Source organism: Crinia signifera, chromosome 4 (genome assembly GCF_055691185.1).
Source record: "Crinia signifera chromosome 4, ASM5569118v1, whole genome shotgun sequence".
Taxonomy (NCBI): Eukaryota; Metazoa; Chordata; class Amphibia; order Anura; family Myobatrachidae; genus Crinia; species Crinia signifera.
This window is the reverse complement of record NC_139220.1, coordinates 133,910,093-134,486,808: the sequence shown is the minus strand read 5'-3', so window position 1 is coordinate 134,486,808 and position 576,716 is coordinate 133,910,093. Positions and strand designations below refer to the sequence as shown.

At 42.7% G+C, this 576,716-nt stretch overlaps 5 protein-coding genes across 6 annotated transcripts; all 5 read left to right on the top strand.

The window, feature by feature from the left end:
* Positions 1-14,062: 14,062 nt before the first annotated feature.
* Positions 14,063-16,129, top strand: LOC146072978 (uncharacterized). The gene is made up of 3 exons (XM_083180148.1): positions 14,063-14,549; positions 15,049-15,117; positions 15,413-16,129. Exons 1-3 carry the CDS (start codon positions 14,063-14,065, stop codon positions 16,099-16,101), a joined length of 1,245 nt encoding a protein of 414 aa, XP_083036274.1. The 3' UTR covers positions 16,102-16,129.
* A 178,812-nt stretch (positions 16,130-194,941) lies between these two features.
* Positions 194,942-229,276, top strand: TSPAN8 (tetraspanin 8). Its single transcript, XM_083179679.1, has 8 exons — positions 194,942-195,063; positions 207,844-207,906; positions 210,751-210,882; positions 212,784-212,858; positions 212,975-213,070; positions 223,300-223,428; positions 225,324-225,407; positions 229,067-229,276. Exons 1-8 carry the CDS (start codon positions 195,004-195,006, stop codon positions 229,118-229,120), a joined length of 693 nt encoding a protein of 230 aa, XP_083035805.1. The 5' UTR covers positions 194,942-195,003; the 3' UTR covers positions 229,121-229,276.
* A 40,525-nt stretch (positions 229,277-269,801) lies between these two features.
* Positions 269,802-419,854, top strand: PTPRR (protein tyrosine phosphatase receptor type R). The gene is made up of 14 exons (XM_083182544.1): positions 269,802-270,266; positions 281,044-281,348; positions 329,494-329,607; positions 332,054-332,209; positions 339,396-339,506; positions 349,574-349,833; positions 380,341-380,527; positions 383,903-383,987; positions 385,982-386,061; positions 389,126-389,263; positions 398,385-398,495; positions 408,426-408,583; positions 418,045-418,158; positions 418,969-419,854. Exons 1-14 carry the CDS (start codon positions 270,194-270,196, stop codon positions 419,060-419,062), a joined length of 1,986 nt encoding a protein of 661 aa, XP_083038670.1. The 5' UTR covers positions 269,802-270,193; the 3' UTR covers positions 419,063-419,854.
* On the top strand, positions 361,498-366,448 carry LOC146072430 (uncharacterized). Its single transcript, XM_083179678.1, has 2 exons — positions 361,498-362,931; positions 363,996-366,448. The coding sequence occupies exons 1-2, from the start codon at positions 362,712-362,714 to the stop codon at positions 364,103-364,105; spliced, it is 330 nt and encodes a 109-aa protein (XP_083035804.1). The 5' UTR covers positions 361,498-362,711; the 3' UTR covers positions 364,106-366,448.
* A 1,954-nt stretch (positions 419,855-421,808) lies between the features above and the next one.
* PTPRB (protein tyrosine phosphatase receptor type B) lies at positions 421,809-530,101 on the top strand. 2 transcript variants are annotated; one of them, XM_083182540.1, is made up of 34 exons: positions 421,809-422,816; positions 441,884-442,279; positions 449,653-449,882; positions 470,864-471,134; positions 482,078-482,356; positions 483,589-483,846; positions 484,386-484,649; positions 485,656-485,922; positions 486,230-486,490; positions 487,798-488,064; positions 490,893-491,156; positions 492,094-492,357; positions 492,441-492,704; positions 493,388-493,651; positions 493,760-494,029; positions 495,326-495,589; positions 496,071-496,334; positions 499,234-499,515; positions 500,264-500,536; positions 502,249-502,398; positions 503,685-503,928; positions 504,753-504,859; positions 505,880-505,985; positions 510,210-510,293; positions 510,377-510,394; positions 510,484-510,565; positions 513,132-513,222; positions 513,817-513,893; positions 517,453-517,587; positions 520,362-520,484; positions 522,406-522,569; positions 526,360-526,495; positions 529,295-529,415; positions 529,533-530,101. In XM_083182540.1, exons 1-34 carry the CDS (start codon positions 422,762-422,764, stop codon positions 529,553-529,555), a joined length of 6,618 nt encoding a protein of 2,205 aa, XP_083038666.1. In that variant the 5' UTR covers positions 421,809-422,761; the 3' UTR covers positions 529,556-530,101. The 2 variants fall into 2 exon arrangements, with proteins under 2 accessions (XP_083038666.1, XP_083038667.1); XM_083182541.1 differs by lacking the exons at positions 421,809-422,816; positions 441,884-442,279; positions 449,653-449,882 and adding an exon at positions 469,958-470,668 and having other exon boundaries at positions 529,533-530,100.
* Positions 530,102-576,716: the final 46,615 nt, after the last annotated feature.

Sequence of the window (576,716 nt, the reverse complement as noted above, 5' to 3'; positions counted from 1 at the left end):
TAAGTAGCAAAAAAGGGGCAGAGGGGGAAAAAACAACCCCCCCCCCCCAAAAAAAAAAAAAAAACCTGTATCAATAAATTAAGTATTACAAGAAACATTAAAATTATTTTTTTATATAAAATATTGTTACACCTTTTTATTTTATAATATAGTGCACAATTTATTTTCAAAGGGATCTTGGGACCTTCCTACTGGCATATATGCACTGATCTCTTTTTTGCACTTCTAAATGGATAAATGCAGTGGCGTGCGGTGGGGTGAAGCAGGTGAGGCACAGCCATTCCTGTCATACTAGCATATATGTTGGAGTTTTGCATTTAGAAAATATGTCAAAAATACAAAGAAAATAGAAAAAAAATCTTATTTTTATTATTCTAATAATTTTTATAGTCAAAACTCTGGAGTAAATAGACAATGGCAGGTGAGGCAGAAAATATGTCAACAATACAAAGAAAATAGAAAAAAAATCTTATTTTTATTATTCTAATAATTTTTATAGTCAAAACTCTGGAGTAAATAGACAATGGCAGGTGAGGCAGTGCCTCACCTGGCTACCTTTTCTGCACATCTCTTATCAAAACTCAGCAGATCTCCAGCAGTATATACAGTATAGCTGCATATGTGTATAATGCCAATATGTACCCCAGGGCTCATGAATTGTGTGCAAATCTGGCTCTGATACTTGCCAGGGACTCCTCAGCCATTTACTTCACTGCACGTCCCAGGTAAATAGTAATTTTCTTAATCAACACATGTTGCATCTGATACCTTCACCATTTGATCACAGCAGACCAGACAATCCATATCTTACTAAGGAATTCCAAGGAACACCTCCAGTCCTAGTGGTGGTGGGGAAGTGTTAGGTTAATTAGCTCAACAGGTTATGAGTTGTTTGTATTCCTTGATAAGTGGGCAAGTAAAAAAAGTTTGAATCACATGTACATGCATATGGAAAACCGCAAAAATCAGAGCTGATTAAGGGCCAGATGCACTAAGCTTCGAAAGTTATAAAATGGAGAATGACAACCAACCAACCAATCAGCTCATGTCTGACATTTTTCAAACACAGTCTGTGACATGGCAGGTAAGAGCTGATTAGCTGGCTGTTTATCACTGCAGTCTATCACTTTTGAAGCTTAAAGCATCTGGCCCCAAGTGAGAGAGACACTGATGTATTGCAACACATTAACCCTGCTGTTCTGTTTGGGTCTATTTGACCCAAAACAAAATTTGTTATTTATGTCATTATAATTTGCAAATTTTATGACTTTTGTTTTTTTTTGGGGGGGGGGGGGGGGGGGGGGGGGCGCTAATAGCTGTTGTGAGCAAACACATTTTTTATTATTATTCTTTTTTTTTCAAGTTATTGAAGTAGTTTGTACTAATGTATTGTTCTGGTTAATATGACCTTTTCTGGTTAATATGTCATCTTTTCATGTTTTCAAACATTTATTCACATAAAGACAAAAAATATAAGTGATAGGTCAGACAAGAAACCAAACACAATTTTGGACTATCACGCGACAAAAGGTGCAGTGGATACCTTACATCAACTTGTGAACACGTACACTTGCAAACGGAAAACCAACTGATGGCCACTGATAATATTTAATTTTTATACAATGCCTTGTCCTATGGACTTCCATAAACCCCAACTGAAACAATAAGAAGGGAATATTTTAGGAAGAGCTTGGAAAAACACTCAAGACCACATTTCCTCAAGAAAATATATGCCACGGACACTAGAGTTATGACACTATGAAGAACATACTGTATAGACTCAAGACTTATCTGTTAACTCATGCATTTCACGAATATATCCACTGTTAACCTTGTTTTTTTTTTTTTGCTGTACTGGCAAATATAAAGCACTTTGAGTCCAATTGGGTCCAATAAGGGATTTTTCCGGTTTTTGGAATTTTTTTAACATACTTCCTTGGTCCCCTGGTGGTGCTCCAATGGTCCCCCGGCATCCACGGTGTCCCCCGTCATCCACGGCGCCCTTCAGGATCCTCATCAGCAGTCCTAGGGGTGCATTGTGCCCACGCACTCGCGCAATGCACCCCTGGGACCGGAGATGCTGCTAAAGAGGGTCCTGAAGCCTGACGTGGACGCCAGGGGAAGAGATAACTATGAAAAAAAGGCTGGAGGAAAACAAAAACAAAAAAACCCAAAATAATCTGACAATATTTGTGTTTTTGAATGTACGGATAAGGGATACTCAACCTGCATTATTATTATTATTATTATTATTATCGGTACTTGTTTCCTAGCACGGCGCCCCAATATTTTGATCGTAGTACTGTACATCTTATACAATCGCATCGCATGCAATATAGTGGCATGCAATGCATACCGATGCGATTCGATTTTTAATTGTACAAGCACCCTGATGGGTGCTTTCAATGTTAAATGCACCCCCAGTGGCAAGGCCACCCCCACTATCAATGCCAACCCGAAGTGTGGCGAGCGCAGCGAGCCCGCGAGGGGTGGCGGTACGCATCCTCCGACCTTTTCATACCCCCACTATCCACATCAGCGTGGAGTTGATATTAGATAGTGTGGCGAGCTCGTATTCCGCTGGGCTCGCCATGCTTAGGGCTCGCCACACTATCTAAAATCAACTCCACGCCGACGTGGATAGTGGGGGTAAGAAAAGGTCGAAGGACGCGTACTGCCACTCGCCACACTTCAGGTTGGCGTTGATAGTGGGGGTGGCATTGACAATGGGGGTGCATTTAACATTGTAAACACCCATCAGGGTGCTTGAACAATTAAAAATCGCATCGCATGCCATTTGCTGTCATGCAATGATATGCGATATTTCCTTGTACAAGCACTCCTGTTAATTTAACATGAATATCGCATCGCACGCCTCACACACCACTAAGTATGGTATGCGATGGGCGCCGTGCTAGGAAACAAGTACCTTATTATCAAATTAAATAAACATGTTTGTATATCCTATGTAACATATAATTGCCCAAATTGTGCAAAGCAGTAAAACAACTTTACAAAAAGGTTTGTAACTTTTGTTTGTTTTGTTTATCTGAATGTTTATTTACTTTAATAAAAGTTTGGAGAATATCCCTCATTTGAAAATTAATGAAAAGCATAATTTTCTGATACTGGTCATATTGACCCGAACACTACATGAGTACAGTAGACCCGAGCAGAACAGCAAGTTAATATCATATGTAGAAAGCATTGATCAAAACTTGATGACAGTATAAAATACTAGCCAAAAAAATGAAGGGATTTACAACAAAGTAATTAACACAAACTTACTTTTATAGGTATAAATGGATTTTGGTATTATATGAGAATTGTTTACAGATGTTTAAACTATGTCATTGTCATTAATGCTGTGTGTATTGTATGTTGTGATGATTGGCCATTGATAGTTAACCATCAATGATAAATACTTTTGGTAAGTGATAGAGTGGGGATAACCATTGTACAGTAGGTGAAAACATTCATGGGTCCCATGTCAATAGTTTCATACCATCAAGGTTTTCCACCATTGGTTAACACTCCAATGGCCATCCCTGGTACATGGCCTGACCATGTGGCCCCTGGACAAAGTATGGTGGGAATGCTGGTGTGGGGATTAAATCCACTTTTTGTTTTGAAATGCTTAGTTTGCCAATAGATGCATGGCCTTGACCGTCAGGCAAAGTGGTGTTTTAGGAGAGAAGGAGGCCCTTATGCAGCAACCTCCATTCAGGCACCATCCTCTCTCAGCCACCGCTGCAGCACAGCACTAGTGCAAATTGTAGTTGAGCCTTAGCACTAGAAGACTCAGACTCTACTGCGCATGCGCAGAACTCCGGGCAAATTTTGCCGTGGACATTTTTTCGGCAATTCCTGCACTGCTGCTGCCTTCATCGTGGGAATCTGGAAAAAAATGGAAAAAAGCCCTGTACAGTATATTGGATTCTGATAAAGTCATCTTCAAGTGTTCACTACAGCTGCCCGGACCGTTATTACCTTTTCTCTCTATTAGATAGTGCATGAACACTTCAAGAAACACCAATTCATACTGTACTTTCATGTTCTGAACCTAAAAGGTGAAAATTCAAAACTATGTTATCACTGACGCACATGATCTATACATGGTCATAATGTACTTTCTTACCGATATGTAATTTCCAGCACCTCAATAACATATTTTTTTTTAAATGGCACACTGCACAGATTAGAAACATGCCACTGCCCCCAGAATATTATGTATGTGCAGTGCTTCATTGCGGAGTGGGTGTTATTGCAAGATTGAATTTGATAGGAGTTTCAGCTCTGTGCTGACTGGCTCCATGTTACTGAGACCCCATGTGTCATGTTTCTCTGGTTCAAGTTCAACTAGCACTGGCTGGTAAAGACTAATGCTGGCTAGTGGGGAATCACTCTTTGTTCCTCAAAGTTTCCCTCTATAGCATATTTCTAAAACTCATGTACTTGTACTTCTTTATTTAATAGGTTACTGCTCTCTCATACCTTTTTCCCCATAACATAAAAATCCCAAATGCACATGAATGCACACCTACAGTACCCAAGATTTTCGTCAGGGGAAATGGTGACAAGTTAAAAATCCCATGTAAAGTAAGCCAGGATTTTTACCCAGGGTTTTTAGTGGGTCATTTCCAGGTAACAAGCAGTGGAAGCAGCTCTGGGATTTTCAAACAGCCACCCCTGCCCGGCCACCTGCTAGCAGCCCGCCGGTCACTGCACGCTGCTTGCCTATCCCCGTATGCTGCCAGTTCCTGCCCCCGCTGTACACTGGACAATTCCCGCACGATGGCCGCCCACCAATCCCTGTCCACTGCCTTGCTTTCTGGATTTTTCAATCCAGTGGAAACGGTGTCCACCCGGAAAAAAAAACAGGAATACAGTACAGTGGAAACAGAGACAAGAGATTGGAGACCCACAAAAATTCCGGGTCTTAAAATTTAAACCCAGGTTATCCTAAAATGAAATAATGTATGTATCTTAAAATAAAATAAGAATTTACTAAAGTAACTTTCTCTTTCTGAAAATAAATTCATATGCTATTCTGTTCATTTTCTGGTGGAGGCGTTTTGAAAATAGTAAGATTTTACTCTTCTAACATATAAAACAGTACATATTAAATATTTCTATATAGCAGTGCAGAACAGTATAATATTAGTGACAAGGGAAGAGAGTACCTGAGTAGGACAAGAACTCACAAACAGGGTGTATGCCTCAATAACAAAGGAAAAAAAAGGGGAAAAAGTCTATGGCCGGGAGAGCTTAAAGTGTAATTAGTAAAATGGAAAACTTACTGCAAAAGAAGAAAGTGATAAGTGTTTGTATATTGAAGCTACAGTAATTTCATTTAAAAGTCTTTAGAACTTCTTGGGGAGATGACAAGTGGTATTACAGGGTAGCTCAAGCATGCAAGTCTCTGGCTTCTTTCTCTCTGTCAACGTTATTTGATTATAGGATGACTTAACTTACATTATTACACAACACAACTTATTAACTTACTACTCCGAAGACTTAACAGAAACTAAGGGGGTTATTCTGGTTGATTTGCAAGGCTACGAATTTGCAGCCTTGTGAGTCCACCAAACCCCTCCTGCCGAATGGACGCCCACCCGCCTTCCCCCCTCGCAGTGTGGGTTCGCCCATACAGGCTGCATTCGCATGCCTCGGGTAACTGCCCACATCTTTCGATGGTCGGCGACCATCGAAAGATGTGGAAGGTCACCGCATATAAAAGTGACTTTTAAGTCACTTACATATGTGTGCACGCTGGCACAGATATGGGCAGGCAGCTGACATCCAGTGATGTCAGCGGCCAGCCCCCCGCACCCACGTCACCGGGCACCCCCCGCCCTTCTCCGTCCCCTGCACGTCGTCATGGGTGCACATGCGCAGAATCATGCATGCGCAGACGTGCACCATCGGTCCTCCGTGCGAATGCACGGAGGACCGAATGGACTAGAATAACCGCCTAAGGAACCCTACATGATACACTATAAAATAGTTTTTAATTGTTGTACAACTGTCATATAATATACCAAAGTGTGGGGATAATATTAATACAACAGATAAAAAAGCTTAAGAATGAGTTTCCTTATAGCATTAATTTCACAATATCATTGTGCAGTGTAGACTAACCAAGCAGACCCTGATAGGAAAAATCCATTGTGCAGGGTTGTACTGAACTGTATATTCTCAATTCCACTGTTAAAACTTAAGATCTTTCTAGATTAGGCTTTTACTTTTTTAATTCCCAGATTGCTCCCTTTATAGGGAACACTGCCAGACATGTACCCCCAGCTAATTTTATCTTCTGCCAATGTCATACTTGCAGCACTAAGCTAAACGTGGAATGTTTTGTGCCTTCTTAATTGCTTTTTGTTTAAAATAGAGGATAAACACAGAGACATGGAAAAAAATCTTTTTAATTGCTGTTAATGGTATTTTGTCAGTGAACACAAAAAACCCTCAAAACACTTAAAAAAATAACTGTTCATAATAGCTATGTATGTATGTAACTTTTTTCATCTGTTCACACACATATGTTCTTTGTCAAAATCAGACCTAACGCAAAATTTAAGTTAACAAGCTATTTTTAATAAATAATCTAATTGTTGTGCTGTGAATCACATACCATTTTAGTACATGACTCATGTACTGTACAACTGCTTGTAGGTACAGTATATATTTTGAGGTATATAGCCTAAAGCATGGCATGTTGAGGTATAGCTCATACTTCTCTTCTTATTTGCAGTTGCGGTTCTTACCCTTGTAAGTATCGTCCGTGGTACTGCTCATGTGCAGAACCTGGTTTTGGGGCTGCCCCGCAGTTGCGCACTGAGACTTCCAATCGGAAGTCACTACAAGTCACAGTGAAGCCAGTGCAGTCTCACAGACTGCATCTGGCTCACACAGTGGCGGATTTTACCTTGGTAAAAACCGCCAATGCTCTTTTGCAAGCTGGACATCCCCTTGGACCTGCCATCTGTACACATGCAATTTGACCAGATAAATCTCTTGCAATATATTGGACCAAATTGCATGTAAAAAAATGCACATCAAATGACAAATCTCATGTAGCACTCCAGGAAAGCTGCTGGGGAAGTTCACAGTCAATCAGGTCCAATGTATCCCTCAGATAAGTTGAACTAGTGTAAGGGGGCATTCAGACTGTTTAATGTTTAGACTGTTTGAGTGGGGCCTAATAGAGGCCACTCTTCCAATGTTTTTGGCTTTGTCGCTAAGTTTTGAATATTAGGGTTGTTTCAGTTTGTTCTGTTTTTCTTTGCCTAATATATTTGTTGTTTTCTTTTCTCATGTTTGTACTAATCTTTATTTTGAGAGGACTTTTTCCCCCTTCTCTCAAGCTTGTATACTCTTTTATCTATCTAACATACCAGCTTTTGTATTTTAGGCCTCCCGAAGGTTACATTTTATTCATTGACTGTAAATGGCTTAAACTTCCCAAACAAGAGATGTCAAGCATTAGATACGTTTCATAGAGAAAAAGCTAAGGTGGTTGCTCTTCAAGAGACTAATTTCATGGCTTCCTCACCTTTGTTTTCTATAACGCCTGCTTTCCCATATCTTATTTTGCAAATGCTCCACATAAAAGATGTAGAGTAGCTATATTAATCCACAACTCGGTCCATTTTCGGGATAATTGTAAGACCAAGACACCACCATTATCTATTTGTATGCTCCTAATTCTAATCAAATTGCTTTTTTGAGAAGACTGTTTGAAACTCTCCAGAAAGTTCAGAAAGGTCATGTAGTTCTTATGGGATATTCCAAACAGTCCTCGATGAGAGATTGGATAAATCTGGAAATGTAGCGTTTCTCCCAAATGCCAACACTCCCAAACCCTCTTGACCCGACTCTTGATTGATTTTGACCTGTACGATGTCTGACATATAAAATTCTTAACGGTTAAAGATTTTACCTGTTACTCCCATGTTCACAATTCTTACTCCTATATAGATTTGATCCTAGAAGACAAGTGACATTACAACATACCAATAGAACATCTTTTATACTTGTAGTTTGATCTGATCATGCCGTTGTAACCTGGTCTTGGAACTCAACACCACCTTGTCTGTACAGACTGCCAGAGTATATACTAACCTCATCTGAGGCTCAAGTGGTCATTTCTAAGGCACTATCCTCCTAATTGGCTACAAATTCAGCCCTTTACCTGTCTATCCTGGTTCATTTGTGTGCATTAAAAGCTGTATTGCGAGGGTCTATCATAAAAATTGGGGCGAGGTTGAAGAAAAAAATCTATGAAACATCAGGAAGAACTTGAAACTCACATACTTCAAGTGGAATCTCTAAATAGAGCCAAGCCATCTCATTTTATAAAACGGGAATTAGTCTCCATTCACAACCAGCTTCAAAAATTATTCCTTAGTCGCATGCAACATGTATACAGTACCTTAAATTACAACAGAAATTCTATACGTTGGGAAATAGATCTGGTTCTTTCCTTGCCCATAAACTGAGAGAACACCAGATGCAAAATAGGATTAAACACATCTATTTAACTGATGGAAATAATCACTTAATCCATCTAACATTGCAGAAGCTTTTGCTGAATATAAAAAAAAAGTTGTATAAGCTCAAATAGAATCTTTGTTGAATCGCTGGTTGAGTTTAGAGATATCATGGCTGGGTAGATTAGCAGTTTTTAAAATGGCAATACTCCCAAAGTTAATGTATCTTTTTCGTTCGTTTTTCGTTCAATTGCTGTCACAGCGGGTGTTTGGGGTCGGGAACTCTGGATAAGCAGGAAAAGAGTTGCGGGTACAATGGAACAACCAGGATGACTCACTTAGGCGTGTGCACATTGAGTGCACCCCCTAATGCTGTGAACACCCTAATGAACACCTCCCTAGCAATACCAGAAATACCTTTTACCAAAGAACTTTGCTTATTAGAACTATATTATATTAAAAGAAGCGTCCATCAATCAATTATGTGTGTTATGCATTGTTAATTGTACTAGACCATTGTCATATCACTACATACCTGTGTCATTCATATATGTTTTTTTTACTTTATTTGCATGCAATGTTACACAGGGTAATTAGAAGATTAAAACTGAAATAGACAGATGCTTATGGTGTGGCAAAGGGACATTTTATATTGTAGCGAGTGCCAATAGATGGTAGTAGACACGCCTGATTGGCAGTGTTATGCTGTGTACACATGGTCAATTCCCTTGCTATTCGACTTAAGATTCGAGTGCTATGCAATCTTTGCTATCTCTGTACTATTTGCATACAATTCATGCAACCTGCATTAGATTTGCACTATACTATATATATTTGACGGTGCTGCGCACGCCTATGATGACTCAGGAATACTGGAGTGCTTTACAGCTTCTGATAATGGCTTAGATCCGAGTGCATGCAACTTAGAAGTTGCACCAGCACAGGCACTCCGCAGCTGCTGGGATTTATGAGCCCAGCAGCACAGGGATAGGTCAGGCTAATTGACAGAGGGCATAAGAGACCCGCCCCCTGTCATTAGCTGATGTCACTAAGATGGCAGTGCCCAGCCGCCGGAGCTGTCCCAGCAGCACGGGCACCGCTGGACACCAGGGGAGCTGCCTGCCAGACCCAGCAGCTGCCAGGAGCGGAGGGAGCGGCGCGGTGAGTAGCCGCGACCCCCGCCTGCCGGCAGGCGGGCCATGACAATTGCATTCGGTAATACTAAGATATATTTGGAAGAAGAAACCTAGAATAGCATATAATAAACTAGAACTACGAAATATGGTGGCCTAGAATTCCCTGAAATATGGACGTTCCAGCTCGCATGTCTAGTAGCGTAAATCAGTGACTAGTCTCTAACTATTGGTATAAAAACTTGGGTGGATTTAGAAATTAACAGTGGAATTTGATTTGAATTGCACTTTTACCCCGAAACAATGGCAGTTGATTTACTTTTCATCTCATACTATGTCTAAATGCAATAATCACATTAAAATGCATTTCAAGCATTTCTTTACTTTCCACCTGTTAAATTACACAAAGTATGGCCCTCAGAGTCTAAGCTACAGTATGTTGGAAAAACTGTACAGAAGTGGGTGACATCTTTCATATTTTTTGGACATGTCCCAAAATTGATATTTTAAATCTAGTTTCTACTATTCTATGGGTAACTGTCCCAGTTTTGCCTGTTATTGCTCTCTTACATGTTTGCCCAAGTGATTTGCCCCTCCCCCTTTATATCTTAGTCCATATTCTCATTGCTATGAGAGCCGCAATAGCCCAGAATTGGGAAGACTCCCACTTTTTCTAAAATCGTATGGAAAAACAATTTTGCCTATCAGATGGTTAACCCAAGACAAATCTCCACTGTTAAAATGGTTCAGCTGGTATGAGTATGTAATGTCTGGAGATGATGCCAATTTTATATTTGATGCAGACTAATGTATTGAATTTTGTATTATATATCAAGATGGATGTGTAAGTTTATTATATATTGGTTTACTGTGATATTTGTTTTATATTGTTTTGTATACAGACTTGTTCTTTTATTCATCCCTTGTACCCCTACATAATCTCCTTTTCTATCTGTACCCTTCTCCCTTCCATGGTTAACAGAACAAATGATTTCAATAAAAACTATTGATTCAAAAAAAAAAAAGTGTCAGCTGCTGCACAGTAACACATTTTATACACAGATTCAGACTCAGTTATTTTCATATGTCACACACAAAATTGAACAGTGTAACCTAGCAGAGTAGTTTTGTTGCTTCCAGTTGTTTAATTTATGCAAAGAGCAAAAAAGATGTCTGGTGTGGCCACATTTCTTAGAACCTGGCATGCTAAGGGGGGTTGATTAGTGCTGCGGGGACAGCTCCGGCGGCTGGGCACCGCCATCTTAGTGACATCAGCTGATGACAGGGGGCGGGTCTCTTATGCCCTCTGTCAATTAGCCTGACCTATCCCGATCTAGTGGTTCTGTGTTCTTACAGATGTGTTCTGATGCACTGTGACTTTACTTGCGCTAATCAAGTAAATCCTGTCCTCAAGATCTACCAACAGTTGATGTTTTCCAGGCAACCTGTGGATCTATAGTAGGAATGAATGCAGCATGTTTGAAAATGTGACAGTTAGTAATGACTGTAGCTGTGCACCAGCTAGGGGATTGGGAAACCATAGACCATTGGTAGACCTCCAGGACCCGTTTGGCCATCCCTGCACTAAATCAAAAAGCAACAGGGCAGAGAGCAGGATTGATTCAGACTAAGATGTAGGGTCAAACTATAGCAACTGATAGACCCTTTCTCAGGCTTTAGGAAATCTGGGTGATATCACTATTGCGGTACATGAGTTTTCATGGAAATCTTTATGTAGAAACTCCATTTCCCTTTTTGGTTAATGTACATAGCAGTTGAATGCTATATGAATGTCTATTATACACTGTGTATTTTGATCAGGTGTGTGACTGCAATTAAACAATGTTCTCCTGTGACATAGGTTCATAATACACTTCTGTCTATAGCTGGAAATCCTAAAATGGTTAAAGAGCAGAGAATAAATCACAGATCCTAGACTATGTAGCCAAAGTGCAAAGCACTTAGGAAAGGGATAAAAAAAGAAAGGCTCAATTAATGATACATAGAAAGGAGGGAGAAAAGCTAAAGAAGGCTATGTAAAGTGTAGTGTGTCACTCTATGTTTAGACCTGCATGACAGTAAAGTAAGCATACCTTTCTTGGTCAAGGCATAAGCCCTAAGTGGCCATTACTGTTATGTGAGTAAAGGTCTCCCCTGCGAGATGAGCATAATGGGTGTAATTGTCAAGAGGGGACTGGAAAAAATGACAGTTAATGGCACTAAAAATATGCTTCACCTCACTAGAGCTATGCTATAGAGTCCTGAACTTTTAGACATTGCCAAAAGATTTCTAATGCAACCAATGTGAGATAGAAACATCTGTGGTAGAAGGAGTGATACTCGTCCATGCTACAGTAGTTCCCAGTAACAAAGAAGGAGGTGACAGGTATTTACAGGGCTGGTGTAAGGCCTCAACCTAATCCCCCCCAAAACCCCACACTGCCACCAACAGCCACTTTCCATCCCATCAAGTCAAACTGTGGCGGTGGTGTCTTAGAAGTTCCACAGCTGCCACGTGCATTAAGTACAACAAGGATATCTTCCTCTTTGGCATTCTTCATTTTCTGATATCCAGACTTGCAGGTGCAAGTTGCTAGTAAGGAGATCCTGTATTATAGCTGTTATGTAGCAATCATCAGGAATCGTTTATTATCTTGCTGATGTGCTTGGTCACAAGGGGTAGCTTTATGTACCATGCCATACATTACAGCAACCTATATATAACTTTAGAAAATTGGTGGTTTTTGGTGTTAACAGTCATTAATTAGTAATTACTATAATTTCTATTTAAAGAGCTAACATTCCATATTTCATATAGTTTTAAACAAAATGAAATAATTATATAATAATATACACCACAATTAATGATGTAGAATTGCATCATAAATAAATATGGTTCTGTAAGGAGAATGGGATTATACTGTAGGTAACAACTACTTTTTGTACCGTATGCTGGTCACCGATGCTCTTTATATTATATTGCCGCAGCCCAAACGATTATCGAATGATCGTGCATGCGCACGAATGTAAGCTCTAACGAGCAGGGCCCTCTCTCCTCATGTGCTTTTCTCAGAACATATCTCTGCCACTGTTATAATTGCCTCAGTGTCTGCTGCTGCCACTGTTTTTTTCCATGTACTTGTCCTAATTTGCATTTGTACTGTAAATCACTATTTTCTTGCTTTGTTCTTTTAATCATCTATGTATTGTCAGGAGCTGCAGAACCCTTGTGGCGCCATATAAATAAACAATAATAATAATAATAATAATAATAATAATAATATGCAGTGCGTATTTGTGAGCCATATGCCAGAAGGTGAACAGTAAGTACAATATAATATAAAAAGCACCAGTGACCAGCATACAGAACAAAAAGTAATTGTAACTGCAATACAATTTGTACAATAGTAATGTGTGTGTTAATAATCCATTGATTGGTCATATACCTACTGAGCAATTGTTACATACAGGTACAGGCTAAAAAGCTGTGCTGATTTGTCCCATATTTTTGTGTTGTTTTTTTTTCTTCTATTCTTGTAATGTCAGTATCAGTGTATCTGTATACAGTTCACTCCAAAATATTTAAACATAGAAATATAGAAACATAGATTGTGACGGCAGATAAGAACCACTTGGCCCATCTAGTCTGCCCCTTTTTTAGACATGATGGGTGACATTCTATGCTTGCACATAAATGCGCATGTTTTTTTAGCGCACCACATCGCCGCAAATCGCACTTTTACAAATCGCACTTTTCAGTCATAATTCGCATATTTAATGTGATGCGTTTTGGAGGCTGAAAAGTGCGAATAGGTGCGATTTGCGGCGAAGTGGTGCGCTTTTAAGTAACAAAATAGTGCGAATTCTTCCGCCGGTCATGTGCGATTTTTGGACCAACCGGAGTGCGATATACAAAACTGTCTCCGCATGAGTAAGAACCCCCCAACCTATTGGCCCACCTGTGTCCCCTCCATTATGCATCACACCCCCTATATAAAGGGGCATTGGCGCCATTTCACTCTTTGATAGGAAGTAAGGAGCATGGAGAGGAGCAGTGGCAGTGTGCGTTCAGGAACAGGTGTTGGTGGCAGAGTGAGGAGTGGCAGAGTGAGGAGTGGCAGAGGAAGCAGTAGCAGAGGGAGCAGTGGCAGAGGGAGCAGTGGCAGAGGGAGCAGTGGCAGAGGGACCAGTGGCAGAGGGACCAGTGGCAGCAGCTAGACAAGTGTGAGAGGCAGCAGTGTGGCAGGCAGCATGGCCACAGCAAGGGCAGCCCCACACCAGGCCCTGGGCGTCCAGCCCCAGCAGGAGGAGGTGGAGGATCCGCTGGCATCCCCATCCTACAGCCAAGACCTTGACCATACCCCACACCAGCTGCAGGAGGGCCACATGTCAGAGGTGGAGGCAGATGGTGGTGAGGAGGAGGAAGACACTGCCATGGAGGAGGAGGGCTACATGGCTGGTGTTGAAAATGAGGAGGAGGAGGAGGAGGAGGAGGAGGAGGAGGAGGTTGAAGCTGGCCGCACCAAAAGTGGCAGAAAGGTGCGTTTTTCCTATGAAGAAAATGCAGCACTTGTCCGGGCTATCCTGCCAGTGTTTGAGCGTTTGCTTGGCAAATCTCACCACAAGACCACTGCACAGCGCAAAAGGGCTATGTGGAAGGACATCACCCAGGCGGTGAACGCTGTGAGTCAGCACAAGCGCCTGGTCCGCAATGTGAAAAAGAGATTCAACGACATCAAAAGGCAGTTGAAGAATAAAATGGCCATGGAGTTGGAGGAGGCCACCAAGACTGGAGGAGGAAGCCCCACCACTGTGTGCTACAATTCGTATGAGGTGAAGCTGAAGCGCATCATCCCCCCTGAGGTCCTGCCTGGCATGCACGTGGCGGATACCGATAGGCCACAAACGCCATCTAGAGCTGGTAAGTGTGACCACATGCAATCCTAAACATACATGCTAATGTATTATAACTATAATGTTCACTTGTATTGTTATGCTAAGTAAAGTGCTGCTGTGGAACTACATAGCCCAGCAAGGTCATGCACAATAAATTGCCTGCTACTCCTTTAAAATTGCTGATAATGCTGGGCCTTGTAGTTCCACAACTGCTCACATTGATTAACACTTTAACATTCTTTCTAGCAGCCTAACATGTATGTGGACAAAAACCCAGAGGTGTACTGGTGGTTTAGCTGCCATGCCTACATAGCAAAGATTATACAATAGTTGTCATGTGTACAATAGTGTAATATTATTAATGTCACAGAAAAATCTGTGGGTTCCAAAACAAAATGGTGCCAAAGAAATAAAGCAGTCCTTGTCCAAAGGGTATTGTCCATTATTGTCATCTCAATGCCTGTTTGCACAAAATGCTTCCCCATTGCAAGGTCCATAATGCCTGCCCATCTTTCCTTCTACAGATTGTCAATCCCGAAGTGCTCACGCATCCAAGACCAGAAGGCCCGTTGCTGCAGAATCTGCGGAAGCAGGTAAATGAACAAAAAACACACCATTACACATACAGTACACACACCCATGTCACCTCAACAATATCTCATACCACATTCAACTCCTGTTGCTACATTGCAACGGAAATGAATGTCATCTGAGCTACGCATGTGACATATTATTAATGTGAATGTTACATGCTGTATCGGGGTACATGTGTAAGTACATAACACCCCTAGGTATTTGCGTCCAGCATCTCAAGCCCTATGTAAAACAGTATAGAGGACAGTGTGGCCTATATATGCATGAGTACTTACCTCTTCTCTGTATCCACAGGTGCTATACAACTAGGGTCAAACCAAACAGATTCTTCAATGATGGTGCTAGACGAAATGGACATCATTCTTGAACCAGTCGACACCTTTGCGGCAGAGGAAGAAATACAGACCTCGTCACAGAGTGATCTTCCCCCAAGTGGGGTGTCTCCCAACCCACCCCCACCCACCAACACACCCCATACAGCCGCTTCGGCTTCCCAAGTAGCTAACTCCTTGGTTAATTTCAAGGAAAAACAGATAGAATTCATGGCCTCCCAAAGCCTCCAAATAGGTAATATCCAGGGGTACATGCGTGACACCTTCCTTCAGTTACGGAAAATGGCACGTAGTGTACGGGTAGGTGTAGGCACTCATGTGCGCATTGCTAACAGCATTGACACCCGTCTTGCTGAGCTAACTGCTGCTGTAAGGGAGCAGAATAGGCATATTGGCAGCCTGGCGCAAAGTATTGCTGCACTCACCCAATCATGCACAGCGCAGACTAATGCCTTACTAGCTATGCAGGCCCAAATCCAGCAGCTGGAAGCCAATGTGGGAGGTGGCACAGCATCCACCCTCAGCAGTGTATCCAGCACCCCAATAAGTGGCTCCCCCACTTCCCCACCCCGTCGGAGTGTTAGGACCCGTGGTGGGCTTGGTACAGGGTCTAGAAGTGGTGTAGGGGTGCCTGATGCTGGGAGAAGGTAGCTCCTACATATGTTTCATTATTTTTCCCATTCCCAATCATCTTGTAATATGCCCCCAGAGTTGTTATTTTTCACCTGCAAAAATGCAGATTGCGTCTGACAAAGTAGACAGAAGTAAAAATGTCTAGCCGCATACCATTGTGTTTGTGTATTAATTTTTAAGCAATTATTGTGTGCAGTCTAAAATATTGCAATGGTATATGACAATGGGATTGCACTAAAGTTGTGTGGGGTATCTCCTTGGCTGGCAAAGGTTGTGCATCTACATATTCCAGCAGGCTCTGACACTCATGGTTTGGACTGTAATGCTTAGAGTGTGTCAGGGCATGCTGGCACGTGTAGTTCCACAACACCAGTGAGACATGTTTGACTGCATACATCATTCATACATGTCTGAAAAGTACTTACAAGCTAGATATCAGCAAGGGATAGGTCAGCACCACCATCTGCATCCGTTGGGCTCTGTGTATTAGGCTAAATGTGGGTGGAAGCAGATGGTATTGGTCACACATTAGTTAATGAGTACACTTACAGCACAGGTACATTTTGCAGTACAGGGCACATGTGCTTACCAGAAAAGTATCGGCTGATGATGTGTGTGCGCACCAGATTCCCCCTCTGCGTACCCCTCACTACCGGAGGTGTGGTAGGTTGGGCTTCCTCAACGACTGCTGCATGCTCCTCCTCCACATAGGCAGGTTGGGACAGGGCTATGTTGTGCAGCATGCAGCAAGCCTGGATAATCATGACTACTTTGCCAGGGTGGTAAAGCAGTGTACCCGACGACCTGTCCAAACACCGGAAGCGACTCTTCAAGACGCCAAATGTGCGCTCCACCACATTGCGGGTTGCAATGTGGGCTTCATTATACCGGTGCTGTGCAGGGCCCTCTGGGGTGCGCAAAGGTGTCATGAGCCAGGAAACACAACCATATCCTGAGTCACCTAAAACACAGATAGGAAGTGATTGCCTTATATGGTAATGTATGTGTTGCTTTCAAACAGGACACAATGGTAGAAGAGCAATATGCTTGTGAAAGAGGAAACACACACATTGCAGCAGGTACAATTAGGGACAGACAGGGTATTATGTTAAAAGGTACTTACCTAGTAGCCAGCCCTCTGGCATTTGGTGGTTGGTAAATCTGTTCCAGAGGGCTGAGTGTCTCAGAATATAGGCGTCATGGCAGTTTCCCGGAAATATACTTGGGGGAAAGAAAAGACTGTCTTGTGTGTGGCGCACTCGGAGAAGAAAGAAGATTAATTAAACGTAAAAATTAACTTTTAATGTTTTAATTCTTAAAATGGCGACATATAAAACACAACATACATGGGTGAAAATGGGGGTAAGAGTAAAAAGGAAAAAACTAGAGGTTTTTCCTGCTTAGTGGACCCCTTAGTCCCTTAATTCCTGTGATTGATACTGATAGGAGTTAGGCACATTTCATATCTCTTTTTATATATAGATTAACTCGCTGTGGAGTAGGTATGTTGTGCACAAAATGCTCCTAAAAAATATATATGTGTTCAGTGGATCCCCTTGTAACTGGATCTCATATATTTTATTCTTCTGCGTCACACTGAAAAATCTCCTGGTGTGTGCCCAGAGTATTGAGCAATAAATGGGTAATACCCTTGTGGGTCTTTACGGTGATAATGAATATTGTCACAATAGGTCTGTGCAGAGCCTTGTCTGAATCAGTGAGTCCACAGTGGGTGTTAGATGATTGGAAGGTAGCGAATGGAGGCACCCTGGTATGGACACCCCTAATACCCACTGTCTCTACTGATGTGGTACATTGACACTCATGTGTTTTAACATCAAATTCTGCAACTGTGTGCTGAGATGGAGATCGCTTAATGTGTACCCAGGTGAGCAAATAAATTGATGGTGGGTATATTTAGCGATATGTCAATGTATTTGTGACACACCATGTAGTTCTTACACTTATGTGAGGAGGCTTCTTGTAAGGTGGGATAAGCCAGGTACACGTGTAGGTCAAAATTGCATATATTGCTTATAGGCTTAGGAGCCGGGATCTGTACGCACTGTCACCCGCTACCCTAAGTTAGTGTACCTATGACGCCGTATTTAGCGTATATTAGGCTGAAATTGCCTGGTGTGTATTCACTTATAATTTCACAAGTGGAATTGCCTGGGTAATTACTCAATTGACAGATGGCAGACGATCTGGAGGTAGGTATATAACAAAATTATTACCCCTATGAATAAGCAGGGTACTTGTGTCTTGTTAAGTAAGGTGAGACAGATACCAATGTCGGTCAAATGACATATATTGCTTATAGGCTTAGGGGCCGGGATCGGTACGTACTATCCCTTGCAACTCTAAATCAGTGCGCACACAACGCCGTATCAATTACGGCGTTGTGTGCGCACTGATTTAGAGTTGCAAGGGATAGTACGTACCGATCCCGGCCCCTAAGCCTATAAGCAATATATGTCATTTGACCGACATTGGTATCTGTCTCACCTTACTTAACAAGACACAAGTACCCTGCTTATTCATAGGGGTAATAATTTTGTTATATACCTACCTCCAGATCGTCTGCCATCTGTCAATTGAGTAATTACCCAGGCAATTCCACTTGTGAAATTATAAGTGAATACACACCAGGCAATTTCAGCCTAATATACGCTAAATACGGCGTCATAGGTACACTAACTTAGGGTAGCGGGTGACAGTGCGTACAGATCCCGGCTCCTAAGCCTATAAGCAATATATGCAATTTTGACCTACACGTGTACCTGGCTTATCCCACCTTACAAGAAGCCTCCTCACATAAGTGTAAGAACTACATGGTGTGTCACAAATACATTGACATATCGCTAAATATACCCACCATCAATTTATTTGCTCACCTGGGTACACATTAAGCGATCTCCATCTCAGCACACAGTTGCAGAATTTGATGTTAAAACACATGAGTGTCAATGTACCACATCAGTAGAGACAGTGGGTATTAGGGGTGTCCATACCAGGGTGCCTCCATTCGCTACCTTCCAATCATCTAACACCCACTGTGGACTCACTGATTCAGACAAGGCTCTGCACAGACCTATTGTGACAATATTCATTATCACCGTAAAGACCCACAAGGGTATTACCCATTTATTGCTCAATACTCTGGGCACACACCAGGAGATTTTTCAGTGTGACGCAGAAGAATAAAATATATGAGATCCAGTTACAAGGGGATCCACTGAACACATATATATTTTTTAGGAGCATTTTGTGCACAACATACCTACTCCACAGCGAGTTAATCTATATATAAAAAGAGATATGAAATGTGCCTAACTCCTATCAGTATCAATCACAGGAATTAAGGGACTAAGGGGTCCACTAAGCAGGAAAAACCTCTAGTTTTTTCCTTTTTACTCTTACCCCCATTTTCACCCATGTATGTTGTGTTTTATATGTCGCCATTTTAAGAATTAAAACATTAAAAGTTAATTTTTACGTTTAATTAATCTTCTTTCTTCTCCGAGTGCGCCACACACAAGACAGTCTTTTCTTTCCCCCAAGTATATGTCCAATTCCTGTCTCAGTGGCAGCACATCCCACCAGTAATGGAGTAAATATTTAATAAAGGGGTCTACAACATATAGAACCATCTTTACCTGTGCGATTGGAAAAAAGCTCTCTGTACGTTCAGTTTCCCGGAAAGCCTGCAACAACACTCAGGATTTTCAAATTTGCATTGGATACAACCTGCACGTTCAGGGAGTGCCGCCCACGCCTATTGACGTAGACATGTCCCCGCACGTGCGGTGCCCTAATCCCAATGTGTGTGCAGTCTATAGCTCCCAGCACGCGAGGGAATGCTGAGAGTCTATAGAAAGCCAACTTGTGGTCCTGCCACTCCCGCTCAGAACTGGGGAATCTGATGTATGTCCGCCACAACTTCTTTAAAGCAAGTAACACTTGAGTGAAATGCTTAGAGAAAGTGGCCTGTGATACCCCCAAGGCCCATGAGGTCACAGACTGAGTGGAGCCTGTGGCCAAATAGTAGAGGGCACACATTAATTTGTGCAGCCCAGACACTGCATAGTTGCCTTCCCCAAAAGGGTCCAAATCCTCTCACCTGCTCATATAAGTCCAACAGGTTAATGCGGTTCAGCCTAAACATCCCCACAACCTGCTGATCCGAGAGGGAGTCCAGGTAGAGCCGAGCATGATACATACGTGGGGTACGCAGTAGTCGGGGGGCTACCTGGATCTGGCGCGCAGCTTCCTCCCTCCTGCGCAGCTCCTCCAAATGGGCCACATCACAAATCATCAACTCCAAACCACTCTGCAAAATCTCCATGTTTCAAACCCTCACAGGTGTCCTAAATGCTGTTGGGGTTTATGTAGGGGTGTTTGTGAGTGAAAATGAGGGCACCTGTGGTGAAATTAACCATGTGTGCACTTGACCAAAATGAGTTCTGTGCAAATTCGCCAAACAGAACCTGGTCTGAAATAAGTGCGATAATTAGACACCTAAAAAGTGCGATTTGCGAAAACGCATTGCATTAAATAAGCGATTTGTATACTTTCCTATACGAAAACATCTGGATGCGATATAAATGCGAAATAATCTCGCACTTTTGCTCCGCATACCTTAACGCACATATTATGCGATTTCAGCCCCTTAGCGCATACCATTAAATTGGCGATTTCAGGGAAAAATGCGATATCGCCATTTTGTGGTCTAATTAACGCCAAAAAAAGCAGATCTCATCCCATAGAATGTCACCCGTTACCTCAAACTAGAGATGTGCAGGGTCTGATTAAAGCAGCCCATACACGCTGCTATGAGGGCGTGCTTTCCGTGCTGTACTAGCACGGATCACATTGCATTGCATTGCATGTGCATCCGTTGTGCATGCAATGCGATGCAATTTGATGAAACCTAAGTACAAAAAGTATGTGCTTGCACATACTTTTTGTACTTAGGTTTCATCAAATTGCATCGCATTGCATGCACAACGGATGCACATACTTTTTGTACTTAGGTTTCATCAAATTGCATCGCATTGCATGCACAACGGATGCACATGCAATGCAATGTGATCCGTGCTGGTACAGCACGCCCTCATAGCAGCGTGTATGGCCTGCTTTACTCTGTTTTCAAAGCAGGATCTTATTGGCTATCAACTGTCAACAACTGTCATGTGATTTGGCATAGCCAATAAGATCCTGCTTTGAAATCAGAGTAAATCAGAGTTAATCAGAGCCTGCACATCTCTACCTCAAACCCTATTTTATTCCTATTTTTGGTAAGGATATCAATATGCCTATCCCAAGCATGTTTAAATTGTTGTACTGTACTGATGAGAGGCTATTCCACTTATCTACTACTCTTTCTGTGAAGTAATTCTTCCTCACAATTCCCCTGAATCTTCCTCCCTCTAGTTTCAGTGCATGTCCTAGTGTTCTGTTGCTCCTCTTCCTGTGAAGAATGTCTCCCACCTGTACCTTGTTAAAACCCTTGATATATTTGCAGTGTTTCTATCATGTCCCCCCTTTCCCTTCTCTGCTCTAACTATACATATATTTGTAACTAGGTGATTCATCGCGCCCTATGGGCGCTCTTCACACCGTCGTAAGGGGCTACGCCCCATTAAAGTTAAAAATATAGTTGGACATGAATTATGTGTGTTATTAGTGGATGAAAGTGTTTAATGTTCATTTTAGTGAGAGTTGAAATATTTTTACATAAAAGGAATATGTGTGTTGGATAATGGATTTTGGTAGTGTGGTGTAGGATAGTGAGGCTAGGTGTAGAGTGCAGGTGTTGGTGGTATAGTGGTGCAAAGGTAGTGTGTGTAGTATTAGTTTGGTGTGTGTGTGTGTGTGTGTGTGTGTGTGTGTGGGGGGGTGTTGGTAGCAGGAAGGTGTGTGTGATATTGGATATTTTAGTAATGTGGTGAAGGTTAGATTGCATATATATACAGTGTAGGCGTTGGTAGAATAGTGGTATTATAAAAATTTTTTTTACCAGTAATCCGTTGGTGGTATAGTAGAAAGTGTGTGCTCCTGTAAGAACCAGGCTGAGGTTGCAGTCAGCGGCTAAGAGGCACTTTGCTGGAATGTGCTGGGTGTGCGGGTGTGAGGGGAGTGGGAGCTTTGCTGTGGTGGCGGGAGGGTGTAGCAGCCATCGGGCATACTTGCAGGTATTCTCAGGCTTTGCATGTTAGGGGAGTGCGAGGTTTGGGGTGGCGGCGGAATGGGGTAGCAGGCATCAGGCACACTTGCAGGTATTTCCCAGTGTTGCATGTGTTAGAGCAGTGGGAGGTTGGGGGTGGTGGCGGGATGGGGTAACAGGCATCAGGCGCGCTGCTCTGTGCAGTGCAGAGGCGAGCGTGCGAGACTGGGACTCTGCTGCCTTTGACCTGGGTGCCCGATGCAAGTTCCTGTGAGACTTCCGGGAGGGCAGGTCCTGGCCAGAGTGAAGGCGCTGTCTTGGAATATGTGAGCGGCGGGGGTGTTTGGGGTCAATATAGTTGTTGCGCCACCTAGTTTGCAGCTAACCAGGCTGTAGTATATATTCTAGCTACATGTGTATATTATGTGTGGGTTGCATGCATAATGCTGGGTGGGTGGAGTTTCATGTGTGGCCCCGCCCAGCGTTACACACACACTCCCGGAATGATTGACACATGTAGCTAAATATATAACAGATACAGCTTCAAGTCAGTCAAGTAAGCTTCAAGTCAGCTTCAAGTAAGTCACTGTATTGGGTTGTCCAAATGGGTTGTCTGGGTTGTCATTAAACCTTTGAGTGCCATTAACCCTTTGCCAGCACTGAAGAAGTCATTCGATGGTCGGCAACCATTGAATGATTTTGGGCTGCTTGCTATCCTGTGAATGGATGTTTATGCAAAACATCCATTCGCAGTTCGGCGGGTACATTCATCGTGCAGCAGGGGGCATTCGTAAGGCCAACTGGCGGCGTTACAAGGCTCGCTAAGCAGCAAAATAACGCTGCTTAGTGAGACAACCAGAATGACCTCCTATGTGTTTTATTAATGCTTGATCAAACATTTCGACGTTCATTTCTAATACTGCTGTTTGCAGTTTTTATTATCATGTACAAAAATATATGACTAGATCATGTCTGACATTCGTAAGGCCCTCTCCTTCACTGCACATTGCTCTGTACATGACTTCATCTTTTGGCCATGCTTATTACAGTTACAGTGTTTTCCTCAGTAAAAACACATGTACAGTATATTATATCATAGTATACAGCATCACAGTTTATTATTTGTAGACTCAAAATGTTTAAATAGAGCAAGGTCATTAAAGATATTTGCTTGGCACCAGAATTCTGGCAACATTTCCAGCAGTGTGGCCATGTTTTTGGCTATCAGCAAACATTTTAGACAACATGTTTATAAAGCCCTGATGCACCTCCTGTGTCCAAAACCCACATATGGACAATATGTTGGATGTTAGTACTCAGCTTAAAAACTTTTCAAGTGCAATCGATTAGTAAGTAATGGAAAAGCTGGCTGGTTTAAGCATGCGGGCCGTCTTACAATGCACAGCAATGACATCTCTAAATCAATAAAAATGTACAATATGTTTAAAAATAAGCAATACTAATAATTCAAGTTTAGAATTATTTATACTTGCCTACTCACCCGGATTAGCTGGAAGCCAACCCATCCCCCCACCCCCGAGGACTCAGCAAGTCTTCAAGTCTTCTGACTTTTCTACACACGGCTGCCCACTTTGCGAATAAAGTGTGCGGTCTGGGTCAATGTTCCCTCTAATTCTATGAAGGCTGTATGTGGCAAAAGATACTGGTTGTGCAACTTTGGAAAGAAATTACAATTTTTGTGCGTCACATAACGGTATGAAGATCAGATGTTCAGGGTAGCCAATCCTGACAGATCCTGGCAACCAAGGGCGGGCTTACAGGCTAACTGACAGCCAGCCCAGCAGAGCCATATTGTTATACACAGTGTCCGGGGCCACCAAAAATGCAAAAAATAGTAAAAAAAAAATGACTACACTAAAATTAATGTGCGCTCTGTTGTAATGTCTGTGCGCGTGCTCTGCGAGTTGTGTGCGCGTGCGCACAGCTTAGAGGGAACACTGGTCTGGGTGGCCGATGATGTGAGTCTTGATGAATAACGTCATCCTAGCCCTTGGGTAGCCAACCCTAGTCCTCGAGAGCTACAGATGGAGCAGGTCCCATCCTGGTAGGGGATGGCACTGGCGACGCCAGCCGCCATCCCCCGCCAGCACCATATTGATGGCGAGAAGGGGACGCGCGCGCATGAGAGGCGCACGCGTCCCCTTCCGACGGCGCTTCCATCCACTCCCCCGGGTCCCCGCCGGCTTGTCGGCGGTAACCAGGGGTCCCCGCCGCCTGCCCGCACCTCCCCCCCAACCCTGTCCGTCTCCCTGAGGCGGAGACGGACAGGGTTTCCGTCGCCCCGCCGACGGAGACTGAGACGCGCGTGCACGTGAGACGCACGCGCGTCTCAGTCTGATGGATGGCAAGGCTGCTGGCGGATCGCCAGCGGGGATGTTCTTGCGTTCCGCCAGCCAGGATGTAGCCTGCCCCATCTGTACCAACAGTGCATGTTTTGCAGGTCTCCTCACAGAATCACAAGTGAGCTAATTAGCTCCATCTGTGTATCTTTTAAAATGTGTCAGTGATTAATGAGTGCAGCTGTGCAGCAGCTAGGTTGTCTGGAATGTGAACTGCTGGTAGCTCTCGAGGGCTAGGGCTGGCTACCACTGTCCAAGCCACTCACCAAGCTGTAAAATGCTGGTAAGCTCGGTATTATATAGCAGAGGCATGACTCAGCAACCACACCCCTAGAAAGCCCCCTTGCCTTCATTCCCGCCTCCTGTGATACATCATCTTCGGCACCACCCCCTGGATGCTCTCTCCCACAGAGAGCAGTCAGAAAGTCACCAAGCATGGAATTATTTACATATATGCAGATGCGTTTTATTTAGACTTTGAAATATATTACCCCTTCGACTTATGATGAAATATATTACCACCAAATGATAACACAGGAACACAAGACACTTATTGGCTTTTAAACTCTTAAAACATTTTACATTTTATGTTTATTAGTACTCCATGTGTAGTTTGTAAAGTCTTTTATTACCCCCTGCTGGGCTACTCAGGCACATGGTTGCCTAGTTTTTTGATCCTTCCAAAATGTTTTAAAGCAACTAGTGGATACCGGTCATAACTCAGAAGAACACAAGCTTGGTGATTATACCTTACATGAAGAACTTTGTCCAAATCATCTTTTGATTGTCATTGTGTGCTCCCTCCTAGGGTATTTATATAATCAAATTCTCATTTCTAATTCAATTCATTAAGTAATTCCCCCACAATCTTAGAGGCATACTTGTGAGGCATAAAACATTTAACTTTTTTTTTTTTATTGTTGTTTAAGGCCATTTCATTTATAGCTTATGTATGTAAGGAAACCATAAAACCGTCATGCATATTTTACAATCCTATGTAGTTAACTTAAAAAGCACACAATTCTACTTTGGACCCACTGCATGCTTCAATTTATGAAAGTGCCCCCAGATTTTTGCTGCAACACGTAGATTTATGGTGACAGAGGCACAAGCTGTGTGAAGTGAAGGCATTCCCGGTACAGTATAGATTATTATGCATGCTAGTGCACATTGTCGGACGGAGTAATGCAGAGACAGGCTTTCATTTAGCAGGGCAAGAATAAAGTAACAAAATAAAGGGTAGGAAAGACGGATTCAGTACTGAATCCCAGCGGTCGGGATCCCGGCGTTCAGAATCCCGACGCCGGAATCCCGACAGCCAAAATCCCGACAAGGGGGGGACGTGGATCGCCCCCCCTTGCGGGCTCGCTGCGCTCGCCACGCAGCGGGCCCGGTGCCTTGCTACGCTCGGCACACTAATTTATTCTCCCTCCAGGGGTGTCGTGGACACCCACGGAGGGAGAATGTGTCGGGATTTCGGCGGTCGGGATTCCGGCGTCGGGATTCTGAATGCCGGGATCCCGACCGCTGGGATTTTAACTGCATCCCGGAAAGACACATTGTTAGTACCTGTACTGCTTTCTGCTGTTCCTTCTTTGCAAATGAACTTGAATTCAACATAACGAGACATAATGGGGGTTATTCAGGTCCATTCGCATTGGGGACTGATGCTTTGCGTATGCGCATGCACAGCCGCATTTCTGCGCATGTGCATATGCCGGGTGCGGCCACGACGAACAGACTGTATGCACCCAAGGGTGCGGCCAAGGGGCGTGGGGCGGCGATGGATAGTCGCGCCCATGGAAACGCCCAGCATTTCATCGGCGTTCCCAAGAAAACACCGGGCGTTCACATGGACATCGCCCGGTGATGTGGGAGCCGGGGGTGGGCAGCTGACATCGCTGGACGTCAGCTGCCCGTCCACTTCCCTCTGAATTCACACGCACATTTATGGTTACCTCAGAGAAACCATAGATTTGCTTGTGCCTTCCACATCATGTGATGGTGTGCGACCATCAAATGATGTAGGTGTTCCCCCACAGCCCTCAAATGGATGTTTATCTTAAACATCCTTTCACAGCCCATGCATACGAATGCAGCGTGCGAGGGGTGGGGGGCGGCATATGGTGGACTCGCAAGGCTGCAAATCAACCAGAATAAGGTCTGATGAAGAATTACAAAATAACATGCTCCTCTACCCCAAATCCTAAACTAGCCTCAATATATAGCCTGTGCTGGTTAACACTATAACAAAAAGACCACAAATGCCTCGAGAGAATGAAAAATATATTTATGTACAGTATACAGCATACCTTCCAACATTTATATTTCAGAAAATATGATGCTTGCTCATGCGCCTGAAACAGGGGCGTTGTCTATGTAATAGGGAGTGGCCTCGCGGGGATGCCTTGGCAGTAGGTCACAGCATTGTTTTCTGTCAGCACTGTGTAAGCTGCTGGACATGCCCCCAGCCTCTCTGCCTCTCTGACTAGAAGCATTTATTCCCTGCTCCCCTGCCAGGGGGGACTCCCAACTGCCCCCCCCCCCCCCACTGTGGGACACTGCCTGCCCCAGGCGGGACACAGGACCTTCCCAAAAAAAGGAAGGTTCCCGTGAAAAGTGGGGCAGTTTGGAGGCATGGTAAAGTAAATATCAATATGTATATTATATGAACAATACACAGATCTGGAAATCCAGATAAATAAAGCAATATTAGCAGGGATGGCTTTAGGCAGCTGCCAATGTGGCTATAGAATCTGGAGGTGTCTGACTATCACAAAATGAAGGATGAATCTGAAAGAAGCATCGTTGTGGAACTTGCAAATGGCAGGTGTTGAATTTCTATGACGCCAACTCCACATTTGCACCTGTGGTTCTAGAAAGATGGTATTTGGGTGTGCGTATTGGTGGGAGCAGTAAGTTGATGTTTTTACTAGGGGGCCAAAAACCTTGCACTGGCCCCGAAACTGAAGCATCTGCACCCTCACAGGAGAAATCAGAAATACAGGTTGAGTATCCCGTATCCGAATATCCGTTATCCGAATTATTCCGAAAACCATACATTCCAGAAAGTGAAAAAAAAATGTTTTTTTGCTAAAAACTCACTGGGGACATTTGTAACAGCCCTACTGAGGACATGATATGTAACTGGCACTATATATGTACAAGAAAATGATTGCTTGGCATTCAAATTCAATATCTGAGATAGTACACAAATTTTGTTTCATGTTTTGAAACCTTGTTTTTTGAACAAATAAAATATATTTGAGTGCATTTCATGTGGTAATAAAAATATATATGTGTGTATTTTATGTGTTTATACAGCATAAATGCAAGATACTTCAAAATACATCATTTAAATATTAAAATATTCCGAAATACGGAATAATCCGCTATCCAAAATTCTCCTGGTCCCGAGCATTTTGGATACGGGATACTCAACCTGTATAACCAAAGGTGTAACACTCAGTACTTGAACAAATAAAACTTGAGGCAGAAGTGCTAGAGCAACTATACACTGTCTTCAGGATCACTGTATGTCAGATATACCCCACCCATTCTTGTGGGTGGGGTCATAAATCACTGGGGCCTACCCCGGCGGGCCAGTCAGAGTCTGCATGGGTTTATCCCTACACTACGTCTAATAAAAACTATTCTGTTTAGAGTGAGGTGCAAGGGAACACATACTGTAGTGTATAAGCAATCTTTAATAAATTATATGAAGGTGGAATCTCTCTGTAATTCAAATCACATGTCTATATATTCTTTTTGGATTACAGAGATCAAGTTTACCACAGTCTGGGTTTAGTGGTGGTAACTATTTGAAATGTAGGTTAAACTGCATACTGTATATTAAAAGAAAATCTGAGCTGTTGCTCATCAGAAGATTTATGTATTGCATCAAAGCTTAGTTATTGCCATTCTGTGAAATACTCCAGCATCCTAAAATTACCTAATCTAACCTAAAATGCACTTTTTAAATATAGTTTTTTGGTTTAAACACAAAAATGGACATATTTACACATGCCACACAAAAGTACAAACTGTTACTCACTGTGTAAATATCTGCAACGTGAACATATTACTTGAAATTGGTTATGACGGCTGGAATACATAAAAGTCCCCTTGGACCTCTAGGTTTTCAATTCTAGGCATGCCATTGCTTATCATATGTTCTGCAGAATGTAAAGGGTTGTTAGATTCTTCCAACAGTCTTATATTGGCAAAACTTGCTGTTCTCTAAAGATTTCATTTGTTCTGCTCTTGCTTTTATATTAAAAATAAAATGTATGAAAGGAAATCAAATTAGAATTAAGTATGTACAGTACATCCCATACACTGTAGATAAAAGTTGTTTAATTATATGAGCCTACAGTACAAGTCATTTTGGGGGTGATTCAATATCACTCGGCCCCCAGCGTATTTGACCCAGGGACCGATGGTGCGGAGTGGGGGTGTAGGGGCCAACACTGGGGGCCCCATTTTCCCCATTTTTGGGACCCTCCAGGCCATTCCGGGAGGGAAAGTAAGTATGACAGTAATGCAGAAAGGGTCATACGCTTCCTGCTGCAGTGGTGATCTGACCTGATATCTAGGATGAAGCATTGAATCACTGCTCAGCATTAGGCAGCTTGCAACACCTATGGCCACGCACAAGCCACCCATAGCAGAGGCCATGAAATTCCTGTGAAACCACAGAGATCCCTGCCATTTGGAGAAATGGATGCCATCGCTGTCCCCTCCCCACCCCTAATGCTGATCTCAATCCAACATTGCAGGAACCATTTTCGCACATGCAGAATGAGTCCCACAGAATGGGTACCGGTAATCATGCGTATGATGTCACAGATCCTTTGGGATCTGAAAGACTCCCATGTGTCTTTTTAGCACCAAAGAACAAAAATACACATGGCTTATGTGGCAGTGCATGGTAATAACTATTCATAATGGCGCTCCATATTTGGGAACCCCATTTTATTACTGTAATTGTTTTTTCTTTAATTGAACTTGACATTACAGAAAGTCATAATTTCATTATTATAACTATTATAAATAATTAAAAGTAACATTGATGACCGTCTTAAGGCACATACACACTGGTTAATTTTGAGCTAAAAGGAGCTCACTTTTGGTGTTTTGAGCTACTTTCAGCTCAAAATCCAACAGTGTGTATGCCCCGCCTCCCGCATCATTGCCGGCCACTGCTGTCTATTAGGCTCATTTTCCAGCCGAGTGAATCAATTTCTTTAGTCTTGTACTATGGAAAGTGGTTCACCCCCTGTGATAATCGTTGGAATGGGCGATGAGGTGAAAATCGCTAGGCAGAAAATCACTCAGTGCACACACAATGGCACTTATTCAGATCTGATCGCAGTACAAATTTGTTCTCAAAATGGGCAAAACCATGTGCACTGCAGGTGGGGAAGATGTAGCATGTGCAGAGAGAGTTAAAGTTGCGTGTGGTGTGTTGAAACTGAAATCTAAATTGCAGTGTAAAAATAATGCAGCCAGTATTTTCCCTGCACAGAAACAAAATAACTCACACAAATCTAACTCTCTTTCTACAAGTTACATCAGGGTTGCAGACTTTTAAAAGCTCCTCTCCGGAAGAAGCCTGGAGAGGAGACTTTCAGCAGGAGTTTGGGGGTGGGGCTTAAACGTGATGTCATTAACGTTACTCAATTTGCCTATCTCCGTGGAGGGGGTGGGGCTAAATGACGCGATTATGATGCTTTAGCCCCGCCCCTGCCCCCAGATCAATGCAGATAAGGTAATTTAAACGCCACGGTCGGGGGGAAAGCCGCAATCAGGGGGGGGGAGCGGGGGGCCCCAGAATCCGGGAGGGTTGCCCACCTTTCCGGGGGGCCGGGAGGGTGACCCGATTTTCGGGACCCTCCCGGCCATTCAGGGAGGGTTGGCAATCCTGTGTTACATATGCCCCACCTGCAGTTTACCTGGTTTTGCCCATTTTGAAAAGAAATTTGTACTGCGATCATATCTAAATAAGGGCTAATGAGTGATTTTCCACCTAGTGATTTTCTCCACATCCACGCTGAGCAAAAACACCCAGTGCATATGGAACTTTAGTCAGAATTAATTTTACATACAGTATGTCATAACCCTTAAAATGGATGAACAATGGGTAAGGTCCATTACTGTAGTTGAAATAATAGGCCTAGCAGACATTTGAGAGGAGTCTTCATCATTAAAATGTGCAATCCCCTTTTTTTTTTGCTTGCTTTTATCTCAATACTTTATATATAACAAAAACCTTTTAGATTTAAAGTAACACAACATTATTTTACTAGTATACTAGATGAAGAGAAAAACAGAGAGCTGTCATTAAGATGTAACACACTTGTTTTAATCACTTATCAATTTGTCAACTGTCTCTTTGATAGCAACAGTGATGTTTTATATACAACTGAGTACAATATCATCCACTTAATCTCGTCTTTGCCACAAACACACATAACACTGATAAATTCCACAAGAGAAATGCTGTTCAGTGTCCCTATAACTCCTTATCTGATTTATGTTTACATCTGTTTCCTTTGCTTCATGTCATAGTCTAGCTGCACAAAGATTCTCTAAAATGCAGAAAACTAAAATACCCCGTGACTGATATGCATGACATTATGTTTTAACATAATTTATTTTTCTTATCTGATTGTTGTCTGCAAAATATGGTTTATACAATAGAACACAATAGAACTTACGTCCTATAGATAAATATGTTGCAGGTAAAAGAGACAGGCATATTTTTTATTTGTGGATTGTAATATATAAAGTCTGTTATTATATAGTTTCTTTTCTTTTTATTTTAATGTTGCTCCTGGGATTCTTAGACATGATTGAGTAGTTTGGATTCTTTGAAATTCGTTTTAGCTATGTCCTTTAATTTTTTCACAGAAACCCGTGTCTGCTTTAGTTAAAAAGGACAATCTTGGAAGTAAATGCAAGACATATGTCTGATCGTAGTGTGCACGTTTTACACCATTGTTCTGTACAATACAACAAATGCAATTTTAAATGTAGGCAATGAACTGAGATAGAAATAGACCAAGGCTATATACTAACGCCGGTGCTGGCACTTTCTGAATTGAGGTCGATGGTTCTAGTTCAGAAGCAGTTGCAAATCGGTTATTGGGCCAGATGCACTAAGCTTCAAATGTGATAAAATGGAGAGTGATAAACAGCCAGCCAATCAGCTCCTACCTGCCATGTTAAAGACTGTTTTAAAAAATATCAGGTAGGAGATGATTGGCTGGCTGTTTATCACTCTCCATTTTATCACTGAGCTGCAGTACACATGTGCAGTGAGTGAATTACAATGGTGGTTGCAACAAGGGATTAGTCACAAAGTGAGTGACAGGAAGACAGCGTTTGGGATGGTTAACAGGGAGCGGCCTAGTAGATGAAGCCGTATCATGGTCATTCAGATGGCGTTTTCTGGACGTACATAAATAACTCGTTGCAATCTTACTTGCTACTGGAGAGCTCTCTGCATAAGCTGCGGCATGAGCCGATTTGCAACAATGGTACAGATGTATCAGCAATTGTACACCATTATAGCAGTGGGCATCCCTATGCTCAGGTTAGCTTCTGCCCATAATAGAATATAGATGCAACAGCGTGAGTCAAAAGCAATCGCACAAAAAAAACACATTTGAATGAATCCGGATGTGCAGATTCCATCTGCCGAAACATCAGTCACTCCGTCATGTCATTATAGAAGGTTAGAACAGTAGTACATCGGTGGCATTAATAGCATTGTCAGTGCTAAATATGTATCTTTTTTTATCAATATTTTGGAACTGCATGCAATAAAGGAAGGATAGGTTATAAAAGACAGAGGGGGAATTTTACAAAAGGAAATTTGTAAAAAATAGGTGTATTTGTATCCAGAAATACACTTATTTTTTACATTTACTATCCCGAAAATACGGCAATTCGTATTCGTATTGATAGCACATCAATATGACTATGAATTGCCGTATTTTCGGGATAGTAAATGTCAAAAATAAGTGTATTTCTGGATACAAATACACCTATTTTTTTACAAATTTCCTTTAGTAAATTTCCCCCAGAGAAACAATAGGCCACATGGCCTTATATACACAAAGATTTACAAACAATATAAACAGAAATACACTGAAGTGTAGGAAAATCTTATGCTTTTATATAAAATCATTACACGGCTGTTCCACTACTCCATTACTAGTAGAACTGTACTAAGTGGCATGACTAAAGATTTCTGGACTCCAATTTTAAATTTACAATGGAAATCCTATCTCATCTATTTGATTTAGCAGTGCTGTATACAGTGGCAAAATAAATCACTGCACTTGTCAGAAAACAGAGAGATCCACTGCATGAGCCAAAGTTTCTCCAGGTATATTGGAAATAATGCTATTTATTTTCTTTATGAAGCTGGACCCAGACTTTTTTGCTTAACATTTACACATTGGCATTGCTCATTATTCAATCTGCAATGGTACACTATTCACTGCAATACCCACATATATGTCTGTCATAAAAATATACCCTGCTGACATTGCAAATTATTAAATGAACTAGTTAAAAGCCCTTCAAAATGTCAGTTTCTGTAATGTACTTTCACTTTGAGCTGTGGCAGTTTTTAATTTCAATTTAAGCTGTGACAGTTTTAGCCCACAAACTCACCACCTCACGCTGAGTCCCTATCTTTTAATACCGCCAATCTCTGTCTTTACAGCTCCCTTTCCCCATATATGAAACTGATCAGTGTCCCTGCATAAATTGCTTTCACTTTCTGTTATGACATCTTTTAGTGTACAGTAATTTGGTCCATCGAGTGGCCTCAAGTGGTCAGTGCCGGTATTTCACCTCATAGAGGTGTGGAGTAGTTAGCCTTTTATATATAAAGATATCTATAACTATGGTTCTATACCCCTTTCTCCTATTCAGTGGCTGCAGAAGCTATTCAAATTAGTACAGTTTGAGTGTGCGATTAGTGCATTGAATGGTCACTATAGATTCAGAGCAGACATTCCCAGGGACAGACCTCAAGGCACAAAAACAGTACAGGTTTTAGTGCTATCCAGGCTAGAGCAGAGGTAACTTATTCGGTAAGGGGCGTATCTAGATATTTGTAGGCTCCATAGAAAAAGTATTGTATTTTTTGAACCATAAGATGCACTTTTTCTTAAAAAAAAAGTGGGGGGAAAAGCGTGTGCATCTTATGGAGCGAATACTGAAAAAAAAAAAAAAAAAGAAAAAAACTCCTGGATGCTGCTGCACCAGCATCTCATGACCTGCAGCAGAGCCTGCAGTGGTGCCGATGTGGGAAGCCTGTAGCGTGTAGGAGGAGGGGGAGGTTGGCTGCTAGCTGCTGCTGATGATGAAAGAAGAGGTTGAATTTAGTGGGTAACGTGGTGAGGGAAACCTGTTTTCCTCCTCTAAAAATGGTCAGGTGCGTCTTATAGAGCGAAAAATATGGTATGTAATGGCTCCAGGGCCCATACATATACACTGAGTGGCCAAATTATTATGACCACTTGTCACTTATAAGCAGATCGGCCATAACTTTACATTGTTGCCGCTAGAGGGCGAGATAGCTATAAAAAGGGAATGCAGGACAAGTGAAGCATCAATTGCACTGTGTTGCTTGCGAAGAAATGGGTTTGAACACAGGATGATTGTAGGCGCTCGAGCCTTCAGAACCAGTGTCAGCAAAACGGCTGCACTTGTGAAGTGTATGAGAGCAGCAGTTATTAATGTTTATACAGAGTGGACTACCAAGCAGCAAACCAGGTCTCAATGTAAGGCTTGTGGTTGTCACAGACTACTGAATGCTCAATCTGAAAGGAGACTTGCCAAAGATGTCCAGTCCAACAGAAGAGCTACAGAACGTCAAATTGCGGGGAATCTTAATCAAAGAGTTAATGGTGTACCCTGCTGGGAATGGATACTTCCAGCAGGACAAAAAGTCATAAAGCTGGCATTATCCGCAGATGGTTTGAAAAGCATGACAAGATACTTTACCGTGCTTAGTTGGCCTGCACAATCACCAGATCTCAATCCAATTGAGAATCTGTGGGATGAGAACGAACGGATCATCAGGCAGCTGGATCCAGTACCATCAAATCTTAAGGAATTGGAAAGTGCAGTTCATTGGATATGGTCCCAAATTCCTCATACCACCTACCAACAACTCATAGAGTCCATGCAAGAAGAATCCATGCATTATTAAGGGCAAAAGGTGGTCCAACATTGTATTGAGGAGGTGGTCATAATAATTTGGCCACTCAGAGTATATATATATATATATATATACTCACTGGGTTTTCAAGAAGCATACAATAAAGCTGGACCCACACCAGTATTGAGCTTTCGGATAATTTAATCCTTCATCAGAACAAGAATAAACAAAAGTGATCTTACCTAAATACCAAGAGTGAAGTCCCGTCTCCCTGCAATGCCGGGACAGGGTTCTGACGTCACTCCTACTTCCGGCCGCGGCAGGATGTAGACGCTGCCGCCCGGCCGTTGCTATGGGAATACAGATAAACAATAACAGAAGTGAATATTAGAAGACTGGGATAAACATCAATACACAATTACACGACACATCAATGCAAAAGACAGGAATATCGGGAGAACAAGTATATACTTTACAAAGGCGTCTATTATCACTTCTGTTATTGTCCAGAAACAGAGAGGGTCATGTTGGTCATGTGGGTCATGTTGGGAGGTATGCATTCTCAGTGCTGATCAGTGCCTGCTTCTCTTCAATTGTTATATATATAGGTAGAAGGTGTCTTGTAAGGTTTGAGAAAGGGGTGTAGTACCTCGAAACATTGACATTAAATATGCACTTTTGCACTTTATTCTAAACCCGGTCCGAGGAAGGCACCCTGGCAAGTACTCAAGGTTAACCTATTGAGAGCTGTTTTGCTATATACAAACAGGGTTAGTTTCACCAGAGAGTGTTGTTTTTCTCTGGTCACAACTGCCCCTGTAAGGAGCCATCCAGCCTCAGAGAGAGTGCTTTGCAGTCAGGTAAGAGAACCTGGTTCACTGCAAAGCCAGGAATAGGTCTCTGAGGTGTATTTGGGGGATAAATGGGTGGTCTCCAAAGCATATGGCTCCAGTCCAGGTATTCAGACTTGCACAGCCACAGGTGGGAACTGGGTTAATTGCAGGAGAATGGAGAGAGATTAAAACCTTATTTAGTTTGGTGCTCATGTTGCTGATGCTCGATAGGGGCCAGTGAGTACTGACGTGTTATAGCACCCGGGACTTGGACTGCCAGTGCCTGGAGGCAATACGTGCAAAAAGTGCTGCATGGACAAAATGCCCTTTGTTGTGGAGTTGGGGCTTGTATGACATGTATATATACATATATATACATGCACAAATACCGATAACTGCCTGCTGCCTCGTATCTGACACAAGAAAGGTGGTCCTTCTCCAATCTGTACCCCTGCACCTATGGTAATTATGCCCTTGATCAGTACCTTTTATTTTGACTTAACAATCTGTGCTGAAGCCTGAGTTTCACTAAGAACCGGACTCCTAGTAAATGAGGTTGGGAATGCCTGCTGTGTAGTGACCACTCAATTCACTAATCGCACAACTATTTATCCCTCTCTTATTCCCCCAGAGCCAGGGACAGTGGTAGGTTTTTGGCAACCCCTGATCTTCCTCATCTTCCTCACGAAAAGGCACTACTTCCACCTCCCTATTCTACAAGCCGGTCACTGGCTTCCCTTCCCTTTTAGAATTCAATTCAAACTTTTCACACTCACGTAGAAAGCCCTCACCTTCTCCTTTCCATTTACATATCTGACCTTATATCCATTTCCACTCTTTCCACTCATCCTATTTGCTCTGCTAACGCCCGTCGGCTCCACTGCCGACTTATTACCTCCTCCCACTCCTACCTCCAAGATTTTTCACATGCTGCTCTCTTACTCTGGAATTCTCTACCCCTCCCCCTCAGACTCTCCACTTCTCTATAGAACTTCAAACAGGCTCTTAAGACCCACTTCTTCACCAAACCCAGCACACTGTCCTCCTAACCTTCTGTTCCTCGCACTGTCTACCCCTCCTGTGTCACCCCGGTCTGTCTGCCCCTCATCTTTAGAATGTAAGCTCTCACGAGCAGGGACCTCTTACCTCATGTGCTTATCCTTTATTACTTCAATAGTTTTCGACTGCACCAAAGCACGCTGTTTTCTGTCACCTGGATACTGGCTAATAGTCCTATAATCATTTACCCTGTACTTGTCCTGTATTGTCTTCAACTGTAAGTCACTGTTTTCCTATTTTGATTATGTGTACTTTGTAATTAGGAACCCTTGTGGTGCCATATAAATAAAGGATAATAATAATAATAATAATAATAATAATAATGCTGTTCTGTTAGAATTACTGTGCAGGGCCAAGGTGGAGGTAGAACTAGTTCCACATCACCATTACAGGAGGTGGAACTCAGTCCCTCCCCGTTCTCCCTCACTTTGGGCCTTATTCTAGTTCACTCTTTCTGACAAAATCCTTCTTAGATGGACAAAACCATGTGTACTGCAGGTGGGGCAGATGTAACTTGTGCAGAGAGAATTAGATTTGGGTGGGGTTTTACTTCAAAGTGACATCTATATTGCAGTGTAAAAATAAAGCAGTCAGTATTTTTCCTGCACAGAAACAAAATAACTCCCCCAAATCTAATTCTCTCTGCACATGTTACATCTGCCCCACCTGCAGTGCACATGGTTTTGTCCATCTAAGAAGGATTTTGTCAGAAAGAGTGAACTAGAATAAGGCCTACTATCCCTGGACCTTATATTTTCAAGGTGAATGGCCGGTAAAACAATTTCCCTTATTGCCCTTTTGCCAACCACTACAGTCTTTTTGATTTGCTGGGCATTGTATGCAATTAACAAATTATTTTTGTTGAATAGCACTATACAATATAATTGGTAACATAACTAAAGCCATTATTATTGTAGCATTAGCTTTAGAGCATAAAACATAGACAGCATTTATTTTAACAGAGAAAAGACATTTAGAACACGACTACCCATAATGTCTAGCAATGTGACAGTCCATATAACTTTCATTGTTACATCTTTTATCCTTGCAATAGTATTTATAGGGACACCGTTATTAAGACCCGAGTGAGCACTGATTTACAGCGAATAGTGGAGTCATCAGGATAAAAACATCATGAGCTCTGCTAGCATTGTGTAACATCACAGCTGATGGAAAACTATGTTCTGGCTGCTCTTCTGATGCTAAACTGGATGCTTGAAGTCATTCGGCAGCTTTCATTAGATAGGATAAATCCCCTATTAAATGGAATGCCAAAGCTTTGGAACAATGCTCATTTCTGGCTGATACCAGTCATTCACTCTGTACAAGTTCTAAGACACATCTTTCTCTGGGGGCTTTGATCTACCCTGAAGCCTAAATCAAAGTGAACACTATCAATTGACTTCAATGGTAAACATGGACATGCATATTTCAGATACCAAAACGTGGTATAAAGGTTGCTATTCAGTGCAGTACATTCATGGAATTGAACTAAAAATACAATCTTATAGAACTAATGAAGTACAAATGTCAAATGTTAATCTAGAGTTCAATAAGAAGTGAAGACATTGGTGCACTTTAAAAATGTATTTTTTGATGCATTTTGTTTTATTTTGAAACACACACTAATACAGACGTGTCAAAACAAATATTAACTAATGCTTTTAAAAAGTTTAATTATAGATATAGCCACATATAGTCATATACTGTCCTTATCTTCTACAGTACCAAGCCCTGCCTACACTAATTCTAAGTACCAACAATGAAAGGGAATTATGATGTAGAATAAGGAAAATTAGACAAAAATGAGTACCACAATACAGATCTGCGCCAAGCACCCTTGTGCTTTATTTGTAAATGTATACCAATTAGATTGCATAAAAAAACAGATCCTAAGTGGTAAATTTTTTAAGATTTCTAAATTTTGAAGATGGGATGTACCCATAGCATATAATCAGATTCAATGTATATCTTCTAGAAGGTGCTAAATAAATAAGAATCAAAGTGTGATTGGTTGCTATGGGCAACATCCCACCTTCAATAGAACTGTCATCTTTTCAAATTCACCCCCTAAAGCTGGGTCCACACATTGCATTTTAGCAGGATGCAGTCGGACAGGAACTGTTTTGCAGGATGCAGTTTCTTGTGTTCACACATTGTGTTTTAGCAGGATGCAGTTTTTGGCAGGATAAATTAGTGGAGGTCCCCATATTTTTTAAACCACCAGAACAGCGCAGGGAGGAGAATTCTTGGGGGCATCTTGGAAGGAACAACATACATGGGCCCTGACAGTCAGGAGTTCCCATAGGTGCGGAGTTCAATAAATGGGGCCCACAAGGTAGTAAGCAGGAGCAGCAGGGCAAGGTATAGGTATGTAAGATCACTGTGGGCCTTATTCTGGTTGGTGCGGGCGGACCGCCGTACGTACGGTCCATACAGGCAAATACTGCATTCTTTCGGGCAAGCGTGAGTCCGCCCACAGAACAGCCGGATCTCAGCCTTCTCCCACCGAAACCTGTTGTACATATCAGCGTACGCCAACGTGCACGGGATGGATCTCAGCCTTTTTCGTTCGGAGACTCAGTGTGTCTCCCCGATCGTGAAATTTATGTCCAAGGTAAATATTAGTAAGATTGTGTGCAAAATAGTGTCCATGAGCATAAGACATTTAACAAACATTGCAAGTAGAAATGGTGACCCAAAAACACATTGTTGGTGTTAGATGTGATAGATGTGTTTAAAAAATACATTAGACTTGTATGTTTGTGTTGCAGTGAAAAAGTTGACACATGTAGACTCCTATGAATTGTGTATCCTGCTTTGTAAAGATGTAAAACACACTTTCACTAAGGGTGTAGATCAGTGTTTTTCAACCACTGTGCCGTGGCACACTAGTGTGCCTTGAGCTGTTCTCAAGTGTGCCCCCAGATCTAGAGATGCCCAAACCAGTTTACAGCCACCACCAGTTCAACTGTTATTTACTGGTCTCGTATTTTCATGTAAAAGGCCAGTGTATTTTATTTGTGTTACCTGTGGGGACCAGTGTGATTGTTTGTTGTATGGGAGCCAATAGGTTTGGTTTTTTTCCTATGGGGGCCAAAGTGTTTTGCCCTGTGGGGATCTCATGGTGTGCCTTGGCAATTTAAAAATCTTATTTAGTGTGCCGCAAGGTAAAAAGGTTGAAAATCACTGGTGTAGATGGTTAAAAAATAACTATCTGGACATATTGAAACGTGTATTTGGATTAATACCAACCTTTACATGGTGAGAAGTGTAGAAAGAGAACCTTCCTATGTATTTCTGGGCTGTGTCGGGCTTGCAGGTACTGAAATTAGGCATTTAACTTAATAGCCTGCAGCATTGCTTAATATTGCAGTCAGGTGTATGCAATTTACTTGTAATTGGCGTTAATTAGCAGACCAGGGCGGCCGCACTCAGGCGTAAACTCTAAGGGGGAAATTGAATAAGATGTGAAACACACTTCACAGGTCATGTTGCTATGGGCAACCAATCAGAAGCTGCTTCTTATTTCTTTTTCACCCTCTAGAACACAGGTCTTCAACCTGTGGCCCTCCAGATGTTGTGGAACTACATATCCCAGCATGCCCTGAGGGTTTTTGGCATGCTCTTATAGGAAAAAATGTGGCAATGCATGTTGGAACATGTAGTTTCACACCATCTGGAGGGCCACAGTTTGAAGACCCATGCTCTAGAAGATAGTAGACATTGAAGTGTATTTCACATCTTAGTAAATTTCCCCCTAAGAGTGGTATGCAGCACTCTTTGGTGTCAAACTGTTTTTGGCCCAAAATGCACATTGCGCTCGCCGAGCGAGGCGGTTGTCCCTACGTGCAGTTTGAGTGCACAACCCCATGTACGCCCAGGTGTACGCCCAATTTTGCCCAGTTTTGCCCAGTTTTCTAGCCTCTCCCCTAAAAACACCCACATCACACCCACTGTCACCATGTGATTGCGGATAGGATTATTTGCTCGGGACATTCCGTTCATCAGCGGTTTGCTGATGCCGCACATGCTCATAGCGAATGATACGCATGCGCAGAAGAAAAAACCTCCGGACCGTGCAAACACGGTCCACCCGCACCAACCAGAATAACCCCCTTACTGCTGCTACCATCCACATTCCCTATGTGAAAAATCATGTCATTGTATGCTTGAGGTGGAGTCACACCTGGCACATTTGAGCCCTGCTATGGTTTTAGATCTGTCTTATTGTATTTGTAGCCAGTATTAGAACCATTTTCTATATATTCCCATTTAGGACGGTAATGCTTTAGAAAGACTGTGTTAGTTATAGTAATTTAGCAAATCCACATAAAGACTACATATTCACAACATGTGCTCACTTGAAATGGCGGTCTAGAATCTACTGCCAGGGTAAAATGGTTTCTGTTGTGAAGAAAGGCTACCATGTCAAGAGTGTTGAGCTAAATTCTATAAAATAGGTGGTTGTTTACCTTGTTCCTCAGGTTCCCAAAACAGTTCTCACTTTGAAAGTCACACATTTTAAAGTATCCTGGCGACACGGGGTTACTAAGGGTACACCTGTGCCAGACCCAAGATTCAGTGTGGTCCCATATCTGGATGAAAACAGAATTAAAACTGTGCTTTTGAGGAAGTTCACACAATAACAATTTATTAATAAATGAATAAATTAAAACACATTAAAAACATTCAAATGAGTAAATTGCATGCATCTATATGGTGCTTGTATATAGCTGTTGTTAAAAGGACAGCACATCAATCTCACGGGGACCACCGCCCATAACTACACGGAAAAGTGGCAGTCATCCCGGATATGTGAGTTACTCAACTGTCCCCCCCAAATAAGAACTTATGCCCATTTGGAGTCCAAATAGGAACAGTATCCGTCTATGAAGGACTAGCGGGGTGCTTTCCCTCAACATCCACAAACGAACCAAAGGGGTTTCCCCTTTGCTCAGAGCAACCTTACATATGTGTGCACCTTCCACATCTTTAGACAGTCGGTGACCATCTAAAGATGTGGGATGGTCCCAATGGCATGCAAATGGATGTTTATGTAAAACATCCATTTGCAGCCATTGCGAACGAACGTAAATTGCGATTGGTGGGCTGGCGTACCACCACTTACAAGGCGGGATCCTGGTTCAAAATTGCATCCGAGTGAATGAACCAGAATAACACCCCCCCCCCCCCATGTGAGATACCTGGTAAACATGAAGTTCTTTGGGTCCAGACGGGGCCACCACTTGGCAAGTTTAGGCATTTGCCTAGGGCGCTGGCCACTGGAGGGCGGTAGTGAGCTGCAGCCTGCCAGCAGCGGCAGTAGGCAGCTACGCTACCGCAGAGGAGAGCCCGGAAGATCTTTGAACTAGAGCAGCAACAACAAGCAGCTATTAGGTGAGTTATTCGGATCCCCCTCCCCCCGCCTTAGCCTGCCCGTGTACCTTGCTGCCGCTGACAGTCAGTCAGTCCCCATCCCTGGCTGCCGCCCGCTGCCCGGTCATCAACTACAGTAGCCAGCGGCAAACTTTGGTGGGTGGCGGCGGCCTGCGGCCACCCCAGTCCCCGCCGGCCAGTCAGCCTCAGTCCACTCCACCCCCCCACCCAGGTGCACCAGGACAGTCACACAGGCGCCGAGACACAATCTGCGCAGTAAGCTGCGGGTGATCCCCCCTGTCGGAGTGGGTGAGCGAACGGGAGAGGTGGAGGGGGGCAGGCGAGCGGGGGGTCGCTTGGGCTGGCACCGGCCCTGGGTCCAGAAGACCAAATTTGAGAACCTATGGGGTGAAATGTAATAGGGCAATAGAATCAGAAACGAAAGTGAGAGATTTGGTGAGAAATCTCCAGTTTTTTTTAAAGCGGCAATCATTTACACTGCAAAATCAAACTGGTTCTCCACTTTCTGATTCTCTCACCCTATTACATTTCACCCATGATATAAATGGGAAAACACAATTCTAGCACTTATACTACAAGTATCCATATTTGCAGGGCACTAACATTTGGTGTGATGAAACACAGCTGCACAGTGGTGGCTCTGAATGCACATAGGTCCTTATTCTGGTTGACTCGCAAGGCTGCGAATTTCGCAGCGTTGCAAGTCCATCAGACGCCGCCCGCACGGTCAATTCCCATACGTATGCGCGGGGGACTGATTGATTTACAATAACTCCGATAATGTGTTGGCATTAAGCCCAATGAGTGATGCCACGTCACTGTAGGCAATACTACTTCCAGACAGAGGTGTGTCATCTGAGACTTTTTGAGTAAGTGGATCATTCCCTTTGTAATTGAAAATTCTAGGGAGTTGTAAAACAATACACAATTTGGCAATATCATTATGTGAATATTGTCATATTTAGAAACCAGATGCTGATTAGTATTTTTAAATAAACAATACATGATTACAAGCTTTTCTTTTGTAAATCAAACCGAAACGAATGTCATCCATGTTGTGGCACAAAACTACTTCTTTTCATCTATCAAAAATGTGTGGAAAAGAATACAGTGACCCAGGAGACAAAGTAAAAACTAAACAACATCTAAATTACATTTTGTGGCAAGTTAGATTCATCAGTTCTCTTTTTGTTCCAATATTAACCATCAGAAAAACATTTTTTCTTTAAAGAAAGTCTTCTAAATAAAATGGATATTAATGTAATTTTTTTCTAAGTTTTACTACCTATCTGTCTTATACTCTACGGCACATATGTTTCTCATTCAGTGCTGTGCAGAAGGATGCATGACCAGGACTTGAGTTTTGATTTTGGGTTGCAGCCTATACTTCTAACACCGCTCCATCGTGCGCACGCGCGGGGGAGTGAAAGAACTAAAATGACCCCCTTAAACACCCAAAAGTCTCACATGTAATAAAGGCAGCTCTGATGTCCTCTCATTCTCTTATTTAATAAAAACCATATACTGTATTACTTCAATTAGTGAAATATAAAATAACATTAAATGATAAAGGGATAAGAGAATTGAACTTTAGTTTGATATTGATACGTGCTCACTGAGTGATTTTGGGTCATTTTCTAAGCGATTTTGTCATATCTATTCAGATCACTTAGAAAATGACCCAAAGGCTTCTTCAGATTTTAAAAACTGCAAATCTAGATGAAGCTCTAGTTTGCAGAGCTTTCACTGAAAATGATGGGGTAGGCGTGCACCTTGATCTAGAACCATAATCTAAAGCAGTTTACATTGCATGCTCTTTGTAACTTATTCTATATAGTGATTTTCAATATACTTTGATTATTAGTACAAAGATTTAGTGTTATCATTGTAGAAATCTAGTATTTTACTGTGACTATTACATTTCATTGTAACACATATTTAACTGCCTGATCCCAGCTTTCTGAAAAGGGTATTCCAGATGGGAGAAACATGTTAGGTATTAGCGACTCCAGTCACAGTGTACAGGAGGGTGAATGAAAGAAATGTGCATTGAGGATTTGGAGTATTTCAGCCAGTTGCTCAGGTGCCTCTATGGGGGGTATTCAATCCCCACGGAGGAGATGGCCGACAGGCCCTATTCAATGCTGTCTTCCCCGACAGCATTGAGCAGGGTTTCTCGGCAGAACGAGCCCGACTTCACAAGCTGTCGGGCTCATTCTGCCGAGAACAGCCTGGAAGTGATGAGCTGCCGGCTGCTGCTTGCCTCTTCCCGGCCGCAACTCGCGGCCACGCCCCCTTCTCATCCTACTGCAGACGGGACATTGAATCCTGCCTGCATGTTCTCGGTCGAGCTGACCGCGGACGGGTCAGGGTCACGGCGAGCTCGACCACCGTAACCTACACATTGAATACCCCCTAAAAGTGGAAAAGTAATCAGCAACTGCAGCCCAAGACTGTTACTCAGTAGATTCAGTCCAGTGCATGAGAAAGTAGGAGGGGGACCCGGACAAATACAAGTTTACATTTGGCTGATAAGCTTATAAGTCTGTGAGTGACAATGAATATCTTTTATAACAACAGATCTAAAATAAACCCAGTTGTACATTATTGGGTGGAGTGCTGCACCCAGCTACTTGCTACCAGCCTTCTCATCTGTTACCCTATGACATCACTTTCTCTGTAGGTTATCAGTGGTCCAGGGTGCAAAAGATCCTATATGTAACAATGATTATACAGTATATTATAAATGAAATTCACATTTACTATACAATTTCAAAAATATAAACTAACAATGAAAGGCAGGAATTTGATTGTTTCATCTGGTGCTCAAATCAATGGGAGCTCATCGGAGTAAATTAATTGTTACTGCTGTCAGATGCTAATTACTTTTGTCGCACCCAAAAACAACGGGTTTAGCCTTGTAAAGTGGATAAACCTGACAAAAGTCCTGGCCGAATAACAAAAGTCAAGGGACACTTTTTTGCAAATTTTGACACTCCCGCTGCCTGACCGCAACCATCCCTGTTAGTGTCTAATCCTAATATCCTGTAGTACTCTGCAGCCTAAACCTAACCCCCCTACCCCCTATAACCTAATTCATCCCACTAGTGCCTTAAAGTGGAGTGTTCTCCGATGCATAGTAGCAGTCCCATGTAGGCCGCAGCACACCCTGACTCTCACTAGCAAAGGACAGTGCAGCAGGGCAGCTTCTTCAACCTGTACCACAGTACCTGGGTGCACGCTGCAGTGCACAACTGAAAATCCAGGGGAGGGGTTATGAGGCGCTAGGCACTTCATGTCTCCCAGTGCTTCAATAAATGTAATGCTGTATATGGCTGCATCCTAAACATTTGTTCCATGGCAGCTCCGCATAGGATCACAGCTCATGGTTCAATTGGTCCCAGGCGGATTGGTGTGTCACGACAGCAATGAATAGGCACAGGGAGGGGTTTCTGGGTACTCAGAAACCCCCTATGTGTGCTACTGACTGGGGCATCTATAATGGGCACACCCTTTTAATTATATGCACTGCTGTGTTGGCCTAGATCTGGCTGGCTGTAAATTAAATGAATATGCTTTATATCTGCTAAAACATCAGGGGGCAGATGCACTAAGCTTCAAAAGTGATAAAATGGAGAGTGAGAAACAACCAACAAATCAGCTCCTGCCTGACATTTTTCAAACAAAGTCTGTGACATGGCAGGTAGGAGCTGATTGGTTGGTTGTTTATCACTCTCCATTGTATCACTTTTAAAGCTTAGTGCATCTGGTCCCTTGTGAGAAAAAAATCCTGTTTTTTCATATTTTTCTCTATGTGTTACTGATGTTTTTTTATTGGGCTATCCAATATCACAGAAGTTCAGTGAAACTAGTGTGTTTCAGCCACCGTAGCCCTGAATTTTCTGGAAAGCGGGGCTGCTTTCCCGGATTTTGCTTCATCTGACTAATGCAGGTGAAACAATATCTCTGATAAGCCAGGTTCAGTTGACAGAATGCCAGTAGGCTCCTAATGTGTGGGGTTACTGCCCTGGTAACCTCATCTACAATACTGTTTATCTGTGTTCAAAAAAATGGTTTCACCTTGTAACCCATATAACTGATATCATATCCTATGGAAGTGGTAATAAGTAAAGTGTTTATAACTATATATATAACAATGAAATCACATTTCCTAAGTTAGAAAAAAAATACACAAAAATGAAAAAAATGAGTATGCAGATAAAAGATCCAGTGTTATCATGACAATACAAATACCAAATTGATAATTTCGCTTTTGTCAATTCAGTCATTCACCTGGAATGTAGTGTTTATGAGTAATGTGGACTATAACAACTAGGGGATTGTACAATTAGATTGTATTATTCAAACATTTAATGCATTTTTCAAATGGTTGGTCAGGCTTGAAACAGATGCACCAGCAATAATTAACTATCTTGATGGCTTCCTGATGGTGGGTAGGGCAGGTGCTGAAATGTCTGTTCAATTGTTACTGAAATTCCAGGAATGATTGTGGTACATTGGAGTTACTTTTGCTGACAGAAAGCTTTGCAGTCTTTCTATGGTTACTGATCATGCAAATAAGCTTCATGTTGGATTTATTTTGCTGAAGGAAAACTGAGGTAAAGTCGTTTAATACATAAGCTTTCCCTCAGACAAGTTTTTGCTTTTGTTGGGCTCAAGGCTAAAACATATATGGGCCCCTTGAACCTTTGTATATATATTTATGTATAGTAGCAGATGATGCCCGGCACTCAGATTGAAAGCAACAACACGGGTGGTGCACAGTCTCCTGGTGGGGAAATTTAGAATCTTGCAGCAATAACCAGCACTCATCACACACAGCTTGTAAATAAGAAATAAAGAGACCCACAACTAGATAATAGTGTAATAAAATAAATCAATTTTATTACACACAACAATGACAACTCAGTTTCCCTTACAATGTTAAGATATGATAAAAGCTTATCTGGTGTGTGCTCTGCTAGCACCCATGAGGTCAGTCACTGTCCACCAAATGTCCCTCAACGCGTTTCGTCCTGCACACAGTTACTGCTGAACTTCTTCAGTATGTATAAATATATATATATATATATATATATATATATATATATATATATATATATATATATATATATATCAAGGTTGAAAAAGATGAATAAATAACCGAAACGTCAGACTGTTCACAGTTGTGGGTCTGAATTTATTGATGAGCTACTGTAAACCCGTTGGAGTGCCACCAGTTTGTATCGTCAGATACACTCCAGTATATATCATTACTTCAAGAAGGGCACCACGGTTGCTGTTTATTTATTTGGAGTGCCGGACCGCAAATTGACATTATGGGGGAAATTTACTAATATGAAAAACCTAGTTTTTCGTATTAGTATTTCCCCTACGACTGCATACGACTGTTTCAGTCCACAGTAAAAAAAAATAGTTAAATAAATACACACTGACACCTGAAAAATAAGTTTAATACATACATTGCACACACTGATACTTACCTATCTTGATCCCGTAGGTAGGTCCCAGAGTCTTGATCCGGTGCCTTGTCCTGGTTCCGGATCATGTCATCATTCTTCATCATGTCGATCTTCATGTCGGCGTTGGCGTCAGGTCCGGGTCCGAAGAAATCTATGGTGGACCTGTGGAAGGAAATCCAATTCACCCAACTCACCCACCTCCATGGAAGATCTTTTGGCTTGGTCTGACGTAGTCCAGGCCTTCTTCCTTCTTCTTCCATCTTCTTGCTTCTTATTCACGCTGCCGGCGACTCCAGCAAAGCTCCCCGACTGTCAGAGCCGCAGAGATCCTTCCTCCTCGGCGTCTGTTCTAAGAATGCATTCTGGCCAATCAGGAGCCGACTTTCCTGGCTCCTGATTGGCCGCTATCGATGGTGTAGACATTCGTATTTGTAAATACAAATACGAATGTCCCATCATTAGGAATACGAATTGTTGTATTTTCGGGATTGTAAATCCCGAAAATACAAATGTGTAAAAAATAGGTACATTTCTGCCTACGAATACACCTATTTTTTACGAATCCATATTGGTAAATTTCCCCCTATATATATATATATATATATATTTTTTTTTCATATACATATTTATTTAAAAGTAACAGTGATAACACAGGCAGCTGCAATCGTCAGGATTTGGTAAAGAAACAACTTTAGTGGTGAGTAAAAACCAACGTTTTGGGACAACAATAACCCCTTTTTCAAGGTGTGCAAACATTACAGTGTTAGGTCTTACCTTAAATACCAGTAAGAGATAGTGTATGATCTCATGTACGGACGGGGAAGTGGTGTCTGACGCAGCTTCCAGGTGGATGTGGGTGTGTGCACTGTGAAGCATCTGTGAAGCCATGGTGACTGGTGCTGCAGTGTGGGAGGGACGCACTAGGAGTCTAAAGTATTCTAGCAACGCCAATCAGCTGGTCAGGGCCCTACTGGTCCTGAGGATGGGTGAAACAGATAAAAAATAGAAAATAAATAATGTGATACTAGGGAACCATAGGCTTTTCAATTCCTGCAAAAATCTTAAAATCTATTTAAATGATATCAGTGAAGAAGTTATTTAAAAGTGGGAACCTGCACTAGTTGCAGACTATGGGGAGTATTCAATGTTTTTATTCTCCATGTGCAGCGAATCCTGTTTAGGATTCGCTGCACTTTCGCAGGTTTCAGGAGGGCTGCAGCATTGGCTGCCAGCCCTCCCTGTCACCCTATTCAATGCAGCAGGGGCTCGCTACCCCTGCTGGCAAATTTTAACCCCTGCGGCGAATGCCGCAGGGAGCCGGGGGACGGAGGCAGGCAGGGAGATGTAAGCCTCCCTGCCTGCCCCAGAATATGTGGGGGAGGGATCCCAGGGCACAGGCAGCAGAGGCTGCCCCCTGAGAATGCTGGTACGGGACAGGGGTAGGGAGCCGCTCGACTGGTCCCGCACGTAACAAGCTGGGACCAGAGTGAAGTGAATATATGAATATCTAATGATCAGCTCCCGGCCCCCTGCTGGTGAAAGTTTTTTTAAATAAAATAAAAATTAAATATCTATTAATGTGCTTCAAGCACATGAATAAAAATAGCATGCCCCTTGACACCAAAAAAACCCCCAAACCTTTATTTTAAAAGATCACTTTCCAGTTCACCCTAAAAAGATGTTGAATGCAAAATGGTGAATCATGGCAAAAATCAGGGAGAAAGCAATTCGCCATCATAGCATTAAATACACTCTCAGCGAATCTTAGTAAAAACACCATTGAAATACATCAGCGAATTGCAGCGAGTATGAAACAGAGAACTGGCCGGCACTCACTGTTTGCTTTCGACGAACAGTGAACATTGAATAGGGTGAATCAGATTTTCAGGGAAAAAAATTCACCGCAAGGAGTGAAAACAGCCTGATTCGCCAAAAAAACAGTGAATCGGGAGCATTGAATACTGGCCTATAAGGGAAAATATATATATTTATATGAAAATTTGGTACTTGTGTATTTTCACGGCGGCAGGGAAATCGCATCGCATCACATTTTGCACATTTCACACACCCCCACTATCCACGCTAGTGTGGCTAGCGCAGCGCGCCACCGAGCCCAAAGCATGGCGAGCCGACACTGAAAACTATCCCAAAGCGTGGTGAATGCAGCGAGCCCCACGAGGGGATGCGGATTACTTGAAGTGTATTCGATGCCCCCCTGCGGGGCTCGCTGAGCTCGCCACGCTTGGGGCTTGTATTCAGTGTACCCTCGTGGAGCTCGCTACCCTTGCCACGCTTTATAACTTCAACTCCACACTGACGTGGATAGTGGGGGTATGAACAGGTCGGGAGGATGCGTACTGCGTCCGCTTGCCGTGGATAGTGGGGGTGTGCTAAATGTGCAAAATCGCATTGCATCACATGTGTTTTGCGTGTGATTCGATCAATGGCAGGGGAAAAGTGAAACTACAAAAGTAACATCGCATCGCATCACACACGATCAGATCACATGTGATGCAATTTCCCTGCCTGACCTGCCGTGAAATTACACAAGTACCGAAATTTTTTAGAGATTTTTTGGGGTCCCCTGCTCTCTGACTGATGACATAATTTGCTTCTAAGTAGCTGAATGTACTATTAAGTACTAGTGCTGTGAAGAAACATCATTGTTTAATCAGTATCTAAAGCCTGTCTTGATATCTGGCTGCTAATGGAGCTGCATCATTCTTTATGACAAAATACTGTACTCCATAGTTTGATGTCGGCATATCCCATACCTTGTTCTTAACCAATGAGGAGAACTAGTCCTATTACATTATCTAAATTTGATCCTGATCACTCCTGAAGAAGTTCTCATCGGACATAAACGCCTAGGGTGATTTCTGCTGATTTAAGTCAGGTGTTGGATCAAAATCTTAGGAGAATCACCAATCTGAAAAAAAAAAATCTTTTTGTACTGAACACATTTGATTTTACTATGGTGTACTTTTTCTGGTGAAAGTTTTAGAATGCACTTCTATATATCTCCTTTTTCCATTTCTATTTCTGTCCCCTGTGCCTCTATTAACAGCGAGGTTCTATAGAAGTGCTGCTACCCTAACAGTGCTGAAAAAGGCCACAACCCCCCCTTGCTGAGAGATATATATATATATATATATATATATATGCCAGAAATCCTCGACACACTGCTCCCACTGATGGGACAAAACTTGCTCTAGGTGCCCTTCTCATAGGCTCGCACCCTTCATATCCATCCATGGCATGTAATATAGAAGGCACTCAGGAGGCTGATATTTAGGTGAAAAAATTTGAAAAAAAATCCTTTATTGCCAACGTTTTGTGGACCGTACCCACTTCCTCAGGGCTAAAACTTTTTAACAAAACATTGGCAATAAAGGAATTATTTTTCAAGTTTTTTCACCTATCAGCCTCCAAAGTGCCTTCTATACTTAATGCCATAGAGAGGGAGAGGGGTGGTGGGGGCGGGTGAGAGACACACACAAACTGCAGCAATGCTAGAAGTTGAACCAGCACCTAGGAATCACAGTTTTCATAATCTATCCCCCCCCCCCCCCCCTCAGAGGGCCACAATTGATCCGGACCTTAGCAGAGGTCAGAAATACCCTGGAAGTTCGTGTCCCCCACAAAAATGCAGATCTGGCTCAAAATTTTTCATTTTCGCAAGGAATGAAGGAGACAAAGCACCCCAAAATCTGTGCCCCAATTTCTCCCGAGTACGGCAATGCCTCATATGTGACCAAAAAATACCATTTGGGTGCATGGCAGGACTCAGAAGGGAAGGAGTGATATTTGGTGGTGGAATGAATGGTGGGTGCTATGTCGCATTAGCAAGACCCCCGAAGCACCAATACAGTTGAACCCCCCCACATGTGACCCCATTTTGCAAACTACACCCTTCAGGGAATTCATCAGGGGGTATAGTGTACATTTCAAACCCCCAGGGGTTTCACCAATTTTGATACAACTGAGCTGTGAAAATGAAAAATTAAATTTTTTCATTTTCACAGCCCAGTTGTATCAAAATTGGTCAAACCCCTGGGGGTTTGAAATGTACACTATACCCCTAGATGAATTCCCTGAAGGGTGTAGTTTGCAAAATGGGGTCACTTGTGGGGGGGTTCCACTGTATGGGTGCTTCAGGGGTCATTCAACCAGAATCTGTGCTGCAAAATCCAAATATCACTCCTTCCCTTCTGAGTCCTGCCATGCACCCAACTGGTATTTTTTGGTCACATGTGAGGCATTGCCATACTCGGGAGAAATTGGGGCACAGATTTTGGGGTGCTTTGTCTCCTTCATTCCTTGTGAAAATGAAAAATTTTGAGCCAGATCTGCATTTTTGTGTAAAAAAATGTAATTTTTTACACAAAAATGCAGTTCTGGCTCAAAATTTTTCATTTTCACAAGGAATGAAGGAGACAAAGCACCCCAAAATCTGTGCCAAAATTTCTCCCGAGTACGGCAATGCCTCATATGTGACCAAAAAATACCATTTGGGTGCATGGCAGGACTCAGAAGGGAAGGAGTGATATTTGGTGGTGGAATGAATGGTGGGTGCTATGTCGCATTAGCAAGACCCCCGAAGCACCAATACAGTGGAACCCCCCCACATGTGACCCCATTTTGCAAACTACACCCTTCAGGGAATTCATCAGGGGGTATAGTGTACATTTCAAACCCCCAGGGGTTTCACCAATTTTGATACAACTGAGCTGTGAAAATGAAAAATTAAATTTTTTCATTTTCACAGCCCAGTTGTATCAAAATCGGTCAAACCCCTGGGGGTTTGAAATGTACACTATACCCCTAAATGAATTCCCTGAAGGGTTTAGTTTGCAAAATGGGGTCACTTGTGGGGGGGTTCCTAAATTTTAGCATCTTATGGTGCCTAGAAACCTACATGGTGCCTAAAAAATAATCTCATAAAAAGGAGGCTCCAAAATCAAGTAGGTGCTCCTTCTATTATGAAGCCTGTGGTTTGGTCAACGTGCACACTAGGGCCACATATAGGATATTTTTGAAAACAAAAGAATTGGGGGAATCAATTTTTAGTCACATTTATCTAGTAAAATCTACTGTGTTCCTTATAAAATTGTATTAAAATTGCAAATCTGCAAAAAAAATGAAATTTTGAAATTTCACCTACACTTTGTTTTAATTCCTGTGAAACACCTAAAGGGTTAACAAACTTCCAAAATGCTGTTTTGAATACTGTGAGGGGTGCAGTTTTTGAAATGGCATCATTTATGGGGGTGTCTCACATACAAGTCCCTCAAAGTCACATCAGAACTGAACTGGTCCCTAAAAAAATCAGTGTTTGAAATTTTCTTGAAAATTTGAAAATTTGCTATTCATATTGTAAGCCTCCTAGTGTCCAAAAAAATTACAAGGAAGTTGAAATAATGATGGAAACATAAAGTAGACATATGGTCTATGTTAGTTATTAACTATTTTGAGTGGTATGATTATTTGTCTCACAAGCAGAAAATTTAACATTTTGCAAATTGCTAAATTTTCCATTTTTTTGCGACATTTTGGTATTTTTCACAAAAAAACACAGACTGTATCGACCCAAATTTACCACTAATTTGAAGTACAATGTGTCACGAGAAAACAATCTCAAAATCACTGGGATAAGTAAAAGCAAAAAAAAGTTATACCCACTTAAGTGATACATGTCAGATTTGAAAAAAATGGCTCTGTCAGGAAGGCAAAAACTGGCTCTGTCAGGAAGGGGTTAAAACATACAATTAAACAGAAATATATAAACTAACACTTGTAAATGTGGAACAGTTAAAAAGTAACATGCTTCCAAACATATTTTTGTAAAGACAGAGCAAGAACATCCAACAGTTATTAAAGTTTTTCTGTATATTCTCCAGACATTCTCCTGCAGATTTATGAACCTAGTATTCTCATTTTTATTGCAAATTAAGTAAAATAAAATGAAAGACTGTGTGCTAAAGACATAAATTGGCAAGAACAGCAAGTATATACACTTTCTTATTTATGCATCAACCTGCAACCTCTGCTTTAAATTATTTTATAAAATATATAGCAAACTCCACAAAAATATCAAACTGAAGTTAATTTAGCCTAAATAGGTTTTGTTTAAAAAAAATTTCCAATTTGAATGAATGACATTTTATTTAAGTTTATATTAAGGCACTGTATGTTATGCAATAAAACAGTTTATACAAACATGTATTTTGTACAATTTCATTCTAAATCGATAAGTCATGAGAGTGATTTATACAGAATTGTTGGATTTCAGAAATACATTTTTGAGTAATATAAGTTTGGTGATGAATCTTAGAGAATTACATTACACTGACATCAAAGGTTCATGAAGTAAAATTTGTTTTCATAGGCGATGGACATAGTAATGTAATATAGAAAATTAGTATACCTCCTATCATTTTATATTTATTGGCCTGTACTATAGCATAAAGTATAACAAAACAATAAAAAATTTATAGACAATAAAATGTAAAATAACTTAAAATAAAATTCTCCCAGGGATGCCCCTACCCCAACCTTGATTGCGTAATATATCAGGCTAGCGTTGAATCAAGGTCAAGATCAAGGGAGGCTCGTTGGCCACCATGTGCAGCAATTACCAAGATGTCGTTTTCAAACTTTGGTGCAGTTGTCATCTCATATATAAGGATAGTGTGCTAATATAACTTTCATCGATTGTAAAGAATTTTAGATTCCTTATTTAGACTGACTTCAACCCAGTCAATTCTGAATAGGTGGAATAACTTACATTTTAATATTAAAATTATCAGAGGAAGTGGAGGTATCCATTCTTGCAAGATTTTTTTTGGCGGCTACTGCTCTAATATCTAAAAAAATAAATCTGCCTTCTTTACATACTAAATTAATATAAATTTAAATAAGCCAAGTGATATTGAAATCTTGATTCTGTAAGCACAGTAGCTTGAACTTATTGTAAACTGATTGAAATAGCAAAAGATGTATCAAAGCTCACAGAGATAAAGTGGATGGAGATAAATTATCAACCAATTAGCTTCTAACGATCATTTTTCAAATGCAGTCTGCAAAATGACAGAAACTGATTGGTTGGTAATTTATCTCCTTCCAAGCTTTGATAAATCTTCTTAATAGTGTTTTCATGCTTCGTGTCATGTAACACTGTCTGTCTCCTGAGCTGATGCCCAGGATATATACTGCAGCTTCTGTTTCATGGCTGATCTATCGTTGTGCATTCTGGGACTTGGTTGATACTGTATATGTAACATAGCAACTGAAGTTACATTTATGAATTTGACCCAGAGACTTAAGCCACCATGTAAATTGTATTCTGTTGTGCCCTTCTCAGCTACTGACCCCTCAAACTTACACCATATTAAATTAATATTGTAATAAACATCCCTCCAAATATTAGAGAGGTGGAGTAGATAGTGATGTTATTTAATTAGAAGCATATGCAGCTCTTCTACAGTATAGTTATCCATAGACACGTAATTATTCATCTAGAAAGGGACGCGGAGGCTCAATTGCATGTATATTATTGTAACTAATCTGTATTTTTTCACTGCTCTATTTTGCCATACTATTTTCCCAGTTAGGCTCATTTTAATTCAGATATATTCCCATTCATATGTCTTACAGGATTCATTATGCTCCAAAATAAAATACATACAGTATATTTACCATGGACTCTGAATTCTCCAAAAGGTGTTAAAAAAAAGCTGTAATCTAAATAACATTAATTTACTGTATATAGGCTATTGTAAATCTGTAAAAGTCAGTAAATGTAGTAAATACTGTTGGTCTTTTCTTGTGGGTCAAGTGCCAGGAGCTATTAAATGAGAGATTTAGACTGTGACCATTCTGCAATGTCTTTAGGCAGCAGTTTATGTTAATTTCTCACCCTCTGTTGCACAATACTGCATAACTAAATGGTACTTGTTTCCTAGCACGGCGCCCATCGCATCGCAGACCATAAAGCATACGATGGTATACGATGCGATGTTACGCGATGGCAGCTGATGTTATACAATTTTAAATTGTATACCATCACATTGTATGCCATATACAATGGTATACGATTTAAAATTGTATAAGCACTCTAATGGGTGTATTCAATGTTAAATGCGCCCCCTATAAGATAATTAACAGTAATGGGTGCTTAGTATGTTAAAAGCACCCCCAACGCCACCCCCACTATCAACGCCAACCGGAAGCTTGTGGGTTGCGAGGAGCGGTGGTACGCATCCTCTGACCTTTTCATACCCCCACTATCCACGTCGGCGTGGAGTTGACTTTACATAGTGTGGCGAGCGCAGCGAGCAACCGAGCCCGAAGCGTGGCACGTGCAGCGAGCCGCGCGAGGGGACGCGGAATACATGTAAAGTAATACGCGTGCGCTCGCCACGCTTCGGGCTCTCTGCACTCGCCACACTATATAAAGTCAACTCCACTATCCGACGTGGATAGTGGGGGTATGAAAAGGTCGGAGGACGCGTACCGCCGCCCCTCGCGGGCTCGCTGCGCTCTCCACGCTTCGGTTTGGCGTTGATAGTGGGGGTGGCGTGGGGGTGCATTTAACATTGTAAGCACCCATTAGGGTGCTTATACAATTAAAAATCGTATAGGGGCTTATACAATTTAAAATCGCATCAGGTACAGGGCATGCGATGCGATTCCATGTCGTACGACTTAAAATAGTGGGCGCCGTGCTAAGAAACAAGTACCAACTAAGTAATAAACATATATATATACAAATGTGTCCACATTTAACTTTGTGAAAAAGTGCCATTCCCTGCCATTCATGGCAGGAGATAATCCTCTCTGGCAGAGCCGTCCCTAGGCATAGGCAAACTAGGCAAATGCCTAGGGCATTTGGAATGCCTAGGGGCACCAGAATCTTCTGATGATTAAAATGATATGCAGCATGCCTATATTCTGTGTGTGAGTGAGGCTGTATCTGCATATGAAATAGTGTATTCATGGAAATCACTCTAACATAGCATTCCATATGCAGGTACAGCCACAGTCACACACAGAATCATCGGAAAGTCCTTATGTGTCCTGGTCATATAACAATGCAAATAAGACGAAGTTTCAGCAAAAAAAGCCACCCAAGATGTATGAGGAAATATCTGTATCCAAGCAGGGGGTACTATTGTGTGGCCATGCCCCTTCCCAGCAAGAACACACCCCTGTTTGGGCTGCGCACCGAATGTGTGCACTGTTTCTATTTAAAATATTGCGGGTAGGAGCACCAAAATGATGACTGCTATGATGAGGGTTGATGGTGCAGGAAAGGGGGAGCAGGGTCAGAGGCGGAACTAGTGGCGGTGCTAGGGGCCACCAGTCAAAATCTTGTCTAGGGCGTAATTTAGGCTAGGGACGGCTCTGCTCTCTGCCAAGACTTTTATTTTGTGCCGTGTGTATTGAGGCAGAAAATAAAGTGCAGTAGCTCTTCCAGACAGCAGGTGGCATTTTCAAAAATCCAGTATCCTGCAGGTGTGTGAACAGAAAGTCTGAGATCCTATATATACAGTGATAATATGTACAGTAGAAATTAAAAGACAAGTGTCTTTTCACCTACAGGTACTGTGGTGTAATGGTAAAGTCACATATAGTATACTGTAGCTGCTTTAGGTGTAGTCAATACTAACTGTCACATTCTCCAGACCACCTAGCTGATGCACAGGTGCAGTTATTACTGTCACATTTGCAGATCCCTAGCTGCTGCACATGTGAAGTCATTACTGTCACATTTTCCAGACCACCTAGCTGGTGCACAGGTGCAGTCATTACTAACTGTCACAATTGCTGATCCCCTAGTTGGTGCACAGGTGTAGTCATTACTTTCACATTGTCCAGGCCACCTAGCTGGTGCACATGAATAGTCATTACTAACTGTCACTTTTCAGACCATCTAGCTGGTGCACAAGTGCAGTCACTACTAACTGTCACATTCTCCAGACCACCTAGCTGGTGCATAGGTGCAGAAATTACTAACTGGAAGATTTCACAGACCACCAAGCTGGTGCACAGGGGCAGTCATTACTGTCACGTTTGCAGACACCCTAGCCAGGCACAGGTGTAGCCATTACTAACTCATATTTCTCAGACTACCTAGCTGTAGATGTTTTGCATAAACACATACAGTATTCGCAGGGTAGCATGCGGGGCTGAAATCATTTGATGGTTGGTGACCATCGAATGATTTCTGCTTTGCTTGCAAATCTAAGTAGCCGGGCTGACTTAGACTTGCGTCGCCTGGGCACGAGAACTGGGCAGGCAGCTGAGGTACTGTGACTTCAGCCGTCTGCCCTCAGCAGTCAGGTGCCCGCCTGTGTTCGCATGGGGATGACCAGCGTTTTCCTGGGCACACACAGTGTGCACATGGGTATGCCAAGGAAAGGCAAGGCGTTTGCATGCCTCCAGTACTACAGTGATTATATTATAATACAGGGGACAGACTGCTTTAGACACATGTCTTGCTAGTTACTGATGACATGTAAGCGATTAGTGGAGGGATTAGTATTAGGTCATGTGTGATGTTAACACTAGCAAGTATGGCGATCTGGATAGAGATCTGATACCTGGTGATATTCGGGTGACCTATCTATAAGCGATCTGTGAAGATTTTATATCTTGTACTAATAAACACCCTGGCTCAGGGGAGTTATTACTGGTTAAATACATATCAAAACAGTCCTAGGTAATGTTGGTGAAATGCGTTATGGGCCTCGCCCTGCCTTTTTCACCTGTGAAATGCGTGAGAAAGGATGCAGTTCTATTTTTCACCACTCGGTATCACTTAAACTATAGATAAACCTAGACTTTATTTACATGGATATTTTAAGAGAGGACAGACTCTTACTCTTTAACCAGCTATTGCAGCCCAGTTTCAACTTTAACCAGCTGTTCCAGAACATATATATATGTATATATTCTTTATCCTGCAGCATTCAGATATCTGTGACCTGTGGCTTGTACAAAATATGTGCTGTAAGTCATGGTCTATCAGTGGTATATCCTAAAAGCAACCCTATAAAGACTACAAATAGAACAGGCGTTCTTCAAGTTGAGGATTTCTGCTGCTCGCATTAAAGTGTCCCCGCAATAGGGAGGTGGATGTTCTGTGGGTGCACCCAGTACGAAGGACAGTGCTCCCTACTGGGTCACCAGGAGTTATGTATCATAGTGATGCCACTGGTTCCTAGTGTACAGAGAGAGACGCTGCATCCTAAAGGTTACTGGTCCAGGTCGCACAATGGCTGCCACTTGCCATTTCTCAGTGATGACATTTGTTCCAGTGAAATCGATAAGCCACATTCTCGTGGAAATAACAAAATATGGCCAACTCTGCTGTGCGTAGACGATGTCAGTATATTTTAAGCCTTCATACTAAAAAAAAATATTTTTTTTGCTTTAATCCCTGAAACGAAGTGTACAGAGTTTTTCAGTTCTACAACAAGCTTAGCCATTTACTGGTAGAAAACAATTAGATTGTAAGCTTTTGGGAGCAGTGCACAGAGGCTGCGCTGCATGTTGGTAGTGCAATGAAATATTTTTTTTGTTTTTGTTTAATTTTACACATTAAGGGCATAATGCAATTTAACTATCTGTGATGTGAGGGCTATACTTAAAATCTGGTCTGTTGGAAGACTGCATTTCGAAACCTGTGCTCTAGTCAGTAGGATGTGCCTTGGTCATTGGCTCATCAGTGTAGGAGGACGACGCTCACTCTACAGCACCGTTCTAGCCCCGGGCTGCTAGTCTGCCCTCATCAATTCATACTAGAATTCAGTTATATCACAGCATGGAGCAGCTGCTGTTTCTGGATGTATAATGTACCATGATTAAGGTCCATTGGCAGACTGAAATGTTGCTTAGATTGCGGCACTGTGACTCTTTATGATTAAAAAGACTGGGGACTGCACCATTGGAGGCACCTGTACCGTCCCAATTAGGCACTATATCATGCACCCCATTAGAGCACCACTATTGTATTAAATGGATTACATACAGATGAGCAGCGGGTACAGATGCTGGTGGTCAGTATACCAACTGAAGTATACTTACCTTCCTCCTGTCCACCCCACCCTCCCTGACTAACCCATCTCTCCACCTTCCACAGTCCAACCCTCCTCGCTAGTGCTTAACCTCCGTACACCACCGCCTAATCGTAACCCCCCCACTCCGCAACCTTCTAAGTGCCTAACCCTAACCATTCCTCGAGCAGCCTAACCATAACTTTCCATTGTAACTGCCTAACGCTTCCTCCCAACCCCCCCCCCCCCCCACGCAGCCTAACCTTAAGCCCCCCCTTTCACCGAAACCTCCCCTACTTACACATCGGAATCGACTGAGAAGTGCGCAGATTGCACTAGTGTATGGCCAGCTTTAGACAGTTACAATGCTGATATTCATCTTGTCATAATGTCAGTTATTTCAGCATTGACCATGTCATCATTCAGTGCAGAGGAAATGTCAACATTTAGGTTTTCTTCTGCCCTAACCCTAACAGTAACGCTCTTGGAAAGGTTGAACTGATGACAAAGTTTATATTTCCAATGTTGATATTCTGCCAGTATTGTCATTTTGAATGTGTCAACATTTTAATCATGTAATAATTAATGTTGACCTTCTGCTTTCAACATTGTGAATGTCAACATGTTAACCACCATAATGACTACATAACATTCAAACAGTATGTTTATAAATTTTGTATTAACTGCAAACCCTTTTATTCCCCCTGGGAATTTGTCTCGATTGTCCTAGTGGGAGTGTACATCCCACCCCTTGCATGCACAAAGGAAGCCCTGCACCACCTGGCCACCAGCATATCTGACATGGAGCAAAAAGACTAACGAGGTTAAGCTGAAACTCCAGTCCTGCCTCGACTGCACAGACTGGAGGGTCTTTGAAGCCTCGGCAACTGACCTGAATGACCTGACTGACACTGTCACATCCTACATAAGCTACTGTGAGGACATGTGTATACCCACCAAGAACTACCGCATCTTCAACAACAACAAGCCTTGATTCAACTCCCAGCTCAGACAACTCCGCTGAGCCAAAGAGGAAGCCTACAGCAATGGTGACAGAGCACAATACAACCGAGCCAGGAACTCCCTAACAAAAGAAATCAGGCTAGAAAAATCGGTTCTCTGACAAGCTGACAAATGACCACTTATGACCCCGTATCTGTGTGGAAAGGAATGCAATTTATAACCAGCTACAGGAAAACACCCAAATCCACCGCCATGTACCAAGACCTAGCTGATGAGCTGAACAACTTCTATTGCAGTTTTGAAAAAGTAGTCCCCTGTGAACAAAACCATACCCTCTATGCTGCCCCAAATGTCGACAGCCAACTCCAGTCACTCCAGGCCACCCAAGTAGAGATAGAGGAGATGTTCAAGTGGGCAAATCAAGGAAAGCACCAGGTCCTGACAGGGTGTCACCATCTGCCCCAGAGGATCCTCGAAAACAGTTGTGAATTCGACAATCCGCGACCGTTTCCGACAAAACAGATCCAACTTTTTAAAAAGTCAGATCTGACAACTTTCAATGCTGTCGTAAATGGCAGCATTGAATAAGCGAGTGCCGATATTTCTCCTGTCGGGAAATATTGGCAAAGATGGAATACCCCCTTAATGGGTAAATTTACTAATGCTTCTAAATCTGAAAAGAGGTGATGTTCCCATAGCAACCAATCAGCTTCTAGGATGGAATAGGGAGATTATAGACTGAATCTGATTGGTTGCTCTGGGTAACATCACCTATTTACATTTTTAGAAGCTTTAGGAAATGTACCCATATAATTTAATGTTTTATGGTTGTGGTATGTGTGTTGCCAACCCCCTACCATTCTGAGCATACAGTATTTTCTAAAGAATCAATTATGTGTAATTAAGTAAATCTGTTCAGTACTTTGTAAAAAAATTAGAACTGGTTTCCTATATAGCACACAAAATTTTAATTGCATTGAAGGTGGGGTTGGTGGTCATACATATAATTCTTTAAAATAAAGTAAAATAAAGACTAATTACTCAGAAGGAAAAAAGCTGTATTATATATACATAATGCTAACGAACCATGCTTGCACTTTAGCCCAAATGTAAACAACATTGATTTTTAAAAAATGGCATACAGCATGTTCAGATTTACTTCATGAGATAAAAGCTTGCATTTACCATGCATCTAAAAAATGATTTACGACTTAACTTAGTTTTTCCAAATAAAGAAAGCAAATTTGTAATTTAAAATAATGTTAAACTACAACACACAATGGAACATATACACACATTTATAGTTGATGTAATATAATAATGTTAAAATACCCATATCTTTGCTTCAACATAAATGCATTACCTGCCAAAACAAATAACCCACTATTAAAATAAAGTTTGCTAGTGAAATATCATAGTCACATTCTATATAGTTATCTATGATATGTATCACCAATGCGTTTTAAAAAATAGAAAGCTATTTTGTCACTAACTAAAATTATGTCTTACATTTTTAATAGTAAACAATACAAATCCTATAAATAATTGAAAACAAATTTGCGGAAGGTCAAATGTGTAAAATCTCAACAAAAGAAACAAGTCATAGCACATTTCTACATTGTACTGTTAAAGTGATAAGTAATATAGGGCCCATTTATCAACAAGTTATAGCCCATTTAGCACTTGCTGAAAGCATCATGGTGGAGCAAAGGGGTTAAAGTGAGGTGGAACAGGGTGGAACTGAGTTCCACCACCTCTAATGGTGAGGTGGAGCATTGTAACCTCCTCATTGACCCTGCACAGTAATTCTTACAGAATAGCATTCTAGTTTGCAGGGGGATGCTAAAAGCCCTACCACTGGCCCTGTCTCTGCCTAATAAAGGGAGAGGAGCGGGGGTAATTAGGTGTCATAGAGAAATTAGTACTTGTGTAATATCTGGGTGCCCGATTTTTTCATCGCATGCCACTACTTAAGGCATGCGATGAGACGCGATGGGACCCGGTTTTCAGGCTTTTTAGACGTTCCTTGTACAATGTAAAAATCTGTTGCATCGCATGCCAGACCCGATTTTTAATTGTATACCCACCATGATGGTTAATTATTAGGTAAAATGCCCCCCCCCTTCATTGTTAACGCAACGCCACGATAAACGCAAACCCAAAGCGTGGCGAGCGCAGCGAGCTTGCGAGGGGCGGCGGTACGCGTCCTCTGACCTTTTCATACCCCCACTATCCACGTCGGTGTGGAGTTGATTTTATATAGTGTGGCGAGCCACCGAGCCTGAAGCGTGGTGAGCGCAGCGAGCCCCGCGAGGGGACGCAGAATACATGTGAAGTAATGCGCGTGGCTTGCTGCGCTCGCCACACTATAAAAAATCAACTCCACGCCGACGTGGATAGTGAGGGTATGAAAAGGTCGGAGGATGCGTACTGCCGCCCCACGTGGGCTAGCTGCGGTCGCCATGCTTCGGGTGGCGTTAACAATGGGGGGGCATTTGACATAGTCATTACCCATCAGGGTGGGTGTACAATCAACCTCTGCATGACCATTTTAAGCCTTGGTGGAGGAGGATGTTGAGAAGTGGGACATGGCTGAACCTCACTGGAGCGAGATTTCACTGGACATTGGTAGAGAGATAAGCAATGCGGAATATCAGCTGCTTATTCCCCAGTATTGTAGCAATGCCACTGGTATTAAAATGAATATATAGATGAGCCAATATTTTTCAAGTCTTGCAATTTCCAGGGAAGGTAACAAAGCTTAGAGGGAGATAAATTGGATAGAGATAATGTAACTACCAACCAGCTCCTGTCCTTTTTAAAACACAGCCTGTAATGTGACAATAGCTGAATGGTTAGTAATTTTTTTCACTTTACCTCTCCAAGATTTGTTACATTTCTCCCTTAAATCTCTTCAACAAGTAAAGGGGCATACTCGCATTGAGATGTGTACTAAGCGTTTTTTGCTAAACTATTTAAGGTAGGCGATTTCCTGGTGTCTAGATCGCCGATTGAGAGTCCATACACATGCAGCGATGTGTGCCAAATGAATTTTTCAAAATAGGTGTGAAAATTGCCAAGAAAACATTTTTATTCATTATAATGACCTGTAATGTTTACCTTATATAGGAAATATAATCTTTTATTACACAACATTTTTATTTGCATTTATATAACAAATGTGAGTGATGCTGGCATTTTAAGTGGATACTTTGAGCATCTCTCACAGAGATGTTGGCACTCAAATGGATAAGCAAACAAAAAAAAATTGTATTAGTTCAGGATTACGTAGATTGCGATTGCTATCGCTCATGCTGTACACACAGGGCCTTATTCTAGTTCACTCTTAGAGGCAAATTCCTTCTCAAATGGACAAAACCATGTGCACTGCAGGTGGGGCAGATATAACATGTGCAGAGAGAGTTAGATTTGGGTGGGGTTTTTCTTCAAAGTGAGCTCTATATTGCAGTGTAGAAATAAAGCAGTCAGTTAGTATCCCTGTACCGAAACAAAATAACTCACCCAAATCTAATTCTATCTGCACCTGTTACATCTGCCCCCCTGCAGTGCATATGGTTTTGTCCATCTGAGAAGGAATTTGCCTCTGAGTGAATTAGAATAAGGCCCACAGTGCATGCAGTCATAATCTAGTCAAATTGTTTAGCAAGTGACTGCAAGTAGCTGTGACTTAACAAGCTAGTGATAGTGACACGCTGGACCGTGGATCACCATCGCTCGGGGTCATACATACGGAGCTATCTGTGATTTCTAAGCGATCTAGTCAGATTTATTCAAAAGAGCACAAAATTGCTCTGTGTGTATGCCCCTGTAAGTCTGTAAGTGCAGTAAACAAAATTTAATATAAATAACAAAAGTATAAAAGTACTGTATCTGTATACTGTAGTGTACATAGTGAAGAGGCTAGTACAGTAAGTTTAAAACGCATGGGGATCAGCATTGCATTGTGGTTGAAAGGCGCCACTTCACTCGGGACTATGCAGCACTAAAGGCCCCCATACACTATGCGATTTTGGGACGATTTCATCCGATTTCGGCACTTTGGGCCGATAATCGGATGAAATCGGCCCAAAATCGTAGGTATGTGACATTTGATCCGATCCGATGCGTGGTCCCGTGCGCATCGGACCGGATCAGGGAGGTCGGACGGTCTGTACATACGATCACGTCCGACCTCCCTGTATGCATATGCCTGCCACCTGACAGGCATATGCATACAGACACCGGGGGAGTAGTGGGGGCGGCCAGCGGCAGCGGTGGTGGGGGCGGGCAGCGGCGGTGGGGACGGGCGGCGTGTGCGGTGAGCGCAGTGTACTTACACATAGCAGCAGCGGCGGGGACGGGACGCGCAGTGGCGGCTATTATATTTTGAAAATACTTGTCAAATGACCGGCCGCTCTCTGATTGGCCGGAGAACTCTCAGCCAATCAGAGAGCGGCCGGTCATTTGACAAGTATTTTAAAAATATAATAGCCGCCACTGCGCGTCCCGTCCCCGCCGCTGCTGCTATGTGTAAGAACACTGCGCTCACCGCAAACGCCGCCCGCTGCCGCTGACCGCCCCCCCCCCACTGCCGCCGCCGCTGCCCGCCCCCACTACCGCCACTGGCCGCCCCCACCACCGCTGCCCGTCCCCACTACTGCCGCTGCCCGCCCCCACTACTGCTCACCGCCCTGCAGCTCCCCGGGTTTTTTTTACATGGGATAAATCGCATGTGATTTATCCCATGTAAAAATGTCACATCAAGTGCCAAATTGTATGTGAGCCTCCCGGGGAGCTGCCGGGCGGCTCGCAGGTAAATTGGGTCCGACTTGTCCCTAGGACAAGTCGACCTAATGTATGGGGGCCTTAAGCTTATCCTTCCTGTTGAAGTCTGCCACCAAACTCCTGTGTAAATAGCCAATGGGAATCTGGGGGCAGGCTTATATAAGAAGAAGAAGCTAAGTGGTGCTGCATCCTAAGTGAAGTCGTGACTGTGAAATATACAGCACAGCAGATCCCTGGGGTCAGCTGTTCATATTTTTCATAGAACATTAAAGGTATGTTTATTTGATTAATCTGTGTCCCCAATATTAGATGTAGTCTGCAATGCAACCCAATGGCGCCAGCCAAAGCTGAATGGGTCTTTCAGTTCAAAAGCAGTCTTTAGTCACTTAGAAATTTGAGTACACATCTATACAGTTCTCTGGCTGATCACAAGATAATTGACCTGATGGTTATATAATGTAGATAATGTTTGCAAAAGTCAGATATTTGGATTCCACAGAAGAATGCACACTATTTGTAGCTCATTATATAGGGGCACAGTAATCGGAAAAATGTTCTAAGAATCGGAGCTTTTATCTGATCTGCCTAGTGATCAGCAAAGTGTGTACGCAGGTTATCTGCTAATTCAAAGAAAGACAAAGCAAACCCTAAGAACTTGGGGAGATGTCAGACTGATTCCATTATGTAACAAAGCTCCTCTCAAAGCTGGTCCCCCTACCTCAAACAATCCATAGCACTATAGTTTTGTTCCTGATTGTAAGTGGCATCGCAAGACTACCTTGGAGCATGCTACAGCAAGCTGCCATACTGTACGCAGTAAAGCTGTAGCGGGACACATCTGTACAGTACACAATGTTCTAGAGATTCAAAGGTCCCTGCAAGGTGGCATCTGTGGTGGCGGCTGTGTTATGTTCAGATAAAGCTGTTGGTGTGGAGGGGTAAGGTACATGCGCAGTGACATGTGAATGTGCACAGCTATTAAGTGCACAGATATTAAGATACAGTACGGCGATGAGTCATAACCACAGGAAGAAGAGCACCAGATGCGCGAAACGCATTGGGATTAACTGACACCAGCTAGTACAAGTGGACCTACCCAGTGCTAAGCTATTTGGAGCAAGGCAGGGTGCACTTCCGGACTGCACTCCTGCCAATTACCATCCTTGCTGGCTCCAAATACCCTGAGGGGTAAGAACCATCTCATGTATTTTATTCATGTGTTTCACTTTATTGTTTAATACATTTCCCTAAGATTTTATCTTTGGCGCCTGGTGAATTTGTGACCCCTACCCATTCACAGATTGTGGTGCAGTGCTGTATCTTGGGTTGCCTAGCAGAGGACTTTCATTGACCTTTTCACGCTGCAAGCATTAGGTGCCTGGCTAATATAACAGTGAAATTTATAAGGTGCCAGAGTAATTCCACAAGCAATTGACTTAGTAAAGCTGACCATACACCTAAAGATTTATTGTCCAATATGGCTGGCTGAAATAAAAATCTGGTAATTTATGGGAGCAAATTACAGCTGACCATTTGCTTCAAAATGCTTGGAAAAATCACAATAATAGTCATTCAGATGCAGATGAAGCCGCTTTTATTGTAGCCGCCGGCGCGCCATCTTCAGGTTTCTGGCGGATGATGATCCAGTAAACAGGACTTGGACGCACAAGCAGCTCACACTTCCATTGCCAAGAACGGGGTGCTTGAGAATCTCGACATGCGCACGCCCCATTCTGGCGGATGGCGCAGGGTGGCGGACGGCACGATGGGAGCTTATCAGAGGAAAGCGGCCCCATCTGTAATACCATATTTTTGGCCCAACCATTGAAAGTTGGGCCGGTTCCTTTAACCCCTTCCCGACATTTGACGTATATATACGTCATGGCCGGGATGTACTTCCCGACACATGACGTATATATACGTCATGACTTTAAACTGTCCCCGCGTCTATAGACGCGGGGACAGAGGGACGATGTCTGCTGTCCCTGACAGCAGACATGTCCCTGCATGCCCAGGGGGGGCTGCGATGTCGCCCCCCCGTCGGCGATCGCTGTGATTGGCTGTTCAGTGTGAACAGCCATTCACAGCGTTTTCCTGTGTTACTGGCGAATCAGACGCTCGGTAACACAGGTGTCAATCACCGCCGGGCGTCAGGGGGCATGAGGGGGTCATCAGTGATGACGACACCTCACCCCACCTGCCCCCAAGGCTGTGATTGGTCCGTGGGACCCACGGACCAATCACAGCCAAGGCGCGTGATTTAAACTAACGGTGACTGCACTGCAGACGCCATTCCGGTCTGGAATTGCGTGCAGAGCGGTCACCGTGCCAATCTGTCGTGATACATACCTGATCTTTGCCTGAAACTTACCTGATCACCGCTGATCACCGCTGGTAGCGTGCTGCCAGCAGCTGGATACTTCCTGGATCTTGTGACTTCTGTGTGTGCTGCTGCTGCAGTGTCATAGAGTCACAGATCGTGAGAGATAGGGACAGATAGTGACAGAGAGTGATAGAGAGTGATAGAGAGTGCTATATTTTGTGTCTGCTGCACCCCCTTTTGTGCTGATCACTATATCTGAGGTGATCAGCAACTTTTTGGGGGTGCAGAGGTTTTTTTTTTATATATATACCTGTCAGTTGCAGCAAAGGTTGTGCTGCCTGTGCAACTGACTGCTGCCCCCCCCCCCCCCTGCTGCCCCCCCTTTTGTGCTGATTGTGCTGATTAATTAACTGATCAGCAACTTTTTGGGGGTCCAGGGTTTTTTTTTTTATATATATACCTGTCAGTTGCACCAAAGGTTGTGCTGCGTGTGCAACTGACTGCTGCCCCCCCTGCTGCCCCCCCTTTTGTGCTGGTCAGTTTAAATTAATTAATCAGCAACTTTTTGGGGGTCCAGGTTTTTTTTTTATATATATACCCTGTCAGGTTGTGTGTCTGCTGCCCCTCACTGCTAATCAGTGGTGCATCACTGCATCACTGATCTGCAGGTTTTTTTTTGGTACTCTTTACTTAGAAGGGCGCCCATCTCGGCCATCTCGGGCATTGAATGCACTAAAAAATCAGGTGCGATGCGACAGACGAGATGCCCGAGATTTCCCATAGGGAACAATGTTAAATGTCTCAATTGACCCGATTTTCCTGTTCAATGCCTCAATTGACCCAATTTTTCCATAGGAAACAATGTTAAATGGGCCACAGAGGCCAAATAGGCACCCTGAAGTGTATAAAAGCCACCCGAATTGTTAGCGCCACCCCACGATCAACGTCAACCCGAAGCGTGGCGAGCACAGCGAGCCCGCGAGGGGCGGCGGTACGCGTCCTACGACCTTTTCATACCCCCACTATCCACGTTGGCGTGGAGTTGAGAATAGAATAGTGTGGCGAGCGCAGCGAGCCACCGAGCCCGAAGCGTGGCGAGCGCACGCGGATACCTTCACAGGTATCCGCGTCCCCTCGCGGGCTTCACAGCTGTCCGCGTACCCTCGCGGGGCTCGCTGCGCTCGCCAGGCTTCGGGCTCGGTGGCTCGCTGCGCTCGCCACACTTTCTATTCTCAACTCCACGCCGACGTGGATAGTGGGGGTATGAAAAGGTCGTAGGACGCGTACCGCCGCCCCTCGCGGGCTTGCTGCGCTCACCACGCATCGGGTTGACGTTGATCGTGGGGTGGCGTTAACAATTCGGGTGGCCATTATACACTTCAGGGTGCCTATTTGGCCTCTGTGGCCCATTTAACATTGTTTCCTATGGAAAAATCGGGTCAATTGAGGCATTGAACAGGAAAATTGGGTCAATTGAGACATTTAACATTGTTCCCTATGGGAAATCTCGGGCATCTCGTCGGTTGATCGCACCCGATTTTTTAGTGCATTCAATGCCCGAGATGCCCGAGATTTTTTACTAACGATGCCCACGATCAAAATCGTGGGCGCCCTTCTAAGTAAAGTGTACCTTTTTTTTTTTGGAGAGTGCAGTGGGGTTTTGTTTTTACACCCACGTTGCTTGTGTGGGTGTCCTGTGGCCGCTGAGCGCTGATCAGTGACGTACAATCACTGAACAGCATTTTTGGCACAGGGTTGATATCATTTTTTGGTACTTGTGAGTTATCCGGGCTGCCGATTTTTTCATCGCGCCCGAAATCGTGGGCATCGCGTCGGTCGTGGCCGTTATAAGGAGCCGCGACGCGATGCCCACGATTTCCCATAGATAGTAATGTTAAAAGACACGATGGACCCGATTTCCGACACGATTTCCCATAGACAGTAATGTTAAAACACGCGATGGACCCGATTTCCCATAGACAGCAATGTTAAAATAAAATTACAATGTGAAATTGGCCAATACGTTTTTAAAAAAAATGTTTCATGGCCCCCCACCACCGTTAACGCCACCCCGCTATTGACGCCAACCCGAAGCGTGGCGAGCGCAGCGAGCACGCGAGGGGCGGCGATACGCGTCCTCCGACCTTTTCATGCCCTACTATCCACTAGGGCGTGGAGTGAGAATAGAATAGTGTGGCGAGCGCAGCGAGCCACCGAGCCCGAAGCGTGGCGAGCGCAGCGAGCCCCGCGAGGGGACGCGGACACCTTCACAGGTATCCGCGTGCCCTTGCGGGCTTCACAGGTGTCCGCGTCCCCTCGCGGGGCTCGCTGCGCTCACCACGCTTCGGGCTAGGTGGCTCGCTGCGCTCGCCACACTATTCTATTCTCACTCCACGCCCTAGTGGATAGTAGGGCATGAAAAGGTCGGAGGACGCGTACCGCCGCCCCTCGCGGGCTCGCTGCGCTCGCCACGCTTCGGGTTGGCGTCAATAGCGGGGTGGCGTTAACGGTGGTGGGGGGCCATGAAACATTTTTTTTAAAAACATATTGCCCAATTTCACATTGTAATTTTATTTTAACATTGCTGTCTATGGGAAATCGGGTCCATCGCGTCTTTTAACATTACTGTCTATGGGAAATCGGGTCCATCGTGTCTTTTAACATTACTGTCTATGGGAAATCGTGGGCATCGCGTCGCGGCCCCTTATAACGGCCACGACCGACGCGATGCCCCCGATATCGTGTCTTTTAACATTACTGTCTATGGGAAATCGGGGGCATCGCGTCGCGGCCCCTTATAACGGCCACGACCGACGCGATGCCCCCGATTTGGAGCTAAATCGTGGGCATCGCGTCGGTTGGGTGTCCTTAAGTTAACCAAACTTAAGGACAAAATCGACAGCCCGGATAACTCACAAGTACCCATTTTTTTTCTGCAGTTTTTTTCAATTGTTTTTTTTTTGGAGAGTGCTGTGGAAATTTTTTTTAAATTGTTTTTACACCCACGTTGCTTTTGTGGGTGTCCTGTGGCCGCTGATCAGTGACGTACAATCACTGAACAGCATTTTTGGCACAGGTTGATATCTTTTTTTTCTGCAGTTTTTTTTAAATTGTTTTTTTTTTTTGTTTTTACACCCACGTTGTTTTTGTGGGTGTCCTGTTGCCTTTGAGCGCTGTTCAGTGACGGACGGCGCAGGACCTTTTTTTTTTTTTTTTTAACCCCTTCAATTTTTTATTTTTTTTATTGGGATCAAATTCCTGTATAAAGTAATTTTTTTTTCTGCACTACATACACACTACACACTACATACCCCCGTGTTGAAATAAAGTTTGTACCCCCCCTACACTATACACGTGTTGAAACATTACACTTACAGAAACACAAAAATAAAAATGGCATCCCAAATGTCATCCCAAATGTCATCCCAGTCATCCAGAAGAATGTATTCAGCGGAGGAGGCATATGCCATGCTTGCCTCTGACTCTGACTCTGACACAGCCAGTGATGCAAGCGGGGAATTTGAAGGATTCGCCTTAAGCTCCTCTTCCTCCTCTGCTGATGAGGGACCCCCTCAAAGACGCCCCCGTAGAGCAGCTGAGACCCCCCCCCAAATGATTGATCCCGTATGGACCCCACCACCAGACAATTTTGAGCCCCAGGTTCCTGAGTTTTTGGCCATCCCAGGAATCCAATTTAATTCCACAGGTCTCAGAGAAATTGACTTTTTCAAATTATTTTTCTCTGATGATTTTATAAATTTAATGGTGGACCAAACTAATTTATATGCCCAGCAGTTTATTGCTCAAAACCCCACGTCATCATTTGCTAGGTGGACCCCTGTAGATGCAGTAGAGATGATGACGTTTTGGGGTCTGGTGTTACATATGGGCATAGTAAAAAAGCCAGAAATTAGGCAATATTGGAGTACAGATGTTCTGTACAGCACCCCATTTTACCGTATAGCCATGACTCGGGCTCGTTTGGAGATAATCCTTAAATTTTTACATTACACCGATAATACACTGTGCCCACCCAGAGATGATCCCACCTTTGACCGGCTATTCAAAGTCAGGCCGGTCATTGATCATTTCAGTGCCAAATTTGCAGAGATGTACATCCCTGAAAAATTTATTTGTATTGACGAGTCCCTTATACATTTTAAAGGAAGGGTTAAATTCCGCCAGTACCTTCCCAGTAAGAGGGCAAGGTATGGCATAAAAATGTATAAGCTGTGTGAAAGCACCTCAGGGTACACCCACAGGTTTAGGGTATATGAAGGGAAGGATTCAAGAATTGAACCGCCAGAATGCCCCCCCTCCCTCGTAGGTGTTAGTGGAAAAATTGTCTGGGATTTAGTGCACCCCTTCCTGGATAAAGGTTATCACCTCTATGTGGATAACTTTTACACTAGCATCCCCCTGTTTAAGGCCCTTGGTTCAAGAGGTACAGCAGCTTGCGGTACTGTGCGTAAGAACCAAAGAGGCCTCCCAAAAACGCACATTGCCCAAGTAATGAGAAGGGGTGAAAGCAGGGGAATATGCACCGAAAATATGTTGTTGGTCAAATATAAGGACAAGAGGGATGTCCTTATACTGACAACAATTCATGGAGACAGTACCACCTCCATCCCTGTACGAGGTACCAGTACCCACACCTCAAAACCTAATTGTATCCTAGATTACAATAGGTACATGGGCGGAGTGGATCTTTCAGATCAGGTACTGAAGCCGTACAGTGCCCTGCGGAAAACAAAAATCTGGTACAAGAAGCTGGCCGTGTATATCATCCAGATGGCACTGTATAACGCTTACGTGCTATTCCGTTCTACCAGCCAGAGGGGGACATTTATGCACTTTCAAGAGGAAGTCATAAAGGGCCTAATATTTGGGAACCAGCAGGCAGAGGGCCCCAGTACTTCTAGTACTGGCCCCCGTATTGTACCAGGGCAGCATTTTCCTAACGAAATCCCCTCCACTGCAAGAAAGGGCAGGACACAAAAAAGGTGCAAAGTTTGCTATAAAAAGGGAATAAGAAAGGAAACTATTTTCCACTGTGAAACTTGCCCCGACAAACCCGGCCTATGTATAAAGGAGTGTTTTAAAATATACCACACATCTATGGATTATTAGGTTCATCATTTCACCGTGCTTCGGGGGTCTTGCTAATGCCACATAGCACCCACCATTCATTCCACCAGAATCTGAGCTGCAAAATCCAAAAATCACTCCTTCCCTTCTGAGTCCTGCCATGCACCCAACTGGTATTTTTTGGTCACATATGAGGCATTGCCATACTCGGGAGAAATTGGGGCACAGATTTTGGGGTGCTTTTTCTCCTTCATACCTTCTGAAAATGAAAAATTTTGAGCCAGAACTGCATTTTTGTGTAAAAAAATGTAATTTTTCATTTTCACTGCCCAGTTGTATCAAAATTGGTGAAACCCCTGGGGGTTTGAAATGTACACTATACCCCTAGATAAATTCCCTGAGGGGTGTAGTTTGCAAAATGGGGTCACTTGTGGGGGGGTTCCACTGTATTGGTGCTTGGGGGGTCTTGCTAATGCGACATAGCACCCACCAACATTCCACCAGAATCTGAGCTGCAAAATCCAAAAATCACTCCTTCCCTTTTGAGTCCTGCCATGCACCCAAATGGCATTTTTTGGTCACATGTGAGGCATTGCCGTACTCGGGAGAAATTGGGACACAGATTTTGGGGTGCTTTTTCTCCTTCATACCTTCTGAAAATTAAAAATTTTGAGCCAGAACTGCATTTTTGTGTAAAAAAATGTAATTTTTCATTTTCACTGCCCAGTTGTATCAAAATTGGTGAAACCCCTGGGGGTTTGAAATGTACACTATACCCCTAGATGAATTCCCTGAGGGGTGTAGTTTGCAAAATGGGGTCACTTGTGGGGTGGTTCCACTGTATTGGTGCTTGGGGGGTCTTGCTAATGCGACATAGCACCCACCAACATTCCACCAGAATCTGAGCTGCAAAATCCAAAAATCACTCCTTCCCTTCTGAGTCCTGCCATGCACCCAAATTGTATTTTTTGGTCACATGTGAGGCATTGCCGTACTCGGGAGAAATTGGGGCTCAGATTTTGGGGTGCTTTGTCTCCTTCATTCCTTGTGAAAATGAAAAATTTTGAGCCAGAACTGCATTTTTGTGTAAAAATTTTAATTTTTCATTTTCACTGCCCATTTGTACCACAATTGGTGAAACCCCTGGGGGTTTGAAATGTACACTATACCCCTAGATGAATTCCCTGAGGGGTGTAGTTTGCAAAATGGGGTCACTTGTGGGGGGGTTCCACTGTATTGGTGCTTGGGGGGTCTTGCTAATGCGACATAGCACCCACCAACATTCCACCAGAATCTGAGCTGCAAAATCCAAAAATCACTCCTTCCCTTCTGAGTCCTGCCATGCACCCAAATGGTATTTTTGGTCACATGTGAGGCATTGCCGTACTCGGGAGAAATTGGGGCACAGATTTTGGGGTGCTTTTTCTCCTTTATACCTTCTGAAAATGAAAAATTTTGAGCCAGAACTGCATTTTTGTGTAAAAAAATGTAATTTTTCATTTTCACTGCCCAGTTGTATCAAAATTGGTGAAACCCCTGGGGGTTTGAAATGTACACTATACCCCTAGATAAATTCCCTGAGGGGTGTAGTTTGCAAAATGGGGTCACTTGTGGGGGGGTTCCACTGTATTGGTGCTTGGGGGGTCTTGCTAATGCGACATAGCACCCACCAACATTCCACCAGAATCTGAGCTGCAAAATCCAAAAATCACTCCTTCCCTTCTGAGTCCTGCCATGCACCCAAATGGTATTTTTTGGTCACATGTGAGGCATTGCCGTACTCGGGAGAAATTGGGGCACAGATTATGGGGTGCTTTTTCTCCTTCATACCTTCTGAAAATGAAAAAATTTGAGCCAGAACTGCATTTTTGTGTAAAAAAATGTAATTTTTCATTTTCACTGCCCAGTTGTATCAAAATTGGTGAAACCCCTGGGGGTTTGAAATGTACACTATACCCCTAGATGAATTCCCTGAGGGGTGTAGTTTGCAAAATGGGGTCACTTGTGGGGAGGTTCCTAAATTTTAGCATCTTATGGTGCCTAGAAACCTACATGGTGCCTAAAAAATAATCTCATAAAAAGGAGGCACCAAAATCAAGTAGGTGCTCCTTCTATTATGAAGCCTGTGGTTTGGTCAACGTGCACACTAGGGCCACATATAGGATATTTATGAAAACAAAAGAATTGGGGGAATCAATTTTTAGTCACATTTCTCTAATAAAATCTACTGTGTTCCTTAGAAAAATGTATTAAAATTGCAAATCTGCAAAAAAAAATGAAATTTTGAAATTTCACCTACACTTTGTTTTAATTCCTGTGAAACACCTAAAGGGTTAACAAACTTCCAAAATGCTGTTTTGAATACTGTGAGGGGTGCAGTTTTTGAAATGGCATCATTTATGGGGGTGTCTCACATACAAGTCCCTCAAAGTCACATCAGAACTGAACTGGTCCCTAAAAAAATCAGTGTTTGAAATTTTCTTGAAAATTTGAGAATTTGCTATTCATATTGTAAGCCTCCTAGTGTCCAAAAAAATTAAAAGGAAGTTGAAATAATGATGGAAACATAAAGTAGACATATGGTCTATGTTAGTTATTAACTATTTTGAGTGGTATGATTATTTGTCTCACAAGCAGAAAATTTAACATTTTGCAAATTGCTAAATTTTCCATTTTTTTACGACATTTTGGTATTTTTCACAAAAAAACACAGACTGTATCGACCCAAATTTACCACTAATTTGAAGTACAATGTGTCACGAGAAAACAATCTCAAAATCACTGGGATAAGTAAAAGCAAAAAAAAGTTATCCCCACTTAAGTGATACATGTCAGATTTGAAAAAAAGGGCTCTGTCAGGAAGGCAAAAACTGGCTGTGTCAGGAAGGGGTTAAGGATGAAAGTTCAGATGGTGTATCAGTTGCTGACATGTTTAGCCAGATCCAATAAGCAATAACCTCCTGGAACAGGGAAATGTCTTGCCCCAGGATAAATGGATATATATTAATTTTGGGGCTAGAGGAGACACTACCATATATTTTTGTCCTTTTATTGTAAAGGGTCGACAAACTCATTTATTTCCTCTGTTGTGGTAACCTTGGCAACATTCCTTTTGGAACAACAGAACTAGGGACTAATGTCAGCTCCCAAAATACTCACCACTGAAGGGACTAGCGCTGCTCTTCTGCGGCTGCCCCCGTTCCCCTGGGGCTGCTGCTGGTGTTGGGTGTTTGTGGCTGTTGGGAAAGTTTGGGCCTCACCGGCGCGTTTGTGCGCTTGGGTATTCATATGTTTGGGTGCTTGGGAAATTGTGTCAGGTATCGATCGTGGTGGAGAGCAGCATTGGGGGCTCCCAGCAAATGTGAGTGATGGGGGGGGGGGGGGGGGGTAGCGATGATGGGGGTTTCAAAGAGGGAGGGCACCAGTGATGGCCAGAGGCACCTGTGATGTTAAATATTTTACACCATTAGCTATCTAATTAAAGACCATATTATAAGGGCACGGTCCTGCCTTTATATTAAGGCTGAATTGAACAAACACAATTCTCCCATTCTGAGATGGGAATAGTTATGTGTTCATTAGTTATTGTTTCATACAGGGGTTTGTACATTGCTGATTGTTTGGTTTATATAAAAACAAAAGTCAGTGCTTTGATATTGTTTAGTCTGACATTTCTTAACAACTACCTCTATGTTGGTTTGTTTTTCCAGTTTGTTTAATCACTGTTGTTTCCAATTGAAAAAGCGCAACGGAATATGCTGCGCTATATAAGAAACTGTAAATAAATAAATAAATGACATTGGTGACTTCTACTTCCTAGTGGTCGTTTGCAATACTGTCTTTGCAAACAACAAAGAGTATTTTCCATCTGAGTAAGCCGTTCTATAAATGGCCGGACTGCGAATTTTCTACATTAATGTTATTATTACATTTTATTTATAAGGTGCCACAAGTTAATCGCAGCGTTGCACATATGGCACACATTAGAACAATACAGGGTACACAGAACTAAATACAGTATAACAAACAGTAACTGAACAACTAAACAGAGCATAGGTAACAATTAGACACACATTTATCAGTACACAAAACAATTAAAATGTAGGGAAGCAAAGGAGTTGTCCGCATACTTCCATGGACAGATTGTTTTTGGTAGAGATAAATTAACACAAGTGAGAAGAGATGCGGGTATTATTTGCTATTAGGGAATGCTAAAACTATGGAAAGGCATGCTGGGATGTGTAGTTTCACAACAGCAGGAGGTCCTGGTCTAGATGGAGGGGGAGATATACAGGTGAACGCTGAGCTGAACGACTATGTAATAGCTGTGGCGGCACTAGTGTGTTTGTTCTGCACACCTGCTGCAGCCATTCTTTGCACTAAGATAGCTCTATGAAGATTCCCTCTATTCTGTCACTATTTTAGATGTGTGGGCTCCCCCTGCTGTACAAAATACTGTACTGTTAACACAGAGTAAAACACACTAACTTTCAATTGGAAATGTAACATTTATGTAATACCCTCCAAGGGTACAACTATTGCATACATTTTGAAGTCCATATGAGAACCATAAATGATTAGAATAGATGCATGTATATGTTGTGGTATAGCAAACAAGAGGAGCTTCATACACAAATGCCAGGTCATACCCGGCCTTTCACATCACAAATGCCAGGTCATACCCGGCATTTGGACACACCTATTGACAGTGCACTGTGTCTTTCCCCCTGATGGCTCACTGGAGATGTACAAGAGCTGACAAGTCTCTCAAGGTCTCCTGGGCAGCACAGATACCACAGCCAGAGACAACGCGGTGCCTGCTGCTGTGAATGGGCAACAACACCTTCAGCTGTTGATATTGATAGCTGCAGGTGTCAGAATGGTTGGTGCTACTGACCATTCATACATTGCCCCTGCTATTGGCATGCTATCTTGTAGACAGCAGCACTGATAATGGTAGGAGCGCATAGTTCAGCTGTCACCTTGCACACATCTCCTTCATATGGGAAGGAGAAGCGGTGTTAGCATAATGACGCTGGTGCCCCAACCATTGATACATTTACCCCAATTTACTTGGTGATACAATTCATGTAGCATTCTATTGCCGGATCGGTACTCACAAAACACTGCCTGTTTCTTAATGCATTTGCTATTAGTACAATGAGGTTTACCAAGCATACTGTAGCTGTTTCAGGTGTGTTTATAACTATCTGATGTGTTTGGTTTCAACCAGGCAAAGGTCTGCTGGGTAGAACATTTTAACCACTTAGTAGTCAATGGGGGTGATTCTAGGTTACTTGGTAAGCTGCAAAGCTCACAGCGTACCAAATCCTTGTGAGGCCGCCCCGGTAAATACCAGCCTCCCTCCCCACCGCCGATCCCCACGCATCATGTGAGTTGATGGGTTAGGAAGACACATCCTCTCGAACGTGCCCGCAGCAGGAGAAATCATTTGATGGTCAGGGACCATCAAATGATTTCCCCTGCCTTCGCAAATGGAGACTGACTTATATTGGGGGCGGCAAGACATCAGCCACCCGCCCCCATAAAATGCTGGAAGTTCCCATGGCCCAGCGCCGCCACCGCCACCAACCCTCCCTCCCCGATGCGCATGGTCTGGAGACATTGTAAATTGCCAAGGCCATTTGCAGTCAGGGTTTGCACATGTGCAGAAATGTGCATGCTTAAACCCCGACCATCGGAGCAGGGGACGAATTTGGTTCATGAGTGAATCAGAATTGGCCCCATTACCCTGTAGTATACCTTCTTAATTAGTGGCTGCACATAACTGTCACAGTTTCCAGACCACCTGGCAGGTCACATGTCCTACGTCGCAGAGTTTACCAACTGTCAAATTTTCAAAGAGCACAGTGGTGATCTATTGTGATTGGCTGGCAACTGATTATAACGTCAATTACATTCTGCATATCTGAAGACCAAGAGCATTAATTTAGTATATGATGTACACTGCTTAGGCAACATAAAAATCGCCATAACGCTACTAATATATAGATGTTTATTTTGTATTCTAATTTTAAATGATTGAAACTTTGGTGAGCATCTCTGGGGGGAAATAATAGGCACACCCAGGGCTGCCATCAGGAATTTTGGGGCCCGAGACTCATTTCCAGTCTGGGCCCCAAGCCACCCGTCTCACTTGACTTACCATAACCCGGCTCCTGCTCCCCCATCTCCTCTTCCGCTGAGCTGCAGCCCAGAGGTCCCTGAGCGCAGGTTTCTTCAACTCAGAATGCCGGTGGCCATTTAAAATGCAGCACCGGCTGGTGAGCCAATCAGAGCTCATGTACCGGCAGCCGCTCTGATTGGCTGCCGGTATGCAAGCTCTGATTGGCTCAAAAGCCGGAGAAGCATTTTAATTGGCTGCAGGTGTCCTGGGTTGAATAACCTGCGCTCCGGGACCTACTTTGTTCAGTGCAGTGGAGGCAGTAGGGGGGTTGCGGTGGGCAAAATGAGCTGCCTGGGCCCTTCCAGAGGCCAGGGCCCAGGATAGCTGTCCCCACAGTAGCCCCCTATTGGCAACCCTCGGCACACCACATCAGTGCCACCAGTTCATACACTTACATGTGATTTTATGCGATTGTACTGTAGTATGACAAGCATGTCTAGATAGCTACTTCTCCTGTTTACATAGAGAACAAATCCTTCTAATGTACTACAGGATATCATGCCAGCATTGATGTTGCAATAATGTAAATTCTGCACAATAATCACATCATTGAAGTCTGTTGAATTAATCTAATCCGGTTAAATGATCTGTCTAGACTTCAATGTTAATAACCTTTGTAGACAAAAGTAGTATTAATGTATTACTAACTTCTATAAAACAAATGTTCCACTGTGCAATGTAAATTACTGTAGCACAGATCCTGGATTGGTTATTGAATTATGAAGTTTCTTGATATAATGGAAAATAACATAGCTTTGTTACACAGAGGTATCATATGTTATTCCTCTAGGCGATTTGTATGAAAATTTGTTTTTGTCTTAATTGCAAAAGTGTCACGTCAGAAGTGCAGCACCTGGTACACTGAGCACATCAGGTCTGGGAGCGGGCACATCTACTATAGCTGAAAAAAAAAGAATGATGATTCTACTTTTGATAATAAATTCATCTACAGTAAACTCTGAGTTTGCATTTCAAGTTTATAATTAGTACATCTGCTCTGAATGCAGGAAGCTATTCAGACTTACAGTATGATGAAATGCAGCTATAGCTATGCAAGTTGATTGACAGAAAGCTGGCGTTTGTGGGTGGTAACCGGAGTTTTTCTGAGAGTATCGGGGTATATTTGCAGGCTTGCACAGGGGGATTTCACTCTGGCTGGGTGGTGAATCCGATTACCTGATAGCAGGGCTCTGCAAATTAGCAGCCAAGCAATCAGGTCTGAATGACCCACGCAGTCAAAAGGAAGACAAGATATTTGATTTGTGCATGATTGCACAGGGGCAATAAAACAAATGAGAGACCCAGGAAAATACACAAACCCAAGGGTAACATCTGGTTCAACTTTTGGGGTGAAGATGGACAATTTGTTAAGGCAGTTCCAAGGATGTCTTGATGGCTAACAATATTTCTAGCTCCACAGTCAATAGGTTCACATCATATGGTTGATATGGGATACGGTCGTATTGTTAACCCGACTTAGGTCGACAGTCATTAGGTCGACACTGTTGGGTCAACAGTCAACAAGGTCGACAGGTTTCATCACATTGCATCGCATTGCATGCACAACGGATGCACATGCAATGCAATGCAATGTGATCCGTGCTAGTACAGCACGCCCACAAAGCAGCGTGTATGGGCTGCTGTAGTACCACACGCAAGTCTGAGGACAGTATTGTAGTTATTGTAGTCACAAACACCAACCACACTTGAGGACTTAGGGTGGGATGTACTAAAGGGAAAATGCGTTAAAACGGGGGTTTTACCGCATTTTCCTATGTACTATTACCCGTCCGCCCCATTTTCGGCCTCTGGGTGGCGATACCCTATAGAAGCCTATGGGCTTCTTTTCGCCGCCTGCCGCGTTGCCGCAACCACGCTGCCTCGCCGACCCCCCTTTCCCCTCCCTTGGGCTTACTTCCCGGAAGCCCTTCCTCCTCCTATCAACGCAACTATCCTTCCGGCTGCAGGGGGGGGGAGACGCCGGGGACAGCCTGCTTAGCTGTCCCCGGTGTGTAGGCATCAGGAGCCGCAGGGAGGAGACGGAGACCCCCGCAGACCACAGTACAGGTATCGCGGGGGGTCTCCGTTACTGCACCGCGATGCCAGCCGCATATGTTAGTACATATGCGGCAGCATCGCGGCGGACACCCGGCGAAGGGTGGCGATGTATATTAATACATCCTGCCCTCAGTTAATCCAAATTACTTTGTACCTCAAAATGCTTGGCTGGGCTTGAGGCCTGACTTCATCACTGTCCGTTATTTTGGTTGTGGCTATCTTGTTCTTAACTTTTGTCATTTATTTGGGACTTTTTATGTGCTTGTTACCCGTGGGTTCTAATTCTGTTCCACACTGCTATTTTCTGTTCTGCAATTTTAATTGCCATTCCTCATTTTATTAATTTACGTGCACATGGTGATGTCATGTGTGTGCCACCACCACTACCGAAACACCACCATTGAGTTTTCCAGCAAGAATGTGCTACAAGGCAGGAGTAGACTATTTCCACCAGATGGGAAGATAGGAACACCTGCAACACCGTAAGAGGCGGAGTGGACTCACCACCATTGCCACCAGATGAGGAGATGGGGACACCTGCAACACTTACCACACTTATTATTTACACTATGGGCCTCATTCAGATCACATCGGTCCTGCGTGCATTCGCATGCAGTACTGATGTTGCGCATCTGTGCCAGGGCCGGCACCACCACTAGGCAGCTCTAGGCATTTGCCTAGGGCGCCGGCACCTGGAGGGCGGCAGTTCACCCCTCACCCCAAGCGAACTGTGTAAAAAACTTGCGGCCCCGGCATTCCTGCAGTGCTGCTGGAGCGGTCAGGGGTGTCCGTGCCGCAGGGGTACCTGCGGCGCCGTCATGTGTATAAAGCTGGCTGCGGCCGGCGGGGTCCCTGTAGTGAATAGAAAATAACTAGCGCTATGCGCGCGGCGGCGCGGGAAGCGCTAGTTATTTTCTATTCACTGCAGGGACCCCACCGGCCGCAGCCAGCTTTATCCACATTACGGCACCGCAGGTACCCCTGCGGCACGGACACCCCTGACCGCTCCAGCAGCACTGCACGGACGCCGGGGCCGCAAGTTTTTTCCACAGGTACCACCCTCCCCCCGGCACCGAGACGCCCCCACCCTGACTCACCTGGGGCGCTCCGGTGCCATGCACCGGCCCTGATCTGTGCATGCGCAGGCAGGTAACTGCGCATGTGCAGACATATGGTGCGTGCACCCACGGCGACCTTTCGGTTCACCGCGTGCACGCACCCATGGCGGCGTTGGGGGGGTGGGCGCCGATGGGCGGGGGCGCCGGGCTGCCCCATTACCATATGGGAACGCCCAGCATTCCATGGGCGTTCCCATGAGAACGCTGGGCATTCTCATGGTAATGAGGCAGTGACGCGGGTGTGGGGGGTGGGTAGCTGACATCACCGGATGTCAGCTGCCCACACATATCCACGCCAGCGTGCATGCAAATGTAAGTAACTGAAAAGTCACTTATATATGCGTGCACGCTAAACATCATTCGATGGTCGGCGACCATCAAAAGATGTGGGCGGTTACCCGAGCCATGCGAATGGATGTTTATGCAAAACATCCATTCGCAGCTGTTCGGGCGAAGCCGCACTTTGAGGGGGCAGCGGGGGGGGGGTGGTCGTTCGACGGGCGGGGTTTGGTGGACTCGTAAGGCTGCGTATTCGCAGCGTTGCGAATCAACCAGAATAACCCCCTATGTTCATTACAGCCCTTTTTTTGGGACTGCCTTAATGGTGTGGAACCACGTCTGGAGCCGTCACTGTAAGTAGTGTAATCCTGAAAATGTCTTGTATTATTGTACTGTTTACATCATACTTGTCTGCCCACCTAGAAATTTGCCCCCCCCCCCCCCGAAAAAATAGGTGATCAATTACACTGCATCCTAGCTGGAACCCTGCATCCCCCTCAGCAGCCAGGTCAAATCCTGGCAATTGTGGAGCTTCCATGAGGTGGGGGGACTAAAATATTGCAAATGGATTAATTTTGCGGCATTTTAGCCCCCATCCCTTTTCGCAGACCTGCAAATTGCTACATTTATGGAGGCGCCTCAACAAGTGCACCTCTGTGTGTCCACTCTGGGCTTTTGCTGAAGAGGAGCAATAACAAATAAGTAAGTATGGTTTACATACTAATCACGCTATGGCAAATTCAGATCTGTGGCACGACCTATTATTTTTTTCGACCTGGACTTTACATTATTCTTGCTTTGCCATTCGGGGTGAACTTATGCTAGAAATATTCTCATTAAAACCACTCTGCACTACTGTATAGACATAATTTTTCATGAAAGCAAATGAACTTAAAAATAAGTGTATGCACAATATACTGTAGTACTTGTAAGTAAAAACAGTTGGAAAACTTGTTTGCACTTGTCAGCTATTACTGGTAAAAAAAAATACACCACAAATAATGAAATAATGTCTGCCACTGGCTTGCGGAATGTGGCAGCCTCCTAGAGAGATCATGGATGATAAGCAGAGGGAGCTGGAATCTCTCCCACGTGGACTTTATAAGCATTCTTTCAATATAGTGGTCTGGCCACACACGATTCATGTAGAGTTTTGCCAAAACATTTGAAAATAATTTTCGAAAAATTCAATTGCAGTGTTATTAACAGGAAGTTGCACTCACACATCTATCTCTCTGTGAAATAGCAAAACATTTGTTGAAAGGTTCTGCATAGGGAAAACAAACACAAGAATTATGGTTGCATACGAATCTTAAATACCCCGCCCAATGATTATCATAACAAATTATGTCAGTAATGATGTCACTGATAACCTCATATAAACTAAGGAAACATTCTCTTCTAACTCACTGATAATGAACGTATTACACTCTTCAATCTAGCATTTCACCTAAAGGATATTGTGAAATTATTTAAGCAGCACCATATGAACCTGTACTAGAATTTCAAATAGGGGTGCAACAGCAACTACCACTGCCAAACATCGCTGGCCAGGACTAACTGGCAGTTGCTATGGCTCCTCTATTTGAATTTTGGTCTGTCTTGCAGCCCCACCTCTGCTACTGGCAAGGATGACCATGATAACCATGGTAGAGTTAAAAATATATTTTTCCATTTGTAATTAAAAGTGATATCGAGGGTTATATTTTTCAAATGGCCATGAGATTTCTAATGTGAACATATTGCCCTTAGCAACCAATCGGATTCTGGCACATCTCAGAGGTGCTAAGTACTGTATGGAGGGATGTAATAGAGTGAGTTCACCAAAGCTGAAGCATGTCGGCTGAACTTACTATTTTAAAGCACCAATTGTTTACAAGGCAGTGTCACCTCTGGTTAATTCAGACTCTATTACATCTGGGTGCCGGATGGGATTCCGACAGTCATTACCCCGACATCAGAATCCCGACTGCTAAAAGACCGACACACGGACAGAGGCTATTCTCCCTCTTGGGGGTCCACGACCCCCATGAGGGAGAATAGAATAGGTGGAGAGTTTAGCGAGCCACTGTGCCCGCAGCATGGCGAGCGCAGCATACCCGCAATAGGCTTCATTGCCACCCCCTCCCCTGCTGTCTGAATCCGGGCAGTTGGGATCCCGACGTCAGGCTAATGACTGTCGAAATCCCGACTGTCGGGCTCTTATACCACACCCATTACATCCTGCCAGTAGAATCTGATTGCTATGGGAAACATCTCCCCTTTGACGACCTGTGTTTTAGTAAAAAAAAAATACCCTTTAGAGTCAATTTAAATTTGTGGTTTAGATAAACATGTCAAATACTAAAGTGCTTAATTATATGCAACTCAAAAATGTGTTGAGTATATTATTAATGTACTCTTTAGGCATATCATGAAGTGGCTCCATACTACAGACACTAATCTTTTTGAACAACTTAAAAATGATAACATGGATTTTAATCCAGTTCTGTTTTAAAGCTATCATACACTGCTCCGACTTCTCAGAGCAGTGTATTGGCAACCGACCCCTTTGAGCTGGGCAGCAGGATCGCAAGCGATACATCGGATATGGTCCTTCTTTATGTGGTGTATTGCATGCGATAGCTGTTCCCTGCTGCAATTGGGGGGGAGGGGGGGATCGCATCGGATCAGATGTAAACACAGGTCCGATCTGACCACTTTTCACTTGATCCGTCACCAAATCCATCAGAATCAGGTGAAAACAGGCCAAAACGGACCTGTGAATAGGCACCTTTACTTGGGAATGAATGAATTTAATGAAATCACAGATTTTGTAAATTAAACTCTATAACAGGCCTGGCCAACCTGTGGCTTTCCAGCTGTTGTGAAACTACACATCCTAGTATGCTTTGCTACAGTTTTAACAGTCCCTAACAGCAAAACTGTAGCAAGGCATGCTGGGATTTGTGATTTCACAACAAACAGCTGGAGAGCCACAGGTTGGCAATGTGAGAACTAACATTGCAGGGCAGTGGTGGCCAAACCAGCCCTCGAGATCTATGAACAGTTCATGTTTTCCCCCTGACACTCTAGCTTGATCACAGGTATAGACATTACCAAGTCACATTTGGAAACATGTTGCTAATTCATTTCTAACTAACATGTTCTACAGATCCACAGGTGGTAAGGAAAATATGACTTGTTAGTAGATCCTGAGGACTGGTTTGGCCTCCCATGTTCCAAATGGACCATGAGATGACACATATTTGGAGGAGGAGCAAACTTGGTGAAAGAAGAGTTAATAGGAGGGCTGGTAATGAAGATATGAAGTTTAAATACTAGCAAGGTGAGTGGACATCTATTTGGGTGAGGTAAGGAATTTGATTTATAAGTTGATACCCTACAAAATATAGTTGTGAGGACTGGTCATTGGAAGTTATGAACTTAATTGCAGTTCAAGACAGTTAAAGATCTATAGAACGTAGCACATTTTCCTATAAAGATGTGTTTAAATATTCTCCACTTTTGGCTTTGGATAATCATGTACTGTATGTTTGTGAAGTAAGCTCATATGTAGCCAGTACCAAACATCCATGGAAGGTTGTAAAGGTAGGTGCAGTACAGTACAAAGTAGAGATGTGCAGGTTCTGATTTACTCTGATTTACTCTGATTTCAAAGCAGGATCTTATTGGCTATCCCAAATCACATGACAACTGATAGCCAATAAGATTCTGATTTGAAAACAGAACCTGCACATATCTAGTACAAAGGTGTCTACATAATCTAAATGTGGAGATATTCTACAGATATAAAACTGTGCAAGAGGTAGCAGTCAGTCTATATGCAGAGTCATATAGACTGGGGCTATCATAGACCCCTATTGTTGAAAGCAAAAGAAAAAGCTATGAAACAGAGCAGGACGACTTTGCTCAAATACAATAAAAAAGAGAAAAACAACATGAGGTTCCCGTGGGTAAACCATTTTAATACGGCCAGTCCCTTGATCAACTCTAGGAGTAAGAACCTTTGGCCTATGGTTACTAGTGACATAGCCCTTGGTTTGGAGGGGAAAAATCTAATGAGTTGTTATTCCTGTGGGTAAAAACATCAGGGACTTACTAGTAAAAACGGATGTAACCTTACTTGTGCAACAAACTAGTGAGCAATTTTTAAGACCGCGCAAGGGATGTTACCGGTGCCTTGATTGTACTGCATGTCGATCAATGTCGACCGGACCATCCTTTGCGCACCCTAGATCTGGCAAGCGCTTTGAAATCCAACACAGAGTTACTTGTACGACTACATTTATAATATACATGCTCACCTGTCCGTGCTCCCTGAGTTATATAGGGAAGACCGAACGTACATTGAGAGAGAGACTTGCCGGTCACAGATCTGCAATTAAGGCTGCCTTTGAAAAAAAGGGGGAAGTGATCAGCCCCTCGCCCGGCATTTCTATGAAGCGAAACACAGTGTGGCATCTCTTAAATGTATAATTACAGACCATGTACCTACCTCTTTAAGAAGAGGAGATCGTGCATTGAAATTGCTAAGAAGTGAGACCTGCTGGATCCAGCGGCTAGGTACGCTGTCTCCCGGAGGTCTGAATGAGGCCCATGGCCTACACTGCTTCTTGTAATTCTGGTTGGGTAAAAACATGCTTGTGCATACTATTTTATCTTGATGTGATTTTGGGCAACTGTTGAATTTTCCTGTTACTGTAATTCATTCTTTTTTCTGTTTTTTCTGTTATTGTAATAATAACTGTATATTTGCTCGTGGTGTTTTGGAGCAGCATTTATATCATCTTCCTGCTATAGATGTTTATAAGATGAAGTAATGATGTAGATTTTGTGATGCCGTACTCCTTAATGTTTTTTATATTTGTTGATATTTATGTGTCGCCTAGGAAACTGGAGGCGCGGCAGGATACGTAGGTCTCCGACGTATCAACGGAGCGCGGCGTCCCGTGGATTTCCATGGTAGCCGGCACCGTATGATGACGTTGAGACGCGGTACCGCCGTGATCCTGACGTCCGGGCGTCCTCGTGCACTGGGGGTCTGGTATGTATAAAATGTGTGTATGTGTATTTGATTTTTGTATCCTGATGACGGAGTGTAATTAAAAGCTCCGAAACGTAGATTTCAACTACTCCTTGTGTCCGAGTTTTCTTGAAGAAGTGAGTGCCGCCCTGAGAAGGTATCTATATATATATATATATATATATATATATATATATATATATATATATATATATATATATATATATATATTTATATATATACCTGGGATCCAAGATACCCAAAAGGATTAGAAGAAAAGACTGAAATTGAAGAGGATGGAGATGAATGGGGATACGGTCACTAGGTCTACAAGCATTGAGTCAGAATGCATGAAGGTCGACGCAAGCATTAGGTCGGCATGGGGTTTTTCAATTTTTTTGAGCTGACATGTGCCATATAAGGCAGTATTTTATGTCCTACCATCCAGTAGGGCATGATGAAAGAATAAAATAGTGTGCCAAGCATAGCAAGGCACTGTGCCCAAAGCATGGCGAGGGGACGCGGTGCACTTCGTTAGTGCCCATGTGGACTGTGTCAACATTCAGGTCAAAACAGTGAAAAAACACCATGTTGACCTTTTTACTGTTGACCTTCCCCATGTCGACCTTGTGCTTGTGTTGACATAATCACCCTGTTGACCTAACCCCATGTTGACCTTCATGCATGTCGACCTAGTGCTGGTCGACCTAGTTGCTGTCTATCCAATGATCCATACCCGATGTATGGCCTGATTCCCTCTTTTTGGTATCATTAGCAATGGCCGGATTCCACTTGGGAGCTGGAATAGTCTCCTGATTATAAGCTTAGGGTATGTGACTATGGGGCAGATGTATTAAGCCTGGTGAAGAGATAAACTGGAGATAAAGTGGAAGGAGATAACGCATCAGCCAATCAGATCCCAACTGTCATATTTCAAACACAGCTGATTGGCTGGTGCGTTATCTCTTCCAAGTTATCTCCACTTTATCTCCAGTTTATCTCTTGTTAAGGCTTAATACATCTGCCCCTATATGTAGAAGAGTCCCACAGCTTTATATAGGTTTTGTATAATTAACAGTCTGGCAGTGTCATTTATATACATTGTTGTCTCTATTTTAGATGCTTTGCCTTTTTCTGGTTGAATTATTCTTGTGGCAATTGCTGTTTATTTAAGACATAATATATATCTTTAAAATAGCTATATTATTTTTGTTGAGCGTAAGTTGATGTGTTTATGATATACTGTAAAATAGACGTGTTATGTTATTTTACAGGCTATGGGGTCATTGGGTTGACCCAATTTAGGACTGCTTCCATTAGGTTGACCACTGAAGGTCGACACCTTAAATATGTTGACATGGCTAAGGTCGACAGGGTGGGAAGGTCAACACGCGCATTAGGTCGACAATGGCAAGGTCAAAAGTCAGAGGGTCAACATGAGTTTTTCACATTTTTTGTCTTGAGTGTCGACATGGACACAGATAATGTGTCGATCATTTTTACAGTTGACTGGAGTACTATACCTGTATTTATTGTTAGACCCTGTCAGTGTCTTGCAGTCAGTTCAGAAATACAGTATACACTTTTCCAGTATTCAAATTTTTTTTATTAATTACCATTGCTGTAAAAATGTTAAAGATAGCTGTATTATAATGATTTTCAATGTAGGTTTAGTTATAAGTAATGCACCTCCTAACTATCGATAATGTGGGGGATAAGGAGCTATGCATATTTTTTTGGTTTTAAAATTGTTGTAACCATATTAATATTTAGAAAATCCTAGCTTTACACACAATTTCCCATGACTTTACTAAATAACTCCATATTTTTGAACAAAACTATGCAAATAAAGCTACTTAATGTTTTCTTCACATGAGTCTAAAATAATTTTTATTAATGAGTTCTGACTAGTCAGTACAATTGCTGTACATCATTTGTCTTTCCTCAGAACCTAATAAAAACTGCACACAAAATAGTGTATGAGGCTGGCGAGTTTGGTTCTGTCTAAAAAAGTGTCTAAAAATAAAAATTTAAATGAAAAAGCCCTGATTGGTTTAGGGCAGTGGTTCTCAAACAGAGGGGTAGATTTAATAAGCTCAGTGAAGTGATAAAGTGTCTGGTTTTTATCACCGGCCAATCAGCTCCTACAGTATGTTATGTTGTTCATCCTTGCTGGCGGGTCGCCAGAACGTACACACTGGCGACCGGCCAGCAGCCTCGCCAGCGAGGAGACTGAGACGCACGTGCGTCTCACGCGCACGCGCGTCTCAGTCTCCGTCGCTAGCGCGACGGAAATCCTGTCCGTCTCCGCCTCAGGGAGACGGACAGGGTTAGGGGGGGTTAGGGGGGGTGCGGGCAGGCGGCGGGGACCCCGGGTTACCGCCGGCAAGCCGGCGGGGACCCGGGGGAACGGATGGAAGCGCCGTCGGAAGGGGACGCGCGCGCCGCTCGTGCGCGCGCGTCCCCTTCTCACCATCGCCATGGCGCTGGCGGGGGATGGCGGCTGGCGACGCCAGCGCCATCCCCTGCAAAGATGGGACCTGACCCATCTGTACCTGTCATTTTTCAAACCAAGCCTGTATTTTCACAGTTAGGAGCTGATTGGCCGGTGATAAAAACCAAACACTTAATCACTTCACGAGCTTGATAAATCTGCCCCTCGGTCCTCAGGACCCCACACAGTTCACATTTTCCAGGTCTCCCGGCTGGTGCACAGGTGTACTCATTACTCACTGACACATTTTAAAAGATAATTATTTCACTTGCAATTATGTGAGGAGACCTGCAAAACATGCACTGTTTGGGGTCCTGTGGACTGACTTTGAGAACCTGTGGTTTAGGAAAATCCCTGTGACTGACATTATTGGTATTCCCTTAGGGATCGGGAGTGGAGCCGGTTATGCGGCTCCTCCAGCCTAGGGGTACAGACATGCAATTTTAATTTTTAAAGAAAAGATGACTGATCCAGGTTTGGAACCAGGCATGGTAAGTATAGTATGTTTGCGTGTGTGCATGAATGTAAATAAGAGTTGTACTTTTCGTGGTGTGTGTGTATTTATTTATATATATATTGGTTAAACAGCGGGACAACAAGTCCTAGCGGGCCCAAATTACTGCCTTGGCCCGGGCACCGGAAACCCTAGTTTCGGCCCTGGGGAGGTTTGCTGGTACTTGCACTTCCACTGCATAATTATTTTGTAATTTGAATCTATTTTTAACACAAAATAATCAGCCCACCCAGGGGTGGTGGGGACAGCCCCGACCTTCAGCAATATATGGGTTAAATAGGAAGAGGGGGTCCCTAGACTGCACACCCTGTAATGAGAGGTGCTACCTTGCTGCGATTTTTAGCTATATGCAAAACAGAGGGGGTTTGCAGGTACACTATGCACTCACTGCTACTAACATATATTTCTTTTATATTTCAATTATGTGGTTGTTAGTATACATTTGGCCAAAGATATGTACCTGCCCACCACGTTAAGGTCACCTATTTAGAGCAGGTCCCTAGCACTATGGGGTTCATGCCTGGGGTGTAAACTAGGACCAGTTCAAAGAGCCCAGAGTGGTTATGCTGGAGGAAGGACACCACACAATTTTTTTCAAATTTTACATTCCCGATACTTAAAAAATGCACATTCCCGTTACTAAAAATCGCACCTTCACTAAAAGTTGCACATTACTAAAAAATTTTTATTCGCAAGTGATTTCTGACTATGTCTAAAAAAAATCGCATACTATATGTGCGATTTTGAACAGAAAATCTCACTTTTCAAACATGCGATAAAGTTACTAAAAATCGCATCTTACTACATTTGGCGCTACATTTTTTTATTTATCAGTGCAAAATGTATATGCATTTGTTTATTATAGTCTTTTCATTGTGATAAATCTTGAGCTATGTATTAAATAAAATGTAGAAGATCTGGATCAAAAACAGAAATCCGTATCCATCAACATTTCTTGTATCCGGACCTAAGCCTGGTCCAGATGTCCCAAGGAGATCCCAAATTGGATCTTCCTACAGTTCAGAATTTGGATTTTAAATATAAATTTTGGGTTTTGGATTGCACAAAATGTTATGATTTCAGCTGTTTTTAATAAATTTTTTCAGTTTTTAAAAATCAACTTTTTATTAAAATTTTAATTGAACCGGAAACCAAGCAGCTTATTTAGATTGGCTTGCTTATGCGATGTAACTCGGATTACTCCGGACATTCCAGGAATTGAGCCTGGTGTCCGGAGTCCAGACGGGTGGCATTCCGGGACTATAAAATGTCCGGGAAAACAGGCGACACACACACACACACAGTCCTTCAGCCCCGTCCTCCGAGTCCGACATAGGCTCGTCACCCTGCTGCGACTGTGGTGCTGTCAGTGACATGTCGGGCTTGCCCGGTGCATCCGACCTACACCACCCATGATCAGCCTGTGTGTAACGTAAAGCAGGCATGGTCCGGGCCGGCGCATGCGCAGATGACCCTCATGGATGCTGGGTCTACACCTGGGGCCATCTACAAGGCGCTGACAGTCACTGCTGCCCTGCCTCTCTCCATTCAGCCAGCCAGTCCCAATGTGCCTTCGCTACCCCAATACAGCCAGTATATGTGATATTAAAGTAAGTGGCATGCATTTTTGATTGTCTGTGGCAAGAAGCAGACAGTGCAATGCAGTGCTGTGTGGGCCCTTCTCCCCTGCGGCAGTGGCCACTTTCCCTTGGCAAGGAGCATGCAACCCCCAACATAGAGCGTGAAACCCCTGGCATCAAGCAAGAAACCTTTAGAAAGGAGTATGTAGGTAAGTGGCATTTATGTAGGCTAATATGTAGTAGGCATTACGACATGTGGTATTATATGAATGAGCATTACAGTGTGTGGCATAATGTGTAATGGGCATTACAGTGTTTGGTATAATGTGTAATGGGCATTATAGCGTTTAATATAATGTGTAATGAGTATTACGGTGTTTGGTATAATGTGTAATGGGCATTATGGTGTTTGGTATAACGTGTAATGGGCATTATGGTGTGTGGCATAACATGTAATGGGCATTATGGCATGTGGTATACTATGTAATGGGTGTGTGATGTGTAATCGGCATTATTTTGAAAAAAATTGGGTACTTGTGTACTAGCACGGCGCCAACGATATTGGGTCGCATGACATATAATCGCATCGTATGGCATACAACCGATGCACTGCGATTTTAAATTGTATAAGCCCCCTATACGATTTTTAATTGTATAAGCACCCTAATGGGGGCTTACAATGTTAAATGCACCCCCACGCCACCCCCACTATGAACGCCAACCCGAAGTGTGGCGAGCGCAGCGAGCCTGCGGGGGGCGGCGGTACTCGTCCTACGACCTTTTCATACCCCCACTATCCACGTCGGCGTGGAGTTGATTTTATAAAGTGTGGTGAGCGCAGTGAGCCACCGAGCCCGAAGCGTGGCGAGCGGACGCGTATTACTTAACATGTATTCCGTGTCCCCTCGTGGGGCTCGCTGCACTCACCACGCTTCGGGCTTGGTGGCTCGCTGCGCTCGCCACACTATATAAAATCAACACCACGCCGACGTGGATAGTGGGGGTATGAAAAGGTCGAAGGACGCGTACCGCGCCTATGGTGCGCACTGTCCATATTGTCCCTCCTTTACAAAAAAACTTTTTTATTCCTGGCATAATGTGTAATGGGCATTGCGGTGTATGGCGTAACATGTAATGGGCATCACGGTGTGTGGTATAACTTGTAATGGGCATTACTGTGTGTGATGTAACATGTAACTGGCATTATGGTATGCAAAATCAAGAATGAAATTGAAGCAAAGGTTAAAAAAATCAACATAAGACCGGTCAAAGGGCGGGACTGGGGGCATGTCAGTGGGTGGGCTTTGGGTGTGTCAAGGGGCGGGCCACTGTCCGGGAATCTCTTCTGGAGCCGCTACTGCACAGGACTCATTCTGTGTATGTGCAGAACAGGTTCAGAGATTGCAGTGCAGAAATGGGATTGTCTCTGCCTGCTGAAAGTCAGAGGCATTCACGGGGTGGGACAGGCGTATGGGAAACCGGCATTGGGGAAAACAAGGGGGTGGATTCCTTTTCCCAGATGTGGTGAGACCAGGAACTGCATCACAAATGCCGTTCCCTTGGCCATGTAATGTCCCCTTCCACTGTAAAGTCATACTTAGGCTGCAGTAGCAGATTTAAGAAATCATAAAAGGAGGTAGAAGGTGGTATGCACCTCCTCCTGCATTTGCATTGCTAAGGATAAAGGTCCCATATTAGGCTCGCTTGTCCGAATATCTGATTGTCCCGGCAGCTCCCCAGGAGGGCTCACACACTATTTTGTACTCGATGTGCCAAGTTTTGCATGTGATAAATCCTGGGGAGCTGCAGGTGGAGGGAGCCGACGGGGGAAAGGGGGTTCGCAAAGAGCCAGCCAAGCTGCATAAAAAAAACCTGTTGCTGTGTATCATCGCGGAGCCCACGAAATTGGCCGCAAATTAGGCGCAAATTGTATGCATAAATCAGATGCGATGTAGCGGCCGATTTTCTGCCGATTTACCGCGATTTTCTTCCAATTTCCATGCTATTTCATCCTTGCACACCCCCACTTTCCAAGTTAGCCCAAAGCGGTAAGCGCAGCGAGCCCCGCAAGGGGACACGGATTACTTTACGTGTATTCTGCATCCGCTCGCCACGCTTCGGGATAATTTTCTGCGGACGCTTCGGGCTCGGTGGCTCGCTTTGCTCGCCACACTTTATAAAATCAACTCCACGCCGACTTGGAAAATGGGGGTATGAACAGGTCAGGAGTACGCATACTGCTTTCGCTCGCCGCGCGTCGGGCTAACTTGGATAGTGGGGGTGTGCAAGGATGGAATAGCATGCAAATCGACAGGAAATCGCGGAAAATCGGCCAGTAAATCGCAGCGCGGATCAAATAGGCCGCAAATCGGCCGCTAAATCGTATGCGATATCGTAGGCGATTTAGATGAAATTGATCGCCGTGATAATACACAAGTACCCAAAAAACCCATACAATTGAATTGAAAGCCACTGATTGGCTGAATTCTCTCTTGGACAATCAGAGATTTGCTGAGAGAGCTCTCAGCCAATCAATGACTGCCCATTCATTTGTATGTTTTTTTTCTTTTAAGTGCGTTCCTCTCACTGGTCCCCTTGCTGGCTCACAGCGTCCTCTGGCCGCTGCCTCCAGGCTGCACATAAGTTTTATCAATCGATCCAATGTGCAGGGGACTGCGCATAAGATGGTACTGGATGCCAAATGCATGAGATTTGGTCCGATTTTAACTAAATGGTTATAACTAAGCGACACTGTTTGTGTACACCCCTTTAGATTTGGGTGGTGGTGTGTTCAGACTGAAATCTAAATTGCAGTGTAAATATTAAGCTGTCTTACATTTCTGGATTACACGCAAAAGCAGCAAGAAGCATTTGCTTCCCTCTAATGGCAAGGCATTTGTTCCAGACACAAAGTAACTTCCTTTTTCTACTTTACTTACAAAAATGAATGAGGCCCTAAAACACTTGAGGATGGTCTGCCAAAACCAAGACATGAAGAATTAGAACCAAAACACATCAGTGTTTTGCTCATTTCCATATACGGGGGTATTCAATGATGGTGAGAAGCGCTGATAGCTCGCCGTCAGTATTCAACTTCCTCACTTTCCACCTCACCTGTTCCTGCAAGGTGGATATGGTGAGTGTGGCTATTAAAATGGCGTGGCTCGCCACAAAATGCGGTGGACTCGCTGCATTTGCAACGAACCTCACCATTTAAGAGGATCCTCTCTGTCCTCTCACGACGAGGATTTGGGCCGTACGTTGAAGACAGAAAGGGGGTTTGATGACGAGGATGGTTTATTTTCGCCATACAAGCCCCCTCGGCACCCCTCACAATGTTTCATTCGGTACTTGTTTCCTAGCACGGCCACACGGTGATCGTGTCGGAAAAATCGCGTCAGTCGCATCGCATGCAACCAAATCGCATGCGATGCGACCGACGCGATCGACCCGATTTTTACATTGAATAAAATGTGAATAGGGCCCCTGGGACCCTATTTTACATTGGATTCAATGTAAAGTATTCCCCAGACCCCCAATTTTACCCCCTCAACGGCACCCCACGATTGACGCCAACCCGAAGCGTGGCGAGCACAGCGAGCCCGCGAGGAGTGGCGGTGCGCGTACTCCGACCTTTTCATACCCCTACTATCCACGTCGGCGTGGAGTTGAGAATATAAAGTGTGGCGAGCGCAGCGAGCCACCGAGCCTGAAGCGTGGCGAGCGCAGCGAGCCCCGTGAGGTGACGCGTATACCTGTGAAGTTATACGCGTCCCCACGCTTCGGGTTGGCGTCAGTCGTGGGGTGGCGCTCACAATGGGGTTGCGTAACTTTTTAACCATGACGGGGCCATATACAATGTGAAATGGGTCATATTGACCCATTTCACATTGTTTCCTATGTAAAATGGACTTAATCAAGTCCATCTCATCTTGTGCCATTATAATGGCACAAGACCGACGCGATGCTCCCGATTTCAATGTTAAAAATATTTTAGCATTGAAGCCTATGGCAAAATCGCATCCATCGCGTCGGTCGCGTCGATGCCCCCGATTTTGCCTTTGCCGGCAAAATGGACCTGATTTCAAAGGAAATCGGGTCCATCGCGTCCATCGTGTACCTTAACTTTAAGGTACACGATGGACGCGATTGTGGCCGTGCTAGGAAACAAGTACCTTTCATTCTTCCATGGAGTGTAACGTAACTTGGTATTCAACATATTCTATTGCTGCGAAAAGTCAATCAGTCATTATTATAGCTTGAAAAGAATATATCTGTAGGCTTCTATAGGGTAAGGCCAGCTTCATCTGATATTAACCCTCCGCAATGAAGCTCCAAAATGCATACAGAAATATGGTAAAAACCCTGAAAACTTTAGTGCATTTCGCCCTAAGGATGAAGCAACATAAGCAGCCATCATCTGGGGATCACTTGTACCTTGAACTTATGAGCAGTCTTTAAACTGCAATACAGTACATTTGGCACACAATACATTTAATATTTAAGTCAGTGCACTTTGGTGATAAATATCTATCTGAAATAAGTGCTTATTTTTTGCTAAATCACCCCTGCATTTACTGACTGCATCCCCATAGTGGAAGCAGTAAAACAATGAGTTTCATTCAGATGCGGTTGATGTTAGTGCTGTATGGTAATGCAGCAGAAGGCATTTATTATAAGCAGACTCCTCCCACTGCAGCAGTGATCCTAGGCTGCAGCAGCTTTCTTCTTACTGCACTTATGGTGCCATGCAAGCTGCCATTCACAGATGCCAAAAAAATATTTACCATAGAACCCCATTTCTACAAAAAGAGGCCATTACAGCCCGCATACTGCATGAGTCACTGGTTTCCAGTTTCTTAGGTAAGAGGATGTTTTATGCAGGTTAACGTTTGAAAGACAGGGTCACAGTCATTAATGCCACAGCTAAAATAACTGACAAAGCCCTGTTTTGCTTTAGTTGTCTTTGACCCATAACAGTAGCTTTTAGTTAGCGGGTAGCTAAGAGCTGTCTGATGTGTGTTTTCTGCTTTTTTTATGTGATGGAAAAATACTTATTTTTGTTTTTGAAATACTGCAGTTAAAAGCCAAAGAGAAGGAGCTCACACATGCAGTGATCATTATCATAATTTAGAACATATAATTATCATCACATGTGTGTTCCTTCAATGATCTAAAATAATATAATGTAAACAAAAGATCTTTCAGCAACATGATATCATTTTAATTGCCCTTTACTTGGAAATAATTGTTTGTGGCCTGTAATGCAGTGCTAAATCCTGCACATTTGTATTTCTGTGCATGGGCTGTTTGTACCATCCTAAGAATTTTGTCTTTAAATAAAAGAATACTGTTGTTCAAAGTTCAGGCTATGGGCTTCACTCCGCAGTTCTGGTTGAAGGATCCATCACGGATCCCTCTCAGCATGCCCCATGTCTGTCACCATCCCTCCCAGCATGCATAGAGGGACTCCCGGGTCTATGACCTGGAAATTCAGTGCTGAATGAGCATTGCAAAGGACAGCTCTTATCAGAAGAGCTGTCCATTGCGTTACTAATCTCATATGTTAGTGCTAATATGATTAGTATGGATGCATTGACGGAATACGCTGGCAGAGTTTAGTGCATCCTGCCTTTAGTGTGGCATTAATGTTATTTATATTCTGCTTTGCTTGCACTTGTGTCCCAAGTTACAGAAATTCCGTTAGCATAAGAAAATAGGACCACAGGTTATATAAATAATGAATAGCTTTATATACTGTACACTTAGATTTGGCACAAATATCAACCATCAGTGGTACATATAATCACTGGAGATCCCTTCACCCTACACAGGCCCTGATGTTTGTCTGTCTTTCAAAAAGTTCCTGGCATTACTCATCTGTAGATGAGGTTACTAACTGGAGTTGTGAAGCTCCAAATTATACTTCAAGATCATATAGACATATAAATTATATTTTAAGATCATATAAAACATATAAACATATATAAACATTGGAACAATATGCACATAAAGCAATACTTCTGGCTATTTCTACAGCAAAATCATTTAAGCATTCCTAAATTCTGGAAGCCATTTTCAAGTGCTGCCCAAGAACTCACCCTCATGGTGCCCTTCATCATCATGACAATGACAGGAAAGTGGTGGTTTGTCTGGCTCATAAGCACACTGAGGAGCTTGTTCATCTGTTGTCCAGTCCACACCTGGCTCCCTGCTCCTGCTACTTCTTCTTGTTCTCACTTTTCAATTGGCTTCATTTGGAGTCACCAGAAGCTACCATGGAGACCTTCATTCAGCTTATAGAAGGCATGCTGTACCTGCCTTGGACTCAACCAACCACCAATTGGTTTTAGTGCATGCAACTTTGCATAAATTTCTCTGGTGAATACGTTGAAAAAAAATATTCACAATATACAGTAATACATTTTGTGCATCAGAAACTTATTGCACACCTAATATGACTTTATATGAAGTCTGTGATGTGGCTCTACACTATGGTAATCAGTAACAGTTAAGCTTGTTACATACTACATGACGTGCGTAGCCATTGAAATTGGTGAGAGTGTTTTCAGATTGGTGTGTTTGTACTAATATATATCACATACTGTACCATCTCATACTAGCAAACTGCCTGAAAAGTTTCCTATGGCATAGTTACAGAAATATGGCCTTGAATACCATGTGCATTCCTTCACAGTATCTGCTCCCTTTGAAGTTCCGAATAAAGTTGACATGACTGCTGATGACTCAAGAAAAAAAAAGAATCATTTTATTGCACAGGAGTGTTTTATAGGCTTTCAGCTAAGTGTTTGGGCTTTGTGCTGTATGCCTTGGGGAATGATCATCATAGATACACACTTCAATTAATCAAAAGAGGCTTTAGGTTAAGTTTTAACTAAATGAAAGCCAACTGATAGTATAAACAAGAAATAAGAAAATATCCTCCCCAATAACCACTGCAGCTCTTACACTAAATGCATAAAATTGACAACAGATGATGACACATGCATACTCTTATCTATACTAAGGAATACATTAATTGGAAGACTATATACAACTCTAGCTGTTGTATATAATTACTATATTAACGCCACAAGTTGGTATTTTCTTCATCATAAAAAAAAAAATGTGCAGTGTTTAAACTGTTAACTGTGTGCTTTTACATTCCATGGTTTTAATGCTTAACACAAAACATATGAGATCTGAAATGTGTCAAGGAATAGCTTTCTGGCAAGATCCCAGTGGTAAAGTTTCCTTTTCTTTATAGCCAAACCTTGCCTTCTTTACCACTTCTAATTGAATGTTTTAGAGGCACATAGTATATTTTAATATGTAATAATATAATAATATTTTTTAATTCTGATATAGTTAAGTTGTAAAAAGAAACTGGAAGAATAGCTTAAGCAATTGGGCAAATGAGGGAATTTTGTTTGTTATGACTTGAAATGAAATATGTTTGTTAAATTGTACTAACTGAAAATCAATGTGCAAGTAATTCAAATAATATGTACCGTAAGTAGCACAACTTTCATAACTCATCAATTATTCCAATCTCGTAAAATAATCTTATTAGTAGTCTGCAAATAATTAGTTATGTAAACATTGCGCTTTCCATAATTAATTTACTCTAGTTCAGCCATCATTTAGATATCTAATCTGTTTGTCATTTTCTCATACTGTAGGGCAGATGTAGAAAACAGTGAAGAGAGACACAATGGTGAGAGAGATAAAGTACCAACAATTAGCTTCTGTGTTTAATAAATACCAGTATTTGATTGGTTGGGATTTTTCTCTATCCACGTTATACAAAGTCTGATATATAAATATCCCCGTGTAGCTTTTAGGTTTTCTTTATTTAGTTTTATTGACCATAATCTCTGTAAAAATATACATGGATCTATTTAAAAAAAAAGGTGGAAAACAAATGCAGCAAAATGTAGATTCTCTCCCATTGTACAAGCTATGTTTTATCTTAAAGCTATTATAATACTGACGAAGGAGGGGAGTTTTAATGTAGTGAGAGAATATCTGGGATAAAGCATTATGTTCTATACAGTTTAACTGAATTTATTGGGCACTAGTGGCACTGTTCTATTAAATCTTATATATATATATATATATATATATACTGTATATACATATATATTTACAGTATATTAATTATAAGAATATGTATTATATTATACAGGTAGAGTATCCCGTATCCGAATATCCGTTATCCGAATTATTCCGAAAACCATACATTCCAGAAAGTGAAAAAAAAAATTTTTTTTTGCAAAAAACTCACTGGGGACATTTGTAACAGCATCACTGGGGACATGATATGTAACTGGCACTATATATGTGCAAGACAATGATTGCTTGGCATTCAAATTCAGTGCTGAGATAGTACACACATTTTGTTTCACGTTTTGAAACCTTGTTTTTTGAACAAATAAAATATATTTGTGTATATTTTATGTGGTAATAAAATATATTTGTGTGTATATTATGTGTTTATACAGCATAAAAGCAAGATACTTCAAAATACATAATTGAAATATTAAAATATTCCGAAATACGGAATAATCCGTTATCCAAAATTCTCCTGGTCCCGAGCATTTTGGATAAGGGATACTCAACCTGTATTATAAAATATAGTTAGTATCTGTAGTGAAAAATATAGTAGATAAATAGTAGCTGTCTTATGGTCTCTAAATCTCTCATATTTAAAAAGATTAAAAATTAAATGGCAATAATGAAATATAAGTGCCACTTTATGAAGGGCAGAAAACCCCTACTAATGCTAAATTTGGCATTCTTGACAGAGATAGGTTTTTCATTTCTGCAAACTATATATTATGACCAATACTAGCTTCCCATGTCTTTGTGTGGGAGGAACTATATAACAAGCATTGCAACTTCATTAGTACTGCCACAAAGCTTGCTTTGTTGTTACCACCTTAATAACAGAAAAAAAAATACTTTTGAAAATGTTGTTTTTTTGCTATGAATGTGTAATCTACTTGTTACTTTTTTTAAATGTTTTTATTTTTATTTTTGCTAATGGAACATAAAACAGATATATGGATTTTATGCATACACATATTGTAGGAAACTACTCTGGTCATTTTATCCTTGTCATGTCATACTGTAGCTAAGATATTGTTTATAGCAACTAAATTCTGTTAACTTGATTTCCAGATTCAAATAAATCATCTCATCACATGAAAAAAAAAAATGATTTCAAAGATGTTATTTTGAGTTTGAACAGTTTTTTACACATGTGTAAATATTATACAGGTTGAGTATCCCTTATCCAAAATGTTCGCGACCAGAAGATTTTGGATAACGGATTATTCTGTATTTCATAATATTTTTATATTTCAATGATGTATCTTGAGGTATCTTGCATTTATGTTGTACAAACACATCAAACATATGAAATACTCACAAATATTTGTGCATAAAACAAGGTTTCAAAACATGAAACAAAGTTTGTGTACTCTCTCAGATACTGAATATAAATGCCAAGCAAGCATTTTCTTGCACATATATAGTTCCAGTTACATATCACGTCCTCAGTAGCGCTGTTACATATCATGTCCGCAGTAGTGCTGTTACATATCATGTCCTCAGTAGTGCTGGTACAGAAGTCGCCAGTAGTGCTTCCAGCAAAAAAAAACAAAAACAGTTTCTGGAATGTATGGTTTTCGGAATAATTTGGATAACGGATATTTGGATAAGGGGTACTCAACCTGTATGTGAAATAAATTCTACATGATTCGTATTATGCAATGGTGTCAAAGGAAATGCTGAAATCTACAGGAATATTTCACAGCTTTCTTTTTAAACAATAGAAAGATGTTTTTATTTTAACACTAAACAAGTTATTTAGTGGAACAGTTGCTTTAACAAAATTACTATTCAAATTGTATTGTAAAATAACCAGTTAAATAATCTCTAAATATAATACATATATAAAATATATGTGTCACAGGTTTGGTAAAATATATCACCAGAGAAGGAGATAATTCAATATCTTTTACAATGCATATGATATATATCTATATATATCTCTAGAGATATATATATATATATATCTATATATATATATCTATATAGATATATATATATATATATATATATATATAGATATATATATCTATATATATATAGATATATATAATTTGAATGCTTGCCAAAAAGGTCAACTGGACAAATTAAGGGCTGATGTGGTGGTAATGAATCAGCCAACTTTTTGTCAAAAATATCTCTGTAAGCCTGATAATGAGCTGGCAATGATAAAAATGCCTTTTTAGATCTGGCTGTTTTAATGGAAAACAAATGGATCTGCGCTTCAGGTTACAATTGAAGGGATGAGCAGGAAACAGGAAAATGTATCTAAACCAATCAATATCTCAGAATCAGAATCAGCTTTATTGGCCAGGTATACCTGGGTATACTAGGAATTTTTTTTCGGTTTGCTATGCAGCAGCCAGGTGGGTAACAGGTAAAAAGCATACAGTATAAACAATATAAACAGGTGGGGGAACATATACAGTCATATATAAAGTTATTCCAAGGGGACACCATGTTAGATTATGTGCAAAGGGTTATGGCGCGACTAGACAGTGAGGAGTTCAAGAAACTTTTAGGCTTCTGGTGGACCTGGTGGGAATAGCCCTGTAGCGTCTGCCTGATGGCAGCAGGTTAAACAAGCCATGGCCAGGATGTAGTTGGTCCTTGACTATCTTCGTTGCTCACTTTTTTGCTCTGGACAGGTACAGGTCCTGGATACAGATATAGATATATATACATATATGTATCACAGGCGGCACTCAGACAACTTCCAGAAAGACAAACAAAAAGGTTGTATATCTGCGCTAAAACTCACAAACACACTGACTTTAAAAAAAATTTTTTTTGGTATGAACCGTATACACTGCTGCGTATATTTGCTCCTAGTTTTAAATTCCACAGCAGGTCTAAGCAGCGTATGTGATGGGAAAATGCCAATTTCCCCAGGGTACAAAGAAGCAGAAAAACAATATACATAAACCGCGCTCAGAACAATATATAGATACAATTAAAAAATATATTTATTTATTACACTTTAACTCACTGGCCAGTGATAATACACAATAATAAATGAAACAATTAACATTGAATATAAAAACCATGCATCTAAAAACTCCTCAATGTCTAACCTTTCTTGATAGAGGTATCAAGGTCCCAGATTTGTAATGCAATGGACTATTGATCTCTGTGTAATTGATAATTTTCAGGGACTTCTCTATTTGTAGAGTCTTCTAGACTTAGACTGGCCAGACATAGAGTTTAAGAAAAAGTTTTAGTGTTTATTTTAAAAGACAGGGAAAAAATAAAAATGACAATAAAAATGAATAGTTGAATTACTATGGGAGCATCCTACCTGTACCTACTTCTTCGGCAGCAGCTGTTATGCTGTTTGTGGCTGTATTCAGCAATGTTCTTTGAGAGCCCGGGCTTCTTTTCCCAATGGGGCTCCCTGTAGTGCCGGGAGCAATCAGCTGTGTGTAGGTGACCCGTTCTCAGGAGCAGTCAAGGTATAATTCCACAGCTATGTGTGTGTGTTATCTCCTTGGAGTCCAGCCAGCATGTGAACTTTCACTTTCACCTTCACTTGCTGGCTGGACTCCGAGGAGATAACACACACACATAACTGTGGAATTATACCTTGAGTGTGTATCCATCTTTGACTGAGTTTACTGGATTTTTTTGCCTTTGAAATCTAACGCATATGTTATGCTCCACACTTGAACTATAGAGAACTAATCCAAGACCACACATGTGATAAAGGCTCTATTCTGGGAGAGAAAAAGTGTCTCCTTAAAGGAGCCATTCACACGCTATTAAACATCACAATAAGGCTCTCTGAAAAATTGATTGATTTATTTAAGATAAAAAAAACCCTAATGAAGTTCCTAACCGGAACGAAACGCGTTGGCTATTGGTCAAAATATAAGGAGAACTATTCCAGAAAATTTGAAGCTACAAGCGTTTTATTCTATTTTACATGTATAAGAATGGACATTGCATATTCTACATAGGGCGCTGAAGACACTACTGTGGGTGGTAACGATTTTGTTGGTTCCTGTTGGTAGGGAATCTCAGTGTCTAGAAGCGACCACTTGTACATAGAAGCGCAATTTTAGAGATATTGTTTTGTATATATATATATACAGTATATACATACATATACATACATACACATAAATAGACTTGTACAAGAAAAGCACTGAGTTTCATGGAAGTGCAAAAGTGTCATGTCCTAACAACAAAATGAATTATCCAAATATTTAAATTCCACCCATGTAATGTATTTTTATATTTTCTAAGCAGAAGAATAATGATTTTTTTAAAAGATATTTTGCAGTGTGAAAGCACCCAGTTAAAATAGTTATGTGACATTTCAACCCGGGTTTCAAGAGGGGTTGACCATGGGTTCAACTCCACTCACTGCGCAGTGTGAACAGGTTAACCAGGTCATTGTGACCCAAGACCCATACACTTCAAATAAAGATCTCATCTCCAAGTACAAGCTCAAACCATGCCTTCAGTTATTTTGGACTGCCAGTCAGAAAGGGGTCTCACCTCGATTGCACCCATGTTGAACCTGTGTTCATAATCCCGGGTGCGAACCAGACCACTCCTCAGACAAAACCCAACCAACTATCCTCATATCTTTTGTCACAAGTAAAATAAACATTTAGTTTGGAGGTAGAACTAGGTGAGTTATGTTAACTAAAATAAATGTGCTTTGTGTGCTCTCCCAGGTTGGTCATGCCATGAAATGAAAGGTTTGAACACAAGATCCTCTCTCAGTCAGCATGTTACAAAGGTTTATTTTCTAATTTAAATAATACAATACATAAGTTATGGCCTTCTGTTAAATGGTTAAGCTTTTTAGTGCATTTATTGTATGAAGTCACCCCCTGTGTTTTTGGTTATTGTGTTATCACTGCCAATGTTTCTGCTTTTTCTTCATTTCATCACACCATTTTTAAGGCTTGGCTGGCTCTTTACATTTCCACAACTTCCTGGCACGGCTATCCTTTTTAAAACACATTAAAATTGCAAATGTTAAGCCAATATCAAGTCAAAGATAGTGACATGTTCTGGCAAATTTATGTTCCCATAAATAGCACTGTTTTCATTGAAATAATTTGGATCACAGACTATATGAGAAAAACTTCAATCATAGAGTTAAGAAAATGGACTAATCAATTTATGTGAATTTAATAGAGCATATTAAGCTCTAGAAATAAACTTTAGAGGCCATTTCACCCTAACCTGGAATGTGATTCATTTGAAGATTAGCAGTATTTTAAAGGAATACAATTGCTTAATATCAACAAGTTCTTAACACTTAGACCACAGAAAAATCACAAATATATTATTATTTTTATTATTTTTATTATACCACCATGTTGTGCTGTGCAATTGAATAATTCGATATTGCTTTCGATCAAAGACCTTTTCAACCCTTCGAGGGCCAACATCTCTGTGAGATGCTAAACATGCTAGCGTCGCTCAAATTTATTATATAAATTCTAATAAAAATTGTGAAAAATAATATTTTGTTTCCTATAAAAGGTAAACATTACAGGTCATTATGATGACTGAAAATGTTTGCCCTGCAATTTCTACACCTATATTAACAAATGCACTTTGCACTCAAAGGGTTAAACATATCCAAATTATTACCCTACTGCAGTGGTTCCCAAACTTTTTGAATCACGGCACCCTAAAGTATCAGAATATTTTTCACGACACCCCTAGGCCAAAAGTTGGTTACTAATTTCTGGAACAATATTAAAAAAGTTGTGATTTAAATGTTTTCCTTAGGTCCACTTATATGGTGAGGAACATGATTCACTTCTGTTTACCCATATATTCTTAATTGGAAGCCACAAGCACTGATTTAGCCTATTATATTGGCCATAAATAACTTGAATTGATTCTGGACCACCAACCTGAGGCACCCCTGCAAGTGCTCCAAGGCACCCTAGGGAGCCTAGGCGCACAGTTTGGGAACCACTGCCCTACTGTATAGATCTGTAAGAGATTTAATAATATAGGAAATATATTACTGTACATATATTTTGTAAATGTCCTGTGTCCATAAATATATAGAATTCTAACATTAATACAAGTAACATGTGTTTTATAAATGAAAATAAAGCCAACTGCTATTACATTTATATCCAGAAATTTTAGAAAGAATTAAGATTATGGACATGTATTAGAAAATATAAAAGTTTAGTGAACACACTAATCCTTATATAACAGTTGGTAGACTAAATATACTTATATTTTGATGTTATACATATAATAATAGTCAACCAATAATTCTTGCACTTACATTATACTATTTGCGAAATATGAAATTGTACCTACATTTTTTTTCTGTGTCTTTATTGTCATTATTTGTTCTTTATAAAAATGTAATAAAAAAAAGGGAAATTGATTATCTGCCCAATGAAGTGTGTGTTCTAAATTCTTTGCCACAAATATATATACACACAAAGCCCCATTTTGTCTGTAACCATTTAACTTGCCATTAGAGATGTTTGAATTGGCCGTGTATAATTTCTCCAATGAGATCAATAAATAGGAAAATACCTTTTTTTAAATTACTCTAATTTTGGATGAAATATAAAATGATCAAGCTATATTTAAAAAAATGTTCGATCATGTTTAAGATTATATTGATACAATTTAAATTTTTTTATGGTAAACAACAGTCAATAAGAACAGTGAATATATCATTGTGTTTGAGTTTACAGGATAAAAGTGAAATTCAAATATTTAAATAGTGATAAAATAAAAGTTTTTAAAAGCACAAATTTTACAGCAAGCTGCAAACCACAGATCTGAGCTATAGCTTTAAATGAAGTTCTATTGGTGATTGTACAATGAACATGAAAATCTTTACCTACAGATGAAATATAGGGTGACATTCTATGTGTAGCGGTAAAAACCGCATGATTTTTACCGCACCTAATCGCAATTTTGAAAATCGCAAGATTGGGCCGTTTTTCGCATATTTAATGAGATGTGAAAAACGGCCCAAATAGTGCGACTAGGTGCGATTTGATGCAATTTCTTTAGTCCTGAAAATGTGCGATTTTCAGGTCTGAAAATCGCACATTTGCAGGAAATCTCAATTAAAAAAAAAAAAAAAAACAACTGCGCGGGGTCCCCCGCCAGAGCATAACCAGCCCCGGGCTCATTGAGCCGGTGCTGGTGACATAAAATCACGGTCCCCGACAAATAGGGGTCCCCTTGATTTAATGAAACCAGCACCAGGCTCAAGGTCCGGTGCTGGTTCCCAAAATACGGGGGACAAAATTACTAGGGGTCCCCCGCATTTCAAGAACCAGCACCAGACCCAACCAGCCAGCAGGGTAATGCCACAGCCGGGGGACACTTATTATATAAGGTCCCGCGGCCAAATCATTATCCCCCTGGCTGGTCAGCATGGGCAGGGGTCCTGTGGAAGTGGGGACCCCCCCCAAAGAAGGGGTCCCCCCCCTCCAGGCCTTACCAGCCCATGCTGAAAGTCCGGGGCTGTCCCTGATGCCCCTGGGCAGTGGGCATCGGGCTGATGAAAAGTGTAAAAAACAAGAATAAAAACTATTGTCTTATACTGTAGAACTATGAGTCCCAGCAAGCCTACTCCGCATGCTGGGACTTGGAGAACCACAAATCCCAGCATGCGGGGCATTAAAGGGCCCGCTGGCACTTGTAGTTCCACAGTACAAGAAATAGTTAAATAAAACACACACTGACACCCAGAAAAATAAACGTTTAATACATCCACAGCCCACACATACTGATACTTACCTACCTTGAGCCCTTGGGTCGGTCCCTGGATCCGGGGTCCGGGGTCCTGGCTCCAGGGCTGAAGAGTCCGGTTCCGGGGCCTTGGTCCTGGTTCCGGGGCTGGTCCGGGGATCCAGGGCTGAAGAATCCGGTTCCGGGGCCTTGGTGCTGGTTCCGGGGCTGGTCCGGGGTCCGGTGCTCCTGGGCTGAAGAGTCCGGTTCCGGGGAAGATGAAAATCTCTGCACCCCACACCAGCGTCACCGTCTCATTACCATGAGAACACCCAGCGTTCTCATCCCATATGGTAATGGGGCATCCTGGCCCTTTCCGCCCTCCCCCGGCGCACGCCGTCATGGGTGCCGAAAGTGCACTCACCCTACATCTGCAGAAACGCGCCTGTGCAGACGTACAACATCGGTCCTCTGAGGAATGTGAATAACCCCCAATTTCTGCTGAATGGGTCACCATTCTGAATGTCAACTTTTCATGCCACACCTTGAAACCTGCTTAGTACAGTATGCCAAAATGAATATCAGTGAGACATTCTGCTATTCTGTGAATTAAAGTTATTTTTGCATTGTATACATTTCAAAAAATTGGATGGATAGACACCCAAAATTATAAAAATGACATCCATTTATACATATACAATGGACTAATTGTGGGTGTAAGGAAGAAGAACTAAAGATAGAGGAAGAGAACGTGATCTTCAGAGAGAGACATGTGATAGTTGATCTAATCGGAGGTAAAACAATGGTGTGAAAAAATGAGGTCACGTTTCACAGGTCACAGATGGAATGGGTTCAATGTGTAAGGTCAAAGGTGGAACAAAGTAATTCATATTTATTTATTATTTATTTATTATCAGTTTCTTATATAGCGCATACATATTACGCAGCGCTTTACAGAGAATATTTGAACATTCACATCATTCCCTGCCCCAGTGGAGATTACAATCTATATTCCCTACCACATGTACATGTACATGCACACAGACATACTAGGGTAAATTTTTGTTGGGAGCCAATTAGCCTACCAGTATATTTTTGGATTGTGGGAGGAAACCGGAGTACCGGGAGGAAACCCACGCAAGTACGGGGAGAATATACAAACTCCGCACAGTTAGAACCATGGCGGGAATCGAACCCATGACCTCAGCGCTGTGAGGCAGTAATGCTAACCATTACACCATCCGTACTGCCCCGTATGCCATATCATATGAATTTCTGAATCGAACAGAGTCATGTCAGCCCTCAACTGCTAAACTTGTAAATATGGAAAAGGATGGGATATAGATACAATGGCGCAAATACAGAAATACTTGAAGAAAATACTTTCGGACTCCTCTTTTCGTGAGATGAGGTAGGTCTCAAGTGAATATGGGTTGTCAGGCCGTATAGGTACTATTTACCGTATTGTAAATAGTCTACTGGACTAAAAGCCTGGGGACACCTGGTTCCTAAAAAATAGCTTGATATACCACAGTAAATATTCTTCTTCATTTACTATCTGTTGTTTGAATATTATTGCTTTACATTTATCTGGTCCCCTCTGCTAATGATTAAATTTTAATTCATCCTTGCATGTTATGTACAAGTCTAATTTATCACTTAAAATAGTGTTTTCATTTTAATAGTCCATTTTGTCCAAGTCTGTATCAAACTAAATCTGTAATGAATCAGTAGTATACTGTATCTTTTATATACATTATTTTGATTATATATTGTTTATTTGTTACTGATGATTTCATTATCATCATTATTTATTTACAGGTACATCATTATTTACAGGTACTTATATTTTTAGGAGTACTCACAATTAAATTTCTATATCATCTGAACTTTTCATTATGGAATAATCATGACAATTTCTTATTTATTAAAGAGTTTTATAGAGCCATCTTTCTCTTCAAAAAAGATAGAAGGCTTGTGGGTGATAAAGAAGAAAGAATAAAACTCGTATATTTTTGGCAATACATTCCTTAAGGACTTGTAATTCCAGGCTGGATAAGGAAAAGATTCTCCCAAAAGCAATTTGAGTGCTTGCCAAAAAGGTCAACTGGACAAATTAAGGGCTGATGCGGCGGTAATGAATCAGCCAACTTTTTGTCAAAAATATCTCTGTAAGCCTGATAATGAGCTGGCAATGATAAAAATGCCTTTTTAGATCTGGCTGTTTTAATGGAAAACAAATGGATCTGCGCTTCAGGTTACAATTGAAGGGATGAGCAGGAAACAGGAAAATGTATCTAAACCAATCAATATCTCAGAATCAGAATCAGCTTTATTGGCCAGGTATACTTGCGTATACTAGGAATTTGTTTTCGGTTTGCTGTGCAGTAGCCAGGTGGGTAACAAATAAACAGTATACAGTATAAACAATAAACAATATAAACAGGTAGGGAAACATGTACAGTCATACAGAAAGTTATTCCGAGGGGACACTGTGTTAGATTATGTGCAAAGGCTTAAGGCGCGACTAGACAGTGAGGTGTTCATTAGTTCACGTGAACCGCTTGAGGAAAGAAACTTTTTAGGCTTCTGATGGACCTGGTGGGAATAGCCCTGTAGCGTCTGCCTAATGACAGCAGATTAAACAAGCCATGGCCAGGATGTAGTTGGTCCTTGACTATCTTCGTTGCCCGCTTTTTTGCTCTGGACAGGTACATGTCCTGGACAGAGGGAAGGTCTGTCCCGATTATCTTCTCTGCAGTTCTGACTACCTTTTGGAGTCTGCATTTCTCTCTCTCACCGGTGGAGCCGTACCAGACCAGTATTGAAAAGCACAGTACAGACTCCACAATTGCGGAGTAGAAGAGGATCGGAAGCTTCTGTGGGATGTTAACTTACTCAGTTGCCTAAGGAAGAATAGCCTCTGCTGCACTTTTCCAACAATAGTATCAGTATTGGGCCCCCATTTAAGGTCCCGGGAGATTGTGGTTCCTATGAACTTGAAGGAGGTCACCAGCGACACTAGCATCTCAATGGTTTTGAGTGGGTTGAGCTCTAGATGGTTGCTGCTGGTCCACTTCTTGTCTTTAGGCCGATTCATCCCCGTCCTTGATAAGGACAATGACGGTAGTGTCATCGGCGAATTTGATTATCTTTACTGATTGCACTTCGGAGGTGCAGTCGTTGGTGTACAGGGAGAAGAGTAGGGGTATAGCTGGTGGCCAGTCACAGCTTTCAGGTCGTTCAGTACCAGGTGCTCAAATGTTTCATGATCACAGTCAGTGTCAGAGCTATCAGCTGGTAGTCATTCAGATTTGTAATAGTTGATTTCTTGGGGACCGGAACAATAGTGGAGCTTTTGAGGCAGGAGGGAACCTTGCATAGCTCCAGTGATTTGTTGAAGATCCTGGTGAATATGGTGAATATGACCCATGCATACTCTCAGGGCAGATGGTGACACCCTGTCAGGACCTGGTGCTTTCCTTGGTTTGGCCATCTCCTCCACCTCTACTTGGGTGACCTGGAGTGACTGGTGGCTATAGACATTTGGGGCAGCACAGACGGTATGGTTTGGTTCACAGTGGACTACTTTTTCAAACCTGCAATAGAGGTTGTTCAGCTCATCAGCTAGGTCTTGGTACATGGCGATGGGTTTGGGTGTCCACTAATGACAGGATCATTAGTCATGACAAGCTGACAAATGACCTGTCCACTAATGACAGGGTCATTAGTGGACAGGTCATTTGTCAGCTTGTCAGAGAACCACTTTTTTTGCTAGCCTGATTTCTTTTGTTAGGAAGTTCCTGGCTTGGTTGTGCTCTGTCATCGCTGCTGTAGGCCTCCTCTTTGGCTCGGCAGAGATGTCTGAGCTGGGCGTTGAACCAAGGCTTGTTGTTGTTGAAGATGCAGTAGGTCTTGGTGGGTATACACATGTCCTCACAGTAGCTTATGTAGGATGTGACAGTGTCAGTCAGGTCATTCAGGTCAGTTGCCGAGGCTTCAAAGACCCCCCAGTCCGTGCAGTCAAGGCAGGACTGGAGTTTCAGCTTAGCCTCGTAAGTCCATTTCTTAACTGTCTTGATGGCAGGCTTAGCTGCTCTCAACGTCTGTGTATAGGTAGGGAGTAGGTGGACAAGGCAGTGGTCAGATAGTCTGAGTGCAGCACAGGGGATTGACTTGAAGATTATCTGATTATGGAGGTTCAAAAACAGAAATTCCATGATCTACTGATAATGAGTAGTAGCAATTAAAGTTTACCTGATGCTTTATTTAACCAGTTAGGTTATTTTTAGTAATAGGCCTGATCATCAGAAATGAACCACAAAAAAATGTTGGCCTCGACTGGTTATATCTTTGCATTCAATTGACAAGCACAGCAGGTGAGTAAATTCATGTCTAAGGAATTCTTTGCTACCTCTGGAATCAATAAGTGATATGAAAGTGTGAAATCATTTTGGAAGAGAATGAAACTGTTGGAACAAGCAGCAGAAGATACTTTTTCATTGGGCAGTGATTAGAACAATTTCCTGCATACCAAAATATAAGCATAGACTCCATATTGTTCCTTCTCTTCCCCCAAAAAAGATACCTGTTGTAAGAGTTTATTCAGTATAGGCTTCTGTGATGGTAGAAGAGAGCTAAAACAACTCAAACTTACCTCTCTGACTTTCCAAGGATACGAGTAGATTTGGCTATAGCTACAAATATATCAGATGCTGTGTAAAATATTGCCAAATCGTCTTTTTTGTGCTGTAGGCCATGCACCATTTTAGGTGCCCTTCTTTGTATTTATTTACAGTTTCGGTATTTGTTTTTTAGCACGGCGCCCAGATGTGCTATGTACGGCACCGTAGGGAAACTGCATCTCATTTTTTTCCACACCACAATATCACATCGAATAGCATTGCATGTCCCGCAAAATCGCATGCAATATTATAGCAGATAATGGTGTGTGGTGATAATAGATATCACCACCAAGGGGCGCTTGCTCCAATCACTATACTATGGACACACAGTTTTAAAGGTAAATAAATCTTCTTCTTTTAATAAAAATTCATAATAAAACATGCGCATATACAATCAATTACACTCAAATAGGACACACAAGACATACAACATATAACATAAAAATACCCAATTGGGCTGTGAGTTGGCAATGAGGCTTATATGGCTTATATTGACATTAGAATGAGACAATATTGTATCAATTAGTGAGCAATAATTACCAGTCCCGTTAGGAAACTCAATCTCTCCTGTCTGTGGAAGTCCTTACGACAAGGTCCTTTATCTGAGCACTGTACTCCCCTATTGCCAGGTAATATTCTTTTTCTCCTCTAGATGGGGGACAGGCTCCAGGTATGGGTGTCCACCGAAGGTTTCCCTAAGGTTTCCCAAGTCCACACAGAGATTTGTAATCCAATAGTAATCCGGGTATCTGGTGATTGCGGGGCTAGGCGGGCTCCAAAACGCGTTTCTCCGCCTATATTGTATCGGCGGCTTCCTTAGCTGGATCATAGGGGAGTACAGTGCTCAGATAAAGGACCTTGTCGTAAGGACTTCCACAGACAGGAGAGATTGAGTTTCCTGGTAATTATTGCTCACTAATTGATACAATATTGTCTCATTCTAATGTCAATATAAGCCATATAAGCCTCATTGCCAACTCACAGCCCAATTGGGTATTTTTATGTTATATGTTGTATGTCTTGTGTGTCCTATTTGAGTGTAATTGATTGTATATGCGCATGTTTTATTATGAATTTTTATTAAAAGAAGAAGATTTATTTACCTTTAAAACTGTGTGTCCATAGTATAGTGATTGGAGCAAGCGCCCCTTGGTGGTGATATCTATTATCACCACACACCATTATCTGCTTTGTCCGTACAGAGGTACACAATCCCTCAGTTTGTGTGGCAGCAGCTCCATTCAATTGTAATATTGGGAAATACTGTGAGATCTGATTCCACTAATTAAGCACCAGCGCTACTGGGTGACTTGCTCACCAATATTATAGGGTGTGCGATGCCATGACATAAGGTATACAATAATATGATTGTATGTCCCAAAAATAGCGCAAAGTCCCCCCCTTTATCCACGTCACCCCAAAGCGTGGCGAGTGCAGCGAGCCCCGTGAGGGGCGACGGAACGGGTCCTCCGACTTTTTCATTACCCACTATCCACGTAGGCGCGGAGTTGATTTTATATAGTGTGGCGAGCGCAGTGAGCCACCGAGCCTGAAGCATGGCAAGCGCAGCGAGCCCCGTGAGGGAAACGCGGATTACTTTACATGTATTCCGTGTCCCCTCTCGGGGCTCGCTGCGCTCGCCACGCTTCGGGCTCGGTGGCTCGCTGAGCTCACCATACTATATAGGTTGTGTTCCGCCGCCGCTTGCCATGCTTCGGGTTGGCGTGGATAGTGGGGGGGGGGGGTGCGTTAAACCTATTTTTGGGGACATACAATCATATGATTGCTTACCTAATGTAATGGCATCAAAAAACCCTATAACAAGGGCTCACAAGCTTACAATCTATAGGTACAGTCTCTAATGTAATTATATGCTTTTGGGGATATCGCCTCCAGAACTGAACGCAGTACTCTAGATGAGGTCATACCAATGACCTATACAGTGGCATCTTTCTTTCTCTCTTTCTCTCTTTCATTATTTCTCTCTTTTGTTTCTTTCTCTCTTTTTCTTTCTCTCTTTCTTTCTTTCTTTCTTTTCTCTCCCTATGCAACCAAGCATCTGACTTGCCTTGATTGCCTACCTGCCTTTAAGTCACCTGAAATAGTGACAACTAGATCACTCTCCTATGTAGTTTCCATTATAGTGCCATTTATACTATATTTAGTCTTTGGATTTTTTAGACCCAAGTGCATGATGTTGCATTTTTTGGCATTAAACTGTAGTTGCCATGCTCTTGATCATTACTCCAATCTACCTAGATCATCAATCATTTGTTTTACCCCTCCTGGTGTGTCTACCCTGTTGCATACCTTTGTGCCATCTGCAAAAAGGCATATTTTACCCTCAATTCCATTTGCAATGTCACCAATAAAGATATTAAAAAGCACTGGTCCAAGTACAGATCCCTGGGGTACTCCACTGGTAACTTTTCCCTCCTGTGACTGCACTCCGTTTACTACAAATCTCTGACTTCTGTCCTGCAACCAAGATCTTATCCATTCAACCATCTTAGAATCCAATGCCAAGCTTTCAAATTTATTTAACCGCCTGCAAAGTGGGGCAGGGTCAAAAGCCTTACTAAATTCTAAATAAACTACATCTACAGCCCCCTTGATCTATTACTTTAGTCACCCAGTCAAAAAAGTCAATAAGATTTGTTTGACATGATCTCCACCAGTATACCCATGCTATTTAGGATCCTGTAAATTGCTGGTTTTAAAATATTCTACAGCTCTTTGTTTTAAGATGTTTGCATCAATTTCCCTACTACTGATGTAATGCTCACTGGTCGGTAGTTTCTTACCTCTTCCTTACTTCCACTTTTATGCAGTGGGACTACATTTCCTATTTTAACCATCCTCAGGGATTACTCCAATAGTAAGTGACTGGATGAATATTCTGTTAATGGATTTACCAGCTACTTTTTATGTCCATATATCTCCTGCCTCTGGGATGCACATAATGTAATTGTAATTGTGGTCACTTGCAGCTATTGGAAATCCTGTGGGTACATCAATGAGTCTGTTATATCTCTGTAAGAGCATTGTCCCAAGCAAACTCATTATCTTCATCATCACTAGAAATTACCCTTACATCCAGTGTCAGACTGTGGGAAAGAAGTGGTAGGGGCCCATGCTTACTCGTGTGGTCATCACAGAGGCTAGGCTAACCATTGCAGAGTACATGATCTGGGCCCTTGAAAAATCTATATATATATAGCTAGTAAATACTACTACAGTAGTGCATACATGATATTGTACCAGACAAATAACAGCAATGAATTGTAGAATATACTCCATAGTTCTGTTCAGTATACAGATAGAGCCATCCCTTTGAGTGAGCCAGGGCTGTCGGACTTAATTCTGTGCTGTATTGTTCTATGTATTGTTATGTAGCTGAGAACAATAACACTCCTGTATTCCTGGGACCATTCCAATTACGGTGGCAAAAACCATGGCTCCCGACCACACCAGCCACACCGCCCGCCCAGATTTTTGGCTTTCCTAATTCCAATCCTGTTTACATTTACCCCATGTGTAAAATTAGATGGATTTCTGCAACACACACCTCTGAATGGCCTCAACTTAGTTTACCCACAACATGTCCATGCTTTCTCTAAGTGTGAATGCACCATTGTCACCTAGTAACAACCCTATGTAATAAGCAACTAGGATGCAGCTTACTCAGAATTGTTTGTAATTGTTCTACTGTAAGCTGCATATGTAGGTTGCAACACATGCACAGTTAACAACTGCAACATCTGACTGCAATAGGAAATGCAGAAATATCTGAAAGTCCACGTCTGTACACAGTCAGGGTTGGACTGGCCCATAGGGTTATGTGCACTAGCAGTATTTACTATGTACAGTATATTTTATCCAGTGGCGTAGCTACGTTTTGGGTGCCACCCCCCCCCGCCCTGCCAAGCACCCCCCTGCCACCGCCCTGCCAAGCACCCCCCCCCCGCTGCCCCGCTGCCCATGCAAACCCCCCCAATCCCCCGCAGCATTACCTATCTCGCTGGTCCCGGAGGCTCCATTCTTCTGCTGAGGACCACCACAAAATGGCCACCCCCATTCAGCAGACAGTTTCAGAGAACTGTTTGCTATATGGGGGCGGACATTTTGTGGTGGTCCTCAGCAGAAGAACGGAGCCACCGGGACCAGCGAGATAGGTAAGTCTGCGGGGGATTGGGGGGGGCTGCGGTGCTATAGTTACGCCGCTGATTTTATCCAAGGGCCCAGACCATGAACTATCTCATGGTTAGGGAAACCAATGTGGTGGCTGGCCACAACCCTAAACATGGGCCATTACAAGGGCATCACCCCCAGTGGGCCTGTTATTGACAAGTCCAATGCATTACACATGGCTGGATTGGGAACTGAAAGTGGCCCTGGTGAAATTTCTAGAAGTGGCCTGACATGGGCAGCACTAAATCAAATGTAGGCAGAACAAATACCAAAAAATAGCTGGGATTAATACATATCTGCACCTCTGTGGAAGCTGTTGGTTTCAATATGCTTAGCAGTCTAGTGGCCCCCATACCTTTAAGCTGTGACAAACCACAAATCTCCACGTTTCTAATAATATCCTACCTGAGACTGAACACAGACCCGAAAACCTCCAACAATCAGACAAACAACTCATTACTACCATAATATCACAAATATCTCCACCCTATACCAGTGAAGCCCAGGAACACCTTGTTACACCCCCAGATAAAACCCACTCCTGTCTCTTTACCAGATGTCTCAATGGATATAGGTGGGTGCCCACCTAAGATGAGTATTTGCAGAATCGGGTACTCTACTCTGTGAACAATAGCAATAGTTGTTTGTGTAGGAGACAGAAATGGAATGGGCCCAATTCTCTGGGCATAACAACAGAGTAAGTTGCTGGCAGGTGGCCTTACAGGTGCATCGGCCTCCCAAGAATCTTCCCTTTAAGGGCTATGGCCAATCTGCCCCTGTTTGTACATTTTAATTCAAGGAGACATGATTGTTTGTTTTTAAAGCAGGAAGGAGGAATATTTGCAAATAACCCACTGTGATGAGTTTGGCTCAAAGACAGGAGTTACAACAGGTGATTAGCCAGACCTGTGTTCAAGAACGAGGAGTAATCAGCCAAATCAGAATCTACTACAGAAACTATTGATGACAGTGCCAGCAAACACCAGGAAAAGATGAATTGCTAGCTAGATAAATGTATTCTCTCAGGAGTAAAGAATCTTCAACTCTTTCCTAACATAGCATTTTTCAAACATGCTGAAGCGGTTAGAATGTAACTTCAGTTTAGTTTAGAGCTTAAAAACAACACTGAGACAAGTTCAGCTGGTCATTTATAGCAAGTTTATTTGAGGAAAATTGTTAGAAGAAATAATTTGGAGCACTCTGGACAATGCTGTTGTACCCAGAATAGAATGTTACAGTTCCTGACCACCAGGGGTTAAAGTAAGGGGGAACAGGAGGGAACTGACTTCCACCACCTCTAATGGTAGGGGGAACTGAGTTCCACCTGTACCACCCCCCCTTAATAGTAATTCCAATAGAAAAGCCTCTCCCAGTGGCTTCTCCTTATGGCACAGCATATGAGATGTCATGCCATCACCGCCGCTGAAGTGAAGAAGAGCCACTAAGAGGAGAAGGTGCTGTGCTTGCTGAAGGCAGGGTGAGAGGGGGATGAAGGGACTTAGAGGTGGGGAAGCTGCTGGAGGGACAAAGACAGTGAGCTGCTGGAGGGACAGATGTGTATAAGCAGCACAACTGTGGACATTATTAGGGGTATTCTGATTCAATGCATGGGGGACAGATTGTTTGCAACTGCGCATAGTTTTTTATCTGCATGTGCACTCGCACACAGAAGCCCAGGGGGGTTGGCTTTGAGCTGGGAAATTTGCATATGGGAACGCCCAGCATTTCACGGGCGTTCTCATGAGTATGCTGTGTGTTCCCATGCAAATTGCCCGTTGACATGGGTGCAGGGGGTTGGCAGCTGATGTCAGTGGATGTCAGTTGCCCGCAATGTCTTCGCACAGGGTCCCCACAGGTCTGAGACACCATTGAGGTTTCTCAGATCTACGAGCGCTGAAGAAATCATTAGATGGTCGCTGACCATCAAATGATTTCTCCCCCGCACCCAAGGCTGCGAATGGATGATTATGCAAATCAACCATTTGCATGTCTGCGGGGGTTCGTGGGGGAGAGGGCGGCTGTGCTGGCAGGCATTGGTGGCCTTGCGAGTCAACTAGATTAAGGGCATTACATTCAATCTAATGTGTATGAGGGGGGGGGGTCATGTTAGGGTGTTAGGGGAAAGGAGTTCCACCACCTCTACACACCTCTGGTATAGGATTTCCCAGTTCAAAGGATCTATACCAGAGAGGCAGGGATTGCTGGGCAAATATATAAATGAGGCTGGATTGTAAAGTAATGCCTCCATGACTATAACTTATTATTTGTGAACACATTCGAACACTTTTTTTTGGACATGATAACAAGTTTATCCTCTATGTTATGCACTATTCACTTTTCAACGTCTTCCCCATCCCTATCTACACATTTGCGCCAACGCTTGATGAGTCAGGCAAACCCATCTGGGAAGAAAGCTGGTGGTTGTTGTCGACACCAGGACCACACTGCAGCTTTCACCTCATTGTCAAATTTTAACCCTTAAAGTGCTTTCATCTTTTGGATGGTGAAACTTGCATGGCACAAGGTCGAGGCTGTACGACGGGTGTGGCAGAACCTCATTGAACTGCAGGCGCTGCAACCCTCCCAAAGATGAATGAGTACTTTAAGGGTCAACACTTCAACTCCAACGTCAAGGTGAAAGCTGCCATTTGGTCCTGGTGTCAACAACAACCACCTGCTTTCTTCGTCAAATCTTGGCGCCAATGCATGGAAAGGTATGGGGTCTACGTTGAAAAGTGAATAGTGCATTACATAGAAGATAAACTGCCTCCAAGAGCATCTGTACACATTGGGACCGTTGCTGGTCTTCCAGGAGGGCACCGGAGCCAGGTAATTATTGGGAGTGCTGCCTGTTGGATTCCACTTCATAGATTTTCCTGCGGATCGCAGCAGGCGGAAGATCAGGGCCTCTAGCACCCATATTATTACATTGTGACTTCTTCTACATCACACATCAGCTTTTCTTGTATAAGAATATGACAAATATGGATCGTGATGAACTTATCAGCTGCATGGAAACAGAAAATGTGGCACCATACTTATGTTTTCTGAGGCTGAAGTTGAGTCCATTTTATTTGACCAACATTTATTTGATAAGACTGAATCACCATCACTAAATTTTTATACAAAGATTTGGTTCGACTTAAACAAAAAGAGGTCTAATATCTGTACCACAGGATCACACCCAGTGGGTATTACCAAGACAAGAGGATACCCCACTGGTTTTGAGTGAGGAACTCACCCATGATTGGCCGGTTTAATATGGCCTTCAGTAAATGGTGGATAGCCGTTTAAATAAGCAGCTACAATCTTCTATTGATCATAATTGAAGAGTTGGCTCAAGAATGGTCTATTTCCAAAGAAAAAATTGCAGGATTTGAACAACAACATTTGGCTGCTTTTCAGCAGGACACCATGCAGAAATGGGTGGAGAAACTAACAGTCCAAACAGGACCCGTGGGTGCACGGACCAGTGCAGGTCCGGTGACCACACGGGATCCCCGGCATCTGGTACCTGAAAGTGGAGGTCCCCGGCGGTTCATAGCAGGCGGACAGACGCTCCGTGATGCGGTGTCTGTGCGCCGGACAGTTAGGGTTGCTTAGCAACCAGGCCGTCGCGCAGCTTCCGGGAGTTCACAGGAACTCTCGGCCAGTTGCTAGGCAACCTTTAGATGTCGGTCAGCTAGGTGGCGCGTCCTGGCTGTTACTAAGCAGCCAGGACACCTATGTCTATAATCACACAGTCGTCCTCACTTGACTATCAGAGGGCAGGGCTGCGGCGTCTGGACCCATTGGTGAGGCACTCCTTTTAAGGAGCCCGGACAGGAAACAAGACGCCGGTGATAATTGTCTGTGCCTGCTGCAGGGTTGCTGCAGAAGCCTGCTGACTTCTTCCGGACTGCTGGAGCCTGCCAAACTCGTGGACGCCCTGGGACGACCATCTCCTATCTTCCACCTGGTGTCGTGAGTAGCCTGGGGCTACAGCTAGGTTGCTTTATTTGCTGTTCATTTGCCCTAGTGGAGGTTGGGCATTATTCCTCCTTCTGGTTTTGTTGGGGTATTAACCCCTTGAAGTTGTGCGGATCACAACTTTACCTTTTGCAACGAGGTTGCATGGATTTGGTTGTGACGGGGTCGCTTGGTTTGAAGTGCGACTGGGTCACTGTATTTTGTTTACGGTTATCTCGCTTCATCTGTGTGTATTTATACCCTATCCTGTACTTGTGTAACAATAGGGATTTATGCTTTTGTGTTTTCCTTTACACGGTTATCTAGCTGTGGCTTATCAGTTTAGTTAGCTTCTCCTCTTCGACCTATCTCTGACGGTCGCAACAGACTTGTAACAACATAACACCTGGCTGCACCAGAGCTAGGGCAGGCTTAACTCGCCCTTTCAAACATGGTGGCTACAGGCGAAGCCTAGCATCTCACAGTCCATGGTCACCTGTCAGAGAAGGCCAATAGAGTTAGAGTAGAAGATAGTGGCTCCGCTCAGTCTGGGCGGCATTCAGGATCTGAGTTACTCCCCATAACTCATAACAGTATCACCGGCCATAAAAAGGGTAATTTTGTGAGTGACTATACAATTTCCCAACATGAATCCTGCGTAGCAGATCCAGAGTTTAACCCAGTTGATGCAGGACCTCACCCTCCAGGTGTCAGTGCACGAAGGGATCATCTGCTCTTCCCAGAGTACTGCCCCCGAGCCTAAGATGAACCTTCCCGATAGGTTCTCAGGGAATCGGAGAGACTTCTTTAACTTTAGGGAGTCCTGCAAACTTTATTTTAGGTTAAGACCACCGATCCTCCGGATCCCCAGCCCAACAGGTGGGAATTATTGTTTCACTACTTCAGGGTGACCCCCAAACATGGGCCTTTGGTTTAAGAGCTGGGGATGAGGCCTTATAGTCTATTGATAATTTTTTAAAGCTCTCGGGCTGTTGTATGATGACCCAGATAGAGAGGTAGCCACTGAAAGTCATTTAAGAACCCTTAAACAGGGAAGAAATCCTGCAGAGGTGTATTACACCAAGTTTCGTAGGTGGTCAAATGATTGCGGCTGGAACGATCCAGCTCTTCGGAGCCAGTTTAGATTGGGTTGTCGGAGCAGATTAAAGATAGCCTGTTACAGTATCCAGTTCCCAATACTTTGGATAAGCTCATGGAGCTAATGCTAAAAATTGATAGACGATTCAGGGAACGTAGGGCTGAGAAAGTTTTGGCCTGTTTGCTCAATTCAGGAGTATAGACTGCTGCTGAGGAGCTGGATGAACCCATGGAGCTGGGTCTATCCAGGGTTGCTCCCAGAGGGGCTTTCATAAAAAAACCAGTATGGCCGTGCGTCTGAGTATGCTTGCGGGGCTCGCTGCACATGCCCACGCTACGTGCTCGGTGGCTCGCCACGCTATCTAAAATCAACTCCATGCGTAGATAGTTGTGGGTATGAACTATCCATGTTGGCATGGAGTTTATTTAGTTTATTTTAGAAAGTTTGCCAGGCGCAGAAAACCGAAGTAGCGCGCGCCCATGCTGGCGCCGTGCAACTACACAAGTACCAAAAGACCTTTGGGGTCTGTTTTCTCTGTAATGAGAGGGGTCATTTTGTACGAAATTGTCCACAGCATCAGGGAAACTTCCAGACCAAGTGAATAATGAGAAGGTTCACTTTGGTCTTCAGTTGGTCTCCTCTCAGAACTCTATGTTAGTTCCAGCTAAGATTTCTTTTAGTGATTCCGATTTTTCTTTAAAAGCCTTTGTGGATAGTGGGGCCACAGGCAATTTTTGGGATATTTCATTGGCCCAGGGATTAGGGATTCGTCAGGTGAAGATGGATCGGTCCATTTCCTTCTGAGGTTTGGATGGAAACTCATTACCTAATGGTCAAGTCTTGTTTCATACTCCACCCATTTGGTTAACCCTTGGGGCATTGCATGTTGTGGAGATTGTTTTAATTCTCACTCACTGTCCTATGGTGCCTTTGGTGTTAGGTCATCCATGGCTTGTAAAGCATAAGCCCATCATCAACTGGCAAACTGGGGAGATCAGTAGTTTGGGATCTAATGCTTTAATTAATGTCTCAAACACCCTATTCGAGTCGCCAAAGTGCTGTGTTAGAATATTCCTGAGGTTTAAAGGGATTACGCAGATATGTTCTCCAAGGGAAAGATAGATACTCTTCCTGCACATTGGCTTTATGATTGCTTCATTACGTTAATTCCTAACTCGGCATGGCCTAAAGCCAGGTTAAATGCGCTAACAGGGCCTGAAACCAAAGCCATGGAGGAATATGTTGCCGAGAGCCTCAAGAAGGGTTTTATTCGGCCCTCTAAATCTCCTCTCAGTGCAGGATTTTTCTTTGTAGGGAAAAAGGATGGGTCTTTGAGGCCTTGCATAGATTACCAGGCCTTGAATAAAATTTCAGTTAAAAATACCTACCCACTCCCTCTTATTTCAGTGCTCTTTGATCAGCTCGGGAAAGCGACCGTTTTTTCTAAGATTGATCTCCGGGGAGGGGGCGTATAATCTCATTCGTATTAAATCCGGCGATGAATGGAAGAACACTTTTCGCACTTTGTCTGGGCACTTTGAATATTTGGACATGCCCTTGTTGTCTAACGCCCCAGCTGTCTTCCAGGATTTTATCAATTATGTCCTCCGAGAGTTCCTGGGGAGATTTGTAGTGGTGTATCTTTCTTCCTCCATTACCGAACATCACAATCACGTTCATCAGGTGTGACAGAAGTTACGTGAAAACAAACTGTATGCGAAGTTAGAGAAATGCGAGTTTCATGTTTCAGAGGTAGCCTTCTTAGGTTACATCATCTCCCCCAAGGGGTTTTCTATGGAGCCCAAGAAGTTGAGGGCCATTTTAGACTGGGAATGGCCTGGTAACCTGAAAGTTAAGGCAAGTTCAAGAACAAGCTCCAGAAGGTATGCCTGCCAATCGTCTGTTTGTCTGCTTCATGATAGCAAACTCGCTGGTCATCCTGGTGTGTGGAAAACTCAAAAACTTCTTTCACGCTCAGTATGGTGGCCCAACATGTCGAGAGATGTTAAAGAGTTTGTCTTATCCTGCCCAGAGTGTGCGTGACATAAAGTGCCCAGGTCCTTGCCTTTGGGTAAACTTGTACCCTTGGAGATACCCACAAGACCATGGTCTCACATATCCATGGACTTTTTGGTTGAGTTACCCTTATCACAAAAAGAAAGACTCACACGAGGTGAGTAAAGCAGCGCTGCTTTACTCACCTTGTTTGAGTCTTTCTTTTTGTGGTTTCTTTCCAGTGGGGAGTGACTACCCCCACAGTCAAGCAGCTGCTTTCACCGGAGATCCAGCTCATTGTAAGGCGCCTGATTATTCCCAGTGAATACCTTTTTTTCCCAGAGTTACCCTTATCGTCTGGTCATCAGGTAGTGTGGGAGGTAATGGACCGTTTAAGCAAAATGGTGCATTTTGTGGCACTTCCCCAGTTACCTTCAGCCCAAGGTCTGGTGGACTTATTTGTTCTCCATGTGTTCAGGTTGCATGGGTTACCTTCTGATATTGTGTCCACCAGACCTTGGGCTGAAGGTAACTGGGGAAGTGCCACGAAATGCACCATTTTGCTTAAACGGTCCATTACCTCAGTTTACCGCGCAGTTCTCGCGAATGTTTTGCAAGTCATTGGGGATTAAAGTCTCACATCTGGGTATCGTCCGCAGTCAAATGGCCAGACGGAGAGACTTAATCAATCTCTAAAACAAAATCTGCACTGCTACGCCTCCAAGCTCCAGGATAATTGGGTTGAGCATCTCCCCTTGGCTGAATTCACATACAATAATGTGTGTCATTCAGCTTCTAATTTTTCTCCTTTTTATGCCGTTCTGGGGTACCATCCTAGGTCAAATGCTCTGGATCCCAACTTTCCTTCATCATCTTCTTCCTTGACCACATTTTTGAAGAGGGTTTGGCGAGAGGTCCGAATCGCAGGGCCGGTGCAAGGAGGTTTGTCACCCTAGGCAAAACTTCTAATACTGCGCCCACCCTTACTTTCCCCAACATACATGTCCCCCAGCCCTGCACTTTCCCCAACACACATGTCTCCCCAGCCCTGCATGTTCCCCAACATGTCCCCCAGCCCTGGACTTTCCCCAACACACATGTCCCCAGCTCTGCACTTTCCCCAGCACACATGTCCCCCAGCCCTGCACTTTCCCAACACACATGTCCCCAAGCCCTGCACTTTACCAACACACGTCCCCCAGCCTTGCACTTTCCCCAACACACATGTCCCCCAGCCCTGAACTTTCCCCAACATACATGTACCCCCGGCCCTGCACTTTCCCTAACACACATGTCCCGCAGCCCTGCACTTTCCCCAACACACATGTCCCCAAGCCCTGCACTTTCCCAACAACACAGATGTCCCCCAGCCCTGCACTTTCCCCAACACACATGTCCCGCAGGCCTGCACTTTCCCCAACACACATGTCCCCCAGCCCTGCACTTTCCCCAACACACGTCCCCCAGCCCTGCACTTTCCCCAACACACATGTCCCCCAGCCCTGCACTTTCCCAACAACACACATGTCCCCCAGCCCTGCACTTTACCAACAACACACATGTCCCCCAGCCCTGCACTTTCCCAACAACACACATGTCCCCCAGCCCTGCACTTTCCCAACAACACACATGTCCGCCAGCCCTGCACTTTCCCCAACACACATGTCCCACCGCCCTGCACTTTCCCCAACACACATGTTCCCCAGCCCACTACTCTCCCCAACACACATGTCAAACAAACCCTGCACCCAGCCACCTCCCCCTCATATGTATACAGTTACCTTTTGTGTATGTCTTGCATGGTCTCTTTAGGAGATTGTGCTGGAGGGGGCAGAGCTACCAGACAATCTCTGTGTGAAGAGCAGCAGCAGGAAGCACTGAAGCAGAACTTCAGATTGAAGGGACACAGACACAAGCATCACGACTGCCGGCTGCTGCTGGAAGCTGAGCCCAGCAATTTCTTGCAGTACCTGCACCCTGCCTGGCCTGGTTAACAGCATTTAAATGTGCTGGGGGGAAGTGCTAGGCTCTCCTAGGACCCAAAAAGTCCACTAAAATACTTAATTTTCATGATCACAGTATAGGGGCGCCCTCTAGTGGCCAGCGCCCTAGGCAGCTGCCTAGAGCGGCCTAGTGGTAGCTCCGGCCCTGCCGAATCGCCCTGGAGAAGGCATTTGTCAAGGAGAAAGCACTCATGGATCGGAATAGGCGGTCTTGTTCTTTTAAGGTCGGGGACAGAGTGTGGTTGTCGACTCACAACATCAGGTTGCTACAACCATCGTTCAAGTTGGGACTGAGATTTATTAAACCTTTTAAAATGATTAAACAGGTCAACCCCGTCACCTTCCGACTTCAAGTTCATAGATCTTTGAAGATTGCAAATACTTTCCACTGCTCACTCCTCAAGCCTTTTCTTGTTTCCAAGAAGTTTCCAGTAAAAATAATTCAGGGGAGAACCCCGTGCAGGGACAACAGGAATTTCAGGTGGAGAAAGTGTTAGACTCCAAGATTTCTAGAGGTTGGCTCCAATTCTTGGTTCATTGGAGAGGTTGTTGACAAGAAGAACGGTCTTGGGTTAAAGACGAGGATTTGTACACCCCGAGGCTTAAGAGATAGTTTTTTCTACAATTTCCTCATAAGCCTTAATCTAGGTGTTTTGTAACCCCTTCTCGAGGGGGGGTACTGTTAGGACCTGGGGACCCGGTGTCCAGTATCTGATAGTGGAGGTCCCCTGGTGGTTCATAACAGGCGGGCAGGCAGCCAGGCAGGCAGATGCTCCGTGCTGCGGTGTCTGTGCGCTGGACAGCTAGGGTTGTTTAGCAACCAGTCTGATGCGCAAATAGCGGGAGTTCACAGGAACTAGGCAACCTTTAGACGTCGGTCAGCTAGGTGGCACATCCTGGCTGTTACTAAGCAGCCAGGACACCACTGTCTATAATCACAAAGCCGCCCTCACTTTACTATCAGAGGGCAGGGCTGCACCGTCTGGTCCCATTGGTGAGGGACTCCTTTTAAGGAGCCCGGACAGGAAACCAGACACTGGTGATAATTCTCTGTGCCTGCTGCAGGGTTGCTGCAGAAGCCTGCTGACTTCTTCGATTGCTGGAGCCTACCAAACTCGTGGAGGCCATGGGACGACCATCTCCCATCTTCCACCTGGTGTCGTGAGTAGCCTGGGGCTACAGCTAGGTTGCTTTATTTGCTGGTCATTTGCCCAAGTGAAGGTTGGGCATTATTCCTCCTTCTGGTTTGGTTGGGGTATTAACCCCTTGAAGTTGTGCAGAGCACAACTTTACCTTTTGCGACAAGGTCACGAGGATTTGGTTGCAACGGGGTCTCTTGGTTTGAAGTCCGACTGGGTCGCTGTATTTTCTTTACGGTTATCTCGCTTCATCTGTGTGTATTTATCCCCTATCCCGTACTTGTGTAACAATAGGGATTTATGCTTTTGTGTTTTCCTTTACACCGTTATCTAGCTGGGGCTTATCAGTTTAGTTAGCTTCTCCTCTTGGATCTATCTCTGACGGTCGCCGCGGACTTGTAACAACATAACACTTGGCTGCACCAGAGCTAGGGCGGGCTTAATTCGCCCTTTCAAATGTGGCAGCTACAGCCGAAGCCTAGCATCTCGCAGTCCACGGTCACCTCGCAGAGAAGTCCAAAAGAGTTTGAGTAGAAGATAGCGGCACCGCTCAGTCTGGGCGGCATTCAGGATCTGAGTTACTCCCTGGATCGTAACAAACAGTGAATTGGAGGGTACAAGTGACATTTGTGGTCTTTACAACCAGGCCCCTTTAGCGAAGATGTGGCAGACCTGAAGGAGAACCCGCTGTGGTGGCTAGAGGGAAAGGCAGAGGTCATGGGCATGTGGGCAGACCACCACTCCAATGGAGGACCTGATCTTTAATCTTTCTGACCATCCCCTCACGTACACCGAGATACGGGTGCTACGCCGAGGGATGTCATTTGTGATGGTGAAATTTGATGGGAAGCAGTGGTCTATAGATAAATACAAACTAGGACGTCAGCTTAAATTGCATGAATTCTTTAAGGGACCTATGCTGACAGGTGCCGGACGGGGTCCCGACAGTCGGGATCCCGACAGTCATAGAAACATAGAAACATAGAATTTGATGGCAGATAAGAACCACTTGGCCCATCTAGTCTGCCCCTTTTTTAAACATGTTACCTCAAACCATATTTGATCCTTATTTTTTTGTAAGGATATCAATACGCCTATCCCAAGCATGTTTAATTTGTACTGCTGTATTTGCCTCTACCACCTCTGATGGGAGGCTATTCCACTTATCTACTATTCTTTCTGTAAAGTAATTCTTCCTCAAATTTCCCTGAATCTTCCTTCCTCTAGTTTCAGTGCATGTCCTCGTGTTCTGTTGCTCCTCTTCCTGTGAAGAATGTCTCCCACCTGTACCTTGTTAAAACCATTAATATATTTGAAAGTTTCTATCATGCCCCCCCCCCCTTTCCCTTCTCTGCTCTAAAGTATACATATTAAGATATTTTAGTCTTTCCTGGTACGTTTTGTTATGTAGGCCATGCACCATTTTAGTTGCCCTTCTTTGTACAGTCTCTAATGTATTTATATCCTTCTGGAGATATGGCCTCCAGTACTGAACACAATATTCTAGAGGAGGTCGTCCCAATGACCTATACAGTGGCATTATTACTTCTTTCTTCCTACTGCTGATACCTCTCCCTATGCAACCAAGCATCTGACTTGCCTTCTTCATTGTTTTGTTACATTGCCTACTTGCCTTTAAGTCCCCTGAAATAGTGACACCTAGATCCCTCTCTTCCTCAGTAGTTTCCATTATAGTGCCATTTATATTATATTTAGTCTTTGGATTTTTGCAACCCAAGTGCATGATTTTGCATTTTTTGGCATTAAACTGTAGTTGCCATGCTCTTGACCATTCCTCTAATCTACTTAGATCATCAATCATTTGTTTTACCCCTCCTGGTGTGTCTACCCTGTTGCATACCTTTGTGTCATCTGCAAAAAGGCATATTTTACCCTCAATTCCATTTGCAATATCACCAATAAAGATATTAAAAAGCACTGGTCCAAGTACAGATTCCTGGGGTACTCCACTTGTAACCTTTCCCTCCTTTGACTGTACTCCATTTACTACAACTCTCTGTTTTATGTCCTGCAACCATGCTCTTATCCATTCAACTATCTTAGAATCCAATCCCAAGCTTTCAAGTTTATTTAACAGTCTGCGATGTGGGACAGTGTCAAAAGCCTTACTAAAGTCTAGATAAGATACATCTACAGCCCCACCTTGATCTATTACTTTAGTCACCCAGTCAAAAAAGTCAATCATATTTGTTTGACATGATCTTCCCCCAGTAAACCCATGCTGTTTTGGATCCTGTAAATTGCTGGTTTTGAGATATTCTACAACTCTTTGTTTTAAGAGTGTTTCCATCAATTTCCCTACTACTGATGTAAGGCTCACTGGTCGATAGTTGCTTACCTCTTCCTTGCTTCCACTTTTGTGCAGTGGGACTACATTCGCTGTTTTCCGGTTCTCTGGGATTACTCCAGTAGCTAGTGACTGGTTGAATAATTCTGTTATTGGTTTTACCAGCTCCTCTTTAAGCTCTTTTAGTATCCTTGGATGTATCCCATCTGGCCCCATTGATTTAACCACTTTCAGTTTTGAGAGTTCTGTGAGGACTTTCTCCTCTGTAAATGGACTTGTTTCTCCCTCAGTTTTCTGACTATACTTGCAACTTAACTGTGGCCCCTTCCCCTCTCTTTCAGCAGTGAATACTGAGCAGAAATAATTATTAATATTATCTGCTATTACATTGTCCCCCTCAAGAAAACTTCCACTCTCTGTCCTTATTCTTATTATTCCACATTTTGTTTTTCTCCTTTCACTTATATATACCTAAAAAAAGTTTTCCCCCTTTACCCACTGATTGGGCCATTTTCTCTTCAGCCTGTACTTTTGCATATCTGATTACCTTCTTAGCCTCCTTCTGTCTAACAAGATACACCTCTTTGTCCTCATTCTTCTGTGTCTGCTTAAATGTCTTAAAGGCCAACTTTTTTGCTTTCACAATACTTGCTACTTCTTTTGCAAACCACAATGGCTTCCTTTTTCTTGTGTCATTTACCCGACGTCGGGATCCTGACTTTCAAAACACCAATAGCCGGGTTCCCGATGGCCAGTGGCTATTCTCCCTTGTGGGGGTACACAACCCCCACACAGGGAGAATAGAATAGGTAGAATAGGTGGCGAGCGTAGCGAGCCACCGCGTCCGCAGCGTGGCGAGCGCAGCGAGCCCGCAAGGGGCTTTGTAGCGCTCGCCATGCTGTCTGAGTCCGGACAGTCGTGAACCCGACACCGGGCTAATGACTGTCAGGACCACACCCTGGCTGACTATATGACCACAGATGCCATTTTTCTGCCACTGCCCCTACACAAATTACTTAAAAGATCCCGGTGTGATCCAGCACCCTCAAACCCTTCTATTAAGAACTTTAACTATCACCTTGAGCAGAGAATAAACCAATAAGTGAACACCATTTCCCCATTAACTGAACTAGAAATCTTAGCAGTAAAGAAATGCTGGCTTTACAAGACTGGGCACAGTACTGTATATACAGTATATTGCCTTTGTCAATGAGGCAATTGTCATACAGAATTTTTCTGATTATATTTGTGAACTGAGATGCCAGCTAGGGACACCAAGGTCTACAGGGTCCAATACTCTGATCCCACCATGATTTTTGGTAGACACTTGAGGGAATGATTGCAGATGGCTGTTGATGCAGGACTCCGTTCCAACACTTTAAGGTCAGCTTTAATTAATTACACTCCTGGGGTACCCATAATGTATTCTCTACTGAAAAAAATCATAAATCAGTAGAGAATCCATTGCGTCGGCCGATAATATCAGCCAGGAATGGACTTTTTCATAAAGTTTTCACTTAATTTGGATCTCATACTGCAGCCATGCATTGTACATTATCCCAGACACCTGTTGCATACAGCAGAATTTCTTAACAAATTAAGCAACATCCCTGATGGTACCCTATTATGTAGTACAGCATATACAGCCTGTATATGGTGATACCCAATCATGAGGGCATGATCACAGTACACCGATTGATTGATTGATTGATTGATTGGTGATAATCCATTATACACAGGTCCCGATATTAAGTTGGTGCTGGACTTATTGGATATGGTACTTACTTGTAACTATTACATCTTTGATTACATATTTTATTTGCAGGCATCAGGGTGTGCGATGGGGTCCAATGTGGCCCCATCCTATGCTTATGCCTACATGTACATGGTCGAGGATGACATCATGCTTAACAATTGCATTTTTTCAGATAACACCTTGATGTATGTATGCTATATTGATGATCTGTTTATTATGTGGACAGGGGGGAAAGCAGGTTCTGGAAAATTTCATATTCATCAGGTCACCCAGTACAATATACACATGATATCAACACCAGTACTGTCAACTACCTGGATGTCCAGGTTACTTTGAACAATGGCTCGAGTTGCACAGAGCTGTTTCGCAAAACCACTGACCGCAATACCACTTTACACGCAGCCAGTTTTCATCAAGACAATCTTACATTTTCATTGCTATACTCAATGATTTTATTGAAAGGAGATATAACTGTAAACAGTCAGACCAAGAAAACCATGCTAACTAACCGCATGCCTTACTAACGGGTTAATCATTATCATATAGCAAGTGGGATGATTCAGTGCATTTCTAAGCAGCTGTGGCCCATCGTTGGCACTCACCCTGACCTCATATTACATGATACCAGATTTATGCTGTGCTACAGTCTCGATAAGAACATTCGTGACTGGTTTATGAAGACCAATATAACAGGCATACGCAGTGCACATTCTCTACAGAACACGTTTATGCAATTACATACAGGGTGCTTTGTTGCTTAAACTGTATTGTATGTTGCTCCTTAACTACTGGTACTGACTCCCCACATCCCCACACTGGACAACGTATCCCCATTAAACATTGTGGGACATGTACTACCAAGTTCATCATTTATTTCATAACATGCCTGTGTGGACTCGGGTATGTCAGAAAAACTGTCCGCACTTTGCGGGAAAGGATTATTGGAGTGGGCATAGCGACACTATGGGGACACAACATTTCCATGTTAAAATACACCATTATCGACAATGAATGTCATGGCCTAAATTAATCTGCTGACCTGCACTGTTTTTATAATGATCTCTGCTGCTTCCTTAATTTCTATTGTAATATTGTATTACATTGTTCTTTTTTTTTGCTTATTTTTCCATGCTAATGGTTATGTTTAAATGCCACATAATGCCGCATAGATATGCATATTTTTCTATTAACACATAATTCGTATTTATGAGTATTGTTCTTTTTCCACATGTTATATTGTATTTTGTTTTTAGCGGGTTGCCACGGCAACTGGGGCTGGATGATTGCGTCATTAGTGGGTGCATCAATCTGGGACCACACACATGTGGGGATGTCTTTTAAGGTATGTGTTGTCCGCACACTGTTATACTGATGACGATGTGAGATGCATCGAAAACGTTTGATCACCAGAGCTGCGTGTCTGTCTCATTATTGCCTCTGAGTGCCACTGCTGAGCATCTGTACACATTGGGACCACTGCTGGTGTTCCAGGAGGGCACTGTATCATCATTATTGGGAGTGTATATACTGTATATACTGTATATATTATTGTAAATATACTGTGTTATATATATATATATATATATATATATATATATAAATAACTTGAGATGGGGGACCGGCACTCCCAGCTTGATTGCAAATATCTGGCGCAGGTGCCCTCACAGCTTTGAAGAAAAGCGGGATACACAGGAACAGGGGTGCAGCACTCTGAACTCTCAATAATAAAAACAAGGGTACAGTGTCTTGTACTCGAGTACAAGACACTGTACTGTCGTTCGTATTATTGAGAGTCCAGAGTGCTGCACCCCTGTTCCTATATATATATATATATATATATATATATATATATATATATATATCCAGGAAATGGGACGACACTCGCTATTAAAGTTCATAAATGCTGGGGTGCACACTCAAAAATAGGCTTCCATGGAGGAAGTATTTGATATAATTGTGGGTACAGAAGGAGGACACTCGCCAGACTGGAGTTAAAAATGATTCCTTTTATTTCATTTTATTTACGCTGCCATCACATATGGTCAACGTTTCGACCCGAATTAGGGCCTTTTTCAAGACGTGTAAGACAGCCATGTCAGATAATACATCAAGTAGTAAAAGACACCTATTGCAAAAAAATATAAATACAAACAAGAAAATGTGTATGAGTACCAGGAGGGAATTAGTCAACCATATATTAAAGTACACACTATCCCCAGACCAATAAAGTTCTATCAATATCACCTCCCTGCAAAGAAAAAATCTTAGCAAGATATTTAACCATTAACCTTTAAGGAGCATATACTATCAATAATCCATGCCTAAAAGAACAAATGCTGTAGCAATACATACCATGGAGTGTCCAGAACGCTGCACCACGAGCTGTTAACGCATGTCAGCGTCGTGTGCCACTGTTTACTAACCTCTAACCTTTTAAAGCGTCAAATGGCGCGAAAAACGTCAGCTGGAACGCACATCAGCTTCCCCTAATGAACTGCATGCCACTAGCTAAGTATTTCCTGGTGCGCAGTGCTCGAATAGCGCATCACCCATCTATTCCCATAGACCAAATGAACCATGTGATCGCGACTAGCGCGTCACATGATCATAGCCACCAATCAATTCAAGTGTCAGAATAATCTCTTTTGCTGGTCATTTTGTAAAAAGTCCACTAGATGGCGTCTGGTGGATAATACAGGGCATCCTATGGCAATATATGCAGTCCAGGTGCGTTCCAGGCACCCAGTAATGACACTGCTAGTGAACTTGAATTGATTGGTGGCTATGATCATGTGACGCGCTAGTCGCGATCACATGGTTCATTTGGTCTATGGGAATAGATGGGTGATGCGCTATTCGAGCGCTGCGCACCAGGAAATACTTAGCTAGTGGCATGCAGTTCATTAGGGGAAGCTGATGTGCGTTCCAGCTGACGTTTTTCGCGCCATTTGACGCTTTAAAAGGTTAGAGGTTAGTAAACAGTGGCACACAACGCTGACATGCGTTAACAGCTCGTGGTGCAGCGTTCTGGACACTCCATGGTATGTATTGCTACAGCATTTGTTCTTTTAGGCATGGATTATTGATAGTATATGCTCCTTAAAGGTTAATGGTTAAATATCTTGCTAAGATTTTTTCTTTGCAGGGAGGTGATATTGATAGAACTTTATTGGTCTGGGGATAGTGTGTACTTTAATATATGGTTGACTAATTCCCTCCTGGTACTCATACACATTTTCTTGTTTGTATTTATATTTTTTTGCAATAGGTGTCTTTTACTACTTGATGTATTATCTGACATGGCTGTCTTACACGTCTTGAAAAAGGCCCTAATTCGGGTCGAAACGTTGACCATGTGATGGCAGCGTAAATAAAATGAAATAAAAGGAATCATTTTTAACTCCAGTCTGGCGAGTGTCCTCCTTCTGTACCCACAATTATATATATATATATATATATATATATATATATATATATATATATATATATATATATATATATATATATATATAAAGTATATATACAGTATTGTAGATATGGTACTATGATATTATTTTGCATGTTGAGGTTGCATCCAACTGACCTCTCAACTTTGGGAATTCATATTTTCCTTAGTTCTCACCTTAGACTAATAAAGTCTGTCTTGTAACAAGTTAACCTTGGCAGCAAGTGAGAGATCATAAACATCATATGGATATAATTTTAAAAAAGTGAAGTCACTTGGCAACTTTCAGATTTTGATGGTTTTTGGCTGGTCTGGGGTCTCAAATCAACTGTTCATAGGGAAATTGTAAAAAGTCTAATGAGATCTGGCGAAATCTCCCCCCCCCCCCCCCCCCGTGTGTGTATTATACAATCACAATCACATAAAACATATAAATAATAAATATCACACTGCAGGTTTCATCTATGGATTGTATCAAAATTTATTGTTTAATATGTACATCTGACGAGGCCTTTTGGCCAACGTGTAACGGAAGAGAAGGTACAGTACTTGCTGCATTTGAAGGAGAAAAAAGAAGTGAATGAGCTGCACCAGGGCTAGTATTTTATGGAGTTCTGTGTTCCCATGATGCACCACATCTATGAGATTAGGATGCACTGACCACTATCCAGGTGCATTACAAACAGCCTGCATGCCTGTTCTTGTGCAGTAGGTATAGTATGTACTGTATATGCTGACATCTCCCCTCCTATGCTAACAACCTTTTTTACATACTGTACACTAATTGTATTACTTGTTGACTTTAACAAAATACCCATACTCTATTAATGAAAACTGGAGACGTAATTGTACATTTGACATTGTTTGTTAGTTTTAAATGTGGGTAGTACTAGATTTGTGCCACACAATTCCCATTGAACTTTCACAGTGGAATCTATTCATAAATCAGCAAAAGGAGTGGAGAAGTGTGCCATTGGAGAAGATGCCATGGCAATCAATCAGCCTTGAGGTAACATCTATCAACTGCATGCCATACAACTATACATAGCAGTGGCAAAGGCAGGATTTCTAGAGGGGGGTCCACAAATGCAGTCCACAAATTTTCCACTGGAACATTGAAGCAAGAGCGGGAGTATGGGGGAGCAGTAGTAGAACCTACCCTTGACATCAATGTACACTCTAGTCTTTTTATACACTGGATACTGTATGGAATACAGTACTAATATTTTACACTATATACATTATATCTATACTTTAGTATAGGATGTATCAAACATTTAAATAATATAAATAAGTTGTCAGGAAAAGGTTAGACATACCATAATGAATAAATACACAAACTTAATAGAACCAGTACTGCACTTTCAAAGCTCAAATTCTCCCACCTCATGGTAAGGCTCCTGTCTCTGCTTCCTGGCAACTGCTTTCTGGTCCAGTGCACTGACTGAGGACACAGCAAACTTGGCAGAAGAAGTTACTACAGTACCACTGGGCATGTGCAGCAGTTCCACTCTGTCCCTTACACTGCATGATGTGGTGACAACTCCAGTAATCATATTATATACCATTGCCATTGTCATAAATTGAACCACTTGCCAAGAGGATGGGGGTTTCTGGGCAACCAAAACCCCGACCCCCCCGCACGCGTTTGCCTATGCATAGCAGCTTGTTGGCTGTCATAAGCAACCTCTCTATGGGCTCATTGAATAGACACCAGAAACATTGTGATCACACAACATTTCACAAATTGCTACATGGTCAAAACATTTAACTTGGACATTTATGATGGAAACCACCTATAGACACCCATGTTAAACTTTAACATGGGATTCTAAGGAGCTATGAACAGCCAATCAGCTGCAGAGCTCCCTCGGAGCCCGCTGCTGATTGGCTGGGGGAGGACCCAGTGTATGATGTCGCCGGGAAATCCCTCAGTCAAAAGGGAAGGAGCAGCAAGTGTAAACACACTTGCAGCTTCTATAGAATTCTGGGGGGTTGGTCTGTCGCACAAGAGCTCTACAGAATATACAACTCATGAGCATCAGCGGTTTGGCTTAAAAGAAACTGATCAGTATGATCAAAGGATATAGAAACGTGCTATATTCTTTGTTATGATAAACAGTCAGTGTGTATGTGTCCCAATAACCCATTAGGAGTACATGGTTGCTATTAAGCCTTAATAAATGTATGGAACACAGTGACTTGAGCCACACAATAGAGCAGAGAATATTGTTTGTACTGTTTCTTTTTTAAAGTGACACATACATTGATTGACTTTCCTACTGCTCACTTATCATACAGGGTTTCTTTCTTGCACAAGTGCAACAAATGTTGCTCATTTGTTTCAATAGATACAGAAATAAATAAAAAAAAACTGAAACTAGAGATTGAATATAAATGAGACCCTGACTACTAAAGAGATTTATGAGTAGAAGATAATATTGTATATATCCAATAGCCAGCTGGGAAGCGCATGAATATAAATGGAAATTGGATGATATTAATGAGACGCCTGTAACTCCAATATACTAAATTGACAGATCTAATGCATGGAAGCACACACAATAATAATTGATGGTGTTTTGTCCCATTTATGTATATGTATGTGTGTTCTTTTATACTCCGCATTTTATCTTGATTCCTTATAAAGGTTATATTTTAGGACTGATATAATTCTCTACGGTGCACTGCAAAGTGACAAACTTTCCTTTTTTTTATTACACTTGCAGCTTCTCCAGTTCATTATGGTGTCGGGTGTCGGCTTGTTTGGTTTTAACCCGTGGATGCCTACATGGAATGAAGAGGATGCAATCTTCACTGGAGGATATGGTGCATATAATTTCCTTTCACAGGTACCCTAATGGATTACTACTGAAGAAGAGGTCTGGCCTAGGGTAGAACCTATACGTAAGTATGTATGGATGAATGTAGTGTGTATTAAAGTTTTATTTTACTGTGTGTTTGTGCAATTTATTTCACAATTGGTTAAGTTGTAGAACTACAAGACCCAGCAGGCCCTTTAATGCTGGGACTTGTGGTTCTCCAAGTCCGTGCATGTGGGGTAGGCTTGCTGAGACTTTTTCCACAACTTACCCCAATAGTTTATAAGTTTTATTTTTACACAATGGTATCAGCCCAGTGCCCAACGCCCAGGGGCATTGGAAAAAACCCTGGGCTTCAGCCCGGGCAGGGGAAGCCCTGGGGGGGACCCCTTTATTTTGGAGGTCCCCACTCCCCCAGCCTGGGCTGACCAGTCAGAGGTTAATGCTTTGTCTGGGGGAGCTTATGTAAAAAAATTCTCCCCCAGCTGTGGCATTAGCCCGCTTGCAGTTTGGGCCTGGTGCTGGTTTATTGGGGACCTCTAGTCCCCAGTATTTTTGGAACCAGGAATGGCCCATGAGCCTGGTGCTGATTATAGAAATACAGGGAAACCCCAACTTTTTTCACTCTGTATTTCTGCAACAAGGACCAGCTTAATGAGCCCAGGGCCAGGGGGGAGCCCAAGCCATTTTTCTTGTCTATTTATATTTTCTATTTTTTACACAGGGCAGCATTGCACGTATCTGACTGAACCGTGTGATGCTGCCGTATCATACGTATTTGGCTGCCGCTAAATACGGCCACCAAATATAAACATCCATCAAAAATACGAATCAGGTGAATACAGCAGATTAGTAAATTTGCCCTATTCATGATTAATATTTTTGCTGGAATATGGCCGATCCCGGTCATATCCATTTGTACCAAGGATCGGTTATATTCTGGCTTCTTAGTAATTTCCCCCTATATATTTAAAAGTCCAAAACCACAATATCTCAACAATGTCAAAAGCAGGTCCAAAAAGGAAACCTCTTATTAAGACTGCTCTAATATCCTACTGAATGCACAGCTGTATCGAAAACTACTGAAACCACTCGGTACATTAATGTAATCTACAAATGTCATTGTTTGTCTTTTAATATACAAATATCAAATTAAAAAAATAAATAAACCCTGATTGGAATTCAGGAATAACCCTCTATTAACAAGTAGTTTTAAGCTCATATTAAATTGATCAAATTAACAGATTGAACATTTTCTTCAGTTAAAAGTCTTTTTAAAGATGTATCAAGAAAATATTTGTGATTAAATGTTTGTAATTTAAGATGCCGTAAAATATATTTATTTGCTTAATATGAAAAATATTTCCTAATTCAGAAAAAAACAAAGCTTATAAAAACTATTCATAATTTGGCAATTCCTTGGCTTTTATACTATTTTCTGTTAAATAAAAATAAGACACATTAAAAGACAGTTTTTACTGAAAATGTTTAAAAATCAGTTTTGAACCAAAATATTTATATCAGTATGACCATCAAAATACGGTTTTTCTTTTTCTTATTTCTAAAAACTTTTTCCTTAAGTCGAATAAGAACAAATAAAGTAACAATCTTATATTAGAAATGCGGTCATCTATGCGACACTTCTAGTTATTTTACAGAAAAACTTTTCTACATGATTGTATACTAAAAGATATTCAACTTACTGTTATTAAATATTTATATTGATACTGTACTTTACTTGTGTGTGAGATTGAGATCTGTGGTTTTATACAATATCCAAGAGCTCTCCCTAGTGTGCAATGGTAGGAACTTTTTTTAAATACTTTTTTCTTGTACATTTTTTAAACGAAAAGTAATAATAAAATCACATTGTGAGAAGGAAATGTTGTCAATGGTATTTTCTTCAGTCGGCAAGAGATAAAACATAACATCATATTGCAAGTGAAACAAAATTAGAAGTTTAAACATTTCCTTATCTAATAAAGCAAACGAGGATGAGCGAGGAAGAAAGGAATGGGAAGGGGGGTACATGAGACTAACACATATAGCAACCTATATATTCATTGGTCATAAACTAAAGCATTCCACGTTGGCAATCTTGGAATCATAGACTATTATTCTCAATATTGACCTAATTAAATCAAAAAGTGAACTACTCAAGTGGGGTTGGGTGATAGGGAAATGTGGCGCATCATAAATCAGGTTGCATAGTGTGATCGAGGCTCAGGATGAATATATCCCATTTAGCTTAGAAGCAGGCAACACCTTTTTCTATATCTTGTAAAGTGGCATTGTATTAAAAAACAAGATGTTCAGAAGTTCTCTTTTCAGTTTAGTTATCGATGTGGACATTCTGGATATCCAATCAGTTAAAATGAGTTTTTGGGCCAAGACTAATATCATCATAAGTAGTGGTATAATAGTATGTTTATTAGGTCCTGGATCCTAGTTAGCAAAATGAAGGAATAAACAAATAATGGAAGTCAGTTGTAGTGAAAACAATGAATTCAAATAACAAAGAGGTCATTGCCAAAAAATTTTAATAAGACCACAATCCCAGACCACAATCCCAGAAATTATGAAACAAGGTTGCTCCACTCATTTTATATTTAAAATGGCCCCTTTATTGCTGAGATAAGTATGCTCTATTTATAAACTTTAGGTGGGTTTCCTGTAACGATGAGGATGGTATTTAAGTGTAAAAGCACATTTATTTCAATAAAGAGGCTTTTGGGGGGAGTGTGTGAATATGTTCCCTCCATCTGAGTCCATGTAACCAGTCTTTAGGCAAAACTATCAATAATTGGTATAAATTCCTTATTCTATAACCCAGGTCTTTATGTGGTGACAATAATGAGATAATCAGATCAGGGGAGACCATAGTATCATATGCTTTTGGTTAGGATTGGGCATAATGTCTTAATGGTACTTGTGTAATATCTGGGCGCCCGATTTTTTCATTGTATTGCATCGCATCGCATCGCATTGCATGCAATATAGTGGCATACAATTCATGCAATGCGATTTTTTATTGTAAAGACCAGATTTTTAATTGTATAGTCACCCATGGGTGATTTCATACCCCCACTATACAACTACGCATGGAGTTGATTTTATATAGCGTGGCAAGCGCAGCGAGCCACCGAGCCCTAAGCATGGCGAGCGTATGCAGAATACATGTAAAGTAATCCGCGGCCGCTCGCCACGCTTCGGGCTCGCCACACTATATAAAATCAACTCCATGCGTAGTTGGATAGTGGGGGGATGAAATCACCCATGGTTGACTATACAATTAGAAATCAGGTCTTTACAATGAAAAATCGCATTGCATGAATTGTATGCCACTATATTGCATGCAAAGTAGTGGCATGCAATGAAAAAATCGAGAGCCCAGATAATACAAAAGTACCGTCTTAATTGTAAGTACATAAGAATTAGATTTTATTTCATTGGTCAAATATGTTGCATATGGCCTTTATATCCTTAAACCTCCAGTCTAAGTAATATGCATTATCTAAATCGGGGGGGGGGGGGGGGGGGGGACACGTCGACATGGGTTACCCCAAAAAGTAATAAAAGGAGTATAATATTGTATCTTCTGCCAAACCGCTTATTAATGGATAGCCAAATTCTATATACATCATTGTCTTTGATATCGTCAGGGAGATGTGTAGTAAAGCAGATGGGGAGTATGGGTAAAACATAGCACGTTCCAATGCCTCATTTGTGGAAACTGAATGTTGTAAAAGCGAAACAATGTGGTGTAGCGGTAACAATGCTGCTTGGGAGAACGACTGCACATGGGGTAAACTAAACCCGCCTTCAGCTTTGGAGAGGGATATTCTAGCCAGTGGAATCCTGGGTTTTTTCCAGCCCAAATAAACTTAGACACCATGTAAAGTTGTAATGTCCGATATCAAGTTTGGAAAGCGTTAGTGGTAACATCTGTAACAGGTATGATCATTTAGAAAATATCACACTCTTGATAACAACAATGCGACTAATAAGAGAGAGAGAGGAAGCGGCATCCAATCCTCTAAGAGTCTAGTTATCGACTGCAGTACTTGCGTTGTGCATATCTGTAGGACAGGAGTGGTAAGAGTAAGAGATGGAGGCAAACCCAACAGGAGAAGATGCAATTTGGTGTAATTGACCTTAAAACCTGAAAACACACTAAATTCACCAATGATAGACATAACAGCAGGGATGGAAATGTGTGGTTTAGATAAAAGTTGAAGTATATCGTCTGTGAACAGACTAAGCTTGATTTCCACATTTCTAACCCGAATACCAGTAAATATGTAGGTGTTTATGCGTTTAATCACCAGAGGCTCTAAGGCAAGGGTGAATAACAGGGGGATAATGGGCAGCCCTGATGGGTGCCTTTCAGTCACGGGAAAGGAGGAGATACATAATTGTTGGACAGTATCTGTGAAGAGGCTTAAGAATACAGGTTCTGAAGTGCATGACCAAAGGTCTCTGGAACCCTAAACCCTCTTAAACTTGTATAACAGATGGTCCCATGTGACCATATCGATGGCCTTTTTCGGCATCTAAAGACAGTATAGCATGAGGGTCTGAGGTTCCCTAAAGCTGAAAAGTTTTCGAACTTTTACAAGTGAATGTCTGCCCCAAATAAAGCCTGTCTCATCTTTGTCAAGGATTGAGGGTAAAAGTATTTTTAGCCTATCTGCCAATATTTTAGTGTATAATTTATAATGTGTATTAAGAAGCGAGATTGGGCGATATGAGGAGGGAAGTGTAAGGTCAGGGCCAGGCTTCGGGATCACCTTCTGGGGATCAGAGTTGAAAAATGGGGGTAGTGGAGTACCCGGAATAAAAGAGTAACAGATAACTTTCAGAGGGTTTACGAGTTTAGGGTCCATAATCGTGTAATACCCGTTAGTCAATCCATCAGGGCCCGGGGATTTTCCTGACTTAATTTGGCATGGTAAATTTCTTCTTCAGTTAGTTCTGATGTGAGCGAGGATGATGCACAAGTGCACGAGCCACTTGCATGCCCCATTCAGGGCAATAAGATGCACAAACGAGTGTGCAGTCCGCAGGCCCGCCCTCCGCCATTGTTCGCCGGCTAGGAGGATCTGGCAAGTGCTCAGCAATACTGAGGGTGGCTACATATGTATTATCACTAGCCCCATATTTGTGTGACCTACTAGGGCCTACTACATATTATACAACAAATGATCTGTCCTCCTAATAATATTGGAGTGAATGAAAGTATTTAGTGATCACATGTTTTGGTCACATGACCCGGAAATAACCCAGATAAAATTGATTATTTAGACTTTCTGTGAAGTTTTATTACACATCCTATGAAGTTATTATGTGGTTTGTACATGATTATTCTGTCTCTGAGTATGTCTTTGTATTATTGAGAATATAAAACAATCTATTAATTGCAAATAACCCAGATAAGGAAACCAGGTATAAATACCAGTACCATAATAGCAGTGAGACACCTTGATAAAGCTGCCAGTTTCACAGTGAAATGCGTTGGTGCCACCCTGACCTGTGCTATTGCATTTGGACTCAATCACACCTGCTTAATCTTCTGACCATCACGTCCCCTTTTATTGGAAGTCCTGGCTATCTTTCACCTGGATCAACAGTCGCATCCTAGTTGAGGTTCCTGGCTTTGGTACATTCACCACTGACAACATCAGGATCTACACCTCCATCTGCACCCAGGATACAAATATTGGACTCCATCATTGGGACTACTGCTTTGGTTCAGTGCAGGTTATCCATATACCAAATTGGTTGTTTACACTAATGCACATGTTCCTTTATTTCCTTGAAACCTGTTGTTTTTATTATAAGTTTTATTATATGTTATTAAGTACCCTTTTTAATTGATTAATTCCTTAAGTTTATAAATTTTGTTTCAGTGCTGCTTTTTCCGTTTTTTGTACTTTGTGTTTCAGGTAGCTGACTACTCTCTCCCCAGCAGCTGCTTTCAGTTAGCAGCACAGGACAAGCGCTCATTATTAACTTTTGTTAATTCCCCTTTTCTCAATAGCTAGCTATAGATTTACCTTAATTGACAAATCAGCACTAGCTAAACCTTTACTCTAGCTAATGCATGTGACAAATAAAGGTCTATGGCAACTTTTGCAAGGAGGAGGCAATAAAGGCATAAGCAAGGAAATGAATGAAGGGATGAAGGCCCTGCTTATGAGCTCTATAAGGAAGGACCAACACAAATGGAAAAGCAGCCTTCTTGTTGCACAGTGATGTGCTGGGGGGGGGGGGGGGGGGTCTGTATGTGTAACTTTTCTAGCAAACCAATTCTTTCTATCACCCATTGTCACTTAGAAATTAATTCATGGACCTGCTTGTTGCTTTTACATGGTCTGTGGGGCATGTGTGGTGTTTGTAGTTGACATAGAGTGCTTGTTCTTCTAAATTCACATTTAAAATCTCAAGAACACTAGATTTAAAATTAGGTATCTCATTGTCTAGTCAGTAGGCCTAATCCAGACCTGGGCACAGGATAAATTTGTTCTCATAATGGGCAGAACCATGCTGCATTGCAAGTGGGGCAAATGTAACGTGCGGAGAGAGAGAGTTAGATTTGATTTATTTTGTTAGATTTAGGATATTTTGTTTCTGTGCAGAGCAAAAACTGTCTGCTTTATTTTTACATTGCATTTTAAATTTGTTTGACCACACCCCAACCAAGTCTAACTCTCTCTGCACATGTTACATTTGTCCCACCTGCAGTGCACATGGTTTTGTCCATTTTGAGAACAAATCTTCCCTTTGATCAAGGCTAAATTAGACCCAATATAAAGAAGGTATTTTCTGAAACTCTTTATTTTCTAGAAAAGCGATTGGCCCCAGCTTCTCACTGGTACATCACCATCATTATAAAAAAATGTACCAAGAAGCAGGGGAGGGTCGCTAGAATAGTATAGAAGTGGTTTGATGTAAGTGACAGTAGTGGCTGTGACAATACAGCAAAAATTGGGTCCCTTCCTTGAGTATCAGCATCAGAATAAGGTACCCCCTGCAGGTATGTGTCACCAAAATATCCACGACCACCCTCCCAACTTTAGGGCCATGTGCCCAGGGTACGCACCCATGCTGCCCGGGAAGGGTAGTCACTCTCCGGCCTCTCACTTCCTGCTGAAACAGGCAGTGCCATCAGCTCATCCACTCCGCCTGGCAGTGTGCTCCTCTGCCCAGGCACCTTCCTCTGACCAGCTCTGGCTAACTCTCTGTTCTCACTACTACACCGACACCCGAGTGCCCAGCCAACCACAGTCAGAGACATTACCACCATGCCACATGATATGTGCCGTACAATCAGCCATCCCCCATTCTCTTCCAGCTCTTTCCCAGCAGCAGCTCTGCTTCCTTTCCCAAAGGCTGAGCACTGGCAGCAGCCAGAGAGGAGCAGTTTGGTCTGCGGCTTTTATACAGGTGCTGACATCACCCACCCACCCCGCTCCTCTCCCAGTTTTCTCACACACACTACCTGACCTTGGACTTGGTTCACTTAAATCAATATTGCTCAGCTCCTATATGGGATAGGCCAATGGTTAATATACCTAAACCTTTCTTGAGGACTGTACTACATATGAGTGAAAACTGCACAAACATTTTCCCAGTGGTTTTTGAGATTAGCGTGATCAAACAGACAGACAGACAGACACCCTCGAAACTTTCTGTTTTACTATGTAAGGATAACACCCATCCCCCACCCTCTCTAGTAGCTACTGTCACTAGTATATTGATTGAGTCATTTATATTATTTACCAGATTGTGTGTCATTTCTTACAGGCATTGCTTATTTTGCCATCTGTAACCTATGTAGTTTACTCAAGATGGCTGCCTCACCAGGTATTAGTGGGTAGCATAAAAAACACTTGGAATATATGATCCAAAATGGTCACATCTACTCTGTGTTGTGTTCACTAGTTTCTGTATTTCCTGCAAATCTAAACCTCCAAAAAGTGTTATGGTTTTGTGTTTTCTGCAAATCTAAACCTCTGTATTATTGTAATCATTTCTGTAAAGCACCTTGAATCCTATTGGAGAAAAGCGCTATATAAATAGAATCATTATTATTACATTTAATTGAACACTAGTAGTCTGTTAATATATTTAATACATATATCTTAAGTTTCTACAAGTTAAGTTTTGAATACAATTCTTCACTTTATATTCCAAATTCATTACTGTGTTGAATGAATCATACACAAGCATATCTTTTGTAAGGAGCCAAAGTAAATAAAAGTTTCCAATGAAGAATAGCTTGGCATATTGCCAATCTGAACAGAAGAATAGTGCCCTGGTGGGAAATAGCCTGGGAGCCTATGATTAGTGTCTGCAGTTTAATAGTGTAATTTGAGATGTGCTAATAGGCTTTATGAGCCATTGTGCGGAGAAATGCTGCTGAAATCACTCTGCTACGTTGCCTCTGGATATTGAAGCTGCAAGACAAAAACTTGTTAATGATTACTGCAAAATGTGCACTATAATACTTCAAGGAGGTCATACCGCATGCTTCAGGTTCCATTACATTTGACGGCTTGTACAAATGTTATCTATAAGTACTTGCCCAATCACATTAGATCCACTCTTAGAAAGAATTGTAAATTAATAAAGTGAAAATAAAGCTGACACGACCTTGAAAAAAGTCATACATTTGCTTTATTGTTAGACTATATGAATTAAAAGGAATCTTGCTGAATTAAAAAAATAATGTGCCACCTCATTTGCCTAAAGCAGTGGTTCCCAAACTGTGTGCCGTGGCTCCCTGGGGTGCCTCAGGACACTTGCAGGGGTGCCTCGGGTTGGTTGTCCAGGACCAATTCAAATTATTTATGATCAATTATTTCTGGACAAAACCAGTGCTGGTGGCTGCCAATCGTAAAATGTGTACAATCAGAACCAAATCCTGCCTGTCACCACATAACTGAACCTAAGAAGCACATATAAACACAATCTACTTAATTTGATATATATTTTTTGGGGCCTAGGGGTGCCGTGGAAAAATGCTGATACTCTAGGGTGCCGTGATTAGAAAAAGATTGGGAACCCCTGGCCTAAAGATCTTTTCTCTGGTAGGGTGGGGTGTTGGAGTAGAGGGAGCAGAGGAGGAATAACCTTATGGTATTCTTCTTTACTGAATGTGGACATAGTCATCCCTAATGCTGCCATTTCCGACAGCACTGAAGGCAGATATCAACGAAACAGATTCGACTTTGAAACAAGTCGGATCTGTTTTGTCGGAAACGGCTGTGGATTGTCGAATTCAAAACCGTTTTTGAGAATTGGCAGCCACTTTCACTGACACACCCAATTTCTGACACTCGACAGTCGAAACAATGAATACCGGCTGTCGAATTTCAGTCGAGCCGACGGTCTGAATCCAGGATTGAATACCCTTAACCTAATCTTACAGTTGATTCCGCCTCCCCATCTAAATTATGTTGGCATATACAGTATTAATGACTTATTTCATATTTTCTTTATTAAGCCATTAAAGTTGCAAGTTTCCGCTTTAATCAAATGCTAGCTCTAATGCTGGTTCTTGATTACAAACAAAACAAATCTTTTTTAATAGATGTGTATAAGTAGCTACAAATTAAAATTGAATTGCTAAAACAAATATATATGTATCAACAATTTTATATAAGGACAAGAATGCTTGGCAGTACTTTCTGTTTGATTCTTTCGGTGCAGACATTTTGATATTTAGTTGAGATGGTTTATTAATTTTCAACATTATTGGTTTTTGGTATTTATGCTTTTTAAACAATTTTAAATATGCTGTACAGTTTTTTGCAATATAAACAATATAAAATAAAATAGTACATAAACGCTATATGTTATTATTATTTAAAAAAAACCTATGGATGTGCACTGGCCACTTTTAGTGTTTCAGGAAACGTGTTTTGGATCTGTATTTCAGCAGTGTTTTGGATGTGGATCTGTTCCGAAACACCACCCTTCAGGGTTTTGTGTTTCATGTTTTGGATCTGTTTTTGTATTTTAAAAAAACATAAAATTTGCTAAAATCGCAGAATTTGCTCCTACGCTATTATTAACCTCAATAACATTCATTTTCACTCATTTCCAGTCTATCCTGAACTCCACACAATGTTGTTTTTTGGCCAAAAGGTTGCACAGAGGTAGTTTGATAACTATGCCCAGCGACACAAATGGGCAGCACAAACACTGGACTGACACGGCAAACTTAGTAGCACCCCTGGACCGAAATGGCACACTTGGCAGCACCCCATGAATTACACGGCAGACTTGGCTCACACCAGGAATTATACGGCAGACTTGGCACACCCCTGACCTGATACAGCACACATGGTGGCACACATGGAATTATACAGCACATATGGCAGACCCCTGGAATTATACATGACACATGGCAGCACCCCTGGAATTATACAGCGCACATGGTGGCACCTTTGGACTGATATGGTACGCAAGCAATCCTATTTAATTATTTTAATTAAAAAAGGACAGCTCCCCTGGACTAATACGGCAGACTAAGCAGCACCCCATTAATTATACAGTACACTTGGCTCACCCCTGGAATTATACATGACACTTGGCAGAACCCCTGGAATTATACAGTGCACATGGCAGCATCTCTACACTGATACGGTACACATGGGGGATCCCTGGAATTATACTGCACACATGCGACACTCCTGCAGTAAAAAAAAATAAAACATTTTTATTTTTTTAATTAAAAAAAGGACAGCTCCCCTGGACTGACATTAGCAGCACCCATGAATTATACAGCACACATGGGGCACCTCTAGAAATATACACAACACATGTTAGCACCCCTGGAAATATAACACATGGGGCACCCATCTAATTATACACAACATGGGGCACCCCTGGACTGGAACAGCACACTTGGCGGCACAGGAGAAAAAATACACAACAATCTCCATTTATTAGCCCCAAGCCCCCTTAGTAGTGCTCTCATAATGGTACCATTTTGATGTTTCCCCCTTAGTAGGTGTCCACATAGTAGTTTCCCTTTAGTAGCTGTCTCCCATAGTAGTTTCCCACATAGTAGTTTCCCCATAATATTTTCACCCTTTGTAGTTGTCCCTTAGAGTAGTTTCCCCCTTAATGGGTGTCACCCATAGTAGTTTCTCCCTTAGCAGTTGTCCCCCATAGTAGTTCCCCCTTAGCAGTTGTCCCCCAAAATAGTTCCCCCTTAGCAGTTGTCCCCCATAGTAGTTCCCCCTTAGCAGTTGTCCCCCATAATAGTTCCCCCTTAGCAGTTACCCCCCATAGTAGTTCCCCCTTAGCAGTTGTCCCACATAGTAGTTCCCCCTTAGCAGTTGTCCCCCATAGTAGTTCCCCCTTAGCAGTTGTCCCCCATAGTAGTTCCCCCTTAGCAGTTTTCCCCATAGTAGTTTCCCCCTTAACAGTTGTTCCTCCATATTAGTAGTTTCCCCCTTAGCAGTTGTCCCCCATAGTAGTTCCCCCTTAGCAGTTGTCCCCCTTAGTACTTCCCCCTTAGCAGTTTTCCCCATAGTAGTTTCCCCCTTAGCAGTTGTCCTCCATAGAAGTTTTCCCTTAGCAGGTGTCCCCCTTAGGTGTCCCCCATAGGAGCAGCCCCCTCTTAGCCTCCATTACAATCCATGTAGCAACTCGGATCCAAGGTGTTCGGGGGTGTCTGGATTTCGGAAATCCGTGTCTGCACATGCCTATAAAAACCATACTGTTACAGCTATATCGTTATAAATGTTATCAATGTTGCTTGAAAAAGTATACCTCTATTCATCATTCTTTTTTACTTTTATTCAAAATTGAAGCCTCTGGATCATATTGTATCATAAATGTTCCTTGAACTCTTTATTGAAGTGCTGACCATTCATAACTATTATTCTCACGGGAGTTAATGATTAAATACTAATGTTCACAAAGAATTATTTAAACATGTTGTACATAAGTGGTCATGCACATTGAAATACTATATGGCATTTTCCAGGTCTTCTTTTGTTTCCTCCTAATTGCATGCAGGTGCTTGTCTCTGCATCACCTAATAATATAATAGTATAGATCAAAAATGAGTATTCATGGACTTACAATGCAGATGTTTCTACAACAGTGTACGAAATAGCAGATGTGTGCGTTTAATCATATTCTCTTATTAAATACAAAACTATGTACAAATTCAGTATATTGCTTCATTTCCTATGCCACATTTAATTATATAAAAGTACCAACAAAATATTAGTAGAAATGTTGGCTGTTTCTTTCTCCTACAATTTCTGCACCTAAATTGAGTTTGTATCCCACTGTTCAGACCAATGTGTCAGTTTTACTGTCAGTTTTACTGAGATTCTTAGTCAGCCTGTACATATTTTATACTTCATATACTTTATTTAGCAGTTAATAGAGGAAAATGTACCTTATATTTTGCCATATACTGTATTTTAATGTATTAGGTAAAAAAAGTATCCCAAAATAGGAATGAATTTGAAATGTATGTATTTATTTATTAACAGTTTCTTATATAGCGCACACAGATTCTGCAGCGCTTTACAGAGAGTATTTGAACATTCACATCAGTCCCTGCCCCAGTGGAGCTTACAATCTATTTTCCCTACCACATGTACACGCACACACAGACATTCTAGGGTTAATTTGTTGGGAGCCAATTAGCCTACCAGTATATTTTTTGGATTGTGGGAGGAAACTGTGAGGAGCTGTGAGACAGTAATGCTAACCATTACACCACCCGTAATGACACTGAGAGGCAAATATACTAAGATCAGGAGGCTCTGCCAAATTCAGATTATTATGAATGGAAAAATGCAGCTCATTTAAAAAACTGCTGAGTTTTCAGGATTTGTAGTGATTTGTAATTTACCAGAAGCCAAACACAGTGACCCGAGCGATGCTTCTATGTGTAAAAGTAAAATTTTAGTAAAATTTTTTTTTTTTAAGTAAAAAGTTAAAATGATAAAAAAAACGAGTGGGGTCCCCTCTCCTAAGCATAACCAACCGTAGGCTCTTTGAGTCGGTGCTGGTTCCAAAATATACTGTAGTGGGTAAAACTGTGTGAGGTTCTTCTGAATTTAAAAAAAACAGCCTTGGACTGGGTCTGGCTCCAAAAATATGGGGGACAAAAGACATAGGCGTCCCCCATATTTTTTTAAACCAGCACTGGGCTCCACCAGTCAGTAAGGTAATGTCACAACTCTCACACAATTTTTCCCTCAGTATTTTTGGAACCAGCATCGGCTCAAAGATGACCACTCAGAACTCATCTGGCTAGGTACGTCGGTTAGCCAATGTGAACCACACATACCTGTAGCACAAATGATGTCTGTACCCTCGATGTAAAGGCAACCCGGGCACAGGAAGTATCTGATCCTGAACTGCACCATTTGCTCACAGCAGTGGGACTTCGTGCTGTAGAGAAGATTTGAACCTTGAACTTAGGCCCTTATTCACATCTGATCGCAGTGCAAATTTGTTCTCAAAATGGGCAAAACCATGTTCACTGCAGGTGGGACAGATGTAATTAGATTAGATAGAATTAGATAGAATTAGATTTGTGTAAGTTATTTTGTTTCTGTGCAGGGTAAATACTGGCTGCCATATTTTTACACCGTAATTTAGATTTCAGTTTGAACACCCCCCCCCCCCCCCAAAAAAAAATGTAACTCTCTCTGCACCTGTTACATCTGCCCCACCTGCAGTGCCCATTTTGAGAACAAATTTGGATTGCGGTCAAATCTGTTGTCGCCGGCCTGAGAGCCAGAGATTACTGTTGACAGCCTGAGAGCCAGTAGGAGTTGTCGACGGCCTGGGAGCCAGAGATAACTTTTGATGGCCTGGGAGCTGTAAGGAGATGTCGGCAGCCTGGGAATCAAGATGACTGGTGATGGCCTGAGAGCCATTAGGAGTGTTGATGAACTGGAATGTTGACAGCCAGGGCATTGATGGTAATAGTCTCTGGTGAAGCACAGCAGCTGGTGGTCGACCTAAAGTAGGATGTCGATGGCCAGGACATGGCTGGTAAGAGTCTCTGGTGAAACACAGCAACTGGTGGTCAACCCAGGATGTTGATGGTCAGGACACTGATACAAGAAATAACAGGAGATTGGCCTCGGAGCCAATATAGGTGACTAGCCTGGGAGCTAGCAGGGATAGCTAGCCAGGACCAGCGGTGACCTCTGCTGATGATGGCTGGGCACACTCTACCGCAGGGATGGAAATAAGCAGGAGTGACTGGCAGTTGAAGAGTTAGCCAGAGCAGCAGCAGGATACAGGAGATGGTAATGCTGGGAGCACTGGGTAGCCTGGAGCCTAGGAACTTCTGACATATGACTAGGAACTCATGGAACAGATGGACCAATTGTTCAAGGCAGGAGGCAGGACTAGAAGGAAAAAACAAGAACTGTAATTTGTAACCTATCAGGTGCCCTTCCTATTCAATATGATGTTGCTCCACTATGTTTTTTACATGAAAGAATAGGAGTATCATATAGTGAAGTATGGTAAAATGTAATGGTATACACAAAACATATAAAACTGTATGATAAAAATGCAATGGACAAAGAATAAAGTGCATCAAGTTTCCATACATTTATCAACATCGTTGGCAGTGGTGCATAATTACCAGGTTTATAAGACCTGGGTTTAGTCAGTTCTTAAAAGGCTCAGTCCAAATTACCTTAGATGGGGGGCCCAGTATTTTTGTAACCAGGACCAGTCCATGAGGCCAGTGCTAGTTTCTTGAGTACAGTAAACCCCTAGTTCTTTTATTCCTGGTATTCGAGAAGCCAGGACTGGCTCAATGAGCCCGGGGCTGGGTATGCTCGAGGGGCCCACGCTGTTTATTTAATTATTTAATTTTCTTATTTTTACACAAAGAAGCATCGCACGGATCTAACTGATTCGTGCGTTGCTTCTGCTTCGTCTGTATTTGGCTGCCGGCAAACTCATTAGACAAATACGAAAGAAATGAACATCGGAAAATATGACTCCTGAGAATACAGCATCTTAGTAAATTAGTCGTATTCTCCTGTTGTATTATGGCCGATCCCGGTCGTATCCCCTCGTACACGGGATCGGACATTCTTAGTAAATTTCCCTTTAATTGATAAAATGAGCATACAGTATTTTCATCTAAAAATATATATATAGTATTGCACTGCACAATGTAACCATTATTTGGACCTGATGAAAAGACCAGTTGTGGTCTTGAAACGCTGTCATGCTGTAATGCTTTAAATACCTTTTTCACAATATAATCTCCTGAAAAAAAGACTGATGAGTGTCGCTTCTTGCTTCCATAAGGACCTCTCCGGGTACTAGGTTGGCTTCTGTATATATCCAATTTATTGGAAGGCACTGCGGCCGATGCAACTAAACTCCAGAGTGCCAAACTCTCCACAAGCATATATATATATATATATATATATATATATATATATGAATGTTAAGGTGAGTTAGTTTGTTGTAGTGAGTGCTGGGCCCCCTGTGTTGGTATTAACTAGAGTGTGTGGTCACAGGCCAATGCACCCCATCCTGGGAAGTGGGTGCTGTTTGCGCCCCATTCTTAGGAATGGCGAGTGTGTTGGCACTTCTGTATCTATATATTTGGGTTGATTTTTAATTAACCTCTGTTACTGCGATCATAGCTTTCTCATGCACCCTAGATAAGCTAATTTACCTGAAACCTGTGACAGCTGTCCCTTTAATACTAATTCAGGTGCTGTGTTTGGGATGGTCTCACCTTTAAAAGCCATAAGGACATGGCAGTTGAGCTTTAACCCAGGAAAATAACACATGTTCATTTTAGCTATAATGTGCAAACTGTTGCCAGGTTCCCATGAAAATCAGTTGTTAGTGTAGGACTTGCAGTGAAATGGGGTCCCTTGGCGATGGGCTGCAAGCTTAAATGCATTGATCAATTCATGAACTAAAACCCCATTATTTATTTAATTGATTATTTGAATGTTAAGGTGAGTTAGTTTGTTGTAGTGAGTGTTGGGCCCCCTGTGTTGGTATTTACTAGAGTGTGTGGTCACAGGCCAATGCACCCCATCCTGGGAAGTGGGTGCTGTTTGCGCCCCATTCTTAGGATGGCGAGTGTGTTGGTACTTCTGTATCTATAGATATATATATAGATATATATATATCTATATATTGTAGTTTGGCAGAACCGGCACACACAAACTTCCAAGAGACATCTGCTGGGGTGCCACACTCAGGCCACAGTCCATGGGGGTACAGCCAATGTATATAGTAGAAACAGAGAGCACTCACCAGTCTTCAGGCAGTATGATGCAAATAAAAAACTTTTAATACATCACCACAGTCTCAGGCATATGGTCGACGTTTCGAGCCACACCGGGCTCTTTGTCAAGACGCGAGGACAGGATGGGTCACAGCCCCAGAATGTAAATCACCGTTGACATGTACACAATATATATAGCCCAGAGACAGGAAGTGCCCACTGCAATCAATCATCCAATCATAACCCTAAATCACACAAAGCAACTGAAATGGTACAATATACAACACGCTGCGCCACAGCAAAAGCATCGCAAGCAGTATAACTTACTGTCAAAAAAGAAGTGAGTTGGTACAATTAGTAAAAATGCTCAAACTCGTGTAGTCAGTCCGGCGTGCGTTCCACAGAGCTGGAACGCATAGACCGGAAGAAGCTACAACCAATAGGAAGGCAGCGCGTCATATATATATAGATATATATATATATAGATATATAAAGAATCTGGGAACGGCGGCACTCAAAGAACTGAGACAGACAAGTAACCTTGTATCCCAACGTTTCAAGCCCCTTCCGGGCTCTTTATCAAGGTGCAGCAAATAGACAACATGAAATGATACATTCAAGTACCTTTATGCTAGATCGGGACCGTCCACCTGCCCCCGGCGTCCTGTCCGGCGCGAATCAAATGACGTCACCGGCTACGGCCGCCGCCGAGGCCGTGGAGGGAGCCCAATTCTGCACAACATACAAAAAAACAATAAGTTACAATATTCGACACAAATATAAAATCTGTACAAAAACCATGTGATATAACATTTAAAAAAAATATATACATAATATCCCTAATAGTGAAAAATAATACAAATAATAAAAATGACAAATGAAACACTCACAGAAAAATCAGGTGTATAGACCTGAAACTAAAGGGCTGTCTAAGCATGCTGTGTTAAATAAACATTAACCCTCACAATCCTATGGAGAAGCTTATGACGCCTGTAATTAACAGCAATAGGACATCATGTGGACTGCCCAGCTTAAGGTTATCATTACAAAAAGTATGACAACCCCGCATGCTCATTCAGTCCCCTGGGAGAGAGCGTATCAAGCTGATAGATCCATCAGCTTTCAGATCTGCAAACGGCCAAACCCCTTTCACCCCCTCTTTTTAATTTGGGGATCTGCTCTATAATGCGATACCGCAAAGAGGCAAGCGTGTGTCCTGCCAGCGCAAAATGCCGAGAAACCGGTTGGTCACTCGTACCTGTTTGTAAAGCATGTTTTATGGCTGACCTATGCCCTGCTGCCCTTTCTTTAAACGTCCGGATGGTCTTGCCGACATAATGTCGGCCACACGGGCAACTGATCAGGTAGACCATATATTTGGATGAACAAGTCACCCTTTGCTTGATTTTAAATGGTTTACCCGAGAAGGGGTGCCAGAATGTGTCTCCTGCTGTCATATAGTTGCAAGCGGTACAGCCACTGCATTTTACACAGCCTGGCTTAGGGGTCCCCAGAAAAGATGGTGTGCTTGTCAACACTGCGTCGACCACATCATTTTAAACTAGGTAATCTTTTAAGTTTTTTCCCCTGGTGTATGCATACATTAATTGTGCATTATGCAAAGATTTCAGTGACGTGTCCGTGCGAATGATGGGCCAATGGGATTTAGCCACCCTGTTGATGGAATTACTCTTTGGATGAAAAGAATTTACCCAGATGAATTTTTCTTGTTCTTTTTTTCTTGGAAGAAGCTAATAAAGCATCCTCCCTGGACAGGGACTCTGCCCTCTGCTTGGCCTTCATTAAATCTGATAAAGGATACCCACGTTCTGCAAATTTAGCTACCATATTAGACAAAGCTGCTTCCAATTCTCCCTGATTACTTACTATACGCCCAACCCGCAACATCTGGGAAAATGGGAGACCCATTTTGAGTGGGGTAGGGTGATGACTGGATGCAAGGAGTAAATTATTACGATCAGTAGGTTTACTAAATAGAGATGTGGACAACATGCCGTCGACATTAGTAATGTTTACATCCAAAAACTGGATGTTCTCTCTACTGATGTTAAAGGTAAACTTGACTGGCGAAGGAGAGGCATTGTGAACGCCAATCACCTCTTCAAGTAATTCCTGCGATCCCGACCACAGGATCAGCAGGTCATCTATGTACTGTGTATATAGTACCAGATGCCCGCTGATCCTGGGGTCATCAATGAACAATGATGTTCCACCCCGAACATATAACTGTTCGTGAGCGATGGGGTCTCTGAGGACCCCATCGCACGCCCACACAATTGAAGGAAGTACCTATTGTTGGACATTAAGAAATTTAGTTTCAGTGTTAATTCCAACAGTTGGATAAACAAGTCAACATTTGGACCCCTGTACAAGGGGTTGTCTGTGGTCAAAGATCTGACGGCCGCGATCCCCCCCTCGTGCGGAATGCACGTATAGAGGCTCGCGACATTTATGGTACACAGTACGCAGAGATGATAGGTCTGCCCGGGGGATCCGTCATGCTTTTATGGACCTTTGGGATGGTATACAGAAGTGGGACAATAGGCAATTCCGTGGTTAACGCCTCTTTCACTGTTGGGTCTAGACGACCATCTTGTGTTGCAGATGCCAGGATCAGGTCCAATTCCAGGTCCAATATTCGATCATGCGATTAAAAGATTTAATTGAGGGGTTGGATGACAAGGGGTAAAATTTCGATTTTCTTTACGGAAATCTGATGGTACGTTGTCAAGTGCCCCAAGAGATGACTCTTTAACCTGGAAGAACTCTTTTAATTTCAGCTGTCGGTTGAGCTTAAATTGTTCAATTTTGATTTGAAAGGGGTCTGCCTTATTCGTAGGGATAAAATTTAAACCCTTCAGAAGTACTTTGCTCTCATCAGAGGACAACGGTCTGGATGACAAATTGAAGATTGATTCAGTTATTTCTTGGTGGCTGACGGTTTCTGCTGTTTTTTTCTACCTTTTGTTTTGATCGCCACGCCTGGTGTATAGTCTTCTTCGCGGACCAGCTGGTTGCGGTTTGCACCCCCCCCTGGGGTGCGGCCTCGGGAGTTTTTTGGCCAATCAAGGTTGCTGGCTGAGGACCCATCTTCTCTGGAGGAATCTGTTTCGTGTATATTACGATGAAACCTTTGAAAATTTGACGCGATGGTCACCCCCTGTTAGCCATGGGTACACCAGGTGTTTTTCATAATCACTGGTGACTCGGTCCTTTTAATTTTTCTTATACGCAACAAGTTCCTTTTTATACTTGTCAATTTGATCAGACAGTTTTTCAATCCAGTTGGTGCTGATGTCATTGGAAAGGGTGGGCAGATGTACCCTCTCGAAAGCCTCTATTTTGCCCCTTGTAATTGCCAATTCCCGGATGACTTCCTCTATTACTAATAACATGAGGTCGAATGAGCACTTATTCAGGATGGAGGTCCAAGTTTTACAGAAGGCGATATTGAATCGACCCAAGGTGGGGACATTTTTAATGCAAAACCCCCTGGGGATTTTCTTTTCTCGGATGTAATCTGATAATGTCAGGCCATGGTAAAAATAGTCCGTTTCTTTACGTTTGAGGTTGAGTAATTCGTGGTACAGTTGAATGTGGTGAGGAGTTGATTGACTGGCAACCGCGTCCTCTTTAAACAAAAGTTTTTCATAATCGGTGTCTGAAAAGCTGAACACTGCGCCATGAGTTAACTCCACTCTTGATTGTGTCATGGCTGCCAAATCGGTAAAAGAGGAGGTATCCGTGTTGAGCTGTTCCATGTTTGCACCAGTGAGTGCAGGATGCTTCCACCTGTGTGCCACAATCACCGTGCTTGTAGTGCACAAGTGAGATGGTCAATCCAGCATGCTGTGAATCTCTATTGTAGACAAATTAGTTTTGCAGTGGGTGCCCGCCAAATATACAGAGCCAGCCAGGATCTGTTAACATAAAATTTTCATGTAGGCAGCACTCCAGCGTGTGCTAAGTAATCCGAACGACTTGGTGCCCGCCGTGTAGTCACACTGCTGAACACGGTGTGCAATGTAGAATCTGGGAATGGCGGCACTCAAAGAACTGAGACTTCGTCTAAGTCCTGTTGGACGAAACATGTTGGGATAACTTTGGTCACCTGTTCCTCACCGCACTGCCTAAAATAAGCTGATTTATTTTTAAAAACTGAATATTTATTTTTTGCTTCTATTTTATCAGTTACCATTAGTGATCCTGTTTTAAAACATTAGATAATATGGTACTTGTTTCCTAGCACGGCCACACCGATTTGCATCGGGGTGATCGTGTCGGAAAAATCGCGTCGGTCGCATCGCATGCGACCAAATCGCATGCGATGCGACCTACGCGATCGACCCGATTTTTACATTGAATCAAATGTGAATTGGATTCAATGTAAAGTATTCCCCAGACCCCCAATTTTACCCCCTCAACGCCACCCCACGATTGACGCCAACCCGAAGTGTGGCGAGCGCAGCGAGCCCGCGAGGGGCAGCGGTGTGCGTCCTCCGACCTTTTCATACCCCTACTATCCACGTCGGCGTGGAGAATATAAAGTGTGGCGAGCGCAGCGAGCCACCGAGCCCGAAGCGTGGCGAGTGCAGCGCGCCCCGCGAGGGGACGCGTATAACTTCACAGGTATACGCATCCCCTCGCGGGGCTCGCTGCGCTCGCCACGCTTCGGGCTCGGTGGCTCGCTGCGCTCGCCACACTTTATATTCTCAACTCCATGCCGACGTGGATAGTAGGGGTATGAAAAGGTCGGAGGACGCGCACCGCCGCCCCTCGCGGGCTCGCTGCGCTCGCCACGCCTTCGGGTTGGCGTCAATCGTGGGGTGACGCTCACAATGGGGTTGCGTAACCCATGACGGGGCCATATACAATGTGAAATGGGTCATATTGGCCCATTTCACATTGTTTCCTATGTAAAATGGACTTAATCAAGTCCATCTCATCTTGTGTCATTATAATGGCACAAGACCGACGCGATGCTCCCGATTTCAATGTTAAAAATATTTTAACATTGAAGCCTATGGCAAAATCGGGGGCATCGCGTCGGTCAGGTCGGGGGCCATGTTAATGCACGTGACCGACGCGATGCCCCCCGATTTTGACTTTGCCGGCAAAATGGACCTGATTTCAAAGGAAATCGGGTCCATCGCGTCCATCGTGTACCTTAACTTTAAGGTACACGATGGCCGCGATTGTGGCCGTGATAGGAAACAAGTACCGATAATATTTTACACATCTGTATATATATATATATATATATATATATATATCTGGAAAAGGGATGGAAGGAAGCGCTATATAGTGCAGTATTACTTTGATACAACAAGAATTTATTTCAAGATAATAAAACAGAGCTGGTGATACAATGCTCGTACCATTAATTTCCACTCTGTGGGCTAAAAATACCACATGGTTTTTAGATAATAAACCCGGTCTCCCGGTCACCGTCTATCCACGTCGCTGCCTCCTGGCAGGGTTCGCTATGTCTCGCTCGCGTACCTGTGGCTTCGTCAGAGCCCACTGACGAAGCCACAGGCGAAACGCGTCTGGGTGTGTCTTACCTGACGCCAAACTATCACACCAAGTCTCAGTCCCGCTGCAGAGAAGGAGAGGGGAACCGCTTGTATCGTGGAGCGCTGAGTACGCGAGCGAGACATAGCGAACCCTGCCAGGAGGCAGCGACGTGGATAGACGGTGACCGGGAGACCGGGTTTATTATCTAAAAACCATGTGGTATTTTTAGCCCACAGAGTGGAAATTAATGGTACGAGCATTGTATCACCAGCTCTGTTTTATTATCTTGAAATAAATTCTTGTTGTATCAAAGTAATACTGCACTATATAGCGCTTCCTTCCATCCCTTTTCCAGATACAAATTGGTTCTGTTTGGATCCCAGGACCCCATCTCGGTTGGAAGCTGCGGTCAATCACACTAATGACCTAGTGCCTGCTACATAATTGGGACAATCTGGTCTGGAGAACTGATTGTGTATAAAAGTACTGGTTACTTTGGACTTGTTTTAAGGAAACCCAGACTGACGAGCTAGCGCTCCCCCAAATACCTTTTGCAAAATATATATATATATATATATATATATATATATATAGAGAGAGAGAGCAGAAGCCAAGAACCTGCACTTTCACCCAACAAGACAGCAAGGGGGTGCCCATCAAATCATGAGGAATGAGGAGCACTCTCCATATAACCAAGTGTATAAATCTTTAGGAAATGTTTATTTCATCACAAGAAGTAAATAGTATATCTCCCATTAAGACTGCTTTACATCCATTTGTGCTCCAACGTTTCGGTCCCCAGTCATGGACCTTTCTCAAGCAGCTTAGCGATAAGATGCTCTGAGGTACATAATAAGCACATAATAAGTCAGCATATTCAGGAGACCCAGTGGATATGGAACTGCAAAAATATATATATAAATTATATATAATATTTTAATGTCAATAGTGGTGGTTTTGCTGCTACTGCTGTCATGGCGGAATAATTGTGCTTGCAAACCAGATGCAGTTACTTTATACTATACATACTTTGATATTCCATCCATTCACGCCATAAATAATGCCCATATGTTATACCGTCCAATTAAAGGAAAATAAACCCTACTATTTATGGAGTATATTTTCTTTTACATTTTATTAGTTAAGAAATGGACACAAGATTTTTTTTATCTGTCTATAATATTTAACACAAATTGAATCTTTTGGCTCAGCTATCAACTAGTATTTGAACATAGATTTACAATCTAATTTATCAACATCTGGAGCAAAATTCTGTAAGACCAACCAGCATTTCATTGGTCTAAATTGTTACATAAAAACATTGAAAATCGTTTCAACTTTGTGTGAGAAAGTCTATGTGAAAACATCGGCAACTCATAAATAACTTCATAAAAGTACATGTTTTATAAACCTGAACTATAAGAGAAAATAAAAGCTTTCAATTAGTATCAGGTTACTTCTCCATTTATATAGAGGAAAATACCGCTGTATTTATTTGAAGTCTTCAGGAGATTTATTGGTTGTATATTAACTAAGTACTTTCTGCAGTGCTCAAGTTCTATGGCAACTGTAATGCTCAGGTGCCTCCCTCTGAAAAGTGTGGAAGAGTGAGTAGGCTTTATATGTGTGGTAATTGAGTGCTGAAGCTTTACTTAATCGAAGAGGAAGTTTAATCTAATGTGCTGTTCCTCAAATTTGGTGTGCATCCATAACAGCAGCAATTGCCTCTTCATGCACATCTGAATTCACTGCACCAGGCAAGTGAAACCAAAAGCTTCACATTGGCATTCTTTCAAAACACCATTGCGTTTATGGGAAAAAATGGTGTTGTGTTGTTGATAACTATGGGCCTTATTCTAGATGTATGAGAAAACACTTAGGGCTTTATTCTAGTTCACTCTTTCTGACAAAATCCTTCTTAGATGGACAAAACCATGTGCACTGCAGGTGGGGCAGATGTAACTTGTGCAGAGAAATTTGATTTGGGTGGGGTTTTACTTCAAAGTGAGATCTATATTGCAGTGTAAAAATAAAACAGATAGTATTTACCCTGCACAGAAACAAAATAACTCACCCAAATCTAATTCTCTCTGCACATTTTACATCTGCCCCGATGCAGTGCACATGGTTTTGTCCAGCTAAGAAGGATTTTGTCAGAAAGAGTGAACTAGAATAAAGCCCTGTGTTTTCTCATACATCTTTCTGTAAAAAAATTTTTTTAAAGGTGCAGTACCCATTTTCTACCACCAGATGTCATATGGAAGCAAATAATTTGTGGTGTACCTGATGTCACAGTGAAGCAATTGTACTGCATGGGTGCTGGAAACCACCTAGGATATTGTATGAAATAAATCAATAAGAAACATAACCCAGACGTAAACATAGCAGTTCACTAATATAAGCTAAAGTTTACTGGTTGTATTGTGGGCCTTCCCTGTAGTAAAATGATCTGAGTCCAGTCGACTGAGTGCAGGGTTATGGTCAGTACTAAGAGGCAAAATAAAGGTGTGCTCACACATGTCCAAATGGCTGCCTGCCTCTGGGATATAGGTCAAATACATTTTGTAACTACATACATAGCATGCATTGTATCTTATTTTTGTATCATTGTGTAAGGGGCATACAATATTTATAGACATGATGATGCCCTTAAAGGTGCCCATACACTGAGGCGATTTGGTCCGATTTCGGCCGATTGCGACCAATAGGCCCATTAAATTGTACCAAATCGCCTCTCCCTGACATGCATCGGACCCGGTATCAGGTGTCCAAACACTGCTGTGAGACATCGCAGCAGTGTATGGGCACCTTAAGAACAGTATATCATTAAATCCTATGGGTTCTGTCAGTGGTGGCACTGAGGCGGGAAGTGGTGGCACTGAGGCGGGAAGGAACGCCATTCAGTCAATTGAATACAGGATTTTTGGTTGCACATGTGTGGTGTGACAAAGAGGACACATAGGTACACAGCTGGTGAGCCTTAAAGCATACCTCATGCATACAAAGTGTAAATTCTGTTAAAAATCCCACGTGTTATCAACCAATAGCAGGAAGTTTTCTCATGGTAAAATGGGCAACAATAATACCATTGTTCTAACATCACAATATTACCTTGTTTTTGCTGTGCGGTAAACTACCAGCAGCATTAGGAGACCCCCTTAATTCTGTATTGCATATTGCTAAAAATGTTTCAAGTATACAGAGCCTTACTAAGTGCTCGGAAATGAAATATAAATGCTTGAGTGCTGAATATATTGCTGCAGTCAGGATTGAGATACACTTTCTAAAGTGTTGAAGTTAGAATTTTCTAGGTGTGTAGAAACATCAATAGATGCTAACCTTTGCCCTGTTACAATACTTTCATGTAATTGGACAGTGACCACCCAGCAAGAGAGTACTGCAAGGCAGTGGCGTCAATAGAGTGGTGTGGTCCGCACTCATTTGTCACCTGCCTAGGGTGACACCAAAATTACGATTCTTGCTAAGGTCAGTACGGATGGTGTAATGGTTAGTATTACTGCCTCACAGTACTGAGGTCAGGGGTTCGATTCCCACCATGGCTCTAACTGTGCGGAGTTTGTATATTCTCCCTGTACTGGCGTGGGTTTCCTCCGGGTACTCCGGTTTCCTCCCATAATCCAAAAATATACTGGTAGGCTAATTGTCTCCTAACAAAAATTAACCCTAGAATGTCTGTTTGCGTGTACATGTGGTAGGGAATATAGATTGTAAGCTCCACTGTGGCAGGGACTGATGTGAATGTTCAAATATTCTCTGTAAAGTGCTGCGTAATCTGTGTGCGCTATATAAGAAACTGCTAATAAAATAAATAGATAAGTGACAGGAGCCGTGTACTGTGCTGCATTTAGATCGTGTTAGAATATTATGGCCGCCAATTACGTTTTCATATTTACGTAAAGAGCGTACGGAGGAGAGCAGAATATTCGATTGTTAATTGCTGCCATAATAATACACATAGTTTTATACTCACATTCACAAATAATAAAATATAGTCATATAGACACATTGGGGCAGATGTATGATGTGTCGTTATGGGGGAGAAGGGGTATCAGCGCACGTTATGTGCACTGATACCGCTTCTCCCCCATGTATGATGTGGCCGGGATGCGATAATGGACAGGGGCGCTATGCGCCCCTGTCCATATCGGCGCTGCTATCAAAATGATAGCAGGCCGAATGTAGGAACGGTCAGCATCGCTGACCGTTCCGCACGAAGCCGGGTTTGGCTTCGCCAGCATCAGGCTGGCGAAGCCCTATCTAAACAGCAGGGACAGCGCTGTCCCTGCTGTCAGCTGTGGGCTGCGTTGGGGATCTCGCGTGAACAGCGAGATCCCGCGCATGCCCAGTGCGGCCGGCCGGGGGACAGGAGATAGCGCATCAGTATTAACTGATGCGCTATCTCCAGAAAGGGACATCGCCGAAGGGGGGAGTTAACGCTCCCCCGCTTCGGCAGACAAGATGTTAATACATCTTGTCGATGTCCCTTCCTGCTTCGCCTCCCTATTGAGGCGAAGCAGGAAGTATCATAGCGGCGCGATAAGCGCTGCTATGATACATCTGCCCCATTTTTTCCCCTTTATGTTTGGTATCAGTATGATTAGCGTCTCACTCGCAGCGCTCCGGTGTTTGATTGAAGACAGCAGCATATATCTTTTACAAGTTATGGACCATAGATATGAAACATATATCTATTGCCACGAGTAAAGGGGACATATGGTGACCAGTTTGAACTAGTTGCACAGCCAGAGCCCCAGGGCATGATGATGAGCCTAGAACAAAGACCAAGCTGTGCATCTTTACTGTGCCAATCAGAAGAGGTGAAAACTTACCCCTTGACCAATAGAAGACCTTCAGGACCCTATTGTCTAATCACTATATTGCTGCTCCCTGGGCCAGGAACTTAGTATGCAGTGTTCAAACATTGAATATAGTTTCCTATCCGGGAAGGCGCTGCGAGTGAAGACGGTAACTGTTACTTTTGTATTGCTGTGGTTGTATTATAGCTTGTTGTACTTATGTTTGTTTTCCCTTTGTTAGTTAATACTATAAGAATAATGTAATGTAATGTATACTATGTAATTTTGTGTTATTTTGTTACCCCTGTGTGTCCGTTAGGGAGTAAGGCCCTTATTCAGATCTGATCGCAGTACAAATTGTTGTTAAAATGGGCAAAACCATGTGCACTGCAGGTGTGGCAGATGTAACATGTGCAGAGAGCGTTAGATTTGTGTGAGTTATTTTTTTTCTGTGCATGGTAAATACTGGCTGCATTATTTTTACACTGCAATTTAGATTTCAGTTTCAACACACCCCTCCCAAATTTAACTCTTTCTGCACATGTTACATCTGCCCCACCTGCAGTGCACATGGTTTTGCCAATTTTGAGAACAAATTTGCGATCAGATCTGAATAAGGGCCTAAATACATACGGTTAAGGGTTTGGACCCTTGTTCTAAATATATCTAACTAAATTATATATCTTGTCTAAATTATTACGGAGACACTCCTTGATATACACTAAGGTTTATATGAATGCATTGTTATTGCCAAAGATACCACCATAATGGTATTACTATAGCATCACGAACGCTGGGAAGGTACACTACGCGGCTTTACGGTACGGTGCGCCCTTAGTTAGGAATAAAGAGTAACAGGTTTGAGTAGCATCATGTAAACAGGGTAACTGACTTATTGTCCATCGGTTTATTCCTTAATGGGATTTAACAGTATGTAGGAGCTGGCACTGCAGCCACAGTAGTCTATAGGGGCAGCCCAAATCCATCCGGAATGACCAAAAAAAGATTTTGGGGTGCAAAAATTGTGCTCCCTCCCACAAAGCAACATCCCAAGATTGTGCAGGTGGTGGTTTCCCAAAAAGATTGTATTCCAGATACACTGTATAAGGACTGGGGGATGAAATATTGGAGAAGGAAGCTGGTCAAAGTGGGGTTAGGTAGTGCTGTGTCCCAAAGTGTGTCAACAGGCGTGTGAACTAACGCGTTTCGTCGTCTCCTGACAACTTTTTCAAAGGTTTTTTAACCCCTTCCCGCCGCAGCCTGTTTTTGCCTTCCTGACAGAGCCCTTTTTTTCAAATCTGACATGTATCACTTAAGTGGGGATAAATTTTTTTTTGCTTTTACTTATCCCAGTGATTTTGAGATTGTTTTCTCGTGACACATTGTACTTCAAGTTAGTGGTAAATTTTGGTCGATACAGTCTGTGTTTTTTTGTGAAAAATACCAAAATGTCGTAAAAAAATTGAAAATTTTGCAATTTGCAAAATGTTAAATTTTCTGCTTGTGAGACAAATAATCATACCACTCAAAATAGTTAATAACTAACAAAGAACATATGTCTACTTTATGTTGCCATCATTATTTCAACCTTCTTTTAATTTTTTTGGACACTAGGAGGCTTAAAATATGAATAGCAAATTCTCAAATTTTCAAGAAAATTTCAAACACTGATTTTTTTAGGGACCAGTTCAGTTCTGATGTGACTTTGAGGGACTTGTATGTGAGACACCCCCATAAATGATGCCATTTCAAAAACTGCACCCCTCACAGTATTCAAAACAGCATTTTGGAAGTTTGTTAACCCTTTAGGTGTTTCACAGGAATTAAAACAAAGTGTAGGTGAAATTTCAAAATTTCATTTTTTTTGCAGATTTTCAATTTTAATACATTTTTCTAAGGAACACAGTAGATTTTACTAGAGAAATGTGACTAAAAATTGATTCCCCCAATTCTTTTGTTTTCATAAATATACTACATGTGGCCCTAGTGTGCACGTTGACCAAACCACAGGCTTCATAATAAAAGGAGCACCTACTTGATTTTGGAGCCTCCTTTTTATGAGATTATTTTTTAGGCACCATGTAGGTTTCTAGGCACCATAAGATGCTAAAAGTTAGGAACCCCCCCACAAGTGACCCCATTTTGCAAACTATACCCCTCAGGGAATTCATCTAGGGGTATAGTGTACATTTCAAACCCCCAGGGGTTTCACCAATTTTGGTACAACTGGGCTGTGAAAATGAAAAATTACATTTTTTTACACAAAAATGCAGTTCTGGCTCAAAATTTTTCATTTTCACAAGGAATGAAGGAGACAAAGCACCCCAAAATCTGTGCCCCAATTTCTCCCGAGTACGGCAATGCCTCATATGTGACCAAAAAATACCATTTGGGTGCATGGCAGGACTCAGAAGGGAAGGAGTGATTTTTGGATTTTGCAGCACAGATTCTGGTGGAATGAATGGTGGGTTCTATGTTGCATTAGCAAGACCCCCGAAGCACCAATACAGTGGAACCCCCCCACAAGTGACCCCATTTTGCAAGCTACTCCCCTCAGGGAATTCATCTAGGGGTATAGTGTACATTTCAAACCCCCAGGGGTTTCACCAATTGTGGTACAACTGGGCTGTGAAAATGAAAAATTACATTTTTTTACACAAAAATGCAGTTCTGGCTCAACATTTTTCATTTTCCCAAGGAATGAAGGAGACAAAGCACCCCAAAATCTGTGCCCCAATTTCTCCCGAGTACGGCAATGCCTCATATGTGACCAAAAATACCATTTGGGTGCATGGCAGGACTCAGAAGGGAAGGAGTGATTTTTGGATTTTGCAGCACAGATTCTGGTGGAATGAATGGTGGGTGCTATGTCGCATTAGCAAGACCCCCGAAGCACCAATACAGTGGAACCCCCCCACAAGTGACCCCATTTTGCAAACTACACCCCTCAGGGAATTCATCTAGGGGTATAGTGTACTTTCTAACCCCCAGGGGTTTCACCAATTGTGGTACAACTGGGCTGTGAAAATGAAAAATTACATTTTTTTACACAAAAATGCAGTTCTGGCTCAAAATTTTTCATTTTCACAAGGAATGAAGGAGACAAAGCACCCCAAAATCTGTGCCCCAATTTCTCCCGAGTACGGCAATGCCTCATATGTGACCAAAAATGGCAGGACTCAGAAGGGAGAGTGATATTTGGATTTTGCAGCACAGATTCTGGTGGAATGAATCGTGGGTGCTATGTCGCATTAGCAAGACCCCCGAAGCACCAATACAGTGGAACCCCCCCACAAGTGACCCCATTTTGCAAACTACACCCCTCAGGGAATTCATCTAGGGGTATAGTGTACATTTCAAACCCCCAGGGGTTTCACCAATTGTGGTACAACTGGGCTGTGAAAATGAAAAATTACATTTTTTTTACACAAAAATGCAGTTCGGGCTCAAAATTTTTCATTTTCACAAGGAATGAAGGAGACAAAGCACCCCAAAATCTGTGCCCCAATTTCTCCCGAGTACGGCAATGCCTCATATGTGACCAAAAATGGCAGGACTCAGAAGGGAAGGAGTGATATTTGGATTTTGCAGCACACATTCTGGTGGAATGAATGGTGGGTGCTATGTCGCATTAGCAAGACCCCCGAAGCACCAATACAGTGGAACCCCCCCACAAGTGACCCCATTTTGAAAACTACACCCCTCAGGGAATTCATCTAGGGGTATAGTGTACATTTCAAACCCCCAGGGGTTTCACCAATTGTGGTACAACTGGGCTGTGAAAATGAAAAATTACATTTTTTACACAAAAATGCAGTTCGGGCTCAAAATTTTTCATTTTCACAAGGAATGAAGGAGACAAAGCACCCCAAAATCTGTGCCCCAATTTCTCCCGAGTACGGCAATGCCTCATATGTGACCAAAAAAAATACCATTTGGGTACATGGCAGGACTCAGAAGGGAAGGAGTGATTTTTGGATTTTGCAGCTCAGATTCTGGTGGAATGAATGGTGGGTGCTATGTGGCATTAGCAAGACCCCCGAAGCACGGTGAAATGATGAACCTAATAATCCATAGATGTGTGGTATATTTTAAAACACTCCTTTATACATAGGCCGGGTTTGTCGGGGCAAGTTTCACAGTGGAAAATAGTATCCTTTCTTATTCCCTTTTTATAGCAAACTTTGCACCTTTTTTGTGTCCTGCCCTTTTTTGCAGTGGAGGGGATTTCGTTAGGAAAATGCTGCCCTGGTACAATACGGGGGCCAGTACTAGAAGTACTGGGGCCCTCTGCCTGCTGGTTCCCAAATATTAGGCCCTTTATGACTTCCTCTTGAAAGTGCATAAATGTCCCCCTCTGGCTGGTAGAACGGAATAGCACGTAAGCGTTATACAGTGCCATCTGGATGATATACACGGCCACCTTCTTGTACCAGATTTTTGTTTTCCGCAGGGCACTGTACGGCTTCAGTACCTGATCTGAAAGATCCACTCCGCCCATGTACTTATTGTAATCTAGGATACAATTAGGTTTTGAGGTGTGGGTACTGGTACCTCGTACAGGGACGGAGGTGGTACTGTCTCCATGAATTGTTGTCAGTATAAGGACATCCCTCTTGTCCTTATATTTGACCAACAACATATTTTCGGTGGATTGTGCCCTGCTTTCACCCCTTCTCAGTACTTGGGCAATGTGTGTTTTTGGGAGGCCTCTTTGGTTCTTGCGCACAGTACCGCAAGCTGCTGTACCTCTTGAACCAAGGGCCTTAAACAGGGGGATGCTAGTGTAAAAGTTATCCACATAGAGGTGATAACCTTTATCCAGGAAGGGGTGCACTAAATCCCAGACAATTTTTCCACTAACACCTACGAGGGAGGGGGGGCATTCTGGCGGTTCAATTCTTGAATCCTTCTCTTCATATACCCTAAACCTGTGGGTGTACCCTGAGGTGCTTTCACACAGTTTATACATTTTTATGCCATACCTTGCCCTCTTACTGGGAAGGTACTGGCGGAATTTAACCCTTCCTTTAAAATGTATAAGGGACTCGTTGATACAAATAAATTTTTCAGGGATGTACATCTCTGCAAATTTGGCACTGAAATGATCAATGACCGGCCTGACTTTGAATAGCCGGTCAAAGGTGGGATCATCTCTGGGTGGGCACTGGGCATTATCGGTGTAATGTAAAAATTTAAGGATTGTCTCAAAACGAGTCCGAGCCATGGCCATACGGTAAAGTGGGTGCTGTACAGAACATCTGTACTCCAATATTGCCTAATTTCTGGCTTTTTTACTATGCCCATATGTAACACCAGACCCCAAAACGTCATCATCTCTACTGCATCTACAGGGGTCCACCTAGCAAATGATGACGTGGGGTTTTGAGCAATAAACTGCTAGGCATATAAATTACTTTGGTCCACCATTAAATTTATAAAATCATCAGAGAAAAATAATTTGAAAAAGTCAATTTCTCTGAGACCTGTTGAATCAAATTGGATTCCTGGGATGGCCAAAAACTCAGGAACCTGGGGCTCAAAATTGTCTGGTGGTGGGGTCCATACGGGATCAATCATTTGGGGGGGGGTCTCAGCTGCTCTACGGGGGCGTCTTTGAGGGGGTCCCTCATCACTAGAGGAGGAAGATGAGGTTAAGACGAATCCTTCAAATTCCCCGCTTGCATCACTGGCTGTGTCAGAGTCAGAGGCAAGCATGGCATATGCCTTCTCCGCTGAATACATTCTTCTGGATGACTGGGATGACATTTGGGATGACATTTGGGATGCCATTTTTATTTTTGTGTTTCTGTAAGTGTAATGTTTCAACACGTGTATAGTGTAGGGGGGGTACAAACTTTATTTCAACACGGGGGGTATGTAGTGTGTAGTGTGTATGTAGTGCAGAAAAAAAAATACTTTATACAGGAATTTGATCCCAATAAAAAAAAAAAAATAGATCAACCCTGTGCCGAAAATGCTGATCAGTGATGTACGTCACTGATCAGCGCTCAGCGGCCACAGGACACCCACAAAAGCAACGTGGGTGTAAAAAAAATTTAAAAAAATAAACCACAGCACTCTCCAAAAAAAAAACAATTTAAAAAAACTGCAGAAAAAAAATTATATCAACCCTGTGCCAAAAATGCTGTTCAGTGATGTACGTCACTGATCAGCGCTCAGCGGCCACAGGACACCCACAAAAGCAACATGGGTGTAAAAACAATTAAAAAAAATAAACCACAGCACTCTCCAAAAAAAAAACAATGTAAAAAAACTGCAGAAAAAAAATTATATCAACCCTGTGCCAAAAATGCTGTTCAGTGATGTACGTCACTGATCAGCGCTCAGCGGCCACAGGACACCCACAAAAGCAACGTGGGTGTAAAAACAATTAAAAAAAAATAAACCACAGCACTCTCCAAAAAAAAAAACAATGTAAAAAAACTGCAGAAAAAAAATTATATCAACCCTGTGCCAAAAATGCTGTTCAGTGATGTACGTCACTGATCAGCGCTCAGCGGCCACAGGACACCCACAAAAGCAACGTGGGTGTAAAAACAATTTAAAAAAAAAATAAACCACAGCACTCTCCAAAAAAAAAACAATTTAAAAAAACTGCAGAAAAAAAATTATATCAACCCTGTGCCAAAAATGCTGTTCAGTGATGTACGTCACTGATCAGCGCTCAGCGGCCACAGGACACCCACAAAAGCAACGAGGGTGTAAAAACAAAACCCCACTGCACTCTCCAAAAAAAACAAAACTGCAGATCAGTGATGCAGTGATGCAACACTGATTAGCAGTGAGGGGCAGCAGGCACACAACTGTGGGTGCAACCTGACAGGTTATATATATAAAAAAAAAACCTGCACCCCCAAAAAGTTGCTGATCAGTTAATTTATACTGATCAGCACAAAAGGGGGGGCAGCAGGGGGGGCAGCAGTCAGTTGCACAGGCAGCACAACCTTTGGTGCAACTGACAGGTATATATATAAAAAAAAAACCTGCACCCCCAAAAAGTTGCTGATCAGCACAGATATACTGATCAGCACAAAAGGGGGGGCAGCAGACACAAAATATAGCACTCTCTATCACTCTCTGTCACTATCTCTCACTATCTCTCACTATCTCTCACTATCTCTCACTCTATGGGCATTATTCTGCTCGGAGCGGCCAAACGTGCGTACGTTCGCCATTACCGCACGCTAGCCGTACGCGGCCGTTAGGGTTAAGTCCACCCACAAATCAGCCGCTTACGTACGGGCAGAAATACCGTAGAAGGGGAGTGGCGTACAAATGAGCGTACGGCAACGTACGCGGACGGCCCAGCCCTTGCACTCCGACAACAGGCGTACAACTGAGCGTACGGCGCCGTGTACGGCCGTCTTTCCTCCGTCTCCCCACCGACTTCTTGCGGCGATCTGAGCGTACGCCAGTTTGCACGGACGGGTCCCTATTGTTTTCAATGGAAAACTCAGCTTATGTCACCGCTCGTGAGAGTGAGCGTACGTCCGTGCACGCTGGCATACCCTTCACATATATGGACCTGCAAATCTTGCCTCTCAACTACTAATCTGACAATTGATTAATTAATCTATTTGTTATTCACTTATTGTTTTCTATTAACTCAATTGTCTACCTTAATAAAGACCTAATAAAACTACATTTGAACCCTCATTACATGTATATTTGTTATGTTCTAATGTGGCATTTTAAGCACTATCTATGTGTCCCCATATTGCTGTTACTTTTAAATCAAGTTATGTTGGTGTTTCTGTATATGTACTAAATTATGTACGTAATTACTTTGTCCAAAATGTGTAACATGTATACCTACCCTGATGTTATGTGTGATGTTTTAATCGAACAACATTAAACATTCATGCATTTTCACTATGTGTTATTTTACTCAAAAACACACACATTCACACATCAATCATTACCCCTCACCTCAAATTACAAGTATAACTTACAGTACACATCTGTATGTACCTACCCTTACACGCCCTCTAACATATTTATTATTAAAAACACAGGCAATTTCGAACTGTAATCCAACTTTTAATGTATACAAAAAAAAAAAGGGGGGGGGATAAATAAAAAATTAAAGGCGGGCCTCCAGAAGCCCAAAAAGGAGCTGGAGGTAGACAAGGGTCAGCATTATTTCACGCATTATTGCTGCTGCCACCTCCTCCTGCTGCTGTTCAGTGTCTGTAATGAAGGGATAAAACAAAAAATTAATATATAACATACACAAATGTTTGTTGTATTTGTACATAATAAAAAGTTCTGAGTTATGTGTGAAGGCCACATACATTTAGAAACTACATTGAAGATGGGTCTGCTGTAAACACAGTACTAAAAAAAAATATGTTAACACACACATACTGTACATAGTAAATAACATTAATTCAATTACTCCTTCATCAATGAATGTATGCTGTATCCCAATTGGTACTTTGGTTTTGGGGGACTCTCCTCTAACCTCACAATTAGCCTGTGCTATTTAAGGGTTATGACATTGTTGTGGCTTAAGCACTCCTTACTATTTTAAATTTAGGACATTGCTGTACAAATTATAGGCCTACAGCTATGTTTGTAAAGCATGCATCCGCATGGCCTCACACACTATTACCAAAACAATCTCTACATTTAAGTTGCACCAGTGGCAGATTAAGCCTTTGGGGGGCCCGGGGTACTTAAGAGCGGGGGGCCCCCTTGCACTTGTCATTACTGGCCGCACACTGCATGGGCGAATATTATACTGTCAAAACATAGAGTAAAGGCAGAATAAACTTGGTCAATGGTTACCTGCAGGGGATATATATATATATATATATATATATATATATATATATATATATATATATATATATATATATATATATATATATATAGACAGGGGGTTGGCGGCACTCGGAATAATAATAGACCCCATATATATATATATATATATACACACACCACATGAAAAGCCTGTGTTTGTCCCTCTGCCCCTTACTCTGGAGGAGACCTCACAGTCCTAGTGCTGCCTCTGATTAAAAACCCTCCTATGACTAAGCTGCTGCTGCTGTTCTCCATGGACCTGAGAAGCATGTAATGAGCTCCACCAATCAGAGCTCAGCACAAACTTCTCAGCCTCTGTCCTCTGGTGCAAAGTGTCATGGGACTTAGTCAACTCCCAGAAATGCACTGCACACTTGTGCAATCAGTGTGCCTTGGCTCCCGATGCTCAGCACCATAAATCATTGTCACATTGGCAGATAGGTGAAGCTGCAGCACTACCCCACCCATGCACAAAACATTTAGCTAAAAAAAACAAAACATAACTTAAACATTTTATTTATAAAAAATACATGACAACCACAGGGGGCCCCTAGCTAGAGGGGGGCCCAGGGGCACTGACCCCTTGCGCCTCCATTATAATCCGGCCCTGTGTTGCACATCATGCTGGGAACTGGAGTTACCCAACACCTGGAGCCACATAACTACCACACCACTAATGTCGGATATCTCATTGGATGTACTGTTATGTCAATTATTCAAGGGGTGAGGCATGGCCACACTCAAAAAAACCACCAAGGGGAGCCTTGTTCCTGGAGAAGGACAGGACACACCTCATGGTCGGCCTGCAGTGATATGTTGCAACTAATGTTGATGTTGGATACACATATGTGGTTGTTGTGATTGTTTATGTGTAGAAATGTGTAGGTCAACATTAGACACATTATTTACTTACGGCTACTTGAGCCATCCTGGTTGCCGTTGGTTGGCTGTGCAGTGGTTGGGGGGGTCAGGAGCAAGGTGGATGGTCCTGTAGTTTGGCCCGAGGTAGTGGGTGTGAGTGGGGAGTGGAGAGGTTTGGGGGTGGGTGGTGGAGAGGTGTAGGGGGGTTGGAAATGGGGTGGGGAGGGGGGGGGGGGGTGGGGGTTGGGGAGGGGGAAGGGGATGGGGAAATTGTGTGGGTCCAAACTGCACCCTGGGTCTCCTCTTCTTCCTCCTCCTCTTCTTCCTCCTCCTCCTCTTCCTCCTCCTCCTCTTCCTCCTCCTCTTTATTCTCCTCCTCCTCCTCCTCCTCCTCTTCCTCCTCCTCCTCTTCCTCCTCCTCCTCTTCCTCTTCTTCCTCCTCCTCTTCCTCCTCCTCCTCGGCTGCCTGGTCCCGGGCTGCCTGCTCCCGGGCTTCAATGCGTGCCCTTGCCCTTGCTGAAATGTTCATGTTGATGGCATAGAAATCGAAGATTGGGTTTCATAAAAAAGGGGGAAAGAAAAATTCACATTAGTCATGCTCATAACCTTCAAAATTATCATTGCTGTGATATTTCAGACATTTATCATGCAAACTATTTGATATCCTACACCCAAAAACTGATCAACTACTTAAACCCCCCCCTATACACCCCCTATACACCCCCTATACACCCCCTATACACCCATATACACCCATATACCCCCCATATACACCCATATACACCCATATACCCCCATATACACCCATATACACCCATATACACCCATATACCCCCCATATACACCCATATACACCCCCATACACCCATATACCCCCATATACCCCCATATACACCCATATACACCCATATACACCCATATACCCCCCATATACCCCCATATACACCCATATACACCCATATACCCCCATTTACCCCCCATATACACCCATATACACCCATATACACCCATATACACCCATATACCCCCATATACCCCCCATATACACCCATATACACCCCCATACACCCATATACCCCCATATACCCCCATATACCCCCATATACCCCCATATACACCCATATACACCCATATACACCCATATACCCCCCATATACACCCATATACCCCCCATATACCCCCCATATACACCCCCATACTCAGGAACATATTTATAAAAAGTACACAAAACATTGCTAAAAAACGCTGACATACTAGTAATCAAAACTTACATCGGGCAATATGGCGGCGAAGGCTGCTGAGTAAAACCGGCTGCCGCCGGCGCAGGTCTGACCAGCGCCGCTCAACCTGCCCCAGGCTTCTGCGGACGCCGGTCGTAGAGAAGATGAGGCGGCGGGCAGCAGTATACGCCCACCGCTTGTCGGCATTACTGACATATGGGCCCCTGGGCCCCAGGTGACGGTCCATCACTTCCACCAGGGCCAAAAGCTCTGAGGTGGAAAAGGGCCTAGCTCTTGGACAAGTCATATTGGCAATGGCGCAGTTATTAATTGCAGGTACATATATCACTTTTGGTGCTTGCTGATTGGTCGAAAAAATTGTTTGTTTGGTATTAACTTTATTAATCCTTCTTACATTAACAAACTGGATGCGAATAGAAACTTACGCGGACCATTCCGATATACACACACCACAACCAACAGCATGCATTCAATGAAGAGAGAAGTACTGTATTTACAGTGTGCGGAAAATAATACACGCAACCCTCTACTTATAACTACGCTGCTTAAAGGGGGCACGATACACCGATATGCATGGAGAGGAGTACTGTATATACAGTAGGCGGAAAATAATACACGCAACCCTCTACTTATAACTACACTGCTTAAAGGGGGCACGATACACCGATATGCATGGAGAGGAGTACTGTATATACAGTAGGCGGAAAATAATACATGCAACCCTCTACTTATAACTACACTGCTTAAAGGGGGCACGATACACCGATATGCATGGAGAGGAGTACTGTATATACAGTAGGCGGAAAATAATACACGCAACCCTCTACTTATAACTACACTGCTTAAAGGGGGCACGATACAACGATATGCATGGAGAGGAGTACTGTATATACAGTAGGCGGAAAATAATACACGCAACCCTCAACTTATAACTACACTGCATAAAGGGGGCACGATACACCGATATGCATGGAGAGGAGTACTGTATATACAGTAGGCGGAAAATAATACACGCAACCCTCTACTTATAACTACACTGCTTAAAGGGGGCACGATACACCGATATGCATGGAGAGGAGTACTGTACTGTATATACAGTAGGCGGAAAATAATACACGCAACCCTCTACTTATAACTACACTGCTTAAAGGGGGCACGATACACCGATATGCATGGAGAGGAGTACTGTATATACAGTAGGCGGAAAATAATACACGCAACCCTCTACTTATAACTACGCTGCCTAAAGGGCCACAATGCAACATGTTGCTGTATGACAATTTCATACACATTACATATGTAAGGAAAGCATTATAACGTGATGTTTTGAAATGTGACTCACAAAGCATACACGAACTCCAACAGATACCAGCTGACAACACTCGTCATTGGAATGACAGGTGCCCACATTTCACGATGTAGCACAATGCTCCACAACCTGTGTATGTGCATATACAGGTGTTTGATCAGGTGCGTTGAGACCTGCGTAATTTAAGCGGGAATTATCGGCGGGAAATATCGGCGTAAATTTGCATCTACATTGCGGGAAAAAATATACGCCCCCTTGTTCATGGCGGGAGATTAACATATAAATATTCAGTCAGATGCAGCCCACAATTGCTGCAAACATGTCTGACTCAGACGATTCTGCAGCAGAGGACGCTCTGCAGAGAGCTACAGCACAATCCATGCTTGATGCACTCAACAAGAGGGAACAGGAGCGGAGAAGGAGGGCCCAAGAGAGGAGTCGCCTGCAAGATCAAGTGGGCCCCTCAGTAACAGGCCCTGGTGAACCTCCACCAGCTCCACAAGGGCCAAGCAACCAGCCAGAACAAGAGGTTGCATCTCTCCAAACAGGTGTGACCCAGCAGGTGCATGGTGAGAGAACTGGGGCCACCAGAAAACGTGCTGCAACATCTAGGGTGATGACTGAGCAGGATACCACCACCAGAAGGAGAAACCCTGCATTTGTAGAGGCCGAAATGCGAATTCTAGTGCCCAGGGCACGCGAATGGATTGAATTGGCAACCAGGAAGCCGGGTGCCAGTGCAAGGAGAAACCTTTGGGACAAGATCACAGAGGAAGTGAACCAGGTGTCACCAGTGGTCAGAACTTGGGACGCGGTGAAGAAAAGGTTAGTGTGTTTGTCAGGGCAATTTTTCAGCAGTCTCCAGCAGGAACTGAGGCCCTTATTCTAGTTCACTCTTTCTGCCCAAATATTTCTTAGATGGACAAAACCATGTGCACTGCAGGTGAGGCAGGTGTTACTTGTGCAGAGATAATCAGATTTGGGTGGGGTTTTACACCTGCCTCACCTGCAGTGCACATGGTTTTGTCCATCAAAGAAATATTTGGCCACACATGGCAAAAAAACATAAGATCACCCACACTAGGAAATGTCACGTAGCTAGGGGTACCACATAGTCCCTTTAATTCCGGACACATATTAATTACACAGGTTCTGTGGCTGGCTGACTTCAAGACTCCACTTCACCTAATTTTAAACTGCCACAGAACCTGTGTAAGTAACATGTGTCCGGAATTAAAGGGACTAGGTGGTAACCCTACACGTAGCACAGTGGTGCACATATCTCATGGTGATATTTGTATTTTTAAACTTGTAGGTGGACTGACTTCAAAAGTGCCCTGAAGAGGAAGATGACTGACCGGTACAACCACAGCATGTCCACCGGGAGCGGTCCTATGCCTGACCATTTGGAGTATACCCCCCTGGAGCTGGACTCCTGTGATGTGATCGATGTGGGGGAGATCAGGGGGATCTCCAATATGGACAGTGAGCTCCCGGCGGAGGTCTTTGCTGCTGCTTTTGATGGTAAGTCACAGTAATGCATTGTATTTAGAAAGATATTTTTTATTGCGTATGTGATGGTGACATTGTTTTCAATTCTTATCCTAGCAGAAGCAGAAAGTCAGGATGTACCGGCAGCATCTTCCTCTGCAGAGCCACAGGTGGAGCAGGTGGTCCAGCCTCCACCAAGACGTCGCCCCCAGCCCCAGCCACAGGAGACATGGAGTGAGAGCCTGTTGGTGACGCTGGACAGGATCGAGCAGCAAGGGGTGGATGCTGCGATCCGTCAGCAGCAGGTGGCGGATTTTCTGGCGGAGTGGAAGGCCACAAACCAGCTGCAGGTTGAGGCGTTGAACCGCATTAATGAAACTCTGGCGGCTGGCATGCTAAGCATTGGCCAACACCTCAGCCGCCAGAATGAACTTCTTGCGGAGCAGCTGTCCACCGCCAGGTCCCTAAGGGACAATCCCCCATCTGCTGCCCCACCCCAAGCTGCTCCCCAACCTTCCACCTCGGCTGACCCTCCTGTGTCGACTAGGGGAAGACGCCGAAAGCCAGCTGAGCCAAAGGCCCCTGTCCCCAAGGCCCCATCTAAAAGGGGCAAAAAAGGGCCCAAATGAGACCTGGTTCACTTCCTCTGTGGTTGGAGCCCAAAGGTTTAAATTGCACTGGACATCCGCTTCCTGAGTTGCCCATCGATCCATTTGCGTGCCATGGGCATGAAAGTTCGTATTTTGACCTCTACAAATGCAGGATTTTTTTTTTTGGTGGTGTGTATCTTGCTTAGTATTCACCCTGGTTGTTGCAGTACGTATTCTGGTGTCCCCATTTCTTTCACCATTGCATTTGCAGGGTAACACATGTTTGGAGATATGCAACCTCTTGTTCTGGCTGTTTTATTATTTGTGTGTCTATTGTATTTGTTTATTTGATTTCTCACATTAAAGTGTCAAGCTGTGATGCTGAACAGCAAATAAATTTATTTTACAAATTAAATCTAAATTGTGGTATGTGTAATTTCTTGTGTGAAACAAATACTAGATTTATGTGTACTTACTGACCAGGGTATTTTTGAACATTTGTTGAAGTGTGGTCGAAGTTTCCCATGTGTAACCCTCTCCATGGCCATTCCCATGTTCCTATCCAACTTTTCCCTGCTAATTAGTTTGTGTCAGCACATGTGCAGAGCAACTTAATAGGTGAGAAAGCAGTTTGTGTGCAGGTGAGGTAGCTCCTACAGTAGTAGGTAAAAGCAGGTCCAGAACAATGCTTTCCTCATGGAGTGGGTGAGGCAGACAAACAAGGGTGAAAAGGTACATTTGTGTAGGAATGCATATGTGTCCTCCCTAAAAAAAGATGTGTGAATGGGCCAAACATGATAAATTAGCTTGTGAACAAACATGCATAACTTTTTAAATATATATGATTTGACAGTGTCATAAGCAGATGTAGGAATCCTTTGTTAGAGAGATGAGAGTGCAATAATGTGATTGGTGGCATCTTACATCCAGAGTGTAGTCAAATCCAAATCATAGCAGATGAGATAGTGGTACAGGTCATTATTTTGGGTACTATACAAAGATTTTGTGGAAAATAGTGGTCATGGGCTTCAAACATTGCTGAAACATCCTTTGTAGGTGTTAGATGTGGTTTATGTTATTGTATCCTAAATACAAAACCTATGTTAGTATTAGAGTGAACACGTTGACACATGTCGACTTGTGTAGATTGAGTGTGCTACTGCGTAAAGTCTATGAAAGCACGTAGTGAATGTGTCTGTTTAGCAAATACCTACCTTAGCGTATAAAAAGATTCTTACCTTAAATTAAACAAACCTTTAAATGTGGAGAAGTATAGAAATATAAGCTTCCAATGTGTTTGCGTGCTGTATGTGTGGCTTGCAGGCAGTGAAATCATGGTTTGGAGTTAATAGACTGCAGCATTGCTTATTACATTCAGGTGTATGTGTTTGAGTAGTAATCAGCGTTAATTAGCCAACTCAGGCGCACGCTGGCATGTGGTATCTGTAGGGGTGGTTTGAGCTGGCGGCCGCCTGTTTGGTGTCCGAAATGAACGGTGCCTTAGTCGATCGTGCGGTAGTAGCACCGCTCATTTTTGGTGCACACCCCCGTGTACGCCCATATTTACGCCCATTTTCCCTTATTATTTCGGCCGCTCCCATCAACACGCCCCTATGCCGCCCCATTACCCATACACTCGCGTACAGGTTTTTTCGCACGTTGAGACACCGGCCGTAAGCGTTGTGGAGTGTTCGCGCCGGCGCATTAGCGTATCTGCACATGCGCAGATCGTAAAAAACCCCGGGACGTACGCGTACGGCCCGGACGCTCCAACCAGAATAAGGCCCTATGACACTGCAGCAGCAGCACACAGGAAGTCACAAGATCCAGGAAGCATCCAGCTGCTGGCAGCACGCTACCAGCGGTGATCAGGTAAGTATCAGGCAAGGATCAGGTCAGTATATCACGACAGATGGCACGGTGACCGCTCTGCACGCAATTCCAGACCGGAATGGCGTCTGCAGCGTAGTCACCGTTAGTTTAAATCACGCGCCATGGCTGTGATTGGTCCGTCGGTCCGACGGACCAATCACAGCCTTGGGGGCAGGTGGGGTGAGGTGTGGTCATCACCGGTGACCCCCTCACGCCCCCTCACACCCGGCGGTGATTGATCCCTGTGTTACCGAGCGTCTGATTCGCCGGTAACACAGGAAAACGCTGCGATTGAACAGCCAATCGCAGCGATCGCCGACGGGGGGAGGCATCGCCGCCCCCCCCCGGGCATGCTGGGACATGTCTGCTGTCAGGGACAGCAGACATCGTCCCTCTGTCACCGCGTCCCTAGACACGGTGACAGTTTAAAGTCATGACGTATATATACGTCATGTGTCGGGAAGTACATCCCGGCCATGACGTATATATACGTCAAATGTCGGGAAGGGGTTAAAAGCCTTTTTAATGATCTGATGTTGTTATTACATTATATAGACATCAATTACATTTATTTTATTACTATTTGATGTTAATCATTTTATACAATAAAACATTGTTTATATATTAATGTGATACCCAATTGATCTAATTCTACTCCGGAAGAAAGTTTTCCTCCAGTCTAAAGGCATGCCCACGTGTCTTAGTCTCTGCCCTCAAAGCAAAGAGGGTACCTGATAGTTCATTATATTGCTCACTGATATATTTGTACATGTTAAGTGTGTCTCTTCTTAAATGCGTCTTTTCTAGTGTAAACATTCTTAGACTGGTTAATCTCTCGTCATAGGTTAACGACTCCATCCCTTTTATCAGTTTAGTTGCCCTTCTTTGGACTTTTTCCGCCGGCCAGACATCAGAGTGCTGCAGCTGTAAAGTCTTTGAGCAAGCCTGGAGAAACACTTAGATCAGTGGTTCCCAAACTGTGTGCCGTGGCTGCCTGGGGTGCCTCGGGACACATGCAGGGGTGCCCTGGGTTGGTGGTTAAGGACCAACTCAAATTATTTATGGTTAATTATTTATGAGCAAGACCAGTGCTGGTGGCTGCCAATCATAAAATGTGTACAAACAGAAGCAAATCCTGCCCTTTACCACATAATTGACCCTAAGAATCACATATAAACCCAATCTAATAAATTTTTGGGGGGGCCTAGGGGTGCCGTGAAAAAAATTCTGATACTCTAGGGTGCCGTGATTCAAAAAAGATTGGGAACCCCTGACTAAGATGGTAAGTAAGTGTTTCTCAGGCACTGAATCGTGACAGACAGGTGTTATACTGATGATATACTGTGATATACTGTCCCTTAACATTTTTTTATATATCTTTATGTATTTTACTGATACAAAAGCAGTCAAATCTTTTTATTATTACAAATGTTAAAATGTTGCTAAGCTACAGAGAAACATATTTACTACAGGTATCTCTTGCTGTTCATCTTTGTCCTGGGTAGGGCAAACAGTGTTAAGATAACACAGTTGTTCTGACTAATCATGTATAATAGTATTTGTCGTGTTGTTCCAGGCATTTAAAATATTCTGATGAGCGAGAGATGATTCATGGTACAGGGACATTATACTGAAACTAAAGTAAATACTATAGTACATAAGGTGCATACACACTATGACATTTTGGCTACAGTATGTACGATTTTGACTATGTAATTTCCCTTGAACTCCCTGGAGCCTATAACCATACAATCTTGACTATATTTACTTGAGATTTTGACTATGGCCTATTTTTTCTTGCAACGACAATCCCACAGAGGCATGCATCAGCATTGCAAGCTGTATACACATTGGGCCTAATTCATTACCAATCAGAAGCGGACGAATGGTAGGGGATTTGCGCATGCGCATTTCTGCTTATGTGAAAACCCCAGCACTAAACAACTTCATCGAGTTACACACTCGTCGGGCCATTTGTTGCGGGGAGGGAGGCTGAAGGCAGCCGGGACTGCAGGAGTGCAATGCCCAACGTTTTATGGGCATCCCAATGAAAACACTGGGCGTTTCCCTGGGAATGCAGGTGGGCCAATGCCTACTGGGGTGGGCGGCTGACATCACAGAATGTCAGTACCTGCCCCGTCATCAGCAATTTGTAGAGTCTGAACTGACATTTCCAAAGGTCTCAAAAATGTATATGAAACACATTGGGTGTTCTTTAGGATAGCACTGGATTTAGGAATTACAGGGAAAGCACTGTCTGTAGAGATTGCAGGAATTAAACTGTATATACTGCACTGTTTGTAACGATGGAACGAAATAACACTAGATGTAGGGGTGGGCGGAACATCCCTGTATGTGGGGATGGGGGGGCAGCTCTGTGTTTAGGGATGGGAGGAACAGCCCTGCGTGTTGTAATTTGGAGGGACAGCCCTGTATGTTGGGATTGGGAGGGACAGCCCTGTATATTGGGATCGGAACGAACAGCCCTGTATTTTGGGATCGGGAGAAACAGCCCTGTATGTTGGGATTGGTAGGGACAGCCCTGTATGTTGGGATTGGTAGGGACAGCCCTGTATGTTGGGATTGGGAGGGACAGCCCTATATGTTGGGATTTTAAGCGACAGCCATGTATGTTGGAATTGGGAGGAACAGTCCTGTATGTTGGGATTGGGAAGAACAGCCCTGTATGTTGGGATTGGGAGGAACAGCCCTGTATGTTGGGATTGGTAGGGACAGCCCTGTATGTTGGGATTGGGAGGGACAGCCCTATATGTTGGGATTTTAAGCGACAGCCATGTATGTTGGGATTGGGAGGAACAGTCCTGTATGTTGGGATTGGGAAGAACAGCCCTGTATGTTGGGATTGGGAGGTACAGCCCTGTATGTTGGGATTGGGAGGAACAGCCCTGTATGTTGGGATTAGGAGGGACAGCCCTGTATGTTGGGATTGGGATGAACAGCCCTGTATGTTGGGATTGGGAGGAACAGCCCTGTATGTTGGGATTGGGAGGGACAGTCCTGAATGTTGGGATTTTAAGCGACAGCCACGTATGTTGGGATTGGGAGGGACAGCCCTGTATGTTGGGATTTTAAGCGAAAGCTATGTATGTTGGGATTGGGAGGAACAGTCCTGTATGTTGGGATTGGGAAGAACAGCCCTGTATGTTGGGATTGGGAGGAGCAGCCCTGTATGTTGGGATTACGAGGTACAGCCCTGTATGTTGGGATTGGGAGAAACAGCCCTGTATGTTGGGATTGGGAGGAACAGCCGTGTATGTTGGGATTGGGAGGTACAGCTCTATTTGTTGGGATTGGGAGGGGCAGCCCTGTATGTTGGGATTAGGAGGGACAGCCCTGTATGTTGGGATTGGGAGGGGCAGCCCTGTATCAGTAGCGTAGCCAAATTTTGGGTGCCCCCCGCGCCAGTGTGCAGTGTGCTATATGGGGGCGGCCATTTTGTGGTGGTCCTCAGCAGAAGAACGGAGCCGCCGGGACCAGCGAGATATTTAAGTCTGTGGGGGATTGGGGGGGTGGGGTTGTAACTATAGTACCGCAGCCCCCGGCGCCTCCACATGCACAGCGTCCCTCGCGGTGGCGGGGGCTGCGGTGCTATAGTTACGCCTCTGTCCTGTATGTTGGGATTGGGAGGGGCATCCCTGTATGTTGGGATTGGGAGGAATATCAGTTTGGGTAGGGAATGCAGGAATAGTGCTGTATTTAGTAATGGGAGTGATACAGTATATATGTAATATACACTCCTGGAAAACAGTGACATGCAGACAAATACTGGAAATGTGAGTGTATCCTGCTAAGAATCATTATACAGAATCCAAGCAAAATACTGTAGGCCCAACAATTAGCATGCATTATAAAACCTGCAGAATTACTAAACAGGGCAGTGTTGACTATGAGATAACAACTACCGGATGTTTTACATTTACGACTGTTTACTTTACATAGACCATTGCAGTTTTTTTATTTTTATGAGAACTGTAATTTATTTACTTTCATCCATCTGACAAATTAAATAAGAACACAGTGCTACATACAGTATAGTCCTAAATAAAAACAAGGCATATTAATATAATAGATATACTATATGATAAAATTGTAGTAACAAGAATTTATATTTTTTGGGAAGCTTATACCCCTTTCACACTGCAGCTCTTAAATGGTAAATTGATGTTTTTTTCCCTTGTAAAATGGGTAGAGCTTCAGTGTAAAAGCTCCAGGGTGCTTTAACCGTTTAACAAATACCGGTATTTGTTAAACGGTTAAAAAGCAGTGTCCTGGGGCGTGGCTTGGCAGCCATTCTGAAGGGCAGCATCTCTCCCCAGCTCCCACATACCCAGCAGAGAACCCTCATCCCCCTCACTCTAGCCCGCACGAAAACCCCGCCGCTGCCTTACAGATTACCTGGGGACCCGGGCGGTGCTTGCTGCGGGGCCGGGAACGGCTTCCCGATCCTCCCGCAGACTGCGGCCTAGCACGCCGGGCGAAGCCGGGGACTGGATTTCGGCCGCGGTTGCGGCGGCGGCTACACGCGGGAGCGCTCCGGGGGCTCCTGACCGTCCCCGCTTCACAGCGGAGCAGCGGACCTCAGTCCACCACCCACTACGCCCCTGCCGCTGTCCAGGCGCCGTGGAGGAGGCCGCGGCCGGGGACTCAGTTTCGGCCGCGTTCGCGGCAGCAGACGCACGCGGGGGGGCTCCGGCGGTACCTGGCTGCCTGCCCCAAAGTCCACACAGCGGACCCCGGCCTGCACCTCACCCCACCACTCCACCAACGTTATTTTGGCTTCAGAAGAGGGGCTGCACAGTTCAGCGGGACCTGGACCCCTCCAGCCACTGGAATTAACCCTTCACTGCATATACACTCGGCTGACTATCCCTTCACTCAGGTACTCAGTAACAACATATGTGGCCCTGATTGTGGGGCTCCGGGTCTGCCTGGTTGGGCTGGGGCTTGCTCACTGGGGAGGCCTGGGCTCATCTTCCTACAGCGCCTGGTGCATTCCCCCAGACCGCCAATCGCTGCACTACCTGCTGCGGGGGTACTATCAATATTAGGAGATGTGCACACTTCCTAGAGTGAAATCACCTGCTATAATTTAACACCAGGCCTCTCAAATCCTTTATGACACCCATTACAAAGGCTGCCCCCCATCTAAACTACACAGCCTATCGGATTCACCTGTCTCCCATGTTGTGTATCAACCATCTCATCTATTCTATTTGAACTGTGACTGATTTCTGCTTCTACACCTTCATGTTCGACTATAATACTTGGAAGGACTAGGCAATGTAACCTGGTCCGGCTCTCCAAACCCCAACGGGCCTGACATGACCTCATTCCGTCCCACTCAATAATGTGACCATCTGCATATACACCACGCAACTTTAACTCCACACGGATAGCCTTCATACCACCCCGATTGCGCTCTTTCAACCACTCCCTCCATCCCAGTAATCTCTCTGTATATGAAAAGGTTTCTGATACCGCTTCAAATGTCCTCTGCGGACCCTGCTTTGGCCCCCTCCGAGGTTACCACTTGTGGACACTCCACGGACTCCGACCGTTCCTCCATCAGATCTATCTCTAAAAAAAAACGCAAATCCACTACCAAACCCAAGCAACCCAAAATGAAGCCGGCCGATATCGCGGCAGTGCTTGGCCCCTTATTGGATGAGAAACTGGCTGGGCTCAAAGAGGCCATTGACTCTACTCTCACCCAACTGACCCACCATTCCCAGCGTTTAGACGAGGTTGAACAGAGGATTTCGTCTCTGGAGGATGACCTTACTGCGAGCCAACGCACTGTCGACACCCAATCTAGAGACATTGCGGCCCTCCAGGAGAAAATCGACGACCTGGAAAACAGGAGCCGTCGCAATAATCTGAGGGTGGTGGGTATTCCCGAATCAGTGAAGGGTCCTGAACTCCTACACCTCCTCTCTACTTGGCTTCCCGAGCAGCTGGCACTCGATCTCAAGGGGGTCCCTCTTGCCATAGAAAGAGCGCATCGCATCGGCCCGGATAGGCCCAACCGTGGGGGTCGCCCACGTCCTGTTATACTGAGGATCCTCAATTACGCAGACAAAATTAAAGTTCTGGATCACTACCGCAAAACTGCCCAAATCTCCTACAATGGAGAACGCCTACTCATCTTCCAGGACTTTTCCGCTTTGGTAGCCGCCAAGCGCAAGGAATTTACACCGGTCTGCAAACATCTCATTGACTCCAGCATCAAATTCTCCCTAATATACCCGGCTCGTCTTCGGGTGTTTGAGGATGGAAAGCCACGCTTCTTTGACACCCCAGAAGATGCAAAAGCTCATTTCTCAATTCCGGACACCTGAACTCCTCCCTCTTTCATAAGGTTTTCTCCCCTTCTGCTGGAGCCTACTGTGGGTGCTGTCAATTATACCTGTGGACACCTCATTTACATTTAACTGTATGTTGGCTATGATGTGTGAATATTTTCACATACTGAATGCTAGTTAGGCGACCGTTGGGTCTCTATATGTTTTATTGCTAATGTTCTTTCTATTAGTTTATAGGTTGTTTTTTGTTTTTGTCCGCTCTGACCTCGGGCCGATTCCCTCTGTGGGGTGCCCCCCCTTCGCTCGCTGGGACGGAGGGGGGTTTCCCTTATCATTTACATCTTACTATATGATCCCGCTCACAGGAGTTGGTTAGCATAACTGACCACACTCCTTCACCTATATCCTCCGGGAGAGATACCCCTCTTCTCTCGTTTAATGTTATTTCCTGGAATGTAGAGGGCCTAAATCACCCAGTTAAACGGCGCAAAGTCCTCACACATTTACAACGTATGTCCCCACACATTGTTTTTTTACAGGAGACCCACTGGGTTGATGGCTCACAACCGGCACTTAGGGCCCCATGGCTAGGCGAATACATTTCTGCTCCATTTACCAACAAAACTAGAGGTGTGGCTATTTTATTCAACAAAAATCTACAATATTCTATAGTCAGAAAGTCTATAGACCCCGATGGTAGATTTATCCTGCTAGATGTACTTATTGATAATATTACTTATACCTTGTTCAATGTTTATGCCCCTACGAACCCTAATGAATCCTTTTTTTCCTTAGTCCTACAGAAATTGCTCTCATGGGAACATACCAACCTCATCCTTGGAGGAGACTTTAATGCAGTCGTCGACCCATCCATGGACAGATCAGGGGTGAGTTCACGCCAGCCTCTAGCACTTTCTAATCTTCTTTCACCTTTATGCTCTCAGCTCTCCTTGACCGACCCTTGGCGTATCTTTCACCCCCTACAAAGAGATTATTCATTCTTCTCCCACCCCCACTCGACACACTCTCGTATAGACTATTTATTTATCTCAGATCATCTCCTCCCTAAGGTGACACATACCTCTATTCATGATATCATCATCTCTGATCATGCCCCTATCTTGCTATCTATTAGACTGTCCCTCCCCCAATCCTTCACCAAATGTTGGCGCTTTCCGACCCATCTTTTTTACTCTAATGATTTCCTATTGCATCTTAAACATTCATGGCTCAACTACACTACTGATAATACAACTCATGTTAATGATCCCCCACTGTTTTGGAACGCTTCGAAAGCAGTACTCAGAGGACACATTATGTCCTACGTAAGCTCTACTCGCAAACGGTTTACACTCCGATTAAAAGACTTAAGTAGGACTCTTACTGAGGCTTACAGAACCTATAAACACTCTGACACCCCTGCTACCAAGGAGGCGTATCTCTCCTCTAAACTGCTTTACGACACATTTCTCACAGAACACGCCCAGACCAGTCATAACTATTTTAAAAATAAGCTACATAGATTTGGAAACAAATCTGGCAAGCTTCTGGCCAACCTAATTAAAGGATCACGCTCCCGCACGTGGGTCCACACGATCAAACAATCAGGAACACTTCTCACTGATCCCAACGCCATTTGCACAGAATTCATGGATTTTTATAAATCTTTGTACTCAGTAGGCCCAGACAATATAACTGAAAGTGAAGTTTTTTTAACAGCCTCTAACCTACCCACACTTTCACAGGAGGAAAGCGACATGTTAGATAGCCCTATCACGGAGGAGGAAATATGCACCACCATTAAATCCCTCCCTAATGGCAAAAGCCCAGGCCCAGATGGTTTTGGTGCTGAGTTCTACAAGCTACTCTGCCCTGAAATTTCCCCGACTTTGGCCCTTCTTTTTAACCATATTCTGACCTCAAGAAACCTACCACATAATTTCAATGAAGCCCAAATTATAGTCCTCCCGAAACCTGGCAAGGACCCCTCTCTTGTCGGCTCATATCGCCCTATATCCCTTCTAAACCAAGATTTTAAAATTTTAACGAAATTAATGGCTAATCGCCTGCAGAAGTGTCTACCACATTTGATCTCACCTGCCCAGTTGGGCTTTGTTAAAGGGAGACAATCTGTGATGGGCATCCGTGCAGCCATTGCCGCTATCTCCTATACCCGTCTCCATCAAATTCATGACAATATTCTATTGAATTTAGATGCCGAAAAGGCTTTTGACCAGATTGCTTGGCCTCATCTCCATAGAGTTCTGGCTAGCCAACTATTTGGTGAGTCTTTTCGAGCTCTCATTAAATCCCTGTATACCAACCCCATAGCTAAAGTAACAGTTAACAACGTCACCTCCCCCTCCTTTCCCCTTGAAAGAGGGACCCGTCAGGGATGCCCCCTATCTCCCCTACTCTTTAATTTAGCACTTGAACCGCTCCTCCGCTATATTTCATCGTCACCTCACTTACAGGGTATTTCTATAGGCACTAGGGAGTTACGTACGGTGGCTTTTGCGGATGACATCCTCCTCTTTCTATCCAATCCCAAATATTCTGTCCCTTTTCTCATTGACACAATTAATAGATTCTCCTCCTTTGCTGGATTTTCGATTAATTTTCAAAAATCCGAAGCTTTGGCCATATTTGGCCAGGCACGGATAGGATGGTCCACTCCTTTTCCCTTTAAATGGGCTCCCTCTCACATAACCTTTCTAGGCATTATTCTTCCCCCACATCCCCATAACCTATACGCATGTAACATCACTCCGGTTATTCAAAAAATAAAACAGGAACTTGCTCTCTGGCAAAATCTGCCTCTTAACCTTCTAGGGCGCTGTAACCTCTTTAAAATGGCTAGCTTCCCCAAGCTTTTATACACTTTACAAATGACCCCAATTTTGCTTACCAAATCTGACCTGTCAGCGCTTAATGCCATGATCTCTAAATTTATTTGGAACTCCAAAAAACCCAGGATTAGTCTTTATAAATTAATGCAAACTACCCAAAGAGGTGGTGTCAACTTGCCCAACATTAAATATTATAACCTAGCCTGTATTCTTCGCTTCGCAGTAGATTGGATTACTGACTCCAACATCTTTACAGATGTATCCCTAGATTCCCAACTGTGCTATCCCCTTTCTCTTAGCTTTATTTTACATGCTAAACCCTCCCAATTAAAATCCAGCCAATACGATAACCTCCTCCTTTCTTCCACTGTTCATGCATGGCGACGCGCTAGGAAATCTCTACATTTAAAACATTACCACTCCCTGTCTCTCCCTCTAGTCGGCAACCTAGAATTTCAGAACGGCAAAGCCATGTCTCCTTTTACTTCATGGCGCTCTCTAGGCATTTTATCCCTACGCCACTTACTGAACACTTCACACGAACCACTAACTTTCGACGAAGCCATGTCACGCTTTCATTTGGCCCCTCAACATAAATTTGCTTACCTCCAAGCCATTCACTACTTAAGATCCATACTGCCCAAACTAACACCCCAAGACATTACGAACCCTCTTGACTCCGTCATCCGCACCCGTACACATACCATATCTACATTATATGCTCGAATACGCCCCGAATTGGATCCTGATTCGGACCTTCCGAGTCTTCACAAATGGTCTTCACAAATCACAACCCTTGACCCTGACACCATCTTATCCACATTCCTTTTAAATCTGAGGCTCATCCCTGCTAGCTCTTATCAAGAAATGTCCTACAAGATCCTCCACAGGGCATACTTTTCCCCTAAACGTTGCCACCTGATGGGTACTGCTGATTCTTCTGACTGCCCAAAATGTCACTCACATGGGGCAGACTTATTCCACTGCCTATGGTCCTGCCCCCATATTCAAACCTTCTGGAATACCCTGCATAATTACGCTGCCTCTTCACTGAAACTGACCTTTCACTGCAGTGACTCCTGGGCTTTATTTGGATATGTGGCAGACCAAACTGGGGTCCCCAAACATGATAAAAAACTTCTTGTACTTTTATCAGCGGTAGGTAGGAAGGCTATTCTGCAGCAGTGGATACATGACACTGCCCCCTCACTGGAGATGGCAACTTCTCGATTACTTTTCCTATTTACCATGGACTGGTTGGAGGCATCTCTGCACAAGGAATCTAAGACTTCGGTCCTGTTCCAAGTGTGGGACAAATACATTCAGACCCTGCCCCCCAGGACCAAAGAGGCCATCCAGACCTGCTTCCAGTCCACTTCATGGTATAACCTTCAGCTTCTTCAGAACAGAACCCCCATAATTATGTAACTACTAGGCCTTTGCTACTCTCTTACCTGCTCTCTTCCTCTTTCACATAACCCCTTACCTCTCTCCTTCTTTCCTGCTGGACGGCTGGATCAGTCCATGGATGGGTTGTCGGCTTGGAGTTGGGAGCGGACAGTTGATGTTATTGTTCTTTGTTTTATTATATATGTATATATATATATATATAATTTTTGTTTTATTTTTTTGTTTTTTTTTGTTTTTGGTAACGCTCCTTTTCAATGATTGGTGATGCCTCTGGCTTCACGCACGCCATATGTATCCTTACACCAATATTATGTCCAACATGGAATTACTAATAGAGTTACCATATTATGTTCCTTCCTCTGTTTATATAAGTTTTGGAAAATTTGAAAATGGTGAATTGTTCCTCACTTGATACCTTAATACTAGCTTCATTGTATGTATCATTTATGACCTGTGAGGTTCAATAAAACATATTTTGGAAAAAAAAAAAAGCAGTGTCCTACCCATTTCAGAGCCATTTTTTGGCAGTGTGAACGGCTCTATTTCTATGGCTTGAAACGTGTTCCTTGGGGGTTAAACGGGTTGAATGTATGAATGGCATTACATGCTATTTAAAATGATTTTCTCCTGCAATGTGAAAGGGGTTTGAAAGGGGTTTAGTGGCTCAGACCCGTTTTAAATACCGTTTTGAAATACCAGATCTTATGGGCCCCACACACTGAACAATTTACAGGCATTTTCTGAGCGATTTTACTAAATCCCTCAGAAAAGGCCTGAAACCACATGTAATACAGTAGTCCACACAGCGATTTACATGTGCGCCCCCGCCGTTCTGAATCTGCACAAGATTCAGAACGGCCCCTTCTGTAAATTCAGTAACAGTCGCTGAGATGCTCCTGCTCATCTCCCGCCTCACCCCGCTGCCGCCCGGAAGTCTGAAGATGCTGCCAAGAAGAAGCACTCATGAAGCCACCCCGCTGAAGCCGCTGCCGCTCGGACGCCTCCAGGACCCGCCACGCCCAAAGCTGCAGTGACAAGACATGACGCTGGAAGACTCCAGAGTTGGTCAGTATTTTTTTTCTTTTTTTACACTTTTTTTACACTATGCCACCAGCGGTTTGGGGGGAGAGGGGGATGCCACGCTATACCACCAATGATGGTACAGGGGACACTACCACCAATTATTAAATGTTTAGGGGGGGGTCACTGTACCACCAATGACTAAACCTAAATGTTTAGGGGGGGGGGGGGTTCACTGTACCACCAATGACTATATTTATATATATATACCACCAATATGGTCATTGGTGGTACAGTGAAACCCCCCCCCTAAACTTTTAGGTTTAGTCATTGGTGGTACATATATAGGAAGGTGAATGTGGCGGCACTCAAGCGGGTTTTTTTAAAGCGTGTATTTGGCAAAAAATAGGACCAACGTTTCGGGGTCTTAATCACCCCTTTGTCAAGGTGCAAGTGGAAATTTCATGTCTTTAAGGGTCTCAATATACTTGAAATCCAATCTTCTCTTTTCACCACTACAGTGTGACTTCTCTGCTAAATTTCAACTCTTTATATCTCCTTTTCATTACTATAGTGTGTCCTCTGCTAAATTTCATTTCTATCCCCCTTCCTTTTCTACTACTATAACAAGTGCCTTTTTTGACACACGCTACACCTGTACAGCAGCACTTACATGAAATCTTTTCCCCCATGTCAGTAGCTCAATACACAACTCTCTGGGTGGCAACACACAATCTTAGTTAACTGCCAGTGACTGCATTGAAACGTTGGGGTTAATACCCATGTTATTTATGTGATTATCGTGTATTTGACTCTGAACAATACAAAACTTTCTACAAAAAGACCCTTTGAGTGCCGCCTGACGAAGACCTCTGTCGAAACGCGTTGGGCGTGGCCTATACGGTGGACGCAGCAACGTCACCCTGTGTGAATGTTTGGAGACGGAGATCGAGACAGAGCGTGGAGACCGGCGTTATTTCAGCGTGAGAGGCTGCCTGAGACCGAGTACCTCCTCTGACCGTGTCCTGTGAACTTGTCCGTCCCAACATCACATTACAAGCTTGGAAAGCTGTTATACCTTAACCCACATGTATATGAGCATATACTGTCAGTAAAAGAACTGTATTTTATCTTGCTCATGGTGTGCTTCTCCTTTTTTTGCATACAATTCTACGCTGGACCCTGGTTGAGTCCTGGAGAATAGCTGCATACTACGTGGGAGACATTCACATTTATTCCTGAGGTTTTGCGCAGTGGTATTGTTTTTGTATGTATATATATATATATATATATATATATATATATATATATATATAATCCAGTAAAATGAGCAAATTTCACAGATACTGTAGCACTTTTAAATGCAAATTTAAAGTAAATACCCAGACTCAATGTTCAAGCTTGAGCATAGGAATAGTTTTGTGTTTAATATAAGGAAAGTGTTGCATAGAGTGCAGCCTAGAGATGATACACCACAACTCAAAAGGACAATCACAAAGATAAAAGATTCTCAATCAAAAATGAAGGCACTGCTAGGTAAAGGCTGTTAATATTTATAAATAATATGCCACACCAAGCACTTTCGGAGAGATTTGACATCTCCCATGCTGAACCTCCCGTTATGTATCTCTGACACAAATCTCTCTGTATGTGGCTCATTATCTGAGAGAGTGAAATCTCTCGTGCTGAATCTCCTGTTGTGAATCTCTGGCACAAATCTCTGCGTATGTAGGGCACTTTAAACGTTTAGGCAATGTGAAAACAGCATAATACTGCTCCCACTGCAAGTGCTAATTTATGCTATGGTATTAATATGGTTACTTCTTTACCTTTAATCTCAGATACAGGAGCTTGTTTATCAATGGGTGATAAAACCTGCTGTAAATGATTCAACTTCATTAAGAGTATGATAAATGGGGGCAGAAATCGCCTTGTATGCATGGGTGGCAGGAATAGTCCTGTATATAGGGATTGGACAAAATTTGAATTAGTCTCACACCACAGGCTCCAAAAAAGAAAACCTATTACAGATACTGAATTTAAAGATCTCTTTGGATCTAACTAGTGCTGATGGAACATTTTGAAGTTGCTCACCATGTTTTTCAATGCCCAACAATCAGAAGCCAAGGAAGGTTGGTTTTGGGTTTATCTGGTATCATTTATTAGCCATAGCATTATTGCACTGGACATTAAGTAAGTAATTAAGCAGATGCCCAGGAAGATCTGGCACATACAAAAATTAGTGAAGTGGACACTGTGATCAAACTCTATAAGATGAAGCATATTGTATAACATAGATGATAAAGTCCAGAATCTGAGAGTGGTACATCCTCAAATTACATGAAGCCCATGTCTGAAAATCATGATGCTGGTGGCTCTCAGGATGATAGTGGATCTTTCAAAGAGATTGTATTAACAGTGAAGCATGCCAGCAGCAAATACAGTGCTCCAAGACCGAAAGTAATAAACGTAATTTGTGCAGGGTACGGGGTGGTGGGCGGGATCATCATTGCGCACAGAGAGGGAGAGAGAGGACTGGCTACAGCTGTCTCTCTCCCCAGCCCAGCACATGGCAACAAGCAGTGTGTGCTGAGCTGGGGAGAGAGGCTGCACTGCAGCGGCAGCTTGTAATTTCTCTGCCCACTGCCTGGCTCCCTGCAACCGTGGAGGGAGCGGGACCTGGGCCTCTCTCTAGCAGACCCAGGAAAAAGGTAAAATGTACCTGCTCCCCACTCTCGATGCCACTGCACCCAATACACTGGCCATGGCAGCTTGCATTCAGCATACATACCAGTATGAATGATGTAATGGATCGGTGGAGCTTTTAAGATTTTGCTATGGGTCTCACAAAGCTACTGTACATTTACAGTCATGACTAGAGGGATCCACTAGCTGTTGTCTCCCCATCAGGCTAAATTCCAGCTTGAAGCCAGCCAGCCAGAGAACCTGTGTAATTCCTGAGTGCACCAGAGTAAAGGTATAGCATGGTAAGCCTTCGTAGGACATGTCCCGCCCAAATCTATTCTCTCTTCACATAGGAAATGGCCCCACCTGCAGTGCTGCATGGTTTTGCCAAGGTGTAAAGTTAATCTCTTTTATTTCTTTTTGTGCTCCCAACACGTTATCAATACAGAGTAGCTTTGATATCAGTGTATATGATAAGCTACACTAGTAATATTTTATTAGTGAGCAAGTCAGTGAAACAGTCAGAGACGGCACCAAATGACTGAGTTAATATTTAGCTCAGTGCTATATTTGCCTACACACCTTTTTATGGAATGTTAACAGGCACCTTCTCTAATTCAGTCTCACTGCAGGCACAGACTGTGTAAGACCTAGCAGAGAAGATGGCAGGGGTAAACAAGTGCCTGAAGTACTCCATGTTTGTATTCAACTTCTTGTTCTGGGTAAGTTGCAACTTACAGTACACACCAGTATTTACTTGTGGTAGCTAAATCTATTTTTGATATAACAATATAGTACACTGTACAGGTTTTACAAGTATCAATGTTTTACAGGAACCTTATACTGATATATATTTATATAGTTATACACGATTACCACTAGTTTCCTGTGACTTTGGTCTACTTGAAATAAAGTGTTTTTCTTGAAAAAAGAAAAAAAGTTTAATTTTAGTGCAGAGATGTGTGGTTCTTTTGTACAACTTCCTGTAAATGTTCTTATTTAAGGGATTTATGTATACTTGTGCATCAACAGTAATGTGTGTGTTCTTTCTTAATATATATATATATATATATATATATATATATATATATATATATTCCTACCTGTTAAAGTATGGGCAGCTGAAATAGAAATGTAGAGTGGGCTTATGGAATTTTAACAACTAGAGCTTTGGGGTAGCATAGGCTATATAATGTAAGGCTATCTACCCCATGTACCCCACGTCACAGTTGTCCACCTTACTGTGCACCTTCCATTGGGAGAAGCCAGCCTGGACGATGCATGGGGAAGTGGCCAAGCAGGAGACTATTTCTGAAAGGGGTGTGGTGGCACGATCACAGAACTGTAGTGGGGTGGGGATACAATGACATGATTAAATGTGAATTGCGTTATCGGGTGTCCCTTGGTCCACTCACTTAGAACACAAGCGGGCGAGTCAAGGGCGCCCGATTACACAATTCACCAGGATAGGGGGAGAAGGGGTCCGAAGGGATGCAGGGGACTTCACCACCATTCTGGAGGTCCCCATATTTTCTATTACCTTCTAAGTTATCCATATACAGTATCTCCAGTGTTAATTCACATTTTATTAAGGTGTCATATTAATGTTTGCATCTATTTCCTGTGTTACGTTCCTTCTTTCTTGTCTTCCATGTGCCCCTACTCCCAGACCATGATTAAGGACCAGGGTACTTAAAATAGGAGGTCCCTAAGGTCTCAAATTAAAATCATAATACAAATATATCTTATCCACACACACTGGGGGTGGTGGATCGGATCGCTAACACAGATCCAATATGTGGCAGCGGTACTTGTATACTATCACGGCTCCCACGATGGGCATCGTACAGGGAAAAATCGCATTGCATCGCATGTGATCGCATGCGATGCGATGCCATTTTTCACAAAAAATGTACCGTGGCAGCTGATGGGGGGGCCCTTTTAGAGAGGGGGCCCCAGGGGTACTAATCCCCAGAGCCCCCCCCCCCCCCCTTAATCTGCCTCTGCCTGCTCCTTTCCCTTATACTGTAGGTTTCCTTTTGTCCATTTTCCACATACTGTATGCTCATATCTGCATCCTTAGTTACATTCTCTTTCACTTCCTCATCTACATGCAGTGCTGGATTAAGCTTTCGGGGGGCCCCCTCCTACTTGTCATTACTGGCCACAAACTGCACGGGAGAATATTACACTGTCAAAACACAGAGTAAAAGCAGTATAAACTTGGTCAATGGTCAACTGCAGGGGGGGGGGGGGATTACCATAAACAACGCTGCCTCTGATTAAAAACCCTCCCATGACAAGGCAGCTGCTGCTGCTATCCTTCATGGGCCTGAGAAGCATATGATGAGCTCCACAAAGCAGAGCTCAGCACAAGCCTCTCAGCCTCTGACCTCTTGTGCAAAGTATTATGGGACTTAGTCAACTCCCAGTAATGCATTGCAGTCAGTGTGCCTTGACTCCTGATGCTCAGCACCATTAATCATTGTCACATTGGCAGATAGGTGAAGCTTCAGCACTACCCCACTTCCATGCACAAAAGCTAATGAAAAATACATACCAACCACAGGGGGCCCTCAGATAGAGGGGGGTCCGGGGTACTGACCCCCTGTGCCCCCACTATAATCCGGCCCTGTCTACATGCTCAACTTTGTGTGTCATCTTCTCCTCTCTCCTCTCAGTCAGTCTTTCTTTCTCTCTGTCACTGCTCTTTCACACCTTCTATCCCTGAGGGCTGATCCTCCTAATTTCAATATCTCACATGATTTCTTCCAGGGTTATGGATACACAGTGAATTCTCTTGTCTATTTTGTGATATAACTTTTGTGCTACTGTAATGGTCATATTGCTGTACTTTAGAGTTGATTTAATTTATATGCTGTTTACGGGATGCGGTCATTTGGTCTACAGCATTATGGTAGACAGTCATTAGGTCAACACCATTAGGTTGACATGGGAAAAAGTCGACATGGGTCTAGGTCGACATGGGAAAAGGTTGACATGGGTCTAGGTCGAAAGGTCATTAGTTCGACAGGTCGTTAGTTCAACAGGTCATTAGTTCGACATTGTCTAGGTCGACAGTCAAAAGGTCGACATGGAGTTTTTCACTGTTTTTTGAGCCAACATGTGCCGACAGGCGGTATTTCATGCCCTACCATCCACTAGGGCGTGGATGGTAGGGCGCGGCGAGCGATGCGAGGGGATACGGTGCACTTTAAACTGTGTCCATGTCGACTGTGTTGACATTCAGGTAAAAAAACAGTGACCCCATGTCGACCTTTTGACTGTCCACCTAGACAATGTCGAACTAATGACTTGTCGAACTAACGACCTGTTGAACTAATGACCTTTTGACCTAGAACCAAGTCGACCTTTTCCCATGTCGACCTTTTCCCATGTCGACCATAATGCTGTAGACCAAATAATCCAAATCCCCTGTTTACATGGAAGTAAATACCTCTGCGTTTTGGTATTAGTCTGATATTGTTGCAGTTTTTTCATTCTCTGTTTTATTATGATTGTTAATGTAATAAAATTGTATATATGTTTTTCCTACACTTGGGGGTATATTTACTAAGGATTGGTTTGCTTAGATTCGTTAAATTCAGATGCATTTTTTATACTAATCTTTAAATGTGTCTTTGCCCTAGAAACACATCAATATATTTTGCTTTTCATAGTTTTGAAATCCATGAAAGTTGACGTTAGCAGTGGCGTAACTATAGAGGGTGCAGGGGATGCAGCTGCTATGGGGCCCGGGGCTTGGGGGGGGGGGGGGGGGGCAGATACAATCCCACTGCACCCTCTAAATAAATGTTAGTTTATTTAATTATTTCTAATCAGTGCTGCGCTGCCGCGCAAGACAAGCCTGCAGTGTACTTTCACGGAGGGAGAAGGAAGGAGAAGCAGCTTCCGGCAGTGTACAGTAGATGAGCCTACATTAGCTGCGCAGCCCCAGCACACTGTAGGCTCACCTACACTGCCAATGCCAATCTGAAGAAGAAGCGGCTGCACCTCCCTTCTCCCGCCTACCTCTCTGTAAGTACAATGCCGACAGGGGGGCCACCATGAAGGGGGGACAGCCAGAACTGCAGTTTTGTTTTCCTGTGTTAAAACAATGTGGCAGCCACCAGCACTATCTATGCAGCTGGATCTGGAGCTAGCAACGTGGTCAGGGCAGAGGCAGAAGGCCTGCCTCCCCTTTCACTGCATTGGGTTACTGTGGGCAGCGGGACACTAAAGCTGTGGGTGGGTGTGCAGGAAATATGGAGAGACCTGACTGAGGCAATGAGAAGCCCGGAATGCTCTTCCGCGTCCCTCACCTGCGAATCACTGAATGGCTGACTGACCGCAGTGTTACTAGTGGTACCTGCTTGAAGAGATCTCCCAGGGCTAGAAGCTGTGCAAGGTCCATACCATGTAAGTACTAGTGTCCCTGCCAGGGCCTATCTCCTCCCCAGTGGCGTAAGTTCGTCGCAGTTGCCCGGAGGCAAGATAAAAATTGGTGGCCCCCTCCCAACACACACACACCATCCTATATAAATATATGCATGTATGTATGTATGTTATGGATATTATGTTTGAAATAAAGACATTTATGATCCTGCTATGAGGAGGAGACAGCCAAAGGCTTTCAATTAACTTATTCAAACTCACAGGAGAGGAGAAGTGCCCCGTTGGGAGCAGGAGCCCGGCAGCAGATGACTTCATTGCCTCCCAGAGTTCTGCCTCTGCTCCTCTGCCCCAGATCTTCCTCCCCTGCCCTCATAGAGGTCATAGGCTACTGTGTACCCCAGACTCCTGCCTGTGGCACCGCAATAATCTGGTGATGGGGACTCCAGTGTCATGGGTTTTACCTTATGCCAGAAGAATGGGCCCTGAGCTACCATTATATCTCCCAGTGTTCGGTGTATTAAAATCTATCCCTGCAGTATGTACTGTATTATATCACTCTTAACAGTGGTCACTAAGACCTCATTATATCCCCTTGTGCCCAGTGTAGTAGTCACCGCAGGGCAGTTATTTTCTGTTTGCTGTATAGTAATACTCTTAAATATCCATTCATAGTCTAGCCAGAGACCACACTGTGCAGGCTTTGTAGCCATAGAATAACTACCCTACCTGCGAGTGGCCAGTTGCAGCTGAGTTACACCAACTACATGTGTTTGTATAATATACTGTGTGTATATATATATATACAAAAATAAAAATTAGTATAATGCCTCCATGTTCATCCCCCACTGTCACGGCTCACCCCCTATATGCTGTACTGACCCCCATCACCTCCCTGCCTCCCTCACCCCCACCTGCCATACCCTGTTGTTCTCGCGGGGCAACAGGGGGTCCTTTCAGAATTTCGCTATGGGGCGCACAAAGGTCTAGTTACGCCCCTGACCGTTAGTAAATATACCCCATGGCATAATCCTTCTTCCTTTGGTTGTCCAGTTTGCTCTCTTCCATTACCTTCACTTTTTCCCTGAAAAAGACTGACTGGTGCTGCTGGTAGTAAAAAACTGTAGAGAGTTGGTTAAGTCCCACTAGAAAAGTATGGTACCACCTGAGTTCATCTAGATGAATATTGAGGCACGTGATTATGGAACAGGAGGGCTGCATTTGGAAAACTGCAATAGTTTGCACTGCTGGAACAGGCACAGTGGCGGTCAGCAGTGCAGGTGTCCCTGGCACAGTACCGAGTAGGTTGTGGATTAGAGTTCAAATGATGTTCTTTCTATTGGCAGAAGACAATTGCAATGCTACTGTATCAGAGCAGGTGTGGGGCTGTTTGGAGAGGCACAATGCTGTTTCCAGCCCATTTCCATTCTCCCCAGCCCAGAGCTGGAAGCCTTTGGGTCTTGTGCTATATTTTAATGGGTTGTACCTTGATGTTGACTTCGGCAGAGAATATTGTACGGTTAACATTTTTCAGGTCTCCTCACAGAATCACAAGTGAAGTAATAAGCTCCACCTGTGGATCTTTTAAAAATTGTCAGTGAGTAATGACTACACCGGTGCACCTGCTAGATGGTATGGAAAATGTGAACTGTCGATAGCTCTCAATGACTGGAGTTGGCTACTCTGTGTTAGGTTTCTCAGATGTTAACAGTGTTACAATGTGCTCCTCCTATCTACAGACCTAAATGTGAGTAGGTTGCTGAGGGTACTGTCGATGTTCTCTTTAATGTGCATTGGATGCTATACTTTATATATTTGGACTAGTGTAGCCATACACCAAATCTGTTCTTTGTATATTTTCTCCTTGTAAGTTATCAGTTAATAAGCTGCTGAAAGTTAACATACCACAGTATTACTTTTATCAAAATGTGTACTGATGACCATCATGTTATAGAATCATACAAATACTACTTTGCCAAAAATTTTATGTAGAAAATTATTTTCACAGCTTCCAGACCCTATCTATAGTATTCCTTAAATATGTATATTACTAGCTGACCCGCCCGGCGTTGCCCGGGAAAACCTTGGGGTTTCTTTATTTCCAAAATTGCTGAAAAATGTCATCTTACAGTATGCTGTGACAAAGACCTAAGATTGTAATTTGTTATAGATTCCACCATAATGTTAGAATGTGTTTGCATTGATACTCAATGATGGCAATGAAATCAGGTGTGGTGTTGTTGTTTGAAACACAACGCTCCTGAGTTGAAAACTTGTATGTGTTGATGAATTCCACATCCACTCCTGAGATTTAGCACCTACTGTATGACATATCCTCCAACATCTGAGGGTCAGAAATCGGTACAAAATCAGAAAGGGACATGTCCACATCTCAATTTCTATACTTTCATTGGTACAGTTTCTAGGGTGTGTAATTACAAGCGCTGAGTGCTTGGGCTCCAGGGTGGGCGTTACTTACCGCGCCATAATTAATTAAAAATTCACTGCTCCCTGCCACTCCCCTCACCGAACCTGCCTGCAGCAGTCTCTGAGGTCTGGGGATCTGTAAAGCACATGCACCGAGCATCTCTACCAAACAGTGGGGCAGCCCCTGAGTGTGGGAGCAGGTCCGCGGGCCTGGCCACATGATGTCATGACGCGACGCACACTATCCGCACCACTGTAATGCACCACTGGGAATGGGTGCAATGGGCCAAATTCTTCCCTACACCCGCCGGGCCAATCCACTGATCCAGCCATCACAATCATCAATGGATGCTTTGATAAGGTTTGGAGTTTAAGAAGTTGAAGAATAAGACTGAGAAAAAGAATTGCCATGTTACAAAGTGTACAATTTACTCAATAAATCGTGAAAAAAATAGAAGTACAATCAAGAAATGAAAGTAGGATTAAAAAATAATTTAATCTATAGTTGGGGGTATGGATATTGTGGGCATAATTGGTGTTTGTTACACCTACAGGGGGCCCTCAATTGATGGGATTTTCACTACAGTGTCACGGTCACAGTGTCACCATAGGGGGATTCCCAATTGGGGTCCAGGTGGTCTTTTAGGGACCCTTTACAATCATGTAGGTCTCTTCTCCTTGAGCTTACAGTCTCCCTTAATGATATTCAATCACTGAGGGAGACCGTAGGCTCCAGGAGAAGAGACCAACAGGATTGTAAAGGGGTCCCTAAAAGACCACCTGAACCCCAATTGGAAATCCCCCTACGGTGACACTGTAGTGAGAATTTCTCATCAACTGGGGACCCCCTGTAGGTGTACCAAACACCAATTATGCCCACAATATCCATACCCCCTCCACCTATAGATTGTTTTGCAACCCACCACCATTCAATCAATTATCAGTTTGAATCAGAATTTATTTTTTAATCCTACTTTCATTTCTTGATTGTACTGTACTTCTATGTACGCATATTTTTTTCACGATTTATTGAGTAAATTGTACACTATAACGTGACAAATCTTCATCTCAGTCTTATTCTTCAACTTCTTACACTCATAACATTCAAACAAATGCATGCAGCGCTCATGCCCATCGACCAAACATTATCTATGAACCAAAAGAGTCTGGGAAACCCTTAAGGCAGAGCAGTGCCTGATATCCAACTGACTAACAGGGTGAGTGCAGTGTACCCACTTTGTATTGATCAATGGGTGCATTGGCCAGGACAAAGATTTCTCAGTGCAACTGGCCGGGGAGCGCAGTGACAGGCTCGAGGACTGGAGAGACGGATATGGGGAACAAAGTAGAAACGGTACATTAGGTACAGTTTTTATTTGCCGGTACAGACGGTTAAATAAATGGCAAATTATTTTTTCTATGTTTTGTGTGTTTGTGTGTGTTGTACTGTTTTTGTGTGTGTGTTGTAGTGTATGTGGTTGTGTGTGTTGTAGTGTATGTATCTGTCCAATGTGTAAGTGTGTGAGGTGTGCTACGTATATACAGTATGTGTGTGTTGTGTCTTTGTGTATCTGTGCAATGTTTAAGTGTGTGTTTTGTGTGTGTCATACTGTTTTTTGGGTGTGTGTGGTGAATGTGGGTTTGTGTTGTGCTGTTAGAGGTATGTTATGTGTGTGTGTTGTGTGTATTTGCCCTATGTGTAAGTGCGTAAGGTGTGCTATGTATAAATCTTTGTGTGTGTAGTGTGCTGTGTGTATCTGTGCAATGTTTAAGTGTGTGTTTTGTGTATTGTACTGTTTTTGGGTGTGTGTTGTAGTGAATGTGGGTGTGTGTTGTACTGTGAGTGTTGTGTTGTGTTTATCTGCCGAATGTGTAAGTTTGTGATGTGTGCTACGTATATATGTGTGTGTAGTGTGCTTTGCGTATCCTGGCAATGTTTAAGTGTGTGTGTTCTGTGTGTTTGTTGTACTGTTTTTGGGTGTGTGTTGTAGTGTGTATGGATTTGTATTGTACTGCATGTGGTGTGTTTTGCGTGTGTGTATCTGTCCAATGTGTAAGTGTGTGAGGTGCTCTACGTATAAATGTGTGTGTTGTGTGCTATGTGTGCGTATGTGGTGTTGTGTGTGTGTGCAATGTGTATGTGTGTGTGTGTGTTGTGTGGTCTATGTATATCCTCAATTCTTTCCTAATTGTTTAAAGCCTTCACCATAATGTTAGAATGTGTCATTCATACTCAATGACAGCAATGAAATCAGGTGTGGAGTTGTTTCTTCGCAAACGGTTTCCCAGATCATCAAGCTTTTCCCCAGAACATCAATGAAGGAAAATTACAACTTGGTGTTTTTTTAAATTTCTAAGTGAAATTTCCCAAAAACGGCTTCGAGGTGCACACCACCGGGTCCAGAGGTATCTTGTTGCTGAATTTGGTGTCTCTGAGTGCCACGGTGTGTCCGCAATGCGACGGACACGCACACACACACGCACGCACACACACACGCACGCACACAGACTCTTCAACTTATTATATAGATATGACAGAAACCTACACTTGCCATCTTTATGTAGAAAGGTGATATCAGTGCCTGTCCTTTTACAGTTTCTACTACATTGACTCTCATTTTACAATAAAGGAATTGGAACAGATAAATAGTCTAAAGGTGCCAATACACGGTGCGATTGAACCATGCGATGTGATGCGCGCTCCCATGGACATCTCATCGCTCAGTACAAAAAGTATGTGCTGCACATACATTTTGTACTACCTTCGGATCGCATCGCTAGCAAATCACATGCGGCTCATAGAGATCCAGGCGGAGGGAGGCTGCGATTGGCTGAGAGAGGTCTCAGCCAATCAATGGATTTCTAGTCATCTGTATGGACATTTTTTTCCCCAAGTTCTCTGATCCTCCCGCCGCTGCCTGGCAGCCAGCGTCTTCTACTGCCCGGCGTCCTGCTCCTGGTGGCACTGCAACAGCTTCCTCTCCATACGCAGCCTCTCCTTGCTCCCTCTGCCTTGCTCTCTATTAGCCGGCATCCCCCGCCCACTGACGTCCCCCGCACAGCTCCCTCCTGCAGCTCGCCAGGGACTGCATATGAAAAATCCATCCTTTAATGGTCGACCATTATAGTGTTGATCTAGGGAACCATTTCCCCTTTGAACTTGGCAGTAAATGAGGGTAGGAGGGTAGAAAATTGATTTGTCAATTAATGAGGGTAATGTCAGTGATGTGTTTTAGAGGGTAACAAATTGTAAAGGGTCATGTCAGTGGTGTTAGGGAGGAGTGGGTAGAAGCCAGTTGTAGGCGTTCTTCCAGGTGATGTGGAGCTGTGAGATAAGCTTCAGGTTACCAAGACAGGTGAGGCCAATTCTCTTTTGTTTGCAACAGGGCTGATTAGATCATGTTACAGTGAGAACATAGTCATGCCTACGGAAAGAAAGAGATTTGAATAGATTGTTTTAAAGTGTTCACAAGAGGTCTGGATACAGAAAGGAATTGTTGAGACGTAAAAGGGTCAAAGGGACAGGCTGTTATGTTAGAGCTAACAGTCACACCCACATAACAACCAGAGTAGAGGGCTGATCGATATACTAAATACCCGCGTAAAAACATTGTAATGTTTAAAGTAAATAAAGATGTGCACTTATAAAAGGTATATAAAAACATAAAAATAACCAGACCCTGTCATATCTGAAACAAGCTGAACTTGTTCCACAACATAATAATCTCACATCCCTGTAATGCAGGGATGGGGAACCTTCGGCCCTCCAGCTGTTGTTGAACTACACATTGCTAAAGTTTTTCTATTTGACCATGCTAAAACTGTTGCAGGGCATGCTGAGATGTGTAGTTCAACCACAGCTGGAGGGCCGAAGGTTGGTGCCTGATAGAGACCCTTGTGTGTCTATCTGTTTTCGAGCTTTTCCACATCCGGTGACCCTGCTTTGAAATTACAGAGATCACATCCACCAATGAACTCATACAAATGCGGATCAAATTTACAGCAGATGCTAATGAGACCTACTCTTTACCCTCCACTTGGTACAGGTCAATACAGTACTACAGCTACACCGGTTGTAGGATATGCCATGCCATGATCAGCGGCACATCAATTGGTCATCCAGATAATAGCAGCAGAATCAAAATTTGACACTGAATAATCTGGCCCCATCTCAACCTTTGTCCTCAGGACCCCCAACAGTGCATGTTTTCCAGGTCACCTGGCAGGTGCACAGGTGCACTCATTATTCACTGACACATTTAAAAAGATCAGAGCTGGAGCTAATTATATCACCTGTGAGTCTGTGAGGAGACCTGAGGACCAAGGTAGAGAACCACTGTATGAAACTTTACTCAAACTTTGGAATCTTGGTGAGTGCTATATATATATATATATATATATATATATATATATATATATATATATATATATATATATATATACTTGCTTTAGCTATTGCATTGTCTTTTATTGATAGATGCTTTTTCTATTTTTGGAAATAAATAACTAGATGCTCTGCTCTTATAAATACTTTTATATATTGGGTATTTAGGAGACTGACTAACCCCTTGTTTTGCAGCAGCTTGAAGAAACTACCTATATGAGCACTTGGGGATTTGCCCTATTGTTTGGTTAATTCTCTTTTTGATTCTTCAGGGGTGGGCATGGAGTGTCTGCCTGTATCACATCAGGGCCCTTAAAAGAAGCTTTGTCATTTTGCACTATCAGGCCCTATTATGGCCTGGGTTTCCTCCACTTCTCCTGATGTCAAAATTGGCCTGTAGTGTATGTCAACGTAATTCTCTGTACCATTGAGTTCATTTATGAAACAGTACGCACATAAAGATACAGAAGGACAATTTTACACTTTTCTAAATAAGCCTTATGTGATTGATATCTATACTCTGTGTGTGTATGTATGTATATATATATATATATATATATATATATATATATATATATATATATATAGACTTCGTGTGTCGGCACTCCTGGAACAAACGATTACTTGCCGTGTGCCTCCTGAAGATTCTCAGGTTGAACGCTGAGACCTTAACATATCCATCGCAGCAGTGGCACTCCGGGCTTACCAGAATAAATGAGACAGGAACACAGATTAAAGTACAACGTTTCAACGCTTGGGCCAGTATTCAATGCCTCTGATTCTCCCTATTTTCTGGGGAATCGGTCAATTCCCCGGGTTTAAAGGAATTTTCTCACTGGAAAACCAATTCGCCCTATTCAATGGACACAATTCTGAATGTCTGGCGAATGTCTGGCGAGTAGATCTTGTTGTCACAGATAACATATGTACATGAGGGTACTCATGTACATATGTTATCTGTGACAACAAGATCTACTACAATAAAATAAGAAATTGGACTTATCGTCTCCTCTTGCTTCACTTGACAGCGGATCATTCACTGTATGGACATTTAGGCGCCATACCACAATTGTGTTGTATACTATCTGTTTTGGTCCCTTAACCCTCGGGGGATACTGTGGTGAGGCAGCCAATTTCATTTGATAATAATTGACCTATAATTTCAGCGCGTGGTGGATTATTGGGTATTATATATATACAATGCTATTTTTCAGCAGGAACCAGCAGGAACTCAGTTCCTGAACCTCTAATTAAATATGACATCATCAGGAACTAAAAATGTACTTTCCATAAGATAAGTTTTATTTTAAAGTCACCTGTGAGTGCCTTTGTTTCTAAATACAATATATACATCTATCTCTCCCTTCCTTTATTTATTATATATATTATTTTTTATTTAATTGATCCACCCCCAGACCTGGAGTTCCTGGACCTATTTTTCCAGAAAAATAGTACTGTATATATATATATATATATATATATATATATATATACAGCAGTAATAAGCGGCACTCGGAGGCTGATGTAAATGGTGAAACAACAGGAACTTTATTCCTGGTGCAGAAGTGAAAACGTTTCGGAGCTCGGGGGGCCCCGTCGTCAGTTCAGGGAATGCATTCGCTGAACTGACGACGGGGCCCCCGAGCTCCGAAACGTTTTCACTTCTGCACAGGGAATAAAGTTCCTGTTGTTTCACCATTTACATCAGCCTCCGAGTGCCACTTATTACTGCTGCATATATCCTGAGGATCCATCCCCTCTCGTGAGAGGGCACCGGAGCAAGTAACCATTGGCATCCACTCCTAAGACCTGAGTGCCGGCCTCATCGTATTGTATATATATATATATATATATATATATATATATATATATATATACAATAAACATCGGCACTCACCTTTCCTAGTTTTGGGGTGCCCTATGGCTTGTGACCACATTGTTTAAACAGAAATTGTAGGGGTTCTGCACTCACTAATTTAACTGATTTTAACAAATAGTGGAGATTTAGTTCATGTATTGATCAATGCATTTAAGCCCCCCTTCACGGGACCCCACTTTTCTGCAGGTCCTAACACCATTGCTCAAAATGATTACAATAAACATAGCTATCACATTAATGTTTGATTCCAGGCATGTTATCTGGTCTAATGCTCACAGCAGACTATGCTTTTAAAGGTCAGTAATAACCAACACACAGGGAAATGATTAAAATAAGCTGTGAAAAATAGGTTATTTATATATATATATATTAATTTTTGTATTAATACTTTAATATCAATGTTTTATATTTATTTTGCAGGTATGTGGCTGTGTCATTTTAGGTGTCTCCATATATCTTCGTGTTAGTAAAGATGCTCAGCAGGTAAGTGATATGTTTAATATTTTTTGTATTTTATTACAATATAATCTTATTATTATTTCTGAAAGAGATCTCACTACATCTTTAAAATGATTCAATAAGTAATTCCTTACAGGCTAGGATCTTTTTGGAATGTGCGGCACATACTAGTTAGTACAATTTAAGACAAGTTTATTGGTATTTGAATGATATTTTTGCATTTGTCTACCAGATCATGCTATGTATAGAGCTTTATATAAGGCGTAAATAGTTTAGCTACAATTCCGGTTTTGGACACCAATTACTGGAGATGTGTCCATATACCAATAATTGCTATAAATAGCTGCCCTGGGGTCAAATTTCTTAATATTGCTTGGTGGTAGGATTCCTGTTACTTTGGGCCTTATTTTGGTTCATTCTTTCTGACAAAATCCTTCTTAGATTGACAAAACCATGTGCACTGCAGGGGGGGGGGGCAGATGTAACATGTGCAGAGAGAATTAGATTTGGGTGAGTAATTTTGTTTCTGTGCAGGGAAAATACTGACTGCTTTATTTTTACACTGCGATATAGATCTCACTTTGAAGTAAAACCCCACCCAAATCTAATTCTCTCTGCACATGTTACATCTGCCCCACCTGCAGTGCACATGGTTTTGCCCATCTAAGAAGGATTTTGTCAGAAAGAATGAACCAAAATAAGGCCCTTTGTCTTGAAAAACATCCTAGCCCAGGTTGAAACATTCACCACACTTCTCTATTATGGCTGTTTGAGGAATAAACTACTTTTTGAATACTATTAAATATGTGGCGAGTGCTTTCTTCAATACCAGTGTTACATAGTTACATATTTTCTGAGTTTGAAAAAAGACAATTATCTGTCGAGTTCAACCTATATTAAATATAAGCGACTTAACTGAGTAATTTTTAGCTAGATGACCCCTATCTTATAGCCAATGTAACACTGACCGGTCCCCTTAATGTACTTTACCTGGGGGTTGTAACCCTGTATGTTTTCCTCTGCTAAAAAAAATTGTCTAGCCCTCTCTTCAATGCATTTGAGTCTTCCAACAGTACTTCTGGCAGAGAATTCCAAATTTTAACTGTCTTGACTGTAAAGTATCCCTTTCTTTGGAGGGTACGAAATCTCAGTGGGTGCCCTCATGTCCTATGCAAAGTCCTCAAAGTAAACAGAGCTCCTGACTGTTCCCTAGAGTGACCTCTGACATATTTGTAGATATTGATCATGTTCCCTCTTAAATGTTTTTTCTCCAGCGTAAACATATCCAACCTGGCTTTCCTTTACTCATAATTCAAGGGCTCTAGACCCCTGATCAGTTTAATTGACACTCTCTGTACCTTTTTTCAATTCAATATTACCATTTTTATGGTGTTGTGCCCAGAATTGCACCAGGGGAAAGAATTTTGGGAACATATTTGGGAAAAAAATATTTTCAAATTAAGTGGTTAAATGCATTAATACTGTAGATCACTCTATAACATAAATGTTTCAATTTGTTCTCCTTTAAAGTCCTTGCTTTCTGTGATATCTGCCTCAGTGGAAGAATTGTTTTGTTGCTTAGGAGATGTCAAATTTGGTGAATCTTATGTTTATCGGATTTAATTTTGTAGTTTGCTTAGCTGGATTAGAATGCAGAGAACTTGGCAGTTTAATGTATCTTTAATGCACGAGGTGATGAATTGGATCTACAATATTTGAATCAGGTGCCGGGCTAGGTTAGCTTGGGAAACTGCAAGGCTGGGACTGGCTAATAGTGTAGGTGCTAGACTGGAAATGGCTACTACCACAGATACGGGGTTGGGACCAGTTAGTAGCATAGGTGCTAGGCTGGGACCAGCTACTGTATAACAGAGATAATGGTCTGGAACAGTCCATTAGTGTAGGTGCCAATCTAGGACCAGCTGTAGCACAGATACTTTTCTGGTACCATTTCGTATAGTAGGTAAACCTGGAACTGGGACCACACCAGCAGATACTGACAGCTGGCTGGAATAATTTGTTCACCAATCAGGAATCATGCTGGCAGCTAGCTGGATCCATTAGAACACTGCAGCAGTGCACAGTTACAGGATTGTCAATCTAGAAAGAATAAAGTAGAACTAGAGTGGCGCTGCAAGACCTGGAGCCACAATGAAGAAAACTATTTGATGTTCCTTTGCAGCTTCCTAGTGTACTAGATAGCTATTTTATAAGGACAGGTCCCCATGGATTGGTTGAGGATGTGGGAATTCCAGAAACTGGTCTCCAATGGTGGTGATTTAGACAGCTAATGCAGAATAAGTATGTGGTTCCCATACACCAATGCTTGCAAGAAACTTTGCATGAAGGATGCTAGCCCAGACAACTGCCGAGGATGCTGGAGCAGCTGTGGAGCTCTGAGACAGAGGGCAGGAGCAGAGTACCAAATGCCAGCACTGATCACACAAGATCACACAAGATCTTAGGACTCAAGATCTTTTATGTAGATAGTAATATTATCATAAATAAATTCTGTTTATGCAGTTTATTTTTCAAGAAATGTTTTAATTCCTTGTGGGTTTTTTTTTTTACTTGTATTATTGGCATAGAATTACTATGTTTTTCTGTGTTATACAATGGACAATACAAAAAATAACAAAACTTTTAATAATCATTAAGGGTGTTGCCAGAATATTTGGTTTCTATTTGTATTCCCAAATAACAAAAGTAAGCCTAATTTATTCTCTGAATAAACATTCAAGTGAGTAAATCATGCAATAATATTAATTGTAATTTAAAATTTAAATCACAGGAAAGTTGTATGGTTTTGTGTGTGTTATGTTCCTTATTTGCATAATAATATAAAATTGTTACTATACTTTCTTCTAGGAACTGAATCTTCAAGGAAGTGGTATGCTTTCAGCAATTGACCTTATGATAGCAGTAGGATCCATAATTATGGTGCTTGGGTTTTTTGGATGCTGTGGAGCTGTAAGGGAAAGTCGCTGCCTTCTCATTCTGGTATGTATTTATTTATACTATGAAGTTTATCTTTGCACCCATCGCTTCCAGACACAAACCTAAACAAACATAAATATGTGTTTGCGTCCATTTAGTTCAATAAGTCCATGCTAGAAAACTAATATGGTTGTACTTACTAGGGTGCATCATTCAATTCTCATGGGTGCTGTACCTTGCTGTCTTCAACAGTCCACAGTTGTTGTCCTCTATGAGGCTTGTCTCTGTTAGACCCTTTGGGGGGTATTCAATCTGGGGGTCACGTTCTCGGTCTGCTCAACCAAGAACACACAAGCGGGATTCAATGTCCCGCCTGCAGTGGGATGTGAAGGGGCGTGGCCTCGAGTTGCGGCCGGGAAGAGGCGAGCTGCGGCTGAGAGCTCGTCACTTCCCAGCCGTTCTCTGCTTGTGAAGTCGGGCTCATTCTGCCGAGCTCCCCTGTTCAATGCTGGGAAGACAGCATTGAATAGGGCCCAGTGGTCGCCGGTGATTGAATACCCCCCTTTGTGTCATTGATGCATCTTCTGGAAGAACAGAGATTATTAAAGTATATGTTAACATATATTAAAAAATTGTGATGAAACAAATCACATGACTTCTGTTGGTACAATCTCTTAATCACCCATTTACTTTAGCTGCAGTTAAAAGGAAGTATTATAATGAATGCTTTCATTTTAACAGATCCAAATCACAATCGGGCCCCTCCTTCCTCACGTACTCACCCTACCTCTTTACCTCACCAGTGCTCCTGCCCTGTTCTTCCATTCCTCTACTTCATCTTCAGTCTCCTCTACAATTTCGACACCTACTTCAAAACACACCCTGTACATTACCTTGTAATTTGTTTTTGTTTGCTATGTACAGCGCTGCAGACACTTTGTGGTGCCTTATGAATAAACAAACTACTACTACAATCAGGGATGATGGCTAACAGAATTGTCATGGTAACAAACTATGCTCAGGGTGCTCAGCAAACAAGGAAAAACGTAACAAACATATATCAGTATTTATAAAAAAAAATAATAGTCAGGACAAGCAGAAGTCAAGGAAAGGAAAATGGTGGTTTGGCTGGGACTGGTTTGGGGGTATCCCATGCAATATGCTTAAACCACTGAGATACTAGGGAATTACCCTTGATAGGGTCACCTGCATGTGATGGGTAAGGTCATAATTTTGGCCAAGATTATAAAAAAAAATAACCCTCTATTTAAATGCAAAATTTATTACAATTATACTTCTTAATGATAAAATAGTGACCTTGCATTCTTTCTCTTTTGTGTGGCACTACAAGTCTCAGCAAGGTAGTACTTTAAATAATATATACTATAGTTAGGGTGTGCAGCCTGAGGCCCTTCCAGTCCACCTTCTTTGTAAGTGGCAGGATAGGGCGATAATACCGGCGTGTAACCCCGTCCAACCGAATCCCCCCCGCCGCACAATTCCCCTCTCTAACATGCGAACGGCTGTCTACGCTAACACACACCCTAGCATGTGGCTGCAAGAAGGAGAAACCATTCGATGGTCGCTCACCATCGAATGATTTCTCCTGTCTTCGCTAAGAACAGTCGGCCTGGAATAACTTTTCTAGCAGCCATTATACACTGAATTCAGGGTGGGTGCGGACTTCATGTGACATCAGCTACCAGCCCCGAGCAGCCATCAACACTCCTGCATTCGCGGGGGAACTCCCATCATTTTTAGGGGGACTCCCATAAAACAATGGGTGTTCCCCCTGCTCCAGCTCCCTGCCTGCTCCCTTCCCTCCCACTATAGAGGGAACTAAGTTTGCGCCTGGCGTTTAAGCAATTTGGTATGCATACACGAAGTATGGAGTTTTTTTTTTATTAAATGTTCTTGTGTTTATAGTATAATTATTTATCTGAAACATCCTTTCTTATTTCTAGTTTTTTATTGGGCTGTTTTTGATCCTGGCACTTCAAATAACAGCAGGAGTTTTGGGAGTCGTCTATAAACCCAAGGTACAGTACGTTGTATACTCTCTTGTTGACCTGCTGCAACCCAGTCTAAGTTTAAAGCAACATGAATTAGGCTGTAATTTAGATTTTATATATATATATTTGATTTTGTTTTCAAGATTGAAGAAAATATTAACTCAACATTGAAAAACCTTATACCGTTGTCTGATCAACCAGTAGCCTTTCAAAATGCCTTAGAAACCATCCAGACAGAGGTAAGGGAATAATTATTTATTAGCTGCATAAACAGAAACAATGATAGTCTTTTCATCACAGCATTAACCTTCCTTTACAGAAGTGATTACCATGCATATTTATATAAAAAAATTTTTTTAAGTACAATAATATAGAAATGCTTTTCACATTATTTTAGTATCACCTGAATGTATTAAGGGGCATTTTGTAGTAGTTTAAAACTACTCCCAGCTATTTAATTTGTATATTTCAAGAAAGCAGATCGCATTCCCATTCGTCTTTCATGCTCAAACAAGCAGATGAAACCTGGGAGCTGGCCACTGTGATCAACTTTTTGATCTATATTACTAAACAACTGATCACTGTAAAAAAAATATATATATACTTCCATGCACCCAAGGGTCTGGTGATCAGTGAGCTCACTTCTCTTCTCAGCAGGTCGCCTACCCCTACTCTGTAACCCCAGTCAGCTGTGCTGTAAACCGGGATCTCATTTCAGAATTCCAGCATCAGTGTTCTGACTGCAGTCATGTTGCTGGCATCCATGTATAAAACTGAAGAGTATAAATGGGCTGTAACGGGTGACTTCCAGGAGTATATCTGGATGGTTAACGGATATATACACCCACACCTAAAGTTTGCTTATGATGACTATGAAACCAAACACAAGTAGAAGACTAGTGCAGTCACATAGATGGCATGCTGTTAGGAGGAAAGCGCATTCCACACGGTCTCTCCCTGTAGTGCTGGGTCTGGCATTCTGCACCTCAGAATAAGGAGCACTGATATCACAACGCAACCTCACACCCTAATGCACTACTGCACATGTAGTATTGGGGTTATACAGGGGCTGATCCAGGATAAAATGACAGGGGGGCACCATGATAAAAGAGGGTTTAGGTGGGGGAAGGGCGGTGTTAGTGGTGCCAGTGTACATGCTAAGAGAGCGGCAGAGAGAGGGTGGGAATGGGATTAAAAATAGGCCCTGGCATTTGAAATACGCAGGACCACCATGGAGACAAAAGTGAAGGCTGTAGTTGTGCGCGCGCCGAAGTCGTGCTCCGCAAAAGGGTGTGTGGCCACTCAACAGGGGGCGTGTCCTTGAGTGTAGTGTACAACACCATATACTGTACAACTTCTACACATTATACATTATACAACAAAATACTAGACCCCATTATACTTGCCCCTTACACATGATGCCAAATGGAATGAGCCAAAATTCACATAATGCCACATGGATTGAGCCAAAATTCAAATAATCCCACATGGATTGTGTCAAAATTCACATAATGCCACATGGATTGAGACAAAATTCACATAATAACACACGGATTTTGTCAGAAAAGAGTGAACTAGAATAAGGTCCTAAATTACACGCCATAATGTCCATTATGTATTATGCCAAACACCATAATGCCTATTAAAAATTATGCTACATAATTGCTGCTTATCTACATGCTCATTGCCAAGGGTTCCATGCTCATTGCTAGAGTTTCCATGCATGTTGCCATGTGGGATTACATGCTCATTGCCAAGGGGGAATATATGCTCATGGTAAATGGGGGACAGCCACAGCCAGGCAGAAGTGATAGCCACTGACAGTGGCAGAGCCTGGCTGTATTCAGAGCACTGCAGGTCCCGGCTATTTGAAATAATACCCCTTTCACACCAGAAAATGAATTCCCAGGTTGGCCCCTTTTACACCAGCCTAGTCCCGGTATTTTCTGGTGTGAGGGGGAGAGAAAACCACCCCTCCCCCCTTTAACCAGTTATCTCATTTAACCGGCTATATCTTCGGAACCAACTGACCCATTTACATGAGACAAGTATCATATTGAAGAACTTTTGAGTGGGCTTTGAATGATTTTGGAACTTTTGGTTCCAGAGTAATCTGCCCTCAAAGAACATGAACAGCCATGAAATTACATTTCAAAAATAAAAAAATTGGTTTACACGCAATATCTCTGAAACCGATTGACCTATATGGACCAGCCTGATATCATATTGAAGGCCCAGCGATTTGGAATTGAATGAGATTAATCACATTCTGTGTTGCCAGGGAGGGAACTGGCAGCCATCGGAACCAGGTGGGGGTTGGAATTAACGGGTCCCATATATCCTATGGGGGAAAAACGTTACAGCTTTGCCAGGCGATATCTCCGGTTCCCGGGGGACTAGAGACACGGGGCTGGGCTCATTGGAAAGCCCTGATCCTCAGCTACAAAATGGCAGGAGGATACATGCCCGGGCGCCCCCCTGAATCCGCCAATGGGGTTCTACAATGTGATAGCAAAGCACATTTTTTAGCAAATGGACACAACCAGTGGCGACTCTTACCTTTATGGAGGAGCGGGGATGCCGCAATGCAGCCCTCCCGCCACTACCGTCCCCAGCCACTGCCGTCGTCCTCGGATGCCGCGCACCCCTGTCCCCTGTACACATGCGCAGTAACTTCATACATACTGCGCATGCGCTGGCCCAAGCCTCCGGGGGCTGCCTTTGCAGCAGCCCCCGGAGGCTTGATCGGGTTCCTGGGTCTGGCGCATGTGCAGTATGGTCCGCGATACTGCGCATGCGCAGATCCCATTTTGGGGGCTGCTGCACATTTGCGCAGAGAGAGGCATCCCAGAGGGAGGGAGCACCTCCCGATGGGATGCCTTGAGTGACTGGCATGTCAGACTTCCAATAGAAAGTCACTGCCAGTCACAGTGAAGCCAGACTGCATCTGGCTTCACTTTAGGCAGAGACAGTGGCGGATTTTACCTGGGGGGGCTGCAGCCCTGCAGTCCATAGGTAAAAACCATCACTGGACACAACCATGCTGCACTGCAGGAAAGGCAAATGTAACATGTGCAGAGCAAGTTAGATTTGGGTGAGTTATTTTGTTTCTGTGCAGGGTAAATACTGGCTGCTTTAGTTATACAATGCAATTTAGATTTCAGTTTGAACACACCCCACCCAAATGTAACTTTCTCTGCACAAGTTATTTTCTTGTTTTTTTGCTCATTTACAGATGGAGCCGGACTTATTGTTGCTGGCGAACCTGCAGCAGCATGTTGCTGGCGATCCGCCAGCAACACGGCGCTCCATCTGACTGAGACGAGCGTGCGTCCCCCACGCACGCGCGTCTCAGTATCCGGGCGGCGGGACGACGAGGCGGACGCAATACTGTCCGCCTCCCGCTCGAGGGGGCTGGGGGGGACTCGAGGACACTGCGGGGGTGCGGTCGCCCGGTGTGGGCACCGGGCGACCGAGGGCAGCACCGTCGGAAGGGGACGTGCGCGCACCTCGTGCGCACGCGTCCCCTTCCGGCATACAGATGGCGCGGGGCAGGGGATGGCGGCTGGCGTCGCCATCCCCTGCAAAGATGAATCCAGCTACATCTGTATGTATTGTTAGGACTCAGTTGTGAAACCATTGTGGTGCCATATAATAAAACAATAATAATATCATCATGACTTTTAATCGTCTGTAGGAATGTGCAGTCAGCATCTGAGCATGTGCAGTACATAAATATGTCGGTTTAATTTGAAAAAGGAATCAGCCCCATTAAGAGCACTAAAAAAGTTAAAAACCAATATACTACATGTGAATTTACAGAATTTTGGGTTAATTGCAGCCTTGCTGAGAGCTAGTTACCTAGTTGGAGCACTTGTTTGTTTCATGGAACCGGATTTGTCTAGCTGGTCTTGCTGTATATTGTTTACTACCAACGTAAGTAAATATTTATGGTGTGAACAAAAATGTATCAGGGGAAAGGACATGCAGATCTCTGCTTGTTTGCTTTCAACAGGAGTAAAGCCAAATGCTTGTTCAATTTAAGGCTATGATGATAGACAGTTAAACAGAAAGAAAACCTAAAGCAGAAGAGAACACTATAAATGATAGCTTTCAGAAATTAAATAGATTTTATATGCACCCCTTATGCAGGGAACGAGGACAGTCTCAAATCTCCATTCACACAAGTTTTGTAGCCATTTAATATGGACCAATTTTTATTGCCTTGACGCTGTAAAACCTAGGTATATGTGGGAGAGTTTTATATTGTAGTTGCACAATTTCCAAGAGCAAATTAATAAGAGGGTCATACAGTATGTACTCAGTCAGAGTCCTCCAAATTCCAGAGAAAGAACTGGCTGTAGGGATTGTGCAGTGAATGAACATGGGGGTGATTCTGGTTTGCAAAAGCAAACTCCTTCTTTAATGGACAAAACCATGCTGCGCTACAGGTGGGACAGATGTAACATGTGCAGAGAGAGTTGCATTTGGGTGAGTTATTTTTTTTCTGTGCAGAGTAAATACTGGCTGCTTTATTTTTACACTGTAATTTAGATTTCAGTTTGAACACACCCCACTCAAATGTAACTCTCTGCACATGTAACATCTGCCCCACCTGCAGTGCACATGGTTTTGTCCATTAAAGAAGGGGTTTGCTTTTGCAAACCAATCAGAATAACCCCCCATGGTGGCAAGAAGTCATTCCTGAGTGTCTCTGTCTACTAAATTAAATGTTATTTCGGATTCAGTACTGAATCCCGGCGGTCGGGATCCCGGCGTTCAGAATCCCGACGCTGGAATCCCGACAGCCGAAATGCCGACAAGGGGGGACGTGGATCGCCCCCCCTTGCGGGCTCGGTGCCTCGCTACGCTCGGCACACTAATTTATTCTCCCTCCAGGGGTGTCGTGGACACCCACGGAGGGAGAATGTGTCAGGATTTCGGCGGTTGGGATTTCGGCGGTTGGGATTTCGGCGGTTGGGATTTCGGCGGTCGGGATTCCGGCGTCGGGATTCTGAACGCCGGGATTTTAACTGCATCCCGTTATTTCATATGTTTGCAATGAAAAAACTAAACCATTAAAAGCATCTTACAGATAAAAGGTAAAGTACCAATTATCTGATATTTGTTAAAAAAAACTATTTTTCATATACGCAAACATTTAAAAAATGCAAAAATCATATACGCAAACATTTTCATGGGATTGCGGTTTTTCAGTACAGTCAATACAAAAAATAAGAAATATGCAGTTTACATTGATGACAACTCTGGTAATTTAAATGTTATACAGTACTCACAATTTGACATCTAGCAATATAGCTTGAAAAAAATTGAAACACCACCTTTAAGCAATTTTGACTAAGCAATTTTGGGAGGGATTTTGGCTAGATGCACTGGAGATTTTGACTAAGTGATTTTGTCTTAGCAATGATAGTCTATGATCTAGTCAAAATTGCCTTGCCTGCACAGTCTATCTATACTAAGCAATTTCTGCTAGACAGTATTAACTAAGCAGGAGAAAAATAGGGAGATTTTGGATAACCTTTTAGGAGATTTTGACTATCTAGTCAAAATCTCCAATTAAAAGTTCTCCATGTTACACCCCTATAGGTACAAAACCATTTAATTCTCCTCTTCTCCTATAGCTGAGAATGGGTTTCTGTCTATAGATACAGTCAGAGGCGTAACTACAACCTCGTGGGCCCCATAGCAAAATCCTGGAAGGGCCCCCCCTCCATTGTCCCTACAATGCCACTCGGGGGGTGTCAGAAGAAAGAGTGGGTAGAGGGAGAGGTAAAGGGTGCCAGGAAAGAAAGAGTACAGAAAGGGAGGAGTGTGAGCAGGGGAGAGGGAGAGAGGAAGAAAAGAGTTAGAGTGTCAGGGAGAGAAAGGAGGAGAGACAGGGGGAGAGGGTGTCAGGTAGAGAGAGAGAGATACAGAGCCAAGTGTATAGATAGTAGGGATGTGCACCGGCCACTTTTCGGGTTTTGGGTTTTGGGTTCTGATTACCTTGAGGTTTAGGTTCTAATGGGTTTTGGCAAAACACCTCCTAAGTGTTTTGTGTTTGGATTTCTTGGGTTTTGGGTTCTGATTTTTTTGTTAAAAAAGCATAAAAACTGCTAAAATCGCATAATTTTTATTTTTTTTGCTCCTACTCTATATTAACCTCAATAACATTAATTTCCACTCATTTCCCGTCAATTCTGAACACCTCACAATATTGTTTTTAGGGCCAAAGGTTGCACCGAGGTAGCTGGATAACTATGCTAAGCCACACAAGTGTGCGGCACAAACACGTGGCTCATGTAAGAGTGACACTGCAGAGGTAGATACGGCAGTACTAGGCAGTGGGCCCCAGACCAGACAGGTAGATACGGCAGTACTAGGCACCAGACAGCTAGATACGGCAGTACTAGACACCAGACAATAGATATGACAGTATTAGGCAGTGGGCCCCAGACCAGACAGGTAGATACGGCAGTACTAGGCACCAGACAGTAGATACGACAGTATTAGGCAGTGGGCCCCAAACCAGACAGGTAGATACGGCAGTACTAGGCACCAGACAGGTAAATACGGCAGTACTAGGCACAAGACAGGTAGATGCGTCAGCAATACTCAGTGGTGCAAGTAGGAAAAATGACTTCGTGGTACTGTCGAAAAATGGGCATGGTCATATGACACAAGGGGGAGTGTCTGGATTATTGCACGCCGAAGGCATACGGCCAAAATTTACACAGTAATGCCTGTTACGCATCACACACCCAATACATATGACCCATGCCATAATGCTCATTGCACCGCACACCTGATGCCCATTACTAATATGCCCCCACAGTGCCAGATATGCCCCCAGTGCCAGATATCATATGCCCCCACAGTGCCACACATGCCCGAGGTGCCAGATATCATATGCCCCCACAGTGCCACACATATGCCCCCAGTGCCAGATATATGCCCCCACAGTGCCACACATGCCCCCACAGTGCCTGATATAATATCCCCCCACAGTGCCACACATACGCCCCCAGTGCCAGATATGCCCCCAGTGCCACAAAACAGTTGCAGTACAGTGAGCAACTCACTGTCAGGTCCTGTGTCCTGTCCGGTCCTCCTCCAGTCCCCCTGCATGTTTCTGGGGAGGGGAATGCATCTCGCGTCTCTCCTGCCCTACCAGGTCTATCTCGCGGGCTGGCTCCTGATTGGCTGCCAGCCCGCAAGCACTGATTGGCTGACAGTATTAACTAGTGACACAGGGGGGGGGGGGGAGGAGAGACGCGCGTTGCGCTCCCCTCCCCTCCCCTCCGAAGGCAATCAGCTGTGGCGGGGCGGCGGAGGCCACGCCCCCGCCACTTCCATATGCGCGCATGCGCATTGCAGGTATATTTGGCTATTTTTTATGGCGGTACGGGGTACCGGCAATATATCTTTTACCGGTACGTCGTACCACCCCGTACCGCCATACTTGCACCTCTGGCAATACTAGTATGTGCACCAGCAGAATTTATAATAATTAATTTTATTATTAGGTACTGCTTGGCAGTGACACTCAGTGGCACACGTCAGTGCACCAGCAGCATGGAATTATTTTTTACAGTCCCACACAGCACAAGTATTATTTTTTTATTAAATTAGATATAGCAGCCTAGTATGTAGTTGTACTACTAGGTAGGTACACTAGGCAGTAGCACTGCCAGTGGCAACAGTGGACTGAGTAAATAATACTGGCAACCTCTATTCACAGTATTCAGTGCAGGCAGCACCAGTGGACTATATATAATTCAATTAATTATTAATAATATAGCAGCCTAGTAGGTAGAGAAAATAAACTACTAGGTAGGTAGGCAGGCAGGCAGGCAGTATCACTGCCAGTGGTCACCTCAAAAGGTAGTTATATTACACACCACCAGTAGCTTTATGCAGTGCACCAGCAGAATTTATATAATAATTAATTTTATATTAGGTACTGCTTGGCAGTGGCACTCAGTGGCACACGTCAGTGCACCAGCAGCATGGAATTATTTTTTACAGTCCCACACAGCACAAGTATTATTTTTGAATTAAATTAGGTATAGCAGCCTAGTATGTACTAGGTAGGTACACTAGGTAGGCAGAAGCACTCCCAGTGGCAACAGTGGACTGAGTAACTTAATAATACTGGCAGATTCAGTGCAGGCAGCACCAGTGGACTATATATATATATAATATAATTAATTAATTATTAATATATAATATAATATTACAGGCACAGCACAGCACCAGAGGTAGGCCCCAGCACAGAGGAGACAGTAGTACTACAGGTACACAGTTAGACTGTTCTCCTAAGCAGAGAGGAGAACAGAGTACACAGCAGCACTGAGGGAGACAGCCCCAGCGAATAACATAATTAATTACAGCACAGCACACCAGAGGTAGACCGCACAGAGGAGACAGTAGTACTACAAGTACACAGTTAGACTACACAGCAGCACTGAGAGACAGCACCAGCGATTGAAAAATATTGCGCTCAAGCTCAAGGTCAAGCTCAAGTTTAAGCCCCAGCAGCAGCACCAACACACCCTCTCCCAACCCACTACTTGACTGGAGTGAAGATGGCGGGCACGGCAGGCGCTTATAAAGCCTCGCGAAATCCGGCATCGGGAGATGACGTTCTAATCACGCGGATGGACCCGAGTCAGGCGGGAATCTCCGAGCGCTGCTCGGAATCGGGCTCGGAATGATGACCTCCGTGGGGGTTTGGATCTCTGAAATCCAAGCCCGCACATCTCTAATAGATAGGGGGGAGAAAGAAAGAGTGAGACTGAGAGGGAGGAATGGAGAGGGAAAATATGTGGGTAGAAGAGAGATCGAGGTGAAAGAGACAAGGGGCAGAGAGAGAAAAAGAGATGTGAGACAGTGGAGGAGTGAGAGAGGGTTGAGAGAAAGAGGGGACGGGGGGAGGAGAGCAGGGGGTGGGGGAGATAGAACATGGAGGGGAAAAAGGGGGGGGCAGGTTTTGAAAGGCTTCCCCCTGGCAGTGGCAGGTCTGCAAATGCACTCACCAGCTGCTCCTTTCACTGCTGGGCTCTCCTGCTCATCTGTGCTGGGCTGTACCATTTCCACAGCACCGCGGTCCTCTGCTCCCCTCCGTGACACTGAGCTGAGCTTTACTGCTCCCCGGGAGGTGCCGTTCTATACTGCTCCACGGGAGGCGACCTTTACTACTCCCAAGTCACAGGCAGCGCCGGGCTCCACTGCTGCCCGGGCGGTGCCAAGTTCCACTACTCCTTGGACAGAGCCAAGATATATTGCTTCTTGGCTCTGAGCTCCACTGCTGCCCGGCCCCTTTGAATTACGTACAAGAGGGCAGCGTGGCAACTGCCCGCGCTGCAATATTAAAATGAACTAGTGAAAAGAAGATCAAGGGGGTGCAGGGGATAGCCTGCTGGGGCCCAGGGCCCCCCCAAGCCCCGGGCCCCATAGCAATTGCATCCCCTGCACCCTCTATAGTTACGCCACTGGATACAGTATCTAGCAGGGGAGTAAATTCATCTCAGTCGCCCCAGGAGCAAATTGGAATTTGATGCCTTAAAATCAAGGGGTGACAATGGCCGGTGGATCAAGGTTAAAGGGTGTACACACGGGGAGATTTTGACTAATGGGCAATTTTGACTAAGCAATTTTGAATAACTAATTTTGGGAAGATTTTGGCTAACCTTCTAGGAGATTTTGATTATCTAGTCAAAAAATCCTGTTAAAAGTTCTCTGTGTGTACGAGATAGCCATCTGCATCATGAATCATCATTCATTGGTGGGTCCTACAGACAGAGATCAACCTCATTTAGCCATTTTATAGGATTAAGTGAGCCAAAACTGTCGAACTTAATCCTTTGCTAATCCCTTAAGGCCCATACACACTATGCGACTTTGAGCTGAAAGGCACTCAAAACAGCAAGTTTGAGCGGCTTTCTCAGCATTGCTATCCAGAGAAGGCTAGCTGAAGAATGCTCCATCTGTACATATATTTGCTTTGCTGTGAAGCAATGAACTCACACTTAGTGTACCGTAAAATATTGTGGGGAGAGACACGGCGAGTGGGGCTGCCTTGGCCTGCAGTCTAGAGAGGTAATTTGCCATTTTGCGAAGTTTCAAAACTACAGTGAAGCCTGAATCAGGCCCATAGTGCGTACACAATGGACAATGTAACGAAGTTGTCATTACAATCAGCAATATTGTTTAAAATGTCTAGGGTGCGCCCAGCTTAACTCTTTAGTAGCCATATTGTAAATGTCATTGTAGCAAGTTCCTATATAGAAACGGTGATCCCAGTGCACAGACTTTTTGCTATGTGATACTTTTATATTGACCAGTTATAGTAGCTGGTGAGACACATCTCATGCATAAGCCTATCATATTGTTGTTTTATGTTCTGTATCAAAATATTTGTGATTTTTTTTTTGTGACCCTTATTGTCTCCCTCTCTGTTCAGAACAAGTGCTGTGGCCTTGTTAACGGTTATTTAGACTGGCAAAAGGGTACACAGAGTCCACCAGCTTCTTGTCAGTGCACTCAACAACAGGATCCGAATGTCTGTGGCAATAATAATTACTATAAACAGGTAAGCACATGAAATGAACTAAAGGTTTAACATTACTTTACATCACTTTAGTTTATAGGCCTTAATTCATGTTTTTACACACGGGGAGATTTGCTGAGCTTTCTGAGCGATGCTAGATCGCTCAGAGCTCTCAGCAAGATTGCTCAGCTCACAGCGATGTTTCAGCACTGTGTGCTGACCGATCTGTCAGGGCCAGTGTTCTCTCACTATGGCCCCTAAACATGAAGCGATGTAGGGACTTTTTCTAAGCGATCTACAGATGTATCGGGCCTTATTCTTGCCACTATTCTTGACACAATAAGACACACCTTTTTTTTCTTAGGTCCGTAATTACAAACCAGAAAGATGTTATAAAAAGGGGGAGGGGCTCACTGCAGCTTTAGATGCCAAAAGATGAAGTTTAACCGGCAGTGTGCAACGACGGGACCTCTATGATGATGAGACATTTACTTTCCTCTCTGTGAACCCGGAGAATGCAAACTGCCTATATCACTGAGTCGCTAGCTCGCTTCCTGGAATAGGATCTTGCATGGTGTGCTCTACACTTCTGATTGCTCTAACTACTTGTAATTGATTCAGGGTGTCTCACACTGCCACTAATGACCATTTAAATCTTGGTATGGGACTATTAAGTCACATTTAGACATTTTAGCACCTTGGACTTGAGTACTGGTAGCCTCCCTACCAGTGGCGTAACTATAAATTTTGCTCCCCCCTGCCAAAAAGTTTGTGCCCCCCGGGCTCCTCTCCAGTGTGTTTCCCCAGCGTGTGATGTGATGACGTCACACGCATAAAGGAGAGGCTGAAGCAGGATAGAGGAAGAGAAACCAGCAGACATTGCTGCTTCACCTGGCTCCGACGCATCCCAGGCCGCCCCAGCACGGCCATCCTGTACACAGAAGCCTGTGCCGGCTCTGTGTATAGTCAATTGAATCAGTGGGGGGGATTTGTCGTCTCTGCCATGGCCGCACCCGCGCGGCGGCTGACTCGCCTCGAGTGCTCAGCCAGTGGGCAGTGGCAGGCAGCAGCATGTTAGTTCATCCAGCGGGTGCTGGCGCCCACATAGACCCCACTGTGGCTTGCTCCCCCAAGTGCCAGCTGGGGCTGCCTTACAGTAGTTAAGCCACTGCTTCCTACAAGTGAAGCTGTTTATAAAGAGGCAGATGTTCTGATGTCCATAAACAAAATAAGTAGAGTATGCCAGGCCCAAGTAAAATGTTGGGGGTGTGGTCTAACCGCAGGAGGCATGGTCACCTCCCACGATTAGGCCACCCCCACAAAATGTTTAGTGGGGAGGGACAAAAAAACATTCTAAATTCGAGGGTGGTGGTGTTATTGCCCCCAGCAGCAGCTATGGCAATACATGGCATAGGCAAGAGGGCAGGTAGTGCCATTGTAGGTTTGGGGCAGTGGTCATGCAGTTCACAGAACATCACAGCCTGGACAACTGCACTGGCTGTACCACCCTCGCTACTGCCAAGGAATCAATTTGTCACCACCAGGTGTCTGTAACCTTTAAAACTTCCCCATAGTTTTCTCACCATGACTACCGATTCTTAAGATTTGTCCAGTATTGAATGTAATTGAAACTTGATACTAACATAAGCAACAGCAGTGTGCTACCATATCAAAACTATAATATACAATGATGAATTTAATAAAAAGCGCAAACTTTGATCAATTATGTTATATCTATTAAAGCAAATATCTTAAGCAAATGAACATCACGGAAACATTGTTGATATTTTAACTGGTTTTCAGAAAACATTGGTTGCAGAAATACTGCATGCATAAATGAACCTTGTTTTTAGAGAATTGCTATTTAAAATAACCAACTTAAAAAAAGTAACAAATTTGTGTAGAATCTAATCCTCTGTATGCATTTTCTCCCACAGACATGTATGTCTGTCATCGTGGATTACTTTAAAAACCATCTTCTAATCATTATTGGGATTGCCTTTGGACTGGCAGTGGTGGAGGTACTATTTTAGGATTTAATCTTTTAAAACTATCAATTAACTCATATCCATTTATTTCCAGTGTCTAGATAGTGCTAAAACATTTAAGAGTTGTGTACACAATTCATTGTATTTCAAAGTTACTGGGCGAAATGTAATAGAGTGCGATTTTTGGTCATCTTTAAAAATCTAATCAAATTGCATGTGCAAAAATCGCACATTTTCTGTTAAATTCGCAAATGCAATAGGGTGCGATTTTTGGCTTGCGATTTCAATTCACATGCGATTTTGAGCAATTTTTAGTCATGAAAATGTGCGATTTTTAGTCATGAAAATGTGCGATTTTTTAATCATGAAAATGTGCGATTTTGTGTAAAAAAAATGGCGTGGGGTCCCCCCTCCTGAGCATAACCAGCCCCAGGCTCATTGAGCCAGACCTGGTTCCAAAAATACGGGGGGACAAAAAGTGTAGGGGTCCCCCGTATTTCTGAAACCAGCCCCGGACTCTTGGACCAGTCCTGATTCCAAAAATACACAGGACAAAATATGTGGGGGTCCCCCGTACTTTGAAACCAGCACCGGGCTCCAACAGCCCGCGGTGTCATGCCACAGCCGGGGGGACACTTTTTACATAAGGTCCCCCGGCCATACCATGAGCACCGTGGCTGGTCAGCCTTGGACGGGGTACCTGGAGGAGTGGGGACCCCCCCAATAAAGGGGTCCTTCCACAGGCTTCACCCGTCCAGGGCTGAAGCCCGGGGCTGTCACCGGTGTCCCTGGCCTTTGGACACCGGCCTGATAGGGTTAAATCATTTATACATAACATTGCTTAATTGAGGTGAACTACAGGTACCAGTAGGCCTCTCCCGCATGCTGAGACTTGGCAAACCACAAGTCCCAGCATGCGGAGCATTAATGGGCCCACTGGGACTTGTAGTCCACCTGTAAAAAGAATGTTAAAATAAAACACACACAGAAAAGTACAACTTTATTACACACACACCTCCCTTTTACACCAACATACTTACCGCACCAGGGTGCAGCGCTGCCTCCCTTTTCCACAGCCAGCTCACCCCGCACTGACAGTGGGGTGAGCTGGCTTCCTGCGGCGCTGGTAACCGCTTCTATAGCGCTGTTCCTGTGCTATAGCGGCTGCTAGCGTCCTTGGCTCAATGCGTCTCAATGGAGACGCTTTCAGCCAATCAGGGCTGAGCTATGCGTCTCCAGCTATGCAACCTTCACTTAAAAAGAAAAAAGGCCATACTGTATGTTATTTTTATGGTAATTGAGGTTGTGAATGATCCTATATCATTGGCACATACAATAAATCACGGTTGCTAATGGATAATTATGAAACATACAGGTAGCAAACAACAGACATTGCAGAAGTTACAGAAGTCCAACTATAACACTAAATGTTTTTGGAGAAATGAACAATAATACTATACCTCTCATTAAATAGAACTGTTAGCCTTTTTAGTGTCTTTGATTCATATTTAATTATGAAAGTGAGGGGTGGTCAGGACTATTGTGACCCTTCTTTATTTAAACACTTTTGTTATTACTTTGGACTAAGAGCCAGCAGAACTTAGATTTTCTATTAAAGTGCAAGTAGCTGGTGCAAATATGCCCTGAACAAAGTACATGATAAGTCTACTTTGAGAAGGTAGAAAAATCAAGTCTTTTATTGGGAAGAAAATTATTTGCTCCGACAAATAAAACATTTCCAGCCCCAAGAGCTATTTTAAGTTTTACTATTTTACAAACCAAAGTGGTATTTTTATACTTGCTGCAATCTTCCATTGAAGCACTGAAACATTGAGCTAGTGACCCTAGTCGTGTGAGGAGCCTGAAATAGTTTGAACTACCCCCTTCTTCCTCTATACCTCGGCTGCCCATACGCTTTAGTTATTTTCTAACAAAAACCATAAGACAGAAAGGTACTTGTGTAGTTTCACAGCGCCAGCATGGCGCCGTGCGTCTGAGTCCCCTTGCGGGGCTCGCTTCACTCGCCCACGCTGCGGGATCAGTGGCTCGCTACGCTCGCCACGCTATCTAAAATCAACTCCATGCCAACGTGGATAGTGGGGGTATGAACTATCCACGTTGGCATGGAGTTAAGTTACTTAATTTTAGATAGTTTGGCGAGCGTGAAACTACACAAGAACCGACAGAAATACAGAAAAGAAAATGCCATTGCCTAGTGCTGTCATGGAACCGGAGAATAATATTTTTTAGTAAGTATAGTATTGGTGAAGGGACCAGTATGAAACCCAGTGGTCAGAATCCCAACAATCGAAATACCTACACCAGAATCCTGACTGCCGCAATGCCGACAAGGGGGGGCGTGGATCGCCCCCCTGAAGGCTTGCTGCGCTCGCCACACAGTGGGCCCGTTGCCTCACTACGCTCGGCACACTATTTTATTCTCCCTCTGTGGGTGTCGTGGGCACCCATAGAGTGACAAAATGCTGGCATTGCGGCGGTCGGGATTGCAGCTTCGGTATTTCGACCATCCCTTGGTGAATGAGTGTTATATGAAGGGGAAGGGGAGAGAGAAGAAAAAAAAAGAATAGGAAAAGGCACCTGTAAAATAAAAAATGTATACAGCTCTTTGAGAGATATAAAAGTTAGTTTGCTGACAGACAGCTATAGTTTTCCTACCTAAGTAACAAAGTAACATCCATTCACAGCCTGGTGGGATCCTCCCCCATCATTCCGTGGTCGCCGACCATGGAATGATGGCAAAGGTTGACGCATATGTAAGGATTGCCTCAGAGCAACCTTACAGATGCATGTCTGCTTGGGGGGAAGTACAGGTAGGCAGGCAGCTGACATCTAGTGATGTCAGCTGCCCTCCCCCGCCTGCCCGTCATGCCTCGATACCATGAGAACGTCCATGAAATGCTGGGCGTTCCCATATGGTGATGAGGCAGCCTGCCACCCATGCCCCTCTCCACCCCCCGCAAGGTTGCTTTAGTGCTCCTGATGAACAATCAGTTCGCCATGGCTGTACACAACAAGCTCATGCACATGCGCAAAAATGCGCATTGAAAAAACATCTGCCCCCGTTCGAACGAGGGGACCTTGCAAATGGACCTGAATAAGGTCTTTTAAGTGTCTTCTTCCTACTTACATGCCCCCCTGCTGAACCGGCTCAGATGGTATGTCCTTCCAAACGAAACATTATTTCAAGAGGATATATACACAACCCTCCTAGTAGCACCAACCAAAATTGTTTGTTGATTACGTCACACGGCAATTCGCGGCCATTCATTGTCTTCTGCTGCAGCTTGGATGCGATAAGGGGAGCAGTCCATGGAAATGAAAGCGGCCTGTTTTTGCAAGATTCTTACACACACATACATATATACATGTATATATACTGTAGATACAATAAAATACAGCAATGACCAAAGTCCTTTTATACACTATATTATATACTATCTTGCCCACGATTAGAAGACTCTACTAGCCTTGTTAAAATAATAATAATAATAATCCACTTAGAATGTGCTTTTTTAAAAAGCAAAGTAAAAACGCCTACATTTTAAGACTACAATCCCTATACATGAGATTACATTGAGATTATATATATAATTATTTAAGTTCTAATGTGTGTATTATTCATCTAAAAATGATGTATTAATAAAGCTATCATTTTTTTTATCTCTTTACAGCTTTTCGGCCTCGGTTTTTCCATGACATTGTATTGCCAGATAGGCTCCAAATGAGATAAAAAGTATCCACAGAAATCCAATGGAATAGCCCAGAAATTACTTCAGCAAATGCACTCCCTTTGGCTCTTTTATAAAATTGTTTAATCCAATATGCTGTAGTAAGATGTGATGTAGTTATGCAGTCAATATGTCCACATTTACTATTGTTGACACCAGCTTCAAAATGCACTTGCATTTAAAATGTTGACTTTTCTCTTTATAGTCCAAATGTCGATTGTAGAAATGTTAGTTAAAATTGCTTGTTGACATTGTGGTTGTCGACATTATGACCAAATAATATACATATATATATATATGGAAAGTGGAATGAGAGAGGGCGCTTCATGGTGCATTAATAGATTATTTTATTGGATCACACACAGCAAAAGATCCACGATACAACAAGACAATTACTCGTACCGAAAATATACACTCTGTGGGCTGGTTACCACACAGCTCAATAGTAATAAATACCATGGCAAAGGCAGCTCCCGAGTTCAAACAGCCATATGTCCCGTCCACGAGTCCGGCAGGTAACAGACGCTGGCGTGCGCCGCAAGATGCGGGATGACGGGCAGGAGGTATTGGCAGGTGTCTCAGGTAGCTGACAGGAGTCGGATGGGGCGTCACAGGCCACGCCCTGACGCGTTTTGTCACTGGGACTTCGTCAGAGGTCAAAAAAATTGTTCTTAAGAACAAACGGCTTAACAGACCAGATATTTCTGAAAGGATTAAGTCCTTAGATAAGGAGTCATACTGTATTAATTCGATAACACCCAAAGATTGGTAAAAAATGGGTCCAAATTTGTATATCACTGTTAGATCCACAATACAATCACCGCAGTGTTGCTATATCTATGATCCACAGATATATCTGGTCTGTTAAGCCGTTTGTTCTTAAGAACAATTTTTTTTATTTTTACTTGTACTAAGGAAACACTAGTTGCCATACAGGCTTAATGATAAAGTCTTTTTGTTATACCCCTAATGAAGTCGTTCTGACAAAACGCGTTGGGTTTCAATAAAAATAAATTTTTATCCTGAACGACTGTTTCTGTGCAGGGTAAATACTGGCTGCTTTATTTTTACACTGCAATATAGATCTCACTTTGAAGTAAAACCCCACCCAAATCTAATTATCTCTGCACAAGTAACACCTGCCTCACCTGCAGTGCACATGGTTTTGTCCATTTAAGAAAGATTTTGTCAGAAAGAGTGAACTAGAATAAGGGCCTCAGTTCCTGCTGGAGCCTGCTGAAAAATAGCCCTGGTTATAACTGTCTAAACTGACTAGGTGGTACAAAGTTTAGCGCTCCCCGATAACCCCACTTTGTTCTTGCATATATATATATATATTATATATATATATATATATATATATATATATATATATATATATATAGAGAGAGAGAGAGAGAGAGAGAGAGAGAGAGAGAGAGAGAGAAGCAAAACGGCACTCAGATGTTGAAGGAATGATGCGGTGCAGGGTCCAAGAGGGATAATGATAGACAGCACTTACCTATCCTGGGAACCAGGTTAGGAAACAGACCAGCACTCACGTAGTTTGAGTTGAAGAAAAAAAAGGTGTATTTTCAAAACATTATACACTTTGTATAATGTTTTGAAAATACACCTTTTTTTTCTTCAACTCAAACTACGTGAGTGCTGGTCTGTTTCCTAACCTGGTTCCCAGGATAGGTAAGTGCTGTCTATATATATATATATATATATATATATATATATATATATATATATATATATATATATATATATATACAGAGCCTGGAGGTGCGGCACTCACAACTTAGATACACTTCAATAAATACACCGCGACACAGTAAGTTAGTGATCAACGTTTCAAATATATTTCATATTTGTCTTCAGGATAAAGGTTATAAAAAAACACACGTACCTTTATAGGTGAGTACATACAGTCAAGTGCAAAAACAACGTGCAGGTGAGAAGAGGCCCGCCCTTCCGCAGGAGGGGGGTGTGACATCATCATTATTCGTCCAGCTCAAGCTGTAGACGCTATGTGGTAACCATGGTGACGATGTGCAATAAGCTAGACGGACAACAAATCAGCACTTGTTACATTCTTAAAAAAGGATACATCTACAGTATAAGAAAAATGTTACATGAAGACTGCATCAATTAACATACTTCAATTAGTCAATGTAGTCTTCATGAGACAATACCATTCAAACTTCCAAACATCAGTGAAGTCCCCAGGGATCCCTTTATTTGTTTTGTTCAAGGTCATTTGCATATGTAAGGTGACATTTTTTAAAGGTGATCTTTTACTTGATGCGATCCGATGCGATCCGATGTGATTTTTTTTTACCTGTTCATAATCCCACTATCCACAATGCATGGAGTTGATCTTATATAGTGTGGCGAGCGCAGTAAACCACGTCCCCTCGCGGGGCACGGTGGCTCGCTGCGCTCGCCACACTATATAAAATCAACTGCATGCGTAGTTGATTTTATATAGTGTGGGGTTATGAACAGGTAAAAAATCGCATCGGATCGCATCGGATTGGCCGATATATCGGCCGATATTGCATGCGATATATCGGCCGCCGTGAAACTAAACAAGTACCGGTGATCTGTTTTTACTGCTTCTTTAGCGCACTTCTTTTATTCCTCTTTTTCCTGATATTATATACAAGTCAACATTATGAATGCTGACATATTGACCATGTCGACATTATGCTGTCTACGTTATGAATGTGAAAATAGTAATAATCAACAAAATCTAACGCTCCCATAATGTGTTGCTAGGCTTGATGAGTACTATTCTGCAGTGCCCAAGTTTAGGTGCCTATATACCTGTGTCTGAAATATCGTGTGATGTTAATTAATACATTTTAAGTGCATCCATTTTATAGATGTATTGTATCCCCACTATAGACTGTGAAATATTGTCGACCAAAACTAATATATTTTTTTTAGCAAAAATGGGTCCCAAACTTAAAAAATCCAATATTGTACTATTCTGGTCCGTAAATGCAAATTTTTTTATATTCTAAACAAAAATCTTGTTTGCTTTGTTTTATTTGTGAATACAAACCTGAATTGTTTGTTAACTATGAAACATAATTAAGCCAATTCTACTAATTATTTTTTAAAGCCTATTGTTACATTGGTTTTCTTTTTTGGAATGCATTGTTTTCATTTCATTGTTTTGCATAAAATACATTATTGTACTGTATGAGTCAACTGAAAAAATTGTGTGACAAATGCAATGAAAATGATGTACAGTATTTCCAATTATTGTTGTTCTACAGAGATATCTGGCTATGAATATGCAAAACTTCTAAAAAGGTAATGAGTATCGGAATTCTAACAGAAGAGTTTTGTTCTCTACAGTTGCTCAGTTTTACTTAAGGCCTGATACTAAGATGAGCACAAGATGCAGCACAAAGATTTCTAATGATCACATAATAAAAGATTCCTGATGTCGCAAATAGTTCCCCTCAGTCAGGGCCAGATTAACAATAGTGAAGATGGAGCTGCAGCTCCAGGCCTTCACATAATAATAGGCCCACCATTATGACAGCAACATGATCACCAGACCGCAGCTGGCCACATGGTTGGTCATAAATCTTAAGTATTAAAATTGCATTCCTATGTTACACATTTATGGAATTTTTGTATCTATCTATCTATCTATCTATATATATATTAGGGAGATTCTGGGGCTTATACTGTAAGGGTTCTACCTGCCTACATGGCTATATGGTATTGTCCTCCAGATTGACAGTGGTTGGGGGGGAGGCCTGTGTTCCTGGAAACTGCGGCATGTTGCCCCCATTTTCTGCGAGTCACATCACAGATTTCCTGGCCTTGCAGGCCCCAGCTGCTGTTGGTCAGCTGCAGGGGCGGATTGGCCCACCGGGAAACCGGGCCATATCCCGGTGGGCTGGTGCAGATTTCCCCCTGGCTGGGCCGCCGACCGTTCTACCAGGACCGGTGCTGGCGTCATCCTGCTGGGAATATATGCGGCGGGCATATTTGATTTGGGCTGTGCTGCCCTTCTTTGTGACCAGGATGCAGCCGCTGGTCGCTGTTCGGTGACATCGGTCGGAAGCAGCTGCAGTGTGGATGGAACCTGCGAGGAAGGGCCTCCCCCTCCCCACCCCCGCAGTAGCGTTAGTACATCCCCCTCCGCCCCCTGGGCTGCTTCAATATTGTTCCTGGGCTGGATTTCACTTCCAATCCGCCCCTGGTCAGCTGAGTGAGCTGAGGCATACTCAGCTGGCCATTTGTGTGAATATCGTGACTAATGGTCGCAGTGCTGGGATCTCCGCTACATGCAGAAGCCATCTCTTCTGGGACATCTCCAGTATTTTCCTCCTTAAAATCAGATGGACATCCAAAGCAGAATACAAACAGCATAACATTTTCATCCATCTCTGAACTGAGACTTTAGCATCTACATTTTTACATTTATTGTTAAAGCTACTGTATGTTGTAAATGATTCTGATGCATGATTTAAACCATATACTGTAGCTAGAATAGGAATATAAAACGAATACTGATTAATGTATACAGTAGGTCATTTATGACTTGCAGCATGCCTGCCTTTTATTTACAATTGATCAAAAACTAATAATGCGTTTTTATATACATTTCAAAATAATAAAATTATCATAACACAGTACATAAAGTAAAGTGGCACATTATTAATAAACAAAAAGGGTGAATACAAATAACAAAATATTGGGCAGCCACTTCACCATACTTAGAATATCTGTAGGCACATAGGGGGTATTCAATATGTGCAGATATTTCCTGACTCACTCACCTATTCAATGCTGCCATTAACGGCAGCATTAAAGATTGGCAGATCTGACTTTTTTTTAAAGTGAGATCTGTTTTGTCGGAAACAGCATCGGATTGTCTAAGTCACAGCTGTTTTTGTCAATCCACGGCCATTTTCACAGATCCATGGACTTTCCAACACTCGACAGCAGGAAAATTGAATTCTGACTGTCAAGTTACTGTCAGATGAACCGAAAACAGCGGAATCCTGTATTGAACACCCCCCATGGCTACTTCAAAGCTTTGGAAGCACATTCTTAAATACAATGTGCATCTGGTTTTGCAAGTTTCCCATCATATAATCACTATTATGATCGCCTTTTTTATGTCACCTGAAATTGGTAGAATTTGGTTGCAGATCGGGTGATTATGAAAGTCTTGCATAGCCCTATGGTTGTGCAACATGACCACTTGCACTAAGATGCGGACTCCAAGTTTACTGCCTGCTGGATTGCAGTTTCAACCTAACACACCCCAAAAAGGGTTGTTATGTGGAAAATATATTGATAGGCTAATTGGCAGAAAAAATATCTCTAGTATGCAATTGTGTGCATTACATGTGTTTAGGGCAGACTAGATGTGGTTCTTGTGGAAGAAAGTATTAAGTGACCAATAGCGCTCTCTCAGATTTCATACGTACTACACATTAAAGGTGGGAAATTGATATATATATATACATTACCTAATAAAAGGTAGTCATCCAGTAAGTCAAAGGTCTATATGAACAGGTTTCATAGACCTGAAACAGAAGAAACTTCTCCAAACACCCCAAACAGGATGATTGGGATATATGGGATGATTGGAGACAATGCAGAAGAAAATTGGTGAAATACTTCTGGATAAAAACACATAATATTTATTTCTTAAAATGCATTCACAAACAATAGGTAGCTATACAAGCATGAATCAATCCAAATAGGAAATTACTGCTCAGCTGTTATGAATGCCTCCTCTCACCCACAATGTCATCTGGGAAGAGAGGTCAACACCGATTGCCGGCTCAGGAATCTCACCACCTATTGGAAAGGCAGCAGCAGCAAAGTCCACAATGGAAACACGTTTTGGACCACTAGGTCCTTCATCAGAAGTGTGCTTGTAAAACAAACGAAAGTGATAGCTTCCCAGCGCAGGTCAAACTACTGGTTTGAATCACATATGGTAACAGGATTCTGGATGCTTGATTCAATGGAACCACACTGACCTTAGTGTTGGTCCCTACATGCACATAAAGGTTTCTTTTACTGCAAGAACGCAATCTTCAGAAGATAGCCCAAACAATGAGAGTGGGGGAGAGGATGCCAATGATAGTATAACTGACCTGGGAACTAGTCCCTATGTACACATCAAGGTAACTTTCACTCCAGTCACATGGGGCACATAGCACACTCTTAATGGATAATACTGACCTGGGATATAATCCCTATGTTCACATCAGGGTTTCTTTTACATCTCACAGGTCAATCGGATTCAAGATGAAGACCAGATAATCTCCAGAAAAAGTATTTATTTAAAATTATAAAAAAAAAAAAAAGAACATTAAAGTTAAAAAATGGGAGTGCATAACAGGAGACCCAGAACAGCAACAATGTATCCCTCTCACCCGGACTGAGCTGGACAAAAAAAAACACTGTAGCAACCCGATGGTAGGGGTCCGTATGGGTCCTGCCTGTCAGCTTTCTCCCTTCACACCAACGCATTTCAAATGGAATCCTTCCTCAGGATTGACCTAGCAGCAAGTCTAAGTGCGCTGTAGATACTGGGAATCTATTCTATAATACCAGAAGTGTGCTTGTAATCATAGACAGAGCACATATTTATACTCTCCTTGATTAATTCAAATTGTCAGGAAGTCCATTTCCCGCCGTAGTCCGGAAATGCAGCGACCGGAAGTTCCACATGGTTCTCCCTCAGGGCTGCGGTCACCAGAAGTGGATATGCCTCATTTGCTGCTACCGGAAGTTTATTTGCGGTCCATTAAAGTGTTCCATCATGGCCGCAGTCACTGGAAGCGGATGTGAGTCATCTGCCGCTACCGGAAGTTCCTTTGCGGTCCATTGATGCATTCCAGCTGCCGGCAGAGGATATATTTGGATCCATAGCAGCTGGTATAAAGTGCGAACTGCCCAATAGGTGAGCGCCAGACACTTTTCTTTTCTTTTAATTACTACGTTATTGTTATTATATTTCCTGAGCATAGCTTCTTATGGTACTTTCTGGATGCCAAATATACAACCTGTATCTATGTAATTGTTGTAAATTTAAAGAACAGACATTATTTTGTATCACAACTTTTTCTGTCAAAATTGTGCGGAAACCTTGTGGTTATTTGTGCTGTGCTCAATTCACTTGTGCATTCTGTATGTCTATACCTCTGCTTCAATAAATAAAATATAAAAAAAAAAAAAAAATGGGGGGTACTTCGGAATGTGCAAATAATTTCCATAAAAAAGTCCAATACTTGGAATATAAAAACAAATTAAAATATATTCAAAAAATATATCTAAAAAAGACATAAAACAGTGTTTGATAATAAAGATTGGTAAAGAGCACTATAAAATTAGACTACTACTAAAAAATATTTAAGTTCAAAATCACTATTGAGGCTTCTGGGGATCAAAGTTTTTAATTCATAAATCCACTTAATCTCAAATGTTTTTCCACGTCTCTACTTCTCACTTTTGGCAGGACCTGTTGAACTCCCCAGAAGCCTACAATAGCGCACTCCTTTTTGTTATGAATAGCTTTAAAATGTGACCACTCAATGCTTGTGGACACCTTTTTTAATATTATATATATATGTTTGACCAGACAGGTCTTTAGATTCCTAATAGTTTTAACTATATATATTAGGTGGCACAAACATTCTATAGCATAGATCATTTTCCTGGAATTACAGGTTATAAATTCATTAATTTCATAAGATTTACCATTAATGAGTCATTTTATTGGAAGTGCTCTTCACCATCTTGCACATAAGATAACAACCACAGCGATGGAACCCTTTCGTACATACGCTTTGTTGGATTTTTGGATCTATACTTCTATGTACAAGTTTATCCCTAGGAAGGGGCTTTTCTAAAAATAAAAGCTGGATGTAGAGGTACTGTAGTTCTTCAGATAAAATTGGGTCTTGAAATAACATTTTCCAATTGGATCTAAAGATTTTTTCAATATCTTTAAAACAAGAACTAAAACAATAAATAAAAGACCACTGAGATTTATTGTCAAGAGTCCTTTTTTCCTTCATTCATTCCATTCCAGACATTCCATCTTATAACCTTTATTCTGAAGTCATACTGAAACCTCTTTTATTTATTCCTCACAGACAGAAGCAGTAGTACAATTCCTCTTTATCCGAGAAAATTGGCTAAAGGGAATTACCCTTAAGCCAATTATGACAGTATAAACTCGTACGCTCAATGAAGCTATTAGAACCGGTTTCTTTAATAAAGGTTTTGGTGTCAAGGTTTCCATTATTAACATAAATCAATAAATCCAAAAAATAAATTCTTTCCTGACTTACTGAATATGTCAAATGGATGGACAACTCATTAGAGTATTACAAACAGTGTCTAGTGCTTTTGCATCACTGTCCCAAAATAATAAAATGTAATCGATAAAACATTGCCAGGATACCATGCCTACCCCAGCGTGCCTCCCTGCCATACCTGGTGTTCCTCCCAGTAGGCCATGAACAGGTTGGCATATCTGGGGGCAAATCTGGTACCCATAGCAGTCCCCACTGTCTGCAGATAAAAAAAATGCCATCAAATATAAAATAATTGCTGGTTAAAATCAACTTTATACCTCCTAAAATAAATGCTTGTAGAGACAGTTGGAGATTACTTTGCTCTTAGACCATGCTCCATACCGATAAATGTATAGAGCATTGTTTTAATGGATAGGGACAAATATATGGCTGAAATCTATAGACCGCTCAACAGTGGAAAAACCTATTGTAAATTAAAAAGTGACCCCACTTTTAAAATGAAGGGGATTTTTTTTTTACAAAAGCCTTACAAGATGAAGTCATAACAAAAATAGAATTTGACTTTTTAACCATTAGGAATCCATCTATCCCTACCCTTTATGTACAGTATTACCCAAGGTTCATAAAAACCCCACAGAACCCCCTGTCCGACCTATTGTATCAGGGTGCAATAGTCTTACTTTAAATTTATCAGCATTAATTGATTTTTAATTGCAACCCCTTGTTCAAGAGATGAAGGCCTTCCTTAAAGAAGGAAGAAGCAGGGTGAGTGAGCTCCATCCAGCAAATGGAAATTTGAGCGCCCCTGTTCCACACACCTCTGCCCCCCACTGTTCTCCTACTTCTGCTGTTCTGATTGATACCCCTGAGGAACATCGGGTTGGCTGCAGCGAGTCCTCTGCCTGGTGCTCGCTGCCTATTTGACACATTTGTGGCTGGGCGCCATATTGCAAGCTCTGACCGATGGTGAATTTCTCCAATGGCTATTCTGCTGTGCCTACAGACCACTCCCTGCTGCATTGCCGGTTTGATATCCTGGGGGAAAAGGTGCCTGGCTGTACTGGCCCAAATTGCGCTGACTCCCCGGCTCTTCTGCACTCGAGGTCAGACACCATCTTGTGGATCTGCCGCATCCTGTCCCATGAAATATCCATCCAGCGGCTGCCCATTTCTTTCCTCCAATTGCCGAAGCACCCCTAATGGGCGACTGGTGCTTCCACAACTGAGTGTTTGGCCTGACTAACACTGTCATTCTGGCTTATGTGCGCTCGAGTCTGGGTGCCATCTTGAGAGCTCCATCCTGCGGTCCAGCCATCCGGGGGCTGCCCTGCTGTGCCCTCATCATACCCTCTGTTACACTATCAGACAGATGACCTGGAGATGGTGTTGCTTGGCTGACTGGACTTTCTCTCGTCTGACTACCCACGATGTGGGACTGTTTAATTGAATACCCATCATCTGCTGGTGATGAATAAATTATCCTTTCAACTGGGTGTGCCTTGGCGTTATGCTAGCTGCTGCCATCTTGCTGCTGTATTTTCTTTTGAATATTGGGTGAGGTGGGTGGGTGGGGTGGGAGGGCTAAATTAGATTTTTGGTAAGATTAGCTAAAATAGAGATGTGTATATACTGTTGCTGGTGTGGTTTTCAATCGGTTTTGGCTATGGGCCTTTAATTTACTACCTCCTATAGTTTATAGGGTTAGTTTAATATAGTATTAGACAGGTAATACAGTTACTGGGGGTTAAGAGTTTTGGGGATCCAGGTATTTCCTAGGTTGGGGTTAGGTTATACAGGATGGGTGTTATTAGGAGGTTTGCTTTGGGAATATTTTAGGGGTTGTTTATTTTGGGTTTCATCGTGTTTTGTTTTTTTGGATGGACATCATTATTTTTATATTGCTGATTTATGATTTGATGTGCTGTTTTTATACACTTTAATGCACAAATGATCCCCAACCCTATATCTCTGTATACTTTTAACCTGTGCAACCTGAATGGCGCCTTCAGGTGGATGGACTATTATTTTCCTGATTTAGAGGTAGGAAGGAGGAGAGAGAGGAGATTGTAAGGAGGAGGAGAAAGAGGAGAACAGTGGGAGGGACAGAGAGAGAAAGGAGATGGTTGAGACAGGCACCATTGTATCTACCCCCACCCCCAGTGGGATGCAGTTATAATCCTGGCGGTCTAAATCCCGGCATTCAAAATCCCGACGCCGGAATCCCGACCACCGAAATCCCGACACTTTCTCCCTCTATGGGTGTCCACGACACCCATAGAGGGAGAATAAATGAGTGTGCCAAACGTAGCGAGGCACCGGGCCCGCTGCATGGCGAGCGCACTGGGCCCACAGGGGGGGGGGGGATCCACGTCGCCACCTTTTCGGGATTTCGGCGGTCGAGATTCTGGCGTCGGGATTTTGAACCCCCAGGATTCTGACCGCCGTGATTTCGTATCAACCCCCCCCCCCAGCACATTAATGTGTTATACCAAATGCAGGCAGTGTACCTAAGCAGGGGTCAGCACCAAAAGAGTTCCATCCTTGAGGCTGGCAGAGCAGCGGGCCCCGTCCTTGGCTCTGGCAGCAGCGGTTCCCGTCTACTGTCTATTGTCTTTCCTCTGGTTTCTTGCATCGGGGCAGTCGCTAGATCATGATGTGGAGCCCTGGCAGCAACATCTCCTCTCCACCTTCCTCCCGCTGCTCTCCTTGCTTTCTCCCCTCCCTTACTTACATGGTGCTTGAAAAAAAAGTGACAGAAATTAAAGGGGAGGGGGCGGATGAGGCACGGGCCCACGTGTGCCCCCTCCTAAATCTGCCCTTTTATGGTGGTCACAAACTTTTTCTTGTAAGGTGGTTGAAGGTAAGCACTAGCTGTGATCTCAATGGAGATAGCCACACCACAGTGGTCAAGTCCCTACATCAATAGTCCGGCCGTGCTTGTCACACCTCTTGCTGTGGCACACAATATGCCCTTCATGTGGACCTTAATATGGCATTTGTTCTATGTACTAATGCAGATATGGAGGAAAGAGTGCAATGATTGTTGCTGGAATTATCAAAACAGGTTTGTACCAGAAATATGTTGTCTTCCCTGTGGGTTATCATATTACTTTACTAGCTTATAAAAGCATTTAAAATGTTGTTCTATCTGGCAGATCTTGTATAGTGTGGAAGACTCGTGACTGGTTACATATTCCAGGTAAAATAAAGAATGTGAGTGATATGGTTCAAGCGAGGTTTAACAACCAGTATTAAATTAAATATAAAACCATGTGCCCATTTGTTGAGCAGAAACACATGTCTAACAGATGAGTGATGTTTCACTGAGGATGTTGGATTTGGCAAGCTAAGCTACATGAGAAAGGTTTAGTCTTAAACATCCATATATTAGTTATTTATATCAGATCCTGCTTTTGTCAGGAAACAGTTACAAATAACAATGATTATCAAAGGTTATTATTGCTACAGTGTAATTATAATACATGACACATTTCCTTTATACTGCATACACAAAACGCTGCACATTTTGACCAGTTGTTACCAGAAAGTTATGGGCTAACCAAACTGCAAAGATGTCTGGCAAATTGTCGGAAGAAATATTTTGACTCTTCTGTCACCATGGAGACAGCAGAGTTCTAAAAGGATTATCAATTCCAGTGCCTGGCATGGAATTTTTTTGATGGATGTATTTTAATATGAGTGTGCGGTTAAATATCCAGTAAAGTTTTCTCTCCTCTTCCCTGTCGGCAATACAATTATCTGAGCTTAACCTGATTTATATAACATTTTGTTTAACAGCATATTGGCATGAACTAAATTGTCTGCAGAGCTGCTTGTGAAATAGAGGCAAACACTTTGGTGTAGTATCATTATTTAGTTTAACTGAAAACCATCAAGATAATCTGTCTCTTATTATACTCCAAATGGGAGAAGGACATTTTAACCATTGGATAGTTGGTCAATTGAAAATACCTTATGTACCACCCGTGCATCCATTCGCAGCCTTGCGTGCAGGGGCAAAATCATTTGATGGTCTACGGGCATCAAATGATTTCTATTGCGCTCGCAGATCTAATAGAGGGTACACACGGTGAGATACTGTATGCACTATTTTTTTATTCGATTTTGCTTATAGAAGCAAAATCGAATAGAAAATCGAATGGGCATCGAATGTTTTTTTTACATTCAATGCAGAATCGATCCCAATGCGCGCTCCAGTGTAGTGTAAATCGAACAGAAAAATAGTCTTGTCAGGCAAGACTATATAGTACAAATTGAATGCAGTTTGCGTACCATTCAATTCGATACCATTGAATTGGAAATTGAATCACAAGCAAAATCGCACTGTGTGTACCCACTATTAGACACCTCTCTGGTGTCTTAGAACTGCAGGTCCCTGTACGGGAAACAGGTGGGAAGCTGATATCCGCTGGCATCAGCTGCCCACCCCCTCCCGCACCTGCATCACGGTTGAATATCCATGGGAAATGTTTATGCACATGCGTAGCATGTTTGTACTGTCTACTCCGCTGTTTGGTAGGAATGCCATTCTGCCTCTTTGGCCTCCCTTAGACAAAAATGGGAAGCTGATTTTGGGACTCTCCCTAATGCTCTTTGGTCCTATGCCCTTGAGGCAGCACGACTTTCTACTACTTTTGTCAGGTACCAACAGATCCAATTCTATGTTCTTCCTAGAGTCTATGGGGGAAATTTACTAAGATGGGAATTCGACTTCACATGTAATCAGATCCTGTCTACTATCTTCTAGAGGGTGTTAAATAAATAAGAAGTACTGTAGATTCTGATTGGTTGCCCATAGTAAAATCACATGTGAAGTAGAATGCACATCTTAGTAAATTTCCCCCTATATGACTCCGATATTATTGTGATGCATTGGAGGTTCTGAATCTCCAGGTTGCCATAAGTGTAAGATCTTTGAAAGGTTTTTACTTGCATTTCATATGGTCATGTCCCCAGATTGCACAATTCTGGACAGCTGTGATCGACATCTTGATGAGAACTGGCATCCCGAGGGATGCACTCTCCCTGGTATAGTGTTTGCTGTCGGCCATAGACGAGGAGATCCTCTCTGCTCAAGATAAACTATTTAACATTAATTTGTGCATTCTAGCTACAGTCTGTATAGCTAGACTCTGGCTGGCTAAGGAAGCACCGAACACACCCTCCTGGATTTTGCTAGTGAATGAAATAGTGGGCCATGAAAAGTTTGGATATTTTGCTAGGAAGGCAAAGAAAAAATACTATATAATATAGACCACCTGATGAGGACTGATGAAATGCTGTATCCAGGCTTGGTGCTACACTCTCAGCAGAGGATGAAGGGCAGGAGGCGCCCTCGCTGCTCTACATTCCCTGCTGTCCTCTGTGGCTGTTAATTCCCACTGCAACTGTCACACTGCATGACAGACAGCAGCACCAGCAGCACAAAGCTCCATCCTGACTCTTAACTCATTAGGTCAGCAGCAAGGACAGAAAAGGGGTGGGGCTACACATTGAAGAGGGTGGGGCTATATGGTCAGAAGGGTGGGAATATACAGGAACCGGCGGAGTTACATGGGAGCAAGACTGATCAAAAAGGAAGCAGGAGAGGAATGGAGGAGCTGCCAGCCTGAACTAGGTGTGAACAAACTATTGTCGGCAATTGGTGTGGGCATACGTATAGGAAGCACTACTACTGTTGGCAACTGGGCATATGTATCAGCAGTGTAAGTACTGTCGACAACTGGTGTGTGCATATGTATAGGCAGTGTAACTACTGTCAGCAGCTGGTGTGTGCATATGTATAGGCAGTGCTACTACTACTACAGTCAGCAACTGGTGTGTGCATATGTATCAGCAGTGTAACTACTGTTGACAACTGGTGTGTGCATACTGTATGTATAGGCAGTGTAACTACTGTCGACAACTGGTGTGAGCATACTGTATGTATAGGCAGTGTAACTACTGTCAGCAACTAGTGTGTGCATATGCATAGGCAGTGCTACTACCACAGTCGGCAACTGGTGTGGGCATGTGTATAGGCAGCGCTACTACTGTCGGCAACTGGTGTGGGCATATCTATAGGCAGCGCTACTACTGTTGGCAACTGGGCATATGTAACTTGGAAAAAAGGGGGTATCTGATATCCACAGCGCACACAAAGTCTCAGCCTAGGGTGACACCAAAAGAAAGCTTTCACCACAAATAGCTTTAAAGGTACACAACAGAGATCAAATATTGGTATACCCACTGGCGAGACAGGAAACAACTTGCACTTTAGGGCATCTTTTAGTAACAAGGAGGTCATAACTTAATATCTGAAAAACTCGAAACACAGGAGAAAACCATGGTGCAATATTGTAAGAACAATCCCAATGTTTGAATTTTCACGGGCCACTCACATGGGTATGGTCAGATAGCGCATGTAACAGGTCTTTAATGGCAGATTTCTGCAGCTGCTCAGGACCTAGATGGGCTCAATGAAAAATGCAATAGTGCAGTCCTGTTTCTTAAAGGTTGAAACTATTTATTATTACACTCACAATTTAAAAGTAGATAAAAAGCATCTCACCCATTCGGGTAAGTTGAACATGGATCAGCAGTGGTCCCTCAGGTGAAGGTAATCTCCGGTGTCTGGTCCGTTTGATGGTGATGAGATCTGCTTCAACTGGGTGTATGTATCAGCAGTGTAACTACTGTCGACAACTGGTTTGGGCATATGTATAGGCAGTGCTACTACTGTTGGCAACTGGGCATATGTATTGGCAGTGTAGCTACTGTCGACAACTGCTGTGGGCATATGTATAGGCAGTGTAACTACTGTTGACAACTGGTGTGGGCAAATGTATAGGCAGTGTAACTACTGTCAGCAACGGGTGTGTGCATATGTATAGGCAGTGCTACTACTGCTACAGTTGGCAACTGGTGTGGGCATGTGTATAGGCAGTGCTACTACTGTCGGCAACTGGTGTGGGCATGTGAATAGGCAGTGTAACTACTGTCGGCAACTGTTGTGGGCATACGTATAGGCAGCTCTACTACTGTTGGCAACTGGGCATATGCAGGGCCGGATTAACAATGGGCCTAATGGAGCTGTAGCTCCAGGCCCACTCTCCAAATAGGCCCATTTTGTAGTTGAGGGCTGGGGCTTTCCAATGAGCCTGGCTCCGCGTCGCTAGCCCTCGGGAACTGGAGATAACTAGCTAGAATGTTTTCCCCATAGAATAACATGGGACCCGCTAATTCTGACCCCCAACCGGTTCCAACGGCTGCCAGTCCCCCCTCTGGCATCACAGAAGCTCGAGGTTGATCTCATTCGAACCGAAATCGCTGGGCCTTCAATGCAGGCTGGTACATATGGGTTAACCGATTTTTTTTCTGAAATGTAATTTCATGGCTGTTCATGTTTGAGGGCAGATATCTCTGGAACCAAACGGCCCAGTTTGACGGGACCAAAATTATTTGAAGCCCAATTAAAGGTTCTTCAATATAATACGTGTCTCATGTAAATTGGTCAGTTGGTTCCAAAGTTATAGCCGGTTGGTTAAAGGGGGGGAGGGGGGTGGTTTTCTCTCCCTCTCACACCAGAAAATGCAGGGACTAGGCTGGTGTAAAAGAAGAATGTCCCTACATGATCCTGGGACCATATTCCAGGGTAAGTCCCTACATTTTCTGGTGTGAAAGGGGTATTATTTCAAATAGCCGGGACCTGCAGTGCTCTGAATACAGCCAGGCAGCCTCCTGCTCTCTGCCCGGCTGTCATGGGCTGTCACTTCTGCCAGGCGGCGGCTGGCCCCCAGTTACCGCGAGCATGTATTCCTTCTTGGCAATGAACATGGAACCCCTGGCAATGAGCATGTAGGTAAGCAGCACTTATGTAGCATAATTTTTTATAGACATTATGGTGTTTGGCATAATAAGTAATGGACATTATGGTGTGTGGCATAGTACTGGGCATTATGGTGTAAATTTTTAATGCCCCTGTTTATGAAGCATATGATGAATTTTTGCTCAATCCGTGTGTCAAAATGTGATTTTTGAATCAATACGTGTGCCGTAGTGTAAATTTTGGTTCAGTTGGTGTGAATTTTGGCTCATTCCATGTGGCATAATGTGTAAGAGGCAAGTACTTAGTTGAAAATATTTACACAAATAGAGACACACCCATGAGCAGACCACACAACCAGAATACTGGTCATGCCCCCCACATTATTAGGTGCCGGCCACAACCCCTATTATTGCACATAATAGGCCCTTGATAATTTTCAGCTCCAGGCCCATTTAGACCTTAATCTGGCACTGGGCATATGTATAGGCAGTGTAACTACTGTCAACAACTGGTGTGTGCATATGTATAGGCAGTGCTAGTACTACTACAGTCGGCAACTGGTGTGGGCATGTGCATAGGCAGCAATACTACTGTTGGCAACTGGTGTGGGCATGTATATAGGCAGCGTTACTACTGTTGGCAACTGGGCATATGTATATGCAGTATAACTACTGTAGGCAACTGGTGTGGGCATATGTATAGGCAGTGCTACTACTACAGTTGGCAACTGGTGTGGACATGTGTATAGGCAGTGTAACTACTGTCGGCAACTGGTGTGAGCATATGTATACGCAGCACTACTACTGTTGGCAACTGGGCATACATATAGGCAGTGCTACTACTGTTGGCAACTGGGCATACATATAGGCAGTGCTACTACTGTTGGGAACTGGTGTGGGCATTAATTATAAGCAGCGCTACTACTGTAGTAGGCATATACAGAAGTACTCAGGGTATTACGTGTAACATAATGTGTCTCATATATAATGTCATATGGGCATTATGGTGTGCAGCATATTGTGTAAGGGGCATTAGGGTATGGAGTGCCACCCAACACCAACAAATAATAATGATAATAGTAATAAACCCACACACACACACACACACACACACACAAACACACACAACTTTAATACATACTCTCTCTGGTATTTACCCTATACCACACCTGAGGGGTGTGGTATAGGGTTCCGAGTCACTGTCTTGTCCCTGCTCCTGTGGAGTCCAAGGAACAGGAATCAAGGTCAACTCCCCCCATCCCCGCATTTGCAGCCCAATTAGCCCTGCACCCTCTTAGAAAGGTACGTGGCCTGTAAGCAGCTGGGCCCACCAGGGAATTACTCACCTCCCAGGGACCACAGTCAGACCATGGGTATGCCTTACTCTGAACTACTTCCCCCAAGATCACCAAGCACTATGAATAGATATGTGGGGGGGGTGTCTTATGGCATGAAGGGAAATCTGAGGGCCAATGAAGGGGCATGTAGGGCGAACTAATGGTACTGTTTGTGGGGATTTGAATAGTAAAGAGTTTAAATGGCACACAAACAATACTATGCTACAAACAATCAGAATGAAAGAAACTACGTAGTTTATTATTTGTGCCAGACCATGAGATGGGTAAATTATGTGGAGTCCACTATGTGATAATAATCAAAGTTTATGTAGCAGAATAATGTTGCTAACCATGGGAAGGAAAATAAAAATATTTAAAATTCTACAAAGTCTCCCCTAGGCAGCTTGCGTTTAACATCATTCACTACAAACAACTATTGATTATGAGTTTTTACTTTTTTGCCTGAAATGTATTGATAAGCTGTAGACAGATCTTGTTATGCATTGTTAAGGAATTATATTTTCATACACTGTAATAATATTATAAGTCATTGGGGGAAATTGACTAAGATGGGAGTATTATTTCACATGGGATGTTGCTATGGGCAACCAATTAGACACTATGGGGTAGATCCTATTAACCCCGAAAGGTGCGAGTTACCGTCCGGATGCTGTTTTAACGCATAAAACAGCACCCAAATTAACCCTAACTTGCACCCTTTGCAAGGCTGATTAGCTGAAAATTGCTTGCACCCCTATGGAGGTGCGAGCACTTTCAGCGAATTCGGCCCGCCGTAAAGTGCGCCTGGTGTTGTGAAGATTTGGAAACACTAGGCGCATCCGCACCCTTCGGGTGTAATAAGATCGACCCCTATCTATTATCTTCTAGAAGGTGTTTAATAAATAAGAAGTAGGTTCTCATTGGTTGCCCAAAGCAACATCTCATGTTTAAGAGAACTCCCATCTTAGTAAATTTCCCCCGGTACTTGTTTCCTAGCACGGCGCCACCGATTTTGATTGTATTGATCGGGTCAGAAAAATCGCTATGATCGCATTGCATGCCAACCAAATCGCATGCGATGCGACCGACGCGATGCGACCGACGCGATGCGACCGATCGCGTCGGTCGCATCGCATGCGATTTGGTTGCCATGCGATGCGACCGACGCGATCGACCCGATTTTTACATTGGAATCAATGTAAAATGGTCCCTGAGACGCGATTTTACATTGATTTCAATGTAAAAAGTCCCAAAACCCCCCATTTTAATAGCAACCCCCCCCCGATGGTTGAAATGGCCCCCCATTGTTAACGCCACCCCACTATTGACGCCAACCTGAAGCGTGGCAAGCACAGAGTGCCCACGAGGGGCGGTGGTATGCGCCCTCTGACCTTTTTATACCCCCACTATCCATGTTGGCATCGCGTTGATTTTATATAGTTTGGCGAGCGCAGCGAGCCACCGAGCCCGAAGTGTGGTGAAGGGTATGAAAAGGTTGGAGGACGCGTACCGCCGCCCCTTGCGGGCTCGCTGTGCTCGCCACACTTCGGGTTGGCGTCAATAGTGGGGTGGCGTTAACAATGGGGGGATATTAATCATACTTTCTAACCCTATACAATGAGAAATTGGCCATATTGGCCCATTTCCCATTGTTCCCTATGTAAAATCGGGTTGATCAACCCGATTTGAACTTTAAAAAGTAATTTAACATTGTTCTCTATGGGAAAATCGGGTTGATCGCGTTGGTCGCGTCGTGGCCCATTATAATGGGCCGCGATGGACCCGATCAACATGATTTTCTAATTTAACATTATTCTCTATGGGAAAATCGCATTGATCGCGTCGGTCGCGTCGCAGCCCATTATAATGGCCCGCGATGGACACGATCAACGCGATTTTGTCTTTCACCGGTAAATACACTGGTGATTGACATAAAATCGGGTCCATCGGGTTGATCGCATGTCTTTAGTACCTTAAACTTAAGGCATGCGATCAACCCGACGGGCGCCGTGCTAGGAAACAAGTACCTTTCCCCCATTGAGTTTAACCAATATACTACCTCCTATGTTAGGAAAAATGTAGGCTGCATTTGAATTCCTTTTTATATTAAGAGAACATAGGATCAATAAATATGTATGTTGGGTACAGCATGTCTATTTCAAAGTTACAGTATTTATTTCTCATTTATAGAAATGTACTGGACAACCTGACATAATTTACGATGGCAATATAGAAGTGATGTTCTGCTGAAATGCCCCAGTCTAATAATCTTCACAATGACAAAAAGATTATTCTTACAAGGAGCTATTTATAGTGTTAGCAACATAAGAACAGTATGCTCTGCTGTTGGTCTGCATGTGATCACATTACTATTGTGGGTCTCCTGTGTACAATATAGCCTAATGCCATAGACAGAAAGGTATCTATTTTGTTAGAAAAAAATGTAAGAGTATTACAAAAAGGTATTTTGAATGAATAAATAATATCCAAATTCACACAATATTTTTGATGCCCAGACCAGGTAAATATCAATAGATAGAAACCCAGTAATCTCTATAGTAAGGCAACATGTTCTGATTATAAATCGGATTTTGTTTTTCTTAACATAGATTAAAGAATATGTGGTAGAAGATGATTGGAAACTTAAGCTGGGTACACACCAGGTTATATGCATGATAACAATTTTGTTACTGATATTATGCATATAGTGTTGTGTGTACCCACTATATCTTTAATGATCTCTGCTCCCACGGGTCATTAACAACCCGTGGGAGCATGTTCAGGGTGTATGTGTGTCTGTGTATGTGTGTGTGTGTGTGGGGGGGGGGTGTACAGGGTCCACGTGACATCACTGAACAATATCATTAATGATATCATTCAGTGTTTTAGTAGTAGATTGTTTGTGCAGGCACACTGTGTGATATCAGTGGGGCCGAAAATTGTATAGTGTGTACCCTGATTTAGTTCAATAGCAATAATCCTATATTGTCATTCTTGAAATATTCATGCATTCTGCAGAGTATGGGTATAATTATGAACCCTTTTCAGCTAAATTGTAACAGAAATTATATTAATAGAATTTTGCTTTAGATGTACAAAAATGTTTTACAGGAGTATTATTTCTGCAACATAAAGTTGGCTCATATGCTAATTCTGTTATTCTTTGTTTAGGAATACATCCTTGTAATATATAAACATTGTAGCATAAAACAGCTTGTCAGAGACATCTTTGATTGCATTTGATGCTCAGCTATGCTGTATTTTTTACATGCTTCGCTGTTAACACATTTTAGAATAAAAGCTGTAATTGCAGGCTAAAGGCCCGCATACACTGGTCTAATTCGGCCAATTTTGGCCAATACCGACGGATTGGGCAGGGAAATTGGCTAAAATTGGATGTATGCGGTCCTGTGCTCATCAGATCCGGACCCTTTGGTCGCACCGGTGGGACATCAAATGTGTCGCAATCTGACCCACCAGTGGCACATTGCAGGTGATTTTTAGCACACACGATTTGTTGGTCCAATTTTTTTTTCGGTACTTGTTTCCTATCTGGGCGCCCACGATTTTAATCGCGGGCATCGGGGGTAAAATCGGGGCCATCGCGGGCATCGCGGCCGATAAAAAATCGGGTGCGATTGGCCAGACGCGATGCCCGCAATTTTCCCATAGGGAACAATGTTAAATGCCTCAATTTACCCGCGATGACCGCGATTTACCATAGGAAACAATGTTAAATGGATCAATTTCCCCAAGTTATCATAGGGAATACCCCTGAACATAAAAATGTCCCCCCAAAAGTAGTTGACGCCACCCCGCCATCAACGTGAACCCGAAGCGTGGCGAGCGCAGCGAGCCCGCGAGGGGCGGCGGTACGCGTCCTCTGACCTTTTCATGCCCTACTATCCACTAGGGCGTGGAGTGAGAATAGAATAGTGTGGCGAGCGCAGCGAGCCACCGAGCCCGAAGCGTGGCGAGCGCAGCGAGCCCCGCGAGGGGACGCGGATACATTCACAGGTAAACGCGTCCCTTCGCGGGCTTCCCAGGTGTCCGCGACGCCATGGACACCTGGGAAGCCCGCGAGGGGACGCGTATAACTGTGAAGGTATCCGCATCCCCTCGCGGGGCTCGCTGCGCTCGCCACGCTTCGGGCTCGGTGGCTCGCTGCGCTCGCCACACTATTCTATTCTCACTCCACGCCCTAGTGGATAGTAGGGCATGAAAAGGTCGGAGGACGCGTACCGCCGCCCCTCGCGGGCTCGCTGCGCTCGCCACGCTTCGGGTTCACGTTGATGGCGGGTTGGCGTCAACTACTTTTGGGGGGACATTTTTATGTTCAGGGGTGTTTTTGCCACATTTACCATTGTTCCCTATGATAATTTGGGGAAATTGATCCATTTAACATTGTTTCCTATGGTAAATCGCGGTCATCGCGGGTAAACTGAGGCATTTAACATTGTTCCCTATGGGAAAATCGCGGGCATCGCGTCTGGCCCATCGCATGTCATTATAATGACATGCGATGTACCCGCGATGCCCGCGATGGGCGCCCAGATAGGAAACAAGTACCTTTTTTTCTACTCTCCTGTCCCCGCAACTCCCCGGGAGATTACATGGGATAAATCGCTAAGAAAAATGCAGTTGTGCCTACGAAAATGCTGGGATTGTCTGTGAAAATGCGAGGCATGCCTGAGCATTTTAAGGGAGGCTGTGTGATGTCAGCTCCAGGCCAGATTTGCCTTTTCCATTGCACCGCCTAGTCCCTGGATCTTTGAGCCTGCAATGACTTGTACAGTATAAAAATCATTCCTTAGTGAGCCTATTACAATGGATTTTGGACATATTTGCTTAGCTGTGAATATGTGTGGTGTGTGATTGAGTCCAAATGCGCCTTCCCCAGCAGCCTGTTCCTGTCCTACCATCGCTACATAGATGATGTCATCTTGGTGTGTTGAGGAGTAAAAGACTGTGAACACTTGAATGATAACGATTTTGGCATCAAGTTAACTTTTGATATAAGCGAAAACACTGTCAACTTCCTGGATCTGACGATATGTATATAAGTGAGGAAAAACTCTTTAAAAAAAAATATCAAAAGCCAACAGATGCCAATTCATTGATAAGAACAGATAGCAGCCACCATCCGAGGTGGCTGGCATCGATCCCAGCCAGTCAGTCTCAGAGGATCAAAAGGAACTGTTCTAATGAAACAATGTATGAAAATCAGGTTGTCCACATGAAAAAGAAGTTTATTAATAAAGGGTATAAAGAGGAAAATGTAAATAAAGCATTGGAGAAGGTAAACAGAATAAAAAGGCAGGATATATTAAAAGGAAAACAAAGAAATGAAGAAGAGGTTAAACGAGACTTCTCTTGCTCTTTTGTGACAGCGTTTAATGACAAACATAAAAACATAGAGAAAATAATAGATCTCCACTGGAAGGTACTAATGTCAGATCCGGTACTCCAGAAAATCCTACCTGAGAAACCACTCATGATCTATAAAAAAGCCCCAAATCTCAGCAAACATTTGGTCAAAAGTGCAGTAGCACCAAAAAATGTGTGTTCTTATATTAAATCTAAAGGCTTCTATCGCTGCGGGTATGTATAGCCTGCAGAAATTGCACGAATACAGAGGGCAGCAAGGTAGAAATTTTTATATCGTGTACAACAACAAAAAGAGTATAAAATCAAAAGTTTTGCCACCTGCAACAGCAAGAATGTGATCTATTTAATGCAGTGCTGGTGTCAAAAGCAATATGTGGGCAAGACCAGCCGAGCCTTAAAAACTCGGCTAGGTGAGCATTTCAGGAATATAAAAAATGGGATGGAAAGTCACTGTATGTCAGCCCACTTCAAACAGTGGGATGACATACAGTGACTGCAGTAGAATAAGCCAGGTCTGTCTTAAAAATCTACACCCTGTTACTCTGATACGGAGGACATTTGGAAGGGGAGGTATGAACTTTTCCTTTGTTTCTTCCCAATCCGTATATTTTTCTTGTGTCCTGTGAACATTTATTTTTTGCAACTGGATCCTATCTATTTTTTGTTTTCTCATTTTTGAAAGACATAGGGTGACATTCTATGGAGTGAGATTTTTTTTTTTGCGATTTTTTTTTTTGCAAAAATTTCCGAAATCGCATGATTTTCCATTTTCGCAAATTTAATGGTATGCGATTTGTATAAATGTGTCTAAAATTCGCCCAAAAATCAGACCAGGTTCTGATGGGCGAATTAGCCAGAACCCTGCACAGATCATTGAGATCTGTGCAGGGTTCTGGTGGAAAAAAAGGGTTAAACAGTTTAAAATAAAAAAAACTGCGCGGGGTCCCCCGCCAGAGCATAACCAGCCCCGGGCTCATTGAGCCGGTGCTGGTGACATAAAATCACGGTCCCCGACAAATAGGGGTCCCCTTGATTTAATGAAACCAGCACCAAGCTCAAGGTCCGACGCTGGTTCCCAAAATACGGGGGACAAAATGACTAGGGGTCCCCCTCATTTCAAGAACCAGCACCAGACCCAACCAGCCAGCAGGGTAATGCCACAGCCGGGGGACACTTATTATATAAGGTCCCGCGGCCAAAGCATTATCCCCCTGGCTGGTCAGCATTGGCAGGGGTCCTGGGGAAGTGGGTCCCCCCCCCCCTCCAGGACTTACCAGCCCATGCTGAAAGTCTGGGGCTGTCCCCGATGCCCTTGGGCGGTGGGCATCGGGCTGATGAAAAGTGTAAAAAAAGAATAAAAACTATTGTCTTGAACTATGAGTCCCAGCAAGCCTACCCCGCATGCTGGGACTTGGAGAACCACAAGTCCCAGCATGCGGGGCATTAAAGGGCCCGCTGGCACTTGTAGTTCCACAGTAGTAATAGTTAAATAAAACACACACTGACACCCAGAAACATAAACATTTAATACATCCACAGCCCACACATACTGATACTTACCTACCTTGAGCCCGTGGGTCGGTCCCTGGATCTAGGGTCCGGGTCCTGGCTCCAGGGCTGAAGAGTCCGGTTACGGGGCCTTGGTCCTGGTTCCGGGGCTGGTCCGGGGCTCCTGGGCTGAAGATTCCGGGGTCCTGGATCCGTAGAAATCCAAAGGGGTTCCTGAGGAAGGAAATCCTACTCACCTGGTCCCCGGCGACGACCCCGGCATCTTCAGCTCCAGACGCGCTGCTCCCGGCTGGTACCAGCTCACGGACTGGAGAGACGCAGAGATTTTCATCTTCCGCGCCTCTCCTCAGACTGATTCTATTGGCTGCCTAGCGGCCAATCAGGAGCCGAGAAAGTTGGCTCCTGATTGGCCGCTAGGCGGCCAATAGAATCGTCCGGAGGAGAGGCGTGGAATGATTCTATTCTAGGAGAGGCGCATTATCCCCCATGCTGACCAGCCAAGGGGATAATGCTTTGGCCGCGGGACCTTATATAATAAGTGTCCCCCAGCTGTGGCATTACCCTGCTGGCTGGTTGGGTCTGGTGCTGGTTCTTGAAATGCGGGGGACCCCTAGTCATTTTGTCCCCTGTATTGTGGGAACCAGCGCCGGACCTTGAGCCTGGTGCTGGTTTCATATTTGTCGGGGACCGTGATTTTATGTCACCAGCACCGGCTCAATGAGCCCGGGGCTGGTAATGCTCTGGCGGGGTGACCCCGTGCATTTTCAGGACTAAAGAAATCGCATCAAATCGCACCTAGTCGCACTACTTGGGCCGTTTTTCGCGTTTCAGTAAATATGCGAAAAACGTCCCAATCTTGTGATTTTCAAAAGTGTGATTAGGTGCGGTAAAAATCATGCGGTTTTTACCGCTACACATAGAATGTCACCCATAGTTTTTTTTATTGTGCTTTTATTGGATGATATTTTTACAAATAAACAAAATCCTTGATACCAAGTTGTATCAGAATTTAATACATCAAACCCAAGCGCCCGTCATTCAATCCTCCATACCCCTTTTTCGTATTTCTGAATAAGTCCCTATGGGAGGTATATTTACTAAAGGTTGACCTTCAACAATTTCAAAACAACATTTGATCGATGTTGTGTTACCAGGGCTAAAAGTACTTTTCCCCTTGGAGAAGTCGCATCCAATCTCTCTTCAGCTGCCCGGGACCATCCGGGAGTCAGAATTGCATGCAATACTTCTGCATGCAATGTATCACTTGTGATCCCCTTTCCCCACCATCAGTGCAGCATATATGATCTCCGGCTTTGATCCAATGCTCACAGCACTGCACATTGGATCAGATGCCACACACATGATATTTGGCCGATTTCACGCGATTTCTCAGCCCGATCCCTGCAATCTGGTAAAATAGGGCCCAAATTGCATAGTGTAAATGTGTGTGTAAAAACACATTTACTAACATTTTAAAATTAATATTAAAAAACAATGTGTGAAGACACCTGAAACACACTCTACGTTGCTTCCCATGAGCCGGAGACACTTCCATCCAAAAAGGAGGCATGGCCTAATATAAATGGGCATATTCTAGCAGAATCCCTATCTGGCATTGTTGTAGAGTCCTTGCAACATCTTCCTGAATATCATTGGGAATATAGTGCTATCGAGGAGGAGGAGGATCCCAATTGCCAGAGCCAGGTAAGAAACTGATATTTAATATTGCATTTAATTGACTTCTGCCTAAAAAAAAATTTTAACTCACATATCAATGTTAATGATGAAATTACGGAAATATCACTTTTGGCAATTCTAAGATTGAGGTATCTGGAGAATCAGCTGGCCAGTCCTAACAAAGTGGTGGTCCATTGTGGTATGATAAGGATCATTTTTGTTTTACAAAGGGAAAAACAACAGAGTGCTTTTTTTGCGGTGCACCACAAGAAGAATTAATAATAAAAAGTAACTTTTATTGGTATGTTTTAAAAGATGTTGCGAGTATAAAAATAAACATATAACACAAGACAAATGAGAATAAAAAGGAATCAGACTTCCTAACGTGGCGGGGGTTTTTTGGAGGGATAGAGGTTATCTAATTCTTGATGTCAGTGTAACCTAGTCATATGTTCACCAATGAGATATGGAGACAGTGGATATTTCTATACTTGTCCACTGAATTGGGAACTGTGTCCCTATTTCCTCTGTCTGATGGTGAATATGTCCCTAATTGGATACGGTCGGCGTCCCGTCCCTGTATACCAATTCTTTAGGGATACTGAATGGCAGCATATATTGTATGCCGCACTGGTACTTCTGCCAGTAGAACCCTGTATTTGTAATACTCGACAAATATCTTGTCGGTGTGTACGGAATCAATAACGTATCAGGCGCCGCATTTATTGGTACATGTTGGTCGACATCAACGATACAATGGATTTTGAGCGTGTGTATCAGAAGTGAGATGTAATGAACAGTGTCACCGTGGTTACAGTGAGATACGCAATGGTCTATGCTCAAATGGCAATCAGCCCTGCTTTCGTTTAGGTGCTTAGATGAGTTTCGGCTATATAAACGGGTCTGTATACCTGCGCGGTTTTGATGTGCGCACTGTTGAGATTTCACTTAAAGGTGGTGTTTATCGCCCACAGGGGCCTGTAGCCAATATTATGACATATACCCTGATGGTGTATACTCTCACATATAAGTCGATATTTACAAGGTGTGCTCCCTTTCGGTACTGTCTATGAGCATTATCACAGTATTACCACCAATAATTTGCTTTCTCAAAATTCAATTGAGGCATATGTCGGGAAATGATAATCAATAGTGGTAATCGCAGTTGACAGTCAGATGCACTGGGAATATATGCTTTATTATTCTGTGTCCACACTTAATGCGTCGATATGGCCATTAGTTTTGGCTGACCTCAAAGCAGTATTATCACAATACACAGTGTTACTGTCCCCAGAGCCCTGCCAACCACTGATGGCAGGGCTCTGGGGACAGTAACACTGTGTATTGTGATAATACTGCTTTGAGGTCAGCCAAAACTAATGGCCATATCGACGCATTAAGTGTGGACACAGAATAATAAAGCATATATTCCCAGTGCATCTGACTGTCAACTGCGATTACCACTATTGATTATCATTTCCCGACATATGCCTCAATTGAATTTTGAGAAAGCAAATTATTGGTGGTAATACTGTGATAATGCTCATAGACAGTACCGAAAGGGAGCACACCTTGTAAATATCGACTTATATGTGAGAGTATACACCATCAGGGTATATGTCATAATATTGGCTACAGGCCCCTGTGGGCGATAAACACCACCTTTAAGTGAAATCTCAACAGTGCGCACATCAAAACCGCGCAGGTATACAGACCCGTTTATATAGCCGAAACTCATCTAAGCACCTAAACGAAAGCAGGGCTGATTGCCATTTGAGCATAGACCATTGCGTATCTCACTGTAACCACGGTGACACTGTTCATTACATCTCACTTCTGATACACACGCTCAAAATCCATTGTATCGTTGATGTCGACCAACATGTACCAATAAATGCGGCGCCTGATACGTTATTGATTCCGTACACACCGACAAGATATTTGTCGAGTATTACAAATACAGGGTTCTACTGGCAGAAGTACCAGTGCGGCATACAATATATGCTGCCATTCAGTATCCCTAAAGAATTGGTATACAGGGACGGGACGCCGACCGTATCCAATTAGGGACATATTCACCATCAGACAGAGGAAATAGGGACACAGTTCCCAATTCAGTGGACAAGTATAGAAATATCCACTGTCTCCATATCTCATTGGTGAACATATGACTAGGTTACACTGACATCAAGAATTAGATAACCTCCATCCCTCCAAAAAACCCCCGCCACGTTAGGAAGTCTGATTCCTTTTTATTCTCATTTGTCTTGTGTTATATGTTTATTTTTATACTCGCAACATCTTTTAAAACATACCAATAAAAGTTACTTTTTATTATTAATTCTTCTTGTGGTGCACCGCAAAAAAAGCACTCTGTTGTTTTTCCCTTTGTATCCATTTCAGTGCTGAGCGGTAGCACACCTTACACCTGAAAAATTATTAATAACTATAGGGTGATTAAAAGGTATTTTTCTCTACATAAAATAATTTCCTGTGCGATCAAAACACCCCCCCTCTCTTTGCCTCATTTTTGTTTTATCCCAAGGACTTTAGTGAATTAATGGTGTGTGATTTTTCAGAAATATTACATCATAAATTACAACAGTTTAAACGTGTTAATTTTTTCTCAACTAAGGGACATATCCTTCAGGCCACTCGGCCAGTGGAAGATTCAGATGTTCTATAGCTGTTTTCCCAGAATTTCTCAGCTCTGCTACCTCTAAATGTAAACTTTTGTCCACCATCACCTCAGTCCTTCCTTTTTAAGAAATACAAAGTTAAATTGATTATCGTTTAGGCTCATCCTATGTTATCTTCAACCTGGACGTTGAGGCCAAACTTCTTTCAGATTGGACATTTCTGTCAAGTTACCGTGTACAACTCGGAACCATCCAACACCATACGAATGGTCCATGACTTAATCATTCCTATGTCTCAGTTTGACTCCTTTAATTACCTGTACTATTGGACATTTTGTCATGTGGCATTGAACTACACACTCCTTTAGAACATGTAGTTTTTTTTGCCAGTGCCCTCCATGCCTCAATATTCCGCTATTTATGCACCACTACATAAAGCCACCATCATTCTGTTTCCAGTCTCAGTCCAATGACCCACATCAGTCACAGTCAGGAACACGGTGCGCCAAAACCTCCTGACATCTTGATTTGATTTTTGTCTTGGCCATTGAGCCTTTGGCTGCTAAACTTCAGAATGATGTTGATTTCCCTGGCATTATGATTGGGTCTACAAACCAAAACCTTTTTCTTTTACCTCCCTTCTCCTCTCTTTAGATGAAAATAGTGCAGAATCTCTCTTTAAATAGAACTAAAACTAACACTATGCCTTTCAATTGGAAATTGGAAATATTTGGAAGCCTGCTTAAGGCTTGCCTGCCATCTTAGCCTGCATCTCAAGCATGTCAGCTGAAGCATGAGTTTGACTGGAGAGAAGTTTTAAAACCATCCCATTTTGAACATCTGATGCTTTTCATTTAAAGAACAGTCTGCATTGTAAATTGTTTTGTTACTGGAAGCCTGCATCTTCCCCCACCACTGCACACTGCATAGCAACCTAAAACTGTACTGTCCCTGCTTAACTGTTACCTACCTGGCTGTTTGCAAAGACCAGTGGCGCCTTGTTGGCTGCCTAGGCACTGTGCAGCTCGGCGGGAAGGTGTTCCCTGTGTGATAACTGTACTGTCTCTGCTTATATTGTTACCTACCTGGCTGTTGCAATGACCAGTGGCATCGCTGATGGCTGCCTAGGTGCTGTGCAGCTCAGCATATATATGTTCCCTGCGTCTACAATCCCCATCCCCATCGAGCATATACCTGTATGTGTTATGTATATCTGTACTGTCACTGTTTTAACTGTTACCTAGATGGCTGTTACACAGCAATCCAAATCAAATTTCTAGTATACGCAAGTATACCTGGCCAATAAAGCTGATTCTGATTCTGATTCAATCCTAAACTACTCTTAGTTCTTCTCTCCACTCTTAGTTCTTATTTTCACTCTAGAAACCACATTCAGGTATGGTTGGATGTGCTCCGTGATGAGCAATATTCTTGGGTGGGAATAGAGATACTATAGTATTTCCTTTTGGTGTATGTGGGGCTTCATCCTGTGGATCACCCTTTTCCAGATCTCTAATAGGAAATGATTTACTCTATGTAATTTTGTATGTCTAGGTGTATTTTCACTATACTGAATTTCATGTCAAAATAGGCCGTACCTTACCACTCATAGATTACATTCCTTTTGGCCTCAGTAGTAAGTGTTAGTCTTGGACAATTTTTTTTTTCGATTTTATGCCCATTTGCAATCACTATTGAATGGAACTGACAAACATTTTAGATATTGTACTTCTAATTCTAATATTGACCAAAATAAATTTTTAAAATTGATTTAAAAATCGACTTTTAGTAAATGTACAATTTAGATTCTGAAACAAGAGATTCATGTTCATTGACTTAGAGCAATTTTAAAATCAATCTTTAAAATTAATATTTAGTTACAGTATTACATAATTCATGCGTATTTGAAAAACATACATACACAATACACGTGAAATACATACCCATACATTATGTAATACTGTAACAATGTATATTTTCTAGGATATGGTAACATGTGAATAAAAAGACTTTATTAAAAAAAAAAAAATAATTAGTAAATATAAACCAAAGTTTGAAGTTTGACTCCTCTCATGTAGATAGATAAGTGATGTCTGTATTTAAATATAGAGAAGAATGTACTGTACACTTGTATGTTGTTTTATATAAATGTGAACTGTAGCACTATTTAGACTATTTAGCAGTTAGAAATAGAAAGAGGAGGATGATGTTAAAATGTCCTCCATAAAAAAATAGTGAAAACCCACCCCTACTGTAAGCAGGGGCGGATCCAGGATAAAATAACAGAGGGGGGCACCATGATGAAAGAGGGTTCAGGTGGGGGAGGGGCGGTGTTAGTGGTGCCAGTGTACATGCTAAGAGAGCGGCAGAGAGAGGGTGGGAATGGGATTAAATATAGGCCCTGGCATTTAAAATGTGCAGGCCCACCATGGAGACAAAAGTGAAGTATGTAGTTGTGCGCGCGCCGAAGGTGCATTCCAGAAAAGGGGGTGTGGTCACGCAACAGGGGGCGTGTCCTTGAGTGTAGTGTACAACACCATATAATGTACTGTACACTTGTATGTTGTTTTATATAAATGTGAACTGTAGCACTATTTAGACTATTTAGCAGTCAGAAATAGAAAGAGGAGAATGATGTTAAAATGTCCTCCGTAAAAAAATAGTGAAGACCCACCCCTACTGTAATCAGGGGTGGATCCAGGATAAAATGACAGAGGGGGCACCATGATAATAGAGGGTTTAGGTGGGGGAGGGGCGGTGTTAGTGGTGCCAGTGTACATGCTAAGAGAGCAGCAGAGAGAGGGTGGGAATGGGATTAAAAATAGGCCCTGGCATTTAAAATGTGCAGGCCCACCATGGAGACAAAAGTGAAGTATGTAGTTGTGCGTGCGCCGAAGGTGCACTCCAGAAAAGGGGGTGTGGCCACGCAACAGGGGGCGTGTCCTTGAGTGTAGTGTACAACACCATATGCAACTTTTACACATTATGCAACAAAATACTAGACCCTTACACATGATGCCAAATGGAATGAGCCAAAATTCACATAATGCCACATGGATTGAGCCAAAATTCAAATAATGCCACATGGATTGTGTCAAATATCACATAATGCCACACGGATTGAGCCAAAATTCACATAATGTCTAATGGATTGAGCCAAAATTAACATAATGCCACATGGATTGTGTCAAAATTCACATAATGACACACAGATTGAGCCAAATTCAAAAATGCCATACGGATTGAGCCAAAATTTACATAATGCCACACAGATTGAGCCAAAATTCACATAATGCCACACGGATTGAGACAAAATTCACATAATGCCACACGGATTGAGACAAAATTCACATAATGCCACATGGATTGAGACAAAATTCACATAATGCCACACGGATTGAGCCAGAATTCACATAATGCCACACAGAATAAGCCAAAATTCACAATACGCTTCATAAACAGGGACATTGTACACCAAAGTCATGCATTAAACACTTACACCATAATGTCCATTACACGTTAAGTTACACGCCATTATGTCCATTATGTATTATGCCAAACACCATAATGCCTATTAAAAATTATGCTACATAAGTGCTGCTTATCTAAATGCTCATTGCCAAGGGTTCCATGCTCATTGCCAGAGGTTCCATGCTCGTTGCCATGTGGGATTACATGCTCATTTCCAAGGGGGAATACATGCTCGCGGTAAATGGGGACAGCCGCCGCCAGGCAGAAGTGATAGCCACTGACAGTGGCAGAGCCTGGCTGTATTCAGAGCACTGCAGGTCCCGGCCATTTGAAATAATACCCCTTTCACACCAGAAATTACATTCCCAGGTTGGCCCTTTTTATACCAGCCTAGTCCCTGCATTTTCTGGTGTGAGGGGGAGAGAACCCCCCCCCCCCCCCCCGTTAACCAGTTATCTCATTTAACCGGCTATATCTTCGGAACCAACTGACCCATTTACACAATACAAGTATGAAATTGAAGAGCTTTTGAGTGGACTTTGAATGATTTTGGTCCAGTGCAACTGGAATGTTTGGTTCCAGAGTAATCTGCCCTCAAAGAAAATGAACAGCCATGAAATTACATTTAAAAAAAAATCTGTTACATTATACCTGTATGGCGTGGAGAACAACTCGCCGAAGTCTTGGGGTGTCATGGAATATATCGTTATTTCGCCCACTATGGGGCAACACTAACTTTGCTCCTCAGAAATCCCCAATATTCAAATCTTGGTATACCAAGGGTCTTAGATTTGTCTACCAATTCCTACATAAGGAATCTAGAACCATATTGACAAGGGCTCAACTACAGGAGACATTTCCGAATATAGTTATACCCTTATTTCCCTATTTGCAAGCATGCAGTTATATACAATCTATATTATCTTGTCTGTCGGAGAAAGATAAGAGCTGTGGGGTGGACTGGGCCCTGTGTCAATCTCCTGGCAGAACAGTCTCCACCTCTGATGTATACTCTTGCTCCAGACTTCTACTTAAAATTGATAGTGGAGATGGCTGGCAGATTTCCCCACATTATCTATGAAATCGATACTGCAGGCATACCAGATTTTAAACAAACAATTAGTGTCCATGTCTTACTTCGAAATGAATCACAAAATATTACACAGATCCTACTTTACCCCAAAACTCAAATTCCTTATTGGAGAGGCCCCCAATTCAAACTGCTATAAATGTGGTAGAAGTGAGGCGGATATTGTACACTGTCTATGGTCCTGCCCACAAGTATTGAAATCGTGGCTTGATCTTCAGGCCTATATTTCGAACCACTTAAAAATTAATTTTAAAATAGAACAAAAATGGGCATTTTGGTGTATATACTCCAAAGAGGATATGGTTATGATATCTAAAGGCATGTGTATTTTGCTTACGAAAATTGCAGCAGCCACAAAAAAAGTTCATCCTAGGGTGACCTTCTTGTTTTTCATGGACTGGGCGGAGACTTCCATAAACAAAGAAAAACTCACAAGGAAATTCTTTGAGGTTTGGTTACCATATGTGCAAACTTTATCTACGGTTCTGAAGAAGGAGTTGCGGAAGAGTTTTGGAAAACCTCATGGTATGAATTGGAGACGATTAGTAATGACCCTCCTTTCTGAAAAAGGTGGAAATATGCCTTTAGATTGTTTGAGAGATGTTCATAAGTAGGGGAATAGAAATGGATGTTAGAACTACGCACTCATGTTAAACACATGTTGTTTGCTCATACTTGCATGATGTCTGCAAAATGTTAAGTTTTATTTTGCTTACCTACTGTGACTAGATATATGTTTACCTTTGTGATTTTTTTTCCTGTCAATAAAGATATTTGAAAAAAAGAAATCGGTTTACACGCAATATCTCTGGAACCGATATGGACCAGCTTGGTATCTTTTTGAAGGCCCAGCGATTTGGAATTGAATGAGATCAAGATCACAAGCTTCTGTAATGCCAGGGGGGGAACTGGCAGCCATTGGAACTGGTTGGGGGTCAGAATTAATGAGTCCCATATTATCCTATGGGGAAAAACGTTACAGATTTGCCAGGCGATATCTCCGGTTCCCGGGGGGCTAGAGACACGGGCTTGGGTCGTTGGAAAGCCCTGGTCCTCAGCTACAAAATGACAGGAGGGGCACGTGCCCGGGTGCCCCCCCCCCCCCCTGAATCCGCCAATGACTGTAAGTCTTGTCACAAATACTGGGAAAGGCAGGAGCCACTTTAAAAGCCAAAAGGTGCACGCAGAATTTAGTTGCCACCACTGAGGTGAGCCTGTGTGCTTTACATACCAGGGCCAATATTTTGACTCACTCTGGTCCAGACTGCAATTCACAAGATAAAACATATGTACTGTACTAACGCAAATCTCATTATAAGCTCTAAACAAAAGACAGAGGGATGGTTTCAAATGATTTTGCACCAACAGCCACTAGAGGGCACCCAAGGGTACTATTCAAATGAAGCTTTATTCAGGTGCATATAGCTGTTGGCACCGTCAATTCATATTGCAACCCCTTGGGATGACGTGATGAAATGCACACAAAAAAAATTTGGTGCACAATCTGGACTCTTTGGGGTAGCGCCTATGACTTTTTGTTGGGTTTAGTCGCTATGCGTGCTTAAACCAGGGTTTTAAACTCTGACTTCGAACTGATACCAGCCATGCAGCAGTTTCCTCTGCAATATTTGGACAAAGTGCTGCCCTATATAAAGGACTTAGACCATTAAGGGGGAAAGCTGGTTACTAATGCAACCCGCGTATACAGAGGCATACCAAATCAGGAAGTGACATTGTGGCCAGTTGAGGAGGGTGGTAACTTACCAGGACAGGCGAGTTCTTTTGGACTGAATCTGGACAGATCCAGGGATATCTCCCACATCCATGCTAAAGTATATATGAGAACTTATCCAAAAAGGGTTCTTATATAAATTTGCTAATTAGAACCGACTATACTCCTTAGCTGCACTGCTCACTCCCTTCTTGTATTTGTTTTTATTGTTTACATTAAAGAGGACGTATTGCAGTATATGCATCTTTTCTCTCATCCTTCCATATGAACACTACTGGAAATGCTAATTATCCATTTGAGTTGCTTGAAACTGCCATTTTGAAGAAGAGGAACAGCACCCCCTACTAAGGGAAGCACATTTCCTCTTTCCTTTCTATCTGTGATACCAAAGGGGACACCTCTCAAATGTATTTTATCTGTGTTTGTTCATAGGTGTGGGGACACCATAGGAGTGGCATCCCTATTGGTGGCCTGCATGCACACAGGGAGGGACTTACACTTTGTTTCACTTGAATATCGCCCCGCAATCAATAGTCACTTTAGACTGGAGAACGGGCGCAATTAATCATTTGAATCCAGACCAGAGTATCCCTTTTTATTAAAACACATATTCCTGCCAACTCTCCCAGGTACTGGAATTCCAGAGAACCATCTCTTATTGCTCAAACTGCTTCCCCTTGCATAAGTCCCAGTGGTATGAGCTATGTACAGTTAGTGCAACTTTTATAGCCTCACAGGCATGCATAATATCCTGGGAGTTATAGAATGCACATAAAGTACGTTGGGCTGATACCACCTACTGCAGGCAGAAATATTCAGCAACAGGCATCATGGGTGAAATTTAATAGTTTGATTTTGCAGTGTAAATGATTGCCACTTTAGTAAAACTGGAGATTTCTTACCAAATCTCTCACTTTTTGAATCTCTCATCCTATTACATTTCACCCCAAGCCTCTTCGGTAAATGTTCAGGTTGTTCATGATGCAAATAAGAAATGAGTGTTGTTCCAAATTATCCTGGCTCATGTCCCCATGTCTGTATTCTTAGTCATCCCTATGCTGTTTTTGGAATTTGAGTGGAATGTTAGTGGGTCAATGTTTTTAACTTGTTTTGGAACTTTGAAAAATGACACACATACTATAAATATGCTAAATACTATAAATAGTGTAACCCACTGTTGATTCTGGTTATGGTCATTACCTGGCTACTGACTTAATTGTAGTGCAGCTTCCAAAAGACTCATACTGAGCAAATATAACAAAGCCCACAAATCCCCTGCATTTCAATAGAGCACATTTTTGGACTGTTATCCTGATACAGAGATGGACACATTAGCAAAGCCACTGTATCTTTGTATGAGGTGTCTGTGCTAAAATATACTAATTGTACAGGAGGCGTCTAGTGTAAATAGACATCACCTGCCAGCTTCTCTGATCCACTTCTGACACAGCATCATATCATGGAAAGTGGGGGGCCCTAGACTGCACACCCTGTAATGAGAGATTTTTAGCTATATACAAGACAGAGGGGGTTTGCAGGTGCACTATGCAATCATTACTGCTAACATGTATTCCTTTTATAATTAATTTATGAGGATGTTAGCATACATTTGGCCAAATATATCTACCTGCTCACCACGTTAAGGTCTCCTCATTAGAGTGCCATTTTTTGTTCCATTCTTTATATAGATAGATATATATGTATATATATATATATATATATATATATATATATAAAATAGATAGAAGGGCGGCACTCGAAAATGCTCACTGATAGCAAATGTGACGTTTCAAAGCTCTTTATTGGCTTCTTCTTCAGAACAAAGAACAATACAAAATGAGCAACATTTATATAAATACCAAATCAAAGTGAAGTCGGGCGCCGGCCACGGGACCCGCCTAGCGGCGCCATGCGGCCGCATCATCATCCCATGCCGTAATACATACCAAATCAAAGTGAAGTCGGGCGCCGCGGTCGGCGCCCGACTTCACTTTGATTTGGTATTTATATTAATTTTGCACATTTTGTATTGCTGCTGTATCAAGCTGAGAGGAGGGACGGTTCCATCTCAGCTGGGATTTGAGCACCCCCTTGTATTCCTACAAACTAAATCTTCAGTGAGTTTAAAGTGGATTAAGCTCCAAGCATGGAGCACATTACCCTGCCGGTCTCTACATGTGGTGACTCAGGTGATGGGACTGAGGTTGTGAATTTGGCACTATTAACACAAGGCAATGTGTTATCAGTCTCTGAATCCGAAGCAGAGAATATCCTGTTCAACAACAACAACAGCTGGACGAGGATGTGGAATTTTGTTCAGTTCAGCACCTGTATAGAGATCTTCTGAAACTAAAACAACGTGAGATAGATTATCTCTATCATGGAATAACTTTGAGTGACTATTTTAAAAGCAAACAGATTCCCAGAGAATGTATCATTCTGCAAGAGATGGATTGCCATCATAAACAAATGTAGCTAAAATGTCCATCATGCACAACTTGTAGGTTCATGGAACCGGGCACATATGTCAAAAATCCACATACAGGCTATCCCCATCAAATTAAACACACACTGTGATTATATGTCCCTCTATGTGATTATATGTCCCTGTGGTTTAATGTATGTGTGCCAAACCATCCATGACCTCCGCACCCGTATGGCTTTGCACAAATCAGCAATTCGGGCAGCATAAGAAAACAAAGACCCAAAGGACATTGAACGACCGGTGGCAAAGCATTTTAAAAAACATGGACATACGCTGTCAAGTTTGCGCTGTAAAATAATAGACAATGTGCCCCAGTTACAAAGAGGTGGTGACCGCCTAAAGAAACTTTCGCAATGCGAGTCCAAATGGATACATATTCTAAACACTCTTCATCCAAAAGGACTAAATGAAAAATGTACTTGGAACATTCTTCTCTAATTAAGCTAATTAATTATTCTTGATTAATTATGGATATGCACCTTCATGTGGTCTACAAGACTGTCCTAATGATTATTTTATTTATGTTTACCCAATAATAGAGTAAAAAAATGCATTTATAGTGATAAGTTTAATTACTTCCACATGCAACCTAGGATTCTATTTTATTCTATTTTATCTAAGGTTTAAATAACTTTTTCTATATTTCCTTCTAGATTTTTTAATCTTTTCGCATTATGAGATTTGCGCACATCAGATAGTTTGTTGCCATTACGTATGTTTGCGTATTCACTATAATGTTTATTCACAGAATTTTTTTGTGCCGGTAAATGGCCACAATGAGGCAGGAATGACAACTCCCACCGGGGGCATGCTTTGATATCCGTCCTCCCAGAAGTCCTCTGTGTCGGACGCCGGAGTCAGCGTGCACTTCACACATAAATTGTCTTAACTGGAGGTAAGATACTGCTTTGTTTGTTTGCCTCAAAATGTGCACATTATTATTCTTTTATATGACCTGAAGAAAAGACTGTGCGGTCTTGAAACGTTGTCAGCTTCCGTGTGTGTTTAGTCACCTTATCATCTATATATATATATATATATATATATATATATATATAGAAACATAGGAAGCCAGCACATCCAATTGAATGAAGCAAAATATTTTATATAGAAAAGAGTTCAAAGAAAAATAGAGTCCAAAGGAGGGACACACCAAGCATGATGTGAATACAGCATACAGTTCAATTGATACATGTTACCAAAAAAGTAGCAAAGTGTCAGCATGGTGGTCCAACCAGAGGGTCACTGATGCCCGACGGCCGTTTCGGTGCTTTCCCACCGTCCTCAGGAGCATAAGTGACCTCTGGCTAAAACCGGGTATTTAAAGCAAACATAATCACAGATTATCATCAACACCTGCTAGCCTGTGTAGTCTCTTACCCCATAGCCGTAAATCAAACTCCCATGTACACGCTGAATCCAGCGTGTCTAATCAGCTGTGTAAACCTGCGTCCGAAGCCGGATGTGTCATGACGTAGGATCCGTCAGGAGCCGGCCACCACGTCAGTCACCACAGCAACAACAGACGCTATTCTGAACATGGGCGGCTCTGGATGCGGCGGAAACCCCGTCACAGAGTCCGTTCCCATGGAAACAGGTAAACAATAATAATGCGCTAAACCACCGCATAAAACACCGGCGATCCCAGCAATCTGCCAGGGCACACCAGGGTCATAGGGAGGGCGCTATAGACTTAGTAAGAATTAACCCACTGAGCAGCTTCTAAGAATATATAAAGGGAGCAGATAGCGGAGTAGCGGGGATCAGAGAACAGGCCAGCATAGCATCGATGTGCCTACATACACCGATCAAAAAATACACTTTAAAAATACACTTTTGTTCGGTGTATGTAGGCACATCGATGCTATGCTGGCCTGTTCTCTGATCCCCGCTACTCCGCTATCTGCTCCCTTTATATATTCTTAGAAGCTGCTCAGAAATAGCATACACAGACAGTCTTATTTACATAAAGAAAAGTGCTCAGAAATAATAAAGTAATGGTCTTCACTCGAGGCAAATAGGAAATACTAATAGATTAAATATATTAAATATATCGGCAGCAGCGTGGATACTCAAGATCACTACTTCACACTATGGCAATTCATTTACAGAAAAGTTTAGATTGAGTTGTTCATTCAGTCCGTACGGACTGACTGTATTCAGCTCATACATTCATCGTGCTTCCTTTTGTAGAAGTCGATGGTCTCTGTTTCCAGGATGTGTAAATGTAGGTCCCAGTTCAAGGTAACTACACGTTGTACAACCTAAACAATGGTAGTTCTCCGGTTTTATATATATATATATATATGTGTGTAAGGTCTAAGGATTTTCCACTTCAGGCACTGACCACCATTCAGTCAGCACAATACAATATATTGATATATTGTTTCAATACCGTTTGATATATAAAATGTGTGAAGGACTGAACTTATTTGTTTAGCCAGTGGGAGGTGCACACATAACTAGTTGTTTATTTTTTCAGCTATCTTGATTTGTTTCACTCTTCTGCCCTAACCCAATACAGGTACACAATGTTGTGATTGATTTCAAGATGACATGATATTTATAATAAGAATCCCATGAAATGTTCTTGGGCATTAATACCACAACGGTGGTTAGTGGAAGTAAATGGTCCTCTATTTACAGAAAGTATATAGTGGATTTGGGGTTACATACAAAAAGATATTACATTACAAACCGGAACGGTTTTAGGCAGTCCTATTTTTCAGCAGGAACCAGCAGGAACTCAGTTCCTGAACCTCTAATTAAATATGACATCATCAGGAACTAAAAATGTACTTTCCATAAGATGAGTTTTATTTTAAAGTCACCTGTGAGTGCCTTTGTTCCTAAATACAATATATACATCTATCTGTCCCTCCCTCTCTTTATTATATATATTATTTTTTATTTAATTGATCCACCCCCAGACCTGGAGTTCCTGCACCTATTTTTCCAGAAAAGTAGTACTGGTTTTAGGCCTGCATGGTAAAATGATCATGGGTTTGCATTATAGGGCAGTGTATGATACACTTTATATAGGAATGGATTGTGCAATGGATATGATATTTGTATATACTAGTCACAGAGAAAAACCTGTTTGAGAAAGATGGGATTGTGTTAATATGGAACACACATGACATGTACAGGATTATGTAAGAGTCTGTCCTGCTCTCTGTGCTCATCCAGTTAAAGTACAGAAAGAAAGCAGCACGTTGGCTGCAATGCACAGGAAATACCTAGCACGATGCAGCTCACAGGAAATGCATTAGGCCAGTACCCCCGGGAGCACATAGCTTAGATTGAAAGACATCATACTCCCCTAAGAGCCCTCGGCAGGGAAGCGCTCGCTGCCCTTTGTCAGATGAGCAGAAGCTTCCTCAGCTCAGTAGCACAGGAGCAGCCGCCGTAGCTGAGTGGCCACCCGGGCACACGTGGTGGGAGTGCAGGCTGAGAGCCGCCGCCGGGAGCCGGGCACACTGCTGGGCACTGCTCGAAGCACATTGCCGGGAGCACACTGCTGGGAGCCGGCCGGGGAGCCTGAATTACGTACATCACCGGGAGAAGGCAGCACACACCTGGCTGTGCGATGCTGCTATAAATCAGGGGATCTCTATGACGGCCAGTGTCACCATGCAGATGCGCCGCTGCTTTCCTGTGCTCTGCCTGCTACTCTTCACCACGGCCGGTAAGGTGCCCAGCCGCTTCCCAGCACAGGAGTACTGTATGCTATCTACTAAGCTTGCCTAGGAGATGCGATCAAACATAATAATGATAAGAATAATATAATAGCATATCGATTTATCTGTCAGGAAGATGCATTGCAGCGCTATAGCAAGCACAAATACCTGTTGTACCTAGGAATAATGAATCCCCCCATACAAGCCATGTTGCAGTACTGTATGTGAGGCTATAGTCCAGGCTGCGAGTCCCTGTGCAGTCCTGCACAATGCCCCTGTAGACCCGATCAGTGACATGCAGCCAGGACCTGTATCAGCACCATGGACAGCTCCATCCATGCATTGCTGCCCGTCCTCCACATATACACGTTCCTCCCTGTGCTCCACACTGCTGCTGGGGTCCTTATACACACATCAGGTAGCTACAATAGCAGTGCTATGGATACACTACCTTTCCCCAGACCTCCGATTCAGCATAGTCATACCCCCCCCCCCCCCCCCCAACACACACACTTTACTTAGATCAATATCACATAATACCCAACGCGTGCAGAGCAATGTTATGCAGTGCATTAAGGTATAGGCATATATCGTGGTTTTGCTGCCGCCATAGCATTTCCCTATGCTATCCATGGTACTGTACATTTCTACTGTATTTCACCACAGCATTAAGTAACACGTATCTGAATTTGTTAATGATATTCGTACACTAATAAGCCCACTATATACTTTTCCCATATATCCCAATGTTTGCTGACAACTGACATAGTTATTTTTTCATTATTATAGGGATTAAGTAAATTAAGTGCATGGCATAGGAAGATAATAGTAATTTACAGTGATACCATGCAGGTTGTCATATACTGAAAAGGAGCACCCTGTGCTATTAATACAAATGGTAGTTGGCTTTCTTATCATTAAGCCTTGTGATAGAGTCATGTCATGTAGGTAATCTGGCATCAATACATCTATAGTGTCTACCGGCTTTCATGACATACCTGTGCCAATGTTATTCATGTCATTCTATTATTAAGAAACAATGCAGGAAACGGTACATTTAATATCTCTAATTATTATTGTTATCAACATCATCATTAATATGTAAGGAACCAACATATGTAACAGTATTGTAACAGTTTTGTAAGTAATACATACAAGCTAATATGCCAATGATATCATTATATTTTATACAAAAACTTATGTAATAAGAAAACACTACCCGGATGAATGTACCATCCAAAGTATTAGGTTGAAATTTACAATGAGTTTATTATTTGTGTTGTGTATGTACCTTTCTATGCAATGTGTATGTATACACATTTTATTTATAAACAGATGTATCTAGCATATGCAATAACGATTTTTCACATCTCCCTTAATGCAAAAAAGGCTATTCACTATTGTTAAATATGCTCTAGCAGCCAGTATATAGTTACACTGCAGTGGTTGTTTTTTATTCTTTTTTTTTGGTTGTTTGGGGGGGGGGGGGTGTTATTATTATTATTATCCAATGAGGATATGTTGGTGATTCCACAATGAGCTCAAATAATGATGGGCAGCAGAGAGATTAATTTTTGTGATTATTTTATATTATTGTGTGGTCATATAGTATTAAATTAGGATCAAAATCTAGATATCATATGTGTATAATATGCAGATATACAAAACTAGCTATGTATATTTAGTTTATATCTACTATATCATACTTGCAGTTCTATACAATGAAAAAAATCTCCATATGTAAATGATATCTGCTTGGCACTTAGGCTCACTGAGTAATTGACTTAGTTTGGACAAAAATACACATAATCAATTTACTGCATGTGCTCACATATACTCGTAGATACAGTAAAGAGGGTTTTACTGGATAAGCTTCTCATTGACTTCAGATTGTTGATCTGACTGCAGTACTAGTATCAGCCACAAATAAGATCACATTCTTTGCCTGGTAGTAGTGATAATCCTGTTTATTTTATTGTAAAGCTCTGTATTGAATGTATTCACAGTGTAAATTGTATGAAATTGTACCGCAGAAAGGTGTAATCACATAAAAAAGCATACAACATATATAAGGGTTTGGATGAGACATAGTATATTGTACATTATTATTATAACAATGAGACCACAGCACCTTGCAAAGTACATAAACAGAATGAGAATGGATAAAGCAACAAGAAAAGACATAGGGCTAGATGTATCAAGCTTCAAAAGTGATAAAATGGAGAGTGATAAAAAGCCAGCCAATCATCTCCTACCTGTTATTTTTTAAACCCAGCCTGTAACATGGTAGTTAGAAGCTGATTGGCTGGCTGTTTATCACTCTACATTTTATCACTTTTTGAAGCTTGATACATCTGGCCCAGACAGTACAGAATATTGCAGGACAAAGACATTGCTTATAAATATTGCTACATTGGTGGTTGTCATACACAAATAAGCAGCGCAGCAGAAGGGTTAGATGCCATTATAGAATGTGGGGAGTCAGAGGCGTAAGTTCATCTCAGTTGCCCAGAGGCAAATTAGGGTTTGGTACCCTCCATCCCAAATATGTTGTGTGTCAACATTCACCTGTGCAGAACATCTCAGTCAGAGTCCAGCAGCATTGCTTGCTGCAGCAAAGGCTAAGTGATACCAGCCATGAGCCCCCCTGCCCCCTATTGAACAAGTTAGCAGTGCCCTTGGTATAGAGCAAATTGAATACAGGTGTGCCCCACATGTGCTGCTCTACATGCAGGTGCCCCTTGAGGGCATGGAGCCCGGAGGCTAGAGCCTCCAATGCCTCTGAGAGTTACGCCTCTGTAGGGAGTAGATTATGTTATCAGTAAGGGAAGGAAAAGCGCATGAGGGCAGGGGATCTTATGAGAGCTTACAATGATTATGTTCACTTAATAAGGATGCGCAAATGCTATGCATGAGCCCAAACCCTAAACTACCAGTGTTTTGATATCTCCAAAATGTTTATATTTTCTATATATGGAGCTATGCAAGGCTTCTGTTGTACCCAAAGTTGAACTTGCCCTCAGGAGTACAAGGCAAATTCTCTGTAGCGCCTCGATGCTTTAGGACTCTTCTCATACGTTGTGACTAAGGTTCCAGACCATGCACTTAAATCATACGTTGTTACTCTAGTAGTGGGTATTTTACTACTGAATTAGGACCACTGTGGCTGATATGCGTCCTTACCGCTTCATTACTCTTGGTGGGTCCTTCATTTCACTACACAATACTGGTTTTATCATGCATACAGTAAAAGAAGGAGCATAAAGCATAATTACATACAGTATTAGTTGGGTGATCATACAGTACAGTAACAGACAAGTTTACAAGTACAGCATACATAATTGTAATGTGCACATTTTGTGATTGTAGAGATCATAGAGAGACAAAGGACCCTATTCACAAGAGCTTACAATTTAGAGATGCTATGGCAGTGGTCTCCAACCTGTAGCTCGTGAGCTACCAGTAGCTCATGGTCATAGTTTGGGTAGCTCGCCTAGCTACAGTACTGCTGTCAGCTGGAATTAAGTGCCTGAAATCAGGACCTGAATCTGGAAGCCACCACAAGGCAGGAAGAGAGAACCCGGAAGCCACCGGCAACTGCAGAGGGATCCAGTGTCATTGTCCCATAGCAGACTGGAGGCTGCCCTGAGGACCCACGAAGATGCACACAACTGGTAACCACTGGTGGGAGACAGCAGAACAGCTGACACTCCCTCAGAGATATGTGGGAAGGTAGTTGGGAGTCACTGCGAGATGGAGAGGGAATCTGTTGGAAGTTGGTCTGGCAGGTACGGGGACCACATGAGAAATTAGCAGATTTTTCTAAAAAACATTTTTAGTAGCTCTTAAAGCGGTTTCATTTTTCTTGAGTAGCTCACACCCCAAATTAGGTTGGCGACCACTGTGCTATGGGTATACACATAAAAGATGAGTATTGCAGAGGCTGAAAGAAGGGGGAGGAGTGATTATGATCCTGTCTAGTAACATATCCAATTATTTTTAAATTGCTTTATCTATTGATAATGTTATTACATTTGTAAATTACATTTAACTAGCATATTTATGACATAGGTATGTAATTAACGCAAACCATGGCTCACTTAAAATGATTATGTGGATTATTTAATTACTGAGTGGTTCTACTATGACTGCCTCCAATGTATCTGGATATAGGTCACGATTTTTGCTTTCTGCTGCATGAAAGTCTTTAGTACTGTAGGTAAAAAAAAAGTTATTTCTTATATGATAAAGATTTTTTTTTTTTTTGCGTAAAGTATGTTTATACCTCCACAGCAAATCTGTTTTGTAGCTTACATAACCATTCACAGTGTTAAGCTTTTCCGGTTCTCTGCTAATACTCCCTGAGGCTTAAACAGTATATTCATCATGTAAATAATCTAAGGTCCTATTTATTATAGTAGGATTATCCAGAATGCTTCTTCTATCAGAGTAAAAATGATATTGCATGCAGGACAAATTGATACAGATCTAAATACTTAAAAACATGAATTCATTCATGTCATTGCCCTTTTTATTTAATGTAGCGCATTTCTAACCAAAGATCAGTTTTCAGGAGAAAAGACTCAGTTAATATGAATTACTTTATAGAAGAAATGATTGGATGATTTTGTACATATTGCTTTAAAGCTTATGACTGGATAATCAAAATATCTAACATTACATATATCAGACTATAGACTAACTCATAGTTGCTATGGTGAGGATTTAAAAATATGATTTGAATGAGAAGAATTTTAAATATTGAAAATATATATATTTTTTCTATAGTTATTTGGTGCTTGTTAGTCACTCATCTGATCATTCTCTGCTGTTCTAGGGGCAAATTTATCAAAATTAATTTTGTGTTTAACCCCCAGAAGACAGACATGTTTTGGGAGTACCCACAAAAAGTAAATGGGTCTGATTCAGTATTAGTTGCAGTTTTGCTAAAATAGCAAAATTGCAACTGCTTCTCCCACATGCTAGCACATGGCAAGAGTCCCTCCCCATGATGCGAGTGTAAAATAAATGCAATCGCCTTACAGAAATGCAAGCATTTGCATATCTATGGTAACCTCCTGCCTGCGCAGCCTTGCTGCAAAAGCATGCTCAGAGCCACCATCTTTTTATGTCACGCAGCTGCTGTGAACCGCCCTGAAAATGATCCAGCATGCCTGCCTTGTCCGGACTGCGCTCTCCCAATGCCATGTCGCCATCCCCTACTGTCAGTCAGACCGTTGTAGCATTTTTCCTGAGTGCAACCTCAGTTAGAGAATTCATGCATGCGCAGTTGTGTGAAACATCGACAGTTGTCGATGTTTGCACAATAGCAATCTCCAGGCTTTAAGAATGATATACCACAGAAATGGAAATACGTTATGGTCTCTCCATTTTCATTTGCAAAAACAGGCTCCATAGGTTTGTATGGTATTAGGTGATTGGCTTATAACCAACCCCATCTTCGGATGGCATTATCCATTGTAGTCTATGTATTATAGTAATAATCATTTCCAAGTGCACATAGTCAGTCACTAATGCAGTATTGTGGCCAGGGACCGAACCGAAAGTAAAGTAATAAGCTATTAAGAGAAAAATACATACAGGGTGAAGAGATGTGTTAACCTGGCAGTATGCTGGACTTTTATGCTGCTTTCCCACTGCCTACCCGGGTAAAGACCTGTTTTTTTTAAACGTGTCTTTACCCGGGTAATAGCCACAAAGACCCTTTCCCACTGCAGCTTTTAAACGTTAAAATAACGTTTAAAAGCAGTTTTTGTCCTATTCACACTTACCCGTGTAAACCACAAAGCAACACGTTTAAACTCTCTAGTAAACCTTGCCTGTCATTAAAAACATCACATGCACCAATCATGTTCTTAACCTTTATTATTATTTCTAAATACCGTTTAAAACCCTTTCCCATTGCCAAAAAAACGGCTCTTACACGGTAAAAACACTGCTTTTTACCCGGTTAACAAATACCGGTATTTGTTACCCGTGTAAAGCAACCTGGAGCTTTCCCACTGCAGCTCTAGCCATTTAAAAAGGCTAAAAAAACGGCATTTTACCATGTAAAGCCTGCAGTGGGAAAGGGGCATTAGTATGTGAAAATTAATAGCACGTCTACTTCCAAGGACACAATTACAGATTTGAATTATTATTAGGGTCAAATCATTGATAGAAAAAAAATCTGTGCTCGAAAGAATGCATTCCAAATGTACTGTATCATTTCTTCATTCATTTATGAATAGGCAACAGCCATTTTAAATGTTTGGTCGGTGCATGGCATACAATGGGCAAATAAGAATCTGAGATGTTAGTGGCATAGCAACACAATTATCTCAATAATGAGGAAAGAAAAAAAAACATTCATTCAACATAGCTATTATTTTAGATTAGATGACAGAAATCATATTAATACATCTTCAGTCACACATCATGTGTCTCATTTAAAAAGAAATGATGTGGTGTTGTCCTTGTTTATTTCCAATGCTGCATATACTGTGTAACGGGAACGGGAAATAACTTCCATACAGCTGTAGATGCAATATTACATTTCTGTGCTTTCCTGCTACAAGTTCGCACAAATCCCCAGGTATCCAGTTCTATATATAGATTTCACAGAGCTGTGGTATTATGGGGAAGCCTATAATAGCATGCTATGACTCACATGCCACTGCTCTTCTCAAGAACAACCTTAATAGGGCTCCCTATATGTACTGCTTGTATCTCTGTGTAAAGGACAGTACAAAATCACATTACCATTGCTTAGCATTACAAGTTGTTTAAATACAGGAAATGGAAAAAAATTCATACTTTACTGAAAACAGCAGATGTTTACAATAATCTGAGCAAATTATAACACCAATCATTAGAAGAAAAATGCTATTTTCACTGGAGTATAACAGGAGAGGCTCTGCCTCCCCTACTTCCCATGACTGCACGCCCCCGACAGGAATGTACATGTCACCAAAAGTCATGTAAAGGTCATATTAACTGTCAGTTTTGCGCTACCGCCTTAAAATCCTGCTTGCTAATTTATGCTGTAAAATGTTAACGTGTTGCGAATAAGGCAACACCAAGCATGTCGTTTATTCATGTGTCTCATTTGTAAATTTGAATCTTTATGTTTCTTTATGCCCGACTGAAAAATACCTTTCAATGTAGCACACATTGCCATCTCTGGTGGGTGTGTTTGGCTGGCCGTATCACCGATCTTGAATATTTGTGGTGTTATCAAAGTACACCAAAGGATGTTATCACAGTACACTTCAACAAGTCGACAGTGCATTTTGGGGTTGATTCAGTAGTATTCAGGACATGGCAAATTTGGCCCAATTCCGATGGTGGGGGGCATGTGCAGACCCCCTGTGCAAATGCCTTCAGCAAGTATTAAACTCTCTAAGGGGTTTGCATGTTTAGGGGAGGGAGGGGGCGGGCAGGCGGTGTCTAATGGGGAACGCCCATAAAAGTGTCCCCATGAAAACACTAGGATTTCCCCTGGGAATGCTGGTGCGGCGTTCCCTGCCCATGGCGGGTTGCTGATGTCACATGATGTTAGCGCCCACCCTGTCTTCAGCGGATAGCGACAGAAACCAGAAAATCAGTTCAGACTGATTTTTATTTCCAAAGGGGAGAGAAATAATTAGATGGTTGGCGACCATCGAATGGTTTCTTTCACCTTCGGCCACATGCCAGGGGATGTGTTAGTGTCCATCCCCTCACATGGTACCAAGGGGATTCGGCGGCAGGGGGGTGTGTGGGTGCGTGTTCTGCCAGGCGGCAAGCCGTTTATTCAGTTATATCATCACCTGGTCACCTGCCATCATCTGACCAACAGCCTAGCAACTAGCAGAGCTCCTGTAGGGTAGCCTGCTGTGTCAGGGCCAGATTATTAATGGGGTGGATGGAGATGCAGCTCCAGGCCTCCACAAAAATATAGGCCCACCATTATGGGCAGCACAGACGGTGTAATGGTTAGCATTACTGCCTCACAGCACCGAGGTCCTGACTCGCATGGGTTTCCTCCAGGTACTACGGTTTCCTCCCACATTCCAAGAAATATACTGGTTGGTTAATTGGCTCCCAGCAAAATGAATCCTAGAATGAATGTGTGTGCATGTGGTAGGGAATATAGATTGTAAGATCCACTGGGGCAGGGACTATTCTCAGTAAAGCGCTGCAGAATACTGTATGTGTGCACTATATAAATAACTGTTAATAAATAAATAAATGATGGCAGCATTATTATTATGAGACAGACACCATCTAGCCATATGGCTGCCCATAAATAATAAGTATTGAAGTTGAATTTCTATTTTACACAATTTTTTTTAAATTTTTTACATACTGTATTTTACAATTGTGCATTTATATAGTTAGGGAGACACTGGAGTGTATAGGTTTCACATGCCTACAAGGCATTGTCATCACTTCCTCCTCCTCTCATAATAGGCCCTTGAACATTTTCAGCTCCAGGCCCTTGCGGCTGGTGTGCCGTCACCCAGTTGCGCTTCTAGGCATATGCCTAGTGGGGAATCCAACCAATGCTTATGTACAGCATCTTGCAAATACATTGTTATCGTTTGCTCAAAAAATTATTAAACTGTACTGTATCAGCAATTATTCATTTTAGTTTGGGGATTATTTCAATTCTATAATTATTAAATATTCTTCTGTTCATAATATTTATCCTGTATGTATGCTAAAAATCCTTTCAACATGATCATCACAGTGATATCGGGCTGCACACGCTACTTAATGCAACCATATTGGACCTGATAATGTTTATCAGACAGTTACACAGCTACTACTGTTTGATCTAATGATCACAGCTGGCTTTGATGTTTATACAGAATTAATGTATTGCGCAGGTTAATTTGGCCCCGTGAGTACTAAGATACTCTTCCGTTATGAGATTGTTCATACTGGGTGTTGATGTGTGTGATATAATGTGAATGACTGGTTATCTGTCAACAAATGTGCATGGTTTAACAAACCTAGAGCTTAGCAGGTTAATGTGGCCTAAGGTCTGCATAAGTTCTAGTACATAATGATGCCAACGTCAGTTTATTTAAGGATCATGGCTGCATATGTAAAGCAGCACTGCTTATCTGCATGAATAGAGGGAAAGTCATCTAACCTATGGTAGAGGTAGAATTGTGATGGAGCCTGCTCATTTAGAAATGAGCAGAATCTATGGAGCCAGGCACATGGCAGTTACATATCCACAGGAGCTCCCCTTCAGCATCTTATCATAGTCACATTGTGCACAGAGACTGGTGATGATGAGAGCCATACATCAGCTACAATGCTGACTTGTGGTCATAAAGCTATCTCCAAAGGAGGACAGGCAATTTTTAGCTTGGGTGGCAGATGCAAGGAAGTAGACCTGGCTACAATTGACAAACTGGTGTGACAAAAAAATCTGACAGCGGTTATTTTTTATAGACAATGGAATGTGAAACATGACTGTTTCATAGAACTAGATATACATGTAACACCTGTCCCAACTGTACAATACAGAGATGATTCTAGTACAATACAGAGTGCATTCTCATGACCACTACGGCAATGCAATGCAATGTGACTAAGATGCAGCAGGAGTCTGAATCTGTGTATACAAAGTGCTACAATGTAGTGCCTTTTTTTTCCATGCCAACTTCCATTTTGCTTCGTATACAAGCTCAGTCATACACAGATATACATGTGTTCCATATCATATTAATCAGTACAGACTCCTGGTAGCTTTGCGCTGTGATTACATGATATATATTTTCAGCAACCCAAAAAGTCAGACATGAGTAAAGTCTCACGGGGGGGGGGGGGGGGGGGGGGGAGATTCTCTAAGATAAAAATTTTGGGATGTAAGCATCCCCCGCCGGGGGACATCGCCAGAAAAAAAATCTGCCGATGCCCCATAGAAGCCTACCGCAACCCTCCGCTGCCCCGCACCGACCTACCGCCGCCCCGCACGGACTTCCGCCGCCCCGCATCGCGCCCCCCCCCCTCTCTCTCACCTGTGTCCGGGCAGCACAGAGCTGTGCTGCCCGGACCTGTGACCTCCTCCTCCCTGCACTGATCCTCTTCCGGGTGCAGGGAGGAGGAGAGCCCGGCACAGCAGCAGCGCCGGGTAAGGGAGGGAGGGGAGAGCTGCCGGGGTCCCCATTGGACCCGCTGAGTCTATCTCAAAGGACAGCTCTTAACGCAACAGCTGTCCTTTGCCATAATTATCGCATATGTTGGTGCATATGCAATAATTATGAATGCGAAGTGCAGCGATAGGGGGCGGAGATGGGGTGCGGATGTTAGAGCATCCCCCCAGGATCTGGCACATACCACTACTATGTAGGTCTCCTCTCTGGGAGAAGTGCACTTAAGGGGGTGGGGCCAAATTATATAGTCATGAGGCCCTGCCCCCAATACAGGGAATACAGGGAAACTCACATGCAGCACCCATAATTGCTTGTGAGTATATTACAATCCTGCTCCTTTCACTAATAAGCGGGCAGGATGCAGGAGCGCTGTCTACTCTTCCAGGGAAGGTTGGGAGCTTCCTGCAGCTTCGCCAATGGTATGCAACTATGGCCTGGCATCTTACTCCTGTCATTAATGTCACACTGAATGGTGTATTGAAGCTATGAGGACACATCTGTAATGTATTGTGATTGTACAGTAAAAAGTTCAGTGATGAATGATAGTTTTTTTAAGTGATAAAAGAGAAATAATATTTTTCTTATTGTCTAAGCATGGTGATCTAATGTATTGCTTTTTCTATCCCAACAGAGTGCTTCTCTGGAGACAGCGATCATTTCCTGGCAATCCGTGACAGGAAGAGTGGGAAGCCCAGGTTTATTTACAGTCATGTACATGGTATTAAAAAAAGCTTAAACCTGGAAAGGCAGAAAAAGCCTGAATATAATTTTCATTCACCAACCAACTTGAAAGCCAATACATATATTCCTGGCGTATCAGTGAAATCATCATTCCCACAATCCCCACATGACCAAGCACTGAATCTGTTGGCTTCTGAAGATCCAAATATTGAAGTAGAAAACCTTCCCATCCCACAAGCCAGTGTTATTTTAGTGGTAAGTATGTTATATAACTTCTCAGCACCAGAAATTACTAAGGGAATTAGGCAAAACAGGTGTATATTTAGATGTCCGTCAAGGGAATTAGAACTACAGATATATGACTGAAATATTATAGTATACTACTGCAAAATAGACCATACCAGTGGCATCCCTACCTTAGGTAACATCTGGTATGGCTGAACATGCTGGCAAAAGGGGCATGGCCTCACAGGCAGGGGCATGGACCTGTGGCCTGAACCCCCGTCTTAATCATTTTGTTGTTGATTAGTAATTTCATATTCATTTATTATTTGTAAACACAATGGCCCTTATTCTGGTCGGTGCGGATATATCCGCGTGCGTTCGGCCCGCCGATGTTTTGTGTCTGCGCATGTGCAGAGGCGTCTCTGCGCATGTGCGAGCGGGGCGCATGATATGTGAACACTCCGAACAGGGGGTGGAGAGGGGCGTGAAGGGCTATTTGGGCTCATTACCATATGCATACGCCCCGCGTTTCATGGGCGTTCCCATGCAAACGCTGGGCGTACGCATGGTAATGCGGCCGTGACGCACGTGTAGGGGGCGGACATATGACATCGCCGGATGTCAGCTGCCCGCCCAGATCCCGGCTTTTGGTCTGAGGTTGCGGGAGCTGGTTGAGTACTCGGTCCTGCATTCGATGGTCTGCGACCATCGAATGATGGGGGAGGTTCCCTTAGATGGAGGAGGCGTATTCCGTGAAAAATACACGTGCGGTCCGTTCGGCCAGCTTCTTACCGCGTACGGACGGAGTTGGCGATCCGTATGGAAGGCGGGGTTTCGCACGCACGGTCCTGGCCGCATATTCGGATCCGGCCGCACCGATCAGAATAAGGGCCAATGTGTCATTATGTATAGTGCTGTAAAAATGCTAAATATAATTTTCTGCTTTAAAGCATACCAGCCATGAAGGTTTTTCAATTCATTAATAGTGCCTGTATGGGTGAGACCTATCTTACTGCAGCATTTAGTACTGATTCCACAGAAAATGAGCTAAAAAAAACATTTCTTCTTCCTTGCTTTGTACTGCACTTTCACATTTCTTGCCTTAGGCACAATATCATGCAAATGTTGATGGAGCTCAACATATATAATGCAGTAGAAACACTGCATGTGTTACATTCTCAGTTTTGGTTTGGGGTTGCTAGAAGTATGGTGAATAAAAGATGAATCTTACATACTGACCATCTATATATATCTAGTGTCAGTGAGTCTCCGCAACACTGCCATCTGCTGGCAGAGAGTGAAACTACATCTCTTTCTCACACATGCACAAACACAAAAGGTAGCAGACTAGCTTTCGAAGCTTTTGCTTGGAGCGGGCTTACTAGTATATTTGCATACAGTATATTCTGAAAATATTTATGGATATTATGTAATAAGTGTCTATAAACATAGTAAAGGCGAGATTTACTAAAGGGAAAATGCCGTAAAACCCCCGTTTTACGGCATTTTCCTATGTATCAATCCCCGTCCGCCCCGTTTTCGCAAGGCTGTGTATCGCCACCCAGGGGGGTGGCGATACCCTATAGAAGCCCCCCCCCCCCCTCCCGTCCTCCAAAATCTCCTCCTCCCCCTGGTGTGACAGCCGGGAGGACATCCGGCTTCAGGGGGAGGATGAGACGCAGGGGGACGCTGCCAGCCGCCGGGAGGTGACGGAGACCCCTGCAGCCCACATCACAGGTATCGCGGGGGTCTCCGTCACCGCAACCCGATGCTGGCCGCATATGTTAGTACATATGCGGCAGCATCGCGGCGGCTGCAGTGCGAAGGGCGGCAATGTATGTTCCATTCCAATCAGGATTCAGGAGAAGACATAGCACTGAAACAGCCCTGGTATATGTGCTAAACGATCTTCTGATGGCAAGAGACAGAGGTGACTGTTCAATCTTAATCCTTCTTGATCTCTCTGCAGCATTTGATACTGTGGACCATGGGCTTCTGGTTGAGCGCCTAAAAAATTTCTGTGGCCTAGATGGCACAGTACTAAGCTGGTTTAAATCATTTCTCGCTGGCAGGTCACAGAGAGTTTCATCTGGAGTATACTCATCTGCATCTGTGCCATTGCCATGCGGTGTCCCACAAGGTTCTATATTATCCACCATGCTTTTTGCAGTGTACATGCTGCCACTGGGTGAAATTATTAGGCGCCATAGCCTTGTCTACCACTGCTATGCAGATGACACACAGCTGTACTTGTCCTTTGCTCCGGGCACTGAAAACCCAATAGCAACCCTAAATGGCTGTCTTGCTGAGCTCCAGGAATGGATGAGCGCCAGTTGGCTGAGACTGAATCCTGATAAAACAGAGGTCCTTATGATTGGACCTCAACATCAAAGGACAAGACTGCAGCACAGCCACCCAACTGGACTGACAATTGGGGGTACAAAATTACAAAACTCTGATCATGTGCGGAATCTTGGCGTGGTACTAGATGGTGGATTGACACTTAAACATCAGATATCAGCCACAATCAAATCCTCATTCTTTCATCTGAGGAACATAGCCAGAATCAAACACTTAATCCCATCTGAAGATCTGCCAAAAGTCATACATGCATTTGTATCATCTCGTTTGGAATACTGCAATGCCCTTTACCTTGGTCTACCAGCAAAAGAACTGCACCGATTACAGCTTGTACAAAACACAGCTGCCAGGCTGTTAACTAACCAGCCCCGTTCTGGCCACATAACTCCCATTCTCTACTCCCTTCACTGGCTGCCAATAAAATGGCGAATAATTTTCAAGATCAATCTACTGAGTTTCAAAGCCCTACATGACCAAGGCCCAAGGTACCTGAAGCAGCTTCTGATTCCATACTGTCCCACCCGATTACTGCGGTCTGTAGATGAAGGACTTTTAGCAGTACCTAGGATCTCCCGTAATTCATCTGGGGGTCGAGCTTTTAGCCATTCAGCTCCGACTTTATGGAACTCACTTCCCCGCACAGTTCGAGAGACCCCAACTCTAGAATGCTTTAAAAACAGACTCAAGACTTTCCTATTTACTCAAGCGTTTCCTTCAGTCCCTTAAGTATTGTTTATGAAAAGCTTTTCTGTACTTTATTGTTCCTGTACTGTATTACATTCATTCTATCTGTTAAGCGCCTTGAGTCCTATTGGAGAAAGAGCGCTATATAAATAAAATTATTATTATTATTATTATTATGTTAATACATCCCGCCCTAAAACTGACCAATTTAAGATTGGTTGGAATAGTACATCATCCTAAAGAGCAACACATTTTTACACATTATAATGCACACATGCACCTAACACATACATGAGCGTGTACATTTCTCCTGATGTGCTACTTCCATAAAGGAGGAAGATGGGATGGCTGTTGGACATCAGAAGTGATGGATGTGAGTTGGGCTTGGTTTGAATAAATTACAGACTGATCACAGTTGAGGATTGGCGGAGGTGTGCCAGACATTCCCACTTATACAGCAGGTGCTGTGGCAATACACAGGTAGTGAAGGACTCTGCTGGTGAGGAAACGTGTGTGTGTGTGTGTGTGTGTGTGTGTGTGTGGAGGGGGGGGGGGGGCATGGACTAAGCTATAGTGGAATGTGTGGGTAAAGTAAGATGGTGGAGGTAGGTGAGGGGAGAAAGAGAGAGATACAGGGCATTGAGAGATATCCACGAAAAGAGTGATACATATAGAAAGAGTGTGAGGTAGACAAAGAGATGGGAGAAATTAGAGAAATAGACTAGATAATAAGTGGAGAGAGAGATGGAAAATGGAATATACAGATGAGTAGTGAGGGAGCAAAGACAGAGAAAAATAATTGGGAGGAATAGGGCTAAAAAATCTTCAATGGTGAGTTCAACCGAGACAGAATATCAGTGGACTTCTCAGTAGTCTAAGAATTGGTTGCATGAAGATGTTGCTGCATGCACCTTTGAATTAGGCCCCCTGTAGGAAAAAGCTTTGCTGAAGGTGAAAATCAGAAACTTGTGCTACAGGTTTACACAAAAGACTGGGTGTAGTCATCAGCTACAGGACATACAGTGTTTTTACAGCTGTAACAGTGAGATGTACGGTATAAAGGACATTGATTCCTGCTTTAAACACACAAGGGGTTGTATTGATATAATAGTCAGCCAAGGAGAAAGATTACAATAATGGGCCCAGTTCTACATGTGCCAGCTTGTACAAGTAGCTATTGAATGCAGTGTTGTGATATTATAACTTTTACAAATAGCTCAAGGCCCATGGTTATAGAACTGTGGAACAGGTGTCCCTAACCCCTTCACTGCTGATAGTTTTCTTACTTTGGGGCTGGGCTCATTTTACAATCTAAGCAATTGTCATTTTCCAACATCAATATTACTAATTATTTATGCAGTACACACAGAAATCATGCTTTGTTGTTTTTTTTCAGAGGACTTTGTATTTTCAGAAAATACAATTAGGATTTTCATACAGTATGTTTCTAATATGTTATATTTTTACTGAAAGGTCCATAAAGCATATTCTGCATAAAATACTTGTTTGGCCAATAATCCACCATTCCATATAAGTAAAAAGCAGGATTATATGTGTAGGTTTTAACAGAGGCGTCATTAGCCTCTCCAACACCTGGCACGTCAAAGGAGTATGCAGGGCAAAGGGGGATGGTTTCATTGGGAGGGGTGGCCTCTTTAAAAGGGGTGTATGACCCCCGCTTTTGGCACTTGGGGGTTCCGGGCAGCCCATGTGGAGTCCTTTGGCTGCAATGTTACAGTACAGCCCTCGACTCCTGCCACCGAGCACAAGCTGGCATTTTGGTGTCACCTCCTCGACAGGGGACTTCAGGGTTCAGTTTACACCACTGTTGTGACTCCACTGGGTTTTGACAATAATTCTTGAAATAAATATTGAATTTTTCACATTTTCAATGTATCGTTTTCAACACTATGGGTGATAATCAATCCTGTCCCGTTCTCGGCTGGCTTGATGGTGATTTTGCAGGCAGGATTCAATGTCCCACCTGCCATACGCCTAAAAGGGGGTGTGGCCACGAAATACGGGCATGGATCATCAAACTGCGGCCATGAACTCAACAATCTTTCTCGGCAGAACGGGCCCGTAATGCCGAGATCCCTGTTCAATGCAGTCGGGATAGACAGCATTGAATAGGGCCCCACCACTATTTCCCCCATTGGGAATAGCGGCGGTTGATTGAATATAAGAAGAATATTGTGCTTATAAAAATGACAACATACTGTACTGCATAAAATGAGGTACCAGAGATATTGTGGACTGAAGGTACCGGCCAATCAATTCCAAACTGTCATTTTTCAAACCCATCTTGGAGATGTACAGTGTATTATAGCTCATCTTGCTTTGCCTCTTTACCAAAGCGAAGTTTGAAGCAGTACCGATGAGATGAGATTACCATTTAATCTGCTGGTGATCCCTGCCAAAGCCAACAGCACATCAGTTTATAAATAAACAATTGTTTATTTATATTGATGTCCCTAGCCCCTCTTGGTAGGTGTGGGTGGTCACACTGCAAATGCTGAGACAAACTTCAGAGTAAAATCCACCTTTCATATCATCCAAGGGTCACAAGAGTTGTTTAAGTGGGTATTGTATACGGCAGTGGTTCCCAACCTGTGGTACGTGTACCCCTGGGAGTACGCGTCCACCCGCCTGGGGGTACGCGGCGGCCCGACCTGTAATGGCGGCCGCGGCAGTCAGATAGGTGGCTGGAGGGGAGGAGAGTGCATTGCGCATCTCTCCTACCCCTCAGTGTGCTTCCCTGTGACTGTCCTCCCGTCCGCCAATCAGAGCTTGCGGGCCGGCAGCCAATCAGGAGCCGGCCCGCGAACTTTGATTGGCGGGCAGCCCAGTCACAGTGAAGGGAAGGAGAGATACGCAGTGTGCTGTACTCTCCTTCCCTGAGAGAAGCAGCGGCGGCAGCTACACGGCAGGGGGACACTGGACTGTCCTCTCCCCAGCAGCAGCATCAGCATCAATGGTGAGTGTGCTGCTGCTGGGAAATACTATGGGGGCATTGCTGGCACTGTGTGGGCATACCATATTGCTGGCACTGTGGGGGCATATTTATTGCTGGCACTGTGGGGGCATTGCTGGCACTGTGGGGCATACTTGTTACTGGCACTGTGGGGCATTGCTGGCACTGTGGGGCATACTTGTTACTGGCACTATGGGGCATTGCTGGCACTGTGGGGCATACTTGTTGCTGGCACTGTGGGGCACTGCTGGCACTGTGGGGCATACTTGTTGCTGGCACTATGGGGGCATACTTGTTGCTGGCACTGTGGGGCATTGCTGGCACTGTGGGGCATACTTGTTGCTGGCACTGTGGGGCATTGCTGGCAAGGTGGGGCATACTTGTTGCTGGCACTATGGGGGCATTCTTGTTGCTGGCACTGTGGGGCATTGCTGGCACTGTGGGGCATACTTGTTGCTGGCACTGTGGGGCATTGCTGACACTGTGGGGCATACTTGTTGCTGGCACTATGGGGGCATACTTGTTGCTGGCACTGTAGGGGCATTGTTGGCACTGTGGGCGCATACCCAGTACCATGGGGTCATACCTGGCACCGTTGTGCCATTCCAGTTTCTGGCACTGTGGGAGCATACCTGGCACCATTGGAGCATATGTGTATCTGGCACTTTTGGGGGCATATGTGTATCTGGCACTATTGGAAGGCTAACGTGATCCCTTGGAATGTCTGTTGCTTCAGTAATAGAGATTTGACAGTGTTCTATTATTTTATATGCCGTCCGCAGAATGGGCTGAGCTTATATTGTGGTCAAGTGGTTGCACTTTTTTTTTTTCTCGTCATTGCCAGTATGACTTGCCCCTGTTAAGCCACACCCTTCAAATGAGGCCACACCCCTTTTTAGGCCACGCCACCTAAAATTTCCAGAGGGGGTACTCATAAATGAAAAGCCTAATCAAGGCTACGGGAGACAAAAAAGGTTGGGAACCACTGGTATACAGCATTAAGATATAAATTAGGCACAATCATTTCTACACTTCAAAAAAAAAAACTTTAAGTCGGATTTGTGGATGCATTGTATATAGTATCTTCATTGAATGAAATGTAACTGTCATTTTCATAGAATTAAATGAGCAGGTATCCCCTTTTTTATTATAACTATCCAATGTTTATTGTACCTAACATAGGACTTCACCTATTTTTTATTTTTTTGCCTACCAACATTATTTTTACATGTTACACAATGTTTTGGCCTGAGGACATCATTTCTATTTCAGTATTACATTAACAACCAATTACTAACTTTCATTTGCTCTTATTAAGTTACTTACTAGATGCATGAAGGGAAAGGTGAGTGGTCTGGAAAATATATCTGTCTGTAGAGTTTCTATTTTCCAGCCTCAACCTAATCCAAATACAGTACATCCAAGAATATGCGAAGAAGGGAAAAGGTTACACAATATAAAAATGTATTCATTCATCAAATTCACAAGCAATAATTACAGATTTTTAATATCATTAATGGTCACCCACAAAGAAATGTAGTGCATATCCGTATTTTATCCATAGAGGTGGGTACCCAAAATATATAAATATAAATGCAAACTACAGTATGTATGTCTGATATACACTGGAAATGCTTATTTAGTGCACCAGTGTTATGCAGATATTCAGAGATATAATTGTGTTCTGTGTTTGCATTTCTTATCAGAAACGTTTTTTTATTTTATTTTATTTTTAGCTTCTGTCTGTTTTTATTATATATTTTGTTGCATAAAGTATGATATATTCTTGGTACCTGCCAGTTATTTGTGGTTAGGCATATAGAAAGAACTCCGATTTTTTCTTCTGTCTCTCTCTCTCTCTCTCTCTGAGACAAACCTTTACATACACCCTGATAACATACAGTAATTACGTTTATGGTTGCACCACACCGTTCTTAAGTAATAAGGTTAGAATTGGTACTGAGTTAATGATTCCAACAGAACTAGGGTATAAAAATATGGTGTCAAGTGTCAACAGCTTTTATTGACAATTTCATTAAGTTCATTCAAAGAGTCATTGCATTGTTGACCCTTTTCAAGACCTTTGCAATTTGAGTAAGCCCACTCGTTTGGCTGAGGAGCAACCCCACACTTGAATGATCTGGGGATGCTTTATTGTTTTCATGACAAAGGACTCATGGTAATTCTCACCTTAACATCTCCAGACAAGCATTTTTCCAGATACATAAAACATTCTGAAGGGAGTTTCATCAGAGAAAATGACTTTACCCCAGTCCTCAGCAGTCCAATCTCTGTACTTTTTGCAGTATATCAGTATGTCCCTGATGTTTTTGCTGGAGAGAATCGGGTTCTTTGCTGCCCTTCTTAACACTTGTCCATCCTCCAAAAGTATTCGCTCACTCTGCGTGCACTCTGCGTGCAGAAGCATTCACATCTGACTGCTGTCAATCCTGACTAAGCTTTGCACTGGTTGTGCCTGATCAGGCAGCTGAATCAACTTTAGGAGACTGGTTCTGGCGCTTGCTGGATGTTGTTGAGCACCCTGAAGCCTTCATCATAACTATTGAATCTCGATCATTGAAGTTCTTGATGATCTGATAAATGAATGATTGAGATGCAATCTTACTAGCAGCAGTATCCTTGCCTGTGAAGCCCTTCTTGTGCAAAGCAATGATGACTGCACATGTTTCTTTGCAGATAACCATGGTTAGCAGTGGAAAAACAATGATTTCAAACACCACCCTCCTTGTAAAGCTTCCTGTCTTTTATTGTAACTCAATCAGAATGACAGAGTGGTCTCCAGCCTTGTCCTCATCAACATTCTAACCTGTGTTAACGAGAGAATCACTGACATGTCAGCTGGTCATTTTGTGGCAGGTCTGAAATGCAGTGGAAATGTTGTTTTTGGGATTAAGCTCCGTTGTCATGACAAAGGGAGAGTTTGAAATTAATTGCAATTCATCTGATCACTCTAAATGACATCATGTATGTCATAATAAGCATGTGGAATTACAAAAATAAGGATATCACTGGTATTCTGCAAAGATTCATAAAACCATATATGGAGACTACTGATATGGTAAGCAGTCTACAGTATTAAGGAAATCTGGCTTCCTATATGGTATAGTAGTAGTAGTAGTAATAGTAGTAGTAGAAGAAGTAGTACTTCATGCAGTATGTTGTTGCTGGCATATATACTGAAACAGCTGCTCTTTTTACACTAGATATTTAATTAATAATGCTGCCTTTCATATCATAATTAAAATCATAACTCATTCAAAGTGATACCACGCACTTTTCATGTGAGGATTAATTAGCTTTGTGATTTTGAAGGTTTTCACTTTATATTCATGGAGATTGTAGTTTAGTTACAAATGTTATTTTTGACTCAGAGTTCTGAGAATTGTACTTTTGATACTTTCTGGAAAATGCAATTGAAGCTGTTTTAAAATAGGTCAGAAGACTTTTTGTTTAATTTGAATCACATAATAAAAGTGAATTTAGTCCTACTTATATGTAAGTTGTAATGATTTGGAGTAATGCTAAAATATAATTGAACTGCATAGCTTAAGAGTATATATAGTTTTTTAAAAGTGAATAAACTGCACAGATCCAGTTTATGGGCAGAATCCATTGGCAGCCTAATCATTCACTAGGAGTGTGCTGTATAAGGCATGTGTTGTTGCATATTTCTTTAAAATGGTAATATATATTAAAGCTCTGTACAATCATCGTTCTGTGGATGTGAAGTCAACACACCTAAGGTCGACATGGCTTAGGTCGACATGCTTTAGGGCAACATGGATGAAAGGTCGACACCAGCATTACGTCAACAATTGCTAGCTCGACAGTCAGAAGATCAACAAGGGTTTAAAAAAAACATTTGAGCCGACGTGTGCCGACAGGCGGTATTTGATGCACTACCATCCACTAGGGCATGGAGGGAGAATAGAATAGTTTGCCGAGCGTATCGATGCACCATGCCAGAAGCATGGCAAGCGCAGCGAGCCATGTGAGGGGACACGGAGAACCAATACGATGTCCATGTGGACCATGTAGACATTCGGGATAAAAAAAGTGAAAAACTCATGTTGACCTTTTGACTTTCGATCTAGCCATTGCTTGCGTGAACTTTCCATCCATGTCGACCTTAGGCATGTTGAACTAAGCCATGTCGACCTTAACCAGGTCGACCTTCAGTGGTCGACCCAATGCATGTCCACCTTGGGTTGGTCGACCCAATGACCCATAGCCAGATCATCAAGCTAGCAAAAAAAAAGTATATAAGTATATATATATATATATGTATAGGGGTAATGACCGGCACTTCGTACATCCAATAGCATTGGGGAGGTGCCTTCCACAAAAATAATACAGCAACGGTTTTCAAGTAAATGAAGACTGGAGGCGGCAGTCTCAGTGAAAAAGACAAACTTGTATTCAAATCATGGTGATGATAAAAATCACAGTGAGAACAATGTCAGCATTTGTGTGTCGACAGTTTCGAGGCTTGCGCCTCTTCCTCAGGACTGCTGACTGTGCAACATAGCTTAACAGCAAACAGTGGAGTGCAGAGAACAACAGACATATGGAATATCTTGGTTTAAATACATAAGCACACTTACGTGGTCCCTGGTGCTCGCTGTGCAGCGGGGCTGACTTCCGGCAGCGTTGTCACGTGAAAACAGACGTCAGTCCGTTGTCACGGTAACCCGCCGGCGTCTGCTCCAGCTGGCGTATGGGAAGTGACTAGAGTCATTTTCAGAGTGCGTTTGCCTGTAATGAATACGAGGGCGCACATTTGAAGAGGTTAAACATCTAAAGTGCATAATATTAAAGTGACAAGGTGCTTATATATGAAAAAACTTTAAAATTAGGAACGGGCTGTATAGGAACAATGATTATATCATATATCTGATCACGTTAGTGTGCTTCATATAAAATTCTGAGTAACAGCCTGTAATACATATAACAACAATACTTAATCAATTAGCTGTTACTATTTAAATCACAAGACATTATAAATCAGTGTGGAGGACTTGTAGATATCGACATCTTATTTCTATTCACAGTACTTATTATTAATATTATCAGGTAGTGTGCATACATTGAACCATCTTGTGAAACGATGTCTACATAGGGGACCATAGTATATTTTATGGTAGGAGGAGTGTCCTTGTGCATACAGGCGGCCACAGGTCAGCGTGTCGACATCTGTGTCGCCTTTACAACGATATTATTGTTAGACTCCAACTTAGTTATCACATAAGTAGAGCTTCTGATTACAGGGAGATATCAACATAGGCATATTTATAAAAAGATATTTAAAGAGGTCTTTTCATTTAAGCCATGTGGGGACACTGAATTCAACACATGGATCCAGTAAGTCTCTCGCTGGAGAAGTTTTTTAATCCTGTCACCGCCACGAACAGGAGGAGGGACATGTTCGATGATCTGGTGCCTTAACTCGGCCAAGGAGTGTTGGTGTGCCTTAAAGTGGCGGGCCACCGGCTGGTCAATGTCCTTGCCTGCAAGGCAATTCTTAATGGCCGACCGGTGGGCCGTGGCACGCTCCCGGAAGTGTCGACTCGTTTGGCCAACATAAATACAAGCACAAGGGCACTTGATAACATACACTACAAAGGCTGTAGTGCATGTTATAACCTGTTTAATTTTATAGCGTTGACCGGTTTTACGATGTATAAAAAATGGACCCGTATCCATGTGTTAACATGCAGTGCATGTCGGGCATTTATAACACCCAGGGGCCTTAACTTGAGTGTTGGTGGGGGTAGTTGGCATTAGGTTCGTCTTTACCACAAAATCTCATATATTACGTCCCCTCTTAAAACTGGGCATTAAGGTGGTTTGGGAGAAACATGGGAGGTCCCGGTCGCTAGTGACCAGTGGCCATGTGGCCTTTAGAACTCGCGGCAATGCCGCGCTGGTGGTGGAAAAAGAGGTCACGAAGGGAATTCTCTTATTGGTGTCTTTTTTAGAGTTGCTGACTAAGGGCCTTATTCTGGTTGGTGCGCCACCTCAGACCACCCCTACAGATACCGCATGCCAGCGTGCGCCTGGGTTTGCTAATTTACGCTGATTACTACTCAAACACATACACCTGAATGTAATAAGCAATGCTGCAGTCTATTAAGTCAAAACCATGATTTCACTACCTGCAAGCCACACACAGCACTCAAACACATTGGAAGCTTATCTTTCTATACTTCTCGACATTTAAAGGTTTGTTTAATTTAAGGTAAGAATCTTTTTAAGACCTGCTTATATATGCTAAGGTAGGTATTTGTTAAACAGTTATACACATTCACTTCGTGCTTTCATAGACTTTACACAGTAGCACACTCAATCTACACAAGTCGACATGTGTCAACGTGTTCACTCTAATACAAACATAGGTTTTGTATTTATGATACAATAACATAAACCACATCTAACACCTACAAAGTATGTTTCAGCAATGTTTTAAGCCCATGCCCACTATTTTGCACACAATCTTTGTATAGTACCCAAAATACAGAACTGTCTTTATTAAGGTAGACAATTGAGTTAATAGAAAACAATAATTGAATAACAATTAGAATAATTAATTTATTGTCAGAATTGTAGTTGAAAGGCAAGATTTGCAGGTCCATATATGTGAAGGGTATGCCAGCGTGCACGGACGTACGCTCACTCTCACGAGCGGTGACATAAGCTGAGTTTTCTATTAAAAACAATAGGGACCCGTCCGTGCAAGCTGGCGTACGCTCAGATAGCCGCAAGAAGTCGGTGGGAAGACGGACGAGAGACGTCCGTAAACGGTGGCGTACGCTCTGTTGTACGCCAGTTGTCGGAGTGTAAGGGCTGGTCCGTCCGTGTACGTTGGCGTACGCTCAATTGTACGCCACTCCCCTTCGACGTTGTTTCTGGCCGTACGTATGCGGCTGATTTGTGGGTGGACTTAACCCCAACGGCCGCGTACGGAGAGCGTACGGTAATAGTGAACGTACACACGTTTGGCCGCTCCGATCAGAATAACCTCCTAAGAGTTGTGTTCTAGGGGTATTGAGTACCTCCTGTTTTTGTTTTTTAATCAACCTATAGTCGTATCCTCGTGCCAAAAATTTGTTGATTACAATATTGAGAGCTTCATCTAATTGATCATGGTCACTGGTAATCCGCGCAATACGCAACATCTGTGACAGAGGGAGACCCCTCTTCAGGCTAGGCGCATGATGGCTGCCATGGTGAAGCAGGGTATTTTGGTCAGTGGCCCTCTTTAAGGTGGATCAGCACATCCAAGTAGTTGATCTCTGAGGGATGGCATTGCATGGTCAATTTAATGGGGTTTTCAAGTGCATTGATGTTATTGACAAGGGTTGAAAGAGACTCCATGCTGTCCCCCCATACCAGTAGCAGGTCGTCGATGTATCAACAATAAAATAAAATTTGTTGATTACAATATTGAGAGCTTCATCTAATTGATCATGGTCACTGGTAATCCGCGCAATACGCAACATCTGTGACAGAGGGAGACCCCTCTTCAGGCTAGGCGCATGATGGCTGCCATGGTGAAGCAGGGTATTTTGGTCAGTGGCCCTCTTTAAGGTGGATCAGCACATCCAAGTAGTTGATCTCTGAGGGATGGCATTGCATGGTCAATTTAATGGGGTTTTCAAGTGCATTGATGTTATTGACAAGGGTTGAAAGAGACTCCATGCTGTCCCCCCATACCAGTAGCAGGTCGTCGATGTATCAACAATAAAATAAAATGTTATTAGAGACAGTACTATCTGTAAAGAAAAAATTGGTTTCTTGTGAAAACATAAATACATTTGCTAGCGACGGGGCCACATTGGACCCATCGCACATCTGGTTAACTGTAAATAAAAACAGCCATTATGCAAAAAATAATTTTTAGTGAGTATGAACTCCAATAACTCCAAAAATAAAGAAATGTCCAATAATAAAACCAGACCGGTCAAACTTTTATTTAAATGGATAACATCTCATATAATATATGACTTCTATTGGCCATATTTTTCATCTTATTCCCCCTTTTTTTTTTTTTTTTCTTTTTCTTCCCCCTTTTTCGGAATATAGGACGTTATCCTCATGGCTTTGAAATATACAAGCATTTCACACATATATTTTAATGTTCACGAGGTGGAGCGCACTATAAATGCGCCATATATTATATTAATTCTTCCCTCATCAGGCATAAATATACCTAATTAACCACTTCCTGGTTATGAAACGCACAATGCGTTTCACACAAATATCCCTACGTTCACTTTAAATGCGCCATATTATATATTATATATGTTATATTATATATATGCTGTATATTGAATCTGGCACATAACCCCCCCTTTTATTTCCCCCTTTTTTTCCCCGCATTAGGCACTTAAATACCATAAACCTTATTAGTGGTTAATATATTTGTCACTTCCTGGCTATGAAACGCATATGCGTTTCGCACATATATCTTTACGCTCACCAGGTGGAGCGCACACAAATGTGGCACATAAACATTGTTAATACTCCAAATGCACTTTAATCTGCATTATTAAGTTTGTTTATTGCGTCCTCTCTTGTGGGACACCACTTCTATATATAGGAACACATCTGCGTTCCATTAAACAACACTTCCTGATTCCCCAAAATGGCCGCCGAATGGAACGCACGTGGTGAATTATGCGTTCCACCGGCTCACATATACGCGATTAGGTAGTTTTCTTCACTGCACAAACTCTTGACTTCCTGATTCCCCCAAAATGGCCGCCGAATGGAACGCACGCGGTGAATTATGCGTTCCACCGGCTCACATATACGCGATTAGGTAGTTTTTTTCACTGCACAAATTCTTCAATAATGGTTACCAATGCGGTTTAGAGTTTTGAGGATGCTCCACCGCTAATTAAATAATGTAAGGGTCTTTTTTCGTCTTTTTTCCACACTTTCTATCCCCAGTGGTTTTTTACAATACTGGAAGTGATGTCACACTCCGATTGCTTTATAAACCTACTGGTTATACAGGGCTATCACTTGCACTGGTGAACCCCTGCTGACTGGTTGCTGTATCTTGAGCTCTCTAATAGTAAGTACCATTCTATTTTGGGTATGACCAATGAAATGAATTTGCATATTTTTTTCTGGACTGTCACTAAAATTGAGATGATTCCATCATTTAGATTCTATACATCTGGCAATATTTTGGCATTTCTTTTGGAATCATCTTACCTTTATGGTATGTAAAACATTTTTTGTATATATTTATATATATATATTTTATTTACCATCAAATATATGGGTCAAAATATGATTTTTTTGTAAAATTTATGTAGATTGCTGAAATCACATTGGAATGTTTCTGAGACTTCACGCTGAAAATTGTATATAGGACATACATAGATCCCACTTGTTCCTTTACGGTATGTAAAACATCTTTACCCTCGAAGTTTGTTCCACCACTAAGTCTATTGGTGAAAATTTTATACGATTCTTTGAAAAATCTATGTAGATTGTTGAAATTACACCGGATAGATTCTGGAGCACCGAGCTGCAAATTATATCTAAAACACATATGGGTATGTGTACTATTAATTATCACCATGTGGTGTTTACGGGTAGCTATACCCAGAATATCTTGGGTTGTCCATTTTTTGGTCCTTTCCTTTCCACCTCCATCTCCTCCACTTGTTCTCCTTCTCTCCCTTTTATGGAATTATTCATGAATTTATCACTGATGTTATGTATTACAATTTACAGTCATTGCTGATTACAATATCCGCCCCTGATGAAGTCATGTTATGACGAAACGCGTTGGGCTATCTGTGATCAAGATCTCCTGAATTGAACAACAATCATTCATGTTCACCAATTGTATATTTATGATACCCTAAAAATAAGGGCTAATTTTTTATTTTTTATTCTTGTACCTGTGCATTTTATATTTTATATTAAATACTGAATGTTTAAATCGTCATCTATTGTATCTTAGCGCACTCTGATACTCCCCTGTTTTCCCATATATATATATATATATATACATATATATATATATATATATATATATATATATATATTTATAGAAATATATAATATATATATTTATAAATAATATATATATATATATATAGGACTGGACGGCGGCGGCACTCGTAATGAAGCAGAAAGAATCACCAGGAGACTGGATGCATAACCAACGTTTCGAGGCCGTGTGCCTCTTTATCAAGGTGCAAATAGACCTGTCTATTTGCACCTTGATAAAGAGGCACACAGCCTCGAAACGTTGGTTATGCATCCAGTCTCCTGGTGATTCTTTCTGCTTCATTACGAGTGCCGCCGCCGTCCAGTCCTGTGTACCCCAAGGTCCTCTTGGGTTCTTCTCACGGAAGGCACCGTGTTTTATTGCTTACATACTAAAGCAGCCATTGTTGGAGTGCCGCCACACGATATCGATATATATATATATATAATATTTAAGGCAGGGCTGACCCAGGTTCAGTGTTTTTTAGGGGGTAGATGGGGAGTGCTGTCCCGGGGTGCTGGGAGGAGGGGGGTCCCTGCGGCTGCTGAGGGGAGGGGGGGTACCTGTCCTGTCAGCCTGCGGTCGGAGCTCAGCGGAGGGGATGATGTGCGCCGCTGCTGTATCTCTCCCCGCAGCCGCGAAGTTCCTGCGGCGAATGTACAGTCAGTGGCGGGGCACCCTCTGGCGCATGGGAACTAGTACTAGTTCCCATGCGCTGGAGGGACCGCCGATACTGACTGTCCATTCGCCGCAGGGACCGGCTGCCGGGGGATGGTACAGCAGCGGCGCACATCATCCCCTCCGCTGAGCTCCGACTGCAGGCTGACAGGACAGGTACCCCCCCTCCCCGCAGCAGCCGCAGGGACCCCCCTCCTCCCGCAGTAGCTGGGCACATCTTCCCCAGCGCTGCACGCTGTGGACCCGCTGCGAGTGCCTGCACCCATAGCGGGACCATTTAAACCGCCATTTACACTGCCATTTACACCGCCATTTACACGGGTCCTATCCGGGTTCTACCCAGGTCAGGACCTGGGTAGAGGACCCGTGTAAATGGACACGGATATACCCCATTTACATAACCCCCACATGCTTTCAATGTTTTGTGTGTGTACCCCTGTTGTGGGGTCCACAAAATTGTATCTGTGGTTCACCTGCGAGTGGTGATATCCAGCCACTTCCAGTTGTTCCGAATTGTAAGCACGCCAACAATCTGTGTAGATGCTGGACCCAGGCTCAACATTTGCGACAATGGTGGCCATTAAAGTGGGGGCATCCCGGGTGTCCACTGGTGTTGCAAAACATTTCCCTGTTTCCCTACAGATGCCCCCAAATACCCACTGCTGGGGTAGGACTCGTCCAACATTTGCCTGTCTTTTTACGAACAGTGTCTCGACACCTTCGACAATTTTTCCTGCTCCGTCGATGCGGTGCTGTGGTTGTGCTATCAAGTGAATGAGACATGCTTCCCGCATGTATTTATTGTAGAGCACGGTGCTTTTCACAGACATGTCCAGATTTTTCTGGCAATACTCCAGCGTGCTCCTCTCCTCAGTCCACGTGTAGATAAATCTCACTATTGTGAGGAAGGGCAAGCGTCAATGGGGAAATATCAATCCAGCTCGCAGGCTAACTTTCTTGCGGCAGAGTTTGATGTGGCAGCGCCACATCCCCTCCTTTACACTCAGCCGCATTTGGTGGCCGTTTATGCATGTTGCCTCCTGTGGCAACAAGTTGTGCTGCTGAAGAAATTCAATTGCCTCCACTTCCGTCTGGGGCAATGAGAAAATGTTGAACTCTGATGCCATCTCAACACAGGCATGTTACTATGCAGAATAATGGTTAATAAACCAATCAGAGATGTCACTATGCAGAAAAAGGGTTATTTGACCTATTAGTGATGGGCCTGTGAGCGCCAAATGTATGAAATCGTGTAAATCGCGTCCATCGCATACATTGTATGTATTTTTACAGTACAAAAGGGGGGGTTGAAGTGGATTGCGCTGCTCGTTATAAAAATTTGAAAACCACACACTGATTGGCTGAGAGAAGATGAATGAGATGCTGGACACACTGTTAAATTTATAATTTTTATTACGAAAAATACATCAATAAAAATACATACATTTAATACATACAAATAATCAATACATTTATACTAAAATATCTCATAAAAAAGGATCCCTTAGTTAGGAGAAAATATATCTTTAGCCAGTAGACTTGCAGCCAAGTAGCCTGTTTTATAGGGTTAAATAACCATGAATAGAGGGTGGTGGTTGTGGTGGTATATGGGAGATAGAGTCCAGTTCATATACAGTCAAGTGGTAATTTAATTTGTAAATATAGATCGCAGGTTGTAATTTTATTGCTCACCCTTGAAGATAGTACTTGCTCCGTGCCAGTATATGGGGGTATCCAGCGAGCGGTCTCAGTTGTTGGAGGATGGTAGCTCCTTTTCTGATGTGACTTACACTCCTCTCGGCTGCTCGCCAGTGTAGCCTGCCTGTAGTCAGATACGGATTCACCGCACTGACCACGGCGGTGAAGGAGTGAGTCGGACAGTTGGTGAGATGCTCTGCTCTGTGTGGAGCCCCGGCTCTCCTGGTGTAGCGTGGAGAGCAGCTGATTGCCGGCAGCGAGGGGGGGGAGCTGCACTTCAGCTGTGGGACAGAGTGTGAAGACGGCGGTGAGCCGGCGGGTGAGCTTGTGCTGCGATGCGCTTATTCAGCGTGAAGCGGCTAGATTACCGGCAGCGTGTAGTGAGCTGCGCTTCTTCTGTGAAACAGGCTGGAGGTCTGGAAGTCTGCCAGGTAGATCACCTAACCAGGTGTGTGTGTGTGACTCGGAGTAGTCTAATTCTTAGTCACTTCGATCCACACTCACCCCCTCTTGTCCTATGTTTACAGTACGACTGATGCGATGCATGCGATAAAAATGGGTACGAGGAAAAAATCACTGTAGTCGCATTAATCGCAAGCATCGCATGCATCTTGTGGTGCAGAAACACATAAGATGCATGCGATGCTTGCGATTAATGCGATGCTAATTGTGGGCGCCGTGCTAGGAAAGCAGTACCTTTGTTTCAATAGGCTTTAAAACCAGGACATCCAACCTGTTATAGTGATTCAATGGGGAATAATCTCTATAGAGGCCCAAATACCATCTGCTAGAGATCCTAGCCAAAGTACACTTCTCCCCACTGTGAGGTGATTTAACATTGGATGGTATTTGGACTTGTATAGAGATTATTCACCACTTTAACAGGTTGAATGTCCCATGAACATGTTTAAAATAAAATAAATTGGGTACTTGTTTCCTAGCACGGCGCCCACGATATTCAGTTGTATGGCATTGTATTCAATTTAAAATTGAATACAATGCCATACAACTGAATATCGTGGGCGCCGTGCTAGGAAACAAGTACCCAATTTATTTTATTTTAAACATGTTCATGGGACATTCAACCTGTTAAAGTGGTGAATAATCTCTATACAAGTCCAAATACCATGGTATACAAATACCATGGCATACAATGGCATACAATGCAATGCGATGTGATTTTAAATTGTATAAGCACCCTAATGGGTTTTTTCAATGTTATGATTTTTAATTGTATAAGCACCTTAATAGGTGCTTACAATGTTAAATGCACCCCCATGCCACCACCACTATCAACGCCAACCCGAAGCGTGGCGAGCCGGCGAGGGGCGGCGGTATGCGTCCTCTGAGCTTTTCATACCCCCACTATCCATGTTGGTGTGGAGTTGATTTTATATAGTGTGGTGAGCGCAGCGAGCCACTGAGCCCAAAGCGTGGCGAGTGCAGCGAGCCCCGCGAGGGGATGCGCATTGCTTCTGTATTCTGCGTCCCCTCGCGGGGCTCGCTGCGCTCGCCACACTATATGAAATCCACTCCACGCCGACGAAGATAGTGGGGGTATGAAAAGGTCTGAGGACACGTACCACCGCCCATTGCGGGCTCGCTGCACTCGCCACACTTCGGGTTGGCGTTGATAGTACGGGTGGCGTGGGGGTGCTTTTAACATTGTAAGCACCTATTATGGTGCTTATACAATTATTTATCTTATAGGGGGCACATTTAACATTGAAAACACCCATTAGGGTGCTTATACAATTTAAAATCATATACCATTGTATATGCCATACAATGGCATACAATTCGATGGTATACAATTTAAAATTGTATAACATCGGCTAACATCGCATCGCATACCATCGTATGCCTTATGGTATGCGATGCGATGGGCGCCGTGCTAAGAAACAAGTACCATAAATTGCTATATATCAAGATATAATAATATCATTATTATGACCTTGATTACCTTAGACAAGGAGTGTCAAACTCAAATTCATCGGGGGCCGCATCAGCAGTTTGGTCACCCTCAAAGGGCCGGTTGTAATAGTAGGTCCCCCTGTATAATTATAATGACATGACACCACAGGCTGCTCCCCCTGTATAATATAAAATGAATGCCATGACACCACAGGCTGCTCCCCCTGTATAATAATAATAATAATGCCATGACACCACAGACTGCTCCCCCTGTATAATATAATAAAAGTAATGCCATGACACATAAATGATTATACAGGAGGAGCAGCCTGTGATGTCATGGCATTATTATTTTTATACACAGGGACACCTCAGGAAACAGCAGATATATATATATTTTTTTTATTGTGAGTGTGATCCTCATCCTCACTTACTGTTTCTCCCTCTGTCCTGCAGCTGCTGCGGCTTCCAGCTTTTCTTCACTGCTTGCTGCGGCCACACTGTCCCCGACTCCCGGTCCAGCTTCCCTGCCTGCTCCTACTTCTCTACAGATACATGGGCGGGCGGCATCATCGTCATGACGTCCCCACCCAGTGTCTGTCACTGCCGGGCATCAGAGGGAACAGGCGGCCGGGCCCTCCTCCATGTAGCCGTAGAGGCCGGCGGCCATGTTTCTGTAGCCGCATACATATGTGCCTACAGGAACATGGCCGCCGACAGTGGAGGAACAGGTAAGGCGGCCGCGGACGTGGACGCGGCCCGCAGCACTCCTGTTTTAGACACACTGCCCCTGCGTGCTATCATCTCCGCGCGGGCCACATGACGAGGTCTGGCGGGCCGGATTTGGCCCGCGGGCCTTGTGTTTGACACCCGTGCCTTAGACCATAAGTCTCAAACATACACACATTGTTGAAACTACCACAGCACTTTTGTTAACCCCTGATGAAGTTTTGTCTGAGACGAAACACGCTGGATGATACAGCTTATTAACTTCAAACTTGCATCAAAATACCTGGATTTAATTGTTTATCTTATGAAACAATAGAGTTTTTAATAAAAAATATTTTATGGACTTTGGTTTTATATGTCAACTGAAACAACAATAGAAAAACGCAACAAGGACCAGTTGGGAGACTGCATAACTGTATAAAGCGCCATAGCACAATTGTTTGTATGTTTCTTGTATCTTCTCTCTCGGACAGAGAAGTTTGTGGATAAGGCTGCGAAAAGCAGAGGGTGCAGTAAAGGGCTCTAGTACAAGACTTATTAACCTTGCACACTATTATTCCAGTAGTGACTTGCAATTCATTTTATACACATTGATTCCCAATATATCAATGTTAAACTTAATAATAGAAAATTGCTCCCCGATATTTTGTGCATAGAATATTTTTATTAATGTTGATTGCCCCTCATAAAGCCTTACTTCTCTGCTTGTGGTTTCAACTTACTAGCTGCTAATAAACTACGGTACTTATGTATTAGCAGGGTGCCCATTACGTAGTTTGTGTAGTGGTGTATTGAGAATACCAATACAACACTATGCTGGCTACTTAAACTACGTAACTTATGTAAACTACGTAATTTCCGTAGTTGGAGCTGTGCTAATACATAATGGTTCATATCCCCACTATCCACGTCATACCCTCAGTGTCCACGTGGGCGGGGAGTTAATTTTATAAAGTGTGGCGAGCACAGCGAGCCGTCGAGCGTATACGGTGCCACGCTTCGGTGCCAGTGGACACTGGGTGTATGACGTGGATAGTGGGGATATGATTGTGTGTGTCTAGTGCATTATACTTACCCTCAACGATGTCCCCGGTGCCAGCGTTACCCTCCTCCGGGCTGCAGTCGCATACTCCATGACACTCCCCGGCGGCAGCAATGTACGCAATTAGCATAGGGCCGTTGGTGGAGCAGGGACAACATGTGATGCTCCCCCAGCGGCAGTCAGTGGCGTAACTATAAATTTAGCTCCCCCCCCCAGCCAAAAAGTTTGTGCCCCCCCCCCCCCCCATCCCCCCCGGGCTCCTCCCCACCGTGTTTCCCCAGTGTATGACTTGATGACATCACAGGCCCTAGCACGCCCACCTGCCCGCCCATCCTGTACACAGTAGCCAATAGCTGGCTCTGTGTACAGTCAATTGAATCAGTTGGGGGATTTGTCGTCTCTGCCATGGCCGCACCTGCACTGTGGATGGCTTAACTCTGGTGCTCAGTTAGTGGGCAGTGGCAGGCAATAGCATGTCAGTGCGTGGAGCGGGTGCCGGCATCCACACAGACCCCACCGCTGCTTGCTCCCCCAAGCGGCAGCTGGGGCTGCCTTACAGTAGTTATGCCACTGGCGGCAGTACGCTGAATTACGTATGCCCGCCGCCCTCCCTTCACCCCTGGACTTCAACGCCGAACTTCACTGCCGCCCGCCCTTCAGTGCCCCGCTGCCCACCCTTCACCATCGGACTTCACCGCCGCCCTCCCTTCACTGCCCCGCCGGCCGCCCTTAAAGTAAGTATAAAGGCAGATATTAGCAGGGCGCCTGGCTAGGCTACGCTGACAACGTAGCCTAAGCTACGTTGTCAGCGTAGCCTAGCCTGGCGCCCTGCTAATACAAAAGTACCTAAACTACTACTTCCCATTACACAGGGGCGGATTGGGACTACAATCCAGCCCAGGAAAAAACTGCAGCAGCCCGGGGGGGGGGGTGGGGGGGGGGTGTGATGGCGGCGTTCGGGCAGCCCAGGGGGGAAACACTTGTGTCGAGCTTTTGGCTGTCGATCTTGCCATTGTCTATCTAATGCTTGTGTTGACCATCCAACCCCGTCGACCTGAGCAATGTCGACCACTAAAGGTGGTAATGGACCTGTATACTGGGTGTTTACCCATAATTTATACAATGTTAAAACTACACATTTAAGTACCATCAGCTAGTGCAAGTAAAGATATCAACAGTGATGCACCCAGGAGAGCATCTCTCTGCCAAATGCCATCCCTTAGAAACCGGCTGGCAATCAGCAAATGGCAGGACACAAAAAGCAACTTACTTCCTTCACAACCAATGTGCAGGGTGCAAATGAGGCATCAATCTGAGGGTCCCCAGCACAGCCAGGGGGGAGGGGGGGGGGCGGGTGCTGGCGGCGGTGCTTGTAAAGCGGGGCAGGGGGGACTCACCTGCTCCGTTCTGCTGCCTCCAGGGGAACGGGAGCTGGGAGCCTGCTGGCGCCGCACATGAATGTCCACAGGAGGTGCTGTGCGCTATCGCGCATGCACAGCAGCCCTCCCGTAGCCATTTTGGATGTGGGCGAAGTGCCCACACAGTCCGGGAGGAGACTGGCCGGCCCGTTTTTACTGAGTTTTCGGCCGGCCCACCGGGAAATGCCCCGGTTTCCCGGTGGGCCAATCCGCCCCTGCCATTACATCACATTATTCCTTGCTGTTAAAACTAAACATCTGAGTAGCCAAACGATTACAGGTTGTTTTTTTTTAATTATTCTTTTGGTTGCTCAGGGATTCAGTACAAATGAATCCCTGTAAGGATTAATATTAAAGTTAATATTTAGAAGAACAGGTTATTCACACTGGGGGAACATTTCTTTTATTGGCAGGAGAAGAATATTTATTAAAGTACTGTCAAATGCAAACATTAGTAAGGGATTAGGGTAATTCTAGAAGCAAGGAAGTAACTACAACCATAGCAGATCCACCAGGTCCCCCCAACTGCATACTCACAGGACCAGTGACAGTCTGGGTCTGTGAGCTTCAGTGACCTTGAAGCGTTTTGTTATTACTTAAAAAGTAGCAATTAATTTACTACACCATAGGTGCTCTGGCCTTGCTTGTTATACAACTGCCAGATATACAGTAGGCTGATATCTTTTATAGGCATGACACAGCAGGTGAAAGGTGCATAATGGCACTATTGGTTCACAGTTGTAAATTGTGCCAATGTTTTTGCAATTGAGCAATTATCATCAGGCTGCACTGCACAGTGGTCACATTCACAGGAAGTGGCCTTAACAGGCACTGGGCTGCCAAAATGCATACTGTACGTGCCATTTTAGAGGTGTGTTATCAGTTGATATTTTGGATGCAGAGAAACATGGCACCTGCGTCACTACTGCTGTGTCCAGTCTGTGTAACCGTAGACCTACTTATGCAGTTGATGTTCCTTGTGTTTGCATTTAGGCTGAGAATATTGTGTATTAGTTGTCACTATGGGGGTTATTCTAGTTTACTCTTTCTGACAAAATCCTTCTTAGATGGACAAAACCATGTGCACTGCAGGGGGGCAGATGTAAAATGTGCAGAGAGAATTAGATTTGGGTGAGTTATTTTGTTTTTGTGCAGGGTAAATACTGGCTGCTTTATTTTTACACTGCAATATAGATCTCACTTTAAAGTAAAACCCCACCCAAATCTACTTGTCTCGGCACAAGTAACATCTGCCCCACCTGCAGTGCACATGGTTTTGTCCATCTAAGAAGGATTTTGTCAGAAAGAGTAAACTAGAATAACCCCCTATATGTAGTTTATCTGTTGTACTTTGCACCATGTTTAAGTTTAACGTTAAGTCATCCCTTTATCAAATCTATGAACCCCCTGGAAGATTAGACATATAATTGAAACTAGCACTTCACCCTTTGAGTGCCAAGGGAATTTGTCAAAGTAGGTGTGAAAATTGCCATGCAAACTTTTTTTTTATTAACCCTTTGAGTGCCAATGTTGCTGTAAGAGATCCTCAAAATGTATGTTAAAACGTCAGCACCTCTCACAGCAACTTTTCTTTCTTTTGGGTGCACTATTTAACTAAACTTCAATTCATCGACTTGGCTGTATTTGTATTTATTTGTGTTTATACTAAAAGAACAGTCGATGTGAGCGGTGCTGGCATTTGTAGCTGATATTTTGGATCGCTCAGAGCAATGTTGGCATTCAAAGGGTTAAAACAGTCAGTGAATGAAGTCTGCTGATTACTTTGTTTAAAAAAACAACAACAATAATCAAATATAGCAGGCATTGGTAAAGATTATGTACTGTACATTCACTCCTAAAACACTGACAAATAAATAGTTATCTTATACAGTATCTTTCCTCTTTGAATTTAAAACAGCTTATGTCTGCATTGTGTGTCTTTCTAGCTTTATATTTTTTTTTTTACTTATTGTATATTTTGGTGACCACCATATACTGCCCTAAACATTTTCTTTTTGTGTGTGAAATTATTCTGATGACCACTAGATGCTGCCCTAATACAGCAGCAGGTAAAGTGAATCAGTGCAAACAAGGGCCAAATGCAATAGGATGAGAGTTTCAGAAAGTGAGACATTTTGGGAAAGTTTTCTCCTTTTTTTTTAAAGCAGCAATCAATTACATGGCAAAACAAGGTTGATTTTGCCATGTAATTGATTGCTGCTTTAAAAAACCGGGGAAAACTCTCCCAAAATCTCTAACTTTCTGAAACTCTCACCCTATTGCATTTGGCCCCTAATGCAGAGGTTCCCAATCTTTTTTGATTCACGGCACCCTAGAGAATCAGAATTTTTTTCACGGCACCCCTAGGTCCAAAAAAAATGAATTAGATTGGGTTTATATGCGATTCTTAGAGGCAGTTATGTGGTAAAGGGCAGGATTTGCTTCTGTTTGTACACATTCTATGATTGGCAGCCACCAGCACTGGCTTTGCTCCTAAATAATTAACCATTAATAGTTTGAATTGGTCCTGGACCACCAAGCCGCGGCACCCCTGCATGTATCCCGAGGCACCCCAGGGAGCCACGGCACACAGTTTGGGAACCACTGCCCTAATGTGTAAAATGAGAGTATAGCTATTTTTTCTCTATATTGTTTAAATGGGAAAATGTAAAATCCTGATTAAAAAAGCTGTCGTGAAATCAGGGCAATATATCTGGAGGTCTAGTATATTGATTGAAAAGTTTTCAGTAATGAATACAATAAAAATATAAAAGGGGTATTACATTGCTCATCCATACTCATTCCCTTATATATATTTTGCTTCTCGCGCACACACACACACATATGAATGCGCACATACACACACAGGTACACACACACACACACACATATGTATATATATATATATATATAGTGTTATTGTGTCACCTACGCCCCATTGCCTTACAATATTTAAGTATTCGAAAATACTCCCCACCCCAAGACAATCTCCACCCTGCTGAGTACAAAAATGTGGTGGAGACATTTACAACCACTTCTGTATCAGGCACACTTTCAAAGGTGTAGGTGGATTTTTCCACAAGGAAACCTGTGCACCTGCCTAGAGCCCAGCAAAGTACCAAGGTATAAAGATATCTTGACCATCTAAAACTTTCCCAGAGGTGCATTGCGCAACTACAGCATAACATCATGACATCATGTGGACCTGCCTACACTACCAAAGTCTTTTTGATGTTCTTTGGTAAGATAAAAAAAATGTTTGGATGCACAAAATGGTTTCATCCACTAAATACGGGCAGTCAGTTTACTTTCAGTGTAACGCAGATATTAAAGGGAGATTTAATAGGATGAGAGATTCAGAAAGTGAGAGATTTGGGAAGAAATCTCCTGTTTTTTTAAAGCGGCAATCATTTACACTGCAAAATCAAACTGGTTTTGCAGTGTAAATAATTGCCGCTTTAAAAAAACTGGAGATTTCTTCCCAAATCTCTCACTTTCTGAATCTCTCATCCTATTAAATCTCACCCTAAATCTACTTCCAAAATACATATTTCTACAATATGCAGCACCAATGTTCACGTAGCTGAGCATTTATCAGCAGACTGTGCCAAAGTACTCTATTGATGCAATCAGAAGGAAAAATATAGTGCTACAGATTGTTTGACGGAGGAGGGCTCCAAAGTGGTATTTTGCCAAGGGCCCCATGAGGTCTAAATCCATCTCTGATCAAGGGCCATTGCTATCCAGTGATTGGGTAGATTAAACGATCTCCAATATAAAGGTGCCCATACACGAGAACGATTTTGGCCGATTCCGACCATTATGGTCGATATATTGTCTGAAAAGTGCCACAACGTATAGGAACCAGCGGATAGGAACTTCTAGGTTGGTCAGACCGTACCTGTGATATATCGGAATCAAATGGAATTGGATGGAAAAAGGAGTGCTTTTTGACCATAGGATAAATAGCATTCAATTTCTTGGAGGATGTTTGCTTGGCCTTTCCAGTCCCCCTAGCACCCTAATCAATCCAGCCCATCAGATATATTGTATGGTACAATTGTTTACCATAAGATACATCTCATGCAATTTCAGCATCAGATATATTATTGCAGAGAATGGGGGCTTAAGCATCATCACCTTAATATGCCAATTGCTTTATAGTCAGTTTTGTATGCTCAAATTAATATAATCTGCCGCATTACCAGTTCAGATTAATACAGTTGTCTTTCAATTTAAGAGTTTAAGTAATACATCTTAAACAAGGCACTGTATTTAATATTATGTGATCCAAGCAATGAAAGTAATTTCTATTATATACATTTATACAATAATGATATTTTCTATCAGCTCTTACTGATTAGCACCAAATCAATCCTAATGCCTATTGCTATACAGTTTATGGACTTTTAAAAGGGTTTTAAGTCCCTTTCTCACCAGTTATAAATAATATAGCTCAGCATGTTAATGTTTCCTGCATTAGTAAATGGATGGATAGATTGATTACAAGATGGGGATTCATGTGCATAATGCAACCAGAATTTTTTCCTGCTGTCTTGAAAAGTCTTCCATTGAGAACAGAGAATGAGGCTCCCAGGAGAAATGCCTTTGTGTGCGTGACAATATTTAGCATAGCTTAATATACCGGTACTATACAGGGCAAATGGAATTGTACAGACATGTATCTTGATAGCTGAAGCAATTAAGTACTATTGAACATTGTGGAGCCAGACACATTACTTTCTACAGTATATGATTTGCAAATAGGCAACATGTACAGTATTAATTTGTGTAATTCAATCAGCAGGTCAGAGTGCCATAATCTGAAGGCCGCATGCTCCCAGTCATTTCTCTGCTGCACATGCACAAATCTCGGAAAAATGTGTTGCGGCAGAATTTTCTCTGTGATTTGTGCAGGGCTGAATTGGAAATTCAGAGAGGTGAGTATAATAGATGGGTGCATACAATATGTGCAGTGTGGGTATACATATCGAAGGCCAGCAGTCAAAATGCTGGTAGTCAGAAGACTGGCAGCAGCATCCTGATTCTGAAAATCCAAACTGGCACCCCTTCCACAGCCTAACTCTAATTCTCTCCCTTTGGGCCTTATTCTAGTTCACTCTTAGAGGCAAATTCCTTCTTAGCTGGACAAAACCATGTGCACTGCAGGTGGGGCAGATGTAACTTGTGCAGAGAGAATTAGATTTGGGTGGGGTTTTTCTTCAAAGTGAGATCTATATTGCAGTGTAGAAATAAAGCAGTCAGTATTTTCACTGCACAGAAACAAAATAACTCACCCAAAGCTAAATCTCTCTGCGCATGTTACATCTGCCCCCCTGCAATGCACATGGTTTTGTTTTAGTAAGGAGTCCCTATATTCAAGTACAAGTGCACTTAGACAGATAACCTATGCAAATATAGGATGAGGGAAGACCAAACTAAATGGGTTATACTTAGCATATGAAGGCTTCATATTTTCTTGCCATCCGCAATTCAGTATCCCTACCGTGACAGCCGTACCTTCCCTAGACACGCGTTTCGCTGGAGAGCTTGTTCACCAGTCATCCATCCTGACCAAGCGGGATTCATAGCTGGCAGACACTCTAATGTAAATGTCCGACAGGTCATTGCTGCGCTTGCCCACACTCCGAACAATTCTATCCCTACCAACCAAGCTATAATTTCTTTAGACGCAGAGAAAGCATTCAACCTCATAGAGTGGTCCCACTTATACCCAACCCTATTCCGCTTTGGCTTCCCCGAAACTTTTATTTATACTGTATGTTGAGAGTCATTTATCATAACCCACATACTCAAATATCCTGTAACGGATTTCTTTCTGCCCCGTTTGTCATAGAAAAAGGCACCAGGCAAGGATGCCCCCTCTCCCCGCTACTGTTTGCTATAGCCCTTGAGCCTTTGGCGATGGCATTAAGATCTTCACAAACATACAAAGGTATAAAAATAGGACAAATGGAGACCCAATCACGTCCATTCAAGAGATATTGAAACTTATTGAAGAATTTGGGATGGTGGAAAAATTAATATTTCCAAATCAGAACTGCTACCACTAAATCTTTCTCTCAATCCACTCTATCCTCAGTCACCACCGCTTCCCCATTTAAAATCACCAACTCCCACTTCAAATACTTGGGTGTACAAGTACCAGGGGACTATCAAAACACTTATGATCTAAATTTCATGCCACCAATCACTAAACTTATCACAAAAATGGAAGGTTGGATGGAACGCGGCAATTAAAACCATTTTATTCCCCAAACTGCTATATATTATGCAGCTCCTCCCCTTCTCTCTTAAACATGCTGATGTTAAATGCCTCAGAAAGGCTGTCACCAAATTTCTATGGCAGGGGAAAAAACCTAAGATTGCCTATCAAAAACTGGTTCTAGATAAGGAAGAAGGGGGTATGGGAACTCCTGACTTTTCCTCATATTCCCTCTCAATTCTTTCAAGATGTGCTGTTGATTGGATACTACAGAATAATATATACACTGACCACGAACTAGACTCAAATGTGTTTCTCTCCTACTCACTTACCGCCATAGGCGTATCTAGAATTATGATAATGTGTGGTCCCAAAACCATACACCAAAGCAGGGCGGACCATTGCGCGGCGAAGCCGCGCTGCAAAAAGGGGGCGTGGCCTCATGGGAAGGGGGCCTGGCATCACAAAAAATGGCGTGGTATTACACTTTAGACCACACACCGTAATGCCCATTACACATTTTAGCAAACTCCGCAATACCAGCATGGCACATACAGAAACCTCATTCTCTCCCCATACGGCATATAACCTGGGCCGAGGGCTGGGATTATCATTTGCCCACTCACATAAAACAAGATACACGTATACTCAGTGGTGGAAGTGGAGATTTTAAAGTGGGGGTATGGAAAAGTGAAGGTCCGTGCTATGGCGCGCGCGTTCCAGGGGATAGTAGTGTGCCACGCCATATACCTCTTATATATATTTTGCAACAATAGTAGTTGCCACATGGAATGAGCCAAAATTCACCTTAATCAACATAAAATGAGCCAAAATTCAAATGGTATGAGCAAAAAAATCACATTATACCACCCGGATAGAGCAAAAATTAATTTTAAGGTGCCCATACATGGAGGGATGTGCTCCGTGCATTTTGAACTAGATGCAAAGTGATCTAGTTTAAAAAGTACATGCAGCACATACTTTTTTGGGGGACCACCTTTCGCCTCACAAAACAGGATCGCTCTGTGTGTGGGCACCTTGCCAAAATGAAAGTGACAAAATTCACATCATGCCACCTGGACTGAGCTAAAATTCACATCATGCCCCTAGACTGAGCCAAAATTCAAATTCTGTTACACGGACCAAACCAAAATTCAAACCCCATGTGGGCTCCCATCAGCAGCAGGGAAGAGACCCGGGCTCAACAGACCAGGGTGCCCGTCGGCAGCAGGAACAGAGACCTGGGCTCTTCCTGCTTGTGTGCCTGGCGGCAGCAGCAGGAAGAGACCCGGCGCACCTAATGTGACATAAGTTCCCTTACCTAATATTTGACATAAAAGCATCTGTACCTAATACTTTACACATAAATGTATGTGCCTAATACTTCATACATAAGTGCCCTTACCTAATAGTTTACACATAAGTTCCCTTGACTAATATACTGTGCCCTTACATAATAATTTACACATAAGTGTCTGTACCTAATACTTTACACATAAGTGTCTGTACCTAATACTTTACACATAAGTTCCCTTACCTAATACTTTACACATAAGTGTCTGTACCTAATAATTTACACATAAGTGTCTGTACCTAATACTTTACACATAAGCCTCCTTAGCTGCACAATATGTTGTGTGCGGTCACTAGATGGCATTATCACACTGTTTAAAGTTTTGATGCTTAAACCTTTCTAACATAAATCTTTTTAATACATTTCAATCCATTGTAAATAAAGTAACTCTAAAGTAAACCCCATGTTGAAATTTTGACTGTCAACCTAGCCCATGTGGACATAATGCTTTTGTCGCCCTAATGACATGTTGAGCTAAGTCCATGTCGACCTACCCATGTGTCGACCTTGGCTCAAGCCGACCTTCAGTGGTCGACCCAATGCATGTCAACCTTACTGCTGTCGACCCTAGATCCTATTCCCCTATTCTTCATTGTCTCTGAGATGTTGCATTGTTGTGCTTCATCTGTCTCTTTCTCCATTTTGGTGACTTTGAAGATTTGTCATGGATTCTGTCTGTTCTTACAGTCATTGTGTATAAATGACATACCTCCCAACTTTCAAATCGACGGAGGAGGGACAGATGCTGCAAATTTTAGGGGAGGCTTGGCCCAATTAAAGGGGCGTGGCCTATACTCGCAGCTCTCCTGCGAGGCCAAGCCCCCGTTTTGACGCTATGGGGGGCATGACCAAGAGGCTATGTGAGCCTCTAGCCATGCCCCCAGCCCCATGGCTGCGCACATCGCTTATTCCCCGCTGCTCAGCAGCCGACAGGGGGACTCCCAACAGCCCCCCCCCCCCTTGCCACGGGACACTGCCTGCTGCGGGAGGGATGTGGGAATGTCTCTGAAAACCGGGACATTCCCGCGGTAATCGGGACTGTTGGGAGGTATGAAATTACCATTCAATCCCCTTCTTCCACCAAAGAGCCTATATTGCCTGGTGGGCTATAGCGCACCGACAGTCGGGTTTGCGACAGTCATTAGCCTGACGTCGGAGTCCCAATTGCCGGGACTCAGACAGCGTGGCAAGTGCAACGAAGCCCCTTGCGGGCTCGCTGTGCTCGACACCTATTCTATTCTCCCTCTAGGGTAGAATAGCCACTGTCGGTCGGGATCCCAACTGTTGGGGTTTTAACAGTCGGTATTCTGACATCAGTATAATGACATGTCAGAATCGTACGACACCCATATTGCCAAATGTCATGGGGTCCATAAGGTGTAAGGAGCCCACCGTGATATCAGCCACTAAATACTGTAGAGTAGACTATATTGATTTGGCATTTTATTTTAGTGTTCACGGTACTAATACTTTACTATCCATTTCATTTATGCTGCTTTCCCACTGCTGAAACGGGTCATTACCCGTTTTTTTAAACGGGTTTTTAAACGGCAAGAGCCATAAAGACCCTTTCCCACTGCAGCTTTAAACGGTAAATTACCGTTTAAAAGCCGTTTTTGGCACATTCACACTGCCGTTTAAAAACCCGTTTAACCCATAAAAAATATGAGGGGGGGGTTAAAAAAAAAACAGCGTGGGGTCCCTCCCACAGCTGTAACCAGCACCAGGCTGAAAGAGCCGGGGCCGGTAATTAAAAATCAGGGAACCCGACAAATAGGGGTTCCCCGATTTTTAACAACCAGCCCCAGGCTCCAGGTCCGGGGCTGGTTCCAAAAATACGGGGGACAAAATTAGTAGGGGTCCCCCGTATTTTAAGAACCAGCCCCAGGCACAACCAGCCAGCAGGATAATGCCACAGCCGGGGGGAGACTTTTTATACAAGTCCCCCCGGCCAAAGCATTCATCCCTACCGACCAGACAGCCTGGCCAGGGGCCCTGGGGGAGTGGGGACCCCCCCCCCAATAAAGGGGTCCCCCCCTCCAGGACTTACCTGACCAGGCTGAAGCCTGGTGCTGTCCCCGGTGGCCCTGTGCGGTGGCCACCGGGCTGATCATTGTGTAAAAAAATAGATGAAAAACCTATTGTTTTAAACTGTGGAACTATGAGTCCCAGCAAGCCTCCCCTGCAAGCTGGGACTTGGAGAACCACAAGTCCCAGCCTGCGGGGCATTAAAGGGCCCGCTGGGTCTTGTAGTTCCACAGTAAAAAAAATAGATAAATAAATACACACTGACACATTAAAAGTTTAATACATACATTACACAAACACACTGATACTTACCTATCATGATCCCGTAGGTAGGTGCCAGGGTCCGGTGGCTTGGTTCCGGGGCCTTGGTTCCGGGGCTGGTCCGGGTCCGGGGCTCAAGGGCTGAAGAGTCCGGGGTCTTGGATCCGTAGTAATTCAAAGGGGTACCTGGGGAAAGAAATCCTACTCACCTGTCCTCTGGCGTCCACCCCGGCATCTTCACTTCAAGACGCGCTGCTCCCGGCTGCTGGTACCCGCTCCGCTCCGCTGTATACTAGAGACGCAGAGATCCTTCTTCCTCTGCGTCTCTGCTCAGAATGAATTCTGGCCAATCAGGAGCCGACTTTCTCTTCTTGTAGATGACTAGTAAGTCTGCTCTAACAATTGCTTTGAAAGCTAGTCTGCTACCTTGTGATTGCCTCTGTGTTTGTGCATGTGAGAAAGAGATGTAGTTTCACTCGCTGCCAAAAGATGGCAGTGTTTCGGAGACACACAATAAGACACTAGACATATATATATATATATATATATATATATATATATATATATATATATATATATATATATGATAATTTAGCTGGGATTGTGGTAAAATCATCCTGGAAAAAGGGAGCTCAAATTCGTATTGAGGAACACCACTAAGTATTTCAAGCAAGAGGAATGCCAAACAAACATGGAGACACAATACTGCATGTGAGGGTATAGCGAGATTCAGTGCCACAACTTTGTGTAATTGATATTAAAGTTACAGCAGAGTTATGGACTTTCTGCCTGCCCCCTCAGCGAGGTGCATTGGGGTGCAGGTCGGAATAGAGGATGAAAGTTTGCAGAATCATGGCTCATTGTAGGTGGGTGTCAAGGGCATGGCATCACATGCCCTTGACCACCACCTACAATGGCAATGTCAAAGGCAACACTGCAGAGTGGCTGCATATTTGCATTATCATGGCCACATGCTCACTTTTCAATGCCGAATTTACCTCTATTGTAGAGCGAGGGGGTTGCTACAATGATGCAGTTCACTGTGAATTACGTCATTGGTGTGTTTGCATGTTGAAACATCTGTTTGTACTTTCAGGCCACAATACAGTATGTCCATGTCTAGTGATCACCAAACAATAAATAATTTCCTTTTTCATTACATAGTCTTGGCATAGACAGCACACTGTACGTGATTTCCAAGAACATTTACAGAGTTGATCTATGTTTTCCGATATTGGTTTACTTTAGAGCACAGTTTACAGTAAAGAAAGTCGATGATAAAATTAAAATGCTATTCTTCTATATTTACAAACTTTTAAAACAAAAGGCCTGATCATTTGAGACATGGATAAACTGATCACACACTCATTTATCTGATAAAACTTCAGAGTAATGTAAGAAAATCAATGTGTGTTCTGCTGAAAAACAATATGAACTGCAACATCGGCAAATGTATTTTAATTATTATGGTAAATCCGTTACCAAGAATTCTGATTCAGTTGTGCATCAATCTCTGTATTACAGTACTAGCCATTTGTCCTAGAATATAGCCTTAGCCTTAATTACCATTTTGTTTCTTCTTCACGTTTTCTGGTACCCAACTTATAATGACACTGGCCTAATTCAGAGTGCTGCGTCCCATGTAGATTCCTAATGATGAGAAATCTACAACTGCGCAAGATCCTTGTCGGCATGTGCAGAACACACTTTGGATTGACAGGCAGCGGCATGAGCGGAATGAGTGGAGCAATTTACACCAAACTTGGTACACATATGACATACAATCTGGCAACAAATACTGTGGGGTAACACACCCCTAGCGCCCCTAGGGGTGGGGTAGCAGAACTTACTATATCAGGACATGCATATGTCAGTGATGACAGGGATGCATGTGACAGGGGCAGTTACATGATGAGAGGAGGGGCAGATGTATTAAGCTCCGTGAAGTGATAAAGTGCCTGGTCTTTATCACCGGCCAATCAGCTCCTACCTGTCATTTTTCAAACCAAGCCTGTAACTTCACAGTTAGGAGCTGATTGGCCGGTGATAAAAAACAGACACTTTATCACTTCACTGACCTTAAGAATCCTGCCCCTGAGAATTATATGGTGGCAGTAGTAGGGTCCCCCAACAGCACAGAGTATATCAGGAGATGCATAATGTAAGAAACTGTAAATAATAGATAATTTCACAGGGGCACTGTTCTAATTGACCATCCTCATCCTATAGCGAAGCACAGGTATTCAGCTAGTAATATATATGCTGCCTCAAGACTTGTTAAGGTGCCCATACACGTTACAATTATTGTATACAATATTGTATACAATATCGCATCTCATCGCATATCGGTTTTGCGATGAGATCAGATGAGATGAGATCTAGTACAAAAAGTATGTGATGCGATGAGATGCGATATTGTATACAATAATTGTAACGTGTATGGGCATCTTAAGTCTGGTATTTTTTTCATACTCCTAGAGTGCCAGGAGTTGTGCTGCTATATATATATATATATATATATATATATATATATATATATATATATATATATATAGCAGCCAGGGGTCTGGCACTCCCAATAATGTATTTCAAATAGCCGGTGCCATCACAGGAGTGGATGGTATATAGAACAGAGGTGCGGCACTCATAGCAGAAATAAAGAGGCAATAAACGAGTTTCTTGATCTAAGAAACTCGTTTATTGCATCTTTATTTCTGCTATGAGTGCCGCACCTCTGTTCTATATATATATATATATATATATATATATATATATATATATATACCTATGCAAAAACACTACACGCAATGAGCCAATAATGTTTTCCTCTGAGTTGAATACTGTTGACAGTGCCTGCATCAAGACCCATGCCCTGAAGTATCTTCTAAATGTAGAAGGTATTAAAAGTTGAAGGTATTCTTGTGAACACAGATATATCTTGTTGGCTCAATTAATTATTCTTTCTTTGAACCAAGTATATATAAGAATATTTGAATTGATGATAAATCTTTCAGGATTACAGTACCTTTTCTTAAATTGGACACTTTGTCTTCCTATTATTAAAAGTGGCAGAATTAATGTTACATCATATATTACCAACCCAAAATTTCAGATGTGCTTTCTATCTTCTTTTTGCGATATGGCAAAATGTCACTAGGATACAGATATAGAATGTTGGAATCGCTATTGTGTTTACTTGCACAAATCCATCGTATAAACCATTCATTTTGATCACTGTGTGCTCTACAGGCACTAAATATTAATCATTTACAATTTATTTTGCAGGTCATGTGGTTAGTACACTGCACAAAAGGTCAGAGACAGATGGTGAGGGGGAGTATATAGAAGGGCATTACAGGGAAATTGAGGTATCAACACTATACTTTAAGTAGTTGGCAGCTTATTTTGGCAGTTTGTTTGTTGGCAGTTTAATTATAGTATACTTTATGTGGTCAGCAGCTTATATGAGGATTCAGATGTACTACAGCAAATCTTAAAATAATCACTGCAAGTGAGTGCAACCTAAAATTTAGGACTTAAGCAATGTAACGTGTTGTGTGAAAGTGGAACATTACAGTTCGTCTAGGTCGATCCTCTATATCAGGCATTCCCAACCACAGTCCTCAAGGCACACCAACAGTGCAGGTTTTATTGATACCCAGGCTTCAGCACAGATGGTCTAATCAGAATCCCTCAGATACTAATTAAGTCACCTGTGCTCAAGCCTGGATATCTACAAAACCTGCACTGTTGGTGTGCCTTGAGGACCGTGGTTGAGAATGCCTGCTCTATATTAACAAGGGAATATTTACACCTTAGCATTGTGTTTAGACTAGTTATTCCAGATATTTCCTTCCTTCCTTTTTTCTAAGACTTTGTATCCTCCACTATATATTCCCCGTTGTTTATTTCTGATGTGGAACACTAGAGGTTATACTTTTATGCATAAGCCAAATAGATTTTATGGTTTAGTGAATACTTCAAACATTCTATCAAAGTCAGGCATAACACTTTGAAATTTTTTGTTTTGATAGGAATAATTAAAAAAAAAAAACAGGGTTGCCATAAATGAAACAATGACTAGAACGAAAAGCATTAATTTACGTTTTATGTTAAATAAATCTTTATGTTGATGCAAATTTATAGTCTAATATCATCCATCATGTTTATGGGCTTTTATATATGTTAATCTGTACTTGTGTAGTTTCATGGCGGCAGTTACGTAGTCAGCGTAGCGTCCCTGTCAGAATGAGCGTAATGTTCCCGCGGCGCTCATGGGGCTCACTGCACCACGCTTCGGGCTGGCGTGGATAGTGTGGGTTTCAAGTGGAGGCATTTGCCAGTATGTAACATGGAGCACTGCCAAATGCCTCCTTTATTATGCATGAGATGCACTTGCGTCCGCACCCCCTCTACCGCTACCTCTACCACCCCCGCTACCGAACCCCTAACCCTGTCGGCAGGGTTGCTGTACCCTGCCGCAATAGTTACTCAGACGCAGAAGCTTATCAGACACTTCTGCATCTCAGACGCTCCTGCATCTCAGACAGATGGAGCACCTCCGCCAGAGAGGGGATCATTCGGGCGCCGGCGCTGTGTGAGAGGCGCTCACTAGTCTTGCCAGGGACGCCGGGAGCAGAGATGCAGTTCCAGGCAACAGTACGGTGAGTAGCTGCCTCACAGGGACACTACCTTGACTATGCAGGGTAGCCGTGGAGTCACTGTGCTGACTACGCTAGGCAGCCGTGGGGCTATGCTGATAACATAGCTTAGGCTGCTGCCGTGAAACTACACAAGTAAGGCAGCCGTTGGGCTACGCTATTAACGTAGTTTCATACGTATCGTAAGCTGCCGCCGTGAAACTACACAAGTGAATGTTAATCAATAAAGTTGTTTCTGTCACAAATGTTAGAATATACAAGGCTGGACATAAAGTGTGTTGGTGCACTGCCTGAGGTGGACATTCTTGGCCAGCAGAATCACAGCTCATCTTGATCATCTGTTCTGCGGTCATCAAAGGCAGTAGTCCAAACCCAAACCTGCTTCATTCCTTGACATGAGGTTATCCAGTGGCGTAGCTACATTTTGGGCGCCCCCCCCCCCGCCCCGCTAAGCACCCCTACCCCCCCCTGCCCCGCCGCCCATGCAAACCCCCCCTCAATCCCCCACAGCCTTACCTATTGCGCTGGTCCTGGCGGCTACGTTCTTCTGCTGAGGACCACCAGAAAATGGCCGCCCCCATACAGCAGACAGTTTCAGAGAACTGTGTGCTATATGGGGGCGGCCATTTTCTGGTGGTCTTCAGCAGAAGAACGGAGCCGCCGGGACCAGCGCGATAGGTAAGTCTGCGGGGGATTGGGGGGGGGTAACTATAGCACCGCAGCCCCCGGCGCCCCCACATGCGCAGCGCCCCCCGCGGTGGCGGGGGCTGCGGTGCTATAGTTACGCCGCTGACGTTATCACCTAATACTTTGACAAGTTGGAAATTAATTTCCATACAGTACCATACAGATTTTTGTCAGGTATACAAGGCGCTTAAAAACACTCAATTCGGGATGGTGTACCCAAAAAAGAAAGAAGAAAAGGGCCATGATAGTGTATTATTGTTAACAATAAAGTGACAACCAACATCCATGCGAGATTGTCTACTTGTTTTGTAGACCAGGAAATTTGGTACGAATTAATACTAATACACTTGGATGTCACTTTATTGTTAACAATAATACACTATCGTGGCCCTTTTCTTCTTTCTTTTTTGGGTACACCGTCCCGAATTGAGTGTTTTTAAACGCCTTGGATACCTGCCAAAAATCTGTGTGGTACTGTATGGGAATCTGTTTGAAGTGGTTCTTCAAATTATCTTGGATGTGGTACTAGGGCTGCTCATATAGCGCACAATCTTGTATTCTGTTATCTTTCTTGTTGTATTTGGCAATGAATTTCAGCTGCTGCTGTGCCCTTTAGATGCAGAACTTTGATCGCACTGCTTACCTCAATATTTGCATATGTTTCTGCCAGCACTACCATCTTACAACCGATGCTGGGACAGTATGAGTGCCATTCTAATGGCTGAGAGTTAAAGCAGTGGTCTACCTGCTCTGACTTGGTTAGAAATTCAAATTAAATATAGAACAAATGTTATAGGTCTTGCTACCTTATTTATTAAACCCCCTCTGTACATACCAGAGCTTAAAGGGAATAAATTCAAATTGAAATAAAGTTGTGATTGCAGGTGTGTGGCCACACGTAGATTCACAATTATCAGGAATCTGTGGCTGCGCATGGACCTCGCAAGTTCGCCCTCAATTACTGTACCCGCTTCTGCTTCCTGATTGACAGCAATGACATTGAGAAGGAGAGGATGGGAGTGGCTATCTGTGAAGTTATGGAAATGTATACATATATACAGTTACTAGCTCCTCTTTAGATAAGGCAATGTGTTTTAGGCTTAAAGTGCACACACACTGGGCGCTTTTGCCATGATGCAGAAAATTGCCCATCCTAACGTTTTAGCTGGATGCTATGGAAAGCCATCCAGCTCGCAGCTCATCTGCTGGTAATACCGCTCATCGACTGGCCACACAGTACACAAGTGAGCTCAAAATCTCTCAGTTTGTATAGGCCTTGAGTTATCCTGAGGGTTTGGACCACAGTCACAGTATTCCATGCCATTTACAGAATACCTCACTATTCCTTTCCCTCCTCCATTACCCTATGCTATACAACTAACTAACATACTGTACTATCTGCTAATTACACACACACACATATACCCTAACTACCTCCCTCTCACACACATATATTACAGATACACTGGGTGTTCCTATGGCTACGCAGGCGGGCAGATGACTGCCAGGGGCGAACTTTTGAAGTCACAGGATGTCAGCTGCCCGGCCCATAGTCGGGGAGGCACACGCAAATAAGTCAGTTCAGAGTGACTTTTATTTGTGAAGCCAGGAGAAATCATTTGATGGTCGGCGACCATAAAATGATTTTTACTGCAGCGGAGGCATGCGAGGGCATGTGTCTTCATTACACATCCCCTTGCCTGGTACTGGGAGGAACCTTTGCAGCTTACCAAGCAAACCAGAATCGCCCCCTGAATTCTCTGAGGGATTTGTGCAGGCATTAAAAAATGCATGATCCCCCCATCTAGGAACCAGTTAGGCAATGCTGATTGCACTGACTTACCCCAATCTTCATGGCCCTTTGGGGCCAATACTAAATAAATAGAATTAAAAAATGTCTTTCTTCCATATGTGCTTTGTGAGACTGGCTGTGGGTGGGCGCGGGCAGGAGTTCTTTCTTCTTTATTTGCTCTATAAGGCTGCCTAAAAATGGGAATTGGCAGGAGTTCGTTCTTCCATGTTTGCTCTGTGAAACTAGCTGTGGTTGGGCATGTGCAAGAGTTCTTTCTTCTATATATATATATATATATATATATGTATATAAGTGAGCATGGGCAGGGGTTCTTTACACAGTAAGGTTCATAAATATTAATTGGGACAGCTACACAATTCTCATATTTTGGGCTTTATACACCACCAACATGGATTTGAAATTAACCAAACAAGATGCGCTTTAACTGCAGACTTTCAGCTTTAATTTGAGGGTATTTACACCCAAATCAGGTGAATGGTGTAGGAATTAGAATGGACCTGACTGTATGAAATGTGGTATGTGAGGCTGGCTGTGGGTGGGTATGGGCACAAATTATTTCTTCCATGTACTGTATCATACTGGCTGTGGGTGGGTGTGAACATGAGTTCTTTCTTCCATGTTAGCGGGCATGGGCAGAGCTGACAAGTTAGTGCAAGGAGTAGGAACTCATCACCAGTTGCCCTGCTGCATCGGGTTCTTCCTTCCTTTCAATCCTGTACAGGAACCCACCATCAGCTAATAGCATTTTGGAGCAGAATTGCAGAAATATTATTTTGGTCACCATATTGCAGTACTGGGAGTATGCATTGTACATTTATTTGTGATTTATATGGACATACAGTAGCAGTTGAATATAACTTTTTCATTTGTTGTGTGTGTGAATCCAAAGAGCTAAATTACACAATATTTGATAATATTTCTTCAACATTAAAATGGCTAGAATTACTTAGTGGGATTGACCTTGAAATTTAAAATGGCAGTAATATTAATTAAAAACCCACTGCACTTAGGGGGTTATTTGGGTTCACTCCTTGTGACAAATTCCTTCTTATAACCCATTCACACCAGAAATGCAGGGACAAACCCGGGAATTCAGTTCCCGGGACAAGCAGGGACATTCCCGGGTTTGGACCCATTCACACCAGAAATGTCCCTGCATTTTCTGGTGTGAGAAGGGGGCCGGAAGGAGGCCGGCAGGAGGTGGGGAGGAGGCAGGCAGTCGGCGGGATGGCGTCGGGCAGTCGGTGGGCAGACGGCGGAGGTAGGGGAGAATACACACCCCGGTTGCTGGTCCTCCGCACAGGCCAGGGATCCACACAGGCGGCCGCGCAAATGACGGGACAGGCGGCGGATGAAGATGACGCAGCTCTCCGGCGCCCTCACTGCCGGGGTAAGTATACCCTGTACCTTTCACACCAGCCAGGTCCCCGGGTTGAACCCGGGAACAACCCTGGTACCTAGCCGGGTTGAAATTAGCTCGGGATTTTGTCCCGGGAACCTTTCACACCAGCGCTAGTACCGGGTTGTTTCCGGACTAAACCCGGGAATTTAGGCTGGTGTGAATGGGGTATTAGATGGACAAAACCATGTGCGCAGCAGGGGGGCAGATGTAAAATGTGCAGAGAGAATTAGATTTGGGTGCGGTTTTACTTCTATATTGCAGTGTAAAAATTAACCAGTCAGTATTTTACCTGCACAGAAACAAAATAACTCACCCAAATCTAATTCTCTGCACATGTTACATCTGCCCCCCTGCAGTGCACATGGGTTTGTCCATCTAAGAAGGAATTTGTCAGAAGGAGTAAACCTAAATAACCCCCTAAGTGCTGCTTTACATTTAAAGGTCAAACCGGCCCAGAACCAACTCCAAAAGCCATGCTTGGTAAATCTAGCCCAATCTCTATATTTGGTACTTGTGTATTATAGCGGCGCCCCCAATGTACATCGCGCAATGTTTTTATCGCATCGCATGCCATGCACCCGATGGCATGCGATGCAACGCGATTTTGGCCCCCTATGCGATGAAACATTGTATAAGCACCCTAAAGGGTGCTTTTAAGCACCCAAATGGGTGCTTACAATGTTAAATGCACCCCCCCCCGCCACCCCCCCCCCCCCCACTATAAACGTGAACCCGAAGCATGGCGAGCGCAGCAAGCCCGCGAGGGGCGGCGGTACGCGTCCTCAGACCTTTTCATACCCCCACTATCCACGTTGGCGTGGAGTTGAGAATAGAAGCAAGCGCAGCGAGCCACCGAGCCCGAAGCGTGGCGAGCGCACGCGGATACCTGTGAAGCCCGCGAGGGGACGCCGATACCTGTGAAGGTATCGGCATCCCCTCGTGGGGCTCGCTGCGGTCGCCACGCTTCGGGCTCGGTGGCTCGCTGCGCTCGGCACACTTTCTATTCTCAACTCCACGCCGACTTGGATAGTGGGGGTATGAAAAGGTCGGAGGACGCGTACCGCCGCCCCTCGCGGGCTCGCTGCGCTCGCCACGCTTCGGGTTCACGTTTATAGTGGGGGGTGGCGTGGGGGTGCATTTAACATTGTAAGCACCCATTAGGGTGCTTATACAATTTTTTAATCGCATTGCATTGTATGGCATTGTATGCCATACACAATGTCATACAATTTTAAAATTGTATGACATTGTACAATATCGCGCGATATCGCGTTGCATTGCATACCATCGCATGCCTTATGGTATGCGATGCGATGGGCGCCGCTATAATACACAAGTACCCTATATTTCTTTACAGAATAAAAATAGTTTGACAAATTTAGGGTCTGTAATTAATGGAATTATCTAAACATTGCTATCCTATATTAAAATATTTTTTTTTTCAGTTATTCCAATAGTTTTGCAAAATCAAAGCTGCACATCACAGATATGCAATACGTTAATAATAACTAGTAGAAAATAAATAATAGGAAGCAGCAGTATAATCAGGCAGTTACCGTGTCACCCAGGGGAGTTACATTGCAGGCATGGGACTTGCCATCTCTCTGGAAACAAAATCAGTGACATGGTTATGTTGTGTTGTGTACTATTTTGACATATGCACAAAATGTACAAAAAAAAAAAAGGAGACAAATATATGTTTAAAAAAATGACATATTATAGCTAAGTACATTTTACCTGGAGTAATAAATATATATTAGAATGTAAATTTACATTAAATATACTATGTTCGTATAATGAAGTTTATTTAGATACCACAAGTACATTATGCGTTCCACCTATATATTTATTAGATATCCTATCTAGTCATCATATGCTATAGCACCACTCAAAAGTATTGTTGTTTTGTGTTTAAAATTAAATAGCGGAGAAGATACAAAGAGCTGGTTGTAAATTGTAAGACTCATTAGGTAGACAATTTATAGAATGTGTCATCATCTCTCCAAAGCCAGGTGTTCAGAGGTTTGACTTGGAACCTTTAGAAGGAGCAGCTCCGGTATATGAATGCAGATAGACTATATTGTGCAGGCTTATTATTTTGTCTTGGCTAACGTTATATGGAACCCAGAAATCTATAGCAATTAAGCGGTAAGACATCCTTTTTTACAGATTTAATGAATGTCAGGAACTGATATTTGTTGATGCTTTAAATGTTTTTTTTTTTCTAGAAAATGTTGATTGCTTAAGACCCAAGTAAGATTATAGAAGCAGTTTAAACGACAGTACTTACAAAATGATAGCTAGGATGCAAATGAAATATAATTAAAATAATGTATTATCGTTTCTTCTTTCTTTGTTCTCACTGAGAGTGAAGATTACAGTTTCCTTGTTATGCCAGATTTATATTTTTAATCATCTTCTTCCCTGTCACATATATTCCAGCCCACTGGCTTGTTTTATTTGCTGTACATTACTTTTTCTTATTATTTTATTGCCTTAATCATATTGTATTGTTTGTAAAGCTGGCATTATGCATTTGATACATGTATTATGTTTATTTGCTGTTGTTTGGTGGATATGTGTGTAAATTAACTCGTGATTGCCACATTACTTTGATCTTATTATTTATTATTATTATCGTTTATTTATATGGCGCCACAAAGGTTCTGCAGCGCCTAACAATATACAGATAACGAATTACAGTACAAGAAAATTTAGGACAAGTACATGATTAATATGGATAGTTGCATTAGGGGACAGGACACTGAAGCAACCATCAAGGTGGCAAAGGTTTATATATTCTAAGAAAGGCGCAGGAGGAGGGAGGGCCCTGCTCGTGAGAGATTACATTCTAAAGGAACAGTCTCAGTTTGGAACCATTAGTAGCTGTGTTTTAAGTACACTGGATGACGTTTTCATTGTCTTTATAAATGTATTTGATAAAAGTGAAGATTTACAAATGCTTTCAAGCCATAACTGTACTATGATCACTTTTAGTGATTGTGTAAGGTTGTAGTTAGTATTGGTGCTACCATGACCATTGCAAGCATTTAGGATACACATTTGTGTCGGTCACACAATGATTGACAGACAGAGAGGCATTTGAGGGGCAGTGAGGGGGCAGAGACAGCCGGCATTTCTAATAACAGAGCTGTGTTGCCCCCATTTTCTGGGACTGGCAAGACCAGGGTGTGCGTCTCAGGATGGCTTTGCAAGGCACTCCGCAACAGCCAGCTAGAGTAAGCTTAGGCTTACTTAGCTGTCCATCTGCAGGAAACCTCGTTGCAGTGCTGGGATCACAAGTGCAGCCAGAACATGTCTGACACCTCCTTCTGCATTTGCATTTTAGGTGGTCGGATTTGCAAAGCTGCTTGTGTGTGGCTTTGTAATCCATGAACTGATGTATCCGGACCCAAATTCCATTATGGTTAATCTACGACTTTCTAAATGTGTATGACCGATTTCTGTGTGGTTAATGTATCAGCCCCGCATCTCTAGTACTCTGAGCTGCTTTTTACTGCATCTGTGATGCGTTTAAAGCTGGGCATACACTATATCAATTTGGCTGAATGACAGGTTTTGGGCATTTTCCACTGTTTGGGAGCAAATGGTCTAATGTCATTTACTCCAATACATTACCAGATTTCCATTCCAACTTGCCACTGGGATGCGGTCATTTGGTCTACAGCATGATGGTCGACAGTAATTAGGTCGACATGGGAAAGGTCGACATGAGTCTAGGTCGACGTAAGAAAATGTCGACATGGTTCTCAGTCGAGTGGTCATTAGTTCGACAAGTGGTTAGTTCGACCGGTCGTTAGTTCGACCGGTCGTTAGTTCGACAGGTCATTAGTTCGACAGTATCTAGGTCGATAGTCAAAAGGTCGACATGGGGTTTTTCACTGTTTTTTTACCTGAATGTCAACACAGTCGACATGCTATGCGTCGGGCACTGTGTGTGGGAAGTGTTAATAGTTTGTTGTTATTAATTAACAAAATAAAAAGTGAAGGAACAGAAGATACATCTAAATCAGGCATGTCCAACCTGCGGCCCTCCAGATGTGCTAAAACTACATATCCCAGCATGCCTTGCCATCATTCTAGCATTCCCTAATAGCCAAATTGTGGCAGGGCATGTTGGGATGTGTAGTTTTAGCACATCTGGAGGGCCGCAGGTTGGACATGCCTGATCTAAATGATGAGTGTCTGCATTCAACATGGTGGAGGTTCATTGTAAGTTTGGGGCTGCATTTCAGCAAATGGAGTTGGGGGATTTGATCAGGATTAATGGTGTCCTCAGTGCTAAGAAATACAGGCAGATACTTATCCATCATGCAGTACGATCAGGGAGGTGTCTGATTGGCCCCAAATTTCTTCTGCAGCAAGTCAACAACCCCAAGCATATAGCCAATGTCATTAGGAATTCTCTTCAGTGTAAAGAAGAACAAGGAATCATGGAAGTGAGTATATTTACCCCCAGGTAAAATCTGCCACTGTCTCGGCCTGTGAAGCCAGATGCAGTCTGTGAGACTGCTCTGAATGTGACTGACAGTGAATTCCTATTGGAAATCAGACCTGCCAGTCACTTACGGCAGTCCCATTGGGAGTTGTTCCCTCCCTCCAGGATGGCTTTCTGTGCGCAAATGTGGGGCAGCCCCAAAAACGGGTTCTGCGCATGAGCAGGATCACGGATGATACTGGGCATGCGCCGGACCCGGGAACCTGAATATGCCTCCTGGGGCTGCTGTAAAGGCAGCCCATGGAGGCTTGGGCCAGCACATGCGCAGTATGTATGAAATTACTGCGCATGTGCTGGCCCCATGCAGTCAGGGGACCAGCGGCTGGGACCAGCAGCATCAGGGAGCACAGCGACAGCGGCAGAGGGGGGCCCGCATAGCGACAGCCCCCATCGTCCGCAAGGGTAAAAGCCGCCACTGCATGAAAAGACAATGATTTGAGCAAGCCCTACATTCACAGAAGATCTATTAGTTCTCCAAGATGTTTGCAAAAAAAACTCACTGCTGAATTCCTTCAAAAACTGTGTGCGTTTACCTAGAATAATTGATGCTGTTTTGAAAGCAACTTGTGGGCACACCAAATATTGATTTGATTTAGATTTCTCTTCTGTTCATTCACTTTGAAATTGATAAAAAAACACTTACATTGTTGAAAGCAGTCTTACTTTGCAGCAGTTTTTCCCACACATACCTACTATTGCACAGTACTGTATATATTTATATATATTTGTATTAACTGTTAATGAATGCATGTCCACCTTGGACAAAGCTTTTCTCCCAGATAAATACTGATGGCTTGATATTGAAGAGACTGACTTCTGCTTGTATTATTGACCACTGATACAATGGTTCTAGCTGTTGGCACTGGAGCATTGCATATTAAAGGCAAGCAGTGTAATAAGAGCAAGATGCTCCTAATAATAAATCATGTCCCCACATGTGTGTGTGTGTGTGTGTGCCCCATAACTAAGACTTAGAAGAGGGACTACTATATTTCGAGTAACAAATGGATGGCTGTTACGCATCTCAGGCATCCCAGCATGCCCTGTCATAGTTTTGCTGTTAATGCATGCAGAGCCGGTGTAAGGCTTCTCAGCACCCTAGGCAAAACTTCAACTTACTCCCCCTACCCCCCCCCCCCCCCCCCCAATTATTATTTTTTTAAATCATGTGGTCCTCCAATATCCCCTCCCCCCGCGGGAAGGTGGCCAAGTCCCCTGATTTCCCTGGAGGTCCTCTGCACCCTCCCCTTTGCCACCCACAACAGAGTACAAGGAGGAGGGGGCAGCAATGTAGGAAGTATGACTCATGGGAAAGTATGGAGGTCTTAGAGGTTCCACAGCCACCACCTGCATTAACTACAACAAGGATCCTCATAGACATCCTTGATTTATTGGTTTGTAGACTTGATGGCACCCCCCCAGATCCCGGCGCCCTAGGCAGCTGCCTAAAGCTGTCTAGTGGTAGAGCCGGCCCTGAATGCATGGCAGAAAATACCAAAATGTATATTTCCACAGTAGCTGGAGTACCACACATTGCCCACACATGGTGTATGTGAAGCCAGTAAAAAATTGTAAAACAGATGTTCAATGTCAGATGTGTTTAAAACAAATAGAGAATGATAGCAACATAGATACGCGCCACATACATAGTGAACATTTCACCTACAGCAGATATTTGTTCTGTTTTTTTTAGATGCTGAAAATGGATGTGAACAAGCTGAATACAACACTGCTCCGGAAGTTCCGTCAGGGAGTCGCTGCAGCTCTAGGCTTGATGCCACAGCAAATTCACATCAATCGCCTCAATGTAAGAGCAGTGCTTTGTAGAGATATTCTTTTATGTTTGCAAGGTTGAAACTGCACATGGGGCCTTATCCAGATCTGAGCTCAGTACAAATTTGTTCTCAAAATGGGCAAAACCATGTGCACTGCAGGTGGAGCATATGTAACATGTGCAGAGAGAGTTAGATTTGGGTGGGGTGTGTTGAAACTGAAATCTAAATTGCAGGGTAAAACTAATGCAGCCATTATTTACCCTGCACAGAAACAAAATAACTCGCACAAATCTAACACTCTTTGCACGTTACCTCTGCCCCACCTGCAGTGCACATGGTTTTGCCCATTTTCCGAACAAATTTGTACTGAGTTCAGATCTGAATAAGGCCCTAATACTTTTTGTGGGGCTCTGACTGGTTCATATAATGCTAAATGTGTTAATTAAATGGCGATACTGTCCTTGGGTCGACACATATAAGGTCGACTTGCATTGGGTAGACAACTAAAGGTCAACATGGCTTAGGTCGACACATGAAGTAGGTCGACTTGCCTAAGGTCGACATGGTTGGAAGGTTGACACCACTAAATCTTGTTCACTTTTTAGTTATGTATTTTCAAATTGAGATTGCCCACATTAATGATGGGTGGTAGATTAACCTGTATTGTGAGATTCTAGCCTCTAATTCTAGAACCCATTCTTGTTGGAATATGAAATGACTATAGCAGTGCTTATCATATATTCCACTCATTTTAGGGATGTCTTTTTGTTTTCCTTATTTTTTAATATTGTACTGAAAAACTTATGTCTTGAATGTGATGTATTTTAAAGTTTATCAATAATCTATTAACTCAATTATAGTTTGGATCAGTACACCACTGATGAGTATCTCTTTTTACATTTGTGCAGATTAGTATTTACCACTTTAAAACTCTGCTATCCTCTCCAAATGAATATTTCAACTATACCCCTTTCAGATCGCAAACACGGGTCTGACCCAGGTCCGGAATATTCACTTAAAACCCAGGTCGCCCATTAAATCGGATTTAACCCTTCTTATAACCGAGTGGAATTGTCAGGCTGCTCGATCCAGGTGAAAAATGTTGGTGCTTTCACACCGCACCTCGTCCAAGGCTCAAAAAAGTTGACCTTTTCATATGTCGATAATTTCCATGTTGACCTTTTGCTTGTGTTGACATTTTTGCCATGGTAGTCTTGTGCATGTTGACCTTTTGGGGTCGACATACACACTATCAACCTAACTACTGTCGCCCTATTAACCAGACCTGGTTTCATTTGGGGTGGAATGTAATGCTGTCTGAGTTCGGTGGCAGTGCGTGATGCCGGCCGAACGCCAATGTTTTTTTTAAAGGGGCAATCACTTACAAGGCATGGCTTTGCCTTGTAACTGATAGCCCCTTTAAAAATCGTCTGAGTTTGGCCGGCATCCCGCACTGCCTCCAAACTCGAACATTACATTCTGCCCTTGGTGTGAGTATCAGAAATTGAGAAATCTTGGAAGAGTTTTCTCATTTTGTTTTAAAGCAGCAATCATTTATACTAAAAATCAGGTTGATTTTCCCAAGTAATTGATTTCCACTTTTCAGAAATGGGAAAAAAATATCCCAAAATCTCTTACTTTCTGATTCTTACACCCTATTATAATTGGACCTACTCTTGTTTTTATAGATCTCTTTTTTCTATTTTGGAGTTCGCACATCCCTAACATAATGGTAATGTACTGGGTATGCTATGAAATGGAACATTTTTACTTTTTCTATCCCAATGGTTATTCAACATATACTAGTATTAAAAACTATTCGTTATTAAACAGTTTCCATAAGGATAGTGTATGGGCAACTTATCATAGTTGTTTTTCATCTGTTTGCAAAAAAAAATTCTAATATATTAATATTATCAGTCATAGTATAGTATACAAGAGAGGCATTAGCCAATGAGAGTTAACTGGTTCCATAAACTTTATAATAATATACTGTAGGCCAAATCTCTATTACACCATTATACATTGGGAATAAATGTGACAATAGAATGAAATTAAGAGAAGGAGAAATGATTGGTTTCAGTAATTTTTCACCTTAATCTGCTATCATCATAAATCTGGTATCATGACAAGCTTGTCATTTTTTTATCTATGTTATATTTACAGTGGGCTAACAGGTAAACCTGAATAAAATGCATAGCCGACATTCATTCCTTGCACATAGAAATTCAACTACAAGTTTGAACTAACCTGAAATTGAGGTTTTGGAAATGTGATAAGTAGAAAGGCATCCACAGTACAGATCTGCAGCAGATAGAATTCGGAAGAACTGCACCAGATTTAGCAATCTAACCTCATGAATTTATAATTCTGAGCATTGAAAACAATGCTGGGTTAATGCACGTTGCAGGTTTTTTTTTTTTTTTGAAGGGTGTTTAAGTAAAAAGGGAAATTCTGTAATGTTTCTTTGTCACTTAGGGAAAGAAGAACTGCGTTGAGCTCTTTATTTCTCCATTAAACAAAAAGATAGGTGTTCCAGATACACTGCCTTCGGCAGAGGTTCTTCGTTCACTCAATCTGCATACACTACACCAAAGATTATCCCATTTTGGAATAACTGAAGTCTCTCCAGAGGTAAGACTATACATGAAAGGTATCTGTGTGCATGGGTGTTATACGAAGTTTTATTTATTTATTTTTTATTTTTTAAGCAGTGAAAATGGCAGACATGATGGACAAGTTTGTTATTGCATGGATTTAAATTCTAAATTTCCTTTTTTAGGGCCGGCCACATCACATGATGGTTGTGCTCAGACAGGATAGGCTAGATTTTACTGGCTGCATTGAAGCCGAGTGCAGCAGTTGGTTTGTTTCCTTTTTTAATTAAGATGGTGCATCAGTTTCTGGATTATCTACATTAACCATTTGAGTGAATTTGTCAAAATTGTTGTGAAAATTGACAAGCAAATATTTTTATTCATCATTCTGGCCAGTAATGTTTACCTTTTATAGGAAATCTAATCTTTACACAACATTATTTTATTTGAATTCATATAACAAATGTGAACGACGCTGACATTTTTAGCCAATATTTTGCACATCTCTCACAGAGCTGTTGGCACTCACATTTTTGAGCATCTCTCGCAGAGATGTTGGCACTCAAAGGGTTAATGTAGAAATAAAAAAGAAACTGATCATTTGAGAAAATTGGGACAATTACTTTTTTGCATGTTTCAGTTCATTATTTAGTAAGGGGGTCATTGGGTTAATTCAGCTCTGTTAGAAATACAATGGGTAATGTATTTTTCTTGCTTTTCCATTTACAGTAAATTCCAGATTCAGGGATGAGCAAAAAGGCATGTTGCTGTACCGTAGTGAGGGATGCGGTCATTCGTCAGACTGCATTTAGGTCTACAGTCATTAGGTCGACCCCACTAGGTCGACTGGAAGGAAGGTCGATCTGACTTAAGGTCGACATGACTTAATGTCGAATTTGCATAAAGGTCGACATGAGGAAGGTCGACTGGTCATAAGGTCGACATGGGTTTTTCACTGTTTTTTGAGCCGACATGTGCCGACAGGCGGTATTTCATGCCCTACCATCCACTAGGGCGTGGTGGGAGAATAAAATAGTGTGCCGAGCGCAGCGAGGCACCGTGCCCGAAGCATTGCGAGCGAAGCGAGCGATGCGAGGGTCCAATTCTCATTGCCAACTGTGTCCATGTCGACTGTGTCGACATTCAGATAAAAAACCAGTGAAAAATCCATGTCGACCTTATGACCAGTCGACCTTCCTCATGTCGACCTTTATGCAAATTTGACCTTAAGTCATGTCGACCTTGGCCCATGTCGACCTTAAGTCAGGTCGACCTTCCTGCCAGTCGACCTAGTGGGGTCGACCTAATGACTGTAGACCTAAATGCAGTCTGACGAATGATCCCATTCCAGTGATATAGTGTTCACTCTAGGATTTTTTTAGGGAAGGGTGTGGAACATCGGGAGGGCACTTTTTATATTAGAAATTTACATTCGTAACAAAAAAATATATATATAAAATTTTGTTTTTAAAAACTGTCAGGGTGTGGCACCCTGCAAAAGAAGTTTAGAGGGAACACTAGTGATAATGATGGTGCCGAAATAAACAAAACACTGTCTTATGGGAATTTCACATTATCATGTGTTTACTGCCTAAGTGCCATTTCTGCCAGTGACTCTTCTTTTATTTACTATGTTTTGGTGATAGTTATAGTAGTCTCATGCTATTTAACATAAGCAAGTAAATACTCAATTATTCTTGTATAGTTGCTCACACACATACAGTACACTCATTTATATTAGGCCACATTAAAGTACCCCTGTATATACTGTGCCACATTAGAGTGCCCTCCAGTTTATATTATACCGCACTATAATGCCTCCAACTCATATTCTGCCACATTAAAGTTTGTGAGTTCCTTTTATTTAACATTACAGTGCACCTCCATATACTTATGTTTGGGATACCAGCTGTCAGGATAACGGTGTCGGCATCCTCATTTATGTCGAAGTTCCGGTGACATTCTGACAGCAGTCGGCATCTCAACTGCCAGTGATATAACTACATCCCAGAGAAACGTTAAAATAAATTCATGCTGCTAAAGTTATTACAGTATCTCACAGAATAGATGTACAGCCATATGGTATGCAGGTAAAAAGTTACTGTAGAGAAGACATATTGCAGGTTATGTTAATGCTATATGTAGTGGCGTAAGTTTGTCCCAGTTGCCCGGAGGCAAGATGAATATTGGTGCCCCCCCCCCCACACACACACACAACGTTATTCAAAATATATATAGTCTGTTATGAAATGTTCATATTATTACAGAAAAAGAGGGAGAACACACATATATTTCAGACCTCAACCACAGAAGCGATTTTGATGGCTTTCAATTAATGGATTTAAACTGGCAGTGGTGGAGAGGTGCCCCCATGAGAGCAGCAGCCCGGCGGCAGATGACTCCATTGCCTCCCAGAGTTCTGCCTCTGGCTATATGCTATGCTATTAAAAACATCAAACTTTTTTTGCTGTTTGAGCTTAAACATGCTGGAATGCGCAGTTTTGCTATCCGCTGCTTAGTAAATAATCCCCTAGTATCATGATGCTACATTTTTTTTGTAGAGAACCACTGATATGTGTCAAGAGAAAAAATATGTTTCATAAAAGGAAGTTAATATAACTGTAGTTTTAAGTTAAGAACTGAAATAGCATTTGACACAATTTGAATCATCTTTATTTCATAACGTATTTCGCAACTTTCTTTATCTTGATTGACAGCAAGGCAATCTCCTAACTGATTATTTGTTAGTACATGACAGTCTCACACAGCCCCTGGCATCGGACCAAAAAAAAAAAGTCTCTTACTTTTTGACCAATAAAGTTAAATTTTAGTTGCACTCAGAGAATGATGCTGATTACTAAATGCAATGACACAATAACAGAGGAATATGCCCCTTCTACAGTGTTTATAGGGCCTAATTCAGTCCTGATCGCTGCTATAAGAATTCGTACAGCAACCGATTATTAATAGAATGCATATGCATCTGGGCCTGAATGCGCTTGCGCAACAGCCTCCAGTGATGAAATCCTGCTACTTTTTTGGATTGTTAGCAGTTCGCAAGCTAATTGACAGGAAGCTGGCATTTGGGGATGGTAACCGGCCATTTCATGGGAGAGTCAGAGGGGGAAAAACAGGCATACCTAGGGAAAATGCAGACGTGCCCAAGCATTTTAGGGGAGGGAGTGTGACGTCAGCTCCAGGCTAGGATCAGTATGTTCTATTGCAGCCGATGAGTAAGTAAAGGGCTATTCAGAGCCCGCACACACTGGGAACATCAGTAGATGGTGAGCAATCAGGTCTGAATAAGGCCCATAGGTCTGAATAAGGCCCATAGGGTAATATGTGATGCTTTGGCAATCTTTTTGTGTCTAAAAATTATAGCGACTCAAGTAAAAATATGACTTCTTAATAACAGGGTTGCCTACCCTCCCGGATTGGCCGGGAGGGTCCCGTATATCAGGTCCCAATCCCGTCCCCCTAAAAGGGGGGAAATCCTCTCGGATTCTGCCTCACCCTCCCGATCTCCCCAGCAGTTGCCCAGCCGCATAGTTGAATCACCCCGATTGACGGCTATTCACCAGGAGGGGGCTGGGCTAAATATGCAAAATGTGCAGTTTAGCTCCGCCCCTCCGCGAGACCCCGCAAATCGGGGGGGGGGGGGGGGGAGTGCTGGGGGCGGGGCTTGATGATGTCTACATCAGGCCCCTGTCCCCACACGTGATGCTGACAGTCTCCTCTCCGGGTTTCTCCCAGAGACGAGAATTTAAAAGTAGGCAAGTATGCTTAATAATAACTGTACTAATCAATATATAAGATTTACATAAATAGTGTTAACAAGCCATTTTCACTGTTTGAGCTCATGTATCAATGTATCAGGAAGACTAAGCATCCCTGACAGAGTCTTGACAGTAGAACTGCAGCAGAGATGTTGGAGATTCCTGACACGTATATCCCTATATCCAGGAGGATTCTTATGGGAGCATAGTACTCCCAACTATGACTTAAACTGTTTTTCCCCTTAGATGAGATGAAAAGAAATTCTGATATGATGACATTTGTAATATACTGTATATCCAAGAGACTTATTTCAATCTGGGGTAAAGTTTTATCTGCGCTGCCTAGCAACTGGCTAGCTTTGCTTTTGTACATAAAAAAAGATTGAACACAAAAATACATATTGAATATTTGCTTGGCTTGCTACTCGTCATCATTATTAGAGCACACATGCACCCCGCATTTCCCGCAGTACTGTTGATACTCCCTCAATTAACTTTTCTTCAGTGCCAGAACTAGGGGTGCGCAAGCACAGAGCTTTATGGGTGCCACCTCATCTCACCCACAGATCCTGATCCTGGCTAGCAGGGTTCCAGACACCCTGCTAGCTGCATTCACTAGTGCAGTGCTGCTAGAGCTTCCCTGGAAGGTTTAAGATGGCTCCAGTTCTTACAGCTCTGGTCAGGGTTGTATACCCCTGCACAAATGGCCCCGCCCCTTCCACATGACATCATGGTGCCATGTGCTCAAGCTGATGTGGCCTGCACAGGGTATAGAAAATCTCTGTTACATGATTTCCTTCAGTTACACCTCCTCAAATGGCATTGCAATAAAAATGCATCTCCAATACTTGCGCACCCTCAGTTCTGGAGCATGCGCAGTGCAAAAACACACATAAAATGCTCTGCAAATAGGTGTACATTCAACTCGGAATTAGCCCCAAAGACTTATATATTCCACAGAGTATGAACATCCATTGGATATGTATAATTTTCTATATAAGGCTACTGTATAGCTGAACCTACATTATACTTTATATACTGGTTAAATATACATCATTCACTCTTCTTGAAATCATGTAAGGAGCAGTGGCGTAGGGAGGGCGGAGCGAGTGGAGCACACGCTCCGGGCGCCGCCCCCCCCCCTCTGCAAATGAGCCGGAGTCCGGCACTCACTAATTCACCCTCAGCCCTGCGGGCAGCGTGTGCTGGCGGCTGCTATGCTCGGCGCCCGCGCCTGCCTGTTCACCCGGTCCCTGCTGCTGCCGCCGCGAAATCGATGATGTCACGCAAGTCACGGTCTTCTCCCTGCCCAAGCTCAGACGGCTCCCGGGCAGAGCCGCCTCTCTGACAGAGGGAAGGGGCCGGTGATGCTCATTCCGTGCTTTGCTACCTGTCCTACTCCCCAGTCTCCCTCCAGTACCTGCCCAGTAGTACCTGTATCTCTGCTGCCTGTCACCCACCCACCCATGATCGGTGCCCAGGAGTTAAAGTGGGCTGGAATGGGGCAGAACTGCTTTCTGTCAGTTCCACCCGCCCCTCATTGCCCGGCCACAGCAGGGCACCCACGGAGGCTCCAACTCAAGTAGTCTTGTTCTTAAGAGTAGGAATGGGGAGGATGAGTGCAGGGCTGCCATACGCCTGGCCACTTGGGGCCGGGCAGGCATGCCTACAACTACTGCTGCTCCCTGCTCCTGCTTCATCTCTTGGCCCAGCCCCCACTACCCATGGTGTGGGCAGGAGAAACCGCACCTGTGAGAGGGAGCCCTGGCGCAATCACTGTCAGCAGGATCAGGAGACCAAGAAAAATCACACCAATGAAAAGGTGAGCTGCTGGCATCAGTGAGATGGATCCCCAATTCCCTGCCACTGCCGAGGTACACCAACCAGCATTTAGACTGAAAGGGACAATGCAGATGGTACACAGTGTTGCCTGTTCTACGGGGGGATAGGCTGTCACAAGCCTTTCAAACTCCTGCCCTCCCCCCATCTTTTCCTCTAACACCCCCTCTCTTCTGCCTCTATTAACCCTCCTCTAAACGTTTTCTTGTCCTCCACACCCTCCCTCCTTTTGTCCTCTACCCCTTTATCCTCTATAATGTGAATAAGGGCCACTTCATGTGTTGTAATGTGAATAATGGGTACCACGGGTTGTGTAATGTGAATAGCATTGCTCCATTCTGTGACTGGGGGTACTACTGTGTGGCCACACTCCCTTCTTGCAATATCACACCTTTCTGTGGCGAGCACCCTTGGTGTGCGCAATTCTTTTAGGACATATGGGAGGTAGGTCACCAATGTATAGTGGCGACAAACACCTTAGCACAGGCTTTGGGGGCCCTGTCTATTTTGTCAGTCCCGGGCAGCGCTGCGCAGCAGAAATAAAGAGGCCTCCTCCCCTGCCCCTGCTACACAGACATTGCTGTATGTGCTGCCTCCCCCTGACCTGGCGGGCTGCGGTCCCCCTTGGCAACGAACAGTTATAGTCCCCCTTGGCAACAAGCAGTTATAGTCCCCCTTGGCAATGCACAATTTTAGTCTCCCTTGGAAACGAGCTATTTTAGTCCCCCAAGGCAACGAGCAATTTCAGTCCCCCTTGGCATCGAGCATGAAGCCCCTGGCATCGAGCATGAAGTTCCTAGCAATGAGCATGTAGGTAAGTGGCACTTATGTGTCAGATGTGTAATGGGAATTACGGTTTGTTATATAGTATGTAATGGGCATCATGTGTGGCCCTATGTGTAATTGGCATTACCGCATGTGGCTTTATGTGTAAAGTTCGCTAAAATGGGCATTGCGGTGTGGGGTATAATGTTAGGCTGCGCCCCCTTTTTGCCCCACCTACTAAAATTGGGGAGCGAAATATGCCCTTGCTCCGGGCACCGTGGCACCTAGCTACACCACTGGTAAGGAGAACTTAAAAATAGTTTCTCTTTTTGTGTTCACTCTGTTTATGAAGACACACCATGTGGATAGAACATATAAGGAACATAACCATAAATTACTGTATTCCAAATAGTTCAAGTTCCATGCAACCTTTGTGCTTAGTGATTCATTCCGAGAAAGCATTTCCACCTGTAGGGAGATGGGCAGGGTTATAGGACATTCATGAGTGTGTGGGTGTAAGGAGGAGTGGCTGTGAAGCAAAGAGATTATATTTAACTATTTCCCCTGCAGACAGGTGAACGGAACCCTCCTACTTGATGGGCCAGGTGATTTCCAAGAAAAACATCAACTGTGTTTGCTTTATTGAGATCGGACCACAGTATGTGTGTGTAGAATATTGTAGCTTTAAAAAAATATGTAACTATGTTCCTGTTTAACAGAAGTCATTCCCAGCCTCTGCTTCTGCTAGGTGCACACTTTTCTGGGTATTTCACTGTATGCCAGGAGCTGCTGCCTCTGGTGCATCTCTGGTTCATCCACAAATCTTTTTTCTTTATCTTCTAGAAAAATGTTCTGCAGGGACAACATGAGGCTGATAAGATATGGACCAAAGAAGGTTTTTGCACGATTGTTATCTTCCTCAGCACATTTGTCATAATCGTCACATGCTTAATGGTGAGTTCTTAAAACTTATTTTATTTATCGATCTGTATCAATGTATACAGTATATATATAATTCTCTCTAATGTTGTGATAATGTTAATAACTTGTCACATCGAAAAGTTTAACAAGAGGTTTTTAATAAATTGCTCTGAGCTAAAGTGATCCTACAGGGAGCTGACTTTAGGAGTACCATAGGGGACAGTTATCTGTAAACAAGGAATCGTATTGATGAGCAAAAAGATGTCTAGTAATTCAGATGTAGTTAGTACAGTGGTCATGTGTAGAACAATATCCTGCTATTGTATTATTGCATATAAAAATATCAAGAATTATCTATGACATATTATTATTAATAATACTTATAATAATAAAATCATGCGTTCGCTTATTGTGTATTTTGCATAGATTTTTCGTACATGTGTGTGCTGTCATTGGTACAGCTGGCATTTACATTGTCCAATTGAGGCACTACCCGCAGGATCACTACACAGCAAGGACCCCCCAAACATGTTGGTCTCTGCCAAACAGCCACAACCACTCTCACACAGATAGCTGTGTATGCACACTGCCCAAGGCGCTGTCAAGCCCAGATAACATTCATTATAAGCAGTGTCGTTGGGCAGAGACTTTGGATAATAAAGTTTTAGTAGCAGTGATCCTCCACAAATGATTTGCCTGTAACACCTACACATCTTAATCCAGCCCTGACAGCAGGCACAAAACATATACAAATCTAGTAATATTTATTTGTATGTTTTGAATAGCAGCAGTTACAGATTAACTGCTGTATGATGGGCCATTGAATTAATATTCTACCCAAAGCTTAACAATACAACAATAGCAGTAAATACAATTAAAATAAACCCATAATTAGGACATCTACATTTATCTATTTGGACTTAATATAGGTAGAATTATTTTGTTTAAATAGTGATTTATTTACTATACGATACACTTACAGCTGTTACCATACAGGTTAATGAAATATAAAAAGTGAGGCACAACATGTGATTATTCAGAAACATCATAGCTGACTGGATGTTACATGATATGGGAGCTTGTAGCCATACATTTGGAGACAGCTGATGTTCCAGCACTAAAATGTACACTATGTCCACTCCACATCTGCTAGCAAGTCTTGTCATGTAAGGAACACGTTTTCGCAACACAGTATTTTGTAGCTGGATGAATAAATGTCAATGTCCCTCCTTACTTGGCCCTCGGTTATCTCATCTGCACACTGACTTACAGCAGCTAGGCTGTTTATGGGAAGTTTACATAGGTTTATTTGTTACTTTCTGAATAGGTATGGGCCATAGTGTCTACCAACTATTGGTCGACATGCATTGGGTCGACCACTGAAGGTCGACCGGTCTTAAGTCAACACCTGAAATAGGTTGACATGGCTGAGGTCGACAGGGTCTGAAGTTGGACACAAGCATTATGTTGACAATGGGAAGGGCGACAGTCAAAAGGTCGATAAGAGTTTTTCACATGTTTGTCACGAATGTCGACACAGTCGACATGGACACCGTCTAAGTGTACCGTGTCCGCTCGTATGCCATGCTTCGGGCAGATGCCTCACTCGGTACACTGTTTTATTCTCCCACCACGCCGTAGTGGATAGTAGGACATGAAATACCGCCATGTCGGCTAAAAAAAGTGTCGACCTAATGCTTGTGTCGACATTTAGACCCTGTTGACCTAACACTTGTCGACCTATTTCAGGTGTCGACCTTCAGTGGTCTTCCCAATGCATGTCGATTTTAATAACCTAAATGTTATGACCATATACCTTCTGGACAGAACAGGCATGCAAGAAAAACACTCAAAATAAAGCAGCTTACATAAAGAGCATTGATTTCTATTCTAGTACATACGACACTAGTATACGCAGCCTAGCGATCAGGACTGAATCAGGCCCTTGGTGTGCTCCTGATGAATAAAGTAAGAAAGAGCAAATATGTGGGCACCTGGGCAGCCTGTGATGTGTAAGCGCTTCATATATGAGGGGCGGCCTTGCCCTGTGTTGAGCGGCCCCTGAAGTCTGCCGCCACTGGTTGTAGAACTACAGACCAATCTGATTTGAGGCCTGAGGCACCTAACGAAGCAACTTATAATTGTTCTTTTAAACTGTGACTTCCTTAATTCCAAGTAACCCCACATGGCTCGTCAGATTGCATCTTTATCATTTAAATTATGACTTATCCTCACAAACAAAACTACTCTGCTAGATTACACGAATCAGTTTGATGCGCGATATTTGCACATCTGCGTGCGAATGAGTCTGACTCTGTCTATGAAGTGCTACTATGCCAAGTACCGTTGTGCTACTTTTGTGACTTTGAACATGTTAAAAACGAATTAGAGTGCAGCTAAAGTCGCGGTCCTGCTAGCACATTTTGATTGCTGTTTCACTGTGTCTGCAATGCAAAAAATGGTATGCTACAACTACTGTATACTTATTGCATCTTAGACCATGATTACTATAGATAACTTGATACTGCAGGTTTTTTTTACTAAGATGGGAGTTCTATTGAAGATAGGATGTTGCTATGGGTGACCAATCAGAATCTACTTATTTATTTATAATATAATCTGATTGGTTGCCCACAACAACTCCCATCTTAGTAAATACACCCCTGCATATGCAATGACACTCGTGCACACCAACATAAGTACTGTAAGTATATTACAGGAATATACTTATTTTCCTGTTATTATCATTGTTGAAGTGCACTTGGAACACTTACCAAGTAGTTTATCTTATCAAGAATGAAAACATGTACAGGATTCAAAGCAAACTGCCATCTATATAAATCATTCGGAATGATTTGTAAGTTAAATGTAATTTGTTAGGTATAAGTAGTGTTCTCGATAAAACACCATGCAAAACATTCTGGAATATATATATATTGTGACAGATGCACAGACGGAAGCTTTCACAACAATATTTACTCAGGTGTTAATAAAACAGAACAGCTTGAAATATTTTCCCTCCCCCTCCTTTGAGCAGAACTGCTCTGTTTTAAACCCATATGTTTGCTGCACCTGAAGGACACGCCACTGTAGCCGTAGTGGTGACAATAGGACAATAAGATGTATGTCACCGGATGTTGATTATACAATATGTCAAAACAAGCTCTAAACTCAACACACATGTTCGATAAGTGTACAACAACCATATTAAATCCCCAAATGAGAAAATTGACAACATCATTACTGATTGATGCACACGTATTTACATTAATTGTACACAATCATATTAATTATTCCGAATGATCCGGTCTCCGCTCGTTCGCACGGGGGGACGGATGTTTGCCTACTGTGCATGCACATAATGATTTATGCACATGTGTAGTATCTTTTGGCGAACATACTCAGTGACTTGCAAAGTCTGGGCGTTTCCTTGGGAATTTGGGCGGGACGCGGTGTGCAGGGTGCTGGCGGCTGAAGTGACATGATGTCAGCTGTCTGCCTGTCTTCTGCCCTGTCTTCTCCACTGAATTACAGTTGCGTGCCCTAGAAAAATCATTCTACGGTCGGCGGCCAATGATTTCTCCTGCTGTGGGCACATGCAAAGGGATTTGTCTTCGTGACACATCCCCTCGCATGGCTACGAGGGGATATGGTGGTGATTCGGCGGGCCCTCTGGGACACGGTAAGCTGCAAGCTTCCCAGCATACCGGGTCTACCAGAATCAGGGCCTATATCTAATCAGCTATTGACTACACATGTGGCCATCAGTGTAGAGCCGTACAAATTCTTGGCAAAACTTTTAGTATAATATTATTTGCATATATTATAATATATGAGATTTTTTATAAATCAAAACCCTTAGGTTAGCAGCGTAACAGGTAAATGCTTCCTGGCCAAATACCTGCCCCCCCCGCAACATGCGAATCCCCTCACTAGCATGAGAGGGAATGTGTACACTTACACATCCTCTCGCATGCGGCCGCACGGGTGAAAAATTATTTGCTGACCATCCAATGACTTTTTTCCCAGCTCACAGATAAAAGTCTTGACTGACTTTTGTCTTGGCCGGAGATGGCCAAATTGATGTCATGTGACGTCAGCTGGCCTCTCTCAAGAAGGCAACGACATGCCTGCATGTGCAGGGCAACACCCAGCGTTTTTTTGAGCACGCCTATAAAACAATGGTTATTCCCCTGCTGCAGCCTACTGCCGGCCCCATTCCTCACCTCCTAGAATGAACGGGCCGGCAAGTGTGAAACTCGCCACAGCCATTCGCTCAGGGGCTTGGCACGTGCAAATTAACGCATGTGCAAACCCTTAACATCTGGGATGGGGCTAAATTCAGCTTGTTACAAACGAATCTGAATTGGCCCTTAAGTGTATCATTAATAGATGCTGCTTGTATGTTTTTTAAATAATGCGTTGCCAAAATCTAAAAAAGCTTTAATTTTGATTCTATTAAAAACAACATTTCAACTTATAATAGGAAAATGTTTTTTTATTTATATATAAATTCTGTATCTACATGGTGGCTGTCGTTCAGGTCTAAAACGACTTAAAACACTTCAACTTTGCTACCAAACAGCCGTGTCATAAGCTTCACTACAGGGAATATCAATGAAGCTTTAAGGAAAACAAAGTACCTGAAAAGGTTAAAGGCAGAGGTCTAAATATAGAACCTCCTGAGCCACATATTGTCTGTAGTAATAGGATGACTTGGGTAGATTGAATGAACGGCACAGTCATTGCCATGCAGTGGGCGGTTGCTTTCAGTCGCTACAAAATAAGCAAAAGCATATGTACTCGTGTGCTCAGATGTAACAAGGAAGCAACAAACGTGTCATGTATGTCATTCCTATTAATGGGCAGGACAGAAAACATCCAGCAAGCAAAACAACAGCAAGCTTTTAGGGTGATGCGACCTTTCATCAACACATGTCATACAAAATATTCAAGGTACACTATATATACTGTATGCATACACAGATCATTGGATATAAACTTCTTCATTTACACAGCGCAAAAGAAGACAGACAGTATGGAGAGAGTTTACATCAGAATGATGGCTCTAAGCAGTGTTGTTCTGGATTGTGTCATTAGTAATGAATGTGAGAGCCTATGGGCTTTTTTATTAAAGTTAGGGCGGGACAGGTAATGACTTGTGCAGGCAGGTTTTCGTAGTCATTGAAAAATGACATAACCTTATAGGCTTAACTGGCTTAATGTGATCCGTTACTCTAACCGAGATGTGACATTTCCTTTTATTACCAGAACATTTGTGTCCATGAGACAGCAACAGTGGCTTGCTACAGGTGTCCCAGCTTTGGTTTTGTGGTGATTAGGAAGCATTCTTATTTTTCATTTCGGTCCCATTCCTTGCAAATACAGTCCCTGAGTGTAGTTCCCTAATATTAGGTACACAGCATTTATAATGTGATGCATGCGTAAGAGGCCAGAATGCTGCCACTTAAGATGTGAGGCAACAGGTTCTGCTCCTGACAGTGGCTGGTTCTCTGTGCACTGATGATGATGACTAGAAATTAAGCATACAGTGAGCGGTGGGGGAACCGCAGAGATGCGTATATGGCCCTGCAGTTGCACACATGCTTTTTCCTATGTACGTAACGCAGGAACACACACAGGCAATTTTCATTCATCATACAGGTATTATATATAGTTGGAAAAGCCAGAGAAATTGCTGCAGTTGAATCCCTCCTGTACTTGTAAATATACTTACCTACTTGTGGGCTGGGGCTAGGCAATGGGAGCTTTGAGGGTCAGTTGTACAACCAGCAGAGAACCTACTTCCTGTCCAGTACATAGGTTCTTTGAGCCTCCTTTGGGCTTAGCAACTTACAGTAAAATGACTCTTATGGGGCCTACACATGTAGCGATAGCGGTATTTTATAAGCTATCTCACTAGATTGTGTGTAGGGGCATTGCGATAGCTTTCACCCGGCAATTAATATCCAGCATGCTGAATAAATCTAGTTAGATCGCCGTGCAGGGCCAGTAAAATCAAAGCATAATGAGGGCCCTGCCCCTGCTGGAAGTAGGGTCATTTCTAACAGAGAGTTGTTTAAGGGGATCTGGTCCGGGCAGTGGCGGAACGTGATACCTAGCATCAGTACTGGTGCTCATTTACAGTGCACACAAGTTACATTCAGCACCTGGCATGCCAGTTTGCCCCCATTTATACCCGTGTTCGTCCTTATAATATTAAATGAAGTCCTAGGCTAGCAGATATTGTTAGGTTTTTGGTTTAAATCAGGCATGTCCAAACTATGGCCCTCCAGCTGATGTGAAACTACAAGTCCCATCATGCCTTGCCATGGTTTTGCTATTAGGAAATGCTAAAACTATGACAAGGCGTGCTGGGATGTGTAGTTTCACAACATGACTAAAATACGTTGTTTTCACGTTAAAAATAGGCGTATTCTATTGATGTCATATTCGTACGAATGCGCCATGTATACACCATGAATATGAATACACCTAACCGTATTTTCAGTATGGTAAATCCTGAAAATACGAATTTGCATAAAAAATCGTATTTTGCTGTACGAATGCGAATTTTTTATATGATTTTACCTTAGTAAATTCCTCCCAATGCACCCTATACCATGCCAGTGTGGAATCAATAGGTTTCCCTGTGCTGCTGGTGCTTTCGCAGGGTTCTAACCCCCAATGAGCAGTGGGTAAATTCTATGGCTAATTGAGCACATAGGTTAAAAAAATATATAATCAATGTATGGGGGGGGCAGACACTTTTGTATTTGCCTAGGGCAGGCATGTCCAAAGTCAGGCCCAGGGGCCAATTGTGGCCCGTGCTGTCATTTCAAGCGGCCAGCAGCCTCCAGCTGGAAGCGGGCAGAGCATCAGATGGGGGAAGCACAGGACACTAAAGGTGGGGCCCCGGCGAGCGTGCCTTTACCTTTCTGTCTGCTGCATTGAGGAGGTAACGGCCGCCACAGTCAGATGTGTTTGGTGTCCTACCCCTGCTGCGGCAAACGTATATCACCCTACTCCACAATCACAGTGACAGCAGTGTTTGGAGAGGGGGGCAGCAAGGGAGAAGCTTGCTCCCGTAACATGCAGAGCGGAGGAGGGCAGCAGCGGGAGCCCAAGCATCTCCTGTCCTTGCAGTGCCTGCTTTGCCTCTCCTTCCTCTGGCTCACACAAGGGGCTGGGAAACATACAGAGAAGGGAGGGGGCAGAGTGGGGGGCATACAGTGAAGGCGGGTCAGGCTGGGGGACATACAGTGAATGGAGGCAGTGATGGCCATTTAGAGAAGGGGGAGCAGGGGCAGGCTGGGGGACATACAGTGAATGGGGGCAGAGTGGGGTACATAGTGAATGGGGGTCATACAGTGAATGGGAGTCATACAGTGAAGGAGGGTCAGGCTTGGGGACATACAATGAATGGAGGCACTGATGGACATTAAGAGAAGGGGGCAGCCTGGGGGACAGAGTGAATGGGTGCAGAGTGGGGAACATACAGTGAATGGGTGACATATAGTGAAGGAGGGGCAGGCTGGGGGACATACAGTGAAGAAGGGGCAGGCTGGGGGACATACAGTGAATGGGGGCAGGCTGGGGGAAATACAGTGAAGGGGCAGGATGGGGGACATACAGTGAATGGGGGCAGAGTGGAGGACCATTCTGATGGGATTAATGATTCAAAGAATGTCAGGCTGAATGGTCGGCCCCCACACATTTACACTTCACCAAATCTGGCCCTCATCGCAAAAAGTTTGGACACCCCTGGCCTAGGGTGACGGAACCCTTAATCAGGCCCTGGACGCTGTCATTCGATAATCACTGGATGTGCAAATTCTCTAAATAGTGATCCAAGCTGAATTAGTAATTATTGATAGTTCTGTAGAATTGATATAAAAACTATAATGCTATTATTTTTTTATGTACAGTATCTTAGTTTGCTCACTGAATTATCTCATATATTTTTAATGTAGTGCCGCACTGTAAGGATATAAGTGCTTCCTCATGCACAGACAGGGCATGTGCACACTTCACATTACAGACAACAAAGAATAATATTTTACTCATGGAGATTGCAATAACAGAATAGTTTTATGTTTTTCATTTTATTTTATAAGTACGGTCTGATTTCGGGTTAGGCATTAAGTCTGACTGTGGGCTGCAAAAATCTGCTTTATTTTACTTCACCTGCATGAAAAAAAAAGTGGTATTTAAAGCATATTTGCCTACTTTTGAAAACAAGTTTCAGGGAGATTATAGTTGGTAATAGAATTTTGCACAGCACCCCATTGAGGGGTGTGCCATGCTCCACCCAAAGGGCGTGTCTAGTTCCATATATGGAGAGATTGTGAAAAGAGATTGTGAACGTGGCACCTAGAAGCGTGGGTGTGTACTGCTACATCTGAGAGGAATCTTTTAAAATGACTTATATCCAAATGTAGATGAGCCCCAAAGCAGTTAGTATGAGCTATTATACTTGGTAAAGTGCTGGGAAATGGTGCTGATAATTCAATGTAACTATCTCTCATTCCTTGTTTCGCCCCAAAATGTAACAGTGTAATGTGGGCTAGGTGAAATGAGGGAGATTGCTAGACTAATGAGGGAGAGAGGGAGATTGCTGCTATTTCAGGGAGTCTCCTACAGAATGCAGGAGGGTAGGCAACTATGATTTAAAGTTATAATATAACTTGCACTTACAGCTCTCTACACCACGCTATAGCAACATCACCATAGGGCATAAGTTCCTAGGTAATAAGATAAGATGTGCAAAACTCAGTTAATGGTGACCAGCCACACAATGAATAGCACAGTGACTCATTCTGACACCCCACAGGCAGTCGGTATAGTCGAAAATGCTTTCTAATCATGGAACTACGATTACCAGCATACCGTGGCAGCCAAGGCTCACTGGGACGTTGCTAACCAATACCACAGAAATAAGTAAATATCATATCTAAAGAAATGTCCTAACTATATGCAGATGTCACAATGTGTGTTATCATTGCTGATGTATATGGTGTTCCCATATGAAAAGGAGACTTTTGCTGTAGCGGTATTGTATATTATCGCAGTGGGTTAATGTGCTTGCCGATAGATGGCATGGTGTTTTTCCCAGTTGCGCATTTGTAGTGAACGGCTTCGCCTCAGTTTCTTCATTCCTGGAAAGTTGTTTTGCACGGTCGGATGGTTGATGGATTCCTCCAGATCAGCGCAAAGAGCTGTTATCCAATTTCTTGGCACAATAAGCAAGCTTGCTTCAGAAATATATCGCAGGATGAAGGCGGTGTACGGAGAGCAGTGTCTTGCACGGTACACCATATTCCGGTGACGTTGGCGTTATGAGGCAGGACTCAAAAGCATCAAGGACTTGCCATAGCCCAGAATCTGGTGCACCATAAAAGACACTGCTCTCAGTACACCGCCTTCGTTCTGAAATAAATCGCTGGAGCATTCTTGCCTTCTGCGCAAAGAAATTGGATAACAGTTCCTTGCGCTGACCTGGAGGAATCCATCATACATCTGACTGTGCAAAACAACTTTCCAGGAAGGAAGAAACTGAGTAGAAGCCGTTCACTACACATGCGCAACTGGGAAAAACGCCACAACATTTATCGGCAAACACACTACCCCGCTGCGATTAGATACAACACAGCCACAGCAAAACTCTCCTTGGGTACACCTTATATTATGTATGTATCACTTAATAGAATAGAATATTAGTCATAATAATAAACTCTATATATTTGCAGTATTTACTGAAGCTACAAGCTCTAAGTGGCTAAATATAGAATAAATAATGTAAATGCTTGTAATGCAGAAGGCGCTGTTTTTTGCTTTGTATGTATTTTACTGTTTAATCATTGTTATTGTACACCAACCTAATGTGGGCTATATGTTCTATATGTTGCATGGCTGCATTTAATTTTTTAACAACAGAAACAATAAATGAAACCTTACAATGAAGAAAACAAACCTCCCACAGGACAAATTATTGAGCTTTTTCTGAATACACGGCTTTGATTTTTTTTTTGTCTGTGTTTGCTTTGTTTCTACAGTGGGAGGAGAAAATTGTTGATACTCTTTACTTTCCATCCCTGTAGGTACTCTACAGATTAAAAGAAAAGATCCAGTTTTCATTGAGGCAGGACAAAAAAAAACAAGAAATACACCTGTCCCCTCTCTCAGTTCAGCCCACACATTCTGAGGCTAAACATCTGAGCAGTATGGTTCACCCTGAGCACATCCCAAAAGCTTTGAATGTTGTTGTAGACCCACAGTTCCCTGGCACCTTCGAGATTAAACTTCCAATTTCTGCTGGACCCTCCCCATTTAAGATGAAGCCTGTGGGCCTACAGGAAAGGTAAGTCTGTGTTTTAGATATACAAAACATGTTCTTTCTGAAACATGTTACAGCTTGCGTAACTACTACAATGTTACAAATGCCACAGTACAGGTATATGCACATGTAGGCTTTCTAGAAGCTAAGCCATTGTGTCTGGTATTCTTTTGAATTAGTTAATGAGGACAGTCGTGCAGTCAGGTGCAGTGTCATGTTTGTGTTTAATGATATAAAATCGTTCTTGTCATTTTGCTATTGGTTTTAGAAATCTTCATATCAATAAATATGTAAATGTTACATATTTAAGCTAAACATAGCTCCCGGTGTGTGGTTTAGGTGCACACTTTCAGTCACTTACCTGTGGAGAACATACCTGTACTTTTCACAACCCAGGAAATAGTCCTCCCAATCTCCTGCAGAGGGCATATGCCAAGGAATAAGGAATGGGCACCAGACCATCTCTGAAAATAAACCCAGCATCACTTTTATTACATCTTTTTCTCTTAAATAGCATTTAAGGGCCTATTTATCAAGTGAGCCTCAATGAGGTGGCAATAACGGAACAATATTGATACATCTTGAACTCATATCCTCATTGGAGACATGGGGAATCTTTTCATATTAAAAGTTACCATTAGGGTTACCACCCCATCCCTTTAATTCCGGACACATATTAATTACACAGGTTCGGTGGCTGTTTAAAACCAGGTGAAATGGAGTCTTGAAGTGTGGCAGTTTAAAACCAGGTGAAATGGAGTCTTATAGTCAGCCAGCCACAGAACCTGTGTAATTAATATGTGTCCGGAATTAAAGGGATGAGGTGGTAACCCAAGTTACCATTAGCAAATATTTCACCTAAAGTAGGGCTTTTTGACTTTTGATTTCAACTCATTTTTTACAAGGACCTCATTCATGTCACTTTCCCAAAAGTTCTATTAGCTACCACTGTGCAACTCTCTCCTCAGCTCCATTAGGGTCTCTCCTGTTGCCATGGCAGCAACCCTCTTCCCAAATGAAAACATCTCTGTTAGTGGGCCCTAAAGCCCCCCATACATCTCTGGCTGAATGTTGCAAATCTCAAGTCCAGGATAAATTTAACAAACTCTATTCCCTGATCATGACCTGAAATTGGTTGGAAGTGGCTAATTGAGCATTTTTTATCATGAATAGTTTCCCCCAAGTCCCCGACAGAAAACTAACCATCAATGGCCACCGATCAGCAGTCCCAGTTAAATTAGGGAAACGGCCACCAGATGTATGGGTCCCTTTATAGTAGAGTTATAGGGGCAAATTTACTAAGATGGGAATTCTATTGAAGAGAGGATGTGGCCAATAGCAACCTATCAGATTCTATCTTTTTTAAAAAAAAAAAGCTCCCATCTTAGTAAATTTACCCCCTAGATTCTCTCTCTCTCTGTACTTAACAAACATGCACCTGTTACTTCTTAGTCCAGCAGTTTCCAAACTTTTGCTAATCATGGTGCCCTAGAGTATCATAACATTTTTCGTGGCACCCCTAGGCCAAAAGTTTCTTATTGAGTAACTTAGGGAAAAAAAATTAATTAATTAAATTAAGTAAATTGTGTTTATATGTCACCCTTATGTAGCTTTCACATCACATAAAACATTTTTAAACGTTTTGAAAAACTGTAATTTTAAATGGTATTTTAAACGGGTCTAGTGTTCATATTGCAGCAGATTACCATTTAAAAATACCGTTTAAGTACAATTCACATCACCAGTCAAGCCGTTTAACCTCTGAACACGTTTCTACCCACAGCTTATTTCCTGGTTCAGGGAAGGGACACAAGACAAGGGACAGCCTTTCACAGTGCTCTAACCTTTATTTTTTACTAAATACCATTTCAGTGCCATTCAGACAGCACAAAAAACGGCTCTGAATTGGCTTTAAAACGGGTAGGACTCTGCTTTTTAAACGTGTTGAAATACCAGTTAACTTTAAATGGTATTTCAACTACGACACTTTCACACTGCAGCCTTAAACGTTTTAAAAGGCAAAAAAACGGCAATATACCGTTTTAAAAGTGTGATGTGAAAGCTACATTAGGGTCAGTTATGTGGTGAGGGACAGGATTCACTTCTGTTTGTCCACAAATGTTATGAATGGAAGCCACCAGCACTGGTTTTGCCTATTACACTGACCATAAACAATTAGATTTTGTCCTGGACAACCAACCCAGGGCACCCCTGCAAGTGCTCTGTGGCACCCCAGGGTGCCACGGCACACAGTTTGGGAACCACTGGCCTATTCTGTTATAAGGTTATTCACTTTAGGAGTCAATAAATCCATTACATTTTGAGTATGGTACACTACTTTATCACTCCCCTAGTCCAAAGTCTTCACTGAAGGTGTGACCACCTAAGGAAACCTTTTACACGTTTGTTCTCACCCACTTTTATGTGAGTTTGGTACGTGATCCATGTCCCTCCTTCATACTTTTGTGAATTTTTTTCTCACACTATAAATTTACACGTTGTTTTATTTGATTTTCATTTCAACACTTGCGACCACCATTGCAATACATCACATTCCCAAAGGAGTCAAGCGCCATCTATATTGTTTTTCTTTCTGCAAATTCTACTAGGGAGGCATTCCAGTGATTCTCCATCAATATTGAGGCTGCAAGGACTTTAAGATTGCGCCTTGGGACTTTCTATTTTTCCTTCTTCCTTCATTCATTTATAGTTAAGCTTCTGTTTGCTAGGTTTGCTGGCTGTTTATGTAAGTTACAGTAGCACAGTTGTACAGGTATTGGCATAGGAATTACAGGCCCCCTTTATAATTCAGTACATGTCGTTCCCTATGGATTACATTTTCATGAGAAGCCTGCCCTCCGCTAGTTGACAACAGCAGCAGAGGCTAGACTGGGGAGGTAAGTGAGCACTTACATAATGTTTAAATGGCACTACAGGGGGGCATTATGTATAAGTGGCACTGCAAGGCAAATAATGCCCCCTGGCATTATGTATAAGCAGCACAACAGGGGGGAATAAAAGTATAAGCGGCACTAAAGGGGGTATTATGTGTATAAATGACACTACAGTGCGTATTATAAATAAGCAGCACTACAGGGTGTACTATGGGCCTGATTCTTGTTAACTTGCAAAAGCAAATTCTCTCTAATGGACAAAACCATGTGCACTGCAGTTGGGACAGATGTAACGTGCAGAGATAGTTACATTTTGGTGAGTTATTTTGTTTATGTGCAGAGTAAATATTGGCTTCTTTATATTTACACTGCAATATAGTTATCAGTTTGAAGTACAAACCCCACCCAAATATAATCTGCACATGTTACATCTGCCCCACCTGCAGTGCACATGGTTTTGTCTATTCGATAAAGAATTTGCTTTTGCAAGTGAACCAGAAGTCTAAGTGGCACTACATGGGGCATAATGAATAAGCGGCACTACAGGGCACTTAAGGACAGAGTGTAAAGAGCACAACTACTGGAGCAAACGTATAAGGGGCACTACCAGTGGGACACTGGGCAACTACTGGAGCTACTGTGTATTGGGCACAACTACTGGGGCACTGTGTAAGGCAGTGGTCGCCAACCTAATTTGGGGTGTGAGCTACTCAAGAAAAATAAAACCGCTTTAAGAGCTACTAAAAATGTTTTTTAGAAAAATCTGCTAATTTCTCATGGCTGCCAGGCCAACTTCCAACAGATTCCCTCTCCATCTCGCAGTGACTCCCAACTACCTTCCCACTTATCTCTGAGGGAGTGTCAGCTGTTCTGCTGTCTCCCACCAGTGGTTACCAGTTGTGTGCATCTTCGTGGGTCCCCAGGGAAGCCTCCAGTCTGCTATGGGACAATGACACTGGATCCCTCTGCAGTTGCCGTTGGCTTCCGGGTTCTCTCTTCCTGCCTTGTGGTGGCTTCCAGATTCAGGTCCTGATTTCAGGCACTTAATTCCAGCTGACAGCAGGACTGTAGCTAGGCGAGCTACCCAAACTATGACCATGAGCTACTGGTAGCTCACGAGCTACAGGTTGGAGACCACTGGTATAAGGCCACTACTACTGGGAGCAATGTGTAATGGCCACAACTACTGGAGGCAATGTGTAATGGGTACAACTACTGGGGGCACTGTGTAAGGCCACCACTACTGGGAGCACAAGAGGTGTAACTCTGGGAGGCAATGGAGTCACCTGCCACCAGTCTCCTGCTCCCAAGGGGGCTTCTTCGAGTTTGAATCTGTTAATGTTAGGCGCTGAGCACCCACCCAATACAATGGTACTGTGTCGACACGGCTCAGACGTGCTAGGATACCTGACCCACCATGAGACTGGAATAGGTCCTAGCTGGTAATCATTACCGGTCGATTGGCGCAACACCGAGACTAAAGGGCATGAGAGGTCAGGACCCGATGAGGCCAACAGGAGTGGACAGGGAACTGACCAGAGTGGATAGGTCAGTGGGGAAAGGGAGAGTCTGTCTCAGCCGCTGACTCTGTTGCCGCCCTATAGGTCCACCGGAGGGTGCAGGAGCCCTAGATCTTCTCGCACGGCAGCCACGTTTGAAGCACGGGTTAAGCCTGTGCAACTCCGGTGCCCTCCAAAGCGTTTTAGGTGGTGGCGACAACCAACCAGTGGATGTAACAGGTGGACAAGAGGAGAACTAACTAATACCCCGGTAGCTGAGACAGGGGGCCCCGGGAAGGGGGAACCCTAAAGGGGAAGGTGACCAGAATAACCCTAAGATATACTGAGCTAAATGTACACAACAAAATAACAAACTGAGATACAGCAAGAATAGGCACAAGCGAGGTATGGAACGATACCACAGGATTCTGACAGGAACAGCTCCTAAGTAACCAGGAGTCGGATGATGCAGGGAGGAAACTGCCGCAGGAAACGCAGGTCAGGAGCCGGAGAGTTGCCAGAGTGAGAAAGCTGCAAGGCGCCCACAAAGGATTATAGCCAGCGTCTGAATGGAGAAAGACGCCGGTATTTGAAGAGGGGAAGCGCGCGCAAGGCGCGTTCCGGGTCGCGCCGTGATGACGGCGCCTGCAGAGAGACCCGGACGGCTGCAGCGTCGCTGCTAGGCAACCCCCTGACGCCCGGACACCGGCAGGAAGTAGCCAGCGTAGACGTTGCCTGGCAACGAGAGTCAGAGAGCCGACCGCCGTGCGCCCCGGAGGACGGGGAAGGCTGTGCACGGCGGTGACATCTGACAGTTAATCCATTAACTATTGATATTTCTTCTGTGGCTGACTCCCCCTCCTAGCAGGGGCATTGACGTCACACTCTCTTTATTCTAAACATCATTTTTTGCAAGGTTTACACCATGTATTAGAACCCATGATCTGCCTTACTGGAGACATACACTTCGATTGAGAAACAGGGGGGTCAGTTACCAAAGTAACTGAAGGGGCGCCTGTATGAGTGGCCTCAACCAGCAGCTGTCAAAAAAGGGATTGTCAGTCCCTATAGAAAATGGAAAAAAGGAAGGTAGACTGCGCTCATTGATGACAGAGTGAGGTTATTTAAAACAGAGTATATTTTAATACTAAAAAAGCATGCATAAAATACAATATAAATGCACAGTAAAAAGGGGGGAGGGGGGGTAGGGGAGGGAAATGTGCTGCATCCACTGAAATATTGATATCACCTTTTGTAAGTCCACAGTTCAATGGGAACCCAATGATGGTAAGATCCTGTAGTGCTTGGCCACAGCGGTGCTCTGTAAAACTTTATCCAGGTGTAATATGGGGGTAGCGAGCCTCCCAATTCGGAGTGGAAAGTTAGGTCGAGACGTCCGCAGGGTGACACTGGGTGGGTATTAGATAGGCGGCTTGCCTTCAGAAGAAGAGTGCCTCACTCCAGGTCAGGTGTGTCGGTGGTATTCGCAGCTTTGGGATCTCCAGTAGATTGTGGGTAGTGGATGGTGATGGTGTGGAGCAGCGTATCCCAGGCTGCAATTTTCCCCTTGAATACGCTGCTCCACACCATCACCATCCACTACCCACAATCTACTGGAGATCCCAAAGCTGCGAATACCACCGACACACCTGACCTGGAGTGAGGCACTCTTCTTCTGAAGGCAAGCCGCCTATCTAATACCCACCCAGTGTCACCCTGCGGACGTCTCAACCTAACTTTCCACTCCGAATTGGGAGGCTCGCTACCCCCATATTACACCTGGATAAAGTTTTACAGAGCACCGCTGTGGCCAAGCACTACAGGATCTTACCATCATTGGGTTCCCATTGAACTGTGGACTTACAAAAGGTGATATCAATATTTCAGTGGATGCAGCACATTTCCCTCCCCTCCCCCTCCCCCCTTTTTACTGTGCATTTATATTGTATTTTATGCATGCTTTTTTAGTATTAAAATATACTCTGTTTTAAATATCCTCACTCTGTCATCAATGAGCGCAGTCTACCTTCCTTTTTTCCATACACTTCGATTGAGCTATTTGGGGGGCACAAATATTTATCTTGCCTCCAGGCAACTGTGACAAACTTGCACCACTGCGGAGCACTGTGTAAGGGGCACAATTACTGTGGACATGGTTATAGCGCTAGTGTGTGACGTAAGTTGAATTTGGGGATACTATTGTGTGGCCATGCCCATTCCTTGTGAGACCACACCCTTTTTGCAGCAAAGTCCTTTCTCCCTTTTGTATACTTTAATACAATAGTAACAATTATAATAATAATTATACTAATTGGACTAATGTGACTGTATACAGTATAGATCTTTTGTTATGGAAGTATGTTATTTTGGTAATCTGATGCAATAGTTCTGGTTTATTGAGGGGCCCCTTTTTTTCCAAAATATAAACAAATAAAATAAATCTATGGAAAACAATACCATGTATCATTATGATATTGTTGTGTTCCCTTACTCAGACGTTAACCAAAGTACAATTTATATGTTGCTTCAAGTTCCCTTATCTTGCACTTTGTCCTGTTACTGCAGTTGCCACTGGTACTGTTTTATACACACAGGAAATAGCGACACCAATCAATGCAGTTCCCAAGGTGACAGGAAACCCTGCTCAGTCCCATGTTGATTGTACGTCTGACGCTCTATCCTTCTTTTACTCTTCCTTTTTGGCTGAGCTTTAAACAGGCTGTTCTAACTGCTGCCTAAGCAACATTGTAAGATAAGAAATTAATGCAGTTTTAAGATGCTGTATAGCGTTTTGTAAGTTTACTGTATTTCAAGAACATATGCACTATATGTTATTAATTATTTAATTTCTATGCATGCTTTAAAGAAGTAAGTAATGCATTGTTGCTATCTATCGTCTAGTAGTGTTTCTACATTATTTATTTTATTTATTTATGGTCATTTATTTAAATGGTGCCAGAATATTCCACTGCAGGTTATAATTGGGAATAAAAAAGCCGTAACATGATACTGGGTAATCAGAACAATAAAGGCCATATAGAAGATAGAAGGCCATATTCGCAAGTTACTAATCTATAGCAGTGGTTCTCAAACTCGGTCCTCAGGACCCCACACAGATCAAGTTTTCCAGGTTACCCGAAAAGTGCATTCATTACTCACTGACACATTTTAAATATGTGGGGTCCTGAGGACCGAGTTTGATCATTCAAATTCTGATACAGTAGGATAAGTGCTACATTTTTTTAAATGATCCATGCATCGAAGGTTTTGTTGCGTTGTATGTACCAGTCACACAGCAGTGATGACCTGGGGGTCCTTTGGTTGAGTGAGTGTAGGAAGAGAACCTAGGTAAGTCTTGTGTGAACTGTGTAGGGGAGAGGTTTTGTGGTAAAATGGATAATGGAAATTATGGGCCTAATTCTGGTTCTGTTCCGCCTCCCCCCCCCTCATTACCATGTGAGGGGATGTGTTCGCTAACACATCCCCTTGCATGCGGCAGTTAGCAGAGAAATCCTTCAATGGTCACCGACCAATCAAAGGATTTCTGCTGCTTTTTGAAATAATAGTCAGTTTGAACTGACTTTCATTTCCTTTGCATATCGCCAAAGACGGGGCAGGCGCTGATGTCCTGTGATGTCAGCCACCGCCAGGTACCTGCCCGCCTGCATTTCCATGGGATGGGAACACCCAGCGTTTTCAGGGGGATGCCAATAAAATGCTGGGCATTCCCATGATCCAGCCGTTTCCAATCCGGACATTTTTGGAACGTAGTCGTGGACATTGGTCATGCAGGGTGTGTGCCTGCACGCCCCTTAAGAAAACCACAACATTTACTCTTCCCAGTACTGTAAATATAACTGATTTTCATTTATTCACTATATTAGTAAATGATTTATTAAATGAGCCCCTTATTAACTCATGCACTGGTGCAAACATAAAGATAGTGAAAAAACATGCATACAAATTAATGCTACATTACTAAATTTACTACATATAATGTAGAAACAATGTACGCATATATTATATATATACTCATTTTAATGTTCCAGTTTTACATACAGTATGTTAACATTGCTTGTGTTTTAAATAATTGTAATGATTCCTTCTAAATGACAGCAATTCTATTTATCTTGTAATGTCTTGCTGCAGTTTTGTGTTATCTAATCCTGATACAGGGGCATAGAACAACTCGGTTCCAAGTTCCAACCAATCTTTTCTTTACGAGACACTGAGCAGTAAGCAAAGAAAGGTGTTATCTGCCCTATCCTTATACTTCCATCTATAGCCTTGGCTTATGCACACCTCCCAACTTCATACCTCCCAATTTGTTCAACTGAAGAATAGGGACACTTGCGCGGCGAGCGCCCAAAAAGGGGGTGAGGTGTATGCAAATTAGGGCACGGCTTATGAATATTAGGCCACGTCCCCGTTTTCGGCCACCATGCGCTTTCATTCCACTGCTTTGGCTGTATGCTATACCTCTATATGGTGTGGGATGTGCTTCATATGATCTATCCCTACAGGGTTTATCATACTATTACACGCGTGTTAATTATATCTGTATATGCCTAGGGTCCTTGTATTGCTTAACTCCCACACTGTACCCTTCGAAGTGCACCCTCGTGGAAAGGGTGATCAATACATGGGCCCTTATTCTGATCGGTGCGGACTTTTCCGAATTCTTTCGGATGGCGTTTTTTAGCCGTCTGCGCATGCGTGGAGAACGCTACGCGCATGTGCCACGCATGGTCTCCGTACTTGTTCTCATGAATACCGTACAGAAATGTGCACCGCAATCACTCGGCCAATATGGGTGTGTTATGGGCGTCATGCGGAATGACACAGGGGCGTAGTTTCAAAGTGGGCTAAACTGGGCGGAAACATGGGCGGACACGGGGGAGTACACACATTTTGGTAGGCGTGCATTCGGACAGCACGCCGAATGCACGCGAGCGAAAAGGGAAGAAATGTGCGGTGTACAAAAGGTTACTCTTGCTTTGCGGACACCACTCGGTCATGCGCTAGGCAATCGGAACGCCTAATCAGGACGAACGCACCTCAACCAATGTCACCTGAACCCAATACAATCACATACTTTACCCATTACTTGTTAATGACACGCTTCTCACTGCTACAATTGGAAGCATTGCAGCTTAAAGGGAACATTACATGCTGCACTTGTCACACACTTTTACACTGCAAATAATCAACACAACTTAATATTAATAATACTAATACACATGGCACTTCTGCATGTATCAATTAATACAGACATTTGGGGGGCCAACATAACATTTATTAAACAAACTTTGGTACAAATTTCAAAACCATATCAAAACAAATGGTACCATACCAGGACAAAAATGACATAATACATAATAAATAGCCACAGCAGAATCATTGGGAACACATCAGGTGGCTTCACAACAAAAGTACAGCACCAACACTTCAAGTACAGCACACAGTAATGGTAGCCGAAACAGGGCAACAGGTGAACCAAACATGACATTTGAACCGCGGGCAAAAGTGGTGACCCTGGGCACGGATTTGGACACAGGATGCTGACACACACAGCTCAATGGAAGATTTGGGAAGACATAACGGAGGAGATTAATGGGGACACAAGTTCATTTGCGAGCACGTTTGCCCCTGGCAGTCTCCTTGCCACGTGCAGCAGCTCTTCGACCTCGTCCACGGCCAGAGTCCGATGGTGGCTCATGTGGAGCACGTGCTGGTGAGGGGGTGGATCTTCTTCCCCCTCTGGCAGCAGGGAGTGATGAGGTTGGTAATGCACCCGAAGCGGGTGACATTAGGGCCCTATTGCTGTTAACTAGCTCCACCATAAGTTCATTATGGCGGAGGAGGAGGTCGTTTTGCCGCAGGGCTTGATCAGCCAGCACCTGCAGGCTACCAGCAATAGCTTGGTGGCTGCCAGCCATAGCTTGCTGGCTGGCACTCATAGCCTGCAGGCTCTCAGCAATACTCTGCTGGCTGCTGGTCAAACCCTGCAGCACCTCCTCGGCCCTACGCACCCGCTCGAATGCCGACTCTCCCTGCTGCACAATACTATCCAGCACACGGCCCCACATGGACAATTCAGCCGCAGACAATCCCGGCGGCTGCTGCACGGGCCTGCTACTGGGGCAAGGTGGCACAGACTCCACAACCTCCTCAAGAGAATCTTGACCAAGCGGTGGCGATGCTGTTGAACAAGAAAATTCCAATTACCACACATTCCATGCAAAATGTAAAACATCTACTTATGGTGTTGCCACCACTCGGTCAATTTCTTCTTGAGGTTGCCTTTGAAGTCGTGCCATCTGCAATCAAAGTGTACATATTAATACATGTAACTCCTCCTGTTTGCTGTAGCACCCATTGCAATCTGAAACATAATACAACATGTGCCTACTGACACCAAACTTACATTATATTCTTTTTTCAAACCAACCCTTAGAAGATACAAAAACAGTCACCCTCCAATAACTATCAATTCAATGTCATGGCCAACATGTCTGTGCGTCCAAGCAACGTGAACACCCATTGCCCAACTCCATCTAATATTGAATGTAAACATTACTGGACTTGTACTACTCAAATGTTACACACATGTACTTGCCTCTTCTTAACGTGCTCCGTCTGACGAACTTGTGGAGCCACTGCATTAATCTCCGCCGTTATCTCCTCCCAGATCTTCCATCTCCTTGTGTGTGTCAACTTCACCGCTGGACACTCAATTAAATCACGTGCCCGGGTCACCAGGATGTCAAGCTCCCGCGGTTCATATGCCATGTTTCGTGTTGTTGGTTCCCGTGTTGCCCCACTGCGGCCACGGGCACGGGCACTGCCACGGCCACCGGTTGCTGTACCTGAAGTGCTGGGCTGGCTACTCTGTTGGGAAGCCACCTGCTGTGTTCCCAATGATTCTGCTGAAGCTGAGGATGGCCCAGCAGCTGATTGGCCTGATGTTGATGGGCCATCTGGGTCCTCTGGGTTAAGGGGGACATAGGTGGTGTTAGCCTCCATGCGTGCCAAGAGATTCTGCACCACCTGGTCTTCTTCTGAGTCTGAGCCTGGCATGTTTGCAACAACTGTTTGCCTTTCTAGGACAACTTTAAATACTATTTCTGTAATTGGCGTTAATCAGCTGCAACCTGCGTTCCGTACGGCCGCGTCCCGTACGCCAGCGTCAACCGTGCGGCGCATACGGCCCGCCCATTGGTGTTGTCAAATAATTCACAAAAACATGGAAAACTCAGTAAGTCTGATTTATTTGCTAAATGCAGATTCCAACACCAATGACAAAATACAACTGTGGTCAGACATGCAATGTATATTTGCATGTACTTCTGTACTGTGCACTTGTTTGCTATGTAGTACAACTGACACTACTCATTCCATATGTCAATCCAGTCCCCCACTTAGCCACAAGTAATCAGTGCTAGCATCCAAATCACATGTGAAAGCACTCCACATTCAGGTTAGATGCTAGCTACTTTTCATTCCACCTCTGTAGTAGGGGCCAGTAGAAGGTAAGTGTACACATGGCAGCATGTGGAGTTAGGTGTAAGTGTCTAGAGATGCACACTATTTCACCTGTTGCTTATACCCATGTTTGGTGAATGTTATAGATTAGATATAATATGTTACCATCATATTTTACACTGTTTAGGATGGGTGTGCGATGCAATGGGTTAGCTGTCTGTTCGGGCGCATACACGCTGTTAGTGTAAAAATGAACAATAAAGTTAATACCAAATATCACTCTGATCAACCAATGACAGCACATGATTGTTTGATTTGTGCCACTCCTAAAATGGCGGCTTATGGCAGAGCAGCACCCTTTTCTGCAGCCGAGCTGAGGGCACTGGTCTCCGTTATGGAGACCAGGCTGGGGCGTGCTGGCCCGTTCATTACAAATAGGCAGAAACGTTCTGCCTATGCGGTGGCCCGCCGGCGGATATACGCCCGCACCCATGTGCGGCGGACCATCGCTCAGCTTGAGCGGCGGTGGTCCGACCTCCGGCGCAGGGAGCCAGAGAGGCTTCAAAGCATAAGGGCCAGCATTGCTAGATGTGAGTATTTCAACAGTAAATGTGGATTTGTACATGATTGCTTACCTGACATTATTTAATCCACTAAGGTCAGCAGCCTGATCATGAGTTAAACATGCCATACAATACATGAGTGCTACTTCCTGATTGACACCCTGTAATGGTCATAAAATATGGTATTGGGGAGGATTAATGCTTGTGATGCTTACAATGGCCCAAATGTCACAGCATACCTGCCATGTTACAGGCTGTGTTTTGTAAAGGCCACTGAGGAGCTGTTTGCATGTACAAGTATCAGTACCTCTAACCTTTGCATTTATAGGTTGATAAGGCTTAATACAAATTACCACTAATTGGCACTTTTTTTATTTTTCCCAAACACAGCACGTGCACGAGCAAGGCAGGCCCGGGAGGAGGCAGAGGCAGGCCAGGCACAGGAGGAGGCGGAGCCAGCGATGGCCGAGGAGGAAGAGATTGAGGAAGGGGTGGCCGAGGAAAGTGAAGGAGTGGAGGAGGCTGAGTGGCCAGTGGAGGCAGAGGTGGCAGCCGAGGAGGAGGTCGTGGTGGCCGAGGAGGAGGTCGTGGTGGCCGAGGAGGAGGTCGTGGCGGCCGAGGAGGCCCAGGAAGAGGGGGAGGATGAGGAGGCCTGTCTGGTGGAGCAGGCGGCCGAAAGTGGTATGTATACATAAAGATTCGATCTTCCTTTTGTCATCCACTATTTGATATGTAGCACTGTTGATTCAAATGTGTTTGAAAATACTATAAAGGCAAACAACAAATTGGGTAGCAACAGACACACTTTGGGGTTAGATAGGGTGGCCAAACCATCCCTTTCATCCTGGACACATATTAATGACACAGGTTGTGCGGATGGCTTTCAGGTCGAATTGAAGTGCCACTGAACCTGTGTAGTTAATCTGTATCCAGGAAGAAATTGATGACTTGCTCATGTAAGGGTTACATGTCCCTGCTGGTTGCATACAATCTGTAGGCTCATATAGGTGAGTAGAGTTTACTGGTGAATGATCTTTGTAAACTAGATTCCGTATGGCATCAATGGAGTATGGCCAGGCGTGGCTTAGACTGGAGTAACAAGTGGTGAGTGCCCCTGGGCCCTCCTCTAGCTAACCACCCCCTGCGGTCTGCATGTATGTTTTTCACCATAATTGTGTGTGTATTTGGTGTTAGTAATGCTTTTGAGCATGGGAGTGGGTTAGTGCTGCAGCTTCCCCTAACTGGCATTCTGACAATGATTTCTGGAGCAAACCATCAGCAGCCAAGCCATGCTTGATTGCACAAATGTACTGAGCATTCCTGAGAGTTGTGTAACTCCCCTGCCAGACTCCATTATATAACAGACACTGAACTTTGTTTGCCGATTTGTGATTGGTGCAGCGCGTGGCATGCTTCTCAGAGCTTAGTCATGGGTGGGTTTGGATTGAGAAGGAGCAGTATGACTGTGAGGTGTTCTACAGAGTAAAGGGTAGAGGGCCAAAATCAGGCTTTCCATGTAGTATGTATGCATGTATGTATGTATAGGTGTATGTCTCATATATATAGGTAGATATGTGTGTATATATATATATATATATATAGTTATATATATATATATATATATATATATATATATATATATACACACACACCTCTCAGAATGCATGTTTAAAATGTAGGTTTGACTATGTTAAATGTATGCAGGAATATCATTAGTCATTTTTCATTTTTCATTTCCTCCACAGATGAGCCTGCCCAAGCAGAGGAGGGTCGCCGTGGGGCCCTCGTAAGACTGCGAGGCCTGATGTGCCTCATGCTCGAGGAAATGGACCGCCTAATAGATGCGGAGGATTAAATTATTGTTTTGTTGGCATTTGTTTAATAATAAATCGTTATTTAAAGTTCAAAGTTGTCAGTGTTTTTTTCTAACATGCTAAAGTATATGTGTAAGTTGTTTAAAATGTTTAAAATAAGCAAAATGTACATAGTGTATATAGATGTATGTTAGGGTCACATGCTGTAAGGGTTAATGTGTGTCATGAATGTAGTAGGAATGTGGGTCAGTATAGATGAGCATTTAATTGATTGAAATTGCTAACAATCCCTTTTTCAGGAGGTTGCCTAATAGCCTAAGTGGGTCATGTGATCGCTGTGTGTACTCAGTACAAAAGTGTTGGATTGTGCGTAAATACTCCGCATCGGGGCGTACGGACAGCTTTCTGTACGTTCTCACGCGGTAAGACCGTGATTGTGCGGGAAGACCGTGCAAGAATCTGTACGTTTCCCCCGCACACGCACAGTTTGTATGTCGTCCGTACACACGCCCTGTTCTTAAAGAGTGACTCCGTCCGAATGCGGAGGACACGTGGGCGTTTCTACGGACGATGCCCGCACGCCGCCGCACAGCGATGCGTGCGGCCCGCACCGTAAGAATTCGGGAATATCTGCACCGATCAGAATAAGGGCCATGGTCCTGAAGATTATTTTGGGACACTACTCTAATGGTGCCCATACACTTATGAGATACTGTATACAATCATTCTATTTCAACCACATCTGTTCGATAAATCGCATGATTGTATGCACATTTTATGTACCATGCGATGCGGTGCCCTGGCATGCTGGTCGAATCTCACATGTGCCCAGCCCGCGTTACATCTCCCGATACCAGATCACATGGGGCATGTGATTTATAGGAAATAATAGGGAAAAAGCACTTCAGATATGATTTTTTGCACCAGGAGCTTCAAGGGAAATTGAAGCGATATATCGAATAGCACTCAGCAATACATACAAAGCAGGATATATTTGACCTTTTTCTTGAGAAGGATATATTTTAACGGATCCAGTTTTTTTCTTGTCTTTGTTGCGCTTGCTGTTTTTTTAAGTTCATTCAGTATAAGCCAGTGGTCCAAAACTGTGGTAATGTACCCATGAGGGTACTCTGCAGATCTTATGGGGGTACTTGAAAATAATATTGGTAATGGCAGAAGAAGAGAAAGAAGTCTCCCAATCTTGGTAGAAGTCTCCCATTGCCATGGAGAGGAACCATGTCTCGTCACTTCAGTTTCTGTCTGCAGCGTCTTCAGAGTCTCCTAATGCTTTTGCCTGACCAACATTCCACTGGGAGCTACCCGCACTGCTCTCAGACATTAGCAAACATCTTCCCCATGCTGACATGGGTGGATGAAGCAGCGGCATTAATCCTACAGTGTTAGAAAAACGTTGGGAACAACTGGTATAGGCCATAGAAATTTGAACCTTTTTCACACTTTGTTAACTCATTTTAACCAAAGACTTCTCTTGCTTGTCCTTGTGAATTGGAATAATTGAGAGATTTATGCTTAGAGTAACAATTTCGGGGCCACAGGATTATTACTCACCAGCTTCACTTGATAATATATCTCCTTGAGTTATGCATGTTGTATAAGTTTTTCTAGGCAAAACCTGGCTTCTGAAATGTCCTGTACAGGTGCCATAAAAGATTGCATTTTATAAAGGACCAAAGACTAGTCAAATGTGTTCTGTTTTTAATTTAATTTGGCATTGCCATTTTCTTACTTTTGCATTGTGCTCTCCGTCTATTCTTCAGTCTCCTCTCTAGCTGAAGCAGGTCATATCCCAGACAATACAATACATATAATAACCTTCTAAGCTGTGTAACCTTTTTTCTTTGTCAATAATAATTCACAACCTAATAATGCTCCAGTCTCTATTAAGACAACACATATTGGGCCTGATTCAGTCCTGTTCGTATGTTCACAGCCTAGAGAACAGGTAAACGTCGGCCACCACACAAATTCCTTCACTAGCATGCGAGGGTTTGTGTACAATAACACATCTCCTCAATGCGGCCACAAGGAGGAGAAATTCGATTGTTGCTCACCATCAAATGATTTTTCCAGCCTTCGGTCTAAACTTACTTTTCAGATGGCTGCTGTCTTCCACATTTGGGGCGGCCACTGACGTCATGTGTCAGCCACCTGCCCCAAGCAGGGATGGACACACCTGTATTAGCAGAGTAATACCCAGCGTTTTTATGGGGACACCCATAAGATGCTTGGTGTTCCCCTGGTGCCATCCCCTGCCCGCACCCATACCACCCCTCCTGAAGCGAACAGCTTCGGAGTTTGAAACCCCCAACATTGTATTGAGGACGAATTCAGACCCAAATGAACGGGTCTGAATCGGCCCCATATTTACAGAGTTTACAATGTACTTGTCAGTTACTGTATCTGGGGTCCATGTAACTTCTGGATAACATTGTCATTCTCTGTGTCTTCACTAACATATTCAGCAATGACTAAATAAATGTTAGGCTTTTCTGCTATCACTACTTATAATTATCATCTGAAGGAATCCTGAAACTGTTTTCAGCTCTAGGGGTCTTTATACTGATCCCAGCGGTGCCTCCAAATATGAAGAACCGGCTCACCTTTACTTATATTGTGTGATAAGTGGGTTTTGTGATACTAAGTGGGAAAATTTACTAGTTCACATGGGAAGTTGCTATGGGGAACCAATCAGATACTATCTATTATCTTCTAGAAGGTGCTAAATAAATAAGAAGTCGATTCTGATTGGTTCCCATAGCAATATAACATGGGAAAAATAACACCCATCTTAAGCCATGTACACACGGCAGCGATATGGGCTGATATGGCTGGCAATATGGTCGCTGGCGACCATATTGCCAGTGATGGGTGCGTGCTCCCGTTTTCTTGCTCCTGCGACCAGCTGATTACCTCTGCGGCTCAGTATGTTGCCATCTCTGGTCGCCAATGAAAAGGAGACATTGAGCGATATATTGACCCGTGTGTACGCACCTTAAGTAAATTTCCCGCTAAAAGTCAAATTTGTTATGAATATCTCTCTTCTTGGCTGTGCCTCCACCTCAGCCTTCTTCCATGAAAAGGGATTCAGCTCCCCATGTTGTGTATGTGTAGATCCTTGCTCATTTTCTCACCCAATAAGATAACACACAGGAACTTAAGTTTAATACGTAATACTCTTCAGGGTTTCTTTGATGAAATGGATAGAAGTACCAATAAATCAATCCCAACTAAAACTAAGCAATTGTATATACAGTATATTAACTCCATAAATGCAAAGGGCTGGTACTGTAGCTGCCTTAAAGCTTCTGGGGAAGTGGTTGGCTAATCATTTATTACCACACATCCTCTGCCCACTACTGCTGGTTGCTGTTCAGCCATGCAGCAGCACATTGGCAGATTGCTGATGCTCCCGGGGCTGGCATAAAGGGGGCAATAGAAGCAGTCACCCTAGGGCCACCACACAGCATGTTGCATACAGCCATAGATCCCGAGTCCCGTCATCAGCATCATGTGATATATCTCAGTAAATTTAATAAAGCTGCTAAAAAATTAAAAATGGTGATGTTGCCCATAGTAACCAATCAGATTATGTCTATCATTTTGTAGGATGCAATAGAGAAATGATAGACAAAATCCGATTCATCTTTTCATTTTTAGAATCTTTACTAAAGTTACCCCATCATGTCCATGCCGCTGATGTGGGGTCTTGGGAGCTGCTCTCTGCTGTGCACAGACATTCCATGCAGACCACAGTTGGAAGCATGCCACCACCATGGGAGGTGAGATCTCATGGAGCACAGAGGTGGCAGACTAAGGCCCTTATTCTGGTCGGTGCGGTAATATCCACGTGCGTTCGTGCCGCCGATGTTTTGTGTCTGCGCATGTGCAGAGGCGTCTTTGCGCATGTGCGAGCGGGGCGTACGGCCAAATCCCGCATGAAATTTGAACACTCCGAACAGGGGGTGGAGAGGGGCGTGAAGGGCTATTTGGGCTCATTACCATATGCATACGCCCCGCGTTTCATGGGCGTTCCCATGCAAACACTGGGCGTACGTATGGTAATGCGGCCGTGACGCACGTGTAGGGGGCGGACATATGACATCGCCGGATGTCAGCTGCCCGCCCAGATCCCTGCTTTTGCACGGAAAAATGTCCGTGTGGTCTGAGGTTGCGGGAGCTGGTGGAGCACTCGGTCCTGCGACCATCGAATGATGGGGAAGGTTCCCTGAGATGGAGGAGGCGTATTCCGTGAAAAATACACGTGCGATCCGTTCGGCCAGCTTCTTACCGCGTACGGACGGAGTTGGCGATCCGTATGGAAGGCGGGGTTTCGCACGCACGGTCCTGGCCGCATAATCGGATCCGGCCGCACCGATCAGAATAAGGGCCTAAGTTGGTTTAAAACATTTGCATAATTTGTTAAATTAATTGTTTTTGGTGTGTTTAGTTAGTAATGTTAATTTTTTAGGTCTCAAATATATCAAAATTTGACACTATATTATCATGCACACAATACCCATACATGTACAAAGACACATATATACATACAGTCACTTACTGTACACACTCACACTCCTAAACACAAACATAGTAATGCATATTTATTAGTCATACTGTATACACATACAGGGACATATGTTCATCCCAGTTGCTGGAGGCAAGTTGAACTTCAGTGCACTCCCCCGTCCCCATTATAAAAAATTGCCAATGGGTCAGAGTCAGCATGTGCACTGTTGCTTGCTGCAGTGCAGACTGAGCAGTACCAGGTGGGAGCCGTCCTGTCATCTGTTACAGGTGCCAGCAGGGCTCCTGGGACATAGCCAATTAATCTGTGGCAGCAGCGGGTGCTTCGAAAAACTATGGTGGAAGTGCAGCAACAAAGCTTGTATTCTGCTGTTGCACATGTTGGTGCTCCTTTAGGGCTTAAAGTCCAGAGGTAGGTGTCTCCATAGACTCTGTGAATTATGCCCTTGCACACATGTATACATAAATAAATACATACAGTATACACATTCATACATATACTTACTCTTACCATTATCTGTCTGCTGTTAAATATTTAGGTCCCCAGTTCTCCTCTCCCATCATGCTGGGCTAGCTGGCACTGACTGTACACAGTGTACACATAGGACCTTATTTTAATTGCCATGCTCCCCTGTGTGTTCACGCAGGGGAGCGATGGTGAGCCACTGCGCATATACCGTTATGCGCATGTGCAGCTGCTTGGTGCGTTCCCATGCTAATGCTTCTGTGATGCAGTTGCGCAGGGGTGGTAGCTGACATCAGCTACCTGCACCCTGGTGGAGGGGGGCGATGTAGGGCGGCAGATGTTAGAACATCCCACCATTATGTACTATTAAGAATATGTATAACACATCAATGCAGGATTTCACTGTATGGAAACAGAAATCAAAGTGACAGCACTTTGTAGTAATTATGAAATTTCTACAAAACACTCTCATCTCTAATTTCATTTAATATAATAATTTATTATTAATCAAAATTATTTCAATTAATGTTTAACTTCCGATTATGTTACATGCTGTACTGTCTCCATCTTCATTATTGAGTTTTAATGGTAACAAGCTGACAGAACTAGTTTTTTTCTATAAATTCTTTTACAGTGCTAAATACTGTATATTATGTACCATTTCATGTCTACAGTATGTTACCAACTATCCCTGTGTATGGATGTAAGGATGGAAATCTTGTTCCTAGGAATACCCACAACTGATCTGTATAGATTTAATGATGTTCACTTAAGATAATCTTCCACCGGTACACTAATAAAAAAATCTATGCAGTTTGGGAATACAGTTCTTTTATCTCCTCACCCATCGCCTGATTCCTTATGATGAGTTGAAATATAATTAACACATAATGCATTGTGCTTGTTGAACAGGACTGCATAGTTGTGCTGGACACAGACTCAGTGAAGTGATGTACTGAAAGTATTTACTGAGCCATTAAGGTTCTGGGCTACTGGGTTATAGGTTCAATTTGTTTAAGGGAGGAGAATTTCCTGTGAGAAATGTATGTATCCATTTTGGATTATATCCTTGTAGTTCTTATATTTGTTTTTCCATTTTTATCTATGTTTATTAATTAAGGGTCTATGTATAGTAATTTAATATGTGTGTGTGTGTGTGTGTGTGTGTGTGTGTGTGTGTGTGTGTGTGTATGTGTGTGATAGAATATTAAACTAAAAATATGGTTAAGATATGCTATGAAATTAGAATTAATTAAAGCACATATTATATGGTAACGTAATGGCAACATGTATAGTGATAATCAGGGGCGGATTTAGGGATGTGGGCGCCCCTAGGCACAACAATAATGTTTACTAAGTAGGACAGTTTATAGGGGCAGTATCTGCATGTCCTATCCATTTACACTCTATTTAAGATGGAATATAGTACAGTACAGTGGATATTTTGCAGTTATTGGTACATTTTGGGCTGACAGTACTATCACAGGCATCCAAGTGCCGCCCCCAAACATGTGCCGCCCCTAGGCACGTGCCTCTAGTGCCTAATGGGAAATTCGGCTCTGGTGATAATCCCGCAGAATCAGCCATATCATGATCAAACCTGGAAGAAGAGGATGCACATGATCTTAAAATATGAACGTCTAGTATCAGGCCAGGACTGGCTGACTAACACTTCTGGCAAATTCCAGAGCGGCCAATGGTCAGCTGGGCCGGTCTGTTCACAAGAAGAGTAGGGATGACTATGCACAGTGGGCCTTATGGCTCTCTATGTGATCACTCCCCCACTCGACTTGCATATATTCAACCAAGATGGGGGCATGCCATGATGATAGACCCGCCTGACTCTTGGCACGCCCTGTTAGCAGTGGTTGCATCCCCTATAACGTGCACACGCTAAATAACAGGGCCAGAAAGAAGCCGATTCCATCTCTGTCTGCTGTTCAGCCAGGTACAACCAGCTGGCCATACTCCTGGTCAATAGTGAATCATGATATTATATTCAGCCACAGACTTCCATCGTCTTTAATTTTGTATGTTTTTGTTTATATAGGTTGATTTTCCCTTATCCAAATTGAGAACAGAAGCATTTTGGATATTGTATTATTCTGTATTTCAGTAAGGATGGTATAATGGTTAGCATTACTGCCTCACAACACTGAGGTCATGGGTCCAATTCCCACCATGGCCCTCACCGTGCGGAGTTTGAATATTCTCCCCTTGCATGCGTGGGTTTCCTCTTGGTACTCCTTTCCTTCCACAATCCAAAAATATACTGGTAGGCTAATTGGCTCCCAGCTAAATTAACCCTAGAATATCTGTGTGTGCGTGTGTACATGTGGTAGGGAATATAGATAGTAAGCCCCACTGGGGCAAGGACAAATGTGAATATATATTCTCTATAAAGCGCTGTAGAACATGCCGCTCCCCCCAAAAAAAAAATACATTCTGGAAACTATGGTTTTTAGAATAATTTGGATAACAGATATCTGGCTAAGGGGATACTTAACCTGCAGATGTTAATCAGGTTTGCCACAAGATGTAAATGATAAGATTCACAACAAAATCAAGAGAGTAATATTCTTTAGGCGCTATTACAGTACATTTGCTTATTTGAAGAACTCTTTGGCAGGGCCAAATTGGCCATTTGACTGGCCAACTATCCCTCCTGGCAAATGCCAGAATGGCCAAAGACCTGATGAGCGGTGAAGCCAATACATAGAGCTTGGATGGCTTCATGCAGCGCAGCCTTCCTATTATTTATTTGACCACCCAATCCCCCCTATTCCTGGTTCCAAGAAAGTTGGGGGCAGGCCACAACTTGGGGCAGTTGCCATGAACAACAGCTGCATCCCCTGTAACATGTACATGAGCGTCTTCGGCTCTCTTCGGAGCATCTTGTGCTTACAGAATGCCAGGACCAAAAACAGCCCCAGTCCCTGCTCTTCGGCAAGTCCACATATGTTACTGCACCTTTTCTGAACTACATAATTTAGAGCTCAATTAGCTCAGGATTCCATACATATTTGGGTGTTTGCTGAACTGGTCTCTGTCTGGAACTTAGGAAAACATTCCAACAATGGTTGATATTTTTAAACACAATAACTTTTTTTCTTAAGCATATTTTGTCATATTTTTAAACACAATACACATTCTTTTTAGTGGAATTAGATTTCAGTGCCGATTCGTTCTCTTACACTATAGATGACAATGACTTTTCAGTAGTTTAAAACATCAGGTACTTGTAAAAACAACACAGTCATGATATACTTCTTTAATATTACTTGTACTATGAAGAAATCACTAAGCCATGTTTGTACATGTCATGAATGCAATGAGAAGTTTATAAAGCAGTGTATGGTATCTACAATATAATTCACCTGGCCACCTTCTTTCATTGGGTGTGGTATGGGACTCCGACAGTCGGGATCCCGACAGTCATTATCCCGACTGCCCAGACTCAGACAGCATGGCGAGTGCAAAAAAGCCCCTTGCGGGCTCGCTGCGCTCGCCACGCTGCAGGCACGGTGGCTCGCTACGCGAGCCACCTATTCTATTCTCCCTCTATGGGGGTCGTGGACCCCCACGAGGGAAAATAGTGGGTGGCCATCGGGCACCCGGCTGTCTGCGTTTTGACAGTCGGGATCCCGACGTCGGGTAAATGATTGTCGAGATCCCGACTGCCGGGAACCCGTCCGGCACCCCTTTCATTGACAATACTTTGTTATTGTTGTTATTATTGAGGTTTTGTTACCTCAGTTAACTGTCACTAAACACAGCGTTTTACTGAAACAGATTGCATTGAGGTTACTGTGCGCAACTTGTTCATGTAAGAGGTTTATCAGGCACATGCAAGAGGTGTATTGTGTGCATGTATTGTGGGGTTGTAAGCATGGTGCAGTGCTGGTGTTGTCGGAGCCGTACCTTGCGCATCTCATCTTAAGTCCAGCAATCTGATCAGTAGATGTTCATCATTGGCATTTCTGGCCACAAGCTGGTTACACCTCATTGCCAAGCACCTGAGTTGCAGAGGAAAGGGGGTGAGGAAAATACACAAACACAAATTATGCTCACCAGATGTATTTTTGTCTCCTTGATGGATGAATGGCCCTGATTTTTAGCACCTGTGACTAATGCCAAAAAACTGCCATCCATATCGCTGTTCTAGGCCTACAGTAGCTCTTTCTCCCAGTGTGTACTATGACAGCCTGCCTGTAACTTCACACAAGGACCCAAGCTCTAACTGACACAGTGGACATAACAATTTTACAGGCTGGTTGATCACTGCCTATTATAATACACCTATCCTCCACGACAATGCATTTACACCAACAACACAGTAATTACAAACAAGGCAATAGTACAGTCCATAAACAGTGCACCTTAACAACGGCCTACATTTAATGGTGCGCTGACTGCAGGAGATGTGATGACAGGGTTACATTCCTATTAGTGAAGCCTTATGTTCTCTGCTGCCAAATGGGGCAAATGACAATCCTCACGTAGTGCCCCCAGCAGTTCAGACATACTGCCTACCTAACAATTTGCTACAGAACTCAACTAATTCAGGGTCCTATGACCACCACACCTCAGGCCTAATTAACTAATGGTGCCTATCACAACTTGATAACACAATGCCACCGAGCTAGCATTAAATTACAATGCCCATGGCCTAATAATGATTTTGCAGTACCACAGCCTAGCCCCAAATTGCCCATGGCCTAGTGCCAAATTCTAATTTCCATGGCCTAGCTGACATTGAAGGTATACTGGCAATGGTATACAAAGTGCCTATCTGGTCGTGCCAGTCTCTCTTACTGAATCAAGAGCATCTTGTTCAGGACTTCTACAGAGCAGAGATAAAAACATGCTGCATCCATGGAGCCTTCATAGTGCTCAATGGGGTAAATTGAGTCTATTGAAGATGGGATGTTGCACAACCAATCAGATTCTACTTCTTATTTATATAGCATCTTCTATAAGATAATAGATGCAATCCTGGATCACGACTGTCGATCCCTCCCGACAGCTGTGATCCAGGCCCGTTTACGTTTTGCCCGACAGCAAATCAGCAGGCTGGATTCAATGCCCCGCCTGCCGATCGGCAAAAAGTGGGCGTGTCTATGTAAACCACCATAGATTGTCGATCTGCATCTGGGATCGTGACAATCCACGGCCGTTATTGGCAGAAAAGGCCCCACAGCTTCTAAAGTCAGGGTTGGTCTGCCGTGATCCCTCATCAGTGCTAAAGACAGCATTGAATAGGGACCCGCTGCTATTTCCCCCATAGGGAGTAGTGGCGGAGCATTGCATTCCCCCCTCAATCTCGTTGGTTGCTATAGGCAACATCCCATATTCAATAGAACTCCCATCTTAGTAAATTTACTCCAGTGATCACTATTCAATGTGCGGCGTATGGTAGGGAAGGTATGGGACTATGAAGAGTGCTTGGACAGTATAAGCAGCCCAGCTTATATCTCCTCCATGGACTTCTACTAAATGTCTTTATGTCAAAATCAAGCATACATGACTACATTATGGGGACGATTCTGGTTCATTCACAATGAACTTAAATCGTCTCCTGCCCCGATGGTCGGGTTTGCGCATGTGCATGCGATACTCGGTAAGCTGCGATCTTCGCGGTTTACCAAGTCGACCAGAATCCAGCCCTATATGTAGTCATTTAGGTGATCATTAGAACGTGTATTGTTGCCCAGTCTTTATCCTTGTAGACTATTTTCACCAAGAGAAACGCTTTCTGAGATATGAGAACTTTGCATTTCTTGTCTTTTCACAATTATTTTCAAAACCAATATAAAGTGATTAGAATAAAGTCGGATCAATTAGGAAGCATACAAGGACTTGAAAGTGATTAAATGGGTGTGCTGTGATTGGTGACTGAGATAAAGGCTGATTTCATCAGATGGTTGGACAGCAGGAAGAGATGAGGTGGTAAAATCATCCCCTGTTAGGAAGTCAGTTTCCCTGGCAGTGTCGTACAGCCCTGCTGCGGGCAGAAACAGGAACTAGTTGGCAATACATAAGAAAGTGTGATTAAAAGAGGGAAAGCTACATTTTTCTTATGTCAGCTGCTTTCCGCTACAGGATACAAAGTAATTCCTGTCCTCCCCTGATACTGATCGTTATAAGCTTAGTCTAGAAACACTTGTCAGGAGAGTTTCCTTAGTCTACTGTGACCTGCTGAGCGTTGTAAAACTTTCACACAATGCAAATCATAGGCATTAAACCAACTCATTATTATTTGTACAGGTTCACGCAGATGCCTAGTGTCTTAAACTAGGTCATACCAGAATGTAATGTGTATTTATGATATATTGATGTAGTGTTTGTATTCAGTTATATGTGGACTTTATTACATAATTTACCTCTTTACCACTAATCATTTATAGCAAGTAACTCAATTTACATTTATTCGGTACTCCATGGGGGTTATTTACTAATCTGTGGCTGTTCTGTGGTTTTGCTGCAGGAATTAAAGCTGCAAGTTTAAAAAAAAAGACTCAGCACAGTAATGTGTCATATTGTCGTTTTCCATCCTTTGATCCATTATTTTTTTTGTATTTAGCTGTTTTCTATAAATACAGGCAGCTCTTTTTTGGGATAAGTTACAATTAGCGGGACAGACATCAAACAGACCTTTACCACACTAACAAAAGCAGCCAACAGTCAACAGTTCCTCCTGTTAATTAATATCTTCCTCCCATCTGGACATTTGTTGGCACTTGAAGCTCATCACTTTCCAATCATTGAAGACCCCAGCTAAGGGACCATAGGGTGACATCACAAGAGGAAGTTACTCCCTTTTCTGACATTCCAGTGCTAAAAGGCCATTGACTATGTCAGGGCAGCTATTTGCACACATACAGTACTTCCCTATGCCCTGAACCTAAACGTCTCAGCTCTCTGGGTGTTTCATGTTTAGAGGAAGCTGAACAAACATTGCTGAAGTAATGGCATTACATATTGTACATACTGTGTAATAATGTGCCTACTTATCCATTGTTTAATATGTCCTTTTTTGTGTGCAAACAATATGTCATAAACAAAATGATTACATTCATTACAGTAGGCTGTGGGGGGAAAGTACTTTGTTTAATTTAGTTTTGTAAATCCCCAAACCTACTGTAAAAATATATATTTAGATTTCATTATGTGTGTGTGTCTGTGTGTCTCTGTTTTTCTATGTAAAGCTGTTTATCTGATTCAGGAACCCGTTCAATGCAAATGTTTGTTAAATCTTAAGCCCACAAATTCATTTTAAGAATAAGTACAGTATTATATAGTAAAATATCTCTTTGCAAGAGGGTTGTCCATCTTTTTGCAATGTAAACTGACAGCATTGATACATAACTTATGTAGTTATCCGCATATTGTAGTAGTGACAACTCGAGGATACAAAGTGAGACTGTTCACTATGTGCAGCGAATCCTAGGATTCGCTGCATATTCATAGGGATCCGGAGGGCTGGAGCATTCGCTAGCAGCCCTCCCTCTCCCCCTATTCAACGCGTCTGGGGCTCGCTGCCCCTGACGGTGAACTTTAAACCCCCCCTGGAAAATGCCACAGGGGGACGGTGGAAGGCAGGGAGATGGAAGCCTCCCTGCCTGTGCCGGATGCTGCACACAGCAGCAGGGGGGAAAACGAGGGCTGGCATGGTCTGGCAGCGCAGAGTTAGGTCGGGTAGCGCTGGCATGCAGGGGGTCTCTACGGTGTATGTGAGATCAGCGGCAAGGTCCCTGCGGCGGATGGGAACTACTAGCGGCGGGCAGGGGGTCCCTATAGTGTATGTGAGATCAGCGGCAAGGTCCCTGTGGCGGATGGGAAGTAGTAGTTTCCATCCGCCGCAGGGACCCGCCTCTGATCTCACATACACCGTAGGGACCCCCTGGCCTCCAGCACTACCTGACCTGACCCTGCGCTGCCAGACCCCACTGCATGCCACTCACCAGCAGGCAGGGGGGTCCCTGTATTATCAGGTAGGAGAAGGAGGGCTGCGCTGCTCCCGCTCGTGCATATGTAATGAGCGGAACCAGTGCAGTGAATATCTAATGAGCTGCTCCCCACTTCCTGCTGACATCAAATGTAAAAGAAACAAAGGTACTTGTTTCCTAGCACGGCGCCCGTCGTAGGTGATCGCATACCTTAAGTTAAGGTATGCGAAGGACGCGACCGACGCGATTTCAGGGCTATTTTTAGCCTTTTCCCCGACAATTAAAAAATCGTGTCCATCGCATCCATCGCATACCTTAAGTTAAGGCATGCGATGCGACCGATGCGATGGACGCGATTTTACATAGGGAACAATGTTAAATGGGCCAATGGACCAGATTTTTCATTGTATACCCACCGTTATGGGTATTTTACATGACAAATGCCCCCCCCCCCCCCCATTGTTAACGCCACCCCACGATGAACGGCAACCCGAAGTGTGGCGAGCACGGCGTGCCCACGAGGGGTGGCGGTACGCGTCCTCCGACATTTTCATACCCCCACTATCCACGCGTCGGCGTTGAGTTGATGTTATATAGTGTGGCGAGCCACCGAGCCCGAAGCGTGGCGAGGGGCTGCGTAATACCTGTGAAGCAATGCGCGTCCCCTCGTGGGGCTCGCTTCGCTCGCCATGCTTCGGGCTCGGTGGCTCGCTGCGCTCGCCACACTATATAAAATCAACTTCACGCCGACGTGGATGGTGGGGGTATGAAAAGGTTGGAGGACGCATACCGCCGCGTTGATCGCGGGGTGGCGTTAACAATGGAGGGGCATTTGACCCATCAGGGTTGGGAAACAATAAAAATTGGGGTCTAGGGGCCATTTAACATTGGGGCCAATGTAAAATCGGGTCTCAGGGACCATTTTACATTGATTCCAGTGTAAAAATCGCGTCCATCGCGTCAATCGCATTGCATGCGATTTGGTTGCATGCGATGCGATCGGCACGATTCCGCGGGGTCCCGATGGATACAATTTTTATCGCTGGCGCCGTGCTAGGAAACAAGTACCGAAACAAATATTAAAAATTAATTATATATTAGCATTCCCCTTTACATAATAAAATTACTGATTTTTTGACACCAAAAAACAAACAGAAAAAAACCCTTTATTTTAAAAGATCACATTCCAGTTCACCTTAAAAAGATGTCGAATGCAAAATGGTGAATCATGGCAAAAATCATGGTGAAAGCAGTTCTCCATCCTAGCATTGAATACACTCTTGGTGAATCACAGTGAAAACCCCTTTGAAATACACCAGCGAATTGCAGCAAGCATGAAACGGAGAACTGGCCGGCATTCACTGTTTGCTTTCGATGAATATTGAATAGGGTGAATCAGATTTTGAAAACAGCCCGATTCGCCAAAAAAAAACCCAGTGAATCAGGAGCATTGAATACTGCCCAAAGTATCCAGGAGTTGACCTGGTTCTGTAAGGATAGCATACGATAAGCTACCTGCAACAGCTTATATGCGATCCTTAGCAATGCAAATGCACGAGGTGGTGCATTCCTACCTGCATTTGCGACCACTGGACCGCAATAATCTTCAATCGCAAATTAAGAGGAGCATCACAACCAGGGCAGCTTGCAGGCCACAAAACTGCACCTCGCTCACAGTCCTTGGCTTGGCCACTCCTGGAAAATGGGGGCAACATGCCCCCGTGTCCAAATGGGGCAACATGCCCCCGTCTCCAAGCCCTTGTGTCCAAACCACCTTTTTTGGAAAAAGTATATACACAAAAGTACAACTCTGTTATCTTTCAAATTCTCCCTTTTATTGTTAAATTGAGAAACACTACTGTGCAACTATCTAGTTGGAATTTCATCATACAGTAAATGAGAAAGTACAGTGCAAAGAGTTTTCAAAAGTTGTGACCACAGCTTCCAAACACACAAATCCATGAATCACATGATGTACTGTATGAAAACACAGGAGTTGCCACTGGGACCCAGTTATGAAATAATGTTATTCTCTTATAAATGGCATTACTGTCAATATATATATATAAATATATATAAATATATATATCGCGTACTTAGGGCCTAAAGGCATATGTGATTTGGGCCCAATTTCACCTGATTCCGGCAGATCAAGGAGAGAAATCGGGTAATATCGGCCCAAATACCATGTGTGTGACATCCAATGCTCGGTCCTGTGCACATACATACATGCTGCACATAAGATCTCTGGGTTAGACCCCCCTCCCAGAGGCAGGGAACGGGGATCGCAGGAAATACATTGCGCACAGATGTAGCGCATGTGATGTATCGCATTCGATCCTGCCACCTGGATGCGACTTCTACGAAATAGATAATGTATGGAGGCCTAAATTCAGCATCAGTTGTGTTATGCGAATATTCGTAAAACTACAACTGTTTTCACTAGCATGTGGGGCAGTGGTGTAAGACAGTTCATCCCAGTTTATCTGTCTCCAGTAAGACAAGTCATAGGTTCTAATACAAGGTGTCGAAACTGCTGTTAGTAGGGGGAGTCAGCCACAGAAGCCATATTTATGGCTTTCAATTAACTGATGAAAACTTGCAGGGGAGGAGAGGCACCCCCTTGGGAGCAGAAGCCCGGTGGCAGATGACTGCATTGCCTCCCAGAGTTACGCCTCTGATGTGGGGGACTGCCAGCACAAGGCAAAGCAACATCAACTCCCTGTTGCCAACCCCTGCAGTCATATTGAATGTGACCACAATGTTAGGGGGCACGCATGAACATTGTAAGAACATGACATACTATATAGCATTATACATTAAAACTTAGATTTCCACAAAGAACCCTATAGTGAGTAAACTGTAAATGAAAATATACACCTGCTATATTCATGAATTAACGACGAAAGAACTCATGCATTCAATAGAAATATTTGATAAAATTACCTATTTTCTGAACTACTTTCACAAATTTGTATTTCTGTAGATAAATGTGTAAATACAAGTAAGCCCGCTCTAAGCAAATGCTTCGAAAGCTAGTAGATAGTTTCACTTGCTGCCAACAGATGCCAGTGTTTCGGAGTCACTAGACACGGACGCTAGACATATATTATATGGGAATTTTGGGAATCCATGAGACTCCCTAAACATTTAGGAGCCTCCCAGATATATTTAGTTATGATGCTTCTATCTAAGCTCACTTTTATGGCCACGTAATATATTTCAATAAGCACCAATGAGAAAATGTGTATTTTACAAAGCCCGTTAAAACAGATAAGGTTTGTTACCAACATCATTTTATTTTTCCTTATTGCAGGAGAGGTTCCAATGTATCGCTTACCTTGGACATGAGTGGGCTAGGAATGGTAGAACCTTTCACTGTGGCTCCAACACCACGAGAAAAAGTAGCAGTTGAATACTTGCAAACAGCCAGCCGTGTCCTGACCAGACAGCAGCTCCATGATGTGGTTCAAAGCCCACATTTACTTCACACTGAATTCATGGTAGGAAAAATATGGTTGGCCCTAACAGACTAATCAAATATTCAGAATTTTATACACAATGAACCTATCCAAACCAGAACCGTAAGCCTTAACTAAGTGCAGGATTAACATAAAATGTTAAAGATTTTAAAAGAGCTTACTGTATCTATTAAACAGTCATTAAAATAGCAGGCCTAGTGTGATTGCAGACTTCCAAGTGTTAACCCTTTCAGTGTCAAGTGGATTTGCCACAATTGGTGTGAAAATTGCCAAGCAAATATTTGTATTCATCATAATGACCTGTAATGTTTACCTTACATAGGAAATATCTTGGGCCAAATGTAATAGGGTGAGAGTTTCAGAAAGTGAGAGATTTGGGAGAGTTTTCCCATTTTTTTTAAAGCAGCAATCGACTACATGGCAAAATCAACCTGGTTTTGCAGTGTAATTGATTGCTGCTTTAAAAAAAATGGGAAAACTCTCCCAAATCTCTCACTTTCTGAAACTCTCACCCTATTACATTTGGCCCAAGATCTTTTTTTCCTTAACATTTTTTATTTGAATTTATATAACAAATGTGAGCGAAGCTGACAGTTTTAGACAATATTTTTGCATATCTCTCCGAGATGTTGGCACTCAAAGGGTTAATGTCCATAGACAATATTACAGTATATTATTGATCTTAATAGCATTTAGACTTCTAATTATTTATTTATTACCTGCAGAAAATACAGTATGTAGCTGAATTTCACAGCTCTAAAATCAAATGAATTAATGATACCACTAAATATCATGTCACGGCTATACCATTTTTGTTGCAGTTTTTCACCTTTTCTTCCTGGTTATGTTTTGACATTTCAACAGTTTTTTTGTTAGTGATGTACAACAGAATTTACTGCACTATATAACAAACTGTTACTAAATAAATAAATAAAATAAAACCTAGACCAGGATATTGCTGAAATATGCAAATAAATAAAAAAACTATTAAAAGTAATGAGCCTGAGTTGTCTGCAGTAGTAACCCAAATTGCAGACACAGCTTTTATTCTGTAAGAAAGCAGTATATATGCGACCATATGCAGCAGCAATCCCAGGGTGCGTGCCAGGAGGCGACGGCAGCATTTGTGCCTGGCTTACACATAGGGCCTTATTCTGGTTCATTCGCTCGATCCCCTTTGTTTGCAAGGGGTCCGATATTCGGCGTATGCGCAGCAGCATTTCTACGCATGCGTTTACGCTTTTTGTGTGCGAACTCGGCGAGCAGTCTGGTTGCTGGGCGCACGCTCCCAGCCTTGCGAGCAGGAGGGGGGGGGTGTGGAGTGGGGTGCTGGACTAGAGCATTAGCAAATGTGTATACCCTGCGTTTAATGGGCGTTCCCATTAAAACGCTGGGCTTACATATGCTAATGCGGAGGCTACGCACATAGCCGGATGTCAGCTGCCCACCCAATTCCCTGCATTTCTTCACTCATATGTACGAGTGGTCTGGGCCACCCTTACATATGCGTGTGCCTTTGTCATCATTCAATGGTCGGTGACCATCTAAAGATAGGGGAGGTTCCCACTGGCGTGCGAATGGATGTTCAGGTAAAACAACCGTTCGCAAGCCTTTAGAACGAATTTGGCGTGCGATTGGGTGGTGCAGGCTAACCATTTGTAAGGCGGGGTTTCGGTAATCCGCAAGGGTGCGTCCACACGTCCGAGCAAATGAACCAGAATAAGGCCATAGGCCATTAGCACCCACATTTTAGAGCTGGGGTAGCCAACTCCAGTCCTCGAGAGCTACCAACAGTTTATGTTTTGCAGATCTCCTCACAGAATCACAAGTGAAGTAATTAGCTCCACCTGTAGATCTTTGAAAATGTGTCAGTGAGTAACGAGTGCACCTGTGCTGCAGCTAGGTTGTCTGGAAAATGTGAACTGTTGGTAGCTCTCGAGGACCGTAGTTGGCTACCACTGTTTTAGAGCATTTCTTCTATGTGCAACAAAGGCACTGACTATTTGGCCATGGAGGAGGCATCACCTTTCATTGTCAGCAGGGCATCACAGACAGGCATTCATATGCACCTGCCTCTGAGTACCCACACTATGGGCGGTATTCAATGTGAATACTGGTGACATGCAGCGAATCCTGTTTAGGATTCGCTGCACATTCGCCACTGGTCGCCGCGTTCCGGAGCCTCGCCGGCTCCAGTATTCAACGAGTCAGGAGCTGCCCCTGACCGGCGAATATGAGCTCCTGCGGCGAACGCCGCAGGGAGCCTGAGGACAGTGGCAGGCAGGGAGATGGAAGTCTCTCTGCCTGCCCCAGAGCGTATGTGGGGGGGAAGGTGGGCTCCCCGGGTGCAAGGCAGCACAGGCTGCCCCCCCGGGGGTGCCAGCAGGGGACCGGGTATATTCACTACACCCGATCATGCATATGTAACGATCGGGTGCAGTGAATATATGAATATCTAATGAGCGGCTCGGCTCCGGCGCCCCCTGCTGGCTGGTCAGTGTAAAAAAATATATATATATTTTTTAAATTAAATATATATTCATGTGCTTACAGCACATGAATAAAAATAGCATGCCCCTCCTCAGAATAAAATTCCTGATTTTTTTACACCAAATGTAAAAAACAAAACACTTTATTTTAAAAGTTCACCTTCCACTTCACCATAAAAAGATAGCGATTGCTACTCGGTGAATCATGGCGAAAAAAAAACCTTGAAAATGTATTCGCCATGTGGTCATTGAATAGGGTGATTCACCGTTTTAGTAAAAAATTCGCCTTACAGCACAAAATCGCCATAAAAACCTGGCGAATCAGCCTCATTGAATACCACCCTATGAGGTATATTCAATGCCCTTAAGGCGATCTATGACAGCGAGCAGTGCCGATAGCTCACTGTCAGTAGTCAACTGACCCCCTTCACTCGACATTTCCACCTCCATGGTTCTTTTCAGCGAGGTGGAAATGGCGAGAGCGGCCATCAAACCAGCGGGGATCACCACAAAATGCAGCGGGCTCACTGCATTAACAGCAAACCTGGCCGTTTAAGGGAAACCTCGCAATAATAGCCCATTTTTAGCGTCAGTAAAGGATATACCCTTAATGCTTAAAGAATTTTGTAAAGTAATATTTATTACTCATAGAAGCAAATGTTTAAGATCGGTTATATATCTATTGTATAATATTGATACAACATACTGATGTATTATTAACTTCATGGTATGAGAAGGGTTATTAAACAATAAACAGGAGACTGGACATAAAAATCTGTCTAGACATTTGTACCAGTTTACACAGAACTGAGAAAGTCCAGAGTACATCACTTATAATAGACATTGTTCCCAGGATAGTAAGACACCATAGTACTCACTTCATGTCATTGTTTTGTTGCTTATTCAGGAAATACCAATGAATTTCATGGATCCCAAAGAAATTGATATTCCAAGTCATGCAACCAAAAATCGCTACAAAACTATTTTGCCAAGTAAGTTTGTGAATGCTGACAATAAGTTTTATTTTGACATTTTGAGCCCTTTTTAGTTAGGTAAGCACAGACAGAGCATACAGTGGTATCCAGTCCCTGGGTCTCCAAAAAACGTCTAAGTCGACCTCTAATTTTTGATAGTCACTAGGTCGATCCCTATAAATTGTCGACATACCACAGGTCGACATTGACAGAATGTCGACACAAGCACAAGGTCTATTATTGACATAGTCAAAGCTGAAAAGGTCTACACAAGTTTTTTACAGGTTTCTTTATGTCTTTCGACATATGTTGACACAGACACCGTATAAGCATCCCCTTGTACATGATGTGATTTCACTACTACCAGTAATACTGCAGGTAGGAAAATAAAGGTATGTGAAACTTCTTATAATACAACTAGTTTTTCATTTGACATACACAAGACAACACAGATTTAAAAAAAAAAAAACTAGTGTAGCAATTGTAGCAAAACAGCATAAGGGACACTGACTAGATGTTATATTCAGCTACAAATCTGTAACAGGCTTAGGCCCCAGCTCCTTACCCCCCTAGCAGTGCTGGCAATGGCAGCAGTGGCATCAATCACAGCCTCAGTGGCGGGCCCAGACGTGGCTCTTACTGGATCCCTTCTTCCCGGCATCCTGGCCTCAGTGGCTCAGCTCTATTCATATTTCCACTTACCGCCCTAGCTGTGCTGGAAAAGGTGGTATCAGTCATAGCCGCGATGGTGGATCTCACACAGGGCCAGATGCACTAAGCTTCAAAAAGTGATAAAATGGAGAGTGATAAACAACCAACCAATCAGCTCCTGCCTGACATTTTTTAACACAGTCTGTGACATAGCAGTTAGCAGCTAATTGGCTGGCTGATTATTTTAATCTTTAATTATACTGTAGATGCCACATTAGGGGGGGGTCATGTTTTTACAAGCTTTCTTAACTGAGAGGGCCTTAATTTTGACATAATAAAATAAATGTAACTGTAATCATTTTTTCCTGAATAGAAATGCAATACTATGGGCGAAAGGGTTTGTGGAGCGATTATGGGTTGTTTTCGACAAGGATCACTGAAAACAAGCCACCCTTGCCATCTAACCCCCTCGCCGGCCGCTCGCTGTATTCAATGTTCCGGGGAAACGGTAGATGGTGAGGATTCCCCAGAATGGCGAGGTTCGCCACTAATGCAGTGAGCCCGCTGCATTTTGTGTCAAGCCCCGGCATTTTGACAACCACACTCGTTGTTTCCACCTCGCTGAAAGAACCAGCGAGGTGGAAACGGCAAGTGAAGGGGGGTCAGTTGAATACTCTGACGGCGAGCTATCGGCACTGCTCGCTGTCAATGCTCACCTTAAGCGCATTGAATACCCCTGTTTCTTCATTCTGTCCTGTACAACTTTACAGCAGTGCTTATCTTATGCTATTTCTATTATTGTTAAGATAGAACTGTCCAGTAGGGGTCACAATTTTACTATGTCTTTGTAACAAGAATAGTTATTGTGCATCACACACTGGTAGAAGCATACCAATGAAGGCCACATGTAACAAGCTTCAAAAAGCAATAAAAGAGAGTAATAAAGAACCAGCCAATCAGCTCCTACCTGTCATTTTTCAAACCCAGCCTGTAATATGACAGTTTTATGACAATTTTATCACTTTTTGAAGAATGATACATTTGGCCCTGATTTCTGTGTTATGAAAATAAATATTTGTGTTCATAGTCCCAATCTGAAAATCAGAATTAACACAAATTGAAATCACAGCCATTTTCCTCACTTTAGTTTCACACACTCGTGCACACACACAGGACACTCATTAATTATTCGTAGGTACTGTGGCTGGTTTAATTGCTAGCATATATAATCACTAGTGTATATTTTGTGAACTATACATTGAAATGCAATTGCTATTAACCTGGGGCGTGTGGCTGCATACACTGTGCTTGTTGCTTAATTTAATGTTCATAATTAGCTTATTTACTGTTTGTTTTATTAGATCCAGTGAGCAGAGTGTACTTAAAACCAAAGAATGCAAAGGATTCATTGAGTACCTATATAAATGCTAATTTTATCCGGGTAAGTATTTTATGTTAATTCTTACACTTACATTTTTATTATAATATCAACATTAAGTTCCTTATTTACTTGGAACTTTTTTAGTAAGCTACATACAGAAAGGAACTGCTACAGGAAATAGTTTGCATTTGTTCTAATAGAATCAGGACCATTTTTCTAAATTAATATAGATTTTAGATATGGGTTCTAAATGTTAAACATCTGTCTGTTGTTACCCAGACAGACATCACTGTCTACAATTGTAAAATGCAATGGAATCTGCTGTGCTATGTAAGAAACTGTAAGTAAATACAGGTCGAGTCTCCCATATCCGGAGATCTCTTATCCAAAATATTCCAAAAACTGTGGGGTTCTTTAGAATATTTTGGATTTTTTTACCCCCCCGGCCCCTTTATACTTACCAAGTCCCCCGATGTCCACGGCGGCCTTCAGGATCTTCTTCAGCATCTTCAGCGGTCCCAGGAGTGCATTGTGACGTGAACAGCGCACCTGGAAACTCGCGCAATGCACCCCTAGGACCGCTGAACAAGATCCTGAAGGCCGCGGGGGGTGCCGTGGGATGCCGAGGGACCATCAGGGGGACCAGGTAAGTATGTTAAAAATAATTATCAAAAAAACATAAAAATCTCTTATCCGAAATGCTCGTGGTCCCAAGCATTTCGGATAAAGGATACTCAACCTGTAATAAATAAATACATGTAGCTCTCCAGATAAAAGTGTGACTTTGGGGGTTATTTTGGTTCACTCTTTCTGACAAAATCCTTCTTAGATGGACAAAACCAAGTGCACTGCGGGTGGGGCAGATATAACATGTGCAGAGAGAATTAGATTTGGCTGAGTTATTTTGTTTCTTTGCAGGGAAAACACTGGCTGCTTTATTTTACACTGCAATATAGATCTCACTTTGAAGTAAAACCCCACCCAAATCTAATTCTATCTGCACAAGTTACACCTGCCCCACCTGCAGTCAATATGGGTTTGTCCATCTAAGAAGGAATTTCTACCCCCTTGTTCTAATTTCAGTTTTTCCATGTGTTTGGAAGAAAAGAGGTGCATATCAGGATCAAGTCCTTTATAGTTGGTGACTCTACCCACTCGTTTCCATACCTTAATTGCCTGCACCAGGATCGGTGGTGTCCTTCGGCCACACCCCGCCGCCAAGACTACTTGTAGCGGAGTGTGCCCAGGGGTAACCACCCCAACCAGATCAAGCAGACCTGGTGGCTCTTCCCCCGCCCTGATCCAATTACTAATGAGGGCTAGCTGAGTTGCCAGATAATAAAGCCTAAAGCTTGGCATTGCCAGCCCTCCCCGTTCTCGCTCTCTAATCAGGGTATCATTTTTGATTCTTGGGCGTTTGTTTCTCCAGATGAAAGATGTTATTATACAGTACTATTAATTTTCAGGGTGAATATGGGATGCCCAAAACAATGTTTTTCAGATATCTGCAAATGAGGAGTGCACTCTCCCAATATATTGGGGGTGAGAACTCACAAATGATTATTGAAACACCAGTAAAAAACTTTATCAACAAGACTAGTAGAGGGCAGAGAGTCGCTAAAATGTATAAATATCTTTAAAATTTTAATAAAGAGAATGACCTCCCAGAACTGAGAACTAAGTGGAGGACAGCCATTCCAGTGATGAGGATTGGATACTGGCCATGGCATCAACAAGGGGTGCGACCAACTCCCTTAGAGTCCAGCAGGTCCAAATAAACATACTATATAGGACCTACATAACCCCCGTGAAGCTGAGTAGATTTGCTGGCAACAAAGTGGACAGTTGTCCAAAGTGTGGGGAACTGGGATGCTCGTTTTTCCACTTGCTTTGGCAGTGTAACAAGGTGCAAACCCTCTGGCAAAAGGTCAGGGATACGCTGGTCGATCTGGGAATCCCACATCATAGTGTGCAGCCAAGTAGCTGTATCCTGGGTATTTGGCCCCGAGAGAACACTACATCAGAAACAAGACAAATTGCTTTAAACCTCTGCGTGATTGCGAAGGTCAGCATAGCGAGATCCTGGACGGCCAACGAAGGCCCAGATATTAGTAAATGGGTAGAATTAGTAAATATCACAATAGAGCACGAGAAATATATCCACATGTCAAGAAAGACAGTAACAAAATTCTATAGGGTATGGGGGGGTGGTATAATAAGGGATATATATATAGGGGGAGGGAAAATGTATAATGGGGCATAGAGAACTGAAGTAGGGTCTGCCTCCTCTATTTCTTGGTTAGTCTTTGTATTTTTTCTTTAGTTTAATTGTGTAGTGTGTTAGTATCCTTTTATTTCCTTTTGGATGTTGTTTTTGAAAGAGGTACTTCATGTTGTTGTAAGGCTATATCGACAGAAATAGCATAAACAAACATGATTGAAAGAAAGAGCACTAACCAACACATTTTGGGAGTTAAAATAAGTGTTGTTGTTATATTATATATGAGTAAGGTAAGGGAAAAGAATCACATGTGTTAAATACACTTCAAAACTCACTATAAGCAAAATTAATAAAACACATATGGTAAATTAGGCCGAAAAGGTCAGTTAGAGCAGTAAAACTAGGATCTAGAGTATAATCAGAGGTGGATTTAGCAAAGTCGTTGGTTTAAGTATAGGAAGGTAACTAAATAGCAGAGGACAGGAGAGAGAACGTGAGGACCTAAAGAAATATCTAATTTAGGTGAAACCATGTCGTAAGAAATGTGCTTTAATATGATATGTTGTGTTGGTTGCAAGCAGTGTAATGTTTGTGGATGTTAATGTTTACACATTGCTGCTGATAAATGTATATGTCTTGTTTATATTTTAAAAAGCTTCAAAAAAAAAAAAAAAAAGATGTCCAGAAACAGAGCATTGTGTCCCTCCTGGAGAGGGTCATGTTGGGAGGTATGGGGTTATAGCTAACTTTAGGGTTAAGACTTATGGTTAAGCTTTGCTTTTAAAGTTAGGGATGCTTTAAAACTACATTGTCAGCCTAGTGGACCTATCAACATGTAATTAGTGTCACTAATGCTTAATGGCAACATGATAGATACAAAATAATAAAAAAAATATTTTGCAGGGCTATGGTGGGAAAGAGAAGAAGTTCATTGCTACTCAAGGACCAATGATTAATACAGTGAATGACTTCTGGCAAATGGTTTGGCAAGAAGATGTCCCAGTCATTGTTATGATCACCAAGCTTAAAGAGAAAAACGAGGTAACCTAACTACAGTAGAATGATATATTGAACCATTTGGGCATTATTTGTTCTTGCATAATATAATGCACTGTTGTATTATCTCTTACATGTTTATTATTATTATATGGGTATGGTAAAGGCCAGACATGGTAACTAGGGTGGGATCCTGGGATTTGAGGACAAAATTGCCGGGATTTCAATCCCGGGATTGGATTTTCCAATCCTGAAATTTTTGGTTTAGACCGCACATGCGCAATTTAATGCCGGGCAGAGTTCTCGCTCAGACAATGCCTGGCTTCTCCCGTGCACGACTGATTGGCTCTATGCAGCATGACATGTAAAGGTGGCTATGCACATGCAGATTTATCTGCAGATCTGTCTGGTTGGAACAAACACATGGTTATGGATGAGAGCAAATGACAGTTGACCATTTGCTTGGAAATGCTGGAAAACTGACAAACTGTCACTCATCCATAACCATGTTTTTGTTCCAACCAGCCAGATCTGAAGATAAATCTTACTAGTGTAAGTGCTGTCAGCCGCACCACCCGCTCTCTCCATGGACATCCACCCCCTGGAGGCAATGCCCGCTCGCTCGCCTGCCTAATTATAGAAGCCATGCCTGGGATCCCTGTAATCCCTGGATTGAGCATTTTACAATCCTGTAACCTGGGATTGAAAAAATGCTGCTGGATTTGCTTCTCTAATGGTAACGATATAGAGGGAGTGCTTAGGGGGCAGCAGATGATAGAACTGGGTACAAACTACAAGAGGAGCTGAGCCCTCTCCACCTCTGCTTTTACCACTTTCTGTCTCCATAGCCCCCTGCTGCACACAGGCCCCTGGGTCCATGGTCACCCACACACTGCAGGCCCTCACCCATTTAATCATACTCACCCCTCATGCACAATAGAGGTGTCCTTGGGAACATAGTGCTGGTGACATATTCCCTGAGACAAATGCTCAGTAGACTCTGACACAATATCTTTGGATATCTTTCACATACGGTATTAAGTCACCCATATGTTTTATTCATTCAGAATTCTTACGCTAATGAAATAAAGACTCGGACACAAATAACTTGACTCGGAGACAATAAATAATGACTCAGACAACTGTGTAAATTGGAAAATTAAGGTCACAGCCAGAATTTATTTAAACGAATGGCTGGAAATTCAAGGATTAATCAAAAGTGGCCCAAGAAGCATGGCCCTCGGCAATCGCCTATGTATCAATGCAAAAATGGGCGTGGCCATAGCCACGCCCTGCGTAACCTAACTGAGTAGCTCAAATCTTCCCTTAACTGGCAGAGCACTGGTCCCTCCCTAAGATGGTGACCTGGTCCTCCCCTAAGGTAGTGACCGACTCGCCTCTCTCCCAGGGAAAATGCTAGCCAATTTCTGTCACGCTAATCTCTTTCAACCGAGGAGCCATGCTCTCCGCCCTCCATCACTCTTGCAAGGTCCTAAACCTTTGCACTTTTCCTTCGCCCTTCAATTTGCAAGGCCCTCAGCCCATGCAACTTCTCCTTTTCCTCCTCCTGCAAGGTCCTAAACCTTTGCACTTACACAACAAAATTTTCTTACTTCGGGTGGGTGGGTGGGAATCCAAAAATGGCAAGAGGGATAAATTACCTCAGCCAGGACTTATATAACCTTCCAAACTCCTCCCCCCGCTCTGTCACTACTGGCTAACCCACCTGACCTGCAACCAATCAGTACCTATGACTAAACCACCAATGACAACTGCTCTACTAATTCTTACTACAAAAACAGGGTGCTTATTTCATCTCAAGCTTAGGTAAGCTTTTGATTCTATTAAGTCACCCATATGTTTTATTCATTCAGAATTCTTACGCTAATGAAATAAAGACTCGGACACAAATAACTTGACTCGGAGACAATAAATAATGACTCAGACAACTGTGTAAATTGGAAAATTAAGGTCACAGCCAGAATTTATTTAAACGAATGGCTGGAAATTCAAGGATTAATCAAAAGTGGCCCAAGAAGCATGGCCCTCGGCAATCGCCTATGTATCAATGCAAAAATGGGCGTGGCCATAGCCACGCCCTGCGTAACCTAACTGAGTAGCTCAAATCTTCCCTTAACTGGCAGAGCACTGGTCCCTCCCTAAGATGGTGACCTGGTCCTCCCCTAAGGTAGTGACCGACTCGCCTCTCTCCCAGGGAAAATGCTAGCCAATTTCTGTCACGCTAATCTCTTTCAACCGAGGAGCCATGCTCTCCGCCAAAACGATGGCCGCCCCCGCAGGCCAGAGTCCGCCACCCAGCTAGAAATCCTCACATACCCAGCGCTCCCAACAAGGCTGTGACAAACAACTTCATCCCTTCCCTATTAAGATGCACCCCGTCTGCTCTATAAAGCTCCTCCTTCTCATATCTGATCCCCGGATGCCTAATCACAAAACCTCCAATGCTCCAGATAAACTTGGACACTGCTGCATTGAGCTTCCTCCTCACCCTATCTAATGCAGCTCCTCCTTGTGTCCCTCTCCATACCCTCCTCGGAATCATCTCCGACCAATACAATCTCACTTCGGGCCATCTCTCCTTTATGCCCTGAAGATCAATCTTAATTGCTATAATTAATTCAACGCCTTTGCACGACCCTAAGTCGTTGCCACCTGCGTGAATAATCAGCACGTCTGGAGCACCCCACTTCTTCTCCGAGATCAATAATAAGTCCCATAATCTAAACCATGAAAGACCTCTCACCCCAATCCACTTCACTCTACCAGTCCCTTTGGTCCTATTCTCATGCCTTCCTGCCCAATATATATATGAGTGTCCTACAATCCACACCCTACCCACCACATCAGCCGAACCTAAAATAAAATTATATAAGATAACCATTAGAAACTTAAATTACTTAACATATCTAAAGCAACTAGCCAAGGTAAGGTAAACTGAGTTGTTTAGGCTACCCAGATGGATGTGAACAACACAAAACCTCAGATTTTAAGAGGAAAAAAGTGAAACGCCATCCAATCCCCCTTTATAAAAGGCAGGCGGCTTATGGCCCTGGGTTACCTAAAAAACAAACTCGCCAGGAGCGCGCTCTCTATAACTTATCCCCTCTTATGTACGCCTTGAAAGCTGACGATCTCCACCTACCCAGCCGCTTTATCGCCTCCTCTGAACTGCCCGCTACCGCTGCGCAAGTTGCTGCCCCAATTCTAAAGGAATGAGTACCATATTCCTCTTCTGGTATGTCCAAGGCCACTAAACACTTACCAAACACACTAGAAAATTGAAATTTAGTTAATGGCGTACCATCCTTATGCACTAACCACTGAGCCCCCCCTTTTGGCCTGACCAAATTAAATTTGCTTGCCAACTCAACCGGACAGATCCCTTTATTCTCCTCTGCCTTCAAAGAAATCCAGCGCCCCCTACCCAGCTGATCCGTTTTTGATCTCTGAATCTTTATCAACACTAAATCTTTTTTAATCACCAAATTCTCTTTCAAAACCCCAGACACCACACATGATTTATTTCTCGCCACTAACTCCCCGATCCTAAATGCCCCAAAAAACGCCAGCACAAATGCTAAACCAAACATGGCTGATTCATATTCATCCACTGCCACCCCCGAAACTGCCGTGACCAAATCCTGCAGCAACCCTTGATCTATTGGCCTTCTCAAATCTCCCTCTGCCCTCTGCTCCTTGGCCCACCCCTTCAATGCCTTAGCTAAAAGGAATGACTTAGTAGGGTCTTTTTGACCCTTCAATTTAGCAAAATAAGCTATTCCCGCCAAAGCCCCAGACATCGCAGCCCTAGATCTACCCTCCTGGTGGCAAGCCCAAACGAATTCTAACATGACTTCCTCCTGGCACTTACCCTCACCCCACCTTGCTGTAAAAACCGACCACTCGTTCCAAGCCGCCGAGTAACTTCTCAGCGTACTTGGGGCCAAAGCCTTCAGGGCTAAACTCTCGATGCCGGCTCGATGATCTGCCATAATTGAGAAGGACATGACACACCATCAATATCAGCTGTTGGCGCCAGCCTCCTGAACCTATCCCATTGGAACCTTGATAACGCATCCGCTATTTCATTCTTTACCCCCGGGACATGCCTTGCAGAGAAAGTAATATTCTCCTGCAAGCAACGCAGAATGAGATGCCTAAGTAAACGCATTACCCTTGGACAATCCGACCTCTGATTGTTGACTGAATGAACTACTCCCAAATTGTCACACCAAAAAACAATACTCTTGTCCGCAATCTGCTTAGCCCATAGCTCCACTGCCACTATTATTGGGAAAAGCTCTAACAATAACATACTAGCAGTAAATCCTTTCACCCTCCAATCCTCTGGCCACTCTTCCGCGCACCAGTGCCCCTTAAAATAGGCTCCGAAACCTATTGCCCCAGATGCATCCGTGAATAATTGCAGCTCGTCATTTGCCACCGCCTCCTGCCAAATCCTAACTCCATTAAATTCCTTCACGAAACATAACCAAACTTTTATATCTTCTTTTAACTCCGCGGAGATCCTAACTTGATGATGAGGTTTCCTAACCCCGGCCGTAGCCCTTTCCAACCTTCTACAAAAAACTCTGCCCATTGGAATCACCCTACAGGCAAAATTTAACAGCCCCAGCAATGACTGCAACTGCTTTAAAGTGACCCTTTTCACCTTTAAGAACTCCTCCAACTGCCCCTTCAACCTCGACACCTTTTCCTCTGGAAGCCTGCAAATACCCACTACTGTATCTATCTCAATGCCCAAGTAAGATAGCCTACTAACGGGCCCCTCTGTCTTATCCTTTGCAATCGGCACCCCCAGCACCCAAAACAATGCACTGGTTGAAAAAAGTAACTCGCTACACACCTCACTATCCGCCGGACCTATTAACAAAAAGTCATCCAGGTAGTGGGTAACCCCTTGCTGCTTACAACCCGCCTTAATACACCACTGTAGGAAGCTGCTAAAACGCTCAAAGAATGAGCATGAAACCGAACAACCCATCGGTAAACATCTGTCTATGTAAAACTCTCCTCCCAACTTAAAACCCATATATTTAAACGATTCCGGGTGCAAAGGCAAAATCCTAAAAGCTGATTCCACATCTACCTTAGCCATCAAGGCTCCCTTACCGAAACCCTGCACCAAGCTTAACGCATGCTCAAACAATTCATAGCTTACGCTACAAAATTCCTGATCTAACGCCTCATTCACTGAGCCCCCTTCTGGATAAGATACATGCTGAATCAATCTATATTTCCCAGGCTCTCTCTTAGGCACCACCCCCAGTGGAGAAATACATAAATCCTCTATTGGTGGTTCCCTGTAAGGTCCCACCATTCTGCCTAAGTTTACTTCGCTCTGCACCTTTTTCTTAACCACCTCTGGGAAATCCCTAGCTGACTTCAGGTTCCTATTTGCCGATGCAATAACCCTATCTACAACTGGTAAACGAAAACCCTCTGAAAACCCTTGCAACAAAAAGGCTGCTTCCTCCCTAAGAGGATAGAGCCTCAACCACCTCTTTAACTCCTCAACCCTAACTGGCGACTCCGCCTTGCCTATTGCCAGGCCCAGTCTCTCCTCTCCCAGCTGCTTGCCCCCTTGGCCTTGTACACTCTTTTGCCTGGTGGGCCCCACTGCATTGCAAACACACGTGTCTGTATCTACACCCTGCTCCTTTTGAGCACTGCCCGTTGTTATACGCATAGCATTTTCCCCTCCCGGGCACACTGTACCCGGGCCTGTTAAGAAAAAACTGCCTACGGCCCCCCCCTACTTCTCCCCCACTTGACCCCCTCATTTGTTGGGTAACTTCCAACCACACCTCCACGTCCTTAAATCCCAAACTAAAAACTTTCTCCCCATCCTGCTTTTTCCTAAAAAGCTCATCGTACTGCCTCCATGCATTAACCCTGCCTGTTGAATACATGTTATGTATTAGATGAAAATACTTAAACATATTCATATGCTCCGATGGCCTGGTCTCAGTGTAGCATGCTGCAAACACGTAAGCCCCCGCCAGCCAGTTGGTATAAGACCTCCTAGCCTCCTCTGCTGCCGGGCCTTTTGCCTTGGCCGCATCCAATTCTTTCTTTGCTTCATGTGTTATAGCAAACATGTCCACGAAACGTCCCTTCCTTATTTTGTCCCTAATTTTTGACCTCACACCCCTTAATATGGCCGTGTTAGAACAATGCACCGCGTCACCCGATGCATCCGGACCTACCCTGGCTGCGCTGCTAGCCACGCTCCTTGAACCCCCTGCTCCCTTTTTCTTTCCCCTAATCTTTTGCGCAAAGTACTTCATCAGCTTGCGCGGCCTACCATCCGAGCTGGATGAATCAGATGAACTGTCTGAATGCGACCCTTCCGCTTGCTGCTGCGCTGAGCGCGAGATCTCACCTGCTCCTGATGTTGACGGCCCTGCCTGCTCTTCAGCTCCAACCGACTGTCCCACGCCGCGCAGTGCGCCCACTGCGACTTGACTCGATGACTCCAGGACTTCAGATACGCTTCCAGGCCCCGCGCCATCCGAAACCGCCTGCAAAGGAATACTAACAGGCACAGAGCTCATAACATTCTCCTCATCAGCAACCAATGTGATAACCTCCTCACCGCCACCCTGCGCCCTGACAGGCCCCCCTCCCTGCCCTACTTGCTGAAGCGCTGCGGTTACCCTGGGGGGTGTGGCCTCTGGCATGGGCGGGGGCGGGGGTGGTGGTGGGGGTGGCAATTGAAAATTACTTTGCTGCATTGAGGTGATTACGCCCTGCTGCCCACTAACGCCATAAAAGCCACCTGGAGCTTGCCCAAATCCCTGATTTACTGGCCAAAACTGCTGGCCCAGGTTACCAGGGACCGTGTTCAGCCAAGCCTGACCCTGCGGTTGATAAAATGGCTGCTGCATGCTCCCCCACTGCGGCCCCACTGGCCACTGCCCCTGCATCCCCTGCTGCTGGGCTGCTGTGTTAAAATATGGGGACCAACTCCTGAACTGAGCTGCCTGTGCCGCTGCCACATTGCTCCCTACCCCACCCACTGCCTGCAGTCCTGCCGGCTGTACTACCGGCCCCGGCCCCTGTACTAACACTGGTGCAGGTGGGGGCTGGGCAAAGCTTGGCAAAGGGGAGGACCTAACCCTAACAATGGGTGAAAACGCACCTCTCGTTGACTGAGGTGACTGCCAATCGCTCACCCTAAGATCCCGCTGCCTGCTGGCAGGGGACAAGTTACTTGACTGCCCCCGCTGCTGAAAGTCCCCAGCTCCTGAAGCTGTGGGACTGCCCCTTGCATGGAAATATTCTGTGGACAAAATGTCCGCCTGAGACAAGGGGGCGGGGCTAGCCGCCACCTCTGTACCTCCACTGTCCGACCCGGATCCCCCCCCTTGATTATTGGTAACCAGGGAAGGGGACCCCCTGCCCTGCGCCCCCCTAGCCAACCAAGCCTGCAGGCCGGAAGGCGAGGGGGACGGGCGCGGCGTGCCTACTCCCGCGGCCGCCATCACAGGTCCCTGCACCCCGGCAGAGCGCGCAGCCGCCCGCCCTGCCGATCCACTTCGCCCACGCGCCCTCCCTCTCACTCCCGCCAAGTTAGCTGGGGGAGCGGGGGCCAGGCGCGAACCCCCCACCGCCGCCGCCGCTGACAAGCGTGCTCCCCTGGAGACCTGGGAGGACGCGGCTGCCTGCAACGGCCTAGCCGCTTCCACCAGCCGCCGGGGAGGGGGCGCATTGCGGCGAGGGCGAGACATACCACTACCTACAGAAAAACTTTTACCACACAACCCCCGAAAGAACCCGCAGGCGCAGCAAATGACTGCAGCAGCAGCCAGCCACTAAAGCCGGGGAAAGAGGACAGAAAATTAAAAGAGTTAAACGAGAAGAAAAACTTGCACAAAGATATAGAATAAGGAATATGAAACTTAGAGCGAATAGAGTTATAGAAAAATAGTAATTAAAGCGATACTTAGCCTATCCAGACTCCAGAGGGACCGCAATCTCCAGGGAATCCAAAAATGGCAAGAGGGATAAATTACCTCAGCCAGGACTTATATAACCTTCCAAACTCCTCCCCCCGCTCTGTCACTACTGGCTAACCCACCTGACCTGCAACCAATCAGTACCTATGACTAAACCACCAATGACAACTGCTCTACTAATTCTTACTACAAAAACAGGGTGCTTATTTCATCTCAAGCTTAGGTAAGCTTTTGATTCTATTTACAATAGCTTGTGTATAAGAACTACCGAAGACCTTCTTAGTGCAAGCATCACGCCTACATAGCCAAGCCACAGCCATTCAGAAAGCACAATGCAGTAAGCAGAATGGTCAGGGTGCAGCTGTATTTTTAGACCTTTGTTTCCCCATGTTTATAATTTCCCTGAGATACAGTACATAGGGAGGAGTAAATGCCACAGATCAGATAATGTGACAATGTGAACATTTCCACAATGGGTGGCTGCTGAACTTTTATATGTTATTCTTTCCCCTAATCATCTTATAAGGGAGCCTGTCAGGTTTTACAGGCAATGCTAAAGCAGAGCCTGGAAGTGCTCCACTAACTCTTGGTAGTTCATCTTGTAGAAAGGCTGAGCAGGTCAGTTGGATATATCACACGTACAGCAATCGCCATGCTCAGTCTTGTATGTTGCATTTATAGTAGTGATACTGGGGTTTGTATGGTTCTGTATTTTGTCACTTATTAAGATACTAACAATATTAGTATAGATATAATTAGTATACAGTATGTGTATGTGTGTGGGGGGGATGTAACACAGCTGATCATAAGACGTAATTCAAGTATTGCATGATTTATCAGGTGCTTCAAAAGGTGGGTATTTATAAAAAAAGAGAGAATTGTAAGAGATAAAGTTCCAACCAGTCAGCATTTGTCATTTTTCAAACACAGCCTGTAAGATGTTAGGTGGAATTAGCAGATTAGTTAGTACTTTATCTCTCTCTGAGCTCTGATAAATACTCCCCTAAGAACTATAATAACACACAGCATGTTCCCAATTTCTATTCTTTATAAGTGCTTATGTTTTATTGAATATATTGTATTGCTGTGGGGAATTTTGATGATTTTCATGAGCATAAGTTTTGTGTAACTCCTTATGTGACAGTGTTTATTGTTCTATGCAGAAATGTGTTCTCTATTGGCCAGAAAAGAGGGGAATCTATGGAAATGTTGAGGTGCTTGTTAACAGCGTCAATGAACTTGAACACTATACCATCCGAATTCTCACCTTAAAGGTAAAGAAATGTCAGTTTCACCTGTCAAACCCCTGCAGACTGTTGAAAAAGCCATTGAAAAGGAGTATTTCATTCCACATATATATCAATATTGGTTCCTTAGCGATAGCAAGACAATATATTTTTAAGCCAGTATAGGAGTTTAGGCTTGACATTATAAACTACATGCAAAAGGTTCAGAAAGATTTGCCAAAAGAATGAAAGCTGTGAGGAGGTACTGTACGATGTTCTAATTTGACTAGGTCAGCAGATCAGTTTTATATTTGTACTATGTGTACTATACTGTCAGCTCCTCCAGTTTGTAGTAAGTGCCAGAGACTGCAGTACATTAAGTTCTGCATCGCTGCACATCAGTAATACACAATGATAAACAAATATGCAGAAAAATGCGACAAATTGCAGTGTTCCCTTGTCCAAACTATGGCCCTCCAGCTGTTGTGAAACTACAAGTCCCATCATGCCTTGCCACAATTTTGCTATTAAGGAATGCTAAAACTATAGCAAGGCATGCTGGGATGTGTAGTTTTACAACAGCTGGAGGGCCACAGTTTGGACATGCCTTCCTTAGAGTATCTGAGAGATAACATGACTGTACTGTACAATGCATGTTTGCTGGTCTTGGGTCTGTAACTTTTTTAATTACGTGTTTAGCACAAATGTTAATGTTAACCAACTCTTTGAAGTAAAAGTGATCTGAATTATTTGACAATTAAATATTATAGGTTCCAAGTCTTACTGTGTGTTTAGAAACGGCTTTAGACCCTCCTGCTTAGAAAGTCAACATGTCCAACTTTGCACAGACAATCCCATTTTCAGCTGGGAAAATCGACCTCCATACCACAATCACATGACATGTGCATATGCCTTGTTTTACCTACTAACCATGATTTCATTCATTATACTGTATAGCCTTTTTTTTACGTTCAACTCTGATTATTCTATCCTGTCTACATGGGACACTATGCCAATCTATGTGGACAAACAGAAGCAAATGTTGTCACTTACCACATAATTAAACTTTTTTAAACGCTTTGGGCTTGGTGGCTCGCTGTGCTCGCCACACTTTATGAAATCAACTTCACGCCGACGTGGATAGTGGGGGTATGAACAAGTAGGGAGGACGCGTAGCGCGTCCCCTCGCGTGGCTTGCTGCGCTCCCCACACTTCGAGGTGGCGTGGTTAGTGGGGGTGTGCTAAATGTGGTAAATCACATTGAATCGCATTGCATCGCATGCGATCCGTGGGCAGGGGAAATTACAAAAGTACCATTGCATCGTGCGCGATCACAAGCGATGCGATATCCCTGACACCGTGAAACTACACAAGTACTGAATTCTTATATTTTAGGCCACCGCGATTCAAAACATTTTGGGAACAACTGACTTAGTGGTTGACTGCACTCAAAGCCAGACAAGAGTGGGGGAACTACTGGCACTGAAAGCGTTCAGGAAATAAAGTTGTGGGTGACCCAGCAATACCAGCAAGGTGCCGGACGGGGTCCCAACAGTCATTTACCCGACGTCAGCATCCCGACAGTCAAAACCCCGAAACACGGGTGCCCGATGGCCACCGGCTATTCTCCCTCGTGGGGGTCCACGACCCCCATAGAGGGACAATAGAATAGGTGGCGAGCGTAGCGAACCACCGTGCCCGCATGGTGGCGAACGCAGCGAGCCTGCAAAGGGCTTGTTGCGCTCACCATGATTTCTGGGTCCGGCCAGTCGGGATCCCGACGTTGGGATAATGACTGTTGGAACCCTATACCACACCCATACCAGCATACCTCTGTGTCATGGATGGTCCTGCCTCATTCTACTCCAAGCACAAGTGACATCATGATGTCACATAAGAGGAGCCCAGGAGAAGAAAGCAGGGTACAGGGCGTGACTTAGACATGCCCCATTACCCCTGGACACCCAAAAGCTGGAGAAAGGTGCAGCCCTGATTTGAGGTCAGGACCAGGTCTGAAACAAATGACAGCTGTAAAATACTGTATATTGCTATACACACTGCATTATGTACAGTATAAAATAGAGCAATATCTTTTATGTAAACCAAATAATATTTCAGTTTTAGTAACCATTAGAAAATAGGGAATATCAAGTTAAATAAGTGTTCAGAAAAGAGGAACTGCCCATTGTTCTCTTCCAAGCTTAAATGGCGAACACTTGGTTTCAAATCTTTTTATTTATAAAACACTACATGAGCAGCCAGACTAGCCTGACATACAGTATTCAGAGAATAAGCTATTAGAAAAACAGTAATAAACCATATCAATAGAAAATGAAGGACTAGAACGCTAGGAGACCATAATAACCTTACATTCCTGCTGGGCAGAGAACCACATGCAGCAAATCGATATTGGAGCTGATGAGAAAGAATATATGACAACAGGATGCAGTGGATTTTATAAACAGTAGGTCTAATAAAATAAAAAAAAGACTGTAAGAAAAACGTAATACTATGAATGGAAAAAAGGAATGAGAGATAGATACAGTTACATTGAATCATCAGCACCATTTCCAGCACTTAACCAAGTATAGTAGCTCTTACTAACTGCTTTGGGGCTCGTCTACATTTGGATATAAGCAGTGCTTAACGTGGTCCTGGAGAGGTGGTGGAACTCTCCTTCCCAGCAGGCAGAGCTAGAGTTGGTACTAGCATATTTGTTGCACGTTCCAATCAGTAAATTTGGCTAATCACCACAAAGAAATAGTGCGCACCGAAGGCGCGCGCCGAAAAAGTGGGGGTGGTATAAAAAACCATTGGCCACAAAAAACTATTGGCCACACAATAGTAACCCCAGTTCAAATTATGCCATAGAGTAGTACAATCCTATTCACATTACACAACACACGTTGTTATCCTTATTCACATTAACCTTACATGGTGACCCATATTCATGTACACAACATGTAGTGACCCATATTCACATTACACCTCATCTAGGGCCTTATTCTGGTTAGGTTGGTGAAACGTAAGTACGGTACATTTCCCGTACGCTCGCAGTGAGCGAAAGTCCGCCCACAGAACAGCCGCACACAGACGGTCACAAACACAGACAATGGGGAGTGGCGTACACTTGAGCGTACGCCACCGTGTACGGACGGATCTCCCTCTTAGCCACGATACCTTCCGTATATCTGAGCGTACGACACAGCGCAAGTAGAAATTGGTTCCAAAAACATCCTTGTTGCTCTTAGATGTGGTGTATGTGTCTTTTTCCATATAAAAAACTGTTATGTTTGTGTTACAGTGAACAAGTTGACGCATGTCGACTTCTGTGAATTGAGTGTCCTGCTTTTTAAAGTATACCAAAACACTTTCTGAATGGGTGTAGTTGGTTATAAAATAACTACCTTGACATATATAAGCAGGTCTTAGAATGAATCTTACCTAAAATTAAACCAACCTTTACATGTAGAGAAGTGTAGAAAGATAAGCTTCCAATGTATTTTAGGGCTGTGTGTGGCTTGCAGGTAGTGAAATCATGGTTTTCACTTAATAGGCTGCAGCATTGCTTATTACATTCAGGTGTAGTAATCAGCGTTAATTAGCAGACCCAGGCATCCACTCTCATACGGTATCTCTAGGGGTGGTCTGGAGCTATCTTTGGCGTCCGCCTGTTTTTGGTCCAAAATGCATGGTGCGTTTGCCGATTGAGGCGGTTGTGGCACCGTACATTTTGTGTGCACCCACCGTGTACGCCCATGTTTACGCCCAGTTTTCCTCATTATTCCGGCCGCTCCCATAAAAACGCCCACATGCTGCCCACAATGACCGTACTCTTGCGGACAGGTTTTTTCGCATGGAGAGGCCCGTCCATGAGCGGTGTGCGGTCGCCGCACATGCGCATTGGGAAGGCTACGGATGCGCAGATTAAAAAAAAGCCAGATCCGCCCATATGTGGCCCATATTCATCTTACATCTCACATAGTGACCCATATTCATATTCTGAAATGTTCCACATTATTAAATACACTTATACACATAATGACACACATAACACTCCTTACACACATATCCCCCCCACATTATTAAATGCACTTACAGTAAACAAAGCCCTACATAATTCTCCTTACAAGTGCCCCACTTTATTTAATGCCCCAATACATAATGACACACATAATGCTCCACATTATGAAAGGCCCTTATACACATATGCCGCACGGTACCCACCCAGGACTTGCCAATATGCTTCACTGTTATCCTAAGCCTGCCCAAGATAAGGGCAATGGTTCCCAAACTTTTTTTAAATTAAGTTTATATGACATCCTTAGGTTCAGCTATGTGGTGAGGAAAGGATTCACTTTTGTTTGTCCACATATTTTATGATGGGAAATCACAAGATTTTGCCTATTATACTGACAAATTTGAATTTTAATTACTCCTGGACCACCAACCCATGGCACCCCTGCAAGTGTCTCATGGAACCCTGGCACATAATTTGGGAACCACTGCACTATGTATTTTATCCGTTAACTGACATGTTTTCTTAGGTGTGGTATTTTTAAATAATAATAATAATAATAATAATAATAATAATAATAAAAGTTAGCTTTGAGCTAAAATGAAACATAGGTTTTAATCTAAATGGTAAGACTTAAAAAGACCTTAGAGCAGGGGTGTCAAACTCAAATTCATCAGGGGCCGCATCAGCAGTTTGTTCACCCTCAAAGGGCCGGTTGTAATCGTAGGTCCCCCTGTATAATTATAATGCCATGACACCACAGGCTGCTCCCCCTGTATAATATAAAATGAATGCCATGACACCACAGGCTGCTCCCCCTGTATAATAATAATGCCATGACACCACAGACTGCTCCCCCTGTATAATATAATAAAAGTAATGCCATGACACATAAATGAATATACAGGAGGAGCAGCCTGTGGTGTCATGGCATTATTATTATTATACACGGGGACACCTCAGGAAACAGCAGATATATATATTTTTTTTATTGTGAGTGTGATCCTCATCCTCACTTACTGTTTCTCTGTCTGTCCTGCAGCTGCTGCGGCTTTCAGCTTTTCTTCACTGCTTGCTGCGGCCACACTGTCCGTGACTCCCGGTCCAGCTTCCCTGCCTGCTCCTACTTCTCTACAGACGCATGGGCGGGCGGCGTCATCGTCATGACGTCCCCACCCAGTGTCTGTCACTGCCGGGCATCAGAGGGAACAGGCGGCCGGGCCCTCCTCCACGTAGCCGTGGAGGCCGGCAGCCATGTTTCTGTAGCCGCATACATATGTGCCTACAGGAACATGGCCGCCGACAGTGGAGGAACAGGTAAGGCGGCCGCAGACGTGGACGCGGCCCGCAGCACTCTTGTTTTAGACACACTGCCCCTGCGTGCTATCTCCTCGCGCGGGCCACATGACGAGGTCTGGCGGGCCGGATTTGGCCCGCAGGCCTTGTGTTTGACACCCATGCCTTAGAGCTAAGAAGTAACTAGGGTACTTGTTTCCTAGCACGGCACCCATCGCATACCTTAATTAGTGGTATGCGATGGTATGCGATGGGACCCGATTTTCGGGTCCTAAGAGCCACACTGTACAATTTTATTATCGCATTGCATCACATGCCATTACAATGGCATGCGATGCGATTTCTAATTGTACAGGCACCCTGATGGGTGATTACTAAGTTAAATGCACCCCCATTGTTAACGCCAACCCCACTATCGACGCCAACCCGAAGCTTGGAGAGCGCAGTGAGCCAGAGAGGGGCGGTGGTACGCATCCTCCGACCTTTTCATACCCACACTATCCACGTCGGCGTGTAGTTGATTTTATATAGTGTGGCGAGCGCAGTGAGTCCCGCGAGGGGACGCGGAATACATGTGAAGTTATCCGCGTCCCCGCGCGGGCTCGCTGCGCTCGCCACGCTTCGGGCTCGGTGGCTCGCTGCGCTCGCCACACTATATATATTCAACTCCATGCCGATGTGGATAGTGGGGGTATGAAAAGGTCGGAGGACGTGTACCGCCGCCCCTCGCGGGTTCACTGTGCTCGCCACACTTTGGGTTGGCGTTAATAGTGGCATTAACAATGGGGGTGCATATAACATGCTAATCACCCATCAGGGTGCATGTACAATTAAATCATCGTTTTGATCGCATCGATCGCATCGCATGCGATCTGTTCGCATGCGATGCGATCAAAACGATGGCATAAGATTAAAATCGTGGGCGCCGTGCTAGAAAACAAGTACCGTAACTAGTGATAATGATGCCGAGGCAAATAAACAGGGGGAGGAGCTGCACGGACTGCAGGGTGTCTGTCTGGAGCAGATGGCACTGCTGCATGCTGTAGATTCTGCTTGCAGGTGTCTATTTCAGGTGCAGGGACTGTGGGCCAATTAGACTGCCGTCCACAAAGCCCTGTGCATACCTCTAAACACGGCCCTGTAACTGAATGACGCCCTGAAAAAAGGGTTCTCTAGAATTCAAATGTTGGTACTGAAATAAGCAGAAACTGGAAACACAATATAACCATTAATATGACCTAATCTAAATTAGTGCCATTGCTTGTTCTATACAATAAGCACCTTTGTGACATCAAAGTCATTATTCACTACTAATTAGATATTGAGTTGATAGCGTTTGCCTCATAGGCAGGTGGTAGGCCCAGCACATATTATACAGGCAAGATTTCCTCCAAATGCCACAAATATTTAATTGAATTGTAATCATTAAACCAGTGATTCCCAAACTTTCTTGAATCACGGCACTCTAAAGTGGATATGGTCACTAGGCCGACCCTATTTAGGTCGACATGCACTAGGTAGAACACTGAAGGTAGACAAGGCTTAGGTTGACACCTGAAATATGTGGACATGACTAAGGACGACAGGGTTGGAAGGTTGACACATGTATTAGGTCGACAATGGAAGGGTTGACAGTCAAAAGTTTGACATGAGTTTTTCATGTTTTTTTTAGCCATCAGGCGGTATTTCCTGCCCTATCATCTACTTGGGCGTGGTGGGAGAATAGAAAAGTGAGCGAGCACAGCGAGCCATGCGAGGGGACGCGGTACACTTTGACATTGTCCATGGCGACTATGTCGACAATCACAAAAAAAATGAAAAACTCATGTCAACCCTTTGACTATTGACCTTGCCTTTGTCGACCTAATGCTTGTGTCGACATTCCAACCCTGTTAACCTTAGCCATGTTGACCTATTTCAGGTGTCGACCTAAGCCTTGTTGACCTTCAGTGGTCGACCCAATGCATTTTTACCTAAATAGGGTTGAACCAATGACCCATACCCCCCTAAAGTACCAGTATTATTTTTACAGCACTCCAAGGATAAAAGTCTCTTATTGACCTTTTTTTTTTTAATTAACTATTTTATGCATTCTTAGGATCAGTTATGTGAAGGACGGCTGCATGGAACACACGGGCAGGGCAAGCAGATGCTGGGCTATGACAGGGAGCCTTGCACAGTGCTGCATTGACAGACAGTGCCTTGCAGGGAGCCATGTACAGTGGTCAGTGTCTGCTCTCCATGTCCTTGTGTTCCATACAGCTGGGACTCCAGTGAGCCATGTCCTCCCGGTTAGGTCTAAATTGTAGTGGGCTAAAGGACCTCCTGACGTCACAGGGGAGGAGAGGGGGTTGAGAGAGGAGGAGCAAGGTTGGAAGAAGGGTCCAAAACGGACCGTCGTGGGCTTGCTTCGCTCGCCATGCTTCGGGGACGGTGGGTCGCTTTGCTCGCCACCTGGTTACTAAAGGCAACCAGTGGTGGCGTTTATAGTGAAGGAGTAAGCCCCCCGGCCATGCTTCTGCCCCTGGGCGTGGAAGGTCCTTTAGCCCACATATCCTCCCACACAGTTTAACTACGTGCGGGCATGATATGCAGACATTCTGCCCCTTCCACCAGTGCTACACAGCTCAAACTTTCTCTGTCCCCCTCACTTTCTCTCACTAACACTTTCTCTCTATTTCACTTTCTCTTTCACTCTCTTGATCTCTCTCAATTTCTCTTCTATCACTATCTCTTTCATGCTCTCTCTCTCTCTCTCTCTCTCACTCTCTCTATTTCTCTACCCCTTTTATACCAAAGTCCCTGGTCGGACCCTGATCTTTGAACACGGGAGTTTCCAGGGATGGACCCAGCTTCATACCCTTGCTTTTCCCTATGGATGACATTAAAATGTCCAATTTAGGACTGATAAACTGCCAGCCAACCTTCCCTTAATGAGTTAAATAAAAATGAAAAGACATGACAAGTTAGCATTGAAAAATGTTGGTGGGTTTGTAAAATATTTTTCCAAAAAGTTATATTCAGTGCTCAAGCACACATAGCAGTAGCAGTTATAAAGTGCAGAATCTCCCATGTTCTTCCCTCCTCCCCCTGCTGCAGCAGACTGAATCTCCCATGTGAGCCCCCCCACCCACACCCACACCCTTAGAGATATATCTCTAAAAAAAAATGGAGTCAATGGAGTGGGAGGCACATCATGCACCCTATTCCTTTAAGCTCTTGGTCCTGCTATTGCCTGTCAGCGCTGCTTCCTAGTTCCAGATAGGTTTGTGGCAGATCCACCTGTGGACCACTAGGTAGCAGGGGTGCCCGGAGCCTGTGTGCACTGTCGGCACGTGGCCGTGTCCTTCCTGGCTGCTGTCTTGCTGCTGCAATGCCCTGTGGAATGCATGGCACTGACTTATGGAAAGGTGTCCCATGCTTCTGGTATCCTTTCAGCACTACCCGGATGTCCCAACCTGGGTTGGGACCATTTACACCACCTACGACCCAGATCCGACAAGTGTTCCACCCTGGTTAGGACCTGGGTAGGATTCCAGTGTCAATGGACCTGGGTTGGTCCCTTTTTTCACCAACGCTGTCCTGGGACCAACCTGGGTTTTTGCCTTGGTGTAAAAGGGGTATCATCACTTTCTCTCTCACTGTCTCACATCCTATCTCCCTCATTCACATCCTCTCACTCACTTTCTCTCCCTCACTCATTTTCTCTCACTCACTTTCCCTCTCTCACTCACTTTCCCTCACTCACTCACTTTCCCTCTCACTCACATTCCCCTACACTCTCAAACACACTTTCTCTCCCACTAACTTTCTCTATCACTTTCTCTTCTGCTCTCTTTGTCTCTCAAACACTCACTTTCTCTCCCCCTTCTATCTCTCTCTACCCCCACCTGCCATTACGTTTCACTCTCTATCTCCCTGTCTCTTGGCAAGATTTCTAAGCTCTGAAAAGTGATAAAATGTAGAGTGATAAACCACGAACCAATCAGTTCCTACCTGTCATTTTTCAAACAGTCTGGGACATGGCAGGTAGGCGCTGATTGGCTATCCCTGTTATCACTTTTCAAGCTTAGTACATCTGTCTCTCTATCTCTCTCACTTTCTCTCTTCCTCTCCCCTAGCTCACTCTCATGCTTTCACTTTATCTCTATACCTACCCCATCTATAATTAACTCTCCCCCTCCCCCACTCTGCTCTGGTTTACCCCCATGTTTATTTATTTTTTCCGTCCACCTCCACCAATGTACTTTCCCAGTGAACCCTTTCAGCCCAATTTAACCCCTTTACTCCTTTATACAAAGACCTAAAATATTCCTTGCCTCTTCCCTTCAACCTCTGCCTCTCACCCACTGCTGCTCCCTTTCGGCCACGCAAGTTCCCTCTGCCACAGTTTAGTCTGAGCTCATTCAGAGATAGAGGCTATAACACAACTTTGTATACACTAAAATGCTAAAGTTACATAGGAAATAAAGATAACATTGCATTTCAGTCCAAGTTGTTTTAATTAATAGTCTAATTGTTGATCTTTGAAAGCTATAGATAAGTGTTGCCTGCAGTGATATAAACATGAATACTTGTATCTATCATTGTAGTGATGTACTGTATGCAGTATTGTTATTATGGACACAATCAAATTTCCTTACTTCCCAAACTTTTCATTCCAGCAAGGAAGCCAGTCACGCATCGTTAAACATTACTGGTACACCTCCTGGCCTGATCACAAGACCCCAGACAGTGCTCAGCCACTACTTCAGCTAATGCTGGATGTGCAAGATGATAAAGAAATGTTTGCTGGAAGAGGACCTGTGGTAGTGCACTGCAGGTAATGTACAGTCTGCTTCCTATTTCCCTATATGGCTTAGTTCATCCAAAGGTTTTATCTATCAATGGAACTACATACTGTAGACTTAATGAACTTATGCCGCACATGAATTGAGTGATTTTCTTCATTAAATACTTCTAAGCAAGCCCCTGGAGTGACGCAGTTAATTCTCCAAAGTATATATATATCCCACCTAGTAATAAGTGACTGAATGGACGCCAACACCAACATTTGTTAAACTCCATTCAAATAATCGATTTTCATGCGCTATTAAAGTTCATTGCAATACATTTTCCCGCCACCAGACAGAGATTTGAGAGACTTGTACTATGCAGCTTAGATGAATGAGATGTATATTACTGCATAATTATCTTTCCAAATGTAATTATTATGTTCATGATCTGGCTTAAACTAATTAATTGGCAGCATGTGATGTCTGAGAGAAGGTACAGTAACGGTCAGTTACGTACAGTATTAACACACTGCAGTATAGTGGAGACTTATAAAGTGACTGATATTTATTTCCAGTTAGACCACATTGGCTGCTTGTAAATATAGCAAATAAATAAACAAATAACGTACTTGGGCTACATGTCATAATCCAGGCCGTGGTAATAATCAGGCTGATTTCCACTATAGAACAACAAAAAACAGAGGGGAGAATCGGCGCTCAAAAAAAATACTGTTTCAAGTGCCAGCATCAATTCAATAAAAATTATTTAATCAATAAATAAATAAATTCATACACATATATACAATAGACATAAAGAAAATAATAAATATATAAATATAAAAACAATAAATGACAATGGACCTATTGGGAGAGCTGAGGTATTTTTATAGTCACCCGTGTGGTGTTGATAGGACCTGCACTAATCCAAGAACTTGTGTCCATAAAAGTCCAGAAAGTGTCCATGTGATTTAAGGCCGTATGATATTATGTCCTGGTAGCTGCCTAGGAGGTGTGCCCGTTGGCAAAAGATGGTATATGATAGCCAGCCCGGGATGTCCTTCCAGTTGAATTTGGTAATTAGGATTTATTAGGCTCTGCACGGTAGTTTATTTAACGGTCTTTAGGACAGGATCAGATGTAAATAGAGCAGGTGGTCAGCACTTCATTAGGGGCCTTGGTGATAGTCTCTCTCCAGTAGAGTCCAGCAAAACACAAACGCATTTCGCTGTGTTGGCTCACAGCTTTATCAAGGTGGCCTTGGACATTTTTCTGGCTGCTAGGGAGAAGCTAGGGCAGGGGCCCTGCCACCGGGTTTCTCATCTTCCTCCTAGTGATGCCGGCCCGTGTGTCTCAGCCTCTGACACAGAAGGTAGAACCAACGGCGCTGGGTAGAGAACGTGGCAGGCAGCTGCGGCGCGGCACTGGACCCACACACACACACACTTTAAAAAAATTATATATTATTTGGTTGGCGGCAGGTGCGCCGTCGGGCGTGGGGGTGCGGGTGCGCGGGCGAGTCTGAATGTCAGCTGTGAAGCAGTGGCGCTGTGGCTGCATGCAGAACACTTTTTAACAGTGCGGGGGACTAGCCATGCACTGCATGGTGTGCCGCACACAGCTCTTCCTGCTGTTGCCTGCAGCCAGGGTGACCTGTGCGGTGCTATCACAGCCACAACCCTCACTGGCATTCTCCCAGGCCCATAGCCAGCCATACTCCCCACAGCTTCCATCCCCCATGCCCCCAGATTCTGCTGCTGTGACAACAAACAGTGCTCAGCGGCCCACACCAGCTGGCCTTTGCACAGATCCCCCCCATCCCGCGGGTGTCTCGCCACTAATGCCATGAACACACCAATGGATAAGCTATGCCACCCGGCCTCCTCACATCTCCCTCACCGGCAGTCCGGTCTCCACAAGCAGGGCAAGCTTCTGCACTCCCTCTGGACTCGGGAGAAAACATCATATCAGCACTACAGTGAGTAGGTGAGAGGCTGGAATGGCCAAATATTTTTTTTTCTGTGGGTAGTGTTTGATAATTCTAACTCTTGCCCAGTCCACAGAGTTTGCCTTGTTATAATTATAAGGAACCCTGTGGGACTACACATCCTAGCATGGACCTTCCCCACATTTTTGGCTGTGATTTATAGCTCCACAACAGCTGGGGAGGGCACAGGTTACCTCATCTGGTGTGGTATGGCTGGCCGATGGTCAGTATACAGGCCAGTACTCCGACAGGGGTGGAGTGGAAAAAAAAGCCCCTTGCAGGCTCAGTGGCTTGCTTCGCTAGCCCCTGTTGGTCAGGATCCCAACTGTTGGAGCAGTGGAACAGTTGGGATTTTGGCGTCAGTAAACTGAGTCACCCAGCACCCACTTTATCTATGGGTACACTTGCAAAAAAGGTTGATGTAAATACACATGCGGTCCTGTCCACACCCTTCTATTGAGGTGGTACTATCCAATCCATGGTTAAGGTAATGTCCGCTTTAGGCTCAATTTAACGCCCCTCCATGAGGGGGACTTATGAATTAAGTGAATTTTACCTCTTTGAGGGTTCAGATTACTTCCCTCTGTGAGTGGTAATAGACAACAATTACATTATTACATTTTAAGCATATTTAATTATTACAACAGCATATCGTAAATCAATTATAACTTTTTGATGGTATCACATAATCCCTGGCAATGAGCATATAGGTAAGCGGCACTTAAGTGGTATAATATGTCATTTGCATTATAGTGTGTGGTATAATGTGTAATAGGCATTACGGCATGTGGAATATGTAGTCGGCATTATGGCGTGTGGCATAATTAATAAGGGGGCAGTACGGTGTCTGGTATAATGTGTAATGGGCTTTATGGTGTGTGGCATAATTTGTAATCGCCATGCACCTTTGGCAGGCGGAGACGGGACTTTGGAACCTATTCTGGTTGATTCACATGTGCATACGCAGGGTGCATACACCCACACCCTACAAAGCGGGCAGGGGACGGAGAGGGGCGTGGGGCACAGGACAGCCTCATTACCATATGGGAACACCCAGCGTTCCATGGGCGTTCCCATGGTAATGACGGCATGTCAGGCAGGGTGGGCGTGCAGCTGACATCAAGGGATGTCAGCTGTCGCCTACTTCCCCCCAAGCGGATATGCATATGTAAGGTTGCTCAGGGTCCCAGGAGTCTGCAAATGGATGTTTATGTAAAACATCCATTCGCATCCAATGCAGGCAAGCCCACACTACGAAACCCATGCTGCGACTTCGCAGCCTTGCGAGTCAACCAGGAAAACCCACTCTGGGCGGTATTCAATGAGCCTGATTCGCCATGTTTTTATGGCGAATTTGTGCTGTTTGGCGAATTTCTGACTAAACCGGTGAATCACCCTATTCAATGAGCAGATGGCGAATACATTTGAAGGTTTTTTTCACCATGATTCACCGAGTAGCAATCGCTATCTTTTTATGGTGAAGTGGAATGTTAACTTTTAAAATAAAGTGTTTTGTTTTTTACATTTGGTGTCAAAAAATCAGGAATTTTCTTCTGAGGAGGGGCATGCTATTTTTATTCATGTGCTGTAAGCACATGAATATATATTTAATTTTTAAAAAAATATATATATTTTTTTTAACACAGCAGCCAGCAGGGGGCGCCGGAGCCGAGCCGCTCATTACATATTCATATATTCACTGCACACGATCGTTACGATCGTGTGTAGTGAATATACGCTCCCCTGCTGGCACCCCCGGGGGGCAGCCTGTGCTGCCTGGCACCCGGGGAGCCCACCTAACCCCCACAAACGTTCTGGGCTAGGCAGAGAGACTTCCATCTCTCTGCCTGGCACCGTCCTCAGGCTCCCTGCGGCAATCGCCGTAGGAGCTCATATTCGCCAGTCAGGGGCAGCGAGCCCCTGACACGTTGAATACCGGAGCCCGCCGGCTCCGGAATGTGCGGCGAATGTGCAGCGAATCCTAAAAAGGATTCGCTGCACCTCGCAGGTATTCTCATTGAATACCGCCCTATGTATGTTGGGTGCATGTGCTGAAAGAATACACCATCCATACTCTCAGGAATCAGGTGGCTCTCTCTGGATTTTTCACAAAGTGTATTATTGCAATACTAACATAGATGGGCCGACGTTTCAGCACCAGCTTTGTGAACATGAAGCCTTGAGAAAAATGCCCTAGAGTCTTGAGAAAAACGCCCTCCACTGGGGCCCCCGGGAAGTTGTTGTACCAGGGCCAGGATTTCTCTTGGCAGCCCTGGGTAGGATGGTATCTGCCCCCCAGGCCAGTGCAATTATGCAGCCACCTGACACCTGGCCACCTGACAGCCAGGACAGTTCTAATGCATGTCTCCCGTCTGACAGTGTCAGGCTGCTGCATAGTGCACAAGCAGCATGAGAAGGAGACGGCCATCAGCAGAATAAGGGGGTACAGAAAGAATGTGTTGTAGGGACAGCATTCCCTTGACAGTTTCCCCCTCACCACTAGATCAAGTACGTTTCCTTTTCTCCATTCTCCGTGGTCTGCAGTAGCCCCTCCCCCAACAAACTCTTCTTCCTCACAGTTCTCCTTCCTCCCTGGTCTCTGCTGCTACTGCCCGCTTTCTCCCTTTCCCTTGTGATCTCTCCAGCTGTCTCACTGTCCCATGCGGTCGCTCTTGATGTGTTCATTTCCCATTCCAAAGGAACACTTCCTTGTGTTTTTCCCCTGGCTAAAAGTTGCCAGCCCCTGTTAAAGGTGCACTTCAGAGGGGATGGGACGTCAGCCCCCCCTGTGCCTGCGCCCATCTTGACCCTGTCTGCACTTGCAGACATTCTCTACCCTCACCACTGTGACTTTTAATTAACTCACCCCCAAGAAAATTCTATAGCACAGTTGTATGTCAATATATGACCTTTGGACATTTTTCCCTATTTTAGTTTAAATCATTTGGTTCTTTAAATAGCGGTATTGTGACCAGCATATATATTGTATAATAAAGTTTTTGCACCCATTTACCCCTCCTTCTTCTGTTACATTACTACACGTTATTCTGTATACATTTATTTCAGTAGTGCATACTGTTTGGAGGTGCATCAGTGTAATCTCTAACTCACTACATCAGTGTGCCATAATGTGTAGTGGGCATCACGGAGTGTGCCATAATATGTAGTGGGCATTACAGAGTGTGCCATAATGTGTAGTGGGCATTACAGTGTGTTATAATGTTTAATGGGCATGACGTTTTTTGGCATAATGTGTAAGATTCATTACGGTGTGTGGCATAATGTGTCCATGCCCCTATTGTCATGTATAGGTGTCCTATATACAGTGGGGAGAGGTGTGTATCCTATACTCCTCTAGTTTCATATGACCATGCCCACTTTTGTCGCACGCACCTACAGCACGCTATCAGTGCCACAAATAAATCATTTCTACTTGCACCACTTGGTACAACATTCCCTTTTGAGGCCAAAACCATGTTTGATAGGCCATACACCGTTTTCTAGAAACCTATTCACACAACAGCACCCCCTATTTATTAATTGTGGTGCGCCCTCCCCCCCCCTGTAATTTTTTCCTGTACCCGCCCTGCTGTTGTACACCACCGTAACACTACAATACCATATGCTATCTGCATTAGCCTGCTCCTGGCTGGATCTGTCTCCCATTACATTGTGTGGCAATGACCATGTGTTGTCTCACATCTTGTTCTACCTTATTAATAACTCATCTCTGGTTGTTATATATCGTATGGACTGACGTGCATCACACCGCTGACACCTGTCAGTATAGGCCCTTCTAATAAAATAGACCCTCAGTTATTCTTTTTCTATCATAAATTTATTGGGGTTTTTTTAACCCTTTAAGTGGCAACGTTGCGATGAGAGAGCCTCAAAATATTTGCTAAAAATGCCAGCATTGTTCACAGCGACTGTTCTTTATTTGGGTGCAATCAATTGAATTGGCTGTAGTTGTATTTATTTGTACTAAAAGAACAGACTGTGAGTGATGCTGGCATTTTTTATGGATATTTTGAGGATCACTCACAGCAACGTTGGCACTCAAAGAGTTAATATGTCAGTGAGGATGTGAAAACACATGCGAATTACTGTATTTCCCCTGGAACGTTGAGCTCTGCCACTTCTATGGGCATGCACAGTAAAAAGTCCTTTTGCAGGGAGGAAAAAGCTTTGCAGTCCCCATAAGTGTGCATCTTCCATTCCTTGTATCTGATCATATACAGATGTAGCATGCTACATCTTTGCCCGGCGCCCGCCAGATTCCTTTCACTGGCGAGCGCCAGTGATAGGCACTGGGATGCACATGCGTCTCACGCGCACGCGTGTCCCAGTATCACGGTGGCTGGGCAGCGTCTCCCTGCCCGTCTCCGCTTCAGGGAAACAATGCCCAGTTCTGGGGGGGGTGTCAGGGCAGCGAGGGGGACTGGCGGGGGAGGTGGCGGGGACCCCCGACAGGCTCCGTTGCCACAGGTCGCACGTGCGTCTCGTGCACGCGCGCCCCTGGCGGGGCGACAGAAATGCCAGCCCCTGCAAGAGCGGCATCAGCTCCATCTTTATACAGTATCTTGTATTGGCTTATAAATCTACAGTAATTAAAGCACCTGATGTATGTATGTGGTTATTCATACATTTGTTTTAATGATGCTGCATGTATATGACATGTTATTACTGTATATGTTACAGTCTTACATTGTTATTTCATGCAGTACATATATGAATCTCCGCATCCTGACTACACTCGTAAGATATTTTCCTTTGCACGGAACATTTCCTGTACAGGAGGCTGTTAGGAATGTGCTGAGGAAGCATCGGATGCCCACAGAAATGTATTTTCTAGGAAGATGAAAGCATGTGCCTGACTATATATATATATAAATGTAATATATCCTATCTTACAGATGTGAAGGATATATACTTGTGTATAAGCCTAAGGCAGCAATGCTGCATATTAATATTGATAAATTCATTATTCATATAAATATAAGAAAACTAAGCTAAGAGACAGAATGTATGTGACCTTATTAGCAGATAAGTGTCTATGGATAATAACCTTCTTCCACTTTCCTCATATACACCCAACCACAACACATGCTTCATGTACATTTAACTAATGCTCAGATGTTACTACAAGTAACACCCACAGTGGGGCCATTGCAGAGATGGACAAAAGTCATCTGAAAATACTCCTGGATTACTGTAAGGAAATAATTGTGTATATTCATCCATATACAGCACCTCTATACAATATGTATGCATAGTTTGGTAGCAAATAGTTGTCAGGGCAGTCTCTTTGTGTCCATGTGCCATTATAGAGTAACAGGGTTAGGTGAACATGTACGAACTACAGGGGTAGATGGTATGCACTGCAGGGGTGAGATCACACAAGTCCAAGGTTTCTGGTGCAGCTGACCTCAACCAGTCTTATTACATCTTGCCAGCACTTACAAAACATACTGTAGGTCACTAAGTTCTGACTAATACTACAAAACCAGAAGTATAAACAAGTGGGTGTGGTATATGGTCCCGACAGTCGGGATCCCGACAGTCATTAGCCTGACATCGGGATCCCGACTGGCCGGACTCAGACAGGGGGGCGAGCGCAACAAAGCCCCTTGCGGGCTTGCTGCGCTCGCCCCGCTGCGGGCACCTATTCTATTCTCCCTCTATGGGGGTCGTGGACCCCCACGAGGGAGAATAGCCGGTGGCCGTCGGGACCCTGAGTGTCGGGGTTTTGACTGTCGGGATCCCAACAGGGTAATGACTGTCGGGATCCCGACTGTCGGGAAACTGTCCGGCACCCAAACAAGTATAGCACACCTGTATGTAGGTTTTCTCTCAAAGGCCCTTATTCTGGTTGGTGCGGTACGGCCCGCGTGCGGCCGTACCGCCGATGTTTTCCGTCTGCACATGCGCAGAGGTCAATCTGCGCATGTGCAGGCGAATTCGCCGCACATAACGTTACTACGCCGCAAAGGGGGCGTATAGGGGAGTGAGGGGCTTCATGCCCTCATTTCCCTATGTATACGCCCCGCGTTTCATGGGCATTCCCATGCAAACGCGGGGCGTATGCATGCTAATGAGGGCATGACGCAACTCATGGGGGCGGAAAGCTGACGTCGCCGGATGTCAGCTTTCAGCCCCCATACAAGCTACCACACGGACGATTGTCCGTGTGGTCTCAGCTTGCGGGAGCTGCCGCGGCGTGCGGACCTGCCTTCGATGGTCGACGACCATCGAATGCAGGGGGCAGCTCCCACCATGGTGGAGGCGTAGCCTCCACCATTTTTATGCGGATCGCCAGCCGTCCGTGTACGGACGGCCGTGGTGATCCGTAGGGTGGGCGGGGATTCGTCTGGTGCGGTCGGAGCCGCATATGCGGCTCGACCGCACCAACCAGAATAAGGGCCAAAGAGACTCTGCAGCCTCTTTTCCCCAAGCAGCGCCACAGCCCTAGTGATCAGGTGAGCAACTTCATGCAAGTGAAATCACTAATTGCTTACTAAAATGCTCTATATACAAACAAATGACCTTAGTGTATTATTTATCTTTACGTTTCCAGTGACATAAAACATATACAGCGTGTTTCTGCATTTGCAATAAAAGGGCTGTTACTACTTATTCTGCTCAGATACAAAATGTATTACAGGATGGGTCGGGATGCGGTCACTAGGTCTACAAGCATTAGCTTAGGCTGACATGGAGTTAGGTCAACAGGGTCATTAGGTCGACACAAGCATTAGGTTGACCTAACCCCATGTCGACCGTCAGTCATGTCGACCTAGTGGTGTCAACCTAATGCTTGTTGACCTAGTTGTTGTCTATCCAACGAAACACAATCGGATGGGTCCACAGTATTACTGCATGGTAATATCAAGAAATAGAGTTTATATGCTACTTCTTTAACCTGGACTACTGTTATCTTCTACTATCTGGCAACCTTGCCAAATGCCCCTCCTACTCCAATCTATGCTCAATGCTGCATCCAGGCTCATCTTCCTCACCAAATGCACCATGTCCACCTCCACTCCCTTACAAGCCCTTTACTGGCTCCCCTTCCCTTTAAGAAACCATTTCAAGCTTCTCCAACTCAGAGGCAGATGTATTAAACCTGGTGAAGAGATAAAGTGGAAGGTGCTAACATACCAGCTAATTAACCCATAACTGTCATTTTTAAAACATAGCTGATTGGCAGACTAATATACCAGTTTTACTCAGGAATATTTAATATAATGTTATTCTAGCTATGGCTTGCATACTCTGTGAGAGATGTACTAAGCCCTAAAAAGTGATTAAATGGAGAGTGATAAACCACCATCCAATCAGTTCCTAACTGCCATGTCACAAGCAGTGTTTGAAAAATGACAGGTAGGAGCTGATTGGCTGGGGCATTATCACTCTGCATTTTATCACTTTTCAAGCTTAGTACATCTGGTCCTGTATTTGAATTTATTTTGCCTAATTTTACTCTTGCATACCAACCCAAGACAATTTCATGTTCTGTTTCAGTGCTGGAATTGGTAGAACTGGCTGTTTTATTGCTACATCCATTGGCTGCTGTCAGTTGAAGGAAGAAGGAGTTGTAGATGTATTAAGCATTGTATGCCGGCTAAGAATGGACAGGTAAATGTCTGTAAATTAAGATCACAATCAATGTTATACTTGTACTATGCATACGGTAAAGTGAACACAGTTATGTGGACAACACAAAAATTCTAAATGACTTAGGGGGGGATGCTCTGACATCGGCGCCCCCTTACCACCCCCTATCGCCGGCTACCGCATTCATAATTATCGCATATGTTGTAACATATGCGATAATTATGGCAAAGGACAGCGACCCGGTGGCTCCCCCCTCCTTCCCTTACCTGGATGCTGGCTGCTGCTACTGTGGGGGGGGGGGGGGGGGGGCTGGCTCTCCTCCTCCCTGCACCCGGAAGAGGATCGGTGCAGGGAGGAGAAGATCACAGGTCCAGGCAGCACAGCTCACAGGTGAGGGGGGGGGGGGGGTGGTGTCCCGTGAGGGGCGGCGGTGGGTCGGAGCTGGGTGGCGGGGGGGTCGCGTTAGAAGCCCATTTTTAGCTTAGAGAATATCCCCCTAAATTACTAGCATTACGGTAATGCAGCACAGTTCAACATTCAAATAGGTGAGGCACAGCAACTGCCACCAGCATCCATACCACACTGACTCACTGGCAATGGGTGTGACTTCCCTATTGGAATTTTGGACTGTGCTGCCGGCCACAACATATATATTGACTACAAAAAAATATTATAATAACAAAAATGATATGTATAATGCAAATATAATGTTTACACGTTATAAATATTTTCTTAGTATTTTTCTTAGAATATTTATACTCCATAGTCCTCACTACTTTAGGATCTTTTGCATGCTGCTTGTATAATCATGTCTTTGCTTACGTTACATAGGGGAGGAATGGTTCAAACAAGTGAACAATACCAGTTTGTGCACCATGCCCTGAGCCTTTATGAGACCCGACTTTCCGCAGAAATGGTCCAGTGAACGTCTGGGATTCAAACTTCTAATGATGATTTTAGGTAATTCATTCAATTACCGACCAGCAGTTTCTTCAAGAAGTGGAGTAGGCTCCTTGGAAAGCAAGAATGTAGAGGGAACGTGGAAGATTTGGAACGTTTGACACAATGAGATGGACAGTAATGTGTCACTGAATGTACATGTGATGCAGGTTTCTGCAATAAGCAATGGGCAGTATAGAGGATGTACATGGAATTTACATATGTAATGGAAAGGTGGATACACTTTTGAAATAGGATTATCTAACAGACAGAATGTACAGTATGTACTACTGCTCCAGGCACAGTGGATGATACGTAAGGATTATTCAGTGTATAACAAATAAACGTTTGCAAACTGTGTGTCTTGTAAATGGACTGTGAAATGTCACTCTGTTAAGTGCTATTACTTACTATGTGGTGAATTTGTTTCTTGCCCACATAAGATTATTGCTGCTAGTGTTACGAGTAATATGTTTATTTTTAATTAATAATATTTCTTTGTTTCTTTTCTAAGCTGTTTCAGGAGCAGTGACTATTTTATATGGACTTGTGGTTTTGTTCTAATAGCAATTGTGAATTTCCAACAGGATATTTAAAAGGAGCACAATGTACTTTATTCAGTTGATATGCATTTGCTGTATACTGTGGCTTGTACTATTTGCTGCGCCTCTTCGAAACTTAGTGTATTTGTAAATCATGTGAGTTATTTTACCTGAGAACTTTATAGCATACAGTATATTAAAACTGCAAGGAATAAAATTATTGTCTACAGTCTAAACATTTGGTGTCATTGTCCTTTTGCAAGATTTTAGATGCGATAGATAGATGATAGATTGATAGATAGATAGATAGATAGATAGATAGATAGATAGATAGATAGATAGACTTACTTATGCCAGTATATAAGTGTTTCAAATGTTTTGTTTACTTATGACCTTTACTAATTCCTGAGGCTACTCCCAGACTGATGACAGAACAACTGGACTCGGAGAACAACATTACTCAATTCATTGTCTTTTCCTTAACCCTTTGAGAGCCAAGGTTTGGATGAGAGATCCTCAAAATTCAGCATCACTCAGTCACAGCGACTGTTCTTTTTGTATAATAAATGCAAATACAGCCAAGTTAATTCATTAAAGTTTCGTTAAATATTGCACCCAAAAAAGAACAGTCGCTGTGAGAGGTGCTGGCATTTTAACAGATATTTAGAGGATCTCTCCCAGCAACTGTGGCACTCAAAGGGTTAATTAAAAAAAAAAGGTTTGCTTGGTAATTTTTCACACCTATTTTGACAAATTCCCTTAGCAGTCAAAGGGTTAAAGCGATATATTGCATCACTTAGATATACGGTAAGTAATACAATATGAAAAGATATTTGTAGGAAAATAAAAACTGACTGTGTAACATAGAAATATAGAAGTTTATGGCACACAATTAGCATCCTGGTGACAATCGAACCTGTGACCTCAGTGCTGTGAAGCAGTAGTGCTAATCATTACACCATCCATACTGCCCTATGTATAGCAAAACTACAATGTGTTTTACCTACACAATATGTCACAGGCACCATACTGCAGCACCAGGTCTTTTTGCTACAGTATATACAGCAGGGTGAGCTTTTATGGATTCAAGACAAATACCACAGCAATCAAGGGAGTTGTAGTTCAAATACTGTATTTCTCAGCATGGGACCCTTTATCTGAGCGACACTCAGGAAATAGCCCAGTTTAAACCAGGGTTGCCTACTTTTGAAAAATCATTTCAGGGAGAAAATGAAAAGCCTGGGGGCGGACCTTGCGTTGCCAGGGGGCGGACCTTGCGTTGCCAGGGGGAGGGCCTTGTGACACAAGGGGGCGGGCCTTGTGCCGAAAGGGGCGGGCCTTGTGACGCAAGGGGGTGGGCCCTACAGTATTTTGATAAGCAGTACACGTAAGCATACACTTGGGCAGGGATGAAGGCACACAATCAGGGGCACAAATGGCAGGAACTGGCACACATGAGGAGGGGAGAACATGGGAAGGGGTAGAGGCACACATGGGCATTATGACAGTATGTCAGATAAAAGGATTATATGCCACATTCTTAAATGTACAACACAGTTTGTATAATTAATTGCATTGTCTGTATTTTTTGTGTAAACCAAAACAAGGTCATTATGGTACCGTTATATACATGCTGCACTTAAAGAGGAATCTGAAGGGGAGGTGCCAGCATGGAGATAAAAGGCTTGTACTGTATATGATGACCTATGGAACTGGCTGGGAGGTAGATGAAGGATGTGGCATAGGGAAGGCACAAGCAACATGGAGCTGATAGATGATTTGGCTGCATCTGTGTAAAGTCACTAACCGATCTCAGAGGAGAGCAGAGGATGAAGAGGGTGCGTTCGAGAGAGGCTGAGTGCTGAAGCCGTGCTGCGAGTATACTGTACTTACACAGACACAGACAGAGGCACGCAAGAGGATCCCTTCCTCTTTCAGTTTCTCCCGGCTGCGGCTTCCTTCACTTCCGCGATGGCTACGGCGCATGCGCTAGCAGCTAGATAACCGCGACGACGCCCCAACGTGATGATATTGCGTTGGCGGCGTCAGTGATGTTAACTAGCGCATGCGCAGTAGCCATTGTGGAAGAGCAAAGCGGCAGCTGCGGGAGAAAGGGGCCGACCTCCGGGAGTCCGTGAGATGTCCCAGAATTCCGGGAGTCTCACGGACATTCCGGGAGGGTCGGCAACCCTGGTTTAAACTGGTAACAACATACTGACACAGCAGATAACTGAGGTGTAGATTACAGTACAGTCGGACAGTGGATCTTAGCCAACATGCGGAGACACCAGGCTAGATATACCATACCAGGGCTGACCAAACCGGTCCTCCAGATCTACCAGCGATCCACATTTTCCAAGTCACCTATCTGGTGCACAGCTGTAGTCATTACTTACTGTCACATTTTCAAACCTGCTGCATTCATTCCTACTATAGATGAAAAACATGAACTGTTAGTAGATCTTGAGGACAGGTTTGGCCACCCCTGTACCATCATGGCTATGTGACAGAAAAAGATGAGAGAGGGCTTACTAAATTTGTTTTAATATAACTTAAAATGATCTCTATATCTAGCATTATAAACGTGACAAATACTGTATATGAAGTTGTCCTCACAGAGCTGGTTGCAGTTCTGTTCTATGTCTGTAAGTTAGTGATTTAGATTACAGAGATGAGTCTCAAAGTTACATTATATTTATACAGTTTAACCTAAGTAGTAAAGGTTACTGCAAAGCATCAGACCCAGATGTACATTACAGTGCCCGCAGAAATCTACTGACAGGTAATCATTTCCCTTCTAGCTAAAGTTCAAACACAAGCAAACCTGTCCCAGATTTACAGCCATAGAAGACTATAGTGCATCCCTTGGGGTGCAGCTTGCTGGGTCATTGCAATATGCTTATTTTGCAGTCTGTACTGCTCTGCTGTGAGACCTCTGTGAAGGTCCAGACACAAACATACACACAGATATTAAATCAATGTTGAAGACTCATGTAAACTGGACTAGAGTCCCCAAAACAATTGAATAGAAGGAAGTTCTCGTCACTGACTTTTTCCCTCCGTGAAGGCTCATTTCCTTCCTAGTGTTCGCTTCACTTATCTAGGTTGTTGGACAGAAGCATGGAGTGACTGCTAGATGGAAAATGGATGTGCTTGTGCGTGCGTTACTGGTTAGCTGCCTGTGCTGTCTGATAACAGGTAAGTGAGGGATGGAATGGGGAAGACTGGTGTTAATGAGAAGACTAGAATGGGAAGAAGCCATTAGAAAGGGGAAATATAATGACTCATCCCTACATCAGTATCTTGTAATTAAAGCTGCTTGATAAGCTGACAGGGAACCAAAGCAAGAAGCTCCATCTAATCTTTATATTGTGCTATAGATGTGCATGATGCAGATGTAGAGGTATAGTTTGTGTCAATCAGTGCGGCAACAGGCCTCAGCAACATATAATGACTGCAGGAGCTTGAATGTGTGTTTTATCATTGTACATTTTCATTGAAAGTTTGTAATATAAAGTAGGTAAAGTGATTTTTGATCTGTACTGGAAATATTGAAATGTTTTGTAATCATTAGCAATAACGTATCTGAGACAGAGTGCTGCACAAAATGGCCTGTGACATTATAGCCCACCATGGCTGGTCTTTGAGCCCCCCAAATGCCAGTGATTGTCATTTGATGTATGCAGATTGTCAGGTCTGTCCTTGCAGAGTCAAGAAGTGCTACATAAATATATCTGAGAGAGGCTTGGGAGATAAGCTGTTGCTTGGTAATGCAGCTGTGCACACAATGGGATTATTCTTTTTTATGAGGATTTCTAGATAATGCTGTTCTTTTATAACGTATAAAAAATACATTATTACAGTATATCTCTGTCCTATTACATTATAGGGACCATTGTCAGTTCTTTGGATGTCTCTAAATAATATATGTGACAGTAAAACGGTGGCAGCTATAGTAGATTTCCTTTAAAATGACGTTACATAAATTGATTCTATCTGAAAAGAGTTTTTGTATATACTGTAGATCTAATTTTGCTAATCATAACAAGGTCACTGACTTACAGTATCTGACAATGTATAACCTAAAATGATATATTATTTCATGTTTCATGATAATTCAACCACTTTTAAAATGGTATATGGAAACAATATTTTGCCTAATCAGAAATGTTTTTAGTTTTTTGGTTAATTTATGCAAATCTGCAGAGAAAGAAACATATTGGGATGTCTAAGAACACACAAAAATATAAAGTGAAGACGACCCATAAAGAAATAAATACATTTTAGTTTCATTTCAGAGATTGCTGTATTTGATAGCTTGAGGCTGGTCCATGTGCCCCCATACGAATTCACATGGGAGCGCAATGTTTTTGTTTTGGGCATGCGCATTTCTGGACATGTGCATGCGCTCTTTACGAGCAGCCACGGCGAACAGAGTGTTTGCCCGGTGCGCGCACACAATAGTGTGAGCATGGGACGTGGGGCGATGGGCCGGGGGATGGGCCCATGGGAATGCCCAGTGTTTCATGGGCGTTCTCATGAAAATGCTGGCCGTTCTCATGCTAATGCCCCGATGATGCGGGTGCCTGAGGTGGGCAGTTGACATCACCGGATGTCAGCTGCCCGCCCTCTCCTCGCATAGGACACACGCTAAGCTAAGACACCTGAGAGTTTTGCATGTACTCACCACACCATTCGATAGTCAGCGACCATCGACTGATGTGGGTGTTGCCCTATAGGCTGTGAATGGATGTTTATGCAAAACATCCATTCGCAGCCGTGCGGGCGAATTCGCCCTGCAATGCGGGTGGGCGGCAATGCGAGCGGTATGCGGTCATTAGGTCCACTGTGTCTAGATTGTCAAAAGGTTGACAACTATTGGTCGACAGGCAGAAGGTCGGCACATGGAAACAGGTTGACATGCATTAGGCATGGAAAAGGCATGGAAAAGATAGGCATGGAAAAGGTTGAGATGGAAAAGAGTAAACATGGGTTGTTCATGATTTTTTTTTAACCGACTTGTTCATACTTTAACATCCCAGTGGGCATAGAGGAAGGATATAATAGCAGTAAGGCACTGTGCCCGTAGCATGGCAAGCGCATCGGGCCATGCGAGGGGGATGCTGTAAACTCCTACAGTGTCCATGTGGGCCTGTGTGGACATTTGCGATCAAAAAATCCAAAACTCATGTCCACTTTTTCCCTTTTTCCCATGTAGACCATGTCAACCAATAGTGGTCGACCTATTGACTGTCAACCTAGACACTGTCGAGCAAACGATCCCCCCCCCCAGGTGTAGGACAGGTGAAGTAGAGTGTGTTGCTTAAGTTATCCTAAGAGTCATTTATAAACCGTAAATAATGTAAATAAATAGATGTATGTAATTGTCACCTAATATATTCCAGCACACATGACTATGATACATGTTACTCATTGGAAACACAACAATACAAGCCTGATTATGCCACGTGTGCAGTTTTGCAAATAGCACAGAAATACCTATTCTGTAAACAGTGAACATTTCACGTCCTAATTTCACCTTAGTACCACCCCATTCCTACATGTATTAGACTGCAATTTATCCCCATGAAATATCATGTCTTTTTCCCTATATTCACTATTATGGGACATGAAGCTTTGGGGCAAGTAACCATGTAGCCAGTGGTAGCCAGCAATAGCTATTAAGAAGGCATTAGGCCTCTTAAACAATTGATAAGTAGACCCATAAGTAGGGATGACCATTTGTGGGTTATCCAATGATGGTAACCATCAATAGTACCACTGATAAATAACCTTGATGGTGTATAACCATCTGTAAAGGAACCATTGGTGGTTTTAACCACTAATCGTCACCCCTGCTTTAGTGTTTAGTGAGCTGCGGGCCAATCAGAACCTGGAGACAGGGCTTTGTGTGGGTCAGGGGGCAAAACTAGGCTCCATTTACTGAGACTTGGAGTAAAAAAATTTTTTTAGCTCTGTGTTATCAATGGCAGGAAACCATCTGGTCATAAACCATTGATGATATCAGTTCATCGATGGGCAATGTCATCCCTACCCATAAGATGTCCAATAATATTTACAATGATTTATAAAGGATAATTGTCTAACATTGCCCAAAAAAATTGGCTACATACTGCAATGTGATTGTGTGATATCTTTTGCAAATTTCAAGTGAGTGCTTTCATAAAATCTCCTTTTCCCTGACAATGTTTTCATCAAACAATTTTTACATATGACATAATGATCAGGATCTTAGAAACTTGATATAATGTCCGTTCACAGAAAAAGCATATTGAATAGTTTAATTTTCCTACAACCAACAAGACCATACAATCGTAGACTTAACATTTTTGGTACATTTTCATGTCATTTATACCCCTTTCACACCAGAAATGCAGGGACAAACCCGGGAATTCAGTTCCCGGGGCAAGCAGGGACATTCCCCGGTTTGGACCCATTCACACCAGAAAAGTCTCTGCATTTTCTGGTGTGTGAAGGGGCAGGAAGGAGGCCGGCAGGAGGTGGGGAGGAGGCGGGATGGCGTTGGCCAGTCGGCAGGATGGCGGCGGAGGTGGGCAGGAGGTGGTGAGAATACTCACCACGGTTGCTTGTCCTCTGTGCAGACCGGGGATCCACACAGGCGGTGGCGCAAATGACGGGACAGGCGGCGGATGAAGATGACGCAGCTCTCCCGCGCCCTCACTGCCACCTGCATCATCATCATCCACCGCCTGTCCCGTCATTTGCACCCACCGCCTGCGTCAATTCCCGGTCGGACAGGACACCAAGGACCGGCAACCCGGGTAAATATACCCTACCCCATTCACACCAGCCAGGTCCCCGGGTTGAACCCAGGAACAACCCTGCTACCTAGCAGGGTTGGATTGCCGGCAAATTAGCCCAGTAATTTGTCCCGGTAACCTTTCAAACCAGCGCTAGTACCGGGTTGTTTCCGGACTCAACCCGGGAATTTAGGCTGGTGTGAAAGGGGTATTAGATGAATCATTAAGGGACAAAACACCATTCTGATGCTGTTTCAGCAACAAAATATAAACACCGTTTTGGAGAAAGATAAATATTGACACAAATATGGGGAATATAAATTGTAAAATATAAAGTAATACCCATTTCAAACATGCTGTATACCCTGTCAAATACACAGCTCCAACCTTGGTTTTGTATGTGCTTGGGGAAGGGTAGAGCCCAGCAAGACCCAAGTCTAATGGTGCCTATACACATATGTGGTTGTATGCAATGTGCATAAGTATGCATCCGATTGCATCTTATGGTGCCTAAAGTACATTCTTCCAGCACCTGATGTCGCATCCCTGTGATGCCACATTGGGTGCTGGAAGAAGGCGAGTGGCGGGGTAGCGTAGCACTGTGAATAAGCTCTGGAGGTGGGGGGGGGGGGGGTCAGTGGCAGTGGCAGAATTAAAAAAAACACTGGGCGCGACACACCTTCATAACCTTATTTGGTATGCACATACAGTGTAATTGCATACCGAATAATGTCACATGGTTTGGTTGTAGCAGAACACTTTTTTTATGCAGCTACAGTCACAATTACATACAGAATATACTGTAGGCATGCTATTTATCATTTTAATCAGCAGAAGCTGATTGTGTCTAATTAACATCCAGATGCATGTACTGTACTGGAAGATGCATTTAACAGGGAAAAAATAAAAACAAGATACTGTATGATTAGTACATGAGCTACTTAGATATATTTTGTATTTGTAAGGATACATATACTGTAAGTTTAAACATTTGTATTTGTTTCAATGTGCTGTAATTGTGTTGGTTTTGAACATTGCCAAATAGAACTCGCCCAAACCAACCAGCCAGTGGTGTAACTATACAGAGTGCTGGTTATAAAATATGTATGAGGGTGGCGGTGTATGTTTTTATGTATGTTTGTATGTATGTATGTATAAGTGTGGTGGTGTATGTACTGTATGCATGAGAGGTGTTTGTGGCAGAAATAAAAGGAGATAGTACAGTATATGTGAAACAGATCAATAATGAGAGATAAATAAAAGACAGATGTGAAGGAATGAGAGAGACCAGAGCGAGAGAGGGAGAAGGAAAGAAGGAAACCTAAATATGAGATAATATAGAGATAGAGATGAGAAAGACTATTTCCCCTATGTGGCAGACAGAAGCAAAGTGAGTGACCCACACAGTCCTGGTGACCACCTTCCTCAATCAACCGCCAGTCACTGCCCAGAATCCATAGAGTTTTAATAAAGAATAACCGGGGAAAAAATATTCACAGTGCAGTAAGTTGATGCTGGCCAGAGTTAAAATGATAGGCAACACTAACCACACATCTTGTGTGGCACTAGATAAACAGAGTTGGGGTCCCCAATACATTTTGCTATGGGACCCGCAAAGTTCTAGTTATGCCTCTGCAACCAGCTCTAATTCTGTCCAACTTTTTAGAGCTGTTTATGTCCACCTTTCAAACTAGTCTCCCATTGCATCAGCCAACTTATATGTTTAACATTGCCAAAATATCTGGAAATGACCTTTTACTGATAGCTCTAATCTGGAGCCAAATGCATCAGACTATTAGTGAACTGGGATGCTATTACATTGCCAGTCTGAAAAATGTGAGATTCTTGTAGAAAAATCAGGCATTTCAAAAAATCGGACCAAAATCGTCTGACATTAGGGGTGACATTCTATGGGATGCGATTATCGTTTTTTTGCGGTAATTAGACCACAAAATGGCGATATCGCATTTTCCCATTGAATCGTTTATTTAATGGAATGCGCTCAGGGACTGAAATCGCATATTATGTGCGTTAAGGTATGCTGAATAAAAATGCGAGATTAATTCACATTTTTATCGCATCCAGATGTTTTCCAATTCAAAAGTATACAAGTCGCATATTTAATGCTATGCGCATTTGCACATCGCATTTTTTAGGTGACTAATTATCGCACTAATTTCAGACCTGGGTCTGTTAGGCGAATTAGCCAAAACCCTGCACAGATCGCAATGTTCTGTGCAGGGTTCTGCTGTCAAAAATAAAAGAAAGGGTTAAAAAACAAAAAAAACGAGCGCGGGGTCCCCCGCCCGAGTATAACCAGCCCCGGGCTCACTGAGCCGGTGCTGGTGACATAAAATCAGGGTCCCCGACAAATAGGGGTCCCCTTGATTTTATGAAACCAGCACCAGACTCAAGGTCCGGCGCTGGTTCCCAAAATTACGGGGGACAAAGTGACTAGGGGTCCCCCGTATTTTAAGAACCAGCACCGGACACAACCAGCCAGCAGGGTAATGCCACAGCCGGGGGAAACTTATTATATAAGCTCCCGCGGCCAAAGCATTAACCCCCTGGCTGGTCAGCATGGGCAGGGGTCCTGGGGAAGTGGGGACCCCCCCAATGAAGGGGTCCCCCCCCTCCAGGACTTACCAGCCCATGCTGATAGTCCGGGGCTGTCCCCGATGCCCCTGGCCGGTGGGCATCGGGCTGATGATTTGTGTAAAAAAAAGAATTAAAACTATTGTTTTACACTGGCGAACTATGAGTCCCAGCAAGCCTACCCCGCATGCTGGGACTTGGGGAACCCCAAGTCCCAGCATGCGGGGCATTAAAGGGCCCGCTGGCACTTGTAGTTCTGCAGTGAAAAAAATAGTGCACAAAATCACACTGACACCCTGTAAAATAAAACTTTAATACACACAAAACACACACACACTGATACTTACCTACCTTGAGCCCGTAGGTCGGTCCCTGGATCCTGGGTCCGTCCTCCGGGGCTCCAGGGCAGAAGAGTCCGGTTCCGGGGCCTTGGTCCTGGTTCCGGGGCTGGTCCTGGGGTTCCGGGGCTCCTGGCCTGCAGAATCTGGGGTCCGGGATCCGAGGTAGTCCAGAGGGGTACCTAAGGAAGCAAATCCAACTTACCTGGTCCCCGGCGGCGACCTCGGACTCCTCACCGGTGACTGCGCTTCTCCCATCTGCTACCCGGCTTGCAGGACTTTGACCGGCGCTGAGATGTTTCCTCCTCGGCGTCTCTGGACAGAATGATTTCTTGGCCAATCAGGAGCCGAGAAAGTCGGCTACTGATTGGCCAGAAATCATTCTGAATACAGACGCAGAGGAAGTAACATCTCAGCGCATCTAGGGCAGAGATGTTTCCTCCTCGGCGTCTCTAGTTAGAATGATTTCTGGCCAATCAGGAGCCGACTTTCTCGGCTCCTGATGGGCCAAGAAATCATTCTGTCCACAGACGCCGAGGAGGAAACATCTCAGCGCCGGTCAAAGTCCTGCAAGCCGGGTAGCAGATGGGAGAAGCGCAGTCACCGGTGAGGAGTCCGAGGTCGCCGCCTGGGACCAGGTAAGTTGGATTTGCTTCCTTAGGTACCCCTCTGGACTACCTCGGATCCCGGACCCCGGATTCTGCAGCCCAGGAGCCCCGGAACCCCAGGACCAGCCCCGGAACCAGGACCAAGGCCCCGGAACCGGACTCTTCTGCCCTGGAACCCCGGAGTACGGACCCAGGATCCAGGGACCGACCTACGGGCTCAAGGTAGGTAAGTATCAGTGTGTGTGTGTTTTGTGTGTATTAAAGTTTTATTTTACAGGGTGTCAGTGTGATTTTGTGCACTATTTTTTTCACTGCAGAACTACAAGTGCCAGCGGGCCCTTTAATGCCCCACATGCTGGGACTTGTGGTTCCCCAAGTTCCAGCATGCGGGGTAGGCTTGCTGGGACTCATAGTTCGCCAGTGTAAAACAATAGTTTTAATTCTTTTTTTTACACAAATCATCAGCCCGATGCCCACCGGCCAGGGGCATCGGGGACAGCCCCGGACTATCAGCATGGGCTGGTAAGTCCTGGAGGGGGGGGACCAGTTCATTGGGGGGGTCCCCACTTCCCCAGGACCCCTGCCCATGCTGACCAGCCAGGGGGTTAATGCTTTGGCCGCGGGAGCTTATATAATAAGTTTCCCCCGGCTGTGGCATTACCCTGCTGGCTGGTTGTGTCCGGTGCTGGTTCTTAAAATACGGGGGACCCCTAGTCACTTTGTCCCCCGTATTTTGGGAACCAGCGCCGGACCTTGAGTCTGGTGCTGGTTTCATAAAATCAAGGGGACCCCTATTTGTCGGGGACCCTGATTTTATGTCACCAGCACCGGCTCAGTGAGCCCGGGGCTGGTTATACTCGGGCGGGGGACCCCGCGCTCGGTTTTTTTTTTACAACTTTGCGCTGTCCTGCAAATGTGCGATTTTCAGACATGAAAATCGCACATTTTCAGGACTAAATACAGCGCACCACTTCGCTGCAAATCGCCCCTCTTCGCACTTTTCAGCCTCCAATGCGCATCACATTAAATATGCGCATTTTGACTGAAAAATGCGATTTTAAAATTGGCGATTTGCGGCGATGTGGTGCGCAAATAAAACATGCGCATTTAGCGCATAGCATAGAATCTCACCCTACATCTCAGTAGTGGTCACCAGACAAAGAAACTGCAAAACTAAAAAAGCAATCTAAAAATACATTTTCTGAAAATGCAAAGGGCGGGATGCCCAGTTTTTTTTATTTTTTTTTACTGCATTTCTGTATGCACTAAAGCCCCTCCGCCGAGTTACGGCCGTGGATGTAATCACCATGGATCCTTCCCAGCATACCACATGGCCGGCGCCAGGGGCTGGCTGGCAACTTTTAGCCTGTGGGCAAGTCCAGAGCACTGGCCCATAAGTAACAGCGCATAACTAAATGGAGGTTTTTCATTAAAAAATATTTATTAATAAAAAAAAGATTAGGCCTGGAGTTGATTATATCAACAGGAGTATATACATATATTGGAGTATAATACCAGGACACCACAGGCTGCGAGTGGTGGGCAAAAGTGTAATTTGGGCCTCACATCAGTGGGTGACAGGGGTACAAGCTGCTGGTCTGGGCAGCCTCAGTCCACGGTGGCACCGATGCAATGCTCCTGCAGCACCAATGATTGTTCCATCTCTGGCGAGGTTTAGGCACTTGCAGTGAGTTATTGGGTCAGACTGCACGTGGGGGGGGGGGATTCTGGTTATGCTGTTGCAAGGGAGGGTTAGGGTAATACAGAGCCCCTGACGGGATTCAGGGGTCAGCCTTTTGTCTGCTGGTATCACCACAGCCAGGCTATCATATGTATCCCCATAAAATACATAGGCATGTGTTCTCATCCCCCAGATACAGCCCGGTGCTGTGCGCGGTGCCAGCCACCCACCCCGGGGACAGCTGTTAGGCAGGGGCGAATCCAGAATAAAATGACAGGGGGGCACTATGACAAGGAAAGTAGGGGGAAATCAGAATAACTGTGTGTGGCCTCAATGTGAATGCCATATTCATGAGCTTTGCCATATTTTCATCACTTCTCCAACGCATGCCAACCTGAGAAGAAGAGAGTATGGGAATGAGAGGTGATTTGCCGAGATAGTGGGAGATGGAGAGGCTGTGGCGTGACAGGGAGAGGCAATGGGTGACAGGGAAAGGTTGTGGGTGATGTAGAGGATGATGGGAGAGATAGTGGGAGATAGAGTGGTAGAAAAAGACACAGAGGGGCAGATAGTGATTCCAGGGAAAGGCGATGGGTGACATCAGGGTGATATGGAGTAAGAGATGGAGTAAGTTATAGGGAAAGGTAGTGGGTGGCGGAAAGTAATGAGTGAGTGGGTGACTGGGAGAGGCAGTGGGTCATATACAGTAAATGGGGCACTGGGCTGGATGAGAAGGGAGCAGTGAGATGGTGGGAGAGGAGGAAACACTAGGCTGGAGAGGGGATACACTGGGCTAAATGGGGGGCACTGTGATTGGACTGGCTGGAGGGAATTCTTGCTGAGAAGCAGTTAGATGGGGCAGTGGACTGGTTAAGCAAGGGGAGAAACTAGAGAGGTAGACATTGGGATAGGAGTCAGTGAGATGGTGGGAGACACTTTGTGAGTGGTGGGCACCAGGCCCAATGGGAAGAGTGGAGTGAGATAAGGGTGTGAGGAGGGGACACTTGGCTAGTAGCATGAGACACATGGATGGGGGTCACCAGCAATGTTACCTCTAATTTTACGAAGGCTTTGTGCGGCAAAAGATTTTGGCTGTGCAACTTTGGAAGGAAAGTAAAATTTTTGTGCGTCACTTATATATAACTGGAAAATGACGTTCAGCATTTGTGTTAACTTTACTTCAAAATGATATTAAACATTTAATCATTCAAAACACAGCACACAATGTACAGTAGGAGCCCATCTCATCTATCTTCCTTAGGCCATGGCTCAGCATGGCTAGCCATGGCTATTCTATTATTCTCAGCTGCAATACAATACATAGAACAATACAGTATGGGATTAGCAGAGTAATCCAATTACTCACTTAATCCTATTATAGGGATAGATGACAGTGGCTCCATCTGTAGTTAATGGGTGAAACACATATTAATTGAGTCCACAACTGCAAAAAGGGACCACTGCTGCTTTGTGCGCTCTGTTGTAATGTCTATGCGCACACTCGTCGAGTTGTGTGCGTGCGCACGCGAGCACAGCTTAGAGGGAACACTGGTCACCAGCAGTGGGCTCATGAATCTTTAAAAGCATCCACTGTAATGAGAGCACTGACCTGCATACTTGATGCAGCTCTGCACTTAGAGAGAAGGCCTTCCCCAGTTCTTCTGGCTAGTAGCCACATCCTCTGCAGTCCTCCGTCCTCCACTGCATCAGTGGAATTAGCAACACACCATCTAACTGCCGGAACATAGTGGAGCCGGTGTCTTCCCCCCTCACCATAGTGGAACTGGCATCTTCTCCCCTCTCCCACAAGCCGGTGCTGAGCAGCGCCGACTTCTTCCTCCAGCTCCCTGCTGAGACATAGTGGCGCTGGTCTTCTCCCCTCTTCCACCCACCGGGGCTCAGTGTCTTCCACCCTTTCCTGGCTAGGGCATAGTGCACACCTGCGTCTCCCCACCACCCTTACCAGTTATCAGTACTGGCGGCCATGTACCTAAAGCCGAGGCTGGCGCTGCTGACAGCAGGAGTAGGACAATACACATTGGAGCACCAGACAGCCTGCAGTGCTAATTGATCACTGGCCGGCACCATCACTCATGCACATGCACAGATGGACTCCTGGGTCTTAAACCCAAAGTCCACAATGGAGCTGCATCACAAAGGACAACTCATATCGCAAGAGCTGTCCTTTGCGTTAATAATCGTATATGTTAGTGAATATGTGATTATTATGGATGCGGTCGCCAGCGGCAGTAAAAGTTAGTGCATCCCCCCCAACGTCTTCTGAAAATGAAGAAATGTATAGTGTGCGGCTATTGGCTCAGCACTGGGATGAGAAAACCCGGAACGACAATTTCAGATGTTATAATTCCAGGCAATTGTAGAATAGTAAATATTGTCACCCTACATAAAAAGTAGCAGTGAAAAATATGAGTTGTGACTATTAAATATCAAATCTGATGTTATATATTATATTTAGTTAAATTAAGAACATTTTAACTCCTTTTCCCTATGATACACTCCCCTTTCTGCATCCACATACAGCTGCCTTCTTATTTTCCATTGGTCAAAGCCATGCTGTAGCTCATTATTGGTCAGCAACAATATGTCAACAATTCCCTTGTTTTCATTTTTACCTCAGTAACTGATGCAAAATGGGTTCCCAAATACAGATCTAACTTTGGTAGAAAAGAAAGTAGCACCGTGGTCTTGCAAGTATGGATGGTGTTTTAGCACTGTAGTGTCAGCCAAACACAGCTTCACAGAGAGCTGTTCTGGTGCATTATCCTGATGGAGGATGAAACCATTTTTCTTTTAACTCTGGCCTCTTTCTTCTGTCCATTTCACGCAAAGGTACTCAGTCTGCCATTATAAAACCCTCAAATTTGGATTTTCTTTTTAATGCATTTCTTGGTGATGATGACGTTTTCCAGTGATCCTTTTTTTTAGCTTATCTTCTTGCCAGTTTCAAGTAAGGATATCAAGTACTGCATGTAATATTGTAATATGAGCAGCATCAGCAGCAATGTAATGCCAATGTGTGGTCTTTTTGCCCAGACCACCTCTAGTCAGCCCTGGGTGAAAGGAGAGCAGAAGAGGAAGGGACTCTGATCCTCTCCTCCAGCCATACTGCCTCCGTTATTACGGCCCACAGTGACTGCACAGATGGCGTACTAGAATTAGTCATGCATATTTATTACTACTACTGATGCTGGCTATCTCATTGCCTTGGTCCCCAGTGCAATGCAACACCAGTAGTTCCTCCTTGTCCACATAATTGAATCAAATATATCAACCTAGATTAAGGGCTAGTAGCCAGTTGAGTATTGCAGCTGTGAGCTGTTGTTCTGTGACATGTATTTATTTCAGCATAGATAGATCTTGAGGTATGTTTGCATGTGATACAAATACTTGTAAATAGGGTTCGTATCACAGATACAGTAAATAAAATGTGTAGTTATTTAGAAAAAAAATATTTCAATAGACGAAGGTCAAATGGATGACTAATGCATACTGGATGCAAAAAATATAAAAATACAAGGTATCATATTCAGAACTCTCAGTAAAGAATCCTGCTGTTGCTCTGTCTCTGGCACACACTTTTATCCCTAACATGATGAGCTCAAGTAACATGGCCTCTTGGCAGAATAAAATAAATATTCAAAATCTGAGGCACTCACTCTCCAAGTAACCAGAAATCGTGTAAAGGTCGGATCCCTCCCAGTGTCCCCCGTGATATGCATATCATACAACGCATGCACAGAAGGACTTCAGGTCACAAACCTGGAAGGGCTCACACCACAAAGGACAGTTGTTATTGGAAGTGCTGTCCTTTACTTAAATCTTCATGCATTTGGCATTATTAAGTATTGACATGCATGTGATTATTGACAGGATACATGGCAGTGAAAATGTAATGCTTTATTATCCCACCCTTTATTTGTTCCACACTTTCATAGATGTAAATGGGAAGGTTATAGCACTCTCTACTCTATGGTTTACTACATATAATGCAAATAAAGTCCTTTAAACATCAACCCCAACATACTGTACTTCTAACATGTACATTATAGTCCTGGAGGAGGTAGGACTATATCTTTATAATAAAGCACTCTCTTCCCCATTAACAGATCTGTTTGAACAAGTATGGAAACAGAACTTTGGAATCTCATTAGATGAGGAAGGATGGCAGTTTGTCTGTCAGCTTATAGTATGGCCATCATACAACAGTGTTGAATGATGCCCGCAACCTATACACCAGATGGCATATGGTTGCCACTCCAAAAATGTGGTAATAGCCAGTATACAGCATTTTACAACCATGGAGACTATAACCTAGTCTAGTCTACCAGTCAAACAGTTCCTATTTGTACATTGGTATATTTACATTGGCAGTAACCCATTTAAATTCAGGTTCAACTGTTACCTCGTTCTTTTTTCTTATTCAGTGTGTCCATTTAGTAAACTATAACAACTACTAAAAGTAATAACTCATTTAATACCTCATTCACTTTGCATATCCTCACACTGAGGGAATGTTTGTGGTTAGTGCCAGCCCCCCGTCCCGGAGTCTATTGATACCTGGAGTTAGACCCAGCACTTGTCAATGTATATGTATAAAATATAATCGGTACTTGTAGTGTTTAGCAGTTCAATAAATGGTTTAAAATCAAAGGTTAAAATAGAGTACTATATTGTAGGTGATGTGTGTATGATGTTGTATAATAAAAAATACTTATAAATTATTCTGTCATGAACATTTTCTCATGTCTTTAATGTCAACTGTATTCTATGGTGTTTCAATAAACATTTGACATTTTTTTTAGAAATGAATTATACACAGTACACAGTAATGTTAAAAATCAAGGGGTGGATGGGAGGGTACCATAAAGAATGGGGAGAGTGAGGAAAAGAAGGGAGGCAATGAGGTTGGTTAGCTTAGAAGTGATGAGATTCAGTTGCTGTGAGACTCCAATTGCTGGGTCACCTTCTGATGGTATGGTATCTGTTCCTAAGCTTCCATACCTTTAGCAGCAGCGGTCACATCTCTTCCTTCTACAGCAATCTGCAGTGTACTTCTGGCCAGTGACACTAGCTTAGGACATCACTCCTAGTCAGCTGGTCTCTCCCACTATGTTCCGTTCGGTGTGATCTCCCACTTTGCCATCCAATGCATTCATGTGTATAGCACTTCATCAATGTAGGTTGTAGGATGGAGGAAACTCTGCTTTTGTGTGTCCCACCAAAGGAATCAGCCCTGTGTTGAACATGATAAAAGAAGACCTGCCCAGCTCATCTAATGCTTGTGTTAGTAGAGAGTTTGGGGGTCCTATTCATTCATTTATTTATTTTACACAGTGCTGTGTCTGAGGTTTTAACACTCATTTTAATGTTCTTCTTCATGTTGACCTAAGTTTCATAGGTGTTTAGCATAGCTTATGTTTTTGTCTCCCGTATATTGTTTACAAGCTACTATTCCTTATTCGTGTATTTAGGCCCTCATTCAGGTTGGATTTTATATGCTAATCTGCTCATAGTCACTTAGAAAATGCAATAAATTAGCAATGCAATATAGAAGGAGGTGCATACCACCTACTTCCTGCATTTGCAATTGCTCAAACTGCAATGTGATCACATTTCAGGGTGAAGATCATTACCATCGTTCACAATGTTCATTTTCAACTGCAGCCTGAGTAAGTCCGACTTTACTCAAGCTTGTAGTCACTGGGGGCCGTACGGGGCCAAGTAAAACTGCATTTACGATGCAGTACTTGGCCTCACTACCACCTCTGCCCCGTCCATCCCTGTAAACACATCGGTTGTCAACCATTGATGCGATCGCTGGATCCATCCGAGATATAGATTGGGAGTTAATGGATTCTGTACCCTTAAAATAAATTTTAATCAACTAAAATTTGCTTCACCACTTTATGTAATCTAAAATAAAATCTTTTGTGATCTGTCTGAAACTAGTATCAGGACTCTCTCCTTTCCAGGCAGGAAGAAACAAAACAATTACATACTGTAGTAACATACATAATAATTAAGGTTGAAAAAAGATGTTAATTCATTGAGTTCAACCTATTTGACTTGTAACTACTGACTTGAGTAAGGCCTCGTACACACCAGAACGATCACGATCGTGCGTCGAACGTGAAACGATTTGCTGTGAACTTCTCGGGAGCTCTCCCCCGGGCCCAAACTCACGATTTGCATAAGATGGTGTATTTTTGTACTTACGATCGTCAAACGATCGCGAGTCGTTTGCGATGGTCGTCCGACTGTCATTTTGGTGCATCTTGTGTGCACAGTGACTGTCGTTTTTGAAATTTAAATAATGGGCAGGACTAGTTGTGGGGGACAAATAACAGCAGCCATTTTAGATCTGTGCATTTGTGCTTTGTGACTAGTGAGGCTTGGTGTATACCTGCTGAACGCTGTACATAGCTGTTTGCTCTGCTTTGTTTTTGCCTGGCATTACAAAGTGTGCTTTTCCTGTGTCCATTATGCAGTCTGCAGTGATGGATTCTTACCAGCAAGATTTTGTGCTGTACATTGGCAGGAGAACCACATTTAAGACATGTATGGACTGAACCTATTCTCTGGGCCCAAAAAAATAATGAGGCAGGACATGTCTCAATACTGGGTCTGCTAATGCATTGGTGGGTAGGGAAGGTCCAAATACCTGTCTGCAATTTGGCTGAGATCCAGGATCCTCCGTCACTGCTACCCTGTACCATCCACGAGTCTCACAAAATGGCTGCGGAGGGAGTGACCAGGAAATGAATATAAACAAGCCGGATCTGAAGACGGTCTGACGAGGCAAGTGCACACGATCATCTCACAATCTGCATACAATCGTCACCCAATCTGAGGTCGGATTGACAGATCTTTACTGCAGTAGGTAGGATCTTCAATCCGACCTACGACCGGCGGGTACGCGCATCGGATTGGAATTGTGGACTTAAAACAAATGATTTTGCACCAATTCATAGCAAACGCTCGTACGACCCATCAAAATCGGAGGTTTTTATGCCAAATCGTCCTGGTGTGTACGGCCCCTAAGTCATAAATACTACTGATTACTACAGTATATGTCCTGATAGCATTTCCTATTCCTTTCAGTATTTCCATTCATTGCCCTAGACCAGGGGTTCCCAACAGGCACACTAACAGTCCAGGTTAGTGTACCTATAATTGAGCACATGTGACTTAATTAGTACCTCATTTATTTTGAATTAACCATCTGTACAAAAGCATGGATAGCACTGAAACCTGGACTGTTATGGGTACATTCACTATCGGGGCCGGCGCCACCACTAGCTCTGCTGTTAGAAGGCCGCCAAGTCACTCAACCGGGGGTGATGCTGGGGGGGGGGAACAGTTGTGGACACCGTCAACCTCCATCCAGGGGCGGGCCTGCTCCAGACTGGCGCCCTCCAGTGGCCGGCGCCCTAGGCAAATGCCTAAGGCTGCCTATTGGTGGCGCCGGCCCTCAATCTATAGACTATTGGCCAAACTCAGTAAGACTTTCCATACACCACTACGAGACAAAAATGTACCAGGATTTGTTTCTGCAAACTTTGCCATTAATTAGGTTCAAAATGCACTTTTCAAATAGACCACCTTTTGGCTGGCATGTTTAAAGAAGCATGCATGGACCAATCAGGTACGTGCTGTGCTTCTGTGAAGTAAAAGGTTAATCAGATACTATCTATTATATTCTAGAAGGTGCTAAATAAATAAGAAGTACAGTAGATTCTGATTAGTTGCCCATAGCAACATCCCATCTGAAATAGAACTCCCATCTTAATACATTTCCCCCACTTTCTTAAAATTTAGAAAGTTGAGAAAGTAAATGACCCTTTTTGAGTTCAAGCTAAACATTTGGATCTTGTGATTTCCCCCATAGTGGCCTGGATCAGAGTTGCACACTCAGTGATATTCATGCAAACAGGCAATACTCTTTCTTCTGTACATGGAAGCATTCATCCCAAATTGTACAGATTTGAACACAATGTGGCAGAAATGTAAAGAATGTTCTTGGATAGTGACTAAATGATGGACAGAGATGTATGGGGTAGATTTACTGTGCAGGTTTTTAGAAGTGTTGATGTTACCTATAGCAACCAATCAAATTCTACTTTATATATCATGTATTTAGCACCTTCCAAAATATGATCGCAAGACTGGAATGCAGTGGCGGCTCCTGCCTTTAGACTTAAGGGGGCTGCAATTTCCTGGGTACTGCTCATTGCAAACAGTCATTAATCATTTGCAGGTTATTAGTTTGATTTGCGCTGTACAAGTGTTTGTATGCATTTACTGTAAATACATGATGTACTCATATGCACATAAACACAGGTACAGAGCAAAATACACACTTTTAATAACTTTATTTTAATTAAAGTACACAAAATGATACTCTTAATAAAGATCTACACACAAATATTATTAAAATAAACTTACAACCACCTCTCTGGTGCATTGCATACCTTCCTTCAGCTGCATCACACTGACTCACTGAAGTCTGGGCATGCTCACTGCAGAGGATTTGCTTCTGCTGGGCTGCACAGACTGCAGCCCATAGAAGCACTGTAGCTCTGGCGATTTGCACAGAATGGCTTCCTGCTGGAAAGCTATTGCTGTCATCGCTCCATGTTCTGGCAGCCCAAGAAGGGGAGGCATTTCCAGCTCTGTGGCTCTGTGTATGATGAACAGTAGCAGCTTCTAATAGGAATCTACTACATGCTGAACTCCTCCCCACAGGGTTGGGCTATTGCTGTATCCGCACTGTTGCTTCATGGAGCCTGGTGAGAGGAGGTTACTGGCTGCCAGAGACACAGTCAGCAAGCACCAGAGCTCCGGAGGTAGTGGGCGGGGATGTCCGCAGGGGGAAGCACCGGAACTCTGCTGCTGTCTGTCTGTGTCTCTGGTGTTGGCATTTTAACTGGAGGGGCTGCAGCCCTATAGCAGGAGCCTCCTCTGCTGGAATGGTTATAATGGGCAACATCTGCATTTCTATAAAAATCTGAACTTTAGTAAATATAACTTTTTGTGATATCTGAGTTTTTTGGAGAGCAGGAAAGAATATAATTTGGATCTTATCATCAATAACAATCGGAGTGAGTTGGGCAAAAAAACTTTGTACATTACCACTTGTATATTTTGTATGCTCACTACCGGATTCAGTATTGAATCCCGGCGGTCGGGATCCCGGCGTTCAGAATCCCGACGCCAGAATCCCGACAGCCGAAATGCCGACAAGGGGGGGACGTGGATCGCCCCCCCTTGCGGGCTCGCTGCGCTCACCACGCAGCGGGCCCGGTGCCTCGCTACGCTCGGCACGCTATTTTATTCTCCCTCCAGGGGTGTCGTGGACACCCCAGGAGGGAGAAAGTGTCGGCATTTCGGCGGTCGGGATTCCGGCGTCGGGATTCTGAACGCCGGGATCCTGACCGCCGGGATCTTAACTGCATCCCCTCACTACCAATTAACTACTGTTATTATACAAGCAATGTTGTTTTCTCATACAAAATTACTGAGCAGAGTGTAGTTATCAGAAAACTGATACAATATTTTCACCTTAAATGTCTATTACTTGTCTCTAAACAGAGACTCTACTTGGCACAAGGAGTATGTATAACTGTTGCAAACTGCAGGAGCCATCCTTGGATACATTTGTAAATTCATGTATCCATTCTCAAATTTGGAAAAGTGACTCCAGCAACACGGTTTCAGAATTTATTGAAATCCCTCTCAAATTAGGTTTAAATTCTATTGTATCCAGAGGAGATTACATTTCCAAAGCTGTGCCAAGTGTGTGAATGACAAAAATATATTAATGCACCTGGCAACCATGGAAAACAGACTAGACACACACCTCCGCCGAACCCCTGAGACTGAGTCTCTGAATCCCTGGGGTTCGATCAAACTCAGTTTAAGAACCACTGCTCTAGGGTGTAGAGGGAGAATAGAATAGTGTGCACATCGAGGCACCGTGGCCGAAGCATGGTGAGCGCAGTGAGCCATGCAAGGGGACGCGCTACACTTTGACCGTGTCCATGTCAACTATCTCGACATTTGGGACAAAAAATTTGAAAAACTCACGTTGACCTTTTAAATATTGACCTTGCCATTGTTGACATGAAATACCTATTTCGTGTGTTGACCTTCAGTGGTCAACTTAATAACCCATACCTGTTCTGCGTGCGTTATTCGTTTTTGTAATACTTATTGTTTCTTTTTTTTTTCTTTTGTGCAGAGAGCTTTCTGATATACCATGACCAGAAGGACATATGTATTATAAGGAGTAAGGTCGTGACCTTTGGCAAATGTAATGTGACACAACGCAGCCAGCACTGGAAATGGACGGATGATGGAAAACTGCTTCATGTAAAATCCTCCACGTGTCTTAGTGTCTCCCTCTCTTCTGCTTCACATTTTCGCCCAGCGATATTGACAGACTGTGCTAAGGCCCGTCGCTGGACATGCTATGAAGATGAGGGGCTCCTCGAGTTTGCAAATACCACTCTATTCCTGAGGAAACAGGGAATGAGGGCTGTAGTTAAAATGGGAACAAAATATCCAAACACCTGGAAAAGAATTGAAGTGGATGAAACAGGAGGGGCTGTTTATGAAAACATTTGTCTAAATAAAGGTGAGTCAACTAAGCAAGGCCTGAGGAATCAGTATAGATACAGGGCAGCAATACATTGCACACCAGAATCATATGACAACCTGTGAACTTCTGAATATGTCTGTGACGGTACCCAATTAATGTTATTCTCTATATTAGAGATGTGTGATTCACTTCTCCAGAAATCCGAATCCACCCAAATGTTGTGGGTCCAAACTTAACCAAAACCCAATCTGACTCCCCCAGTTTAAAAGCATCTACGTGCAGCAGGTAAAATCTTATGGGCCCCATACATCAGCAATCACAATTAATGGATTTCCAGATCCAGGGATTTTTTGGCCAGATAAATGGATTTTACAATCTATCTGACTTTGCCCACACATTACAGATTTATTTCAGTGATCGGCAGATTTTTCCATCTAAAGATTGCATCTTCATATCTGGAAATTGCCCAATCGATTGTCATTTCAGCTGTTCATAATGTAAATAGATGAAGAAGACGAATTGGGAATGCCCACACATATAAAAAAGATCTGCAGATAATACCAGATTATTAAACATGTTTAAAACCTGATTAAGCAATCGATTGGCGATTTTGATTGGGATTGCCAAAAGGAGGAGCCCACACATCTAAAATTAATTGTGGCAATCATCTCCATATCTGAAAATTGTCACAATTAATTGCTGATGTATGGGGCCCTTTAGATACATCTCACGACCAGCGGACCTACATAAACATAGAGATGGAGCGCCTCTCAGCCAGCACTGGGAATCTCCAGATTCCCTTAGCTGGCGATCGCCGGCGGAGAGGCGCTTCATCTGATGGGACGGGACGTGCGTGCGTGTGATATGCTCGCACGTCTCGATCAGCACGGCAGCTGGGAGTGTTTTGCCTGCCTGTCTCCACTTCAGGGAGACGGGCAGGGATCGGGGGAGCAGGGGGCAGCTGGGGTGGCATCGTTGGAGCTGCAGAGGGCATCAAAGGGCTCCATCGGAATGGGGCACGCAAGTGTCTGAAGTGTGTGCGCCCCCTTCCGGTGGATGTCGGCAGCTGGTGGTTGGCGATTCTATCTGTTCGAGCTGCTCCATCTGTACCAAAAAACCTCTTGCAAATGGCCGGCATAGGTGAATAAATATGCTTTGGACCCCCTTCCTTCTAAACCATGCCGTTTTAAAAATATGCCACATGGTAATGCATTGTTACTGTGTTACTGTGACTTTACCCCCTCAGCAGGCAGTGCATGCACAACAACCTAGCCTGTCTTGGAATGTTGACAGTCTGGATTGTCCAAGGCAATCCTGAGCCGGTGGAAGTTGCTGGCAGACATCAGTGGGCCCATTACGCCCCATGAGCCCCTAGTGTGTCACAATGAATGACAAGTTCACAACTGCTCAGCAGACACACTCATACACACATTGAGGTTTATGCAGACTAGAACATATAGGGGGAAATTTACTAAAGGAAATTTGTAAAAAATAGGTGTATTTGTATCCAGAAATATACTTATTTTTTACATTTACTTTCCCGAAAATATGGCAATTCGTATTCGTATTGATAGCACATCAATACGACTACGAATTGCCATATTTTCGGGAAAGTAAATGTAAAAAATAAGTATATTTCTGGATACAAATACACCTATTTTTTACAAATTTCCTTTAGTAAATTTCCCCCATAGCCTATTGTGATAATTCACATTGCACATGCTAACAAATTAATTTCTGAGCAAAGGCCCCACTTGCACACCCTTCCCTATAGGGACTACCTGCTCTTTACTGTCTAGATTGTCACCATAACAGCCTTTTATCACAGCTGCTGTCCCAGCAAGTGATCAATGGTAAATAAGCCAGAAAAGGGTGCTGTACTCTGATCTATCCAGTGATAACAAATGTCCATTTTCAGGAATGTACAACATTTACTAGTAAACAGGCCTCAAAGAAACTCAAAACTATTTTCAAGCAGCAGGAAAAAAAAATTCAAAATGACTACATACAACTGGTTAAACATAATAAATGGGCATAACTTGTGTGAATAAAGGAAGGTACAGATAACACCATACTGTATTGCTTCCCAAATGAATATTAGGAACAGGTGTTCTTTATACTAGTACTAGGAGAAAGTATGTGATTTACTTATGATGCCCTGTCATATGATTGATAAGACAGATAAGGTACTATATAAATGTTAGCAAAGGTAAAACATACCTATATGTAATGAGCATATCACAAGTTTTGTAGTCAACATGATAACTTTATACAGATACAGAAAAAATGTAAATGGACAAAATACTACAAGTGTTATAAAAATTCTGCAAGAATGCAGAATGCGCTTATTATACATACATATTAACCTGTCCAATGAATGCAAAAGACCATTACTCCACCTTTTGCATTACTCTCCTGACACTGGGCCAGATGTACTGTACTAAACTTAAAAATTGATAATGGATACTGATAAACAACCAACTAATCATCTCCTAACTGCCATCATGTCACATTCTGTGTTTGAAAAATGACAGGTATGAGCTGATTGGTTGGTGGTTTTTCTCTCTCCATTTTATCACTTTCAAGGCTTAGTACATGTTGCCCATTATCTAATATGGCTTTAGCATTCTACACAGAAACCTATGTAGGCTGTTTTTGTGAACCTACTCATTGTCAGCTACAGTACAGCACCCCCTTCTTACATCATGGGAGTACCATATTTTTATGGCTACCCCCCTCCAATATGACTTTCATGATTGTTAATAAATATGGTCCTAAGACTCACTGGGGTACAGTATATTCAGTGCCAAACAGGTGAGCTATGACGGCGAGCAGTGCCTATTTCTTGCCGTCATAGCCCGTCTTCAGTATTCAAGCCACTCCCCTGCACTCGCCGTGTCCACCTCTCTGTTTGTAGAAAAGCGAGGTGGAACCGGCAAGTGCGGCCGTCAAAATGGCGAGGCTCACAGCTACATGCAGCGGGCTCGTTATATTAGCGGCGAACCTCGCTGTTCGGGGGAATCCTCTGATGGTGAGGATTTCCCCAGAACATAGAATAGGGCAAGTGACTGGCGAGGGGGTTAACCAGTGAGGATGGCTTCTTTTCAGTGATCCTCGCTGAAAAGAAGCCATCCTCCCCATAAGAACCCCTCACTGGCCACATTGAATGTTCCCCACTGTATTCACTATTGCTGGAATAAAGCCATGGAAACTGTTAATAAAAATATGATGTGTAGTGTTACAAAATATGGCTGAGGTATTGTGGCTCTTCTAAATTGTTTTTATGGTTACGTCTATTATTCGATACATTCCCCATTGGTTAGAAACCTTATTTTCCACGGAACAAGGGATGTTTTATCTAATATGATTTATGATAGGTATCCCTACTGCAATTAAATTCGTTACCCTACCTTTATAGTTGCATTATCATCAGAACAGTAGTTTAAATGTATGAAGCAGTAATAAAACTGGAGAAGTTACCATGGCAACTAGGGTTACCACCTCATCCATTTATTTCCGGACACATATAAATTACACAGGTTCTGTTGCAGTTTAAAACCAGGTGGGTTCTGTGGCAGTTTAAAACCAGGTGAAATGGAGTCTTGAAGTCAGCCAGCCACAGAACCTGTGTAATTAATATGTGTTAAAGGGATGAGGTGTTAACCCGGTACTCTTTACCTAGAAGGGCGCCCATCGCGGCCATCGCGGGCATTGAATGCACTAAAAAATCGGGTACGATGCGACCGAGGCGAAGCCCGCGATTTCCCATAGGGAACAATGTTAAATGTCTCAATTGACCCGATTTTCCTGTTCAATGCCTCAATTGACCCGATTTTTCCATAGGAAACAATGTTAAATGGGCCACAGAGGCCAAATAGGCACCCTGAAGTGTGAAATGGCCACCCCAATTGTTAACGCCACCCCACGACCAACGTCAACCCGGAGCGTGGCGAGCGGCGGCGGTACGCGTCCTACGACCTTTTCATACCCCCACTATCCACGTCGGCGTGGAGTTGAGAATAGATTAGTGTGGCGAGCACAGCGAGCCACCGAGCCCGAAGTGTGGCGAGCGCAGTGAGCCCCGCGAGGGGACGCGGATACCTTCACAGGTATCCGCGTCCCCTCGCGGGCTTCACAGCTGTCCGCGTCCCCTCGCGGGGCTCGCTGCGCTTGCCACGCTTCGGGCACGGTGGCTCGCTGCGCTCGCCACACTTTCTATTCTCAACTCCACGCCGACGTGGATAGTGGGGGTATGAAAAGGTCGTAGGACGCGTACCGCCGCCCCTCGCGGGCTCGCTGCACTCGCCACGCTTCGGGTTCACGTTGATTGTGGGGTGGCGTTAACAATTGTGGGGGCCATTTCACACTTCAGGGTGCCTATTTGCCCTCTGTGGGCCATTTAACATTGATTCCTATGGAAAAATCGTGTCAATTGAGGCATTGAACAGGAAAATCGGGTCAATTGAGACATTTAACATTGTTCCCTATGGGAAATCGCGGGCATCGCGTCGGTCGCATCGCACCCGATTTTTTAGTGCATTCAATGCCCGCGATGCCCGCGATTTTTTACTAACGATGCCCACGATCAAAATCGTGGGCGTCGTTCTAAGTAAAGAGTACCGTTAACCCTAATGGCAACCATTTACCTGCTATATATAATTTTATAGTATGCAAGTTATACATGTTACTTCAGTGCTTATTGTTTGCTTTGGGCAACTTAACCAATGGCTCCACTCTTTACTCAACATCTCCACTCACTGCTTCTATATGTACCCCATTATTCTCTATGATCAATGAACCATTTATTTGATTGTATTAACCCTAAGTTAATGTTACTATTGTTGTTTATGAAGATTTGCAATCAACGTCCTTTCCACAGACAGCTTTAGCAGTAGTAATTGTTATATACTATATTAGGATCAAAAATCGTATTAAAGATGGAAAATAAATCTTAAGCTTAGAAAACCACAATAAAAAAGTTGCTTATAATATTTATAAAAATAAATGGTATTACATTTTGTTAAACATGTAAGAAAATGGTGATCCATTCACATTAAACTGCCATTTTGCATAACTCTGATGATATTTATCTTGTGTGATAAATATATACAGACCTTTCCTTTCATTACGGCTCTGAAGCTTATCTTGAATGTCTGCCAAATACTCCCCTAACACATGGCACGTATCACTTCCCAAGGAAGGAAAGGCAGGTCCTTTACAGCACACTTTTAGCGTTACAGACTCAACTTTGATTTGCACTTGCCAAGGACATTTCTTCACAAGTCATAACTTAAATTACGATACATTTTAAATCAACTTTAAATTGTATACTGGCATATAATAAATACCATAGGATCAATGTACAAACACCCAGAGCTGTAAGATCATTAAAGAAATAGTCATTTTTCATGTCTATTTTGCTCAAAATTGGCATTGTATTTGAGGATCAGGCGAAAAGGTCTCTAATGTAAGTTGAAAGGAAACAATTCTTCTTTTGCGGTTGTCAAACTAATTACTGGAAAGTGCAGCTGTACAGTTAGTGTCTTTTCCAGGCACACATGGGTGGTGCTCAAATTGTGGCCATTTGACTCTCTTTTTTTTTTGAGCAACCTGATTGGTGCTTGCAATCAAAATAATAAGGGAACATTCAAATTCTAATTTAATTCTGATTTAATTCTGGTTTAATCGGTCCCCATTCATCCAAACATCCATGCTGGGGATCACAAACGACATGCAGGGGGGGGGGGCATGCATGTGGCAGGTGGCATCTTCTATATGTATAAGTCGCTGCTGCTGTTTGTCCATCTCGAGCACTGATTTTGTCTATTACATTGCCTATATGTAATATGATTTGTTCCTGGACCACCAATTAGTTGCACCCCAGGGAACCACTGAACTATAGGATTCAGTTTATTATTGAAACTTTTAAAAATACAATGTATCACTGTGTGATTCACTTATTGTGCGAAATGTACTAAGCCTTGAAAAGTGATAAGATGGAGAGTGATAAACCAGCAGCCAAGCAGCTGCTACCTGTCATTTTCTGTCATTTCCAAACCTGTGACATGGCAGTTAGAAGCTGATTAGCTGGTTAATTATCACTCTCCATTTTATCACATTACAAGCTTATTACATTTGGCCCATTAGGAGAACCATTTGAACATTGCGGCAACGGTGCAGATATTATCATTAATGTATGAATACCCCGGGGCCAATTTACAAAGCAAAAATAAGCTTTCTTAACCCTTTGAGTGCCAAGTGAATTTGTCGAAATAGGTGTAAAAATTGCAAAGCAAACATTTTTATTCATCATAATGGCCCTTATTCTGGTTGGTGCGGTAATATCCGCGTGCGTTCGTGCCGCCGATGTTTTGTGTCTGCGCATGTGCAGAGGCGTCTCTGCGCATGTGCGAGCGGAACGCATGGCCACATTCCGCATGAAATGTGTACACTACGAACAGGGGGTGGAGAGGGGAGTGAAGGTCTGTTTGGGCTCATTACCATATGTTTACACACCGCGTTTCATTGGCGTTCCCATGCAAACGCTGGGCGTACGTATGGTAATGCGGCCGTGACGCACGTGTGGGGGGCGGACATATGACATTGCCGGATGTCAGCTGCCCGCCCAGATCCCTGCTTTTGCACGGAGAAATGCCCGTGTGGTCTGAGGTTGCGGGAGCTGCCTGGCCACTCGGTCCTGCATTCGATGGTCTGCGACCATCGAATAATGGGGGAGGTTCCCTGAGATGGAGGAGGTGTATTCATCAGAAATACACGTGCGGTCCGTTCGGACAGCTTCTTTCCGCGTACGGACGGAGTTGGCGATCCGTATGGAAGGCGGGGTTTAGGATGCACGGTGCTGGCCGCATATTCGGATCCGGCCGCACCGATCAGAATAAGGGCCAATGACCTGTAATGTTACCTTATATAGGAAATATATATATTTTACACATTTGTTATTTCAATTTCTATAACAAATGTGACCGACACTGGCATTTTTAGCGGATATTTTGCACATCTCTCCCAGAGATGTTGGCACTCAAAGGGTCAATTAAGTACTTCTATAACATAAATTTACAAACCCGAGACTTCTAGCTTGTTATGGTTGTTTTTTCCCAAACTGTGTGCCTCAAGGTCAATGTAACAGGCAAAATCAATGCTAGTGGTTTCCAATCATAAAATATGAGGACAAGCAGAAGTAAATCCCTCAACAAATAACTGAGCCCAAGGATGAAATATAAACACAATTGACTCAATTTATTAACTTTTGGCCTAGGGTGCCACAAAATAAATTCTGATACTCTAGGGCGCTGTGATTCAAAAATTTTTGGGAACCACTGACCTACATTATCATGTTTGTTATATTTTTGGCTGTATGTAGCAACTAAAAACTGTCTGCATTTCCCCAGATCATGAGCCTACTACTGTGAGTCCAACAACAGGAAAGATGCCAGCATCCACCAATGCTCTACAGCTAGTAATTACTAACAGCACTGAGGGAAACCATATCAGTGTCACATATCCAGACAGAGAAACTGCTACTATGAGTCAGTATCACAGTGACAGATACCATTCTACTGTTACTACACAAATATGGATCACAGCAACAACACAGCTCTATGCTAACTCAATTGCAGAGGTAAGAAAAATGATGTCTCAATAGAGGCCTATTTTTACTCTCTTTTTCCATTATGTAAATGTACTAATAAGAAACCGAAAAGAGGTATTGAATGTTTGGTGATATTTCCGACAGTCGGAAATATTGGCACACATCTATGCTATTTACGACCGCATTGAAGCCTGTACAGTTGAAAATGGCCGCTGGATTTTCGAAGACCGTTTTCAGCAAAATATAATCCACGTGTATTCCGACTGCCGTAACGGTTCTGACAGATGGAACATTGAATACTGATGGTTGTATTGACGTCAGATTGGCCATAATTCCGACTGTTGGAAATGTTCTGACAGTCTGAATTAAACATTGAATACCCTCCATAAAGGTAAATTGATGTTGCACCATAACAGTCCTTTTGTACAAAAGATATCTAAAACCTGTGGGCCTGATTCTAAATCGCATGTACTGTGAATTTAATTCCGGATGCTTGCAGTGAACAAGATGCTAATATGACTATACTCCCATACCCTGATTCATCTGCATTTATACTATCACACCGCCCACTCCTCCATCCCTAAGAGCACTATCATTGAAACTTACATGTACCCCATGGTAGTTGCAGGAAAGGAAGTCATATTAAATACACATGGTACCAATCTATACACTCACAATACACCACAGAATGATTATTTTGCATGCGTACACCCAGTCGCCATTCAATAATGTCCATTCATCTGCCAAAGTAAACATGAGATGTGTACGGCTCTGAATCATCGTAAGTTTACAAATATGCCAACATGTACCCTTGGGTTCATATATTGTTTGTAAATCAAGCTCTGGTACAAGCCAGTGTCTCCTCAGCCATTTACCTACCCGTTTGTCACTGCTGAAGTGTACTGTCAGAAAAGGATATAAATACAGCGCCTGGAAAATCAATATAAAAAATAACTATATACTGATTGGATTGACATTACATATATTTTATACCATAAAAATAATAATAATACATTTAATAAACCAATTGGTCGAAGAGTAAAAAATAGATAAAAAAGCAATTGCACATACTAATAAAACACTGATCATTAAGAATATATGTACAGTATATGCAGCACCAATAACACTGTCCGTTCCTATGGGGACCTGGAACAATTAGGACTGGCTCAGGGTAGCATATAATTACTATCCGCCTTCTCGGATATGGGACTCAGAGTGTCCTGCAGACCATATAGGTTGGATTTGATCCATAAGAGATGGAGAGAGTCTTTGAGCTAGGAGTCCCTTTTGTAATCCAAGTGGCAATAAGCACCGCTAATTGCGGACCTGAGTAGGTAAAGTCCAAATAATCAGTCCATCCAAGTTGGTTCGGGTATTGTATCCAAAGTAGAGATGAGTGCTGCAACTTGTAGTTCCGCTGAAACATTTCGCTATAAAATAGCTTTTTCAAAAGTACTATCAGTGTTGCTATAAAAGATATACTGCTCAAGATCTGTGTTTCCTAATTAGAGATGCCATGGCCAACCCTCAAAATAGGTGTGTGACATATGTAATAAGGAGCATCAATTTGCAGTAATGATGTGAAAGTGAGTCATGCCTCCTATATTTGTCACTGGAGGCATACCGTGGGCTCTGTGAGTTGCTGGTATGCCTCTGTCTCCCATAAATAGACACTGTGCATATGCGCACCGCATCTGCATTGGTGAGTAACAGGGGGCCTCCTAACTGACCCCCTCCTCCCCTCCCTTACAATATTATGGGACAATGTGGCCCACTGGTGGGACAGCGGGATGGTCCCAAGAAATGGGACTGACCCACAAAAGTTGGGACAGTGTGGAGGTATGTAAAATATTCCCCCTGTCTGATCACATCAGACTAGTTGTGATTCCAGGGACAAAGTGAGGGCAGTTCTCGTGGAGCGAGAGCTCCATGCACAGAAATATTTGGAGAGGCCGTGTGGCTGCTGCCGGAACCCTTTGCGAATGGTGCAGCTACCTTGTAGCCTTGCCCAGTCAGCGCTGGGCTCATCCCAGACAATGACTGTGCTGGGCATGCATCTATAGTCAGAGGTGCAGTTGCATGACATCATAGGTCACATCTCTTCACATTGTCTGCACTGAGGCAGGATGCAGTGAAAAATGGGCACCACTAGACCAAAGTGTATTATTGAAATAATTTCTTCTGGTCCTGGACCAATAACCAATGTCTCTCCTGTGAATGCCCTGTAGCAGCTGTGGGTGTTATGGGAAAGATTGTATTAGACTATGAACTGTTGTCTAGTTATTTAAAATGTAAACCATATAAGATATATTTTTGCAGCAGCCACATCAGCATCTTTATGCTAATGCAGCTGATGATTTTGTGAATACCAACACAACCATCTGTAGCATCTTGCAAATCCATCTTAGTGCATCTGTAGATGCAGCACTGCATGTACGTGCCATAAAACCTTACATCACCTCTATGGCAGGCTCAGTTTTGCCATTTGAATGTACATCCTGTGTCTTGGGATGGGGCTACTGTCAGTGACATCAATGCATATGCCCATCAACACGCTCTATCTCTGGGACGCCCATTGAAATCCAAACTTCTTGAATTTAAAGACAATATGTAATAGGCTGCAAGATGCAGGGTGTTCGGGAAAATCTGCAAGTCTGCCAATATCTTTAAAGTGGCAATCATTTACAAGGCACAACCAGGTTGTTTATGCCTAATAAATGATTTCATCTTTAAAAATTCGAGCAGACTCACGGATATCCCCAAACAGCCTCCATCTTGCAGGCTATTACTAGTAACCTTAGATCTGCGTGGACATTCAGCAGGAAGTGGGCAGGCAGCTGGCATCCGGTGATGTCAGCTGCCCGCCCCTGGAACCCACGTCACAGGCTAATTTCCATGGGAACACCCAGCATTTTCATGGGAACACCCATGAAACGCTGGGCGTGACTATCCACTGCCGCCCCCACGCCCTCCCCCGCCCACTGTTTTGGGTGCATGCACCCCTCAAACAATCTGTTCGCCGTGGCCACACACACCCGGTGTATACACATGTGCAGACATGCTGCTGCACATGAGGATATGCCAAACATCGGTCCCCGTGCGAACTAGTGGTCTGGAGAACGGACCAGAATTACCCCCATTGTGTAACACTAAGTATGCTAAATATCGGACCATTAAATGTGATTATTGGCTTAGCATACAAATCAGAATTATACCCTACTGTATGTCATAGATGCCAGTTGCAGGACAGCTGTATGCAGATGCAGGTGACTGTGGGGTGTCTTGGGATTGACACAATTTTTTCGGTGCCTACTGGCCATGGTGGGGGAGTAGGCAAGTATGCTGTATGTTTGTGCCAGCAAAAATCTGGATGACTGATACAGCATCATTCAGAACTTGGTAAAGTTCGTATTTGTGATCCAATCTGCTGCTCCACTGCACAAAACAGGCACTTCTACCTTATCTCCTTTTAGATTGTAATGTATAGAGAGCATGGCCATCACTCTTGTTTAAATGCTTATTATTGTAGTGTATTTATAATCAAAACTATGGTAAAAAAAATATGCGTGTGTGTGTGTTTGTACAATTGGTGAATGTCTGATAAATATGAAAGTTTTATGAATGTAATTATTTACCTCTAACGTAATTACAGTACCTTTTCGTATACAATGTTCAGCACTAAAGCAGCAATCAGCTGTCTGTTATTACCTGTGCAAACTACATTTGGTTGTCTTGAGTAGTTCAGTTTGAACCCTTAGGCAAAATTTTCATGTTTATGCTAAAGCACTGATAATAACTTGAAACACTAGGGGGTGCACAGGACCATGCTTTTACTCCAAAGACATAGAAATTGTCCTGCAGAAAGAATATTAGCTGTTGTAAATATCTAATTTTCATTATTATTTTAAAGGTAGTACAAAGCTATGCATCGCCAGCAGTCACTATAATGACAATCATAAATACACAACTATCTATGGAAACAGAACAGGCAAATAATTAGTGTTTGTAAACATTAGACAGTAATTGGAGAGGGACCCTGCTTGTGAGATTTAACAGTATCCACTTATTCTGTAGCTCTTATCATAAAGAAATATCTAACCATATTTCTAGCAACACGTATTTGGAACCGGTAAAACAGAACTACACAATATGGTATATAACAAAACAGCCAATAAAGTACGCAGGCAATTACTGCACTGCACCCCGCTGCTGACACCTTCTTCCGATGCCATCTGCCGGGTTGCCGCTGGTTCTGCTAGTGTGGAAGCGCTACTTCCTGATTCTGCTGCGCAGCTGCTGGCGGGGAAGCGCTGCTAAAATAGACGCTGCTGCTGCCGACGGCTCCACAGTGCCAGCAGCGCTACCGCTGGTGAGGGTGGGCGGCTTCAGTTCTGGCTGACTGCTGGGGAGCTTGTCCCCAATCCCCCACCCCTTCAATGTCTTGTTTATTAAACAATGTAAGAGAAAAGTGGCAGTGGCTCAAGGATCCTGCTGCCACAAGTAAATCTAATTAATCTAATGTTGGGCTGAATAAGAGCGCCCTCCAGCGGCCGGCGCCCTAGGCAGCTGCCTAAAGCTGCCTAGTGATAGCTCCGGCCCTGGTTGTGTGTAAATAACAGACTAGAACAAGTTATATACAGATGGAGCCAGCCCCATCGTTGCTGGCGTACCACCAGCCCCATCGTTGCTGGCGTACCGCCAGCCATCCAGATCTGGCGACTGGGGCATAGGAATTGTGGACACGTGAGCATCTCGCACACTTGCACGTCCATTGCCGGGATTGAGGCCCACAAGCGTCTCTGGTGCGCAAACGTCTCCGGCGCACAGCGTCTCTGGTGCGCAAACGTCTCCGGCGCACACATGCCTCATTCCATGGTGTAGGGTGGTGATTACCGCGACAGGAGCAGCTCAAGTGATAGCGGTTCCACCCAGAGGCATAACTAGAATTTTGTGGGCCCCATAGCAAGGTCCCTAAAGGGCCCCCCCAGAACATCATATGGGCATAGATGGAAAGATTGATAGGAGGGTGGGCATAGATGCACAGATGAGGGGACAGGGGGCACAAATGGATGGACGAGCATCATATGAAGGCACAGACTGACAGACATATAGGGTGAGGCATAGACAGATGGACATATCACTATATAGGGGTACAGACTGGCAGACAGAAGGAATGACATAGGGACTTAGACAGAGTATCATATCAGACACATACTAAAAGATGGATAGACACAGGGGCATAACTATTGTAAGGCAGCCCCCGCTGCTGCTTGGGGGAGCGGGGGCTGCTCCTCCTTGTTTTCCCCCTCCAATTAGCGGCAGCGTCTCCTCCGCATTCCCCGGCTCTAAGTAGCGGCAGTGCTCCTTCTCATTTCCCTGCTTGGGACAGTGGCACCTCCACATTCTTCTCTGCGGAGATGATCATGCATTCTTCATCCGGGCTGCTGCAGCTACAAGTAGTTTCCTGGACAGCAGCAGTGTGGCTTAGCCTTCCTGTCTCCTTCCAAAGTAGTAAATACGCGGGCCCGGCTCATTCAGCATGGCGGCATTTAATTATTTAGATTTTAAAGGGTGCAGGGGATTGCCTGCTGGTCACCCTCTGTAGTTACGCCACTGGTTCCACCTGTATATTTATCTTTGTTCTAAACCAGACTATCAGGGGCGTAACTAGAACTTTGTGGGCCCTGTAGCAAAACTTTAGAAAGGTCCCCCCTTCTGAGTGGGAGGTGCATTGTCATGCAAAGGGTGGGGATAAAAGGTGTCACAATACTCACTCATACTGGGCTAGGGGGGCACAGGGTGTCACACACACACACACACACACACACACACACACACACACAGGGTTTGGGATATATACAAAGCCATACATACGGTGTAGAAGTACAGTATACAGGATGTCACACACACAGGGTTAGAGGGCACAGCGGGTCATACACTGGGGATCAGGGGATACAGGGGTCACTCACTGGGGATCAAGGGGGTAGGGTGGTCACATACACAAGGAAAGGGGTAAGAATCAGGTGTTATACAAACAGGGACCTACAGAGGATCAGACAGTGGGTTTAAAATTAACAGGACAAATTTATTTCTTACACCTAAATAGAAATAAAAAAATAGAGACATAAAAGAAATACACTTATAGGCATCAAAAATAAAAATATACAAAAGGATCTAAAAAAGCAGCTATGCATAAAAAAAACAGGAGTTATATCTTATCTTTGTAGGAGGAAAAGGAACACCCAACTCACTAAGACTTCATCATCCTAGGATGTGTATATATACACAGTACTTCATTGCTGGGCCACATTTCACCATTAAGCTCTTCCTCCATGGCAAAAGGATGCAATTAGTTGTTCGGCGGGGACGGGGGGGGGGGGGGAGCCGGTACTATACAATTCCATGAGCATTATATCATATTGGCTCCGCCCCCTCAGCAGTGACTCACAAATCATAGCATGCAGAGGGTGGTGGGCTCTCACCACAAGTCACAGGACCACAAAATATTTAGAAACTAATTTAGCCTATCGGGGGGGGGGGGGGGGTTCTGGGTACACAGAAATACCCTCTGTGTGCACTAGTGTTATCGGGCATATGTATCAAGCTGTAGAGAAATATATAATGGAAAATTATAAAGTACCAGCCAAACTGCATCTAACTGCCATATAACAGGCTGTGTTTGAACAAGTACAGGCAGGACTGTCCCTAGCATTTGATGCCCTAGGCAAGATTTTGCCTGGTTCCACCTAGGACCACTGCAAGTTATGACCCTAACGCAGCACCCCTTTTCCCAGCACAGCACCCATCACCGAGCAGCACAGTTCACAGCAGCAGCCAGTATCATCCATCAAAAAAGGGGGTGTTCTTGCTGAGAAGGGGTGTGGCCACATAATAGTGTCGCTTATTCACATTACATCCATCAAACAATACTGTACCTTAATCATGTTATGCTTCAAGCTTGTGCTTAGTGCTCCTTGTAGACATTACATCCCACCTTATCGCCCTCATCCACATAACACCACACTGTATCACTCCTTATTCACATTACACCGCTTAATATTAGTGTCCCTTATACACATAGTGCCACACATTTTTTTTTTTGAGTGCTCTGGGAAGATTAAGTACTCCAAGGAGATTGATAGATTAGGTGCAGGGGGGCAATTAGGGTTAGGCCAGGGGGTGTGTGAACAGTTATGGTTCAGCTGCAGGGGGTGGACAGTTAGGGTTCAGCTGCAGGATGGGATGGTTAGGTGTAGTTTGTGAGTTAGGCTGTGGGTGGGGGCAGTTATGTTTAGGATACAGGAGGGAAAGTAAGGGGAGGGATAGAGGAAGTAGCAGACTCTTAATATCTCTTAATATCTTAAGATAGGGGCGGGCGTACAACGTCAGCACCTGCCCTAAACTCGCTTAAATTTGTGCAAAAAAATCATGACTTCTGGAATGATTTTTCCTCTGTGCGAGCGCTAGCAAATGGATGTGTACCCATATACATGCATTTGCAGCCCTGCACAGGGACAAGGATGCATTTGCCAGGGCGGCGTTAACCTGTTTGTTGGGCTCCAACACCAGCGAGCAGGTCTGAATGTTCTACCATTTGCAGCCTCTGATCAAAGCAATAGTTTAAGTATTCTAAAATAACATGCATGTTATGGTTTACAGCAGAAACAAAATCCTTCATCTTCACAATTAGAAAAAAAATGTTTAGTTTATCCAGCAACATTCAGCTGTGAGTGAGCCTACAGATTGTGCTTTGAAAGCTACACAGACAAAGGTTGTTCAAAGCCCATTTCCTCTAGATAAAGAGGGAGTGAGGTTGGTATTTGAAAAAAAAAATGTCAGGAAACCTTGGGAAAGTGTCTGCAGCTAGAGACCCTGGAGCCTGCTATTAGACACATATCCGGGCACTCCCTAAACTTCCGTAGCCTGTACAGTAAAATAATTGAGCTCAGGAAGCCATGTTAACTAATGGAGTACCTGCAACATGTATTTTATTGCGGTCCATATTTAACACGTCCTTTATACAAAAGTGAGAATCTTTATTCATTTTAGAACAATACAAGCAGCCATGAATACATTCCCCAAAACATCTGTATACTTTTATTTTTAGAGTTACAGGAAGTTGGAGATTTAATGATTTCCCAAGGTCATGGAGTTATAACAGTTTAAAATAAAGAAAATTAACTCTATCACAGTTCTAAAGGCACCTGAGCCACCTGAGCTAACTGGCCTGATAATGCACATACAGATATTCCTGCTTAATGATTTAATGCTGGGTAGTGAGATAATGGAGGTAATCATTATTTCCATTATAACATATTAAATCCAATCCAACACAAGTGGATTTTGAGATGGTGCGCTATGACCACACAAAGTACAATGGTTGGTCAAAAGGATCAAATTTACAAACATTACCAATAAAAATTGTGGACAGCTTTACTCCAACGTGTTCATCATGGTATAAGTAGGTGGTAACAGACAGCAAAGTCCATTTTGAATATTTTGGAACAATTTTCTGTAGATTTATGGAGCTAAAGTTACTAACTGATAAGTCATAACCAGGCCTAGCTCTTTAAGCCTAGGCAACGTGGACAATGAGCTGGGGGTCCGCTCAATGTTCCACAGACTTATTCTAGGCTTTAAAATCAGAGCTAGGTGCCACCATAGCAGGGAAGAACTGAATCTATAATGATCATATATCTCTGTTCTGAAGTGCCAACCTGCCCTAAGCTAGTCAGCACAGACCTGGAACCCCTAGAGAGTGATTTCACTGGACTGTTGGGCTCCTGATAGTCAGGATACCGATGTCGGAGAACCAACTGTCAGAAAGTCATCCGGCACCGTTATTAAACACCTCATTGCAACTGGGATTGCAAACCTGCCACCAAGAAAATGTTGTCCCATACAGTGCAGTAATCCATGGTATTGCTGCAAACCAAATTTCAATAGTTCAGAAGGTAGTGCAATGTCTAGCTCTTAAATGGAAACAATAGATAAAAGCCCACTGAATATGTAACAGAGACACTGTAGTCTACTAGGATGAATATCAGATGGTAAGCACACCTGGCTAAAATGATAACATTTGTAGTATGATAGATACATGTAAAAAAACATTGCTCCTTGCAGTCAGTATCTTACATCTGATGCTAAGCATCATGTTTTCTAACATTCATAAAGTGAAAAAAGACACCAATTCTTTCTAATATCTAATTATCTTAATATAAGTTACTCAAATAAATACAAACTTGCTCAACAAGTGCAAATATGAACTTTACAGATGTGTCCTCATACACCTACTGTATCCTTTTTGGGTTATATGGTAGCATTTCCTGTACTTTCATAGTGTTTCCTGAATTTTGGAAATCCCTGCATACAAACTTACTAGTAGTTCCCAAGATACTTAGGATTATAACTTTTCCCTTCTCTTTTTTACCCAGATTAGCAACTGAATCCCATCTTATATATAAAATTAATTGTTCTGTTTGTTTGTTGGTCGTTTCTTTTTCTCAGAGTCAAAACATTCAAAATGCTAGTTTTAATATGTAAGGTTATAACTATAACTCTGAAACTGAGATATATGTCTTAAAAATGTTTCGGAGATGTCTTTTTGGAGAAGCTGACATTTTTCTGGCAGTGCGATTGTTTGGCTGGGGAGCGTGGTAAAATGTACATGTCCTGTCACAAATGACTGCTGTGTACTGAACCCTGTCACACATCCTATTCACTCATGCCTGCTGTGCTCAGTGGTGTGGATCACACTATGCTGACAATATAAATATTTAGGTGCTACATAGCCAGACACACATATACAATCCAAGAGAGAGAAAAACAGTCACTTTGGATATTATAACTGGAGCACTGATGTGGGTAAGCATTTTGTCTCACAGTACAAACTATCACTCTTAATATATCAAGAATCGAGATTCAATTTGCATCATCTTGTAGAACTTCTGCAGAAAATTGCTCAGCACATTTTTAATCAATGTCTACCAAAGAAAACTGAAGCAAACATACAGTATGTGGAACATGTAATAAATCTGTTCCTCTGCTTGGTTTATAAGGAGATTACCAATTCAACACAGTATGTTAATTATCAATACTCCCAGCAAATAAAATAATAAAATCTTGGATGTGTGTTTAAAAGTTATAATTATTATTTATCTTTATAGCCAGCACTGTAGGTTCACCACTGCCATAGAATGACCACTGCTGTAGAATCACCAATACTTTATACTGTAATCTCCACTGCTGTAGACTCACCAAAACTCTAGAATCACCACTGCTGTAGACCAACCAGTGATGTAGACTCACCAATGCTTAAGACTAGCCACTATTGTAGATAGACTCACCAGTGCTGTAGACTCACCAATGCTAAAGAATCATTCATACTTATGACTAGCCACTGTTGTAGACTCACCAGTGCTGTAGAATCACCAATGCTAAAAAATCATTCATGCTTAAGACTAGCCACTGTTGTAGACTCACCAGTCCTGTAAAATCACCAGTTCTGGAGACTAACCACTTCCGATGACTCATATTTACTTTACAATCACCACTGCTGGAGACTAACTAATGCTTTAGAATAATAAAATGCTTGAGATTAACCACCAGTTGTAGACTCACCAATGCTAGAGAAAAAACACTGTTGTATAGTACCCATGCTTTAGACTCACCAATGTTATTAGAATCAACAATTCTGGAGACCTAAAGCTGTTTTAGACTCCTGTATCAAGAGGTCTTATATAATAAGGTAAATATAATGATTTACCTTGTGAATGTAAGTAAACAAAAGAAACAAAACACATACTGTATAAAGCAGCGGTTCTCAAACTGTGGGTCCTGACCCCAAAATTGGGTCCCAGCCTTCTCAGCATGGGGTCACGACTCCATGTTGTGACCATCAGGCTGATGACTTTTCTAAACTCAGTCAGTGATTCAAGGAGTCTGAGAAATCTGTTGAATTGTCTGTTATTTTAGACTCCTCATGTTATTGTGTGCCTCCACACTGCTGCCATGTATGTGCTGCCTGCTGCCTACACATGTGATGTGATGACCTTCTGCAGTAACTTGCTGGGGTCCTGTCATTATTTGTGTTGTCTGGTGGGGTCACAGAGCAAAATAGTTTGAGGACCCCTGGTATAAAGGCACATTAACTTAACTCATGACTTATTAGCAACGTTGAGAAAACCAACTAAAAGCCTTTAAACTACAGAAGCAGATTTTTTTTTCTTGCACTCCCAGGAGAAAACCCACTGATTCTGCAATTCATTTGAAATCAGTGCTTTAGTGTGCATTAATAGAAAAATCTTCCCTACGTGGTGCATCTAATTACCTGCAGGGTAATATTGCAGGGATGGCATACTTCAACATTTCCAATGTGGAAGACCCAGTCCAGTATTTACAACAGCAGCAGAAGCAGCACTGCTAGGGATATCCAACCCGGGTTTTCCTAGGATGTATTGGGAATCACCAGTGGCGGATTCAGGGGGGGGGGGCACCCGGGCACGTGCCCCTGTCATTTCATTGTAGCTGAGGACCAGGGCTTTCCAACAAGCCCAGCCCCGTGTCTCTAGCCCCCCGGTAACCAGAGATATCGCCTGGCAAAGCTGTAACGTTTTTTCCCCAAAGGATAATATGGGACTTGTCAATTCCGACCCCCACCTGGTTCCGACGGCTGCCAGTTCCCCCGCTGGCATCACAGAAGCTTGTGGTTGATCTCATTCAATCCCAAATCGCTGGTACCAGGTTGGTCCATATCGGTCAATCGGTTCCAGAGATATTACGTGTAAACTAATTTTTTTATTTTTGAAATGTAATTTCATGGCTGTTCATGTTCTTTGAGGGCAGATTACTCTGGAACCAAACGTTCCAGTTTCACTGGACCATTCAAAGCCCACTCAAAAGTTCTCAATATGATACTTGTCTCATGTAAATGGATCAGTTGGTTCCGAAGATATAGCCGGTTAAATAAGCTATCTGGTTAAAGAGGGGGAGGGGTGGTTTTCTCTCCCCCTCACACCAGAAAATGCAGGGACTAGGCTGGTGTAAAAGGGGCCAACCTGGGAATACATTTTCTGGTGTGAAAGGGGTATTATTTCAAATAGCCGGGACCTGCAGTGCTCTGAATACAGCCAGGCTCTGCCACTGTCAGTGGCTATCACTTCTGCCTGGCGGCTGTCCCCCATTTACCGCGAGCATGTATTCCCCTTGGCAATGAGCATGTAATCCCACATGGCAATGAGCATGGAACGGTACTTGTGTCGTTTCACGGCGCCAGTATGGCGCCATGCGTCTGAGTCCCCTTGCGGGGCTCGCTTCGCTCGCCCATGCTGCCGGCTCGGTGGCTCACTTCGCTCGCCACGCTATTTACAATCAACTCCATGCCAACATGGATAGTGGGGGTATGAACTATCCATGTTGGCATGGAGTTAAGTTACTTTTTTTGACATATTTCCTGGCGAGCGTAGAACCCGGAAGTAGCACGGTGCCATGCTGGCGCCCTGAAACTACACAAGTACCCATGGAACCTCTGGCAATGAGCATGGAACCCTTGGCAATGAGCATGTAGATAAGCAGCACTTATGTAGCATAATTTTTAATAGGCATTATGGTGTTTGACATAATACATAAAGGACATAATGGTGTGTAACTTAACGTGTAATGGACAATGAGTGTAAATGTTTAATGCGTGCCTTTGGTGGACAATGTTCCTGTTTATGAAACGTATTGTGAATTTTGGCTTAATCTGTGTGGCATTATGTGAATTCTGGCTCAATCCGTGTGGCATTATGTGAATTTTGGCTCAATCCGTGTGGCATTATGTGAATTTTGTCACAATCCGTGTGGCATTATGTGAATTTTGTCTCAATCCGTTTGGCATTATGTGAATTTTGGCTCAATCCGTGTGGCATTATGTGAATTTTGACACAATCCATATGGCATTATGTTTATTTTGGCTCAATCCATTTGGCATTATTTGAATTTTGGCTCAATCCGTGTGTTATTATGTAAATTTTGGCTCAATCCGTGTGGCATTATGTGAATTTTGACACAATCCATGTGGCACTATTTGAATTTTGGCTCAATCCATGTGGCATTATGTGAATTTTGGCTCAATCCGTGTGGCTTGATGCGAATTTTGACACAATCCGTGTGGCATTATTTGAATTTTGGCTCATTCCATTTGGCATCATGTGTAAGGGGCAAGTATAATGGGGTCTAGTATTTTGTTGCATAATGTGTAGAAGTTGTATATGGTGTTGTACACTACACTCAAGGAGATGCCCCCTGTTGAGTGGCCACACCCCATTTCCCAGAGCGTGCCTTCGGCGTGCGCACAACTACATCCTTCACTTTTGTCACCATGGTGGGCCTGCGTACTTTAAATGCCAGGGCCTATTTTTAATCCCATTCCCACCCTCTCTCTGCCGCTCTCTTAGCATGTACACTGGCACCACTAACACCGTCCCTCTCCCACTTAAACCCTCTTTTATCATGGTGCCCCCCCTGTCATTTTATCCTGGATCTGCCCCTGGGAATCACTGGCTGATTAGCAGCACCTGGTGCATTATATGTGTGTTCAGGACAGAAGGTTGGTGTTCCAAATGGCAGTTAGTGCCTGGGCAATAGGCTTGTGGGGTTCCGGGGATTACGTTAGGGATTATCAGGAAGTACCCTTATTGTGAGAACTGTCATCCTGTAAATTAAGAAATGTCAATCTGTTATCCTGGAATGCTGTCTACCTGTTGAGAATAAAGAACCAGACTTCATCTTTAAACGGTGTATGTAATTCCGTGTCACAGTAAACTCTGCTAATTGAATATGCCCCATGGTCTATTGTTATCAAATGCAATATCCAGTCCACCTTCTGTAAGAATAAGGTTTCCACAAAGTATTCATTCACCACAGGGTTAGCTGGATATATCCAAGAGTCACTGATATAAAATAAATATAAGTCCACAATGGAGAATAAAAAACACGCACACTTAGGGCAGTATTCAATGAAAAAGTTCTCCGTGCATGGAGAGCGTTTTATTTAGCTCTCCATGCACTCTCCGTGTTCCGGAGGGCTCGCTGCCACTCCTGCTCCCTCTATTCAATGTGGTTAAGACTCGCCGCCACTCGCGGCGAGTCTTAACCCCTGCAGGGAGCAGGGAGCTTTCAGGGAGCCGGAAGCAGCCAGAGAGATTAAAGTCTCCCTGGCTGCTCCAGAGGACTGTGGAGGGGAGGGGGGCTCTCCAGGACCCAGGCTGCACCCCCCTATAGCCAGCGGGGGACCCAGTATTCACTGCACCGTTCGTGCATAGTTACGTTCGGCTGCAGTGAATATATAAATATCTAATGAGCGGCTCGAGCGCTCGGGCCCCCTGCTGGCTGCACTGTGTAAAAAAAAAAAAAAAAAATTTAATTTTTTTTTTTTTTTTAAGTTAAATATATATTTATGTGCTATAAGCACATGAATAAAAATAACATGCCCCTTCACAGGAAAAAAAACCTGATTTTTTGACACCAAAAATTTAAAAAAATTTAAAAAAAACTTTACGTTCAAAAGTTCACATTCCAGCTCTCCATCAAAAGATGGAGAATTGCTACACGGAGAGAGACGGAGAAAATCACTTAAAAAGACGGAGAATATTTCACATTGAATAGGGTTGCTCGCTTTTGGAGAGCAAAATGCTCCATCCAAGGCGAACAAAGCACAAATTCTCCACAAAACACGGAGAACTTTTCTCATTGAATACTGCCCTTTATCTAAATCTTTAATTAAGAACTCTTCTGTATAATGTCTTTGTGGTATTAGGGTCTTTAAAAACATTGAAACATAATTTATTTCTCATCTTAAACATTTCTTAATTTATTTATCATCTTAAACATTTCTCTAAAGTTTTATAAAATTCAGTCCTCTTAAGCCCCGTACACACTGGGTGACTTTCATGTGAAAGCCGATCAGTTTTCTCGTCTGAGGGGCTTTCAGCATGAAAGCCCCCCAATGTATACAGGCCAGTGATGAGCGGTGAGTGCTGCTGCGTACTCCTCTATCATCACTGCCATCCGCCGCTCATCAGGTATTACCAGCAGATGAGCAACGGAGAGGATGGCTTTCCATAGCAACCACAGGTTATGTAACTAGAAATTAGTGCAATTCTCGTAGTTCAATTCACAAAAAGTAAATTTATTAATGTAAATCTCTATACTTAAGGCCCCCACACTGTACATCATGAAGCTTTTCCCCAATTCCCAAATCTGACAGAACTGGTGATCCACCAATCAGATTTGACATTCAGCGGCCAGTGATGATCAGCAACCAATCGGGGAAATGCTTTATTTTAAAAATCCCTGATTTCTCGATACTAACCATTTTTGATCGGAATTGGAAAATCAAGATTTTTAAACATGTTTATTATTACTGATTTGCTTACCCAATTTCCCATATTGATACGGACTGATTATTTTAAAGACTTTGTTTCGAATTGTGTTTCTGTTATGTTTATTGCTGCATTTGTGGCATGAGCAAGAAATTCAGTAAAAGATTTTAAAGCTAAAGTACTAACACTAAACTATAGTTTGTTGCTGCTGTACTGTATGTGTCAGTTACTTGTCCTTAAAAATATGTGTTTTTTATATAATTATATTTACACTTTTTTGGAAAATAAAAAAACACTACTTGTTTTGTTTGCAGAAAATCATTTTAAGATTCTACTTTCATTTGGGATTGTCACTTACATTAAACATTAACTGCAAAGTGGTGTAATCATGAGTCTGCTGTGTGATTGATTGTCTATCTCATGGGGGAGGAAACATATTGCTTTGATTCACTTACAGCTGTCTTCTATATAAATAAAACAAACAACTTACTACATTGTCTTAATATTCTAGTTACTGTTTATGTTTATGTACACAGTAAATTATTTTGAATGGCTCCATTATCAGAAATCCTCTTTGCTGGTAGCATATTTTCTTTAGTTTCAGTGCATCTTGTAATGTTTCATTTAATATGATTTACCTGTCTGGTGGGTACTTGTTTCCTAGCAGGCCCCCCCGGATTTTGATTGTATTAAATTTGGTACTTGTTTCCTAGCACGGCCACAATCGTATGGATCGTGTACCTTTAAGTTAAGGTACACGATCCATACGATGGACCCGATTTCCTTTGAAATCAGGTCCATTTGGCCGGCTAGGACAAAATATCGGGGGCATCGCGTCGGTCGGGACCGTTAACAATGGTCCCGACGCGACCGACGCGATGCCCCCGATTTCCCCATAGGCTTCAATGTTAAAAAATATTTTAACATTGAAATCGTGTCGGGAAAGGTAAAATATCGGGGGCATCGCGTCGGTCGGGACCATTAACAATGGTCCCGACGCGATGCCCCCGATTTTTCCATAGGCTTCAATGTTAAAATATTTTTTAACATTGAAATAGTGAAAAAATGTGAAAAATGTGAAATGGGCCAATATGACCCATTTCACATTATAGATGTCCCCGTCGTCACCCCACGATAGACGCCAACCCGAAGCGTGGCGAGCGCAGCGAGCCCGCGAGGGGCGGTGGTGCGCGTCCTCCGACCTTTTCATTCCCCTACTATCCACGTCGGCGTGGAGTTGAGAATAGAATAGTGTGGCGAGCGCAGCAAGCCACCGAGCCCGAAGCGTGGCGAGCGCAGCGAGCCCCGCGAGGGGACGCGTATAACTTCACAGGTATACGCGTCCCCTCGCGGGGCACGCTGCGCTCGCCACGCTTCGGGCTCGGTGGCTCGCTGCGCTCGCCACACTATTCTATTCTCAACTCCACGCCGACGTGGATAGTAGGGGAATGAAAAGGTCGGAGGACGCGCACCGCCGCCCCTCGCGGTCTCGCTGCGCTCGCCACGCTTCGGGTTGGCGTCTATCGTGGGGTGGGGTGTACGCCGTTAAATTTGGGGGGGTTGGGAATATTTTACATTGAATCCAATGTAAAATCGGGTCCCAGGGACCCGATTTACATTTCATTAAAAAAAAAATCGGGTCCAAAATCGGTCGGTCGCGTCGATCGCATCGCATGCGACCAAATTGCATGCGATGCGATCGACCCGATTTTTCCGACACGACCACCCCGATGTAAATCGGTGTGGCCGTGCTAGGAAACAAGTACCTTAAATTTTATACAATCACATTGCATGCAATATAGCGGCATGCGATGCATGCAATGCGATTTTTAATTGTACAAGCACCCTGATGGGTGATTTTAATGTTAAATGCACCCCCATTGGCAGCGCCAACCCCACTATCAACGCCAACCTGGTGTGGTGAGCGCAGTGAGCCCGCGAGGGGCGGCGGTACACGTCCTCCGACCTTTTCCTACCCCCACTATCCATGTCGGTATGGAGTTGATTTTAGATGGTGTGGCGAGCGCAGCAAGCCACCGCACCCGAAGTGTGGCGAGCGGACACGGATTACTTTACGTGTATTGCGTGTCCCCTCGCGGGACACGCTTCGCTCGCCACACTTCGGGCTCGTATTCACCACGCTTCGAAAATCAACTGGATAGTGGGGGTATGAAAAGGTCGGATGACGCATACCGCTGCCCCTCGCTGGGTTGGCGTTGATCCTGGGGGTGGTGTTGAGTATGGGGGGCCATTTAACATTGTAAGGACCAATCAGGGTGCTTGTACAATCAAAAATCGTATACGATCGCATTGTATGCCATTGTATGGCATACGATGCGATGCGATATTTTATTGTACAATATCGTGTCGCATCGCATACCATCGTATACCTTATTTAGTGTAATGGTATACGATGCAATGGGTGCCGTGCTAGGAAACAAGTACCGTTTGGTGAGATCCAGTGGTGTATTTCTCCTCTGTGGCATAATCTCCTATGTTGTTGACAGCCTGTTTTGTGAGGTTAGTTCAATATTGTATACAGTGCTATTTTTCTATTTTATTTTCTATTTTTCAGCAGGAACTAACTAGAACTCCTGATACTCTCTTTAAATACGACATTGCCAGGAACTTTGGGGGTAGATGTATGATGCAGTGATAAGGGAAGAGAAGTGATAAAGTGCCTGGTACTTTATCACCAGCCAATCAGCTCCTGACTGTTAAGTTACAGGCTGGGTATAAAAAGGGACAGGTAGGAGCTGATTGGACAGGGCATTTGGCCCTTATTGAGATCTGATCGCAGTACAATTTTTTTCTCAAAATAGGCAAAACCATGTATAGAGAGAGTTAGATTTGGGGGAGTTATTTAGTTTCTGTGCAGGGTAAATACTGGCTGCATTATTTTTACACTGCAATTTAGATTTCAGTTTCAACACACCCCACCCAAATTGAACTCTCTCTGCACATGTTACATCTGCCCCACCTGCAGTGCACATGGTTTTGCTCATTTTGAGAACAAATTTGTACTGCGATCAGATCTAAGTAAGGGCCCTTATCACTTCTCACACTGGGGCCAATGTGTTAAGCCTTAACAAGAGATAAATGCAAGGGTGATAAAGAGAGATAAACGTCCAGCCAATCAGCTATTTACTGACTTTTTTCAAACACAGCTTGTAACATGGCAGTTAGCAGCTGATTGGCTGGATGTTTATCTCTCTTTATTACCCTTGCATTTATCTCTTGTTAAGGTTTAATACATCTTCCCCTTTATTACTTGGACAGGGCACTTTATCACTTTATTGCCTCATATATCTTCTACCCCTGTGTTCCTGAACCTGTCCTTGGCAAAATTGTCCATTCAATAAGTTTTATTCTACAGTTCTTTTTGCCTTAATTTCTAAATATTATATATATATATATAGACACCAGATAAACGATGTTTTGAGTTTACTAGACCTGGAGTGACGTGTCTCATTGGATTCATTGTATGTGGTCAGGCTTTTCCCTGCACACTGAACGAGCACCCGGGCAAGTTATCTACTATATACTGGTGGGCAGTGCCGGATTGAGTGGAGATATATATATATATATATATATATATATACACACACACACACACATATATTTCCATAAAAATAAAAAATAATACTGTTTGTATATGATTCTAGTACGTTGCCATGTACACTGCAGGTGGTCCAATTTACATTTTCATATGTACAACAGTGTAGCAACTTCCGCAGAGGGTGTTTAGTTGTGTGACCACGGTGGAGTTTTGCAGGTGCATGGCAGCAGGGCCGCCCCACGCATGCCGGCAACCCCCCCCCCCCCTCGCGTGCCGGCAACCCCGCCAACCAGGCATCGGGACTCAGATGGAGCACTCGCTGCACAGTGCAGCCTGCAGAGCGCCAAGCCCCTCTGTATCCTAGGCTCGGCACTCTGCAGGCTGCACTGTGTATTGTGCGTGCCTGCCGCCGGTGCCGGGTGGCATTGTGCGGGGGGTGCCGTGCCACTGTGGGCAGCTGCCCGGGCCCCTCCAGAGGCCGCCTGTCGGCGGCCCTGCATGGCAGTACTCTCATACTGAAAGTGTAGGAAGGTATGTTATATCTAATAAATATTGTGGTAACAATATATTATTATTACTGTTAAATATTTCCTTTTATTCATTTATAACATTTACTTGACTATTTGGTGTACAATCTGGCTAAGAATGTCTGCCAGTGCACTAGTACAGGACAGGCCAACCCGTGGCTCTTCAAATGTTGTGAAACTACATATCCCAGCATGCCTTGCCACACAGCAAAACTGTGGTAAAGCATGATGGGATTTGTAGTTTGACAACAGCTGGAGAGTCACAGGTTGGCCAGGCCTGCACTAGTTCAACTGAGAGTTTATACAGCAAATTGCATAGAGAAGCAGTTACACATGTATATGCACTTGTCCAAATGCTGAATCCAAATCATGAGCCTAGCATGACAGCTTTGAAAAGACATATTGCTAAGCTCACTTTTAAAGTCCAAAAATTCTGAATAATGTGGTAAAAGAATAATAAAACCTTTAGGGTGAGGCTGCTTGTGTGAAATTGTAATTGCCAAACATTTTATTAAAAGAAAACAAAAAGGTCCAAAAATAGCTTCGGGAAACAAGGCAGCGAGAGAAACTAGGAGATAGGAGGAAGGAAGGCAGGGGTGGGGAAAAGGAAAGTTAGAGGGAGAAAGAAACAAGATTTCAAGCAAAAATGATCAGCAAGTGAAAGTACTGGCATGGGACAGCAGTACCCGAAGGACAGGTAGAGCAGAGAGCAGTTGTACAAGTGACTTATCTTCATGTTTGCAGACACCAGGAGGGAAGGTTAATGAAGGGTCAGCAGCCAGAGCAGGGTGGCTGGGTTAGTACCTTAGAGGTGCTGCCAAAACGACAGTCTGGATCATTCTGTAACCTCACAACGAGGGGAGGTGTTGGAAACTGCAAGAGTTTTAACTCATAATTGTTGCTTTAAAATTAGTTGAGGAAATTGACTCTTGATTGAGGAAGTGGATGGAAAGGACGGAACAGGTTTAGACTGGGTCAGAATGGCGATGTGGAATTTGCAAGACGTTGCCTTTCACAAGCTTTTCTTGAATCTTACCTCTAATCAAATCTTCTTGGTACCCCTATGTCTCACCGCACCACCTTTCAGAAAAAAATTACAAGGATATACTTGTTAACTTATTTCCATCCACTGGAAGATCTTCAGGCTGAGGGAATAGTTCTACGGTCAATGACTTGGGAATACAACTAGATTTTGTCTTTTCTGGAATTGCTTGAAACTTTCTGCCAGTATTTGGATACCTGGATGACTGTTTTTTGGGGGTTGCAATGTAAATTATTATACCAAAAGGATTATTTTATATCAGGTTTCTCGCAATGCTGAGATATGTGTTTGGACTGTCATTGTGGATTGTGCTAAGCCTCATTCAGGTGAGTACACATCAAATGTCAAGGTATCATCTTATTCCTATTGGAAGGATGTTCATACTATACATTCCCAAGTGAACATCTTTCTCTGTGTCGTTTTGTATTAAGTTTCATGTTTAATTTAGGCTTCATATGCCACCACGTGTGTTTTGCAGTTGTTCCATTGAGTCCCAATGTTATCTGTGTAATTTCTTTCAGGATGTGGAGCCAGTGAAATGCACCATCAATATAACAGAGACTAATGTCTCCTCTCAATCTGTCTATGTTAAGTGGAGTAGCCCCGTCAATGCCTGTAACTTCAGCCTGACATACAGAGCAAGCAATTTTTGGGAGACCATGTGTAATCCCAAACAGAAGACAAATGATTCATATGATTGCACACAGACTGGCCTCGAGGCAGGGACACTGTATGATATAAGCATTGTTGCTCGTCAGGATGGAGAGACAAAGAATCTCACATTGCAAACAGGTATGAAGTGTGACAGGTGCATGGCAGGTGCATGACTGGTTGTGTCTGCAATTGTGATTTCAACATGTACAAAATAGGGTTTCATGGATGTATCACAGATAGGATTTAAGATTGTTTAGCCCTGACTTGTGTTCAGTTCTGGAGACCTCACCGACAAGAAATAAAAAGGGATGGGGGCAAACATAAAATATATAATTACATTCAAGTTTTTGTATTAAAATTAAAAAAAAACTTTGAAACAAGACCATAGGGCACTCAGACAGAATAATAATAACATATTCAGGTTGAGTATCCCTTATCCGAATATCTGTTATCTGAATTATTCCGAAAACCATACATTCCAGAAGGTTTGCTAAAAACTTACTGGGGACATCTGTAACAGTCCTACTGGGGACATGATACGTAACCGGCACTACTGGGGACATGATACGTAACTGGCATTACTGGGGACATGATACGTAACTGGCACTACTGGGGACATGATACGAAATTGGCACTACCGGGGACATGATACGTAACTGGCACTAAATATGTGCAGGAAAATGATTGCTTAGCAGTCAAATTCAGTACCTGAGATAAGACACAAACTTTGTTTCATGTTTTGAAACCTTGTTTTTTGAACAAATAAAATCTATTTGTGTGTATTTCATGTGGTTGGTGTGTTTATACAGCATAAATGCACGATACTTTAAAATACATCATTGAAATATTAAAATATTCCGAAATACGGAATAATCCGTTATCCAAAATTCTCCTGGTCCCGAGCAAGATATTTTACATATAAAATGAAATGTGCATCTTATAGAGGTAAATATACTAAGATGGGAGTTCTTTTGAAGATAGGATGTTGCCCAGATTCTACTTGTTTATTTAGCACCTTCTAGAAGATAGAATCTGATTGGTTGCTAAGAGCAACATCTCATCTTGAATAGAACTCCCATCAGTTTACCCCATAGTATTTTTATGAGTTTGGAACAGAGTGCTAGATGTAGTTGTCTGGAAATATAACTCATCTGAAGTCTTTGCAGCGACCTTGAAAGTTAGCAACACAGGTATATTATTTAACAGGACCCACCTCATATTAGTGTCATCCTGTGCACAGTCGTAGGAGACGTGATCAAAGGTTATACAGAATATAGATAAAGACATTGAACTGCCCAGTACCAAATATAAACTCAAATGGTCCAACAGTGACTCTGCTTCCATTCTTCAGCTCACAATAGCAAATAAAGCGTTTTTAATTGACAAGTTATCTCAAAGTTGTTTGATATGGAAAAGGTAAAACAGACACATAGGTGTATATTTGCTAAAGCTTGAAAATGAAAAGAGGTGATGTTGCCCACAACAACCAATAAAATTATGTCTATGATTTTCTAGGATGCAATAGAGAAATGATACACAGAATCGGATTGGTTGCTGTGGGCAACATCACTTCATTACATTTTTTAGAAGCCTTAGTAAATTTACCACATAAACTCTATGGGGGTGGGTACAGTGTTTATCAAAACAGGGAGAGTGATAAAATTGAGAGAGATATACAGTAAATGCAAAGCTAGTCTGCTACCTTGTGATTGCTTCTGTGTTTGTGCATGTGTGATAGAGAAAGAGATGTAGTTTTACTCGCTGACAACAGATGGCAGTGTTTCAGAGACACACAATCAGAACTATATATATATATATATATATATATATATATATATAGATGATACCAGCCAATTACAGGCTTTATTTGATAAAATGTGATCTTACACTTGAAATACAGTTGGTTAAAGTATAAGCTGTGGGTGGGTTTGCTGTTATTCCGCATTACAGAGTTACCATTTGTGTGTAAATGTATACTTAGCTATATTTATCATATGAAACTTATGTTTTCTTCAAGAACTTGAACATTATGGGATAAAAGTGAACTAATGTGTCTGCGAATCTCCATCTTTTAATTAAGGAATCATTAGTAGTCTATAGACTTGTACAATAATGAATTCATTGAATAGCGCTTACAGATATAAAATTACTACAAAGGCAATTTAAACCATGTTCACAAATGCTTGCTATCAAACTATTATTGTATATTGTGTCTATCATGCATATTTCTTATGGACTACTATGCAGCAGGTGTTCAGGATATTATCCTATGTATTTATGTGTACAGGTAGATAAAATCATTTTAAATGCATCAAACATCTATCTATCTCATTTGAAACCAATGAAACTATGGGGTACATTTACTAAGATGTGTATTCTACTTCACATGTGATGTTGCTATGGGCAATCAATGAGATCCTGTCTACTATCTTCTAGAGCAGGGCTGAGCAACACTGGCCCTCCAGATGTTAATGAACTACACATCCCAGGATGCTTTGCATTAGTTTTGCTATGTGGCCATGCTGAAACTGATGCAAGACATGCTGGGATGTGTAGTTCATTAACATCTGGAGGGCCGGTGTTGCCCAGCCCTGTTCTAGAGGGTGCTAAATAAATAAGAAGTAAATTCTGATTGGTTGCCCATAGCAACATCACATGTGAAATAGAATACACATCTTAGTAAATTTTCCCCTAAATGTTTGGACTGTAGACAATATTTTTTTTTCCGTGCAGTTTTATTGTACCTTTCTCAGGTAAAATGACTCACATGATTTATAAATACGCTAATGCTGGGTACACACTAGAGCATGGGTCTTCAACCTGTGGCCCTCCAGATGTTGTGAAACTACATGTTCCAACATGCATTGCCACATTTTTTCCTATAAGAGCATGGCAAAAACCCTCGGGGCATGCTGGGATATGTAGTTCCATAACATCTGGAGGGCCACAGGTTATAGACCTGTGCACTAGAGGAACCCTACGGCAGCTAATATAGGGGCAGATGTATTAAGCCTTAACAAGAGATAAATGCAAGGGTGATAAGGAGAGATAAACGTCCAGCCAATCAGCTCCTTACTGACTTTTTTCAAACACAGGCTGTAACATGGCAGTTAGCAGGTGATTGGCTGGACGTTTATCTCTCCTTATCACCCTTGGATTTATCTCTTGTTAAAGCTTAATACATCTGCCCCATAGTTACCTATATCGATGGTGCCGCAGGAAAAAGATATTGGGTGAGATGCTGTAACAATCGCGGCAATGTGATCAAATTAACGTGTTTTTTTTCCGCAGTAATTTCGTGGCGGTTAATCCTCTTCTTTTCTTCATATTCTCTGTTCTTTTGATTTCCGCATTAATTTTGCGGTAATGACATTCTGCTGCGATAATTTTTTATTGCTTTTTCTCTACCGCACATGCGCCCGCCCTGAGATGGGAGGACATGCGCACTGGCTGCTGCATCCAGGTGCTGCCTGTCCCGTGGTAACATCTTGTATGTGGGTGCATTTCACGCTCCTAGCTCCTGGGCTGTGGCAGTGGTGGGAGGTATGCTGCTCCTAAGTTATTATTAAGCATTCTGGATGCTGCTTTTATTTAAATCAGCTAACATTTATACAGTACATCACCGCTAGCCCGAGGAGGCTAATAAATGCAGTGTGTAGATTACTGGAAGCGCAGGGAGCGCACTTCCACAGGCGTGTGACAGAGCATATGGAGAAGAGACAACGGCGCCGTTAAAGACGGCTGGCCGCTGCCTTAAAGGTTAGAGAATCTCCCCCATTGACTGTACACACTGGCTGATATCGTTCACAATACCAGTGACATCACCGATCCCATGCTCTGTACATGCAGTCGCTGACGATATTGTCAGATTAAGCTGCATGAGCAGGTAATAGGGTTGGGGGGGGGGGCATTAATGACCCATGGGCACGTGCATCGATAATGATATTGATTGTACACACTGAATGATATATATGCAATATCGTCAATGATATTGATAATGTCCATATCGTTGATGATATACCACCCAGTGTGTACCAAGCTTAAGTTTAGAAGGGGTGCAGGAAATGGGATGCGGTCAAAATCCAGGCGGTCGGAATCCCGGCAGTTTGCATCCCGACGGTCGGAATTCCGACCGCCACAATGCCGGCATTACATATTACTCGTAACACTGGCAGCAGTATCTAGGCCTGATTCTGTTCACTCCCAAAAGCTAATTATTTTTCTAATGAACCAAACCATATGCACTCCAGGTGGGGCAGATGTAACATGTGCAGAGTTTGTACTTCACACTGATATCTATATTGCAGTGTAAAAATAAAGCAGTCAATATTTACCCTGCACAGAAACAAAATAACACCACAATCTAACTCTCTCTGCAAATGTTACATCTGCCACCCTGCAATGCCCATGGTTTTGTCCATTAGAGAGATTTTGCCTTTGAAAGCGAACCAAAATCAGGCACTCTGTCTAGTAAACCAGATTCAGATCTAATCTCCAAAAAGACAAAGATCTTATCAGTGATGCAGTTTTCACTTGCTATAAGTAATAATAAAAAGGGGGGGGGGGGGGGGGTAGTAAAATTGTCTTTGTAAACCTCCAGCATTCTCTTTACCAGGGCTTAAAGTGGTCCTACAGAGGTGGTGGAACTTATTTCTCTGTGCTCCATAATTTCCCTTCCTATCCTACCCCCAATAAGCAGAGTCAGTTCCAGTGGTAGGGTCATTTGGCACCCCCTGCAAACTATACTGCTCTTCTGCAAGAATTTTTGTCCAGAGCCAAGGCAGAGTTTAAACTAATTCCACCTCACCATTACAGGTGGTGGAACTCAATTCCACCCCCACCCCCCCCACCCCCATCTTTAACCCCTGATTTTAACCAGCGAGTATACTCTAGAGTCCAAAACTTTAAACTCACAAATTGTAAAAGTTATAATGACAAAATGGACACAAGTAAAACACATTAGTAAAATGTATATTGAATTAATCTTTTATTAAAATGATCACTTACAGAGTTGGATTTTGATCAACATTTTTAAGTGCTTAGTCTGAGTATGTTAGTGACTGAAATATCTTAAAGATGCTACAGGAATTGCCGCAGTGTTACAGACTCTGCATTCTACTAAAAAATGATGTAATTGTATTTAAAAAATGATGCTAGTTACTCCAAGTAACTGCAATAACTCCTGATATTTGGAATAAAATTTCTGGTGTAAATCATCTGCTTAAGATGCAGAAACTCATTGTTGTTCCATTTGAAAGATTACTTGTTATAGACTGACACCCAGCCCTTGGCAACATCTGCATACATGAAAAAAATCATTGCGCTTTGTTTCCATGGGTACAAATGTTAACATTTACCATCACATCAGTAAAATTGTGCAACAGCCTGTTTCTGTGTTTACTTTAAGCCGGATATTTCATAAAGAGTTTAGATTTCAAGTAGGCAAAATCATTTACTATACCCAGTGTAATTATTTTAATTACCTAGCAAGTGAATTACTTGTAAAATGTAACTGTGATACACAAGGCCATCTTAACGGCATTGTGGGACCTAGGCAAAGCAATGCACTGGAGCACCAGCCCCCTACTTAAGTTAAAAAAAAAATCATATCTTCCTGTGGTACAGGAAATAAATCTATTTATGCAATGCCAACCCAGGTTTACAATTCATATGATAATGTTGATACAATTTCTCCATTTTGCACATCTCATACAACCTCTCAGCTTCACCTGTACATTCAGCGCTGGTAGCGCCTCGAGTAGAGGGGGAGCTTGAAGCGGCTGCAGGGTCCGGGGAGGGGTGCTGCTTACATGGCTCCAAGTGGTGGGGGGGCCATCCAGTGGCCGGCACTCTAGGCAAATTCCTAAGGATATGGTAGAACATTGCAGGCAGTGTATCAGTGATACTGTAGCATTAGATCTATTATCCTCTTCACTGGCTTGTGCCCAATTACTCCATGCAATGTGCTTCATTTTTTTGTTTGATCTTTAACTTATTGTTAAAGCATTATTATGATGTCTATTCAAAGGTAGGATACCAAATGTAAAAATAAACATTTTAGTTAGGAGATTTCAGTGCAAATCACATCATCCATCTCCCCAAATTCTGAACTCTCCTGGGCCTTCTGGGAGAGTTGGCAAGTATGTGCAAAATGTATAAAAGGCTGCGTCTCTTTATTGACTCATGCCCTTACCATTACAATGTCATCCAGATGACTATGAACCTACTATACATCCTTAAATCAGTTGCAGTATTTTGCTGCAGGCTGCCATTAATGTTTTACAAGTTTATATAGTGTTCTGAAGTCTTATGTCAGCCACAATCACATGGCAATGTACATATTTGGTGAGCAGATAGAAATGCTTTCACTGTGATATTCCCTGCCATCACATGACATGCTCTGAGAATCTGTGAGTCTGTGGCCCTTATTCAGATGTGATGGCAGTACAAATTTGTTCTCAATATGTGCAAAACCATGTGCGCTGCAGGTGGGGCAGATGTAACATGTGCAGAGAGAGAGTAATTTGTGTGGGTTATTTTGTTTCTGTGCAGGGTAAATACTGGCTGCATTATTTTACACTGCAATGTAAGCAGACTGGCTGTGTGGAACCCTTATTTGTTTTAAAATGAGAAAGATTTTGAAAAGGAGAAATAATTTGTAGAACAGCTAAGAAAAGATATGTACATTTTTGAAATTGTACTTTAAGGAGAATCATTATACATTTAAGACTGCAAATAAAGTTTAAAAAATCTGAATATACTGTACTGCACTTTGCTAGCTAAACAACAACTGTGAACTTATATACACACCCTTTGCTATGTTGCAAAAACAATATCCGTAGTTATCAACAGTTTAGATTTAACGGGCAGAAAGTCTGCTGTGCATAACAAAACATGCTACAGTACTTACATTATTTTCACTTATTTAGTTATTGTAGCCCTGGCACAGTAATGCATTTATGTTTTATATTTCTCACATCTTACGAAAGGCTTCTGTAAGAAATGTAACACTACTAAAGTTTCAAAATAGAATAGTTTTACTGCTTTGTCAAACGCTCCGGTATAGAATTAGCTTGGACAGATTTAATAATTATAAAGTATATGTTCTGGTTATATGAAATGTCATAATGCACTTATACATATGGGGCCTTATTCTGGTTGGTTCGGACGGATGCGTATTTGCGGACTGGAACCAAGTGTTCTTAGTGCCGCCTTCCGTACGGATTGCTCACACCGTCCGAATGCGGTAAGACGCAGACCGAACGGACCGCGAGTGGATTTTTCATGTGAACACCTCCTCCATGTGTGGGAACCTCCCCCATCATTCAATGCTCGCTGACCATCGAATGCTGGACCGAATGGTCAGGCAGCACCGATTGCTCCAGACCACTCAGGCATTTCTCAGTGCAAAAGCAGGGATATGGGCAGGCAGCTGGCATCCGGCTATGTCATATGTCCGCCCCCCACACGTGCATCACGGCCGCATTACCATTACGCGGGGCGTATGCATATGGTAATGAGCCCAAACAGCCCTTCACGCCCCTCTCCACCCCCCGTTCGGATTGTACAGAATTCACATCGTATTTGGACGTGCGCGGCGTTCACACATGCGCAGATACGCCTCTGCATATGTGTAATCACCAACCATCGGACGTCCGTACACATTCGGCGCCATCTGAACAAACCAGAATAAGGCCCATACTGTATGTAACATCTTCTGTCCAAGGTGGTTCCAACCAGTTTTGGTTTTTAACTGTAATAATTGGGAGGAGATTTATTAAAGCTTGGAGAGAGATGAAATGGAGAGAGATAAAATAGTAAAAATACTAACCAATCACTTTCTAACTGTCATATGACAGGTTGTATTTGAAAACTGATTGGTTAATACTTCATCTCTCTTCACCTAATTTCTCTTTCACTTTCTGCTTTAATAAATACCCCCTTAATATAGTATATTCAATGTTAATTGTTTAGTATATACATGAATGTTTAAGCAGGTTTATCAACAAGCAGCTCATTCTCAGTTTCTAGTTTTATTGACTTACCTTTAAGCAGATGTTTTACCTTTAGTCTATTCACATACCTCCTAACTGTTCCGATTTTCATAAGAACGTCCCATTTTTTGGGGAAGTTCCTATGCCCCACCCAGGACTGGCATTGTACCCGCGGCAGGGGATGGAGTTGGGAGTCCCCTCTGTCATCTGTGAATAGACCCTGTGCACATGCACACAGCATCTATTCCCATGGCCAGAGGGGCTGGGGGCATGTCCAGCAGCTCACAGAGACGCTGGCCATGCCCCCACAGCGACAAAATGGGGACATGGCCTTGTGGAAGCGTCACAATTTGTAGGCCAAGCCCCCTTGCCACCAGGTCACGACCCCAAATTTCAGTGCGCAAGGGTCCCGCCATGGCCCATTGGAAAGCTGGGAAGTATGCATTCATGTAGATTTAAACCTCAAAAAATGTATTATTGCATATGGGTGCACTTCTAGGAACATCGGGCTTAACTCTCAGACCTGATCACAGGACTTAAAATGGGCAAAACCATGTGCACTGCAGGTGGGGCAGATGTAACATGAGTAGAGAGAGTTAGATATGGGTGAGGTATATTGTTTCTGTGCAGGCAGGGAAGCCGAGAGGGGGGGGGGGGGAGCGGGGTCCTAATTACCCGGGCCCGGGCTTGCTGAAGGGGCTCAGCAGGGGCTCTGGTCCGACCCCTTCCTTGCCCCTCCCGGGCAGCAACAGCAGCACACACTTCTACAGCATGTGCTGTGCTAACAGCAGGCTCAGCATGAGCGTCTCACTGACAATGTGTCAGTGTAAGCACAGCACATGCTGTAGGTGTGTGCTGCTACTGAGTTCAGAGTTTTTAGAGTTTTCTCCCCCCCCCCCCCCCCTCTAAAAATTTTGGGGGCATGGCCTTGCACAGGAGGTGGCCACACCTTCCACACTTAGGCCACTCCCCTAAAATTTTACCGGGGCCTAGCATTCCTCTCGGCTGCCCCAGGGTAAATACTGGCAGCTTTATTTGTACACTGCAATTAGATTTTAGTTTGAACACACCTCACCCAAATCTAACTCTCTCTGCACATGTTAAATCTTCCCCACCTGGAGTGCAACATGGTTTTGTCCATTTTAAGAACAAATTTGCCCACACTACCAACTTTTGCCAATTCTGTAACTGCTTGCATTTTGATGCACAGAATAATGCAGAAAAACTAATGATAAATGGTTCATGTATTGCATGGCTAGGTCTATACACAAGCAGGTGCATAACAGTAAAAGCACCATACCAGGGGATAGAAAACAGATCTGCAATACGTACCAGTATAGAGAGTTATGTGTTGTTAGCATGTGGACTGTCATATGTGTCACTAGACAGATAACGATGTACTATGAACCTTTATATGCAACAGAGATTTCCAGGTGACTTAATAATGGTTTATCTCCACTGAAATAGAATAAAAGTCTCTATGTAACTTGTATGCATGGTGGTACATTACTTGTTCGGTATTGCATCAATGGCTGGTTGCCAGCACAAAAATTCTTGGAACAATGTAAATGGCTTAAGTGTTTGTTTCCAGACAGGACCCTTTCAGCCCAGGCACTTCCCAGCTTCATTGTCTCTTTGTTCTAACGGATGTTAAAGGGACGAAGTGTTTGTTTTCTGGGCCAGATAGATTAGATAAAGTCTGAATTTTTAAACTATACCTTCTAGGCACGCAAACCATTTTATGTCTCACTGTGTGCAACTGTACAACTCCAGAGACAGAATGTTCCGAGTACTAAGACTTTGGAATTTGTGTTTTAGGAAGCAGAGAATATTTATCTTGAACCATGTGTTCAGCTGAGAATAATTTTCAGTATATTGTTTAAACTCTCTGCAAGGAAACTTCTAGGAGATCTGACTTCATACGTAACTTAAGATTGCATATCACCTGCACCTGTTACCTAAGCAAAGTAGAGGCAGCCATTTTGTCAGTTAGCCAATATGTACAAGAAGTCACTTATACCTTATACAATACCTTGCATAGCCAAACTCAAGGGAGGTTTCTGGTTGCCTGGAAACCTCCATCATCTTGCCTTAAAATATGACAAAAATATCACTGGAATATAATATGATCAATCGAGCTGCCACCACATCATGCAGTTTAAGAGACAGAGCAGAGCTGGTACAAATGCCTAGTGTACCAGCTTCTACTACCACGTTTACTGTATGTGTGGGTTTGAGACTTCAAACATTGCAATGGACCACAGAGTAGCTGCCAGAAGGAAGAGACAGGAACCTTGCTATGAAGTGGGAGATTGTGAGTTTTAGAAAGTGCAGTACTGGTTCTATTAATTATTTACATAGTTTATGTATTTATTATGATATGTTTAACCTTTTCTTGACCACTTATCTTAAATGTTCGAAACAGCCCATCTGTAATGTTGAATATTAATTCTGTATTCCATACAGTATCTAGTGTATAATTACATTTGGAACCCCCCTCTAAAAATCCTGCATTTGCCACTGCCTAAAGAATGTTGGTCATTCAGTCCTTCAGCAATGTTACTACTTAGAAGTAACTTGAAAGGCTTCATTCTCATAATGTGTCTGTGCATAAAAACAGGGCAGAATTTTAGGACAGGACATTAATCCTCAATTGGTACAAACCATGATGGTTAAATGCCATATTTAGATATTTTGTCATCAAAGGTTGAAAACCAATGGAGCAAGAGGTTTGTAGCATAAGTATACAACTCCTGCATGCAATTATGATCCAGTGCTGCATCCTAGCATGTAGAATGAGATCACTTGCAACTCCATCGGCCGGCTACATGACCCATGGGATAATGCAAGCTGGCTGCAGCAGCACCTACAGCGAAGCCAGTAAATCTCCATCGAAAGACAGAGATCCCAACCTTGTCACTCTCCAAAGATGGAGGTGACATAAATAATAATAAAGACAAAGAAGGAGAGGTTATGGACGAGAAACACTTTATAAAATCATATATTAGAACTAAGGAGAAAGCCTAGAATGGTAAATACTATAAGAGCAGAACTCATTTAGTTGTATGTCTTGTTTCTCTGTTCCAGATCCTCTTCCACCTTCACAGATTGAAGTGAGAAGAGACACTGCTGCTCCTACAAGTTTCCAGGTGTCCTGGACTCCATCTTCAGGATGGGTAGATCGATATGAATTGAAATTACTTAATAACAAAAATCAAAGTGTTCAAGAGGTTAATATATTTGGGAATAACCCAAAAAAGGAAGCTATGTTTACTAACTTACATCCTGGCACAAAATATGTTGTTACCATAAGAGCCATTTCTGGGAGCAAAAGCACTGATATAATCTCCATTACAGGTTCCACAGGTAAGATGCCAACCTGCCATGTTATTCCAATATTATCTGTGAACAAAATAATATATATATCTTCTTATCACTGCTTCATACATCCGCCCCACTGTCTATGCAAGAACACCCCATTATGACCTAGTTACAACCTCTCCATAGGCAAAACACAAAGGGGGTTTCCAGTTACCTGGAAGCATCCTTTTACCCCAGAGTAGACAGCAGACATTACATACAGTATAAAGGGCAGAATGGATCTGCAGCACATGCCCATTGGTAGAGGTCTGCTGTGTGTATATGGATCTCAGTGGTAGATGTATGAAGCAGTGATAAGGGAGGAGAAGTGATAAAGTGCCTGGTACTTTATCACCGGCCAATCAGCTCCTAGCTGTTCCTTTTTCAACCCAGCCTGTAACTTAATAGTCCGGAGCTGATTGGCCAGTGATAAAGCACCAGGCACTTAGGGGCAGATTTATTAACCTTGGAGAAGAGATAAACTGGAGATAAAGCGGAATATTCTGCGGTCTTCCTGAGTCAATCTGGATCCATAATTTGCTGGATAATTCTCCGGGACTCGGTCCATCCTCCTCCTACAAAAACATACAGGAGAGAGATTGCCCAACTACACACTTGGTAACTATTCAACTAATACCGGTGCACTTGAAATGTTTCTTTTGCTCACCCACTGGAGCATTGCTTCCCCAGATTACCCCATACACCCCCCTCAATTTGGTGAAAAAGAGAATTCTCTATTATAGTCAATTTCAAATGTTTTTTATTTATGTATAATAAATGTGTTTTATTGATAAACTGTATTAGTTTTTTTTTTTTCAGTCAAACCCAGCGCTGTATACTTTCCATTTTTCTATTAGGCCTCCATATGTCTGAAGAACTGAATTACATAAACTGCACTTTGTTTGGGGCAGACTATGGGCTAGATGCACTAAGCTTCAAAAGTGATAAAACAGCCAGCCAGTTAGCTCCTACTTGCCATGCCAGCAGGAGCTGATTGGTTGTTTTTTTAGCACTCTCCAATTTATCACTTTTGATGCTTAGTGCATCTGGCCCTACTGTATATCTTGTAACAAGCTAATTATGCATCCTTCATGGTCTGGTGACAATGAAACTGTTACCCCTCCAGAAATCCTGCATCTGTCCCTATTCTTAAATTTATCTCCTGTATAATAGCATGCATAGCTGTTCCTTCAGGTCACTGCGATTGTCTAAGCAATTTCTCTCTTCTCTTATTTTAGTTCCAATGCCTGTGAAAAGCATTGATGCTATTAGTAAATCAGACAGCATTCGTGTATCATGGATGCCAGGTCCTGGAAATATAGACCATTACAAACTATTGTTATTGGATCAAGAAAGGACAGTTAAGGAAGTCAACCTGGATAAAGAAATCACTACATACACTTTTAATGGACTATTTCTAGGACATGTCTATAATATCACAGTCATCACTGAGGCTGCCGGCTTGCAAAACCGGAACTCTAAATTAATAAGAACAGGTAATAAATAAGCAATAAATGGAATGGTCACCTAAAATAAGTTGCCATGTTTACATCGTTTTTTAGAGCATTTTTCTTGAAGCATGAATATACAATACACCTGCTCTATTTTGTGACACATGTGGATTACTTCTGTTATTATCCAATGGTATAACATGACATTCGTTTTAACCACCATTGTGGCTACTACTGTGATGTAAATAAATGCGAGCATTACAGTACATAAAGTATTACCTATAGGAATAAATACAAATATACAGAGATCATTCATGACACAGTGTTACATTGATGTTTGTATTTCGATAAATTAACATGCAACCAGAAATAAGTAAGGCAATATTATTTATGTATGTTCTTTTAGTTTTTTTCTTCCTAGCCAATTCTCCTACATGTCATGTAATGTTCTACTTTTCTGTTAATTGCAATGTTAATTTAAATAACCACATTAGAAAGCTGTAGAGAGAAAATATTTGAACATTAAATAATATTTGACTGGTTTGGCCACATTGATACAACTTTTGTCTTTCCCTTACCTTAAGCTCCGGGTGAAGTGTCTGATTTATCTGTGGTGAATGAGGGGAGTTCTGCTATATTAAAAGTTCGCTGGAAACCACCTAGAGGGAAGCTGGATACTTACAATATTACTCTGTCTGAAAAAGGAATAATAAAATATGGCAGAACTGTAAATTCTGCCTCCACAGATGTCACCTTTAATGATCTAACACCAGGACGTCTGTATCATGTAACTGTAACATCCATTGCTGGAGACCTAAGCACTGACAAAATGGCAACTGGCAGGACTGGTATGTATTTTATCACTTATGCCATTTTGGCTAACAAACAAGAAAGATACAGATCCACAATGTATTCACCATTGTATACTAATATTTATCACAGGGCATATGTGATAGTATATGAACCTAGCTGAATGTTATTAATAATTTCACTTGCTTAACCCCTTGAATGCCAACATCTCTGTGAGAGATGTGCAAAATATACACTAAAAGTGCCAGTGTCGCTCACATTTGTTATATAAATTTAAAAAAAAAATGTTGTGTAATAAAAAAAATGATATTACTATACACCTGTAAGGTAAACATTACAGGACATTATTATGAATAAAAAAAATGTTTGCTTGGCAATTTTCACACCTTATTCTGACAATTTCACTTGGCACTCAATGGTTTAAGTTATTATTGTCCAATGATATTAAAACAAAATTATGTATTAATCGTTTTTTTTTTACAACTCCGCATGATATGTCAGTAGGCTGTATCAGAAGAACACACCTAATGCGATATTGATGCAAGGAACTATAGGCATTACATATAATTATAAATGTATAGCTCTGAACCTGTGGTTGAGAACTATAAGTTGTTATTGTGGGGGTTATTCTGATATCGCATGGGGACCGATTTTTAGCATCTGCGCATACACATGCTTGGTGCGAGCGGGCATGGTGGATTGCATGTTTGCCATCCCGCTCGCACCTAGCAGTGTGGGTGGGGGCGTGGGGTGGCGGCGAGGGCACAGCCCATGGGAACGCCCATCGTCTCTTGGGCGTTCCCATGTAAATGCTGGGTGTTCCCATTTTAATGGCCCGGTGACTCAGGTGGAGGGGGAGGGGGGGGCAGCTGTCATTAGCAGATGTCAGCTGGCCGCCCGCTTCCCGCACAGGTCTCTCGCAGATCTGAGACACCACAGATGGCAACCATAATAAGGTCCTGCATGCGACTAGAATAATAATAGGTTGAACCTACAGCTACAGTATAATTTATAAATCTATATTTTCCTCGCTTTCTTCTCTAGTCCCAGGGAGAGTGGCAGATCTGAAGATGAGCAACAATGGCCTACGATCTCTCCGAGTGAGCTGGCTGCCACCTGCTGGTGACTGGGAAAAATACCATGTTGTTCTCTACAACCAATCTATCGTATTGCTGAACAGAACATTAGAAAGTCACTATAGAGAGTTCATTATACAAGACCTAGGACTTATATCGGGAAGACAGTACGGAGTTGCCGTTGTCGTGGACAGTGGTGGTCTAATAAGTGAAGCTTACTGCAAGGGCAGAACAGGTCAGCTAATACATATTATGTAAAAGTACTGAATAATAAGCTATAAATGTTTATTATACTCATGCCTCAACGTCATGAGTATTGCCATCAGTATAGGCTTACCCACCAACTATCTACATACTTCCCAATACTGGAAGTGTACAAACACAAGTCTGTGCCACTGAAAGCAAGACATTTGGGAGGAATGTTTCTGTCCCTACTGTGTGTACACTTATTCATTCCTGGTTTGTCTTGAAATGAAAAAAACAAAAACAAAATGACATTTCAGGAAACATGGGTTACGTCTTTGTTCCTTCTTTTCGCACAGCTCCTCAGGCTGTCCTTCAGCTCCGCGTTAAGCATGCAAACGAATCATCGTTCAGTGTCGCATGGATAACGCCACTTGCAGAGTGGGACAGCTATGTGGTGTCACTTGCAGACAGGGATCTTACTCTCATTAACAAAGTTCTCGCTAAGGAAGCCAAAGAGTACACTTTTAGTGAGCTGGTGCCTGGAAGAAAGTATACGGCCAAGGTTACAAGCATCAGTGGGGATCTCAGCAGCTGGACTTCTGTTGAAGGAAGAACAGGTAATATATAAGATAATTCATGTATGGCATTGCTGGAAAATGTGAAATGCAGTGGGCCATCATTTCTAATTAAAGAATAGCATAACTAATAGGTAAATAAATAAATAAAGGAATAAATAAATAAGTGTATAAGATACACAAATACTGGGCAGCTTTATCTTACACTGCAATTAAGATTTGAAATTAGGCACATCTTTCCCAAATCTAATGGGCCATACACACAGGGTGATTACAGCGCCATTTCTAAGAGATCTGTCTAGATTGCTTAGAATTAAAGCATGGATTGCACCGTGTGTATGGCTCATGATGATGTGCGGTCCCGTGCGTTGCTGTCGCCTGACCAGATGTATACTGCATGCAGTATAAATCTAGTCTGAGTGATCTGTGCTTAACTAGATCGCTCTGCACACTGCTCCCGTCACCCTGTGTGTACACTGCATTCATCTCTATACACATTTTAAATCTGCCCAACTCTGGTGCAGCCTGAATTTTCTCAGAATCAGCAACACAGCCCATTCCATTAGGTACAAAATGCTCTGCTCCTGATTTTCCCCCTTAATGAATAGTTGCCATACAGAGCAGAGCATTTTGTATGTAGTGGAATGGGTCATGTTAGAGGGTATGGGTTATATGGAAAACTTTAACTGAGAGTAAAGGTTCATACACACCGGGTGACCGCCGACAAGCCAGCGGGGACCCAAGGGAAGCCGTCGGAAGGGGACCCCTTTCGCAAATACAGATGGCGGGTGGCGGGGAATGGCGGGGAATGGCGGCTGGCGTCGCCATCGCTATCCCCTGCAATGAAGAGATCCGCTCCTTCTGTAAGTTGCTTCAGTTCAAAGTCTCCCAGTGTGTATTGGCCTTAACAATAGATCAAAAGCTGATGACATACAGCAACTATGGGTCAGTTTGTACCCAGAGGATGTACTTCATATATAACAGAGAAATAGAAGAATACCAAACTTGGCTGTTATAACATGTGCTCCTGATGTGTGACTTAACAGTGTGCAGTATGATGGAAGTACAGTATGTAGTTACATTCCTTGGGGCAGATGTATTAAGCCTGGTGAAGTGAAAAAGTGGAAGGTGATAAAGCAGCAGCCAATTAGCTCAAAATTTTCATTTTCGAAACCTAGCCTGTAACATGGCAGTTATGAGCTGGCTGGAAGCTGCGTTATCACCAGTCACTTTATCAATTTACCAGGCTCTATAAACCTGTCCCCTTCTGAGTTTGTTCTTCTGAAAATAAATTGAAAAATAATGATATTATATATAATATATGTTTACATATCTAACCTTGTGTGCAGTTCCATCTCAGGTTATTAAGCTGAATGTAACCAATCTGGGGACAACTACCAGCCTGTACACTGACTGGACAAGAGGCCGGGGTGATGTGGACACTTTCCAAGTCCTGCTCATACATGAGAATATTGTTATAAAGAATGAGAGTGTATCCAGTGACATCAGTAAATATCAGTTCCACTCCTTGAAACCAGGAGGCCTGTACTCTGTGGTGGTGACTACTATCAGTGGAGGCATCTCATCTAGACAGACTCTAGCAGAAGGCAGGACAGGTAAGAGAATGATTATTCTGCATGCCATTATATAACAAGCACACTGCTGTCAGATAATATAAAGGACTAACTAAGTGGCCTCTAGGTGTATAGAAATTGGAGAAGTTTGGGACCCCTGACAATGACTGTTGTCACCACATTTCTTTTCAGCTTTTTCAGTCTCACTTTTATATAATAAATTTTACAACATTTATAAAGTTCCAACTTAATACGCAGAGCTGAATTATAAGATACAGGTTGAGTATCCCGTATCCGAATATCCCGTATCCGAATTATTCCGAAAACCATACATTCCAGAAAGTGAAAAAAAAAATTTTTGTTAAAAACTCACTGGGGACATTTGTAACAGCACTACTGAGGACATGATATGTAACTGGCACTATATATGTGCAAGACAATGATTGCTTGGCCTTCAAATTCAATATCTGAGATAGTACACAAACTTTTTTCATGTTCTTGAAACCTTGTTTTTTGAACAAATAAAATATATTTGTGTGCATTTCATGTGTTTGATGTGTTTATACAACATAAATGCAAGATACTTCAAAATACATCATTGAAATATTAAAATATTCTGAAATACGGAATAATCCGTTATCCAAAATTCTCCTGGTCCCGAGCATTTTGGATACGGGATACTCAACCTGTACTATGAATATTTCTATAAAACCAGTTATAAAAGATTACACCACAGAAATGGTATCTTTAATATTGTCTGTAATGCAGATAAGCTGCATAGAACAATTTCCATTTTATGTCTGATGCTAAATTGAACAAATGCCTTTTGCATGTTATCACAGTGATTATGCTCTTGAAAAAAACACTTACAGTACCCAACATTGCATAACATGGGACCACTGGTGGCTGCTGTCCCTGGGGTGCAGCACCAACCAAAGATTGCAGGGAAAGCCAGCCAGCACATACCAACATACATGTAAAGTTGTATGTAAGATGTCTTGGCAGCCTTCTTGGGGGGTTAATAGCGCCGCTACAGCACAGGACGCAGGCTTCCAGTGCTCAGCCTGTTTATCATCGATAACTTTGTCCCTAAATCCCATTGACTAGTTTCACAGGAGTTGGGGATCTTTTGCACAGAGAAGGCAGACTTGTTAAGTGAATAGAGGTAGTATAGTGTAGTGGCGCTTTGCCTATATCAATGGAGAATGATTAGTAAGGAATACGTAGCTTCGAAGTTTCCTTTGGAGATCTGGTGGCTTTTTTACCGACGATAAAAGCCACCAGATCTCCAAAGGAAACTTCTAAGCTAAGTATTCCATACTGATCATTCTCCGTTGATATAGGCAAAGCGCCACTACACTATACTACCTCTTTGCTCTTGAACCTATCCCTGTGGGTTAGGGGTCCTACCCACAGTATAGTGAGGCAGCTGCCTTAAGTGAAGCACCCAAGTATTCCCCACCAACCTTTTTTTCCATGTTAAGTGAATAGGCCATGCACAGGATATCAGACTTACAGCAAGAATGACTGTTTAATTAGACAAGATCAGCAACTTTGCAAGGTCCATAGTTATGTGAACTTAATCAAGTAGTTTCCTTCCTTTCAATGATTATGTCCTGTACTTAAGGAACATAGCTAAATACTTTTGAACAATGGATTGTTTATGTAAATGCAAATGGTAAAAAGAGAAGTGATAACGTGCATTCTTAGTCACGATCAAATGTGTAGCGTGTTTGTCATGTGGCCTGCAGTAGGCGGGCAAGTTGTGTGCATATTACATGTGAAATACTAAATACAGTATGGGCAGTTCTGAATTAAGCCTTCGGGGGGGGGCGCGTCACTTTAGACAGGGGGCCCCTCCCACTTGTCATTACTGGCTGCAAACTGCACGGGAGAATATTACACCTCACAGGCTCAGTGCTGCCTCTGATTAAAAAAACAAACACTCCCATGACAAGGCCACTGCTGCTGTACTCCGTGAGAAGTATGTGATGAGCTCCACCAATCACAGCTCAGTGCATGCCTCTCAGCCTCTGGCCTCCTATGCAAAGTCTCATGGGACTTAGTCAATTCCCAGTAATGCACTGCACACTTGTGCGGTCAGTGTGCCTTGGCTCCCGATGCTCAGCACCATTAATCATTGTCACATGGGCAAATAGGTGAAGCTGCAGCACTACCCCACTCCCATGCACAAAACCTTAAGCTAAAAAAAATATGAAAATACATGCCGACCACAGGAGGGCCCTAGATCGAGAGGGGTCCAGGGGTACTGACCACCTGAAACTCCCCCCTTCGCCCTTGATCCGGCCCTGAGTATGGGCATTTTTACCAAATGTCATGTTTATTTTAGGGAAATTTTGGTCCAGTCAAAACAAAATATTATCCATACTCTACATTTCAGATTACAAATGCAATGTAATATTACAGTAGCAAATACATAAAAAAACATATATTTGAAAACAAGAATGATGACGTATAAATAAATATATATATTTATTCCCAGGGCCACTTTTAGTCCCCAATCCGCCCCTGAATACAACTGAGGGTCTGAGTCCCAAATCAAGTTAGAAAGTGCTGCCAGACATCTAACATCACAATGGGAGCAGACCTCATAGTGTTTAGTAGTATTCCCATATTTATTTTAATAACATTTATTTATATAATGCCACCAGCTCTTTACACAGTGATAAAGCAAGTTTGGGTATTAATATACACAAAGGTAAGTACACTAAACCTGATTTATGATATAGAGCTAATTTATTTCAAAGACAGTTGCCAATTTGTTAATCACTGGTAGCTATGGTTTCATACTGTACTAGTACAACAATGCGACCATTGTTCTTATCCCAGTTCTCCTCTTTATATTATAGTTCCTTCTAGTGTATCTGGCGTCACAGTCAATAACTTTGGTCGGAGTGATCATCTTAGCATATCCTGGCTACCGGCTGTTGGTGAAGTTGATACATATGTGGTCACATTAACTCATCTAAGGGACAGTCTTCCACCTCTCACACTGTCAAAATCTATTACTGAGAGCTCCTTCGGCTCTCTGACTCCTGGACGATTATACAACGTGACTGTAACAACGCGGAGTGGAAAGTTTGAGAACTATTCTTTCAGCCAAGAGTGGACAGGTACAAAAAATACATATTGAATAGCAGTAACTTGGAATAAGTTGCTATACAAATAGTGAAGTGATGTACTGCAATTATTATAAACATAAATTGCATATTAATTACTAATTGCTACATTTCAGACATTGCATACAGTAGTTATCATAAAGCTGAAAACGATTATTGAGCTAGATCTATTTACTACTATTTTTTTTATTTGTTACTATATATATATATATATATATAATGAAGTTCAAATGAAAGAATTGCAATGTAACATTGTCGCTATGTAAATGTTATCTATTTAATTTATTGTTGGGTTTTACAATCGTTAGTAACTGGTCTATTCAGGGACGGCTCCACCACTAGGCAAATCTAGGCACTTGCCTAGGGCGCCGGCCACCGGAGGGCGGCATTTTGCCCCCCGTGCCACTGGGGTACCTGTCCTGCGGCGCTGTGTATTTAAAGCTGGCGGCGGAGGCAGCGAGGGGTCCCTGCAGTCAATAAGAAATAACAAGCGCTATCCGCCGGGCTATGCGGAAGCGCTTCTTTTGTGAAAACACTGTCCGCACGCTGATTGGCTGAGATTCAGCCAATCAGCATGCGCCGTGTGGCCAGTGTTTTCACAACAGAAGCGCTTCCGCATAGCCCGGCGGATAGCGCTCGTTGACTGCAGGGACCCCTCTCTGCCACCGCCGCAGGACAGGTACCCCCCTCCCCCGGCACCGGGGCGCCCTACTCGCCTGGGGCGCTCCGGTGCCTTGCACCGGCCCTGGGTCTATTATATGGTGGTTGTTTACCAAACACATTGACTGTTTTACAAGTTGAAATAGTTTTGTTATCCATTGCTTGTGTTAAGATCATGGTACTGATTTCAACCTACTTTATGGTTTTCTGTTATATATTTTATTTGTAGTCCATTTATACAGAAAAATACCATAACCTTTTTTTCCCCCAGTTCCCTCTCCAGTTCAAGGGCTAACAGTGACCAATGAAGCCAGAAGTGACTACCTAAAAGTGTCCTGGCTGCGGGCTGTTGGAGACTTTGATCAGTATAAAGTCACTATTAAGAACAACAATGGCTTCCTTAAAACTGAAATAGTCAGCAAATCAGAAAATGAGTGTGTGTTCACAAACCTGGTCCCTGGCCGACTGTACAGTATAACCGTTAGCACAAAAAGTGGAAAATATGAGAGCAGCGCTCTGGCTAGTGGGAGAACATGTAAGTGCAAACATACCTGTCATTTATTGATATTGTACAGTACCTCAATATTATTGGTTCTCATCATGTCTATCTCTTATCAGTCCCAGAGGCTGTGAAGAAGCTAACACTTGCGAGCAGGGGCAGTGAGGAACTCCATGTGACATGGTCTAGAGCTGATGGGGATGTTGATCGCTATGAGATTCAATTACTTTTCAATGACATGAGGGTCCTTCCCCTGATTACACTAAGTAACACAGCTGCTGAATACCGCTTCACCTCTCTCATACCTGGTCGCCTTTACAAAATAGTTGTATTGACATTCAGTGGTGATGCGCAGAGATCGACATTTGTGGAGGGATTAACAGGTATGACTCTAGCATACAGGCTACCAAATCTTAAAAGAATGATTCACTTGGTAAGAATTGTATCATCAAATAGACAAAGTACAATCTTGAATGAATTCATTAAAGTACTAATATAACTTGCTTTCCTTTGTGAAAGCTTATTACGATTATACTGTACATAAAAACTTTCCGATCTCATAATAAAATTGCATAGCTACACACACACACACATATATATATATATATATATATATATATATATATATATATATATATATATATACTTCTACAAGTCAGACCCACACATACTATAACAGAGCAAAATACAAAAAAGATTCATGACATGCAGCCTTTTCATCAGAGCATAAAGCAATAACAGATTGCACTACACAAGACACTGTGGAGTATATTTTACTAAGCATTGGGTTTAGATAAAGTACCAGACAACCAGCTCTTAGCTGCCATTTTTCAAACACAGACTGACACATGGCCACTTCAGAATCAGAACCATAATAAAGGTGCAAACTCCTGTAAATTACTGTATATCTGCATACACATTTATGCAATTTCTTATGGTCGGTGAGTTCTTATGTCATCACTCTTTATTACAAAAATGTATATTTTAACTAATGGTGTGATCCTAATTATTTCTGATATGGAAAATCTTACACTTTTATGCATGCGTGATTGTTCTTTTGTATCAGTTCCAAGTGCTGTTAAGAATATTCACATTTCACCAAATGGAATGACAAACAGTCTAAAGGTGACCTGGACGCCTGGGGGAGGTGATGTAGATTCATACACTGTTACAATCTTCCGTCAGAACAACCAGATAGAGTCTCAGACTATATCCAAGCACATCTATGAACATACCTTTAACAAACTGGACCCAGGAGAACAGTACAGCATTGCGGTGCAGACAAATAGTGGCGGTTTACACAAAAACCTGACATCCTTTGGACGAACAAGTAAGTCAATATTCTGGACAATCTTGATTGCTTAGAGCAGTAAAATACAATATACGGTATGTTTAACATAGATAAATATGGCATATCTTATTTAACTTTATATTGCAGTGCCTGCTCGAGTTCATAAGTTGTTGGCAGATAATATGTACAACAGCCACTTGTTGGTGGTGAGCTGGCAAAGTGCACCAGGAATTGCAGACAGATATGACCTTCTTCTCCTTAATGACCAAGGAGTTACGATAATCAATAAATCTGTATCAGCCACCACAAAATCGCACAAGTTTGAAGATCTAATCCCAGGAACAAAGTACAGGATCCGAGTGTTCACAGTCAGTGATGGCCTTTTCAGCACAGCAGAAGAAACAGAAGCACGAACAGGTATTTGACACTTATTATTCTTGCTATTTTACTAAAAACACTAACTGTATACAGCAACAGCGTAGAGCAATGGCCATCAGATAGAATGTCCTATAGTAGGAAAGTTAAAACGGTGGTTCAAAAATTCCATAAGCTTTCTTAATGAGGTCAGTTTCCTCCAGGGAGCACTTGAAGGTCCAAAAAATCTTGTTGTCTTGTTAATGAGGGTTGGGATTTCGCAGCGTGGGTTCAGTTAAAAAAAAACTCCTGTCACCACAAATGAGGGACATCCAAAATGAAATGCCAGAAAGTATTTCTATAACAATAGCGAGGTGGTGAAAGATCTATAGCCATATAGAAGTGATACAGAAACTCAAATATGTTTAATTGTTTTCGATATGTAGAAGAATTTTAAATGTGCCCATCTGTATTGCAACATGGGATTTTCAATGTGGACAGTAACTTGGTAATTGTGCTATACTCCCTGCACAAAATCAGGCCCAGAATGGGTACTACAGTACATACAGAAAGAGCTAGTTCCAAGTACTGAGCCTCGTACTGTGACTTGTGGTACCCCATATGGAGATGTAGCCATCCTGGAAGCATCCAGGTACCAGATAGCAATTAGGCAACATGATAGTATCTCTACAGGATAACCACATCCTGATGATTCATGTTATTAATAACTCTGTGTGTACCCAGTAACAATATGTTGGTCAAAGCAGTAGGGTTCCCTAAGAGTAAATAATAGGGATTAGAGGACACAATCAAAATAATTACAGAAATTTTGATTTAAAATGCACATATATATACTGTATAACCGAAAGTTTGGACATCCGTACAATTCTGGCAGACAATCATAGAACTAAACGGGATGCAGTTTAAATCCCAGCAGTCGGGATCCCGGCGTTCAGAATCCCGACGCCGGAATCCCGACCGCCGAAATCCCGACCGCCAAAATCCCGACACTTTCTCCCCCCGTGGGTGTCCACGACACCCTCGGAGGGAGAATAAATTAGCGTGCCGAGCGTAGCGAGGCACCAGGCCCGCTGCGTGGCGAGCGCAGCGAGCCTGCAAGGGGGGGCGATCCACGTCCCCCCCTTGTCGGGATTTCGGCGTTCGGGATTCCGGCGTCAGGATTTTGAACGCCGGGATCCCGACCGCCGGCTTTTCATGCCGAATCCAAGTATTATTTATAGCAAAACCTGTAATAAAATAATTATTAGTGTCAAGCTAAAATGGTGTATTCTGTTTCTGTCTGAGTGTTACTATTCATTTAAACATGCTTTATTTAATTTCTGATGTGCTTAACTCCAGTCCCAGCTGCAGTGACAAGTCTAAAAATCACAGGGAACAGCACAGACACCCTGTCATTCACATGGATTAGCTCAGAAGGAGAGCTGGATAACTATGACATCTTCCTCTACAACCCAGACAACACTCTGCATGACAGGAAGTCTGGTAACCAAGTTCTCCGACACTGCTCATTCCAAGGGCTGCTGCCCGGCCGCCTCTACAAAATGGTCATTGTTACTCACAGTGGATCGCTGACAAATGAGGCTTCCATCTATGGGAGGACAGGTAAGATTAATAGTCATAACAGCCTTTACTGTCATATCAATATTAAAATGTGTCTTTACCACAACTCTTAATTATAAAATGGCATGTACAGAATGCTAGTAATATTAACAGTGTAATAGAGGAGTCTCTAGGAGAGTACTGTGCCACATGCTTAATCCTCCTCTTCACATGCCCTTATTATAGTCTCTTCATCTTATAGTAGGGTGAAGCCTGTCAAGCCTTGGTGATAGATTAAATGGAATAGGGATAATGCACCAACCAATCAGCTTCTAATTGTCATTTTCAAGGCTGTGCTAGAAAAATTACATTTAGAAATTGTTTGGTTTGTAAGTTATTGCTCCCCACTTCATCGCTTGATACATATCCCCCTTTCTCTGAAAAGAAAAAAAAAATATGTGTGGGAGAGATACAGGAAAATGATCCCTGTTTTACTAGTGTATGTTTTAATGATTTTAATTGTTTTTTTTTTGTCTCTTAACAGTTCCTGCCCCGGTGAGATCCCTGCACGCAGCAGACACATATGCATCTGATAGTCTGCTGTTTAGATGGATCACAGCCCTGGGAGACGTAGATATGTATGAACTAATACTATATAACCCTAATGGTACACAGAAAGAAAGGTTACAGGGAAAGGATCTTAGTGAAAGCCATTTCCAGAAACTGGTTCCCGGAAGGTTGTACAAGTTGGTGATAGTAACGCACAGTGGTGACCTGACTAATAGAGCTACTGCAGAAGCAAGAACAGGTACTTGGAATATAGAAGTTGTACTTAGCAGCCACCATCATTAATCTATGAACACCCTACTAGAAATGTCCTTAGTGCACAAAGCAGATTCAGGTAGACATTGAACGACTGATATTGCAAACCTACAGACAATACTTTTCACATACAGGCTTTCACTCATATTATTACATATCCATTTGTACCATTATTCAAATGCTTATATGCTGACACAAGATATGCTCAATAATAGCATATTTCACTTTGTGCAAATACAGCCGACCTTGTGCACACAAAGGTACACATCCACAGTTCTCATTGGTGGAAGTGCAGTCTGACCATTAAGCATCTGAAACATGATTTTCATTATAGTGTCAGACTTAAGCACCACTTTAAGGGGCCTATGCATCATTGGTGACCGGCCCCCAATGATTAAGCATCCAATTTGCCAAAAATTACAGCAGGGTATACCTATCATCTGAGGAATTCAGCATTGCTTCTGTGTGGGCACAGATACTTCAAAAAGCAGCTGCCCCCAAGATCGGTAATACTGCTACTTTAGTGGCAGAATTATTTACCACCCTCATTGCCAGATTCTGCGCTTACTGTATGTGACCTAAGCTCACGCATGCTTACAGGTGCTGGTCAGACAGGAGGCAGCCGAGGAATTTGCTCAGCTACCGCTAAGCAATGCCGGATCACCTTCCCATAGGAAGAAGCAGGGCTCCTGGAACAAATGTCATCTGAAGATGCCATTTGTTCTCTCAGTCAAATTATTTTAGTTTCCTAAATTTTATGAGGCCCTTTTATACCCCCTAATAATGAAAGGCCTAATACATAAAACATGAGGTAATGTGTGCAACATGCCCTTATCTGATAATAAATAGTCCACTGAATAGTAAAGGATTTAGCATGCAAGCATTGAGTGCTTAGATAACATAAAAATGGTTGGCTACAACACGCCACATACAAATGTGCTAGTTGCTTCCTAACAAAGACTAAGGCTAACATTTCGCATTAGGCAAAAAGTCTTAGTTTACAAGTGCAAGCACTACATTTTTTTAATGACTCAATTTCAAATATATCACAGATGGAGTTATCTTAACATCTGATTCTGTAACATTGTGAATAAAAGTTCTATATTACTGTAATGACAATTATTGTAAGGGTTATTTTGTATATTTAAAGCATGTATTATGTTTCATTTTCATGTTTATTTAACATGTATATATAGGCAAAGCATTATTATAAATGAATATGTTCAACTACTAAAATAAAAATTAATATGTTCAACTACTTAAATAATTGCTTAACTAAATTCATGTAAAACATAGTTAAAGTGCATGACATAATAGAAAGTGCTTGGCATAATAGCTGTAGTAAATTAGTAGCATAATGCTAGTCTAGATAAGAATACAACTATTTGACATAAGTAAAACACTGTTTTGTGCACCCACTTTAATGGCCAAGAAGAATTGCTGATAGAATGATCCTCTCAGAACGATTTATAAAGTTGCTTTAATATGGAATGACAAAGACTGCATTACAACATAACTTTATGTGGTGTTTATACGTTTATTATGAAGTTTCAAAGGGTTTGGAATGATGGCCTGATAGTTGGGATTCCGATGGTCAGTATACCGACATTGGAATCCCGACCGCCGGTACTCCGACAGGGGGGCAATTACAATGGAGCCCCTTACAGACTTGCTGCACTGGCCACGCTGCAGGCTCGGTGATTTACTTTTTGTAGTAATGGTTTGAGTCTCTACTCTATGGCGCTGAACTGAGTATCTGCAGCACCGGTCACTGAAGTTACTCCCTTAGTAACTGAAAATAGCGTATGTGATTACAATAGTTAGTGACTTTGTGCGCTGACACGCGCCGCCTGAAACAGTAACCGTGAGGTGTAAGGTCCCTTTTCTATTTAAGTGAACCCAAAAGTGGATATATAGATGAAATGTTACTTTCCTTCTCTTACGTGCCTTCACCTTTCACCTCATCAGAGGCTCTCCATTATTGTAAACATGATGGAGACATAGAAAAATGGAAATCCAAAATAGTATAATATTGTAGGTATAGACACATTTATTTAACAATACAATACATTTTGAAAAAACAAGGGGTAATTTCAAATAAAAAGACCACTGTATTGTGTCTCAATCTATTAAAAATGGAGGTTTACCAGATTGCGATGATAAAAACGCCTGTAGAAAGATCTTTCTACAGGCGTTTTTATCATCGCAATCTGGTAAACCTCCATTTGTAATAGATTGAGACACAATACAGTGGTCTTTTTATTTGAAATTACCCCTTGTTTTTTTCAAAATTTATTGTATTGTTAAATAAATGTGTCTGTCTATACCTACAATATTATACTATTTTGGATTTCCATTTTTCGGTGGCTTACTGCATACTCTATTGTCCCTCTATGTGGGGTCATGGACCCCCACGAGGGAGAATAGCCCCATCAGTTGGGATCCTGACCGTTGGGCATTTGAACAGTCAGGATTTCGATGTTGGTATACTGACCGTCGGGATCCCGAATGCCTGGCCGTCATCCGACACCTGTTTCATAAACAGAATTTTTACTTGTACTGGGTATTTTGTATGACCTGTTTGCCAGCTACTGAATGAAAGATGAAGTATTACACATTGAATGATCCTTGTTAGGTCAAAGTATATCAATTATATTTAATACCTAGAAGGGACATTTTAATGAGACTCTATTATAATTATTAAATTGTAGAACTGCTGGCTTGAAGTGAATGATTAACCGTGCTTATACTAGATCACTTCCTCTTAATAAAACAATATTATTATATGTTGTAATTAAATGTGAGCATTATTTAGACTTTATAGATATTGTTTATGTTCTTAATAGGAAATTAAATAATTAAAATATATATCTTTCTTTTGAAAGCTCCACAACCACCAACTTTATTGTCATTTACTGATGTAAAGAATACCTCTGTGTCTGTAACATGGCAGAGCCCTCCAGACTGGACAGACTATGATGACTTTGAAATTCAGTGGACACCCACAGACCCACTGGTGGTTTTTAACCCTTACAACATTGGCAAGTCTGGTGGACGAATTATTACTGGCCTTCGACCTGGTCGTCTCTATAAGTTCAGTGTGAGAAGTGTCAGTGGTAATGTGAAGAAGACCCTAAGTGTACCTGCTATGGGCACTGTGAGAACAAGTAAGGCAGTTCTTTAAATTAATTTATGTCTGTAATATAAACTCATTGAAAATGTTATGTGGAGGACATATATTATGCACAGTTCAAGTCTATCACAATGTAATAGGCAAAATCACCCTACTTTCTATCATTGCACTTGGGTGCTTCTGTGCAAAACTTTGAATATTGAGAATACTCAGAGACTTGGATTGTATAAAGGACAGATTATGGTGGGCAGTGGTTGTTTACTGGCTTTGTTCATAGTATGAACTCTTAAGCAGGGGCGGATTTAGGGAGGAGGGCGCCCCTAGGCACAACAATAATGTTTACTAAGTAGGACAGTTTATAGGGGCAGTATCTGCATGTCCTATCCATTTACACTCTATTTAAGATGGAATATAGTACAGTACAGTGGATATTTTGCAGTTATTGGTACATTTTGGGCTGACAGTACTATCACAGACATCCAAGTGCCGCCCCCAAACATGTGCCGCCCCTAGGCCGGTGCCTCACGTGCCTAATGGGAAATTCGGCTCTGCTCTTAAGGTGCATTGGAGTAGATGTATTAAGCATGGGGAAGAGATAAAGTGGAGATAAAGTGGAAGGTGATAACTCACCAGCCATCAGCTATGTTTGAAATTGATAGTTAGGAGTTGATTGGTTGATGCATTATCACCTTCCACTTTATCTCTTCACCAGGCTTAATACATCTGCCACATTGTGCCTGGAGAAATTAATTAACTATTTCCTATTCAATTTTTGTTTGTAGAACCTGACAAGATCAAACAGCTTCACTGTCGACCACAAAACTCTACAGCCATTACCTGTTCATGGACCCCCCCAGATTCTGACTTTGATGGGTATAGCATTGAGTATAAAAAGAATGGCACTGTGGAGTTCTCCAGAAGGCTTGAAAAACACACACCGATGCTCACAATCGTGCAGCTTGAACCACACAAGAGATATGTTGTATCTATAAAAGTTCATTCTGCAGATATGATAAGCCAGGTGGTAGAAGACAGTACCATAACCATGATTGATTGTAAGTACTGGTGAAGAAGTATAGTGGAATTGTAAATGCTTAATACTGTTATGTCTTACTGCCACACACATAATACTCAGATTCTATACTAAAGGGAAACTGCATATAGCCAGGTACAGTCAATGCCATTAGCAAGGGAATTTCTGAATGCATTTACTGTGATGTCACATATTTTATTGCAATCTTTGTACATCAGCAGTTCTCTTTCTGGCAGTATTAACATGACAATATACTTGCACCACATCCTGTTAGATACACAGTGAAGTATTCAATATCTGTTCGAATTGGTGAACCACCAAATGGGGTTTCACTACATACAGTACTGCAGAGTTTTTTTTGAGGCAGAATGCTCTGTAAATTTAGGTCAGCTTCATTGCCATTAATGTGCCTACAGGTTTCATATAACTGTGTGAATGCATATGAATGCATGACTAGTGTTATCATAACTTTAAATATAATAGAACTTTTATGAGATCACTGAGGTCCCAATATTGAAATTTAAGTATTATGGTGAAAAGAAATACACAGTAATATTGAAAATGGAAATACACAGTAATGTTGAAAATGGAAATACACAGTAATATTGAAAATGGAAATACACAGTAATGTTGAAAATGGTTTGGATCATAGGATATATAGCATCTAGGTTGACAGTCAATAGGTCGACAACAAAAGTTAAACATGGACAAAGTCGACCTTAACAAAAAGTTGACATAAGCAAAGGTCCACATGGAAAAGTTTAATGTGCACTTTTCAGGTTTTTTGGTGTCAATGTCAACACCTGAACATGTGGACCCCCTGTAGCGTGGACCCTCGCTTCAGGCCACTCGTGGATGTAAAGTATGAAAAAGTTTTAAAAATTAAATAAAAATCCTGAAAATCTCATGTTGAATTTTTCGTTTGTTGACCATTGTCATGTTGACCTTTTGCGTATGTTGACCTTCTACATCTCAACCTTTTGGTGTCGACCTTTACATTGTCAACCTATCATCCAGATCCTGATGAATGTGTTCTCTTAATTGGGACTTAAAAATGTTAACATTGGCCCTTATTCTGGTTGGTGCGGTAATATCCGCGTGCGGTCGGTCCACCGATGTTTTGTGTCTGCGCATGTGCAGAGGCGTCTCTGCACATGTGCGAGCGGGGCGTACGGCCAAATCCCGCATGAAATGTGAACACTCCGAACGGGGGTGGAGAGGGGCGTGAAGGGCTATTTGGGCTCATTACCATATGCATACGCCCTGCGTTTCATGGGCGTTCCCATGCAAACGCTGGGCGTACGTATGGTAATGCGGCCGTGACGCACGTGTAGGGGGCGGACATATGACATCGCCGGATGTCAGCTGCCCGCCCAGATACCTGCTTTTGCACGGAAAAATGTCCGTGTGGTCTGAGGTTGCGGGAGCTGGTGGAGCACTCGGTCCGGCATTCGATTGTCTGCAACCATCGAATGATGGGGGAGGTTCCCTGAGATGGAGGAGGCGTATTCCGTGAAAAATACACGTGCGGTCCGTTCAGCCAGCTTCTTACCACGGTCCTGGCCGCATATTCGGATCTGGCCGCACCGATCAGAATAAGAGCCATTGTTTGGTATGTAATAAATTTTGTATGTTTTCTGCAAACTTTGGAGATCAAAATTAAACTCTATCATATGTTTGATATTTGAAATCACTTTTGTTAAAATAAAATTAAATGTTGTGCTTTATTTCCAGCCCCTCCACCACCACCTATTCATATCAGAGTGAATAAAAAAGACACTTTAATTAGCAAGTCGTCAATCTACTTTAGTTTTAATTGCAGCTGGTTCAGTGACACTAATGGAGCTGTCAAATACTTCACTGTGATTGTGTCAGAAACAGATGGTAAGCCTATATTAATTGCTAATTGTCTTTCCTGTTTTCATAAAATATATCATTTAAAGCAGGGGTTCCCAATCTTTTTTGATTCACGGCACCCTAGGGAATCAGAATTTTTTTCACGGCACCCCTAGGTCCCAAAAAAATTAAGTAGATTGGGTTTATATGCGATTCTTAGTGGCAGTTATGTGGTAAAGGGCAGGATTTGCTTCTGTTTGTACACATTCTATGATTGGCAGCCACCAGCACTGGTTTTGCTCATAAATAATTAACCATTAATAATTTGAGTTGGTCCTGGACCACCAACCCGTGGCACCCCTGCATGTGTCCCGAGGCACCCCAGGGAGCCGCGGCACACAGTTTGGGAACCACTGATTTAAAGCATAATGTCCCATACAGAGTATAGAGGGTAACTGGGCATGAAGACCAGAGCACACTTATTAAAGAAACATTAGTGTTAGGTTCAGGGCCGGATTAAGGGGGGGCGCAGGGGGTCAGTACCCCTGGGCCCCCCTCTAACTAGGGGCCCCCTGTGGTTGGCATGTATTTATAAAAAAAAAATTTTTTAGCTAAATGTTTTCTGCATGGGAGTTGGGTAGTGCTGCAGCTTCACCTATCTGTCAATGTGACAATGATTAATGGTGCTGAGCATCGGGAGCCAAGGCACACTGACTGCACAAGTGTGCAGTGCATTACTGGGAATTGAATAAGTTCCATGAGACTTTGCATAGCAGGCCAGAGGCTGAGAGGCTTGTACTGAGCTCTGCTTGGTGGAGCTCATCATATGCTTCTCAGGCCCATGGAGGACAGCAGCAGCAACGGCCTCATCTTGGGAGGGTTTTTAATCACTGGTAGTGCTGAGCATGTCAGAGGAACAAACACAGGCTTTTCATGTGGATATATATATATATGTATATGTATATACAGTATATATATTTGCAATAGTGTTGAATTGAGTTCTAAACTGTCATTAACACTGTGAGTGCCAAGGGGAATATGTCAAAATGGTTGTGAAAATTGCCAAGCAAACATTGTTATTCATCATAGAGAACTGCAATGTTTACGATATATAGGAAATCATAACTTTTTTTTTACACAGCATTTTTTTAAGTGACCTTTTATAACAAATGTGAGCCACACTGGCATTTTTAGCAGATATTTTGCACATCGCTCACAGAGATGTTGGCACTCAAAGTGTTTACTTTATGGTTAAAGTGACTTTACAAATAGCCTGATTGCTGCAATTAAATGTTTTTTAGTTATTTATTTCACAATTGTTCTATTTATCTTAGGAAACGAAAATCTGAAGCCAGACCCAATTCACCCCCTGCCAACATACACTGATTACAAAAAAAACAGCTCCATAACAATGTATCAGACTAACTACTTTGCAAGCAGATGCGCTGATGCTCCAGATTACAGCATCCCCACATTTAAAATTAAACTAGGAGCTGAAATGGAAAATTTAGGTGGGAAGTGTGAACTAAATCAACAGAAATATTGTGATGGCCCCTTGAAACCCAGGACATCCTACAGGTTAGTTATATACTTTAGCAATTACAAGGAATCAGCTGACCGAATGTGTATGCTATCTAAGGGCAATTTAAAACAACAATAATAAACAGAATAGTTTATATCACTTATAGTTACTTCATATTAAACAATGTATTAAATGAAAAACATTTGTTTATGTGTTCTTGCTGCACTTACATGTGTTATTCTAAGTATTTTGTATTCACTGAGAAAACATGTAGTAAACATTTTGACCATGTTGGCCTTCACACTAGTCTTCTTCAATGTTCAAGATCATAAGCATCATCACAGCTCATTACTCAAATGGTTCACTGAGAGTTGCTTGTCTCCATTACAACTTTGTTGCAGTCATGTTTGGCCTAAATTGAGGAGTAATAACATTGTAGTTAATGTTTTAGTCTAAAAAGTCCTTCTAGTCATGAATGCATTTTCACTTGAACCAATCATTTAAAAATTACAGTCCAAATGCTATAAAAACATGCACGCTAAACCACTGATTCATAAAGTCAGTGTTATTGTCTAGCATCTATAATGCTTGGTATTGTAGTTTGTGATCACATTTTTATTTTTAAAGAAGACTGTGGGCCAGATGCACTAAGCTTCAAAAAGCGATCAAATAGAGAGAGATAAATAAACAGACAATCAGCTCTTAACGGCCATGTCACAGACTGTGTTTGAAAAATGTCAGACAGGAGCTGATTGGTTGGTTGTTTATCACTCTGTGCCTTTTCATCACGTTGTATTCCAGTTCTTTTTATTTTGGTTACAGTATATTGGATGTTCCTGCTCACATACACTTATATATATTTTTTTTTTACCTCTTTTAGGATCAGTATAAGAGCTTTTACACAGCTGTTTTTTGAAGATCTAAAAGAATCATCGGAGCCGCTGTTTGCTGATACTTTCTTTTCTTTGCCAATCACAACAGAAGCGGGTGAGAATATATTGCTTAAAATAGATGATGTCAGCGCTGACCTTTGAATGAGCGGAATTGTTTTCTATTATTACTCATATTCAAAGCCTTGTCTGCCATATTTTTTATCTTATTATGCTAATCAGGTTACACCTAATGTTTATGGTGTCAATAGATATAATCGAGCCGACTCTTTCAGGCTACATTACAACTTCCTGCAGGATTTTCTCAACAAATCAGCATTGCTGGATGGCTGACATGATGGTTCCCTATCCCTATTTTAGTCTAAGCGTTGTTGTCCTCTCTAAGTCAGCATGTATAGTTATTTATTAATATTTTTAATAACACATACTTATTTATAATTCAGCAGCTAGAGGTGCTAAAAAAACATTTAGCCTGCCCATCCTATAGAAGTCCCCCTCTTGCCCAGGACTGCACCCAGGGGCGAATACAGTGGACAATTACTGCAATCACCCCTTGTAACTCTTTGTACCTGTCCACTATAACTAGCTGTTGCGATAAATAGCAACTAAGCAGCGGCAGTCTACTCTCCCTTTATAATATTCCAATGCACTCATATGTATTGCAGTAGCCAGTGGTAGTGGTCAAATAGGACACATCAGAGTGTGCTCCCTGATAGAGGGGGACTTATCAGAGTCAGTTTGACATGGCGTTATAAGTAGGAGAGAACAGAGAAGGTGAATATCTCTGTGTCTGTGTACTCCCACATCTCACCTATGCCCCAGCTCTTCGCTCTTAGCTGTGGCACAAAGCTGACTCACAAGAGGTCACTATGCCTAGAGCTATTAAGCAAATGCAAAAGATGTCCCCACTGGCCTGGGGAGTGGTCCTGCTTTGTCTTTTCCTACAGACACAGATATAAATATGATGATAATGCAAAACTGAAATATACCAAGACTGCCAATAAACAAAAGTATTTTCAACCCATCTTAATAAATAGTCATATGCATTTTTATGGGAAGAAGCTATTATCCAATATCTATCATATTTACCTTTGGTAATTTATGTGTGACTTTGCAGAACCTCTGGTTGGAGTAATAGAAGGTGTGAGTGCTGGTTTATTCCTTATTGTTGTTCTTATTGGAGTCACTTCGTTACTGATTTGCCGCCAGAAATGCAGGAGAGTGTAAGTATTCTGACATGACATAACGCTTACCACATTCTTCAGTAGAATCTCATATAAACATCATGCTTGTGTCATGTGCTAATTCATGCAGATATCTGTATACATTATAACCTCAAACAATGCGTCATAGAATGAATAACTTGTCATCCCAAATAATTACCTTTAAGACAATATTAAACATAATGCAGTAACAACTATCTTCTAGAGACAAAAAATGATAGGAAATAATCATTAACTGGAAAATAAAATACATATCCCACATACTGTACAGTACTTGGTATAGGGAGCTCAAAATAGGGAATCTGATTATTCCTTTTACATGCGAAACCCAAAGACAAAAATGTAAAAAGTGCAGACAGCAACTCCCAATATGTAACATTTGTAACGAGCAAATACATAATGATAAAATCAATATGGGTTGGGTATGAAATCCCAGCAGTCTAGATCCAGACAATCAGAAGACCAACAACCGGATCCTGGATGACAGAATCCCATCACATCCCAGTATATATTCTCCCTAACTCCAACCAACCCATCCCTCAGACTAAACCTAATGCCTCCCCTGCAGCTTAACCCTAACCCTCCCCCTAGTGCTTAACCCTAACCTCCAACTTCAGTACTTACCTTGTTTCTATTATATAGTTTCTATTATATATCAAAAAAGAAAGGAGAGTTATAAAATCATAATCTGCCCAAATCTATGATTCTATCAAAACATCTTTGACAACCATACATACCCAGGGCCGAATTAAAGGTTCCAGGTACCCTAGGCTAATACATATGTACTGTAGCTCCCCTGGTAATGCTTTAAATGGGAGCCCTGGGACTCGCCAGTCATACTGCACATGTGCATGTAACGAAGGTTGTACAACTGTCAAGGGTGATCTAATGCATCCAATGCTTATAGTGTGTGGAGACTTAGGCTGTCCAGCTGGTGCTGCAGCACAATGTACATAAAGTAATGGTTCCATCAGTAAGTTACATTGGCACAGCCATCTGGCAGTCACCTTAAGAACTTTACCCCCCACAGTACATCGGGACAGGTGATAGCGTGATAGTAATAATTTAGGTCTTCAATTTATTTCTTGGTCGTCACCCTGCCACATGGAGCATGTGGTGTACTGTACTGTAAATGTAGACAATCATGACAAAGTAGAAAATATTTATAGGACTGAAATAATGCCCAAATGACCCCTAAATGGCTGGCATTAGGATCTTGTGTTCTATATGCAATAAACAATCTTCCAGCCAATGGGTTGGTTCTGCGGTCCTTGTAAATCTGAGTGATGTCAGTCAGCTTATAGACTCATATTCTGTCAATATAAAATACAGTAAGATATAAAATCTCTTAAGTGATAACTTTTCTTATTTACTGGTATTAATGAATGAGCCTCTCAGAGCAGGCTGGCAGCTATATTTCAATTATTTACAGGTTCTTTGATGGTGTTATTTCCTATTGTTTGTAACACAAGACATACAGTAATAGCATTGATAATGGTGTTAATGCATGAGAAATTTGCTTTAATTTAAATTGTAATCCAACACACACACCTTCACATACATTATTTACAGCTTTATAAATCCAATAGGAATCTTCTTTCCTACACTGGGCCAAGATGAAATACACAATTTCAATACAGTAGATAAATTAAACGAGCGAGATGGATCAAATCATTAAAAGAGACAAAGGGGGAATTTAATAGGATGAGAGATTTAGTGAGAGATTTGATAAGAAAGTTTCAGTTTTTTAAAGCGGCAATCATTTACACTGCAAAAACAAACTGATTTAGCGGCGTAAATGATCGGCGCTTTAAAAAACTGGTGATTTCTTACTAAATCTCTCACTTTCTGAATTTCTCATCCTATTAAATTTCCCCCACGGTGTGTCAGGACTGGGGTTCTTTGTGTTCCTGGTGGTAACTCTAATTAACTGGTGGTAGAAGATTGATTAAGAAAGCTGTGAGACTTCTGTGAGTTCTTGTACATGTGCAGAAGTAAGAGAATAAGAGGACTGGTTAGAATCTGAGAGTTGGCTTGTACCAATGTTACAGGGCGGAGTTTAACACGCCAGTGGTTTTCACTAGGGGCTCCCGCAAGGAAGTTTGAAATGAGCTGTGACTGATATGCAGGTCTCCCACAGATGAGCAGGGTAATGATGAGCATGCAGGAACCATGGGTGCATGAAGAATGTACAGTATGCAGGTGACTGGCTGGAACCAATAATATGGAAGTAATAATATGGTTAATTGACTGAATCCAGCAGCTAAGATACACTTGGAGATACAGCAAACTGAGAGTGCGCTGACTGAACCCAGTGATCAGAATAGCTGATGATTGGGAGACTGCTGTGAATGCTGTGTTTGTAGAATCTCAAGTCAGCTGACTGCAGTAGGCATGACAGTGGCCATTGTCTGGACAAGTGGGAAAACAGTGCAGGTGCCAGAATGTGGATACACTGAGAAAAGCAGTGGCTCCAGGGAGACCGATGGACAGCCTGAGCAGCTAACCTGTGCAGACCAACGCAAAGTGAAGTTTCTTATAACAATCAATTAGCTTCTGTCATTTTAGCTTCAATTAGCTTCTGTCATTTTAGCTTCAATTAGCTTCTGTCATTTTGTAGATTATGCTAGATGAAGTAGAAGCTCGATACAAGAAAAATTGAGAATCCACTACGCTGTTCCCAGGATTAGTTCACACACTCCTTTCTTGAGGAAGGGATGTTGCTTCTAGTCTCCAAACATAAAAGAAAAGAATCCTTATCTTAGGTGAGACCATGTACTCAGGCTCCTGTATGGAAAGCCTTGGGAGACTCACCTAGTCTCACTTGAAGACGTTCACATAAAGGTATCTTTATCACAATTTCAAATCCCACTAAGGGCCTTATTTTGGTTCATTCTTTCTGACAAAATCCTTCTTAGATGGACAAAACCATGTGCACTGCAGGGGGGGCAGATGTAACATGTGCAGAGAGAATTAGATTTGGATGAGTAATTTTGTTTCTGTGCAGGGAAAATACTGACTGCTTTATTTTTACACTGCAATATAGATCTCACTTTGAAGTAAAACCCCACCCAAATCTAATTCTCTCTGCACAAGTAACACCTGCCCCACCTGCAGTGCACATGGTTTTGTCCATCTAAGAAGGATTTTGTCAGAAAGAATGAACTAGAATAACCCCCTAAGACACAAAGTCACCTAAGTTGTGGTCCCTATATTCAGGTAAAGGTATCTTTATTCTTGATTTCCAAATGACAGGACAGTCACCATCCAAAAAAGTTGCAGATTTTTATTAAGTTAAAAAAACAAGGACTTCATAAAAAATGGGTACAACACCAGATATCCAACCTCAGACTCCACACCCGGCATGCTTTGTCTTAGAGGAGGATAAGTCCAAGTACGAGTAAAAGCTTGTTGGTTGCTATAGGCAACTTTTCCACTTTATCTCTCTCTTGAAGGTTTTATGCATACCACTTTAAGAGGCCCTGTGTTAATAACCAAGACAAAGAAGAGAACTCAGCTTGCACTAGACCACAGGTTCTCAAAGTCGGTCTTTTAGGACCCCACACAGTGCATGTTTTGCAGGTCTCTTCAGAATCAAGTGAAATAATTAGCTCCACATGTGGATCTTTTAAAATGTGTCAGTCAGTAATGAGTGCACCTGTTGGGTGACCTGGAAAACGTGAACTGTGTGGGGTCCTGAGGACCGAGCTTGAGAACTACTGCATTAGACCCATTGCTGATTGATTGTGCTGCATTATTGAATTGTGCAAATGGTCACCTCTGTTACTAAGCATCATATGTATTATTTCTTGAAGAGAGAAAAAGTGGAAGGAGATAAAGTACCAGCCAAATAGCTTCTAGCTGTCACTGTTCAAATACAGGTTGTAAAATGATGGGAGCTTGAATGGTTACTACTTTAGCTCTGGCCACTTCATCTCTCTCGTGCTTTTATGTGTTTTTTAATTGCAACGCTGTCTTCCATTTTTCCCATTAGAAGCAAAAATAAATGTATAAACTATGTATCCGAATGCTGAGAGCCAGTGTTTATAGCTGGAGCATGTGGCTTTGATAATAAAGCCTGTGTGGTTAGAAATGAAGGCATGCACAATCTAAGGCATGAGAGATGAATTGCAGATAATGTGAAGAGATTTTCCATTCACTGTGTATCCCACACATTTTATGTGTCATAGTTATACACAGTACAATGATCAATTTATATTCCAGCTATGATCAGGATCAAATGAGTACACATCTGAATGCACGGAGAGAAAGGCCCTCGTCTGTCCAACTAAATGTAGGAAATAAGGGGTAAGAAGTGCAATACTTACAGGTCTCCTTCCACAATACCTAGTTTTAAAAAGATACTGATCTTCCTTTTTGTTTCTTTATAGGAACAGACGAACATCAAGGTATGCCTCCATTGCAATATACACAGAATGTGACGGTTTGTTACAGAAGTCCCGTTATATCTTACTTTGTTTCTTTACTCACCTTGTAGTCCAATCAAAGCAAACCAGTTTGAGGTCCATTTCAGCAAGCTTCAAGCTGACTCCAACTACTTGCTGTCTCAGGAATATGAGGTGAGCCTCAGGAAACACTTCCTTAATGTACATCTACTATACATTCATTTCTGTAATTCAAACATGCCATTTTTACAGCGACATGCGATCATGTCAATGCATACCTCAAGAGATTCTACATCAAGGATTCTGAACTCGCATGGTCTCCTGCTTCTATCACTATGGGGGCTTGATGAACACTCTGTGACTGTGAGCTGCTGGCCATGCCCCCTGTTCCTTTGTATCACGTGATTAGTCGCTGGGCACCAGGGGCGGATCCAGGATAAAATGACAGGGGGGGCACCATGATAAAAGAGGGTTTAGGTGGGGGAGGGGGCGGTGTTAGTGGTGCCAGTGCACATGCTAAGAGAGCGGCAGAGAGAGGGTGGCAATGGGATTAAAAATAGGCCCTGGCATTTAAAGTACGCAGGCCCATCATGGCAACAAAAGTAAAGAATGCAGTTGTGCGCGCGCCGAAGGCGCGCTCTGGAAAAGGGGGTGTGACCACTCAACAGGGGGCATGTCCTTGAGTGTAGTGTACAACACCATATACAACTTCTACACATTATGCAACAAAATACTAGACCCCATTATACTTGCCCCTTACACATGACGCCAAATGGAATGAGCCAAAATTCACATAATGCCACACGGATTGAGCCAAAATTCACATAATGCCACATGGATTGAGCCAAAATTCACATAATGCCACACGGATTGAGCCAAAATTCACATAATGCCACAAGGATTGAGCCAAAATTCACATAATAACACACGGATTGAGCCAAAATTCACATAATAACACACGGATTGAGCCAAAATTCACATAATAACACACGGATTGAGCCAAAATTCACATAGTGCCACATGGATTGAGACAAAATTCACATAATGCCACACGGATTGAGCCAGAATTCACATAATGCCACACAGATTAAGACAAAATTCACAATACGCTTCATAAACAGGGACATTGTCCACCAAAGGCGCGCATTAAACATTTACACCAGGCATGTCCAATGTTGGCCCTCCAGATGTTGTGAAACTACACATCCCAGCATGCTTTGCAATAGTTTTAGCATTCTCTAATAGCAAAACTGTGGCAAAGCATGCTGGGATGTGTAGTTTCACAACATCTGGAGGGCCAACGTTGGACATGCCCGATTTACACCATAATATCCATTGCACGTTAAGTTACACGGCATGATGTCCATTATGTATTATGCCAAACACCATAATGCCTATTAAAAATTATGCTACATACAGTAAGTGCTGCTTATCTACATGCTCATTGCCAAGGGTTCCATGCTCATTGCCAGAGGTTCCATGCTTGTTGCCATGTGGGATTACATGCTCATTGCTTTACATCGATTTACACGCTATATCTCTGGAACCGATTGACCGATATGGACCATCCTGGTATAATATTGAAGGCCCAGCAATTTGGAATTCAATGACATCAACCACAAGCTCCTGTGATGCCAGGGGGGGAACTGGCAGCTGTTACAGCTTTGCCAGGCAATATCTCCGGTTCCCTGGGGGCTAGAGACACGGAGTTGGGCTCGTTAGAAAGCTCTGGTCCTCATCTACAAATTGAATGACAGGGGGGGCACGTGCCCGGGTGCCCCCCCCCCTGAATCCGCCACTGCTGGGCACATCTGTTCACCTCTGCTAAGCAAAGCAGTGAGTGACAGGGGTACTCCCAACTGCTACCCCCCAACATGCCATACTGTGTCCAGTGGGTGGGACAGTGACAGTCCCAAAGAAACTGGACTGTTCCGTGGAAATCGGGAGGTATGGTCAATTACTGGGGAGGCACACATGGAGATGGGTCTGAGTGCTGGGAACCTGTCTCCCCCCTACTTAATGCAACACTCTCCTCTGTACACTAAGCTTTAGAGTCTATTCATTCTCTTACCAGCATCCCTGTATCTTATCCTCCCTCTGCTGCTGCTGACTGATATATATGGACCCGTTGTCATCCACGAGGCTCTCTGCGTGCCATTCTACAAGGTGCGCTGGCGTTTGTGGTGCATGTGCATCTGTGATGCTCTCACACCCCATTCGCGGCAATGGACTCACACGCTTATGCATCCACGTTCATAGCCACGCCAACCACCAGGAATGCAGAAATGGCACGCTGGCGAGCTGAAAACCGGCAGCTCAAACTGTATCCATTCTTTAAACAGTACACTTACTTGTCTATTAGCTCTCTTTACATGCAGCTCATGGTGTTGCCCTTCCAGGCTACTCACAATAGGTTAGTTGGTGACTGGTACTAACAATAGGCCCTAAATACAAACCACACAGAACCAACTCAGGGGTAAATTCTTCCATTGAAGATAGGATGTTGCCTATAGCAACCAATCCGATTCTATTTGGTATCTTGTAGAGGGTGCTAAATAAATAGAATCTGATCCTTTCTTCAAAGTTCATATTTATGGAGAAAATTACAATTTCAAACACTCCATTGCAATCAATAAATGATTCTTATACTTTGAAAATCACGCAGAATTAAGCCTTTTTCTATAGACTGCTATGTAACAATAAATACAAACTAAGCTTTTCATCAATGGTTACTTTTTAGGATCTTAAAGATGTCGGTCGAAATCAATCATTTGACACAGCACTTTTACCAGAGAACAGAGGAAAAAATCGATACAACAATATACTGCCTTGTGAGTATTGCTGGTGACAGTGACACAATACACTACAAGGAACTAGGATGACACACACGTACACAAAAAACAATAATACACATACACTGCGAGTAATTGTTATATATCTGCATTTTATCTCTTCGTTTTTGTGCTCATTCATGAAAATGATGACTTCATTTTTCTTCTCATGATTATAATATTGTAAATATTCATGTAAGTGGTAACATGCATAATATAATGAAATAATATGGCAATCTGTGGCGGAGGACTCCCCCAAGAATTAGGGTACCCCAACATTGTATCTCTGAACGGTAAACTATGCTACACAAGGGGCTACAAGCTTCTGGCATTTCCAGCGGTTTCTCTGGCACTTTATGGCAGTTGCTTTGAATAGATTTGTCCCAACAATATACTTTGTGCCATGGAAATGGTCATGCTACTGTATGATGAGGATGCATTGATTACCATGATATGTTCAGTTATCGGCAAAAAAGTTCCATCTTCTACAGATATGTACATTAATGTAACACACATTATATATATTTTAATTCATTCTACAAAATGTCCCAGCAGTGGCTAATATTGATAGAAGTTTTTCTTTTTATTTCTTAGATGATTTCACCAGAGTGAAACTTTCCAATGTTGACGATGACCCATGTTCGGACTACATTAATGCCAGTTATACACCAGTAGGTTAAACGTTCACTACTGCAGAATGTTAAGGTGTCAATAAACCTGGCTCTATGTATTGATGCACTGGAGCATCAAACAGATGTTACTGTACAATAGAATTGCAGACCATTAACTAAAAGCTACACATTTCCTCTTCAACAGTTACAACTAGAACAAATCATGTGATTGTATCAGTCTCCAAATTAGACTATTGGTTATGGCAGATTACACCTTAATGTGTGACATATTTGAGCCCTGCTTTGAACCATTATTAGATGCCTTGCATCAACACATTTCAGCTAAATAGTAAAAACAAATGATTCCGGTGCTCTGTTCAAACCCGTCAAGGGCATCCAATCACAGATAAATTACTCATTGCAGATAATTCCCACCCCCTCCCGCCTAGTTTGCATAAGCCGCACAATACTTTCTTTTAAAGAATTTGTATAACAGGGTATGAGTCATTAGGTCGATCCATATTATGTCGACATACATTGGGTCAACCACTGAAGGTCAATATGGCTTAGGTCGACACATGAAATAGGTTGACATGGCTAAGTCCGACAGGGTTGGAAGGTGAACACAAGCATTAGGTCAACAATGGCAAGGTTGACAGTCTAAAGGTCAACATGAGTTTTTCACTTTTTTGGACCCGAATGTCGACACAGGGTAGTATTCAATGAAAATGTTCACAATGTGCAGTGAATCCTATTTAGGATTCCCTGCACATTCTCTGGCATTCAGAGGGCTGGAAGATTCACTGCCAGCCCTCTCTTTCCCCCTATTCAACGCGCCAGGGGCTCACTGCCCCTGATGGCGAATTTGTACCCCCTGGCAAAGGAGGGCTGACGGGGACACAGGCAGCAGGAGCTGCCTCCCAGAAGAGACTGGGCATGGGTGGAGGGAGTGCTGCACTAGGCCCGCTCGTGCATATGTAATGAGCGGGACCCAGTGAATATTAATGAGCAGCTCCCTGTCCCCCTGCTGACTTCATGCAAAGAAAACCCAACTTAAATTAAATATATATTCATGTGCTGCAAGTACATGATTCCAAATAGCAAGACCCTTCAAATAATAGCATTAATGCTTTTTTTACACCAAAAAAAACAACCTTTATTTTAAAAGAACACATTCCAGTTCACCATAATAAGATGTTGAATGCAAAACAGTGAAACATGACAAAAATCACGGTTAAAGCAGTTCTCCATCCTAGCATTGAATACACTCTTGGCGAATTAATGTCAAAACCCCATTGAAATATGCGAATTGTAGCGAGCATGAAACGGAGAACTGGCCGGCATTCACTGTTCGCTTTTGGCAAACAGTGATCGTTGAATAGGGTGAATCAGATTTTCAGTGGAAAGATTCACTGCAGAGCGTGAAAACAGCCCGCTTTGCAGACAAAGGTGGTGAATCCAGAGCATTGAATACGGCCCATAGTGTACGGCACCTCCTCGCATGGGGCCTGGAACTGATAAAATAGACAGCTTCACCACCCCTACCCCCAGCTTTTCGAACCTCTGGTGAGCCTGATGACAACTCCGGTATCGGAAGCACTGGCTGCACTACTATACCCTTACATTGCTTTAAGGGGAAAGTATGCAAGTAATAAAGAAAAAATGTACTTGATGGACTCCAGTCCCGGGTCCCTTTATTGTCTAGGCCTGGGGCAGGATTCCGTCAGTTCCCTCATGATGTTGGCCTTGCCTGAACCCATTAAAGGTTCCTCACCATGTGCTAGATAAATGACAGACTTTGACTGGTTGTTGTTGGCAACTTCTCCACTATATCTCTTTTATATAATTAAAGAATAATCCAGAAATGTAGATCTGTACACATGTTTAGTCCCTAGACAACATAAAGTATTTATTAAGCAATTATATACACTTTACTCCATTGTTGTCACTAGATAAATGGATGGATACCACATAACAAATAAGCAAAGATAAACATACAGTACTTTCCTTGCTTCCTAAAGTACAGAACTTCCTGTGGCTCTACATGGTGCCATGGAGCTGCAGCCCTGTTTGATGTTTGTAGCATAAAAGGGGCATATCATAATGTGGATTCATAATAAAAATAACATTAAGCGTGTCTATTTAAAGTCATAATATCCTGTCTGTTATTCGGCATTGATAAAGGTCTACACGTTCTCATGGAAAATTGTCTTCATAAGGCCATAGTTGTGGTGAAAGAAATGTAAAAGGCTTCCTTAGCAGTAATTTCCACTCTACATTCTGGGTCTGATTAAGAGTTGCACCCAAGTCCATTTTGCTGAAGGGTCTTGCTATTTTTCACCCTGTGCATGTGTCTGAGCTGTGCTGGGGCTAAGCATGTAAACTAAGTTCTAAACCTACATGCAGAGATCTATATGGTTTCTATCTGAATTTAGACTGATTCCTTCCTACTAAAAAGAATACAACTTTTAGTGGAGATCATAATTTTAGCACATTATGGCCAGTATCCAATTAGCAGTGGTAATTTATCATGGTTAATTACTGCTGACGAGGCTATCCATTAGCCCTGATGCTCGCACTTATTGGGGATTTTGGTTTTCCTGCCTTCTGGTGGCAAAAACAAATTCCCAAAAACTAGCTTTTTTTCCTGTGATCTTCATATTTTCACAATATAACTGTTATTGTATTGGGCTAAAATAAATGGGGGCTATTTGGATAGGCCAAAAACTTTTTGCAAGAAATAAATCCCAGTTTTTCACATTTTAAATTTTTTTTGGACTAATTGGATACCCCCTATCGCTTTCTGGGACAGTACAAATCTCAGCTCTCAAGCACCACTTTCCATCACACTTGATAAAGTTGTAAAGAAGGAGAAGCCTACTGCTGAGCTCACTGATTAGCTTTGATCTGGCTGTATGGGAGAAATAGGAGCATGGGTGCTAGACCAAATCAGTGTCTCCTTTTTCAAGGTATCTCATGGATCAGACCCAACTGATTAGCAGGAAATGAACCTGAGTCTGGGGCCCACTGTGCCTCTAAGCCACACAGCAATAGCTTCCTCCCGCACCCATTAAATCTATGTCCACATAGGGATGGTGCAACCTCATAGATGTGGCACACATTGTAGCAATATGCATGCATCTCTTCATCAATCTTTATAATACTATACTATACTATCACCCAATGTTAGTGTGGGCACAGCAAAGTAATAGTATGTACTAATACCAGTGCTTACTAAGACATGAAAATGAAATTAAGCCAAACAGGTTTGATGACAAATATAAATTATGCATTTAAAATAAAGAAAGCATGTTATTAAACAGAAAATATGAAATAGATTCTATTTTCAAATAATTATAAAAAAAAGTTGTGGCCATCTTAACATTTGGAACAAAAGGGCCAAAAAAAGAACATTTAAGTTATCACTGTTCTCAATTTTTTAGACAAATGAGTAGGGAAACCATTATAAGTATATTTAACTCTTTCCACAGCATTTAGTCCAAAATAATACAGTGATTCATACATTATGCAAATTATGTCGTATCATTCTATGTTACATATTTTACAGCAATTACTGTAGTGATAATGACAGATTTTATGTGTACCCTGAATGTTGTAGGGCAATAGCTTCCGCAGAGAATATATCGCTACACAAGGGCCTCTTCCTGGTACCAAAGATGACTTTTGGAAAATGGTTTGGGAGCAAAATGTCCACAACATCGTGATGGTGACTCAGTGTGTAGAAAAAGGGCGGGTGAGAATTGAATATAAAGATGCCCATTTTGTTTAATCAAGGTGTCTGCACACATTTGATGTCTGTATTGTAAATTGTACACATATTTAGATACCTACTTATATATAGCATTTACTGTAGGAACATTCAAAGCAAAGGTTTGTGACCATCATGATCATCATCATCATTTACAAAGCTTGAACCCACTTAATGTAATGTACTTAAGAAATGTATATGTCTTAGATAGCATGTTTCAAAATATATAAATCAAGACAGGTGAGTGTTTAAGTTGAACCTGTACACCATATTTGTATTGTATTGTATTGTTGTACAATATAAAAGGTACAGCACAATTTTAGGTTATTGGTCAGGGAAAATAAGCCACAGCAAAAGTACAATTTTTTCATCTTTAAATGTAATGTTTAGGTAAAAACCCCGCACTTATAGAAGTTTCTTGCACATTTTAGGTATAATAAAGGTCAGAATGGAAATAAATTAAGAATAATAATATATCCATTAAGTATACATAGTTGAATACTTATATTTAATCTAGTGGACAGGAAATATCATAGGCTTCGAAGACAGTGATGAGGACTTACTGAAATAGGCCAAAGTACAGTCATTCATACTGTAGCAGCTAATTAGAATTTGCTTCCATTAATCTCACTTTCTTAACCATGTTAGTAAAATTGGTTGAATTAGGAATGAAAATGGTACAGCAATTTGATTTAATTAATTCTATTAACTAAATGAAATCCGTATGGATTCTGGTTTATGGCTTACAGTTTGTTATGGCAAATAGTGTGAATGTATTGTTTTGTTTCTAGGTAGTTCTTCTAATAACAGAATTCTTTACCATAACTAGAGTCATGGAGAATGCTGAGAGTAGGGAACCGATGAGCACATAACCTAACATTAAGAGCCTAATTCAGGTTGGTTTGCAAAATTGAAATCTCTCTCGAATGGGCAAAACCATGTGCACTGCAAGTGGGGCAGATGTAACATGTGCAGAGAGAGTTACATTTGGGTGGGTTATGTTTAAACTAATATCTATATTGCAGTGTAAAATTAAGCAGCCAGTATTTACTCTGCACAGAAACCAAATAACTCACCCAAATGTAATGGGCCCCATACATCAGCAATTAATTGTGACAATCCTAACATCAGGAGATGATTGCCACAATTAATTTTAGATGTGTGGGCTCCCCCTTTTGGCAATCCCAATCAAAAATTAATAGGGATCGCCAATCGATTGCTTAATCAGATTTTTAAACATGCTTAATAATCTGGTATTATCTGCGGATCTTTTTTATATGTGTGGGCATTCCCAATTCGTCTTCTTCATCTATTTACACTATGAACAGCTGAAATGACAATCGATTGGGCAATTTCCAGATATGAAGATGCAATCTTTAGATAGAAAAATCTGCCGATCGCTGAAATAAATCTGTAATGTGTGGGCAAGTCAAAAAGATTGTAGAATCCATTTATATGGCCAAAAAATCCCTGGATCTGGAAATCCATTAATTGTGATTGCTGATGTATGGGGCCCATAACTCTCTCTGCACATGTTACATCAGCCCCACCTGCAGTGCCATGTGGTTTTGTCCCTTAAAGGAGTTTGCTTTTGCAACCCAACCTGAATCACCCCCTAAATTGGAGTGTGAATTAACGACTTCAAACACAGAAGTGTATAAGCATAACTCACAAATGGTAAGGAGAGGCTAGGGATCCTTTTCATTAAGTGCTGGCAAGAGGAATCAAAGACTAGTGAAAGAAAAAGAATTAACAACATAAATAGCAGTATTCTCATCATGATAACAATAAGGGAAATAAATAAAGTTCAACAGAGGAAATTTACTTATACTTAGTAGATGTCACGTAATTCAACATAGATAAACACGATTATATGATTAAAATAATAAAAATAAAAATCCCTATGAGACTACTGATGTATCAATTGCTCCACATTATTTTAGGAAAATCTAGTTGTAAGGTCCTTTGAGGCTCATAATCTGGATTTTAATGAGGAAATAACCACATAAAAAATGTAATGCAATCACAAAATAATAAATTACGTTTAATGATATAAACATGTTTCAGTCCAAAATAACTTTTCATGTTCCTTAAATTAAAGCATGGAAGGAAATAATAAATTAAATGCTTAAAGGTCATGTTAACCTTTAGAAAAATCGTTCAGAGTATATTATGCAAGGAAAAATAGTATTTGAACTTTTAAATGTTAGAATATTTTTTGCAATTTTTCCTTAAAGTTGAAGGAACCGTCATTTACTAATTCTGACATATTAATGATTGATGGGCTGCCTAAAACTTGACATAGTTGTTTTGATCACGTACAGTATTTAAGAGAGGTACTCTTATAATATAATGAGTTCCTTTAGACCTGTTATCTTCAATTAGTCCATACAATTGCTCCATGTATACATAGGAACGGATGGTGACAAACCTATGCTGCTCATGTTTACTAATCAATCTATTGATATAGTGTGGTTATTCATTTTCTTAATTTTATATTTATATATTTTTTGTGTTAGTATTTTTATTGCTTAAAAATTGTATTATTTATTTATGCTCTACATATATAAACTAATGTAAAGTCAATCCAATCTCTCATTGGTTTTTATTACTTTTAGGCGCTGCATTTTTATTTGTGTATTGTAACCTGGCATCTATACTAGATACTAGTTAATACAATCACTGACTACTGAAAATCTGTGATACAAACAGACGTGAACAGTCATAATGTATACTTAATTATATTTTTCTTCAAATAGGTGAAATGCGATCATTACTGGCCTTTCGATCAAGACTCATTGTATTACGGGGACCTCATAGTTCAGATGCTGTCAGAGTCCGTACTTCCTGAATGGACGATAAGAGAATTCAAAATCTGCAGTGTAAGCTCTTTTCCCTCCTAAGGAGATTAAACAGTGTGAAAGTTTCCCCCGCTGCTCGGACTCATTTATCAAGCACTTGAAATCAATGCCAAAACAACAACATGCAATTCATATTTTGCAAAACTCTTCAGTAATTCATCAATCTGATTTGTGCCCTTTAATGTAACAAAGGTAGACCTCATATTTATTAATAGGTCAAACCATTTATTTTGTGAAATTTGGAAACCTTTCCAGAATTTGCAAACAGAGATTGATTAATGCGACTACAGCCATTGTGGCATTGAGTCTTGACAACATAATTGCTGTTGAAGTAAAACTGTAGCTGACATACAACTTGATTCTATATATAAAGAAGCACTTTGCAATAATCACAAATTAAAGGAAGTTTTGTAGATAAATACAGGCTTCTTTCACACAAACACTGGGATGATACCGCAATGGCACACTGACACTAGGATCACATAGCAATGGTACACTGACACTGGGATCACACAGCAATGGTACACTGACACTGGGATCACACAGCAATGGCACACTGACACTAGGATCACACAGCAATGGCACACTGACACTGTGATCAAACAGCAATTGCACACTGACACTGTGATCACACAGCAATGGCACACTGGCACTGGGATCCTATAATAATGGCACACTGGCCGTGCAGAGCAATGGCACATTGACACTGGGATCCCTGAACAATTACACACTGACACTGGGATCCCTGAACAATTACACACTGACACTGGGATCACACAGCACAGGCACACTGACACTGGGATCCCTGAACAATTGCACACTGACACTGGGATCACACAGCACAGGCACAATGACACTGGGATCAGTGTTCCCTCGACGAGCATCCGCACAGACATTAAAACAGAGCGCACAAAGCAGCAGTGGTCCATTTTTGCAGTTGTGGACTCAATTAATGTGTGTTTCACCCATTAACTACATTGTGTGCTGTGTTTTGAATGTTTAAATGTTTAATATCATTTTGAAGTAAAGTTAACACAAATGCTGAACGTCATTTTCCAGTTATATATAAGTGACGCACAAAAATTTTAATTTCCTTCCAAAGTTGCATAGCCAAAATCTTTTGCCGCACACAGCCTTCGTAAAATTAGAGGGAACATTGGGATCCCTCAACAAATGGGATCACACAGCAATGGCACACTGACACTGGGATCCCAGAACAATGGCACACTGACACGTTGGGGTCCCACAACGATGGCATTGACACTTTGAGTTCCAATAGGATAGAGACATTTGTGGTGCCAGGAAAATGGCGCATTGAGAATGATTGTCCCAGAACAATGGCACATTGACAACTGGAATCCTAAAACAACAGTACAATAAACACATGGGGCCCCTGAATAACGGACAGCTGACACTTTGGAGACCCAGAGAAATGGCACTGATATCTAGGAACCCAGTACAAAAGTACAATATTATTTGGGGTCCAAGAGTAATTGTACACTGACACTTATTCCAGTTTAAAAGATAAAATATCTATACCCTATGGTGTAGCTTTCTTTTTTATAACCCTTAAATGTGAAAGCTAAATCAACACTGATTGATTGTTCTAAAATTGGGTTTAGAGTTTAATTTGCTAAGATCCCTGAGTACATTAAATGCACTGTACTAATGCAAAATAAAAAGCTGCTTATTGTCTTTAATCACATAAATCATTGGCCAGAAATAATTTATCATAAATTGAATGTATATTTCATTGTGATTTAACACTATCTAGCAGTCTACTGATCTGTAATAATCCTGTTGTCTTATTACAGGCAAGGCTGTCAAAGAAGATTGCCAATTTATATGTAAAACAGTGTGATTATATATGTAGGACTAAAATACCAATAAATGAATGTATATGTAGAGTATTGGCATAAAATCAATGTATTTCTTTCTCCAGGAAGATCAGCTAGATGCTGCCCGTCTGGTCCGTCATTTCCATTATACTGTGTGGCCTGATCATGGAGTTCCAGAAACCACTCAATCTTTGATACAGTTTGTACGTACTGTCCGGGATTATATAAACAGAACCCCAGGAACGGGCCCTAGTGTGGTTCATTGCAGGTACTGCTAAACAGTTTTTGTCTGCTAACACTTTAAACATCATAAATTATGTATAGTCAAATAGAAAATAGAATTGGAACAGCATAGAAAAGTAAATACGCACTACAGGTATTAAAGCAGGAAACTTGAATCATGTGTTCAGTCAATTCTTTATGTCTAGACTGTTAACCCCTTCCCGACATTTGACGTACATTTACGTCATGGTCGGGATGTACTTCCCGACACATGGCATAAATGTACGTCATGACTTGTAACTGTCACCGCGTCTAGAGACGCAGTGACAGAGGGACGATGTCTGCTGTCCCTGACAGCAGACATCTTCCCTCATTGCCCAGGGGGGGCAGCGATGCCCCCCGCCATGGGCGATCGCTGCGATTGGCTGTTCAAACGTGAACAGCCAAAAGCAGCGTTTACTGTGTGATGTGTAAAATTTAGACTCTGCTGCCCCCTAGCGTCCAAAAAAAATAAAAGAAAGTTGAAATAATGATGTAATAATAAAGTTTAGATATAGTCTATGTTAGTTATTAACTATTTTGAGTGGTATGATTATTTGTCTCACAAGCAGAAAATTTTACATTTTGCAAATAGCAAAATGTTAAATTTTTTTACGACATTTTGGTATTTTTCACAAACAAAAAAAAAACTGTATCGACCAAAATTTACCACTAATTTAAAGTACAATGTGTCACGAGAAAACAATCTCAAAATCACTGGGATAAGTAAAAGCAAAAAAAAGTTATCCCCACTTAAGTGATACATGTCAGATTTGAAAAAAAGGGCTCTGTCAGGAAGGCAAAAACATGCTGCGTCGGTAAGGGGTTAAAGTTGAAATCTACAAAAACAAAATGTAGTTTATCACTTATCATCCACTTAATCATTGTACAGTACAGCGTGAGTTGCCCATATGCAAAAGGCTTGGTACCAGAAGTATTTTGGATTTTATAATATTTGTTTTGCATATCATGAGATATCTAGGGGATGAGACACTGGTCTAAACGTGAAATGCATTTATATTAGAGATGTTCAGGTTCTGATTTACTCTGATTTACTCTGATTTCAAAGCAGGGTCTTATTGGCTATCAACTGTCAACAACTGTCACAGGATTTGGGATAGCCAATAAGATCCTGCTTTGAAATCAGAGTAAATCTGAGTAAATCAGAACCTACACATCTCTAATTTATATGTCATATACTGTACAACTTATACAAATAGCCTGAAGGTATTTTATGCAATGGGCTTTATGAAAATTACCTGCGGTTATTCAAGGGAAAACAGGTCTGCAGGTGGAACCTGTACAATTTCAGGATTTTTTTTTTTCCGGGTGGCCAAATGGGAGAGCCAGAAAAACTAAATTGGGAAACATTTTAAAAATATCAGTTTTTCACTCAATGTTTCTTTACACCTAAAGGAATACCCCCATCTCCCCCTCCCCATATCTGAACTAATTTTATGCATGAAACAAAGTTTGTGTATATTGAACCATCAAAATGCAATGTCAGTCGTGTCCAAAATGTGGTTTTCGGTATATTTTAGATATGGGAGACTCCACCTGTACACATTATGGTCTTCTTAGTTAGTCAGTTTTTTTTTTTTTATAAACAGAATGTTTTGCTGAACATATCATAAATACAATTGTATGTATAGAAATAAAATATACACCATACTGTAAGTAACTTTTTCAACACACAATGTAGCTGATGGAGCAATTATAATTGTACTGTATAATGGGACTGTACTGTACTGTAGACTCTACTCATTCAAAGTCAGTGGTGCAAATATGACTTGACAAGATATGCAGTGAGTTTTATGTATTCTCCTATGAACATTGTGAGATATTGCCATTTACAAAAAATAAAAAGCGGAAGTCTTAGTTGCAAACATTTAAGTTAAGCTGAGAGAAGGTGCTTCTGCTAAGAATATTTAAAACTTTTAATCTTCTAAACTTCAAAGTTCTCATGGATGCTACTACTTCCCAGCTACTCTGCCTCCCTGCCCATTCTCCTCTGACCTCAACGAATGGACCTCCTTCCCATCCAACTCCAGAGTTTACTCGCTATACCTAGAGCTTTATTTAGTGATGGCTTTTTGTACCGGCAAGTTGAAGGTGAAATTTAAAATGGCACTTGCAGTCAGTGTAAAGCACTCCGGCCAGATACTAAGCGTGCCATTTAATGTGTAGCTTTATAAATAAAGCCTCTAATCTTCTGCCACTATTGTGCCTCTTCCTGGTCACTACCTTCTATCTTAGCCACTTCTTCCACTTCACCCCATTTAATTCCCCCCCTCAAGAACACACTCACCAAGCAAACTTTTGCAGCTGTTGAATGTGCCCCCTAATCCTTCTCACTGTACACTTTTCTCTCTACCATCTCCACACTGTAATGCTGCAGCACACATTTCTACTCTAACTTCCATGGTTGACTCCGGTTTTTCAATCTCGGGCTTTGCAGCTGTGATCCATAACCTTGTTGCTCATATTGCCCTCATTACCTACAGAAATGTTCCCACAGTACAGAACAGTACTGGAGGAAATCACATGTTCACACTTACTACCTTCAAATTTAAGCTTGATTCCTATAGGTGTACTACGTCTTACATTTAACAACAGCCCTACTTCATCTCTTATGTCCTCCCAATTCCCTAAAAATTGTCACCTCTTTGTTACTTTCAAGTCCCACCTCTGATCCCCTGTTCCTCCATTACCCATTACCTTAGAACTTCACCATCCACTTCAATGCTAAAATGTAATCCAAAACACCAACTCTTTTCTTCATCCTCCTCTCCCTCAACTTCAACACCTGCCTTCAAGCTATCTCTGACTTCTCCCCAACCATGGAAAATGAAGCATGTGTCCTACTTTTATGATCTCACTCCTTCACATTACCCATTGCCTCCACAACCCTGTTCTGTCATGTATTAAGTCTTGCCTCACCAGCCAGCTCCATTTCTGTCTCTACTTCCCCCTCCCTTCCTCAACCTGTCATTGGTTCATTTTCAGCCACCTTCTTTTGCCCATCTACACATCCTTTGTGATCTCATTAACTCCTTTACCCTTCAATACCTGAGGACACTTCCCATCTATATCTCCTCCCCCAACCTCCTTCTGTTGTTCTCTCTCCATCTTCTGTGTCCTTCTACCTGTCTGCCATTTTCAACTTAACATGGTCAAAACCTAACTTATTGTTTTCTATGTATAACAGGATACCTCCCTATTTTCTCTTTTCCTTTTTAGTCTACAAGCCTCCCCAGCCTCACTCTCTCTGCAACATCAATGTTATTCTTAAGGCTGTTGCTAATCTCAAATTCCACTCCTGCTGTATGACTTCTCCCTTCCCTCTGCAACCTACTTCACTGTCACTCAATCATAATACCCTTCAAACTCCAATACCAAACTGACAAAGCTATAAACCACTATGCCCCTCCATAAATCTTTAATTTACCTCTCACATTCTCTCTCACCCTGGGCCAGCCAATCAGTAAGCATCTCAACCTTAACTCCACTTGTGACTAAAGTGGAGTGTAAGAGGGGGGCAAATGTGGAGCTGAGCATTGGCAGTGATAGGTATATGTATACAGCTGATGCAAATGCGCACAGATATGGATGTGGATGTGGCCACTCTAAGCATGGTTATTTCCAAGCACTTGTGGATCAGAATTAGGCTTAGTGTAATACATAGTAAGTAATATGAGAGAAAAGCACATGTTTTGTTCCCTGGTAAGTACTACATCTATGAAGTACCTTCCTGACCACTGGATTTGAATATCCCTTCACTTTGATGTGTTTTTCAGTGCTGGTGTTGGAAGAACAGGGACATTTATTGCTCTGGACAGAATCCTTCAACAAGTGGACATAAAAGACTCAGTGGATATTTATGGAGCTGTGTATGATCTTCGTCTTCATCGAGTTCACATGGTGCAGACTGAGGTAAAAATGTAGCGAGAAAACAAGCAAATAAAAAGACTTGGTATAAAACTCTCTTTATGAACACATACAGTACCAGTATTGCTAGTAGTATATGTCACATTTCCTCAATGAAATTATTCAATCCCAATGCATGCAGATTAGATCCCCATAATAGGATTGTTCACTTACAATACAGTAGTTCAGGGTCCCACTTCATAGACATAGCCCAGACATCTATCAATCAACCTTCAGTGCTATTTGGTATAGCCAATGCTATTGTTGTTGAGTATAAAATTATATAAATACCATGAGGGACAGATGTACTAAGCCTTGAAAAGTGATAAAGTGGAGAGTGATAAACAACCAACCAATCAGTTTCCCACTGCCGTGCTACAGGCTGGGTTTGAAAAATGCCAGGAGCCGGTTGGCTGGTAGTTTATCACTCTCCACTTTTTCTCTTTTTAAAGTTGAGCACATCTGGCACTTCTTATATCATTTATCAAATTGAGGCAGGAATTTGCTGCTGTCAGCGAGGTGGGATGTGCTGCTGTCAGCAAGGTGGCATATGCTGCTGTCAGCGAGGTGGCATGTGCTGCTGTCAGCGAGGTGGGATGTGCTGCTGTCAGCGAGGTGGAATGTGCTGCTGTCAGCGAGGTGGGATGTGCTGCTGTCAGCGAGGTGGGATGTGCTGATGTCAGCGAGGTGGGATGTGCTGCTGTCAGCGAGGTGGGATGTGCTGCTGTCAGCGAGGTGGCATGTGCTGCTGTCAGCGAGGTGGGATGTGCTGCTGTCAGCGAGGTGGGATGTGCTGCTGTCAGCGAGGTGGGATGTGCTGCTGTCAGCGAGGTGGGATGTACTGCTGTTAGCGAGGTGGCATATGCTGCTGTCAGCGAGGTGGGATGTGCTGCTATCAGCGAGGTGGGATGCGCTGCTGTCAGCGAGGTGGCATATGCTGCTGTCAGCGAGGTGGGATGTGCTGCTGTCAGCGAGGTGGCATCAGAGCCGGCCTTAGGCATAGGCAAACTAGGCAATTGCCTTGGGCATTTGGAATGCCTAGGGGCACCAGCAGCTTCTGCTGATTAAAATGATATGCAGCATGTCTATATTCTGTGTGTGAGTGAGACTGTATCTGCATATGAAATAGTGTATTCATGGAAATCACTGTAACATAGCATTTCGTATGCAGGTAGAGCCACAGTCACATACAATATATAGGCATGCCGCATATTATTTTAATCATTGGAAGCTCCTTGTGTGTGCTGGTCATAACAATGCAAATAAGACAAATTTTTAGCAAAAAAGGCACCCAACGTTAGCAGAACTGGCCAGGAGCTGCATGGCCTATTGAGGCAAGCTGTATGAGGAAACATCTGTATCCAAGCAGAGGCAGAGGTCACAGTGTTAGCGGCTGTGCGAGTGCTGTCTGCATATGTGTTAGGGGCATTATGTGTGTCATTAATGCCCTTATACACATGACACACATAATGCACATTACACATATGTTGCACATTATTAATGCCCTTATACACATGACACACATAATGCCTGTTACACGTCGCACATTATTAATGCATGTATACATGTGTAAGGGGCATTATGTGTGTCATTATGTGTATGAAGGGCATTAATAAAGGTTGGCATAATGTGTAAGGGGCATTATGTTTATATGGACATTAATAATGTGTGTCATGTGTAAGGGGCATTACTGTGTGGTATTATCAGGGGTGCCAAGAGAAAGGGGTAGGAGGTACAAATTACCCAGGCCAAAGTCTGATGGAAGGGCCCAGTGTGGGCTCCGGGCCTCCTCCCCTTAAGTGACAGCAGCAGCTGCAGCTCTTCTCCTCTGCCCAGCACACACTGCTTTGTGCTGGGTTAGTGTGGCCATGGAGGTGCTTAAAATACAATATTTTCTCAGGATTTTCTAAGGGTATAATGTGAATAATGTGAGGAGTAATGTATATAAGGTAAAGTGGTACTACTGTGTGATGTAACGTGAATAAGGGACACCATCGCATGATATAATGTGAATAAAGTTGCACTACTGTGTGGCATAATTTGAATTGGGGGTACTATTGTGTGGCCATGCCCCTTCCCAGCAAGAACACACCCCTGTTTGGGCTGCGCACCGAATGTGTGCACTGTTTCTATTTAAATTATTGTGGGTAGGAGCACCAAAATGTTATGATGAGGATTGATGGTGCTGGGAAAGGGGAGCAGGGTCAGAGGCAGAACTAGTGGCGGTGCTAGGGGGCACCAGCCAAAATCTTGCCTAGGGCATCAGTTAGGCTAGGGACGGCTCTGGGTGGCATATGCTGCTGCCAGTAAGCGATCTGCTTCTTTCTGTCTATGTGGATGATACTAGTGTTTATAGTTGTAGATTGATACACTTTTAACCAAACAACACTGGCCCCCAGGACTAATGAAGTGCTTGTGATTGTCTGTTTGCAAATGCACCATTGACTCTACTTGCGGATAGCTCTATCACTCAGACATATAATATTCTTTTGTGAGCAGTAAGTGATAGAATAAAAGGTGTAACATTATAGAAGCATTATGCAAGTTTTTACAGTTTTGCATAATACCCCTGTCTTACTTAGTAAGTATGTATATATTATATTTTAACAAAATAAAACAAAATGTTATATTGTCATTTTATTTTTTCTATTCAATCGGCTATCATCAAATGAGGATTTATGACCAATCAATGAACATAATAAAGTTAGGCAAGTGTGGTGGCCATTACTGATGCGCTAAGGGACACCCTAACCCCTAAATCCATCCTCGTATACCCATAATATATTTTGTGTTCTTTCTCTGCAGTGCCAGTATGTTTATTTGCATCAGTGTATACGAGATGTCTTACGAGCAAGGAAACTGCGGAATGAACAAGATAATCCCTTATTCCCAATTTATGAAAATGTGAATCCAGAATATCACAGAGGTAAGGACTAACTGGCAAATTAGGAAAATTGTGGTAAACAAAATCCTGCAAATTAGGAATATTATGGTAAACAAAATCCTGTTTTATATACTAACTAGACCTGCTTTATTTTTCCAGAAAATGTATATGCCAGACATTAAGTCTCCCATTATCACTCGCTACAATCAAGACCAAGCTATATTTTCGAAAGCACTAAATAGCACCAGACATGATGTATGTCTTCTATAATTTATTTGTTTGGCTATTTTTGTGTAAGGTATATATATATAATTTAACTGTACATTATGGTCTTATTATAAATGTAAATATATATATATATTTGTTTACAGATTGTTTACTTAACTACAGCTTGAAAACACTTTTTTTTCTAAGTTAAAACTGAAGATTTTAAATGAAAAATGACAACATTGCAATAGATGGAGTTTTACATTGTGTCAATGTACCCAACACATTTGCATTAGTGCCTTCCTATCTCAGTGACATATTATCCAATCACATCGGTGCCAGGGAGCTCTTCATCTTCTGTCAACCAGCATTTGGCTTAGAATACAAATACTGGAGGTTCCCAAGGCGCAAACAGACAAGCAGCTCAATATACCCAAAATATTTGTTCAACCAGAAGACAAGTGAAACAATAAAATACAGCAGTAATATTAAGGATATATCCAAAGCGCTGTCTGTGTCTGGTTCTCCTTCTTCTCTCATTCTCACAAGGGGTGTATATGTGGAACAAAGAGAATGATTAAATGTGTAGGATTGTAGATTTCATCTGAATGACAATAAATGTGGAGCTGGTATAGGATGATATTTTTGAAGCAAACAATGGTGAGAATTCACATTAAAAAAACTTTTTATTACCAAAATTATTATTTTTTATTTTTATTTTATTATTCACATAAAAAAACTTATAATAAATCATTTTGGTAATAAAAAAGTTTTGGTACTTGTGTATTATCACGGTGCCCACTGCTCTATTAGCGTACAGGGCTATTCTGCGTAGGGAATTTGCGTCGCATTGCATGCCGTGTACAATGCTGTACGATGTGTACAATGCGATGCGACGCGATTGAAAATTGCGTCACATTGTACAGCATTGTATACAGGATGCGATGAGATTTAAAAATTGTACAAGCACCCATCACATTCTATACCACGGAATGACATAAAAATACCATTTAGGGTGGCTCCCCACTATCCACTCCCCCCCACTATCCACGCCCCCCCACTATCCACGTAATCCCGAAGTGTGGCCAGTGTAGCGAGCCCCGCGAGGGGGAGGCGGAACGCGTCCTCCAAATTTTTTCATAAATCCACTATCCACGTCGGCGTGGAGTTGATCTTATATAGTGTGGCGAGCGCAGAGAGCCACCGAGCCTGAAGCATGGCGAGCGCAGCAAGCCCCGCGAGGGGACGCGGTATACCTGTGAAGTAATCCGCGTCTCCTCGTGGGGCTCGCCACGCTTCGGGCTCGGTGGCTCGCTGCGCTCGCCACAATATATAAATACAACTCCACGCCGACGTGGATAGTGGGGGTATGAAAAAGTTGGAGGACGCGTTCCGCTGTGCTCGCCACACTTCGGGATTATGTGGATAGTAGGGCGGGGAATGTGGATAGTGAGGGGGAAGTGGATAGTGGGGGCCACCCTAAATGGCATTTTTATGTCATTTAGTGGTATAGACCATTAAAAAGATAGGGTGCGATATAAAATCGCATCTCATCGCATTGTATGGCATACATGCGATGCACTGCGATGCAATGCGATTTCACTACGCTTCTGGGCGCCGTGATAATACACAAGTACCAAAGTTTTTTATGTGAATTCTCACCATTGTCTGCTTCAAAAATATCGTACAAGCAAAAGAAACCCAGATGTGTTTTAAAATTCTCCGTGAATTGTGAGTTGCTGGTACGCTTACTAAAAAGAAACCTTTATATGTGTTACATCCTCTATTTTTGAGTGAGTGGATATGTTCAAAAGTTCTTTGGACACGTTGGTGTATTTTGGTGAAGGCTATCAACATCACCATAAAGATACCTTTATAAGCTTCTGACACACACACTTGTGAGTGTGGTATGTCCTATCCCAGCTCCACATTTATTGTCATTCAGATGAAATCTACAATTCTACACATTTAATCCTTCTCATTGTTCCACATATACACCCCTTGTGAGAATGGGAGAAGAAGGAGAACCAGACACAGACAGCGCTTTGGATATATCCTAAACATTATTGCAGCATTTGGCTTAGAACATTATTTTTTTATGAAGATAAAATTCATAGGAGGTGTTTGTCAGTGAACAATGAAGGATCTTACCTGACAAGCACGGGTGTGATTGGTCCTAGCTCTGTGATTGAAATGGAAATAAGTATAACAGTACATATTAATACAAAATTGATGTCACTTTTCCAAATACAATACTGCTTTTGTATTAATGCTTCTTGGCTTACCATTCAACTAGGTAGTTTACAACGATTAGAATGGCTCTATGCACTTGTGGATTGCATATTAGCTTAAAGCTAGGGGTACCTAACACTTTAGTTCAGCTGCACTTTTATTCACTCATAAGGCCCCCTTACACTTGTCCAACTTATTGTCCAACAAGTTGGACCTGATTGACTCAAGATTTATCCTATGTGCAGGAGGATCAATCTCTTGCTATCTCTTGGTTATACCCAATGGCACGGGATTGTGCCACATCAGGCACATAAGATTTTGTCAGATAAATTGACCCAAACCACCTGAATTGGGTCAAATCTGACAAAATCTCACTTTAATGTAGTCATGTGATATAGTCATGTGAACACAGGCTTCTGTGTTTGGGTGCTGTATGGGAGGAATTCAATGTGTGAAGTCTTAACTCTTGCTTACTTTGAGTAAAATGGTTCATACCATTGTAAAATAAGCTATTTGTAACAGTGGAATATGGGAGATTTGTGGTGTAATCTGGCACTTAATAAGCCATGGAGATATGTACTCAGTCTTTTACTCTATATGTCAGACATTAAATTGACTGCTAGACCGCTACAAAGTATGTTGCTGTCTTTCGATAGTACAAGCCTAATCAAAGACATATTGCATGATGTAGGATATGCACATATAATATAATGTAAATTATTAGCATGTTCAGATAATAATGTGGCATTGAATTTAAAATGTATAGAAACTACTGTAGCACTTTGACATCCTCATATGTCATTAATTACTGAATTCTTTCAAAAATGTAATGCTTTTCATTAGCTGTATATATTTTGTATCATGACCTTTTTATTGAGCTTTGTATCTTCAATGCAAATTAAGATATTTTTGTATCAAAGAAAATATTGCAAAAAGCATAATTAATTAAATTAGATTTATTTTTATGACCTGACATTCGCTCATTCTAGCATGCAGAGGTTGTAGCTGAGTCATATTTCTGTACTCTTTAAGTCAAAGGTTTGTTACATGTGATTCAGATCTGGTTACCATGGCAATTACAATTTTTGAATCGTCACTACATTATTCACTAGATAATTGAGCAATCTGATTCCATACATCACAGTAGGCACCCTTCTGAAATATTGCTTTAATGGTAATGGACACATACAATTTTATTTGAAAACATTAATTCATATTTCAACAATTTATCAATGAAAAATAAGTGACTGTTGTATGGAATTCCTTACATTATGCTCTAATTTTTCTGAATTTAGGCTGAAATATTGGACCATTTGTAGTTATGATCACTTACGGTGTGTTTTTACTAAAGCACTTATTGTTTCAGGGAAGTGTATGAATGGGGGTGGGGTACATATTGGTATTTACATCCTCTTTGCTTACTGCAGTTTTAGAAATGCATTTATTTACACCACAACAAATTGCCTATATAGATATTTTTCTTGTCATATTTAATGGTGCTAATGTGAAGGTCAAGAGAACACAACACAGTCAGAAAAATAAACCTGTGCAGTAGTCTGGGCTACTAATATTTATAGACACAGAGCATATTAAAAAATGTCTAGTGCAAGACGGGTGAACTCATTCCTACTGTAGAAACTGAATCTGAAGTTAGCTCATTTTTTCAAATCCAGTTAATACATTTCTAGGTACTTATGTAGTATCTGGGCTGCCGATTTCTAAATCGGGTCGGATCGGGAGATCGCATCGCATCGCATGCGACCATGCGATTCGATGCGATGCGATGCGATGCGATGACCCGATTTTTCCATAGGAATCAATGTTAAAATGGACTGAGTCCATTTTAACATGGAATTCAATGGGAAAAATGGGTCCTTTTCATACCCCTACTATCCAAGTGGGCATGGAGTTGGATATAAACCTGTGGCGAGCGTAGCGAGCCACCGAGCCCGAAGCGTGGCGAGCGAAGCGAGCCCCGCGAGGGGACGAATACCGTCCCCTCGCGGGGCTCGCTTCGCTCGCCACGCTTCGGGCTCGGTGGCTCGCTACGCTCGCCACAGGTTTATATCCAACTCCATGCCCACTTGGATAGTAGGGGTATGAAAAGGACCCATTTTTCCATAGGAATCATTTTAACATTGATTCCTATGGAAAAATCGGGTCATCGCATCCGATATCGCATCCGATATCGGATGCGATGCGATGCGATATCGCATCGCATCGCATCTGATTGTATGCCTTAACTTAAGGCATACAATCAAAAAATCGGCAGCCCAGATACTACATAAGTACCCATTTCTAATGACAGATGTTTATTTTGAATGTATTCATGTCAAACTATCAAACTAAAAAATACTCTTACAGATATTAACCCTCTGAGTGCCAACATCTCTGTGAGAGAGGTGCAAAATATTGGTTAAAAGGGCCAGCGTCGCTCACATTTGTTATATAAAGTCAAATAAAAAAATGTTGTGTAAAAAAAGATTATATTTCCTATAAAAAGTAATATTACAGGTCATTGTGATGGAAAAAATAATTTGCTTGCCAATTTTCACACCAATTTTGACAAATGAACTTGGCACTCAAAGGGTTAAAAAAACTTCATCAAACCGCATAGACTACATACAATGACAATAGAAAAACCAATTGAGCTTATAACAGGTTACTACATCTCCTGATAAGTGAGATGACTACATTATTGGTCTATGGTGCTTAATTATCAAATACTATTAGCGGGACACCTCATAAAACTGCTGTGTTGGCAAATATTAAGGTCCCAACAACTGGATTCTGAAAGAACTGCAGCAGATAACTCTGATATCTGCAGCGGTTACACTAATTCAGACATCACAAGCAGCTCCCCTAGATTTATTTGGGAGCTGCCAGGCTGTCAGATTAATCAGGAGAAGCTTACCATCGCTTGGCACTATCAACCAATGCAAACTTCAGATGGTGTTATCTGCTGTAACCTGAGTTCTACATGCCACAGATATCACCAGAAGATGCTTCCTACACAGTTCCATGCCCAGATCACTATGGGTGTATATTAGTACATCCTGGTGAATGTACATGGTATTGTTGGCACAAAAAAATTCTAATTATCAGGTCTTGTACCCTTAGTCTCTATATGTTATATAAAAATAAATTAATATATCGGCCCAAATGTAATAGGGTGAGAGTTTCAGAAAGTGAGAGTTCTTGGGAGAGTTTTCCCGTTTTTTTTTTAAAGCAGCAATAAATTACATGGCAAAATCAACCAAGTGATTGCCGCTTTAAAAAAAATTGGGAAAACTCTCCCAAAATCTCTCACTTTCTGAAACTCTCACCCTATTACATTTGGCCCATCATGTACCTTACTCAAGATATGACCACAAAGTGTCTCAAACTAACATTATACTTGATGAGTTTGGTATGTAGTTTGTATAAGATTGTATTAAATACCAGCTATTAAATTATGTTTAATCATATTTATTAAAATAATTATATTGTTATCCTGTATTAATAAATACATTTATTGCATAGCAAATTATTTGTTAAATATAGATATTATGCTGGGCAACTGCCAACAAAGAACGTTAAGCATTTAATAAATAGTGCTTGTTTTAGGGGAAAAAATCATCTAACTAATTTTTCCTCAAGATGAATTCAATGCTCAAATCTGTTAAATAATTGTGCGCCTTAAGCCCTGTACACACTGGGGAGATATATTGCTCAGCAAGCACCTGCGACCAGCGATTAGAATGGGGCTGAAAACGAGAGCGAGCATAAATCGCCGGGGCACACTCCCATCACTGGCGATATGGTAGCCAGCGACCATATTCCCAGCGATTTTAGCCCCTATCGCACGGCTTTACTCTCACTGAGAGCGATGCCATCCTGTTTGTATCACTGGCAACCACATAGGCAATGCCATTGAGCACGACATTTTCAGTTTGATTGCCCTGCATTTATCTGTTAGTGTAGCACACTGTAAGGTATAAATAACTATGGGGTAGTGGGGTAGATATATGAAGCAGTGTTAAGCGAAAGTGTGCCATAGCAACCAATGAGCAGCTATGTATAATTTCATAGAATTCACTGGATAAATGTTACTTCAAAGTTGCCATGGCACACTTCTCCCTGTTTCATACTGTATATCTACCCCTATATTATAAATAAGCAGCCTCTGTGTACTACAGGCTCGGTGTACTACAGGCTGGGAAATAATGAGCAGGTTTTTATTTAAACGTTGCTCTGTCTACGTGTTGGTCAATGGATTTGTTAGAATTATCTCTACATTATTCTGTAATTAAAATTACAGTCCAAAACAAATATTTCCATTATGAAGTTAACACACAAGAATAATATTTTTTAGTGCTCTCTTGAACAAATTTATATGTGCAAAATCTATTTTACACATGGTATACTGAAAGTGCACATGTACAAACATGTTCTTATTGGAAATGTAAGTATATAACAAGCAATTAGTAGCTACATGCAATCTTACACATATGTTCACAAATCTGATTGATTACATATATATGCAATACAATACATTACATAATAAGTAATGCCCACATTAAAAGACATTAACAAGGCACTGGGGACATAAACAGAACTTTGTGGTCCCCACAGCACCTCTCTACGCAGTGGTGGTTCATTGTAGGACAGATATTTTTCCCTTAGTTAATTTTACACAATATATAGTAATAGCGCCTTATTTCATTTTATGTGTCTTAGTAGTGAGCTAGTTCATGTAATGCCACATAGAAGTGTTCTAATGCACATCATACCACACAGGGCCACCATTTCATATAATGCCACATTGAATTCCCCCATTAACAATATGGCACATCGTAGCACTGCCTGTAAACATTATGCCATTTTGATTGTCGTCTCCCCACCCCAAATCTACTATTTAATAGAACTGGGCCTACTGATTAGCTCAGCTGTGTGCGTCTCAGCATAAAACAGGATTATGGGAGATTGATCATATCAATGTGGACAGTGGCAGAACTTGCAAGTGGTTGTCCCAGGTGTAAAAATATAATTTGGGCCGCTCTCCTCCACTCCAATGCTAGTTCACAATATGCACACAATAGTGGGTGGCAGCAGTGGCCCCTTTCATCCTCAGGGGCCCCAGTGCAATGCAACTTCTGCACCAATGGTAGTTCCACCTCTGTGTGTGGAGCTTAACTGACCGGGAGAGAAAAAGATTATTACTGATGAGCCCCCTTTTTCATGCCCAGGCAATTGGCCCAAACTTTTTTTTCTTAGCAGATAAATTCAAGAACGTGTTATAAAACTACATGAGCTGGGACCAGGGCTCCTAAACATCTGGCCCCATAGCACCGTCACCTTTTGCACCCACTATAGCTACATAAATTATGTGGCAGTTCTCAGGGGTAGATTTATTAAGCTCGGAGAAGTGATAAACTGTCTGTTTTTTATCACCAACCAATCAGCTCCTACCTGTGAAGCTACAGGCTTGGTTTGAAAAAATGACAGGTAGGAGCTGATTGGCCGGTGATAAAAACCAGACAGTTTATCACTTCACCGAGTTTAATAAATCTACCCCTCAGTCACCAACTGCTGGGACTGTCTAAAGGGCCCCGTCCACTAGGGCGAGGTATAGCATGCGGTACCTCACGTGCGATACCCTGCCATCTCACCCATCGGCTCCCAGGGGGGGATCACATACGATACATTGTATGCTGTCCTTTTTCATACAATGTATAGTATGAGATCTTACCAGGGGCTACAGCTTGCGATGAATATTCATGGCAGCCCGCAGGAGCTGAGATCCTAGGTGCACAGGGACGCAGCTCACATCGTAAGTAAATGACATGTCGGAGTAGTGGATGGCTTCCTTTACTATTACATGTATTGTAAGATACCATTTTATGTACTGTATCTTCATCTTTTTAAAGTTTAAATACAAAAATCTACAGAAACACTATTAACACCAATTGAATTGAATGTTTATTCTTTGTAGTTTATTTCTGCCTTGGAAATGTGATTAAAAAATATTCCTGAATATCAATATTTCCGATATATGTAGCAATAGCCTTATATCACAAGGGATGAAACCAGACACTGTGAAATTAGTTTTTGTTTTTTTTTAAATGTAAGAGCATTTTGAAAGCTTTCTCAGTCTTTTTACTCTTGTTCTAGGATTACTGCTTTGTACATACCATTGATGTTCAATGCTCTGTTATTGGACAGTTTTGCTATTTCAGTTACAATGTAATAAGTGTAATGTTTTATATTCCATGTATAAGCATTTTGCATCTGTCTGCATTTCCCATTCAGTTCAAATAAAAGTAAAAAGCTTCAAAATTCTCATGTCTTTTTTATGCTGATTTGCGTACAAGTGTAAATATATATAATAAACATAATATATATACTGTATAATAAACAAATTAACCTGTAACTACTACAAGAGATGAGTAAAATGAATGTGATTTATTTACACAAAGGTCCTGGTGCAAATTGAATGGAAGTTGGGCATAACTGGGAAAAATAATAATACAGATAATTGTCACATCAACGCAGTTAGAATATAGGAGGTTATTCTGGTTGGCGCTCACTGTTGCGAATTTGCAATGGTGAGCGATGTTTAGCGCCTGCACATGTGCATATTCTTTCATGCGCATGGGCAGCTGCTTGGAGCGAGTGGCCCTGGGGAATTGACTATTCAGCCTCTTGTGCAAAGTCTCATGGCACTTAGTCAACTCCCAGTAATGCACTGCACACTTGGCTCCCGATGCTCAGCACCATTAATCATCACATTGGCAGATAGGTGAAGCTTCAGCACTACCCCTCTCCCATGCACAAAACCTTTAGCAAAAAAAAAAATGCCAACCACAGTGGGCCCCTAGATATTGGGTACTGACCCCTGAGCCCCCCCCCCCCCCCCCCAATCCGGCCGTGATTAAGGCCTGAGGCGGTGCTCAGCTGCTGGACTCTCGGACTACTGGTCAAATTTAACAACATTCAAAATATAGACATAATGACGGCTGTATTACTAATGTATATATTTTGACCATGTTTATATTTTTATATTGTCAGAATGTAGACATGCCTATATTGTGACTGCAATTTAAACTACTGTATATTAAGTTTCATGCTGTATATTTGATTTCAACATATTTACCATTTCAGCTTCAGCAGACCCCACATTGGCTTGTAAGCGCTGGGTGGCTTGCGGGCGCTGGGGTTCTGTAGAGGCTTTTGCTTCCACTCCCTGGACCTGCAGATATTTGGCCATCCAAGGCCCCCATTGAAAATGTCCCTCCTAAATTTGTGCCCATTTTGGGAGAGATGTTTATTTTAGAGGCAAGTGCACCCGACCCAAAGTGGCGGCAGCTGAAGGATAACTTTACGACAACCAGAACCTCTAAATGCAGCCCTGTGATGCAGGCCAGGCGGTATCCCCTGACAACAAGCAGGTAGGTGCTGCTTAATTGACAGCATTATAATATATTAATTTGCTCTATATAATGTCACACCGGTGACACTCATGTAATATAATATTCATAATATGGGTATTGTTTTTCCCTATAGTTCAATTACAATGAGTATCCCATATTGACAAATGGACAATGATTTAGCAGCAATAGATAGTGACTCGGCATAGCAGATTTCCTTCTAGCAGTCCGTGGTTAGCTACTGTAGCCATATAGCCGAGCAGAGCTACATAGGAATAACTTTATTGCCAAACATTTATGTAGTCAGTGTGTGGTTTGTTATGGACACTCACATCTGAGTAGCAGTTAATGCTCCCACAGCTGGATGCCTTGAGAAAGCCCTTTTTTAGGTTAAATGGCCATAGGTTTGACATTTTTTAAACCATATAATTTAGAAGAGCCCTTCTAAGCTATATATTCTAAAAGTTATCTAGTGTGTATGGGGCTTAAGTCCCCTAACCAGGTGTGTATACCATAGCTTAATTGAGGAAAGGGTATGGTTCCTTCCTGAGTTACAGCAGGTTAGTCTTTTCTGCAGAATATGTCAGAGACCCACATGGAGCAACAAATATTATGGGGCATATTCAATCCAGGGTCACGACTGTCAGGCTGGCCCGACAGCCATGACCCTATTCCGTTCTCTGCTGGTGCGACTTTAAATCGGCAAGCGGGAGTCAATGTCCTGCCTGCTAAATGCCGGCAAATGGGGCATGGCCACAAGATAATGTTGTAAATCGTTGAGCTGCGGCCGGGAGCTCGACAATCCACGGCCGTTCTCTGCAAAATGGGCCCGACTGCTTCTAAAGTCGGGACCATTCTGCCGAGATCTCTGATCAATGCTGTCAAGGAAGACAGAATTGAATAGGGCCCCGCCGCTATTTACCCCGTCAGGAATAGCGGTGGGAGATTGAATATCCCCCTAAGTCTGTATTGCATGGTGGACTTACTGTAGCAATTTTAAGGAGGACAGAAAAGAGTGCCTTTTCTTGGTGCACCTAGAGAAATAATACTTAGTAAAACATCACTTTTATTGAGTTCATTTAAAATAGTTGCGAAGATATAAAAAGGACTGGACAACACATAAGACAACAAATAGTGATTTTTAAAAAGGATAAGAATCCTCACCTAGCGGGACCCCACTACCCGTTATCACCGTTATTATTTATAATAGATATAGTGTGGCACGGAAGACTTGTTTATATTACCAAAGTCATGTAATGTGGATAAGTCAGGTTTGTAACTTTATCATATACAATGTATCACAATAGTCCTGAGGCTCACTTAGTGCAGCCACCAGCACGCGCTTGAACACGGATGTGATGCCGTTTCAGCGCTGCTGTTAGGCTTGCTGGAGCCAGTAGTTCCACAACCTGCGTTCCAACCGCAGAGCTGAGTCTGAGGTGTGCCTGTGTGCACTCCCTCGCTCATGTGGATCTAGAACAGGCAGGGAAACACACGGCTCTGGCGCCAGAGACCGTGTCAGTGTACTGATTGGGGACCGTGTCCAACGGAAACCCCAATGTAGCCAACAACAAATATATATACAGTTTGTAAGTGGGGAGGGGAAAGTGGGGTATTAGACACACTAGGTGTGTAGTTAGTCGAGCGTACGCTTTCGCAAAAAAGCTTCCTCAGGACCACTGGGCAAGCAGCCGGAAGCTCCTTAAGTACCAGTTCCTCCATGCATATTCATGATATGCAAATTAGGGTGGGAGTGGATTAACCAACTCATTAGTGTTAACGATTGCCTGGGTTGGTGGTCAGGTTTCCATATGTGAGCATGTTATTAGTTGTCTGAGTTGGTGGTCAGATTGCCATGTGTGTATGCATTCACCTGTACAATCTTTTGTCAAGGTATAGTGCAAATTTGTTAAGAGCGCAGAGTTTTATTCTATTTGACAGTGTCACTTTAGAGATCATCTCTCTACGCTTTAAATGCACTGTGCGTGGTTTCCTATTGGCGTTCATATTATAGTTTTGGCAGATCGTCTGATACGATCAGCATGCTATTAGTTGTCTGAGTTGGTGGTCAGATTGCCATGTGTGTATGCATTCACCTGTACAATCTTGTGTCAAGGTATAGTGCAAATTTGTTAAGAGCGCAGAGTTTTATTCTATTTGACAGTTTCACTTTAGAGATCATCTCTCTACGCTTTAAATGCACTGTGCGTGGTTTCCTATTGGCGTTCATATTATAGTTTTGGCAGATCGTCTGATACGATCAGCATGCTATTAGTTGTCTGAGTTGGTGGTCAGATTGCCATGTGTGTATGCATTCACCTGTACAATCATGTGTCAAGGTATAGTGTAAATTTGTTAAGAGCGCAGAGTTTTATTCTATTTGGCAGTGTCACTTTAGAGATCATCTCTCTATGCTTTAAATGCACTATGCGTGGTTTCCTATTGGCGTTCATATTATAGTTTTGGCAGATCGTCTGATACGATCAGCATGCTATTAGTTGTCTGAGTTGGTGGTCAGATTGCCATGTGTGTATGCATTCACCTGTACAATCTTGTGTCAAGGTATAGTGCAAATTTGTTAAGAGCGCAGTTTTATTCTATTTGACAGTGTCACTTTAGAGATCATCTCTCTACGCTTTAAATGCACTGTGCGTGGTTTCCTGAGTTTTGAGAAGGTAGCCAGAGGTATGATACCATGTGGCAGTCATCATAAAAATACATTGAAAAAATAATGATAATTAATTAAGTTGAACATTCCATCTGATTGATACATGTTTCACATGTATTTTAAATTGCCGGTAGCTTATTTGTCGACACCTACATATTCTGGAATAATGTCGGATAGTGTCATAGATTACGCGTGTCCTATCCAACCTTAATTGGTGTTAATGCGCTGACACAGGTCCAATCTGGTGGGACACGGTGAGTTGATTCATTTTTCTCATGCTAGTGGGTATGCTAGTGGAGTCATAAAATTGGTTTATTATAGAGTGAGCAGGGGTCTGGAGCGCGAGTCCCCTAGCCGTCAAGACAGGTAAGTGTGTTTACATCAGTCAATTGACTCCGCTTCTATGCTGTTATATTAAATGACACATCAGGGTCGGCTTGAGAATAGTTGGCACAGGGTGCTCAGGCTTTATTGTTATGTGGGCTCTTCTGCCGGCTGGTTTTGTGGTGCTGTCGGGTCCGGTGGGGTGGCATACATTAATTGGGTTCATTCTGCTGAAAGGTATCTCTATCTACGGGTGCTTGTTTTATCAGCACTTATCGTATTTGATTTATAATAAGTAAGGCGTGATCACTCCAAAGATGTGGCTTTTAGGAATATCATTGATTTCAAAAGCGTTATGTTTATTAATGGGGCGACACAAGGAACTAAAGCGCGACACACACACCGACAGGTCGGGTAAGTAAAATGGTGTTACTGGGTTTATGCCATGTGTCACATTGTTGTCGGGAGATGCAGAAGGAGTCTGCCAGTTCGTGACCCAGATCTTGATCTGGGAAAACGGGGTATGTCAGGAGGGTTGGAAAAGAAGAGAGAGATTGGGAAGGTATGCGGTAGATATTGCACCCTTCTTACATATGATTGTTGGTGAGAAGATTCAATGTCTCTTGTTTAGTAAACTGGACACCCCACTCGGTGAAGGGTATATTACTTCCATAAATAATCGATTAAGAAGGTGGAGGACCCATATGGTGTGTGTTGGTGAGGGTGATAAACATAACTGCAAACGTGACAAAAAATATATAAAATACAAAAAGGTGAAGGAACTGTGACGTATGGTAGTAGCTGTGGAGATTGATAAAAAAATGGTAATCTGGGGTAAATAAATATAGGGGGTATGTGATGGTGAATCTGAATGGAGGTAATAAATAAATAAAGGTGATATTCTTGGTGTTTGTCCATATTTGGTCAATACTTGTGACATCCTTCTAATTCGAAATAGAAGGTGGGTGACCTAAGGGGTGATGGGGTGTGCAAAGTAATCTAATAAAAATTAAAATGTTACATGAGAAATTTATTAATAAATGAGAGAAAAATAAATAAATGAATTAATAAATAAAAATAAATGAATAAATAATAAATAAATAAATAATAGTGGTGTCCAGGATAGAATTGAGTCAGGGGATGTCTCTTTTAGCTGAGTCACATGGAACACCCTGCTGCAAATAATGAGAACAAGTTGAATGTATTCCGTTTAATGAAGAATTTTAATTTTAAACGAGAAAAAGAGGAGAAGAATTTATCAAAGTGTTTGAGTGAAGGATGTTGGGTCAGAGGAAAACAGTGTAATTGTTCTCCTCATTGAGGCCCTTTGGGGACATGCTTCCCATGAGAAAGATAAGTCTAGATTCCTGTTTAAGGAGTTCCCTATCCAAGTCACCCCTCCGGATGCCCAGGGATACCTGAATCATGCCAAAGGCTTGTAGGCCGTTGGTACTGCCATGGTGGTGTCTTAGAAAGTGTTTTGCCACCGGTGTTAGGGTTTTCCCTAGTCGTCGGTCTCTTTCTGCATTTCTAATGCTTGCTAGGTGTTCTGACAGGCGTTTCTTAAACTGTCTTTTAGTCTTTCCAATGTAGTTTTTCCCACAGGGGCATTGGAGATTGTATATGACCCCTGGGGTGTCACATGTAATGTATTGTTTGATTTTCCAGGTTTTGCCATACTTGTCTGTGTATGCGTTTTGTGGTACCATGTGTGGGCACATCTTACAGGTGCCACATTTGAAAGAGCCTTTTTTAGTGGTTTTGAACTTGGTTTTTTTGTTCTCAAAGTGGCTATGGACCAGTTGGTCTCTGAGGTTGTTGCACCGTCTCCAACTAATATCCACTTGGTTGCCTAGGATTTCTTCTAGGTCTTTATCGGTTTTGAGGATATTTAAATGCCTGTTCAGTGTGCCTTGAATTTCACGCCATTCCTGGCAGAATGTTCCGATAAATCGGATTTTCTCATGTGCATCTGTTTTTTTGCACTTATTGGGGACAAGTAGACGTTCCCTATTGTAGCCACGCGTATCCCTTCTGGCTTTTCGTATAGATCTTCTACTGTAGCCCCTATTTTGAAGTCTTAGGTCCAGTTCGTTCGCCCTTTTCTCATATGTCTCATTGTTGGAACAGTTACGCTTCATCCTCAGGTACTCCCCCTTGGGGAGTCCTTTGAGGACCGGGGGGAAGTGGGCACTACTGTTGTGGAGTAGGGAATTTGTTGCTGTATTTTTGCGAAAAAGGTCAGTAGAAATTGATCCATTCGCCTCGACGCTGATGCGGAGATCCAGATACTCCACCTCCCTCTGGCTTGTGTGGTACGTTAATTTCAGGTTTAACTTATTGTTGTTCAGTTTGTTGATGAATTCTGTGAACAATTTGATGTCGCCTTGCCATATGATGAGCAGGTCATCAATATATCGTAACCAGATTAAAACGTGTTCAGTGTACTGTTCGTTATCTTCTGTGAATACATGCTCCCGCTCCCACCATCCCAGGTACAGGTTCGCATACGTGGGGGCACAAGTGCTTCCCATCGCAGTCCCCTGCACCTGGAGGTAGAAGCGGTCCTCACAGACAAAGTAATTTCTGTACAGAACAAAGCGTAGTAGCTTGATGATGAATGAGTTTAGAGGAGTATCACGCTCCATACTGAGAAAATACTCTGCCGCCTGTATACCATTCTGATGTAAAATGCTGGTATACAGGCTCTCGACGTCGCAGGTAATGATCCAGGAGTCTGGGCTGAGTACTATGTCTTGAATTTTATTTAAAACGTCCATAGTATCACGTACATATGAAGGCAGGCTGGTGACATATTTTCTCAAAAAGAAATCGACAAACTGGCTTGCTTTTTCAGTAAGACCCCCAATGCCAGATATAATTGGCCTACCAGGTGGATTTTGTTCACATTTATGGATCTTGGGAAGGAGGTAAAGAGTTGGAATTTTTACCGTTTTCACTTCCAAGAATTCATATTGTGATTTGGTTATAATTCCTTCTCTCTTGGCCTGGTCCAGGATTCTCTGGTATAATTCCAGATAGTCATTGGTGGGGTTAAAGGTGAGTGGTTTGTAGCAAGATAAGTCATCCAGTTGTCGTTTTAGTTCTTTCTTGTACATGTCGGTGGCCCACAGTACAATATTGCCTCCTTTGTCGGAGGGTTTCACGACAGTGTCCCCCCAGGCCTTAATTTCTTTGAGTGCTTCCCTTTCCGCCCTAGAGATGTTGTCATCATAATGGCAATAGGGTTTGTTACTCTCAATCTTGTCAAGGTCTCTGCTAACCATCTCCAGAAATACCTTTATTTGTGGACATATTGACATGTCAGGTAAAAAGGTAGATTTTTTCTTTAATTTGGTAGTGCTGGTTTCTGCCATATTAGGGGATTGAGTATCAGATGGTTCATTATCATATTCCTCTGATAGGTCCTCGAGGATGGTGGGAGCGGGAGCATGTATTCACAGAAGATAACGAACAGTACACTGAACACGTTTTAATCTGGTTACGATATATTGATGACCTGCTCATCATATGGCAAGGCGACATCAAATTGTTCACAGAATTCATCAACAAACTGAACAACAATAAGTTAAACCTGAAATTAACGTACCACACAAGCCAGAGGGAGGTGGAGTATCTGGATCTCCGCATCAGCGTCGAGGCGAATGGATCAATTTCTACTGACCTTTTTCGCAAAAATACAGCAACAAATTCCCTACTCCACAACAGTAGTGCCCACTTCCCCCCGGTCCTCAAAGGACTCCCCAAGGGGGAGTACCTGAGGATGAAGCGTAACTGTTCCAACAATGAGACATATGAGAAAAGGGCGAACGAACTGGACCTAAGACTTCAAAATAGGGGCTACAGTAGAAGATCTATACGAAAAGCCAGAAGGGATACGCGTGGCTACAATAGGGAACGTCTACTTGTCCCCAATAAGTGCAAAAAAACAGATGCACATGAGAAAATCCGATTTATCGGAACATTCTGCCAGGAATGGCGTGAAATTCAAGGCACACTGAACAGGCATTTAAATATCCTCAAAACCGATAAAGACCTAGAAGAAATCCTAGGCAACCAAGTGGATATTAGTTGGAGACGGTGCAACAACCTCAGAGACCAACTGGTCCATAGCCACTTTGAGAACAAAAAAACCAAGTTCAAAACCACTAAAAAAGGCTCTTTCAAATGTGGCACCTGTAAGATGTGCCCACACATGGTACCACAAAACGCATACACAGACAAGTATGGCAAAACCTGGAAAATCAAACAATACATTACATGTGACACCCCAGGGGTCATATACAATCTCCAATGCCCCTGTGGGAAAAACTACATTGGAAAGACTAAAAGACAGTTTAAGAAACGCCTGTCAGAACACCTAGCAAGCATTAGAAATGCAGAAAGAGACCGACGACTAGGGAAAACCCTAACACCGGTGGCAAAACACTTTCTAAGACACCACCATGGCAGTACCAACGGCCTACAAGCCTTTGGCATGATTCAGGTATCCCTGGGCATCCGGAGGGGTGACTTGGATAGGGAACTCCTTAAACAGGAATCTAGACTTATCTTTCTCATGGGAAGCATGTCCCCAAAGGGCCTCAATGAGGAGAACAATTACACTGTTTTCCTCTGACCCAACATCCTTCACTCAAACACTTTGATAAATTCTTCTCCTCTTTTTCTCGTTTAAAATTAAAATTCTTCATTAAACGGAATACATTCAACTTGTTCTCATTATTTGCAGCAGGGTGTTCCATGTGACTCAGCTAAAAGAGACATCCCCTGACTCAATTCTATCCTGGACACCACTATTATTTATTTATTTATTATTTATTCATTTATTTTTATTTATTAATTCATTTATTTATTTTTCTCTCATTTATTAATAAATTTCTCATGTAACATTTTAATTTTTATTAGATTACTTTGCACACCCCATCACCCCTTAGGTCACCCACCTTCTATTTCGAATTAGAAGGATGTCACAAGTATTGACCAAATATGGACAAACACCAAGAATATCACCTTTATTTATTTATTACCTCCATTCAGATTCACCATCACATACCCCCTATATTTATTTACCCCAGATTACCATTTTTTTATCAATCTCCACAGCTACTACCATACGTCACAGTTCCTTCACCTTTTTGTATTTTATATATTTTTTGTCACGTTTGCAGTTATGTTTATCACCCTCACCAACACACACCATATGGGTCCTCCACCTTCTTAATCGATTATTTATGGAAGTAATATACCCTTCACCGAGTGGGGTGTCCAGTTTACTAAACAAGAGACATTGAATCTTCTCACCAACAATCATATGTAAGAAGGGTGCAATATCTACCGCATACCTTCCCAATCTCTCTCTTCTTTTCCAACCCTCCTGACATACCCCGTTTTCCCAGATCAAGATCTGGGTCACGAACTGGCAGACTCCTTCTGCATCTCCCGACAACAATGTGACACATGGCATAAACCCAGTAACACCATTTTACTTACCCGACCTGTCGGTGTGTGTGTCGCGCTTTAGTTCCTTGTGTCGCCCCATTAATAAACATAACGCTTTTGAAATCAATGATATTCCTAAAAGCCACATCTTTGGAGTGATCACGCCTTACTTATTATAAATCAAATACGATAAGTGCTGATAAAACAAGCACCCGTAGATAGAGATACCTTTCAGCAGAATGAACCCAATTAATGTATGCCACCCCACCGGACCCGACAGCACCACAAAACCAGCCGGCAGAAGAGCTCACATAACAATAAAGCCTGAGCACCCTGTGCCAACTATTCTCAAGCCGACCCTGATGTGTCATTTAATATAACAGCAATAGAAGCGGAGTCAATTGACTGATGTAAACACACTTACCTGTCTTGACGGCTAGGGGACTCGCGCTCCAGACCCCTGCTCACTCTATAATAAACCAATTTTATGACTCCACTAGCATACCCACTAGCATGAGAAAAATGAATCAACTCACCGTGTCCCACCAGATTGGACCTGTGTCAGCGCATTAACACCAATTAAGGTTGGATAGGACACGCGTAATCTATGACACTATCCGACATTATTCCAGAATATGTAGGTGTCGACAAATAAGCTACCGGCAATTTAAAATACATGTGAAACATGTATCAATCAGATGGAATGTTCAACTTAATTAATTATCATTATTTTTTCAATGTATTTTTATGATGACTGCCACATGGTATCATACCTCTGGCTACCTTCTCAAAACTCAGGAAACCACGCACAGTGCATTTAAAGCGTAGAGAGATGATCTCTAAAGTGACACTGTCAAATAGAATAAAACTGCGCTCTTAACAAATTTGCACTATACCTTGACACAAGATTGTACAGGTGAATGCATACACACATGGCAATCTGACCACCAACTCAGACAACTAATAGCATGCTGATCGTATCAGACGATCTGCCAAAACTATAATATGAACGCCAATAGGAAACCACGCATAGTGCATTTAAAGCATAGAGAGATGATCTCTAAAGTGACACTGCCAAATAGAATAAAACTCTGCGCTCTTAACAAATTTACACTATACCTTGACACATGATTGTACAGGTGAATGCATACACACATGGCAATCTGACCACCAACTCAGACAACTAATAGCATGCTGATCGTATCAGACGATCTGCCAAAACTATAATATGAACGCCAATAGGAAACCACGCACAGTGCATTTAAAGCGTAGAGAGATGATCTCTAAAGTGAAACTGTCAAATAGAATAAAACTCTGCGCTCTTAACAAATTTGCACTATACCTTGACACAAGATTGTACAGGTGAATGCATACACACATGGCAATCTGACCACCAACTCAGACAACTAATAGCATGCTGATCGTATCAGACGATCTGCCAAAACTATAATATGAACGCCAATAGGAAACCACGCACAGTGCATTTAAAGCGTAGAGAGATGATCTCTAAAGTGACACTGTCAAATAGAATAAAACTCTGCGCTCTTAACAAATTTGCACTATACCTTGACAAAAGATTGTACAGGTGAATGCATACACACATGGCAATCTGACCACCAACTCAGACAACTAATAACATGCTCACATATGGAAACCTGACCACCAACCCAGGCAATCGTTAACACTAATGAGTTGGTTAATCCACTCCCACCCTAATTTGCATATCATGAATATGCATGGAGGAACTGGTACTTAAGGAGCTTCCGGCTGCTTGCCCAGTGGTCCTGAGGAAGCTTTTTTGCGAAAGCGTACGCTCGACTAACTACACACCTAGTGTGTCTAATACCCCACTTTCCCCTCCCCACTTACAAACTGTATATATATTTGTTGTTGGCTACATTGGGGTTTCCGTTGGACACGGTCCCCAATCAGTACACTGACACGGTCTCTGGCGCCAGAGCCGTGTGTTTCCCTGCCTGTTCTAGATCCACATGAGCGAGGGAGTGCACACAGGCACACCTCAGACTCAGCTCTGCGGTTGGAACGCAGGTTGTGGAACTACTGGCTCCAGCAAGCCTAACAGCAGCGCTGAAACGGCATCACATCCGTGTTCAAGCGCGTGCTGGTGGCTGCACTAAGTGAGCCTCAGGACTATTGTGATACATTGTATATGATAAAGTTACAAACCTGACTTATCCACATTACATGACTTTGGTAATATAAACAAGTCTTCCGTGCCACACTATATCTATTATAAATAATAACGGTGATAACGGGTAGTGGGGTCCCGCTAGGTGAGGATTCTTATCCTTTTTAAAAATCACTATTTGTTGTCTTATGTGTTGTCCAGTCCTTTTTATATCTTCGCAACTATTTTAAATGAACTCAATAAAAGTGATGTTTTACTAAGTATTATTTCTCTAGGTGCACCAAGAAAAGGCACTCTTTTCTGTCCTCCTTAAAATATCCTGTCTGTGCCTCTGGTAGCACACCCTCGCATTTACATATATTCAATTAATCAATTATGCTATGAGGGTCCACCCGTTTGTTACAATAAATCTACCTCTGTGCGACTGACAAACCTTTCTCTAAACGTTCTTACTGTAGCAATGTTGCATTTACTGTTTGCTAATCAATGCATTTTTACTGTGTTTCTTTTTATTGTTTCAAGTCATTTAGGTGCAGATAAGTTATAAAGATGCTGATATTTGAATTTTGTAACACATGGGTCTGAGACACCTATTTTTTCATCTAATGTCAAAAGCTGCCCACGACCCACTTTAATGCTATGTTAATTATTAAAACATTGTTTATATAGATAGATAAAGAATAAAACTTATATTCATAATACATAGCAGCTAACCTACTGTTTAAGAACAGCATCCCGTAGAGGGCAGCACTAAGCAGTTGTACATTTTATATATGTTTTCTTCATTGAACTACGTACAAATCTGACACTGAACTTGAATTGTAAATTGGGAACATATTATGGAGGTAGTGGGAGAAAAGATTATAGGCTACAATTAAAATCAGTGAGAGAGGCATTAAATGAAAACTTTTATCAAAGAAAGAGGAAGCATATTCTATTATCACATTAAGTCAACCTATCCTAATAATGATTAAATAGGCTTTTACCAATTAAAGTATGCTGCCTACATGCAATCAATGGTTCGGCTGTATTGTCAGTGCTGATGTTCCTCTAACGGTTACTGATTCAAAGTCTACATTTGAAGATTCATAGGCAGATGGTTAAATATAAACCATTTGTAGACCCACCATAGCAAAATGGGAGTTGTAGTTTTGCTGGATCTTTCCTCTCAGGGCCCCCTTCTCTCCTAAAGTGCCTCCCATGTGTAGTGCCTGCTTTAACTTGTGCTTCTTTAGCACACACATTCCTAAATCCCATCCACCTCCTTCCCCAGCTTCCACCATTGGCCACTAATAGAGACAACAACTTACCATCACTTGCCCTATCCTTCCATGTGTGTCTCTGCATGCTACCAATTTGTGCCTCTACCTATGACGCCCCTTGCAGTGGTGTCATTAAAGGGGTGTGGGTAGGGGCTCTTCAACAGAAGAGAGGGCCTGAGTGCAGACTCCATGTGGGCTCCTTCTTCTCTGCAGTACTGTTGGCTCTGACATTGTGCCAGAGTCTACTGCACATATACAAATCTCCAGAAACATAGTGCCCAACATCTGGAGACTAAATGCAGTACTGCGCATGTGCAGCAGCAATTCTGGCAGACAGTTTTGCTGCAAAATGCAGCTCCCGATGCAGCAATTCTGAGAAGTATTAAAACTTGGGTGAAGTGTGTGCGATGTGAGCCCCCCTGGCCTCAAGGGCCTGTGTGCACAGCAAACATTGCACCCATTATAGAAAATGCCTATGGGTGCAGGTCGCCGAGGTGGGACACCAAAATGCTGGCTCCTCCTCAGTGACAGGAGCAGGGTGCAGCATTCAGCTCTTGCAATGGGCACATGGGGAATGGTGCCGGAGATATGCAAATGTTCTAATCAGCTCCTAACTCCCATGTTCTGTGCTGTTTGAAAAATTACAGCTAAGAGCTGGTTGGTACTTTATCTCTCTCCAAGGCTTAGTACATTTGTCCCACAGGAAGGGTATCCCTAGAAAGACTTTGGGGTATGAGGCTGAAGAGACTTAGGTTGCGAGGCTAGAGACTGACGGCAGTATTCAATGAGGCTGATTCGCCATGTTTTATGGCGATTTTGTGCTATTTTCGTGCTGTACGGCGATTTTTTGACTAAAACGGTGAATCACCCTATTCAATGACCAGATGGCGAATACATTTCCAGGTTTTTATCGTCATGATTCACCGAGTAGCAATCGCTATCTTTTTATGGTGAAGTGGAATGTGAACTTGCAAAAAAAAGTGTTTTGTTTTTTTACATTTGGTGTAAAAAAATCAGGAATTTTATTCTGAGGAGGGGCATGCTATTTTTATTCATGTGTTGTAAGCACATGAATATATATTTATTTGAAAAAAATATATATTTTTTTTTTGTTACACAGCAGCCAGCAGGGGGCCGGGAGCCGAGCCGCTCATTAGATATTCATATATTCACTGCACCCGATCATTACATGAGCGTGAATACACAGTCCCCTGTTGGCTCTCCCGGGGGGCAGCCTGTGCTGCCTGGCTCCCGGGGAGCCCACCTCCCCCCCACAAACGTTCTGAGGCAGGCAGGGAGACTTCCATCTCCCTGCCTGTCGCCGTCCTCAGGCTCCCTGCGGCATCGCCGCAGGAGTTAAAATTCGCCGGTCAGGGGCAGTGAGCCCCTGACTTGTTGAATACTGGAGCCGGCGAGGCTCCGGAACGCGGTGGGCAGTGGCGAATGTGCAGCGAATCCTAAACAGGATTCGCTGCACATCGTCAAAATTCTCATTAAATACTGCCCTGAGACTATGCACAACTGGCAGGATTAGAAGGAACCAACTGGGGCAGAGTAATCTTTCTGAAGACACCTATCCTAAAGAAACCATATTACTCTTACAAATGGTACCAAAAGGGAACCAATATGTGTTTATGTTTTTAGTTAGAGTCAATGTTGGCTATTTCATCCTGAGTGGCACAATGGCCTGATTCTGATTAATGAGCTCACCTGTACTATCGCACGGGGAGTTCAATGGTGAATATTTGCTTATGCACATGTGCAGGGCTTCTATGCGGGCCCCTTCAGAGACTGGCATAGTCTCCAAGGCATTTGCAAATGGGGGGCGTGTAGGAGGTGGCGGGGAGCGTTCACATGCTAACGCCCTTCCAACGTTTCCTGGGCGTACCGACAAAAACAATGGGTGCGTCCAGCAAAACACTGAGCATCCCAATGTGAACAGGAGTGGCTACCTCCCTTCTGGGGGCGGGCGTCTGATGTTACCGGACGTCAGCTGCCCGCACTGTTCTCGGAGCAGGTAAAGACTGACTTAGATTAGCAAGCACTACAGCAATCATTCGATAGTCGCGACCATCAAATTGTTTTTGGGCCCGCATGTAAGCCTGCGAATGGAAGATTAAGAAAATTCATTTGCAGCGTGGCAGCTACATTCAGTGCGGCGGCATTACATGGCTAGCAAAGCAGCAAAATACTGCTAACTATAATCAGGGCCAATGTGTATGTTTTTCTGTTGGGAATCAATTTTTTTTTTTTATATCCGTGTGAGGGACAGTATGTGTGTTGTGTTTTTTTTCCTTCCCTTGTTGAGGCCAAGGAGATTGTTGTTTGCTTGCTGCGGTAACCACTGTTTTATTCTTTTTCTGTGAGGGGCAATGTATTTTTTTTTATTGTTGTGGCAAATGCTTTTGTTGCTTTTTTGTGAGGGCCAATGTGTTTGTTATTTATTCCTTTTTGGGCAAAAGTTATTTTATTTTATCCTGTGAAGAACAATGTGTGTTTATTTTTCCGTGTGGGTCAATGAGTTTTCTTATTTTCATCTGCAATGTTTTTAATCTGCGCATAAATTTGATTGTTATTTTGTCCATGCATATGGATCAGAGGGCGCATGAGGCCAAATAGCAATGGTAATTGCGAAAATATCTAATCGCAATCCCTTCACAATTTGATTGACAGGAAGTCATCATTTAGGAGTGGTAAACTGCCATGTTCTGGGAGTGTTAGAAAAAACTGGATGGTATGTAACAGCACCAGCCTCAATCAGCCTGTCCCTGTCACAAAGTTACGGAGGGGTCAGACTTTCCCACATTTGCACAAACTGGGAAAATCATTTGAAGGTACGGTAAATGAACTGCGTTTGGATGTGCAGAGGATATTAGATCACACAGGATGGGCTTTCACTCTCGGGGGTGGCTAACTCTTCCTCCGGGATGCCTCTTTGGCTTTTATTGGCTACAGCCAAACCAGCCCATAGAACCAGGGGCATGTGCGTGCACAGTACCTATGTCGGTACTGCGCATGTGCCGGTACCTGTCATCTGTATTGTACAGGCGTCAGGACAGTGATTTTACTTCTATGGGCTGCTGCCGATGCAGCCCACAGAAGCTGGCTGTATGCGCAACACAGAGGTCTTGTGCATACGCCGGTCCCAGCACCTATCATCATTGTACAGGCGCCAGGACCTCAACAGGGGTGGCGGCAAAGGGGATTCAGGAGCGTGGGACCAGGAGGAGGAGCAGAGGTGGGGTCGTGGGGACCAGGAGTAGGAGCAGCGGTGGGAACCAGGAGTGACACGTGGGAGGGGGGGCATCGGGCCAGCGGTAGCCCCCCTCCAATGTAATATGTATATCTAATGTAGGAGCCGCCACTGCTGGTAACCATTTGCACAAAACAAAATGCAAAAACGATGCCAGCTGAAATCATTTTCATTACTCATATATATTTTCCTGACATAAATAGAAAATAGGTTTAGTATTTTCTACTTGACAGTTAAGTGTATTTCTCTCTAGTTATGTTATGTCACTACAGCTCTGCAATTCTATGAAGAGAAAAGTTGCATAGTCATTACAGAACACAATGTAGAGGTTTCACAAATAATTCTATGAAATTACTTATCGGGCTTTGCTCATACAACGGACAGGCTGAATTTTACAAAGGCAGATGCATTTGTGCTATAAGAATATCACAGCTATTCTCGTACATGATCCTTATCAAGAACGAGGCTCTCGGATGTTGAGTGATATTTTCAGAAATGTATGTTAAATCATCAACATTGTTTTGGTAAGATCCAGTGACAACTCTGCTAAAAGGATTAGAGTTCACATAGCAGTCATGACATTGTTTAAATACCACTGAGCTTTACCTGTCATCTTTTCTATGGATTTGAAGATCTTCTGTAGACATGAAAGTCACCTCATCTGACATAGCAACAAACTGTAAAATCTATGCATGAGTAAATACATGCAATAAATACTATGCACCAAGTGGTTTTATGAGGAAATTTAATATATTATAAATAGTGGGTTGCTTGGTTATATTTAGTGTAGTGGTTGGTATTTGCGCATGTGCAGAGGCGTATCTGCGCATTTGCGAACGCCGCGCACGTCCGAATACTGCGTGAATTCTGTACAGAAAACGATCAGTTGGAACCATCCTGGGCTGTTTGGGCTCATTACCATATGCATACGCCCCGTGTTTCATGGGCGTTCCCATGAAAACGCTGGGTGTATGTATGGTAATCTGGCCGTGACGCATGTGTGGGGAAGGGACAGCTGACATAGCCAGATGCCAGCTGCCCGCCCATATCCCTGCTTTTGCACGGAGAAATGCCAGAGTGGTCTGGAGCACTTGGTGCTGCTTGACCACTCAGTCCAGCATTCGATAGTCTGCGACAGATGGAGTAGGTGTTCACATAAAAAATCCACTCGCGGCCCGTTCGGACGGCGTCTTACCGCATTCGGACAGTGTGAGCGATCCGTACAGAAGGCGGGGCTAAGGACACTCGGTTCCTGTCCGAAAATACACATCAGACTGATTCAACTAGAATAAGGGCCCATGTGCACTTCAGGTGGGGCAGATGTAACTTGTGCAGAGAGAATTAGATTTGGGTGGGGTTTTACTTCAAAGTGAGATCTAAATTGCAGTGTAAAAATAAAGCAGCCAGTATTTTCCCTGCACAGAAACAAAATATTTCACCTAAATATTTCTGCACATGTTACATCTGCCCCACCTGCAATGCACATGGTTTTGTCCATTTAAGAAGGAATTTGCCTTTGCGAGTGAACCAAAATAAAGGCCACAGTGCATTCAGGTCTCCACACAGAATCAAAAATGAAATACAGTAATTAGCTCCACCTGTGATCTTTTAAAATGTGTCAGTAAATAATGAGTGCACCTGTGCACCTGTCAGGTGACCTGGAAAACGTGAACTGCTGGGGATACTTGAGGACCGAGGTTGAGAACCACTGGGGTAAAATACAGAATCCCACAAGTTATATATATATACTTGCAAAGTGCGTTCGACACAGCCACTGACAAGATTCTAAAGTGTGGAATAAATGGGGAGTAATGCTAATGTTTAGTAACAATAAAATACCCCTTTAATGCAGGGTTGCCGACTTTTAAATGCTCCTCTCCGGGAGAAGCCCGGAGAGGAGACTTTCCTTACCCGAGCGGGGGGCGGGGCTTGACTGTGATGTCATTAAGCCCCGCCCCCATGATGGGTAATAGTAGAAATGGCTGATCTCCATGGAGGGGGTGGGGCTAAAATGACACGATTGTGCCATTTTAGCTCCGCCTCCTCCTCTGGGACCCGCGGATTGCGTCATTTACATGCCGCGATTCGGGGGCTCAGGGGGGTCCCCCAGATTCCGGGAGGGTTGCCCACCCTTCCGGGGGGCCGGGAGGGGGGCCGGGAGGGGGACCCGATTTTCGAGAGACTCCCGGGAATTCCGGGAGGGTCGGCAACCCTGCTTTAATGTGGTGGTTTGGGGGCATTCATTGTTAGCTGGTGTCTTGTTGAACAGTGACATTTATTTAGGGGCGTGATGCTAATATAGCACAGGGATTTGGCATTTGGAACCTGATTCTGGTCTCATCAGGGGAGTAATGTTTAGCTACTACGCATGCGCATAAACTTTTCTGCGCATGTTTAGCCGCTTTGTGTGAGTAGGCATGGCAAATTGATTATTCACTGGCCCGTTCACACGTAGCAGTGTGGGTGGCGGCCAAGGGTAGTGCCCAGCATTTCATGGGCATTCCCATGGAATTTTCCCCATGATGCGGGTGCCGGGAGCTGACATCACTGGATGTCAGCTGCCCACCCTCTTCGCATACAGGGGCGCTGCAGATCTAAGACACCAGAGTGTCTTAGATCTGTGAGTGCTAGAGAAATCATTCGATGGTCGGCAACATCAATCGATTTCTGCCCCGCATGCAAGCTGCGAATGGATGTTTATGCATTCTGTGGTGGCTCCATCCTTGCAGCATTGCCCCACCTGCAGCACTGGCCTCTGCATTCCCCTTTGATTCATCCAAGGGCCACTTAAGCATGACAAACACTCATCCCCAGAGAAACCTTCATGCACTTGGTGACTGGTCATATGGAGGGTTTTAAATGCTGTATTTGCAGCTAAAACAAAAAGTGTTTCTGAAACCATGAAATACTCAGGGACACATTTCTTATTTATAACATAGCACCACTATATTGAGAACTGATTGGTTGCTATCACTGCTGCTATTTAATGCATGTTATTAAATGAACCGTATAATGTTGAATAAAAAACACACATTTTGCTAACTTAATTTAGGAGCCAGACATCTCAGTAGGTATATATTTATGTTGTATACATTATCAAAGAAATATATGATCAAGGCTTGCCAAGGAAATTATATTAAGCCAGCAACAACCTTGACAACATTTTTTTGTATATGTCTGCAATAAATAAGTGGTAACTTTAAATCCAACTTGTCAAAGTTGTATCTTCTGCATCCAGGAGCCTTAATGGACACAGACTGAAGGTGGCCACTTCGAGTGAATGGGGTGAGCAAACTGTAATCTTGGCTGTACACAGAAGGGGCAAGCAATTCTGAGAACCATGTGGACACACAGCTTGTCCAGCCCTTTTCACTAGGAAGTGGGAGGAATGTTAAAGGGTTCCTCACTAGAGTCTGAGTTTTAAATATGAAATACTTTCAATATAACTGACATATTATCTACACTCCCTAAAATAAAAGCATAAAGGATTGTCCAATTTTCCTTATTTCAAGAAGTCAAAAGAGTTTTGGAGGAAAGGTGTACCAATGGCTGACAGACAATGTCTAGGTCGACAGTCAATAGAATCACACCATATGGTTGACATACATATGGTTAAATGGTCAACACAAGGTCAATATGGCTATGGGCGACATGCGTTTTTGGGGATTTTTTAATACTTCCAGGTGATTTGGAACAGTAAAGGTTTGCAGACCACAGACTGTGGTAGGGGGTGTCTAGGTGCTCAGGTGTTGACATTGACATAACAAATGAAGACTCTTCTTTTCCTAATGTCAACCTTTTCCAAGAGTCAAATTTGTACATACAACAACAAGAAATAGCAACGCTGGATGATGGATAACAAACAAGTGAATGATTAAAAAATCATCTTTACTATGAATATACAGTATACTATAATAGTAACAAAACAGAATGATAAAAAATACACACAATTAATCAATAAATACAATTGTTGGTACAGATAACATAGTGCCACACCTATAGGGCTGTAAGCTTGATCAACCAAATGATGAATTTGGAAAAGGGAAATTGGGTAAGTTGATGAAGGTAAGTGCACATTACTGCAAGTATTTTCACAGCTGGAGGAAAATAAAGGAACACTGCCCCATTGGTCCATGTGATGGTGTCCTCACTATTCGTAACAGCACCTCAATATTAACTTTAGAAGGGGAGGTGCAGACCTGTAACTCAGCTGATCCAGATGTAGAGCGTCCTCTCTAGGGTGGCAACAGGTGGATATTGAGATGCTGGAGAAGCTTAAAGTCATAGTTCCACTGGATCCAATACCGAGTCCTCTCTAGTTTGCAGTATGGTCAGGAACAATATTCAGGAAGATGAATGACTTGTACCCAATTGCAATGGTCCTGAAGGTGAGGCAGTGGCAAAACTAACTGGCCTACTGGCTGTAACTTTCTCAAAGGTCATGTTGTTGTTTGTGGTTACCTTTGTGAGGACTGACTACCCCCTATTCCTAGCAGCTGCTTACTATAGATATCCAGCTCATATCTTAGTCACCTAAGGCAATTCCTAGTGGAATTGTCTGTCTCTTCTTTTTTCAAATTGACCTTTTTGGGTAGACCTAGACATTGCTACCTAGATATTGTTGACCAGGGGCGGATTGGCCCACCGGAAAACTGGGCCATTTCCCGGTAGGCCGGCCCAAAACTCATTAAAAAGGGACTGGCCGCGCTCCCTCCTGGGCTAGCTGGGCCGCAGGCATGCATGCACAGCACCTCCCAGGCTCCCAGTTCCCCCTCCACCCGGGCAGCAGAAAAAGGAAGCAGCGCAGCAGGTGAGAGGTGAGGCCCCCCCGGCGCATATTACATACCGCTGCCACTCCTGGAGCGCATTACATAACGCCACACCCTCTTTCCTATACCTACAATTTGCAGTTGGAAACCCAAAAATGTATGTGGATGAGAGTTATCATAGTAATGACCCTCGTATGTGATATTGCTGATAACATAATAGGAGTTATTAGTGCAGGTTTGCATTTACAGTATATAATATCATGGTTATAAACTTTAATGAAAATATTACAGGATTCACACGAGTCTCAGGCCTCAGTGGACCCTACTGGTAAACTCAATAATAGTTAGAATCTGATTGGTTGCCCAGAGCAACATCCCATCTTCAGTAGAACTCCCATCTTTGTCAATTTAACCCATTATGTTCAGGTTTACACATTTCAAGCCATACATCACTGGTGCTGCACCAAGTTTACATGAAGAGTAGCAAGTGTGTATACTACTCCTATACTAGCATAAATAAAGTTACAATCATCCCTATCTGAGAGCTTAGTTTTCAGGCCTCATCCTATGTGCAGTATTCAATGCCGGTGCGAGCGGCCGGCGAGGGGGTTAAACTGCGAGGATCACAGAAAGCCAGTGATCCTCGCAGTTTAACCCCCGCGCCGGCCGCTCGCACTATGCAACGTTCTGGGGGAATCCTTGCCATCACAGAACTGCGAGGATTCCCCTAAACTGCGAGAGCCGCGGCTAGTGCAGCAAACTCGCTGTAATTAGCCTCGGCTCTTGCAGCTTTTGGAGGCACATTCGCAAATTCCCCCTCGCTCAAAAAACGGAGCGAGGGGGAATTTGCGAATGAGGGGGGGTCAGTTGAATACTGACAGGGTGAGCGGTGACTGCGAGCAAAAAGTCCTGCTCACAGTCACCGCTCGCCCACGGCATTGAATATATGCCTAAATGTAATGTAATGCATTTTGGGACTGATTCAGAGGTGGACACAATGCAGAATGTTTTGCTGTTGCGCATGCACATGCTGTACAGTATTGAAAATCCTTCTAGCACAGGTGTTCAACTGACTGTATGTAGAGACACTGTGGCACATTTAGTCACTGCAATTAGAAGTGGGTGCGAAAAACCATGATTGTACCTGGGTGGTGATTGAGAGATGCTGTGGCCAGAGACCAGGCCCACGTGGCCAAGTTAGTAGCCGTGGCACTGTGGGGGTTAACCTTCTTGCTTCTGCATCATTTTTGAATGTCCCAATGAGTGCGAACATGCAAGTTGCACATGTGATAGCCACTGGCATAGAGCGCGTCTGCAGCCAGAAACGCTTAGACCCAGACTGCAGTGCATGGCTGGCCTCTGCATGATGCTGGGACATAATATAGACAAGTACCAGTGCTATAATGAACTGTTTTAAAGCTGTAATCACTGCAGCTGATCTGCAATGCAATGCTGTATAAAGTAGAGTATATGTAATAGCCATGTTTAAATGTAGTTATACTGTACTGTAGCTAAGATGTGTTTGAATATATTTGAAAGAACTTAGGGATTGACATTTGGAAACTGTTCATTGGACATTCTCAGTTGGCAAATAATATGGTAATTGACCTAGTTCCAGCAAAGGTATAGGTGTCAACTGCCAAGAACTTTGAAATGCACTCCCGGTGTGCTTATGTATGTCTCTATGTAAAGTGCCCAGTAGGTCTAAACTTGTTTTCAAGAATATGCTGTACATCCATTACAAATACATGATTGGCAGAAGAAAAAAAAAATTTGTTCATTTTAAGTTGCTTTCCCTTATTATTTGTTCCGTAAGGAAGTGAAAAACGAACCTTATCGCTGCATTAACTACAGATGGAGCGTGTCCCATCTTTGGCCGGCGCTCGCCAGATCCCTTGCACTGGCAAGCGCCGGCGATAGAGACGGGAGGGGGGGCGGCGGGGGGGGGGACCCTGTCTGTCTCTGCTTCAGGGAGACGGACAGGGTTGGGGGGGTGCGGGAAGGCGGCAGGGACCCGGGGCGACTGTCGGCGAGGCGGCAGGGACCCGGGGGGAGCCTTTACGGGGGCTGGCGGGGGATGGCGGCTGGCGAATCTTCCGCCATCCCCTGCAAAGATGGCCACGCTTCATCTGTATATAATACTGTACTTTGAATCTGTGTGATAAATACATTACAGTATATCAAAGGAGAGTTGTAAATTGCCAGTGTATGTGTAATGTGAGCTATATTGTTTCTTTTGACTAAAAATAAAGGGCCTATAAGCCCTAAGAGAGAGATCTCTCTTTGAGCAATAAACATCTTGCCTTGGGAATGCAAGCGGGCGGGTGGCGTCACATGATGTCATCGCCCACCCCCTCTTTGGCGGACTCCAATTTACACTGACTTATTTCCGAAGGGGAGAGAAATCATTTGGTCAGCGACCACCTATTTCTCTCCCCTTCGGGGGCAGTGATTTGGCTGGGTGGCGAATGGTGTTAAGCCTCTCGCTAAGCAGCACACGACTGCTGCTTAGCGAGCGGTACTGAATCAGGCCCTGATTTCCTGCCATGAAACACCCTGCCCCCCCGCATGTTTGCCTCTATTTAGTGCATGTCTTAGCAGTGTAGTAAATGACTACCAAGATTCTTAATACTCACTACTTCTTGTATATTAAAAGCTGTTTATAAGCAAAAATATGTATGCTAACAGAATGAATAAGACAGGTACATAGTAAATAACCCTACAAATATGCACAATAAAACAACAATTGGAAACAAGTGAATAAGCATTATCTACTACTATATCATCAGAGCTGATGCAAGGTGTTTTGGCACCCTAGGCAAAACTCCACCCACATACCAATACTGACGTTCCAGAACCTCAGGAGAGAGTGTGCAGGTGGCATCTTGCAAGTTCAACACCTGCTGTTTGCATTCATTTCAACAAGAAAGCCTCTCTCAGAGTGATCCTTAAAATTAGGAGAGACTCAGGGGCACCCCCAGATTCTGGAGCCCCTAGGCAGCTGTGTAAACCTCCCTCATCGTAGAACAGGCCTTATTTATTTTTTCCTTATTAACAGTTTCTTATATAGCGCACACATATTCCGCAGCGCTTTACATAGAATATTTGAACATTCACCTCAGTCCCTGCCCCAGTGGAGCTTAAAATCGACATTCCCTACCACATGCACACGCACACACAGACATTCTAGGGATCATTTGTTAGGAGCCAATTAGCCTACCAGTATATTTTTGGAATGTGGGATGAAACCGGAGGACCCGGAGGAAACCCGCGCAAGTATGGGGAGAATATACAAACTCCGCACAGTTAGGGCCATGGTGGGAATCTAACCCATGACCTCAGTGCTGTGAGGCAGTAATGCTAACCATTACACTGTCCATACTGCCCTGGCCTTGTGTATTATCCCAATAAAAAGAAATCTCAGATATGTAGTATGTATTCACAGTCTCGGAGGAATGTCACATTAACCCCTTCCGTGGTATTCCCGGCAATTTTTCCAGGCTATGCCTTAGTGCCCAGACTGGCAAGCCCAAAAAATTCTCAGGAATGCCGCTGGTTAGAGCTGGGCAGCGCTGCTAAACTGATAGCTGAACTCAGCTTCAGCGCTGCCCGGCTCCGACTGCTCAGTGGTGCATCCCCTTCCCCTCCTGTCTCCCCACCCCCGGCTGGGTTGCCGGGGGACAGGGCAGCTGCTGATACACAGTTCAGCGGCGTTGCCCGGACCCAGGGACACAAAGTTTTTTTTTTTTAAACTGGGTGCAATGGTGCACCCCAGAAAAAACTCGCCCAGTGGGGAGCGGTCCCTAAAAAAGAACACCACCACTGAAGGGGTTAACAGTATTGTTTTATACTTGGGGTTGATGTTGGTTGAGTTGTAACTACTCACCTTTGTACAATGCACGATTTTGCACAGCACATGCTACAACAATGGGTGCAGGCATGTACAGGTGATGCTGAGTTGTGTCCCTATTTATGCTGTGATTACCTTCCCCCTGCAATGTACTGTACTCATCATTTAGCTTGTTCCTCAAAATAATGTCCACAATGTATTCAAGCATTGAGCTTTACAGAAATTATTGGCAGTGAGCCTATAATTTTGGCCTTTAGCCTTTAAGCTGCTTTACATCTAACAAGTTTGATTCAAATAGAAAACCTTACTTTGATAGAGGTCACAGTAAACTAAAGCTGATTGTGTAAAGAATGTAAGTCAGTTTAAATGGACTATTTGCCCATTCACTGTGTGAGCAGACACCTTGGGCTGGATGCAGAGATGGCCTCAATTGCACTCCAAATAACAATTACAATTTAAATAGCCAAAAGTAACACATCCCCTTGGTATATGTCAGACAAACATCATATACTATCTCTCTGGAAACAGATTTTTTAACTACTATTAGCTTTCTTTGCAGCAAACACAATTGCTATTTAGCATTAATAAAACCTCTCAGGTTTCCTTTAATGTGGAGGGCAGGATGTTGCATCACTGCTCTCCCCTCGGTATTCAGAAAGTGTCTGTAACCATTATTCAGCATGATGCAGTGATTAAAGATACACTTATGCAGTTCTCCTATGGTGATTGGGTTCCTTTAATGTGGAGGGCAGGATGTTGCATCACTGCTCTCCCCTTGGTATTCAGAAAGTGTCTGTAACCATTATTCAGCATGATGCAGTGATTAAAGATACACTGATGCAGTTCTCCTGTGGTGATTGGCACACTGGACCTGATGCACAGATTAGCACAATAGCATCTTTGTACGCAGCTAAAATATGCTAATGCTACAGGAGGTGGCTTATTCTAAAAAAAGACGCCTCCTGCCAGCTTCTCGGATTTATTGCTTCATTCTAACATGCAGAATCGGGTAATTTGTGAGAATATTAGACATCTGAGTAATCCCCAGGTCATTACCTGCCATAAATTTATTTTGTTTCTGAGTGAATCCATAGTCCGGCCATAATTCTTTTAGTGACAAAAAAAAATGGTAAGTGGGCTGGCTTATGGGTGTCCCACGCCCTAGACTTGAACCTATAGCAGTGAATAGGAGCTCGTTTATGTAATATTCTCACTTTGCATTACCAATAGATTGTTCCCTTTGTTCCCTTTATTGTTCCCAAAAATATATTAATCCAGATAATTCGCCACCTGACATCAAATAATATGACTGCATCTGACATGCACCTGCTTAAACAATGGTTTATCCCATAAGGTGCGCACGAATTGGCGTGGAGATAGATGCAGTATACAACCTAGCATTTGCTGTCCTGTTACTATGCATATCTGATTGGGCAGCTTCAGGACCACAGTCTGTTCAATCGATGAAACATTGCCAGTAAAATAATAGTGTATCCACATCTGGGTGCTAATATTGCCACTGCAACTGCAGCACTTTATATCGAGAGTTACATCTCTTAAATAATTCAAAACAAAACAATATTATGCAAGTATATATATAAGCACAATGCAACATTGCATATAAATCAGTGATCTAGCTGTACCATATGCAGGATAGTAATAGTGGGAGGGTGGTTCTATCGTAACTAAACTAGTCAAAACACAATGGCGCATTGTATTTCTGTACATGCATAATATTGAAACATTGCCATTGTTTAAAGTGGATGCTCTAGAGGAGACACAGCGAGAGACTGCTGGGAAGAGACAGATTAAGGCAGAGGCTTGGAAAAAAATTAGACTGACAGCCGCCATGGGGACACAGAGATGGGTTCAATTCAGACAACTAGTAACTGTTTTGATTCTGCCATAATGATGTTTCGCACCGGATGTTAATGTGGCATATTAAACATACAGTATGATAAATAATATAACTTTGGCGTTTGGTATTTGTGTTGGCGCTGCTCCATAGAGTCTGTGTATCCTGTAGGAGTGATTCAGTAACGATCGGAGGGGGGCGTGTTTGTCCCCGTTCCAATGGTGTGGGGGTCTGAACATGCCCATGAGTGTATTTGTGCATGTTTAGACAACAGAAGCGAATGGCAGAGGGGCATGCCCAGTATTTTATGGGCGTCCCCATGAAAACGCTGGGCGTTACCCTGGGGATGCAGGCAGGTCAGGGGCGGGTGGCTGACATCACATGATGTCCATGGTTGGCAACTATTGGATGATTTCTCTCCCCTTCGGCTGCATGAGAGGGAATGTGTTCATGTACATTCAGCGGTGGAGGGGGTGGGCGCTCGGCCAGGCAGTGTGTGGCGTTAAGCAGCGAACGAGCTTAGCAAGCGGTACTGTATCAGGCTCATAGTCAACATCAAACAAGAAAGATTGTTTTATATCTTACATGTGGTGTCACTGACTGGGTGTATTTATTGTGACATTTATTTACCACAGTGGTGTAGCAATGTCACCCCAGTCCAAATGGTGGCTTGTGGGATCTGCTTTACACAGATTGTCTGCATGGAGTCTGCTGAAAATATCCCTCCAAAAATGTGTGCAGCATTGGCAGAGACTGTTGCTCAGTAGTTTTTAAAGCTGGAATTACTGAGGGGGGGGGGGGGGGGGTTCGCCCTTCAATAAATTAAATAGCAGCCTACTGGACCAATTACCAAATGTGTGGAATCTAGACTTAGAAAGGAAATATTGTTTGGACTCCAAACAAATCTGAGAGATACGTTGGAAAATACAATTTGATGTTTTATGAAATGTAGTCTAATGTCAAATAAATGTATTAGGGTGAAATCCAATTAAAAGTATCAAAATGTGTTCATCTGATCCCACTCCTATCAATTAAATATATGACATTGTAGAAAATACAATTAGCTTAATATAATTATGTTCTTGAAGTCTTTGGAGAGTGGTACTTCCATGAAAAGCATTTCCTCTCAGTTCTGGGGATGTGCAATTTCTCTTTATAGAACCCACGTCCTGTTCTCCTTCAGATGCCGTCATTACACATTGTGCTGCTCCTCCGAAGACTAAAAGATATGTCCTTTTAAATCTGGATTTGCACTGAAAATGCAATTCGTTTTCCTGTAAATTGATATTGGTTATCGTAGATGCAGGAATATAAGGAATATATCAGTCTGACAAACACTCCTAACTATCATTAATTAAAGATTTCTTTGTGAATTTTCTTATACTTTTCTTATTGAAGCATATTATATCATATGACGTATAGTATGAGTTTACATAATATTAAAATTTGTACATTTTATTTATTAACAGTTTCTTATATAGCGCAGCATATTCCGTTGCGCTTTACAAAGGAGACTGTGATACAACAAACTGGGTATTTACAGACAGTCAAAAGGTAGGAGGGCCCTGCTCGCAAGCTTACAATCTATAGGAAAATAAAACAGATGACAAACAGATGAAAACAGATGACAATCGGTCATTTTATATATGCAACTTAAAACATTTGTTTTAAGTAACAAAATCGCACATTAAATACATATTTTTGTCATGGCAAAGTCTTGAATAAAACGGAATATTGAACATACTTTTTACAGGTGAAGGCATTCTTATTGGATTACGGCTGTTAACAATAAGAATAATATGTAGATACAAAGTGGTAAATTTACTAAGATGGGAGTTCTATTGAAGATGGGATGTTGCCCATAGCAACCAATCAGATTTTATCTTCTAGAAGGTGCTAAATAACTAAGAAGTAGAATCTGATTGGTTGTAGAACTTCCATCTTAGTAAATTTACCTAAAAGTATTGTTCATGGAACAATTAATTATTTATAATAGAATAAATGTGTCGCTTGCTGTGCTTGCCAAAATAGCTAAAGTGATCACAAAGTGATTGGAGGATCACTCCATTAATCTTTAACTCATTGTAATTTATATAAAAATGTATCATCCCAAATATGTTGTCTCTTATTTATGTATGGCTTGCTGTTGTTGTGTATGTTTGGAGCATACTATACTTACATAGTAGTTAAGGCTGAAAAAAGACTTGCGTCCATCTAGTTCAACCTTGGTTTATTTGCTTAACCCTTGTTTTATGTAGTGAATACTGATATTTTATTTTAAAGACAGATTGTTATTCTTAAATGTACCCCTAGATGTTTTAATCAATAAATGTTTGTCCAACCTTATTTTAAACGTATTTATTGTGTCAGCCGACACCACCTCACCAGGAAGAGAGTTCCATAGTTTGGTTGCCCTGACCGTAAAAAAGTTTTTCCTACTTCAGCTGTTGTGAAACTACACATCCCAGCATGCCTTGCAATCGTTTTAGAATTCCCTAATAGCAATATTATGGCAAGGCATGCTGGGATGTGTAGTTTCACAACATCTGGAGGGCCACAGGTTGGACATGCCTGTTCTAAGGGAACGAAATCTTTTCTCTTCAAATCTAAAACTTGTATCCACGTGTCCTAGAGTCCTTCCTTGTAGTAAAAAGTGTGCTTGACAGTTCCGTATATTGGCCCCTGATATATTTGTACATGTTAAACATGTCTCCCCTTAAACGTCTCTTCTCTAGCGTAAACAGTCCCAATTTGTTCAATCTGTCCTCGTAGCTTAAATTCTCCATTCCCTTTATTCGCTTTGTTCCTCTTCTTTGGATTCTTTTCAGTTCTATAATGTCCTTTTTATAGTACGGGGCCCAGAATTGTACTCCATATTCAAGATGTCGTCTAACCAATGCCTTGTACAGAGGCATAATTACTTCTGAGTCCCTAGTTTCCATGCCCCTTTTTATACATACCAGTATTCTGTTTGCCTTGTTAGTTGCTATATGACATTGAGCACTGCACCCCAATTTGTTATCTATTTGGACTCCTAGATCCTTTTTAAGTTCTGAATTACCCAATGCCTCCCCACTTAGGTTATAAGATGCATAACCCTGCATTTATCCACATTGAACCTCATTTTCTACTTGTTTGCCTAATCATGTAGTTTATTAAGATCATTCTGAAGCGCGGAGAAATCCTCAGTTGATCTAACTAATCTGCTTAATTTTGTGTAGTCAGCAAAGATGGAAACTTTGCTGAGTATTCCCACCCCAATATCATCAATAAATATGTTGCATAATGGGCCCTAGTACCGACCCTTGTGGCACTCTACTTAGTACTGGTATAATATTTGATACTGCGCCATTCACAACCACTCTTTTTTCTCTATTACAACCAGTTCCCTACCCATCTACAAATTCTTACCCCTAGTCCCAGTTCCTCCATTTTGTTTATCAACCTTTTGTGCAGCACTGTATCAAAGGCCTTAGCAAAATCTAAGAAGACCACGTCTACAGCATTTGCATTATCAACATTTTTGCTGACATCCTCATAGAAGCCTAGTAAATTTGTTTGGCATGAACGATTTTTCACAAACCCATGTTGGTTGATACTAATTAAACTATGAAGATCTAAATATTCCTGGATACCATCCCTTAAAAATCCCTCAAATAATTTACCCACTATTGATGTTAAGCTCACAGGCCTGTAATTAGCTTGGTCATCCATTTTTTGAATATCGGCACTACCTCATTTATTTTCTAGTCTTTTGATACCTTGTAAGTGAGTTATGAAAAATGTAATACAGAGGGGTTGCTAATTCTTCCCTTAATTCCTTTAGTACCCTAGGATGAATCCCATCTGGAACAGGTGGGGTTCTGGAGTCTGCACTCAGTAGTATGTATTTTACCCTATATTGTCGGGTATTCACCGCTATACAATTTACTTTGTCATGTAGCGGGGGTGCTATCCTGACCAACTGTGAGTCAGTAGTCAAAAATATTGAAGAGAAGAAAAAGACAGTTTTTAGTGGACGCACTCCTGGTTTTACAAAAATATCATTTACTCAAATAATTTTCTTTTTATATTATTATATATAAAATTGTGGGAACCCCTCTCGTCTTTATTGTTATGAGCTGTGACATGGGGTAGACCACAAAAGATGTGCGAAAATTGAAGAGGTTAAAATATCCCAACATACATATATACAAAGTGATAAGAAAAGAAAATTGGTGTTGGACAGAATTTTAAAACGTGTAGGCAGGTTTCATAGGATGTTTTTGTTTTATTGATAATCGGGTGGTATTCCCATATATAAACAATTTATGTACTTCCACTTTTGAATATACTGTTATTATTATCCTTGCTGTTACAAGGGAATATGACAGTTGGTTTCAGGGTTTTATCTTGGTAGTGAGTAAATTCACTTATTTTACCAACCCATATATCCAGCTGACACACCTCTGGATTTTTTTAAAAGAGAATGCAGTTAGATATATTTGTTCAAGATATTATTTTTAGCTTTTATTGGCTGTACTGGTAAGTGTTTTGGCCTTAAGGTCGGCTCTATGTTACACTTAAATAAGTGTTTTGGCCTTGGAGTTGGCTCTATATTACACTTTATAATTTATACACAGATATTCTAAGTCCCATATGTTTGGTTGTATTAGTATTGTTTTGTTCTGTTATCTCTAAGGGTATATACTACCCCAGTTGCACTGTAAATTTCTGTCACCCAAAATTGTTTGGTCTGTGGAGCGATATCTCTGTGTTTGAACAGGCTGTGTAACCTGGCCATATATTAGGCTCTATATCATATGAGTGTTATATGCCGTGTTCAAGTTTCTTATTATTATCGCCTATTTAGCTGTATTATGTCAGCATTTGGCCGATGGTGGCACGTGTGTCGAGTGTGTGGTCTGGCCGTGAATCTGGCTCTATCTCACACTGTTGTTATATGCCCGAATTCATATCCTCCTCAGTGTTATACGCTATGCCTTTAAAGCTGTGTTATAATCAGCGTATGGCAGTTGGTGTAATTAGTGACTCAAGCCTTAATTTTGGGCTTTATTTCACAGTATAGTATTGTGTAGTGTTACACTGTATTTATTTCAGGTTTCTGTTTAGCTAAGATATTCTTATGGGACTTGATACTGTGTATAAATTCTAACTGCATATATTGCACGCTTCCCAGGGTGTGCATATAAGTTCTCTAATAATTCAGTGGATACTTTGTTGTTTCCTGATTTGGCGTTTTGCCCAGGATTTTAGTACAACAGTATTGAATACACTTGATTATATTCCTCCTAGTCGCTACTGACACCTGCTGGTGTGTTATGATATTGTATATATCTCTTTGTGAATTGGCTCTATTTTCAGTGCCGATTTTTAGGGCAACTGTATTACAATTTTGTATTATATATGGTTTATTGGTATTAGTTACAGGCACTTTATTCAGTTGTGCCTGCTGCACCTATTTGTGCTACACCTCTTAGATGGACATTTGGGTGTGCACTGTAGGTGAGTTGTTTGTACCATACAATTGCCTAGTAGGAATTATTTCTACCTGAGTTGGTAGATTGCGTGAGCTATATTAGTTCACTGTTGCCCGCAGTGGGTCAGAGCGATTAGAGTTATAGGTGGAATTATAGATAAACAAACAGTGGAAAGTAGTATAACAACAAGTAATGCTTAATACAATTTACATCCTATTACACCTGCCTAACACGGGTCTAACACGTGTTTCGCACTTAGGTGCTTCTTCAAGCTAGGGTAAAATACATACTACTGAGTGCAGACTCCAGAACAGGTGGGGTTCTGGAGTCTGCACTCAGTAGTATGTATTTTACCCTATATTGTCGGGTATTCACCGCTATACAATTTACTTTGTCATGTAGCGGGGGTGCTATCCTGACCAACTGTGAGTCAGTAGTCAAAAATATTGAAGAGAAGAAAAAGACAGTTTTTAGTGGACGCACTCCTGGTTTTACAAAAATATCATTTACTCAAATAATTTTCTTTTTATATTATTATATATAAAATTGTGGGAACCCCTCTCGTCTTTATTGTTATGAGCTGTGACATGGGGTAGACCACAAAAGATGTGCGAAAATTGAAGAGGTTAAAATATCCCAACATACATATATACAAAGTGATAAGAAAAGAAAATTGGTGTTGGACAGAATTTTAAAACGTGTAGGCAGGTTTCATAGGATGTTTTTGTTTTATTGATAATCGGGTGGTATTCCCATATATAAACAATTTATGTACTTCCACTTTTGAATATACTGTTATTATTATCCTTGCTGTTACAAGGGAATATGACAGTTGGTTTCAGGGTTTTATCTTGGTAGTGAGTAAATTCACTTATTTTACCAACCCATATATCCAGCTGACACACCTCTGGATTTTTTTAAAAGAGAATGCAGTTAGATATATTTGTTCAAGATATTATTTTTAGCTTTTATTGGCTGTACTGGTAAGTGTTTTGGCCTTAAGGTCGGCTCTATGTTACACTTAAATAAGTGTTTTGGCCTTGGAGTTGGCTCTATATTACACTTTATAATTTATACACAGATATTCTAAGTCCCATATGTTTGGTTGTATTAGTATTGTTTTGTTCTGTTATCTCTAAGGGTATATACTACCCCAGTTGCACTGTAAATTTCTGTCACCCAAAATTGTTTGGTCTGTGGAGCGATATCTCTGTGTTTGAACAGGCTGTGTAACCTGGCCATATATTAGGCTCTATATCATATGAGTGTTATATGCCGTGTTCAAGTTTCTTATTATTATCGCCTATTTAGCTGTATTATGTCAGCATTTGGCCGATGGTGGCACGTGTGTCGAGTGTGTGGTCTGGCCGTGAATCTGGCTCTATCTCACACTGTTGTTATATGCCCGAATTCATATCCTCCTCAGTGTTATACGCTATGCCTTTAAAGCTGTGTTATAATCAGCGTATGGCAGTTGGTGTAATTAGTGACTCAAGCCTTAATTTTGGGCTTTATTTCACAGTATAGTATTGTGTAGTGTTACACTGTATTTATTTCAGGTTTCTGTTTAGCTAAGATATTCTTATGGGACTTGATACTGTGTATAAATTCTAACTGCATATATTGCACGCTTCCCAGGGTGTGCATATAAGTTCTCTAATAATTCAGTGGATACTTTGTTGTTTCCTGATTTGGCGTTTTGCCCAGGATTTTAGTACAACAGTATTGAATACACTTGATTATATTCCTCCTAGTCGCTACTGACACCTGCTGGTGTGTTATGATATTGTATATATCTCTTTGTGAATTGGCTCTATTTTCAGTGCCGATTTTTAGGGCAACTGTATTACAATTTTGTATTATATATGGTTTATTGGTATTAGTTACAGGCACTTTATTCAGTTGTGCCTGCTGCACCTATTTGTGCTACACCTCTTAGATGGACATTTGGGTGTGCACTGTAGGTGAGTTGTTTGTACCATACAATTGCCTAGTAGGAATTATTTCTACCTGAGTTGGTAGATTGCGTGAGCTATATTAGTTCACTGTTGCCCGCAGTGGGTCAGAGCGATTAGAGTTATAGGTGGAATTATAGATAAACAAACAGTGGAAAGTAGTATAACAACAAGTAATGCTTAATACAATTTACATCCTATTACACCTGCCTAACACGGGTCTAGAACACGTGTTTCGCACTTAGGTGCTTCTTCAAGCTAGCCAAACGATTGATCTCCGCTGTCTGAGCTATATTGCGGTGTTCCGCCAATCATTTCCGAGTATCGCGGGTCACGTGTTGTTTGTTTAGCCAATGACGCGAGTCACCAGCTACGTGTCATTACTGTGCGGCATTGTACTGCTGCCGCTGCCTATATCACGTGATCGGTCACGTGTATCCTATACGCCAATGATGGCTCTCTTGGGCTATGCCCGTCCATCTGTATGTTATATCCCGGCGCCCCGGAATATGTGTATCTGAATTATGGTTTGTTTTATATAGTTTTAATCTAGGGGACAATCGTTGCACGAATTATATCTTCTCCTGGTTGGAGTTCATACTCCCCCTGGGTTAGTGAATTTGTATTTTCACTCCCTCCGTTTGATGTTACGTGCCTATTTGGCATTCTTTATTATTGAATATGCTTGGCGATTGTGCTGCCCGGTAATCTGTATATTAAATATGTATCCTACCTTAGGATACTTATATTAGAAACAATGATGTTATACAAGCGCTCAAGATGCTAATTGTTACATATTTATTCTGTGGGTAAATCTTCTCTCATACAATGGAGTGAGTCTTAAAGTTAAGTAGTGTGGAAAGGGGAGTTATGATTATTTTTTAAGAAAGGGCAAACGTGATACTGTGACACAAAAAAAGGGGAAAAATATGTGATGACAACATAACAAGTGAAATGTGTAAAAAAATTTTCATCATAACAGATATATACGGTTATGTTCAGGTTATTGAATTTTTAGTGTTGGAATGAATGGTGCACTGGCTAGCTTGAAGAAGCACCTAAGTGCGAAACACGTGTTAGACCCGTGTTAGGCAGGTGTAATAGGATGTAAATTGTATTAAGCATTACTTGTTGTTATACTACTTTCCACTGTTTGTTTATCTATAATTCCACCTATAACTCTAATCGCTCTGACCCACTGCGGGCAACAGTGAACTAATATAGCTCACGCAATCTACCAACTCAGGTAGAAATAATTCCTACTAGGCAATTGTATGGTACAAACAACTCACCTACAGTGCACACCCAAATGTCCATCTAAGAGGTGTAGCACAAATAGGTGCAGCAGGCACAACTGAATAAAGTGCCTGTAACTAATACCAATAAACCATATATAATACAAAATTGTAATACAGTTGCCCTAAAAATCGGCACTGAAAATAGAGCCAATTCACAAAGAGATATATACAATATCATAACACACCAGCAGGTGTCAGTAGCGACTAGGAGGAATATAATCAAGTGTATTCAATACTGTTGTACTAAAATCCTGGGCAAAACGCCAAATCAGGAAACAACAAAGTATCCACTGAATTATTAGAGAACTTATATGCACACCCTGGGAAGCGTGCAATATATGCAGTTAGAATTTATACACAGTATCAAGTCCCATAAGAATATCTTAGCTAAACAGAAACCTGAAATAAATACAGTGTAACACTACACAATACTATACTGTGAAATAAAGCCCAAAATTAAGGCTTGAGTCACTAATTACACCAACTGCCATACGCTGATTATAACACAGCTTTAAAGGCATAGCGTATAACACTGAGGAGGATATGAATTCGGGCATATAACAACAGTGTGAGATAGAGCCAGATTCACGGCCAGACCACACACTCGACACACGTGCCACCATCGGCCAAATGCTGACATAATACAGCTAAATAGGCGATAATAATAAGAAACTTGAACACGGCATATAACACTCATATGATATAGAGCCTAATATATGGCCAGGTTACACAGCCTGTTCAAACACAGAGATATCGCTCCACAGACCAAACAATTTTGGGTGACAGAAATTTACAGTGCAACTGGGGTAGTATATACCCTTAGAGATAACAGAACAAAACAATACTAATACAACCAAACATATGGGACTTAGAATATCTGTGTATAAATTATAAAGTGTAATATAGAGCCAACTCCAAGGCCAAAACACTTATTTAAGTGTAACATAGAGCCGACCTTAAGGCCAAAACACTTACCAGTACAGCCAATAAAAGCTAAAAATAATATCTTGAACAAATATATCTAACTGCATTCTCTTTTAAAAAAATCCAGAGGTGTGTCAGCTGGATATATGGGTTGGTAAAATAAGTGAATTTACTCACTACCAAGATAAAACCCTGAAACCAACTGTCATATTCCCTTGTAACAGCAAGGATAATAATAACAGTATATTCAAAAGTGGAAGTACATAAATTGTTTATATATGGGAATACCACCCGATTATCAATAAAACAAAAACATCCTATGAAACCTGCCTACACGTTTTAAAATTCTGTCCAACACCAATTTTCTTTTCTTATCACTTTGTATATATGTATGTTGGGATATTTTAACCTCTTCAATTTTCGCACATCTTTTGTGGTCTACCCCATGTCACAGCTCATAACAATAAAGACGAGAGGGGTTCCCACAATTTTATATATAATAATATAAAAAGAAAATTATTTGAGTAAATGATATTTTTGTAAAACCAGGAGTGCGTCCACTAAAAACTGTCTTTTTCTTCTCTTCAATATTTTTGACTGAATCCCATCTGGGCCTGGTGATTTGTCTGTTTTGATTTTGCAGAGCCGCAATTTTATCTCGTCTGTCGTGAAAGCAATATTAAGATCTGGCTTGCTCGTTTCATTTTTGGTACTTGTAAGTTCCACTGGGGCAGATGTATTAAGCCTTAAGAAGAGATAAATGCAAGGGTGATAAAGAGAGATAAACGTCCAGCCAATCACCTGCTAACTGCCATGTTACAGGCTGTGTTTGAAAAAAGTCAGTTAAGAGGTGATTGGCTGGATGTTTATCTCTCCTTATCACCCTTGCATTTATCTCTTCTTAAGGCTTAATACATCTGCCCCACTGTCTGTTCTCCCTTGGTAAACACTGATGAGAAAAATTTGTTTAAAAGTTCTGCTTTTCCCTTATCCTCTGTAAAGCTTTGTGCCCATACACTAGTAAGATTTATCTTCAGATCTGGTTGGTTGGAACAAAAACATGGCTATGGGTGAGTGACAGTTTGTCAGTTCTCCAGCATTTCCAAGCAAATGGTCAACTGTCATTTGCTCTCATCCATAACCATGTTTTTGTTTCAACCAGACAGATCTGCAGATAAATCTGCGTGTGTATGGCCACCTTTACCATCAATATTGGTTAATGTGCCTATGTACTCTTTAATTATTTTTTTACTATTGATTTTTGTGTTTGAAAAACTTCTTGGAATTGTTTTGCTCTCAGAGGCTATGCGCTCCTCATTTTCCCTTTTAGCTACTTTGATTACCCCTTTACAAATTTTATTTAGTTCTTTGTATTTGCTGAATGCCTCATCATTTACATTATCCTTCCCAACTGTCCTGATTTTCATGGGACAGTCAAAAAAATTTTGTGACTGTCCAGCGATCCACCACAGGCAGCAGTGCCCTGTGTGTTTGTGTGTGTGTGTGTGTGGGGGGGGGGGGGGGTCACTTGCTTTGCAGTGTCACTCGCTTCACAGGAAACAGAGGGACAGAATAATATATATGTACCCTTAGAATAATATATAGAAAAAATGTATTTTAAACACCTCCCTGTCTTGGGATGAGAAGAGCTGCTGCAGCCAGGTAATGTGCCCCACTCCATAAGACTTGGGCCTGGGTAATTAGTATCCTTCCCTCACTCGGCACCACAAATAATTCCCCTATACATCAGATTTGCCCATTTTCTCCAATTCTCTAATCCACCATATCCTCTGTTTGGTTGCCATTTATGATCAGTGATTGTACGGCAATCGAGGAAATTAAACATGTTAAATGTACACAGTTTGCTGAAAAATGGAATTATTGTGGAATCGGGATTTTAAAACATGTTTAATATTTCCGATTCCCTGACCCAGCCTTTGGGGGATCAGAACATTGCCGCAGTACATCTGTATCTATGACGTATGGGGTCCATAAGAAAAGTACAGAAAGCAAAAAAAAAGATTGCAACAGTTAATAGGTATTCTGTGCACATATTATTATTAACCCTTTCAGTGCCAACATCGCTGTGAGAGATATTCAAAATATGTGCTAAAAATTCAATGTTCGCTCGCATTTGTTATATAAATTCAAATATAAAATGTTGTGTAAAGAAAGATTATATTTCCTATATAAGGTAGACATTACAGCTCATTATAATGAATAAAAAAGTTTGCTTTGGAATTTTCAC

Excerpts from the sequence above, each read along its gene's own strand:
- LOC146072978 (XM_083180148.1), top strand. The coding sequence starts at position 14,063 with ATGGAGGAGGAGGGCTACATGGCTGGTGTTGAAAATGAGGAGGAGGAG. Across the intron at positions 14,550-15,048 it reads ACAAACGCCATCTAGAGCTG|ATTGTCAATCCCGAAGTGCT; the intron begins GTAAGTGTGACC and ends TTCCTTCTACAG. Across the intron at positions 15,118-15,412 it reads TGCAGAATCTGCGGAAGCAG|GTGCTATACAACTAGGGTCA; the intron begins GTAAATGAACAA and ends CTGTATCCACAG.
- TSPAN8 (XM_083179679.1), top strand. The coding sequence starts at position 195,004 with ATGGCAGGGGTAAACAAGTGCCTGAAGTACTCCATGTTTGTATTCAAC. Across the intron at positions 207,907-210,750 it reads TTAGTAAAGATGCTCAGCAG|GAACTGAATCTTCAAGGAAG; the intron begins GTAAGTGATATG and ends ACTTTCTTCTAG. Across the intron at positions 213,071-223,299 it reads TAGAAACCATCCAGACAGAG|AACAAGTGCTGTGGCCTTGT; the intron begins GTAAGGGAATAA and ends CTCTCTGTTCAG.
- PTPRR (XM_083182544.1), top strand. The coding sequence starts at position 270,194 with ATGACGGCCAGTGTCACCATGCAGATGCGCCGCTGCTTTCCTGTGCTC. Across the intron at positions 281,349-329,493 it reads AAGCCAGTGTTATTTTAGTG|ATGCTGAAAATGGATGTGAA; the intron begins GTAAGTATGTTA and ends TGTTTTTTTTAG. Across the intron at positions 329,608-332,053 it reads TTCACATCAATCGCCTCAAT|GGAAAGAAGAACTGCGTTGA; the intron begins GTAAGAGCAGTG and ends TTTGTCACTTAG.
- LOC146072430 (XM_083179678.1), top strand. The coding sequence starts at position 362,712 with ATGGCCGAGGAGGAAGAGATTGAGGAAGGGGTGGCCGAGGAAAGTGAA. Across the intron at positions 362,932-363,995 it reads GGAGCAGGCGGCCGAAAGTG|ATGAGCCTGCCCAAGCAGAG; the intron begins GTATGTATACAT and ends TTTCCTCCACAG.
- PTPRB (XM_083182540.1), top strand. The coding sequence starts at position 422,762 with ATGGATGTGCTTGTGCGTGCGTTACTGGTTAGCTGCCTGTGCTGTCTG. Across the intron at positions 449,883-470,863 it reads ATGCTAACTCAATTGCAGAG|GATGTGGAGCCAGTGAAATG; the intron begins GTAAGAAAAATG and ends AATTTCTTTCAG. Across the intron at positions 526,496-529,294 it reads TTCACATGGTGCAGACTGAG|TGCCAGTATGTTTATTTGCA; the intron begins GTAAAAATGTAG and ends CTTTCTCTGCAG.